The 576,716-nt window shown below is 37.8% G+C and overlaps 3 protein-coding genes and 4 long non-coding RNA genes across 13 annotated transcripts, besides 14 other annotated features; 3 read left to right on the forward strand and 4 right to left on the reverse strand.

Annotated features, from left to right (window-relative positions):
• Window positions 1–2,923: 2,923 nt before the first annotated feature.
• On the reverse strand, window positions 2,924–8,628 carry LOC124900252 (uncharacterized). Its single transcript, XM_047422518.1, has 2 exons — window positions 6,538–8,628; window positions 2,924–6,292 (listed from the first exon to the last, which is right to left on the reverse strand). Exons 1-2 carry the CDS (start codon window positions 6,783–6,785, stop codon window positions 5,935–5,937), a joined length of 606 nt encoding a protein of 201 aa, XP_047278474.1. The 5' UTR covers window positions 6,786–8,628; the 3' UTR covers window positions 2,924–5,934.
• BHLHE22-AS1 (BHLHE22 antisense RNA 1) lies at window positions 2,924–10,508 on the reverse strand. Of its 2 annotated transcripts, none has more exons than NR_152770.1 (2): window positions 10,334–10,508; window positions 2,924–5,244 (listed from the first exon to the last, which is right to left on the reverse strand). It is a non-coding gene; the product is annotated as a BHLHE22 antisense RNA 1 (long non-coding RNA). The 2 variants fall into 2 exon arrangements; NR_015374.2 differs by lacking the exon at window positions 10,334–10,508 and adding an exon at window positions 5,499–5,879.
• BHLHE22 (basic helix-loop-helix family member e22) lies at window positions 8,981–12,243 on the forward strand. The gene has a single exon (NM_152414.5). The coding sequence runs from the start codon at window positions 9,407–9,409 to the stop codon at window positions 10,550–10,552; it is 1,146 nt and encodes a 381-aa protein (NP_689627.1). The 5' UTR covers window positions 8,981–9,406; the 3' UTR covers window positions 10,553–12,243.
• Window positions 9,769–9,848: an enhancer, noted in NCBI's record as "active region_27455". NCBI's record gives its function as "activates an Ori minimal core promoter by ATAC-STARR-seq in GM12878 lymphoblastoid cells {active_cell/tissue: GM12878}" and the evidence as "EXISTENCE:reporter gene assay evidence [ECO:0000049][PMID:35858748]".
• On the reverse strand, window positions 15,191–227,353 carry CYP7B1 (cytochrome P450 family 7 subfamily B member 1). 3 transcript variants are annotated; one of them, NM_001324112.2, is made up of 7 exons: window positions 227,082–227,353; window positions 53,019–53,155; window positions 44,307–44,897; window positions 43,642–43,848; window positions 33,298–33,473; window positions 18,418–18,460; window positions 15,191–16,415 (listed from the first exon to the last, which is right to left on the reverse strand). In NM_001324112.2, exons 1-7 carry the CDS (start codon window positions 227,201–227,203, stop codon window positions 16,309–16,311), a joined length of 1,383 nt encoding a protein of 460 aa, NP_001311041.1. In that variant the 5' UTR covers window positions 227,204–227,353; the 3' UTR covers window positions 15,191–16,308. The 3 variants fall into 3 exon arrangements, with proteins under 3 accessions (NP_001311041.1, XP_016869491.1, NP_004811.1); XM_017014002.2 differs by lacking the exons at window positions 15,191–16,415; window positions 18,418–18,460; window positions 227,082–227,353 and adding exons at window positions 19,467–25,545; window positions 120,542–120,632; window positions 120,725–139,356; NM_004820.5 differs by lacking the exons at window positions 15,191–16,415; window positions 18,418–18,460 and adding an exon at window positions 19,467–25,545.
• Window positions 15,344–15,987: an enhancer, noted in NCBI's record as "H3K4me1 hESC enhancer chr8:65499285-65499928 (GRCh37/hg19 assembly coordinates)". NCBI's record gives its function as "activates a minimal SCP1, AML or CMV promoter by ChIP-STARR-seq in naive H9 embryonic stem cells {active_cell/tissue: H9 hESC(naive)}" and the evidence as "EXISTENCE:reporter gene assay evidence [ECO:0000049][PMID:30033119]".
• Window positions 15,988–16,631: an enhancer, noted in NCBI's record as "H3K4me1 hESC enhancer chr8:65499929-65500572 (GRCh37/hg19 assembly coordinates)". NCBI's record gives its function as "activates a minimal SCP1, AML or CMV promoter by ChIP-STARR-seq in naive H9 embryonic stem cells {active_cell/tissue: H9 hESC(naive)}" and the evidence as "EXISTENCE:reporter gene assay evidence [ECO:0000049][PMID:30033119]".
• Window positions 38,379–38,912: an enhancer, noted in NCBI's record as "NANOG hESC enhancer chr8:65522320-65522853 (GRCh37/hg19 assembly coordinates)". NCBI's record gives its function as "activates a minimal SCP1, AML or CMV promoter by ChIP-STARR-seq in naive H9 embryonic stem cells {active_cell/tissue: H9 hESC(naive)}" and the evidence as "EXISTENCE:reporter gene assay evidence [ECO:0000049][PMID:30033119]".
• Window positions 124,029–124,088: an enhancer, noted in NCBI's record as "active region_27456". NCBI's record gives its function as "activates an Ori minimal core promoter by ATAC-STARR-seq in GM12878 lymphoblastoid cells {active_cell/tissue: GM12878}" and the evidence as "EXISTENCE:reporter gene assay evidence [ECO:0000049][PMID:35858748]".
• Window positions 185,471–185,680: an enhancer, noted in NCBI's record as "active region_27457". NCBI's record gives its function as "activates an Ori minimal core promoter by ATAC-STARR-seq in GM12878 lymphoblastoid cells {active_cell/tissue: GM12878}" and the evidence as "EXISTENCE:reporter gene assay evidence [ECO:0000049][PMID:35858748]".
• Window positions 227,151–227,260: a silencer, noted in NCBI's record as "silent region_19243". NCBI's record gives its function as "represses an Ori minimal core promoter by ATAC-STARR-seq in GM12878 lymphoblastoid cells {active_cell/tissue: GM12878}" and the evidence as "EXISTENCE:reporter gene assay evidence [ECO:0000049][PMID:35858748]".
• Window positions 227,271–227,320: a silencer, noted in NCBI's record as "silent region_19244". NCBI's record gives its function as "represses an Ori minimal core promoter by ATAC-STARR-seq in GM12878 lymphoblastoid cells {active_cell/tissue: GM12878}" and the evidence as "EXISTENCE:reporter gene assay evidence [ECO:0000049][PMID:35858748]".
• On the forward strand, window positions 227,397–246,048 carry LOC105375879 (uncharacterized). Its single transcript, XR_928992.3, has 3 exons — window positions 227,397–227,713; window positions 232,455–232,527; window positions 245,960–246,048. It is a non-coding gene; the product is annotated as an uncharacterized LOC105375879 (long non-coding RNA).
• Window positions 229,215–246,219, reverse strand: LOC105375878 (uncharacterized). Of its 3 annotated transcripts, none has more exons than NR_188110.1 (5): window positions 245,940–246,219; window positions 234,205–234,314; window positions 232,744–232,811; window positions 230,984–231,101; window positions 229,215–230,142 (listed from the first exon to the last, which is right to left on the reverse strand). It is a non-coding gene; the product is annotated as an uncharacterized LOC105375878 (long non-coding RNA). The 3 variants fall into 3 exon arrangements; NR_188109.1 differs by having other exon boundaries at window positions 232,789–232,894; NR_188111.1 differs by lacking the exon at window positions 232,744–232,811.
• Window positions 359,578–360,079: an enhancer, noted in NCBI's record as "NANOG hESC enhancer chr8:65843197-65843698 (GRCh37/hg19 assembly coordinates)". NCBI's record gives its function as "activates a minimal SCP1, AML or CMV promoter by ChIP-STARR-seq in primed H9 embryonic stem cells {active_cell/tissue: H9 hESC(primed)}" and the evidence as "EXISTENCE:reporter gene assay evidence [ECO:0000049][PMID:30033119]".
• Window positions 435,524–446,431, forward strand: LOC105375880 (uncharacterized). 2 transcript variants are annotated; one of them, XR_928993.2, is made up of 4 exons: window positions 435,524–435,592; window positions 444,165–444,318; window positions 445,861–445,934; window positions 446,265–446,431. It is a non-coding gene; the product is annotated as an uncharacterized LOC105375880 (long non-coding RNA). The 2 variants fall into 2 exon arrangements; XR_928994.2 differs by having other exon boundaries at window positions 444,165–444,243.
• Window positions 548,479–549,678: an enhancer, noted in NCBI's record as "CDK7 strongly-dependent group 2 enhancer chr8:66032098-66033297 (GRCh37/hg19 assembly coordinates)". NCBI's record gives its function as "activates an origin of replication core promoter dependent on BRD2, BRD4, P300/CBP, MED14 and CDK7 cofactors, with strong dependence on CDK7, by STARR-seq in HCT116 cells {active_cell/tissue: HCT116}" and the evidence as "EXISTENCE:reporter gene assay evidence [ECO:0000049][PMID:35650434]".
• Window positions 548,479–549,785: a biological region, named in NCBI's record as "CDK7 strongly-dependent group 2 enhancer GRCh37_chr8:66032098-66033297".
• Window positions 549,284–549,785: an enhancer, noted in NCBI's record as "H3K4me1 hESC enhancer chr8:66032903-66033404 (GRCh37/hg19 assembly coordinates)". NCBI's record gives its function as "activates a minimal SCP1, AML or CMV promoter by ChIP-STARR-seq in primed H9 embryonic stem cells {active_cell/tissue: H9 hESC(primed)}" and the evidence as "EXISTENCE:reporter gene assay evidence [ECO:0000049][PMID:30033119]".
• Window positions 558,931–559,455: an enhancer, noted in NCBI's record as "NANOG hESC enhancer chr8:66042550-66043074 (GRCh37/hg19 assembly coordinates)". NCBI's record gives its function as "activates a minimal SCP1, AML or CMV promoter by ChIP-STARR-seq in naive H9 embryonic stem cells {active_cell/tissue: H9 hESC(naive)}" and the evidence as "EXISTENCE:reporter gene assay evidence [ECO:0000049][PMID:30033119]".
• Window positions 561,224–561,725: an enhancer, noted in NCBI's record as "NANOG hESC enhancer chr8:66044843-66045344 (GRCh37/hg19 assembly coordinates)". NCBI's record gives its function as "activates a minimal SCP1, AML or CMV promoter by ChIP-STARR-seq in primed H9 embryonic stem cells {active_cell/tissue: H9 hESC(primed)}" and the evidence as "EXISTENCE:reporter gene assay evidence [ECO:0000049][PMID:30033119]".

The following is a 576,716-nucleotide window of genomic DNA, read 5'->3' on the forward strand; positions in this document are numbered from 1 at the left end:
CCATGTTATATTTTACATCTTGCTTTTAAACTTAATTATGTATCAGAAATGGTTTCCCAGGTCAGTGTATATATAGATATACCACATTTTCTTTTTATAATAGCTTTTTATGGAATGGAGGCATCATAACTTATTTAATCATTTGCTTACTAAGGAACATTTAGGTGTTCATATTTTCTGCCATTTAAGAAAATCTTCATACATATATCTATATGTACTCATGCCATTCTTTCTGTAGGGTGGATTTTTAGATGTTGGACTCCAAATCACCATCCCTCAGTTTTTGTACTAATTTTTACCACAACCATTTTCATTATAATTCCACATATATTTTTAAAATTTGGCCTATTTTTAAAACTACCTTAATTCATATTTTCTTTTTATTAATGATCTTGAACATCTTTTTATCCATTGTTTGGACAATTATTTTTTTTCTGCTAATTGCCAGATTAAATTATTTTTCTATTTTTGTGAAGAGTTTCTTGTTGTTTGGTAGAAGCTCTTTGTATGTTTGATGTGTTTCTTTTCCCCCAGTTGGTCATTTGTCCTTCAACTTTCTTTGTGGTATTTTTCTTCAAAGAACAGAAATTGTAATTGTTCTGTGTGTACTTAAATGTGACATCCTTTTCCTGTGTGACTCCTTGGGTTTTGTCTTGCTTAGAAAGCCTTTCCACTCTAAGTCTATAAAAACCGTCTCTATAAAAATAGTAATGTATGGATTCATTACTTAAAACGTATATCTCAATCCACACAGAACTGATTTAACTTTGATTTTAGTAAGAGAACAAAATTTAAGTAGAAATTATCTTCAAGCACTTGCAGAATAATGAAACCTGGGTCAATAAATAGCTGAGATTTAAAAAGAAAAAATAATTCAGACAAACCTGATTACCTTTCTTGATAAAAAAAAAAAACTAAATTAGTGGAGGGAGAGCAAGATGTGTAATAAATTTAGACCTTTGACATACAGTGTCTCCATCAATCTTTCATAGAAAAATTAATTCAAATTGGCTTCTTCAAGGTGAACACTGTCATCTGAATTGAAAACTGCCTGATAGATCATAAACAACGAAAATAATAATAGCATTGATGCATCTAGCCATAGGGAAGAAGAAACAAATATCACACTAAGATCAATGATAGATCTGGATTCACAAAGCTTTTATATTAATAATCTGGAAAGAATAAAGATAAATGAAGTAATTATTCATTTAAGAAATGTCACTAAAAGAAAAAGTGCACTCTACACACCTGAACGCATTATAATAGAAGATTGCTGTGAAGGATAGAACCCTAGTAGGATATCCAAATAATAACTGACTTGGAGCCAACCCCATGATCATTTCTCTATACACATAAAATTAGTTCAGTCAATTCGCACTTATGGTGACCACTGTGTAACAGACTAGAGACAAATGCATTCAGTTTAAGACTCTGCAGGAAGAGCAATAGGGATACTCCTAGCCAGAGAAAGGTGAGGCAGTGGTGGGTGAGGGCACTGTGGATGTGGAAATAAAAGTCAAAACAGCTATGGCTCCTACTCCCATGACCCTCAGACATGGCCCAAGCAAGGGAAGATGCTCTAAAATCTGCCACTACCTGAAAGTTGTGATAGAAAAAGTAAATAAATTACAAACCAACAATGATAATGAAAGGTGACTGAACTGGTTTAGATGAAATACAAAAAAAAGCATAATAAAGTGTTGATGCTAAATTCACATATCATTTTAGTGTTTACACAGTGCTTTCCCATAGTCTTATTTGATTAATACCCTCAGGTACCCTGAAGTAGTCAGGAAAAGTGTGATTAATAGATTCATTCTCCTCCCGAGGCTAAGTAGAACCAAAGAAATTGCCCAAGATTACATACTCTGCTGGGGATCTTTTATTTCTACTATACCTACTCCAACCATTTAAAGCAATTCACAGAGAAGTGCAATCAGGTTTGGAAATATGTAAAAATTGTACCTCAAAAACTTTTTTATAAAAGAAAAGCAAACAGTATCTTTATTAGACAAATAATTTCCACATTCAGTAAACACATGAAATACATTATTTGGCCTCAAGTCGACATACTTACTTTTCCTCTGCCTGCCTTCCTTTCATCCTTCCTTTATTCCTTCCCCTGCCCTTTTCCCCCATGAGCATTCTTCTTGAAAACATGGGAAGCAACTCAAGCGAGTAAGAATGTTTAAGTACATGTATTGCAAAACAATCTTTCTGGGAAAATCTCAACTTTTCACCCATGGAGGGAGTGGGAGATTTTTTTTTCTCACAAGTACCTAAAGCCCAAAAGGCTCTTAAATTACTTTTAAGATTAACTTTAATGCCTCCATGCCACCCAAGTGATAATGTCCATTCTCCATGTGGGCACCGTACTGCAATAGACAGGCAGCTTGGTTTGTCTGCCAACACCATTGGAAGCCAATGATGCCTGCCTTCAGGTAACTGGATGAAACATTTCATTAGAGAAATGTTATTTGTATGTTAAGACACTCTTGTCATGATTCCTTGCAGCTGTTGATTTCCTTTTCACAAGACTTACTTATTACTGTGTAAATATAGCACACGTATATATAGGTATACATATATATATACATGCTTGTGTGTGCGCGCGTGTGTGTATTTCCCTCGTGGACAATTCAATCAGTACAGTTTTCAGCCAAATGAAATAAAAAGCAAGTTAAATCTTTCTTAAACATAAGTTAAAATGATGATGTGCAACAATACCGCATTGCTAGAAGAGATCAAATGACCTCATCAAAGATGTTTGAGAAGATATCAAACGTATCCATGTTAAATTTCAAAATGTAACTGTGAAAAGCTCTCTAGATAACCATCTGTTTATCTAGTTCCTCCTATATATAATCAACTTTCTTTCAAACAGGAACTCTTACATTGACAAAATAAATGAGTCCAAATATTTGGCTTAATAGATCTTCACTTTAATTAATCAAATAAAATGAATCTTTCAACTGAAGTTTACATTTGTCTGTTTGATCTACAATTTTGAAGGATATTCATAATATTTTGTACACTACAAAAAGCATATCTACTTTTATTTTTATTTCAAGCAGCTGGCCTGTGTATACAATCATAGAGGAGAAATGTTTTTAATAGGGATATCATCTCTAAATTTTAGTGTGTTTCAATCTTATTTATAAAAGGGAGAAAAGCTTGAAAGAATACTTCAGAAACATTTTAATAGAAAAGTATTAAGTATTTATGATTCTATTATGTGCATTAAACTTTTGGAAAATAATTTAACTTCAGATGATATTTCAGGATCAGAATGTCTGAATAATGTTAACACATTTTTGTCATGATGTCTTAACATTAAGACAGTAAGACATTCTGTAAGATTGCATGATGAGAAGACATAGATAAAGTGAGAAGTTATTGAGACAATGGGGCTAAAGTATTTATTAATGTTGACTAGTAAAATACAATGAGGATCTAGAAGATTTTATGTCTCCATAGATCACCACATCCTATTATTCTTTTTCTACCATATATGGTAAAATCATTCACAAAAAGTAAAACAGGGAACTGTTTTGTAAAATTATGTATTTATGATAAATTATAGAATCATATCTTGTAAATTCACAGCATAAGCGTCTGAATCTATAAAATACATGTATGTATAAATATACAAACTTCTATTTACAAATAATTAGCTTCCAGGATTGTGTCTGATAACTTTTAATGATAATAAATGTCCATGTCAGATCATATTTTGTAATCATAATCAACCTATCACTGAAATAATTTTTGAGGCGTTTCTCATATTTGAGTATTTCATAGTCAGCATTTCAGTATTGTCATCCATCGCTATATTCTCCTCATTACCAGGAGATGGCGCTGTGGGTTTTAAATCGCAAAGCTAAAAATTCCCAAAGCCGCGCTGAAATTTTCAGTTTCTTTCTTTCCTTAATTTGTGCACGCCAGGCAATCCCTAACAGTGTTTACCATTTTTTCCTCGAACAAGTTTAATCTTTAAAATTTTTTCAAATGTTTAATATTCTGTGATGATAAGATTCCAGGGGAAAGAAGGGTCTGACACAAATAAGCATAACAGCCCCCTAGGGAGGACAACTGAATGAAGGAGTTGTCCCAAGTAGGCGAGGCGGTATGAATTCCTCATAAACTCTTTTCACTAGTTTTGCTCTACCTGCACCCGCATGTCCTACATTGTTCTCTGAGGTTTCAGCAGTGATAATGCAGGCGCTAAGTTATTCGCTCACTGTACGGTCCCCCTGGCCTTCAAAGTCGCCAAAGTGGGGAAAGACCACGCAGGAGCCAGGTGAGACCCTCGCGGTGGGCTCGGGGACTTGTGTGTGCACCTCGCGCTGAGAAGGCTGCCTCCCGGGGCTCAGGGTTTGTCTTCAAGGTCTGTTCAAATTTAGGCTAACTCGTCCCCAAACAGTAGTGAGGACCAGTATGTTTTCTGTAAAATAGATACAGACAAGGAAAATCTTTTCGAAAGAACGCTATACGAACAAGTTTCAACTTTCCCACAGTCGAAATTTTTGGAATTGCCAAGCAACTTGGAAAGACTAGCAAGACGGGGGGCCCTTGGCTCACTGCCAGGAATGCGCCAGCTCGCGCTAGTCCCCCAGCGTCGTCACCCTCGCTGTCCTCCTCCTCATGAGCCCACACATGTGGACCCAGTCTCTCTGAAGTGAGCTTTGTAGGACTCGGCGGCGAAGGGGACGAGAAAATACAGATGACAAAACGACGCCGAAAGGCTTGACCTCTGGGGCTAATCTCTCTGCCTCCGAGTAGATCCCGCGCTCCCAAATCCGGCGGGGGCGCAGTATGGTGAACCCCACACCTAGCTCCCTCAGCTGCGTGGGTTTCAAGCTGACCCAGGCGCCACCAGGCAGCCCCGAGTGGGCGAGTCAAGTGCAACTTCAAGGTCAATGTGCCTCTGACTGGGGCCTGGAGAGCTGCCAAGAATGCTGGGCTTGGAGCGCTGGGGTCGCGCCCCGCTACTGCGCCTTGGACCCCGCAGTGGAGGGCGCTGAGACCGCACCCCCCTCCCCGGGCAGTTTTCAGGAGAGGGTCCAGCTGGGGTCTCCGCGGTGGGGTCCAGAAACGATATTCCGGGTTGGATTCTTCCTCGGTTGGGGAAGCACAGCTGGCGGAGAATTCCCACGGCTCTCAGTGGATTCGCTTTTCCAGAGCTGTTCTCAAGCAAAGTTGTCATTTTTGCCAAACTTTGTTTTTACTTTTTAGACTGTTCTGAAAGAGATAAATTGAAAAACACAGAGAGACAATTTTCCTTCTCAGAAGATACACATAGCTACCCAAATTCAGACTTGTAACTTTTCAAACTAGTGAAGTAATAAACTATTTATCAGTACTATAAAAATAACAAAGACGAACTTCTGGCTTTACTCTTTAGAGTAGATTATGTTCCATTCTGATTTTACTTGGGTTCCTATCTCAAATTTCAAGCAAATATCAAGATGATCATTAAGAAATTTAAATAGTACCTAGAAATTAGTTTGGTCTGCAGCTCAATGCACTAATTTCAATGCGGTGCTGTCTGCTGAATATTTTAAACTCCTTTCAAAGCAGTAGGTGTATTCCCTCCCGCAGTAACAAAACGATATTCATCTTTACACAAGGTGCTCTGGCGTTTATAATTTGGTATCCAACACCCGGCCGAGAATGTTCCCTTTCCTGATGCTTTGGCCAACCGGCCTCGATAAGCCAACCAGCCCAGAACCAGGGGCGCTGGGCTGGGTGTTCCTCGGGGACGGCGCCCACTGCCCGCTTGGTCCCTGGAGTGTCCCGAGCTGCCTCCCATACCCCTGCTGCGGACAGAGTGGGGGCAGTCCTCTGCCTCTGTTTCCCAACTGCTTTGGTAACTCAGTGACTCTCTGTGAAACTGCAGAGTCAGAGGACTTCCCTTCCGTAGTTTTCATTCTAAGCGGTCATCTGTGAGTCAGAAGATTTCGCCGTGGCCTGATTTCCCACCCTTTCTGCCCGCGCAAGCCGAAAGCGCTCATGTTGGCTTTTCCTTTGCCACTTTTCCAACTTGCCAGTTCCATCAGGAGCCCGGATCCTTGCCCAGCTTCTTGGCGGAGCCAAGTTCGAGCGCACAGATTTCCCGAGCTCCAGCGGCCAGGGGGCACTGTGTGAGCGGCTGACGTCACCCCTCCGCCCGGCCGAAACCAGGCGGCGGGATCCCACACAGTTGAGGAGAGGGAGCCGAGGCCGTGACTTAGGGCTGGCGACGATTAAACCAAGTAACGAGACACCGGGCAGATGTGTTTTCATTGCCCTGTAAGATAAATGCAGTGTTAAGTGCCTGACAACTTCCCAGAAGCAATCAGCAAAAGTTTACGAGTGCATAAACCTCAAAGACCATTCCCTATCGGTTGTTATAAGGCCGGTATTTAGAGCTTCCATAAATTCTTCGGCCTTTTCCCAAAGCAAAGTTTTCAGCGACTATTAAGCAGCCACCTCCTCCGGGAAGACTAGGGGGATTTTCTTGAATTACAAAAGGAAGAGGCTTTTGGCTCCTACCGAGTAAAATGAAGTTGTGCAAAAGTTTGTTCCAGAAGCTTGGATGGCCAGGGAGAGGAGGGAGGTGGCAGGAGGTCGTGGAGATGGGGTCGGGAAGGGCCACGAGATGCGCTCAAGTGTTTGTTGCCTAAGGGCGAAAGACAAAGGTCCTGCGAAGATCCTGGGTCTAGCTGAGCTGGCAGGGCCTTTGCCGCCCTCAGTGTCGCCCCTGCTCTGCCATCCCGGCTCTGCCGCTCACAGCCCCGCATGGCACCCCCCACCAGTCCCTGACATGATCGATCCTTCGCCCTTCAAATGTCCACTTCGGGCCGGCAAGAATCCTGGCGCCCCGCAGAAGGTGGCAGCCCACAAAAAGGGCAAGCTGGCTGGAGAACTAAGTCAGACATTGTGAGATGTGTCCCCATCCTGCCCAGAGCCACGACCGGGCCAGCCTCCGCCCTCCCGAAAGTGACCCAAGGACTTTGATAAGTTAGTGTCATGCATACACGACCCACCTATGTTTAGAGAGAACCTTTGTTTATGATCCCAGTGAAAACAAAGCTGCTAATTGAAAAACAATAACACTAGCGTGTCTTTAGCTTTCTAAAGGGAGAGGTTAACAGCTGCGAACGCCGGGGGAGGGACGGTGGGAGGGGTGCGGTGAGCGAGGGGCTGCCCTGCATGTAAACAGCCTCGGGGTCCCAGACGAGACAAGTGGGACCGCTCAAGCCTGCAGAACCCCCGGTCTCGGTCCCAGGCACAAGAGCCTCCCGTAGCCCCGCCTGATCTTTCTCAGTCTTTAGGTTCCAGGACATCCAAAGGAGCGTAGGTAACCGACGTCTACGTAGTATTTCTGTCCCCGGAAGACTGGATCTCAGGGAATTATTATGGAAGATACTGCTGAGCCCCTTTCATCCTTTCCAGGTGAAAATACAGACATTTTTGTGTCGCCCTCACCCTTCCTTTATGAAATAAGGTGCCCAACTGTTCTGATATTACCATTCAAAAACAGGTTCTGTGGCGAACCTCATTTGTGAATCTATTACAGAGATTAATAGATTATTTCTCCTTTTTCAACTAATTCTCAGTGGGGAAATTTAACCATATGGTAAGGAGAGAATTAGAATTTCATCACATTAGAGCAAAATGTAATGAAAAGAGTCCAACACCTGGGGCCAACTCCGAAAGCCACAATTAAAAGGTTTTTAATGAAACCAGAGAAACCAAAAATTGCATAGTCTTCAGTACTTCTGCCATATAAGAAAGAGTTATTGGAAGGTGTTGGGAAATATTGTTTTTACTTATGTCATAAGGATGAAAACCAGCTGCTAAATACCATGTGTACCCAGAGACCGAACTCAGGAGTGAGATGACCGCGTGTACCAGTGCCCATCCGGAGAGGAGCACTTGTTTTTACATTCTCCCTTCCCGAACCCTCCAAGAACAACCGAGGCTGATCCAGATGTCCTTAAATGGCTTCCGGGTAAATAAATATGCATAAATGCCTCACTTCGTGTGGGAGCGGATTTGACTCCTGGTGAAGTTGACTCTTTTGAAGCAATCAGATTTTCATCTTAAGGAAAGTTTGAGAAACCGGTTTGTTTGTTTGTTTTCTTCCTGTTTAGGAAATTGTGTACTTCACAATTACCATCACTGTAACAGTTATTTGGAGACCACTGCAAAATCACTGCCACCCCACCTTAAAAAAAAATGGGCTGCATGATCACTTGCTCTTCATTTTGCTTTTTTCTTTCTTTTTTTCCAATCTGGGTAGGAAATGGGCAGTGGCGGGTGTGGAAACGAGGCAGAGTGTTCGGGGGGACGACTGCTTTGCTCTCTGACCAGCTGAAAACCTAGAGTGAATTTTGGGCAAGCCAGCTGGGACACCACCTTCTCTCGGAAAGTCCCATCCCCAAATCCAGACCAGTCATCCTACGAACAGGGGTGGAGTATAATTCTCGCCCGGAAGGGTAATTTAGCACAAGCTGAGACAGCAGTGGCGAGGGAAGGGCAGTGGGGGGTGGGGTGCGGTGGGTGGGGGCGTCTGCTTTCCACAGGACTCCCAGGCTTCGCCGCCGATCTACAATTTGCTGAAGGAGCAAAGAACATCCTCGGCTCTAAGTAGGGCTTTTAGTGTGCTCATTGATGAGTGAAAGTCGCCACACATGTCAAGCTAAAGGCAGTTGTTGGGTTACTAACAGGACCCAGCGCCTTGCAAACATATGCGCTAAGCTGTGTATACAGATGGCAGGCAGAATAATGGAGCAGGCGCCTTTTATAAAGCTCTAGCTGCTGCCTGTCTTCAGACCTGGGAAATGAAACTATTCAGACTTGCGGCCAGATAGCGCCTGCGATTGTTTGTTACCGTTTTAATCCTATTAATTAAAACGTTAACCTGATTGGGTAGAAAGCGCTGTCCCAACAGGCGAGTCTTCTTCATAATAACCTACTCAGAGATAATGATGTAAAAGACTCCCCCGTCTGTGGCGGCGGCTGTTTGATGGGTCCGGAAATCTCTTGAAGGTGAATCCAAGCAAGATAAACGGTGCGGAGAGGAGGCGCGGGGCTGGGCTCAGAGCGGCGGCGGCGGCGGCTCCACTCCCTCCGCGCCCACCCTCCCACCATGCGGGGCCGCGGCCCATGGTGAGCCCCAGCAGCCAGCACCATCGGCTGGAGACGAAGAAGAAGAAGAAGAGGAGGCGGCGAGCGCGGGGGAAGGCGAAAAAGAAAAAGAAAGAAGGGGAGAGGGCTCCCGGCAGCACCAGGACCGACGCGCGCACCAGCTCCGGAGCCCAGCTCGCGCGCGTCTGTGGGGCCGCCTGACTCCGGGGCCGAGGCGGCGGCGGCGGCAGCGGGCGCGGCGGCCCGGGCTGCGCGCCGGCGCGGGACCATGGAGCGCGGGATGCACCTCGGTGCAGCGGCCGCCGGCGAGGACGACCTCTTCCTGCACAAGAGCCTGAGCGCCTCCACCTCCAAGCGCTTGGAAGCGGCTTTCCGCTCCACGCCCCCGGGCATGGACCTGTCCCTGGCGCCGCCGCCTCGGGAACGCCCGGCGTCCTCCTCCTCGTCGCCCCTGGGCTGCTTCGAGCCGGCTGACCCCGAGGGGGCAGGGCTGCTGTTGCCGCCGCCTGGAGGAGGCGGCGGCGGCAGCGCGGGAAGTGGCGGCGGCGGCGGCGGCGGGGTGGGTGTCCCCGGGCTGCTAGTAGGTTCAGCCGGCGTTGGGGGCGACCCTAGCCTAAGCAGCCTGCCGGCCGGGGCCGCCCTTTGCCTCAAGTACGGCGAAAGCGCGAGCCGGGGCTCGGTGGCCGAGAGCAGCGGCGGCGAGCAGAGCCCCGACGACGACAGCGACGGTCGCTGCGAGCTCGTGCTGCGGGCCGGAGTAGCCGACCCGCGGGCCTCCCCGGGAGCGGGAGGTGGTGGCGCGAAGGCAGCCGAGGGCTGCTCCAATGCCCACCTCCACGGCGGCGCCAGCGTCCCCCCGGGGGGCCTGGGCGGCGGCGGCGGCGGGGGTAGCAGCAGCGGTAGCAGTGGCGGCGGTGGCGGTAGCGGTAGCGGCAGCGGCGGCAGCAGCAGCAGCAGCAGCAGCAGCAGCAAGAAATCCAAAGAGCAAAAGGCGCTGCGGCTTAACATCAATGCCCGAGAGCGCCGGCGGATGCACGACCTGAACGACGCGCTGGACGAGCTGCGCGCGGTGATCCCCTACGCGCACAGCCCCTCGGTGCGAAAGCTCTCCAAGATCGCCACGCTGCTGCTCGCCAAGAACTACATCCTCATGCAGGCGCAGGCCCTGGAGGAGATGCGGCGCCTAGTCGCCTACCTCAACCAGGGCCAGGCCATCTCGGCTGCCTCCCTGCCCAGCTCGGCGGCTGCAGCGGCAGCAGCTGCTGCCCTGCACCCGGCGCTCGGCGCCTACGAGCAGGCAGCCGGCTACCCGTTCAGCGCCGGACTGCCCCCGGCTGCCTCCTGCCCGGAGAAGTGCGCCCTGTTTAACAGCGTCTCCTCCAGCCTCTGCAAACAGTGCACGGAGAAGCCTTAAACACACCCCCGAAAAACACAAGACCGACCCAAAATCTAGAGGAAAGCGAAAAGCTGCTCCCCACCCCCTTTATTTTGGTCCTCTCGTAGTTGTGAAACACTTGCAGAGCAAACAAAGCAGAGGCAAGAACTGAGGAGAAGTATCAGAGACAAACGGGACTTTTAGCCTTGACATCCCCAGAATCTCGGTCTTTGGGGTGGGGAGGGAGGGAGGAGGGAGGTGGAGTTGGGATGGAGTATGGATGTCTTTTTTTTCTCAGAAAAGTGGCAACTTTGGTGGCAGCCTAGACCGCGAGGAAGTGGAATCTTCCTTAAAGGTGAAACATAAGTTGAGAAGTAGTGCTTGGTTATTAAGCCTGGAGAGTGTTTGAATGGCAAAATACTAATCCTACTAATAATTGTGGATTTGGCTAGTGCTGAGGGGGAGAGGAGGGGTTAGGGGTTGGGTAGCATGAGAGATGGAATATTCATTCAGACAAATCAGAAAGGGCACTTGAAAATAAATTTTGATTCTGAGCCAGGAGAAAAACTTGAAATGTTGACTTAAGTGAGGGGGAAATAAAACCCAGAGAGAGAGAGAGAGCGAGAGAGAGAGACATGTTACTATGAAAGACTTGTATTTTTTATTGTCTCTGAACTTTAATCCTGTGAAAATGCTCAAAGTTTTGGCGAGAGTGATATAAAAAAACTGACTGTGGCTGAAAGAATTGCATTTAAAAATATTTATGTGCACCTTGTTACTTTCTACTCTGCAATGATGTATTAACAATTCATGGTATTTATTTGTTATTCTTCAATGACCCTTCCACATCAACAGTATTTATCATGTGTTAAAGTCATGGGTCTTATGTGCAGATTTTTTTAATGCCTCTAAAATTGTTTTATAGATTACTTATGCTGTGTGCCAAGTGTTTAAAGGTTTATTTGCCAACAAGTATGAAGAGAAATATTGATGTATCTGAGCTGCTTAGGTTTATGAAAGGTCACCTGGATATTTTCAGTTGCATCATCCCTGTATTTAAATTGAGCTTTAATAAATTGCTTCAGTCCAAAAATTACAGGAAAGGTGTATTCTTAATTGATGAATGAATTGATCTCTTTTTTGAAAGGGGACTCCTTTACATTCCAAAAGGGAAAAACATCACAGCAATAGTTGCTATACGTAAGAACATGCTAAGCAAATATTTTTCCAGGCTGTGCTGTGCATTTTTAAAAGGTCTAATTTAATTGCTTTTAATATATATGTACATATATGTTATTTTAACTGTGGAGAATTATTTAAGTTAAAAGACTGGTTTGATTTGCCTATGGTGTGAAATCCTTTGTTATTTTTCTAAAAAAATAAAATTTAAAAAGAAAGAAAACTAAGGAAGAACAAGAAGCTATTTACCCAAAGTGAGCTTTCAGTTTTAGTTTTGCATGGCTGTTTGACTGCCTTTCCGCCCTATGAAAATCAAGAAAATCTTTTTTAAAAATGGAGTCCTGCTATTTTCCACTCCTTGCAGATAATACAAATTCAGTTTGTCAGGTTGGATGGTGAGTTGGGAGCTGTGATGGATCTGTTGGCGGGTTTTGGATGTGTAAAGAATGATATATATATTAAATAGGTCAATCAGACTATGACAGCTATGTACGACCATTTGTATGTGTATCTATGTCAGAAAGAATCTTTATTAAAATATTTTGATCAAACATTTTATTATGCTGTGCTTTGTGGAAGAAGCAATCACCTCTCTTCTGTGTTACTCTTTGCTTGAAAGGTAACAAAAAAGAAAGGAGTTTCAGAGAAGGTGGAACTAAAGTTTTTGCAGGGATGCACAATTAGAAGTAGCCCTAATTTACTTGTTTACTTGTTACAAGGAGGAGAGATGAATGGGGTCAGTGGTGAAACCCAGAAGAGATTCCAAGTTTCTGGCTACTGGCATGAACTTTGAAGGCCACATTCTCCCTGGAAATCTTTTTCCACTTGTATGGCACTGTTAACCATGCCAGGGCCCGTCAAAGAGGGTAAAGTTTCTTAAGAGTTTGTCATCAAAATTTCTACCTCCAAATGCGTGAAGGGCAAGGAAAAAAAATGGACTTGGATTCTCTGAGCACTGATTTCACTGTGACTTTCTACTTTTTTGTGATAAAAAGAATTAACTTGAATCATATAAGCATACACAATGCCCATAGAGATGATCAGAATTTTACTAGTGTTGCTTGATGATGAGATTTTTAGGTTCCGTGTTTGGATTTAGGCTTTGATTCTGTTAAAGAATGACTGTCGAGACTTGTATTTTGACCTTTATATTGCCCTCAAATATAGAAGGTGTGATTTTTTACTGTGGCACAGGTTGCAGAGATAGTAGTGGTGGTGGTGCAGAAGTTAGATGTTTCCTCTGTACCCAGTATGCTAAATGCATTTTTTTCTATACAGCCTCTGCTCATAAAGATATCCCTAAATGCCATCAAACTTAGTGGGGGGTGAGGAAGGATATTTTCTACTCCACTTGCCATCAAAAAAGATTAATCAGAACTTGTAACTTTTCAGAAAACATAACTGCAAAGGGCCTTGAAGCTGGAGCCCTCCCAGACTGGGAGTGAGGGCAGAAGGAGGGAGGAGACCAGGGCAGCCCCCAGGCAGGAGCCGACCTGTCTCTCAGCATTTACCAGACAAAGCCTGGGTGCGTCTAATTATGATTATTAAAACAATTTCCATGACGATGTCTAATATTATGTTAATTTGAAAACAACTGTGTATGAAAACTGTCGACTATAATACCTAAATTCATTTAATGAAACACATCGTTAAGGCAATTAAACCTCCTGGATGTGATTAAGAAACATAATTACGACACTGTTCTGCGCCATAATTGGGTGTCTTTAATCAAGGGGTAAAGTGATCAGCAACACAGCCATTAGTTTGTATTGTTCTGGCCCTGCTGTCCATCATTCTGATTAGGAATTAGCCACAGCCACCACCAGTCAGATTTTTTTTTTTCCTTTTGCATATTAACATTGTAGGGGACACATTTGCTGCAAGATTTAATGCTTAATATTTCTCATTATTAGAAGGCCTTCTTGAAATACTTCCTTTGCAACCTTTGTACTGTTCAACTATTATTAAAAATTGTACAGAAGAACACATCTTGAACTTTAGGGAAAAAATAAAGAAATGAGAATCCTCCTCTCTTTAACCACTCAGCTTTCAATCTTAGTCCTGAAGGAGACTTGGATGGGGGTGGGGATAGGAAGATATTGAGAATAAATTCAAATGTCACATGAATAGGCATAATTATTTAGTGTATTAGGCTTATTAACATTTATTTTCATTTTGATAATTTTAGACAAATCAACCCTCTTTCCAAACCTAGGAATTGGCCAGCCTGTGGTTTTAGCAATTAACATGGGACATCTGAAAGAAACAGGAGAGGAGTTTTCTGTGGTTTAGTTAGGTGATCCTCCCTGCCCTAACTCCAACCTTTCTAAAGGGTTTTCAGCAGCAGCTTTAAGAAAAGGAAGCCAGTGATTGGAGGGACAACACTTTCCACTCCTGATAAAGCCCTAGAGCTACTTTCTTTCTGGGGTCTGAGCCCTGAGTTTTGGCCTAGTCTGAAGAGTTAGCCCACACACCATTGACCCCAGCTGTCTGTCCAGCATGGAGCGCACAGGTCGGAAATGGGGGACTGAGCACCAGGGGAATCAGTGTGGTCTTGCAAAAGTCTCCTTGGGTTAGAGCAGACAGCCTGGTTCCTAAGACTGCAGCATGTGCCAGAGTGCAAGGGTATCTTGGCCACCCCTGAGCTTGCTCTGGCATCCACCACGCCTTGGGGTGCTTCTCTCAGGCACACCCATCCCGCCAGTCCGATCTCTCTGCTGGTGTTCCTTACAGAGCTGAGAGTGGACAGATGAGGCCAAGCAAAAACTGAGTCCCACTGGCTTTTTATTCTCACTTAGGGTCCCGTCGCCAGCTTGACACTGGGGACCAACAGAAGGGTTAGCTTTGCGTGTACGACTGCAGGACCAGCAAATGATCATCTTCGATAGAGCTCTCTAGTTACCCGTGCTTCTCCCTCCCTATGGTATGTGTTTGTGTGTGTGTGTGTGCGTGTGTGTGCGTGTGTGTGCGCGCGCGCGCGCACCCGCACGCAGTCTGCAATGCCCTCACCAGTCCCCGCAGCTGGGCAACCCCTCCAAGACCCTGTGTTACGCTTAAATTCCTCTCCCTCCTATCGTACCCACCATCCATCCTTACAGCAGGGAGGCCGAGACTCACAGAATTCCCTTCTCCACCAACTCGCACTCTTGGTCTAGCACGCGGAAACCGAACCTTTCTACGCGGCCCGACCTTGCGATTGCTCCAGCATGAGTGGCATTGACTTTTCCAATGTAATGACTTATGAAAGATATAATCATGTGTTAAATTGAATCCTCCGTTTAACTGTTAATGGTGTGCTCTGGGCACATTTACGTATTTGATGCTATGGTAACTAATTACCACTAGAAAAAAGGATAATACACTTCCCAGACTTTGAAAAATAATCATGAGTTCACTTCCCGGCTCGCAGCACATCGTGGCGGCCCTGCCGGGAGGAGCGAGGAAACGAGTGGAAACCCGAAAGTGTGCTCATGGAATGCAGGAGGTAATGAATCCTGGTCAGGTGAGACTACTTAGTCAAACCTTTAATGAAAACGTGATTCACATGGAAAGCAGGAGTGGGAGGGAACAACTACACAAAGGTGCCTTTAAACAAAATTAAATGGCAAAACCTGACTATCAGAAACATGAATAGGTTTCTTTCAATTAAAATGCAGGTAAGACTAAATTATCCACGTGCCAAGCAACTTTACATCAATTAACATTTTTTTGTTGTGTGGGCAAAGTAAATGAGCCCGGCTCCTGTGCTCTCTGTATTGGCATATACAACTTGAAAGTCTCTGGATTTGCCAAGCCAATGAGCTGCAGGTTTATTTAAATTCGGCCTTTTAAATCAAACTTTAGACACAGTAGGTGGAAGGAGGGAAAGAGAAGGAAAAACAAGGAGTCAGTAACTTCAGTTTAACAGTAGAAACAACTCTTACGGTGAGAGTCTTTTTTGCCCGGCAAATCTCTGGCTCTTCTGATCGACTGGTGTTTAGAACCAAGGTTCCAGTAAACAGGGCTGGGTAGGATAACGAGGAGAGTGTTTGTGCTGGGACCTGGCAGGACTGGAGGAGGAAAGGAGCCGCCTTCCAGCAGGTCCAGCATCCCTAGGTTGCAAACACACCAAATGACGTCCACGCAGCACTCGCGCCCACCGCGCTGTTTTTGCTTGCGCAGTGCTCCCGAAGGGATTCGGGATCCGCATCCGGAGGGATTCGGGATCCGCATCCGAAGAGCACCCCTTCTCTCAGGACTTCCCCTGGGACCGACGTTTCCAGTCACCCCTGCGGGCGCAATTGTCCTTCAACCGCCAAGCTCCTTGGGACAAAAAGAGAACTTCAGGGGCTCTGCCTCAAACTGTCCTTCGAGGGTGGCTCGAGGATCGGGTTGTCCCCTGTATGGCAGCAGGCATGTGGGTTCACACGCAGCTGCCAGGCTTGTAAGAGGCACCCCGCAGCCGCACCAAACCCGAAGCATCCGCGAAAGCGCCCCGGTTTTAAACCCCAAAGAGCTGCTCGCTTCCTCACGCAGCAGGGAAACTCTGCTCGCTTTCCCTGAGGTTAGATTTGTGTTAAATTCTACTAATTTTTCTAAATTACTCGTCTTAACAAATCCAGGAGACTGTTTCTTAACTATTGCAAAATTATCAAGTATACTAGAATGTGTGTGTGAATTTTCCTTCTTTCTCTTCTCCACTTTTCTCTACTGTAGGCAGTACAGAAGTACAGATTTGAGAGCTCTGAAAGAGAAATGAATGGGTTGGGAAGGTTAGACTGCAGAGGAAAAGAGGATTTGTCAGTTATCAATCCTCACCATCCCCAACCCCACTACATATATGATGGACAAGGCTCACAAGTCACCACCATGCTTGGATGGGGAGTTGGCTTTAATTATGCACAATGTGTTATTCTCCTTCTCAGCTTGGGAAAGAGTTAATTCTTTCCCAAAGACCACAGTTGCCCTTGTCTCCTCAACCTGATTCAGAGATGCAATAAAATATGAAGCAAATTTATGGTCTGTTTCAAGCATTTTATTGCTGTATTTTTAAATTCATATATGCACATATAAGAACTATGATCTGTGAATAATTTGAAATGCTATAGAAGAATGATACATTTTAGATAAAACATAACCATATCTTTATATAAATTGTCTGAGATTAAAATAAAAAAGAAAAATAGATTTCTAATGTGGACCAAACCGAAAAACTAATGGCAGCCATAAACTGCTAACCACCCATAAATTAACATCTTCATCAAATGCTAAAATGGTATCACTGGTTATATAAAGCAATTACTATTTCTCCGTATAAGTTTTAGAAGAAAGTTCAGAGATATTTAAAGGATCCGTTATTTACAAATGTTTCTCAATCTTAAAGATTTCATTTTTTTATTAGGAGGATGGTTGCATCTCAAATCTCCTGTTAACAGAGGTGTTTAGAGATGAGAATTTAAATTTAAACATAAAAATGTTTCATGGCCTAACCTCATTTTATACATTTATCCTGCTCTGGCAATTACTGAAGAACTTGGTGCAAGGATTTCTCTGTTACATATCCTTACCCACTTTTTGAAAAGAGATAAACAATCTCTGATTATGAGAGAGACTCAGTTTTTGTACCTAACTAGTCAAAATAATAAATCATGCATTGTCCAATCAAGTAAGTACAGCTACATTTGCCATGTGCAGTCTATTTCTGCAGTAGTACTATGGTCAAAATTCAGATGCCAGGCTGACTGAGTCGGTGCTCTCCATCTAAGATTTTGATGAAAGGAAATGATTTTCCTAAGCAGGCCTCCACAGAAATGTGAAGAGTTGGGAAAGAAGAAAGGATATCTATCTATTAAATGCCTGATGTATCAGGAAGCAGGGTCAGTTAATACCTGCGTCTAAATAACTTACTTTAATTTCCTTTGGAGAAGCATCAGGCATACATCTCTTTAAAGTGTAGATTTCTTAAGAGAGTGAACTTAAGTAAAATCTGTAATTATTCAACAAAGTAAGCTCCTTTAAAAGTTTACAAAATTATGGTTTATGAAAGCAAAACAATTATTTGGCCTATGGAAGATGTGGGTAGCTCACACACTCAAACTATCCCTGCTCCTCTGTTGGATTTACAGCATGTTGTCCCGTGGAGTAGTTGATGTGGACGATTATCCTCAAAGATCAAGAATCAACTAAGATCTTGAACTGGTTAAGTTCTAGGACCACTCCTTAATTTAATTTTCTGCAAGCATTGTTTAGTCCGAGTACCTCCTTCTTGAAAAATAAAAACTGTTTGTAACTTTTCTTTAAGTCTAAACTTAGTTCAAAATAAAAAGTTTTTTTTAAATGTGTAATTGCTCAGTATGAAGGAAGTACTACCACATGTATAGTTTTTACTTATAAAACATTCAATGATTACAAATACTTTTAACGGTATTCCATTTGACGTAGAAAACAAATACATTTATAAAACTTTAAATAAACTCATTAGTCCTTAGAATTATGGAATTGAAGTAATTTCATTCAAACCTTAATTTTAATATAAAAAACAAAAGCATTTATTAAAAAGTTTGGTATCTATCAGGCAATAATGACACAGATTTTTTGGTAACTACGATGGCTAGTTCTTAGAAATAAAAGTTATGTGTAGTAAATATTCTCTTGCACACAAATAAGAATCTCCAACTAATATGTTTCATATTTAGAAATGTTTAAATTTGACTCAATGATGAATCATTAGATAGTAATACCTTTACCTGTTATTTCCATTCCTCTAGTTTCTCCTGTGAGCACAGTTTGCTGTAAGGGAAGTAAAATACTTCATGATTATATCTCTGAACATTTACTTTTTGTGTAGTCTGTGATACATCATGTCTCTCCTTATAAAAGTAATCAACAGTAAATAATTAACAATAAACAATTAACAGTAAACAGTATCAAGCACTTTTCAAAAAACACAGCACAGCCATTGGGCATTTTTTTATCCTGAAAAGAAAATACACATTATTATTCACATGATCATTGCTAATTCTGGAAGGTTCTGCAAATCTAGAATAAAGTTGAAAACAAAAGATAATTATTTCACAGTTTATCTATTTAGTGACATAATTTATCCCAGTTGGTAAATAAACAATAATGAGCTGACTAGTTCAAATGAACAGAACACCTTCTAGCCAACTTCTCACGGAGTCTCAGGCCAGTCCCTGTAAAATGTTAGTGACTCACACCAGTGTCTCTGAGAAAAGCCCAGTGTCCCAGGAAAATACTGTACGTAGGGTTACTAAAAACCCACATTTCATTTTCATCACCACCATTCTGTAGTATATGCTTTATTTACAATTTATTTTAGTTTTATGAACAAATAGAATACTGTCCAAATATTACCCAGCTTTATTCATTATCTGTAGTAAAGAGATCTGCTGAAGACAAAGATTACACCTGCTGAAAACTCTCTCCCATTTATTGTGCTTATACTTCTGTCCACACTAATAGTGATTATTAAGAATTGTAACCTAGCAAGGTCAGCCTGCCTAGAATAAACATTTTAAAACTTAGTGATTTTTTTTGAGTTTGTTATTTTACAAATAAATAATAAGTTAAAATATATTGAAACATACTCTGAAATAGTTAATATACTTTCAGGAGAGCATCAGATGATAAGAATATATGTGTACGGGGGCAAGAAATGGAGATGAGGAGATATTCAGAGAGCAAAATTATTTTCCAAATAATTTTCTTTTGTAATCAAATCTTCTGTTATCCAACATATTCCTAGTAGGACAATAAAGAGACATAATCAGTCATCTGTGCTTTAAAGTTAATTTATTAAATTTTTGTTGTACATAAAAGAACATTAAGTATTAGACTTGCAAAGCACTTGCATTTCTTATCTGACATCTTTTAGGACAATTTGATTCATTGTAAATCCACATATATGTCATTTTAAAATCAAAGATAATATTAAACAATTTCAGAAAATTGTTTTAATAATATACAGCACTCCTCCTTCTAAAAATATTTTAAAACATAAGTATTGACAAATTATAACCTATTTTAAATTGTGTAGAGTTTTTCATGTATTAAATTTATTTTACTCTAGCAAGTAGTATAAACAAAATAAACATTTAAGCCAAAAAGTTCAAACATCAATGATCACTGATTTAGATAAACAAATGAAGTAGAGTAATAATTACTTTAGATAAATACTAAAGAGTTTTATGTGATCATTCATTATAATTTAAAATAGTGCTACAGAGAATGTCATCTTGGCTTGCTAACTTTTTCTGAATTCAATATGTTAATATGAGTATCTAATTATGCAATACAAGTAAACAATAGTTTGCAAGATTGGCAAATTTAATAGGTTAAAAAATGCACATTCTAAGGGCATGTAATTCCTGTTCACATAATTATTGCCATTCTTTTATACTAGGATCAAACACTAGATAAATGTTGTGCTTTGGTCTTTGAACAGTTTTAAACTTCTACTGTTAAGTTAGAAGTCACTTGCAGAAAATTACCCAAATTATTTTTATGATAAAATAAGCATTAAAAATGTAGATTTTCAGTATGGAAGCTCCTTTGCCTTAGACTTGTGACCCAAAACTTAATTATAAAATGGAGATGAAGTAAGGAAGTATGCCAGGAAAGCCAAAACAAGGCAGATAAAAGTTTTCTTCTAGGTTGCTTATAAGCATGCCTGATTTAGTGATAGGTAGCTTTTTCTTAACCACTTCAGGGCTTTAGTTTCTGCTGAGTGTTTCATTACGTTGGTCATTGATATAAAACAATATTTTGGGTATTAATTATTTATTTCTTTTAATTCAAAACTTAGGTGAAGCTATAAAAATGAAAAGATGGGGGCGGGCACGGTGGCTCATGTCTGCAACCCCAGCACTTAGGGAGTCCGAGGCGGGTGGATCACCTGAGGTCTGGAGTTCGAGACCAGCCTGATCAACATGGTGAAACCTCGTCTCCACTAAAAATACAAAAGTTGGTCAGGCATAGTGGTGGGTGCCTGTAGTCCCAGCTACTCGGAGGGCTGAGACAAGGGAATTGCTTGAACCCAGGAAGTGGAGGTTGCAGTGAGCTGAGATCATGCCACTGGACTCCAGCCTGGGCGACAGAGCAAGACTCCATCTAAAAAAAAAAAAGGATGGGATTTTACAATATATAATACAGTTTTTAAAAATTCTAAGCCTCAATGACTATATTTGGTTTTAATTATCATATTATCAAAATACCTGTTGTATATATTTTTATTGTGTATAATTATACATAGTGATTTCTCATTACAGACCATTACTTTGGAATGACTGATGGAAGGCTAGTTAGAACTAGTGATAAATCAGAATTTTAAAATAGTTTTAAAGAGATGAATTTATCACTTACAACTGCATTTATAATAAATTAGTTGCCTACGTATTGTTTTCCCTAACAAATAGTATGTTCTTGAAGGGGAAGGGGAATCCAGTGTCTAGCATCAATCATATCTAGAACAGAGAAAATGCTCAATGAATGTTTGGTTGAATAAATGAACAATGAATTAACAAATGACTATAAAAAACGATTCCCTTGAACAATACACAAGAGCAATTTTTTAAAGGCACAACACTGTTGAAGTATCTTCATTAAACTTTGCATTGGTATATTGCATTATACCATAAATCCATACACGTTACTGTGTTTAATCGTTACAATGAACTCTGATGTCAAAGGGCCTTATTATTTTATTTTTCAAATGAGGACGTTGAAGCTCTGAGACGGAAATTGTTTAATAATAAGCCAGTTATGTCACAGCCAGAATCTGCATCTTTTAACTGATTTGTCCAGGACATGTTTTTCTATTTGTAAATACTATTTAGTTACTGGATTTAAGACTGTCACAAGATTCTCAATGTTTTGTTTTGGTTCTACTATTCATTCCTTTTATGTCATCTTTTCTCAACCATTTCATTTATCCTTACTTTCCATTTCTAAATTCCTGTACACATTTCCAGTTATAAAATAAGCCGAAATTGGAATGGAATAATTTCCTGTGTTCTCTGTGCCTTAACATCACAAAAGTGTACCACTAAGTTGAATTTAAAGCTATGGAACTTCCACTTTAGGCAACATGGCGAACTAGACGTCCAAGTACGAAAAGGACAGAGTATGCTTTGTGGTGGACTAAAGGCTAGGGCCCAGGGTGTGTGTGTGTGTGTGTGTGTGTGTGTGTGTGTGTGTGTGTGTGTGTGTGTGTAATCCAAGGCCTTTGCATAAAGCCAAGAACTTGCAAAGACAACATACTCAATAGGTGAACTAGAAAGAAACTGTGCTCCACAGAGCAAAACTGTCAGTATATTTGCCTATCTCAGTCTTAGCTCCGGGTAAAAATAAACAAAAAAATGAACCCCCAAATGTGTCCCCTGTCTATTCCTAATAAAATGGTTGCATTCTACCTGATTTAGGGCTAGAAACCACAATACCTATGTAGCGTTCCCTCCCCACTCCCAGATAATCAAGCTGAAATTTTAAGGTGATCTGAGTTTGGTAGTAGTATCAGCAGTCTGAAAAATGCAAATACAAATTCTCTCTTGAGGAATGAACTTTAAATCTAGGTCTAAAGATTTTTCAGAGATAAAAATCCAAGGAACATGGGCTCAGTAAACAAGCCATTCCTGGTAACAGTGACAGCAAAACACATAAACTACAGAATTAGATCCACAAAACACCAATGATTTGGAAATATCAGATACAGAATCTAAAATGTTTGCTTCATACAGTTGAAGAAATGAAAAAGGATGTTGAGTTTATAATAAAGGTACAAGATATTATAAAAAATAAGCAGCATATATGAAGAACAAAAGGGAATCGTAAAACTGAAAAATGTAATGATTGAACTTAGCAAACTCAGTGGAATGGAAAACCTGAAGGTTAACAAGCTGGAGACTGACACTCTGACTCAAAATCAACCTTGGAGACCCTACAGAATGGAGAGGATTGGATGGATCTGAGGATGGGACATAACAAATTTAGAACATCTTAGGAAGAATTAAAGTTATCATGGACTAAATGTGTGTATGTGGGGGGTGGGTGGTGGGGCTTGGGGACAAGGCATTTAGCAGCCCTGGGCTGAGATGGTTAGGCACAGTAGTGTGAGGATAGGTGATGGAAAAGCTTTTAAGTTCTGCTTTGGCCTCTGTCCCACAATAACTGTCCTGCTGACAGTGTCCATCACTGGGTAACTAGATCATTAAAACATAATGTGTGCACATTATGGATTGCTGTGCAGCAGTTAGAAGCAATAGATTAAATATAGTAGTATACTATGTATATACTACAGAAATATGAATATATCTTTAAAATCACAGAGCTTCATAAGAAAATTAGGAAGAATATAACTTACAGAAAATAGGTACTCAAGATAATATATGTTACATGAAAACATATACATACCAAGATATGCATCAAACACATTAGAATATTTGCCTATGATATTAGGAAGGGGTATGAAAGTGGGTATTAGGGACAAAACAGAATAAGTAAATAAAGCCAGAGGGACCTTATTAGAACCAATTATAATTGTGTATCATGAACTAAAGAGTGTAAGGAGAGTGATCACTCAACTCGATGAACCTAGAGTTAAAACAAAAAGAAGGAAAAAACAAACTCAGTGGATGAGTTGGAGAGATTAGATATACTGTTCAAAGAAGAAACTGGAAGAGACATCTAAAGAAATTACATGGAGTGTAAGTTAGAGATACAAAGTGTGGTGAGAAAAGATCAAAGGATGTATGTAGAGTGAGAGGATCTAATGTAGAGTGTGAGAACAGTAATATTCACAGAGAGAATGGCTGAGAAGATTCCATACTTGATGGGAGACACCTGTGCTCAGATTCAAGAAGCAGCAGGACATGCAAGCATGAGAAACAGAAAGAAACTAAGAACATCAAAGACAAAGAGGACACGTTAAAGTAGTCAGAGAGAAGAGACAGACTACCTATTGAGTAATTAAACTCACTAACGGCTATCCGCCCAATAACAACAATGGATACCTTAAGAACGGGCAATATCTTCAAAGTGCTGTGAGGAAATAACTGTCAATCTAGATTTGTGCATCCAGCAAAACCATCTTTCAAGAAGGAGAGTAAAAATAAAGACACCCTAAATCAAGCAAAAATAGAATTTGCACCAGCAGACCTTCACTGAAGGAACATTCAGAACATGTACTTCAGGAAGGATAAAATAAATGCTAGACTGTCTTATTTACTTACTAAGAATGTAAATATTTTGTAATGTTATTTTTAAAGTCAGTTTCCTTTTCTCAAAACAGTAGCAGATTTCTGAAATATTAGAAGTTCCAATTAACGAAGCATGAATTAACTGGACTTTATTACCTGCCTTGCCTGCTTATATATTGCATCATCATTTATATCAGATGCCAATCATGTGGTACTCTGATATTAGAATCTTTGAATCACTGGGCTTGGTGGTACATGCCTGTAGTCCAGGTTCCCAAGGGACCAAAGCGGGAGGATCACTTGAGGTCAGGATTTGAGACCAGCCTGGGCAACACAGCCAGATACTCTCTCAATTGAAAAAAAATCTTTGAATTATTGACACAATGCTGCATGTGTCATATGAAATTACACTGCATTACATGATGTTGTAATTCAAAATAGAACACATGAACTCCAAATCCAAAAGGTGAGACATCAAAACCAAATACTATATCTAGCTTCTCAGTTTATATATATGAAAGCATTTAGGAAAGGGTTAATTGCAATATTTGCATAACCTGTATAGTTTATACTAAAGCCAAATGATATAATCAATGCTGTAATTATTTCAACATTTGCTCCCATAATAAACCTAATACTAATGTCTAGGGCAATTTCTGAATATATAATAGGTTCTGTGTTTTCTTATACATTAAATCTTATCAGTATCTAACTTGAACATGAAAGGTCTTATGTAACCAGAAATTTTGTTCTATTGAGCCATAGTATACAAAGTAATAAGGAACATTTATGCATGATTAAATATTGAAGTGAAGTTGAAGCATTCAATCTACTGTGAAACTCATTTAATGCACACATACCCTGGAAATATAGGTATTATTAATATTATACTTGAAGGGAACATTTTCATCCAGTGTAACTCATGGAAATTCAATTTCCTTCTTCTGTGAGAATTTGGAATTTGTTAGACTGTGTCCATTTCCAGCACAATTTTCTAGTAGTTCAAAGTGTAATTTTACATATTAGAGAACAATTTGAGTGATTTAAATTCCACAGTGCCCAATCTATTGGTGTGAAGGTACATTTATTATAACAGGTGAAAATCACAACAAGGAGAAACTAAAAAAACAACAACAACCCTGTTTTGAGCCTACCCTTAAGTTGATTTTGATGTCCATTTTCCTGCCACCATCCTGTTTTATATTATGATGGGCTTTGTGACTAAGGACAAACTGGACTGATATCAGATCAAATAGAAATTAGCGCTTTTTAAACAAATAAATCAATTACATTTGCAGAAATTAAAAAGAAATAGATGAGCTTAGGATGTTTAGGGTAATTTTGATAGATTTATTTTCTTTCCTTTTAGCTTCTCTAAGATTTCACTTTGTATCTAAATAAAACATCAGAATCTGGATACTGAATACCAAACAACAAGCGGCTGTAGTTTAGTCCTATGGGCTTATCATCAATTATTTCTAAATCAAAATAAGTTAAAAGTATAACCAACAATTGTTTTATTTCCATAAGTGCAAAAAATCGGCCTGGACATTTGCTGGTTCCAGTTCCAAACGGCATTAGGTAACACTTCAGCTTTTTCCCTCTTTTGAAAAAGGTGGTTTTCTTCTTACCATCTTCTATAAAACGATCATATCTAAACTCCTGTAAGGAAGAATAGTGTTAAAATTAACATTTTATATGAAATAGTTTGAGTTCAAGTCCACAAAGTTGCTAGCTCTCTCTGCCTGTCTTAAAAAGCTCCTTTTAATCAGGTGAACACCAGAAAAACTTGGCTGAGTGCAAATTAAGCATGAACTTTCAAAAAACTCAAATATTACTAGGAAATTACTTCTCCCATATCAAAGTGAAGTCTGAAAAGCTGTATGACTTTTTTTCTCCACTTGTATTTTTCTCCTAAGCTGAGCTTCCCAAGTAGAGTGGCAACATCACTATTTTTGCTCCCTAAGGTGGGTCCTGACATATGGGCACTTGATTATACCAATGTTAGGTAGAAGGCAAGGGCTCTGGTGAGACTGCCATTGTTACCCGGGTCTGATGAATCCTAACTAGCCACAGGAGCTGCCTAACTGTGGATTCCTAATTCGAGTTTCTCTTATCCCTTCCCCACCAGCTACTGATAGATGAGAACTATGAGTTTAGGATCCGGTGCTGATGTTTGGATTAAACAAATATAAAATCGTAAGATTCAGATAAAGCACTAGAGAGGAACTAAGCCCCAAAATTAATCTTGTTTGTTTTTTGATGTTGTAGTTAATTTCTTCTATGAAAGTTCTATTAAAATCAGCTCTCTGAGTTTACTCTAGGGTGGCAGGTGTTTCTGAAATGTTTTCATAAATGAGTTATATTAGTTTGTTACAGGAAATCATGGGACTGCTTTACCTAGAGTGTTGGGCCTGCCATCTTAATTTTGCCTTGCTGCCAAAGGGTTATGGTTCAACTCTCACTTGAATTTCTTAGAGGGGACTGAGTGACCTTATTTTAGCCTATGGTGAATTAAGCCATTGATTAAATTAATGTCCGTGGCTTGCATGGAAACGACCAAGTATTTCCTGTAGTTGGTGCTCATTAACATTAGACCTGCTCACACACAACTTTGATATGACCTACATGAAGACGAATGCAAAAAAGTAGGTCAGATCCAAAGCATTTCAGGTTAAGGTGAAAACCTTGCAATATGTGGATAGATTCTGAATTCATCACAAATGATTTACTTTTCTCACTCAAAGCCAGTGTTGTTAATGACAGTGAACCATTTCCTTTAAAACTATTAGGTTTGTCCTCATTTATGTAGAATACTTATTTTGATAAGTATTTGAGCTTAGAAAAATTCTCAGTAGTTCCCATTTCCTTCCAACTTGCAAGTGGATGCAATGATAATGGCAAAATTTATCTGCATTTTTATAACTGCTCAATTCCTGATAGTGAATATTTGAGCCCTTTAAAACACGTATTTTACCATAGTTCTGGGATGTATCCAAACGGTATTTAATCAATGCTGAAAGAACAAGGACACCCTTTGTTGACATACAGGGTCACTGGAGATAGAGTTACTAAATGTAACACTCTCCTGGGGAACTTCTTCCATTCCTGGGGCTCAAGCCTGCTTGCCTGAGCTTAGTCCTGCTGCTTCCTCCTTCACGCTGACCAATCTGAGGAGACTGGTCCTCTATCTACCTAACCCAAATCAGTCTAAGTGAGCTTTGCTATGGTATGATTTATTAGGAAGCCTCTCACTGTAGCCCCACTAGTTAAGCCAGCAAACGCAAAATGAAAACTTAGCTTGGATTATGACTTTTTAGTGTCTTGATATCATAAATAAGCCAGAAATCACCATGGTTTTCTGGTTCCTCTTTGTGAAAATGAATGTGCTAACCTCTGAGAGGCCCACGGCAAACACGTGATGCAGGAGTGCTCCTTACCCATGACCTTCAGCTAGTGTTTATATTCAGTTCCCTCAAATTTCTACTCAACGAGCAACACCATCCCTCTAGTTTCCAGGATGTTCTATTCAATTTTCTCATAGTAAACATCTTAGAAATTCCTATTCGGTTGTTTATTTTATGAAACTAAAATGGAAATGGCCACTGTCTTTAGCTCTGTGACCAACACCAAGTTCAAAGGGTGCAGGAGCATAAATATATTTTTAGTTAAAATTTATTTGCAATTTGCCCTATTGCCTAGGCATGGAAAACCTAAGCAGGAACCAATGTTAAGAAGGGCCTGTGTCAGCTGCTAGGGGTACAGTTTTGTTTTAGCTGAAAAAGGAAGGGGTATAATAATCTCACCACTGAGATTCTGGGGTCACAGTGACACAGAACAAAGGTACAGGAAGCTCAAGATGTATCCATTCATTTGGAAAAACTTAAACTTGGAATTCATCAAACTGGTTGAAATTCTTTTTCTTTTCTTTTTTTTTTGGAGACGGAGTCTCGCTCTGTCGCCCAGGTTGGAGTGCAGTGGCGCGATCTCGGCTCACTGCAAGCTCTGCCTCCTGGGTTCACGCCATTCTCCTGCCTCAGCCTCCCAAGTAGCTGGGACTACAGGCGCCCACCACCACGCCCGGCTAATTTTTTGTATTATTAGTAGAGATGGGGTTTCACCGCGTTAACCAGGATGGTCTTGATCTCCTGACCTCGTGATCCGCCGGCCTCGGCCTCCCAAAGTGCTGGGGTTACAGGTGTGAGCCACTGTGTCCGGCCGCTGATTGAAATTCTTTACAGTGACCATAATAAGCATGTTGCTTCACAATTAAAGAGAGCCAATTAAATAGATGAGAATAGAAAAATCACAAGAGAAGGTATAAGACACGGAAGTTCCTCACTGTTCCTCTAATGATTGTTGCAGTTGACTCCCCAACATTGTTCTTCTGAATAAAATTTGTCTAGGCACTAATCTTGGTAATTACATTGTTCTGGTCTCTGACTGGTTTGGGATAGAATTGTGAAACAATCTGGTGAGTGCTACAAGGGAAAAATCTATGGGGACATCTAGGAGAAGTCCCCTTTCTGTGAAGAAAATAAAACAAAAAGAAATGGTTGATTACCTTTCCTCCTCTGGACCTCATCATGTGTGACTATGATGTCTGGAACTGCTATCAGGCTAAAGACAGAGCTAACCTACAGGAGATGGCAGTGCCAAGAAATCCCAGGAGTTTGGAGCTATCACATTTTCTTATTTATCTCTGCATGTTTAAAGCCTTCAACACAATGCTATTCCCATAGTAGAGGTTCCATATATGTTTGTTGAATTAATGAATAAATACATGAGAAAAAAGTATATTTTAAAAACCATTTTCAAGCTTTTGAAGAAAACATAGATATTGAATGAGTAAATAAATATGTAGAGTATGATGAGTCGATGAATATTCAGTGTTTACAAATAGTAGGAAATTGTATAATATTGAAGCACTAGAAATCAAGTTTGGATAGAGGACACAATTTTCTGGATAGAGAAAAGATTTTGGTATTCGTGACAAAGGAAGATTGCATAACACCCTAATTTGTGTTCTCCAAATACTATGTTTAGTTCAGTTCAACAGATTTTTTTGGAGCACTTCCTGTATGTAAAGCATTGAAGTTACAAGGCATAAAACATGGTCTTGCTGAAGTAGGTGACACACAATAGGATCATGTCTTGAATCCACTCAATTCATAATTTTGGGTATGGGAATATAAATTAGACAAATATAAATTAGACAAAAGATATGACTTTCTCATAATAAAAAAAGTCAGTGTTTTGAATGCATGGCTAAGGGGCTACACTGTTGCCCCTTAGCAAGATGGCAGAGTACAGAAGTCCCTTTTTATCTTCATGACTTGGGTTCAAATTGGTAGTGTGCTGCAGACAGTTTGACCAGCTTGTCAGAGTGTGCACATCTCTTAGTGACTCTGTGTTTAGGGTCTTCACATTAGTAACATGAAATTGGCCAAAGGGGTAGTTTATACTACGAAAATTGACAAACACTACAAATCAGGGCTCAGAGCCCTGGTTTACCAGCACACTGCTAGTTCCAATATGGTAGGTATGAAGTGTCAATTTGTTGGTATGGCAGAAAACTTTTCTCAATAGGAAGCACCTCACTATGAGAAATCAGCTATGTGACAGGGCTGAGTCCCTATACTGCAAGTTTGTAGGGGAAGGGACCTTTTTATTTCTTTGTCACTCACTATGCCCATCAAAGTGATTTCTGGATAGTAATTAATTGATATATGTTTGTTTCCTTTAAGTCTACTAGTGGCACAATCTCTATTCCATTTTGCAATACAGATAAAAAATTATTGAGAGTACTTCTTTATCTGCCATGTCATTCTAAGAACAGTGGCAATAATCAAAATAATAATTGGTACCACAATTCTTTTAGTGATTTAGAATTTTTTCAAGGGCTTTCAAATTTATTAATCATTTTATTATCTCAACAACTATAAGAAGTAGATAGGGCAGAATTGCATTAGATTAAACAAACAAGATCTTCCATCTTCAGAGCTTTTGGGGGATATTCCAAAGGCTTTGGAATTACATTGTTATTTCACCATTGTTTCTTTACCTACATGGTTATATAATGCATTGCCATCTTAAATGTCTGACGTTTTTTCCCTATAAACCCCACAATGTCACCAGGTCTCCCTTTATCCCTCAGTACCTCTGGACCTAGGAAAGCCAACGAACAGATTTAGATTTGATCTTCTCTATGGAGCTTCTCTATAGCTCCGGTTCTGTATCTTGCATTGTGGCAGAAAAGAAATCATCACTATTTACTACTGAGCCACCTGAATGGCTAACATTACAATAAGTTAAGCAACCAATATTCAGGGAAATAATAATTCTTAATATAGAGGTTGCATGTTGGTAGCTTATAGGCTCAATTAAGTTCCCAAACACCTTTTATTTATTATTGTAAGATATTGTGTTTTAAATTTCATTTTTCCAAATATTTAAAAATTCAAACCTTCACTCAAAAGCCTATTTTTTCAGGTTATTTTTTAAATAAAAAATCAAAATGACTTCACCAAACTAGGTCTAAATGCTTGCAAGAGCTGAGGGCTAGTTCAGAAGTAGCCAGTGGTCCTATTTAGATGTCTCCTAGCATCTCCTTTTGCCATAGTTCTTAACACTTCTAATAGTATTGCTATATTTATACACAAATCACTTCTTTATTTGATCTATTTAGGCCCAGTACATATGTTAATGTGCAATATCTGTCCTGATTTAAAATTATAACTGAAGCATATTTTCACTCTCAGTACATTTATCTATCCAAGCATCCCCTTATTTATTCAACTTATGTGTAGTGTACAGCTTCCTGTGTGCTAGGCACTGAGAATACAGAGATGGGAATGACATAGTCCTTCCTCTTCTGGAGCTTACAGCATATGGGAGCAAGGACAAGTAAATAAATAATTGCAAAATACTGTGTGTTATGCCCCCCTACAAAGTTAAACACAGGCCACAGTGTGAGCAATGGCAAATTCTCTGAGGAATGAGGTGGAAATCAGGCACACTGTCAACAAAGAGGTGATTAGGTGATTCCTGTGGAGTAGTTTGGTGCCTGCTGGGTGCACAAATAAGGAGGGGCATTCCAGGAATAGGGAGATGCAGATCCAACAGCTCTCAAGTATGTTGGAAGACCATGGCCTGTCTTTGAAATGCCAAATTTTAGAGTCTTTTGGAGGTTGGAAATTCTGAAACCCTGCCTTGTTGGGCTGGGAGAATCTATGTTCTGCTGAGGCTCTTGTCTCTCTGTCTTCCAAGAATAACTATCCCTGTAGCTGCCTTCCTTATATTTTTGGCCTAACACCTATTGCCTGTTATCAACATCTGAGGCTTGATCTTCTCATTCAAGGTATGTTGGATACAAAAGGCAGGTAGTAATGAATGTGTCTCTGATGAGCTCCTGAACCATGTTCTCAGCAACAAATGGCTCACGGTAGACTTTTCTAGAACAATCTCCTTTTCTTTACTGTCAATATATGGTGGCTTGGGATGGACATCTCTTTTAAGAGCATCTATAGCATCTACTTATTGCCATATGAAGTTGTTAAGAATCAAAGGAATAACTGATATGTCTGAGAGTGGTAGTCACTCAGAAAATGTTTATACAATGAATGATAAAACCTTCCCAAATTCTATAAAACTGGTTCTGAGCTATATCATTTTTTTTCTGTGCCAGGTATTATCAGCATTCTCCAACTAATTTCAAGGAAACAATGGCGTGACAATAAATTAGTTAATTTTAACATTAGTCAGGCATAATTGGCTAATGTTAAATCTAGTAAATAATAGAGAGTGTTCATCAACTCAAGTTAAAGCTACCCTAATGATGCTAAATCAGTATTCACAATATTGCAATTTTGTTCTGCCACAGATTTTGTATAAGGCAAGCCCTTCTGATTACTATTTGATTTATTATGTAAAGTTTGGGCATTGCTATTGAGTATTCCAAAAGAAAAAAATATAAATTAGCATATTTTTGATTTTTAACTTTGAGTTTTAAGTTCCTAAGTCTAAATCAAGGTATTTTTCATCATGAGGGTAAGAAATAGGAGTCCAAAGCACAGTGATATAAAGACAGTGGTAATCTGGTAAACATTTATTGTTTCTTGATAACACTAATGTTGATTTTACCATCATGATATGAATAGTAAACTTAATGACTAGTGGAATAATCACATAATGAAAATAGTAAGTTGAAATTAAATAAATGCAGAATTGTAGGTAAAAATAAAAATTAAAAATATTTTCCAGATATTGGCTATTGGCTATTCATTTGCCCTGTTTATTGAATATAATTTTGTTCTTTGATACTTACAAATGTGGAGATAAAGCCTGTTGTTTGCAGAATGTTCCTTCACTTGCTAATACTCTACAACCTATTTGTTATTGTCATTCATACAATGTCCCTCCTTTTGAAACACACAGAAACTATATGTACACTCCCCCCACACTTAAGTCATTCACCTTTGCTGCTGAAATAAATGCAAATTTTCTAATTGTATTTGAATCTGCTCTCTTCTTGTTAATTTTCAAAATTCAACAATATCGTAATCCAGCCTGGATGCAAAACATCTATCTTAGCAATTAGATTTAGAGGTGGTCCAGCTATGAACTGCTAAAAAAGAGCAGCAAAGTTTCCCTTTGAAAAAAGGCATTTTACACACAAAAACTACTGCAGCAACATTACTTCCTAAGAAACACAGGCAGAATAGGACTGCATTCAATTTGCATGCAGGTGGTGAATCTCTGAAGCGGTATTAAGGGATGAACCAGGGTGGATTAATTTCCAGTCTTTGATATTCATTAACTCCAGCTTCAGAAAAAAACACAGGGAGATGACACAATTACCCTCAGAGCTTCACCCGTGAGCAGCAGCTTTACAATCTCAAGTTCATAATGCCATACTAATTGATCAAGAAGGGGCACATACCTTTCATAAGAGGTGGAAAAGTATATGGGCTTAACTACAGCAATGATACTATTTGACTTTGGAACAGTCAACCTCACTTTGGAAACACTTAGCAAAATAGTTATCATCATTTATTCTCTAAGCCACCTGTCAATAGCTAGCCCTCCATGGTTTTCAATAATTCTCCACCAAGCAAAATGTAATTTTGGCCAAAACGTAATAGTGGCCAAGGCGCAATGTCCACTTCATTTGAAGCAACTAGCATTTAGTCTCATCACTGTATTTCTCTTTATAGATCATGGAACCTTTCAAAGATATCCTTAGGGAACACTTCAGTAAAGAGGAAAGCTTTCTTATTAGGAGGAATAATAGAAGCCATCAAGCTGCCTCAAACCCCTTCTGGACCAAAGTGGCAAGAGGAAGAGATAGGGATGGAAGAGGAATGTGCCCACAGGATCTAAGAAGTAGCAATCATAGGCTTGATGTTTACTTACCTCTGGAGCTTCAAAGATTTCAGGGTCACCATGTAGGACTGGAGGAAAGATGGCTACCAAGTCTCCCTTTCGCACACAGTAGTCCCCGGTCTCTGAACTGAGAGTCAAATCCTCCTCAACAAAACGAATGGTGGTTGAATATGAGGACAGTCGTAAAGCTTCAAAAATGCTGCTTTCTGAAGGAAAAAAACAAACGATAGCTTATTAAGATAGGGCTGGTCCTGAAAACTGCTCTCAGTTTGCAATAAAACTCATTACTAATAGCCTTGATTGAAAAGGAAACTGTTTCTTCATCACATACATTGAGCACCAAGAGGGAGCCAAGGGTGGCTGTGCACAGGATGTGAGCAGGGGCGGTGGTCTGGCTCCAGCAAGGCTTGGGGGCATTTCACAGGTAGAAGGCAGCAGTGTTGTACCTGGGCAGAAAGTCATTAAGATTTTGTAGGAGAGGGTGATCTGCTAGAGAGGAATGTTGTGTTATGGGTATATATGCTTGAAATTAAAACCATATCCCAGTTAAAATACACAGCTGGTGAGTCATTCCACAAACCTTTAGAACTCTGATGCTTTAAAGCCAGACTTAGCCATTTAATAACCACTTAGGCAGTTAATAGTAAAGTAATTGTAGTAGTGCTTTCTGAGACAGCTTAACACTTAATTTCTTTTATGCTAGCTGTAAATAAAATGTGAGTCAACATTTGCTGGAAAATTTTCAAAAGGAAAATATTTTTAGAGGATTCAGAAGAAAACCACATTTTTCTCAGCATCCAGGGAAAATAACAGGCACCATCATATCCTGGAAGATTCCAGAAGCCTAATGTCCTTCCTTTCCCAGTGGCCTTCACCTTTTACTCCTAGCACGACAGATTTTATGGCTAATTTCCGGCAATTTATCCTGGCAGTTTGAGGAGGAATTCCTTTGGGAATAATATGCATAATTTGCATAAATCATTCTGATAGCATGCATATCAGCGTGTAGCTCCTGTCTAGGTCTGCATCTCTCCCTTCATAATCAAAACTGACTATGTTTCCACCAGCGTGAATGGGTCCTAGAATATAAAGCTTGATTCTCTCTAATCAGCAATATGAAAAAAAAGCCCCAAATGGAGTTTTCTCCCCCTTCACATGATAACAAATGGTCGTGTTTATGACTTGCAATTTAGAAATCACACAGACACACACACACAGAGCCCCGTTTCTCAGTGTTCAGCAAAGCTCTGAAACACAGAGTACCCAATTATTAGATTATTAAAGGCAGGCCCATCCGTGAGGGCTTGCATCAGCCAAAAATAAAAATAAATGTTATTTCAGTAAAATTTAAATCTATGCACAGCCTGCATAAGGCTATCAAGTAGCTTTGGGTGCTTTCTCCCAGGAGGTTTTTCCTTAAGCATGCATTTGTCTAAAGAAATGAGGCTGCGGTCAGCTTTGTGTGGCCAGTGTGGTGATTCAATGTGACGTACAGTGAGGCAGTGCATATTCTCTTGGACTGCCTTCGTTATTATAATCAGGCAGAGTCAAATCGGTTTGTTGGTGATGAGGCCAGAAAAGAACTTTGGTTTTGGAACATGGGCTCTACTGCAGATAGCCACGAGGCACCTGACACGATGGATTTCAGCTGGCAGAACACCAAGGACCAACATTTCTGTGGTGAAAAGCAAGGCTCGGCCTCCCATGTACTGCTGCCGGCTCTGTTGGAGCAACAATAGCACAGCATCCTTTTAGCTTGTGGTGTGAAATGGTAGCTGACATATGTAGCAATGCTATTCACTCAACAAGTCCAGTAGGGGTGTGGGAAGAAGAAACACAAAAGCAAAATAATTGTGGGATGGCTGCTGTGACAGGGCAGGCATATAACAGTCCGAATAACATGGTCAAATCTGATTGGCTGATGTGCTCTCGGGAAGCATGGCAGCTTGCGCCCACCACAGTATCACAAATGACAATTGGGCAAGCATATCTTATGTAGAAGTTAATCACAATAATGGAGCGCAAAGTGTGGCTTAGCGGTCAGATAGTAAGTGACAAATCTGTTTTACCTTCCAGTACCAGTTATGTGTGCGAGATGAGGTTGGCTCTCGCTCTGAGCCATCATGCCGATAATCAATAGACGACAAAAGTAATGAGTTGCGTTATTATCAACAATGGAGAGTAGAGCTTACGTGGCTCTGCAGAATAACATCCAGACACAAAAGCGAGCAGCTTTTCCACCAGCCCCAGTACGAATGCAGGCAGAGCTATACGTTGAGAAGAATGACAACTGCACAATAAAAAAATTGCAGCCTCTACTTGTAGTTGTCATAGTTGAGCAGACACCAGCCAGTGCCACTGACAGACCAGCTGGGCCCTGGGAGGACTTCCATGCTGCACCAGGAGGTACAGTAAATTATCCTGCACGGTAGAGCAACATCTGTTTCTGTGCTAGTGCCGAACAAACAAGGCAATTTAAAACATACCAAGGGATAACCAAGCAACAAATGAACATGACCCTCATTTTTTCCCCCTTCTCACACATGAGGTGCTAAACTTCTTTGTGCAAGCACTCCATGAAAGAGAAGCCAGGTTTTTATTTGATAAGGTGTTGTCAGAGAGATTTTACATGTTTCCAAAGTGGAAAGAAAAAGCTTATAGTATTGTTATTCTTAGAATCTTCCCCCTTCTATCTTAATTTCTTTTATACCAAAGCTAGCACTCAGTTCTCAATTCGCTCTAGAATTAAAAAAAAAAAAAAAAAACTTTCCATATACTTATAAATATTCAGTCTTTAAACCTAATTTGCTATACTTAGTTCACATGCCTTCAAGCATTTGTCTTCCAATTTCCACTGAATAAATGCGTACTAATGAGAACTAGAGCAAGCTGCTGAGGCAAAGCTGGGTGACTTGGGTCTGGCCTGCCACCAGCTTGTGATAGGCGGGCAAATTGAGTTAAAATGAAAAGTCTTGTCAGCTGAAATTCAACATGGTAGCCAAACAGCAAGCTGTCAATCATCCAGCCAAAACAGGGGACTGCAGGTAATAAAAGGTCATTGTGAGTCATTAATGCACTTGGCTTTCATATGGAAGTTAATTTTAATTAAAGATGATCTCTATCTGTAAATGTTTTATAAAACTTATTGTGTATAATGGATTGTTAATTTATACTAACATTTAGCAGGTAATAGGACTCTAATTATTAGAATGCATTGTCGAAAAATGACCATCAAGAATGCAAATATTTTGAGATAAAATTTACACCAGGCACTGCAAGCTGCCAACAACTGCAACTGTGATTAAGATAAGGCTGCCTGTGAGTTGTTAAGAACTGAGCTTTACTGACCAGTATATGCTAGGAAATTGGATTCCAAAATTCCCTCTATGATCTCACAATTCAGAGCATGCACTACATTCTTCACCTGGCTAGGGAAGACTTCTTTCTCTTTTCAGGATACAAAATTATTTTGATTAAGTATCCCTTCTAAGTGAAATGCCAGGGAATGTCTTGAGCTAAAATCTTTTACAACACAATTGTGAAGAAAAATAACAAATAAAAAATTATGGTTAAAAAAGGCATGCACATATTCTCTTTTGCTCTCAGTTCTCAATTCTGGCTGTAATAAAGGATGGATGATTCTCATTTGCAGATTTACAGCACTAAAGCAGCTTATGACAATCAATAATGCATGTTACAACACAAAAACAAATAAGCATATCTGGGTTTCTGCCTCACACTTAGGCCCTGTCTGTATATGTGGAATGAATGTACTGTGACATGGCCAGGCTGTTAATTTGGGTCATCTTAATGATTGGTGCAGGCTGGCATGCCATTTGATTAGCCATGGTGATCAGAGGATAGCAGCAATGGATAGAGTGAAATGAACAGCCAGAACCTGCTGCAGTCACTGGGGCTGAACACTGGGTGATCTTAAAGAGAAGGTGGTTATAAAAGGGGGAGAGGGGTTGGGTATGGAGGTGGTGGTGGTTATAAAAGGGGGAGAGGGGTTGGGTATGGAGGTGGTGTGCTCTGGAAGGTGTCATGGAATGGAGTGAAGCTCATGATGTGTGCATGTGTATGTGCATTTCTACATAAGTGTCTTCAAGGCAGTTGAGAAGGTAAATAAGAAATTGTGATAATCATATAATTTGAGGCAAAATAATTAATCTTTGGCTCAACAATTGTACATCTTAAGTAAAGTTAAAAATAAATCTGAATTGGTACAAATGCCTATCTTCACTCTGCATCTCAGACACAGTCTTTGGTTCACTGCTAAAATACAGACATGTAAATTCGGCGTTCATATATTCCATAAATGTTTGTTAAGGCCCTACTCTGCTTGGAGCACTGGGCCACTGCTGCTGGTGTGAAAAAGGAACACAGCACATGGACTTGGCCTTCATGGACAATGCAATCTAGGAAGTTCAAAGTTGGAAAATACATATAAACAGGAATGCTCCCAAGATCCTACTGAAGATATTGCACAGTTGCTTTTATTTATTTAATTGACAAATAAAAATTGGATATATTTATGGTGTACAACTTGTTGTTTGGAAATACGCACACATTCTGGAATGGTTAAGTCCAATAATTAACATATGCAATTACCTCACATACTGATCAGTTATTTGTGGTGAGAAAACTTAAAATCTACTCCTGTGGCAATTTGATACTACACATTTTCTAATTGGATAACTCCAATGATAGCATTCAGAAAGCCCATTTTAGTAGAAAGCCATTTTTCATACTGAGGTGAAATTTTCCTCCTTTTAATTTCCACCCTTTATAAAACACACAGGCCAAAAAAGTCTAATCATTCTTCCACATAACAACCCTTTCAAAGTATGTAAAGACAACTATCATGCCATTTTCTAATTGTGTATCAGAGATGATATGGTGTTTAGCCTTTGCCATGCTGGATGAATTCAATTAGTCAATGTGCCTCTTAAGACTTGGCACAACTAGGTGTGTACTATTTTAGTTGGAAAAGTACAGAATTATTAATTTATGTCCCTAGACACCATGCTTCTATTACTATTTCCTGGGAGCAGATGAGCAACAGATTTTTGAAATAATATCACTATTGTTTTAAATTTTCTGATATGCCAGAGATTATCAGCAACCCTGGATGGCCATTAGAATCACCTGGGATTGCTTAAAAAAATAAATGCCCCATTCCAGTCTAATGGAATCAGAACCACTGCATTAACTAAAACCTTTCAGTTAGAGGCTTTGAATCTTGGCTGCACATTAGAATCACCTAGGGAGCTTTTTTTAAAGCCATCAGTCTGCACCCCAGACCAATGCAATCAGAATCTCTAAGGGTGGGGCAAGGTATGCAAAGTGTTTAAAGCCTCCCAGGTGGTTCCAATGAGCAATCAAAGCTAAGAACCATTGCTTCAAACCCTTTTCTGCTGAGTCACATGTTTCTCATCCTATTCTTACAAAGTTGATATTTAGATCTAAATACAATAATTTGCATTTTAATTAAAGTTGCTTTTCAATCCTTTCAGATTCTGTTTCCAGCATTCCTTATATTATCTAACCACCTTAGCTTTGTGCTGAGTTGAAAATCCGATGAACATCGAAATCAGTATTTTTCACTTTTTAACTGCTGTTTCCTTATATTAGATATAAAATTTTCACTATTTACATCCCTGAGTTTCTGATGTACTTCTTTGTGGAAGATGCTTCACCCACTTCCTCCAGTTAGAAGTTCCTAAATAAAGTTATGTCTTCTGTAAATCCTCATTAGAAGAGAGGATGTTGCAAAACTTCACTACTGTCTGAATTATGTAATCTTTTAAGCTTTTGAATACACAATTATTTTATAATATTTGAACGAGCTTTTTCAAAATAACACCCATAATCTTTACAAACATATCACACTAACGTAAAACGTTCATAAGGGAAACTGTGTGGGGGATATATAGGAATGCTCTCTATTATCTTTGTAACTTTTCTATAAATCTAAAACTATTCTAAAATAAAAAGTTCATTTTTATTAAAAAAATACCCACAAGATTCTAATGTGAACCTCTAGTTCTATCCTTACCCTTAAACCCAACTGCATTTGAGAATCAGTAATATATATCTTATAAAAAATACTGGTCAAGGTCTCCAGTCCATTTCTAGAGCATTTTTGTCTGAGGCGACAGTCATTATGGGTAGGCATTAAAGTTAGATCTGGCATCAACTTCTGGTTCTGCCACTATCTAGCTGTATGACTTGCATTAGTTTAGCAACATTTCTGAACCTCATTATTCAATAATTGAATAAAAATAATACTTGACAAATAACCTAATATACATAAAACACTTAACACAGTGGCAGGCACATATTCAAATAATAATTATTAATATTATCATTCATAATATCTTATCCTGAAGCTAAAAATTCAGCCAACTGTATGATCCTCTGGCCCATGTTGCCTGATCTTGTCCACATGCACATCATGCCTGGCTTTGTAGAACTGAGATACAAAGAATTCCTCTCCGCTCTCAGCTGGGATAATGAAAAAAGATCTCAAGGGCTCTGGTATCAGACAGGCCTGAGGGGAAAAGCATGGGCGTGGTCAGAAAACCTGAGTTAAAGACCTGCCTTTCTTCTTAATCACCTCCATGATCTTAGACGGGGTATTTAGCACCCTGAGAATTTTCTCATCTGTGAAAGTGACAAAATAATAGCTGTCACTGTCCTCCAGAGTATCCTGGTGCTGATGACATGAAACAATGTCTATAAGATTGCTTTGAAATATTGAAATCGTTAATATATTTAACATGGATTGCATCTAATTATCATTATTATTTGTTATTAAAGGACCTTAATTTTTTCCTTTCTGTATTCTCCTCCCACACCAACTACTCACAATCGGCTTCAAAATCTTTCATCAAATTTCGATGTGGACTCACTGCAAGCTCATACTTCTAGAGTTATAATTTTTAATATTCTCTTTTTAAAAAAGTATTACAGATTTTGCCCAGTTCCAGTTTTAAGGCATCTCCCTTTACTTTAACATCCCTCACCTGGACCATGTTTGCAACTTTTCTCAATTTGAGGATACGTCACTCAACAACATTAGGTGTCTACAATTCACCTGAGCCATGTGGCAGTTCTGATTTACCTTGACTTTCCAGAGTATGTTTGCTCTTTTCACTGGTGAGTCATCGAAAGAGCGCTCCTGTGAGGTAAGGTAGACTTGAGCATGATGTTCATAAATAATTGCAAATGAAGAAAACAATATAAACTACATAGGGACATTGCAGAGGTTAAATGTCATTTTGGTGATAACAACAGATAACATTTATTGAGCCTATACCGTGTACCATTATACTAAGTTATTTATCCATTATTCAAATAAACCATTAAGAAGTGGTATTCATCAAGCTTATTTGCAATTGATCTATCAAAATTCCAATTTTGAGAGCTTTTACTGCTTGCATTATCTTTTTTTCTTATCTTTGTCTTTCTGAATTATCTTTTATACTTTTCTTTTTCCTATATCTAAACCCGCAGTTCTAAATCCTACCTCCACCCCAGATTTTTTTCTGAGATAACTGAAAAATTCTTACTTTTCTCTCAGAGTTTCTCAAACTTCCATTCTATCAGCAATTTTTTTCCTATTGAGATTTAAGCCCCAAGTAACAGTTACTGAAACCTTATATCTACTTATTTTAAATTTTCAGTTAAATGTAATTATAGAGATCTTAACTAATTATTAATAGATAAAATGTTTTACTGAGGTCATAAGCAGAATCTTAACAAGATACGTAAATATATAAAATATATAGTTGTGTTTTCTTTGCCTAAAATAAGAGTAGAATAGTTTTAAAGAGAGATTCTCAAAAGCATTGAAAAAAGGACAAATCTATCATAACCTCTTACAGCAGATGATTGCTTTAAATTACTTAAACAGACTTTGGCAGTCTAACGTTTCTTCTCACCCTGCTTTATAATCAAAGTGTGCTGACATGCAAAATTTCTGTAAAAAGAAGAACCTCTTTTCTCTTTACTGTAATAGTGCCCAAATCCTCCTTCCTGGTAAAAAGTACAGCAATCATTTTATCATTGTAATCTTTTTTCCTCTTATAATGATAAAAGTTTAAACTTTTTTTTAAGACATTGCATTTAAAATACATAGAACTCTTTCCTTAAGAAGACAAGAAGGATAAGCACATACACACATACCACGTGGCACATGGTAAATATTTAACTGTGTAAGTCTTGCCTTTGTACATATACTTCATGCTCTCTTGATATAGAGAAATACAACTGAGCTATGACTATGTGCAGAGGTTATTTGTTGTGTAACTAATTCACATATAAGTTTGCTCTGATCTGCATAAAACCTTCTATCTTTTGAAAGAAAAAAATACACACTATTTTCTAGATCACAAACAGCCCCATCATTTTAAATTCTCGTAATGAACAACACTGGCCTCTGCTGGTAACCAAGGTCGTGATGAACCATCCAGGCTGCTGAAGGTACTGCCTTTATCCAGGTGGATCTAAACTTGCTTGGGATTTTTATTGTTTTTATTCATTTGTCAATGATAGGAGACTTGTCAATTTATGAGGGATCCAACAGTGAAAATCTCTAGCTCTAGCTATGGGCTTAAATGGATTCAAATTATAGTTCTAGAATCTGCCATTTTTTCTGGTCTAATAAATTTAAATGTTTCTGCTTTAATACTGAAATTTAAAAATGATTTTTTAATAGCAAAAAGTTGAAAGTAAAAAGAGTGGATGAATTACAACTACATTTTTTAAGAGTAATAACTATACAGAATACAAACACATATTCCTTTTAGTGTATTTGCCTTACTTCCCAGTATGCGTCATCTTATTCATAAAATGCAATGGAAACTGCTTGAATGTATGGGAAATGCAACCTAGATCTTCATAGAAATTACAAATATGCCAGAAAATACTGTGTATCCAAGTGGAGCAACTACCCAAAATTTTACACAAATTTTCTGAATTTGTTCCCCAATAATTCTGCAAAGAAAAATAAAAGAATATTTGTATTTTAGTAATGTTGAGATTTTTTTAAAAGAAAATATAAAATTTATTTGATAACCTATGCTAAAGACACAAACTACAAACTTCCAAATTGACTGCTAGTATAAGGCATGCTTTCTGGCATTGTCTCAATGGGCCTTAGCCTGAGAAGTGAGAACAATCTCTAGAACACTTGGGGCATTTTCCTCAATGGCCACTGAGGGTGAACATTGACCAAACCTGGGAGGACTTTTGCTCCTGAAAGGTCCCATTAAAGAACCTGGAACATATTTAAAAGATAAAAAATTGAGACCAACATAGGCTAAAATGCTCGCCTACATTGTCAAAGGAATAAAGAAACAGAAATATGTGAACATTTGTTCCTGCGTTTGTCTAAAGAAACTTGGAATATTGTACCCTAAAGGATACCGCAGGATGAAATGTCAATACAGAGAGAATAGAGAATAACTCATTGGTATGGAATTTAACTTTGGCAGTAGAAGTTCAGTCAGGGAATGGTAGTGAACAGCCTTCTCAAAGTAGTAAAGGGGAACGAAATCTTTAATTTGCAGCGTGCTAATTAAACGAAATCTGCTGCGATTAAAAGCTCCAGTCATTGAGGTACAGACCTATGTAGAAATAGAAAAAAACCTTAGTCACTACCAACCTCAAACATACTTGAAATAGTGACCATGTATATCTCATGAGTCGGTGAGTATTTTATAAAATATCAATGTTTCACAGGAATAGTTTGTAGTTGTTGCTTTTCCTTTTCTTTTTCTCCCTTTCTCTCTTCCTTCCTTCCCTCTGTCCCTCCTCCGTTTCTTCTTTTCTATTTTTTCCCTCTTTTCCTTTTTTGTGGGTTTAAATCACGAACTTCCAATGGAAAACTGTTTTCTGTGTTTTTGAGAATCACACACTCCATAAAACGTCTAACCTGTGTTTGAAAATATAGACATCATTTTAGGGAAGAAATACAATTTGCACACAGGGTGCCTTTTTTGCAATACTTTCCTTTTCAATCCCTAAATACTTCTTGACAAGATGGTGCAGCAGTGTTGGAAAGCATTAGCACATCAACAGATGCTCAGAATCAAATGATTTAATAGGCATAAACTTTTTTTCAAATAATTGTAAAGCTTTGGTTTAGCCTTTTGCATACCTTGCACAGTTAATTACCTAGGCCTTAATGTTTACATGCAATGAGAGTATCTACGGCTATAAACTACATAATTTATAATTGATGTAAATGGGTGTTATTATGTCAATTAGGCAGCTGTGTCCTCTACCTCTTGGTAAACAGCTATGAGTGATAAACCGAGTTTGCAGAGAGGTACCTTCTTTTCTTCATAACAGATAAAAATAAATTACCTAGGCAGATTAGGCTGTCCAATTGTTCTCTGGTGAGGTGGATGGGAAATCCAGACCCTTTCTTTTGACCTGTTGACTGCAGCAAACGGTCAATTTCGTCACGCACTGCTGCCATAGCTTCTGGGTGCCGCAGAAGATAATACATTGCCCAGAACATAGTTGGAATAGTGTTTGCCACAGAGGCCCAGAGAAAGCCTAAATGATGTGCTGGGAGAAAATAAGTGAAAAGGAAGATTAATAGCGTTTATTACACTGATTAGATTTGCAGTGTGCTAATTAAAAGATGTTAGGACACAGACCCAGCCAAGGATCAGTGCATGCTAATGAGAACCAATAGGCTTCTGAAGTCTAATTTTCTGCTTAATGAGAATAGTTTAAAATGTAATGTGTATGGGGGGGGCGGTGTGGTGGGGGATGAGATAAGAGGAGTAAATGCAGCTTAGTTATACTCTTTCTCATTATCACCATTAAGTATCTTGTTTTACCACCTCAGCAAAAAAAAAAAAAATATCAATTATAGAGGGTTATATCAGAGTAAAACATTTTATCATTAGCCAATTAGAAAGAGCATAAAAAATTTTCAAGGTCGCCATTTTGTCTTTTTATTTCAGAGGTCTATTGTAAATGATTTTATTTTAGGCAAGTGCTCATTCAGAAGTTCTTACCTCCTATTTCAAGGTCCTCGTGCACATAATATTTCTCCAGGACATCTTGCCTGCTTTGAAAAACTTCTGACCATCCTTGCATCTTGGCTAACTTTTCTGATGAGAAGCATTTTATAATTTTCTCTCTAATAGACTTGACATTTCCTAGAAGCTCAATGGGTATGTTGGATACTAAATATGCAAACTTGTCATCAAATTTTAAAAAATCATCTCTTAGCTCACTAATAAATTTGTTGTTGTCACAAACAATAACTTTTCCATATATAGTTGTAAATGTGATCTCAAATATTATTGAGCTGCAGAATGGATACAGTTCTGCCGTGTCCCAACTTGTGGTTTTTAACAGCTGGGGTTCAAAAACTTGTTTTAGATTCTGCATCATGCTTTCCAAGAGTATGTCCAAAGATTTGCCTTGCAAAAATTGATAGCAGAGGTGAAGCTCATCATTCATGTCATGATTTTTTTGCAACTGACTGATGCTAAATGCTTTCTCTAATAATTTATTAGAAAATACTCGAAAGCTTAATTGTTTATGATTTTTTATCACTAGCTGGTACTGGAAGGGGTCCAGGATAAATGTTATGTACTTTCCTAGAAAAAAAAAAAGAGAGAGAAAATATGAGTTCGTTTGTTAATAAAACAGAAATAAACACCACAAATTAAAAAATATGTTAATCAAAATTAGAAAGACCCTAATAACTAAGGCAAAAAGTTTAATACAAATCCATTTCATTCGAAGGTACACTACATGTTTCCTTTGAAAGATGGTGGAAAACACTCTAGAAACGTGAAGTTAAATATCCTGAAGTTCTTACTAACCTTTGCAAAGATGGTTTACTCTTCCAATTTTTATTTTAACTAAAGTACCTGAACACTTTAAATATCCTTTAAATATTCTCATAATCCCCTGACTTAAATACTTCTCATATATTTCCCTCAATAAAGCAGAAAACAAATTGGCAACATGCCATTCCATTTCTGAGTATTTATACTTCATAAAGAGCTTTTTCATGCTTAGGTGTCATCTGAGTTTTGTTCAAATACAACAATTTTAACTCAAATAAATGACCATACTGTATGGAGCAGGTACTCACAAATAAATGTCTAATTCAACACTGGCAAAAATCCACTAATGCCAGCATTTTCACTTTTATGGATGTGGGAGATTTAATAACATGTTCAAGGTCACATATTGACTTGTGACTGACACAGGATTCCAAACTAGAACACATCCATTCATCCATTCCTTCAGGAAGTCATTCACCATTCACCACATTTATTAAGATCTGGAAACTTGGTTGGATCCCTTTCTTTTTGAGATACAATTATGTATAGAAATCATTGCATCCCTATGGATTGTGATACGGCAGGGGTGAAACACAGCATAAGGAAAGCAGAAAGTAGAGTCTGCTTCAGTCAGCCTGGAGTTATCACCAAGGTCTCTTTGAGGTGATGACATTTACCTTTTCAACATATCAGTGTTGCCCAAACTTATCAATTTAAAAACTTGGGATGCTTGCGAAAAATACAGATTCCTGCAAGATTTTGATTCAGAAGGCTTGGAGGGGGTCCTACCAGTGTCCTTTTCGATGAGGTCCTCAAGTGATTCTTATAAGGATGCACCTTGAAGGACACAGTCTACTATAGTCTGTCTCTCAAAATTGGCAGAGACCTTGGAGAATTGCTTGTTTACCATCTGCATTTATCAGTTGATAAAGCTGAAGAAAGTCAAGAGATGTTACGGGTCAAGATCATGCTGCCATTTTCAGTGGTAGACCCTTGATGAGAAGTTACTCACCATGCACTATTCTTTGTCTTCTCACTAGAGTGCTGTTTTAAGATTCCTTCTAATTAGAAATATTAAGCAGATAGTAATAAATAATGACATTTAATGTCTTTCCTGTACAGAACAGGCATAAACTTTAGATGATCCTAAAAACGTTAACATCTACTTATTTATTGTCTTCATGTCATTATTCCTGTTTGTGTCTGTGTGTCTGTGTGTGTGTGTGTTGCTCTGTTAGCGGAACAACTTCTCACTTGTTATTTATGGTAACTCAAACGGCATCATAGAAATTTAATTCAATTTGGTGCAAGATATTTCAAATAAAGTTTTGAAATAATTTTCAACCTCATCCTAGAAACAGATAAATATGTTTTTGTTTCACAATTTTGAAACACAAGTTTTTAATATACATGAATATACATGTGCTATGATTTATTTTCTAAAAATGACTCAGATGACTTAAATTTTATTCACTCATTTTCCCCTTGATTAATTCAATAATGTGAGTGGATCTAGGATGCCAGTAAAGCTAGAAGTGGCTATTCATTCTGGTCAGATCCCAAAGCTGTCTTCTACAAGGTAAACTAAATTTGTGTGTGTGTATGTGCTCTGGGGAGAGCAAAAAGGATTCAACCCAATTTAGGCATATTTTATGACACCTGCTTTACCATCACAGCTTAATTAAATAAAATTGCCAGCATCTGCCTGTCAAATAATTGAAAAAAATCAATTTTCTTATTTTGCAAAAGATATAATTTTAGGCAAAGTTGTGTATTTTCACAGGTGGTGATTCATACTTTTCTCCTTTCACTAAATAAAAGGATTTTGCTAAATATCTTTGGGGTTATTTTAAATTATTCCCTAATATTACCAGAGTGTATAAAAGATTCAGTTAGTAAAACACACAATATTTAGAGAATATTTTGAATTTTTTCCTACAATTTTCTATATTCATCTAAATCTAAATGGAAACAGAAAATATATTCAGACATGACAGCATGAGCTACCTGTTATTGGGCCTACTGAAGTAGAGGCTGTACACATGTTACAATTTTTGTTTTGTCTACAATCATTACAAATACACACATTCATTTTCTCTCTCTCTCTCTCTCTTTCTCTCTCTCTCTCTCCCTCTCTCCCTCTGTCTCTCTATTTCCTCCTCTCTCCTATCCCCATCCTCTTGGGAATAAGGGTATGGGAAAAAACAATGAGGTTAATTTCAAATAAAAGGAATAAAAGTTGAATGTGGACAAAATGGTTCAAGTTAGCAACCAATTACTAATAAATTGTTTTTAAAAATATAAGCAGTTGTTTGTATATCAGTTCTTTATAAAAATCAGTACTGTTAACTTCATTTGTTTGTAGATCTAATCTCACTCCTTTCAAGGCTCTTTTCAGTCTAGGATCTGTATTTTCTCTTTCTCATTCTTATTTCAGTGTCCTTCAATATCAAGGCATTGTGTTTTACCTACTATCTTTTTTATTGAGATGTGAATTGGTTCAGAAGAAGATGTTTTGATTTTCCGGATTTTACTTTTCATGTGGGTTTGGAAGTACTAATAACCCTGGAGATGTTAGCTGGCTTTCCAACTTTTAATCTTCAGTATAAACAATTTAAGCTAAGTTTTCCAAAATTAATATTAATTTAAACCATCTGTCCACCATCTGCTAATGTGAGATGCAAAACCAGAGTTTCTTTGTGATCTTTAATCAGACAGTTAGGAAAACTCATATACATTCATAAAATGAATTTAAATTTCTTAACAAAGGAAATCTTCTGAAAAGGTATTCTGAAGGCCGTGTATTCTTGCAGCAACATTAACTTTTGCTCCAGGGTGATTTTATGTAAATGAATGGCCAGTGTCAGCAGGCATGTTACCTAGTTTACAAAGATCACAAGGTAAAAACAATACCCTTTGCCATGTTTTCCAAAGAGAAGAGAATGCTGTCAGCAGTTGATATGAAATATTGATTTAAAGAATTTCAAAGTCTGCATTTGTCTAAAATATAAATGTCAAAGTGGGGCTGATATCTGCAAGAAAAATACAATATAAATCATTCTTAGATGCAGTAAATTTGAAGTCAGCTCCAAATTTTTGATATCTTCCTTGCCAATCATTTCATTCTCTTCCCTTTTTAGGAGCTAACTGGCCTTACAATATTAACTGTAGCATTCCTGTATAAGCTGCATAAGAGACTTTACCACCTCAGTAGCCTTTCCACTTCCGTTAAAATTAATTCTTTAGGAAGGTAAAGCTACATAATTCAAAGTATGTTGGTAAATGTATTTTAAAAATTCAGTCATTCACCCTAATGTCAAACAAAAAGTTTTGACATCTGGGTCATTATAAATTGAATTTTGGTGTTTTCATTTTATATATTTGGTGCTATACAAAGATATAGATATATATACATATATCCATGAGAATTGGCTGCTTGGCATAGAAATGTCCTGTAAAAAAAATATAACCAAGGCCAGAGGATCATTTGAGGCCAGGAGTTCAAGACCAACCTGGGCAACATAGGGAGACCCCACCTCTGCAAAAAACCTTAAAAAAAATTAGCCAGGTGTGGTGGCACACACCTGTGGTCCCAGCTACTCAGGAAGCCAAGGTGGGATGATCACTTGAACTCAGGAATTTAAGGTTGCAGTGAATTATGATTATGCTACTGCACTCCAGCCTGGGTGACAAAAGGAGAACCTATCTCTAAAAAAAGAAGAGACAAATTTGAATTTTAACAATTTTCATAATTAGAAGCTTTTCATCTCTGTGTTTAGGTTGTTTTACAATAGAAGTTTTTAATCTCAAGCTGAAAATATCGGTTGGAAGAGTGAAATATGAGTCAACTTTGTACTTTATGAGGATGGCCACATGTACATATCCCCCCGCTTATTAGGAAGATTTCACTAGCTGCTGACAATGATGTACAGTGGTGCTTTGCTGGGGTGACATCTAGGGAAAACGATTCCACTGCACCACCACACAAAACCAATTAGAGAACTATTTTCTGCGACAGGTCAAGAATTTACATGGTTTCTCATGAAAAGATGTACTTTTTAATTTCTTTATTAAGATGACATCCGTGTCCCTTGAGACTTTTGGGGATGACAATCATTTGCTCATCATGCAAGAACATATACTCAGTGAAATCACATTATGAGACAAGAGCGGAAGACTTTGTTCTTCATTTCACATTTTCTAAATGAGCTACTTTGCAAACTGATCACTAGAACCATATACATTAACAGGATTTCTTGACAGGAATTTATTCAAATTCTAGTAAGAAGCAAAAGGGAGGTATCGTGCACATTTAACTGGTTGTCTACTGTTGAGTTCAAACATAACCATGGTCAAATTATTCAGATGTTAGAAATTCAGCAAGCTTCTTGGTACCTAAGATTAAGAAATCAAGCATCAGCAGAAATTGGCTATTTTTTTGAAAAGTGAATAAAGTGATTCAAATCTGCCACAACTTTCTGCATAATCATCTTAGGTTATTTTTGTACATTGGTATTAAAAAAAGAAAAACTGAACATTTCAATCACTTGTTCTATCTATTCATTAGAAACACCAGTGTTAATTATTTAAAGTAAGAATGACTCTTTTTAAGTGAACAATATAGTTTTGGTACCATAAAGCCCAAGGCTCACTTAGAGGAGAAGCACCAGCTCAGGCTTTTATCTGTACAGTATTCCAGTGTTTCATCAGCTCTAAGAAATTAGGGGCTTCCCCATCCAATATTCGTTGAGAATCAGTTCTGAGCTCTAGACTAAATGTTGACAATAGAGAAGCTAACAGAATAATGAAGGGAGACAGATAAGTCAGTTGGTAATAACTTCACAATGTATTAAATGCTCCTACAGAAGTGATACTGGGAGTAACTCGACCCTGGAGAAGAGGCACCAAATATAGGAGGAGTCAGCAAAGGCTCTTGAGAGGAAGCAATGTGTGACTCTGGCCTCAAAAGTTGAGTCCATGTCAGTCAGGTAAACAATAACATTCTGGCAGAAAGAACAGCAAGATAAAGAAAACCCAGAGGCCCCACCAGGTATGGCGTGTGAGGAGGAAATTTCAAACAACATGGTGCATTCATGGTGTGTGAAGCACAAGGCGAGCAGCAGCAAGAGACTGAGCTGGAAAGGCTGGTGGAGACCTGATCTTGGGGAGCCTCATGAGGACTACTGTATATAATATAATTCCTCTAAGATGCATGATTTTTTTCCATTTCAATTTTTCTGAAATCAGAATGCATACAATTTTTTTTTTTTTTTTTTTTTAGATGGAGTCTCGTTCTGTCAACAGGCTGGAGTGCAGTGGTACGATCTCGGCTCACTGCAACCTCCGCCTCCCGGGTTCAAGCGATTCTCTGGCCTCAGCCTCCCAAGTAGCTGGGACTACAGGCACATGCCACCATGCCCAGCTAATTTTTGTATTTTTTTTTTTTTTAGTAGAGATGAGGTTTCACCATGCTGGCCAGGATGGTCTCGAATTCCTACCTCGTGATCCACCCGCCTCAGACTGGCCAGCTTCCAGGCAAAGGAGTAAGTTGTGATGAAACTGATACTGTCTGTCCATGGGAGAACTCAATCATGCTGATAATTTCCTCCAGTTGGATCATTTCTCCCAAATACTGCATTAAAATACATTATTTGAATAATAATGCATAAAATGCATTATTTGCATAATACTGCATAAAATGCATTATTTGCATAATACTGCATAAAATGCATTATTTGCATAATAAAGCATTGAAATTAAGTCACTGTAGTTTCCAAAGGTTGCCTCTGACCCTCAGCAAAGTAGTTACAGGCAGAAAAAAATTACTGGCTCTCTAAGAATAGAACATAAACTTCCAAGGCTGGTTGAAGGAAGATGTAAGGGTTGAGCTAAGAAAAAGGCATGCATGTAGATGATTTAGATAAAGAACTAGAAGGGGGAGTATAGAGAGTAAAGGAGTAGCAGAGTATTTCAGGAAGGAACAAGAGATCAGCATTGTCAAACCAGGTAGAGAGGTCTAGGTAGGTGGACCAGGGAATAACTTCAGCAAGGCTGAAGTCTGGTTATAGTTAGGAGGGCTCTGGGAGATATGCAACTAGAGATAGCAAATATATGCAACTCTCTTGAAAGAGCTGAATGCAAAAGAAAAGAAGAAAAGTGGAAAGTAACTAGAGGGGAACCTTAAGCATGGTTATAAGTGATGGTAAGAGCCCAAGAAAGAAAAAAATGAAGATGCATGTGTGAGAGGAATGAATCTAGATGTACCAGTCCAGAGGCGGCAAGAAGAAAGGGTCATGGGGACAGGGAGATGGAGTGTCTTGAACATTCTTTGAAATTGGAGAAAACATGGTAAATCATTGAGAAACGTAGGTACATTTGGTAGATACATGGGGATCTAAGGGAGATTATACTGGATCTTCAGTTACCTTGTGAAGGAAGGAGAGTGAACTGTGTTACCAGAGCCCCAGTGAGAGTGGGGAGTGAGACTCAGCCTCTTCTTTTCCTGCCACTGGCAACACTCAACAAGCAAAGGAGTGTGGGTAATCTAGTGTGTAGAGATCAGCTTACAGAGCACAGACAGGACATGCAAAAGCAAAGAGAGGGAATAGCTAGCCCAGGCCATAAACTGATGTTGAAGATTGTATACAAAGATAGCTATGATGTATTCCTTCCATCTCTCTACATGTGCCCCCATGCAATGTGACTCTGCTACTCCTTCCAGGAAGAGGTGGAGTCTCTTTCCCTGCCCTTGATTCTGGACTGCACTGTGACTTGGTCTAACTAATAGGATGTGGTGGAAGTAAGGTTTTGCAATATCTGAGCCTAGGCCTCAAGAGACCTTGAAGCTTTTTCTCTCACTCCCTTGAGACACTAACTGCCATGTAAGAAACTTTTCTTGAGGATGAAAGACCGTGTGGAAAGGCAGCCCACCCAGGTATGTGATGAGACCATCTCGGATCATCCAGTTCCCATCCAGAGTCCAGAAAAGCCACACAAGTGACTCAGGCCAGACCAGTTGTTATTTTAAACCATTAAACTTTTTGGGGATTTGTTACTCAGCAATCAATAGCTGATACAGCTACATAGTTTGGGTCTTAAAAAATGTTGTGAACTAGTAACAGTCTAGCTTCTCCTCCCAGTCCTAGAATGTTTGGGGTGTGTAGCAATTCTGCTGTTTTTTTCTTCATTTTTCTTGGTGTTTTGGTACTTTATTAAAGTCTGAAGTGCAATGAAAGTTTTAAAATGAAAAATACATTCTTGACCAGTGGTTGCTGGAGACTCAGAGGCAGGGGAAGAAGAATGAATAGGTGGAGCACAGGAAATTTTTAGAAGAGTACAGCTACTCCATATGATACTGTGATGGTGGATACATGTCATTATACATTTGTGAAAACCCAACGAACTACACAATACAAAGAGTACACTGTAATGTAAATCATGGATTTTTAATGATTGATCAATATTGGTTCATCAGTTGTAACAAATATACTACATAGATACAATCAGGGAAACTGTGATTGGGGGGAGGGGGTATATGGGAACTCTCTGAACTACTAAATTTTCTGTAAACCTAAAACTCCTCTACAAATAAAGAGCATTAATTTAAAAAATACATTCTAGCTTTTGTATAGTTATATATATATATTTTTTTTTCTACCATTCTTAAAACCAAACTAAACCAAACCAAAATGACAGGTGATGGCTGGAAAGAAGGGTTCCCTAAGTACCATGAAGAGAGTTCTATAATTTGATTTTTAATGTGAGGATCACTGAACTAAAAATAATAGTTTTCTTTCACATTAGCTCTACAAAATAAAATAAAAATATACAAATATTCTACATTTTGCCTAGAGAAAAACAGAAAGACATTAAAGAACAAGTGAAAAATGATGACATATATAAGGTATTAATAGAAGTGCTTCTTACCACCAAGAAGAACTGTGAAAGTGTCACCATGTTGCTTTTGAAGTGTTTTCATGAACCTTAAGGGGTCTTTTCGTAAGTTCAGGACCACTCCAAGATAAGGAAGCCAACCTTTTATCAATGGAGGCTCACCGGGTCTCCTACAAGGAAAAAAAAAAAGATAAAAGAACAAAAGAAAAATCAAATCATTCTTATTCGAATACAGGTGGTTTATTTACTGAATCTAGAAGGTGACTGCATGGATTGCACTGCTTCTTTCTATTCTCTTACTCAGTGATTCTTATATAATCATAGACATGAGTTTACTGAGCTTCTCCAGTATGTATGGATAAATGCATAACTTCTGGTGAGCAACTTTATTTCAACAGTTTTTGGGGATCAGGTGGTTTTTCGTTACATGGATAAGTTCTTTAGTTGTGATTTCTGAGATTTTGGTTTACCCATCACCCGAGCAATGTAACTGTACCCAATATGTAGTCTTTTATCCCTCATCCCATCCCACCCTTCCCCCTGGGTACCCCCACTGAGTCCCCAAAGTCCATTATATCATTCTTTTTTTTTTTTTTTTTTTTTTTTTTTTTTTTTTTTTTTTGAGACGGAGTCTCGCTCTGTCACCCAGGCTGGAGTGCACTGGTGCGATCTCGGCTCACTGCAAGCTGCGCCTCCCGGGTTCACGCCATTCTCCCGCCTCAGCCTCCCAAGTAGCTGGGACTACAGGCGCCTGCCACCACACCCGGCTAATTTTTTGTATTTTTAGTAGAGAGGGGGTTTCACCGTGTTAGCCAGGATGGCCTTGATCTCCTGACCTCTTGATCTGCCCAACTCGGCCTCCCGAAGTGCTGGCATTACAGGCGTGAGCCACCGCGCCCAGCCTATTATATCATTCGTACGCCTTTGCATCCTGGTGAGCAATTTTTTGAAGGAATTGTGTCTTGCAAGGCCTGGATGACTGCCTGATAGTTAAGTTACAATCTGTTTTATTTATTTCCTATTCTGTTTCCCGTCATCATAGGTAGGTACCTGTGACTAAGGAGATCTCCGGGAAACTAAATCAACTGTTTGATATAATTTACTCTATGAAATTGTTAGTTATAATATCGATAAAAAACAAATGATCAGCTGCCTGATTTTATTGGTCTTTCACAAGTCATGTTATAAATGCTGCTTGATCAGTTTCATCAATGAGACCTAAACTTAGTTTTGACTAATATTTATGTTATCTGCTATGTGCTTGGTGATGTGCAGTGGAACAGGCCAAATCTGAGTTCTAGTCAAACTGCTTGTCAGAAATCACCTAAACAATGTCAATTACTGATTATTTTGTTTTCTATACAGCACAGTGTTTTTATATGTGTAGACTCAGTCAAACTAACCCCACCTCATTTTAAATTCCAACTCATGTATAGGCATTTAGGTCTTTCCACAAATAAAGGCTATGAGGGTTTCTTTCTTTCTTTTTTTTTTAAATCTTAAAAAACCTTCGATTATATTCTTATATAATAAAGGTATAGAGGGATGATGCATTATGGGATTTGAAGTTTTTTAAGCCACTTAAGTCTACTTAACATAGTAAATGGAGATGTGTTCTTTAGGATATGCAAGTCATATTCAAGTATTTGTTGTGAAATTTTTCACTGAATTGATTTATCACCGAGTTTAGAACTAGATGGCACCTTGGAGACTTTCATGCAATTTCTCATTTTTATAGGTAAGAGTTCTCAAGGCCTAAGAGATCAACAAGTTTCCTTAAAGTCATGAAACTATGTAAGGACAAGCTGTGTACCAGGATGCAAGACTTGGAGTCCCACAGCTGCTCTCTGGCCCCTTTAGAAACATTAGTCAGTTAACCTGTGGACCTAGGGAAAAAAAACCACCAAAGCAGCTCACTGCCAGAGCTGACAGACATTGTGTGTGTGAACCTGAGGGCTCTTGCTGTGCCCTGGGTTTTAGAAGTTGGAAAGTTTAGCTGCCAGAGTAAAGCTCTTTGTTATCAGATGTCAATTAGACTGGAAATACATAATCAGAAGAGAAATAATAATCTTAAATTGAGAACTATAAAAATCTCCATATTATGTATTTGAGGTATTATTTTGATTTAGTCTTTCATAAAGTTTTTTATTCAAGCTACCAATGATTGAGACGATTTGTTAAATTTTACTAATAATTTGCATTTTTTAACATACAAAAAATCCTTTGGAATACTATCAGTTAAAAAACAAGTTTTTTCTTTGTTGATTTGTAATCTTAGCAAGATTATACTTCAAAATGTCTTCCTAGTTATTTATTTGGTGAACTCAATCTGATTTAAAGTAAAAAAGGTAAAAAGAAACAAAAACAGAAAACAAAGCCATTTTATCCTAGAAAGGATTAAAACAGATATTTAAAAGAACTCTGATTCTGAAAGCCCATCTGTGAAGACGACTTGTGCTACATGCAGTGCAACTCATTTTGATTAATCACAAGATATTACTAGCTCAGATTTAATCAAAGATCAAGATTATGATCATACCCAGCATGGACTTTTATGTAGCTAGATTAACCATATCAGAGGCTTTTATTTTCCCACAATCCAACATGGTAGAATTTCACTTTGAAAATAAAACTCAGATCTTTCAGGGGAAAGAATGTCAAAATAAATCCAAGTTATGATAGAAATAAAGGAAAGATTTTGCTTTCTCTTTTTAGAAGACAATTTATCTTAATGCTAATTTACAAAATGTATACTGTTGTTTAAATGCACATACTTAGAAATAGGAAAACAAGAAACACTGCATAGAGATGGGAATCTTACTCATTATACTTTCTCCCATTATTTTCTTGAATGCAGGCTTTAGCAATGGAGACTTGCTTTTATGAGAAATATAAGAAAACCAAAAAAACCATTAATACAGTTAATTCCATATCCAAAGATTGAACAAGAGGAGACCACGCATGTAACTGTAGAGTAGGATCCCCAAGTTACAAACTGCCACAGCTCACATGCTATCAATGACCCTTTCAAATTTGCAAGTGATCTAGTTCACCAAATTTCTTTTCAAAATATTAACTCTCTTCCTTGGTCTACTTATACTCTGTTTGGTTTAATGTTGCTTGAATGTTGCATTTTGACAAAGATTTAGAAAAGCTTTTTGTCATATTCTAATTTAAAGCAACTAATTTCATCCTCTATGCTCTGTTATTTGGTCAAAAGCTGTATTCTTCATGGGGTTTCCGCCAGGGGAAAGGATAGGGCTCAGAAATCCAGGGGATATTAACTTAACATTCAGAGTTAGGGAAGCACATTAGGAAGCTATTTTATTGTTACAAAGATGAGAGGGTCATCATTTCTTACAGCTGTGTTTATTTTGGCAGCAGTAAGCTTAAGACTATTAAACACCATGTCACAACTGTGCATATTTTCAGGAAAAAATATAGTGCTTGTTCAACTTATGACCCATTGAAGATAGATAACAGAAATCTGTCTTCATCAGTATATTTGTAAAAATTATTTAGGGAGGAAAGACATCACCATAATGATCGAGAAAGGCCTGATGACACACAGCACAGTGCAAATACTGCTATTTGTCTCTCTCATGCTCTGTGACTTTGAAAATGAAATACACACTGCCCATGGCTGAGTAGGGATATAGGATGCTTGTTGGGGTTGATCAAGTTTCAAAACTTAAATGAAATAGGTCCAAAAGCAATGATGGGGAGCTAACAAATACTATGTTCCCTACTCCCTCATAATCTCAAACAATATACATTTCCTCAAATCTTCTCATTACCGTTTAAAAAACTATAAGAACACATCTAAGACATCACACAAATTTGAGCTTATACAGGCTCTTGATAACTAAACCCAAGTTCTATGCAAGTACCATTGCATCAGTGCTTACAGTTTCTTTCATACAAGTTGTAGGGCACATCTTAAAGTGTGTGCAAAATGTCATCTACAGTCCAAAGTTATCTGGAAACAAATTTTGGAGACGGGGAGTGGTGGTTCATGCCTGTAATCCCAACACTTTGGGAGGCTGAGGGCAGGTCACTTGAGGCTAGGAGTTGGAGACCAGCCTGATCAACACAGTCAAAACCTTTCTCTACTAAAACTGCAAAAAATTTAGCTGGGCAGGGTAAAGCTTGCCTGTAATCCCAGCTACTCAAGAGGCTGAGGTACAAGAATCACTTAAACCCAGGAGGCAGAGGTTGCAGTGAGCCAAGATCGCACCACTGCATTCTAGTCTAGGCAACAGAGCAAGACTCTGTCTCAAATAAAATAAAATAAAATAAAATATAAAATAAAACAAAATGAAATAAATAAAATGAAATACTGGAGAAGAATCTAAATACATAAAATGGATGTAAAGTGTAAAGAGGTTTAAGACATTTCTCTTTAGTTAAGAAGAGGTACTCTGAAATTTAAAAGAGTAGACCAACACAGAATATTTAATTTCCCATAATATTTGAAGTTCATCTTCATGCTATACCTGTAGTTAAATAAACATGTTAAAAACTTGACTAGTGACCTATTGCACATTTTTTCCCCTCAACATTTAAAGCCCATCGCTGCCGGGCACAGTGGCTCACGCCTGTAATCCCAGCACTTTGGGAGGCTGAGGTGGGCGGATCATGACGTCAAGAGTTCGAGACCAGCCTGGCCAACATAGTGAAACCCCGTCTCAACTAAAAATACAAATAATTAGCCAGGCATGGTGGTGGGCACCTGTAATCCCAGCTACTCGGGAGGCTGAGGCAGGAGAATCGCTTGAACCTGTGAAGCAGAGGTTGCAGTGAGCTGAGACTGTGCCATTGCACTCCAGCTCGGGTGACAGTGTGAGAATCCATCTCAAAAAAAAAAAAAAAAAAAAAGTCCAGCGCTTCTTACAGCAATCTATACTTATCAGAGTAATTTCTTCTTTTCCACTTTTCCTGTAATCATTCTAGGCTAGGCGTTCAGGTTATTGCAATAACCTCCTAAGTAGGTGGTGAGCAACCTTTATACATGCACACTAACTAGAAAAAATAAAATTACGTATTTATTAAAAGTGCTTAAAGATGTAATATATTTGTATTAGGTGACCGAATATATGTAACAGTGCCTTAGTTTTATTTTTTTATTTTCCTGAATTAATGAAGATTTTCTTTTTGTGTATGTGGTTAAAATTTCAGAAACTACACAACTGATATACATTACAGTATCTGATGATAATTCTGAATGTTTGAACGACTTTTTTTTTTTGAGCAAGGCACTTTGGAAGCTGCTGTGTTTTACCGTTCTTTGACTTACTTTGGCAGCAACCTCAATGGAAAATGTAATTTGCTTCATAGTACCTCTTGGAACTGAATTCTTGAAACACTCTTTATCCCCGCACACTTCTTGGGCTCTGATGTTAGCACAAGGAAACTTAGAAATGTTCTAACAACTCTTGATAATCAAGAATTGCATGTTTGTCAGGATATCGGGAAGAGGAGTATCTCAATACAAGGCTGTGGATGGGAGATCCCAAAGGAGGAGGAGATGGAAGATGTGGCTGAGTCTAGGGAGACCAGAAGCCCCAGTGAGAGGCCTGGTGGGGACAAGGAAGCACAAGGCCACAATGTATTGCTCTGCCAGGAAATGAGGTGAGATTTACAACCAACTGGGCACATTTTAGCAATGAACGCAAAGGTGGAGGGCTATACCCAAAGATATCTGAGAAGGCACCCTGGGGAAGCCAAAGAGGACCAATAGGAACATTTGCACAACAGGACTCATCAGATCAACAGAAAGGAAGTGGGGGGAAAGAGTCTTACATTTTATTAAATAGTTTTACAAAAGAGACTAGGTTTTAAACTAGAAGTGGCCAGACTATTGTCACTGGAAGTCTTCAGTGTTTTCAGTCATCACCAGAAATCAGGGCTCAAGAGAAATTTGAGTTCAGATATGAAGAAATAAAGTTACATTTCTGTACATCTGACTCATGGGGAAATTTTAAATCTGGCCCACTATCTATGTAGATCCTCAGTGTCTTCACCTGTAAAGGAGAATGTTTATACTAACCTTGGTGGTTTATCATTCAGACTGAGATAAGAGTATTTGAAAGTAGCTGACATACACAGCAGGATTAGTTTTTCCTTGCTATTCATATTTTGCAAGCAATTGCATATCTGTGGTTTTGCTTACTCATTCTCTGCCTGAACTGTTTCTTTTGTCAACTCTCTCTGCTTATCTATACCTTTCAAGGAGTTGCCCAGGTCTGAAGGCCCTCTTCATCCTTCAACACATCAGTTAAGTAAAACTGCCAAATGCCCAGATAAACACGAACTCAGTAACTTCAGATGAGCAGGCAAAAATATGCTATGCAAAGAGCTTTCTCAGAAAATGAACTATCTTTGTTTAGAAGCAAAGTTTCATTGGATGTTTGATAATTTCGATGTGGTCCACTGGGCATGACCTGCTTTAAGAGATAATGAGATTGTTCTATAGAAGAAGTGAACAAGAATGTGGGGGTTGGGACGTTAAAGAGAAAGAGAAAGAAGAAAAGAAGTGGCAGGACAGAGGAATAGTGAGACTGCATCATGGTAAGCTGGGACTCTCTAAGGAGGACAGTGACCTGGGAAAAACTTCAGGCCCAGATAGTCTCATTGGTGAATTCCATCAAACATTAACATTAATCTCTTGTAGAAAATAGAAGCAGAGGGAGCATGTCCTAACTCATTCCATGAGGCCAGCATTACCCTAATTCCAAAACCAGACAAAGACATTATAAGCATTACAAGAAAGGAAAATTGCAGACCAATACCTCTTATAAACATAGATGCACAAATTCTCAATAAAATAATTATCAATTGAATCCAACAATGTATAATAATTATACACCATGAGCAAGTGGAATTTACGCCAGGTATGCAAGGCTGGTTCAACATTCAAAAATGAATTAATGTAATCCATTGCACCAACAGGCTAAAGAAAAAAAATCATCTGCTCATATCAATAAAGAAAAAAATGTTTGACAAAATCCAGTACCCCTTTATCTTATACTACCTACAAAAATAAACTCAAAATGGAAAAAAGACTTAAATGCAAGACCCAAAACTGTAAAACTCCTAGAAGAAAATATGAGGAAAGAGCTCCTTAATGTTGGTCTTGGTAATGATTTCATGGATATGACACCAAAAGCATGGGCAACAGAACCGAAAATAAACTGGCGAGACTAAATCAAATGGAAAAACTTCTGCATAGCAAAAGAAACAACTGACAGAGTCAAAAGAAAACCTACAGAATGGAAGAAAATATTTGTGAACCACATATTTGATAAAAGGTTAATGTTTTGAAAAATAAGGAACTCCTAAAACTCAACAGTAAAAATCCTAATAACCCAATTAAAAAATGGGCTAAGGACTTAAACAGATATTTCTCTAAAGAAGACATGTAAGTAGCCAACAGGTATTGAAAAAATGCCAATGTCACTAATGATCAGGGAAATGCAAATTAAATTCACAATGAGATAGCACCTCATACCTGTCAGGATGACTATTATCCAAAAAAACAAAGACAACAAGTGTTGCTAAGGATGTGGAGAAGTGAGAACCCTTGTACACTATTGGTGGGACTCCAAAATGGTGCAGCTGCTATGAAGAACAGTATGAAGCTTCTTCAAGAAATTAAAAATAGAATTACCATATGATCTAGTAATTATATAATCCACTTCTGGATATTTATCGAAAAGAATGAAATCAGGATCTGGAAGAAATATTAGCATTCTAGTGTTCTTGAAGGGCTATTCACAATAGCTAACATGTGGAACCAACCTAAATGTCCACTGACACATGAATGGATAAGGAAAATTTGGTATAAACATACAATGCAATACTATCCAGCCTTAAAAAAGGAAATTCTGCAATATGAAGCAACACAGATAAACGCGGAGGACATTATCCTAAATGAAATAAGCCAAGTACAGAAAACAAACACTACATGATTCCACTTATGTGAGATATCTACGATAGCCAATTTCATAAAACAAAGAGTGAAATTGTTGTTACTAGGGGCTGGGGAGAGGGAGGAAATGGGGAGTTTCTAATCAGCAGGTATAAAGTTTCAGTTAAGCAAGATGAATTAGCTCTAGAGAGCTGCTGCTGTACAACATTGTATGTATAGTCAACAGTAATGTACTGTACACCTCAAAATTTATTAAGAGTAGATCTCATGTTAAGTGTTCCTACCACAATAAAATAAACAAAAAATCTTAAGGGATCAACCAATGTAAAAAAAAATCCAGCACCCATTCATGATAAAACTCCTAGCACAATAGAAACAGAGGTGAACTTCCTCTACTTCATAAGTAACATCTACAAAAAAATCTACAGCTTACATCATACTTATTGGTGAGAAAGTAGGTGCTTTCCCATTAAGATCAGAAACAAGGCAATAATGTCCCTCTCATCACTGCTATCCAATATCATTCTGGAAGTCCTAGCTAATGCAGTAAGATAGAAAATGAAATTTAAAAATATACAAATGGAGAAGAAAGAAAGGAAGATGAAAAGAAAAGAACTGCCATCGACAGAAAGGAAGGGGGGCGGGGAGAGAGTCTTAAATTTTATTAAATAGTTTTACAAAAGGGACTAGGTTTTAAACCAGAAGTGACCAGACTATTGTCACTGGAAGTCTTCAGTGTTTTCAGTCATCACCAGAAATCAGGGCTCAAGAGAAATTTGAGTTCAGATATGAAGAAATAAATTTACATTTCTGCACATTTGACTCATGGGGAAATTTTAAATCCGGTACACTATCTATGTAGATCCTCAGTGTCTTCACCTGTAAAGGAGAATGTTGATACCAACCTTGGTGGTTTATCATTCAGACTGAGATAAGAGTATTTGAAAGTAGCTGATATACACAGCAGGATTAGTTTTTCCCTGCTATTCATATTTTGTAAGCAATTGCACATCTGTGGTTTTGCTTACTCATTCTTTGTCTACATAGAAAATCTCAAAGAATCAGTAACAACAAAATTTTAGACCTAATGAAGTACTACAGTAAAGTTGCAAGGTACAAGATTAATATACAAAAGTCAATTGCTTTGTTATATAACTGCAATGAACAATTGGTATTTGAAATTAGAAACACAATACTACTTACATTAATCAAAACAAAATATACAAAGTTAACTTAGTGAAAAAATTTATTCTTAGGTATAAATCCAACAAAATATGTATAAAATCTATATAAAGAAAACTATACAACTCTGATTAAAAATCAAAGAAGATCTGAAATAGAGAGATATTCTATGCACATGGATAGGAAGAGTCAATATTGTCAAGTCAGTTCTCAACTTGATTTACAGATTCAATGCAATCCCAATCAAAATTCTAGTAAGATGTTTTATGGATATCAACAAACTGATTCTGAAGTTTATATGGAAAGGCAAAAGACAATATTGAAGGAGAAGAACAAAGTGGAAAGACTTATACTACCTGATGTTAAGACTTAATATAAAACCATAAGAAACAAGAGAGTGTGGTATTGATGAAAGAATAGACAAACATATTAATGGAACAGAACAGAGAGCCTAGAAATTGACCCACACAAATATAGACAACTGATTTTTACAAAGTAGTTGCAAAATGCAAAGAGAAAAGTCTGGTATATGTTACTTTAAGATGTTAGTAGTCATTAATCTCAGGTGGTGAGATTACAAAGGTTTGATCTTTGATATCTTTTGATTTGCACATGACATAAACATACTGCTTTTGAAGAGTAGTTGTCATTTATTTTGTAGAATGGCCCTCCATTTGGGTTGGGTTGTCTGATATTTTTCATGGTTAGATTGAGGTATTAATAATAACATTTTGAGAAATAATTCTACAGAAGTGATATGTCCTTTTAGGTGCATATTTTTAAATAATAAAGAAATGCTATTTTGGGGCTGGGTGTGGTGGCTCACACCTGCAATCCCAGCACCTTGGGAAGGCAAGGTGGGCAGATCACCTGAGGTCAGGAATTCGAAGCCAGCCTGGCCAACATGGTGAAACCCCATTTCTATGAAAAATACATAAAAAAAAAAAATTCGCCGGGCATGGTGGCACACACCTGTATTCCCAGCTACTCAGGAGACTGAGGCAGGAGAATCGCTTGAACCTGGGAGATGGAGGTTCCAGTGAACCGAGATTGCGCCACTGCACTCCAGCCTGAGCAATGGAGCAAGACTCCATCTCAAAAAAGAAAAAAAAAAAAAAGAAAGAAATGCTATGTTGGTGTTAAAAGTGAAATCCATGTACAGAAGGCACTGCCTTCTAAAAAGTAGTTGATGACAAAAAGTACAGTCTACAAATGAATCAAAGGTTGATTTTTTTAAAAAAGCTCAACATTCCTAAGTCAATTAAGTGGAGAATCAGCCTGAAATTCACCATGAGGACAAGCAGAACCTACCTGAACTGTACTCCAAAAATGAAGAGTAGACACTGAGGTTTAGCTGCTCTAACTGTACAAAGTATGGACACACAGTGCAACCTAAGGATACCCCATTACTTTCACCAGTGTCCAGGTGACATGCAAATGAGGCAGGCAGAATCGGTTCCTTTGACAACCTCAGCAGGGAGAAAGGCTTTTCACAGTTGCAGTGCAGCTGTTGGACTTGACAACTGAAGGTCCTGATGGTCTCTTCAAGGTTCTACTCGAAGCAAGAAACATGTGACACACAGCACACAGTGTCTACTTCCTTGCCAAACTCAAGAGCATCTCACGGGTACAGTTAGGAATTAGGTCAATTTTCCCCTTGTTGAGTAAAGTTATCTGCTTAATATTTGTTTACTGCAAGAATCAGACTGATGTAATCTCTTCTCAGGATGAACATTAATCCAACTCTGTCTAGAAAAATTATGCAATTCATTACCCCAAGTAATCTCTATTGTCCCCTGTGCTTAACCTTCATTTTTTCCCCAGTCCTATAATCTTGCAAATCTACTGGTGGTATGTGATTGACATCTGGTGTTCACACACCCTCTGCTTCACAGCAAATAAATGAAAAATTCCTGTATAAAATGTCACTTCCAGGCTATCAATAATGCAGCTCTCTGTTCTTTGGTAACTTCTGCACCAGTCTAGAAAGGTCTGTTATCTTTAGTCTAGTGACCACTCTAGAACGGTCTGTAAGAATAAAGAAGCCTCTTACTCTGAAACGTTTTGACTCTATCAGGATAGCATTTGACTTAAAACTTGATTTAATTTTCCTGCAAAGATATTCACTGTTCAAGCACTTTTAATCAAAGCTTTACAAATAATGGCAATGTAAAAGCAAGTAATGCTGAATAGTCACATATTTCTCCATGGAATTTCTCAGGTGAATTCAGAGCAAAATCAACATGAATATGATGAAATGTATTTTCACCCTCCAGAGCATAACTCTTCAAGCCATATACCAGCTGAATCTTTAGCTGTCAGTTCATCTATGTAATTTTGTGATCCAAATAAAGCTTTGTCTGTAGAATGTGCCTTGTAAACTCGATTCTATTAGCAGAATTATATTAATACTAATGCCTTGATCAAGTGAGTGATTTGTAAGTGCTTCTTTGTATCTATGTAAGATTTCAACCAGAGAAGTCTAGAACTTTGTTGTTGTTGTTGTTTCTAATCTGGGAGGGGTGCTTAGGTTTGCACCATGGAAATAATGTCAAGGTAGAGTTTTAAAACTATCATTTAAAACTTAATTGAGTTTCGAGCAGGCCCCACAAACGATGAATGACCACACCACTCAAGTGCCTTTCTCTATTAACTTAACCCTGGATTAGCAGGGTTCTAGGGTTCTAACCCTCATCCTTTCTCATGTGCATGACTGCAATAGCCTCCTGGCTAATGTCACTACCCAGAACGAGGGTGCTGTAGTCTCACTGTGTGGCTCAGCTCCCAGGCTCTGCCAACTCCTACCTTGGTAACTTTGGTCCATTTAATTATATTTGCCTCCGGTTCCTCATTTGTAAAATGAATACCCTATGGTATTTTCCTTATGTGAGAATTTAATAAATTGATGAATATAAAAAACTGAACACAATGACTCACACAGTAAGCATCAAAAATGTTAGTTACTATTATTGTTATTATTTATTATATTATCTCTGTACCAATACCTGGGATCATCTAAAATACAAATCTAATCATGGCTCTCTCCTGACCCTTTTTTCCTGAACATTTTCAATAAAGTACTAATTTTAAAGATTTTTTCATTCACTTGACCACTTTCTTTATTTGCCTAATTTAGATTTTATTTTAGGGCTGCCATATATGATATGCTGGTCACAGATGAGGCACCAGAATAACCTGCCTGCTCTGAAAGAAACTCTAACATTCTAGGCTTTGTATTCTCTAAGCAAACAAACTCAGGGGAACAGAAGTGGCTCTGAAGTGCACTGGATCTTAGGAGAAAGCGAGTCAAAAATGTTTCAACGGCCTAGACAATCTGAAAGGGGGAAGTCGATTCATAACTGAAGTTATTTCAGCCCCTTAATTAAAATAGAAAACCATGCAACTAAATTTGTAATTTCTGAGATGATCAGTTGTTAATTTACTTTACAGATGGGATTTGATTGGACTCCATGGAAGAGATATCAATTCCATTAACTCATAATTTCTTTCATTTGATTTTGAAATGTTTAATAAAAAATTAGAACCCACAGTTTTGTGGAAACTAAATTATTACAGAGGACTAGCCCAGAAAGCCTTGGTAATGACAATATACAGATCAATGAGAATGATGTATAAATGCATAGTCAAGTTAACAAATGACGTTTTATCAACCCCTGTCAATGGAGAAACAAAGTTCCAAATTCTGCAGATCAACACCAAAATAATCAAGCACAGCTTATCACAATCACAGAAAAGACATTTCAAGGATACTCTAGTTTACTGAAGTGGGAAGATAATGAAAAGCCTGAGGCCCCATATGCTATACCTGCTTCATAATATGTTAACTCATGCCCATATTTTAATATTGGATAAACTATTAACATAGCAAAAACTAATAATATCTCTACACAGCACACGGTGCTGAGAAGGGCAGTGTTTTGGTGTTGTCATGAGCTACAGGGCTTTACAACTGGGAAAATAACATTCTTTTCCAAAGATCAGTTCCTGACTTTGGTGATTTTAAGTCACTGCATGAATAGTGTATGATTACTTCAGGAAATCCATCATCACCAGTATTAGAACATGGGACATAGAAGGCACAGCATCATATTTATATACAGAAATCATTATAGTTTGCAAATTGTCAAATTCTATTATAGATAACCTCTTACATATTTTAGACATCTTAATTCTTGCAGTGTCCTTTGCTTAGGCTACCCCATCTTGTCTGTACCCTCCCACATGTTTTGTGAAATAAACTTTCAATGTTTACACCATTTTCATTATTTAGATAGCGTTCAATTGCTTTGTTTTTGCACGTGCCTCATTTCTATGTACTCATCACTAATTCTTATCAATTTCCTTCAGTGCTCTCTAAATTCTCAATATGGTCAGACATATGGTCCTGTAATTTTCATATAGCTCCTCTCCTATTTTCCATCACTTTATCTTTTGCTCCACTTACTGACAGATTTTCCTGACTTTATCCCTTTCATAGATTATTTTATTTCTACTTTTAGATTTCTAATTTCCCAAAGTTCTCTTATACTCTCCGATTATACCTTATGAAAACTGCATGTCATTCTTGATTCATAAATGCAATTTCTACTCTTATTTTTCTAAGACTATTAAACATAGTTTCTTGGGATTTTTTTTTTCATGTTCCTTGAATTGTCTATTTTCTCCAAGTCTCTTTGTTTCAGTTTTTAAAGTTATGCTTTCTCTTTTTCATGATGGCGACTTTCCTCACTAGCTCCAGATCCTTAGCATCCATTCATATTTGCAATAAGGCTGTGTGTGTGTTTGCAGGGCTGGTGGACTTTCTTCCATGGTGGCTGGAAGGGAATCTTGTTTTGATGAGCTACCTCTCTTTTGTAGTTAAATGAATGAGATTTTGTTTATGTTAATTTTGCTTTGAGGACTTTGAAATAGAGCATGGTATACAAATATACAGTAGTATATTTCCTACAAAGAGTTAACATTAACCAATTTTGAATTTTTCTTTATAGTTTTTTGGAGACTGTTGCTGAAGTCATTTGGAGTAACATTTGTAGGTAGAATATTTTTGAGTTTATTTCCATTTGTGGAGATAAGAATAGACAGAAGATATCAGGCCAGGTTGGCATTAGAAGTCAGGAATGAAGGAAAGATGATGTCCTCTATAGTTATACAAGTTGTTAGTTACAATTCCAGGGTGGAGTAAGGGATTTTATTATTTCACTGTGTTGTTCCCAAAACTACTCCAACACTCGCGTAAGTGATACTAATTTGTTTCAGGGGCTGGGAGGATTAGGAATAACTGGCAGAGAGAACCTAGGGCAAAGAAATATGCTACTTTTGTGTATGTGTGTGTGTGTGTGTGCCTGTGTGTGTGCATGAACATGTATATGTATTTTAAATTGGGACCTAGAAAAAGTGATGCCAAGGTCAGTAACTCATTAATTCCTTCCACAAACCACCCTTTAGAAGGCAGATGTCTTAACTCACAGTAGAATAGGAAGCATTAAAAACAAGGGTTCTAGTGTCTCTCTCTCCTTCTGGTTCCTCAGATACTTCCTCTTCTCTCCTCAGAAATAGCTGGATTTTCACAGACTTTTATACATCTATAGAAGGTGTTTTTTTTCCTTCTCTATAAATAGGACACAAACTAAGAAAACAGAAGCTACTGTTAGATTTGTAAAAAAAAAAATTTACCATTTTGATAGCTTACAGATAAGTCCTCAAAATACTCTTAATTATTGTCAATGAACATTTAAAAATTATTCTGTTTCTTGTCCAACGTTAAAAATTCCACTCAGTTATTGCAACAGGATTTTACTTCAAAGCATTGGTATGAAAGAATTAAGTAGTGTATATATATTGAAATATATAGATGCTGATGGCAGGGAAAGTCCCCTAAAACTTAGGGGTGAACATATAGAGAAGCCTTATAACTATAGGGAGACAAACAATCTGATTTAAAAAATGGGCAAGAGGTTTGAATAAACATTTCACCAAAAAGATAGACATAGGCACATGAAAAGATGTTCAACATCACAAGTCTTTAGATATATGCAAATTATAAACTAAAATGAGATACTACTATACACCCACCACAGTGGCTAAAATAAAAAAAAGAATGACTATTATCAGGTGTTAGCAAGGATGAGGAGAAACTGGAACTCTCATACAGGGCTGGCGGGAATATAAAATAGTACAGTTACCTGGAAAAGAGTAGCAGTTTCTTATAATCTTTAACACACATAAAATATGTGACCTAACAATTCCACTTCTAATTATCTCTACCCAAGAGAAACAAAAACACATGTCCATACAAAGACTTATATGTGAATGTTCATAGGAGTATTAATCATAATAGTCAAAATTTAGAAATAATTCATATGTCTATTGATTAGTGAATGGGTAAACAAAATGTGGTGTATCTACACAATGGAATAATATTTAGTTTATAGAATAAAAGAAATGAACTGGAAAAGAAAAGAAATGGAATAAAAGAAAAAAGAACAAATCACTGATCCATGCAACAACATTGATTAAACCCCCAAAAGCATTATGCTAAGACAAAGAAACCAGACACCTGATTCCATTTATATGAAATTTTTTGAAAAGATAAAAATAGAGGCAAAAGGCAGATCAGCATTCCCTTGGGGTTGAGGGTAGGAGCAGGGATTAAATGGCAACAAGCTTAAGGAAATTTTGGGTGCTGATGGAAGTGTTCTAAACCGGATTGTGGTGATGGCTGCAAAACTATCAGTTAACTAAAATTTGCCTAATTGTACACTTAAAATGGATACATTTCATGGTATATAAATTATATCTCAACAAACCTCATGAAAAAATGAGACTAAGATTAATTTCATATTTCAGTTATCAGACAAGTTTCTGAATGAAATATATCACTGCAAATAGTATATTTAAATTTCTATCATTAGGTAAAGAAAGCAAGGGCCTATCTACAGAACTTAAATGTTAGGTTTAAGCTTAGATATTGTTGGCAATTTTTGTACCATATCTGTATATAAAGAAACATTTTTATCTTTGTATTTTCCAAGCCGAACTCTCTCCTTTAATGATTTTGCTGAACAATCCATATGACTTCTGCAAAATTCCATAAATAGAACAGGGTCCTGAAACTAAAAGAGATTTGGAAGATTCACCTAGCTCACTGTGTGCTTTACAAATAAGGAAACAGAATCAGAGATGTAAAATAACTTGCCCAAAGTCATACAGCATCAAATAAGCAAAAAATATCAGGGACCAGGTCTCCTAACTCACAATCCAATGATTGTGACACACACTACCCAAAGAAAATTAGGTAAATGTCATGGTTACGGGAATTCTGACTTTCTGAAATCAGGTTTTTCTCTTTTCTGATGTTTTGCACTTGTGATGAGCCCAGAGGTGATAATCCTATAAAGTAAATAAGCATAAGATGTTATCTCCCATAGGGCAACTTCTATTTGTGGCTAAATGAGCCAAGATGAAGAAACACTTCAAATAAAAGACTCAGCTGGAATAACATAGCAAAGAGGCTGCTTAGCTTGAAAGGGAGTTTGGCACTTAGCCATTGTGATTCATAAACTATAGTGCAATAAACTTGTACGAACAAAAATCTAATTTCCATATTCAACGCTGGTTACCTGAATGAGCCATATGAGAGCTAATTTTTGGAAACAACATTAATTCTCTGGAAACAAAATGAGCCACTTGATACCAGACAGAGTGTGGTAGCTAAAGGGTTTTCAAATCTTACATCCTATTCATACCTTTTCTCCACCTCCAGATTCCAAGGAATATCTCTAGAATTGACTTACATCAAATCCTAGTCCAGTTTAATGCCTGTTTTTCTTTTAAAAGAATCAGTCTGGTTGATAAAAGTAAAATACAAAAAGTAAGCCATCTAAAGCAAAAGAAAAGAAAGATGAGGACATGTGATTGAGTCTCAGAAGGTTTTAAAGTATTCAATATCACCAAGAAAGTTTCCTTATTTGTATCAAAGAGACAAGGGTACCAAAAGTTATTTGAGACTAGAACCAGCAATATTTACTTGAAAAGGTTCAGGAAAACTAATTCTTTCCAAAATCTCAATAAAGTCCTGAAAACAAGGAATATGATAACTTGATAGTTCTTAAAGGTAAATTTTTAAGGAAACATCTGATACACTGTGGTAGATTGTAGTGGTGTTCACAGTAGCCACTGTTTCTCCGGGTAAAAGCATTATTAATTGATGTCCCATGGGTACCAAGCTTAGTCACATGACTCTTTGGCTGATGAACTGTTAGGAGCAACATATGCCACTTCCCAACAGAAGCTGTATGAGCCATCACATGGTTCCACTATGTTCTCTTCCTACTGCCACAAGTAAAAAAAAACATCACACACAGAATATTCTCCTTAAATCTGGAAACTGGAAGGAAGACAATGGCTCATGGTAAACATATAGACTGAGCAAAATTTTCTTTGAGTTGTAGGCCACTGAGTTATTTGTTACTGCAGTGTAACCTAGCCAAAAATGACTCATAAGAGCTAAACAAAAAGCTCTTTGTTTCAGGTAATGAACTACATGGTTCTTTGCATACCTCACACTGATTGCAAAATATGTGTTAATATATGTACTCATTATCCTAGATCAATGTTTTGCCAATACTTTTGATCTAGCATGTACATTATGATGTAATACACATATGCATGTATAGATATATAAATATGTAGACATAACTAAAAGTCACAAAATGATACCTTACTATGTGTATTGTACTCTATTTCCTCTTCTATTTTAAATTTTTTTTTTTTTGGAACCCACTAAATTGATTCGAAGTCCTAGTAATGTGTCACAATCTATTGTCCCACTTTCTACCCAGGGTCCACCTCGTTGGACTATTCCCTAAGTGTGTCTTCCTGTTTTATTTTTTCTCCCAAATTTTAATGTAACAGCACTTGACCCCGAATTTACTGTAGGATCCCCAGGGAAGATTTTTAAAATTTTGCTCCCAAACCTTCACAGATGATGATTTATTTGGTATGGGCTGGAAACCATTATTTTAACATTTTAGGATTCGTCACAGGTTCCTCACTAGAGGAAGACAAGAGAACAAACCATTGTTGAACAATGTAATTAAGGTTTGGTGATGATGCATCTGCAATGAACTGTCCCTGTGTGAATCAACAGGATTTTAACCTTTTGTTGAATATCCAAATTATGGTCAGCTATAGAACATTTAAAAATTGTTGTAACATACTTCTTTTCAGGGCACAAATTTTGACCATTTATATATACAGAAGTAAAGCACCAGGTGGGAAAGGCAGTGAATGGGGTGCTTACAGGCTGATGACATTGTCCAACTCAACATCCATCTTGGGACAGTAGTGAGCCCTGGGGTGCTGTGTCCCAGAGCATATACATTTCATTATCAACACTCATATAAATCATTTGGACATATGTCTGTTTATGCTAATACACATACTTTGGTTCCTGAAAATCTGCCACCTTAATTTGGCCTCCCAGTCATAGAAGATCCTGCAACTGTCTCTCATATGGCCATACAGTTTTGTATTAGTCAGTGTTCTCCAGAATAAAAGAATCAATAGGATGTGTGTGTGTGTGTGTATATATATACACATATATATACATATATATACATATATACATATATATACATATATACATATATACATATATACACATATATACATATATATACATATATATATACACACACACACACACACACATATACAAGCATACCTTGAAGATACTGCAGGTTCAGTTCCAGACCACCATCATAATGTGAATGTTGCAATAAAGCAAATGTCGCAATAAAGTGAGTCGCATGAATTATTCGTTTTTTACAGTGCATATAAAATTTATGTTTACACTCTAGTCCATTAAGTGTGCAATAGCACTATGTATAAAAATGTACATATCTTAATTAAAAATACTTTATTGCTAAAGAATGCTAAGGATCATCTGTGCCTTTGGCAAGTCACAGTCTTTTTGCTAGAGGAGGGTCTTGCCTCGATGTTGATGACTGCTGACTGATTAGGGTGGTGATTACTGAAGGTTGGAGTGACTGGCAATTTCTTAAAATAAGACAACAATGAAGTTTGTCGCATCAATTGACTCTTCCTTTCATGAAAGATTTCTCTGTAGCATTTTGATGCTGTTTGATAGTATTTTACCCACAGTAAAACTTTTCAAAATTGGAGTCAATTCGCTCAAACCCTGTTGCTGCTTTATCAACTAATTATGAAATACCCTAAATCCTTTTTTGTAATTTCAACAATGTTCACAGCATCCTCATTAGGAGTAGATTCCATCCCAAGAAACCACTCTTTCTGTTTCTCCATAACAAGCAACTCCTACCTGTTTAAGTTTTATCATGAGATTGCAGCAATTAGGTCACATCTTCAGGCTCCACTTTTAATTCTAGTTCTCCTGCTATTTTCACCACATCTGCAGTTACTTTCTCCAAGGAAGTATTGAACCTCTCAAAGTCACCTATAAGAATGGCGGCCAGGCGCGGTGGCTCACGCCTGTAATCTCAGCACTTTGGGAGACTGAGGCAGGTGGATCACGAGGTCAGGAGTTCAAGACCAGCCTGACCAATATGGTGAAACCCCGTCTCTACTAAAAATACAAAAATTAGCCGGGTGTGGTGGTGCACACCTGTAGTCCCAGATACTCAGAGGCTGAGGCAGGAGAATCACTTGAACCCAGGAGGCTGAGGTTGAAGTGAGCTGAGAGTGCGCCACTGCACTCCAGCCTGGGCGACAGAGTGGGACTCCATCTCAAAAAAAAAAAAAAAAGAATGGCTATCAACTTTTTCAAAACTCCTGTTAATATTGGTATTTGACCTCTTCCTATGAATCACAAATGCTCTTAATGGCATCTAGAGTGGTGAATCATTTCCAGAAGGTTTCCAATTAACTTTTCCCAGCTCCATCGGAGGCATCACTATCTATGGCAGCCATATTCTTAGGAAATGTATTTCTTAAATAATAAGAATTTAAAGTCAAAATTACTCCTTCATCCATAGGCTGTAGAACAGACATTGTAGCCAATACAAAAACATTAATCTCCTTGTATGTCTCCATCAGAGCTCTTGGGTGACTAGGTGTGTTGTCAATAAGCAGTAATAGTTTGAAATAAATCTTTTTTCTCTGAGCAGTAGGTCTCAACAATGAACTTAAAATATTCAGTAACCTATGCTGTAGATGGCTGAAGTCTGGGCTACATCATTTCATTTATCGTGCACATGTAGAGTAGATTTCCACATTCTTTTATTATTATTATTATACTTTAAGTTTTAGGGTACATGTGCACAATGTGCAGGTTTGTTACATATGTATACATGTGCCATGCTGGTGTGCTGCACCCATTAACTCGTCATTTAGCATTAGGTATATCTCCTAATGCTATCCCTCCCCCCTCCCCCCATCCCACAACAGTCCCCAGAGTGTGATGTTATCCTTCCTGTGTCCATGTGTTCTCCTTGTTCAATTCCCACCTATGAGTGAGAACATGTGGTGTTTGGTTTTTTGTCCTTGCAATAGTTTACTGAGAATGATGATTTCCAATTTCATCCATGTCCCTACAAAGGACATGAACTCATCATTTTTTATGGCAGCATAGTATTCCATGGTGTATATGTGCCACATTTTCTTAATCCAGTCTATCATTGTTGGACATTTGGGTTGGTTCCAAGTCTTTGCTATTGTGAATAGTGCCACAATAAACATACATATGCATGTGTCTTTATAGCAGCATGATTTATAGTCCTTTGGGTATATACCCAGTAATGGGATGGCTGGGTCAAATGGTATTTCTAGTTCTAGATTCCTGAGGAATCACCACACTGACTTCCACAATGGTTGAACTAGTTTACAGTCCAACCAACAGTGTAAAAGTGTTCCTATTTCTCCACATCCTCTCCAGCACCTGTTGTTTCCTGACTTTTTAATGATTGCCATTCTAACTGGTGTGAGATGGTATCTCATTGTGGTTTTGATTTGCATTTCTCTGATGGCCAAGGAGAACTACAAACCAGTGCTCAAGGAAATAAAAGAGGATACAAACAAATGGAAGAACATTTCATGCTCGTGGGTAGGAAGAATCAATATCGTGAAAATGGCCATACTGCCCAAGGTAATTTATAGATTAAATGCCATCCCCATCAAGCTACCAATGACTTTCTTCACAGAATTGCAAAAAACTACTTTAAAGTTCATATGGAACCAAAAAAGAGCCCACATCGCCAAGCCAATCCTAAGCCAAAAGAACAAAGCTGGAGGCATCACACTACCTGACTTCAAACTATACTACAAGGCTACAGTAACCAAAACACCATGGTACTGGTACCAAAACAGAGATATAGATCAATGGAACAGAACAGAGCCCTCAGAAATAACGCTGCATATCTACAACTATCTGATCTTTGACAAACCTGAGGAAAAAAAAGCAATGGGGAAAGGATTCCCTATTTAATAAATGGTGGTGGGAAAACTGGCCAGCCATATGTAGAAAGCTGAAACTGGATCCCTTCCTTACACCTTATACAAAAATTAATTCAAGATGGATTAAAGACTTAAACGTTAGACCTAAAACCACAAAAACCCTAGAAGAAAACCTAGGCATTACCATTCAGGACATAGGCATGGGCAAGGACTTCATGTCTAAAACACCAAAAGCAATGGCAACAAAAGACAAAATTGACAAATGGGATCTAATTAAACTAAAGAGCTTCTGCACAGCAAAAGAAACTACCATCAGAGTGAACAGGCAACCCACAAAATGGGAGAAAATTTTCGCAACCTACTCATCTGACAAAGGGCTAATATCCAGAATCTACAATGAACTCAAACAAATTTACAAGAAAAAAACAAACAACCCCATCAAAAAGTGGGTGAAGGACATGAGCAGACACTTCTCAAAAGAAGACATTTATGCAGCCAAAAAACACCACATTCTTAAAGGCTGTAGGATTTCTAGATGGTAAATGAGCACTGGCTTCAACTTAAAGTCACCAGCTGCATTAGCCCCTAAGAAGAGAATCTGTCCTTTGAAGCTTTGAAGCCAGGCACTGACTTCTCTCTAGCTATGAAAGCCCTAGAGGGCATCTTCTTCCAATAGAGGGCTGTTTTGTGTACATGGAAATTCTGTTGTTTCATGTAGCCATCTTCATCAATGATCATAGTTAGATCTTCTGGATAACTTGCTGCAGCTTCTCAATCAGCTTTACCTTGTACTTCTATGTTATGGAGATGGTGTCTTTCCTTAAACCTCACGAACTGCCCTTGACTAGCTTAGGGAATATTGTGGCTGGTTTGATCTTTTATTCAGACGGCTAAAACTTTTTCTCTATCAGCAACAAGGGTGCTTCACTTTCTCACACGTGTGTTCACTGAAGTAACATTTGTAATTCCCTTCAAGAACTTTTATTTTGCATTCACATCTTGGCTAACTGGTGCAAGAGGCCTAGATTTCAGTCTGTCTTGGCTTTCAACATGCCTTCCTCACTAAGCTTAATCATTTCTCGCTTTTAATTTAAAGTGAGAGAAGTGTGAATCTTCCTTTCACTTGAACACTTAAAGGCCACTGTAGGGTTATTAATTGGCCTAACTTCAATGTTGTTGTGTCTCAGGGAATGGGGAGGCCTGAGGAGAGAGAAAAAGATGGGGGAATGGTTGGTCAGTGGAGCAGTCAGAATACATACAACATTTACCGATTAAGCTCACTATCTTATATGGGTGCAATTCTTGGAGCCCCACAACAATTACAACAGTAACATCAAAGATCACTGACCACAGATCACTGAAAAAGGTATAATAATAATGAAAAAGTTTGAAATATTGTGAGAATTATCAAAATGTGACACAAAGATATGAAGTGAGCACATGGTGTTGCAAAAAAAAATGGTGCTGATAGATTTGCTTAATTCAGGACTGCCACAAACCTTCAATGTATAAAAGATGCAATATTTGTGAAATGCAAAATATGTCTGTATATATTTATTTATTATGAGGAATTGCCTCACGTGGTTATGAAGGTTGGTAAGTCTCATGATCTGCTTTTGGCAAGCTGGAGACCCAGAAAACTAACAATATAATTCAGTCTGAGTCCAAAGGCCTGAGAACCAGGGGGAGCTGAGGCTGTAAATTCCAGTCCAGAAGCAGCAGAAGATGAAATGCAATGTCCCAGCTGAAACAGTGAGGCAGAGAAAAGAGGAAAATTCCTCCTCCCTCCACATTTTATTCTATTCAGGCCCTCAATGTACCGGATGATGCCCTCCCGCAGTGGGGAGGGCAGTCTACTCTACTGAGTCCACTGCTTCAAGTGCTAAGCTCATCCAGGAACACCCTTACAGACACACCCAGAAATAATATTTAATCTGGGTAGCCATGGCCCAGTCAAGTTGACACATAAAGCTAATCATCACAAGTTCCTTTTAGATGCCAATGATTTCAAAAGAAGGATGGCTACTCTTAGCTTTATGGCTACAATTAGCTGACAGATCCATTAATCAATGGATTAATCAATTCATTAATTCAAGCAATTACTCTATACTCAATTTGTGTCAAGCACTATAATAGGTGACAAGGGCACATGGAAGAATAAGAGGATCTTCCCTGAAAGAGCTCAATGTTGACAGAGGTGGGAAAAGGTATATATAAAAAGTTAGTGGTACACTGTGGTGACTGTAGTGATAGAGTTGATTATGAATTATGTGCTCTGCCTTGTAATTCACTTCTTATTTTGATCTTTTTTTCTAGGAATTATCTGTATTTCATTATTCCTTGTCATAATTCGCCATTGAATTTAACCCTAGTCCATGCATCTACCCCTTTTCCCTGTATATCTGGTCCTCATATACCCTTGCCAAAGGAATATGGTTGTTAAAGAGAAATACAACGCTATTTAATGATGGTACCTGTCCTGGCCACACATATTTGTGCTCGGATCCCCACATGAAAATGCAGTTTCCACAATGGTTCATTCACAGTCCTGTGGGATGTACTCACATCCTTTCTCAACACATGTCATTAACACATTCTTTAATTTCAGTGCTTGTTAAGTGATGTCTTGATGGCCCTTTGCTCACTGCTATCTCTGTATCTCAGTAAAGTAGAAACTTATAATAATTAATTCATTCTGTTTTGCTCTAGCCTCTGCTGATAACTGGCAACTTTGTAATAATTGTATTTCCTTGTGATGATAATATTCATATCACAGTGAGGTATGGTAAAGGCAAGAGGTGTAGAAGATGCTATACAACTTTTCTCATATTTAATTCCATAAAATGCATATTGTAATTTCTGCTGAATGGGATATGGAAGAGTCAGATAATTCTCCATAATCTAAAATCTACGGTCTAGAATCAATTGCCCACCATCCAAAGTGACCTGAGGTCTAAAAATAAAATATGAATGATACCTTGTCATAGCCTATAAGAATTAGCATCATCCTTACCCACATGCTCCAGAATCTGTGCATTTTTAAAAAATCATGGTAACAAATAATATTAAATTTATCATCTCAACCATTTTAAGTGTACAGTTTAGTAATGTTAAGTATATTCCCACTATTGTAAAACAGATCTCTAGAACGGTTTTCATCTTCCACCACCAAAACTCTATGCCCACTAAACCTTTTAATCGGTTCCCCTCCAGCTCTTTAAAACCACCTTCATGAATCAATAAATTAATCAATTCATCAATTCAAGCAATTACTCCTGAATTTCCTCCCCCAAGCCCTTGGCAACTACCTTTTTACCTTCTGTTTCTATCATACTGACTACTGTAGATACATCATATGTGTGAAATTATACAGTATTTGTCTTTTTGTAACTGGCTTATTTTTGTTAATATAAAATCCTCAAGTTTCATCTATGTTGTTACATATTGCGGAATTTTCTTCCGTTTTAAGGCTATATAACATTCTTTTGTATGTATGTACCATGTTTTCTTTATCCATTCATCTGCTGTTGGACATCTGGGTTACCTCCACCTCTTGGCTATTGTGAATAATGCTGCAGTGAACATTAGGTGGGCCTGTGTCTCTTCAAGATCCTGCTTTGAATTCCTTTGGATAGAGACACAGAAGTGGGATTGTTGAATCACATGGAAACACTATTTTTAATTTTTCAGCATCCTCCATACTGTTTTCTACCATGGTTGGACCATTTGGCATTCACACCAGTAATGTGCAAGGATTTCAATTTCTCCACATCATCACCAACACTAGTTATTTTCTGTTGTTTTGATAGTGACCATCCTGACAAGTGTGAGGCAATATCCATTTGTGGTTTTGATTTGCATTTACCTAATTACTAGTGGTGTTGAGCATCTTTCCATGTGTTTATTGGTCATTTGTATTTATTCTTTGGAGATATGTATATTCAAAGTTCTTTGATCATTTTTAATTGGGTTATTTATATATTGTTTTTGTTGAATTGTAGAAGCTTTTATATCCTAGATATTAACACATCATCAGACATATAATTTGCAATTATTTTCTCCCATTCTGTAGGTTGCTTTTTCACTGTTGATTGTTTCCTTTGATGTGAAAAAGTTTTTAAGTTTGATATAGTTGTCTGTTTTTTTATTTTGTTGCCTGTGCCTGTGCATATGTTTAAAATAAAACTGTCTTACAGTTTAATTTCAAAACAAACAATGGCATAAGTTTACAGAAGCTTCTCTCTAGTAATACTCCCAGAAAAATATATAAGTTGGTTGGTCTATATGGGTCAAGTTTATTTAGACTGTGTATCTGTTCCTAATAATAAAATGAATCAAATAATATACAGATTACTATGAACTGCCTTAATGTCCTAAAAAAAATTAGAAACAAAGTCATAGATCAGTCATATATAGAAATACTTAATTCTTGGCTGGGCGTGGTGGCTCATGTCTGTAATCCCAGCACTTTGGGAGGCTGAGGTGGGCGGATCACCTGAGGTCAGGAGTTCGAGACCAGCGTGGCCAAAATGATGAGACCCCGTCTCTACCAAAAATACAAAAATTAGCTGGGCATGGTGGCATGCACCTGTAGTCCCAGCTACTTAGGAGGCTGAGGCAGGAGAATCACTTGAACCCAGGAGGCAGAGGTTGCAGTGAGCCTAGATCGTGCTGTTGCACTCCATCCTGGGTGATAGAGCAAGACTCTGTCTCAAAAAAACAAAAAAAGAAATATTTAATTGTTTATGCCACAGGTAAAATCCTTTCTAATATAAGCCTGGCAAAGATTTTTAAAAGTTTAAATTGTAATAACCTTGACATTTATTTTTTTAACTTGGACCTCTAAGAAACTTACAATTTAATAACATAACCTAAGAGCAGCAGAAAATTTTCTAGGTTGGCCTTCACCTGTCCTTTCATCCCAGCAAATACACCTTCTTCTAGAGTATTCTGGGGCCTTCTCCATAGAATGCTGTGGGGTTGGGCTCAGACGAGGCAAATGACCTGTGAAACCTCTTACAGTTTTCATTGGGTGTATAAAATGTACTTGCAAGTGCTGACTTTCTAAATTAAAACAACCTATAAAAGTGTGTTTGAGGTGGGGGAAGACGGAGATGAGGAAGAAGGCTGAGACATCCACAGTGTATTCTGATCACATGAGCTTTGGAAAAATACTACTTGGAGAATGTTTTAGGGGTTGCTTAATGTTACCAAAACCACTTGGTTCTTCTGAGATGGTTTCTCTCTTCTCTGACAGAGCTGAGAAATGAGGCTCAGTCTTCTATTATGCAGGGTAGCCAGAATATTAAGAGACCCACTCCCAAGACTACACTGCAGAACTGCATGATACACAGGTCCATACTAGTCTGCAGCTCTTTCAATAAAACAAAATGGTGTGACTCAAAGATAATGTTGGAGAAGTGGATGAACATATTGAGCCTCTGTAATTTAAAATAAATTTTGCAAATGTTTCTCAGACAATGTTGGTGGTTAAGGACGTAGCGTCTGGAGCCAGATTATCTGAGTCTGACTCCTGGTTTCACCATCTACTCAATGTGTAATCTTGGAATAAGATCTTTTTCTGTATCTTGGCTCCTGCTATGAGCTGAATGTTTTTGTCCTCTCAAAATTCCTACATTGAAACTTAATCTCCAGTGTGATGGTATTTGGGGGTGAGGCCTTTGGAAGGTGATTAGGTCATGAAGGCAGAGCTCCCATGAATGGAATTATTGCTCTTATAAAAGAGACCTCAGAGGGCTCCCTTACCTCTTCTGCCATATGAGAAAACAGTGAGAAAGCACCATCTATGAACCAGGAAGCAGCCCTCACCAGACACCAAATCTGGTGCTGCCTTGATCTTGGACTTCCCAGCCTCCAGAACTAAGAGAAATAAATTTGTGGCTTATAAGTCACCCAGTCTATGGTATGCTGTTATAATAGCCTGAATGAACTAAGACAGCTCCCTTTTCTGCAAAGCAGAGATAATAATACTGTTTACGTTGCTGGGTGGTTGTGAGTATTCAGTAGTGTGTATAAAATCTTTAGAAACATTCAAGCTCATAACAAAGGGTCTATCAATGATAGCTATTGTTGTGAATCACATATAATTTTACCTGAAAATTAACAGGTGAACATTTTGAGATAAAGAAATCTAATGGCTTACAAACATTCTAAAATTATAAATACTCAAAATGCAAATCTAGGCCTCTTGACTCCTAGCCTATGATCTCTCCAAATTACCAATGATTCCAAACTTTCGTTATTCATAGACTACTAACAATTTTTTTTGCCATATCCACGATACACCTGGTTATAGTATTTTATTAGTCTCTTTTAAAAATTGGCTCATTCCTATTCAGAACCTGAACTCAACTTTGGACCAAATGGATCTAATAGACCTTTACAGAACGCTCCACCCAAAAAACAACAGAATATACATTCTTCTCATCACCACATGGCACACACTCTAAAATTGACCACATAATTGAACATAAAACAATCCTCACCAAATGTGAAAGAACTGAAATCATACCAAACACACCCTCAGACTACAGCACAATAAAAATAGAAGTCAAGACTAAGAACATTGCTCAAAATCTTGCAATTACATGGAAATTAAACAACATGTGGCCAGGCGCAGTGGCTCACGCCTGTAATTCCAGCACTTTGGGAGGCCGAGGCAGGCGGATCACGAGGTCAGGAGATAGAGACCATCCTGGCTAACATGGTGAAACCCCATCTCGATTAAAAATACAAAAAGTTAGCCGGGCGTGGTGGCAGGCGCCTGTAGTCCCAGCTACTTGGGAGGCTGAGGCAGGAGAATGGCGTGAACCCGGGAGGCAGAGCTTGCAGTGAACTGAGATCGTGCCACTGCACTCCAGCCTGGGCGACAGAGAGATACTCTGTCTCAAAAACAAAACAAACAAACAAAAACAAAAAACTAAAAAACAACAACATGCTCCCTTTTGGGTAAATAATTAAATCAAGTCAGACATAAAGAAGTTCTTTGAAACTAATGACAACAAAGATACAACATACCAAAATCTCTGGGACACAGCTAAGGTGGTGTTAAGAGAGAAATTCACAGCACTAAATATCCACATCCAAAAGTTACAAAGATCTCAAATCAGCAACCTAACATCACAACTGAAAGAATTAGGGAAGCAAGAGCAAATTAACCCCAAAGTTAGCAGAAGCCAAGAAATAACCAAAATCAGAGCTGAACTGAATAAAATTGAGACACGAAATACCATTCAAAAGATCAATGAATCCAGGAGTTGGTTTCTTGAAAAAATTAATAAGATAGATATACTGCTACCTAGACTAATAAAGAAGAAAAGACAGAAGATTCAAATAAAAACAATGAGAAATGATGAAGAGAATGTTACCACTGACCCCACAGAAATAAAAATAACCATCAGAAGCTATCAGGAACACCTCTAGGCACACAAACTAGAAAACCTAGATGAGATGGATAAATTCCTGGACACATACACCCTCTCAAGACTGAACCAGGAAGAAATTGATTCTTTTAACAGACCAATAATGAGCTCTGAAACTGAATCAGTAGTAAATAGCCTACCAACCAAAAAAAGCCCAGGACCTGATGGATTCACAGCCAAATTCTACCAGATGTACAAAGATGAGCTGGTACAATTCCTACTGAAACTATTTCAAAAATCGAGGAGAAGGGACTCCTCCCCGTCACATTCTGTGAGGCCAGCATCATAGTGATACCAAAACCTGGCAGAAGCACAACAAAAAGAGAAAACTTCAGGTCAATATCCTTGATGAACATCGATGCAAAAATCCTCAACAGAATACCTGCAAACCAAATCTAGCAGTACATCAAAAAGTTAATATACCATGACCAAGTGGTCTTCATCCCCAGGATGCAAGTTTGGTTCAACATAAGCAAATCAATAAATGTGATTTATCACATAAACAGAACTACAGACAAAAACCCCATGATTATCTGTAAAGCCTTTTGATAAAATTCAACACCCTTATATTAAAAGTAAACTAAATAAACTAAAACTCTAAATAAACTAAAAACTCAATAAATAGATATTGTAGAAACACAACTCAAAATAATAAGAGCCATCTATGACCAACCTACAGCCAACATCATACTGAATAGGCAAAAGCTGGAACCATTCCCCTTGAAAACCAGCACAAGACAAGGATGCCCTCTCTCACCACTCCTATTCAACATAGTATTGGAAGTCCTAGCCAGAGTAATCAGACAAGGAAAATAAATAAAGTGCATCCAAGTAGAAAGAGAAGAAGTCAAACTATCCCTGTTTGCAGACAACATGATTCTATATCTAGAAAACCTTATAGTCTCAGCCCAAAAGCTCCTTCAGTTGATAAACAACTTCAGCAAAGTTTCAGGATACAAAATTAGTGTACAAAAATCACTAGCATTCCTGTATACCAACAACAGCCAAGGTGAGAGCCAAATGAGGAAGACAATCCTATTCACAATTTCCACAAAAAGAATGCAATACCTAGGAATATAACTAACCAGGGAGGTGAAAGAGCTTTACAATGAGAATTACAAAACACTGCTCAAAGGAATCAGAGAAGCCACAAACAAATGGAAAAACATCCCATGCGCATGAATAGGAAGAATCAATTTTATTAAAATGACCATATCATCCAAAGCAATCTATAGATTCAATGTTATTCTTCTCAAACTACAAATGACATTCTTCACAGAACTAGAGAAAACTATTTTTAAATTCATATGGAACCAAAAAAGAGCCCAAATAGCCAAGGCAATCCTAGGCAAAAAGAGCAAACCTGGAGGCATCACATAACGCAACTTCAAACTATGCTACAGGGCTACAGTTACCAAAACAGTAAGGTACTGGTACAAAAAGAGGCACATAGACCAATGGGACAGAATAGAGAGTCTAGAAATAAGGCCGCACACCTAAAGTCATCTGATCTTTGACAAAGCTGACAAAAACAAGCAATGAGGAAAACATTCCCTCCTCAATAAATGGTGTTGAGGTAACTGGCTAGCCATATGCCCAAGATTGAAGCTGGACCCCTTTTTTACACCATATATAAAATCAACTCCAGACGGATTAAAAGCTTAAATGTAAAACCCAAAACTATAAAAGCCCTGGAAGACAACCTAGGCAATACCATCCTGGACATAGGAATGGGCAAATGTTTTATGACAAAGATACCAAAAGCAATCACAACAAAAGCAAAAATTGACAAACAGGATCTAAGTAAAACTTAAGAGCTTCTGCACCACAAAAGAAACTATCAACAGAGTAAACAGACAACCTACAGAATAGGAGAAAGTATTTGCAAACTACACCTCTGACAAAGGTCTAATATCCAGTATCTATAAGAAACAGACAAGCTTACAAAAGAAAAATAAATGACCCTATTAAAAAGTGGGCAAAGGGCATGAACAGACACTTTGCAAAAGAAGACATACATGTGGCCAACAAGCGTATGAAAAAAAGCTCAATATCACTGATCGTTAGAGAAATGAAAATCAAAACCGCAATGAGATACCATCTCACACCAGTCAGAATGGCTAATATTAAAAGGTCAAAAAATAAGAGATGCTGCTGAAGTTGTGGAGAAAAGGGAACCCTTACACTGTTGGTGGGAGTGTAAATTAGTTCAACCACTGTGGAAAGCAGTATGACAATTTCTCAAAGAGCTAAAAGCACAATTACCATTCAACCCCATTATTGTGTATATACCCAGAGGAATATAAACTATTTCTACCATAAAGACACATGCACACAGATGTTCATTGCAGCACTATTCACAATAGCAAAGACATGAAATCAACCTAAATGCTCACCAATGAAACAGATAAAAAAATGTGATACATATATACCATGGAATAGCATGCAACCATAAAAAAGAATGAAATCATGTCTTTTGCAGGGACATGGGTAGAGCTGGAGGCTATTACCCTTAGCAAACTAACGCTGGAACAGAAATCCAAATACTGCATATTTTCACTTATGAGTGGGAGCTAAAAGTGGGAGACCTCATGAACACAAAGAAGGGAACAACAGACACTGGGGTCTACTTGAGGGTGGAGGGTGGGAGGAGGGAGAGGAGCAGAAAAGGTAACTATTGGGTACTGGGCTCAATACCTGGGTGATGAAATAATCTGTACAAGAAGTCCCTGTTACATGAGTTTACCTATGTAACAAACCTTCACGTGTTTAGTTCCAAACAAAAAATAAAAGTTAAAAAAGACTCGTTTCTTTTAAATAAATAAATCACTACCCTAAATTAAAAACAAACAAACAAACAAAAAACAGAAAATAAAAACATTGCTACTGAGTTTTAGCTAGATATTCTAGCCTGCTGAAAGCTCCAAGCCCAAAGTCTGTTCTCTTGGCTAAAAAGAAAGATTAGTAAATGTCATGGGGGGTAGAGATGTGGTCTTTGACTTACTGAAGCTTTGAAGCAAACTGCAAGTGAGGTAACTTTCTCACAAGGTGATTCAACATTGCTACTACACCCTCAATCATCTCCTGACCACGAAAGCCCCACTGCCTTTTGGGAAAAGCTGTATATGCTGTGCTGCCTCCTGCAGAAAGCCCATGAAGAACAAGCATTGTGGCCGAGCTGCAGGGAAGGCCTAGCTGCCAAGACACCAGGGACATTTCTTATGCACCACCATATCCCAAAGTACTAGGTAGAAAGTATTGTTCTGAATGAGGTCACACAATCAAAGATAAAACCATTTTAAAAAACAATTCATTGAAGAAACCTGAAAAAGAAGCCCAATTGTGCAATCCTTTCAGTTGGTACAGTTTTCATTTCTGAATTCTATTTATTGATGTTAAGAAGTGTCCCTCCTTGATGCTGTCAGTTTTATAATAACGTGATGTTACACCTGCGATGTGATTGGGGAAATCAACAGATTTTAAGTCACCATAAACACATTACAATTTAATTTTAAAACTCTCAAAACTACAGACAAAACCCAAACAGTGATAACACAGACTGGTGGCCTAGGAAGCATCTCTGCCAGTCACACACTCCTGGGCCCAAGGAATGCTAAATTGCCTTAGTTTCTTTGTGCTCATTGCTAGCAAAAATTTTGATAACAAATGATTGGCTTTTATTAAAAAAAAAAGCAGTGTGAAAAACAAAAGCAAAGACAAAATAGTGTGAGATCCCTCAGATCAAGCTCCTCAGATCAAGCTTTAGTGACAGAAGGAAGCAGATAAAACAAGTATCTGAATAATTTATGGTTAAACATTCAGTGTATTGTTCCACGACCTCAGTAGCTTCACTATGTTCATTTGTGAGGCCTAGAACAGAAACTGTTTTTCTAGAAAGAGGGCTCTAGGTTTTAGTAATTTCTAGAATAAATGTTCTAGGCAATGAGGATCCATTTTTCCCTTGGGAAAAAAAAGCTTTAATATTGGAGTCTAAAAATAAAAAGCCAGAAGCCCTCTTCAACATCCCCAGGAGGTGTTCGGGCTTTCTCTTTGATGTTCTCCCGACATTCTTTCACATTTCTATTATATGTGGCATACAGGGTAAAAATTCCATGTAACATGGCAGACATTTGTATGAATCCATGACCTCCTGTTTAAAGAAACCATGTCTTTTTCATCCTTAAATGCCCAGCACTTGTCACATTGCCAAACAGGAGTAGGGTTAAAAAATGTATGTTAAAGGAAGAGATGGTTAAATAACTACACTATGTTTTAAAAATCCGTATTCACTGTAGAGACATTATAGAATGGAGATAAACAAAACATCACCTGTAATCCAATCGCCTCAAAATAAACATTAACATCCTAATGTACATCCTAAAGACTTTCCTACTAGTATATACAGGCAGTCCTTGCTTTGCACAGTAGTAGAGGATGACAAAAATAACAGTGTAAGCTGAAACTGCAAAGTGATCTGTCTTAGTCCATTCAGTCTGCTATAATGAAATACAAAAATGGTGATTTACAAACAACAGAAATTTACTTCTCATAGTTCTGGAGGCTGGGAAGTTCAAGATCAAGACACTGGCAGATCAAGGCATCGTGTAAGGGCCTACTTTCTGGTTCAAAAGTGGCTCCTTCTACCTGTATCCTCCCATGGCAGGAGAGATGACCAAGCTTCCTGGGGTCTCTTTTATGAGGACACTATTCCCATTCAAGAGAGCTCTGCCTTCATGACCTAGTCACCTCTCAAAGACCCCACCTCCTAACATCATTACCTTATAGATTCGAATTTCAAGATACGAATTTAGGGGGAACACAAACATTTGGACCATAGTATTATCTTAATAATCAATGAAGAATATTATAATTGTTCTGTGACCTCTAAAAGTTTTTTTCAAAGCATTGAAATCTCTGTTACTGTTGGCTATACTTATACAGGGAAATGAAAAAAATAGTAAAACTAATATTTATTCAGTACACTGTAATTTAAAACATTAGAAACACTGAGAAGTAAAGTTTTTTTAAATAAAAACTTATGAAGAGTACTTTGAACAGTGCTTGCCTCTTTTTCCTTGTCTTATAACTTATAAATTTCCTGGTCTTATAACTCTTATATGGAATGTGCATTTTTTTCCAGGCTTTAGTGACTCATCACACCCTTTTCTAAGTTTGGATCAGTTTCTAGCATTTTATCCTTTGCATTTTCAATGTGAAATATCTGAGAGTTCCTTTACTGTGAAGTTATTTTTTGTGGTCATGTTCCCTGGTAAGTCTTCATCTTTTTCATTACAACCACTTTCCTCATTTATGTTGTTAGGTTGTCCGCCTTCACTAAGCTCCTCTGGCTGCACATCCAGGATAGCAGCAGTGCCAACATTCCCAGGGTCAGTGGTCTCTTCTAGAATTCTATATAAAATTCACACCTGACTTCCAGCATTATCAGTTTTTGTTCCTTTGCTGTACTTTAATCTTTCTTCGTCAATTCCCTCTTTCAAGTACCTAATTTTACACACAGGTTTATCAGTAGGAGACAAGGAAGCAACACAACTGCACACCTGCATGAACAGAATCACACACATGTGCAGGAACTAATCTGAGAGACTTGAAAAGAAGTGATGTGATTGGTCATTGACCGTGATGTGCATCTGTTATTTACATAGTGATTTTGGGGCTGAAAAGCTAACAGCAAAATAGCTTTGTATCTGCAAACTATAGCAGCTAGTTTGCTTTTTATTTTTCACGGTAATATACTATAGTAACTGAAATTTGAACTGTGTTTTTGGGGAACTGGTATTTTACTAAACCACGGTAATGGAGAATTTGTGCATTTAAAAACCATGCAAAGTAATTGACTACAATAAAAACTATTTACTATATATATTCACATCTATGCATATAAGTGTTTTAATATTATGCTATTATATGTATCCTTCAATAATTTGCTTTTCTCATTGTACAAAATTTCATGACTGTCTTTGCATACCAGTAAATCTATACCTATAGCATCCTTTAAAATAGGCCGTGCAGTATTCCCCTGAATAAATATAAATAGAATTCTTGCAGTGATTTAAGTGATACAACATATACAATGCTCTTAGAATTGGGCCTGTCACATAGCAAGGACTAAATAAATGTTAATTAATATTATTTATGAGCATAATTTATCTGATTTCCTATTGATACATACTTAGATGGTTCCTAAGTTTTAGCACAACATTATAATAAGTTTCCTTGTACAAAGATCACTGTATACTTGTAATTTTTGATATAAAACATTAGCATAATCACGGTTATTCATACTCAAAGCAAAGTTCTTAGATCATAACTTCTGTTAAATAGGAGAATATAGGAGCTCCAGCCAGTCTGGGTTGGAAGGAAAGGTCTAAGAACAAACTCTGAGTTTCTGAGTTGAGGTACCTGTGGGCAAAACAGCCTGGTGGAGTTATCCAATAGGCAACAAAAAATACCCATCTTGAGTTTGTAAGAGATGTACAGGCTTGGTGGTTATCAGTGCAGAGGTGGGAATTAACATCTTTGAGTGTATGGGATATACCAAGGGAGAGTCAATGGGAAGAGACTAAAGTATAAAACCCTAGGCAAAGTCAATATTAAAAAATGATGAACACTGAAAACAATAACAATAAAGCAACTAATATTCATTGAGTACTTGTTTATGAGCCAGGTAGTCTGTCAAGCACTTAGCACACATTATTTCAATTAATCTCCAAATAACCGTCTTTATGAGGAAAGCACTATTACTGTTGCTTTGTTACAGATTAGAAAACTGAGGTTCACAAAAGTTAAATAACTTGCCCATGGCTACTTAACTAAAACATGGTGCAGGCAGGGTTTTCATATATACATTATGATTCCAGGATCCATAATCTTAGCCTTTTGTATTTGTTATCATTATTGTGTAACAAACTAGCCCTAAACCAATAGGCTTAAAACAATTCATTATCTCATGACGTCTGTGTGTCAGCATACCAGGCATGGCTTAGAGTGATTCTGTTTCAAGGTCTCACTGAATTGTATGAAATCAAGTATACACAATGAATGAAATTATACACAAGAGTTGGTTGAGGCTGCAGTCTCACTTGAAGGCTTGACAGAGCTGAGTTGTTGTAGGCCTTTGTTGCAGGTCTCAATCCTTTGAAACCAAATAGCCCTCTCCACAGAGTTGCCTCATGACACAAGAACTGGCTTCCTTCAAGTGAGTGATCCTACAGAGCAAGAGTGAGCAAGTGCCCAAGATGGAAGCCACAGTCTTTTCTGTAACCTAATATTGGAAGTAAATTCCCATTATTTCTGCTGTATCCTCTTCATTAGAAGCAAGCCAATAAGTCTAGCCCATACTCAAGGGGAGGGGAACATATGAGGCATGACTACCAGGATAGCCTCACCAGGAGACATTTGGGAGCACCTACCACTGCCCTCTGAGAGGCATCATAGTAGGCTAACCAGAAGGACTCAGGAATGAGGGAGTGGGTAATTGCACTTTAGTGAGCAATACTCTAGAATTTAGACTATCATTTTAGTTGTTGGTTCTGCTATGAGAAGAAAGGTTAACCTGGAAAGTATAGTAAGAAAAACTCACAAAACTAATCACTGAGGATTGAAAAAACTTTGAAATTTTCTGAAAATCGAAGAGAAGCTTAATGGAAGCCTGCAAATGTGAAAGAAGATGTATATAACTTGCAGCTCTTCAATTTAAAAGAGAGCAAATCATGGTGGCCTTAAACTGCAACATACAGGATTTTACAGAAGGATAAGGTTTTGATGGGAATTGCTAAGAAAAGAATAGGAGGTCACTGTAATTTGCACATATTCTCATGAGTCTGAGTAGTGTGGGGATGGCCTTTCTGAACTTGAGGGATTAGAACAAATGTCATAGGTTTCTTCGAGTTGAAAGTTCTAATAAAAATTAAACAGCACTTTATAAATGTTTGCAAGAAGACAGCCAAATCTTCCATATAAGGCCAACTCAGTCTTCCTGAAAGTTAGCTTCCGTCAGCTCAAGAACTTTGGTGCGATTTACTGTCATTTGTTTGCAAGTAAGCCAGTTTTTATTTTCCTCCTTTTTGTTGAGAATCAGAGATGATTTGAACTGTTTTTCTATCAGTGAAGCCATAGAAGTTTATCCTAGATATATCCAGATGGTTTTCATTGCTTAGGTTGATTTCTGTTAAACTGTTTAATAGTGTTAATAATCCTTTTAATATATTTAAATTTGTGTGGAAAGTAGAGGGGGACAGATCTGATACAGATTGGAAGTCACAGCTCCAGCAGGACTTCTGTTGATTTGTTAAAATCCAACTGTGGTCTCTAATACTTGTTCCAGTTTTGCTGAACCCACAGTCACCTCTTCCTTTAAGCTGTGGCTCTCAACTGCAATGGTTCATTTAATAAGGACATTCACGGAATGTGGACCTCACTGCTCTGGAAGTGTAGGTTTTAATATGAGATGTATGCTTTAGAAAAATAAATTTAACTATAGCATACTCAATAGAGGAAAAGGCAAACTGTGGAGGAAAAAATATTAACAAGATTGTCTTTCACATTCAATGAATTCCAGGCCTGTCAATTTTCATTCATAAATATCTAATATCTGTGCCCTCCAGCCCATCTCACAAGGCATGGCCCTAGCTTCCTCCTCTACTAGATCAACAAGGCCTCCTGGCTGGCTAGTCACTTTGCTTTCAACTTTACCCCTATAAAGATAATGAACCAACGTGAGAGGCCAGGAGTTTGAGAACAGCCTGGACAACATAGCAAGACCTCCATATCTACAAAAAAATTTAAAAATTGCTGGGTGCAGTGGTATGCACTTGTAGTCTCAGCTACCTGAGATGCAGAGAAGGGAGGATTACTTGAGCCTGGGAGGTCGAGGCTGCGGTGTGCTTTATCACACCACTGCACTCCAGCCTGGGTGACAGCAAGAGACCGCCTCTATAAAAAATGATAATGCATAAAAATAAGCGACATGATAATTAAGAAGTGTTGGTAGATTGCTTTTGGGTTAGGCACAGTGCTAAATGCTTTCCATGATCTAATTTACCCTTCACAATAGCATAAGGTAAGTTTTATTCCTGTCTCCATTTTAAATATGAGCAAATTAAAGCTCAGAGAGTTTAAGCAACTTGCCCAAATCATAGGCAAGTTCTATCCTTCCCATTCAACTAGAGTGTGAATGCAAACCATGTCATTTTGCTGATTAAAACCCCTATTGTCTTGTTGAAACAAACAAAATGAAGCAAAATTTCCTTAGCAAGGCATTTAAATAGTAATGATCACAGTGAAAAATTGAGTACTTTCTATGTGCTCAGAGTTTCAGCTATGTGGTTACAAGTCCTTACCACAACGCTACAAGATATATGTGCTTTTCACTATGGTAGACAAAAAAAAACTGGGGTCTCAGAGGAAATTTCCATAGTCAAAAAGTTATTATTAATTGGCAGAAATGGGATTCCAACCGAGTATGTTTGACCCCAGTCCTGCATTTTCCCTTAGGCTACTCTGCCTTTCCTATAGCCTGACCTCTGACAATCTATGTGAGTTCACATTCCCTCATTCCTTTTTCTCCCTTTGTTCTACTCCTATACTCAAGTAATTCTGGAACACAGGCCATTTCACAAAGATTCTCTTCCCTATACACCATATTTACCTTTATTTCTTGTTTACTTAGCAAGCTTCTACATATCATTTCAGGTTTAGTTCTAACAAGCCTTTTCTTATGAACCTTTGTTTGATCTTCCTCCCTCCATCCTCTCCTTGCTAGAAGATAACTGCTTTATTTTCAATGGTACTTTGTAAATAGTTGTGAGGAGATAGCCATCTGACTTAATTATGAATGTTTATTTATAATAGACAGTGAGGAATCATATATTGATTCATTTTGGTCAACTAATTATTCTGAATGCCTACTGATGTGTCTTAAATTTATCTCTGTTTTCCAAGCTCTTAGCACAGGGCTTGACACTTAAATGTTTTAAAAAATGGTTGTATGAATAAATGACTAAATAAATGGAGGCTTCACTCCGTAACATGAGGGGGCTGAATCAACAGCAGTCATTTCTGAATCAGATGACACAGCTCCTGAAATATGGTTTGCCATGATTCACTTTCCTTCTCCATTCATAGACAGGGCCTCCTTGATTTAACTATCATTTTCTAAAAGATGCATAAAATAGCTGTTAAACCCTTCTACCTCCTAAAAGTTGCAAATACAAGGAAACCTTTGCTAGGTCATTCCAACAGAGTGATACTTCAAATCCTGGGTTCTCTCTTTCTGTCTCACCTACCCTGTGTAATCTCGCATCCAAACTACAAATAATATGCAGGCATGTCTGACAGACAGGACAAGGAAAGAGGCAGAGATAGCTAGCTCTCTTCATTCTTTCTCTAAGGACCAAAAATTTCATTTCTGTCCACTCTCATCTGGCAACACCACGCGTCTCTCTTGCCTATTCCTTGCCACTCGGCCTTTTCCCCTAAGTTGCCCAGTGCTTCAGCTATGTGGTTACAAGTTGTTACCACAATGCTACAAGATATGTGTGCTTTTCACTGTGGTAGACGAAAAAAATGGAGTCTCAGAGGAAATTTCCTGCCTCTGCTCTCTCTGGTCACACACGCTCTGCCCCCTCCAGCAGGGTTGAAACTACAGATGCCAGCTGGGCAGGTTCAGGATCCATGCAGGCCAGGGAAGGAAAGCAGCTGCTGTTTCTCACTGCTGTCCCTCAGAGCACACCCACTGCCCATGCCTGAAGTCACCTGGGGGATGTAAGGGTGCATGGGTGTGCACACACACACACGTGTGTGCTGGGGGAGATGGAAGGCAGTATTTGAGATCAGACCTGTCTATTTGCAATTTGAATAATCCAGCCAACAGGAGCTCAGCATTTTTCAGGCCACACCATATATATTTACACACATACATATACACAAAACTACTGCTTCTGGCTCAATTTTAATAATAATAGCTATTATTTATAGAACTCATTTATGTCAGACATTGTGCTAAGTGCTTTGAAAGGATTATCTAATTTAATCTCTACAGCCACCCTCTGAAACAGATTTTTATCATTATCCTCTTTTACAGAGAGAGAGAGAGAAACCAAGACTTAGGAGAGGTAAGACACTTGTCTCTCATTACTCAGTAGGGAAGCTGGGATTTGAGTTCAGCCATTGCAGTGAAGCTGGGGTTCAGGTTCCCAGTCTGCAGGCTTGACGATCTCTAAAGTCATTGCCCTGGAACTGGGATTCTGTTAAGCAGATGTCCTTTCACCCAAGTCTCATGGACTTTCTCTTGATGAGTGCAAAGACCTAAGGAAAAGACCTGTGATGAGGACAGGGCCGTGAGCTGAGGCTTATTCTTTAATAAGAGTTATCTTTGTGGCACTTATCCTTTATCTATAAATTCTTGTCTATCCTAAGGGTACTGAAGCATGAGAAACATTGCGACAGAATATAGAGTTGAAATACTGACAGAACAATGGCATAATTAGTTTGTCCAAAAGAACCCAAGCCAACTACAATTTGGCTTGGTTATGCATGGAATTAGAATCTATCTCTGCCAGTCCCACTAGCATCATCATAAAAAAAAGCACTCAGACCATGGCTGGCCAGTGAATTGGACCTTGGCAACCTATACAATTATTTTCTATGTGTCATATGTGAAAACGATGCTAGTCCATTACTGTCAGTGGGATGCACATTAATATTTATTAATTAATTCCACAGACATTTATTGAGTCCCTACTGTGTTACAGGTACCAGGTCAGGTTCTGTATGCAGTACTCCAATTAAAAGTTATGATTTTTGCCCTCCCCTAGGAGTTCATTATCAAGAAGTACAGGGGTGGGAGGAGATAAAGTAAGATGATTAAAGTTGGGAGACCTAAGGCTATATGCAGTATAAAGCACTCTCTTGTTTTGGAGATTAGTGGTGATATTTTAATGAAGTAATTTGGAAAGGCTTCAAGGAGGAGGGGTCCTTTTATATGTAATAAAAGGGTAGGAACTTAAAAGGCAGAAATGCTGGAGGAGTGCATTCAAAGAAAGGAGAATGTCAACACTTAACGAGCTACATAAACTAGGCAAACTAAGTTTGGGCAAAGTGTTTTAACTTAGCCAAACTGCTTCACCTTTAGAGCAGCATTTTAAGTGTTTTTTTTTTTGGTGGTTTTTTTTTTTTTTTTTTTTTTTTTTTTTTTTTTGAGACGGAGTTTCACTCTTGTTGCCCAGGCTGGAGTGCAATGGCGCAATCTCAGCTCACCACAACCTCTGCCTCCCGGGTTCAAGAGATTCTCCCGCCTCAGCCTCTTGAGTAGCTGGGATTACAGGCATGTGCCACCATGCCTGGTTAATTTTGTATTTTTAGTAGAGACAGGGTTTCTCCATGTTGGTCCGGCTGGTCTCGAACTCCCGACTTCAGGTGATCCTCCTGCCTTGGCCTCCAAAAGTGTCAGGATTACAGGCGTGAGCCACCACGCCCTGCTTAAGTTTTAATAAGATCTCTTGGCAACTTTTTACGACTGGCAACTTAGGTCTCACAAACACAGAAAAGCTTGTCTTTAAGTATATTGTCTTTGAAAAGTTAATACACTCTCTAAATGCTCCATTTAAAATGATTTACTTTATAAATGCATGCACTGAGAGAAAAGATATTTGAATGATATACACCACAATGTTAAATTAACTGTGATTGTTTCTAAGTATTGGCACTATGGTTAATTTTCTTTTTCTTGTTTATGCTTTTCTGAGTTTTTCAAACCCCCAATAATAAAGATGTATCTCTTCTATAACCAATCAAAAGTACAAAAGTTACTCAAAATAACCCTTTAAATGTTATGTTTTAGAGACAGAGTCAGAGTCACTCAGCTCATGCATTTAACAAATAGTTAAGTCCTACTCACTGTCCTTGGCATTATGGATACAGAAGTGATTCAGACAAAATTTCCTTACAGAGGTTGCAGTCTACTGAGGAAAAATAAATGAAATAACAAAAAAATTTTAAAATATAGAATATTATATTTTAGGAATAAATAAGGTTATGTGAAAGAGAGTAATAAGAACAAACAAATTGGTAGGAGAGTTTAGAGAGAATTGCTCAGAGCAGTTGGCATTTGGGTTGGATCCTAAGGATGAGTAGGGGTCAGGCTAGGAAGAGTGTCCAGGTGGGGTGGACAAGTGTGTCTGACCCCTGGGGCAGAAAACAGCTTGCCACAGTGGGCAGGACAAATGACACTAACTTATAACTGATTTAATGAAGGTAAATGAGTAAAGTTTATCAGAGCACCACACTGAAGTGAAAAATAGTCTGGTATTCAATTATTTTGGATTTTTCCTCTTCAACAGTATTGTCACTGTTATTTAACATCATGATTATTTGGTTTGCTATAGTCGTTACCTTCCTTACCAAATTACATACAGCACCCAAACAACAAATGCTGCTGGCTATTTAAAAATAAAGTTGTGTTAAGGTAGTGTGATTATTTAACCTGAGAGTTTCATGTGAAAATGTACCTACCCTACAATGTTAATTTGTTCAATTTCTAATGTCTTTACAACTCTACAGGAAAGTGTTTTCTCTCAAATACCCTTACTGCCATACTTCTCACTCAAATAACCTTGGAAATATCAGGATATTATAGAAAGAAGCCAGGGCTTTCACATAATCAGGGGCTATTCACCAGAGTCATTTCTGGTTGATTTGGAAGACATTTTCCTTAATTAAACAGAACTATTTATTCTCAAAAAGAAAAAAGAACCCAATGGGGAAAATAGAAGGAGGAAAGAAACCCCACCCTGTCGAAATTATGTACTAAGTTGTACTTCTGGAATTATAGATTTGAAAGAAACAATCACAAAAGGGCTTTTGAAGTAAGTTTCCCCTAAGTAATTTGAAATTTGGCAGAATGACACATTCCCTCGGGGGGCTCATCCACCATATCAATCCCCGTGCAATAGAAATGCACCATTACTCGGAGCATGCTGGTGCAGAGGGCCAGGCCAGCACTGGAGATTAATTCTTTCCTATTCTGAAAAGAGCTAAAGAGGATCCTAACAAGCCACCAATTTCCTAATGCTCCCTGGAAACAAATGCTTTGGGACCTGGTGACAATAGTGACCTTTAAAAATCTTGGGTCCTTAAAACAGATAAGGAAGATAATAATAATAACTATTATTATCTGATCTTTTTATATTAAAGCATAATGTGATAATTTATTAGTCTGCTCACCAAATGACAAAAGATGAGACTCACCTCTAATTAGGTATCAGTTGGGTACCTTGCCATTATGGAATGAATTTAGGTCACTATGTTTTTTATCCACACTTGCAAAATATCTGTGATGGGAAAAACCATTGTCTTCCTTGAAGCAGGATGGGAAAGAAACAAAGGTCTAGTCTTCTTTTTTTCTTTTTACATTCTAAAGAAGTGTTTTATTTGGTTCTTCATTAGCAGCTATAAATTCTAGATATAGCATACACATAGTAGGCGTTCTTGAGTGTTTTTGCAAATTCACTTCATTTTATTAAACAGGAATGCAGTGGCTTCATCCTCTGTTGAAATAGTCCTATCAAATTCTCTGTACAACTCTGAACTTAAATGCTACAGACAACTGCTTAATCTTCCAAAGAATTCTTACAGCGTAGGAATAGTTTCAGAGGGTAATTCCTTTTCTTTTCTTTTTTCCAAGCAATACCAGCCTTCCTATCAACAGCAGTGTTTGAGATGTTTGGGGCTTTACCTTTGATGAATACATGACATGCCACGTTCTATGGGTCTACAGATTCATCACTCTCTAAATTTATAGGGATGTATGCAGTGTGATTTGATAAATTGTTTTGTTTTGCTTTTCATCACTCACACGCTATTGAAAGGACGCTCCCTGTATATCTTAGCGACCATCTATCAAAAATAAGCCTTGGGGAGAACAAATAAAATGCAGTAAAAACTTGTTGAACTGATAACTATATAATATGAATGTGTCATCTCTGAATATGAAGGACCACTATATGAGGCTCATATTTTATTTTTTTTTAGCAGGTTTACATATCTGTTTCCCAGTGGTTTAAACTGCATTTTTGGTTCAAATGTTTGCAAAGCTTCCCAACTGTCTTTGGGAAAAGAGTACTATAAATTAAAATGATTATTAATCTTACTAAATCTATTCCTTTTACTGGCATTTACTTAGGAGATACATGCCTCCTATAATGGATTGGTCTGGCAACTTACTTGACATAGTAGTACATGAAATAAGAATTTGAAGGAGCTTGATACTGTTTTGGTTTGTTTTTTTTTAAAAGGAAAAAAAATCTCTATTAAACTGAGAAGCATATTGACCAAAAAAAAAAAAAAAGGTTAAAAAGAGAACACTAAGACTTTATAAACTGCCAAACCTGTCAATTTAAATCAAGGGGAGAATGATAATGATTGCATTTATAAATTAAAATTATATTTCATCAGGAGAACTACAAGTTTCCTCTAATTACTAAAATGTTCTCTATCCAAGGCCAATATTAAGTATGAGTCTATGAAAATATGTTCGAATCCCATAACTGCTTTATAGGTTACAGGGTCTAAATTTCTTACCAGAGACAGACAGCATAACGGTAACTCTGCTAAACAGATATACTTAAAAATGGGTACCATTTTGTAGGTATTAGCTTATCTTCAACATGACAGATAATGAGAAACCTACTTTGCCAATATACAGTGAACAATGAACGATCAGAGAAAATAAGTTAAAAAAAATGAAGATATCAAATTTGCCCTTCTGACAGGAGACATCTGAAAGATTGATAATTCCAGGGCTGTTGATGGCATGGGGCAAATGGGAATTGTTATACACTATTAGCACTTTTCAGCTCTTAGGAAGAATTAAGTATATCGTACTGATACAAAATGATTTCTAAGTCATACTGTTGAGTGAAAAGGTACGTTACACATAACTCTATTCAATTTATGTAAATGCCTCCCCCTCCATGTATGTACAAAATAAATGCAAAAATGAAGATATAAAAGGTTTCATACCAAACTACCAATAGAGCTTGGGGCAGGGGCAGGGGCAGGAAAAAGGGTGCAAAATAAAAGGGCTTTTCACTTTTTACTCTTTATCAACTAAACTTTTTACAGCAAGAGACACCCTCATATTTCTTATATAATAATTATTTTAAAGAAAACATAGCTTTTAAAAAACTTGTTGGATGAATTACCTCATTCACAATTTTGCAGAGAATTCCAAAGCAGCAACAGACATCATTTCGTTTCAGTAAATTTATGGTTTGCAAACTGTAGGGGTTTCTTGAGTTCTCTCTAGGGAGGGAATGAAGGTTTTACATACATACACACACACACACACACACATACACACACCCCTCCCCAGCAACTCTGGAGGTTTCTTATGTAATCATTATTTTAAAGAAAACATAGCTTTGTAAAAACTTGTTGGATGAATTATCTCATTAACAATTTTGCATAGAATTCCAAAGGGAGAACAGGTATCATTTCATTCAATTGAATTTATGGTTTGCAAACTGTACTCTAAGCCTTACTCTAGACTCTGGCTTCCAGATTTGCCTTTTTGTTTCACAAGTTAGAATTAAATGTAAGATTGTGTGTAAGCAGTGTTTCAGGACTTAAAAATGCTTAAGGGCTATTCCAACTCCAATTTGTCCCTGCAAGGACACAATTGGCTTAATGCCACACCCTAGTGGCAGAACTCAGAGAACACTGTCTGTTGTCTGTGCCGTGCCCTGTTGCCCTGTACCACATGGCCTCTCTGTAACACTTGGGTTCCACCCATTTCATGTGCCTAGCCCTTACCTGAAAGTCAGATACAGCCAGCAGTAGAGCCAAAGCAAGGAGAACACCTCACTTTACACCAATGTTCCTATTCATTTCCTCTTACATGTTTACATGTATTTTTCAATACTATATAAAGGTAAAATTATGTAAAGTCTTCTAGCTTCTTTAAGAAGGATAATTTTTATAAAATTTTTATAATTTTTATAAGTACACAAAATGAAAAAAAGATAGGCTTCTGCCATTTTCCTGGAGATAAAAAGGATTGCCAAACTAATTAATAAAATGACATTTATTACAGTCAGTAAAATATAACACTGAGTACAAAATAGCTTAAATGAGTCACCTTCCCCACCCAATTAAGAGCTGACCCACAAGATCCAAGAGGACCATAACTCAAAGGAGGCAGGAGCGCCACTCATTCTGCAGGAACCAAACTGCAGCAGCACATTCTCCCAAGAAAACAGCTCATTGTCATTGTCACCTGCAGAGACAAACTGAACCAAAGACAGACAGTTACAGGCCCTGAGAGGGCAACGAGAAAGCCGCCCAACTGGGTTTTAGTTACTGTCACACAATGAAAAAGAGCAGTGAAATAGCAACCTGATGTAGATGCCTGACCCTCCTGTAGGTCTTTGCTCATCCCTTCCTTTCACAAGGCTCTTCCCTGCTCTGAATTCCTAGTCTTTTTTTTTTAAACCCTGGTGTTAGTATCACTTATTTTAGCTCTGAATGATACATTGGTCAGTGCTGTGGCTTAATTATTTCCTTGTAGATGATGTGTCTTCCCACCTGGGTCATAGACACAAGGAGAGCAGGATCATAGCTTGTAAGGTCTATGTAATAAGCGAAAAGGTAAGTTATTGAATAACAACTATATTCAATTTATGTAAATGCCTCCCCCCCATGTATATATAAAATAAGTGCAGAAATGAGGATATGAAAGTAGTAAGTTACAGAATAATAACTATATTCAATTTATGTAAATGCCTCCCCCTCCATGTATACACAAAATAAATGCAAAAGTGAGGATATGAAAGGTTTTATATCAAACTACCAATAGAGCTTGGGGCAGTGGTGGGGGCAGAAAAAAGGGTACAGGATAAAAGGGCTTTTCACTTGCTACTCTGCGTCAACTAAACTTTTTACATCAAGAGAAATCCTCATATTTCTCATGTAATCATTATTTTTAAAAAACCCAGCTTTTTAAAAACTTGTTGGATGAAGTACTTCATTCACAATTTTGCGTAGAACTCCAAGGCAATGGAATGATATAGCCAACATATAATCAGTTACTTTTAATTAAAGGAGACAGCCCTCAATAATAAGGGGTGGGCCTCATGTAATCAGTAGAAAGGCCTTAAAAGCAAAACCAAGTTTTTCCTGAGAAATAGAAAATCTGATTCGAGGCTACAGCATCAACCCTTGCCTGAGAGTGCCTAGCTGCCAGCCTGCCCTATGGATTTTGGACTTGACAGCTCCTGCAATCCCACAGGCCAACTGCTTAACATAAATTATATACATATACAATACAATAAATGTGTGTATGGATACATTCACACACATACACACACGTATATATCTCCTACTGGTTCTGTTTCTCCAGAAAACCCAGATGATAAAAGGGGTGGAAAAGATGCAAGGTTCTCCTATTTTGGAACTTACATTTTTCCAGGGGAAAACTAAAAATCACTTAAATAACATCACTAGTCAAAAGCAATATATGAGTGATAGGGCTATGTAGGAAATAAAACAAGATAAATATGATTGCACATGAGTGGTGAGCTACATTTAGATTGGGTGGTCAGGGAAGGTGTCTCTGAAGCCATGACATTTAAGCTGAAATAAGAGCTGACATTCTCATTACTTTTTTTGTTCCTTCCATAGATCTTGCATAAAGTAATTTACATAGTATGCACTCAATAAATTATTTTGAATAAATAATGAACAGATTAATGATATGATCTTGTAGAAGACTGGCCATTTTAATTTCAGGTAACTAAGAAACAAGCTGAGTTTAAGACCTTAATGAGCAGAAAGTGTTTCCTCTAAGCTGAAATTACACCAACCTGGAACTGGAGGCTCTTGTTTCTCACTTGATTAATGAATGGAGGTGACCGATTAAGGTGTTTAAGGTATGCAATTGCTTTTATCTGACTCATTTGAAAGCAATATAGACATGACACTGTTGGTAGACAAAGTCCAAAGCAGAACAAATATCCCTCTCTGACCCTATTATTCCCCTTCTTAATTCCCTCTCCTCCTTCAAAGCAAAAACACACCCTACTCTAAACCTACCAGACTTGATGTTTATTCATGAGAAACAAAAGATCCTATATTTCATCTTTCTTACCTATGATTCTTCCTATCTGATGTGTGTGTATTTTTATGAGGGGCAGAGGAAAAAATGTGGAGAAAAAGTTGGCATTCTTCTAAACCTGAACCTAAGAGATGCCCTTATCATCCAAGAGCTGTGACTCCTATCAGTAAGGGGAGATTTGGGCCAAGTAACCACTTCAGATGGTGTGGCAAGACACAGGCATGACTCCCAAGGAACGCTGACTTGCAATTTATGTTTCTTGGCCCAGATAAGCTGACTTCTGAGTGTGAATGTAATAAGTATGTTAATAGTTAAGACCAAATGTGGGTGAAAGGCAGGGCAATCATCAATGAGTGAGCCCCTTTGGTTTGTTCTTTTCCAGGATTTCTTGGATTGCAGGTTTTCAAGTGGTAAGAAAGAACTGATGTTTAATCCGGCTTAAAAATATTTACTCTGTGCAGTTGAGTTCTGTGCATGTCAAGTATGAATAGAGTAGTCATGTTCAAAGGCAAGGGAGAAAAAAAGCAAATGACATACACAGACATACACACACACCATAAAGGCACAAGCTACATACCTTGTCTCCCCCTTTGCTCTAGTCTTGTGGAGTTTCTCCATCTTTTGTGGGTGCTGGTACCCCAGAAAAATTTCATGGGGGATGTGTCCTGTTGTGATTTTCCCTCACCTTGTTTTGAGATAAATTGGCTTGGACAATCCTGTTCTGCATAATGTATACTCCGTTTTTTTCTAATCCTAAACCTTGATCAAATTCCCCTTGGCCTTCAGCTCTGTTCAGGAATTGGAATGCTTTTGCCATGTCCCTGTTTGAACTTGATTTCAGATGGCTTCCCATTGCCTCCAACCCTTTTTGGTTCCTTCCCCATTAACGACTTTCCACTGTGAACAAGATAATAGGTTTCAGCCTGTAGCTTATGCTCCCCTGCTCTGGACTTGGTCCTCCCTTCTTTTTGTGTGGCTGCTGCATTAACACTATAGCCATGTCCTGGGAGCAAATCTTAACAATACATGTTTGAATTTGTGTAATTCTTCCCATTGTAAGTTGGATGTGGGAGCCAAGGAGGAACACATAACTCAAACTAACCAGTATTTTGAACAGAATTATGACCTGCAGGTAATTCATGATTCTATTAATTGTTTGTTCTTTCCTGCTCTGAGTAAGATATTAGCCACCATTGAGTTCTTAACCATAATAAACGGGCAGACAAGGTGACAGTGGAAACAGGTCCTTGATTAAAAATCTATGCCCTGCAAACCTGCAAATTAGGTAATCAGAGTACATGGAATAGAGTTTCTCAGCAAATGTAACCATTGCCGCAGACCTTTCAGAAAATAAATAGCCACAGGTTTAAAGGATGAGAGATGAGTGATGACTGGAAAAGGAAAAAATATGCTTTAAAATGATTATATCTGATATCCACCTAAATCTTCAAAAACAGCATAAAATATCTGGTCTTGAAGGATGCCCAGCAGCTGGCTCATCTGCTTTTTTTCACCCCTTCCCTCCACTTGGCCCTCTGGAACTGAGCAAGGTTTTAGTACCTTGTTGACAGAGCCAAGAAGTGAATGATCGACACTAATGGGATTTTTAATCTTCAACCTAATTAACTTTGTTAAAATTAAGTCTTACTAGGAAGAATCGGCACAAAGAAATTAATTAAAGCAATGGAATTTTTGCTGGATTTAACAGCTGAGTACTGACTATATCTATAATGCACACAGAGACAGATACTTCCGATTCATTGCCATTATTCTTTTGTCGCTTTGGTGTTTCCATTTTTGAGAATGCCTATGTTCCCAAACCTGAGGGTGCACACCTTTGTCACTGGCACAGAGACCACACTTTACTGTAGAGGGGGATTTCCTTGTCTGTCAATGCCACCATACCCTTGACCTTGTTGGATGTGATTTGCCTTATGCCTAGCAAGTTACCTGGCTATGGCAAGTTTGATACATATTTGTTGAAAGAATAAATGCATGAATGAGTAAATAATGATAACTTTAAATACTTGATGGCAATAAGGGGTAGCATTGATGCTCCAGCTTATTTTTTTCACCTTGTGGTTATTACATGAAAAAAGGCAAAGACAAAAAGAATGGGATATTTTCTTTCTTGCAGAAACTAAGCAAGTTGATCTTTACAATACACCGTAGTGCACAGGAGAGTCTTTCAGGGGCACCTAGCTCTAAGCACATCTGCTACCAATGAAAATTCATGTATATACCTAAAGTGTTCTTAATAAAAAAATAAAACAATACCTTTGTTTTGGATCACAGAGAATGGAGCGTTTCAGATGACTCATCTTTGTTTAGTTGTAACTATCACAAAATATCCTGAATAGCAATATTTGTAAATTTTATCACAAATTTTCTTGACTCAAAGTTATTGCACAATGATCACAATTTAAAGATTTTTTTTATGACTGGGGCTTATCACCGTGAATAGCAATTATTAAATGATGTGCTGTAAAACAGTGATACTTTCAGTCCACTGAGTTTCATAGGGTGGTAAGTTAGAATATTTTTCTTACGTTTCTTTACATGAACATGGTGTTCTTCATGGAAGTTAAATTTGGAGAACCAGGTATACACTTGGCCCTCCTGATATACCTAGGCTCAGTTACCTACATTCATTTCAAGTACAAGTTCTTAACTGTGCAAAAGGTGTAAATTCACTTTGAATGTAATTCATTCCTCCTAACCTAGTCCTTCTACTAGGTCCTTCATTTCAACAGTAGATTCTAAATAAATATGCTAGCACAGTGATTGTAACAGTAAAGAAAACTTGTGTTATAATCCCCTCATTCTTTATAAGCCCCTGGAATTTTTATTTATATTTAAAATTTTTAAATAATAAAACAATGAAAACTGCAAGATGTGCTATTTTTGTTTGGTAAATACACATTTCAGTTCATGCATTATTTTATTATTTATTAATTTTATTTTTTATTATTTTATATTACTTATTAAGTATTTTGCTATTATTATTATTTTACTGATTTTGAGTAATGTCTATACATTGAAATTTCTTCTTTATTAATTTTAAAAACCAAAATATTAAGAAAATACATATTACTAATTATTACTTAACTATCACTAAATGATTCTGTCATATAGAAGAAGTATTAAAAATCCACTCTGGGGATCAAGTACATCAGGTACAACACTGAAACAAACGTGGTTGAAATGTGGAATTTGAGAGCAAGAACTGGGAGCGTGGTTGTTTCTTAGAGGATGCACTTGAAATACCCACAATAGCACATACCTAGGTCCTGACTAAGGGTTCATACATTTTTCCTGTGAGATTCACAAAAACCAACTTTTGTATATAGCTCCAAGGCCAGTCCTTAGAGGTCTATGATATTCTGCACTTTTCTACATCCTAGGACCATACACCCCCAGGGGGGTCTCTGAGGATCAAAATCACTCAGCACAAACTCAGAGCTCCTTGAAGGCAGGGCCTGTGTGTTTCCTTTCTTAACTCCCCAGTCCGGACAGAGTGCAAGGAACAGCAGAAGTGTTCTAAGCATCGACAGAATAAATAAACAAATGAATAGATTTCAAACAAAACAAAGGTCTTTTAGTATCCCAACCCATATCTTACTTAATATTTGTCCAATTAACCTATTGCTTGTCTTCAGTTTTATGTGAATTATTTTCTCAACCATTCATTCATATTTATGGGGTACCTACTCCAGAGTGGTGCTATTTTAGGCACTAAGAATATAATTATTGAATTGGACAAAGTGCTTTAGTCTCATGTGTAAAGTGCTTCCTGATGACTAGATAAAACAATGTACCATCTTACGCGTTAGCACACCCATGTGCACCTGCCTGTACTTGCTAAAACAACCTTGCCAACCATTTAGAATATATGGACTAAATGGAATTAACCTCTGAATCACATTGGATGACCTGGGTTTTATACACTGTGAGACCATCTAATGCAAAACCTCTGAAGAACCCCTTCGGATACTTAGGGTTGAAGTGAAATTTTGTCCTATTAATTATACAGGACAGTGACATTGGGTCTGGACTCACTTGTATACTCTAATTAAATTTACCACCTGGCACATAGTAGACCCTCAATAAATATTTATTAAATGAATTAATCATACAATACTCATAATGGCTCATTTGTGATATATTAATAATATATAAAATTCTCAGTAATATATTCTCTATTGCAACTTGATTTCTCTTACACTCTTAATTCAGTATTAAATGGTCATTTGCTCCCGTTTTCTTTGACTAGTTCACGGCATTAAAACACTGCTTTCTTCCCCCAAGCTTTCAATTTAAATATGCTAGCAGAAATTCCTATTAATTCCATTCCAAGTATTTGCACAAAACTGATCCACCATAGCCGTCTGCTAATGATGCATCTGTCATTTTATTGACACCCCTAAACAGCTTTATTCTCTTTTCTAATTAAGAGACAAAACTGGTATTGTCAGCTGATGAACCGACATTTGGGGGCTTTTGTTCTAATGTAAAAGGCAACACATTATGATGCTAAAACAAAAACTCAGGAATGTTAACAGAAAAGCCCACTAGACAAAATATATTTACACGAACAATTTGAATTAAGCTTGTTATAAGCCTAATAGTCATACAATATTTTGAGTTACAGGGAAAAAATATACACTGTGGCAAAATATATTCAAAACAAAAAGTGGCAGTTCCTACCCTAACTGGCCATTAAAATTCAGAACAAAGCATTCTCATGTGCTTACCAGACAATCAAAAATCCTACGGAAAAAAAACCCTAAACCTTTTAAAGCCAACCAAAATGATGTGCTGGAATAGAAGTTGTCATAGAGGTACTAGTAACATTTAAATAACAGCTAATAAGAGCTAAAAGTTCTTACAGGAAAAGCCCAGAAATGAGATAAACGGCACATATTTAGGAGCCAAAAAAAAAAAAAAAAAAAAAAAAAATGATTTCCTGGTGATTATATTAGCTAATTTCCAGAGAAATGACAATTACATACAAGTACAGGACTAACAGCTTACCAGAACATTCTCAAGCAACTGAGGAGGACAGGCCATAAAAGCTCTATCGCCATCACATTAAAAATCTAATCTAAAATCACTGCATGTCAGAAAATTAAGGATTCATCAAAATATTCCCAAAGGTAATGTGATGGAAGGAATGCATAAGAAGGAACCACACTCCTTGGTTTTTTTTTTTTTTTTTTTTTTTTTTACATAGAAATGTATCTTAAGATCTATGTTTTAAAATTAAATATAAAATCTGGTCTGCTAAATGAGATCATTGTCATGTAGTTAGCATACTTTCTGGCACATAATAAGTGTTTGATAACATTAGGTGTTCTCATTGTTGTTATTATTACTGAGGAGTCAGATTCAGCTCATTGCTGTTCATGGTTTCCTCCCAAGGCTTAAAGGAACCCAAGACAGATTTCTCGTGGTTAAGCCATGATTCCAGCAAATGCTGTTTCTACCTGTCTTTCTGGATACTCTGGTTTGATTCTCTAGTTGCAAACTCTTGCCTTATACTTAAATTCTCCCGCTCTGCCTAAACGGGCTGTCCTAAGCTCTGACCTGTACATCTTGCTTTTATTGTCCATTTCACCCCAACTTGTCTTCTGTATCACTCTCAGTATAGGGACTATGGGTGAAACCTACCACACATGTAGCCTATAGTCAATGCTCAAATTCCTGCTTGTTGAGAAGGAGATCCTGGGTATGTTATAAACATGGGTATCATTTCATCAGGCCTGCTGTCTGCATACAAGGTTGAGAGTCTACTGATTGCCTTGCTGGGAGTCCCTAAAACAGCCAGATATTGATCCATACTTAGAGAGGCATATAGGGTTCTTGTGATCACTAGGCTAGCTGGATTTATTTAGCATCAATTCTTTAATCCTAGAAAAATCATTGAAAGAAAAGAAAGCACCTAGTCTGATAAAAAACCTCCTACTGTGACAACAAAATCAACTTACTAGTTACAAATAAAATGCTGGCTCATCTGTCATTTCCCAGGATATTTTGAACAAGCAAAGAGGTGGGATATATGTGGTGATATTCAGAGCAAAGCAAAACAGAGTCTACAATCAGTATTTGGTAACATACTGCTGCTACGGGTGCTCCTTGCCTGCTGGTCACATACTGCTGCTGCTGGGGATGATCCTTCTATCTGTAGAAAATAAAGAGGAAAACGCTGCTTTGAGGTAGAGAATATCCAGTGAGAACCATGCCTGTAGGCACAGGTAGCTGATGTTTCAGATGGGATCCTATCCACATGGGATGAGAACTGTACAGGCCCTTCTTATCCCAAGAAATTGGAACTCTTGTGGAATTTGAGGGAATTGCTTTTGTTAAACATCAATGCTGTGTGTGTGTGTGTGTGTGTGTGTGTGTATAGAGAGATAAGCAAATAAATTGTGGTGCCAGATTCTGAAAAGCAAGACAGCATAATGGCAACTGGGCTTAAGAATATATTTGATTGCATATATATTGCATATATATGACAGTCCTTGTACGTTTTGAGTTTCTAGGGGGCAGGAAAGGTAGAGTTGGCGATTCATAAACCTGTGAAACTTTCATAATCTTTTTGTTAAAATTCCACTTCATCAAGATGGTCAGACAGCATGCTAGCTTGATAATCAAACTATTTTTCCACATTTCATATATTCATTCATTCATTCATTCATTCAATAGCTTGGAGAATAAAGAGCTGACCAAATACAGTCTCTACTTTGAGACTTCCCTATATAACTTATTTGTAGAAATCAATAGACAGGCATTTCTATCATCACTACTTTATATGCCAGTGACAGGGGCTGATAGAGAAGAATAGGGAAGGAAAGTTCTTTGTAAGATTTGTGCTGTATAGATAGATAGAAATAACCTTTAAAAACATTTTCTTCCCTTTGAAAATATTTTTTATTGCTCTAAGTTAAATATGATTGTTTAAAAAAATTGGGCAAAAGGCTCAAGTCAGTAAATCCTATCAGAGACAGTTCCATATTTTTTAAACAAATTATTATGTGTTTTCCAACATTTTTTTCTTGCTTTCTAACTTCTATTTCTATTTCTAAAAGTTTTATGTGAAAGGGAACAGAAAAACCTTTCCCCTTGAATTTGTCCCCATTATAGCAGATTTTATTCTCATTAGGAAAACCAGCCTATCTTTTCCTAGCCCTCCTGTGACTGCTTTTAAACTGCTTTATTGAAATATGATTGACATATAAATAGCTGTATATATTTAATGTATAGAACTTGGTGTGTTTGAAGATAAGTATCTACTTCTGAAACCATCATAACAATTAATGCAATAAATTTATCCAGTATCTCCAAAAGTTTCCTTCTGCCTCCTTTTATTGCTTGCTTTGTTTTCTGTTGTTTTTCCTTTTCTGGTAAAAGCACTTAACATAAAACTTATCCTCTTGGCAAAATTATAAATATATGATACAGTACTGTTAACCACAGGCCCTATGTTGCAGGGTATATCTTTAAAACTTACCTTGCATAATTGAAACTTTGTACCCTTTGATCAACATCTCCCCATTTCCCCCTCCCTCCATTCCCTGAAAACAACCATTATACTCTGCTTGTATGAGTCTGACTATTGTAGATTCTACCTACAAGTGAGATCATGTGATATTTTTTCTTTCTTTGTCTTATTTTATTGTTTTTTTTCCTCCTGTGACTTTCTCCTTTAAACTTCTTTCATCGCACCTTCATTTTTCTCCCCAGTGTTGCACATGCTTACTTTAGTCTATCTAACCAATTGAGCTTTCCTTTCAAGAACACTCTCATATTTCTAATATGTTCCTAATATATTACTAATATGTTCCTATATCATCCAGGTGATGAGCTCCACCAATCCCTCATCCTCTCACTGGAGGAAAACGCAACAGTCCCTACCCAAACCAGGTCTGTGCCTGAAGGACAGCAGTCCCAAATTTCTACTTGATTTAGATGAAAAACATGAAATCAGACCTTCTGTGTCCTGTGGCACTGAGGCATTGTTTCATTTAGAAAATAAAAGTGTCTACAACTTCTAAGAATTCACAAAAAAAAACCACTGCATGGGCCCTTCGAAAATTAAACACAGAAAATAAAGGTGGTGACAGCTGCCAGTGATACAAATTCCAGATACTTGAGGCAGAAATATGGTTTCAATGAAGCACATCAGAGGGCAATAAAAGGATTCAGCTGATCCTGATGATTATATGCTTTCACTTCTTCTGACTTTTAAAATTAAAATTAAAATTTGAAACAACATTTAACAATGTTATGTTATATTTGTGAGAAAGTAAGGTTTTCCTTAGCATCTTTCCATTTCCATTTTCCATGGAAACTCTGGGCCCAGTGAGCTCATGCCATCTTCACTTCAAGTATGCTGCACCAAATACCACCCAGGTCCACTCTATCTGTAAATGCTTCTTTCCAAAATTACTTTCCTTGTTTACTCATACATTGCTCAACATCCACTCCACCTGCCCCTCACCAGAATTTTCAATTTTCTCACTGGAAATTATTTCAAACGTTTAGAGAACAGCAATGTGATTGGTTCAATCTGTGCCTTAAGTACAAGTTTTAAAATGTTTGTGGATGCAAATGAGTAGACAATAAAACAGAAATAAAAGCATTTCTAATTATCTATGAAAAGATAATTAGATCTTTCTCCCCCCTTTTGCACATTATTTTTTGGTGGAAAATAGGATCAGAATGTCAACACTACTTCCCATTCTCTGGGCCTGTTTCTTTGTTCAGCCAGTTAATAATTCCCCAGTCGTCACGGAGTGTGTCTTCCACCAACTATTCACTATAAGTAGTGGTGGGGGGAGGAAGTTGAAAAGACAGGTGTGCTCCTTTTGCAGCAGCCAGCCAAAGGACCCCTGAGATGGCCCCTACAGAGCTTCACCTCCTGATATTCACACCCTGTGCAGTTTTCTTCCATGTTGAACAAGGATGGATTTGTGTGACAACTATTGTAAGGCAGAAGTGATGGTATGTCACTTCCAAGGTTAGTTTATAAAAAAATTGTGGTTTCAGTATTGGAGTCTTTCTCTCAGATCACTTGCTCTGATGAAGCAAGCTACTATGTTGAGAAGAGCCCTGTAAAAAGGCCTGCACAGTGAGCAGCAAGTCTCTGGCCCATGACCAGCAAGGAACAGAGGCCTGCTAGCAATCATGTGTGTGAGCTTGGAAGCAGATTCTTCAGCCCAAATTGAGTTTTGAGATGGCTGCAGCCCAGCCAACATTGTGATAGCAACCTCACGAGAAACCAGTCAGAACCACCCAGCTCAGCCTTTCCCAGATTCTCGGACCTCAGAAACTATGAGATAATAAATGTTTGTTGTTTCAAGATGCTAAATTTGGGGGGCAGTTTGTTACACAGCAATAGATAGCTAATACACATTTGGCATGGATGGTCCAGGATATAAATATGGTGCACTGAGTTGTAGCCAATGTAGAAGCATAACTGAGCAAGTTGTTAAGGTATTAAGAGAAAAACCCAGTAGATTTATTATTGGAGTGGCAGGGGAAAGCTTTCCATGGAAGGTAACATCTGAGCTGTGAGTTTAAAGATGGGCAACCGTTCATTAGAAAATGAGAGGAGGAAATGATAGGCCAGACAGATGGGATGGCAGTAGTGAATGCACAGCTATGCAAACTGATAACTAGAAATGAGGAAGTAGCTCAACACTGCCAGAGTAATAGGGTGCAGTTTGGCTGGGATGGGAGTCGTGGATTGTGAAAGACGAAGCTGGAAAGAGGTGGGATGAAGCCAGGTTGTGAAGCATGTGGAACACAAGGCTGAGCAGCTAAGACTCATCCTACAGACAAAAGTGAGCAAGTGTGCATTTTTTAAAGTAGGAAAGTGCCTAACCAAAAGGCGCTAACCTTTTTTACTGCAAGGGATACATAGGAATAGAAATGCCCATTTCTGATCAGATATTTCCTCCATTCCTCATTTCAACCACTGACAGTCTCCTGGGACTTAGGCCTGAGACAAGCTTATTCCTTGGTGACCTTTCTTCAAACACTCTTTCTGTGTGGCTCCCTCATTTAGCTTCTACATCATTGGCTGATGCTTCTCAGTTCCTCTGTCTGTGTTCCCCACCTTTCCAGTATCTCTGAACACTGAAAAGCCTCAGAACTCAGTTTTCAAACATCTGCTCCTCTCTGCACGTGCTCTAGAGCGTGCTGTCCAGGCTAGTTGCAACAGCTCTTGATACCACGGAATACTGGAGACACGTCAGCTCGTATCTCCAGCCTGGCCCTCTCCTCTGAAATCCAGACTCCTAATCCTGCTGCCTATCCATCATCTCCACTGGGAGGTCTATTAACATCTTAAACTTCACCTATCCAAAATGAATGCTTCATTTTTCTATCAAGAATGCTTCTTTCAGTGTTCTACAACTCAACAAATGGCAGTCCACTACACCCAGTAGCTCAGGCCAAAAACCTTGATTGAACCTTGACTTCTTTCTCTCACAACCCACGTATAACATCAGCAAATCACTTTGTTCTACCTTCAAAATATTTTCCAAATCCAAGTAGTGTTTCCTCTCCATCCAGATCACCATTATCCCTTTGCTGCATGATCACAGCAGCCTTTCTCTGGTCTAACGCTTCCCCCATTAACAGTGTATTTTTCACAATAGCTAAGACTTGGAAGCAACCTGAGTGCCCATCAATAGATGAATGAATATAGAATATGTGGTACATATACCCAATGGAGTACTATCTAGCCATTAAAAAGAATGAGATCCTGTCATTTGCAACAACATGGATGGAACTGGAGGACATTATGTTAAGTGAAATAAGCCAGGCACAGAAAGACAAACTTCACATATTCTTACTTATTTGTGGGATCTAAAAATCAGAATAATTGAACTCCTGGGCACAGAGAGTAGAGGGATGGTTACTAGAGGCTGCAAGGGTAGTGGGAGTTGTGGGGGAAGATGGTTAATGGGTACAAAAAAATAGAAAGAATGAATAAGACCTACTGTTTGATGGCACAATAGGGATACTATAGTTAGTAATAACTTAATTGTATATTTTAAAATAACTAAAAAGAGTGTAATTGGATTGCTTGTAACTCAAAGGATAAATAATTAAAGTGATGCTTGAGGAGATGGATACCCCATTTTCCATGATGGGCTTATTAAACATTGCGTGTCTGCATCAAAGCATCCTGTGTACCCTATAAATATATACACCTACTATGTACCCACAAAAATAAAAATAAACAGTGTATTCTCCAGATTGATGTTCTAGTGAGCCTTTAAAAATACTTTTTTTTTTCCCTGTTCCTACACCTTGCCAGTCACGCTGTAATCTTGGGGCATTTGCACCCGCAGGTTCTTGGGCCCGGAATGTTGTTCTTCTAGATACCCTCGTGGCTCACTTCATTCCTGTTGCTGTTCGAATGGCACCTGTTTAGAAAAGCTTCCCCTGACTCCCTGTCTGCACACTCCTTTCATTACCCCATCACACTCTCTCCCTTACCTTCATTCCTTTTCTTTATATCACCTCACAGATAACTGGTCTTTCTGCTTACAGGGTATGATCTGTCTCGTCCATTAGAAGGTAAACCCCATGAGGGCACAGGCTCTGACCACGAAAGTGGGTAAGGGTAGGCATTCAGCAAATAATTGTTAAATGAATGCATGGTTGGGTTTACACACTCCTCATCCCAAATACTATGTATGAGTAAGATGACATAGCATAAGAGGGGCAGCAGAGTGTGGTAGTATAAATCAGGTGGTCCTGAACCATACTGCCTCACTAGCTGTGTGGTGCTGAGCAAGTTGTTTCATCTCTTTTTGCCTCAGCTGCTTCATCTATAAACTGAGAGCGATAACAATATCGACTATTGGTTATTACCAGAATTAAATGAATTGATATTTTTAAAGTGCTTAAACAATACCTAGAATGCCTAGTATATGATAAACCCTGTATCACGCTTTGTTAAAATAATTAAATAAGTTAATAGATTTGCTAAGCAGCGGAATAATGCTAAAGTATAATTTATTTATATAAGTCTATATTAAATAGATTTATTTAAAAAATGTATAAGGTCACAATCAGCATTTCAACATTTCTTCCCAGTTCAAAGATGATGTCACTCAAATGAACCTACAAATGGCACCTTACCAAGCAACTGCCAGCAGGTGCTCAACAAATATTTGGTGACAGATCCAATTAATGCCTGCCTTCATTTTTCTCTTCTATATAATATAGAAATGCACAATGATATGAAATGAAATTACTCCTAGACATTTCTCCAAAGAAGATATACAAAATAGATACATGAAAAGGCGCTTGACATCATTAGACATTTGGGAAAGGCAATGCAAAACCACAATGAGATACCACTTCACATCCACAAGGATGGCTCTTATCAATAACCCAGACAATGACAAGTTTTCACCAGGATATGGAGAAATCAGAGCCTTCACACACTGAATGTAAAATGGAGCAGGCATTGTGTAAAACAGTCTGCCAGATCCTCAAAAAGTTAAACACAATAATACCAAATGACCCAGCAATTTCACTACTAGGTATATACCCAAGAGAAAAATTACATGTCCATTCAAAAACTTGCAAACAAATGTTAATATTAACATTAGGCAGTCTTTGCCGCCCCGCCGGCGAGCGCCGCCCGGGAGGCAGCGGCTGGAGGAGCGGACGGGCCCCGCGGGGCCCGAGGGCAAGGAGCAGCCGCCTGCCTTGGCCTCCCAAAGTGCCGAGATTGCAGCCTCTGCCCGGCTGCCACCCCGTCTGGGAAGTGAGGAGTGTCTCTGCCTGGCCGCCCATCGTCTGGGATGTGAGGAGCCCCTCTGCCTGGCTGCCCAGTCTGGAAAGTGAGGAGCGTCTCCGCCCGGCCGCCATCCCATCTAGGAAGTGAGGAGCGCCTCTTCCCAGCCGCCATCACATCTAGGAAGTGAGGAGCGTCTCTGCCCGGCCGCCCATCGTCTGAGATGTGGGGAGCGCCTCTGCCCCGCCGCCCCATCTGGGATGTGAGGAGCGCCTCTGCCCGGCCGAGACCCCGTCTGGGAGGTGAGGAGCGTCTCTGCCCGGCCGCCCCGTCTGAGAAGTGAGGAGACCCTCTGCCTGGCAACCACCCCGTCTGAGAAGTGAGGAGCCCCTCCGCCCCGCAGCTGCCCCGTCTGAGAAGTGAGGAGCCTCTCCGCCCGGCAGCCACCCCATCTGGGAAGTGAGGAGCGTCTCCGCCCGGCAGCCACCCCATCCGGGAGGGAGGTGGGGGGGGGTCAGCCCCCCCGCCCGGCCAGCCGTGCCATCCGGGAGGGAGGTGGGGGGTCAGCTCCCCCGCCCGGCCAGCCGTGCCATCCGGGAGGGAGGTGGGGGGGTCAGCCCCCCGCCTGGCCAGCCGTGCCGTCCGGGAGGGAGGTGGGGGGGTCAGCCCCCCGCCCGGCCAGCCGCCCCTTCCGGGAGGTGAGGGGCGCCTCTGCCCGGCCGCCCCTACTGGGAAGTGAGGAGCCCCTCAGCCCGGCCAGCCACCCCGTCCGGGAGGGAGATGGGGGGGGTCAGCCCCCCCACCCGGCCAGCCGCCCCGTCCGGGAGGGAGGTGGGGGGGTCAGCCCTCCGCCCGGCCAGCCGCCCCGTCTGGGAGGTGAGGGGCGCCTCTGCCCAGCCGCCCCTACTGGGAAGTGAGGAGCCCCTCTGCCCGGCCAGCCGCCCCGTCCGGGAGGGAGGTGGGGGGGTCGGCCCCCCGCCCGGCCAGCCGCCCCGTCCGGGAGGGAGGTGGGGGGGTCGGCCCCCCACCCGGCCAGCCGCCCCGTCCGGGAGGTGAGGGGCGCCTCTGCCCGGCCGCCCCTACTGGGAAGTGAGGAGCCCCTCTGCCCGGCCAGCCGCCCCGTCCGGGAGGGAGGTGGGGGGGTCAGCCCCCCGCCTGGCCAGCCGCCCCGTCCGGGAGGGAGGTTGGGGGGTCAGCCCCCCGCCCGGCCAGCCGCCCCGTCCGGGAGGGAGGTGGGGGGGGTCAGCCCCCCTGCCCGGCCAGCCACCCCGTCCGGGAGGTGAGGGGCGCCTCTGCCCGGCCGCCCCTACTGGGAAGTGAGGAGCCCCTCTGCCCGGCCACCACCCCGTCTGGGAGGTGTGCCCAACAGCTCATTGAGAACGGGCCAGGATGACAATGGCGGCTTTGTGGAATAGAAAGGCGGGAAAGGTGGGGAAAAGATTGAGAAATCGGATGGTTGCCCTGTCTGTGTAGAAAGAAGTAGACATGGGAGACTTTTCATTTTGTTCTGCACTAAGAAAAATTCCTCTGCCTTGGGATCCTGTTGATCTGTGACCTTACCCCCAACCCTGTGTTCTCTGAAACATGTGCTGTGTCCACTCAGGGTTAAATGGATTAAGGGCGGTGCAAGATGTGCTTTGTTAAACAGATGCTTGAAGGCAGCATGCTCGTTAAGAGTCATCACCAATCCCTAATCTCAAGTAATCAGGGACACAAACACTGCGGAAGGCCGCAGGGTCCTCTGCCTAGGAAAACCAGAGACCTTTGTTCACTTGTTTATCTGCTGACCTTCCCTCCACTATTGTCCCATGACCCTGCCAAATCCCCCTCTGTGAGAAACACCCAAGAATTATCAATAAAAAAATAAATTTAAAAAAAAAACATTAGGCATAGTAGCCAAATGTGGAAGGAATCAAAATGTACATAAACTGATGAATGGATAAAGAAGATGTGGTATATCTGCACAATGGAATATTATTCAGTCATAAAAAGGAAAGAGCTATTAATTCACGTGACAACTTGAAAACATTATGCTAAAGGAAGAAGTTAGTTACAAAAGACCACACATTGTATCATTCCATTTATACGAAATGTCCAGAATAGGCAAATGCACGGAGAAAGTAAATTAGTGGTAACCTAGGGATGAGGGGAGGAAGGAATGAGGAGTGGCTGCCAACAGAGTTTTTTCTGGGGTGATGAAAATGTTCTAAAATGAAAATGTTCTAAAAAAAACCTGATGAATTGTACACTTGGAAATAGTGGATTTTATGATGTGTGGATTTTATGATGTGTGAATTATATCTCAATTAAGAAAAATTTAAAATGCCCCAAACAAAGCAAAGCAAAACAAAATGTGATAACACCTAAAAGTATGTAGCATATAACAGGTGCTCAAGAAACATAAATTTTTCTCTTAAAAATTATGTAAACCTCAAAAATACACAATAAAATTTACTTTAAAAATCACTCCTTGGATAATTCAGAGTTTCTCCGAGTATTTTTCAAGTATGTGTTACTCCATATAGCTGGGAAAACAGCTCCACCTCCTTTCAATAGTGTGAAAAGTGTAATAATAAAAGCCTCGCTCGTTACTTATAGGTCTTTTCTCTAGATATTATATTTCTCACACTTCAGTGAATCTACCTAAGGTTGTCTGCAAGATTCTCTTCAGTATGAGGCAGTGGCTAACTAAACTTGGTAGCTCTTCCCAGCCATCTCCTGGGTTTGTAGAGTTCTCTTATTCTATAGCATAATACATACAAATACATTTAGTACCAAATAAACCCTCAACCATTGCTCCCTCTGCTTTTATCCCTAAACACATATGTTTCAGCATAAAACACTTTCTTGGACTCAATGAGAGCACTGCTGATAATACAGATGTCTGCACATAAAACCTGATATTCAGGCTGGGTCACTACATCTGTGAAGGTCCTGCAGCAATGCCCAGAAGCCCACTTCTACTCTTCTATCTCCATCTTCTCTCTGAGCAAAGCTTTAGAGACTTGGGTGGTGGCCATAGTGACTACAGTTAATATATAAAAACCTTTTAAAACTAGCTTTTGAAGTTTTTTCCATTTCTCCTTTCTTCCTTCTTTCCTTCCTTCCTCCCTCCCTCCCACCCTCCTTCCCTTCTTTTCTTTATTCACTTATCTATTTAGCAATAAACATTTATTTAATATAGACTACATGCCAGGTACAACACTAGAAGCTGAAGATACACTGAATGGAAAAAGAAATGCCTACAAGGAGGTAATGCTTTGCTTTAAAATGCACACATCCCCTATAAGCTTTCAGAAGTCCAACTCTGGCTGAAGTGCAAGTTATTTGGGTTCTGGTTTTCTAGGTGCTGGTGATAAAAATTGTTGATTTAGGGCCAGGTGCAGTGGCTCATGCCTATGATCCCAGCACTTTGGGAGGCTGAGGCGGGTGGATCACTTGAGCCCAGGAGTTCAAAACTGGCCTGGACAACATAGGGAGACCCTGTCTCTAAAAAAAAAATACAAAAATTGGCCAAGCACACTGGTGTGCACCTGTAGTCTCAGCTACTCAGGAGACTGAGGTGGGAGGATTGCTCAACCTGGGAGATGGAGGCTGCAATGAGTTATGATTGTGCCACTGCACTCCAGCCTGGGTGATGGAGCGAGACCCCATCTCAAAAATATAAATAAATAAAAAACAAAAATAAAAAATGTTAATTTAAAAATAAATTCTGAGGCGTCTGCCATTAAGTTTAAATATCCTTCCATTTCTTTCCTAGTGTTTAAATTAGCTGTATGAAATAGATGTGTCTTTCTTTACTTTTAAAATTATTATTTATTTCCAAATACATAGCATACATTTTGAGATCAATTCCTAAAATCTGTATAAATATCAAACTATAAAATCATGTTTATAATGTCCTATGCAAGTTCACTGTTTAAAGGAATAATGAAGTAAATGTTTATGTAAATTCAGAAAATACTCATAAGTGAGTTATAATTTCAATTTTATTTCTGGGGTTTACTTAAAGAGGGAAGGGTCATATTAACAACTGAATTTCCTCACAAATACATTCACACACATAGATCCTACTTCAATGGCAGGCACCATAAGTGCCTATCTTACATACTGACACTTGCAGGCATGTATGAGAAATATTATCCCCAAAATCATGAAAATCACGAATCAAAGCACAACACATTCCTTCTTCTGTGCTGTTATTTATGAATGAAATTGGTCCATGTTGAAATATCCATTGTTTTTATAGGTTATATGCAACTTTTAACTGGCTAATAGACCACCAAAACAATTATTTGATTCCAGTTTTTTTTTTTGGACAGGGTCTCACTCTGTCACCCAGACTGGAGTGAAGTGGCACAATCTCAGCTCACTGCAACCTTCACCTCACAGGCTCCAAGTGATTCTCCTGCCTCAGCCTCCTGAGTAGCTGGAATTACAGGTGTGCGCCACTACTGCCCGGCAAATTTTTGTATTTTTAGTAGAGATGGGGTTTCACCATGTGGGCCAGGCTGCTCTCGAACTCCTAACCTCAAATGATCCACCCGCCTCATCCTCCCAAAGTGCTGGGATTACAGGCATGAGCGACCACGCCCGGCCTGCTTCTGTTTCTAATTGCATTTCCACTCTTTGGAAAACGCTTCAAATAAATTACAGCTATGTAATTACTATATTAAAATATGTGTTCTCCTTTTAAATAAGGAGAAATATGTCTTGATGTAATACTCTTTTCCTAATTTTAAAAGAATATTCCAATGCTAGATAGTCTTTAAAATAAATCAATTATTTTATGCCATCATTTCCCCATGTTTATGATCAAACATCCTATTTAAAAAGTAATGATCGGGGGCCAAGCACGGTGGCTCACGCCTGAAATCCCAGCACTTTGGGAGGCCAAGGCAGGTGCATCGCTTGAGCCCAAAGGTAGAGACCAACCCGGGCAACATAGCAAAATCCCATCTCTACAAAAATAAAAATTACAAAAATTAATCTGGCATGGTGATGCATGCCTGTGGTTCTAGCTACTCAGGAGGATGAAGTAGGAGGATCGATTGACCCTGGGAGGTTGAGGCTGCAGAAAGCTGTGATCGCACCACTGCACTCCAGCTTGGGCGATACAGTGAGACCCTGTCTCCACAAACAAACAAACAAAAAGTAATGAGCAAACCCAGATGTTGTGTATTTTTTTTGGAGGAAGGGGTGGATAGAGATACTCTTATTTACAGCCTTCTTTGAAGCCAAGAAACTATGAGGCCATAAAAATTTCTAATTTCTTTTTTATGGACCTGCTAAGAAAATGCTGGTTAAAACAAACATCAACAACAAAAACTTATGTATTATTCTTTTTCAAATTTGATGGAATAACCAGCATTTTCAGTAGTATATATATGTTGAGCCACGGTTAAAGAAATATGTGAGAATTGTTCTATTCAAAAAATATATATAAAATAGATTGTGAAACGAGAAAGCATTTTCCAAGGCAGGCTTATGCTTCTCCTTTAGCTGGAACTACTTCTCCTGTTCACTCTGCTGTGGGATGTGGATACAAACATCCCCAGGCATTCACTTTCTGCCAGGACATTTTTGTGGCTTAAACATGCACATAAGCAATCAGTTTTATGCCTTCCAGTAAGAAATGGAACCAAATATTTATGGCACGAAGGGACTGCACATGTGTAACTGTGCAAAATTCACCACTCCATTCCTCCTCCTGGTTTGATGAGCAATTCTGTTCTATAACGCTCTGGGATGAAACAACTCCCGAGGTAGGCTTCCCAGGGCTCGGGGAGGAGGTGGTTTAACAATGACAGTGAGGGGAGTCCTACCAATGGCTAAGGTATTACTTCAACATTATACAACATCCAGAGCTTCTACAAAGTTTCAAAAAGTCTCAATAGACATGGGCACTTATCAAAGTTGTATACTTTACCAAAACGTTTAAATTTTCTTATTTATCAACAGAAATTCAACCATTAAATAGGTAGTACAGTTTAGGGACGTTAAGCAGGCTTAGTGATCACTTATCAGCTCTTCCAAAAGCTCTAAAATAAAAGACAGGAGAAACCAAATGGCTACCTACCTTCTCCTCTCTTAACTCTTGTCCACTGTCACAGAATACAGGTTGCCAGAAAAGCACAGCTCCCACTGGCACACACAGCCAGCATATGTACATATAAACAGGCACCAACATGAACGTATGGTTGCGATGGCAACTGGGGGGGGGGGGTGGTGGTTAAAGCTGGAATGTGGATGGCCTCCAAAGTCCTTTTCAACTGTAAATGCAATAGGCTTGTTTCTACTCATTGTTGCATCCAAGTGCCTGAGACATAGTAGGTACATGAAACAACATTTTCAATGCAATGACAATGGCATAAAAAATACCTCCACTTTAGTGTAGCCTGAGGAACTCACAAGTCCACCACTAGCACCAGCTCAACAGTCATGGATCATCTGAGCACTGAGGCTGGACAGGCCCTTACTGCTCATCCAGTCCAACCTCCCCCATCTGCAGTGGAGTTAAGTGACTGCCACAGTAGGGGGCAGAGCCAGAGCAAGCCTCCTGCCTCCTAGTTCTTAGGTCAGAGCACCTTCCCCAGTACAGACGATGCTTATCACACAGTTACTGTGAACACCCAAAGGGCCACCTTTCTGACATACCTCAAACATGTTTTTTCTGGAAGTTGCAGAGTATAGATATCCAAATCTTGTCTCAAAGGATTGCAGTCAGTCAGCATCAACTGAATGTCCTCTGTGGCCAAAACATTATTAGAAAAAAAACTCACAGATGAAGTGGAAAGGATCACAGAAATGAATACGCATATGCTAACAATAGGTACCTACCCCAAAGAGCCACAATACTATCCACTGTCGATTGCTCTGATTCTATTCTCATGAAGCAGCCTCTGGAAGACCAACGTAACATCAATGTTACCTCCATGTCAATAAGGGGATACCCTGACTAGCCCATTTAAGCATTTATGTCTCTGAAAGGGTTCACTCCTAACTGCAAATTAACAAATGGATATTATCACTTACTCATGTCTTTTTTGAGACTATGTGTACATCAGTTTATGAGAGGGTGGTTAATCTGTATTCACTGACAAATTCAGACTCCAAGCTGTTGAAGCAGACCCCGGTGCACAGAGATGGAGCCCGGTCTGAGAGTGCTTCCCTTGACATGCCTAGGTCAGCTATCTATCTAAGAGCAACAGAAAATGGTCATGGACATTTCTCAGTGTGTCTTAGAGAAGTGGAGAGAGAACAGAATCTAGATCACAGTGGGCTGAGAGGATCACAGGTATAATTACGTAAAGGTCAGAATAAACTCAGGCTTGGATTCCACAGCTTCATCTGACTTTATCACATTGAGTACACCTTCAAAGACAGCAGAAGAGGGAAAAGTCTCCTGGAGTCATTTCCACACCTGTATTATAATTATCCATATTTTTTATGAGAGCAGATACTCAGATTATTTTTTCTTGCTACTGTCTACCCAGTACCAGGCACTGGACCTGGTACATTATAGATGCTCTATAAATGTTTGAATGTATGTATGAATGAATGAGGTTCTGTAATTCTTCCAAACTGTTCTCGAGCCACATGTAACTCTTCCAGCCACATGTTCCAGTTTACTAGGGTGAAAAATGCTTTTCCATTTTCTATTTCCAGAATTTCATATTTGGAGTCAAATCATTCAAAGCTGTCTCCTCATGGACTGAAGAGGCTGGTCAGGACTAGGCTTTGCCAAGTGTCCCAGCATTAAGACATCCTGCTTCTTTGCTCTCAGGGCAATGACCTTGTGGTCTCATTTGCAATCACTGTTCTCCAAAGGAAGTCCCATTATCTTCACTTGCAGAGCCTAGCCAGAGTATGTCGTTCAGACATGATCTGCATGACAGAGTACTGTCATGCAGAAATTGTGCAGGTCTGGCCATGGCTATTGGGAGACAACTGAGTGTCAAGCACTTGGGATGTGTGTGCACATTTGTGTAAGTGTGCATGTGTGCATGCACATGTATACATTTCTATATGTGTGCGTCCGTGTGTGTGTGCGGGTATGTATATGTGTGCACATATGTGCATACAGGCATGTGTCTTTGTGTGTGTTTTGGCAAGGAGGCAGCAATGGGGCTTGACACTGAGCCTTCAGAGGCCAGGCTCCCTCTTATCCAGACAGCATAGCTCAGTACCATACCTCTGCTTCACAACACTGCGCAAGTGAGATGAAACCTTGTAGATTATACTTAAATGATCCTTTCCTCTAACATTTCTAATAATAAACTGTATTGTGTATATTTAAGTTTATCTTTTACCTTTCAAAAGAAGTACAAAAATAACCATGTGCTTAAAGTTATGGGTGGACTAGGCATAGGGTGAGAAAGGACCATAAAATGGAATGGATTAACAATGAACTTAGAAGGTATATATTTCAAGAGCATTCAAGAGAAATACATGATTAAATAAATGGAGAACCATGCAATATATACACATACACATATATACGTGTGTGTGTGTAACTTGTTTGCTGGTCTCCAAAGCCCACTGACTAGTTAACTTGATCTTCCTAGCAACCAAGCCTGTGAGGGAATTAGAGAGGTAACAGTCTTCCCATTTTAAGAAGAGAAAACTGAAGTCTAAAGTGATTTGCTGAAGGCCATCTGGCTAGTAAGTAGTGACAAGATGATAACCAGGTCTCTTGATTCCCAGACCAGTGTGTTTAGCTAATCTGTCCTCAATACGCGTTGAGGCTTGGAAGACAAAATTACCATCAGCTCTATTTCAAAGGGCAACTGAAAAGAAAGAAAAATAAGGCAGTGTGTTCAGCCTATTATTTTACTAAGCTCTCCAGATTCTCTACCTACTGAATATTTCATGAACATGAAGACCCCCTTTAATTGCTTCATTCCTGCCCCAAATTCATAAGAAAAGAAATAATTTAATATTGAATCTCTTGTAGAGTGAGGTGATTAGAAAATATCATCTGCAATAAACTTTTAATTACATGCTCAGGGTCAAACATTTGAAACCTTATTTTCATTAAACCAACACTGCCACCAACTCTGCTTTGTAATTTTAAATATGGCTTTTTCTGTTTACCTCCACTCTATGTTCAGTACTGAAGCAAAACCTTCCAAGTCTGGCCTTGCTCTAGATAAGGAAGAACAGGGGAATTCTGCTAAAGTTGGAGCTCTGCATGAGTCTGAAAGGTGCAGAGGTAGGGTGGTAAATGAGAGTGCTATGAGGCCAGTGCAAGTCAGAATGCTGGCCTCGGGACTGCCTGTGCTGGTCCACAGTGAGAGACAGAAAGGAGAGGAAGAGCATAGAAACTCTTACAGCAATTTCACAGAATAATTTTGTCTGTTGAAGATAATAATAGAAAATTAGTTAATATTTCAAGTGTTTTTTATTTCTAGTCATTTATTTTTACTGTATTTTGTGGAAGTATTGATCCAAAAAAATTGGAAGGAAATAAAGGAAGTGGTCTGTCTCTGCGTGTAGTTTGAGAAGCACTATGCTAGGCCACTCTGAGGCAGGTTTTATCTGGGAGGAATGTAATGGTTTCCCAGATTATCAAAGCTACCTGTATCAAAATGTAGGAACAAAAGTTATACATAAATACATATCTGTAATAACAAACTGCAGTTTTGATTGCCCGTTCTGTCCTGACTTCTGAGTACATGGGTAACGAGAAGTGGGCAATCCAGAAATGAACTGAATCTGACGTCAATAATGCATAAGATAAGACATTTAAGCAAAACTCAAGGGTCCTGTTGAAAATCTGAAATTCAAAACAATTCGAACCCTTCAATTATATGCTGCTGACTAAAAATCAGCCATGCTGAGAAAGGAATGGCTGTCCCTGCCCTCCCTCTGCTTTTGGTAGCTGAGGTGAAACGAGCAGGTGGTTTCAGCTCAGTTCCTCATTTATAAACCGGCTCTGTGAAAAATACACACGCAAAGCCACTTGTTTGGCAGTCTCAGAAGAGGTCTGAGGACTGACCGGACATGAGCCACAATTACCCTCTCACCCTGGAAGGAAGTCCCTGCAGGTTAGGGGCGATGTACATCAGTAGGTTAGGATGCAAAAACCCTGCACAGCTGCTGCCTACATTGGGCGGCGGGCTGAGGGAGAAGGAGGACATGTTCATTTCCAGATTACAAAACCAGCCCTAAAATGGAAGTGATCAGATTATCACTAATTTATGTTATTTAATCCCCCATGTTCTTCAGACTGCTAAATCTCTGTTATTTTAAGGAAGCATTGTAAGTTTTTGTCACCTTTTAAAAGTTGTGCACTTTTTAAAAAGAACAAAATAAAACATGTTATCAAATTCCTTTTTTTTTTTTTTTTTTTTTTTTTTAAGGAAAATAATGAACCCAGTGACAGTTAATGTGATTACTATGGCAATTTGTATGCATATGATATCGTGGACAGACAATGGATGTGTCATCAGCACCCGAAAACAGCCTGTTTCATGTTCTCTTGGGCTTGGCATTCCTGACAATGCAGACTCCCTCTAGTGGTCAAAGTAATATATGTAAATTCTCAGGTTGGTTAACAAAAAAAGGGCTATTTTGTAATCTGGCTGCTTTTAAAAGAAAAGAAAAATTTTTTGATGTGCAAAATGTTTTCAAGTACTTCAAATGATGTAATTAGATATAAATTTAAAAATGCAAAATGTAGATTCTATTCTTAAATTATCTAAATGTATATGATAAATAGAACAGTTATAATTCTTATAATTTATTGGACATTAATTCATTCCTCTGAGTTTGTAATGCTAAATGTCCAGAACAAAGAAGACCCAACAACAGATTTATTAACAGGGTCATGACTATTCTTTACCAATACAAGCACTTATCATTTAGGGGACTGGATTTCCACAGTTAGATAATTTCCAAAGCAGGTATGAGGTTATCATACAGGGTCATTATTATCTGATGCCTGCACTGAAGGCCTTATTTTTAAATGCTGACCAAGACAGACAAGATGGTACTCACTTAGACCAGATGTTTTTACATATTGAACTTATTGATTATGACAATACTTTTGGAAATCAAACATTTAGCCTTTATAATGAAACTACAGATTCCTAAAATATTGAAACAAAGTTCTGGTTAAAGGGGATAATATATGTGGAAACTATAAACTGCAAAGCAAAAAATCAGATATAAATTATTATTTTTACCACCTAATCCTCAGACCATCTTTTGCAGATGAAAAATGAAACCCTGAGAACCAGGAAGCTCAAATGACTTGTTCATGGTCACTAAACTAGTCAGCAGGAAAGGAAATGAGAAGCCAGCTACTCTGAGCCCCAGTCTTTTTGGAATATGTATGGCTAAGGAGACATAGTGCTAGCTTTGTCAGTCTTCATCTTAGCATTGATTTGTGACTGTAAAGTATTTAGCCTGATTTCCATACGAAATAGTCCCATTCTTTGTGTCATATTGCTTACTTTTTTTTTCTTATATTTCATCAATTATTTAAGCACTTTCTGAAGCACTGGTTAACTGACAGAACAAGTTCCTAGGTAATTCTTTTATGAGATGAACATGAGATGTTAAAAACTAATAATTGTAAAAATACATGCAAATTTCTGGTCTGAATGCTCTCTCAGTCACTGTGGACTTAACAGCTCAATTCTGGGTTTCTTGTACATTTCTGGAATTTTGTGAAAAATAAATGATGACAAAGCAGTAAAAGTGCTGTGAAATTGTGGCAAATGCTACAAACACAAGTTCTTGTTTTAGTTAGCCAAAGTTAAATCACACAGGGGAAAAAAAGGGTTTTATCTACTGCTTTAGTTTCCTGGAGGGTGAAGGAAAATAGAAACTGCCAATCTGTTTGGAGAATGAATGAAAATGGAAGAAAATCACAAATTCTCTCCACAACGTGTATTGCCTGGCAGGTTCTGTGTTAGGTGCTGGAGAATGCATTATCATTTTTCCCCTGAGAGTTTTGGCATTTGATTTGGACTAGAACTAAAATTGTGTTACAATCATAGCTGTGAACTCTTATAATTATACTCACATATAAATACAGTAATGGGTTGCCACTTCTTGGGGAAGGCCAAACACATTCTGACTCATTCAGTTTTTTATGACATGAAAATGTGTAAGCCCCCCTCCCGCTGTGTCAATCCAGACTGTAAACTCTGAGAGAACAGGACGTGTGTCTGTCTTGTCCATTTCTGTATAACCAACACCTAGGATAGTGCCAGGCACAGAGTCAGCATTCGTTTTGTGCTGGCTGAATTTGAACTCCAGGTTGGACATAATAAGAACTCACCTGGAGGGAGGAGGGCTGAAGGAATGAAGGAAGAACTAATAGCGCATGGGGCTGTTTTTGTGCCTTATCTAGGAGATACGCCACTGCTGCCAGGGAGAACAGGCTGTTGGGCTTCGTTTCACGAAAAGGCTGACCATGTTCACCAATATGTACCCAGAGACTATGTAGCATCCCCAAACTGTGCTCTACATTCCACACTATGGATGAAAAATACATGAGATCTCAACCACTGATAGAAATGTCAGAAAAGCAGACAAGAGCTATCACCACGGACTCTTCAGAGTCAATACAAACCAAACAAACCAAAAACAAAACCAGTTTGTGCTCTTCAGTTTTCATTTTTTAAATCCTGACCAAGAGAGACAAGACAGGGCTCACATAGACCAGATATTTTCACAGACTGGACTTACTGATTACGACAATACTTTTTGAAATCAAGAGTAGAATCACCTTAGTCCATGGCCTTGTATCAAATAAAATGTTCAACGTATACAAGAGTGAAAAACATAAAATTCCACCAGTTTTCCAATGTCTCATGCTTTCGAATTTATTTTTTAAAGTCCTAACACATGATGGGTGATAGAAGCTTCTTTTTACTGTCAGAGAGATCAAAGAGAGGTTGAGAAAGAATCCATAAGCAGATGCTGCCCAGTGACAAACCTGAAAGAAGCAGACAGTGGGGCCAGATGTTGGAGTGACCTTTGGTCTGCAGATCACGTTGGCATGGTGTTGATTTAGATAGTTGTTGGCAGAAGCTTTAGCTCCAGCAGCAGGGGGGGGAAAAAAACTAAACTACGGAATTCTTTCCTACTCTTTCCCCTCACTAGAAAACCCAAAACCACTGGTCAGTAGTGCTGATGGCTGTCAAAGAAGTTGAATTCACCACGCGACCCTGCCAGTAGGTATCACATCAAAAGGGAGTTAGCTGAGTGAGTAAGAACATCTTCAGGCTGTGCCATTTTGCATCCCACTCAACTTTTAACAGCTGTTTCTTGAGTGAATACAGACACAAAATAATTATATGAAAAGGACAACATATTCAATATGCGAGATGATATTTACAGTTATTACTTAGTCATTGATAGAAGAGTCAACCAGGAAAAATGCTGGCACATCTGAAACCTGAATGACCTGTTATAATTAGCACCCAGTGAAAGTTCCCTTAAGTTGAACTCTGAACTGTACACTCTGAAGACAGCACAGGAAGTAGGTTTTCATTAAAAAGAATGACCCAAATTAGTACTGAAGAAACAAAAAAATATATAATGGTGTGTTATAGTTTTAAAGACTCCTATCACATTATGTGATTATCCTGATCATTCACTCATTAGAAATTTAAAGGATTTTTTTCTAGTGACCCTAAGGTTCTTAATATTGCAAACACTTGTAAATAAGCCAGATGCCCTCTAATCATAGGTTCTGACAGAATTTTAAATTTCAGCCATCATACAATGCTGCAACACAGTACTTAAATGGAAGCTTGCTTTATAGTATTAGAGATGATTGCAGGCCACATAGTTCTTCTGACACTTTTAGACATTTTGTCACTTTACCTGGAGAAATATACACTGCTTATTCTAAATTGCTGCTGATGTCCAGCACTTGTCAAAACCTCTATCTGTCAAGGCCTTCACAAAGAGTTGAAAAATGACAGATCAGGATGTCTGAGTTGATGGAGCCCCAGGAAAAATGGAACAGATAGAAAATTCATGACTCTAAACTACATCAAAGTGACTTCTGTCAACATCATGTCAAAAGAACTGTTCATTTTTAGAGGTTTTTTTAAAATTATATAAACACTTTTTTGAGTATGAGCTAAGTGTAATGAAAAAATTTTCTTGGTGTACAGTATGATCATCCAAATGTTCCAAAAATACACTTTAGATCATCCAGGAATAAGGAAAATTCTAATAGTAGATACTGTCTGCCAGTTAAAACCAATGACATTCAAGAGAGATGTATGAAGTTACTATCAGCTTAAAATAGGACAAACCATCTGGCTATAAAGGAACAAAAGTATATTTTTTGCATATTTTTGAACACATCAAATTTCTACAACTGGATTAATTTTTTATTCTTCTACAATCAGTTTTGTTCCATTTTTTGCTTAGTGTGACAACTGCAAAGCACTAATTCAGTGTTATTTTCCTAAACAGGTTTCCTAAAATAGCTAGCATTATTTTAATTTTAAAAAAAATTACTGGAAAACCCTCATAATGCATAATTCCCTTAAATTATTGCTTTCAGAAGGAAGTAAAAAAATAAATGGCTTATGTTATGCAGTACTGCATACACAGAACCACTCCATAATCACATTCAAGGAGTCATTCACTGAATGAAATATGAGTTGCATCAATCTGGAAATGACCACTCTCCCATTTTAATTCCCAACACCTTTTCAGGGAGGATGGCTGGCACCTGGTGCTAGAACCCAGACAACTTGAGTCCCACTGCTCATATGTCACTGAGATAAATAGGATAAGTGACCTTGTGAGGACAAAACTGTAGAATGTGCTGTGTGCATATATACTGAGCAGACAGTGGGGACGACGCATAGAATTCACCATGCACACACATCAAGCACACATGTGCAGAGTCACACACACTTAAAAGAGCAATCAAACATGAGCAACTTCCACAGTCACCATAACCGGCCCTAACACAGCAACACTGTCAATCATTTATACCATCCATTTGGCAATTTTGACATCAGTCCTTTCTAACAACCACCAGGACAGGGACCATCTATGATCCTAGTAACGGTGGCCACTAATTCACTGCACTTGTCCAGTGGCACAAAAGGTCCATTATCTGTGACCAGAAAAGTTTGCTTATGTCCAGAATGATGTCAGATCTCAAAAATAACAAGCACTTCCAGTTTTGAGAGAAGCTTGCTTCCCATAGCATTGTGTCAAACTATGTATGGGAAGTACCATCTATTAGGACAAAAAAGTAGGACAAGATCACTATCTCTTATTATAGGCAGAACTCAATATATCTTTTGTTCTACTTACAAAAAAGATGTTTATTACCTGTAAGTGTACAGAGGTGTGGACTTCATGGGAGTCGTGATTGGTAATAAGCCTCTTTTTCTCATTTACATTGATAGCAAGCATTAGTGAAGATATATGCATTTCATTTCATGGTTCAGAAAGAACAAAGTATATGTATATGTGATAGCAGTGGGTGGTTAATGAAATGGTCTGACAAACATAAGCTAATACATAATCATACCAGAATGTGACTGGAACACCTGTTCCTGCTTCACACACTTCCAATTCTTAAGGAAAAGTTACCATTCTGAAGAACTGAAGCCACCACTATTTAGACATCAATATGCTCCAAGGAAATTTTAGTCACTTTTTGTTGTTGTTGTTGTTGTTGTTGCAATCACTAAAAGGTGGCTATTTTAATGATATCAAATCTTTTTTGCTTGTGTCCTAAGAGTAATGAAAACTTCACACATGCATGAAGCTCCAGTAATTATTTTAAACTGCCTTCTGTTGTCCCCCTGAGGAACACGGTGGTATTTGTTTGATGCAGTTTAATTAGTGTCAGGGTAATTAATGCTATGCTATCTACATGAGATCAAAACCCTTTCTTTGTAACACTCTGGTAACTAAGAACTAAGAAAAGGAAGCATTTTGAAAACGTCGAGGCATGGTGTTAACCTGGGTTCACCAGTGAACCCAGTTCTCATCTCTTCCTCCACACTTCACCCAAATGGCAATTTCAGTCTCTCCCAGGATAAGATCATGCCCGTAATGCATTGGAACCACACTGCCAGGTATAAGACCCACTGGCTGCTATGGAATTAAACTCTTTCTTTATGGGCATAATCAAATTAACTAAAACATTCATGGTCACCAGGCAGCTTTTGCTGTAGTTTAATCCTTTAATAATGAAATAGTAAACTTTTGCACTGACAGAGAACTAGAGGCCCTTGTAAGCAGGGTGTGATATTACCATGTGCTGATATATTTTTTCAAATAAAAGAATCATTTGGTTTAATGAATGAATGTGATTCTGCTTAAATGCCTGAATAAAATTTGCATTTAATTGTAGGTATAGATAGTCTCTCTATTTGACGATAATGTTAAGAGAGGAAAAAACAGAGATAGGCAAGGAGAGAAGTTAAATACACAAAAATTCCAGACACACACATAACGGGCACTACCATAAATCCTTTTTAACTGTTTCTTTGGTAATAAGCAACGGCAGTATAAACCTCCCAACACACAAACTCAAGCTGATCACAGGCTTAAGGAAATAACTCCAGTTATCTTGACTAGATAAATTATTATATCACAGAGGTTATTCCAGTTTCTAATAAAGCACTGTAGCTAACAAACAAAAATAAAAAGACCAACCATTCTCTTTATTTTATAACAGATGAAATTACAGGCTGCATGGGATCGACACAATGGCATTGAATTTATTTTTACTCTAAAAAATGCACCATGCAATGTTCATTTTGGAACACGACCGGTGCTTTAACACAATGAGGAGAACCAGCATTAGACTGATAATATTTTTTATGGGAAGGGGAGGCTTTAATGGCACATATCTAACAAATAAACATGACTGGTTTTAAGTCAAACCAAATGGACTTAGCCCATTATAGAACTATACTAAGCATGAAAATAACCTCTGCACTGCACAAGAAATGAACAAAGAAAAACACTTCTAGAGGGTAAAAACATTAACTCTATAGTAGTTATGAAATTGTGTCAGTATCCATCAGCAGCTGAAATTAAGGTTAATGTTATAAAATGAGATTTCACTAGCTTAGGCTGGCAGCGTATCACAACCTGAAAGGGTCTGTGCTGAATGCATCTTCTTGAGGTCATTCATTACTGAAAACCTACTGGGATCAGCTGACTAGCAAAATATGTTTTTTCACATCTTCAGTTCTGCTTCCTGTGACTTCGTTGTTTATCAATTAAAGTGATAAATACAAGTGACTTTGATAACACCAGAAACACATTATGTAGTAAAGTAACCTCCAGGAACCCTGCAATAAGAACTGTGTGCAAAGTTCAACAACTGTGAAGGAACTATTGAAGAGGACACACAAACAAGTGACCTTGACTGACAAGCGCGCTTCATTCCAGCAATAAACAGCGGTGGTGCTGATAACTGTTCATTGGCGCAGAGAGTAATTACCTATCTGTCAGCGTTGCTGGTGTGTGCGAAATAGTATAAATGAAACATACATAATGTACGGCAATAATATCGGGCATGCAGAACCTAATGTATTATCATCATTCTCAGGACCCAGGTTTATGTGGTTGCCACCACTGAGTAAATGCCTTCTAGCCATGATAATTTCATTCTAATCTCTGTTCCATATTATAATTTTCATAGCTAAAAGATACTAAGGAGCAATACGTTTCAATCAAGGGCTAAATAGAACACAACCTATAACTGGGTATTTTATACATCTATATTTTTTTTCTTTCAAAAAATTTAGTCAATTTATGAAGAGACTGGAATAAGCTGTAAATTTATGAGTGACAAACCCTGTCTGTACCAATGTCACCATGCCTAGAGATGGGGTGAAAGGGCCTTATGAACGGGTTGTCAGCTTTGTCTCACATTTCTTTCAACAATACGAAATTCTATCTTTTTAAATGCTTCTATTCTGTTCCAAAACAGAAGGTAAGGATGCATTTTTAAACAAAATAAAAGACAGCTCCTATTCAAAAGGAGAAAAATAATCATCTAGTTGCTAAGATAAATTATCTTGATTTGCTTGAATTGCTTAATTATACATAAAACGGAAGCACAGCATAACCCCTTACACCATGATATTCTACTCTTCTTATAAAACTGTCTGGCTCTTACATGCTTGGTTTTTTCCTTTAATGAAAATACAATTTGAAGAAACCTCTAAATCATATTTAATACCATACAAAAGAAGCCAGGAAAATATAGGTAGCAGCTAGGCCATCAGGACCAGTTCCTTGTCTGAAGGATGAAACATTAGAAATCCTCACATTAATAGGGTAAACAAACGAAAGAAGCATATCCCAAACTACATAATAGAAACAGCTGTTGGTCAACGGCTCTGTCATTCAGAAAGGGAGGAGAATATATGAATATTTAGAAAACAAACTGACACGTGATTGTTTTAATCTGGTTCTCTCTTTACAACAAGACAAAATATTTTGGAAACTTTTAGATAGCATGAAATAATAATCAATACAACAGTCTATCTTTTAAAAAAGAGCATTTAAATTGATTGTCCAATGTCACATTTTGAAGATCACAGACATGAGCGATTTGAACTATAGAAGGACTTCATCTTCATCCTTTGGCTTTTTCTTTGCTGGTTTCTCAAAGTTGTTTTCTCAAGTGAATATTGTGGGTAATAAATGATGTCCTGACAGGAGATTAGACAAAGCAGAGAAACAGCTCAAGTTTTTCTTCAGGGTTATCCTTTTGTTTGCTGCACTTTTCTTTCTATATGCCTAGTCAGGACAGAAAGCAATAAAAAACTAACCCATGATAAGTTGTTAGAAGTATGATGTGTTAACTCTCAAAGAAGCATTTCTATTTTTAAAAAGAGGAAAGGCAGAGATAATCCATGGCAGGAAGAAATAAAAACTCTTTTTTTAACTTCCTCAGATCATGACATTAAATAGCTTGTCTATTTTACCCATGTGTCAGCTGACTTCATTGTATGGCTAGCCCAGTACAGAAAAGATTTTTACCCAATTTCAAGTCATTCAATCAAACCTGGCATTCCAGGATACTCTTTCTAAAGAGGCAATATCTGGTAGATGAATAATGTCTATAAATTCCACAGATATATCTTAATCATCTCAGTGGGTTCCCCATTTAATTCATATAATATGACTTTCCTAAGTAACATCTCAATGTGTAGCATTATATGTGTTTTGCATGCAGGTTTAAAAATATAATATGTATCAGAACATAGAAAATTGTCAGGAAAAGGTATAACCTTATTTCATTGATTCTAAGAACAGTAGCACATTTGTTTTTTACATCTTTGCCTCTTTGAAATAGCTTCTTATAGTCTCTGAAAGCCAGGTGGTAAGATCAAGACTGCTCTAACATCAAAGCAGAAAAGTCTTAGACATACCTCTTGACTTTTGCATTCAGGGATATATAACATTTCATGCTGTTCTGGCTTTGAGAAATATCTGTTACACATTTATCTTAAAATGGTCTTGATCACAACTATCACATCTTAAAAAATATCCAACAAAATAATATATTTATTTTATGCTGACATCTAGAGTATGTCTGTGTGGCATGAAAATATCTACTTAATCAATTAAATCAACAACCAGTTGACTTATTGGGGGAAAAAATCAACTACACTTACTTAGTTCCACTGACTCTATTAGGATCATAAGGACCTTGCGTTAGATGTGTTTAGACATTATCTCTGTGGCCTACTCAGTAATTACCTATGATCCCATTTACTGATAATTCTCAACCTAGGAATGGGCAGACAGCCAAGGAACTCTTTCAGTCATTCCCAGCTCTGGCAAAGGGATAAGTCACCTCCTCCTTTTATCTGAGAAGCACTTCCTCGGGGCCAAGTGTATCAGGTGGGTTGTATCTTATCACTCTGATATGTTAGGGCGGTAAAAAGCAAGAACCAGTGGAGAATATAATCTGCATAATTCAAAAAGGTGGGGGGGGGAATCACCACCTTTTCATAATTTTCTCAAATATCCCCAAGGATATTTATCTACAGCCGTGATTAGAATTTAAGTTGTTTATTGTCTCATAATATGTCAGAAAATTGCTATTGCATTTCAGTCATTATTCTCATTGTCTAAAACATCACTTTTTTCAACATAGATGTGTTAAATAAATGAATGAATGACTGAATCAATGAGTGAATGAATGGTATTCTCCAATTCAGATTAGTTATTTTATGAAATCATATATCCTAATTTGATGTTGCAAAGTCCATGCCAAAAAAAAAAAATCTCAAAACATTAAGCACAAAGCACTCTCTTTATCATGTCCTTTGGTTTTTATAAGATTTTTTGGGGGTGAGGGGAGTAATAGAATTACTTAGAATTGACGGTTTTGCAGTTAAGGTACACTTTTAAATCAGAAATTAACTTTTAATATATGGCTTGGTGATGATAATACTGAAGTATGTAAAGTGCAGTTGCCTTCTTATAGGCAATATACTTGATTAATTTTGAACAATTTAACAGTGAAAGATTAATTAAAAATTTCATCCAGTACAGGCCATCTTTCTTTTCCAATTACATTCCTTTAGAGCGGCCATAACTGTTTTAATAATTGCACTGAAAATGCTAGAAAGTATCAAGATAATACAGTGATTCAGTGAGAACAATAAAATTCAGAAAGATGGCACTTTGGTATTTAGAGCATTTAACATTGTGGTGTATAAGCCCTCTGAACTCCAACGGGTTATTTTAACCAAGAAGGTCTAAACTGAGCCTTAATTTTTTTTTATTTACATAAGAACTACTTTTATGAAGCATTTATTTAAAGTACTTTGCTGGAAAAAGAAAACAGCATTAAGAGCCCCTCTAATTATCTGGCATAAGATTTCAGGCTTATGATAACATTTCTCTCTGAAAACATAGTTGGTAGAATTGACTTTGAGATAAAAGGATACCTCTAAACTTGATCCTAATGCAAGGAAATTTTAGAGTACAAAGGTGAAGGTGAAGTTAGAATACATGGTAAAACTGACTACTAAGTCCTGAGTAAAGTGTGCCAATAATGAGTATAAGGGAAAACATTTAAAATGTAGGCGTTCTTTTTATACTCTTAAACTAGGAGGATGGTTGTTCCTGAAACAATCATTCTTTCCATAGACTACCTAAGAGAGTGTTCATCATTTAAGCACATACTTTCTCATCTCTCTTCATTAATCAGGATCTTAATTCTAATGAAACAGAAATACCTGTTAAAAGCTTCACAATTATAAAAGTTCTCTACATTTCTCTGATTTTTCATATGAAAGTTGCAGCAAGAAATCCTGGTTGCATCAGGAAAATAGAAGTTCTTGTCCTAAGTAAGGGCTCTTATCTTATCGATTGGATTTAATTAGGTCCATTTCATCCCTTATTAAAAATAGTAAACTAATCACAATAATAAAAAAGGATGTTGCTTGATAAAGAGGCTGTCCTGAATCACCACTGAGAGCAGGAAGACCTGAGTTGGACCTTGCTAAGCTGCTTACATCAAGCACATGTCTTTCCTCTTTGAATTTCATCTCCAATGTGGTACAATAATAGTGACATTTTATTGGCACATACTAAGCCCTCAATAAGTAGGAGAAAAGATTATCATCAGCTTAAAAAATACTTTCTTAAAAGAAGGTATCCAATATCAGAAAGGGAAACAGGATTGCCAAGCAGTCGTAACAATTGAGCAATTCATCCACTTAATACCATCCAGTAGAACACAAAATCAGACTTTATATTAGAAACCTTGAATGATTCAGCTTTAAACAATAATAAATTTATATACATTTAGAATTTATACTCCAACAACTCAAAAATCCATATGTTGTGCAACATATGCGTATGCAAAACAAGCCTTCCAGAGAGAAAATGGAAGTCTGAGAGTTCTACTAAGGCAATACTTTCATCCTTAATGGAGTCCATTTAGTTTGAAGGTACCTAGAGGCCAAGAAAATGAATATTGGAGACAATGTCATTTCCCAAATTCCAGAGTCTAATATCTATTTCAACATGCCTGTGTAATTCAAGGCCATATCCCCTGATAAGTGGCCAGGCAACCAGCTCTCTAATTTGTGACATCATCTCCAGGTAGAAGTTCTTTCATAGTCATAGTATGGGCCAAGCTTATCTAGGGGGTTTTATTTGGCATTGAAGAGGTTATAGTAGGCACTTCCTTTCTTTTGAGTGAACAGAGACTTCACAAACACAATCAGACTACAGCAGTTTAAAAATTCAATAGACCACTACAAACATGACATGTAATCAAAAGCTAACCACTGAAAATGGTATTCACCTGTCATTTGAAATGAAAAGTTTCCCTCCCCAATTACTAACATGGCAGGCTATCTTGGGTAGTCAGTTATCACCAAATTAGACTAGTAAGCCATTTCATCCAAACATTTACATTTTATTCAATTAGTTTTTTTTTTCACTTTTCTTGCACTCCAATTTGTTTTTCTAAAGACTTAAAATCCAAAATCAAACAAAATTCTCTCTGCTATGACCAATCACAAACTCTGGATTTCTAAAGATTTTATTGGAAATTATACATAGGAAATAAGATGTGTTTTTTAAAATAATTCACTATCAAAGTATACTCTCTGGAAATAGAGATATATACACTGGCATATGATGGGCAGTACTGGGGAGGGAGGAAGATAGAGAACTACCCTGAGAATTAGAAGTGCTAATCATATAATTCTAATCCCCTCAGGCTTGCTGTTGTATCTTTTGCAATATCAGGATATGTACAATGCCCTTGGGAGCATGGACTATCAGCAGAAAGAGGCAAAGGATATTATGTTCTTTTCTTCCTTGCCTGGTGTTATGTAAGTTTGCTTCACTGCCCAGTCATCTGTATTGAGTAATTGATGTTGGATAACAGATTATTGGATTTAAGTGTGAATCTGACTTAATCTAAATATTTTGCTTAAAACTATAAAAGATTCAAAAGAAATTTTAGGATGGTTTCAGTGAAAATCACTGAAATTTACTGAGTTTGGAAGTTCAATGACATCCCCTTCTGCTCTCTACTCTGTCCTCACTGAGGCCACCAGTTCACCTACTCAGCACGACATCTTTATCACATTTTCACAATCAGCCAATATGTCACCACCTTTCTTTGACACTTTGCAAAACTTAATAATCACTATTTTGTTGTAAACAAAATCCTTAAGGAAAGAAGTCATCCAAGAACATCCACAAAGATATGAGTACAAATTTTTTTAAATATAATGTCAGTATCAGGATTATGCTAGTGAACCTAGGCGTTTCAGTTTGTTGCTTTATGTGCTATGATATCAGCTCCAGTAGAATTTCAGAAATAATTCCATGTTTTCACATTTAATATGGTCATGAGGACTTTTAAACTAAATGTATTGCTTTTCTGAATTAATGTTTTGTTAGAAATTAATAATTTTTTGAAATATGGCTTAGATATCTGCATTCTTGAGTGTATATAATACACGCATTTGATTATATCCAATGTTCAACACTGAAAGTACTAGTTATTAAAATCAGTTACATATAGCAAAATCATAGTCAGAAATATTTACATAGGCTTGAAGACATTTGTGTGTGTGTTCGTATAAGCATGTTAGAGGGGAACCTCCTTTCCACTGGTTTTGTGTATCTAGATGAAAGTACTTTCCATAGATAACACCATTAGTTCTCCCTCAACCTCATGCTCACCTCCTCCTTTGCCTCTCCACAAAGAAGAAATGTTAACTTATCTAACTGTGGGCAACAGTGATCTGACAGGCACTGAGCTGTGTTACTCCAATTGGTGGACTAATCTTGAGAAAGGGGCCGCAGTGCAGGATTCTCTTCTCTATCAGCTCTGCACCAGAGGCAACACTGATCCTCCTGGGAAGGGGTGTGTGCTCTGAAGACACAATCATTTCCTTGGGTGGACCATCACTTCCTTGTATAGTGAGGAAGAACCAAAATATAATCAAGCCTGTTTAGCTGCAAATGCCAAGCTTCATTTTCCAAAAAGCTTGATCAACAATAAATTTGATCTTTTGATTTCTATCTTTCTTTCTTGTATCTTATTTATGAGCTATTTCTGAATATAAAGTGTAGAGGGAGAAGAAAAGAGTGTTATGCATTTAATTCTCCCCACTGCATAAAAACTTTAATGATATGGATATTTGTGTATTTGTGTGTTAAGAAGAATTAAATATGTATGTATATATAGTCATTCAAGTAGTGCTTTCATTACTAAGAACATATGTAAATGTATTAGTCAATGGTGAAAATTATTAAAAAGTCAGAATCCTGGGATTTATAAGACTGTTCATAAAAATCTGGACTGTTTTCTATTATCATTATTTTAATTGTATATTTTACAAAGAAAGAAATAGTTCTCAAAGGAAGTGAAAGTGAAATACCTTAGGGCTAATCTGGATGGAATCATAATTTGTGTTACAAGCGCCAGAAAAAGGATAAACGGCATACACAGTGTATAGCTTTTCAAAGGAGGAAAAAGAAAAAGAAAACATCAACTTACAAAGTACTCTCCCAGAAACACTTAAGATTGTTGAAAATTAAGCACAATAGATTGCAGAGGATTTGATTTCTGTGTTAATTTTTACTACATTGATTTTTTTTCCTCATGAGCTACTTCACCTCAAACTTTACTGTTTGAGAGCAATTTTTTGTAGTCTGATTTCATGACTGATTTTGTCCTGCCACAGTATTTGGTTGACATTTTCTACAGGCCATATCGAGAACAGTTCTATCAGATAAAAACAATGGCACTCGGCTCATTTTTCTGAGGATATTGTTCAAGCAGTAGAGAGTCACAGCAGATTCAGGCTCGCTGATTCCATTAGTCTCAGTACCAGCCCCTGTGATTCTGGAATCTATCCATCCCTCCTAGCCTACCAGTTGTTGCCAGCCAAGTCTTCGTAAAGCACAGATCTGACCAGGTCACCCCATCCTCTCTGAAACTCTCAATGGCTTCCTATGACACAAATAAGATTCAAATTCTTTAGAGTTTGATGCCCTCTATTTTTAAAACACCCATCCCTGATCCAGTTAGACTGAGTTGCTCTCCATTCCCTAACTTTGCCTTGAATTTTCTGTCTTCCTTTGTTCACATGGTTGCCTTTGGTCTGGCATTGCCAACCTACTCACTTTGCAAGGCCAAAGGATACTTCTCTTTCATTTGTTCCTTCATCATTCATTCATGGAGTAAATACTGTTTAAGTAGCTCCTATATATACCAGGTACCATATTTGACACCTTCTCTCTTAGACTTTTCTTACATCCCCAATTCCTCCAACCTTGGAAATAATCTTTCTTTTCTCTGAATTCTGCTAACATCTCAGTTAGGATACTTGCCATTTTTAGATTCAGAAACCTCCTTTGTATATCACTGTAGGCCAACAGTACCCAGAACATGGTAGTACATCAATAAATTTCATGAATGGATAAATCCATGGTTGAGCAACAGATGAATACAAAACACCTTGTAAAATATAAATTGTATAAAAAGTACATATAAATATATTTTATTTATATTCTTATATATAATATATAAACATAAAGCACCTTATAAAAATAAATACCTTTCAAACTAAGCTTCATATTTGAAAATACATAAAATATTCAAGCAGCCCAATTTTAAAAGGAGATACCTACTTTGTAGTAGTTTAAAATAGGAAAACTCCTGCAAGATCTTAAAGAATAAAACCACACATACTTCTCACCTTAAGAATACTTTATCTACCATTATAACAAACTGCATTTATAGAAACAAGCACATTGCAGTTTGCCCATTTCTGTTCTATATTTTTAGAAGGGGGAAGAGAGATGTGGGCATGAGAGGGAGGGAGGGAGTAAAAGGTTTTCAAATCTCTCAAAGTTTAATACACCAGAAGAAGACAAGAGTAGAGGCACTAGGAGCCCTTAACTCTAATGATAGTGGTCATATCTGCTGTCAGCTCAGCACAGAGAGATCTGTTGCTACAACTTCTAGACTAGCAGAATCACAGCAAACCAGTTCTCTATTTGTATACAACTCACAGCTGAGTGGAAATGATTTCACAGCTGCATGGTAAACCTCCTGGCGTCTCTCCTGCTTGGTGGCCTCACTGCCTGGGACCAGTCACTGCAGAGAAGCCCACCACCGCTGCTTCCTGGGAAGGGACAAATGGTGGCGCTACAAAGAGGGTGAGGTGCCAAGGGAAGGCCATCTGCCCAGTGTTGGTTTTGTCATCTGTCACTCTCTGAAATGAGTCCCTGCCTTAAAGAGGGAAGTCAAGGTTTACAGAAAAGAATTCCCTATGTGCATCTACATTGACCCTTCTGATCTGTGTCTGACTCAACTTTCAGGTAGTTCTTCAGAAAGCTAGTTAAGTGGGGAATTTACCCTTCAGCAAGCCATAATACTAAGGAGGCACCCTTGTGGGGGTTATTTTAAATTCTGAATATTCTTATAATACGCCTTCCTTCTATAAAACAATATAGAAATTGAAATGAATTTTCCAAATAAGTCTTGCTCAGAAAGATATCTACTCAGTCATCAAATCAACAATGCTAATTGCAATTTACAATGTGCAGTGTAGCATGTGTTAATAGTCTTATTATAGCACTTTCAATATAGCAAATCAAAAATTATTTCTGTCTTGGTGACTATGTCTCATTTTTCATAAATACTTTAAAAATGATTTTATGGCCAATCCTTTCTCTTCTGCACTATTATTATCCTTCACCTCACACAGTTCTTTCAAGGATTAAAAGAGATAAAGTCAGCAAAGAACAGAGTGCCTAACACAGCACTGGCACATGTTGACAATTAAGAAAATCAGAGCTACAGTAGCAGAGGCAGGAACAACAATAGTAGTAACATTTGTAGTTGTAGCTCATAGCCTGACTTTTCTTTTGCAATTAAGAATCTTCTTGAAAATCATACTCTAAAATCCTAAAAAAGGAAGTCAATTTGTAGCTACAAAAATAGCACCTTCACAGACAAAATTATAGATCCATCAGCAATCCTTTTTTTTTTTTTTAAAACAAAACACTTTACTGGAACTGGCCATCAGCAGCAGCAGCACTTGCATTCTGGATCTCAGAACAGAAAACAGGCTGCCCTGCCTAGGGACAACTTTCTACCATTAACTCAATGCTAGAACCATCATGTCACTTGAGAGTGGGAAGATAAACACAGAGTCATCATTTTATAAGACATCATATATCATCACCACTTGATCTTGCATTTTAAATTTGCATGTGGAAAGGATTTTTTTTTTCATGGTTGTAGCTCCAGTTGTGAAACTGGCACATTATAGTCAACCAACATATATTTGTTAAATACACTCTTGAATTTTTATAAATGTGGATATATTTTTCTCCTCATTTATATATATCATTATATATATGTATATATGCATACTTATATATTTTCTCCTCATTTTATATGTATACATATATACATTTTCTCATTTTATATGTATATGTCTCATTATATATGTGTGTGTTATGTGTATGTATATTTTATATATTATATATATATAGTCTTACAGTGCAGAAATTTGTATAATTAATTTTCTTAAAACACTGTGAGGCCGAAAGAGAGAAGAAAATGTTGTATGATTATACTTTGGTTGAATATCCATATATACACATGGTAAAAGTAAGATGTCGACAGATGCTACAGCACTTTGCATATAATCCTATTAGTGCATAATTACTGCCTGATAATGCTTTACACCTAAATGATCTTCTCTCTTGAACTGTAAGCTCCTTGAGGATTCTTATTTATCTTTATTCTATTATATAAGAGAAATTGAATAAAACATTATTTGGATGAATGGATAGAGAGCTGATTGAAAAGTTAATAAGTAGCATCATCAAACAAAAATTGTTGGTATATGTGTAGTATATGAGACTTGTCAAATGATCTGTTTCCAGACCCACCCTTAAATGCAAATTTCCAATAAATCAACCTGATATCAAAAAGCTTAACTGCATGCTAGAACAAAGCACAACAAAAAGAATATGACAAAATCCATCATCCCAAACCATAAAATTCTCAATGTCCAGGATGCAATAAAAAGTTATCAGGCAAGCAAAGAAGCAGGAAAACATAGAGGAAAAAAAAAATCAATCTATCAATAAAAGCAGGCTCCCAAAATGAGAGAGAATGGAATTTGCAGACAGGGAAGTTAAAATATCATGTGATTAAATGTTCTCCATTTGTTCAAGAATAGAGAAAAAAACATGAACTTGAAAAGAAAGAAATGGAAGATACAAAAAATGAAAATATTAAGAGATGAAAAATGAAATGTCTGTAACAAAAAATTATGTAAAATTGACAGCAGATTAGATTAGATACTGTAGAAGAAGAGATCAGTCAACTTGAAGAAATAGCAACAGAAACTATCTGAAAGAAAAAAAGATAAAACTCTAAAGAAATTAAAAAGTAGTAATGACCAGTAGGGTAATATAAAGCAATGCAAGTAATTGGAATCCCAGAAGGGAAGAGACAGGGAGTCAAAAAAAAATCTTCAAGAGATAAGAGCCCAAATTTTCCCAAATTTGATCAAAATTATACACTCATGGGTCTTCTCTTTTTACATTATGCTATCTCATAGTGACTGCATTTTAAATATATTAAGAATCAGTGACAGAATTTAATAATTGTAAACATCTATCTTATGTCAAGTGCTGCTTTAAATGCTTTGCAGGTAGTAACTCATATAATCCCAAAACACAAGGTGATAAGATCTCTTGTATCTCTGTTTTATAGATCAGGGCACTGACTCCCAGAAAGATTAGGTGTTGGCATGCTCAATGTCGCCCAGCTTTTCTGAGTGGAGCAAAGACTCAAACCTGTGTTTCTGGCTTCAGCATTCATGCTCTTAACCATGCTATATGGCCTCTGTACCTTCTGTGCAATGGACAAACATTAACACTTTAAGACTCAAACTTGAGCCAGATGTGTCCATTTTTATGCTAAACACTTCTAAATCTTAAAACAATTCAGTGTGGTTTTTATAAAGAATATGAATTTACACTTTATCTTCCAGGATCCAGAATAATATCAATAAATGTGTGCAAATGCATGAACAAACTGGCAAAAAGATGAAGAACATGTTAGCATTCAAACCATTGTGACCCGCCATTTAACCATGGACTAAATCAGCAGGAAAACTGTGTATCTGGAGGAATGGGTACTTGTGATTTTCTGAAGCCATATTTTAAAAGAAAACTAAGAACATCCAGACACTACAGTTGTCAGCAACTTGACTCCTTCTAGTTGCAATCAGAGGGTTCTTGCTGACACATGTAGCCCTGCTTGTCCTTTGTCACATATGTGCTTCCCCTGCAAACTGTCAGTGACTTGTCAGAATTGATCAGGAAGTCTAAGGTCAATCCTCAGTGATGGACAGGTCTGGACACGACAACATCCCATTTCTGGTTCTGTGTCATGTAACGTATGAAAACTGATGTCCCCATCATCTACTCTCAGGATAAATGACTGCACACAATGATGGTGAGATTTTTTTTTAAAGGTAAAGAAAATCAACAGGATAAACTCAACATTTATTTTTTTAAGCAAATATTTAATCTAATGTTGCAGAGAGACAGGATGTCTTATAAAAAGATGTATACTCCTTTCTCCCAATGTATGAATAAAACTGACCGTGTTCCTTATTTGGGAATTTAAACCATCCAACAACCAAACCAACCAAATCTAGGAATAAGGAAACAGGGCAGGGCACTTCTGTAAATGGCCTGAGACCCTGATGGCTCCCAAGGCACCCAACCCATGAATTACAGGCCAGAAATTTGGAAGTATCTTTGTTGCTTTCCAAGGTGTCTACTTTGAAATTTGATAGAAATTAAGATTTGTGTTACACTTCAATTTGTTTGTTAAGATGTTTGTTAAAGTGGGCATCTTACTACGTAAATTGCCCCTTCTAGAAAAGAAAAATGCTAGAAATTTTTTATAATCTTTTAAAATATCTGACACCACTGAAATATATTATGAGACTGTAAAAAGAATAACTAATCTTTTGGGCGAAGAGGTGGAAAATCACTGTGAACAGGGGTCTAAAGTATGCATAGTATTGCTTAGAAGGGAAAGGGACATAAAAGGGCCTCCACTGAACAGTTTATATAAATTAGCACACAACACTTTTGGGCTTCTGTTCACTTGGCTCCTCATTTCCTCACTGTCCTGACTTCTCTCATTGTTATCCTTGCTAGTCACTTTATTCCTCCTTATAGATTTTACTACAAAATATAGAGAAGAGGAAAGAACATCCCATTTTGCTACACTTCCAAGATCTTACCTCTATTTTTTTTCCGTTCCTCACACCCCTACAAAAATCCTCATAATATCACTTTGATTTTAGCAAAATCACTGGCAACAGAGGGAAAATGGGAAAATGTGAGAGAACTCACTGCCTAACTCCCACTGCTTCTTTCTACACCCAAAAGAGGGAAACGTAGAGAAAGGAGAAAGACCTCTACAGCATAGTAACATGAACATAAATTTAAGCATCTGAATCTTTTAGTTCTTAACACGGACACAGCCTGTAATTACAGTTGCAGGGGAAACCACTAAGTTCCCTATGATTTGTTCCCCAAATGAAGAAAAGGGAGAAACACTCTGTGAGTTCAGGCTACTGGTAATATTCAACAATTGATACCTATTCCATTATTTCTATTTTTTTAAATTAACAAATATTTTATTCTTTCAACTTAATTTCAGTTTAGTTTATGCCTGTTTTTTATCTTCTCTAAGTGAAAACATAAAACATGCATTTTAAATCTTTTCTTATGTTCTAACATAAGCATTTAAAGCTTATGTTTTGCGTTAAGCACTGTTTTTAGCTGTCTCTCAAATTATTTTCTAATCTTCTTTTCTGAATTCTCTTACTTAAAATTATAGTATTTAGAAGTGGTTGCTTAAGTCCTAAACATGTAAGAACTTCTTTGTGATATATTTTTCATTTACTTTTAATTTAATTCCATGTTAGTCAGATAGCATGCTTTTTAATATCTCTGTTTTAAAAGATCTTTCACTTCTCTCAGCAATGTTTCATAGTTTTTATCCAAGAAGTTATCATATCTTTTGTTAAATTTATCCCTAAACATTTATGGAAAATACTATATCAGACATAGTATCCCACTTCAGAGCCGGGCACGGTGGCTCACACCTGTAATCTCAGCACTTTGGGAGGCCGAGGCGGGCAGATCACCTGAGGTCAAGAGGTCGAGACCAGCCTGGCCAACATGGTGAAACCCCATCTCTACTAAAAATACAAAAATTAGCCAGGCGTGGTGGTAGGCACCTGTAATCACAGCTACTCAGGAGCCTGGGGCCTGAGACTCGCTTGAACCCGGGAGGTGGAGGTTGCAGTGAGCCAAGATCACGCCACTGCACTCCAGCTCGGGCAACAGAGAGAGACTCCATTTCAAAAATAAAATAAAATAAAATACTCTGTAATACTCCAATTCTTTAAAATTTATTAAACTTTGTTTTATGAACCAGTGTATGGCTCAGGTGTTGGTTGCAGTGTTCTCTTAATGTCAGTTAGACTAAGGTGGTTGATAGTATGGTCCAAATCAACATGCTTACTATTGTTTGTCTTTTATACTTCAAACAATTACTGAGGGAGGAGTGCTACACTATCCAACCACAATTATAGGTTTGTCTATTTTTCTATGACTTTTGCCAGTTGTTGCTTCATTTATTTTAAAGTTCTATCATAAAGTGTGTACACTTTCAGCATGGTTATAGCTTCTTAATGTATTAACTGTTTCATCAAAATAAAATGTCTCTTTAGTGCTGGTAATATGCCTTGTTCTGAAGTGGGATACTATGTCTGATATTAATATAGCCTTTTCCAGCTTTTTATGATTAATGTTTACATGGTACATCTTTTTTTTCCATTCTTTTACTCTTTTTTTTATACTTTTAAGTTCTAGGGTACATGTGCACAACGTGCAGGTTAGTTACATTCTATTTTTTAACTGCAGAGGGAAGGGAGATAAAACAGTATCAAAGAGATTCCATGTTGTCACTGCTAATTTTCCAATCATTTTGGTTGAACATTTCAGAATGTTGTGAAAATTGTACGACTGTTTATTGACTTGCTAGCTCTTTACCATTCATGAGTGCCATTCAGATGTAATTGTTTAATGAAACAAAATAGTATAATTCCCCTAAATCATGTATCTATTCTACCTTTAGGTAGTCTGAAAGTATAAAATAACACATTTGGAGCCATAACAGCCCACCATGTCCATTCGGATGCACATCTCTAAGAGTTATTTTTTTGGCCTAGTGTGGTGGCTCACACCTGTAATCCCAGCACTTTGGGAGGCCAGCGCAGGAGGATTGCTTGAGCCCAGGAGTTTGAGATCAACCTCAGCAACATGGCGTAACTCTGTCTCTACAAAAAATACAAAAATTAGCAGGGCGTGGTAGTGCATGCCTCTAGCTACTCAGGAGCCTGAGGTGGGAAGATCACTTGAGCCCAGAAAGTGGAGGGTACGATAAGGTGAGATTGCACCACTGCACTCCAGCCTGGGCAACAGAACCAGACCCTGCCTCCAAAAAATAAGTTTTTTTTTTTTTGGAAAAAAAATGTAAATAACATTTTTCTAGCAAATCATTGTAATATTGTAATATAAGACTATTATATCTAGCAAATCATTATAATTATAATATAGACATGAAACAATTAAAAATAAATTACTATATTTATTACTGCAAATTGCTATACAGTCACGAGTTCATATATTCCACCCTTAATGATCATGGTTGTATAAGAGCATTAAAGGAACAACTCAAGCTATTTATGTAATATATGTTGGTATATCTAGTATATGGCATTTCAAAGGTCTAAATAAAGTATAAATCACTGACTTCAGGTAGTTGCATCCCTATTGAATATTCAAAGTGAGAGTTATTAACTACCTCTTCGTTCATCATTAGCCCAAGAGTCAATGGTATTAACAACACATTCCAGGGTCACTCAGTAGTATAAAATAACATATTTGGAGCCATAACAAGCCACCATGTCCATTCTGATGCACATCTGTAAGAGTTGGCTTTTTGGCCAAGTGTGGTGGCTCACACCTGTAATCCCAGTACTGCTCGTCAGGACTAAGCACCAGGGTTTCTGCCCTGAATCTTCCTAGGCTTACACCTCTCTCCAAAGGCAAGGAATCCAGCACCCAAGGGGACATGCTGCCCTAGCCCCTCCATCTTTGTGCTCATGGTCCAGCTGCTCAGAAATTGGGATTCCCTGTTCAACAGTAAGAAGTCCCCTTCTGGGGCATACATGGGCTTCCTTCTTGGGTCTATCCCCCAAAAGCCAAACATGCAGCCATTATGTTCACCTCCAGGTCTGAGGTTAGCCGATGGCTGTTGTTTGGGGTGAAAGTTTGATGGAGCTTCCTGTGGGCAGAGTGGTCCATTCCAGGCAGACTAGGTCCCCGTAGAATGGCAGGTGCAAGATATGGGCTAAGGGTCACATTTGCATCTGTGTCCCACAATTGTCAGAGGTGGATTTTCCTTAGGGTAACTGGAAGGTAAATATAAAGTAGATTCCCGGAAGTCCCAGCATTCCAGTGGCAAGGCAATTATGGGCAGGGTTACCCCCTCAAAGTCATCAAGGCTCCATCTGTTCTACTACAACAATCACGACTGAAATCATGGGATGTAGTGGCTTCTAACATATATAGTTGTGAGGTCACTGGAACAGATTTTTAAGGAATTTCAGCTCATAACACACAGTTTTGGTAAATTTTAAGACAACAGTGGATACACAACTGACCATATCCATTGCCAAGAAATTAGATTAAATGGCATTTAGAATAATAAAAATTTGAAGAGAGCATATAAAGGTCATTTCAATGACCAACCTACATTTATGACAATTGAGTTCATTCCATGACTAAAACCATAAGGTCTCTTTCTCCCCTCCGCACACTCAGATATCAACCACTTAAAATATATTAAATTTATATTTCTAAAATTTACATCATTAAGATCCCCACAAAGCAAAACATACATGACCTCCTTAAACTACACTTTCATGATAAATCAGTAGTGAGTGCAGCGATTCATGTATTATTAAGTTAATTGTCTGTCAAGATATTAACAATGTTGACTTCTGAAAAGAAGTCTAAAATTTTAAAAGCGAAACTGAGTTTATCAGCTAGGACAGATTGCTGCTTGTCAAAGTGACTTAGTTTGTGTGACAGAGCTACACGCTGCCTTTGGGTTCACAAGTCCTTCAAAACCAAAAATCCATGCTAATGGAAACCTTTTCAGCATAAAGCATCCAACAATCAGAGTTAAGGTTTTATTTATTGGCTTTGACCATTTACTTCTGTTATCAACCATAAGGGCCCATACACTTCATCAACCTCTAACAATAGCCGCAAGCTTGGACAATCTGTCTTGCGTCTTCATTGGGTAAGACTTCAATGGGACAGCCTCGATTAAAGAACAGCCCACGCATAAAATGAAAACTCATTAAAATAAACTTTCTCAAAGGGTAGAAACTTCACTTCCAATTGAACTGAACTGTTTTTATTTCAAAGATGAAAGGCACATTACCCAGCCATACATTCATGTGCTCTTGGCCTAAGTGCTTTCTATTTGACGACTTTAACTCTGGGTCCCTTCCCATGTCTTTTTGGAGGCTTTAGAAACAGAATAGGAATTCAACCCTTATTGAGCCTGATTGGAACATAGTATCTGTGAACCTCTTAATAATACTTCAGACCTTTATGGTTTAATTCGCAATGGTGTCCCTTTTGTCTGCCTTACTAGCCTTTAATCTAAGGCACAATGAACCCACTTTACATTTATTTGTAGAAAAACACTGAATAGCTAAGGATTTTTTAATGTGCCCATTATAAATAGAGATTTTTTAGAGACACACAGGTATGGTCATTTACATAACAGAATGCAAAGCTGAATTAAAAAAAGACGATGTCGAAGATGGTTGTTGCCAATTGTTTACATGAAAACTGACTTATAACTTTGAAGTTGAAAACTTCACCTTGAACTTATGAGGGCAATATCAATGAAAGAAACAACACAATAAAATGAAAAAGTCAAGAGACTGGGAAAATCTGTTATGTGAAAATATCAGCTGACCTATAAAAGAGTAATATAACTGGTATTAGCTGAAGCAAATAATAATACTCTGAGCTTTAATTTTATATGAATGACCATTAAGTGAAATGAACCACAATCATGGTTACTTAGATACACAGACTATTCAGAGATATTGTTAATACTCAAAGCAATGCAAAAACATCCACTAATGGCTGTATATGCATGCCATTAAGAGGAAATTAAGCTCTTTAAGGTTGGCTATATGTTATTATATAACTTTAATTCATACATCTTTGTTTGAGACCTAAATGTATATACCATGTGCATACTTTAAAAGACACATTAGTTCAAGAAATATAAATTTCTTGTGTCAAAAATGTTCCCTTAAATTATGTAATTGTGAAACTATATGTAGATGCATTTTAAATTTTATCAAAATTAATAACTAGCATAATGGTCTCTGGGTAATGAAAGTGCTATATACTTTCTCAGCAGGGGTTGCCAAAAGCTTCTCAATTATCTTTTTGATTTAATCTATTTGTAAATTACTAACAAAGGCTTTTTTTCTTTATGCAAAAACCTATCAGAAATTGAATATATAAATAAGATATTTTTAAACAAAAATCTATTATTTAAAACCAAAACAAAAGATCAAAATAAAAAATGTTACAAAATCAAACATCATCACAAATGACAAAGTATAGAAAACTGATTCTTACCTGGTTTTTTTTTTTACCTATAAAGTCAATCTAAACTTTCTTGCTATTTTTTGCTTTGTTTTTGCTTTAAAGGTGAATGTATTCAATATTTGAAATTAATCAAAAAGTAAACAGAAAAACAACACCTATCTTTGTCGAAATTACAAACAATTCTGTCATTCACCAACTTATACTAGCTCCAGTACAAAATAAACATCTGCCCTGACTGCTAGAAAGCGTTAAGTGAATTCCTGGCTTTGCTCAAACAGGATCATATAGATATCATTTTTTCCCACTAATTTAAAAAAATCATAGCTTCTGTATTTTATTTGGTATTATTTTGGTCTTACCACATCTATTCATCATTTAGGGGTCTAAATATATCAATCTGTAAAAAGCCAAATTAAAATAACCAACAATCTCTCAGGGAAAACTAAAATAGGTCTGTCGCACTTTAAGCAAAACCAATGTATAAATGTAGGTGAAGGATGATTAAAAGATTAATATTTGTGATGCACAGTATTAGCGATAGGACTTTTTCGCAACAGCAAGCTCTCCTCTTGAAATTTACCGTCTTAAAAATGTGTATGACTTACAGCCATCCTGGATTCTATCTAATATATACAAAATAATACTTTGTATAGATGAAAATATTTACAGATATATATTTCATATCTATGAAAACATTTGCAGTAAATAACACTATATCTTTATGATAGATAGCAAGATACACAGCCTATATAATTATGACACATATGATATAGATAACATTATCTACTGTAAATGTTTCATTTATTGAATTATTCAAATAAGTCAAAAGAATCTGTATTATTCCACCAAGAATGTCAGTTTATAGAAATTTGATTATTGTTAATCAGGGCCTGTTCTTGCTTAAAAATTTAACTTATAAACCTCGAATTAACTATAAACAATTTATAATTTTAAAAATTAGCATAACAGGAGCACACAATGCTTTTCTTGTTATCAGGAGGTTGAGCCATGGAAGTTCAGAAACTATAATTAATTTCTTGTTTAATGAAATTGGCCAAAGCTGCCATACATCATGCTGTAAGTTGCTTCCTGAAAGTGAAGTTCCTTTTGCATCTTACGCAGCAAAACTAGTTTATAATTACAATGGAAAACTCTATGTTGGAAGGCCCTGGCCTCTCTAGACTGTACTTGCAAATGGAAAACAGAGCAGCCTAAGCTGTCCAGTATGTGCTTCCCAGACCTTATGTGGCCCATCAGAGAAGTTCCCCAAGACAAACTCAGTGTTGAAAATATGGCTATGAATATTAGCCATAAAAATCATGTTTTAATTCAAACAAATTCATTTTAATGTAAAGAAATCAAATAAACATGAAATAATTTCAACAAAGCATTAGATGATAAATACCTTTCTAACTTTAGACATAAGGACATTAGCTACTAGAAAAAATCTAACATAATTTTAATGCTTTTACTTTTGCATTGAAATTAGTGTGTGTCAAAAAATGAGATAACACAGTAGTTTTTTGCTTACATGGACACATGTTAATAGTTCTGTGGGATATTTGCAATTTTCACTTTTATGGTTTCAACTCCTGATGCTTACCTAGGAAAACTGGGATCTCGTAGTATAAAATTTAAGAAAATCAAACAAATGACTTAAAGGGAGTAGAATGATTTTTTGCGGCGGGGGGGGGGGGGCGGGAGGTTTTTTTTTATTATTATTATTTTGCCTTAATCCTCTCATTTGGTTTAGAAACATAAGGCCCTGTTCACTTCATTTAAGCCTCACAATGACTGGAAGCCTGATCAATCTGTCTTGTGTCTTCTTAGGGTGAAACTGCAATTGAGCGGAAGCAACAGATGAACAAAGCCCACATTCAAATCTGTAGCTCATTAAAATAACGTTAAAATAGAGTAAAATCTCAATTGTAAGTGAATCGTAGCTGGCTTTTTTTTCTGCTAAATACATTTGATTAATAAACTATACAATCATTAGCCCTGAATCAGTAGTCTTTAAAGTAAATTTAAATAAATGTCTACTTCTTTCTAAAAACTTGAACATTTTGAAAACCGTTTTGGAAATAGGCTTTCAACAAAGCACTACATGAGATAACTCTGCAGCATGCTCCAGTGACACATTCCATCAAGACATGATTCACAGTAATTCTACAGTTTATGGTGCTTTCTACAGTATATGGAGGAACCATACACAAGATAAAATCAGTAGCAGTCAATGTAACACTTCCCCCTCCAAACTCCTATCATTCTATAATGACACAACATCAAGTTTCTATCAATAAATGCCAAAATAGATGTGCTATGCCACAATTTTTTATCCAAATGCCCAATAAGTAAAATTTTTAGAACTTTTGTGAATTTTAAGTAACCCAGAAGTTCAGCAGGGAAATTCACAAGTAAGCATACTACCATTCCAGTCTGTACCTAATCCAGGGTTGAAATCTTTATTAACACATTTGACTAAGACAGTCAAGATTTGTAAAAGTCGGATTTTAGTTGGGAACACATGTCCATAGTTATGTCTGATGGATTTTTGTTATAAAGTATAATCATGTTCTAGAAACTGCTTAGGCAATCTAAAGATATCTGTTAAAATAAGACATGCAAACATTTTTCAACCCTAAAACCTCACCTTTAAGAAACCAATCTCAAAGAAATAAAAGCACCAGTGTAAAATCATATATAATCAAAGATATTTGCTGTAGAATTGTTTCTTGGAGCTAAAAAAGAAAAAAAAACAAAAACAAAGTAGAAAAACTGTCGGCCATTCATAGTATGGAATATTATAGAACGTTAAAAGAGTCTGTTAAAGCTACACCAGTTGACCAGGACAATTTTTCATGATATACTCTTAAATAAAAAATAAGATGCAGAGAACACATCTTTAAAAAACTAACTGGCAAAATCCCTCCACATACATGGGTGTATAAACAAAGTTCTGAACAGATCATATGCCCACAGAGAACGGTCTGAAAGGCTATGTACAGGTTGTTGATATAAGCATAGAAAGGAACGGGGTTGGGGGAGGTAGGGGTGGAGGGTTGGCTAGTAACCAAAAGAATAATTTTTTTTTTTTTGAGATGGAGTCTCGATCTGTCACCCAGGCTAGATGGAGTGCAGTGGCGCAATCTCGATACACTGCAACCTCTGCCTCCTGGGTTCAAGAGATTCTCCTAACTTCTGCCTTAGCCTCCGAAGTAGCTGGGACTACAGGCATGTGCCACCACGCCCAGCTAATTTTTGTATTTTTAGTACAGACGGGGTTTCACCATGTTGGCCAGGCTTGTCTCTAACTCCTGGCCTCGCGTGATCCACCCGCCTCAGCCTCCCAAAGTGCTGGGATTACAGGTGTGAGCCACCGCGCCCAGCCAAAAGAATGAATTTTTTTTCCAAAAGTCCTCAATGACAACAGCATATTATTCTGATATATCTGATTTTTACAATGAGCCTGTAATAGTTAAATAATCAGATTAAAACAATAAAGTCATTTTCACAAATAAAGAAGAGATGTCTGAGAAGCAAGTCTGGCTGGAAGCTTTTCAGGTTAACAGGCAGCTTTGCAGGTTAATTCCTAGTTTCTTCATTTGCTTGTATTGGGGCTCTGAAAATGATACTCCAAAGTATGATGCTTTGGTGTGCTGAGTACTTTGAACTAAAAGATGTAGGGCTCAGAAGCAGCCTCAGAACGAAGATCTCTCTGCCCTCCTGCCCTCCTGTTTCTCTTCCCTGGCTCTCTCTTAAGGTGAGTCAGAATAAACAGAATTCCTCTTCCCCAAGGCAGTTCCCCTTTTCCCCAAAGACAGACATAAAACCTAGAAATATTACTCTAACCTTCCCCTGTCTTTCTGTCTGTCAGCTGGCTGTAAAGAAATTCTCTGACCTAACCTTGTCCGATAGTACGTCATAAGACCCTCATTCCAGAGGTTTCCTGCCCATTCCAGTGAGAAGAAATACTACAACAGAGAAGCCAAGAAGAATCTGAACAGATGGGAGGCCTTGTTGGGTTTCCCCATCAATCCGTAACCATTAGATCACCCCCTTTGGTCCAATCACATTTCTACATAGCTGTCCATTTTTCACCAAACCTACACATAAAAATAGGCAGTGTTCTCTGAGTCTTTGGGTCTTCATTGTGAAGGCTCCCAAGTCACATAAAATGTTGATTATTTAAATAAAGATGCTATGCTTTTCTCTTGTTAAGCTGTGTTTTGTTATCAAAGTATCAGCCATGACCCTTATTGTGAGAAAGAAAGGTGTCACACCCTGTCCACTTCTACACTTGCTTTATACTTTTGGAGAATCACTGAACGTCTCTCTCCACTTTCCCCCTGTGTCAAGTTAGGTAATGTTAAAGTCAGCATTATGTGAAATCATGCATTTAAAACACCTAGAAGCAGGAATGACTACTCTAAGCCCTCAATACATTGTGATTCTTAAATCCTTCTCCCTGACTCTTGCCCTAGGGTTTCAGAAGGTGGCTTCCTTGCTGACAGTGGGAGCTGGATTCAGGCTGAAGTAGCTACTAAAAGGCTCTCATATACACACATAACTGCAAGGCTTGGGCCTGTCAGATCACAGAAGGGAATGCAGAGAGTGGGAGAGGAAGGTAGGTTAGGAGGAGGAGCAGGGAGGGAAGACTGACACACTTCTTAGATATCTTTTGGTGATGAAAACAGAAAATATGACTATGAATCCATTAGTAACACACAGTGATAGAGAAAAGCATCTCTGACTGTTGATAATCTAGATTCTGATCAGCTGCCTAGTATCTCTTCTCCTTCATCATGCCCTGACCTCACTCATTGGTCCACCAAAAGCCCACCCTTCTCAGTGGATATGCACAAGCTCTGCTCACCACAACAATCCGCTGTCGTGTGGCTGCAGGGCCAGAGATTTCTGAGTAATCACAAAGGAAGCAGACCGTCTGTTTCATGGATATCTTGTTCTCCTGTGAGGATCTGACTGACATTTTTTAATTAAACTGGCCCACTGGAGTTTAATTAAGGTGTTGTCTTCTTGAGATGAAACTAAAGAAATATAGATCCCTTTTATGGAACAAACATGTAGGATAAGAAACCTTCTTCTACCCCTCTGATCTTTAAAAAAAAATGCCCTCAATTGTTTCTTTTATTCCCAAACGTTTTCTTCTTTTTATTAACAAAGTTGTTTCAGAAGTGACTTAAAATGGCCCATAGGCTAGCCCCATAAATCTACAAGTATCTGAGAAATTGCAGAGACTGATGATGTACGTTGGGGGATAAGAAAGTCTGCCTTTTAAATTCAATTTAATAGAAATCAGCTTAGAAAATATGCATTGACTAATGGCCCAGTAATGAACCCAGTTACAAAAAGTAGTTTGAATCTCACAGGGAAACTAACCAGGTTAAAAAAGTACATAATAAAAGCAACCTCCTATTGGAACGGGCACTAGATTGAAGTCAGGGTTGCTGGCTGTGGCTTTGCCCTTCCATTTTTTGGCGCTGCATCTTTAAGCAAGTTACCTAGCTTCTCTGAACAGTAGCTGCCTGATTTGCAAGATTTGAGTGTTCTACCTCGCTGTGTTAAGGCAAAGATTAAATGGGATAATAAATGTGAGAAGCTTGTGTGGCCTGTACAAATACAGATAACCATCACTATTATTTGGGAGAATTTCTTTTGGAAACGATTCTGAAGTTAACTTAGGATCATCTGTATAGCAGACAATGTTGAATCTCCTTCCCATTCCTTCTTGCCACTTTTGCATGCACCCCACCCCGATTTTGTGGTCTGGTGCTTTCAGTCCCCCACCCCCAATTCCTGTAGCTCTTTGGAGGACAACTCTCAGGCTGATGGAGCCACTTTGTGACAAGGGCAGAAAGTGGGAAGTGCCTGAGGGCCTATGATCCTTTGCACACCCTGAGACTATCATCCAATGAGTATGGGATGAAGGAGCATGAACCTGCAACACAAATAGGTCTAATTCATACTCCAGAGTGCTATAGGGTTAGACTGAATGAAGTCACACTCTGGGAGATTCTGTCCAAGCTAAGTCAAACCCTTCCTCCACTTTCTCCCTTCCCTGCTGTGCTTTCCCTGCCCACTTAAGGGTTTCCCCTGGGAGTTCTACTTCTGAGGAACCCAATCTGAGACAATACAGTATTATAAAGGCTCTCAATTCATTTTCCTTCATTTGAGAGCCTAAATTTTTATCCTTCTTATTTCTTTTAGCAAAAAGTATAATAATTCACCATTTCTCTTTGCTGACTAGGTTTCCAAATGACATAATTCCCTAGCATTTGTTGCTTTCATTCAATTATCTTTCCTCACAAATTACTTTTTGTTCACTTGAGATCTTTTAATGTATATATAGTCAATGAGCCAATTTTCATGATAATTCTCATGAATTAGGTATTCACACAATATGTACATTGATCATAATAGTAAATGACACAAAGGACCTAAGTTTTTGAAAAGAAGAATTATCATGAAGATTCCAACATCAAAGCCACCGCATCTGTCCCAGTACTGCATTCTTCTAAACTGAAAAGGACTATAGGGAACAGTTGACCAAGTAGAAATCTTTAGGCAAAGATTATGCTAATACACATGCCCACAGAGTCAGGGAAAGTCAGTCTAGAAAGCCCAACGAGAACAATCTAAAGTTTTTTTAGACTGACAGACTTAAAACCAATACTCAAGGTTCACAGCCAGGGCAATGTGCTTGGACAATTCTAACACAGAACTCCAATGGTATCTTCTATTTCAAAACACAGGAAATGAAGCAAAAAAAATCTACACTTGGATTCCAACCTTTTAAGAAGCATGGTTAATTTGAAATATACCTGAATATTCAACAAAAGTATGGATCAAGAACATTTAAATTAACCTCTTTCATTACCATCATTATCTCTTCATCCTCTCATTCACCACCACAATGGAGAAGTTATGCTTGCCACTCATTTGGACAATAGGGTCATAAGTCGTGGGTTTAGCATGCAGTACCTGCTGTGGTACACATTCTTCTGTTAATGAGCATGCATAACTCTTCATCCCTAAGGAACTGTCTCTGCACATAAAAGGATACATAATTTTTTATAATGCCAGAAAGAAGTAAATACAGCTCATTGAGTTTTCTATGGGAGGATTTGGAGAGTTTAATTATCATGCACTGCCAGTATCTCTAGGCACTTACTAGACTGGTTCTTTTTCCATGTATCATACCACCAAGTTACCAAGTATATTGTTACCAAATACAAGGTAAAAGCACATTTTAGATCCTTGTGCTGGTTTCAGTGGTCATATCTTACTGCTTCTCTCTAGAGAGCAAGTCTCAGGCCACTAAAGCCACTTGGTCACATGCAGTGAGCAAAAGTGCAGAGATCAGCAACAGATCCTTCCCCACACTGTTAGCCCCTTATCTCAGATGTGAAAAACTCTTAAGGTGTCAGTTACACCAACCATAATTGATGTGTAAAAGACTTCTCCTTCCGGATGTATTCAAATTTTAAGTTATTATAATTGTTGAGTAAAAGAAAAGCATTGCATTTCCTCATAATATATATTAAATGTTCTGCAAAGAAGCTGACACATACTAAATGTTCAGTAAATGTTGGTTGCTATTATTGTGTTTATTAGAATGATTATTATCGTTAAGAAAAACTCAAGAGAATTATCAAACACTTCTAGAAAAAATCAGGAAAACAACTGAAATTCAGTTTCAAAATGTTCAAGAAATTTCTGCCATTTCTTAAATTGTTTATAATGCAATGAGTGAAAAAAGACTGTTAAGAGAGAATATCCTACCCAAGAAATTCTACCTTAGACCAGGTTCAGTGGCTCACACCTATAATCCCAGCACTTTTGGAGGCCATGGCAGGTGAATCTTTTGAGTCCAGGAGTTCAAGAACAGCCTGAGGAACATGGCAAAACCCCATCTCTATAAAAAAATAGAAAAGTTAGCTGGGCATGGTGGTGTACTCCTGTAGTCCCAGCTATCAGGGAGGCTGAGGTCTAAGGATCACTTGAGCCTGGGAAGTTGAGGCTGCAGACAACTGTGAGAGTGCCACTGCACTCCCGCCTGGGCAACAGATCGATACCCTGTCTCAGAAAAACTGTAAGAAAATCAGAGAAGCTCTAAGATAACAGCTAATGTAAATATGTATTTCAGATGATCTTATGATACTTGACACATCAAAACAAAGTGAAAAGTATTAATCTAGGACTTTCTATCCTTCATTACTTGATCAGAACATACACAAACATATTCACACATGCACACATACACACATTCATGCACACACAATCTTACAGAGACACATTCAGACACACACGAAGGCAGTCCTTGACTTGCAAGATGGTGCAGAGCCATAAACATGACCATTTATGCTGAACTGTGCAAAGCAGTGTTAATAATAAATGCAAAAATTTATGATTGTTCTTTGACCTTTAAAATTGTTTGTCGAGGCGTTAAAAACTCTTATGTTAGTTATAAATGTTAGAGAAATAAAAAATTAATATAACTAATATTTATCCAGCATAGTGTAATTTAAAACACCAGAAGACATTTTAAGCGTGAGATTTTTTCCCTTCATAAAAATCTTAACCAAGAATAGCTTGAATTTCTCGTCATGAAACTTACAAGAAATGGGGTAAGCATCTTGCCTATGTCCTGATGAATCATCACATTCCTTTCTAAATTTGGATCCGATTCTAACATTTTGTCCTGTGTGCTCTGAATGTTATGAAATATTTTGAAGCATTCTTTTAATGTAAAGTTTCTTGTCAGTGTCACTTCCTCTGGGACATCTTTGTCCTTTTTGTCACAAATAGTTTTCTCATTTATGTTGGTAAATTGTTCACCTTCACTAAGTTCCTCTGGCTGTGAATCTAGTCTTTTGAATGGCTATGCTGTCAACATTCCTAGTCAGCTATGTCTTCTATATATGTTTGATTCTAATTTCACCTACAGTTTTATCACTTTTTGTTTCTTTGCTGCATTTTATTTTATTGATTGATTGATTGATTGAGACAGAGTCTCGCTCTGTCACCCAGGCTGGAATGCAGTGGTACCATCTCAGCTCACTGCAACCTCCGCCTCCTGGGTTCAAGCAGTTCTCCTGCCTCAGCCTCCCAAGTAGATGGGACTACAGGCACATGCCACCATGTCCGGCTAATTTTTTTTTTTTTGTATTTTTAGTGGAGATGGTGTTTCACCATGTTGGCCAGGTTGGTCTCAAACTCCTGACCTCAAGTGATCCACCCTCCTCAGGCTCCCAGAGTGCTAGGATTACAGGCATGAGCCACTGTGCCCAGTCATCTTTGTTGTCCAATTCCCTCTTTTAAGCTTCAATTTTTGTAAAATATCCCATAGGTTTATCACTGAGAGACAAGAAGGCAACAAAGGTACATGCTTTGTGATCTGTGCATGAACTGAATAGCAGATGTGCAGTGACCCATCATGACAGACTTTGAAAAACATGACATGATTGGTCATTGATTGAGATGAGTACCTGTTATCTACCTAATGATTTGTGAGCTAAAGATCTGGCAGTTAAATGTATATGTTATGCAATTACTCAGTTAACACAATGTGGTAACTAAAATTTGAACTGTGTTGTTGGAGTACTGGTATTATATAACTAAACCATGGTTACTAAATTCATGGAAATTGGAACCCTGTGAAGCAAGGACTGTCTGCACACACACACACACACACACACACACACACACACTCTGTATATATGAAATGGTCTGGCTCTGTTTCCCCACCCAAATTTCATCATGAATTGTAATCCCCACATACTAGGGGAGGGATCTTGTGGGAGGTGATTAGATCATGGAAGCGGTCCCCTCATGCTGGTCTCATGATACTGAGTGAGTTCTCACAAGATCTGATGGTTTTATAAGGGGCTTTTTCCCTCCTCACTCTGCACTTCTCCTTCCTGCTGCCCTGTGAAGAACGATGAGTCTGCTGCCCCTTCTGCCATCACAGTGTTTTCTGAGGCCTCTCCAGCCATTCTGAACTGTGAGTTAATTAAACCTCTTTTCTTTATAAATCACCCAGTCTCCGGTATGTCTTTATTAGCAGCGGGAGAATGGAGTATAGTAAACTGGTACCAGGAGTGGGGTGATGCTGCAGATACCCAAAAATGTGGAAGCAACTTTGGAACTGGGTAACAGGCAGAAGCTGGAACAATTTGGACGGTTCAGAAGACAGAAAGTTGTGGGAAAGTTTGGAACTTCCTGGTCTCAGATGGAGAACTTGTTGGGAACTGTATGGAGGTCTCAGATGGAGAAACTTGTTGGGAACTGTAACAAAGGTGATTCTTGCTATGTTTTAGCAAAGAGACTGGCAGCATTTTGCCCCTGCCCTCGAGATCTATGGAAATTTGAATTTGAGAGAGATGATTTAGGGTATCTGGCAGAAGAAATTTCTAAGCAGCAAAACGTTCAAGAGAAAGCAGGGCATAAAAGTTTGGAAACTCTGCAGCCTAATGATGAGATATAAAATAAAAACTCATTTCTTAGGGAGAAATTCAAGCCTGCTGCAGAAATTTGCGTAAGTACCAAGGAGCTGAATGTTAATCACAAAGACAGTGGGGAAAATGTCTCCAGGGCATGTCGGAGACCTTCACAGCAGCCCCTCTCATCATAGGCCCAGAGGCCTAGGAGGAAAAAATGGTTTCATTCACCATGTCTTTAGATTTGGTGACATGGTGTCCTTGTGACATGGTGTCCGGTGTCCCAGATGCTTCAGCTCCAGCTGCTAAAAGGAGCCAAGTTACAGCTCAGGCCATGAATTCAGAGGGTGTAAGCCCCAAGCCTTGGTGGCTTCCACGTGGTGTTTGGCCTGTGGTGTACCAAAGTCAAGAACTGAGGTTGGGGAACCTCCACCTAGATTTCAGAGGATGTGTGGAAACACTTGGATGTCCAGGCAGAAGTGTGCTACAGGGGCAGAGCCCTCATGGAGAACCTCTGCTAGGGCAGTGCAGAAGGGAAATGTGGAGTAGGAGCCCACACACAGAGTCTCCACTGGGGCACTGCCTAGTGGAGCTGTGAGAAGAGGGTTACTGTCCTCGAGAACCTAGCATTGTAGATCCACTTACAGCTTGTACTGTGCACCTGGAAAAGCCACACCCAGTCAAGGCAAGCCTGTGAAAGCAGCTGGGAGGGGAGCTGTACCCTGCAAAGCCACAGAGGCAGAGCTGCCCAAAGCCATGGAAGCCCACCTCTTGCAGCAGTGTGACCTGGATGTGAGATATGAAGTCCAAGGAGATCATTTTGGAACTTTAAGGTTTAATGGCTGCTTTATTGGATTCTGGACAGCATGTGGCCTGTAGTCTCTTTGTTTTGGCCAATTTCTCCCATCTGAAATGGGTGTATTTACCCAATGCCTGTACCCCCATTGTATCTAGGAAGTAACTAATTTGCTTTTGACTTCACAGGCTCATAGGCGGAAGGGATTTGCCTTGTTTCAGATGAGACCATGGACTTGCACTTTTGGGTTAATGCTGAAATAAGTTACGATGTTGGGGAACTGTTAGGATGGCATATTGTGTTTTGAAATGTGAGAAAGATGAGATTTGTGAGGGGCCGGGGACAGAATGATATGGTCTGGCTCTGTGTCCCCAATCCAAATCTCATCTTGATTTGTAATCCCAACGAGTTGTGGAAGGAAACTTGTGGGAGGTGATTAGATCATGGGGGCAGTCCCCTCATGCTGTTCAAATAATACTGAGTGAGTTCTCAGGAGATCTAATGGCTTTTTAAGGGGCTTTTCCGACCTTTGCTCTGCACTTCTCCTTCCTGCTGCCCTGTGATGAAGGATGTGTTTGCTTCCCCTTCCACCATGATTGTTAAGTTTTCTGAGGTCTCCCCAGTTGTGCTAAACTGTGAGTCAATTAAATCTCTTTGGAAGGGCAAAAAGAGAAACCAGGCCTACCTGGTTCTCCCACCCTTTCATAAGGCATTAATCCATTCATGATGGCATGTTCTTTCCATATTTGTATAAGAGTCATATTTTTGTCATAAACTACCCAGTCTCAGGTATGTCTTTATTAGCAGCATGAGAATGCACTAATACAATATGTATGCACACACACACACATATATAGAGAACTCTGATGAGTTTTTTCAGGGGCACAGTAACCATGTGCTAAAAAGAAAATGTAAGTGAAATCTGACCACTTTAAGAGATGGGTCCCCCTACTATATTGAAGGATGAACAATGATCTGATGCGCTAGAGACTAAAGAGAGCTTGGAATTCCTCAAGGCTACATTCCAGGCCTCCCCTCTCCAGTGGATACACAGCGGCTTTTGATGCCAATGCAGGTAAAACAGGATGAGATAACATTTCTCACCCACCATCTGAGGACCAACTAGTGCTTTATGGGCATTATCTCCTATCTCCTCACAACTGCCCAGCAGTAGTGAGCAGTATTTACAAAGAAGAATTTGATCGCCAATCAGTTCCACATGCACAGGACAGCTCTTCTCTACCATACGCTAGTACTGCTTGCGAAGTCACACCTAGAAAGCCAGCCTTTGTGTGAAGGCTGACACAGGCTTGGCATTTTTGGAAGGTACTTGGAAATTTCTACTCAGCTTTGAGGTCTCAAGTTAAAAATCACTTCTGCCATGTGCTATGACCCATGCTTGCAATCCCAGCTGCCTGGGAGGCTGAGGCAGGGGGATCACTTGAGGCCAGAAGTTGGAGACCAGCCTGGGAAACCTAGGGAGACTCCATCTCTACAATTTTTTTTTAGTTAGCCAGGCATTGTGGTACATGCCTACAGTCCCAGCTATTTTGGAGGCTAAGGAAGGAGGATTGCTTGAGCCCAGGAGTTTGAGGCTGCAGTGAGCTATGATTGTGCCCCTGCACTTCAGTGTGGGCAACAGAGCCAGACCCCATCTCAAAAAATATATTAAAATTAAAATTAAAAAAATAAAAATAAAAGTCACTTCCTCAGGGAAACTAAGGCTAGGTGAACACCATCCCACTATACATTCTGTTCATATTCAGTACTTTTGCTTTATAGTGTATATGTATTTATGTGCTTACTTTTTACTCAGGTATTGTAGTAAGTGCTTTACAAATAATAACACATTCAATTCTTATAACTAATAATCATAAACTTATGAGTATGATAAACAAATTAGACTGTGTGCCCCAAAAGGACAGAGATCACATCTGCCTTTTTTACCTCTGGATCCTTAGTCCACTAGTGCTGCTCTAACAAAATACCTGAGACTGGGTAATTTATAAAGTACAGAAATTAATTTTCTCACAGTTCTAGAAGCTGGAAAGTCCAAAATCAAGGTGACAGCAGGTTCAGTGTCTGGTATCTCTGCTTCTAAAAGGCACCTTGAATATTGAGTCTTCACATGGTAGAAAAGATGGAAGGGCAAAAAGGGAAACCAGGCCTACCTGGTTCTCAAGCCCTTTCATAAGGCATTAATCCATTCATGATGGCATAATCCTCATGACTTAATCACCTCCCAATGGCCACACCACTTAATGCTGTTGCATTGGTGATTATAAGTTTCAACATGAATTTTGAAGGGGACATAAACATGCAAGCCATAGCAGATCCCCAGTGCCTAGTCCTAGTATCTAAAACCTACTAGGTCAACAAATGTTTATTTGTAGTCCTATATATCATGTGAAGATTGTTCTAAGCATCTCTAGACTGTTCTACTGGGTAAAGACACCCCTTTATTTGCTAACATAACTTTTAACTACAGAAAGCATAAACACTTTTCTTTACAAACTTTTTTTTAAACAAAAGCATAAGTATACTGGTTGCCTGAAAATTAGGTTGGTCACTATTATAACTCATTTGGTTTTTACCAAGAAAAAGGAATGGGGAAAATATTTTAGGACAATAGGCTCCCTAGACCAGCATCCCCAAACTTTTTGGCACCAGGGATTGGTCACTCCTATGAGAATCTAATTCTGCCACTGACCTGGAGGAGGTGGAGCTAAGGAGGTGGACCATGGACCAGTACTGGGTCTATGGCCTGGAGACTGAGGACCCCTGGTCTAGACCACTGCTCTCTAAACTTGTCTCAGTGAGTTCCTGATCTATAAAAACTGCATGTTCCCTCAATATCTATATATTTATTTAAAAATGGATATACAATATTTTTTCTAAAATGGATATACTATACTAGAAAAAATATGCACTGCAAAATATGTCGCTTTGGCATAAGAATTATTTTGAGCTGATTTTGAGAAATCACAGACACAGGAGAGGGTCAAAAACAGAGTAGAAGTTACCCTTTTGTAAGAAAAATTTATATCTATAAAGGAAATCTCCATTTCTAAGGGTGTCTCCACTCTCTGTACCAGGAAGAGAAGGATGACTAATCACAAGAGAAGGTGTCTATTTATATCTGGATAACAAAACTTACCTTTGTTAGGTGTGCTTTTCCTGGTCACCTTTCCATAACTAACCTTTCCAAAATGTTTCTTTGTTTCAGCTGACGGTGATATTTAAATCTGAACTCAAAACCCCTTCCTTGAGATTTATTTTCATGTATACATGAGGTATACATGTTAATAAGCCTCTATTTGTTTTTATCTTATTAATCTGTCTTTTGTTACGGGGAAGGGGGAGGTCCCAGCAAATAACTCACAAAAAGTAGAGAGAAAATTATAATTCTTCCCCTACAATTCTGGCAATGAGAATGGGATCTGTGGGACATCCCATTTGCTGTGGAGCCTGCAGATGGGATCCTGGGAAAACTGGAAAAGGGTAAGAATTCTCACAGAGGGACTCTAGTGTATCTGTCTCCACAGTGCCTGATCGAGAGAGAAAGGTAAAATTATGTTTCTTCCCCTACAATACTAATATAAGTTGTAAAGCATGCTTAAAAGAAGAAATTTTTAAAGGCATAATTAAAAAATAAAAATAAATTTTTAATGTTTTCACCCATGCCCTAAGTATTATATACTTCCTGGTGAGTAAATGCCTTTTATCTTCTGACAACATCAAACAATAATTATCACTACAGAATCAAGGTATCTAGAAAAATAAATTAATTTATCAGGAAGTCTTTGTGTTTACATCCCTATTATGGAAATAAACACACACCTTGAATGTGTCACTAAAAATATAGATCTTGATTTTGCCATTTCCACGAGAAAAACACCCATATAAATCCCAAATCAGTCACTTCTTCAACTTCTTCTACCAATATTAGATTCAAATCATTGCAATCATCTGACATATGCTTCTCTTCCCTTAGTGCTCCATCCATCTCTTATGGAATGTTCAGATGACACACGAATGGATCAAATGGAAAAAGAAGGCTGGGCAAGAGAAACAAAAAATGCAAGAAAATACAAACAAATATCTTCGCTTTAGTCAAAAACTAACCCAACCTGAATTTTTATTTATTTTATTTTTTTGAGACAGACTTTTGCTCTGTTGCCCAGGCTGGAGTGCAGTGGCATGATCTTGGCTCACTGCAACCTCCGCCTCCTGGATTCAAGCAATTCTCCTGCCTTAGCCTCCCAAGTAGCTGGGACTACAGGTGCCTGCCACCACACCCAGCTAATTTTTGTATTTTTAGTAGAGATGGGGTTTCACCATGTTGGTCAGGCTGGTCTCGAACTCCTGACCTCGTGATCCTCCCGCCTCAGCCTCCCAAAGTGCTGGGATTACAGGTGTGAGCCACCACACCTGGGCTGAATTTTTTTTTAATTCCTGGGAGTTTCAAAAATTTTATTTTCTTGCTCTCTTTTAGTTACTTTTCATTTTACCAAATCCATATCTCAAATCTAATCTAATTCTGTCTACTGTCTATAACAGATATGTTATTTTAAATTTTTACCTAGTAATACTTGAGGCTGAACTGTAAAATCTCTAAGGACAGAGGCATGTCTATCTTTTCTACCCTTATATTCTTGGCACAATACCTGACTCTCAATAAGTATGTTTTAACAAATAAATTAATGAGACAGAAAACATTTTCTAGAGCTCTCTGTGTACAGTGATTATATAGTGAATGAAAAATATCCTAAATCAGTCCATTTTTAAAAATCTATTTTGTGTGTGTGATATTGTCTCACTTTGTCACCCAGGCTAGACAGAGTGCAATGATATGATCATAGCTCACTGCAACCTTGAACTCCTGGACTCAATCAATCCTCTGGTCTCAGCCTCCCGAGTAATTGGAACTACAGGCATGGGCCACCATGCCTGGCTCCATTTAAAGATTATCCCTCAATATAAAGAAAAAATGTACATAATTCTTGTTTTGTTTTTCTTTTTAATGAAAAAAGAGAACAAAAGAAACAGCTACATTGGCAAGTCTGTTAGATTTGGACCACTTTGGCCATGTAAAATCTCAAATAGCAAAACTAAAAGTGATAAAGTGCACTAGCTCAAATCCAGTACTCTCAGCTTGGCATTAAAATCTGTAAAGCATAATCCAGCTTTTTCATCCTGCTAGTTCCCTCATTAAAGAGTTAAATAAATGTTAATGCATGTTCTTTCCATATTTGTATAAGAATCATATTTTTAACTTTTCAAAAATTATGCCTTGTAAGTACCAAGATGCCTGAGAAGTCAATTAAACTGCATTGCCTGAAAATATACCTCCTAGGCTCCTCTTCTCAGTCCATCTTTTCTTGGATCCTGGAATGAAAGGATTCCAAGAGGCAACAGAATTTCAGGTTTGCTGACTAAATTTTTCTATTTTTTTTCTTCTGACTTGTGTTTTTGTTTGTTTGGTTTTTGTTCTTGGCCAATGTTGTTCTTATTCTTGCTTGTGCATAGCCAACAGGTTATTCCCGATTGGTGGCAGCAGTAACTGGGAATTTGGTTTTATGTTCTACTTATTTGGTGATCTCTTTTGTGTAGAGACAGGAATTGCCCTTTTTCAGATGAGAGACAACAGAGATACTGGTTTGTTAGTCTTTTTGCTTTCCTGTCTGTCTGTGCAAATGTATGTCTTACCTTCCATTGAAAAGGAGACTCTCTTTCAGATATGAATTTTTATATTCTAGGTTTATTCTGACCTAGAGCTGAATATGTAAAAGTAAAGCTGTAAGTTCTCTGAGTATCTGCATACCTCTACTGAGAAAAGAATTTACTTCTCATGTGTAATTGTAAAAATACTTTTCTAACTCTGGAGTAATTAAAAATTTATATTGTGAAGTCTCTAGAAATAAAAAAGATTGTGATTGGTTTATAGATACCAATAAGCACTCCATATATTTAGCATTCTTAAAAATCCCAGAAAAGTTTTTTCAAAAACTGAATTTCTAACACTTTAAATGTGCTACTCTATTAAGAAAGAAAAAAAAATCTTCTCAAAGAAACTACTAGCTCAGCAGCATTTTCCTATAAGAAGCTATGTTCACAGAATCGTTGGCAAATCAGATCATTGTTCTCTTTTCAGTGTTTGATCACTGATTTAAAAGAAACTGTTTTCTCCCTAATTTTATCAGGATAGAATATAATACAAGAAAACACACACACACGCACACACACACACACACGCATATAAAACATAATTTGGGTTCCTTTTCTAATCAAGATACTAACTAAACTTCTGGTTTCAGCTCCAATATGTAAAGAGCTGGGAAGTCATCACTTACGTCTGTACAAAAAGAAAAGCTAAATGAACTAAAAATCAACAATTTTTCTTGGAAGCTTCAGAGAACTGAGCTTGCAGGGCAAACTGCCACCCCAAAATCTGGAGAACCAGGCTAATCCAAAGAGTTGACAGCCAAGATCAGTTTACCTGAAACAGAAGCCACTGGAGTCATAAACTGGTAGGAAACACTTAAATGGTAATTTTGACAAATTCCTGGGGGGTGAGTGTGGACTAGTATTAACAGTGAGAAACTCCTGGGAGCCATAGTCTTGGGCTCCCCAACACTTTTATGGGTTTTACCTCCAGGAACCCTGCCATGTTCTCACAGAGAAGAGCTAAAACAGATTCCCTTCTGTCTCTGGCAGGCAGAGGGAAAGAGTATTTGTGAAATATTCAGAGCATTTTCTATAACAAAGGCTTAGTCTCCAGGGGAAAGATTTTACCAGAGCCTTACCCCCGCCCCAGGCACAGGGCATTTCTCCTAGTGGACTTTCTCTAGCTTTTCTGTCTCACCTAAGGGAATTGAGGGAAGCTAAGAAACATTGGTGAAGGTCACAGCCCAGGAATACAGGCCCCCTAAAAGACTGAGATTTAATCATAAGATTATGGAATGCTTTTCCTCTCCCATGCCTTACCACTATATTAGCAGGACTCTGGTATAATGGTAGTTTACTGGGAAGAGTAGAAAACACATAGACTCTATTTAAGGAAGAATTCCTAGCGAAGCTCAAGGACAAAAGTGGAGACAAAAACGAGAACACTAGAGGAAGTTGAGGCCCCTGGCACCTACCACTACATCAAACATTAAACACAGCCTAACACCTAGCAAGACTTCAATAAATTCTCTAACTAAAATGTCTGTTTACCTCAAAGAATGAAGAAAACAGAATAGGCCATGAAAGAATTGTGGGACAATTTCAAAATGTGTAACAGATGTATCATTAGAATACTAGAAGAAAAGAGAGATCAAAATGGAAGAAATATTTGATGTAATAATGCCTTCGAATTTTCCAAATTAATGACAGACATGAAATAACATACACAGAAAATTCAAAGAGCACCAAGTGGTTCTCCTGAATATTCACATCTTGACATATCATATTCAAACTAAAAAACAAATAGATTAGAGAAAATCTTGAAAGAAACCAGAAGAGGATAAGAATTATGGTAGACTTCTTTTCATTCAAGAAAGAAGAGTGGATTGAAATATTTAAAGTGTTGAAAGGAAAAAAATCAACTTAAAATTTGATATCCACCAAAATTATCCTTCAAAACTGAAAGAGATATATAGAGACCTTTTTCAGACAAAAACAGGGAATTCATCACTAGACAACCTACCCTGCAAGAAATGTTAAAAGAACTTCTTTAGGGAGAAGAAAAATGATATAGATTAAACAAAACAAAACATGGATCTATATAGAGAGGAAGAACACTGGAGAAGAAAAACCCGTAAAATAAACATTCCTCTCAAGCTTACAGAGAACACTTAACAAGACAGACCACATCCTGGGCTGTAAGTCACACCTTAACAAATTTAAGAGATTATACAAAGTGTTTTCTCAGACCACAGTCAAATTAAGCTAGAAATCAAAAATTGAATAAAAGCTGAAAAATCTCCACATATTTGCGAATTAAACAACAAATTCCTAAATAAAACATGGGTCAAGGAAGTACATCAGTCAATAATATATATATTTACATATTATGTTTATGATATAACTGCATAAATTATAAAAGAAGATCTATAATCAATAATTTAGCATTCAACTCAAGAAATTATAGAAATGAGCAACTTAAGCATAAAGCAAGCAGAAGAAATGAAATAGTATACCTTATAAAAGACAAATAAAATTACAATTAGGAAAAAAATAGAGAAAATCAACAAAACCAAAGGTGACTGTTTGAAAATATCAATAAATTTGATAAATCTCTAGCCAGGCTAACAAGAAAAGAAAAAAAAAACAGAGAAGATATAACTTGCCAATATTAGAAATGAAAGAGGGGTAATCACTATAGATCCAATGAATGTTAAAAGATTCATATAGGAATATTATGAAAAACTCTATGCCCACAAATTTCACAACTTAGTTGAAACGGGCCAATTCCTTAAAAGACATGAACTACCAAAACTCATAAAAGGAGGAATATATCTTTTGAATAGGCCTATATCTATCAAAAAAAATCCAGTTCCTAACTAATAATCTCCCAAAAAGAAAGCACCAGGACCAGATGATATAAATGGCAAATTTTTTCAATCATTTAAGGACAAAATAATACCAATTCTGTATCATTTCTTCCAGAACACTTCCTAACTCATCGTATGAGGCCAGCATCACTCTAATAGCAAAACCAGATAAAGCCATTACAAGAGAGAGTGACAGACCAATGTGGTTTTATTGAGGATGCAAACAAAATTTAACATAATATTTAATAGTGAAAAACTGGATGCTCTTTCCCTAAGTTAGAGATTAAGGAAAGAATGTCCCCTTCACTACTCCCATACAACACCTTACTGAAAATTCTAGCTAGCTTTATAAAATAAAGAAAAACCAGAAAATAAAATAAAAGGTGTACAGACTGGAAGATACAGTGAAGGAGGAAGAAATAAAATTTTCTTTGCGCATAACATGATTCTTCTATGTGGAAATCACAGAGATTTGAACATTTTTTTTTTTGAGACAGTTTTGCTCTTGTTGCCCAGGTTGGAGTGTAATGGCGCGATCTCGGCTCACTGCAACCTTCACCTCCCGAATTCAAGTGATTCTCCTGCCTCAGCCTCCCGAGTAGCTGGGATTACAGGCATGCACCACCATGCCCAGCTAATTTTGCATTTTTAGTAGAGACGAGGTTTCTCCATGTTGGTCAGGCTGGTCTCGAACTCCTGACCTCAGGTGATCCCCCACCTTGGCCTCCCATAGCGCTGGGATTACAGGCATGAGCCATCGTGCCCAGCCCCCAAAAATTCTTAAACAAATAATCAATTATAGCAAGGTTATAGGATACAAGGTTAATATATAACAGGAAATTACTCTCATACATACCAGCAGTAAAATTGGAGTTTGAATTGAAAAGCACAATACCATTTACAGTAGCACCAAAATGAATGAAATGCTTGTTATAAGCTTAACAAAATGTGTACAGGATATATATGCAGAAAACTACAAAACTCTAATAAAAGAAATTAAAGATATAAATATATGGTAGAGATAAACTATGTTCGTTAATTGGAAGGCTCAATATTGTTAAGATGTCAATTCTTTCCAACATGATCTATAAATTCAACAGAATCTCAATCAAATCCCAGCAAGCTTTTTTGTAGATATCAACAGAGGCTAGTTAGTATAAACTTCCTTAACTTCTTATACTGATTTACTGATCAGATAGATTAACACTGTTCTCATATAAAATCTATGATTATGAAAAATAGAAAATTATGTATCTGTTCAAACAAATGGAATTATAATTCTGACAAATATTTCATAACCACAGAAATTATGATCTGTACTGTCAATTTAAATATAATTTTTAAGATCTTTAGTTAATGTAAATACTGAAAAAATATTACACTGAGTTGATCAATAGATAATCTTTGAATATTTGTATATTTCCAAGTGTAATAGAATGCTAAGCCATTAGTCCCAAACATCGTTTTAATGTATGCATTTTGGCCTCCTATTTTTATATTTGCGGAGTAGTTTTAAGAGAGTAGAAACAGTAGTGGTAGAGAAATGTGTTAAAATTTTGCAAAACTTTCTGTTTTGATGGATTTATTAATAAGAAAAAAAAGACCATGAATGCTTTACTGTAAAATGTTATATTAGAATTTTATATTCTCTGTTAAAATATAATTTTAATTTGTTAGGGCTGCCATAACAAAACACTACACTCTGGGTGGCTTAAACAAGAAAAATTTATTTTCTCGCAGTTCTGGAAGCTAAAAGTCCAAGATCAAGGTGTCCACAGGGTTAGTCCAAGATCAAGGTGTCAACAGGGTTGACTTCTTCCAAGACCTGGCTCCTTGGCTTGTCTTCTCACTGAGTCCTCACCTGACCTTTCCTCCAGAGGCACACATCCCTTGTGCTTCCGTGTGTACCTCCTTTTATTATGACACCAGTCAGATTGGTCTTGGAGAATTTAGTCTATTCTTTATCAGAGGTAGCAAAAAGTTTTTTCCTTTGTAACCCTCCATATGTCCTCAGAATAATTTCCTACTCTTTGCATACTTTATCATGTATTTGATTGTTATAAAAAGTTTTTCATTTCTAAATGCTAGGGTTCATTATAATTTCATTTCCTTCTTCTATGTTTATTTACAAATTTTGTATTGCTACTTTGACTAACAGGCAGCCAAGCCAACGCCAATCTTTCTTCCAAGGTACCTATGATACCCTCTTAATGAAATAATCGAATTTTCACCGACAACTCTAGATTTTGCCTTCCTAAGATCAGAAGTCAGATTAGCCAAAAAACAAATAAACAAAAAAACAAACAAAACATTTTCCATTTTTTTAATATTTAAACTATCTCTGGGGTTTCCCAGAGGGCTCCTGGACATTCACAAAGATCTGTTCATTCACCTTATTAAAAGAAAAAAGGGATGCTAGAAATAATTAGGCTTACTTAGTAGGCTCTATATCTGTTAATTGATTCAACACTAATTAGTTGTGAGCTGCAAGAAAAGAATTACCAAATCAAGAAAAGCAAAGTAAATTACAACATGGCCTTAGCATACCATATTAATTTGTTAGGGCTGCCGTAACAAAACACTACACTCTGGGTGGCTTAAACAAGAAAAATTTATTTTCTCGCAGTTCTGGAAGCTAAAAGTCCAAGATCAAGGTGTCCACAGGGTTAGTCCAAGATCAAGGTGTCAACAGGGTTGACTTCTTCCAAGAACTGGCTCCTTGGCTTGTCTTCTCACTGAGTCTTCACCTGACCTTTCCTCCACAGGCACGCATCCCTTGTGCTTCTGTGTGTACCTCCTTTTATTATGACACCAGTCTGATTGGATTAGGGCCCATGAGTATGACCTCATTTAACTTCAATTACTTCTTTAAAGACCCTATCTCCAAATGCAGTCACATTCTGAGCTACTCATATTTGGGGCTCAATATATTAATTTTGGGGGGACAAAATACAGCCCCTAATACATACTAATATATTTTTAATTTATTTGTTTGGAACAGAATATTGTTTCTTTCCATATAAAGAAATTTAACATCCCCATGAGCACACAGTAGAATCCAATAATAAATAAAGTGTTATGAGCATTCTTAATTATTCTTTGGTGGCTCACATGTCATTGTGGCACCTCAGGTCATCATTCAAAATATCACTTACTAAAACTATGGCTATTTCTAAAGATAAGCATGAGAATTTTGGCCAAATGTTTATTCATTCTAGGAAAATAACCCAGAAATTACTTCTTGAAATAAATCCTTTATATTGGCTTTTTTAGAAATTATGATTGGATTTATTCTCCTAAAAGGAGAGGGAAAATATAGTCAACTGAGTGTTAGAAGAATGAAATATTGTCTGTTTATTAATTTTCTGCATAAAATATTTAAGAAGTTTGAAATGATGGAGTTATTTTATAGATATATCATAGCCGTTCCATAAGATATCAAATCATCCTCATCTACCAGTTAATTCAAGAAAAAATCAAGAGATTTAATGAAAAAGAATCTCTTTTTTTTTTCCTTTTCTCATTACATAGGCCTGCCAACCTAGTGATGGACAGAATTTGCCACGGTAGAATGCTCCATCAGCTCAACCCCATTCCACAATCCCAGTAACACCAAGACAATTTAACATATTCAAGTAAAGGAAGGTAGGCTACTAATTAAAGTGCAGCTCAGAAATAATTATTTAAGCAATGGAAATTGTGGATAACTAAGATAGGATTTTTTTCTTTTATTTTCTTAAGAAACACCAAAGTCTTATCCTGGCCCCTTACATTTGACAGTAAAAGTTAACTGGCACATATGATGCTGACCCTTCTTTGAGATGTACTCTGCAAACCCATGAATTGTCTTAATTTTGCCCTGTTATAATACTTCTGGTTTTCACTGCAATATAAAGCAAGATTTGATCCACAACCAAATATCTCTATTTGTGGGAATTTTCTTTGTTCTATACTGGACCTCAGAGGACTTTCAAAAGTCAATAAACTATACATGTATGTATTCCTTAGCAAATAACCCATTTAAACCACATTTTTACTAGGGCTTTATAGCGTAATGACAGTGAGTTGAGGTATAGTAATACTATGACTAAAACTAAATGTATGCATGTGTTATAACTGGCTGATCATACAAATAATTATTAAATATAAACACATATGCTTTTGTAGATTTGTTGGAGAGATTCGTTAATTGCTTAATGAAAGATGTCTTTCAGATACTAATTCCTTCATTTAGTTCAACAGATTAAATTTTATATGAGAAGATATTAGCATGCATGCAATGAAGTGGCAAGGACAACCAAAAAGCTTAAATGTTAATGGGTAAGATACAGCATTCCGGTTATTTAAAGAATGCAGCAGTATAATGTTCATTTTGTATGCTTCCATTTGCTCTCTGCATAGACGAAAATGTCCTTTTTAATATTTATGCAAATATTGCAATATCAAGATTGTTTCTACATATTTCTGAGTTGTAAATAAATTATAAAACTTTAAACAGTGTATGAATAATTCCAGATAAAATATGATTGTGCATTTTCTAATTGGGAGAGCTAACCAGGACTCAACATTTAAAACCAAAGCTAATGACTTTTTGTGCTATAGTTTTAAGCCATTATCTAATCTTTTGGAGATTCTACATTTATAGTGTGCAGAAAGCTTTAATATAAAAATAGCTTTGCCACCAGAGTTAATTTTTTCATGAAGGAAAATTACCACTAATACTAACAGACCTGTGTCTTCATTCCCCCCAGTCCCCTTAAACTGCAGTTCAATCGGGTATAATCATTTTTCCTCCCCCAGTAGGGTGCAGAGAGCCCTCTAGCTTCCAAGCCTGTTTCCTACTGAGGTACATATTGGCCAGCATACAGCTGCTCAGAACAACTATTTGCATCTACAATGGGGTCATCCCACCACAATCTTTTCAGATCAATATGATTGGTACAAACAATAGTTTGATTTTGATTGCTCTATAGTACGCTTGGGTAGAGCCTCTGAATGCAAGTGAATTGCTTAGAAACAATGGGCTGGTTCATCATCTAAAGCGTCCCTTTGCAAACAGCTGCCTCTGCCATACTCACCCTGACAACGTCCAGAAAAACAGATGGTTTCAGCATTCATGGCCAGTTTAGTGAAAGCCCCTGAGTCAACCATTCAATGCATGTTTTTTAATCTATTTGATATTAAAGGATAATTTTTTCCACTAAAAATTTTAAATATATTTAAACTCTCTAGCTGGATCTAAGTTGAATTAAAAAGAAAAAAGTAGGTATTTTCAGAGGTAAGAAAAAAAAAATCCCTTTCTTAAGTCAATATAGCCAGGTCTTTTGTTAAAACTGTATAGACTTTCATGTATGGTATGGGTAGTAATTCTGCAATACTAAACAGTAAAAATAATAATATAGCTTAAGTCCCCAAGCATTGATCTCCCAAGCTTCTGTTGTCTATTTAAAGGCAAGCCTTAAGGTTACTTTAAAAGGAAAGCATTTTTCTCCTGGTTTTGTTTTACCACAAGAAAAATCAGTCCAGGGAATTGCAATGAGAATAACGCAAGAGGCACTGTCATTCCTGCATGCTCTCATCACTCATTTACAGAATATATTAAAATATATTTTGCATTCAGTTAGTTGCAATGACTGTGAAGACTCAAGTATTGATCCAAATGCATTTGTATTTTGGTGATTTAAAAGAAGTAGTAACTGTTATATGTGTCTATGATCCCAATACTATTTTGCTTTGCATTTTTATAGTAAGCACTGACAGCAAGACAATTGTTACCTGTTAGCCCAGAGAAATATTTTAATTTCAAAAACAAATTATTAGAAACAGGAAAGTAAACGTGTTATAATTGTTATAATAGACTTTTTTGTTACTATTATTTACCATTTAAAATTTTGGAAGATAACCAAACCCAATGTTACATATTTTTCTGAATACCCCTCATTTATATCATAACTCTCTAAAGATACAAAGGAGATTAAAAGAACATTTGACATACTCTTATTAGTAACTACCTTCTGTGGAATGTATTTAATCCCAATCTGCATTTATAAATCCATAAAATTGTATATACCCTCACTTTATAGAATATTTTATTCCTAAAATCTAAATACAAAGTATGATTATAAAAATAAATTCTATGTTATTGACTTTATTGTAAGTTACTATTATGGAGTAATATAAGCTATGTCAATATGAATTTGAATTGATAAATTAACATAAATTATAAATTCATTGTGAATTACAAATTAATTTTAAATATATTTATTGTTATTTATAGATCTATACTTACATATAAGCATACATAAGTATATATTGTATATTACATAAGCATTATATTTATACATACTATATATTTATATATTAAATATAGTATTTATATATAAACATAATAATATAGTATTAAACGTAGTATAAGTCATATAGTATATTTGAATATAATATTAATATAATATACTATATTCATAATATATAAAGTGTATAGCTGACCTTTGAACAAGGTAGAGGTTGGGGCACTGACCTCCACCCCTGCACAGTCAGAAATTCACATACAACTTTTAACTCCCCAAAAACTTAACTAATAGCATACTGTTGACCAAAAGCCTTACCAATAACATAAAAAGTTAATTAACACACATTTGTATATGTGTTATATGCTATATTCCTACAATAAAGTAAGCTAGAGAAAAGCAAATGCTATTGAAAAAACCATAAGGAGGAGGATGAGGAAGAGGAGGGGTTGACCTTGTTTCAGGAGTGGCAGAAGTAGAAGAAAATCCATGTATAAGTGGAACCGTGCAGTTCAAATCCATGTTGTTCAAGGGCAAACTATATATGTTATTTATATATATAAATATAATATTCAACTAACTTTACCGATACGTAAAATGGGGATAATTTTATGTATTTCATTGGGCTCTTGGCTGGAATAAATTAGATTATCACATAAAAGCACTTAACCCAGCACCTGGCTATTCATTATTATTATTATTATCATCACCATTGTCATATTGTTTCTAGAGAAAGTATAAAGACAACATAGAGCAGAAGAAAGTATGAAGTCACCCAATGGGTAAGGCTAAAAACTTGCAGGGGAGGAACTAAGGTCATGGCCTAGCCCATGACCCATTGCAGCACCTGGAAGCCATACTTCACAACTTCAGGATTTGTTGCTGTCCTTCCCACCCAAACTCCTCTTCTGGGGACAACGAGAAGATTTTTGAGCTTGCCAGCCATGGCCAGTGTTGAAGCAGTGATGATGTCTGATGAGAGACATCATCAGATTTGTATTCTAGAAAGATCAGTTCATCCACTATTCAGTCATCTTTGCCCAGGACTGAAGCACCTGCTGAGAAGCTCTGATGTTGGGTGAGCAGCAAAGCAGAAGGTGGAGCTCTTCACCCTTGGGGTGTCTACCATCTTTAAATGCACACAGACAGACACTCCCCCGTCTATTCTCCTTCCTTTTCCTTCTAAGAGTGGTCTATCTTCACCATTTCTCCTTCCTCCCCTACAATCCCTCCCTGGTCTTCTGCCCCAAACACTTCACTACAACTGTAATTCAAATCCAGTAAGTACTTCTCAGTCCTTTTGGTACTTGACTTTGCTGCAGAATTTGAATCTGCTGATCATTCATTCTGCTATTCATTTACCTGCCCCTGTGCTGGGTCTTGGAGATCCAAGGAAACACTATTAAAATTCTCTGCTGCTTAGCCTGCCTCCCACACTCTCCCTTAGCTTTCCTCTGACTTTCACAATCACTCTCACAGATTTACTTTCCCCTACCATCCAGTGAAATGTTAGTATTCTTCAGGGTTCTATTGACTACGCCTGTTCTCAGTCTACACACCCTCATTTTCTATCCATTCATACAACAAAACCCTTACTGAACATCTCCTACATCCAAATTTTATCTGCACCCATGACTTCAACTAAAAATGACCTCCAAACTCACATCCTTCATTCACTCAACAAATAGTGTTGAGCATTGTGCCAGGCAGAGTGCTAGGCTCATCCATGTGCAGATTAGTAAACTACAGTCTCCATCTTCATAGAGCTGTAGTCTACAGCTAGAGAAAGATAACTATGCAGATGATTACAACACTAAATGACTCCAGAGATGAAAGCACAAAGGTTAACCTAATATGCAGAAAGGATTTAGATTTCATTCTACATGTATAAAAGCAGGGGAGAGACATCATCACATTTGGTTTTCTTTTTTATTTTCTTTTTTTTCTTTTTTCTCTTTTTTTTGAGACGGAGTCTTGCTCTGTCTCCCAAGCTGGAGTGCAGTGGTGTGATCTTGGCTCACTGCAACCTCTGCCTCCTGGATTCAAGAAATTCTCCTGCCTCAGCCTCCTGAGTAGCTGGGATTACAGGTGCACACTGCCACACCTGGCTGATTTTTGTATTTTTAGTAGAGACGGGGTTTCACCATGTTGGCCAGGCTGGTCTCGAACTTGTGATCTCAGGTGATCCACTCGCCTCGGCTTTCCAAAGTGCTGGGATTACAGGTGTGAGCCACCAAGCCCAGCCCAGATTTGTATTTTAGAAAGATCAGTCTGACTAAATGTAGAAAATAGATTAGAAGGGGGTAGAGAGAAAAGGTACCATAGTAATCCAGGTAAATGATGATGGCAAGCTGGACTGAGGGAGAGCAGTGGGGACAGAAAGAAATAGTGGATTTTAGAGCTATCTAAAAGTAGATTTGAAGACTTATTGAATCCTAAAGCTAGATACGTAAGAAACTCTGGGAAACGGGATAGGACACATGGGGTCAGTTATGTTCATGTGGCTATATTTCTATGGTCCAAAGAATATCACCTTGTTATAGTTCTTATAATGGCACTTTGTAATTCCCTGTATACGAGTTTGTTTCCTGCACCAGAGCAGTGGTTTTCAGTACTTTTCTACCTCCATACTATCCATATATTTAATCAACTTCCATTGAACTATTTCTTATTAAAAACAGGGTGGGTGGAAGGGGAAGGAGAAGAGAAAGGAAGCTCAATATCTCTAGGGGAAAATATGATACGGGAGTTGGAAATCCTCCACTAACTACATAAAAAGTTTCTTGACAGCAGGTGAGGTATCTTTTTATTGTGTTTACCTGAAACCTAGCACAATGTCTGGCACAAAACCAGGTGCACACTGTTTCTTGAATGAATAACTAAATGAATAAATGCATGCTAAAATGCTCCTAGACATTTAGCCATACAATCTGTAATGATACTCCAGGAAAAAAGAACAAGCTCTCCCCTCTGTCTAACTTTCTATGATTGATTTTCCTTTCAAGGCTTTTTTATTTGCAGGTTAGGGGTGGGTAGATGAGACAGAGGATATGAACATGAAAATAAGAGTAAAGTTTCAGGTCCAGAGTCATGAAGTTTCAGGGATGAAATGATTCTCCACCTTTACCTCACTTTAAAGAGTACGGAAGTGAGGCATGGCAACCAACAGGATCTAGATCTACTGACCCAAATCCAGTGGTCTTTTTCTCTCCAAAACCTTACAACCCAAACCTTTCACAGGCTTAAAACATCTAGATGTTGCAAAGGATCTCAATTTAAGGGCATGTTTGAAGTCAAAGGAATGAATTTAATCACCTTTGCTTCTTAGGGAAAAATTAAGTTGCAAAGAAGATATTGGTTCCATCTGTTGGTTTATTTTTCATTTGTCTGTTTCCCAACTTGATCCAAGCACATAAATATCCCTAAGCAACCTTTAAGTACAGTAGATATTGTGCTTTGAACATCTGCAAACAAGTGATTCTCCAAATCCTTAGTGTGGTAGCAGGAGAGGGAACCAAGCTTTTCTGGAGTGTTATCAAGGGGAAATGTGAAGAGTCCCTGGGACTGCTGATCAGTAACTTAATACTGAGTTGAACTTGCTTCTCCCTCTACCCTGGGTTTAAACCACTTCCCAGCACCAATCTTAATTCTTGTGTTTTGTTCTCTTTAGGTTCTCCCAATTTCTCCAGAACAAAGGTGATTCCTATACTAAGACTACTTTCCAGGCACCACGGCTTGGTACCCTGCCCTCTAGGCATCACTGATGCTACCTGTCCCGCTGTACGCTTCTTGACCTTCCCTTTACATCATGCCAGGACACCATCCTCACGCCAACTGCTGGATCTTCTTGCTGTTTAACATCAACTTCCCATGAATTTCCTGCTGCAGGGATAGTTCCCTGTCCAGTTCCATTTTCAGTAGATGTGCCTTTATACTGGGTCCCTGGTTGCTTCCTGTGACAATATTCTAAATTATTTTCTTAAAATGTAAACTGTTTTAAATTTTAAAAGTAATGTGCTTTCATTGGAGACAATTTTTAAAAGAGAGATGAGGAAAAGAAGAAAATAAATGTGACCTGTCATCATATCTCTCAAAGATAACCACTGCTAGTATTTAGGTATATGTCCCTTATAAACCCACACAATTCGCATACAGACATACAGAGTCTTATCCACAAAATGACATCACATGGAATTGTAAACCTGTTTTTCTCTTTATCTCATAATATGGTATAAACATTTTCATGCCATTAAGTACTCCTATACGATGTATTTTTAATATATGAATATAATTCCATTTTAGGGATATAACATAATCTATATTAACCACCCTTTGTTATTGGTTGCTATTTAATTTATTTTTACTACTATAATAAATGCTATAATATATAGCATTCATATAAGGATGCAATAAGTACATATATTAATCATCTTCAAGCACCTCTATGATTATTTCCCAGGGACAAATTACTAGAATTACAATTGCTTAGTCAAACGGCATGCATGCATTTCAGCCTTTTGATGCATATGGGAAAATTGTCTTTCAGAAAAACTGAAGCAATATACTATGCAACTGACAGTATATGGGAGTGCTTACCCTTGTCTGAATAGCCTTTTCTTTTCTGCCTCAAAAACTAGGACATCTTAACTATTTACCCAGGATCATAAGATCAGATTTTGCTTTGAATACTGCCTTCAACAGACCGTAAACCTGGGCATGGTTCCTAACCTCTCTGACCTTTTAATCTCTCTAATAGCATGTGAAAGAACATAGCACCACATAGGCACCCAATAATTCACAATAAAAGTTTATTTTTTTTCCTTTCTTATGTCATACACCAGCCAACATGTAAATTATCATTGCCACTCAATTTTGTTATTTATATTCTTATGAATATGTTTGTTCTAGAAAAGCAACACCATGATCCACTTTCCAGGGATGTACTGTGATGAAATGCCAGGCCACCTATAGAATTAGAAAGCAATATCACTCATTGCCAGCAGATGCCACTACCTGATCCATGATGTATGTACTCCAGAAAAAAAAAAAAAATCTTAACAGTACTGTATAAGGTTCCAGGTGCTGTAAGCAAGTCAGTGATCTAGCTAGATCATGAGTGATACACACCTGAAATTATGTAAAAAACTATATAAAGAAGTTTACTTACAAACAGGTCTACATATTTTGGAATATATTTTCATAATGAAATGTCTTGTCCAACTTTCTGTTAAATAAATTGTGTGTGTGTATGTGCATGTGCGTGTGTGTGTGTGTGTGTGTGTGTGTATAAATCAAGTTAAACTCCAAAGTTCCTCTGAGAGGTTTATATTAATTATGAGCTGCTCTCCGATGTATCTCTGCCACCCACGGAGTTCTAATGACTTTAAAATATGCTAGTAATGAGGAAAGACATATGGGATATTATGTAGAGCTGAGGTAGGTGGTAAGAGATACAGAATGGGACTCAAGGAGAGAATATATTTTTCTAATGTTCTCTGTGTGAAATTACACACTACAGTATTTGAAGAGAAACTGCAAAATCTTATGTCCTTTTCTACATATGTAAGTCTATACATGTATGCCTGAAACCTTGATCCTATGTACAAATATAGGGTCAAATTTTATATATATGAAATGTTTATTATAATTTCTCTTGCAATTCATAAAGAAAGTGCAATCTGAGAAACTTCTGCACTTTAATGGCAGCCATCAATGTCTTGTCTCTGAATACCCTGGCTTAGGTTTTCCACTTAGAGATGATGAAAGCTTTGGTAATTTACTATTCATATACTACTTCTGCTACATATTAAAGAGATCAGAAGAAAGTTGAGAGAACACACAGATAGCATACACACACACACACAATTAACAATCTGAAAAAGTTTAAAGAGTGTGCAAAAATTAAAGGTCAAATATGAAGATTTTCCTGTGTTTGAAATGTTATTTTCCACTGAAGATTTAAAGAGAAGACTTTTATTTATAAAGTACAAGAATACAATGGTTCTCTCTAAATGGTTAACACTCTTTTAAAAATAAACAATAGACTTATATTTGGAAAGACTGAAAAGAATTCCTCATTAAAAATATTAATAGCATTTTTTTCAAAGCCAAAAACAAATGCCAAATACCTACTATCTGGGTTTGTTCTTGATTTCCAATTTATTGATAGCATCTAAAATGTCTGTCTTCTTTGTTGAGATCTGAAGCTTTATGTTAACATTTAGCATCACATCAGCTCTCCTTGCTTTGCAATCCAACTTGGTTTCTTCTATATACTAAGCAAGTATATGTAGACGTTCTTCGAAGTCCAAGCATGTAACCTTGTCACACCAAGGACTAATGTCCAGTTTGAGGAAAAGCAAACCACTCTGCAGAGAATGAGTCAGACCACTGGGATTGAGGTATGCCCATTCACGCAAAAGGAAGGAATACGTGACAGGACAACTCAGGGGCCAGGGCAGTGGTGAAATAGACAAGACTCTCGCCCTCATGAGGCCTACATTGTAGTCACTGGGAACAGGCAAGAACCAGTACACAAATACATTAAGCCAGTAAGTTTCAAACCAGATAAATCTATAAAGAAACGAAATGAAATCATTTCACAGGGTGAGAGGACTGCTTTAGAAAGGATGGCGAGGAGAGGCCTCTCTGAGGAGGTGACACTTGAGCTGCACTTTGGGTGACAATCTTGACCCCACTGTAAGAATGTGAGGGCTGAGCTCCAGTCAGAAGAGGAAGGGGGCATAGCAGAGCCAGCTCACCATGTCCATGCAACAAAGAGGCCAGTGTGGTTGGTGCTCATACACAACCATGTCCATGCAACAAAGATGCCAGTGTGGTTGGTCCCATACACAACCATGTCCATGCAACAAAGAGGCCAGTGTGGTTGGTGCTCGTACACAACCATGTCCATGCAACAAAGATGCCAGTGTGGTTGGTCCCCATACACAACCATGTCCATGCAACAAAGAGGCCAGTGTGATTGGTGCCTGTACACAGAGGGGACAGAGGGTGTGAGGAGGCTTCTGTGTGGGCCCTGTGGCTCTAAATAGGATGCTCGTTCTATTCTCAGAGGAATGGGAAGTCGGGAAGAGTCTGAAACAGGAGAGTGGTACGCATGATATGATTACATCACGAAAGCCCTGCCCAAAAAATGCAGGGTATCTTGAATATATTTTTAGTATTGAAATATTTGAGGCCAACTTGGTGCATTACATTAATAAATTTAATTTTTAAGATCTGCAGGAGGTCTCAGGGCTTGGGAATGTTTTATCATTGGAACTGTGCTTGCCCTAACAGTAAGTTGAAGTGCTCACAAAGATAATCTATTACATTTAAAACAATCTTTAAATGTTTAAGATAATTTAACAAGTAGGGGTCAAGTCAGAGACTGGAAGGACTAGAGGAAGTAAGTCCAACAAAGGTGAGCAGAGAGACAATGCAGGCAAGCAGTAGGGAGGGAGGGAGGCCTGGAGTTAGGGGATTCAAGCCCTTGAGCAAGGCTAGGCCATGGGAAGAAGGCAAGGTGAGTTTGACCATTAGGATCCTGGGGATGGAGGTGCAGCTACAAAGGCCTTGACAGTAGTCTGAACTTTGCCATGGTGATGAAAAGCCCCTGCAGAGTTTTTAAGCAGAGGAGTGATATGTTGAGAATTAAGGAGGAGTAATATCTTTGAGGGAAAGTGTGAAGAAAGGAAAGCAGAGAGCTGAGGATTGAGCCTTGGGTAAGGCCTATATTTCTATAGGGAATTTCAGATCAAGAAATGAGTCAGTGAAAGATCTTGAAGATCTTAAGAGCAGTATGGTGGGAACCAGAGGTGAAGTTTTCAAGGAGACCAAGAAGTGGAAAACACACTGGCTTTAACGATTGCAAGTTCCACCAGCAACTTTGGGGAATGGAGAGTCATTGAGGCCTATGGTGAGGCCAGAGGGGAAATAAATTGGCAAATCATGGTAAGTTCATGGCAGACCTGAGATTTGTGCTTAGGGTCACGTTTGCCTCACCGCAGGCTGACTGCCAGGTGTGTGCATATGTGTGTGTGCGTGCATGTGTGTGTTTTAACACGGGTGATAAACTTTTGCAGAGGTCAGGGGAAACCAGCCAGTCCTCAAAGATTCCATGTAAGTGCTTCATATGATTAGTGAAAGGACGTTCTGCTTCTTCCATTTTATTTGTAACAGCACTTCACTTTCCTCAGTCTCTCCCATAGCACTGTTATCCCATCCATTGTCTGTCTGGTTTCTTTTCCTGTTAACCAGAGTCCGGCAATTTATTTTTATTTTTTATTTATTTATTTTTTTGAGATGGAATCTTGCCCTGATCCCCAGGCTGCAGGGCAATGGCACGATCTCGGCTCACTGCAACCTCCGCCTCCCAGGTTCTAGTGATTCTCCTGCCTCAGCCTCCACAGTAGCTGGGATTACAGGTGCCCGCCACCACACCCAGCTAATTTTTATATTTTTAGTAGAGACGGGGTTTCACCATGTTGGTCAGGCTGGAGACCGGCAAATTTTTTTCTGTACAAAGCTGGATAGTAAATGTTTTAAACTTGTGGACCAAGAGGCAAAATCAATCATATTATGTAGGTATTTATACAACAAGAGGGGGACAAAATTTCCACATATTTCTCATTGATGAAATTTAAAATATAAGAATAATTTAGTACAATTTTTTTGGTAATATAGGTCTACTAATGGAAAGAATGAAATTATTTTAGGGGGAGTCAACATTTCACTTAATTGGAATTCTAAGTTAGTGTTCTCAATCATCAAATCAGTTGCAAATATTTACCTGTAAAATAATTCCTAGCTAGTACACCATAGAAAAAGAGGTACAGGTGGTGGGCTGGCTTTGACCTGCAGGCTGTAGTCTGCTGAGCCCTATTCTAAAAGTTACATCATTCGTCCACCTGTGTGCTTTATACCAGGAGGTTTTGCAGCAGATAACCAGAGAAAGAAGTGTCTAGCTTCCATGGTAGTGCCCAATGTCTGTAATTCGACTTCATGTCCAACTTTTAACTCTTTTCCCTCATTTCCCCCCCTCTAGTCCTTAATGGAATGAACTCTTTCTTGGTCTTCAATGTGGAGGCAGTTTGGGTTTTATGTCCAATGAGATGATTTTGGAGTTTCAGAAGAGCCCTGTCCTTCAAAAATGAAGTTGACTGACTAATGAAATGTCTTTAATTGGGTACATATTTTAATTTCACAGTTAGACAAGCATGTCAACATGCAAATACATCCAGAAAGAGAATATGTTGACAAGATCCTTCACATTAAGGTAGAAATAAACATCCAAACATTTTCTAAGCTCAGGGTTTGTTTTGGAAGCGGAATTTCTAGGTGCCAGGATAGGAAGAACTATCAAAGAGTAGAGGAAAGGAACCAGAATGGGGGCTTGCCAGCTTTCCATACTGCTGTCATGTGGCAAACCACAGAAAGAACAAGGCACGGCGAGAAGATTCTGCTAAATGCTGAGAAAACAGAAATGTTGAAACCATGCCCCTGCCCGCTAGCATCTCACAATCTGCTTCAGTGTAGCCTCTGCATCATAAAATTTAGCTTGGAAGGGACCTTAGGGATCATAAAATCCACATCTTTATTTCATAAATGAGAAAACTGAGACTCAGAGAAGTTGACACTAATTTTCTTTGTAACTTTGGACATGCTGTTTAATCTTTATGTTTCTGATCGCCAGAGAAAATGTGACCTTCAAGCACTTACGGAAAATAACAGTGCATTTTCTAAGAACTTTCATCTTCAGTTTGTGCTTACCCAGACGGTTTAAAGATTTATGGGCTTAGAAACACATCTCTGAGTCAGACGTACAGTGGGGATTTCCAGCACTTATTGTGGAGACCAGCCAGGTCTCCAGTTGACTCACTTGGAGGATGTTGACAAGCCTGAGTCCCAAAAGTGAGTTCATTTTGTAGAGTCCTAGGGTGAGAGCTCAAGCATTGGCCAAACAAGAGGAAGCCCTTCTGGTTTTGCCAGTCAACCAACCAGCAGAGTGAAAGAATATGGGCTTAGGAATCAGCTGCAGGCATGTTTGAGTTTCAGCTCAACTGCTCTGTAGCAGTAGTCTCAGACAATTCAGTTTGGCTTCCTACACTCAGTTTCCTCTGTGCAAGGCAGAGGACTAATACCAACTACAGTCATGTGGCTAGGATTGAATGAGATCATGAACTTAGAGTCTATCACAGAAACTGGGACATAATAGGTATTCCATAAAATAGGATTATTAATGCCCAACATGCTTATGCTTTTATACATTGATATTATATGCCCAAATTTCTCATAGAAAAAGGATAGTGAGAGGGAAAGTTCAGAAATTAGTTAAGTCTAAAGGCATTAGTATTTCCCTAGCATGTATACAGCCTTTATAAGGTTCATGGAGACTCCCAGGCCTACAGTAGCTACAGAGATCAACAATGGTCAGTGTCCTATGTGGCACCACTTCAAGATCATCTCAGGCCCAGTTCTTACATCAGCCACCATTGCATTAACCAAGTTCAGCACAGGCTTTTACCAGCTTCACTCAGGTGCAACTTGGCAGTACCTCACCTCTGATCTGCATTGCTGGCTTCTTGCTTTCTGCCTCTGGGCTTCTTTGATACTACAGTGTGGGACATTCCAATAAAACCCTGAATACTCACACATGTGACTCTGGAGAGCGTGGAGGAGTTAACACCCACAGAACTGCCTTCATCCAATATGGGATGGGAATCTGTGCATGCATGCTTCTTGCCCCTTTGATCCTCCCATGGGGACAGTTCTCAGACACATTTCATGAAGCTTCTCAGAAAGTCACACCAGATACTAAGTACAAGTAGGGGCCATCTCCATAACACACCTTTGGACTGGTTTCTTTCCTTCCTTCCCCATCCTTTGCTCCTGTTCCCTAGGGTCGCATTCCCAATTAAACTACCTATGCACAAGCCTCTGCTTCAGGCTCAGGCTCTGCTTTCAGGGGAATGCAGGCTAAGATACCACCTATTCCTATGGTTACCTAGAACAAAAGGCTTGCAGAGAATAAAGGGGCAGTAGAGAGTCCACTGCCCCTTTATGGAGGAAAAATAAATGGCTGGAGTGCTGTCTCCTCTCCTCGCTCCTGTAACAAATGTCACTGGCTGAATGAGATGTTCTTTCCCAGAAAGCCCAGACACAGCCTCAGAACCCTTCTCTCCACTGCTGCAGACAATCTCCATCAACTGACTAAAGTTAATCCTTAAGATAAAATTCATTTGCTATCTTGGGTCCAAGAGATTGGATTCAAGTCTCAAATAGTTACTAGCTATGTAGCTTTGAAACATCTCTCCTAACTTTTCTGAGCTTCGGTTTTCTCATCTATCAAACAGAGATAATAATTTGTTTCACATTGTTATTAAGAATATTTAATATTATTTAAATTTATTTAATATTTAATAACACAATATACTAAAGCACCTAGCCAGATCTTTGGCATATAGGAAATAATAAATGTAATTTTAGTCTCCCTTTTTCATTTTAAAATGCAAGGAGCAGGCAAAGAACAGACACAGTAACTCACTGCATAAACTGGGCAGGTCAACCTCTATCTTAAGATGTTACATCTGTAAAAAGGATGTAATTCATACCTCGATTCTTCACTGTGGTAAGGATCAGATGGAATAATGCATGAACCAGAGTACTGTTTCAATAGTAATACTAGGATTATTGTTGTATTTCAAATGAAAAATTCTAAGGACTACTGAGGCTACAAGATCGGTATTGCCCAGCTAAAAAAGGCCAAATCCTTAGTCCCTGCTCCTTATGTCAGACTGCTTCCCATCTGGGACATTCAGACAATTTTAACCACCATCTACAGCATGACAAACTCAAAGTGATTGTGTTGATGACCAAGAAGTTCACCAAACACCATGGAGTCCTGCTGTACTGTGAGAAAAGGAAGGAGGAAGAAGGTAAATAACTCTTAAGATGGGCTTCCTACTCTGATCAGCTCTAAATCAATGATTGAGGAACTAGCTATAGAAATCTGAATCTGCTGTAGCTCGCCAGGATGAAAGATGTATTCTTAAATGTGGCAAACTAGTGATTACATCAGGGTAGAAACATTACGGCTGATGGCAGAGCTACAAGGAGGCATACAGGACAAAATGCAAGAGGTCATCAGTCTGCTAATTTCTGAGTTAATAAATCCTCCCTCTACACAAAAGTCTAGTCCCTGAAACAATTCTGTCATCACTTTTGTCGCTTTTAATGGATAGACTTGCTGATGTTTATGATTACTTAAATCTCTAAATATCTATACTTCTCATACTATTTTGCAATAATAAATTCCCATGTGTTCCCCTCTGTTGACTGCACAAGAAATGAACTGAAAATCAAAAGAATGGTCAGCAAGAAAGAAGAGTAATATGTCAAATTACAAGAACCAGCAAACAAAGAACCCGATAAATTATTTTTTTTAATATGGAGAATGATCAAACTATGATATGAATATGAACTGTTAGACTTTTATGAAAATGAAAATTCAGACCTAGAATGGGTCATTGAGATCATGGAATACAAAATTCTTTATTTTACAGATAAGAACACTGAAGCTCAGAGTGGTTAAGCTATTTACATGAAGATCAGGCAGCTAATTAGTGAGAAAGATATTGCTGCTTGAAAGTCCAGAGATTTGAATCCAGCTCTCCAAATTTATTTTAAAATATTCTTTCCACTCAATCATAGCTGCACATCATGGGTAACATGGATTGTTTTAGAAAAAAATATACAAAAGTTAAAACAGAAGTTCACCATTTTATTTTCAGTTTTTTAAGCCCAAGAGAGGATCAATATTTCAGAGAATATGTTATAGAATTTTTATAATTAAAATGTAGATATAAGATTTTTGAAGTAATAATTCATAATCAAAATTGTTTTAACATAAAAATAGAATCACAGGCCAATAGAATAAAAACCCCAGAAGTAAACTCATGCATATATGATCAGCTAATCTTCAACAATATTGCCAAGGACACACAATGGGGAAAGGATAGTCTCCTCAATAAACAGTGTTGGTAAACCTGTATATCTCTGTGCAAAAGAAATTAAAGCCTTATCTTACACCATACACAAAAATTAACTCAAAATAGATTACAGACTCAAACATAAGGCCTGAAAAGCTCCTTGACATTGGTCTCAGCAATGATTTTTTGGTTATGACACCAAAAGCATAGGCAATAAAAGCAAAAATAAAAAAGTGAGACTACATCAAACTAAAAAGCTTCTGCACAACAAAGGAACCATAATAAAATAAAAGGACCATCGAATGGAAGAAAATATTTGCAAAACATATTTGATAAAAGGTTAATATCTAAAATATATAAGGAATTCATACCACCCAATAGCAAAATTAAAATAACCCAATTAAAAATTGGGCAAAGGACTTTAACAGACATTTATATCAAGGACACAAAAATGGCCACCAGGTACATGAAAAGGTGGTTGACATCACCAATCATCTGAGAAATGCAAATCAAAACCATAATGAGATATCACCTCACACTTGATAGGATGACTATTATCAAAATATAAGAAATAACAAGTATTGATGAGGGTGTGAAGAAGAGGGAATTCTTGTACACTGTTGGTGAGAATGTAAATTGGTATACCCATTACGTAAAACAGTATGGAGGTTCCTAAAAAAATTAAAAATAGAGCTACCATATGATCCAGCCATCCCAATACTGTGTATATATCCAAAGGAAATAATATTAGTATCTTCAAAAGATATCTGCACTCCAGTGTTCATTGTAGCATTATTCACAACAGACAAGATATGGAAATAACCTAAGTGTCTGTCAATGGATGAACAGATAAAGAAATTACAATAGAATATTATTCAGCCTTTAAAAAGACGCAAATGTTGTCACTTACAAGAACATGAATGAACTTGGAGGACATTATGCTAAATTAAATAAGCCAGACACAATAAAGCAAGCATTAGATGATATCACTTACACGTGGAATCTAAAAAGGTTGAACCTAGAGAAACAGAGAGTAGAATGGTAGTTGCTAAGGATTAGAAGGTGAGGGAAATGGGTAGATGTTAGTCAAAGGGTACAAACATTCAGCTGTAAGGTGACTAAGTTTTAGAGATCAAATGTACAGCTTGGTAGCTAAAATTAATAATAATATATTGTATATTTGAAATTTGCTAAATGACTAGATCTTAAATGCTCTCACTGCAAAAAATTGTTAACGTGAACTGATGTATATGTTAATTAGCTTGGTTGTGAGAATAATTACATAAGATATACTCATATAAAACACCATGTTAAACACTTTAAATATATATAATTTTTATTTACCAATTATGTGTCAATAAAGCTTGGGGGGAGGGGAATGTCTTAAAATGAACACTCATTTCCTCAAAGGGATTAATAATATTTTTAAAATGTATATATATGTAAGTACAGATTTGTCACTAGGAAAGAAATGACTGGAAATTATCAAACTAGAAACGAGTCTAGTCAGTTCCCAGAGTGCCGGACACATTCTTTGGGTAGAAAATATGCCTGCTCTCTGCTGACCACCTAAAGACCTACTTAGTGGCATGTGTTTTACACCAGAATGCACATAAACCAGAATATATTTAGGAGTTGGTCTATTTCTAGTCACACAAGTTTTGTTTCCTAAATAAGACTTCAGATTACCATTTGGGTTTGTTCCCCAAAATTTCAGCACTCCATATGGTTGAAGATGTAGTCCCATATTCTTAACAAGACCTTGTGTGAACTGTGTACAGTACTGTCTTCAAACTGTTCGCTCCTATGCATATTCCATGGTGAGTAGAAATGCAAGGTTTATGAGAGAAGCAGGAAACAGGCATGTTCCAAAGTTGAAGTTCTGAACTGCTTTCCAAATTTTCAAATGTAAAAATGTCTTTAGTTTGCTAAAACTGTTATAAATGATAGCACAGAACATACACACTCAGCTTATGGAAAGCCACAGAATATAGTAATTATCCTAATTAGAGCCCAAAAACCTACTATAGTAGCTTTTTTTAGTGCACTAATAATAACATTATAGCTGTAATTTTATGTTAGGTAAAATGATTATTTGTAAAGCTACATAAGTCTTATCTAAAATGATTATCTGTAAAGCTACAGAAGTTTAATACTGAGGATGTATTACAATTATTTTTGATATCAGGATAAAAATACCTGTTCATGAATGATGGTATTGATTTTCTCTTCTGACTTGTCTCCAGTTACAGGTGTAATAGCCAATATTACTTATATTAACAACTAGCACCCATTTTAAAATTTCTGTAGTGCTGATAATTTATATGCAAGGAAATTAAGACAATGAGTTATCAATACTTGGGTTGAATCAGTGTGAGAAACTAAAATGCAAATAGGTAAAAAAAATAGGTTACTTCACTAAGTTTTCATAATGCATTTGAAAACGTGGTTTCATAATGCAATGACCTGGGGCTACCAACTGTTTGTAATAGCACAAATCTAAACAGTATTATGGGCATATATTTCAATAGCTCACATCCTTCTTGAAAGAAAATCATTTTTCATGGCCATTATTCACATAAAAGTTCAAATCTCTCCAATCAGCTTTTATATAACAGTTTTATGGATTTATCTTAGGAACAAAATTAACCAAAAGACCCTGTAGTAGTTTTCCTTCCAGCATATCTTCTCTACCTATTTTATTATTCATTGTAAAACTACTGGGTGAATAGTATATGTTTTTTCAGATGTTTCTAATCAGTAGATAAATAGGTACACATAGTGCACAAAAATCTAAGACAGAGAAGGTGAATAAAAAAGTGTTATTTATGGGCAACCCCCTTTGGGTCCCCTCCCACTGTATGGGAGCTGTGTTTTCACTCTAGTAAATCTTGCAACTGCACACTCTCCTGCTCCGTGTTTGTTATGGCTCGAGCTGAGCTTTCGCTGGCCGTCCACCACTGCTGTTTGCCACTGTTGCAGACCCGCCACTGACTTCCACCCCTCCGGATCCAGCAGGGTGTCCACTGTGCTCCTGATCCAGCAAGGCGCCCATTGCTGCTCCTGATCGGGCTAAAGGCTCGCCATTGTTCCTGTACAGCTAAGTGCCTGGGTTCGTCCTAATCGAGCTGAACACTAGTTGCTGGGTTCCACGGTTCTCTTCTGTGACCCACAGCTTCTAATAGAGCTATAACACTCACCTCATGGCCTAAGGTTCCATTCCTTGGAATCCATGAGGCCAAGAACCCCAGGTCAGAGAACAAAAGGGATGCCACCATCTTGGGAGCAGCCCGCCACCGTCTTGGGAACTCTAACAACAAAGACCCACTGGTAACATTTGGTGGCCTCATACAGGGATTCTCTAAAGCAGTGAGTAATATCCGACCACTTTCGCTTGCTATTCTGTCCTGTCCTTCCTTAGAATTGGAGGAAAATACTGGGCACCTGTTGGCCGGTTAAAAACAATTAGCACGGCTGCCGGACTTAAGACTTAGGTGTGAGGCTGTCTGGGGAAGGGCTTTCTAACAACCCCCAACTCTTTTGGGTTGGGAGCACTGGTCTGCCTGGAACCAAATTCCACTTTCAGTTTTCCTGGGGAAGCCGAGGCCGCCTAGAGGCAGAAAGCTGTCATCCCGAACTCCCAGCATTAGCCAGCTGAGATCATGGCATAGCCAGAAGTCTCTACCCAACAGTCGCCCATGCGTGTGCCCCTACCTTTCCTTCTGACCCATACCTCCTGGGTCCCGACCATGACTTTCTTGAAAGTGTAGCCCCAAAATTCTCCTTAGCTCTGAATCTACTTCCTCCGATCCCTGCCTCCTAGGTACTAATGGTTCAGACTTTCATTTCCTCTAGCAAGTTGTATCTCCAAAGAGATCTAAGGAAGCTCTACACTGTGTCCTTAGGCATCTAGGCTATGAACCCAGGGAGTCCTGTCCCTGGTGTCCCTCCCAATTTAGGTATACAGCTCTCAACATAGGCAGTTATGTGGGACCCGTTCCCCACCACTCTTGCCAGGGCCCCAAGTTTGTAAATGGCTAGGAAGATTGCTCTCCCATTGTGTAAGATGCTCTCCTCCCCGAATTTCTACCCAGCTTCCACGCTGCCCCCCCCACCCCCTTCCCCCGCCCCCTGCAATACAATCTCCAAGCCTTGGCTCCTTGGTCAGGGCCTTAGAACTGATAACCCAGTACTTTAACAACTGGAACTGGGTCTACAACAACATAATAGATCAGGATAAAAGTGAATTGAGTAAGTCAGAGGCACAGAGAGAGAAAGAAGGGAAAGAGAGGCAGAGAGAAAGACAGAAAGGAAGAGAAAGATAGAAGTAGTAAAGAAAAAACAATGTGCCCTATTCCTTTAAAAGCTGGGGTAAATTTAAAACCTATAATTGATAATTGAAGGCCTTCTCCGTGACCCTGTAACACTCCAATACTACCTTGTTGTCAGTGTAAACAAGGGCATACCCTGAAAACACTGAGACAACCCGTAGCCTTCTTATCAAAAATTCTTAACCCAGTAACCCACAGATGGCCCAAATACATTCAAACTGTAGTGGCAACTGCTTTGCTAACAGAAGAAAGTAGAAAAATAACCTTTAGAGGAAAACTCATTGTGAGCATACCTCACCAGTTCAGACTATCCTAAGTCAAAAAGCAAAAAGGTAGCTTACTAACTAAAAAATCTAAAAGGATAGTGCTATTCTGTTAGAAAAAGGTGATTTAACATTAACCACTGAAAAATTCCCTAAACCCTGCAGATTTCCTAACAGGGGATTTAAATCTCAATTACCACACAAAGTTCCGACCAGACCTAGACAGGACGATAGATGGTTCCTCCCAGGTGATTGAGGAAAAAAAAAAAAAAACACAATGGATATTCAGTAATTGATAGGGAAACTCTTGTAGAAGCAGAGTTAGGAAAATTGCCTAATAATTGGTCTGCTGAAACCTGAAAGTTGTTTGTACTCAGCCAAGACTTAAAGTATTTGCAGGATGAAAAAAAAAAAATCTATACCAATTCTAAGTCAATTTGGACTAAACAAGGTCTTATTAATAGCAAAGGATAATTGAAATCCTAAATCTACAAGGTTTTCAACAAAAGTAAAGTTTGCTAAAAGTTAACAGTGTAACCTGCATTATCCTAATCTTGCGGCCTTAGACAGTCTAGTCCACAGACATAAAGGAAGTTCACATTGGAAAAAAATGGTTATCATCTTTAAAAATCTCTATCTCAATCCTGGCTCAAAAGGTTGCTTACACCCTCTATGAAATGAATTTGCATAAGAACTGTTGTTTATGGGAATGCATCTTGATGGGGCAACTGGGCTGTTATGAAATACTCAGGAACCCAGCCCAGCTCTAGGACTCACCCCTGAGCACAAAGGCAATGTTGGGCACACTGGTAAAGGACTGCTAGAATCCAGCAGCCCGGACCCCTTTTTCTGTGGTCAACAAAGGCAAGAAAAGGGGTGCAGGACTGCTACATCAGTGAGCGTTAACTAATCCGATAAGCAGAGGTCCATGGGTGGTTACGCACCCTGGAAAGGAGTAAGCATTAGGACCATAGAAGACGCTCTTGGACTAATGCTCGTCAGAAAATGACTAGGGGTGCTGGCATCCCTATGTTCTTTTTCCAGATGGGAAATGTTCCCCCCAAGGCAAAAACGCCCCTAAGATGTATTCTGGAGAATTCGGCCCAGAGTGCATGTACCTCTTTCCCTCTCAGACTTGAAGCAAATTAAAATAGACCTAGGTAAATTATCAGATAACCCTGATGGCTATATTGATGTTTTACAAGGGTTAGGACAATCCTTTTATCTGACTTGGAGCCATATATTGTTACTGCTAGATTAGACACTAGCCCCAAATGAGAGAAGTGCTGCCATAACTGCAGCCTGAGAGTTTGGCGATTTCTGGTATCTCAGTCAGGTCAATGATAGGATGACAAAAGAGGAAAAAGAACAATTCCCCACAGGCCACCAAGCAGTTCCCAGTGTAGACCCTCACTGGGACGCAGAATCAGAACATGGAGATTGGTGCCACAGACATTTGCTAACTTGCGTGCTAGAAGGACTAAGGAAAACTAGGAAGAAGCCTATAAATTATTCAATGATGTCCACTATAACATAGGGAAAGGAAGAAAATCCTACTGCCTTTCTGGAGAGACAAAGGGAGGCATTGAGGAACCAAACCTCTCTGTCACCTGATTCTATTGAAGGCCAACTAATCTTAAAGGGTAACTTTATCACTCAGTCAGTTGCCGACATTAGAAAAAACTTCAAAAGTCTGCCTTAGGCCCAGAGCAAAACTTAGAAACCCTAATGAACTTGGCAACCTTGGTTTTTTATAATAGAGATCAGGAGGAGCAGGCGGAACGGGACAAACGGGATTAAAAAAAAAAAAAGGCCACTGCTTTAGTCATGGCCTTCAGGCAAGTGGACTTTGGAGGCTCTGGAACAGGGAAAGGCTGGGCAACTCGAATGCCTAATAGGGCTTGCTTCCAGTGCGGTCTACAAGGACACTTTAAAAAAGATTGTCCGAATAGAAATAAGCCACCCCCTCGTCCTTGCCCCTTATGTCAAGGGAATCACTGGAAGGCCCACTGCCCCAGGGAACGAAGGTCCTCTGAGTCAGAAGCCACTAACCAGATGATCCAGCAGCAGGACTGAGGGTGCCCAGGGCAAGCGCCAGCCCATGCCATCACCTTCACGGAGCCCCAGGTATGCTTGACCATTGACAGCCAGGAGGTAAACTGTCTCCTGGACACTGGTACAGCCTTCTCAGTCTTACTCTCCTGTCCCAGACAACTGTCCTCCAGATATCTCACTATCCGAGGGGTCCTAGGACAGGCAGTCACTAGATACTTCTCCCAGCCACTAAGTTGTGACTGGGGAACTTTACTCTTTTCACATGCCTTTCTAATTATGCCTGAAAGCCTCACTCCTTTGTTAGGGAGAGACATCCTAGCAAAAGCAGAGGCCATTATACACTAGAATTAGGAGAAGGAAAAAGGGTAAATACATATACAGACTCTAAGTATGCTTACCTAATCCTCCATGCCCATGCAGCAATATGGAGAGAAAGGGAATTCCTAACTTCCGAGGGAACACCTGTCAAACATCAGGAAGCCATTAGGAGATTATTATTGGCAGTACAGAAACCTAAAGAAGTGGCAGTCTTACACTGCCAGGTTCATCGGAAAGGAAAGGGAAATAGAAGGGAACTGCCAAGCGGATATTGAAGCCAAAAGAGCCGCAAGGCGGGACCCTCCATTAGAAATGCTTATAGAAGGACCCCTAGTATGGGGTAATCCCCTCCAGGAAACCAAGCCCCAGTACTCAGCAGAAGAAAGAACGGGGAACCTCACGAGGACATAGTTTCCTCCCCTCAGGATGGCTAGCCCCGAAGAAGGAAAAATACTTTTGCCTGCAGCTAACCAATGGAAATTTTAAAACCCTTCACCAAACGTTTCACTTAGGCATTGATAGCACCCATCAGATGGCCAAATCATTATGTACTGGACAAGGCCTTTTCAAAACTATCAAGCAGATAGTCAGGGCCTGTGAAGTATGCCAAAGAAATAATCCCCTGCAATTCAGGTCATACATTTCAATCCCTGTATCTTTAACCTCCTTGTTTAAGCTTGTCTCTTCCAGAATCAAAGCTGTAAAACTACAAATCGTTCTTCAAATGAAACCCTAGATGCAGTCCATGAGTAAGATCTACCGCAGACCCCTGGACCAGCCTGCTAGCCCATGCTCCAATGTTAATGACATTGAAGGCATCCCTCCCGAGGAAATCTCAACTGTACAACCCCTACTACGCCCCAGTTCAGCAGGAAGCAGTTAAGAGCAGTCGTTGGCCAACCTCCCCAACAGCACTTGGGTTTTCCTGTTGAGAGGGGTGACTAAGTGATGGGACTAGCTGGATTTCCTAAGTCGACTAAGAATTCCTAAGCCTAGCTGGGGAAGGTGACCGCATCTACCTTTAAACACGGGGCTTGTAACTCAGCTCATACCCGACCAATCAGGTAGCAAAGAGGGTTCACTAAAATACAAATTAGGCTAAAGCAGGAGGTAAAGAAATACTCAAATCATATATCACCTGAGAGCACAGGGGGAGGGACAATGATCGGGATATAAACCCAGGCATTCAAGCAAGGAGGGGCAACCCCCTCTGGGTCCCTTCCCATTGTATGGGATCTCTGTTTTCACTCTATTAAATCGTGCAACTCCAAAAAAAAAAAAAAGTGTTATTTACATTTCAGAGAGCAATTCTTTAGTAATTTGCTCTTCTGATGCATTTTCAATATTTAGTTTGTTTAAAAAATTGATGTTTTAAGTCTTTTCCTGTAATAATGTTCTGAGAGGCTGCTTTTTAAAGTCACATTTCACTTAATAATTGATAAACAATCATCGAGTTATTCACATATGAGAGAAAAAGAAAGAGATCGTTCACTTAGAGCTCTCTGTGCACATGAAACTCTACTAAGCACTTAACATCTTCTGTCTCATTTATGCCTCATGTCAAACTATGAGATAAGTCTTATTGTGTCCAATTTACTTATGTGACCCATAGCAGCAAAGTAGCTTATCTAAGATTATATGGTGGTATGTGGCTAAGCTTTAATTCAAAGGTTTTCCCAATTTTAGGCAACAAACAAATGTCTGACTTCACCATTAAAAATACTAAGCCAAACCACAGCAAACTAAAACAAAACAAAGCCCTCAATAAAAGAATCACCTACCTTTGAGTGGCTCTAACTTCCTGGTGGGCTTTCCAACATAAACTGCAAACTCTATGAGTTTGTTGCACAGGATTCTTATCTACACATCAGTTTTTTTATGGATCACCCACCCCATCATACATTTTTGCAACAAATATTATACATACTAAATTTTAAAATATTGTTTTTAATGCTCATGACATCACATTCTTAAAAATGTTTTTCTGAGACAGATTATTGTTAAATTATCACAATCATTAGTTGCAAACAATTGAGTAAAACCAAATAAATGCATTACACATTGTGATATATTACTCTTAAACCTAAAAAGTAAAATTTATAGTAATTTAATCTCATAATAAGATCTATGGAACGGGATGGCACCATGCCTTGATGAAAACATCATAACAAACACAAATATTTGAATCTCTACTTTTTTCTCCCCAGCCAAGAGATTTTTATACCTTGAGACAATAGTAAGATTCAATGAGAGTTGGAATATTGTGAAAGATGAAGTAGGAAAGACTCCTTGGCACACGAGCATGTTTTTGTGCTAACAATGTTAGAAAAAAAATAAAGTCTATAAAAGTTGAGAGCCCAAAACCTGATTACCTTCACCCTATCCTCTGTGTATCCTCCCAGGGCAGCATAAACCCAATTTTGTATTCCATTTTTTTCTAAAGACTTTTTTACCCCGTCCTAAGCCTCCATGCCCAATTAAATTTTAATTGTGTGACCTTCCACAAAAAGAATTAAATATTAACGCTTGAATGTATTCCATCCAGTATACTTCACAGCAATGCCATCTGCTGTTATGTGGTTCAGCATCCATACTTTCTGCATTTCCAGACTTTCCTTTTGTTCTTCCAAGGCAAATTGATCGCTTTCTCCTCCCTCAAATGTAATCTTCACTTCCCTGTCTCCGTGCCTTAACCCACACCTCCACCTTCATTCCCCCCATCCTACTGAGCATACACCCAAAAGTCTATTCTTCCTGAAGACTGACATCCACCTCATTCTCCAAACAGTGGGCCAAGTACCACCACCTTCAAGTCTTCACAGAACAATACGGGGACAACGGTAGGACAACTCCTTCCTTTCTGAAGTCCAGCAAGTCCCAAAGTTCTTACCATCCTTCTTTATCTCATCTTTATTGTTAATAGTCTCAATTACATTTGTGTGTGTGTGCGTGTGTGGACGCATGTGTGTGAATGTCCTCAGTTTCACCACAATGCATCCCTAAAAGCCATATTGGGAAGCAGATTGTCATCAAGCCCATTTATGTTTTCCACCTGGCACCATGCACTACTCTAAGAACATGGAGGGATATATAAATCATAGATGAGACCAACCGTGTGCCATAAAACCAAACAATAGAAAACCTCTAAATCTCAAAAAAAAATTTGGAAAAAAATTAAACTATAGTTAAGCCATAAAGTTTCAGAGTTGGAATAGATCTTAGAGTTCCCAGAAAAGCCCCTGATTTTACAGATGGGGACTTTAAGACATAAAGAGGGTGAAGAACTTGTCTTCAATCTCAGAGCTGAGATATGATGGAAATGGAACTCAAGCACAGCTCTGTTGACAGGCAGACCAAAGCTCTTTCCAGTATATTCTCTGCCCTGTTATAAATACCTATTAAAAGGGGCATACTTTACACACTGATTATTTAAGGACACTTAATATGCAATAAAGTATTCATCTACCATAAAAATAAAACTATTGAACAATAAATCTAAAACCAATATACTCACCATAATAAACATTAAACAAACAACACAAATAAAAACCCAAGGATGAGCTCCTTGAGAGTGGCAGCCAGCCATTCCTTGGTGCTCAAGAGTGCCTGGCACACCAGAGTTACACACATTGGGTGGATGAACCCACAGTCCATGTGCCAGCCTCCTTAGGCTCTCCCCATGGCTAGTTGCTAGAGCTATAAAATCTATCCAGGGGAAATCTAAACACGCTTTCCCTTCCCCATAAATATCCCAGTAGCATGCAGAGATAATCCAAACATTAGTTGATCATTTAGTTCAAAGATTAATTTGCAGCATCTAAAAATTTGAAGCTGTCACTTAAGAACTTAGTTGACATGGTTTAGAGCTATAGTTCTAAACATATGGGGAGTTTTGAAAACAACTTCCTCAATCTTCACTAATTGAATCAGAATCTCAAGAGTGGGATATCAGCATCTTTTTTTTTTTTTTTTTTTTTTTTTTTTTTTTTAGACAGGGTCTTGCTCTGTCGCCAGGCTGGAGTGCAGTGGCACAATCTCAGCTCACTGCAACCTCCGCCTCCTGGGTTCAAGTGATTCTCCTGCCTCAGCCTCCCAAGTAGCTGGGACTACAGGTGCATGCCACCATGCCCAGCTAATCTTTTGTATTTTTAGTAGAGACGGGGTTTCACCATGTTAGCCAGGATGGTCTCGATCTCCTGACCTCATGATCCGCCCGCCTCGGCCTCTCAAAGTGCTGGGATTACAGTCGTGAGCCACCATGCCCAGCCTCATTCTTTTTAAAAATGTACATGCTTTAATAATATTTCTGATACACTGTGAACATTGAGTTGTTTGGAGTCTACACGTTTTGTCAGTTAGGTTCTCACTTCTTTTTTTCTTTATATTTTCTGCCAAATTGATAGAATTCTTCAGCTTCAAATAACAGAAACTCAACCTACACTAATTTACACACAAAGAAGAATGTGCTTACATAACTAAGGTCAGGAGTAAAACTAAAACTGGCCTCAGGTGCAGGGGTCAATGCCCTCAGGGGTCTTTTGATCCCTCCACCTATTCTGAGTCCCTCTCCCATGTGCTGTAGTCTCTTGCTTGTTTCCCAGCTTAAATTCCATGGCCAATCATCATAATCATTCCCTGGCTCTCTCTCTCAACTGCGTTCTCCTTCTCATTCTACATGAAGCTTATAGACAAAACTATAACTCCATTAGCACAATCCTCTGCCTGCTCCATACTTTGCCCATGCAGCTGAACATGGACAGAGAAAAACATACAATCTTGCTGGTGTCACTTAAAATTAATGACCACAAACCTGGGGTGACCCTGCATCCTGTCCAGCAATCATACCATATTCCCTACTCCATTCACTCATCCACTTTCCTGGACAAGTAATGTACACCTTCCCTTCTTTCCCCAAACTCCTAAGACCTCATCCCACATGTCACTCTCATAAGATGACCTTGCTTCCTATTTGATAAGAAAATTGAAGCAATCTGAAGAGAATTTTTACAGACTCTCAGCACCACCATCATCCACCAACTAGCTTTGCACACCATGCCTTCCTTTACTATCTTTTTCTATGAAGGAAATAATCCATGCCTCTGCCTAAACCCAACCCTCCTCTCATATGCAAGATCCCATCTCTGATGGCTTGGCATATATTCATCCATTTGTCTGGGTCACATTGCCCAGATATTTGGTTAAACATTAGTCTGGATATTTCTGCAAGGGTGTTTTGGATGAAATCAACTTTTAGCTCCATGGACTTTGAGTAGGACAGATTGTCCTCTAGAGTGTGAGCCAGCCACATCCAATCAGTTGAAAACCTGAATAGAACAGAAAGAAGTTCCAGGAGCAGAAAAGAATCCTGCAGCCAATGGCCTTGAGACTTGAACTGCCGCACTAACTCTTCTCTGAGTCTCCAGTGCTCTGCCTCACCCTGCAGATTTTGGACTTGCCAGCCTCAGTAATCATGTGAGCCAATTTCTTACAGTTTTCTTATGCACACACAGGCGCACACGCACACACACATCCTGTTGGTTCTGTTTCTCTGGAACCTACTTACAGGTGTCTGGCTTCTACCCTGTCTACTGCACACCATTTCAGAACAAAAATCAAATTACCTGACTCCTCTTTTCCTATTCCTTCAATGGATCCCCATTTCATTAGGAATAAAAATCAAGCCTCACAATGGTCTGATTTTCAGTAAATATGTAGTTCCCTCACTTCACTCCCACAACACTGGCCTCCTTACCATTTGTCAGGGACATCAAGCAACCCACCTTACTGTCCTTGCACTGGCTGTACCCTCTGACTGGAATGCTTTCTCCACTGATATCCCATCTCCTCCTTCTCACTTTGTCCAATTATTTGCTCAAATATTACTTTCTCAGTGAGAGCTAATCTTACTACCACCCTACATAAAGTTACCACCAGTGCCACTTCCAGAACTCCAGATCCCTCTTACCCTGCTATATTTTTTCCACTGTGCATATCACTGCCTATATGATAATCTATGTATTTATTGTGCTTTAAAATTAATATCTGCTTATAATGTGAGCTCCATAAGTGCAGATATTTTTTGTCTGTTTTGTTCTCTGGTATTTTCCAAGCATCTAAAACAATGCCTGGTATATATTTGAAACTCAGAATGAATGATGATGGTTTTCAGCTATATCCTCTTTGTTTTTTCTGCTCATCAGCTTTAATTTCTTCTAATGTACACTTGTTTCTCTTTAGATAGGGCAAATAGCTGCAAACTATTCCCAGGCTCATATCTTTACAGCTTCAGGATCGCAGATAAATGGGATATTCCCTATCAATTGCAGTTTGAAAAAATCCAAAGTAAAATATTTTTAGGTCACACGCCTACTCTTCAGCTTTCCAATGTGCATGTTTACAATTGCAAAAAATAACAGTACAACAGGGTATCCCATAGACACTGTACATTCAAAATGTTCAACAAAGTAGGCTTATTCTGTTAGCCCCAAACCTCATCTTCTTATACTGTCTCTGTCTTGTTGAATAACCCAGTGCCTCAGTCCATTTTCTGTTGCTATAACAGAATACCACAGACTGGGTTACTTACAAAGAAAAGAAGTTTATTAATCTCACAGTTCTGGAGGCTGAGAATTCTATCAGCATGGCAATGGTATCTGGTAAGGGCCTTCTAGCTCTGTCATAACATGGTGGAGGGCATCACATGGCAAGAAGGCAAGAGCAAGAAAGCCAGAGAGAGCTCACTTTTATAACAAATCCACTCTCACAATAAATAACCCACTCCCATGGCAGTGACATTTATCCATTCACGAGGCCAGAGCCCTCATTAATCCATCAGTCCATTCATGAGGACAGATGCAACATTAAGTCATACGTAAGGGAAGTGGGATTAAGTTTCTAACACATGACCTTTGGGGGATACATTCAAACCATAGCACCTAGTACGGTCCTTCATATCAGAAGCCTAGTTCATCCTTATACCTTCCCTCTCTCCCACCTTTTTCCCACATCCAGTCCAACACCAAGTCCAGTAAGTCTGACTCCTAACAATTTCTCCCATCTAGCTAAATTATCAGCAATTGTTTTTCTGTGGCTTATCACTATCCTGATTACCTAGCATATCATGTAATGGAATTTCTGGATTATTTACGTACCTCTATAGATTTAGGGTTCTTTGAGGACAGAAACTGACTTTCATCTCTATGTAACCAGTAGCTAACAAAGCATGTATATAGTAGGTAGCCAATAAATACTTGTTGACTTGAACTGAAAGGAAGACACAAATGGAAAGACTAATAGATTAGGAAGCTGGATATTGGGGTATCAACAGTCCCTTTCTTTTGCCTTAGTGATTGTTGGAAAAGTCATGTCAATAGGAACAGTTGTTACTAGTAGCCTTAACTCTCCTCCTTGTGCAAGTCACAACTTCAGGGGATCAAGTAAAAAAAAACTACATATAAAAACACTGACAAATCTTGAATTTGTTAAGCAACCTTGAATTAATAGAACACATAAGTGTGAACATTGGGAGAGGGGTATAAACAGGTCCCATATTTATACTAGTCTTTGTAACTCGGCTATAACCCCCTTAGTGGCAGAAATCGGAGCTTATTATCATTTCTACTTGCCTCACGGTTTCCCATTGCAGGAGTTCAATAAGTATTTACTGAATAGTGCATATCTGCTTTCCTTCAAGGGTCTGGGCAATAAAACATTTCCAAAATCAACTGTTTGCCTCCAAAACTTCTTCTATCCTCAGAGGTAAAATAACTTGTGAGAAGTCTCACCTCAAGTAAGTAAGGGAGCTAGTATTCAAACACCTCCTTAACTCTGATTCTAAAGCCCTGCTCTTTAGCACTCTGCCATATCTTGACCTGACACATTCCAAACAAGTATAAATATAGATGGTCAAATATCTTACCTTCTCTGTTTCCTTTCTGTAACAAGAGTTTCATCCAAATTGTTTTTACAAATGGTTTTCTTGTCTCTGAACTGAGTTCCAATCTGATCTGAGTTCTTGTCTCTGATTTAGATCTCCAAATATCCTTAGTAAATAAATTCCATAAAAAAAAACACTCTAATTCTCTGAAATAGCATTGCTCCAGTCTTCAGATATGAGATGTTTTTCATGGCCTGAACTCACTCTAGGATTCAGCATCTTGTGATCCTTATACAGTGAGTCTTGAAACTATTGTTCTTGTTTGACAGGCAGTCTAAGAGGAATTCCAAATAACCACCTTAGCTCCAACTAAAGTGGAGCCAATGAGTTATATTCCTTATAGTAAACTGTGTATTCTCAGGTTTCTCGGCATTTTGGGAACTAATAATGACTATAAAGAAAATAGTCCACAGGCTTTGTTTTCCATGTTATGATTGGGCATTGATTTTATTTAAGGATAGTTCTTTCCTTAGTTACTAATGTATTACTTGTTGATGACCTACAATGTGCCAGACATTTTTCTAGGTGCTGAGGACAGAGAGATGAGTAAAAAATAGACCTTGATTATCATATTAGTTGCTGACATACTGGCCAGAGGAGATAATATATATTAACTGATAATTATAATACATTGTGATGTGAATTCTGACGTGCTGTGGGAACCTAGGGGAAGAGACAGTGAACTTTGTCTGGGAGAGAGCTGGGAAAATTCCACAGAGGTAGAGCATTTATGCTGAAAAGAAGGGTACCATCATGAAGTCAGAAAAAGGCATGGTGTGTTTGAGGACAGGCACATTTCACATAGCAGAAATGTATGTGATTTGGGGGGGTGGTAAATGTGAGAATAGTAATGTCCTTGTGGAATCATATCATTCCCAAATGATTATCTGGTTCAGCTTCTTCATTTACAGATGAGAAAACTGAGCCTTAGAGAAAGTTAGTGACAAATGTTGTCATGCCATTTCCTCTGCTGTGGGTGCTCCATTAATGCTTACTTCATAAACAGCATGGTCCTACTTTTTCTCTTTCAATAAGGAGATGTATTCTTAGTTATTTTATAGACCTGGTTGTAACTGTAGCATTCCAGTGAAGACCTGGAAACAGTAGTTCGAAGAGGAAAGTGCTTACTGCCATTGATGCTTCTTTACTTGATCTTACCAATGTTTCACAGACCCTGCAAAAAGTATGCTCTGGACAGAGCCCAAATTCTGGTCCTTTTCTAAAGTCATCCTTTGACAGAAATGCCGTCTCTGCATGTTTCTTGCTTGTTTTTCCTTTTGTTGATAATTATCTGTTCTAAAGAAGGAGGTCAGTTTGCAAATGCATCTATGCATATCCTAAATACAATTAGAAAACTTTAAGTTGCTGACAAATAAAGAACAACCAATTTTTCAGGATTAAATAATCTAGCATTATTATCAATTTGTCACACACAGGGCATGAGATGTCCCACAAATTTGATTATCCTAAAATACTTTTAAACCCTCTTGCCCTATCATATAAACACAGTACTTGAGACAATTCAATCGTGTTCCTTTTTATAAGAAACTAATAAACATGAAATGAGGAGAGGCATTACTCAGATGTGCTTTAGCAAGGGGTGGGGTTTAGCATATGCTCCCCCACAATATGGCAGCATGGCATTTGAGAAAACAGCAGAAGCAGCAAAGTCACTCTCATCTTCCCCTCCTTTCTTCTCCCCAAAGCAGGTCGTAAGACCTAGCTGCCCTTCCTCTAAAGGAGGTCATAAGACTTTAATTCCAGAGATACCCTCCCTACACCCAGAGGAAAGGAACAACCTTATCCTCAAAGACACAGAGATGCCAAGAAGAATCTGAACAGGACTTGCAAAGTGCCCTTCAGTTTAGATAATACCTCCTTGGTTCAATCATACTTTTGCACAATTGTCTACTCTTCATCAAACTTGTCAGAAAAATACATAGAATTTCCTGTTCCTTTGGGTCTTTATTTCTGAAGGGTCCTGTGTCATATCAAACTTATACTAAATAAATGTGCATGCTTTTTTCTTGTTAATATATCTTTTGTTATTGGGATCTCAGCCATGAGCTTAGCAATAGGTGAGGAAAGACATCTTCTCTATTATAGATCCATCATGTAAAAAGTAAACCCAGGTAGGGTCATTTTGTAAAAAAAAAAAAAAAAAAAAAATTAGAGGTGATTAAATACAAAAGGTGAGTAAGCATAATTAGCAAAGACATGAAGGGTAAGATGGGATTTTTGGCATATAACATGAGCACTATTTACAGAGCTGCTACCCAGAAATTTCATAGCAATAGCACTTACGCTATTTAATGCAATAGTTTATTTCTCTAGTAAAAAATATGCTCAAGCCTCAGCTAGGAAATTAACCACTTAAGTTTTTTCCCCATTTTTGTCTAATTAAGAAGTTGAAAACAATATTCAATGTAGCATAAAGGAATGCAGGTCAATTTGAGCCCTAAAATGAATAAAATCTGAGTAGCAAAATATGGCATATCATGGACCACGTGCCGACTATTTATTATTTATTGATGCAAAAGAAACAGCCCGAATCACATTGTCATTACAACTTTATTACATAGACCCTAGGAATGTTGTTAAATCTTATCTTCTGCACTTTACTAGTTAAAACGTGTTACCCATGGAATAAGTTAGAAAACTATATAATGGCCATGTTATCTATAACCCAAAGACTCCATCCACCTGCAGCGGGTTTCATCTCCAAGTCTCTGCTTCTGAAAACTTAAAGAGCCAAATTGTATGGTAACTCTAGAGATTAAAATAATCAGGGCAAATTCCATAAATGGATATGGAGAATTTCAGTATAGGAAAAAAAAAACACTGATTTGAATCAATTTCTGTAAAAAAATAAAATTTTCAAAGACTTTATTTTTGGATTCTTTCCCTTAAAAAGTAAGAGTCAGTTTAACTTTAAAATATGTCTTCTTTTTAAAATTGTGGGTATTATGCCATATACTATTGCCTGCAAGTACATCAGAGTCATAAATGCTTTGGTCAAAAGTCCTTACCCTTCTTCAGTTGACTGGTGATTTCATATGTTCTAGGAATATTTTTATCTTTTGGCATGATGCTCTACACCATATGGTACAACACACTGAGAAGCAAAAAGGGTAGAACTAGTTTGAAATATATATATATATATATATATATATGTATACACACATATATTTATACATGTGTGTGTATATGTAGTGTATGTATATACATATACTACATATACACACATATACATGCATGTAAGTGAAAGAATCTGCATGCATGACTACAAAGAAATATAAGGACAAAGTTTTGCATTCTGTATTCAGTGCTAAGATTCTTTGCCCATGTGAAAAAGGTCATTCAAAATCCAAAACAAGATTAAAAGTTTGCTATAGACCTGAAAGCAACAAGAGACATATCAGGAACCACTATGTTTTGGTACATAAAGTAATATTTGAACTGTCTGTAACACTTTCTCATTCAATATTTAATGCTGCTACTCTAAGTGCAATAGTAACTGCAGCGATGACACATGCAACAGCTTGCATAATCCATTTAGGAAGGATTGTTAAGATGAGAAACACACTAAACTGTCTATAATTAATTCCCAGGGGGTGAAAATATCCTTCCCCTTTGATTCCAGGTTCCTTCAATCTGGTTTTACTTTTGAAAACAAATCTTGAATCAAATTTTACAAGTTTTCAGAAAGACTGAGATGTGACTCTTGCCTGGCTACTACCCTTATGTCACAAGGCAACTTCCTGCATCTTCTCTCCTGCTTTCCATTGCATCTGACATAGGGCAGTCTAGGCACACAGTAGACCCCAAACCTCTACTAAGCCAGTAAGCAAGTGGATGCAATAGCCAGTAAATGGGATAGAGCAAAAAAGGCATTTGCCAATGTTGACCGTCAAGTGTGGCTTTCACACAATCTAGTGCAAGAAGGAGACAGCAGACCATTTTTGCCTGCTTTGTTCTTAAGCTTAATATATTCTTTTTAAAAAGTCCAAATGTGTGTAAATGTGTGTATTCATATCATACTTACATTTCTTCTAGCAATGCTTAAAATGTACTAGCTCTTAATATTTTCATTTTTAGTAAAGGGGGAGTGCAAATGTCAGAACATTGTTTTAAGAGAGATTTAAAAAGAATACAAAAAAGGAAAAAACTTAAGAAGTTAAGTTTGAAGTCAAACATTGTGAGTTTGAACTGCATCACATTAGAAACATTATTTAAATAAAACTGACTTTCAACCTCTATAAAATGAGGAAAGTTATCATAAGAGGATTCAATAAAATTCAATACAATAGTGAATATAAGACACTTTCCTCTATGTATAATAGGCTCATAGACAATTCTCAAAAGTGTTGGCCATCCCTATTACAAGTCAAAATCAATTCTATAATACTATATACTTACTGTAAAAAATATAAAAAGGAACCAACAATATTGGAGTAGCCAGTGCTAAAGTGACATCTACTTATTATCCAGAGAAGTTAATTCCTTTACATTCTAGCCCTAAAGGACAGCACTACTGAAATACAATACTACAACACTAAGTTCTCCATGCCAGTGACCCAACAGTAAGCCTCTTGCCTTCCTGGGATAAGATGATTTGAGTATTCATAGTTCTAAGATACAGCTAATAAAAAGCACTGCTTTCACCAGGACAACTTTGGTTTTTCAAACAGAAAACTAGTCTTTTAAATGGTTTATGAGCTCTCATCCTACTATTATTTGTTTCAAGTGTACTAACGACCAAATGTGTGTAATTCTATGTGATTACCAAAAACAGGCGCAGCCCTTTCACAAAGGAGTTCCCATTTGTTAAACAGCACTATCTACCTATGCCAGGAAGCAGAATCTTAAGCACAGTTATACAAATCCAGTACCTAAACATGAAAGTCCAGTACCTAAACCTAAATATGTACTGTTATACATATTTTTAAACTGAATTTTCAGATGCAGGAATGTTAGAGGTCATCTGTACTTCAGTTACTGTGTGCAGTTAGGTTTATGCAAAACAAGTCGTTACACTAATATGTTCTCCATTTATAAAATATTCACAATTAGGTAAGCATTTGCTAATGAAATCTTCAGTTTTTAATGGAACTGCAGAAAATGTGGTTTTATGACATTAGGTTTCAATTTGTATGCAGTTTGTATTTTTGATATCAATATCTAGAACTCTAAAATATTCATATTGGAAAAAGATAACAATTACTGTACCAAACTATTTATTCATTCATTCACCCTTCATTCTTCTAACAAATATTCACTGAGAATCTACTCAGTGCCAGATACTATGCTAGGTGCTAAAACTAAAGTAAAGCTTCTAAAGTTTCTTCTTTATTAATGTCAACTATTTAGGATGAAGTTATGAGGAGAAATGACAATGAATTTAAATCCTGTTATGGGTGTACTTTTGTTAGGCTTTCTATTATTTTTTATATTAAGCAATTATAGACTTAATTAATCCTTTCCACTTTCCTATATAAAAAAAAGATCCCATCCCAAATACTTCTACATTGAAAAAAATGCCAAACCCATAAAAATGAGCAATTCAGCTATAAAAATGCATGATATAATAGATGTCACCTTCTCTTATTCAACAAAGTAACTTTCTATAATTTTGTCCTTTGCCTTTCACAGAACAGTAACCTGGAGTAGTTTCAATGGGATTTTACTTTGTATAAAGCACAAAAACCTCCTACAAGAAGTTGTTAATTTTTCTTCTGCGGATGTGGCTCTCTCTATTATTTTTGGGAAATCGGTGAAGTACAACTCCCATTCCCTTAGATCCCTTCAAATTCTCAGAGTCAAGCTCAGTTTTCTCCTCCAGGCTGCAGGCAACCATAAGTAGGTATGCACCGGGTTTGGGCAAGAAAAAATCTCCTAACCAAATCATATCTGAGTCTCAATACCTTCAATGTCTGACTTATTTTCAAAACGATTTTTAAAATTCATGGAGTTGCTAGATGCATAACAAACATTCAAGACTTACTTGTGAATCTATGGGTAAGGAACACAGAAATCAATGCTAATCTGTGACCCCATGATAATCTGTAAAATCTGAGACCAAAAATTCTCAAATGATGATGTATTAGCACAGTGGCAAAGGCACTGAGTATTTATTACAGAATGTTCACTTTCCATCCTGCTCCTCATAAGTAACCAGCAAAGTCCACCAAGGTCCAATCTCCCAATCTTTTTCACCCTTTGAACCTCCTTGCAAGAGGCAGTGTAGTTTAAGGCAAAGAACATGGGGAATATGGCCATTACACTAGTTTTCTAAGAATGTTATAACAAATTACCACAAATTTAGGGGCTTAAATAACAAAAGTTCATTTTTTTTACATTTCTGTGGGCCAGAAGACATGGGCCTCACTGGGCTAAAAATCACAGTATTGGCAGGGCAGGTATGGCTGAATTCCTTTCTGGAGGCTCCAGGGAAAAATCTGTTTCTTTGCCTTTTCCAGCTTCTAAAGGCTGCCTGCATTCTTTGGCTCAGGAAATACTTCATCCACCATCCATCTTCCAAGCCAGCAAAAGTCAAGTATTTCTCAAATCATATAACTCTGACCTCCTTTCTCTGCCTCCTGTTTCCAGTTTTAATAATCCTGATTCCACTGAGCCCTCTCAAAAACTGCAAGATAATCCCCTATTTTAAGGTCAGCTGATTAGCAACCTTCATTCCTTCTGCAACCTTAATTCCCCTTTGCCATGTAACCGAACATATTCATAGGTTCTGAAGGTTAGAATATGGCTATCTCTGGAGCTGAGAAGGCTTTATTCTGCCTATCACAGTCTAATGGATCTACAACCAAAAACCCAGGTCTATTCCCAAGTAGCACAGCACCTTAATCTTTTATTATTTTAGTCTTTTCTTTTGAAAATTGCTTAATAATAGTTAACCTCTTGAACATGAGTGAGGATAAAATGAGACAATAGATGCAAAATATCTAGGCACAGAGGCTGGCACCTAGGAGGACCTCGATGATGTTCATTTCCATCTTCCCTTACCATCCTCTCAAAAGTCACCATTTGTATTAGAGTAGAGCTGAATTTTGGATCCATGTTCATTTTAGCTTTATAGCCATGCTCTTTGCCCACCATGACACCACTTTCTGCAAGAAGGTCCCAGTGTAGGGAAAGACTGAGCTGCAGACGACTTCACATACACAAATTGCCAGCTATGATCTGCCTTTCTGCATCACCCCAAGATTCATATGTTGAAACCTAATCTATAAGGTGATGGTAACAGAAGGTGGGGCCTTGGGAGGTGTTTAAGTCATGAAGGTGGAGCTCTCACAAATGGGATTAGTGCCCTTATAAAAGAAGCCCAACAGGTCCTTTGCCCCTTCCTCCACATGAGGGCACAGTGAACAGCCACCATCTATGAGGAATGGGCCTTCATCAGACACAGCAACTGCTGGAACCTTCATCTAGGACTTCCCAGCCTCCAGAACTATGAAAAATAACTTCGATCTTTCTAATCCTCCCAGTCTATGATATTTTTATTAGAGCACCCAAACAGACCAAGACAGTGCCCCACATTATTAGGTGAGCACTCTAAGATATTCTTCTGATAGAGATAAGAGATTTATGCTAATCCAACATAACTTTTGAATTGATTTTCTGTTATGACAAAACAGATGAAGTGTTTAAAAGGAATAACCAGGATTTACCATTAAAATGTGATTACAGAATTGAGCAATCTCCAATGTTGATCCAATTAGCACTCCTGCAGGTCCCATGAATCATTAAATGGTTATTTTGAATGAAATACAAAATAAACAACAAAATGTTTTATTTTAGGGTCATCATGTTTTTATTACACAATGAGAATGTTCTCTATCTTAGGACCATTTTTTAAAGACAATGTGTAACAGTGAAGCAAGCCAGAAATCTGTCTCAAATGGTAACAAGAAACAATCTAACCTCTGGGCTTTATAAGGAAAAGCATAACATGATGCACTAAGTGATTCTCTATTAATCAAGAGCCACAGAGGTGCCTGCAGATCTCCCTGTCACTTCCTTTGAAAAACACAAAAATCCACCTGTTAAGTTCAGCATACTCTTGAATAGAAAATAACTTTACTCTCAGCTGTCCACATCCTTTTCCTATATTTTATTATAAGAAAAGGGGAAGAAACAAGAAAAACATCCACTAATGATGGCAGCCTGGTTCTTCCCATTCCCTGGGCAGTGGTAACAATGTGAGGGATCTAGAGCACGAAGGATCTTGCTTGAGAGTAATTAAGTAATTAGAAACAGAAATAATTGACTTATGTGATACAGTGATGTCAACAAATCAACATTTCAAAACAACTCATTATCTACATAACCTTAACATCTCAGAACTCAAAAAAATCATTAAATTTTTACTTTGACTAAAACTTATCTTAACAGCATTTTAATCTTATTTCTTACCAATTACAGCATTGGAGAGGGGAGTATAATGATATGTATGTCGGGTGAGAGGGCTGAAAGAGAGAAAAAATTCCATACTACTTTTTTTTTTTTTTTGGTCCAAATAGCAACTAAGAGGAAAGAGTTTCTGGTTAGTGCCAAGGAAACCCAATGTGCAAGCTGACTGTCCTCTAAGCTTTCAAATAAGATAACCCATGATAATCTGGTATTCTGAGCTTTACCTCATGTCCTCAATTACAAATGACAAGATCATTCCTGCTTCCAGACAAAGCTTTGCTCAGAGAAATGGGGACTTGACAATAGTTAAAAAGATCAGTGTTACTCAAAGTGCAGGGCTAACTAGTATAAGTCACAAAGAGACAAATGCAAAGCCTGAGAGTAAACATTTAGAAAGTTTTAGACCAATTTTAGGAAGTCTCATTCATTACTGGTAGGACTGCAAAATGGTACAGTTAATTTTACAGAACAATTTTAAGTCTGTTCAATTTAATAATTAAGAAAAATCCTTTAGGTTTGTATCATTTTTAAAATTTTATTTTATGAATCATTTTTCTTAATTTACCAAGGTATCAGTCCTTGACAGATGCAAATTAAAACAAATATCAAGAAAACCAGTCTTTCATCACAGCTAGTTTGAGAAGCATCACAATAAAACATCCCTCACAAATAGAATAGGCAAAGAGTAGTGCCTCAAAGGTACTTGCTGGCAGAAATAATTTACTGTGATCACAGATTACTTTTATCATGCTGAATAGGTAACTGATAATGCAGCTAAGTAGAGACAGCAGGACTTAGAACAAAAGCAAGTAAACACAAAAATTGAAAAAGAACAAATACTTAATAAGTCCTTTATAAATTCTGTGCTTACAGACTAATAGTCTGCCACTATATTCCACCATGATAGCATTTTCACTAGTTGAGAACTACTGATATATTTTTCAGTATCCTTTTTGCCATTTAATATTTATAGTGAACTGTTGACTAGAGCCTCAATGGCCTTTAGGTAACAACTCAACAGTAGAATTCTCTGGATGTCTTGATTCTTCAAGAAAAGTCTCAGTATAACTACCATATATCAAGCACCTAGTATGTATCTGGTACTGGCACATACTTAATGTATCATGGTTCAAAAAAATTAAATACTTTATTCAGGATAACAAAATGAGTAAGAGATGGAGCCTAGATTCAAATCCAGGAATGTTTGATGCTCTTGCCACTATATGAAGCTGCCTTTCATCAGAATAATGTGCAAATATAACTCTGAACTGAATCGCACTTATTTTGAATAGTATAAAACCTCAGTTGCTAACAAGAAGATCAACAGAAAGCAGGGAAACACTTTACGAAAAAAAGTTAAAATAATATGACAGTGACTCCTTATATACAACATCAAAAGCAGGTTCCATTTAAAAAATAAGAAATTGGACTTGATTAAAATTAAAAACTTCTCTTCTGCAAGGACACTGTTAAAAGACTAAAGATACAAGGCAAAAGCTAAGAGACAGTATTTTCAAAATATCCAAAATATACAAAGAACTCTTACAATTCAATGATAAGAAAACAACCTAATTTTTTTAAATAGGCAAAATATCTTAACAGAAACCTAACCAAAGAAGATATATAAATGGCAAATAAGCATATGAAAAGATACACAACATTCTATGTTATCAGGGAACTGAAAATTAAAACAATAAGTATCACTTCACACCTATTAGTATGGCTAAAATCCAAAACACTGACACCACCAAATGTTTTCAAGCATGTGAGAAAAAAGCAAGTCTCATTCATCGCTGGTAGGACTGCAAAATGGTACAGTCATTTTGGAAGACAGTTTGACAGTACTTTTACAAAACTAAACATACACTTACCATGTGATCCAGCAATGTTGCCCATGCATACTTACCCAAACGAGTTCAAAACTGAAGTCCACATAACATCCTGCACATAAATATTTTTAGCACCTTTATTCATAACTGCCAAAACTTGGAAGCCATCAAAATGTCTTTCATGTCTGTCAGTGAACAAACTGTGGTACATCTATGTAATTTAGAATAATTGAGTGATTAAAAAGAAGAGCTATCAAGCCTTGAAAAGACATGGAAAAACCTTAAAGGCATATTGCTGAGTGAAATAAGCCAATGTGAAAAGGCAGCACACAACATGACTCCAACCATATGACATTTTAAAGAAGGTAAAACTAGGGAGACGGTAAAAAAAAAAATCAGTGGTTGCCAAAGGTTAGGTAGGTAAGAGGGAGGGATGAATAGCAGAGGCCAGGATTTTTAGGGCCATGGAACTATTCTGTATGATACTGTAACTGTATTAGTTCATTTTCATGCTGCTATGAAGACATACCCGAGACTGGGTAATTTATAAAGAAAAGAGGTTTAATTGACGCACAGTTCCACATAGCTGGGGAGGCCTCAGGAAAACTGACTATCATGATGGAAAGGGAAACAAACACATCCTTCTTCACATGACAACAGAACAGAGAAGTGCCAGCAGGGGAAATGCCAGACACTTATAAAACCATCATATCTCATGAGAACTCACACACTATCATGAGAACATTATGAGGGAAATAACCCCCATGATCCAATCACTTCCCACCAGGTCCCTCCCACCACATGGGGGGATTATGGGAACCACAATTCAAGATGAGATTTGGGTGGGGGAACAGCCAAACCATATCATTCTTCTGCTGGCCCCTCCCAAATCTCATCTTTCTCACATTCCAAAACACAATCATGCCTTTTCAACAGTCCCCCAAAGTCTTAGCTCATTCCAGTATTAACCCAAAAGTCCAAGTCCAAAGTCTCATCTGAGACAAGGCAAGTCCCTTCTGCCTATGAGCCTGTAAAATTAAAAGCAAGTTAGTTACTTCCTAGATACAATGAAGCTACAGGAATTGGGTAAATACACCCATTCCAAATGGGAGAAACTGGCCAAAACAAAGGAGCTATGGGCCCCATGCAAGTCCAAAAACCAATAGGGCAGTCATTAAACATTAAAGTTCCAAAATAATCTCTGTTGACTCCATGTCTCACATCCAGGTCATTCTGATCCAAGATGGCCTTCCATGGCCTTGGGCAGCTCCACTCCTGTGGCTTTGCAGGGTACAGCCCCCCTCCCAGTTGCTTTCATGGGCTGGCATTGAGTGTCTGGCTTTTCCAGGTGCTCAGTGCAAGCTGTCAGTGGATCTACCATTATGGGGTCTGGAGGATGGTGGCCTCCTTCTCACAATTCCAATAGGCAATGCCCCAGGAGTGACTCTGTGTGGGGAATCCAACCCCACATTTCCCTTCTGCACTGCCCTAGCAAAGGTTCTCCATGAGGGCTCCACCCCTGTAACACACTTCTTCCTGGACATCCAGGTGTTTACATACATCCTCTGTAATCTAGGCAGAGATTCCCAAATCTCAATTCTTGACTTCTGTGCACCCACAGGCTCAACACCACATGGAAGCTGCCAAAACTTGAGGCTTGCACCCTCTGAAGCAATGGCCCTAGCTGTGCTTTGGCCCCTTTTAGCTACAGCTGGAGCTGAGGCATCTGGGACACAGGGCATGATGTCCTAGGCTGCACAGAGCAGTGGGGCAGGGGTTAGGCCTGGACTATGAAACCGTTTTTCCCTCCTAGGCCTCTGGGCCTGTGATGGGAGGGGCTGCCATGAAGGTCTCCAACGCCCTGCAGACATTTTCCCCACTGTGTTGGTGATTAACATTCAGCTCCTCCTTACTTATGCAAATTTCTGTGGCAGGCTTGAGTTTCTCTAAAATGTTTTTTCTTTTCTATCACATTGTCAGGCTGCAAACTTTCCAAACTTTTATGCTCTGCTTCCTCTTGAACACATTGCCACTTAGAAATTTCTTCCACCAGATACCCTAGATCATCTCTTCCAAGTTCAAAGTTCCACAGATCTCTGGGGCCGGGGCAAAATGCCACCAGACTCTCTGCATAGCAAGCATGACCTTTACTCCAGTTCCCAACAAGTTCCTCATCTCCATCTGAGACCACATCAGCCTGGACTTTATTGTTCATATCACTATCAGCATTTTGGTCAAAGACATTCAGCAAGTCTCTAGAAAGTTCCAAACTTTCCCACATCTTCCTGTCTTCAAAGCCCTCCAAGTCTCTAAGAAGTTCCAAACTTTCCCACATTTTCCTGTATTTTTCTGAGCCTTCCAAACTGTTCCACCCTCTATCTGTTACCCAGTTCCAAAGTTGCTTCCATATTTTTGGGAATCTGTATAGCAGTGCCCCACTCCCTTGGAGCCAATCTACTGTATTAGTCCATTTTCACACTGCTATTAAGACATACCCAAGACTGGCTAATTTATTTAAAAAATAGGTTTAATTGACTAACAGTTCTGCATGGCTGGGGGGCCTCAGGAAACTTACACACATGGCTGAAGGGGAAGCAAATATGTCCTTCTTTATGTGGCGGCAAGAGAGAGAAGTGCCAGCAGGAGAAATATCAGATGCTTAGAAAACTATCAGATCTCATGAGTACTCACTATCAAGAGAATAGCATGAGGGAAACCAGCCCCAAGATCCAATCACTTCCCACTGGGTTCTTCTCATGACACATGGGGATTATGGGAACTACAATTCAAGATGAGATTTGGGTTGGGGCACAACCAAACCATCATTAGACATTTGTCAAAACCCACAGAATGTAAAACACAGAAAGAACCCTAATGTAAAGCATGAACTTTAGTTAACAATGATGTATCAATATTGACTTCTCAATTGTAATAGATGGACCACACTAACACAAGGTGTTAATAGTAAGGGAATTGAAGGAGTGGGCAGCGAGAGGTAGGGGTGAAGGGAGTACAGCAGGTCCCCAGATACCATTGTTTTTCATTCAATGTCATTTTGTGATAACTTGATGAGAAAAAAATATCACTTCAACCAGGGGGCAATATCTGTGTGGAGTTTGTTCATTCACCCCAGGTCTGCATGGGTGTTCTCCAGGTACTCTGATATTTTTCTCACATCCCAGAGCTGTGCACCTGAGGTTCGTTGCTGTGCCTAAATGGTCTCCATCTAGGGGACTGTGGGTTTCTGTGAGTGGCCCCTGTGATGGGTGCTGTCCTGTCAAGGGCTGGCTCCTGCCATGCACCCACAGTTGCCAGGAGAGGGTCTGGCCACCTGAGACCCTGAACTGGAATAATTGGGTAAATAATAATCTTACTTGTTTTTATTCATCTTTCTTAAATGTATGTATATATCACATTTATTTCAATGTTTAAAATTACAAGTGTTTTTGGTCCTTATTTAGAAATTTTGTGAGGTTTTGTGACCAGAAATATGCTATAGGAACTTAACTCTTGTTTATATCAATTAGCCTACTGTAGAATATACAGTGTCTTGCTTAAAGTTGCAGTTTCCACCCAAGAATCCAGATGATGTTAAGTGAGGACTTACTGTATAGGGTAGCTTTTTGTACTTCGCACTCTTTTTTCTTATTTTCAGATGCAGTCTCACTCTGTCGCCCAGCCTGGAGTGCAGTGGTGTGATCTCGGCTCACTGCAACCTCTGCCTCCTGGGTTCAAATGATTCTCCTGCCTCAGCCTCCCGAGTAGCTGGGATTACAGGCACGCACCATCATGCCCAGCTAACGTTTTTTATTTTTATTTTCAGTAGAGACAGGGTTTCACCAGGTTGGCCAGGCTTGTCTCAAACTGCTGACCTCAAGTGATCCACCCACCTTGGTCTCCCAAAGTGCTGGGATTACAGGCATGAGCCACTGTGCCTGGCCATACACTCAGTTTTTTTTTAAGCCTAAACTGCTCTAAGAAAAAAAGTTTATTTTAAAACAAAAATGTATATGATTCATAACCATACATCTCAAAATTTTTCTGTGCTCATGACTACTTTTCATGTCAATCATGAGAAATTTTGAGAATATTCCACTGTATAAGTAAAAAGCCACTCATCCATATCTAGGATCTTGATAAGGCAGTAAGAGTCCCAGTGTTTTACTATCTGACTTATAATTCATACCTACTCCAAACTGGGAATTTCCCTCTAACTACAAGCAAGCCTTTGCACTCAGAAGATGACTGTGGGCATGCCCTCCACTTCTTCAATGCAGCGGTTCTCTACCCTCACCCAGAGGATATTTGACAATATCTGAGGACATTCATTATTTTCATGGAAGGGGAGGGTGTGCAACAAGCATCCAATAGATAGAAGCAAGGAATGCTGCTAAATATTCTACTGCAAAGGACAGCACCCACTACAAAGAATCATCCAGCCCCAAATTTCCAGGTTGAGAAACCCTACTTCAATGTAACACACAGTGCCAAGATGACCCACTGCTTGTGCAGGTGGTGAATCGCCACTCCAGATGTTTAAATAAATCCACATCTCCATCTGGGGACACAAATGAACCTGCAATGCATAAGAAAAGTTTCAACAAGAAAAAGATGTCAAAGACTGAACTCAGAAGAGGAAGCCTCAGCACCTGACATTTCTCAGATTATCTCAGAGAGAATCCTTCCTTCAACATGATTCAAAGGATCCATGAACTGTGGTGACCACTGAGCAGTCTACGGAACCTAGCTGAGTCACATTTGTCAACTACAAAATGGAAATGACAGTTACTAGATAGATGTAAGAATCAAAGCACGTGAGAAATGTGAACACATTTTGAAAAGTGTAAGGTCCTATTTACACAAACAAGCAATAACCAAATCTTCTCTGAATAACATTAAGGCTAGAAGACCCCAAATCCTGTCATTTCTAATTTCCAATGTTTGATCTTCTGGGCCAACACCATACCCCACATTCAGGATCAGTGTTCTTTCCTTATCATTATCACTTGAGCAAAATAATAAGGAAAGTTCACTTCCACCTAAAGGCAAGCTTGAAAATCCATAGGAATAAGGCAGCCAAAGGACCCTAGGAGATTACATTTAAAATACTAAAAGGAAAAAATCTGAAACTCATTTACTCTGTGGTGTGAGTGTCCAGTGAGAAAAGTCGAAAGCTCCTTGCCCCAAGATCAATGTGTTTTAGTAGGAATCAAAGCCTAAAGCTAAAGGAAGGACATGCTTAGCTGTATGAGAGAGGGGTGCTTTGAAATACAATATGCTTTTTATTCTTTAAGCCATAAGTTATCTATTTTCAACTTTCCATAAGGTCACAATGCCTGCCTAAATCATGAATTAATCAAAACGTTTAACTAACCATCACTCCTATTCCTCCAATGTGCCCAAGAGTGTTTACAATATCTGATTAGTAGAAATAAAAATCTTAGACTCACATAAGAAGAATCTATTTTTTCAAATGATGCTGTTATGGGTTGAATCATGACCCCTCAAAACTCATATGTTGAAATCCTAACCTCTAGTACCTCAGAATGTTATTGTAATTGGAAATAGCATCATTACAGATATAATTAGTTAAGATGTGGTCCTACTGCAGTAGGGTGGGCCCCTAAAACAATATAACTAGTATCCATACAAAGAGGGGAAATGTAGACACAGACACAAACACAGGGAGAATTCTGTGTGAAGATAAAAGCAGAGTTCAGGGTTAAGCTTCCACAAGCCATGATATAACATAGAGTCCAGAAAATCACCAAAAACTGGGCAAGAGGCATGGAACAGAATCTCTCTCTCAACCCACAGAAGAAAGCAACCCAGTAAACACCTTGATCTTAGACTTCTAGCCTCTAGGATATGAGACAATAAATTTCTATTGTTTAGACCACTCAGTTTGTGTGTGGTATTTTGTTAGAGCAGCCCTAACAAACTATTACAGGTGACTATCAAGCAAAAGCTTTAATAAGGTCATTATTGATATCAAAAGGTATGGTAGGGAGAATAATGGCCCTCAAATGTCCATGTCCTAATTCTTGAAGCCTATGAATTTGGTGCTATACATGTCAAAAGGGACTTTACAGATGTGATTTAAATTAAGGATCTTGAGATGAGAACATTGTCCTGGATTATCAGCACGGGCCCGAGGTAATCACAAGAGTCCTTATAAGAGGGGAGTGGAAATGTCAGCGTAGGAGAGAGATTTAGAGATGCCATGTTGCTGGTTTTGAAAACGGGGGAAGGGCCCATGACCTAGGTCTTGGTGGCCTCCAGACGCTGGAAAAGTCAAAGAAATGAATTCTTTGTGAGAGCCCCCAAAAGGGATACAGCCCTTGCTCATGCTTTGACATTAGCCCAGGAGGACTTCTAACCTCCAGAACTGTAAGAGAAGAAATTCTCTGTTGTTTTAAGCCACTAAATTAGTGGTAATTTGTTATAGTAACATTAGAAAACTAATATAGATTTGTGGTACCTGGAAGTAGTGTGCTGCTGTAACAAATACCTAAAAATGTAGAATTGGCTTTGGAGTTGGGTAATGGGCAAATGCTAAAAGAATTCTGAGGAGAATGGTAGAAAACTATTTACTGGAACAAATGGTTAGTAGAAATCTGGACGTCAACAACCCCCTTGGTGAGAGGTCAGAAAGAATTAAGTAAGGGGTATGGTAAAGAACATATCTTAAAAAATAGTTAAATCATCAAAAATAAACAGTAGAAATAGGAAATGTTAAAGGCACTGCTGGTGAAGGCTCACATGAAATGAAGAACTAAGGAATGTGTTATTGGAAAATGGAGTAAAAGGGATCCTTATATAAAGTTGCAGAACTCATAGCTCTATTGTGTCCTAGAGTTATGTGGAAAACAAAACTTGTAAATGATGAACTTAGATATTTAGCTGAGGAGATTTCCAAGCAAAGTGTTGAAAGGTTAGCTTAAATTTTTTTCTCACTATTTATAATAAAATGTGAAAGGAAAGAGAGAGATTAAGAGAAGAACTGTTAGGCAAAAAGGAACCAGGAATTGATGATTTGGGAAATCGTCCACCTATCCAGATTGCAGAAGGCACTAATATTAGGAGATTACTAATATTAAAGGCACTAATATTACTGCGAGGAAACAGTGCTCTGCATAGACAGCTAAGGGCATAGCTGGACAACTTTTGCTAGCGGTGGGAAGAATCAGAAACCCAGTTCAACCCATCATACATACTCATTCATTTGTACTGAGTATTTAATCAATTGTTGAAAAGATTAGGGAATAATCTTTTCAATGACTAATAGTTGCCCTCAACCATGTCAGCAGAAGCCAGGATTAGAGATGGGATTATCCAGAAAAGATCTGGAGAAACAAATCTCTCAGGAGTGAATCTCTGTGACACACAGGGGAGGCCCACAGAGTTCTTTGGAATTTTACCCCCAAGATGGATCATACACAGATCCTCGCAAATACGTGATTGTGATGATTTAGATGATGAGATCTGGAACTCTTAAACAGATGAGATTTTGGACTTTGAGCTGATACTGTAAACGGGTTAAGAATTTTGGGTCTATTTGGGATGGAGTGAATGCATTTTTTTTAATGTAGGATGGACATGAATTTTGGGGGCTCAGAGGGAAGACTTTGTAAGGCAGAATATGTGATTAAGTTAAGGATCGTGACAAGAGGATATTATCCTAAACTACCTATGTGGGCCTGGTGTAATCACAACTGTCCTCATAAGAGAGAGGAAGGGTGTCAGAGTAGAAGCAAGAGATTTGAATTTAAGTGGCACCTAGAAACTGAGAGAGGCAAGGAAATGTATTCTCTCCTAGACGGTCCAGAAGGAATACAGCCTTGACAGCACCCTGCATTTAGCTCACTAAGGTCTATTTTGGGTCTCACATCCAGAATTGTAAGTTAAAAATAAAATCTGTTATCACCCCCTCTCCATCATATTTTCTGTAAATACTTTCCCCTCTTCATTATAAATCTTTTAATTCTGGTTTAAGTGTCTTATTTTAAAAAGATTTTATTTAATCCATTTTTCATTTATTTAAAGAATTTAAACATCTTATATTTATTTTAATTGTTTCAGAAAAACTATTTTTTTTCATTTTTGTAGGGATTGAGCAAGTAAGGAAAGAATGGAGACATCTTTGTTTTCATGTTTGTCTTTTGCAATGTAGATTATTTTTATATGTTATCTTCAACAACAATTTGGGAAGTGGGTATCTGTACCTAAGTCTATTATGATACACAGTGATTTAAAAATATATCTCATTATTGGACAAAAACATGTTATTAATGACTTGCTGTAGATGAACTGCATTTCGTAACACATCCAGTTCTAAGTAAGAAGTCTTCTATGGGAAGGACTACCCATAAGGCTGGTCCTTCCAATGGAAATGATAATTTAAAACACTTTAAACATTTTTCTCAAAGTTTATTTTAAATAAAATATTAAAATAAAATTTTAAATGTATTATTCTTTCTGTTTGTAAAAGAATACATATTTATTGATATCAACTTAAAGATACATATAAGCATAACAAAGAAAAGAAAAACCATCCCATAGAAATATGTCACCTAGATATAACCACTGGTAAATGTCTTACATAGAATTTGGATTCCAGAAATGGCAAAGTTGCTTGAACCAACCTAGCATTTCCACAGAAAACAAAATACGAAACAAAAAAAAAAACAATCAACCAATTTATACTTGCTGAAGAATAGGCAAAAGAAGGCAGATATCAGAAGGGAGGCAACCCTTAAAGAACAGACCAATATTGAGTGAGGTCCAGGGGTGGACAGGATTGCCCCTGAGGGCAGCTGGAACTCAAGGAAAAAGCCACAATATTATCAGCATGGGGTGTCAGAGTTTGGGGCTACTGAAGTGGCTGGCAATCAAGGAGAAAAATCTAGAAAAGAAGGAGGCACTTCAGAAATCTCTATATATACACCCCTCAAATTCTTGGCCAACCCTGGACATGTGCATCTTCAGGGAAGACCCCAAAAAGCCCAGCGGAAGGGATCTGCTGGAAGTCTGCACAGAGGCTTCAGCCACTGCCCACCACTGGGGTGACAGAGTTTAGGGTTTGAATTTCATCTGCCTTAGTCAATTCAGACTGCTATTGCAAAATACCATAAACTTAATGACTTATAAACAGCAGAGATTTATCTCTCACAGTTCTGGAGCCTGGGAAGTCCAAGATCAAGGCACAAGCACATTCAGTATCTGATGAGGGCCCACTTCCTGGTTCATAAATGGCCATCTTCTTGCTGTGTCCTCACATGGACAAAGGGGCAAGGGAGCCCTTTGGGATCTCTTTTATAAGGACACTAATCTCATCTATGAAGGCATTGCCCTAATGATCTAATTATAACCCAAAGACCCCACTGCTTAATACCATCACCTTGGGAGTTAGGATTTCAACATATGAATTTTAGAGGGGAAGCAAACGTTCAAACCATAGCATCACCAAAGAAGAGAGAATCTGTAAATATCTCAAGCTTTTCATAGATTCACCTTGACAAAGAGTAAAACTAAGCTTCCATGAGTTCAGAATAATTAGCCAGAAATGTATCTGCGTGCTAAAACAAAAATCAACACTTCATAGGAAAAAAACAAAATCCAAAATCCAGAAAGATAGTGCTTCCAATCAATAGACTGGCATTATTAAATACTGGCAAGGATGTGGAGCAACGTAAACCCTCATGTATTACTGGCGGAAGTGTTCAGAAAAAAAAAAGCAACAATTACTTCGAAAAGTGTCAATTTTCCGAAATGGTTGTGGATAGAAAACTCTATATTCTATGCCCCTCAATCTTCTCTCAATCAATATGTTATATATATTACAAACCACAATTAAATAGAATGAATGAACTAATGATAGATACAACAACATGAGTGAATCTTAAAATCATTATGTTGAGAGAAATAAGTTATACGCAAAAAAGGATACTGTATAATCCCATTTATATGAAGTTTGAGAATGAGCAAAACTGACTCAGAACTCGGGTAGGAACTGACTAGAAAGGAGTGTAAAATATTTTCCTCTTTCTCCGCCAGGCTCAGTTTCCATAAGGAGAGTGGCCCAGGCCCTCCTCTTCTCCATCAAACCCTTTCATCAGGCGATCTCAACTTGTTCTTGCTTTAATTCCCACTTCACATTTATGGCTTTCACAAATATGTATCCTGCCTGGACCTCTCCCCTGAGCTTTTGGTGCTCACTGCCTATTTAACATAACCCAAAGAGAATTATTGATTTCCTCAATTCTCCCAAACCTTCCCTATCTAAGGAAATGATATTACCGTTCACTAAATAATCAGACAAAAAACCCAAAACCAAAAAAAAGGGAAACAAAACTTCTAAGCTTCATTGTTGATTCCCATCTCTCTCACACATCATGTTCAGTCCATTAGTAAATTATGTTGACTCTGCTGTCAAAAATGTATCCTGATTCTAACCACCTTCCATCAACCCCACAGTCACAACCCTAGGCTAAGCCACTGTCATCTCTCCTGACAAGTACTGCAATGGCATCTGTGATTGACAGTCTCACCAGATAATATCCAACAAGGGAAAAGACAATTTCACAAAAGGAAATCAAAGTACTGTAGCCAAAAGAGGTGGAATTGGTAAGTGTCTGAAGGGAACAAATGACCTCTGAATTGATTTTTACCGATTGTTAAAAATTTTTTTACCATTTTTATAGGTAATATTTAAATTTTTACTTTGGAACATCTGGCATTCCTATACTATGCAATATTACAAACTTTTCAGCCATAATTGTTCAAAAGATGAAAATGGAATGAGAATAAAAATGTAATCTATGTATGTATAAAAATCTCTCAATGTGATAATGGAAAACTGTGCTGAATATTTTTATCATGTTAGGAACAAGAAGGGCTTTCTAAGCAAGGACATATATCCAGAAACTCTTAAACAAATGCAAATTACAATAGTAAAAATAATTGCAGCTGGTATGAAAGAGTATGAAAATTCCCATTACATAAGAGTCTTTGCTGATTATATAGAAAAAGAACCCAATAGAAAAATAAATTATTGAAGAAACAGACAATTATTTTCTTTAAAAGTATACAAATTCCTTTAAAAGTAAATACATGAAAATTTGGGATAAAAATGAAGCTGCATTTTCTTTATGTATCAGATTGGCAAAATTAAAATGATTTATAATACCAGTATTGGCAGAATGTGGAGAAATTGGCACTTGCACTACATTAGTAGTAACATAAATTGAGACTTAGAGTAGTTTGGCAACATCTATTAAAACATAAAGCACACATACATTTTGATAACAACTCCACCATCTTACATAAATATTTCCACAAAAGCTCAAAGATATCTATGTTTTGTGTGTGTGTTTTTGTGTATCTATGGTGTATATTTATATAATCATTACAAATAATGACTTCTATAAACTGACATAGGAAGGGATCTAAAATGTATTGCAAAGTGGAAAATATAAGGTGCAACACAGGGTATATTTCCCCACGATTTTTATTAACATATATTCATGCATATTAGCATAAGCTTTAAAAAATCTGTAAGAATATATCAGGGACTCTTAACCATGTTTCTGTTCTTAGAGGTGATATCTGAAAAATCATTTTCGTAGAGCATTAGGGTAAACTATCCAAACATTAGAAATAAGGAACATGACTCTGTACTGGGACAAATGAAGCTATCTTCTATACACTGAAATGCAGTATAATCAAAGTAGTGTCCTATAGATTTGGGGCATTAAACGGTCTTCCTGGTATGAAGGAATTGGCAGTTGATGGCATGAATATCTCAGTAAAATAATTTTTCATGATATAGAGAAAGATCAGCCTATTCTCAGAATGCTAGAAGAGAAAGCCTACCTTGCCCTTTTGCCTTCCTGTCCCTCAAGTTCCACATTCTCACACCAATCACCTTCACTGATCTAAACTGCCCTAGTCAGCTTGTCTGTTTCTACCCTGCATGTAAAGTGGGAATAGAACCAACAGCCTTCTTTTACCACCTCTCTTTAAAGGCATACCTAGGGGTGCATCTTAACTGGCTTGCAAATGCAAATAGAGACCCTGCAAATAGAGAAGGTGGAACCTACATAGAATCACATACCACTGAAGTTCAAGTGTCCTGAGTCCTCATCTTGGGCTCTAAAGCAAAAGTACAGCCATTGGAAAAGGCAACCTGGAAGCGCACATTCCAGGAACATCTCTGAAAACTGACATGGGAAGAAAGGCAAATACTCCTAGAGTACTCATCTCCAGGCATTCTAGAAATGTCCATAGATATTTGTATGCAGTACAAAGGTGTCACTTCCCCCAAAACTATTGAGAAACAACCTGTATCACACACACATAGATATCTATACATTGATACATATGTATGCAAATATACATACATATATCAATTATCATCCAACAAAATGCATCCGCTTGGTTCTCAAAAGCGATGAACACCAGAGCAGTATGAAAATAGGACCCAGAAAGAAAGGAAAAACAGATTAAACTCAAAGTGAATGATTTTATCTGAACTTCTCTATTTCTACTTCCACAATTCAAATTAAAGTGACACACGTCTAGATTTTGTCATTATTGTGTGTTTTGTTTTGTCCTTATAAAAATGATAGGACAACTGCATAAAATACTCTCCATTAACTCATTTAGTACTCACAAAAATCTCACGAGGCATGTACTATTATTTCAGCTTTCCAAATGAGGTACAGTGAGGTAAACTGAGGAAGAGAGGCACTCAGAGTTATTGTTCACACCATGCACTGGCATTTTCTTGAAACAGTTCTCTTTTAACTGATGAAATTTAAGAATATTCCCCTCCTGAAATGCTCTATGAATTCTAGGCCATAAAATATCAACTCGCAGTGGCAAGGCACACAATGTGTCTGTGATGCATAATGCATACCGCCAACCTAGGGCTTATTACAACTTACGCTGGAGCAGCAAATGGAATTCGGTCCCAAAGCTTTAATATGTACGCGTATGTGTGGGAAAAAGACAGAAGAAGCCTTTGTTATTACAAAGTCCCAAAGGAAGCCAGTACCCCGCAGCAAGTTCTGACTGTCTGCACTGGAAATCATGGAGGGGGACTCCCCTCGCCATCTGGGTCGCGCGCGGCCCGCGGGGCCCAGGGCGCATGCGTGGCCTGGCGGCCGAGGCGCTTACCTGGTGCGCCGGACAAGCAAGCAGAGGGCCAGGAGCAGCAGGGCCGCGGCGAGGGCCAGGCCCGGGAGGCCCAACCGCTCCAGCGAAAAGCGGCCCGTGGCCGCGGACACTTCTCCTGCCATCCGGCGCGCGCTAGGCCGCGGTGGGCAGCCCGGGGTCTGCCTGCGAACAGCGCGGTCGGCGACTCTGCAGCCTGCGGCGGCTTCTCTCGGCGGCGCCCCCTAGTCCAGGGCCGGAGAGGCTGGCCTGCCCGCAGCGCAGACAGGAATGTCACCGTGGTCTCCCAGGCTGAATGACAAAAGTTCGTGGACTGCCCCCTCCCCGCCTATCCTCCACCCACGCGTACCGCCCCGTTCCCCCACCGTTTCCGACCCGGCAGCTTCTGGAAAACAGCGCCCTTGATCCTCCCGGGCAGGAAGAAGGGCCAAGGAAGGGGTTAGAAGGGAAAGAGTTAGGATTTCCCAAGAACCAGCCCTGAAGGCCTGGAGGTGGGGGATTTCGCTTCTTAGTTGGACGGGAGCCCCTTGGGTTCCTCACTTCTTAGCCCGCGCCCTGCGGGAGGAGCGACTCTGCTTGTCCCTCAAGATGCTTGTGAAGGTGCCCGCTGCGCTCTGACACCGGCGATCTCTTAGGTACGACCCAGCGGGGTTGGGCTGGCGGCAGAAACCGGCGGAGTGCGCGACCTCGAACCCGTTTCGCGCCCACCTCCTTCACCCCCTTACATCCTATTTGCTCACAAGTTTTGGTTCAGGCCTGCTGTGTGCAGAGGCGCGTGCCAGAGACACGGAATACAAAGACCTAGGCCGTAAGCCTTTAGAAGTCCCGATGAGGCACACAGTACAGGAAGAGAGTGAGACAGGTAAAAAGAGATTGCAGAACAGCGTGGTAGGGGACGAAAGAGAAGTGGTTCAAGTACTACAGGCTGTACTCAGAAAGAATAAGGGAGAAACTTTTAAAATACCTTTTTCTGAGTAATGACCATCCACTGGGTACTTTACCCACGTTTTTACTTTCTATTTTTAATGTGTATTTTATAGAAGACATAATGAGACTCAGATTAAGTAACTGAACTTGGTTGCTCACTTGATAAATGTTTACCATTCCCACTGATAAATATCGGCCGTTCTAACCACGGTCCTATTCGAGGACTTGTGTGCTCTGTCAATGCAACACTTCTCTGGAATGGGTACAGCAGCTTCAAAACCAATCTCTGGTTTTTTACCCTTCCAGTCCATCATCCCCATTTCCACCTCCCTAAAACACAGACCTCTCCAGCTTTTACTCTGTTCAAAACTCTTAATGGTTGTCTTTGTGACGAAGTCATATCCTCCACCTGCAATGAGAAGCCCTGCACAAATTGTCTTCATTGTACAACTCCCCTCGCCAGAACGGTTCCATATATATACTCAAGCTTGGGCCACCATGTCCCTCATACTCAGCCTGTTCACATTATTAACTTAAAAAATCCATTGTAGTTTTGATTTGCATTTCTCTAATGATCAGTGTCATTGAGCTTTTTTTCATATGCTTGTTGGCCACATGTATTTTGGAAATCAGTGTGGTAGTTCCTCAAAGACAGAACTACCATAGGATCTGGCAATCCCATTACTGTGTATATACCCAAAGGAATATAAATCACTCTGTCATAAAGACACATGCACGCTTATGTTCATTGCAGCACTGTTCACAATAGCAAAGACATGGAATCAACCTAAATGTCCATCAGTGGTAGACTGCATAAAGAAAATGTGGTATATACACCATGAAATTCTATGCAGCCATAAAAAAGAATGAGATCATATCCTTTGCAGGAACATGGATGGAGCTGGGGGCCATTATCCTTAGCAACAGAAAAGCAAATACAGCATGTTCTCACTTATAAGTGGGAGCTAAATGATGAGAACACATGGACACATAGAGGGGAACAACGGATACTGGGGCCTGCTGGAGGGCAGAGTGGGTGAGGAGGGAGACGATCAGAAAAAATGACTAATAATTACTGGGCTTAATAGCTTGGTGATGAAATAATCTGTACAACAAACCCCCATGATGTGAATTTACCTATATAACAAACCTGCACATGTGTCCTAAACTTAAAAGTTAAATACATAAAATAAAAATAAAAATTCACAATTTTTAAGTTTTGAAAAGGAGAGAGGAGACTTTATTTCTTCCAAAGGGTTACAGCCTGCAAGGTGGCCATCCAGGCAAAACTAGAGACAGGCCCTTCAAAGGAGGGCTTGGGGTGGGAGCTTTATGCTGAAGAGGTTGGCTAAACATATATATTTAACTGGTTACAGGAGGAGCTATGAATATTCATGAAGGTGGTCCTGACACATGCCTATTGAACAAACATGCACGTAACATATGACCCATGTTCACTTTGGGGTGGCTACTTAACATTTAAATGTGCTACAGTTATGCTTTATATATCAAAAGATCATTTTACATACAAAGGTAGGTAAGTGTGTAATCTCTGTAAACTGGCAAAACCAGTCAATGGTCAGTGGTCTTCTTAATCAGGAGAAAGTTACTGAAACCAGACTCTTGTCCAATCAAAGCTGTAGTTATGGCTTGTGGAACAGCAGGGTCAGTTAGCATCTGATGGTGGATGAGCTGTGACTTTTAATGTTGCAAATCCTGAGGCCAGTGCTTTTTTAGTTGCTAGAGTGAATAACCTTGTGGTGGTTAGAACATAGTATATATTTTAAGTTTTACTGTCCATGGTTCTAAAGCTGTGAATGGCTAGATTAGCCCCAGAATCTTGATGTTTACGAGCCTCTTTGTCTTTGACTTCTATTCCAGAGTCTGTCTCCTGCCTCTCCTTTCTCCTGTTGTACATTGAATTTTCCAGGCAGTCCAAAATATTGCAGTAAACTGACAGCCACTCTGTCTCTTCCAAGAGAAAACAAATTGAGTGCTTTCCGTCACTGCTGGGACAGCAGAGCCAGTTTACAGGAGGGAGTCCATGCTGGGGCATTTCTGTAACCACTGCAGAGAGCCACTCACTGATTTTCAGAAGAAGTCTCAATCCTCATACTTCTGTTTTCCCCTAGATGACCTTTGTTTAAAAATATAATTAAAATACTAAGAATTCATTCTACTTACTGAACATTTATTATTTGCCAGACACCATACCAAACATATTATTTTATCACATTAATAACAGCAAAAACCCATGGTTGATTGCCCTGCCTTAGAGAAGTGGAAGGAAGAAGCCTGCATAGTTATTTACCAGATTTGGTTTGCAACTGTATCATATTCCTATGTTATCTGCACAGTGGCTTACTTGGGACACTTTATTATATATATGCAATACATCTTAAATATATATTTCTTTTGGGTTTTCCACTTTTATTAAAAGGGACCTTCGCTCTATAACCAGATTAAAACAATCTAAAGATACCTTTTATTTTTCTTTTACTTTCATGGTGGCTCATTATTAGCCTCATTATATTCAATCCAGTTCAATTCAGTTTTAACGCCAAAGTATACCATTATCCCCATCACCTCTCTGACAGAGATTGCCGGTTGACCCTCCATATCTGCTCACCCCTTCCTCCTCAGTAACAGAGTCCTCCATTTTTAACTGAACAAATGCCAGTCCATCATAAAGACTACTTCTAGTTAGCTGGGTGTGGTGGTGTACACCTGTAGTCCCAGCTACTTGGCTAATCAGGAGGCTGAAGCAGGAGGATCACTTTGAGCCCACCGAGGACTTAGAGGCCACAGTGAGCTATCATCAGAGTACACTACTGTACACTCCAGCCTGAGCAACAGAGCAAGAAACCCTGTCTCTCTCAAAAGAAGGAAGGAAGGAAGGCAGGCAGGCAGGCAGGCGGGCAATATAGTGAAACTGTCTACTAAAAATACAAAAATTAGCTGGGCATGGTGGCACGCACCTATAGTTCCAGCTACTCGGGAGGCTGAGGCAGGAGAATCGCTTGAACCTGGGAGGCAGAGGTTGTGGCGAGCCGAGATCACACTACTTCACTTCAGCCTAGGCAACAGAGCAAGACTCTGTCTCAAAAAAAAAAAAAGAAAAGAAAAGAATGAGATGTCACTTCCTTCAAAAAGCTGGGACTAAACACATTAATATTGGATAAAAGAAAGTAAAAAGGCCACTCGAAGGAAGGAAGTAGGGAAGCAGGGAGGGAGGGAGGGGAAGGGAGTGGAGGGGAGGAAGAGGGTGACAGAAAGAAAGAGTAGGGGAAGTAAAGAAAGGGAGAGGGTGACAGATTGTACTTCAGTGACTCACTGCACTAGCCAAGTGACCCTCATCTACCAGGTGGCTGGAGTGATTAGCCTCTTTCTCTGTTCTTGTTCTAATCTAGCATTAGGACTTGAACTCTGGCTTTGGTTCCCCCCATGCCTTAACTTTTGATTCTCAAGAGCCTCTGTGGAAGTCAACAAAACCTGAATAATGACTATTTCCTCTTTCATTTCAACATGTACATCCTAATTCTGCCCAGATTTTGAAAATACTAATAAACTGGACTGAAACATTCAAGTCTACCTACTTAATGACTTTTGTTAAGTGCAAATTATGTTCATGGCACTATACTTGGCCTATTGGACCTATAAAAATGAATGAGATGGGCTTGGTGGCTCACACATGTAATCCCAGCACTTTGGGAGGCTGAAGCAGGCACGAATCATGAGGTCAGGAGTTTGAGACCAGCTTGGCCAACATAGTGAAACCCTGTCTCTACTAAAAATCCAAAAATTAGCCGGGCATGGTGGCGCGCACCTGTAGTCCCAGCTACTCAGGAGGCTGAGGCAGGAGAATCGCTTGAACCCGGGAGGCAGAGGTTGTGGCGAGCCAAGATCACATGACTGCACTCCAGCCTGGGCAACAGAGCAAGACTCTGTCTCAAAAAAAAAGAAAAAGAATGAGATGTCACTTCCTTCAAAAAGCTTGGATGAAGGGGATGAAACACATTAATATTGGACAAAAGAAAGTAAAAAGGCCACTCAAAGAAGATTGTGGAGTGACCATGGGGGAATTTAAGGATATGCACCCATATGGCCTCAATCTTGTGAGCTCCTGGGAAGCAAATGATGTGCTGGAGGGGAGGGTAGATTACAGGCTTCAGCTGTTAGGAAACATGGGAAAGTACCACTGTGGAAAATACCAAAATGGAATTTCACACATTCTTTTTCCAGTATTGGGAAGTCCGTAAAGTCAGAATTGAGTGTCCAACACTGAAAGGTCCTATCAACTTTTGACATAAAATACAGGTTAGGTTTAGGTTTTGAATCATATCAAAGCACAACCCCTCTATAACTAAAAAGATTGACTGCTGTTTATTTCTCTCCCATTCCCATGAGTTTTATTGTAACTAACTTTGATTTCCCATTACCTTCGGTTAGAATGAAGACCATCCCTGGGCAAAATTGCGAAGAAGTGGAAGGAAAGAAGAGAAAGAAGAAGAAAGGAATATAGGTACCTGTTTTACATACATTGTTTCATCTAATCTTCAAAACCAATCTCTGATGTAGCTATTATTATTCCTTTTTACATAAAAGAAAACCAAGACTTAAAAGAATTCCAGGACACCCGTGGTTATTCAGCTCTTACGTCCAACTGTGAAGTCACCCGTCGTTTTCACTGTACTACCTTGCCCTCCTTAGAGTTTTCGTTCACTAACCCTTTACTTACCTGCTCAGTCATTCTTTCTTCCATCTTTATGGATCCAGTTATTACCTTAGGTTGTCCATAACCGCTCCCTGTGGAGACAATTGAGGCTCTGCCATGACCTTGGCCCTCCATGGCCCTTGTCTAGCTCTGACGCTGGTCTCAAGTTTTCCATCTGAAAAATGATTTAAGACTACTTTCCCTATAAGTTTATGAGGATTAAATTGTTAGGAGTAAATATATATGTGTGTGTATATATATATATATCACAATGAAAATGCCTGGGGCTTCCTTTTTTTCACAGTTGAGCACCTTCTGCTCCACTGGCAAAGGGTATAAGTAGAAGCAAGTTAATCAGACAAATTCAGCCCAGCTGAGGTGTTAGCTTATTGATATATTACTTCTGCCCAATTAAAATATAAAATAGGTGGCTTTCTTCTTTCCTTAAGGTGACTATTCAAACTGATTGTAGCTGAGATTGCAATAATCACATATACTGAGACTGCTATAAGCCCAAAAGTTATTGTTTAATTTGGCACATAGTAAATAGTGAGGCATCGTAGATGCAGGCACCAAACTTGACTAAAAATATCTTAAATCACAAATGCTTCCACTTATTCTGTCGTTCTTTACAATTTAAACGATTTTAGTTGTTTTCTCTTTGCTTTAGTTCTTCTTTCTCCTATAAAGACAGTTTGTAGTGCTGACCCAGCATGCAGTCTGGTACAGGACACATATAGACATGGCAGGCAAAAATCTTATTAAATAAATGCTGTTGAATGAGCAAAGTGACACCCAACAATAGAGTGTAGTTCCATTTAAACCTTTTTTTAATAAAGTATAATTTTAGGTAAGACCTGAATATAATTATTTTGAAGCAGCTTCAAAAATGGTGGAACAGATGGCTCTGATTATCTCCAAGAGGAAGGAAAAGATTGGAGAGTTTTGTCATTTCTTGTTTAACAGTCTTGGCATTGCTTATACACACTTGAGTTTTGAATACTGTGATTTATAAAATCACAATCCCGTGCTAAACCTCAGCTCATTCTCACAATCTGACCCTACTTCCCACGCCAAGTTTTGAGACTCACTCTCTGTCTCTGTCTCTAACTCACACTGGCTATTCCAACATTTCATTTTCCCACTAGCCTTGACCCTATATTTCTGGGGACAAAAAGCACAAGACTCTCTCCCTGAGCATTCCTTTTAATGAGAACCATTCCCTCCTCCAGCCCCACTCCCCATCCACCTCTGTTCACTAAGGAAATGTTTTCCAGAGTCAAAAACATTAAAAAAAAAAAATTCGGCTAGGTCAGTACTCCGAGAAGCAAAGACCCCTGTTACAGTTCAGGTCCCAGGAAACAGACTCTGAGAGGGACATTATCGTAAAAGAGTGTTTTAGGACAGGCTCATAGGATCAGCATCAGGCATGCTGATGGGAAGGAAACATGCAGAGAGAGAAGCTGAACTGGGACACAGTCTTACCAAAAGATTCAGCTGAGTCCTTGATAATATGTGGAACTCAGGTAGCCCTTAGAATTGTCCCAAGATGAGGTGCAGGGTTCAGGTCTTTAATGTCACTGGTTCCAGACTGCCTGCAGGAAAGGAGAGGTGTCTACAAGTGATGGGGTTCTCTTTAGCTAAGAGTGAGTCCTGAAACAGCTGATGAGGCAATCCTAGAGCTTGGAGCAAAGGTTCTTCCATGCTGACAGAGAATCTGGGTGACAAAATAATAGTCAGTATCCACTAGGATGCTACAGAAATATGCTGGAGGCAAATAGCACATAGGTGGTGGAGGTGCTTGCACTCATCTTGGATTTGTAATATCTCAGAAGCAGAGAGGTTAGTGTTACTATAGGTGCTTTGCTAATGAGAGAAACAACAATCCAAGATGAATAAAAGCAAATTAGCAAAATACCTATAGTAACATTAGCCTCTCTGCTTCTGAGAACACAGCAGTCACATTACTAGGTGATTCTAATGTTAAAGAGAAATTTTTTTTTATGAGTCAGGTTTTATTATAATATTGCAACAAGGAAAGCCTCTAGGAGGTCAGTTCAAACATTTACTCTGATTACAAACATAGGGAATACTACCTAAGTATTGTCAGAGTAACTAAAAGAACAATTTAAAATCATTCAACTCTTGCCTGACAGAGGACAATGAGGGAACATAACTAGTTTCTCCAAACAAATCAAAATCCCATAAAATTATATCAGAAAACTACTAAAGCATTTTTTTAGGAAGGTTACGCTTTTCCGTGAAGTAGGTATACATTTCATTAAGCAAATGCTTTCTGCTGCAGAAGGGGCTTAGGACCATTTTTCCTTCACGCTAACATTTTACTTGCTCAGTCTACCATGGTGCCCTTGCCTGAAGTAGCTCCATCCTCTTAGCAGGGACTCCACGTGGGCCAGTTGCCACTTGGATTCACATTGGGCCCTTTCATACCCACACCCTTCTTTAAAGACTAGAAAAACACGACATGCTCTTTCTCTCCCCCTTCGTATCTGACTCCTCGTTTGTGAGCTCTGTTCCCAGCTTTCTCCCCACCCCCTGCTTTCCTTTCCAAAGCTCCACTGGAAAATGGTCAAATTAATTCCCTCAGGATTTTCTAAGGCCTTTTATTTTCTCCTGCAGCTTTCTAATCACTAACATTTCCATGGTTATTCTCTTTCTCCTTTCTTCTCTGAAGTCTGGCATTTTTTCCACCAACAAAGATTGCTAAATTTTGACATTTATAAAAGCAATTCATAACACTAATTATACATATGCTGGAAGTTTTGAATATTCTGCTTTATGAACAAACATAGCACTAATGAATGAGAAAATTGATTTGTAATGATTCTGAAAAACAGTCTAATTGTCTGCTTGCCAGGGTTGCAATAGAACTAAGATGGGTATACACACACTTAACCCAGACATCAGCCAGGGGCTTCCTGGCACTTGCTTCTGCGTGTGCAGGATCTGTTTTGGCCCTTCAACAGCTGATAACCAAAAGGCAGCACTCTGTACCTTCACTTGTTTCTGCAAGAAACCCAAACACAGCAGGCACCAACATCTTTGTGGCAGATTTCTTGAGGGGGGTGGGGTCATATTGTACAGAACATGGGATCCCACTCAAAAAATTCTTGACATTTTATATCCTCCAGTCCTCTTAGGCCACATGGCAATAGGAATTTTCTTATGCTTCCCTCTGACAAAGTCCAGCCTCTCTGGTTCCAGTGTCCCTCCAGAATTTTCCTCTGCAAACATCAAATACCTCCTGCCTTTATAATACAAAGAAATTCAGCTCACATCTTTTATTTGAGTCAGGCTTTGGAGTTCCCCATGCTAAGTAGCTGTCAAAAATTTCTTCTGAACAAGGAGCATGGAATATTTTCAAAATATAGTCATCATCTTCAAAAGCAAAAAAAAAATTTAACTGACATAAATCATTTAATATTTTTCTTTTCTTTTTAGAGACAAATTCTCTCCATGTTGTCCAGGCTGGTCTCCAACTCCTGGGTTCAAGTGATCCTCCCACCTCAGCCTCCTAAGTAGCTGGGACTATGCCTGGCTCATTTTCTCTTCTAGAAATTTAAGTAGATACTTGGTTAAGTAGGGGAGAATGGTGTCCCCTCCAGCCTATTCTTAAAGATGTTCGAATGACAGTGACTAGTCAGTCAGAACATATATAAATGGACAAATATCAACACATGTCCCTTCTGCATTTACAGGCACCTCAGAAACTTTCATTTCTAGACATTTCTTCACTTGCCCCTCTCCTTTTTACAGGCTGGATTCCTGGTCTAGAAAGGTACAAGGGCTAATTCAGAATTTCCTCTTCCTGCTTTTCAGAATTTCTTCTTCCTGCCTTTGGGTGTGCCAAGACCTCAAAACCCCTTTCTCCTTTCCCATGTCTCTTTGTTTTTGCTACTTTTTTTTTTTTTATCAGTTCTGAGCAATCTGGACATCTGTTCCTTACCTAGATTCTTACTGCCAGGCTCAGCAAAACTCACAGCCCTCTAGCACTTACACAACCCCCGTGCCAAGACAAACATAATTGTTGTAAGGAGCCTTCCTAAACTCACACAGAAATTGAAGTGAAGATTGGAATTCTACCCTCCTACTTTTCTCTGCAGCTCTGACTCAGGAGTCAGAACATAATTATTTTACAAATAAAAGTCTGAAGGCCGGGCACGGTGGCTCACACCTGTAATCCCAGCACTTTGGGAGGTCGAGGCGGGCAGATCACGAGGTCAGGAGATGGAGACCATCCTGGATAACATGATGAAAACCCATCTCTACTAAAAATACAAAAAAAATTAGCTGGGCATGGTGGGGGGTGCCTGTAATCTCAGCTACTCGGGAGGCTGAGGCAGGAGAATGGCTTGAACCCAGGAGGTGGAGTTTGCAGTGAGCCGAGATCACGCCACTGCACTCCAGCCTGGGTGACAGAGTGAGACTCCATCTCAAAAAAAACAAAAAACAAACAAACAAACAAAACCAAATAAAAGTCTGAAAATGAACAAGAGTAGTTTTTCTGAGTTGATGCATTTTCAAACTTTATCTCACGTGACCCCTTGACAATCCAGTGAGCTGAGTATTATTTTCACTTTACACATGTCCTTTGTAACGTCTGTGACAACAGGTACCATGTCTGTCTCTTTTCACCAATGTATACGTAATACTTTGCAGAGTTCATGGCACTTTGTAGATTATCAATAAATATTTGCTGAATGAATGAAAATTAGAAAACTGATATTTAAAAAAATGAAATGAAATTAATATTTATTGAATACCTACTCCGTGCTGATCGCCGAGCTAAATATTCTCATCTATATTTTATCTGAACAATAGTCCAATGAACTTGACCAAGTTCCCGAACTAGTTAGTGCAAGCAAATGATTTCTAATTTATTGGTATGAATATTAGTTGCATTTTTCTACTGTATGTGTATAACTCATTATATATAATACATTACTAGATCCTTCCTATTGAAGCTTACCTTGCAATTTAGCTCGTTTCTAACAGATATCTCTAGATGTTGGGTCAGTATCTATATACAATATTAAAGTTTTAATTTGAAGAAAACATCCTGGATACAAAACTTCAGGAAGGTATTTATTTTAGAAACAAATCATCTCAATTGTGTCTATTAGGGACCTCATTTTGACAGTTTCAATTGTGTTTGCTGTAAGGATTTATCAGTGTATTGAGGGAAAAATGGATGGGACTTCCATGAGTCCACTTAGATAAGAGATTTGGGGCCACATGAAATACGTAAGCTTGTTCAGAGGATAAAGAGTCAGTGTGAGAGAGAAAAGATAATTTTAGATGAGTAGCCATTAATTTTTCCTATGATTCTACCACTCTTTTCTCTCTTTTACTTCCTTTAAAATTTGAAACTTTGGAAAGTAAAGGCTACTAAAGAAAGAAAAAATGATTTTGCTAAAATTTCTCTAAGATAGTGGAAGCACAAGGCAGTATCATTTTGTGGCCCATGTATTCACATATAATTAGAAGCAGAGTAGGAGCATATTTCTTGTTTTATGAAGCAGCATCCTAGGAGCCTTAAAGGACTCAGGGGACCAATGTCTGGAGAAGGAACTAGACTTCTTCAATGTAACCAGAAGCAATAACACAATTCCATAGTGCTGGACTCACTGTTCGTTTTTCAGCCCATGTCGTACTTGCCCTTTCAGCAGCACTCTCACTTTCTTTGAATACTTTCTTCTCTGGGTTCCCATGAATGTCCTCTTACTTCTCTGGTTGCTTCTTGGTCCCCTTGGGCAGTTCTTCCTCTACTTGGCCACTAAATGTCAAAGGGCTCAATCCCAGAGGCCAGAGGCTCCTCTCTTTTTACTACAAACTCTAAACAGGTAAACTTTGTGCTTTAAACATTATGTCTATGGAATAGCTCCTAAATGTGTTGGCTGCAGATTTCTTTAAGATGCAGCCCCCCATCACATGTCTTTTAAACAGCCCACATGGTTGTTTTATAAGCACCTGGAACTTAGCAAGTCCAAACAACTCTTAACCATAGCTAACACATCTGCTCTTTTTCCTAAAGCATCACCATCCATCCAGTGGCCCATGCTCAAAACTGAGGCGCCAGCTTTGGTTCTAAGTCATTTAACTACTCTGTTAAAACCCATCTTAAATCTGTCTCCTCCTATTCTCTACAGCCATCACTTAGTCCAAGACAGCATCATCCACCATTCATCTGCATGTCCTCAGATTTTCCCTTGCCTCATTCATCCATTCATTGTCCACACTACAACCATAGTGATGATTTTTAAAAAATACAAATTGAATCAAGTTACTACAATATTTTAAGTCCCTACAATAGTATCACATTGTTTTTTGAATAAAATGCAAACTTCTTAACCTTCAAGCTTACATGGTCCTCAGTGACTAGACCCTAGCCTCATCTCTCCCCATCAACTCTGATCTCATTCCAATATAGACTGCAATTTGGTTCAGTGAATGAACCTGGTTCTCTTTCAGCCTTTACAGATAATCCTTCTTACACCTGCTTTCTGACATCTATACCTCCTTGGACTAGCTAAATTCTAAATCTCCCTCTGAACTGAAATTAAGCATCATTTACTTAGGAAAGTGGTTTCTAATTCCCCAGTCTAGGTCAGTACAACCTATTCTTTGCCTACTCAGCATATTAACTTCCCCTTGATAGTACTTATGACATTATCATTAAATAATAATTCACTGTAATGAGTTGTTGAAAGCCTCTCCACCAGAATGTCAACGTGTGAAGGTAGAGATTTTGCCTACTTCACTGCTGTAAACTCGCACAAGTTCTTTAACATAGTTGGTGCTTAACACGTATTTGTTGAGTAGATCAATCAATCGATCAATCAATCAGTAATACAATAGATAAATAAGCGAAGCCATTCAATATGTAGTAATCATTTCATGTGTGCCATTTACTGTTCTAAGGTCTTTCATGCATTTTTTTTTTCATTTAAACATCACAACAGCCCTGTGGAGTAGGTACTTTTGTAATCTGTATTTTATATATGAGAAAACAGGTTTAGGAAGATTAATAACATGCAGATGTGGAATATCCATCCCTACCACCATGACCGTTTTTTTCTCATGAGGCCATTGTTCAAGGACAGGAATAGCTGAGGAAAAAGGCTGCTTATCATGATCTTCCTCTGCTGAGGCTGTTCTTTGGGCAGCAATTCACATAGAACAAAAATATGTTTACATTTTATGCCCAGTTGGAGAGGTCTGTCTACATACCTGTTCCCTAGATCTCCTTATCAACACTTTTCTAATCATTTTTCTTCTACATAACCTCAGCATACAATCAAACTGTTAGTCACCACTCATAAATCAGTGTAGATCTGTACTTCCGGCCATCTCTCCCTCCAGGTAGAACAAACCACCAAGTACATTGCCTGAAGTTATGCCTACGCAGAGGATTTCCTTTAACAACCCTTCTTCAGGGACACCTCTGCATGGGGCTGTAGTATTGCAGATGCTTTTGGATGGTGCCGGTATTTTATGCAGCACCCTTTGTAAAGCAAGCTGAGATTTTCTTTTTTCTTTTTAAATCAATAGGTCATAGAAAATGGTTGTGGGTTGAGAAAGAGGAGGTAATATAGCAAGAATATAAACCTTGGGAGTCTGATCCACTTGTTCATGGAAAATACTATGCCTTGAGAACTTTCTTGAGCCTGACCTAGAATAGTTCTACTTAATTATGGAGTGCTGCTGTGTACATCCAACTTTATGGCTTGGTGCATCAGACTGAATTAATGATGGATAATTCAGGTTGCATGGTAATTTGGTGGCTGTGGTCAAGTGTTTTTTCTCCATGAGGGCCCTGAAATAAGCCAAAAGTTGCTTCTCAAGAGGAGAATAGTTATATACAGAAACAGTGATTCTTAAACATTTGTTCTATGATTTATATTGAGGGACCTTTTAAGGTCCCTCAGCATCTCTATCTTCCATAGATAATTTAGTCACCATAGGATCTGATTGGTCCAATAAATAAAGTAGCAGAACAACTTTCATAACAGCCTGAACTTGTTAAGAGCCTTGACTTGCTCTGGACCCTTCTCAAAACTGAAAGCCTTCTGATTTACCCAGTAAATAGTATCAGGCCTAAGTGAGTATCAGTATCAGGCCTAAATGGAATATCAGGCCCAAATGAGGTACATGTTGCCTCCCAAATCTAACGAGACCCACCAGGTGTTGTGCCTCTTTCTTGAGGTAGGAGAAATTGGGTGCAGCAACTTGCTTTTCTTGAACTCTGGCCACTGGACCCCTAAAAATTTCATCAAGATGGCATATGTGTGTCTAGCAAAATGTCTAAGAAAGTGTAATTGTCTCATCACAAAGTCCAATCAGCATGATGACATTAATTTAGATAGACCAAGGTGTTATCCTATGGAACGAAGAAATGATAAAGGTCTCTTTTGACTGAATTATTATTATGAGAGCTGAAGATGTTATATATGTAGGGCAGTGAATGTGTATTGCTAGCTCTGTCAGGTGAAAGCAAACTTCACTTACCAGATTAATAGCTATAGTGTGCCAGAGAATGTGTTGATGTGCTGCGACAAATAGTCTACATCTGGAATGGCAGCTGCAATTTGAATCATGACCTTATAAATCTTACAATATTCTACTATAATTCTTTAAAATCTGTCTTCTGAATAAGCCATACAGGGAAATTAAATGGGGATATGATAAGAATTACCTGTATTCTTTATGTCCTTGATGAGGCACCAATATCTGCATTTCCTCTATAAATTTTGCATTGCTTTTGCTTTACTTTTGTTTTTTGAGTAGAGGTAGTTCTCAGGATTTTCATTTAATCTTTCTTCCTACAATAGCCCTCATTCTCAAGGTCAAGGAACCAATGTGAAAATTCTGCCAATTGCTGAATATGTTCATTCTAACTATATTCTGGAACTGAGTAAATAATAATTTATTCATATGTATTCTGGAACTGAGTAAATAATCACTGGGTGTATTCAGGGACCACTGATCCTGCTGGGAGATGGATCTAAGCCAAAGCTATATTAACTGCCTAATTTCTATAACTTTCTGGTTATTTCTTTTTCACCAAAGGTCAGTGACTGTACATTCTTCTGGAGAAGACTGGGTATAAATTTTTAGCAGTGTGGCAAGACCTTTCCTTCAGAGGGCCTGGTCTCTCCATCATTCAGTGGAGGTCTTACTCTTTTTATTTGATCTATGAACTGATTCAAATAAAAGAATTGGTTGAGGAATCATAATGTATGGTGAGTCAAGTCAAACTTTTATTGCCCAGACTTAGAGTTTTTCTTTCTGCTTACACAAATCAAGTAAGACTTTAGTAGGTTGCCTATTTATTTTAATTCTAGGGAAACCATGATCACTTACTCCAAACCAAAGATCTCTGTGCATTAAAACATTCAGATTACCACTTGTCTGTGGCATTTCTTCTGTTCCAGTAACAGAAACCCTAAACTCAGTGATATAAAATCATAACAATCTTGTTATGGTCTCAGGTTCTGTGGGTCAGAAATACAGAAAGTGTACATCAGGGATGGCTTGTATATCTTCTCCATGATGTCTGGGGCCTCACTTGGGATAACTCAGAAGCTCGTGGTTATTTAACAGCTGGGAGCAAGAATCACCTGAACGTTCTGTTACTCACATATCTGGGTGGTAGATGCTGGCTATTGGCTGAGACTTCACCTACACTTGGCCTCTCCATGTGACCTGGGTTTACTCGCAGTATGGTGATATCAGGGAAATTAGAATACTCATCTGATGGTTTAGGCCTTTGAGGACAGATGTCCCAATAAAACAGGACAGATACTCTGTCATCTTTTATGGTTTAGCCTCAGAAGTTGCACACCATCCAAAGCCCACTGAGAGTCAAGGGGAAGAAACATAGCCAGATACGAAGGTGGTTGCAACTTGTTCCCTGCCAGTCAGGGATCCTATCATTACTACTGAATCCAAGGAGCTATCTGTTTTTAGGGAAAAAATATTAATGACAGCATTTTTTTTTAAATGGCCAGTCATGATCTGCAGAAAATAGCTGCTTGAGAGCTCTTCAGGGATACTGGTGCTCCCCTCATCAGTGCATTTCTCAAACCCTCAAAGAAGAGAATGTCCAGTAGAACTTCCCAGGAGACAGGATGTATGTGAGCGGGTCTTACCTGATAAATTCATTTCAGCAATCTGAGCTCCCTAAATCTCTGGATGTTTTCCTCTAGCAGGAGTCAATAAACCATAGCCCACATGTTGACTGCCTGATTTTGCAAATAAAGTTTTATGGGAAGATAATTCCATGCCAATCTATTTACTTATTGTGTAGGGCTGAGTTTAGGCCAAAATAGTAGAATTAAATAATTGTAACAGATACTGCACAGCTCAGAAGCCTAAGATAATTAATATCCATCCCATTACAAAAATGTACTATGCACACTTTTGCAAATTTTGCAAAAGAAGTTCTGGTACCTTAAATTCATTTTCAATATAAGCCATTTTCAAGTCTAAGATTTAGTTAAGTAACTAAGCAACTAGTTAGAGTGATTCCCATCGCCTCAAATCAGTACACCGATTGCATGACCTCTGCTTAGTGCGTCCATATTAGTAAATAACGCCCTTCCAACTTTAGACTTCTCTAACCTGAACCAATATTTGTAGAATACAATGCCACCCATATTCACCAGGTTTCTGTCAATTAGAATTTAGCAACACATTGATTGCAGTTATTTTGGTATGTCATCATGAGGTAATACTTGGTAGCTGAACCCCTAGAGTCATCTGGCATTTGCATCTGTTCATAGATCTAGAAGCAATGAGAGGTGATGGGAGTAGATCTTGAGGAAGGTTGTTGGTGTTCTGAAAATAAGAGACTTTTTACTTCAGATAATAGAAGACTAATCTCAGAGAGGGGTAGAACTGTTTCTTTAATTGTCAAAACAAATTCTGTAGAATTTAGGGTTTAAAGTTCTCAGCTTTATCAGAATTTGCTTATATGTCCCCCTTTCAAAATTCAGGGTCTTATTCTTTTTCCAGGCAATCCCTTAAGAGACCCTTGAGAAGTTGTTAATTTGATTTGTATTGCATGTTAGCCATCCACAGTATTAGATTTCGCATTTTGTTTTTAGAAATCTCAATTCTGTAGCTACAGAAAATAAAAGTCACCTTTAGGACTATTATAAAAGCCTTTTGGTTCCTTATCAAGAGCTTGAGCTGGGAATGTAAAGCCCTAATCTCATGTTTTTCCCTCCAAGTTCTCCCTCACATTTAGAAACAATCAGGTAATCCATGATAATTTTACTTACTCCCACTAAATTGTTCTATGGTAACAACCACTTGGACATTCAAAGTCTTTCCAAGTGGCTCTAGATGATACTTTAAGTAGTGATTTTCTACTGAAATTCATAGACTACCATTGCCCAATTTGCCACAGACAATGGGATCACAAATGTCTTCGAATCTAGCCAGAGCAAGAAAAAAGTTTTAGATCACTAATAATAAGATTTTGTTACTCTAGAATTACTTTAGATAACAATAATTGTGTTAGGAAGTAGAGCCATCATACATATTATGGGAATAAAAGATTTATTATGGGAACTAGACTTTACCAACTGAAGGAAGAGCTGTGGAAGTGAAAGTACAACAGGGAAATTTGGAGGATCTGAGATAAAGCATTAACCAGGCCACCTGAAGCACTATGGCAGGTGGACGTGCTAAAGCTTGCAGAGAATTCGTGAAGCACAGCATATCCAATGTCAAACTAGACTGTGAAGGGGAAGCCCATGGAGAGGTGTCTGAGAAGTCGTGGCTTCTATGCAGTTACTGCCTCTGTGAGTCTACAGTCAAGTAGCCAGTGGTGGTCTTAGGGCCGCTGTGGGTCAGCTGGGCCAACAGTTGGAAAGATAAGCTAAGCAGGAAGTGGAGTGGAGTAAGGAAAAGGTGGGGAAGTGAAAGCCCAGAAGGAAATTTACACATTCAGAGTCAAACAGACTCTCCCGGTTTCATCACTTACTACTGTTATCTGGAGAATGTTAATCAATTTTTGTGAATTTCCATTTTCCTAGTTGTATAATAAATGCGGATAAAATATCTACCTTTAGGGGCTGCTTGCTTGCCTTTTAACATTTTTTGGAAATCCATTTATCCTTCTGTTCTTTTTTAAGCTAACATAAAATGTTTTCATCATAAAGTAAACTAGTTTCAAAAGATGTGATTTCTGGGCTGTTTTAATTATTGACATATGGTAACAAAATGATAATATTATTTTTAATTTATCTATGCAATATAAATACAATAGCAGCTTTGTGCCCACCATCAATTTAAAAAATATATGAATAAGCTCTTTTTCAATAATCAGAAATTTTACATTGTTCCATTTTCTCTTTGAACTCATATTTCCATTCCATTTTTCCCACAGAGTTTTATCTTAACATATTTTTATGCTTGAAGGTCTTTTATTGATAGTAAAATTGCAATGAAAAATGTTTATAAATTGAATTTTCTAAATATTAGTTGTGATCATAAGATCTAATATTTTTTATCTGAATTATGATATAATACAATCATTATTGGCATATTATTTATCAAATAAAATTAAATATATTGTAGAAATTGATAAGTAAACCTAAAAAGTAAAGTTTAATTAGAAATGGACATTTTAATATGTGTATATACATATGCATGTCTATGAATATATAGAACTCCTTTCTCTGACAGTGAGAAACTTGGACTCCATCACCTTCAATATATTTACTTACCTAGTCAATCCCACTCACAAGTTACCAACTGCCCATCACCACCACCTCCATCACCCCATGTCTACAACCGCCTCACCCCTTTTAGGCTCTGCCATTCCGCACAGGACCACTGTGTAGATGCTTTCTTCATCCTGCTTAGGCTCCCACACTTGGCGCTGGGCTTGCATTCCTACTTCCTCTCTTTGTGTTATTACATTCGACCCTACCTACTGGCTTTTGGACTAAATTATTCAGAAAGGAAATGAGAAAGGGAGAGCGGGGAAAGAGAGCATGCATTTTCTATATATCTTGACCCTTCTCATTCTGAGATAGGTAGGTAGATTAGATAGATAGATAGATAGATAGATAGATAGATAGATAGATAGACAGATAGATAGATAAAGCACAGAGCTTTTCCAAACGTTTCTCACCTAGATCACATAATCCAAGATGTCTTTCAATACTTACTACTGATTTACTTACGTTTGTTGCTTTATCCTCAGGATCTTCCTCAGCATCAGTAATTTCTTTGGAAAGAATTGGGGAGAAAGAAGATATACATCTTTAAAAGGAAATTGTCACTACCTCGCTAACCCAACTCTACAAATATACCTGACTTCACAGTACCCAAGCAAAGACAGAATACATAATTTTTAAATCTCCCACTTTCTCTAGGACAGAAAAATGTATGAGAAAGGGAAAGACAAAAGCCCTATCAAAAGCTTATGGTGACTTGGTTAAAGAAGGTTGCAGGCACTGTGGTAAGAGTTTGGATGGGTGAAACATAATCGTTTGTTTTGTAATATGAGGTAAGTTTGGTTGTGAGATGGGGAAGTGGGAAAGGAAAACCAAACTGAAGCCCTGACCACAGACTTATTCTAGGCAGATCAATTTTAGCAAAAAATAGAGAAAATGAAAATGGATTTTCTTATATCTTTTACTGCCTATGAAGTTCTTGGAAAACTATCATGGATTCTTATAGGCACATGTACCCAGTTGACTAATTTTTGGTGTAGATGCTCAAAAACATTAAAAGTAGCAGTAAATTTTAGTAAATTGATGGCCCTTAAAAAATAAAATAATTCATGCAGATAATCCAATAATGTCCAAAAGTTAGAATGAGATGAAACATATTAAAATATCAATGAATAATCACTTATTATTGATTAAAATATGAATTCATGAATGAGAATAAGAAATGGGTATAAATTACACCTCACTTCTTTTTTTTTTTTTTTTTTTTTTTTTTTTTTTTTTTGAGATGTAGTCTCGCTCTGTCACCTAAGCTGGAGTGCAGTGGTGTGATCTTGGCTCACTGTAACCTCTGCCTCCCAGGTTCCAGGAATTCTCTGTCCCAGCTTCCCAAGCAGCTGGGATTACAGGTACCTGCCACTATGCTCGGCTAATTTTTGTATTTTTAGTAGAGATGGGGTTTCACCATCTTGGCCAGGCTGGTCTTGAACTCTTGACCTCGTGATCCACCCACCTCGGCCTCCCAAAGTGCTGGGATTACAGGCATGAGCCACCATGCCCGGCCTTACACTTCACTTCTATAAGATAGAACAACATGTAATAGAAAGCACAAAAGTAATTTTTAAAAATTTCTGTTTTAATTTTTTGCCATTGTAAATCCAACTTTTTATATTAATATATTTATCTCTGTCATATTCTCAACTATTTAGATTTAAGTTGTAAATTACTATTTAAATTACTGTTCAAATCTTAAAAGCAAGAAGTATTTTTAGGAGTGGGGATCCACTTATTCACCCATTCTGTTTCATCATTCAGCAAATAATTGAATGCCTACCAAGAATTAAGTACAGAGCAAGCACAGAGAATGAAATAGGGAATTTATATATGGTCCCTGCATCCACAGAGATACAGTCAAGAATTCTTTGATTGAAAGAAAAACAAACAAGCAAAAAAATGAAAAAACAAACCAAAAAAATGAACTTAAACAAGAAAATGCAAAATACACATTAACTTGCCAAAATGTGACTCTTAGCTGCAGAAATTTGAGGGCCCTGTTTTTGAGGTGACTACACTGGCTCATCCAGCCACAAGCACCTTCCATACCTGTGTACTTTTCCCCTGATTCAATCAGAAGGTACATTCAATTGACATAGCTGTTTGGTGGTGTTTCCACCTCTGGGAATGGGTGTGTGACTGTAATTGGTAGCTCTGCAATAAACAAAAGGAAAGAAGATTTTTTAACGATGAGGATGTTGGGGTGTGGAAACTGGTTCTTCTACTGGCAGAAAAAGGGAAAGTGTATCAGGAGTAGGAACATCCACTCTAGCTTTCAATCATAAGCCAAAATCTCTCTCTGGTTCATCTTATTTAAAAAATCAGCTTAGTTTCTCTTAGTCTAAAATTTTAAACTCTGGGTCAATCCCTACAATGCTATTTCACTCTTCCACTTCCCTCCCTTTCTCTTCTTTTTTGTTTCTCTTTCTTTTACTGCTAGCCATATGGTTCAGCTTTCCTTAAGAGAACTCATGCCCATAATCAGAGTAATATAGAATGTATTTAAAGAGTCAGTGTTGTAATGTTTTTCTATAATTATAATATTAAAATAGAACTATAATAGTTTTCAGATTTGTAAAAAATATTTTTCAGATATATGTATGTACATACATTTGCTACATGTGATGTACACATGAATGCTATTCTCATTGTGCAGCACATCGTATAGGGAAGCAGCTCAATCACCAGTCAGCACCTGCAATTTCAAGCCTCTACCCTGGTGGCCTATTAATGTTTAAGGTGAAGGAAATGTCCTGTGGTAACTGGGGCTGTTTAAAAGAGGAAGGATGGTGTCAGAGACTCAATGCAACCCAATATATAAAAGGAATCCACTTTCCTTTTTAGTGCACCCTAAGGACATGCAGTGATTTTTATCTTGATGTCATTTTTTAAATATTTGGGGGTTTGTGGCGTGAACCCGGGAGGCGGAGCTTGCAGTGAGCCGAGATCGCGCCACTGCACTCCAGCCTGGGCGACAGAGCGAGACTCCGTCTCAAAAAAAAAAAAAAAAAAATATTTGGGGGTTTGAGAGGTTTTTTGTTTGTTTTTTGGTGATTTTCTTTTCGCCCTGTTAATAACCACTTCAGTAGTCTAAATTTCAGACATTAAACTGATATTGCATTCCTTGCTTTGAGGCTCATATTAAAGCCATTGTTTTCTCTGTCCATGGCATCTTAATATGTGTGGTGTGTCTCTCCTGACTGGCGGCCAAATTTCCCTCAGGCTCCGGTTCTAACTGCCGATGGCAAACCTGTCCTGCCTTGCAGTCCCAGGGGCATCTGCTCAGTCCTCAGTTTCAGCTGCTCTAGAAGCTGCCTGCCTGTCCGTTGGGGCCAGCCACTTCTCACACCGTGCATGGGTCTCAGTTGTCCCTGACTAACATGCCTCTCGTCACTGTCCTCAAAAGGTTATCCTTTTCATACGAACTTTGGCTCAGTATCCTCGTTTTTGTTTTTAGGCTTTTGACGATGTGGTGCTAAGATCTGCGAGTTTTTGTGTTTGCCTTTTGTCTGATTTAATTTCTTGTGACTGTGGCTGAAAAAAAGTTTTGAAATCAGACATGTTAGAAAACTCAGGAACATTTGGGATGCTCCGCCTTCAAAACATAAAGCAATTTTTAATGCAATATGACTAATTGAAGTCTTCGAAATTATGCTCCCTCAACCTTCCACATGTAATTTGTGTGATTGTGCATAGTATATGGTCGACACTTTAAATCAGCCCATTCTGAATACACTCTCAAAATTTGGTGAAAACTTCACCTATTTGTTTTCACAAGATGTAGTTTAAAAGAGACAGAAACGTCATAGAAATTAACATTTCATGACACATGAGACAAAAATTTTAGGCTCTTGCTGAACTCCAGGAGCTCTCTGCACATGAGGACTAGTACTGCGTTGCTGGATATTTTCTTAGTGAAGCTAATGCTCGCCTCAGGTCCCTGCTACTCAGCATTTCCAGAGGGGCCTTGAGAAGTGACAGGCCTAGAGAATGCATGCTAACTTGGCAGTAGTGACAAAGGGGTACTTGGAAGTTATTCCGCGTTCAGAGCAGAGCACAATCAAGAGAATGCTTGATTACTAGGGGGAAAAGAAGGTGAAAAGTGAGGTGTGCCAACAAAATTGCCTAGGCCTTCTGGATTTGGGGCACACTTTTTTGTTAATTATTTTTAAGAAAAATCATTCTCAAATGATATTTCACCCTTTTCCCTCATTTTTATGAAATTCTGCATTTTGGTCAATTTCAAAAAAAAAAGAGTTAAGAGGAGGTAACTGTTGTCTCTGGATCATTGGTTCTCACAGTGCCATATTCATATATTCTTGTGGATACGAGAGTTGTTAGTTTAAAGAATTAATGAAAAGATGTCAATTTTCAATTTTCAAGGTGAATTAACAAAGCAAGTCCTAATCGATGTGACTGGCTTTTGGTTGTTAGACAAGCATGTCATATGTATGTATGTATGCCTTCATTTCATCCCTGTGCTCTTTTGTTTAAATAAATTATGTTAAGAGAAAACTGAAATGGCAGGAGCTTACCAATGCCTGGGGGTGTGTGAAACGGCCCTCATTCCCCATAACTGTGGGAAATCATTCCACCATGGGCCCAGACCAGAATACTAGCTTTAGTGACTTGCACTGTTTTAGGTAGCAGTGTGAAGACTAGTCATAGGTTTTATTGCTGTAACTCAGAACTTATTTAAATTATGAGACCCCGTGTTTATCACTTGAAAGTAGAATTAGAAATGACTTGGCTGGGCACGGTGGTTCACGTCTATAATCCCAGCACTTTGGGAGGCCACGGCGGGCAGATCACTTGAGGTCGGGAGTTGGAAACCAGTCTGGCCAACATGGAGAAATCGCGACTCTGCTACAAATACAAAAATTCCCCGGGCGTGGTGGCATGTGCCTGTAGTCCCAGCTAGTCAGAAGGCTGAGGCAGAAGAATCCCTTGAACCCGGGAGGCGGAGGTTGCAGTGAGCCAAGATTGCACCACTGCACTCCAGCCTGGGCGACAGAGTGAGACTCCATCTCAAAAATAGAAATGACTTTTATTTTGTCCTTTATAACATTTGCAATCTCCAAATGTCCTCAATGAGTTTTTATTTCTTAAAAAAAAACACATTAAAAAGTAATTAAAAATTTAAATATCTAATTCTAGGGTTAGGAGTCAATATTTATATCAAGGGTAGTTTAATTTAGCTCATATGAGTTAAAGAGGAGGAAACATTTGGGGAATTGGCATATTGAGAGTAAGAAAGTTTCAAAAGAAGCGTACCAAAACACTAATAGTGGCTTTTGGGGTTTAAGGTGATTAAAATATATTTTGTACTTGTCTGCATTTTCCAGAATTTCCACTGTTAGCACATATTACATTTATCAGTAGAGAAAATTGCCTTTAGAAGCATTGCTGAGCCCCGTCTGCAGCCCTAGGTGTCTGATTCTGCTTTTATCAATGTTGTGGTTCCTTTCTCTTTGCACCGCAGAGCGAATAAAAAGCTTGGAACTGTTACTACACCATGTTGCTATAAGAAAAGAAAATGCAGAAAAAATTTAGACTTATAGACAGCACTTAAGAATGAAGAACATAGAAAAACCACTTGCGTAAAGTCACTCACGCCAGGGAAGGATCTTGCTAAGTGCTTATTCATTCCACCCCTTCAGTGAAAACAACATTCTCCCAAAGCCTAAAATTTCACAGTTGGAAGTCTTACTTAAAAAGTGCCAATAGCTGTCATTTCTACATTTGAATAAGGTTAGTCATTGTTGCTTTTTTCCTAACACCTAAATCACTTTAGTTCACTGAAGCTCTAGTAGTGTGGGCGTGGGAGTGGGACCATGGAGGCATTTTGCAGCGTGGCATATTCCAAAGCAGGGAGGAGAAATCTGAACCGAGACTGTAGTGAAAGGCTCTGGGAGGCTGGGGGTAAGGCATGTGCTCTAGGTACCTAGAAATAAAGGGGAAGGCCTGGGAAATCCTAGGAGACTTATAGAATGAAGAAGCCACCTATCAGAGGCAAACATCACTTGCTTAGAGTCAATCTGCCGGACGATACAGCCTTGAGGACAGGAGGGATAGAAAAATTAACAAGTCTACAAGGGATGAGCTCAGAAACACCAAGCAGATCCAGATAAACAAACACCCCCTCCAGGATCCTTTACAGTCTGTTGTCTGATACTTGAATTGTATGACTTTATTACTTACCAAAGTATAATACTTCCAGCAGGAGTAATGCTTTTAAAGACACAGCAGAGAATGAGGAGTGATTGTTCATGGAAACAGCATTTATTTCTGGAGTGATACAAATGTTCTAAAATCATATAGTGACAATATTTCCATAACTCTGTGAATATGCCACAACCCACTGAATTGTACACTTCAAAAAGGGTGTTTTTATTATAGTGGATGAAGTAAACTCCAATGAAATTTATTAGATGACCTTCCTTTCCCCTCTTACCATACCTTAAAAAAGATATAAGCAATCATTTAAATCTTACAAAGAATACATGAACTTACAGTGGAGTTCAGGGAAGAAAGCAATGTGAGCAAATAGTTGGAAGACAGAATGCAGAATACTCAAAGGGGCAAAGTCAAAATAACTAGAAAGCAATGAGCACTGATGCCTGACTCAGATCCTCAAAGTCAAAAAAGACCTAATGGCCGCCCTACGGGACATTGGAACACATTAGACTAGTCTCGGGTAGAAAGCTCCACTGTCTAGAGGGCCTTGGCAGGCAGTGTCAACATACAGAAAAGTTCTCGGATGAACTGGAGAGTGTGCTCCCACTAGATCAGGCAATGCTCTGCTGCAAATGTAACTATTTGCAAGCATGTAGGCTCATTTCTGTCACAGACTTTTCAAGAAAATAAGAATAGCCACCTACAGTTTTATGTAATATCAACTTATTAGTTTTGAATGTTGGCAACCAATTGAGAAATGCAATAATTTTTTGAAAATCCCAGGTCAAAAGACACTTGGTTGGTAATTCATAAAACATCACATGGGTGACCCACAACCCCAGGACTAAGCACCAGGACAGGCTGTGGAGTTTAAAGGATGATTTGACAAGCAGAGGAGGCTTTCCAGAATTCTTATGGGAACATTCCATTCTCAAAACACTGTTTACCAAATAAGCCTTCTCTCCACCCTGATTTGTTAGGCAACTGTGCCACATATCAAAACTCCATATATGTAAGTATCTTTTCTGGGCATTCTTTTCTATTTCATTGGTTAATCTGTATGCCTCTGAGCCATTATTAAGTATAGCTGGCAGGTGGGTAAAATCTTTTCCTTCAAATGTGTCCTAGCAATCGTAATGCTCATTCTTTCCAATAATGTGTGTGTGTGTGTGTGTGTACGTGTGTGTGCATGTGTAATGCCACTAATCTCATCATGGGGGCCTTACTCTCATGACCTCATCTAAACCAATTTAGCTCCCAAAAGCCCTGTCTCCAAATACCATCTCACTGGGAGTTAAAGCCTCAGTGTATAAATTGGGGGAGAACACAAACATTCGGTTCACAACAGTCTCCAAACCCCCAAGGCCTATCCCTCTAAGAAGATGCACTTCTCATCCTGCTTGGGGTCTGACTCTGCTCTGAATCATTTTCCATATGGACACCTCCATTCCCCACTGGGTGAACTGGATGCCTACGCTGGGCCACCCCTTTGTGTGGATGCCCTCCTCTCCCTGACCAGTCTCTGCCTACTTGCTCTGGGCAGCCCCCCTACAGGCACATGCACCTCACCACATTTGGGGTCTGAGAGCCCATCCCCTACCACTGTAGCATCCCTTCCCCTCTTCCACCCGCATGAAGCCTACCTGGCTGTGCTCCACCTAATGACTTTAGAATTGAATTGTTTGGGAAGGGAAAGGAAGAGGAAGAGAAGCCACTATGTTTTTAGAATCATCTTGTCAACTTCCATGAAAAATCCTCCTGAGAGTTCTATTGAAGTTGCTTCAAATCTATAGATTGATTGGTAAGAATTCACATTTTTACAACACTGTCTTCCTATTTATGAGCACAAGGTATCTATTATTTTGTCTTTAATTTCTTTTATTAATGTTTTATGATACTTTGTGTTTAGAGTCTTATATAACCTTTATTAGTCGTATTCTTAAGTTCTTTGTAGTTTTGGTTGCCATTTTAATTTATTTGATGTCTTTTAAAATTAGGTTGTCTATTTGTTGCTGGTGCTCAAAACTCCAACTGATTTTTTTTTTTTTTTTGAGACGGAGTCTTGCTCTGTCGCCAGGCTGATCTCTGCTCACTGCAACCTCTGCCTCATGGGTTCAAGCGATTCTCCTGCCTCAGCCTCCCAAGCAGCTGGGATTACAGGCACACACCATCACACTGGCTAATTTTTGTATTTTTAGTAGAGATGGGGTTTTGCCATTTTGGTCAGGCTGGTCTTGAACTCCTGACCTCAGGTGATCCGCCCACGTCGGCCTCCCAAAGTGCTAGAATTACAGGCGTGAGCCACCATGCCCGGCCTCCAGCTGATTTTTTAATATTGATATTAAATCTAGCCATCTTGCTAAACTCTCCGATTGTTCCCAGTAATATGTCTGCAAGTTGTAATGACAGTTATGCTTTAACGTTTTTTCTTCTGTTATTGAACATATAGGATAAGTGGCTACATTTGAAGTTTCATCATACATATGTAATGTAACAAAGTTTTAGAGTTGAATAATATCCTGATACTTCTCCCAGAAAATTTAAAGATTTAAAAATAGTTTAGCTTATGTTTCCCCCTTATGCCTTATATGATATCGTTAGTACTCTTGTTATTTTATTTGTTTTTTAAAAACCCACATAATAGACATTATTGTTTATATAGATGAAGTTTGTTTGAATTTACATGCCTGTTTATCATTCTATTTTCACCATTATTTCTTATGTCTCAGACCATCCTTCTAGCATGATTCTTCTTGAAGTAGATTTTTCTATTGTATGTTTAAAGTAGGTTACTTGGTGGCAAAATGCCTCAGTTTTATACATCTCTATTTTCTTAGAAATGTTGCCCTTATGATTATTATCTGTTTTATGAACAATAGTATTGCTAGGTACACAATAGGCTGACAGTGGTTCACTCCCAAAAGTTTGGAGGTACATTTTGCTGTCTTCTGGTTCTCGTTTCTGTAGTCAGATGTCTGAAGTGGTTTAACTATTGTTGATTTTCAGGTATCTGTCTTTACTTCCTGGCCGTTTGAATGATCTTTGAGTCTTTGATATTCTGGGACTTCAGTGGGATACATATAAATGTGTAACCTGTTGGGATCTGTAGAATCATGTGTATTCATTTTGGAAAATTTTCCTTAAATACTTTTTTTTTGTTCTCCAATTTTACTTTCTGAGACTTCAGGTAAGTATGTATCAGTCTTATTCTGTCTCAAATGTGGCTTACCTTCTTTTTGTATTTTCCATTTCCTTAATTACGTTACCTATATTCTGGAAAAATTTTTCAGACATATTCTCCAGCTCATTAATTCTCTTTTCAATTGTGTCTGATCTGCTGTTTAACCAAGCACCGAGTTTTTTTATTTCAATGATTATTTTGTATTTCCAAATATTCCATTTCTTTAAATATCTGTTCATTCTTTCAGGTTTCCCCTTTCAACTTTTTATTTTTGCTGAGTGCACGATCCTAGGTTGAGTGTTGTTTATTCCCAACACTTGTAGCAATTATTCCACTATCTTTGATTTATTATTCTTCAGGTTTTAATTATATATAGTATATGACAGTTTTTCACATCTGCTGTCCTAGTGTCTAAATTTATTCCTTCCTTGTTTTTTTTCTTGATTTTCATTCAGAACTTACCTTCTCATTTGTTCGGCAGACTTTATGAAGTCACAGTTGCTTTTAACTTGTGCTAGTCCAGTAGTCCCAACTTGGGGAAGCTTTCCTTCAAAGGAAAGTTGGAGATGCTCCTATCCTAGAAACACTTTGGCCTTCTCAGAACAAGAGACTGAGACTGAGCTTCCCTTTCCTGTATATGTTCAAGTATCTCATGCTGCTTTGGTTCTGTGACTTCAGGGCACCACCCCTCCCTGCTGCCCACAGTCCTGGTGATTTCTGTGTCTCTCTGGCTCCCTGTTGTTGTGAACCCTGACTTCTCTGGCCTGGCTCCCTGCCTCTGTGACCTTGCTCCTTGCCTCTTTGGCCCTGCCTTAGCGCATTTGCAACCTTCTCTCTAATATTCTAGATGGGCCCTTTCATTCCGGTTGGCTCTAAGAAGTAGAAGCATAGGTTATCTGCATTCAATGCTCCTCCCTTTCTGCTTGACTCTATTCACATTTCTTGCCTGTTTGTTTGTTTGTTGGATGAGGGAGGTCCAGAGACCTCTTTTACCAATCTATATAATAAGTAGTGTGTCTAAGAGTTCACTATATTTGTATAAGTGATTGATTAATTGTTGTTAACTGGCAAAGTTATCATGACTGGGAAACAGAACTCTAGATAACTTTCATGTATCTTATAGTGTTTTTTAAAATCCATGTGATGGTGTCTTCCCCCTTCCTAATAACTAAATTTGTCTGTGCTTCCTGACATAAGAGTAGATACATATTGCCTTAGGTCTGCTATTTTATGCCATAGTTTTAATGTTATTTAGAAGGATCCTGTGGCAGTCATATTCTGCTGCTGAAGTATTGAAATGTATTTCAAGAACGTATCAAAGAAATCAGGAGATTTTTTTGTAGGTTTTTTTAGCTTTCATTAAACATCATTGATAATTCAAAATTTTTAATTTTTATCCATGATGACAAAATAATTATGGGCAGAGGAAGATATTCCACACTTACTAAATGAAGCAGAAGATAAATTGAAACAAATAGTAGCATTCCAATATTGGTGAAATTGACCATCAGCAAAATCTCAGACAATGAGTCTTCAGGGTTTGATGTTCTGGAGAGGTTTTCTTGGACTCAAGAATTAATGAGTGAACAATATATTCCTAAGGAAAAGGTGAAAAATGACACTCAACAGGAAGGAATTCATCCACAATGTTTTATTTTCCTAAAAGAACATGTATCAGAATTCTTTCATCTTTTGTAAAATTTGTGCACTAGTATTTACTTGATATAGTTTGTAAATGGACAAATGCTGAAGGCAGGCATTTATGCAAAGGAAATTAGATAATGTAGGAATGAGAAAAAAATCATTCAACTGAGCATTCTAAATGATGTCTGTAAGTCTAAAACTGAAAATATTTTGCAATTATGGAGCAAAGGCAAAGTCCATTTCTCTTTAGCAAAATTAGGAGCCATCAAAGTTTTCAGAATTATTGTGTTTTGATAATGCAAGTGCCCCCCATGAAAAAGAAAGGAAAGAAAAGAAAGAAAGAAAAAGAACTAAAAAATAATAATAATGTATAGCCTTAACTTGAAATCTGGAATCAATGAACAAGATTTATATATTCCAGGTTCATGCATAACTGTTACTAAGCATTTAGTTACATTCAAATTACACTGCCCATTTTTGGTGTAGAGTTGCATATATATTTTTGGGGAGCGTAGAGTATATGGATATATACACGTGTGTGTATGTGTTGTGTGTATGCCTTCAAACCTAGGGTAATAAGGAGTGTTTGGCTTTGCTATGTTTAAGTTCTTAGTAAAATTTCAAATGTTGTTTTTCACTATCCTTTTATTCTTACTTTTGTAAATTATATATTAAAAGTGTCAGTTGAACCCAGATGGTAAATGGTGATGATTTTTCTATTAAAGCTAAACATTCTTTTTTTTATCTCCTTGAGGCTTCAAAGATATATACATATATATGTAGGTAGATAGATAATAAGATAGATAAATGCTCCCTGACTTACAATGGGGTTATGTCAATAAACCTATCACAAGTTGAAAATATCACAAGTCAATATGATATACATATATATATATATGTATATATATATATATATTCTATTGTTCCATACATAACTTTCATTGAAATAGAATATGCTTTTATTTGGCCCTTCCTTCATGTTTCTATATCTTGGTTTCTCATCTTCTCAACTATCCTTAGGTCTATCCCTGTCTTCTATTTCCATTATCTTCTCTCCATGTACATTAATCTCTTGTTCTCTACCTTCTCAGCCCCTCTTCCTGCCATCACCAGCACATGGACTCACTAAGACTCTCTCAAGCCTTCCCCTATAACATTAATGAAATTTTTAGCACTTAATTGTGTGCTTTTTTGTTACTATTTTAGTTTTATTTACTTGTTAATATTTTAGTTTTAAGTGGAGGTGTTTTCTTTTGCTTTAATTTCTTTATGTTTATTTAGCTCCGGAAACTCCTTTTATCAATGTGTTGTTTTATCATCTCATCTGTGATTTATTGCTTCATAGAATTAATGTTCTTTTTGAGGGGCATTAATTATAGGTAGTTTTCCTCTGTTTTCTGAATTTATGTATTATCTCTGAATGAATTAATCATTTATAATTTTTGCTTATTTTGTTCCTTTCTTTAGCCTTCTTGTTGTAGGATTTTTGCTTTTTCCTGTGCTTTTAAAAAAAACTCAAACATATTTAAGAAGAATGATTCACTATATCTTTTTCCAAGATTTAATTGTTTAAATAAGAAAATAAGAGGTTTTTAACCTATTACTTATATAAAGTTTCAAGCATTTTAATAAATCAGCATGCTCATTTATGCTCATGTTTTATAAAATAAAATAGACATTTCAAAGATTAAATAACAGATTCGAAGGAAGTGGAATATATGTATTTATTGATTTTAACATTCATTTTTCTCCATCTTCATCTATCTTTCTAGGTCTTTTGCACAAAATTCTCTACCAATGTAGTGCCTAATGGCCCTGAGCAGTAATGACTCTAGAATCCTGTGGTATCGACAGTAATATCTGGCAACAAATGTGCAGCTAAAAGGCTGGGTATGCTAATGCTCTTTGTGAAGACTTTTCAGTCTCCTTAGAAAGCAGAAGCCCTAGATTTATCTGTTCTCAAGGTCACTAACTTTGCCCTCAATTTTTAAAACATTACTACAAACATACTGTTTGAAAGTTTTTAAAAAGCTATAACTTAATTATGTAAGTTAATAACACTGGTGTATTTGAGGAAATGAGAGATCATTATTAAAAACAATTATGCATATATTTTAAATGAATATCTATATGGCGTATAAAGTTTTGTTTATATTTGTGAATGTGTGTGTGTGTGTGTGTGTATACATATACATAAAGGCAGGAACTCTGACTTTGCTGCCATTGATTCCTCATGGCATAACACAATGCTTGGCATATAGTCAGTATAAGATAAATATTTATAAAATGATCTCTCTCCCTCTGTCTCTCTCACTCTCCTTCCTTCTCTCTTCCTCTCTCTCTCTCCCTCTCATTTTTTATGGCCTGCAGTGGAAATAAAAATAAGCTATTTTGAGGCTCTGAGATACAAGTTTCAAATGTGACTAAAAATAACTAAGCAAATAAACTCATACTTAAAAAAACTAAACTATTTTGTGATCATTATAAATTCACATGCAGTTGTAAGATATAATAGAGGGAGATCCTTCATATCCTTCACCCTCAGTTGTAGCACATGGTGAGCTATAGCACAATATCCCAACTAAGATATTGACGTTGATACAGTGATAGAGAACAATTAATTCCATGGTGGTGAGGATCCCATGTTACCTTTTTGTAGTCACATCCACTTCCCTCCCACCCCCAACCCTTCATCCTGAACAACCACTAATCTGTTATTTATTTCTATGTTTTTCATTTCAAGAAGCTTATATAAATGGAATCACATAGTGTGGAACCTCTTGGTATTGGCTTTTTGCATTCCTCATAATTCTCTAGAGATTCTTCCAAATTGTGTGTATAAATAATTCATTTATTTTTACTTCCGAGTAGTTTTTTTTATGGTGTGGATATAGCACAGTTTACTTAACCATCCAGCTACTGAAAGACCTCTGTTTTTTTTAGAATTTTTGGCTCCTAGGAATAAAGCTGCTATAAACATTCATGTACAAGTTTTTGTGTGAGCATAAGTTTTCGTTTATCTGGGATAAACGCTCATGAGTGAAATTTCTCACTCATGCAGTAGTTACACAGTTACATTTTTAGGTTTTTTGTTTGTTTGTTTGTTTGTTTGCTTTTTGAAAATGCCAAACCACTTTCCAGGATGGCTGTACCATTTTACAATCTCATGAGAAAGATATGAGTGTTCCAGTTTCTCTACATTGTTGCCAGCATTTGGTTTTGTCCCTATTTTTTACACTGAGTCATTCTGATACGTGTGTAATGATATCTTTGTACATTTTGATATACACTTCTTGGATGGTTAGTAATGTACATCTTTTCATGTGTTTATTTACCATCTATAAGTCAACTTTGGTAAAATGTCTCGGTGTGATTTGCCTATTTTTTAATTGAATTATTTGTTTGTTGTTGTTGTTGAATTTTGAGAGTTCTTTATGTATTCTAGGTGCTAATCCTTTGTTGGATATGTAGTTTAAAAATAATTCTTCCCAGTGTATACTATGTCTTTTCTTCCCTTTAACAGGGTCCTTCACAAAGCAAAATTTTAAATTTTTGATGAAATATAGTTTTATCAATTTACTATTTTATGGTTTGTGTTTTTGCTGTCAAATCTCCTCAGATTTACTCTTTTATTTTTTCAACAAGTTTTATAGTCTACCATTATATATTGGAGTACTGGGTCCATTTTAAGTTAATTCTTTTTTAAGGCATGAGACCTGAGTTCTTTTGCCTATAGATATCCACTTAATTACTCCAGTACCATTTGCTGAAATGGCTGTCTTTTCTCCATTGAATTGATTTTGTATCTTTGTCAAAAATCAGCTGGGGATATTTGTTTGAGTCTATTTTTGTGTTCTCAATTCTGTTCAGTCAAACAATGTGTCCCTTTTTCCACCAATACCACACCATCTTGATTACTGTAACTCTGTAATAAGTTTACAAATTAGGTAGATTGATTCTTTCCACATTTTCTAGTTCAAATATGTTTTAGCTATTGTAGTTCTTTGCGTTTTGGCATAAATTTTAGAATAATCTTATTCATATTTACAAACACCTTGCTAGGATTTTTAAAGAAATTGTGTTAAACCTGTATATATTTCAGGAAAATTTACATCTTTACTATGTTTAGTCTTTTAATCCATGAGAATATGTATGTGTGTACATATATATACACGTGTGTGTATAAGAATGTCTTTCTATGAATATAGATTTTTGTTGATTTCATAATACCAAATATTTTGTTGGTTTCATAATATTTTGTAGTTTTCAGCATGTAAGTTCTGTACATGTTTTGTTAGATTTATACTCAAGTACTTAAATTTTTGTGATTGCAAATAATATTATATTTTACATTTTTGGTGTCCACATGCTTATTGCTAGTATATAGAAATATAATTGATTTTTAAATGTTAATCTTGCATCTTCTGTCATTACTGTACTCTCTTATTAGTTCTAGTTTTGTGTATGTATGATTCCTTGGGATTTTGTACATAGAAAATCATATCATCTGTAAATAGAGGCACTTTTATTTATTTCTTTCCAGTTTACACATCTTTTCTTTCCTTTTCTAGACCTATGCACTGGCTAGAACTTCCAGCACTATGTTTAACAAGAGTGGCAAAACAGACATTCTTACTTCTTTCCTGATATTAAGGGGTAATCATTCAGTCATTAACCATAATGTATAATGCAGGTTTTTGTAAAGCTGTTTATCAAATTGAGGAAGCTCCTCCCTACTGCTATTTTTCTGGGAGTTTTTAAAATCATACATGTGTGCTAAGTTTTGATAAACTGCATTTTCTACATAGATTGATATTATAACGTATTTTCCTTTTTTAGCCTGTTAACGGTGAATTGCACTGATCACTCGTCAAATATTAAACCACTTCTGCATTCCTGGAATAAAATTCCCTTTGTCATGGTACATAGTTTTTTGTACATTGCTGAATTCTGTTTGCTACTAACTTGTTAAGGGTCTTTGTGTCTCTAATCCTGAGTATTCTAGGTCTGCAGTTTTTTTGTTTTTGTTTTTTGTTTCGTACAGCCTTATATTTCTGTACTACCTTTGTCTGGTTTGGTATCAGGGTAATACCAGTTTCATGAAATGAACTGAGAAGTGTTCTTCTATTTTCTGGAGGAAGTTGTATAGAATTGGTGTTTGTTCTTTAAATGTTTGGTAGAATTACTCAGTGAAAACTTCTAGGCCTGGAAATTACTATATTGAGGTTTTAAAATTATGAATTCAATTTCTTAATAGTTATAGGGCATTTCAAATTATCTGTATTGGGTGAGTCATGGCAGTTTGCATCTTTTAAGGAATTGATCCATTTTTATGTGAGCTATCAAATTTATGTGTACAGAATTGTTTACAGTATTTCTTTATTATCCTTCTGATGTCTTCAGAGTCTGTAGTGGTATTCCCACTTTTCTTCCTGATATTGGTTATTTGTATATTCTCTCTTGTTTCTTTATTAATTTTGCCAGAGGTATGCCAATTTTACTGATCTTTTCAAATAACCACTTTTTGTTTTCACTTATTTTCTCTGTTGTTTTTCTGTTTTCAATTTTATTGATTTTTGCTCTTTATTATTACTTTTATTTTCCTTGCTTTGGTTCTTATCTAGCTCTTCTTCTAGGTTTTTGAGGTGAGAACTTAGGGTATTAATTTGAGATTTTTTAAATCTTTTTTCTAATGCACACAGTGCTAGAAATTTTCCTCTCTGCACTCTTTTAACTGGGTTGCACAAATTTTAATATGCTGTATTTTCATTTTCTTACAGTTTAATGAATTTTTTCATTTCCCTTGTGACTTGCTTTTTGACTCATGAATTATGTAGCAGTGTGTTGATTAGTTTCCAAGTATTTAAAACTTTCCTGTTATCTTTCTGTTATTGACTTCTGATTTGATTCCATTGTGGTTTGAAAACACACTTTGTATAATTTCAATTTTGAAAAATTTGTTGAGGTTTGTTTTATGGTTCAGAATGTTGTCTTAGTGTATGTCCACTGACCATTGAAAAGAATGTGTATTCTGCTTCTTATGTATTGGAATTTCTCTAAATATCAATTTGATCTTTTTTGTTAATGGTGTTGCTGAATTATTTCATATTCTGGCTGATAGTCTGTTTAGCTGTTCTATCAACTGTTGAGCGAGGGGTGTTGAAGACTTCAACTATAATTGTGAATTTGTCTATTTCTCCTTTAAGTTCTATCAGTTTTTGCCTCATGTATTTTACAGCTCTGTTGTCTGACCCATACACATTTAAGACTGCTATGATTTCCAGGTGAATTATCCTTTTTTCTCTATATAATGCTCATATCTGTCTGGCAATTTTTCTGGCTCTAAAATCTACTGTATCTGCTGTTACTATAGCCACTCCTGCTTTCTTTTGGTTAATGTCTGCATGATATACCTTTTCCTCCTCTTTCTATCAATCTGGCCATATCATAGTTGAAGTAAATTTTTTGTAGATAGCATACAGTTGAGTTCTGTTTTTTTGTGAAACATTAGCATGGGTCACTCCGCCAACACTCGCCTTTTAATTGATGAATTTAGACCATCTACATTTAATTCATACGTTAGGGCTTAACTCTGCTTGTTCAGTTTCCCTTCCTCCCTCCCTCCCTTCCTTCCTTCCTTCCTTCCTTCCTTCCTTCCTTCCTTCCTTCCTTCCTTCTCTTCCTTCCTTCCCTCCCTCCCTCCTTCCTTCCTTTCCTTTTTTTTTTTTTTTTGAGACAGTGTCTCACTCTGTCACCCAGGTTGGAGTGCAGTGGCGCAATCTCGGCTCACTGCAACCTCTGCCTCCTGGGTTCAAGCGATTCTCCTTCCTCAGCCTCCCAAGTAGCTGGGACTACAGGCGTGTGCCACCACGCCTGGCTAATTTTTTGTATTTTTAGTAGAAACGGGGTTTCACCGTGTTAGGCAGGATGGTCTCGATCTCCTGACCTCGAGATCCGCCCGTCTCAGCCTCCCAAAGTGCTGGGATTACAGGCGTGAGCCACCGCGCCTGGCCCTTTCTTTCTTTTCTTTTCCTTTCTTTCCTTTCCTTTCTTTTCCTTTCTTTCCTTTCTTTCCCTTCCTTTCCTTCCTTTCCTTCCCTTCCTTCCCTTCCTTCCCTTCCTTCCCTCCCTTCCTTCCTCCCTTTCTTTCTTTCTCTTTCTTTCTTTCTTTTCTTTCTTTCTTTCTTCCTTCCTTCCTTCCTTCCTTCCTTCCTTCCTTTCTCTCTCTCTCTCTCTCTTTCTTTCTTTCCTTCTTTCTTTCTTCCTCTTTCTCTTTCTACTGTGGTTTTGCTCTGCTGCTCAGGCTGGAGTGCAATGGCACAATCTCAGCTCACTGCAACCTCCGCCTCCTGGGTTCAAGCAATTCTCCTGCCTCAGCCTCCCGAGTAGCTGAGATTACAGGTGTTTGCCAGCATAGCCAGCTAAATTTTTTTGTATTTTTAGTAGAAACGAGGTTTCACCATGTTGCCCAGGCTGGCCTCCAACTCTTGACCTCAGGTGATCCACCTGCTTTGGCCTCCCAAAGTGCTAGGATTACAGGCGTGAGCCACTGTGCCTGGCACAGTTTCTGTTTATTTCTGTGTTTCATTTTTCTGTTTTCTTTTTCTTGCCTTTCTGTGAGTAACTTGAACATCTTTTAGAATTATATTTTAATTTCTCTACAACGTTTTCAATTGTGCCTTTTTGCATAGTTTTTTAGTGGCTGCTCTAGGTATTATAGTATGTAGTCATTATACCAGTTTGAGTGAAGTGAGGATATTTTACCTTTTTATGCCCCTTTACACTCCACAATTCAGAATATTATTGTCTTATATATTTCCTCTACATACATTTAGGACCACACCAGAGAGTGTTATAGTTTTTTGCTTCAATCATAAATCATGATTTTGAAAACTCAGGAAGGAAAGTCTATTGTATTTACCCCAATTTTGGCTTATTATGTTCTTTCTTCCTTCCTGATGTTTTCAATTTTCTTCTTTATAAAATCTTTTCTGTTTAGAGAACTTCCTTTAGAGATTCTTTTAGGGGTGACTCTCTGGCAATAAGTTCCTTTAGTTTTTGTTCATCTGAGACTTTCTTGATTTTCCCTTTGTTTCTCAGAATTATTTTCAATAAATATAGGTTTCTGGGTTAAAAGTTCTTTTCTTTTTCAGCAGTTCAAAAATGATTGCTATTTCCCTATGGTCTCCATGGTTTCTTATGAGACATCTGATGTCATTCAAATTATATTTCCCCTATAAATGGGTTATTTCTGTCCTACTGCTTTGAGGGTTTCCTTTATCTTTGATTTCTCAGTGGATTTCTTGGCTTCATCATTTGAACTTCATTCAATTTCAAACTGTAAGTTTATGCCTTTTACCAAATTTGAGAAGTTTTTAGTCATTATTTCTTCAAGTATTGTTTTAGTTCCATCTGGTTTCTCCTCTCTTTCAGGGACTTTGATGATATGAATTTTACATCTCTTTTAAGTCCCACAGGCCTAGTATGCTATGTTCTCTTTTTGATTTTCAATCTTTTTCTCTTTATTGTTCAGATTGGGTAATTTTTATTGTTCTGTCTTCTAGTTCACTGATTTTCCAGTTTTCTTCAAATTTGCTGTTAAGTCTATTCATGAGTTTTTTTTTAAAATGTAGCTTATTGTGTTTTAAATTCCTAAAATTTTCATTTGGATTATCTTTATATTATATCTCCTACTTCTTTGCTGATAATCCTTTTTTCACTTATTTAAAGTGTGTTTTTACTTGCTCATTGGAGTATTTTTGTGATGGTTGATAATTCTAACATCTCTGCCACCTTGGTATTGACATTCGCTGATTATCCTTTTCATTCAGTTTGAGATCTTGGTTCTGGGTAAGACCAATAATTTCCAATAGAAATTTGGACATTTTGGGTATTATGTTATAAGACTCTGGATGTCATTCAACTTTCTGTTTTTGATTGCTTCCTTTGTCAGTGCTCCAGTGGAGGGAGAAGAGGCACTGCCTCATTACTGCTGCATGAGGATAGAAGCCCAAATTTCCCACATGGCCTCCGCTGATACCCCAAGGGTAGTGACTCCTTGTTACCTCTGGTCAGGGGTGGCAATTTGTTCCCCACTGAGCCTCCACTGAAAACTTCCTGGCTGAGAGAGGTATGAATACCTTGTTACAGCTCCCCGCATGACCTCTGCCAACAGCACCTTAGTGTGGACAGGGAGCAGAAGTGTAGGCTCCTCATGTGGTCTCTCCTAACATCACAGGGAGGGAAGGGCCCTTGTTACTACCTGGTGGAGGTGAAAACTCTGGACTCAACTTTCCCTAACACCAGCCCCGCAGCAATGCTAGAGTCTGCAAGGGTGCAAGTCTAGGCTTCCCTCTCAGCTTTTCGTGACATGGATGAGAGTAGACTCATAGTTTTATTCACGATGTTCGGCTGGAGTAGAGTGGTTATTGTGTGAAAGCATTCTATCTTGCTAGGCTGCCTCTTTCCCGTTCTTTGGCTTAAGAGAGCAGGGTTTTGTTGGGGCGTTTTCTGTCTGTGCCTATTGACATTTCCAAGTTGCTGCCAAAGAGAAACTCAGGAAACCCGCCACCATGTTATTCTTTGGGTTCCAAAGTCCCTAGTCAGTCTACTTTTTTCCCCTCCTTTCCAAGTCTTACACTTGTTATATATATATAACGTCCAGAGATTTTAGTTGTATATAGAGATAGGAAAAGGAAAAAAATCCATCCACTGCATCTCCCTGGAAGTGAAAGTCTCTGCAAATGTTTTTTTTTAATTAAAAAAAATTTAATTTTCTCATATTTCTCTTGATGAAGCAACTCCTTCAAAAGCATGCCAACTTTGTAGACTTCTTAGAAATAATAATGTATTAAACTTGCTTCAACAAATATAATGATAGATTATTTAATGTGTATAAAGATTCTTTAATAAACAAAAAAAATCCCATAATACTCACCCAAATCCTACAGAGGTGCTTGTAAACAATAACTATGAAAATAAGAATTTCCTTTCCTAATAGATTCCAGTACTTGACAGAGGCAAATTTCTGGAGCATATCTCTGCCTTAATTAGCTGTTGCTATAATAATGCTACATAAAAACCATTCCAAAACTCAGAGACTTAAAACTTATTCTCATGCTTGTGGGTCTTCAGGTGGCTGCAAGTTGGCTGGGCTGAGCTGGACTTCAGATTTCAGGTTCTAGCCTGCTGTCTGGGTTCCTGTCAGGAGACATGTGTTTCTCATCTTCTCAAACCAGCAGCTCCTGGTGCATGTGAATGGCTTCATGTGTCTCATTCTAAAGTTCAGGCTGAAAGGTTAGACACTATCTGAGGCACATTTTTTCCATGATAGATTATCAGGCCACTGATCCCCGCAAGACATTCAAGGCCTCTGCTTGTACCTTGCTTACTAACATTGTGCTGCAATCACATGGCCAAGTCCAATAGCAATGAGACAGGGTACTGTACCCAGCACAAGGTGGAAAAAGAGAGGAGTCACTATTTGCTAATACAAACGCTAGTACAGACTGTCACAATTTCTTTTACTAACCTTGTTCCAATGAGGAAGGGGAGAAAAAGCTAGTTCACATGCCACTTGGAACTTTACAAGTATACTAGGGCCCTTTTGATTTTACTCAGCTATTTAGCATGCTGGAGCCAGTTTCCTTGTCTTAGATCCAAAATTAATCAGTTACTAATGACTCCCTGACCTTTTCCTCATGCCTGCTTTCAAAGTGACCTCTCCAAGTTTGGCCTTCTCCAGCTGCTGTTGTTCCTTCAAAGAGCTATTTTCTCTACTTTCGTATACACCCAAATGCAAAAAAAAAAAAAAAAAAAAAAAAAAAAAAGACATCCTGTTATTCTTTGGTGCAGATAAACATGTGTGTGTGTCTTTTGTAAGGATTTTTGATATGATAACAGAAAGAGGTCCTCTAGAATCCTTTCCCCGAAATTTAATTATTTCTTTTATTGCATTCTTGCAAAATTCCATTTCCTTTGATTCTAAATCTCATAATTTGTTTGCCTAATTGAGATGCTATAAAGACTCTCAAGATCAACCAGTTGTAGGAGTGCAGTAAACGTGGTATTTAATTCTGCCTCTGTCGCTTCCCAGGTGTTTTATCTTGGGCAAGTCAGGAGCCTTTCAGAAGCTATGTTCCCATGTGTGCAGTGGAACTAAAGATATCGATCTTACTGGATTATTGTGAAGATTGAATGAGATTATGCATTTTAAATTCCTCTGTGAAGAGGACAGTGCTGATCAATTATAAATGATTCAAATATAAAAATTGAATGGAAGGGAAAATGCTCATTTTCTCATTTCCCTTTATGTTTATTTCCAGTTCAAAACATTTGGAAACAAATGAAAGAGGACTTTTTATTTAGACAGCTAGAGTTACTTCCTTTTTCACAACTTCATGGGTTGGAGGAAGCTGATGGAGTTAGATTTTCCTCATATCTATTTCATCAAAGATTTAATTCAGGGAATTCACCCATTGGTAAAATCTCCATCACCCATTTGTCTAGTCATGAGCCCTGGTTTTGCCTTATGTGTGTGCTATAAGACCATGCAAGGCCCTGGGCACTCTTCTTTTGGGAATATCCACCCCTCACCATATTAAACAGATTAAAATACATTCACAGCTCACCATAAAAATAGTGAAGTTCTTGTTGTGAAGTCTTTGCTATGAAGATGGAAAATATTTTATAATTTTGCTTTAGAAATTATTTGCTCCAATAAATTTATTTAAATTTTTATTGCATATGTTTTATCAGCCATCATCCTGCCTTTTAGGAATTCTTGAGAAGTAACAAAATCAAACTTAAAAATTACTTATAATGTTACTCTATTTCTATGAATTCTAAATTTAAGAAATATGAAATGAGGTTGACAGGATGTTATATTTTATTGACTTTTAATCAAAATATATTAATTTTTAGGCTTTCTTTTCATATTTGAAAGTGTATATATATATATATATATATATATACTTTATGGGGGGTTTCAAACATTGTCCTAGGGTCTTTAAAATACCATAGTCCTGAGGCATGCAGTCTGGGTAAAAGAAATCGCAGGTGTGTCTCTTTAAGTATTTCCCCTTGTAAAATTTACCTAATACTTCTGGACCTGCCAGACCTCATTGCTGTGTTGGAGCAAGTTAATGCCTCAAACGTTTCCAATGTCAAAATTCAAGTATCCCCAGTCTACCTTCCAACTCCTTGTGTGGGGTAAGCAGAAAAATGATCCCCCAAAGATGTCCACGCTCTAATCCCTGGAACCTGCGAATGTGTTATCTTACATGAATAAAGGGATTTTGTAGATATAACCAAATCATGGATCTTGAGGTGGGGGGATTATCTGGTTGGGCCCAGTGTAATCTCAAGGGTTCTTATAAATGAAAGAGGGACTTGGGAGGTCAGAGAAGGCGATGTGATGATGGAAGCATGGTCAGGGTAATATTAGTACTGGCTTGGGAAATTGAAGAGGACCACAGCCAAGTGTGAGAGCCTCTAGAAGCTGGGAAAGGCAAAGAATGGAATCTCCCCCAGAGCCTCCAGAAGGAACTCAGTTTTGCCAACATCTTGATTTAGCTGAGTGAGATAACTGTAACATAGTCAATTTGTATTGTTCTAAGTCACTGGGTTTGTGATAATTTGTTACAGCAGCGATAGGAAAGTAAGATAGCTTTATGTCATTTGCAAAGCTCTTTTACAATCCTAGGCATCTACCCCTCCATTTTGCTAGTACCTTTCCTCTTCCCTCTTGATCCCAGGTTCTGCTTGCCTTAAACTCTAATCCCTTAGCCCCAGGATCCTCTGTGAATGCTTCCCACATGGTGTCCTTTGGGGCTGTCTTTGTTTTTATGCACAAGTTCCCTTTTTTCTCCTCCCTTCTACACAGTCTTTCCTTACCTTCCCCTAAACCTTCCTACAAAAACACTCTCACTAATACAGACGAAAATTTACTCTGCATGTGGTCTCAGCCTGGTCTTCAATTGGGGAGCTGAAACAAAAATATTTATTTGAAATATCACGCTTTATTTGGGAGGCTGAGGCGGGCAGATCACAAGGTCAGGAGTTTGAGACCAGCCTGGCCAACATGGTGAAACCCCATCTCTACTAAAAATACAAAAATTAGCTGGGCATGGTGGCACGTGCCTATAATCCCAGCTACTCAGGAGGCTGAGGCAGGAGAATCGCTTGAACCCGGGAGGCGGAGGTTGCTGTGAGCCAAGACTGCACTGCTGCACTCCAGCCTGGGCGACAGAGCGAGACTCTGTCTGAAAATAAAAAAAAAAAAAAGAAAAAAAAGAAAAAAAGGAAAGAAATGTGCTTTAATGTCAAAATCAATAAAATATTTAGTACTATTAATATAATGTTTTAAATATCTTGTCAGTTCAAATGGTTTTTTTGCCTCCACCTGCCCTTAGGGGTAAAACGGATGCTCCATGAAGGTGTGTCTTGTTCACTTTGGACCTTCCTTGACTCGTGGCACAAAAGCTGAATTTCTTTGCATATACTAATACCTGAAGAGCCAGGTGTTAAACACAACCTGGATTTGCCCCCATGTGTTGTTATTTGTCAATCAGGACTCCCGCATTTTTCCTTTCTGTTCTGTTGTCTTCTTCATGCATGAACTACATGTTGAGTGTGATAGGGGAGAAGCTTCTCCTAACAAACTGGATTTGCCCCGGGGTATTGTATTTGCCAATCAGGAACTACTGCATTTTTACTTTCTGTTCTTTTGTCTTCTTCATGCACAAACTACATGTTGAGTGTGATAGGGGAGAACCTTCCCATAAAACCTAAAATGGCAAAGTAAAAAGATTAGAGTCAATTCTCAGCAAGAAGGACAAAAGTACGTGAATTTAAATAGCCTTTACATAGCACATCACTTATTGAATCTCCTGGAAACAGTCACTTTTTCGTCTTCATGAAAATAATGAAAGTCAGCTGCACACAGATTTTCCAGCAGTGGGCATTGGGGACTAGAATAAGCACATTTTTCAGCTAGGCTGACTCATCCACATCTATTGGAATGAAGATCTCTGCCAAGTATGGCTGAGGAGAGGAAGATGTAAAAACTATTTGTTTATATCATGTTTTTTATCCTCATGCAAAGGTATTTATGTGATTTGTGTAAGAACGGCAATTAATTTTCATGTATTTCTTCCTTGGGTTTTCCCCAATTTCCACATAACACTGGCTACTCAGTGGAGGAAGACTTTTCTGAAAAGAGATTTAAACCCTTTCCAATGTTATTTTTGAATCATTCTATGTAGATTTGACTAAAGATGAGGTTTTCACTTGCCTTTATGTACTGTGTATTTGAACTGCTCATAGAATCCCTTGTTCTTTAAATACGCTGTGCATTCATGGATAAAATGAAATCTATATGAGATCTCTCTGAGGATTTTTGTTATTCTTATGCTTGTCTTCTGAGCATCTTCAAGTAATTGATTTTTACCCAGTAACTGTAAGTAGTCAGTTTTTATAAAAAGTGGTTACTTTGGGGGAATTGGCAAGAGGGAAACTAGTAATTGAGGATGCAGTTTATATATGTCATGTAGCTCAGAGCATGAGGTATGTATTAGTTTTTTTACAGATTAATTTAAATAAGTGAAAGAAAATAGAAAAGGAAAAGAAAGTGGTCACTGTACTGAGCTCATAAGAGAAGTGATGCCACACAGAAAAACAAGCACACAGAAACTTGTCTTAGCATTCTGAGGACTCATTAAAAAATGAGTTGCATCTGACAGATGTGTAGTTGTATGCATTTTTAATCTCAGCCATATGGAGGCAGAAATCCTACTAAAACAGTGCTATTTCAAACAGTTATATCTATGGAAATGCATATAAATAATGCTTCTCATTCAAAGATGAAAGGTAAAACAGGCAACTAAACTGTTCCTATAAGTTTAAATGAGATGCCCAACAAAGAATTGTCAGTAAGGGATAATTGCTGTAAGTCTTCAGTAGACATTAAGATTCCATGTACTTTTCTGTTTAATTTTAGTGAAAATTGTGTTACTGCACTTTGACTTTGTAATTTACAAAACCTTTTAATTTTTTGGAACTAGGACATGACTCTAAATACCATTATAAATAATGAATCTTGTATGACTGGGTACATTATGTCAAGGGAAATTCCCTGCCCCTCATGAACCTAATATCAGAGCATCTAGATCAGCGAAAGAATTCTAAGAGCTTCCTAATATCAAACAGGTCTTCTTATCCAATTCCATCCAAACACAGAGGCCAAGACTTCTAACAGCACTAATAACTCCAACAGCAGATATGTGTGTGTGTGTGTGTGTGTGCTCATGTGTGCACGCTTTTGTGTGTGTGTGTAATTTTTAAAACTTTTATTTATTTATTTATTTATTTATTTATTTATTTATTTTTAAGTGGTGAAGCCTCACTATGTTGCCCAGGCTGGAGCACAATAGCTGTTCATAGGCAAGATCATAGCTCACTGCAGCTTCCAGTTCCTGGCCTCAAGCAATCCTCCCACCTCAGTTTCTAGATTAGCTGGGATTACAGGCACATGCAACCTAGTTATATTTTACTACAACTAAGTAACTAGTTTAATCAATTGTTTTTGCTAAATTAAACTTCCGTGCTGTGGTTTGAATGTGTCCCCCAAAGCTCATGTGCTGGCAACTTAATCCCCAATGCAATAGTGTTGTGATGATCCATTCTTGAGGGTCATGAGGTCATGAGGGCTGTGCCCTCTGGAATGGATTATTGCCATTAATTTGAAAGTAGGTTAGTATTTGCCTGGGAAATTGGTTCCTTATAGAAGGATTTCAATCTCTTGCTCTCTCTTGCTCTCTTACCCTTCTGCCATCCACCATGGGATGAAACTGCATGAAGGCCCTCATAGAGGTGGACCCCTTGATCTTGAACTCCCCAATCTCCAGAACTGTAAGAAATAAATTTATTTTCTTTAGAAATTACCAGTCTATGGTATTTTGTTATAGCAACACAAAATGGGCTAATATATTTTGTGAAACAGCTGATTTTCTCCCCAATTTAGCAAAGTATGAATCCAATAGATTAGGCAGGCTGTTTACTTTTACACAAGACCATACTCCCTGATGAAGATGTACTAGAATCTTTTTCTTCTAATCTTTTTATGTAAATAACATCCAGCAAATAAAGCTGAATTTCTAATTAGCTTGCTTTCATTCAGAATTTTTAGAAACTACTTTTAAGTTTAAAAATATAATCACATATGTGTTATACAAATAATTATACATTATATGATATATAACATAATTTATATATAATATGCCTATAAAGTAAAAGCCACAGTAAATGCTGACACTGGCATTGCAGATGTAAGATTTCTGTAGTCAATTCTTATTTTCTTTAAAATTGCTTATTGGGTTTTCAAATAATAAAAAATACAAAGCAAGGTAGATTATAGAAAATAACTAAAGAAATAGGGCCATTTAGCATCTATCACTAGCTGAGTGACTTTTAACAAGTTCTTTAGCCTTCCTGTGGCTTTATTTCTTTTGCTGTAAAAGGTTCCACTTGTGAGATGATGCATATAAGACATGTAATACAATGCCTAGCACACAGTAAGAACTCAATAGACTTAAATTTTAAGTAAATTAAGCCCCATACCAGATGTGTGAAATACAAAGAAATCATGACTACATTCTATACTGAATATAGAGAAAACTTAAAGCAATAAGATTTTTTTGTAGGTTTAATGGAGCGTTATCAATAGTATTGCTTTCTACTTTATATGAAAAATAATACATGTTGAAACTCCTGCAATCTTCGGTTGAAGTAAGATAAATATGACATAAAGGAAGATCAGCTGGCTGCTGACATGGCACCTCATGAGGTGGAAATTTATTAGTGGGGTCACTGGGCTCTGGTTTTGTAAGTGAAGAAATTTGATTTTATGCAGATCAGAATAATTCAGATTGTCTAGAATAGATTCACACTGAATAGCATGACAAGGGTGGATATGTAAATCAAATGCCAATGTGTTAATTTGCCTTTCTCAAGTACTGAAATACTTGAACTCTCCATTGAGGGTACCAATAGTGAATGAGATGTGTGATTTGGTAAGGATAGGAAAAAAAAAAAAGAAAACATTAGGAAATGGGTGGTTTAGAGGATGTATATGCCCTAGACGGGGGGAAAACGTCACAAACTTTTCCTCTAACAAAGTAAAGTACAACTTTCTAATTAGTAGAACACTCTTTCCTGCTAGTTGCAAGCCCTGCTGAGCTCACAATGAAGAATCAGCATCAGCCTCCAGCCCTGTGAGTGAGCCACCTGGAATGCCAGCCCACATTAGATGACTGTAGTCCCAGACTTCATCTGACCACAAGTGTATGAGAGATGCCAATCAAGAGCTGCCCAGCTGAGGGTGGTCAAATCATAGAACTGTGAGAGATAATAATAAATTGTTGTTTTAAGCCACTAAGTTTTGGGATGGTATGTAATGCAGCAATACATTCTAGAAACAATCATCTCCTGTTCCTCAATCCATCTTTTGCTTCAACTAGATTATGATATTCAATAAACTTCCTATTCTTTTTTTTTTTTTTTTGAGACGGAGTCTCGCGCTGTCGCCCAGGCTGGAGGTGCAGTGGCGCGATCTCGGCTCACTGCAAGCTCCGCCTCCCGGGTTCATGCCATTCTTCTGCCTCAGCCTCCCGAGTAACTGGGACTACAGGTGCCCGCCGCCACACCCGGCTAATTTTCTATATTTTTTAGTAGAGACAGGGTTTCACCGTGTTAGCCAGGATGGTCTCGATCTCCTGACCTCGTGATCCGCCCTCCTCGGCCTCCCAAAATGCTGGGATTACAGGCGTGAGCCACCACACCCGGCCCCTATTCTTTTTTATTCAATATTTTTGGATTACTTTTACAAGACCTTTTTATTCATTTATTCATGTAACATATATTTATTGCTTCTATATATCAGGTGCTAGTCTAGAAATGTCAAATCCCCTTCCTTTACAGATCTTATATTTTAGTGATGGAGACAGACAATAAACAAGATAAGTTATTAGGGCTAAGAAGAAAAAATAAAACAAGCAAAAGATAAAACATGCAACGCTGAGGGATGAGTGGAGCAGTGGAGATGTTATAGAGGGTGGATGAGGAGGCTTCCCTGAGAAAGTGAGTTAAGACCTGCAGGAAGTGAAAGAGCTAACCTAGTGAATAACTCAGGAAATTCGAAGTGTGTCTGGTGGAAAAGAGGACAGTGCAAATAGAAAAAAGGATGAAAGTAATAAGAGATGAGGCTAAGAGAGATAATGTCGAGCCTTTTAGGTCATAGTTAGAATTGTGACTTTCATTTTGAATAAGACAGGAGTCCACTGAAGTATTTTACAAAGAGGAGTGACATAATTAGACATGATTGACAGAATCATTCTGAGTATTGTGTTGAGAACAGACGGTAAAGGACCACAAGTAGAGAGACCAAGGAGGAAACCATTGTAGTCAATCAGGTAAGAGATGATGGTGTCTTTGGCTAGCGTGGTATTTGATGAGTGTCAGGGGTCTCGGATATGATTTTACTCCACTTATACTCTAATATGTTAAACTGTAACTGTTTCACAGAACCTGGCAGAAGATATGAGACTCTTGGGTCAGAGACAAAGGACTTTATTACTCAGGGCATAGCAACCAGCATGAGCTTTATGTTTGTGTTGGTTCCTCTTGTACTGCCAAGTCCCTTAGAGGCAATATGGACAGGCCCAGATGAATGCTACATAATTGGTGGGCATGTGTTGCAGCTGAGGAACACTGAGCTTGGGAAATCCATCTCTTTTATAGTAATAGGCAATAAGCAAACCTGCTCTTTGTCCTGGAGGATGGGATTGCCCCAACGCTTCAGGGTGTTTATCACAAACACAACCCTGAGAAAGATCCTGAGTGAAGGGTGGTCAGGGCCTTGCATTCTTGGCATAACTGGCCAGAATGTATAGGGACTCACAGGTGGTTTGTCTGGCAAGTTGAAGTGAGAAGTAGTTAAATTCTGGATATATATTTAAATTAAAGTTAAGATTTGCCAGTGGCTTTAATTTGTGAGACATTTTTCTAAATAATCCAACCTTTTATTAGTTAACTTGAGACCAATTTTATCTACAAGTATTGGGAGTACCTTATATTTACTCCCAGTATACTGAATATACCTACCGTCTAGTTGGATATAATTGACTACATCCCAATTCCAAACCTCAAAATAATATATTCAGGTCACAACACACTTGAAAATCTTCAGATGAAAGAAGAAATTAAACATCTGAGAATGTTACCATATCCCAAATTTGGCAACTGGTGAGATAATGCACTAGATAATATAGTTTATAAAAAGTGGGGACATTATCATTTAAATTTTTTCTAACTAAAGAAAACACTATTTTCTCCTTGCAAAGTCTACCACTTGCATCATCTGCTTCTGAAAGATATCCACTTTCAAACTACGTTTTGCATATGTGCAAATTTCCAATTATACCCTCTTTAACCTTAGAAGGAATGGGACATTATCATTTAAATTTTTTCTAACTAAAGAAAACACTATTTTCTCCTTGCAAAGTCTACCACTTGCATCATCTGCTTCTGAAAGATATCCACTTTCAAACTACGTTTTGCATATGTGCAAATTTCCAATTATACCCTCTTTAACCTTAGAAGGAATTGGACATTATCATTTAAATTTTTTCTAACTAAAGAAAACACTATTTTCTCCTTGCAAAGTCTACCACTTGCATCATCTGCTTCTGAAAGATATCCACTTTCAAACTACGTTTTGCATATGTGCAAATTTCCAATTATACCCTCTTTAACCTTAGAAGGAATTCAAAGATCCAAAGTTGCAAGATAATGCTTGCATTATCAGAAAAAATATTTATCAAATAACAAAATATACAAACATGCTACATAATACACTTCCTTTTTTATAACAAAAATTAATGAAAATAATATTCTACTTGTTGGCATTCAACATTTCAGCAAGCCAAGGTGTGTCTGAAGTTCTTAAATTAGTTTCTCAATCTGGGGAAGTGTTTTAGTTCTTCAGGTTACAATTATACCTAATCAATAAAAAATAATTAAAGCTGAAACTGCTAGTGTATGATCAGTAGAAAGCCTAATTAATATGCTCCATGGGAACATGTCATGCTAATAGAACATTCCTTCATGCTCAACACTGACTAGATATTAGAATCAATTGGTGCTTAGAATACAACACAAAGAATACCATGTCTAGGCCCTGGTCCTGGAAAATTGGTTCAACTGGTTTTGAATGGAGCCAGGCCTTAGGATTTTTTTTAAAAGCTCTGTAGGTGAATGTAATGTTCAGTCATCATTGAGTACCACTGTGCTATTGAATTCCAAAATACCACTCTCCCAAAGTCAAATGTGCGGCCTAGTGTTCTATGTCATTAGACGTATTGAAAATAAAATATTCTCAGCCCGGCATGGCGGCTTATGCCTGTAACCCCAGCACTTTGGGAGGCTGAGGCAGGCGGATCACCTGAGGTCAGGAGTTTGAGACCAGCCTGGCCAACATGGCAAAACCCCATCTCTACTAAAAATACAAAAATTAGTTGGGTGTGGTGGCACACACCTGTAATCCCAGCTACTCAGGAGGCTGAGGCAGGAGAATCGCTTGAACCCAGGAGGCGGAGGTTGCAGTGAGTGGAGATCACACCACTGCACTCCAGCCTGGGCGTCAGAGTGAGACTCCATCTCAAAAGAAAGAAGAGGGGACGGAAGGGGAGAGGAGGGGAGGGAAAAGAGTTCTCATAGAGAGGCATCCTCAAATATCCCAAATCTATTCATTTTCTTTTTCTGCTTAGAACTTGAATAATAATAGTCTTGCCCTTCTTGCTTATTTCCTCTGTGTGCCCTAAACTTCCAAATCTAAAGACTCCTGTTTATCCAAATTGCACCGTCTTCCAAATGTTAATAAGGGGACCTCAATTTGATAAGACTGGGGCTACTCTACCTCTTATGTTACAGTTGAAATTGCCTTCAACATCTCAATTCCCAAGCTTCTAGGAATCCAAAGCTATCTTCAAGATTTCTACAGATTCTTAGAGAATAAGCATTCTCCCAGTCTCTTCAACTTTTTGGCTCAAGTTGCCTCTGCTTGCAACATGTGAACTTCAGCCGGAAACTCAGTCCTTCTTTGCTGCTCGTACTCACTAAACAGTCCCTTGCATAGAATATTCCTGAGTTTTATTACACTTTACTGACCATTCTGGCAATAAGGGAAGGTGGTAAGGAGGGTAATTCTGAGATAAACTGCTAATTGTCTCTCAACATACATTCTCTCTTCCTTCCTTTCAGTAATTCACCACTCCCTTCTCCCCACAACTCAAAGATTTTCTTTGTTTGGAAAGACATGTCTATTCCTAAAAGAAATTCTGATGACAGTTGTTGTGATAATATAAACCATACTACAGCATTTTTGAACAATAATTGGTATATATTAGCCCCTTATATATGCATAGGAAGTATTCTTCTTTCTTTGAAATAGTTTGCTAATATAAAATCTTATTTTTCTGCCTAAAAATATCTTCCAGAATTTGGAAATAAAACATCAAGTAGTCTAAAACCATGGAATTTGACAGGCTTTTAAATTTTTTTTCTGAGACAGGGCCTTGCTCTGTCAGCCAGGCTGGAGTGCAGTGGCAACATCATAGCTAACTGTAGCCTCAACCTTCTGGGCTCAAATGATCCTCCTGCCTCAGGCTCCTGAGTAGCTAGGACTACAGGCACGCACCACCATTCCCAGATAATTTCCTAATTTTTTTGTAAAAATGAGATTTTGTTATGTTGCCCAGGCTGGTGGTCTTAAACTCTTGGCCTCAAGTGATTTTCTTGCCTCAGTCTCCTGAAGTGTTGGGATTACAGGTGTGAGCCACCTTACCTGGCCAACTTTGTAGATAAACAAATTCAAGTTGTTTGGAGTTTTATTTTCATTTCATCTCAAGATAAAATAAATGAATGCTGATATAACCAGTGGTGCCATTGTTGAAAAACTAACCTCCATAAGCTGGCATCAAATACAAACATCTCTAGTCTCAGCATTTTCTGCTTTCTTGATTGCTTAGGCTCTTTAAAACTAAAATTCTATGACTTTTTGACTAAGCCAGCTATTAAATGATGGTAGAATTGAGTGGTCTGGTAAACAAGAGATTCTGTTTACCTGAAATATTTCATTTATGCCATGAAATATAAACCATTGTTAAAGAGCATACAAAAATGTCTGCCTGTTATTATGGTTACACATTTTTTATCTCAATCTTCTATAAGCAAGAAGATGCAGGCTTTCTATCTCTCCCCATCAACTAAAGCCATGACTTTTGTACTAAATAACAGGCTGGAGGTAAGGGGAAGGGAAGAATTAGGGTGTTGGGAGCAGGCGGGCCATGGTGATGGTGTTCGTATGTGTTTTAAGAGTGTGGCCTCAGAAGCCAGATACCCCAAGTTCAAATCTCAAATCTACCACTAACTATCTGTGTGATATTAGGCAAAATGCTTAACTTGTCCATACCTCAGTTGGAATAAAGATTTGTAAAATAAGAATAATGATTTATTATAATAATGATAGTACCACCTAACAGGGGTATCATGGAGATTAAGGTTCACACAGTGCCCTTAACATATTGTAAGAGTTAAATAAATGCTAGCTATTGTATTAAGAAACTGAACTTATCAGACTTGATATCAACTGAAATTTCAGTTTGTGTGGGTAGGATCTGGTACATAATATCTCATCACTTCTGCAACTAATTATACTAACAGAAGTGACACATTTTATTATCTAAGAGATGAAATGCCATCCCCAATCATAGAAAATTTCCTCTTACTTATTCTTTCTATGGGGGATTACACCCACTTTAAATGAGAGTGAAAATTCTGAAGAAGACATCTGTTTTGTCTTACATGTTATATATGTCTTCATATTCACACACAGATAGCATGTACTTTCCATGTGTTCTAGCCAGGAAAACAGCAGAAAATGTTAGAAGCACATTATACTCTGCATGAAGCATCTGAAGTCAGCAAAAGAACCAAAAAAAAATGATTGTACTGTCAGAGTTAAAAATTCAAAAATATTAATCAACTTTTATAATCATCTGTAGGTTACCATGCATAAATGGCCCTTGTGAATTTTTCTCCCTCATGTCAATGAATTTTATAACTAGCGTTTTTAAAAAAACAAACCAAACATTTAGTCAAGTGCATGGTTCTCACTTATCTCTGATGCTGCGTTGTGGAAATTGTTTTTGAATACTTAAAAAACAAAACTCATCATCATCCTCACCGAACCAGGGTTGAATGTCAGCTTGATGGTAAATGATCCATGGCCCCAAAGTAATGCCTTTGCAGGTGGGAGTGTTCCAGTGAATATTCGGACATGAACTGTCAAAAGGGATATGCACAGCAGTTTCAGCATTCGAGGGAAGGCATATTATTATATCATTGTATAAATGGCCTTTGCCAAACAGTAACATGGATAGGAGAGGGGGCAATCTCTAACCAGCAGTTGTGGTGGAAGGCGACTGCGCCCTCTATCCCCCACTGCATGCGGAAATAAGAGAAATGCTTGAAGTTTAATAAGTTTTCAGATTTCCAGCCACCCTTTTGTTTAAAATCGGTTCTAACTTTTGACTTCTGCATGCTGCGTTTCGTGTTCCACACAGTAACTTTCTTTATTTTGCAGAATGGCATTAACTTCTACTACACTGCCACATTTAACTATGCATTAAGCATCTGGTACAATAGACTAAGCAACACAGAAAGCAGGATTATGCTGTCAGACTTAATAATTCAGGAATATTAACCAGCTCTCATAATTATCAGTAGTTCTTCACATGTAATTGGCCCTCGATGTACATTTCTGTACTTCTGTGTAGCTCTCTGCATAACAGTATAAGGTAATAGTGCCTAATCTTTCATGTAACTAACAGAGTTAATTTGGCTAAATGAAATCAATTCATCAGTGATAGTAGCTCCTTGCCACAATAAAGAATTACTTAATCACACACACACTCAAACACATGTATACACCTTACCAAACAGCTATTTTAAAACAACACAACACACTTATTGCAGGCAGTAACGAAGGAGTAAAAGCTGTTTTGCCTTAGGCAAACTTGAGAAAGGAGGAAAGTAAACCATGTTCAAAACTTTACCTGTGAAGTCAACATCAAGAGCTTGGCTTACTGCAAGCTTTGGTTTGAGACCATTTGCTTCCCTTTTTAATTAAAATGCTTTTGTCATCTGCTGTGACTCTACCTGTACTACTGCAGGACTGTTCAAATCCACTTTATACTTGGTCTTAAACAGCTTAATTGCAATTTAGACAACACATCATTTACCTGCAAGGGTCAGAGTTCAGGATCCCGGGCTGAAGCAGTGAGAACTGGTCAGAAGCTCTTGTTCTCATAATATCCTTATTTGAACACACTAGGTTGAAAGACTGTCTACTGTGTTGATCCTAGACAAATGTCTCTTTAAACATATTACTAATTGATATTAACATTTTCCATGCCTTTGCAGTTTCCTGTTTTCTTCCCTTGCTTTCAATTGCCATTTCCTGTGCATGCCACCACATCTGAGGGAAGTGACTGCTTTTCTCTATGGTGATTTTCTACTATTTATATGAAGTGGGCTTTGAAACAATAGGAATAAATGTGCTTTGAGTGAGGAAGGGAGTTTATAGAGTAGCAAAGTGAATGTACATCAGTACTCCTTCCCTGTGCCTGAACTGTTCAAAGCACTTTGGGTTGCTCTCTGCTGCTTGACTATGTTTCAGATTGATAAAGTTTGCTAATATTTGAACTCTGGTTAGGGGAGCTATCTAGGAAAGATAGTTTTCATATGTTTCCTTTTGTATGTTAAAGGAAGGATCTAGCGAATGCATTTCTTAGAGTGATTGTTTCAGTGACTGACACTGAAGAAGTTCTAGAATCAGAGTGGGTCTGCCTGTCATTAGGAAAGGCACGCTTGGAACTGTTAGAATATATGCTACTTGCTATCTGATAGTAGGCTGCAAAAGCTAGCCTTTTTGTCTCTATAATAGGGTTCCTAGTGAAATAAAAAGAGAAAAGTTCTTAAAGTGAAGGATGTATGTTTTCAGAGGTAAGAATGAGGAAGTAGAAAATATGACAAGCTCATTCATTTGGAAAATCTAGCTCATGAAAAGAAGTGGAATAGTATTTCATTAAAAGAATCATTGAACCGCTCTGAGACTCAGTTTCCTCATTTAAAAAAATGAGAATGGCACTCAACTAACAGAGGTTTTTCTGGGGATTAAGTTAGGTATATAAGGCACTGAGCATGATACATAATAAATACTTTATAAATGATATTTATATACTCCTCTTTTGCTAGAACTCATCAAACAGTGCCCCAATTGGATTTGACTCTTTTTATATTAACATGTTGTGACTAAATTAAATGGTTAAATATCATTATCTAATATTAAATATTATGAATATTGAGTTCAAGACTCATTTTCCTTTACACAATTTGATTATAAACTTAAAACAAACTTAATATTTCCCCAAGGAATTTAGTCAACAGGGAAACATTTTAAGACTTAATTTAGAGAAAAAAATTCAGGAATATATGTTGTAAAATAAAATCTTAAAACTTCAGATGTGATACCTGGTGCATAAATGGCAACAGAACTCCTAAAAAGAGAAAATAAATCTAGGCAATTTATTTTAAAAACATGTTTGTTTCTGTTTATTTTTTTTTTCAGTTTAAAAGAAGTATCCTGATCTCTTCGCACGTGCCAACCACTGTGCCAGGGACAGAGAATACAATACAAAATAGGATATAGCCACTACCTCACCGCTACCTCAAGAATTTGACAGATACAATAACACTTCTTTATAAAAACAATGTAAATGTAGTGATAGAAATAGTCATACACTTTAGGACCACAGATAAAGTGAGCCTGACAGGACCAGCGTAGAAGAGGAGGGAGTCGGGAGAAGCTTCCTGAAGGAGGTACCATGTCAGCCAAGTCTAACGGAAGTAAGTGAAGGCATTCCAGGCAGAGCAGAGCATGGGCAGAAGCATAGCCTGCGAAACAATGGAGTGAGTGCTGGGAAGCACAAGGGCAGGTGGGAGGTAGGGACGAAGCGGGACACAAAGGCGAGATGCTGGAGCAGATCACCTAGAGCTCTGTATGCTGAATCCAGGAGCTTAACATTAACCCTGTGCATGGATGAATGTTTAAATGTTTTCATCAGGGTAGTGAATCAGTCAAATCTGCATTTAAGGTAAAACAGTGACATTGGTACCTAGGCTGAATTGGACAAGGCTGTTGAGGATAAGGTGGTGGAAGGGATGCCATGTATTGACTTTAGGTGAGGAAAAATGAAGACCCAAATTAGGACAATGCTAAATTCGTAACCTATCAATATACTCACATACACACATGAAAAGACAAACATATATTTTTAGGTATTGCAGCACTGTTTGGAAGGCTAGAAACAACCATAGTGTTTTTGTTTGAGTTTAATGCATAGATATAAATATGTAAGATGTTGGTAATTTCAGTGGGGATATGTGGGAGTAGCTGATGAAATCAGAAAATTTTACTTCTCCAGGACCTTCCCAGTCATCTCATATTGAGATCTTTTTTGTCATCAAAGGTAAAATGTTGTTGTTTTTCAAAACAAATTCAAATAGGATAAAGTCTGAGAAAAAGGACAATACCCCCTGATAGATTAGCCTTGCATCATCATCTTAGACTGTTGTTCTCTACTCATGGGTAATCACTAGAGTCATTTGCTATAAATTAAGAATAAGGGAAATATATTGACTATCAACACAATTATTAGATTTTGTTCTGAAAATTCTATTTAATATAAGACAAGAAAAATATGCAATGAGGATACTTGAAATGAGCTAATACATATTTGTATTATTTCTAATTCTGCAAAACATAAGAGATTCAACTGTAAAAACTAATAAAACTAAAATGAATGTTCAATAATGTGGCATATTATGAATTACAAAAATACTACATATATTCTGTATACTAGCAATTGTCACCTACTACCAATGAGGAATAATTCTATTCCTAATGACAAAATTTGAAATATTTAAGACTAAGTTACCAAAGATGTGTAGAAAGCATTTGAGGAAAACTGAAATTTTTTACTGGGCAAGGTTGAAAGAGTAGAATAAATTGAGTGCAATACAAACTTTGTGAATTTAGAGGATTTACCATTTTTAATATGCGAATTCTACCCCCAAATTAATCAGAAAATCATTATGATTCTAATGAAAATACTAATAAAGAAAATTTTAGAACATAACGTAATCATTTAAAAATTTGTGGTAAGCAAAACCGTCTCCCAAATTACCAAGGCAATTTTGAGAATAAGAAGCAAGCAATATAGGTATTTGCCCTAAAAGCAGTTACATCTATGATAAAGCAATAATAATTCCACCTATTTTTTTCTTACTGGTGTTGCAATAGTCAGACATATCAATAGAACAGACTAGATCAGATCCAGCCTCATTATCAACCCCAATGATCAAATAAACTTAATGGTACATAACTTTTGACTTAAGAAATTGGCTAAGATTACAAATATGTATCCTATATTCATACACTCATAAAAACTGATCACAGGGTTCATATTTCCTTTTTATATTTAAATTAATATGACAGGAACCCCACTCCAGTCTTACACCAGTGCTGTCCCTGCTGCCACATATCTCTGGATTCCTGGGGATGCGTACGTGCTCTGAAGTTTGGTTCTGGTGGTCACCTGCCCTGGCCGGTGGTCTCACTCTGGACCACTGTTCCATAACCTCTGCTGGTCTTCTCTTTCCTCACCTTAACCTAAGTGAGGAAACAGACACAGATTATTCTCTTCGGCTGGGTCAAGAACAAACTATGCCCCTTAACTAGATACACTGAAGACCATGTACATGACACTCCCCAGACTGTGGGGTTAACCTGACAGGGGGTGGGGAGCAGTTGAGCGGGACTGAAAGGGGAGTGGGAACTCAGACCTTGCCGGGTCCCTTTTTACTCTTTTGAATTAACAAGAATGTCAAACGTATGCAATAGCCCACAGAACAGTACAATGAACCTTGTGAACCAAGCATGGGCAGGTCTTACCACATACAACTCACAACCCGTCCTGCTGCCTCCTGTGTTATTTTGAAACAAATCTCAGGCATTGAGTTATTTCTTCTGTAAAGATTTCAGAATGTATCTCCCCAACATAGGGATTTTTAAAACATAATCACAAACTTATCACACCTAAAAAAATGATCAACGTTTCTGCAATATCACTAAATGTCTAATAAATGTTCAAATTTAAAAAAAATAACAAATGGGAATTACAGCACAAAAACCATACCACATTACCTGGTAGATAGGACTCTAAGAATCCAGAATTGGCAGCTTTTCTCTTTCACCTTGGGTGTGGCCATGTATCCAAGCTCTGTGGTCACCGCTAACAAGATCAAAAATCTCCTAGCTAAAGCCCATTCATGAAAGACAGAGAGAATATAATCTTTTCCTATTTTATATTTGCATGATCAAAAGGCCAGTTAATTTTTTTTCTCAGAACAAAAGAACAGTCTGTTCTCAAAGGTATTTTATGCCATGCTCCAGTTAACTTGTCTATATTCATGTCTATATTATTTATGAGAGAAAGTGTAATGCGGTGGGCTAGAATCTTGGCTTTGCCTCTGATTACGTGAGTGGACTTGGGAAGGTTATATCATTTCTCTGAGTTTTCATTTTCTTTTCTATAAAATGGGATTAATAACATCTACCTCTTGGTTATTCTAATAATTAAATAACGCACATAGAAAGAATGCCATGTGATGTTTTGATAAATGACAAGTATAATAATATTTTTTAAACTGAACATATGATAATAAATATCACATTTTAGCTTGAATATGAATTGAGTGTGAACACGAACTCTGATTCTAGAGGTGGGAAAAGGGTACTTCAGTCACTCATTAGTTTATTCAACAAATGTGCACCTTACTTTGCAACATTTCGCTAAATACTAAATACATGCTAAATGAGGAAAAATTAGAAAACATTCAAAACAAAAACACAAAGTGCCCCCTACCAATATCACTTAATTTTTGCCCCTATGGACATAAACACTGAGAATATTTTGGCAACCTCTTTTGTTGTTCTTTCTGTCTTTGTAACTCTCTCTTTTGCTGTCTGTGTCAATCAACCAGGTTCCCAGAAGAAAACAGACAGTACACTCACATTGGGACAATTTAAGGACACTTTTTAGAAAGATACTATTTATAAAGATGTGAGCTGGTTGTAGACAAACAAGAAGGGACAGTGTAAACAGCAAGGAACCTGTTAGTACCAAAACGTGAGAGTGTGAAGGGAGGGAGAAGTTCCCAGGATGGAAGATGGAGGAGCTCTGTGAAGACAGCTGCCTGATTCATGGAGATATATGGCAGGTCCAGAATTGCTTTGCAGGGAGGAGGCTGGGGGAATGAACTCTGAAGGAGTCTCTCTCTCCTCCCCTTATGGGTCAATCACCTGCTTCTCCTGGAGTAACCTAGCCAGAAGCCAAAGGGCAAGAGACCACTTACTGCAATCCTCACAGCTCAGCCACCCTAGATGCAGGGCTGGAGGGTGACTTTAAAATCTATAAATCTATTAAGAGAATAAGGACACTTTTGAGAGTGAGTAGGAGTGAATTACTAATAATGCCAATAACTTCAGAACAATGAGCATAAACTGGGAGTGTCCCAGACAAACCAGGCTGTCATCACCCCATGGAATAAAGTCAAGAGCAAATATGGAGGGAAAATAGAAGATATGGTGCTATCTCTCTCTCTCTCTCTCTGTCTCACACACACACACACACACACACACACCCCTATAATTTTATTCTAGTACACAACTTTTATATCCTTTTTCAAATATAGGGGTCTGTCATGAATATTTTTCTATATAATATGTGTTTTCCTAAAACATAATTTTTAATGATATAAAATAACCCTGTATTATGGTGATGCCATAATTGACTTACACATTCTCTCATCTTTGGATGTTTAGATATTTTCTGATTTTCCCATTATAACCCTGTGATGGACATCCTTGAACATAAATTATTGGGTGTATCTCTGATTATTTACTAAATATAACTTGAATAACCACTATGTATAACCTGTCAGATTAAAAAATGAGTATAGGCTGGGCACAGTGACTCATGCCCGCAATCCCAGCACTCTGGGAGGCCGAGGCGGGCAGATCACGAGATCAGGAGATTGAGACCATCCTGGCTAACACGGTGAAACCCCACTTCTACTAAAAAATATGAAAAATTAGCCGGTCGTGGTGGCGGCAGCCTGCAGTCGTAGCTACTCAGGAGGCTGAGGCAGGAGAATGGCATGAACCCAGGAGGTGGAGCTTGCAGTGAGCCGAGATTGTGCCACTGCACTCCAGCCTGGGCGACAGAGCCAGACTCTGTCTCAAAAACAACAACAACAACAAAAAATGAGTATAATGTTGTTCTTACAGGTTATAGTCTGCTGGTGGAGACTTCAAACAGCAGCCTCAACAGTGAAAATATGAGACTTGGTACACCAAAGCAAAATTCCACCCCCTGGGAGGAAGAGGGTCATTGACATCAGGCTACAGCCGTGGTCTTTGCTTTTGGCATGTGTTGTCCTCTCTGGGTGCTCTGGGCTCTGTTTCATGGAAATCACTCTTCCTGCCCATAGATCTTCCATCCATCCAGCTGTCACCAGGCTAAAATGGGGAGGGTGTTGTCTTCCTTTTGTTTAGCTGCCTTACTTTCATAGTGAGCTGTGTGGATGGGCTCAGCCACCCAGGTCCCTTTTGACCTGGGCTGAGGGCAGACACATTTCTTTCAACAGATAGTGTTGGGAACAAAGACCCAGGACAAAACAGTGCTACAGAAGGAACTGTTGGTTAAAGCTAGAGGTGCCAAGGAGCCCAAGAGTGAACTGCAGAGTGGCAGAACCAAGGGCTTATGGGGGTCCGTGGGACAAGCTAGAGGAAAAGCACACAGAAAAAGGTGAGTGATGGGTGAGAGACATTAGATCAGGGCCTGTTGTCAGACTGTTTGTGTATAGGGTGGACTAAATTCAACTTCAAGAACCCTACGGGGACAGAGAGACCCAATGCCAGATCTACACATCCCACTATCTCCTCTTCCATTCATTGTCTACAAAGAAAATCTTTGTTAGACTACCTCAACACCCTGGCCAGATTTGCTTACATTTCTTGCTTCACTTTCTAACCCCATTCAGCTTTCCTTTTTGTTCTCTCTTCCTTCCAGTCTGACTTTCCTCTGATATACTACTCCCTCCTGCCTCACAGGCTGGGCACTTGCTATGCCTTTTGTCTGCAGTGCTCTTCCTTCAGAGCTTTGCAGAGCTGGCTCATTCTAAACCTATAGGTCTAGCTCAAATTGCATTTCTTAGAGGACTTTTCTGATGCCCCAATTCAGATTAACCTCCCCCAGGCACTCTATTCCATTTCCCAGTGTCATTTTCCAAGTAGAACTTACCACCTGCTGAAATTATTAATACCTTGTTTATCTGGTAACCTGTTTACCAAGCATCTAAGTTCCACCAGAGCTTGTCTGCCTTGCTGCTCCTGCTCTATCTCTTATACACAGAAGGGTGCCTGCCCTTGGATAGTGCTCAGTAACCATCTCCAGATGGATGAATACATGGTGGGTTTGCGGCTGAGCTGCTTGCTCTGGGAGCAAGTTATTTTGTTTCTACTTTTAGCAATATGTGGGTCTTCTAGGGGACGATTCCTTTAATTCTGTAAGCATGACCTTGACACCTTGACTAATGTAAACATAATATGAAGTGTCTTTTGAATGGTCAATTCATTCTCACAGGAAAGCTAATAAATAGAAAACTGTCCTCTTTTCTTCAGGATATTGATTTAAATCAATATATACATAATACATAATACATAAAATAATGACACTATTTCAGGAGCCAGCACAATTTCTCACATTATTTACCTTGGAATTGCACATGAGGTTCATCCAATATGAATAAAATTTCAAATGTCAACTTTCAAACTTATAAAGAAACATTCCATTTGGATAGTTTTTTGACATCTGTTTTTTCATTCCTTACTACTCCATAGCAAGTGAATCAGACAAGAGGCCAAAAGAAAGATGACTTTAAAACATCATGGGCTGTGTATAGCAAAGACAATCCTAAGCAGAAAGAATAAAGCTGGAGGCATCACGCTACCTGACTTCAAACTATACTACAGGGCTACAGTAACCAAAACAGCATGGCACTGTTTCAAAAACAGACACATAGACCAATGGAACAGAATACAGAACTCAGAAATAAGGCCACACATCTACAAGCATCTGATCTTTGACAAATCTGACAAAAATAAGCAATTGGGAAAGGATTCCCTATTCAATAAATGGTGCTGGAAGAGCTGCCTAGCCATATGCAGAAAATTGAAATGGAACCCCTTCCTTACGTGTTATATAAAAATTAACTCAAGATGGTTTAAAGACTTAAGTGTAAATCCCAAAAGTACAAAAACCCTAGAAGAAAATCTGGGCAATACCATTCAGGAAATAGGAATGGGTAAAAATTTCATGATGAAAATGTCAAAAGCAAATGCAACAAAAGCAAATATTGACAAATGGGATATAATTAAACTGAAGAGCTTCTGCACAGCAAAAGAAACTATCATCAGAGCAAACAGACAACCTGCAGAATGGGAGAAAATTTTTGCAATCTATCCATCTGATGAAAGTCTAATGTCCAGAATCTACAAGGAACTTAAACAAATTTACAAGAAAAAAACAAACAGCCCCATTAAAAAGTGAGCAAAGACATAAACAGTCACTTCTCAAAAGAAGACATTTATGCAGCCAAGGAGCATATGAAGAAGAGCTCCACATCACTGATCATTAGAGAAATGCAAATCAAAACCACAGTGAGATACCAAATCACACCAGCCAGAAAAAAATCAAGAAACAACAGATGCTGGCAAAGCTGTGGAAAAATAGGAATGCTTTTGCACTGTTGGGAGGAAGGTAAATTAGTTCAACCATTGTGGAAGACAGTGTGGTGATTCCTCAAAGACCTAGAACCAGAAATATCATTTGACCCAGCAAATCCATTATTAAATATATACCTAAAGGAATATAAATCATTTTGTTATAAAGATACATGCATACATATGTTCACTGCAGCACTATTCACAGTAGCAAAGACATGGAATCAACCCAAATGTCCATTAATGATAGACTTCATAAAGAAAATGTGGTACATATACACCACGGAATACTATGCAGCAATAAAAAGGAATGAGATCATGTCCTTTGCAGGGACATGGATGGAGCTGGAAGCCATTATCCTCAGCAAACTAATGCAGGAACAGAAAACCAAACACTGCATGTTCTCACTTATAAGTGGAAGCTGAACAATGAGAACACATGGACACAGAGAGAGGCACAACATACACCCTATGGACTGTTTGGGGGTGTGTGGTGGGGGAAAGGAGAGCATCAGGAAAAATAGCTAATGCATGCTGGGATTAATACTTAGGTGATTGGTTGATAGATGCAGTAAGTCACCATGGCACACGTTTACCTATGTAACAAACCTGCACATCCTGCACACGTACCCCACAATGTAAAATGAAATTAAAAAGCAACAATAAACAAACAGAATCATGGGCTGATAATACATCGTTAATTTTTCTTAGTCCACAAATAATGTGAAATATTATTCTGAAAGTAGAAGCCAGTTAGAGTCCATGTCATCATTTTAGTTAATTGCTCATTTACTTAAGTATTCTATTCAGACATTCATACTTATAGATAAAAAAGTATTTTACAGCATTTGTCTAGTTAGTAAATATAATAGTTGGAAGGGGATACTTATAAAAGTATAACTCCCAGAGTAATTTTTCAGCAACATGAAATGAAATGGACTTTTATCCTTGTCTTATTTCAACTAGAAACATGTTGAATCACATCATTGTTTAGGGTTTTGCTTTCTTTAATTCTTGTAAACTAATTAAGTATCAAACAAAATATTATATATATATATGGAATGAAAGCTTTTGGCATGACGCATTTATAGGTAAGGACATCTTCAGTTTTTGAAGGAAAAGGCCTGCTGATGCTTTTATAAAGGGACTTAGAGCGTTTTGTTTTAGTGCACACATACTTGCTCTCACCATGAGCCTTTGTACCATTCTCTAATGCCGTTGCACATCTGGATGATGTGGAGAGTGATGACATATTGAGGACTATTTTCTGGCTTTCCTTTTTATATACCCTTTTTTTTCTTCTTTAAAAAGAACCATGCAGATGTAACTGTAAAACCTTTATTCTAATGAGAGAGCCGAGAGTTTGGGAGAACCCACCTGGAAAATCTTATTTTTTATCTTTCCTGCTTTCTTTATAGGGAGCTCACCAAGTTCATAGGTTAGGGAGAACTTAAATGAAATAAAGAACTAAAAGTGGCGAAAATAAGGCAGCAACAAATCATAATAAAAATACCAGTTGAAAAGAAAAGTGGAATCAAGGATCTCATAATAGTGTTCATTTCTCTGTTGGAAATAGTCCATTTGGAAGAACCTGTGATCCGCTTTTACAGACAACTTCATGGTAAGACTAATTTATCCTGGGTGTTTGGAACTTTTGCTTGGTAAACACGGGTCAGATTTTTTTTTGTTCTTAACAAAGAATGAATGAGAAAACCTATAGGGAAGTTACTGGTACTGATAATCCATGAAACTAGAAAAGCTAAGATTTGGTGGCATTTTCTCCTTATCTGTAGAATGGCATAAATTATTACTTTTAAATTTGAACCATAGAAAATCTGAGTTACTATCTCTTAGCTAAGTTTAGGTAAGTGTCCAAAAGAAGAACTTAAAGAAGATACATCATAAACTTGGAACTTTAAAGTTTAAGACACTTGGACAGGATTTTAATTAACGAATTCATTTTTTCCCTAATGTAGTTATTAGGAGCATGGGTTTTGGCATCAGAATGTCTGGGTATGAATCTTGCTTTATTACATCTGAGCTTATGCCAGGAGGAAATTATACAACTTCTCTGACCTGTTTCCTCATCTGCAAAAGAAAGATCATAAAATTGACCACAAAGGTTACTGTGAGCATCAAATTAACTCTACCTTGCTTAGAGAAGAATCTTGCAATTAGTAAGCACTTAATAAATGTTATAAGATAAATACCAATATTATCATACTACTATTTGTTATTTGTTAAAAAAAATTTGTCAGACCCTCTGCCAGAGAGTAAGAATAAAACGTGAATGTGATTATTTCTTCTATCAGCTCTCTGTCTTCTTGGAGAGAAGTCCAGGGAAGACCAGGGGTTCTTAAACAGGATTCTGTGGATAGGCATCAGGGAATCTGTAAATTCTACATAGAATTTTGGAGAAGAAAATGTTTCCTCTAATTCTGTACAAAATTTGGATGACAATTTTTTTTTCCTGAAGGTAGGATTTCCAGCTTTAACGGATTATCTTGGGACCAATGACCCCAGACAAACGAAGGATGATTAATCTACAAAGATGATTTCACAACAGATTACAAAGCCTCCTTCAAGCCTCCTCCCAGATCAAAATGGAGAAAACAGTTGATCAGCCTCAGAATATCAGGGGAACTTAAGGTCTCTTTAGAGCCAAAGTACTAATAAATCACTAAATAGTTTCATTTTCTCACTTTCTTCAGAAAATTCCCATCATATTTTTTACCAAGTGCGCATGCACACACACACACTCATATCTACGTCAGTGAAAGAGGATCTGATACTAAAAAAACAGCAGAAATCTTTTCACTTTCATGAGAAAGGTTTTTCTGAATCATCTACACAGCATCATTTAATGCTTTCCCTACCCTATACATGATGACTTCTTGTAATCCCCCTACTATGCTATGAGTTCCCCATAGGTGGGAATGGAGTAATAACAAGCCTTGAAGCTCAGCGTCTAGCACAGGGACCCATACACAGTAAACGGTCAGTTAAATGTTTTGTTCTTAACTGCACTTTAACTAAGCTGTACTTTAGTACACGGCGCAGATGTGCATTTCTTATGAAGAAGCATGAAATCTTTTGCTTTCTGTGTTGCTAGGATCGACCTCACTTACACAAACTTAGTTTAATAGAACTCATAAGCAGCTAATGATTTTCATCAGGTATTAAAAAATTCTCAGTTGCCACTTGACTATATACAATGAAAGTGACAGGCTGAAGGCAGAAGACTATGCCAGGATGTTACAGGAAAATGTCAAGGCCATGTGAAAAAAGAGGGGCAGTCAGAGGGAAGGGAAGGAAGGAAGAGGGAGGAGCTGCCACTTGAGAGGTTGTATCATGGTCCTCAGCTGTCTGTCACTGAGAAGAGTTTGCAACTCACAGGGTTTACGTGGTTTCGGTTGGTGCATGATGCTGGCCTTCTGGTGAAGTATTTTTTTTATGGAACTGATCAAATTCCCCTCTTTCACATCTGCTCCTATATGTCCGGGTTAACTTCACAGTGGTCATCATCTTCCCTTTGCTTCCATTTTCTAGGGGGTTTTTAGGTATCCGAGGAAACTACTTTTTGTTCTGTTTTAAACAAAATTTATTTTTCATTTAAAATGGTACAGAAATGGCAGAGGTAGGAAATAAACTGAAACCTTCTTACAACTTTGCATGGGAACCGGGGATGACAGGAGGCCCCTGTGAGGTGCATGGTACCTGCTCAAGTAAGGAAGAGGGGAGCCAGCTTCTCCCCACAGCAGGGGAGTGTCAGGTGCCATCCGTCAGTGCTCTGGCTACAGGACACTTGCCATGGAAGCTGAACACACATTAGAATTCTCAGGCAGAACTGTGTGGTTTAAAGGATCTAGACAGCTGGGAACGAATATTTTCTGTTTCTGCCTAATGTAAAGAACACATTATGGCATTTTGAAGTTCCCTTGAGTCCTGATGGTCTGGCATTTTAATCACTACTTCCTTAATTCAAACTCCTGCCATCTCTAGCCTATGTTAGGCCTTGGACTCCAAACTAGTTTTTCTTCACAGTTCTGAGAATCTACAGTCTCTTCACATCATCCTCCACTACCTCACTGACTAATGCCCCAGGTACACCGAACTACATTGAGTTCTGCTTGATCAACCTGTCCTCAGGGCCTGTATATATGCTGTTCTTGCTTGAAATACTGTCCCCACTCCTTCCCTTCCCATTCTGGTATACCTCCCTTCACCTAGATATGAACTCATCACTAAGTTTTTGCTTCTCCAGGAAACTGTCCCTCAAACACCCTCACCCTCGTGCCTGGGTCTGATGCTCCTCTGAGGTACTTCTTCAGTACCATAAACTGACCTCAGCACAGCCCTATGTTCCTGCATTCCAATTGTCTGCTTACCAGACAATAGCCTCATATGACAGCTAAGTGTAGGTCTCACTATTCAATACATCCCAAGTCCAGGAAGGTCTCAATAGCTAGCCCATGAATGAATAAATGAAGGGAGAAACAGGTGACTGTACCAAGGTTCAAGAATGTGTTTGCTATGATTGCCTTTAACAGTCTTCATGCTCATGGGTCAGAATTTGTATCGTTCCTAAAGACAGTATTTTGTTACTCTATATATTTTTTAAATGGGGGCTAATGAGAAAATTCTTTAATTTGATTGAAATAATGTGAAAGGAGTTTATAGGCCATTTTATAAGATAAGAGCAAGATGAGTTCAATGTGCTCTCTGAATAGAGTAATGTTGTATCCCAGTTATGTTAGTTTTCCTTAAATGATTCTTAGTGCCATCCCCTTTTATTCTGTTTCCTGATTTGGACCACACATTAAATGGTCATTCCATCTCTAAATACCTTGGGAATCATGGAGAGAAGAGGAATCACAGACATACAAAGAACACTTGAAGGATTTTCTGCAAGTTTGAAAGTAGAACTGAAGAATATAGCCAATACACGTTCCAATTCTACTTTCTCAACAACACAATTTAAATTTACTCAGAGCTTTGCACAATCATGATTAATGATAAAAGGGAGAGAAGTGGTTTTGCTAGAGTTTCTTAAGAAACTACTCTCACTCTCTCTCAGTTACCCAAAGATAAACACTTGCAAATTCTTTTTATTTGGGGAAGTAAGATTATTATCAATTAACATCTAAAGACTAATGTTTCCCAGAGTGTCTTATAAAAGCCTGGTTAGTGAGTGTTGTTATTTCAGATTGCGTTTTGTTTCTCATCCTTTTTTTTGATTACAGTTGACTGTTAATTTAAAAAATGAATTGATATGACAATGAATGTATGATAACTAAGTGGTTTATTTGAGAACATCCTTGTTGATTTATGTGAAAATACAATCCTAAGAATACCACCTTCCTCCCCCAGGCTGCTTGAGTTCAGTAAACAGATTTGCAGGACTCATTTACATCAAGAACCAACTAACATTTTGGAAACCAGAAAGGCTTAATTTCTACAGAGTCTGTTAATTCTTTGCAATGTGTTCATTGCTTGCATCTTTAATTGAAATGTTTTCAATAGATGAACTCATCTGATTTTATAACATTTCTAAAAAGTACCATGAATTGGCTTGGTATATACCCGAAAGAAAGGAAATCTGTATATCGAAGAGATATCATCACTCTCATGTTTATTGCAGCACTATTCACAATAGCCAAGATTTGGAAGCAACCAAGGGACCTATCAACAGATAAATGGATTAAAAAGTAAGGTGCATATACACAATGGAGTACTGTTCAGTCATAAAAAAAGAATGAAATCCTGTCATTTGCAAAACATAGGTAGAACTGGAAGACATTATGTCAAGTGAAATAAGCCAGGCACAGAAAGACAAACTCTGCATATTCTTACTCATTTGTGGGAGCTACAAATTAAAACGATTGAACTCATGGAGATAGAGACTAGAAGGATGGTTACCAGAGGCTGGGAAGGGTAATGGGGGTTAGGGTAGTTGGGAAAGTTAATGGATTAAAAAAAATAGTTAGATAGAATGAATAAGAACTACTATTTCATAGCACAACAGGCTGACTACAGTCAACAATAATTTATTATACATTTTTAAATAACTAAAAGAGTATAATTGGAATATTTGTAACACAAAGAAATGATAAATGTTTGAAGAGAAGGATACTCCATTTACCCTGATGTAATTATTATGCCTTGCATGCCTGTATCAAAATATCTCATGTGTCCCATAAATGTGCACACCTACTACGGTACCCATAACAATTAAAAGTTTTTTAAAAAGTGCCATGATTTAGAGACCTCTTTTCATAGCAGAAGTTGATCATATAAAGAATGCCTTAAGTTGAGTATGAGTACCCAAACAGAAATTAAAGACTATGTTTTATCTTGCTTGAGTTATACTCTAGTCATGAGATTGCCATCCAGATCTCAAGATAGGAAGCCATGAGGTCATCTTCTCTCTCCTCCCAAGGTGAATGGTGTGCCCCTCCCATTTTTCTCTCTGCCTCTCTCTACCTCCTTCCTAACCAATAGATGAGCCACAGTACAAACAATGTCATCCTCAAGCTACCGAGTGTTCTCCTTGATAGCCTGGCTTGTGTTCCACTACTCTACCTTTTCCTATTGTCCTGCATTTGCTAAGGAATGTGTCATCTCTGATTCTGTTCATTAACTTCTCTGAAATCCAATTCATACTTTCCTCTGTGATTCACATAGCATTAGCCATTGTTTTCCTTAGCCCTTCTCGTTCTGCAGTTAGAAACCGACTTGCCTAATGCTTGAGCAGGTCAGAATCCGGGTCAACAACGCATTAGCAGGCTGGTGTATCCTTGCAAGCCTGGTATCTGATAAGCCAGGATGAATCCCATCACTCATGAATTCGCCAATCCTAATCATCCCCAAATCTTGTAGTATTTGTCCAAACTGGAAGTTTTCCTATGTTTTCTGATTAGCATTTCAATTCCTTGAATAGGATTTGAACCTGAACACGTTTCCTGGGCTGAGGCTCTGATATTCTGCCTAACTCAGGTCACTTTCTCTCCAGAGGCTTTTAAAGTCCTGACTTTGTTGGCATCCTCCCCCATATGACAAGCATCTAAGTCTCTATGATATGGTGTTGAACAGTGGTTTGGAATGGAACCCATTACCATGCTCCCCTCACAATTAACATTCTTTTGGAATGTGTTCAGTTGATCTGAATCAAGCTTGGTTTTGTCATGCTCGTAAGACCTCTTCCAGAGGGTAGTCTCTATGGCCAGCTCAGCTTTAGAAAATAAACCCTACTTCTTCCTCATCCCCTCTGGTTTGCGGCTAATGTTCCAGCATGTCCTTCTTCTAAGGCCTCTTAGGTTAGGACTCCAATAAAGCTGTACATCAAGTTCACTTCTATACATATTTATTGATTACTTTCTGTGTTCAAGTGTATGGGGGAAGAGGAGCAAGACTGATGAAATGACACATTCTCAGACCGCCAAGAATGTATGGCCTGTGTGCAAAATAGACATCTCAAGAAGCAACATTAATGTATTGCAAATAAAAAAGAGATTTACCTATAAACTTGCCAATTGTAGTATAAGCACTTGAATAATGCTTGTTAAGTTGCACTCTGTGATATGGACAGACTTTGTTCCCTCTCTTAGCCTCACTCCCAATCTATCCCCATCCCCCAACATCATATTCTTTTCCAAATAAACTTTCCCTATGTACTCCCTTACCAGGCAGCAAACTGTACCCTTGATTCTGTATGTTTGTTACAATCATATCTGGGTAATATAAGAATCTCTTTGAGAGAGACAATTTCCTCTTTTTTTCCCATAAAATCTTGCAATACTTAATTAGTGGAAAATAACCAAATACATTGCTATTTAGTGAAGGCTGCTCTGTTAGGTGGCATAAGATTTTTGTTTTTTTATCAGCAAGGAAAATTAAATAACATTCAGTATTATTAATGTTTATCAAATGCCCACGGGGTACTAAAAATGCCTTAGAACAAATGCAAAGGCAGAGTTCCATACTGTCATGTTTACAATGAGACAAGAAGTATTTTAGCTCTTTCCTCTTACTGTTACAAATCTATTTCACAGACTGATTTTCCTCAGGCCCTAGAGCCATTCATGATTCAATCTCTCAGCATTATAGCTTCCTTAAGGAAGAGGTGTATCCCTTATACCCAAAACAATCAAGAAACATTTGTAGGATTTACGTGGCCCAGAAGTTTCTACAGTGTTTTTATTTTTATTATTTTTCCTAAGCAACATTTACATACATTTATGTAGTTCTTAACTATATGCTTGGTACTGTACTAAGACCTTTGCAACTCAATCCTCGCAGCAAACCCATGAGAAATGCAATCCCATTTTATAAGACAGGAGAGTGAGGCACACTGACTTAAGTCATATGGAGAATGCTGGAGCCTGCTCCAAGCCTCAATAGTGGCCGCTGTGAAGTCCGCATTCTCAACTACACCTAGCTGCTTTCCAAAGGTGACTTTAGACACTTTAGTACTCATTAGCATCTCTAGGAAAGAGTGCATAAGAGACCCTTGTTTTGATGCATTCCTGGCCTACAACCTCATTTATAAGAACTACTTACTTCTTACAACTCCTAGTGCAAGCCTAGCCTCCATGTTATTTTTGTATCGTCATGGCCCCACTGACCACAGCTGAATAGACCAGTGTTGGACACATAACTCCACCTGGGCCAATCAGATTCTGTCTCCTTGGAACTGAAATCAAAACACCATCAGCACTAAAGGCTGAAGTTGTATAGAGTCAAGGTTTGTACAGCCATTTCCTGCCGTGCACGGGCATGTGTGTTCATGTACTTTTGGCATGTCACATGCACTGCTGCAGAGAACAAAGACTCCCTGGCCTCAAAGAGATGGAGAAAATGGCTTTAATTTCTCTTTTCCTGGATTGAATCGATTGTAAGGTCTACTGACCCCTTCTGCCTTGGTTCCACTGAATACTATTGTGTCAAGATTTCTGTTTGTTATATATATAACCTACGCTGTTGAGATGTGGGCAGCAAACATTCACACTTGTTTGTCTTGGTACTTGCTGACAGAGCCAAGTTTATAGACAAGGTTATTCATTATTGATTACCATTCTCACTGTCATCTTCACCATTCCTGCTTCCCACGTTTACCTGTTTAAACAAAACTACTAGGCCAGGCACAATGGCTCACATCTGTAATCCCAGCACCCTGTAGTATGGTCATGCCATAATTGACTTACACATTCCCTCATCTTTGGATGTTTAGATATTTCCTGATTTTCCCATTATAACCCTGTGATGGACATACTTGAACATAAATTATTGGGTATATCTCTGATTATTTAGTAAATATAACTTGAATAACCACTATGTATAACCTGTCAAAGATTAAAAAATGAATATAGGCCGGGCGCGGTGGCTCACGCCTGTAATCCCAGGACTTTGGGAGGCCAAGGCGGGCAGATCACAAGGTCAGGAGATTAAGACCATCCTGGCTAACACGGTGAAACCCCATCTCTACTAAAAATACAAAAAAAGTTAGCCAGGCATAGTGGCGGGCACCTGTAATCCCAACTACTCAGGAGGCTGAGGCAGGAGAATGGCATGAACCCGGGAGGTGGAGCCTGCAGTGAGCCGAGATTGTGCCACTGCACTGCAGTCTGGGCGACAGAGAAAGACTCCATCTCAAAAAATAAATAAATAAATAAACAAATAAAATAAATAAAATTAAAAATAAACAAATAAGTAAAATAAATAAATTTAAAAAAAAAAAACCTACCTCTGGAAGGTTTGGGGGAGGCTTGAATTTTTTTTAGCAAATGTTTCAGAGCTTTTATTGATAGCTAGTTGAAAGCGAAGTCCTCTGGGTGTAACTAAAGCAATAGATAATTTCAGAAGTTTTCAAGAAAAAGGGAGAGGGGCTTAGCTATAGAAGGGTCCAAAGATTAACTTGGATAAATTCACATTTCTGCCCAGGGTTGACCTGGACTTAGCTTTTGAAGCAGACAATTCTGTAAAATAGAAGGTAACCAAAGCTAAGGACTTCAATGATCTGCACATGTTAATAATTCATCTCATGTCTGCTGTTAGTCATGTGATTAATCCAGAGATGGATTTATAATCTTATATGTAAATTCATAGATGGAGAATCAGAACAACCTATTACTTAGAGATACTCAATACCGAATGGTCTTTAGCTTGGTTGTTCTGAAGCCTCTACGGAGAGCCTCCGATGAACACATTTTTTACTTTCTTTGAAAATGAGATCAGGAGATATAAGATGTTCCCTAATTCAGGTTCAGATAAGAACCTCTTGATGTTCTGGGCCTTGCAATTAAAATTTCAACTCAGAAAAATCTCTTCTCTTAGCATTTTTCATAGTGTCAAAACGGTCTTCAAAAACTAATACTTCTGCCTATGGAATTAAAAAAGAAATAGACTGAATAATTGTTATGTACGATCTTAAAATCACAGCACTTGGAAAGCTCCTTACAGACAAACATGTAATCATTTTTGAAACTGAGGAATTTGAAAAAACTAGACAGAATTTCAATGTTCTTTAGTATTATTTTAAAAATATTCTTTATCCATGAAAAAATTCTAAAGTAATTCATGAGATTACCAGTGTTGATAAACTATTTCTAGGTTTCTAGGACATAAGTGAGGCATCTTTTGCAGGGATTTTGAAGACTGTGCTAACAGAGATATAAATTTGAAAACCAATATGCATTTGAATTTGTGTTTTTTTAGTTTAAGTTTCTCATAAAACAAACTAAAGGCACATATTTTACTTTTTATTTTCTTGTAAAAAATTAGAATGACTAGCATAAGTGAACCAAGTGGAAAGTCAAGCAATAAAGACAACTTTGTAGTGTAAGAAGATATTTGATATTCTGTAACTTTCCATTATGTCACACTTTATGTAGGTGCTACAAGCCTGATTTGCTTTTGACCATTGCTAATATTAATTGACATTTTAACTGAATGCTCTATTTGCAAAATCATCTTATGGTACTACTTTCAACAACAGCGTCTATCATGAAATACATTTCAACTGTTTTGCAAACTTTCTTCCAATTAATAATTAAACAGAGGAACAGCTTGCAGTATATGCTTGGAACTAATTTTACTATATATAGTGGGAAATGACAAGCACATATGAAGATGTGACTGAAGCCTGGTAACATTTAAATATTCAGTTTTTCCTCTGTTACCTTGACTAGGGCAAAGTTAGTTCCCAAGGTAAAAACTAAGTGGTCTGCCGGCATATGGTCTAACCTCCATTTGAGTGCTAAAAGCTGGATACTGTTTTTGTGAAACAGATGTTGTTGAGTGCAGCAATGCACAACTGACTCTAGCTAACAGCTGGGAATCCTTCGTGACCCATATAGCGAGAAATAAACATGGTCCTATGCTTGGCAAAAGAGTAAGGAAGCAAATTTCCATTTGTTAAGGGCTTATCAAAATGAAGAATAAATGTTTTTAGCTATAAACTGATTTTATTCACCAGAATAATCTTTCCAGCAGCTTATGTGATGGCCTCATAATATTACAGGCACCCTTTGCCAGATGAAGGCTGCAGTTGCACTGACATATAGTACAGATGGAAAAATAAACATCTGCCTCAATCAAGAGAGAAGACCAAGGACAAGGTTGACGAATAATATCTGGCATGACTATCTTTTCAGGGAAGCACATAAATGCTACAGGACCAACACCACTGGCATCGTCTGGTGTTGTCCTTATGTGGTTACTGACCATGAAGAGAGATGATTAGTATGCACTCTCCAAGGAGGAGTGGTGCAGATGCTCAGGATGATATGATTCCAACTCTCTAGGATCTGCTTTGCTGTAGCCACACCATGTGAGTCGCAGAGCTTTTCTATTTTATTTATTTATTTTTTTCATGGCTTGGCTGCATTTATTGTCGGCAAAGTTTCCCTGTTAAATGTGACAAACAAGGGGAGGAAGGAAGAAGAGGACGAGCGAATTTGGAAAAGATAGAAACATCTTTTTTCATGGACATAGAAAAATGTCAACAAAGGCGCCAAGTCCAAGTTCAAATGATTTCTTCTGATGGAGACTAAACTCCAAGGTTTTGATTGTGAAACACTAGATTTTATTATGTGGTCCAACTTCACCTTTGGCAAAATCTGAGTGGCATAATATACTTTCTGTGAGAGAGGCACACAGGCAGGTACACACGTGGATACACACACTGCAGTCCTAGCACCAAGTTCCTTTTGTCCTCATTGCAACGAAATGATTCATGTGGCACAAATAATATGACAGATGTAGCTTTAAAAATTCAATTTTATTGCGAGTGTCTTTTTGACTGAAACTTCTTTCATTTTCTGGTATCTCTTGTGACCATATGGAGTTTAGATGGCAGTGAATTCCCTTCTACTAACTCAAACCCTTTTCTGCACCTGGGCACAATTTTGGATAAGAAGATGAAGTAAAGGGGAAAAGTGCCAGGATTAATATACAAGATCATATTATGAGTAAAAGGGTACATTTTCCTTTTTTGGGAAAAGACAATTTCAGTACTCTGATTTTGTTAGAATTTTATTTTTAAAAGTGACATTGTGGAGACTCTATGTATGGATTTTTTAAACTATTTATTTCCCTTGAATGATAGAGAAAGACAGAGACTTGCTTAGATTCTGATAGTCTAGTTGAAGGAATTATGATCATTTAATCTTTTTAACTTTAGAAGGAGCTGAAATCTCAGACTTCACCAGACTCTTAATAGAGCAAATATTTACCGAATGTTTACTATGTATCAGGTGCTGTACTTAACTCTTCTCATGTTCTTGTGCATGTAATATTCAAAGAAATCCTATGAGTCATAAACTATTATTATTATCCCCATTTTATAAACAAGAAATTAAGGCACAGAGAAGTTAGGTGATTTGTCTAAAGTCACACAGTTAGTCATGGTGAAACCAGCATTTGAACTGAGGGATTGAGCTCAAAAGTCATTCTACTATAAAGACACATGTACACATATGTTTACTGCAGTGTTATTTACAATAGCAAAGACTTAGAACCAACCCAAGTGCCCATCAATGATAGACTGGATAAAGAAAATGTGGCACATATATAGCAAGAAATATTATACAGCCATAAAAAATGAGTTCACGTCATTTGCAGGATGAATCTGGAAGCCATCATTCTCAGCAAACTAACACAAGAACAGAAAACCAAACACCACATGTTCTCACTCATAAGTGGGAGGTGAACAATGAGAACACATGGACACAGGGAGGGAGGGGAACATCACATATTGGGACCTCTTCTGGGGGTGGGGGGCAAGGGGAGGGAGAGCATTAGGACAAATACCTAATGCATGAGGGGCTTATAACCTAGATGACATGTTGATAGGTGCAGCAAACCACCATGGCGCATGTATACCTATGTAACAAATCTGCACGTTCTGCACAGATGTCCCAGAACTTAAAGTAAAATAAAAAAAAAAAGTTTGCCTTCTAAAAAAAAAAGTTTATGTTCTTGACCATGGTGCTACTAGGAGTTTAAGAAATTATATCTCCTTTGGTACTGAATATCAAGATGTGTTGTTTTTTGTTACCTCATTAATAGGAACTCTATTTGGCATAGCACACGAAAAGATGTTTCATTTAGTTACTTTGAATATATTGGATCTTATTCTTTCACAAAAGCAATTTATGACCATTGTCAAGTCAAATAATATGGATATTTATATGAAAATTAGTATCAAATCAACTTTCCTAAAGGGACAAATGTTATTAGGTATGTATTTCTTTGTTGTTAAAAAATTTTAATTGTATACATTTATGGAGTACAAAGTGATGTTATGATATACGCATAAAATGTGGAATGATTAAATCACTAACATATCCACCACCAGAAATACTTATTTTTGTAATAAGAATATTTGAAATTGTATTCTCCCAGCAATTTTGTAACATGCAATACATTATTAACTATAGCACCAGCTATGTAATAGATCTCAAAAACTTATTCCTCGGCCAGGAGCGGTGGCTCATGCCTGTAATCCCAGCACTTTGGGAGGCCGAGGCGGGCGGATCACGAGGTCAGAAGATTGAGACCATCCTGGCTAACACGTGAAACCCCGTCTCTACTAAAAATACAAAAAATTAGCCAGGCGTGGTGGTGGGTGCCTGTAGTCCCAGCTACTGGGGAGGCTGAGGCAGGAGAATGGCGTCAACCCGGGAGGCAGAGCTTGCAGTGAGCAGAGATCGCGCCTCTGCACTCCAGCCTGGGTGACAGCGAGACTCCGTCTCAAAAAAACAAAAACAAACAAACAAAAAAAACTTATTCCTCCTGTCTAATTAAAACTTTGTACCCTTTAACCAGTATCTCCCCATTCACTCCACCCCCCAGCCTCTGGTAACCACCATTCTACTTTCTGCTTCTATGAGTTCAACTGTTTTAGATTCCTCATTTAAGTGAGCTCATGCACTATTTGTCCTTTTGTGTCCAGCTTGTTTCACGTAGCATAATGTCCCCCAGGTTAATTCATGTTATCACAAATGACAGAATTTTCTTTTTTGGGGGGGCTGAATAGTATTCCACTGTATATATTCAGGTATGTATTTTATACCTTTTTTCTGCACTAATAATTTTTGTTTTTCTCTCATTTTTCTCTTTTGTTCTTTCTTCTTTAATCTCCAAATGAGATCACCCTTTACACATTATTCTGTAATTTAAAAGCACAATATTCATAGGGTATATATATATCGTATTATATATAATTATATTATATATTACTTATAATAAATAATAAATAGATTATTATATATTTCTATTATCTATTATCTATTTAATATTTTCCTAATGGTTGTCGTTTAAATTTTTAATACATTAATTTAGTGACTTTTCCTAATCCAAACGATGCTCTAATAAACATGCGAATTTTTATATCTCCATGCATTACTACTTTATATATCAGTAAAAGAGGGTCTCAGAAGTGGGAGTGATAGTCAAGGGGCATGTATTTTTTGTGAGATTAATTTGAAAAATTTCTAAAGTGCAGAAAAAGTTGACGTACAGGTACACATTTATTTATAATGATTTCTTCAGTTACTGTTTTCTCAGTCAGATTTACTGAGATCAATTTACATACAGTCAAATTCACCTTTGAAAGTATGTGGGTCTATGAGCTTTGATGCATGCATTCAGTCGCACAGCCACCACCACAGTCAAGTTACAGAATTGTTCTACCAACTCAAAACTCCTCTCATGACCCTTTGTAATGAACCTGCTTCCTTCTCCCAGATACCTGTCTTTATAGTTTTGCCATTTCCAGAATATGACATAAACGGAGTCAAGCAGTTTATGACCTTTGGATTTACCATAATGCATTTGAAATTCATTCATCTTGTTGCTCATACCAATAATTCATTCCTTTTTACTGCTGAGTAATATGCAATTATATGGTTGTACTACAGTTTGTTTATCCATTCACCAGCTGAAGGACATTTGAATTTTCCCCAGATTTAGTGATTATGAATGAAGCTGCTCTATTTGCCTAAAATTTACATAAGCGTAAGTGTTCATTTCTTTTTGGTAAATACATAGGAATGAAATTGCCTGATCACGTGATAAGTATATCTTTAACTTTATGAGAAACTGCAAACTGTATTCCAAATTGGCTCTACCATTTTGCACCCCCATCAACAAAGTTTGAGTGTTCTTGTTGGTCCATATTGTTACCAGCACTGAGTATTGTTGCTTTGTTGTTGGTACTTCAAAATTTTAGTCATTCAAATAGGTGCATAGTGGTATCTCTTGTGATTTTAATATGCATTTTCCTAATGGCTACTGATATTGAACATCTTTTGATGTGTATTTTTGCCACTTGTATCTCTTCTTCTGTGATGTATCTGTTCAAATCTTTTGTTCTTTTTTAACTGGTTTGTTTTCTATTTTTTGGTGTTTGAGCATTTATATGTATTATTGATGTAAGTCCTTAATCAGGTAATGTGATTTATAAATATATTCATCTATTCTGTGGCTTGTTTTTTCATTCTTTCAATAAATTAAAGTTGTTAATTTTGATAATGTCAAACTTATCAATTGTTCTTTTGGGGATTATGATATTGTTGACTTATATAAGAAATATGTGCCTAAATAAATTTTTTTCTTAAATGTATATAGTTTTAAATTTACTTTAGGTATTGTTTAGATAAGAACTAAATTTTACAGTTATGTCTATAATTCATTTTGAGATAATTTTATATGGTATGTATTTTATACCTTTTTTCTACACTAATAATTTCTCTAGGTATGCTTTCTCTAAGGTATGCTTTTTATTCATCTATTTAGATAAATAGACCGTTGATATAGTGAATTATGTTGACTGAACATGGTGAACTAGTTTTGCATTTCTGAAATAAACTTCACTTGGTCATGATGTATTATCTTTTATATATAGATTCAATTTAAAAATATATTGAGAATGTTTGCATAACTATTCACAAGGGATATTTGGTCTAGAGTTTGTTGTTGCTGTTGTTCTAATAATATCTTTATCTGGTTTTATTACCAGAGTGATGTTGGCATCATAAAATGATATGGGAAGTGTCCCCACCTTTTCTGTTTTCTGGAAAAGGCTGTATAATATTGGCATTATTTCTTCTATGAGTTGTTCATAGAATTCACCAGTGAAGCTATTTGAGCCTAAATATATTTTTTGCTAGTGGATTTTAAACTATGGGTTCAATTCCTTAAAAGATAAAGGAATATTCAGGTTATCTATCTTTTCTTGAATGAGTTTTGGTAGTTTGTATCTTTTAAGAAATGTTGGCATTTAATCTAAGTTTTTTAACTAATTTGGAACAATTTTTTTGTAATGTTTTCTTATTGTCTTTATAATATTCATAAGGTCGGTGGAGATGTTTCCACTTTCATTTTTCTAATTGGTAATTTGCGTTTTCTCTTTTTTTCTTGGCCGTTTTGGCTGTATGTCTATCAATTTTATTGATCTTTTAGAAGAACCAGTTTTTGGTTACCTTAATTTTTTCCTACTTATATTTCATTACTAGTTTTATTAATTTCTTCTTTTATCTTTATTATTTCTTTATTCTGATTGCTTTGGGTTTAGTTTGCTCTTTTCCTGGTTTCTTAAGATGGAAGCTTAGATCATTAATTTGAGAACCTTCTTGTCAACTGTCACTTGGCACAACCGTGTAAGTAGAAGAGTCTTTCGCAGAAAATATGACAAGACACAGCTGTCAGATATAAACAGATTTTATAGTAAACTAAATACTCAAATTCCAAAGCTTAAATTAAATCACCAAATAGTAATTTCTTATTTTTTAATATAATTTTAAAAGAGCTTAGAAGTCCTAGCCAGAGCTATCAGACAAGAGAAAGAAGGAAAGAAAAGGCATCCAAATGGAAAAAGAAGTTTAATTATTTCTCTTCCCTGACAATATGATTCTATGTCTAGAAGACCCTGCCAAAAGGCTCCGAGAACTGATAGGCAACTTTAATAAACTTTCAGGGTACAAAATCTATGCACAAAAATTTGTAGCATTTCTATACAATAACATCCAAGCAGAGAGCCAAATCAAAAATGAAATATCATTTATAGTAGCCACAAAAAAATAAAACACCTAAGAATACAGCTAACCAAGGCAGTGAAACATTTCTACAAGGAGAACTGCAAAACACTGCTAAAAGAAATCATAGATAATATAAATAAATAGAAAAACATTCCATGCTCATGGATTGGAAGAATCAATATCATTAAAATGGCCATCCTACACAAAGCAATCTACAGATTTTAAACTATTCCTACCAAACTACCAACATCATTTTTCAAAGAATAAGAAAAAACTATTGCACCAAAAAGAGCCTGAATAACCAAAACCATCCTAAACAAAAAGAACAAAGCTGAAGGCATCACATTATCCATCTTCAATCGATACTATAAATAATCAAAACAGCCTGGTACTGGTACAAAAACAGACACAAAGAGCAATGGAACAGAATAGAAACCAAAGAAGTAATCCCAGCACTTTGGGAGGCCAAGGTAGGAGGATCACTTGAACCCAGGAGTTCGGGAGCAGCCTGAGCAACATAGTGAAACCCTGTCTGTACAAATAATAATAATATTAATAATAATAAAAAAATTAACTGAGGGTGGTGGCTTGTGCTTGTAGTCCTACCTACTCAGGAGGTTGAGATGGGATAATTTCTTGAGCCTGGGAGACTGAGGCTGCAGTTAGCTGTGATCACGCCACTGCACTCCAGCCGGGGTGACAGAGTAAGACCCTGTCCCCCCAAAACCCAAAACAAAACAAAAAAGAAAAACCAGAAATAAAGCCACACACCTATAGCCATCTGATTTTTGACGAAGTCAAAAACAAAAATGCAGTGGGAAAAGGACTCCCTATTCAATAAATGGTGCTAGGATAGATGGCTAGTCATATGCAGAAGAATGAAACTGAACCCCTATGTTTCACCATGTACAAAAATCAACTCAAGATGAATTAAAGATTTAAATGTAAGACCTCAAACTATAAGAATCCTAGAAGAAAACCCAGGAAACACCATTCTGGACATCAGCCTTAGGAAAGAATTTATGACTAGGTCCTCAAAAGCAATTGCAATAAAAAACAAAAATTGATAAATGGGACCTATTAAACTAAAGAATTTCTGCACAGCAAAATAAACTATCAACAGAGTAAACAGACAACCTACAGAATGGGGGAATATTAGCAAACTATGCATCCAACAAAAGTCTAAAATCCAGAATTCATAAGGAAATTAAATAATTCAATAAGTGAAAAATATCCCATTAAAAAGCAGGCAAAACAGACACTTCTCAAAAGAAGATATACAAGTGGCCAGCAAACATAAAAAAAATGCTCAACATCACTAATCATCAGAGAAATGTAAATAAAAATCACGATGAGATACCATCTCACACCAGTCACAGTGGCTTTTATTAAAAAGCCAAGGCCCAGGCGCAGTGGCTCACGCCTGTAACCCCAACACTTTGGGAGGCCGAGGCGGGTGGATCACGAGGTTAGGAGATCGAGATCATCCTGGCCAACATGGTGAAACCCCGTCTCTACTAAAAGTACAAAAATTAGCTGGGCATGGCGGTGGGTGCCTGTAATCCCAGCTGCTCGGAGAGGCTGAGGCAGGAGAATCGCTTGAACCCGGAGGCAGAGGTTGCAGTGAGCCGAGGTGGCGCCACTGCACTCCAGCCTGGGCGACAGAGACTCCGTCTCAAAAAAAAAAAAAAAAAAAAAAAAGCCAAAAGGCGGGGCACGGTGGCTCACGCCTGTAATCCCAGCACTTTGAGAGGCCAAGGCTGTGGATCACCTGAGGTCAGGAGTTGGAGACCAGCCTGGCCAACGTGGTGAAACCTCGTCTCTACTAAAAATACAAAAATTAGCCGGGCGTGAGGGCAGGTGCCTGTAATCTCAGCTGCTCAGGCGGCTGAGGCAGGAGAATTGCTGGAATCCGAGAGGTAGAGGTTGCAGTGAGCCGAGATCGTGCCATTGTTCAATGAGATCGACCCCAGCCCGGGCCAAAAACAGCGAGACCCCATCTCAAAAACAAACAAACAAACAAAAACAAACAAACAAACAAACAAACAAACCCCAAAAAACTATAGATGCTGGCCAGGCTGTGGAGAAAAGGCAACACTTATACACTCAGTAGGAATCTAAATTAATTCAGCCACTGTGGAAAGTAGTTTGCGGATCTGTAAATTACTTAAAATAGAGTGACCATTTGACCCTGCAATCCCATTACTGGGTATATACCCAAAAGAAAATAAATTGTTCTACCAAAAAGACTCATGCAGTTATATGTTCATTGCAGCACTATTCATGATAACAAGGGCACGAAATCAACCTAGTTGGTCATCAAAGTTGAGCAGCTTGGATAAAGAAAATATAGGACATATATACCATGGAATAGAACGCAGCTGTATAAAAGAACAAAGTAATGTTTTTGCGCAATGCGGATGCAGCTGGAGGTCAAATACCACATGTTCTCACTTGTAAATGGGAGCTAAACATTGGATACTCATAGACATAGAGACAGGAACAGTAGACACTGGAGACTCCTGGAGTGGAGGTGGGGGAGGCAATGGTTGAAAAACTATTGGGTATTATAAACATTGGGTAATTTTATTGCTTACTACTTGGGTAAAGGAGTCAATCATACTCCAAACCTCAGCATCAGGCAATATACCCATGAAACAACCTGCACATGTACATCCTGAATCTAAAATAAAATTTGAAAATAAAATAAAAGAGCTGGTAAATGTTGTTGAGCATGAAATGCGACTAAGCTAGATGGTACACATAGAAGATAGTGGTCAACGTGTAATTAGGTGAAGATATGGGGCAGAACAAATTTACCAACTTAGCACGGCCAAGTTACCACTCTATCTGATACCAATTTATACCTGAGGACTTCCATATTCCACATAAGATTTGAGAAGGGGCTCAAAGGCCTAAATTAATGGAACCAGAGGTATAGGAATGGAGTAGAATAGAACAAAACATCTTAGTATGTTAAAGCTGGAAGGAGCAGTAAAATGATCTCGTTTAACTTATTTTTTTCTAATAATAGGAAAATTGAGGACAAGAGAGGCTAATTAACTTGGCTATCACAATCTAGATGACAAGGGCAGAATCGAGATCCTGGAAACCTGTGTTGTTGCTCTAAAGGCAAGGACCATGTCTTTTTGTTTTTTTCAGATTCCCCACTCTGAAGAACATAACACTGTGTATCATTTTGCAAATTATGGGAAATATTTAAAGATGAAAACCAGAAACACACACACACACACACACACACACACACACACACACACACACGGAGGGGGAGGGGGAGAGAGAGAGAGTCAGACAGTGAAAAAGAGAGAACATTTATTTTGTTTCTTAAAGAAATGCTTTTTCTAGTTGTGTTTGTGTTGAGCCAGTAAAAAAATATCTGAAAAAAGTGTATTTGTCTCTGTCACTGTTCTTCCTTAGAGGAAAAAGAATCAAACCTTTGTTCTCTATTTTTCTCCTATCAGACTTAGAGAGGCTTTATTTTGCCTGGAGTGGGACTTCTTGAGGATAGGGCTGAGTGATACCAAGACCTCTTATAGATTTTTCAGGTATACCAGCCGAAGGGCAATTAAAGAGTAAAGAAAAACAAATCTCTTTTAAATGTTCGCTATAAACTTCGCATGTAAACAAAGTGAAGTATTACTTCTGAAAATTAGCAGACTCATTGTGAATATCTCTTAGGCATTTTTTTAAAATTCCCTAAATGTTAAACATTTATTAATTTTTAGTATGTCCTCTAGCTTTGAGTCAAAAGGGGAATTTTTCCTACTTGTACTCATCATAGTAATATGTCAGATGAAAATTATATATGCTGTTATTTAATGAAAAAACATTATTGGTGGTTTGAAAAAGAAACTCATTCTTTTTTATTTTCCTAGAATATCTGTGAAACAACCTACTTAGAAAAAAACACCCACAAGCAAACACACACAGATATACATATACACAAAACCAAATAACAAAATCACTTTCTGTTGCAGTAGATCAAAGATCTAGCTGTGCCCAGGGAAGTTGTTCTGTCTTCTGCCTTCCTTACCAAAGCATTTTGCTTTATTGAGAAACTTTTATAATCCCCAAATCCTTAAAAACCTTAGAAAGAGAAAAAAAAATTTTTCAAATTTTTTACCTTCCCAGTTCAAGTCTTCATCAAGGTATAACATTTTACCATGAAAAAATAACTCCATTCAGTTAACAATTAACCTCTAATAAATTGCATGTGCTTTGAGGATGGGTAAAACATTTCACTTGTATTGGTCATTAACATGTTTATATGGATAGAATTAATTCATTTTCCTATCTGTGTTATTAATACAGCCTTTTCAGGACCAACAAGCCACTGAGGTAAGTCTTGATAGGTGGGAGAATGGAGAGATAGAACCATGGTTGAGAGTTTCACCTAGAAGGGTCAGACCTATGCAGAGCTGCAGGAAAGGATATTGGATAGCCAGAGGCCATGTGGTGGCCCCTGAGCAGCTCAGTGGGTGAGAAATGAGGACCATGAAGAATGAGTGCACTGGTGAAAATTTTTGCTTTTCTCATAGTTTTTTTTTTAATAAGACTCACCCTGAAGATTAACATGTGAACTGAAGTTTTCTTGAAATAGGGTAGAAATGTACAATGCCACCAAATATGTAGAAATAACTATTTTCTTGCCATTATCTTTAGTTTGCATCACAAGGTTGTATTCATTCATTTTTACACTGCTATAAAGAATACCTGAGACTGAGAAATTTATAAACCAAAGAGGCTTCATTGATTCACAGTTGTGCATGGCTGGGGAGGCCTTAGGAAACTAAAACCATGGTGGATGGTGAAGGGGAAGCAAGGCGCATCTTACATAGCAGGAGGAGAGAGAGCGAGGGAAGAGGGAATTGCCAAACACTTTTAAAACCATCAGCCCTCATGAGAACTCCCTCACTATCATGAGAACAGCATGGGGGAAACCAGCCCGATGATCCAATCACCTCCTATCAGGTCCCTCCTTCGACACATGGGGATTACAATTTGAGATGAGATTTGGGTGGGGACACAGCCAAACCATATCAAAGGTTTACATCTTTTAAAATCACAATGCATCATTTAAATGCAGAACTATGAATTTAGAGGTCCTGATTCCACAGGGGAAGGGGAGACATCATTTACATACACCCAAAAATGACACTGTAATTTTTCAAGGGCAGAACTACAGGATTCAAAAGAGCATTTCTAATTGGGCTAAGCCTGTAAACCACTTTCCTTGACATATTATTTTCTCTAGCACGATAGCTTCACACTAAGCTTCCACAAAAAACAGCCTGGACTCATTATTTTACCTCCCACCTTCCATTGACTCTTATCATCCATTGGAATATTCTTTGTCACTCTCCACCACTCTACTGAAATTGCCTCCCCTAAGGAAGGTCCTTCAAACCATCAAACCCAATGAACACTAGTGCCCCTCACTGGTACTTCTGCTGAACTGAGCCAATTTGCTAGCCCAATGTTGGTGGGCAGAGGGCATTCTCTGGTGTCCTGTTTTAGGCTCCATCCAAGGCCAATATGTACCTTAGGAAGTTGCATCTGAGTCTCAGGTTTGGGGCCTTCTCAGGATTCTGTTCCTCCTCCAGTTGCTGGGTTCCCTAGTGACTTGTGCCCAGGATATTTCCCTGCCTTTTCCCCAGGAGTGGAAACATTCTTTTCTCTGCTCCCTTTTTGTGGTTTTCATGGGTCTTCACATGTGTCCTCATGGTGATATGTGCTCTTCCCTCAGTGGCTTAAGAATTTTGTGTTTGTGTTGGGGAGAAATGATAGAAAGATTGGGGCAGGTTTTAGCCTTTTCTGCAGCAGCTTCTACTCCCCTCCCCTAGACCTCAACAAGGAAGGCCTCCTTCAGTTTCCCTCCCTGTTCCCAATCTTTCTTTTGAGTACTTCCTGAGATCCATGAAGAAGAAAAGAGCCCAGCAGTGAATTTGTCTTTTCCTATGTCTATGACTCCCATAAATTCTATAATATCACTATCACACTAGTCCACTTGCAGCATTTAGCATTTTGTTAAAAACTTTAGCTTGATTCTTCCTGTTAGCTTGTATGGACCCTGGGTATGCCCTAGATAGGTAGGTCTTGCATTCTATTTTTGTAGTTGTTATTGTTGGAAGCACCTACCTTTCCTTAGCCTTCAGGCTGGATCACTATCCTGTCACCTTAGCTTTCTCATTATTCAAAAAATTATTGACTTTTTTCTCGTTTAGTATATTATTGTCTTTTTACTGTTTCTTATTCTCCTCAATTAGAAAGACTCTCTTCAGCTTTCTACATTTGAAGTGGAAGCCAGAAGTCTTGCCTTCATTTTCGAAAGGCAGTTTTGATAGGCACAGAATTTTAGATTGACAGGATTTGTGTCCTTTATACTATGAAGATATCTTTTTTCTCCTCTGTGTGCTTATAAGATTTTTTGTTGCTGTTTCTCTGATTATTGTGATATATTTTGCTGTAGTTTTTTCATCTTCATTTGGCTGGAACTTTATTGAATTTTTGGATCTGTGAATTTATAATTTCCATTTAATTTGGAAAATTTTCTATGATTATTTCTTCTCCTTTTGTCTGTCCCCCTTTTCTTCTCCTTCTGGGGTTTTAATTACACTTTATTACTTACTTGGCAATTTCCACAGGTCTCTGATGTTCATTTTTTTTCTGTTCATTTTTCAGTGGTATTTTTCTCTGAGTCTTATTTAGGATAGTTTCTATTTCTATGTCTTATAGTTCACTGATTATTTCTTCTGCAGTGTCTAATATGGTCTTAATTCTGTCCAGTGAATTTTTAATTTTATATATTGTGTTTTTCACTCTCAAAGTCTGTAATATATTTCATTACCCTTCTTATCATGTTCATAATTTCTTCTGCTTTTTAAAGCATGTGGAGTATATTTGTGATAATGGATTTAATGTTATTTGACAATGTTAAATAGTGTTTGATGATTCTCTCAATGTGCCATTTGTCTACTTCTATTGCTTATTTTTTCTCTTGTTTTTGAGTTTTATTTTCCTGTTTCTTTGAATCAATGGTGTTTTCTTTTTTGGATATTAGGCATTGAGAATTTTATAATTTATATTTCTTTTAATATTGTTGGGCTTTGTTTTAGGACACAGTGAAGTTACTTGGAATCAGTTTGTTTCTTTTGAAGCTAATTTTTAAGCTTTTATAGGGCATGTTCAGAACCTTTCTACTAAGGCAATGTCCTTCTAGATTCTACTTGATTCCTCTTACATGTGGAGATCTTTCTACTCTGACTGATTGAAATGTAGAATCTTCCCAATCCTATTTTCAATTCCAAGGATTGTTGTACTTATTCCTTTTCTTTCTTGTAGTTCTTTCCTCAGCTTCTGCTACTTTCCTCCCACCATGTATGTACAGAGCCCTTCTTAGTCAAATATTCAAGAGAAACCACCTGAAGATCTCTGGAGACATCTCTGTGCAGTTCGTTTCTCTGAGTTATTTTTTTCCCACAACAAATTCTAGCACCTTGGCCTTCCTGAACTCCCAATGATGCCTCCTCTACTCATCCGGGCCTCTGGACCCTGATTGGGTTTCTTCTTGCACTGCAGTCTGAAAGGTTTCTATGGGCAGTTAGCTTGAGCAACTATAGGTCTCACCTGATTTCTTTCCCTCAGGGATCATTGTTTTGGGCTATCAACAATATCTGAGAATTGCATTTCATGCATTTTGTCTACTTGTGTAGTTGCTTAAGGTGGGGTGACAAATTTCATCCCTATTAGTACATCATGGCTTCCCAGAACCTGATCCATGTCATACTGCAATTTAGAAACTTGGTTTAATCCAAACATCTGCCCTCTCTACTCTCGTTACTGAGATGCTGGGGGACTGCTGGAAGACATCACATAAACATGAGCAATGTTGACACTATATTTTTACAGTCCTCAATTTCAGCTGTTTTCCCAACACCATTTCCCATTACAGCTATTTCAAATGCTTGCCAATCTTTTCAAGTCCCCAATTCCAACATCTAGAAAGTTTTGTAAGCAAATTAATCTTTTTAATATGCTCCAGAAGAGATTAAGGACATCTTAACGGAAATTCCTCAAATCTCCTATCAATACGCCTAAAATTACAACTCCTTCCCTTATACTCTTTACATATTTTCTTTCCTCTTTTCTGTGATCTTGATCATAGATTGCTACCTTTTGATGTTATGTTTTTCTTTTTAAAATATTTTGCTTGTCATTGTATCTTTTTTATTTTGTCTCACAATATGATTGTTGCAAAAGATTAAAACTTTATGGAAGAGTGAAAGCCATCCCATGCACACATAAAAATTAATAATTTACATTAAAAGTCATCTATAGCTATTTTTTCTGCTTCTGTGAAGTGCCCTCTCAAAGGACATTGTCTATAAACTTGTGAATATGACTGTTAGAGGCCTCTGTGCAGACAACTATTGTCCTTTGAAAACCTAGTATCACAATGCTAAACTCAACTTAATGTTCTCCTTTACTGAAGATCCTTCAGTGACCTCTTCTTTTTTGTGGGGTAAAAGGCCAAATTCTAAAAATGGCTTACAGCACCCCTCATAGCCTGGTCCTTTACTATCTCTCATCTTCAACTACTCAGAACTTTTCCATTTATATGAAAATGAACTGACAATAGACAGATTAATGAGAGAAAATGTTTATAGATTTATTTAATGTGCTTATAGCATGGGAGAATCACAGCAGAATGATTATCCAATAACCTAATGAGGTCTGGATGCTTATATATCAGTCTTCATAGGGCAACAGGACATAAGGGCCGAATGAGTGAATAATTTTCAGGAAAAATGAGTGAGCCCAAAGAGCAATGGTTTGGGACAAAGTTCCTCTGAGCTCTGGGGAAGGTAGCAAGAAGGTAAGGGGTGGAAGTTCACTGTGAACAAAAGTTGTCTTATTAGGCAGATAAAGCCTTCCAGGAAATCTCTTAGAGCTGCTCTCAGAAAAATAGATGAAAGTGTTTCTGGGCATGGTGACAACTCCTACTCTCTTCTCTTCTCCATGCTAAATCTTTTCTGGTAATTTAATGAGATTCCTAAGGAGAGGGTCTTAAGACAGTTGCATTTCTTTTGAAAGAAAGTTTTCTTAGTCAGATAAAGAAATTCCAGAGAGACAGAGAGAGTTCCTCTTACTTGGGGGAAAATAAGAAAAACAGAGAGACAGGGATACAGGGAAAGGTCAGAAAGAGACCGTGGAACTGCGTCTTTAGTTCAACATGTCAGAGAGCCATATTTTGGAATACTGTTTTCTGAGCCCCAAAATATAAGAAGCACATTCAGCACATTTGGCTCTGCCGTCCCATCAATCTGGAATTCTCTTTTCCAGATATCCATATGACTTTCTTTTCACTTCCTTCGGGGATCTTCTTAAAATTCACCTTACCAAGTCTTCTTTGACTACTAAGCATGAAACAGTAATACTTCGTTTCTTCTCTGGTACTCCTCACAATGTTTCACTTCATAGCCCTTAACATCACCTAATATAAAAGATGTTTATTTGTTTAATGATTGTTTCTCCGCACTAAACTGTAAGCCCCATAAAGCCAAGAATGTTTATATTTTTGATTCACTGTTACAACATAGGCACCTGGCATACTAACTTTTTTGCAGTGAGAACTCAAAAAATTGGGATAAATGCTTTGCATTTCTCTTTCATTTATATTTTGTGGTTTCCCAGAGCACAAACACTTGTGCAGTGAGGTCTGAAGTTCTTTCATGATTGCCTAAAAGCTCCATTAGAAAAATTCTCCTCTACAAATCTCAGGTTTTCAGCCCTGGTCATGAGACGGTATTCATTATTTTCTTGAAGTAATTTTATTTCAGGAGCTTTCCCTGCCATGGACCTTCAGGAGACAACTCTAATCCATCTCATTAGGTTTAGGTAACTTCAGATCTGAAGTAGCAAAAGTTGATTACTTTCTTTCCTTCTTGTGGAAAGGTTTGTTTACCAGGAAATGATAACCTTACCTGAATTATAAAAAGCTCCATATTTGCCTAAGAGAAATACTTAAATAAGCCTTCAAATAAAGGTAGATTACTTCAATTAAAAAACCCCCACAGCCTATTATCTGCTACATGTATACATATGTATATTTTAATTTATTTAACAGGATTATAATTTATTATTCTTCATTCAACTGGCTTTCTTTACCTAATCTATTATTAACATTTTCCATGTCAGCACATAAAGGGTTGATTTATTCTCTTTAATATTTGCTTAGTTGCCATTTTATTTTTAAACTCTCCCATTGATTTCCATTCACGGATCTTTTCACATCACTGCAGAGAACATCCTTGTACATACACCTTTAAACTGCCATTTTCCGAAGAAAATATTAAAGGTAAAATCTCTGACCAAAGTGTATAAACATTTAAAATTAGTTTTATTGTTAAATTATCTCCAGATAACTGCCAATTTATACCCATGCCAATAATGTAAATGACTTCATAGTGTCCTATATTCTCACCATCATTGGGCATCATTGTTTTTAATCTTTTTCATCTGATAGCAATGATTATTTAATTTTGCATTTTATATTTTATTTTGCAGTTATTTGATTAATTGTAAAGTTGGGTATGTTTCTTATTTATATTATCTATTTTTATTTCTTCTGTTACAAATTTATTCTTTATAAACCTTTCTAATTTTTCTAATAAGGTGATTCACTTTTTAGTACATAAGTTTTGGAAATATTTCACGTATATAGAATCAAGCCAGTTATTTAAATCATGTGTGTGTTTATCTATTTGTTGATTATCTGAGCTATGGAATTCTAGAAGAGTTTTTCAAAGAGTTCTATTATCACTGTGGCTTTGTTCAGTTCTCATTATAGTCATAACAGCTTTTGCTTTGTGTATTACAATGCAAGGTTATTTGATACATAAAGGTTAAGATGTTTGTATATTTTTGATGGGTTTTAATTCATTGGCTGGGCAGTTTCTACACTACTGAGTCATTAAACATTTTAGTTCCAAAATGTGATATATCTTGTAGTTGTCTTAAGAAGTCAAGGTTGTTCTAAAGTTTTGGCGCACATAAAGTCTTTTTTCTTTGTTTTTGCTCTGTTTCATGAGTTTCTTTTTTATCATAGAGGGGATTTCTGTAAAGTGTGGTTTCTTCTTTCCTGGATTTCTCTATTCCCCACTTTCAAACTCCTATTCTTAACTAACTCTTTCCAATAAGCCTATAATCTTACTAATGATAACTTTAATCAAATAAAAGGAAACAAATGCAAGGAAACCAAAAAATAACTCCCCTCCCTAATTCCTTACTTAAACTTTTTGGATTTTTGTAGTCAAGTTACACAAAAGATCATCTTTAAATTCACAAGTTCCTCATAGTCACCTTTTTTTTCTATCTCTCCCCCTAAAATCTGGGCTCCTTCCTCACCTTGCTATGGAATCTACTCAGGGAAAAGTTACCAGTTACAATTAAATTATCACACCCAACTATTTCTTGTCAGGATTTATATTACTTGATCTTTTCTGCATTTAAGACCATTTAACTCTCTTGGGGAAATACTTTTATCCCTTGACTTTTACCACATACTCACTTTTTGGACTCCTTTGCCACCTGTGTTTCCTCAGTATGCCCTTTACACACCCACGCTCACCTGAATGTATGGCTGCATCCACCCATATGTGGATCATCCTGAGATCTGTATCTGTGACGTAAAATTCTCTCCTGAACTCCAAACACACAGAATGCTGGACAGTCTATGTGGATATTTCAAAAGAAGCTGAGAAAAAACACATAAAACTGAACTTATTGTCTTTCCTCCATTGCACTTGATGCAGATTTCTCAATAGCATGTGAAATTCTCTGTTATATCTATTGGATTGTAAGCTGGTACCCTTTTACTACATCAGTGATATTCAAATAGGGGACTGGGGGGATGTGAGGATCCATAGTCTTTGAGACCCTTAAGGTGGTAATACCTCCAGTTTGGAACTCACTTCTGGAATGTCTTTCCCTTATAGAATGTGGAAGCAGGAAAAAAAAAGGGAGAGGGGAGAATGAATGTCATGGATAATAAATGCTTGAAGGCAGAAACTGAGAGTTATTAATGTTTTGAAGCTAACACAGTACCTGTAGCATGTTAACTAGTCAGTACATGCTTATTGTATTATACTGAACCTAATCTTCATTAAACATTACTTGTAGCCTGAGACTTGGTTGACTGATAGGAGAAAGAAACCAACATTTGTCATGGATAATCCCAATTCTAAACAATAGAAAACAAAAAGTTTCCTACAAAATTGAGAATTTTTCTAATTTGATTGTCTCTAGGAAAAATTTTTTGAAATAAAAAAGATAGTCATAATCTTCATTATTTAATTTTACATTGTCAAGGAATAAAATTTATTGGCACGTTTAACTTGCAGATTTGTCAACTTTTTTATTGGCATGCAAAAATATGTCATATTTTTTGACCCTAGTGTTTCTGCTTTCTCTTTAAACACTGTTGATTCTTTTATTGAGTGCCCTAAAATGTTCTGCCAGTTTTAAACCCAGGAGGCTGGTACCCCATCTGTTTAACTGGAAACCATTTAATCCAAACTGACACTTCTCTTCTTAGGAGGTATTTCCAATGATCTGTGAGACCAAAACTTTCCGTTCTGTGCACATATATCTCTGGATCTGACAACATGTTGACCATGTTGGGGCAAATGCCCAGATGCCCTTGACACCATGGAGGTTGGCTAAATTCTGGCCAACCCTCAACAATAGAATTCTAGTAAAGAGCAAGTCACCCACAAAGAAAGAGGCTATCTGGGAATCTAATTTGGTGCAAATCACACCATTCACATCCTGCTGTGAAGCTAAAGGGAATCTTATGGGTTTAGGTCAGATATAATCCAACCTATAAGTATAATAATCCGGATTTGTTCCAGAATCCCAGGCTCTTCAATGTGGCATTTATAATCGAGAATACACCTACAGATTGGTGTAGAACCAGACTGATTTTTTTTTTTGAATTTCACTTACATTGGGATTCTCCTTGCTGTATGAACTTCTTAGGTGAAACTCTGTGAGCTTCCTAGGGAACTTCTATTTTAAGATTAAGGGTTCTTGGCCAGGCGCGGTGGCTCATGCCTGTAATCCCAGCACTTTGGGAGGCTGAGGTGGGCAGATCATGAGGTCAGGAGTTCAAGACCATCCTGGCCAACATGGTGAAACCCCATCTCTACTAAAAATACAAAAATTAGCTGGGCATGGTGATACATGCCTGTAATCCCAGCTACTCAGGAGGCTGAGGCAGGAGAATCGCTTGAACCAGGGAGTCGGAGGTTGCAGTGAGCCGAGATCGCACCACTGCACTCCAGCCTGGTGACAGAGAGAGATTCCATCTCAAAAAAAAAAAAAAAATTAAGGTTTTTGAACTACTAATATTTACACAGGCTATCAAAACTTACCTTCTTTTTGTAAAGATTATGATTATTGCATTAAAAACTTCTGTTTTAGTCTTTTAATAATCTCTGGTATCTGGATATTGTTTTATTATTTTTTTAGACTAAATATTATGTACCAAGATATACTGTGACTGAAAGCTAATTAGTCCATTTAAGCATCTGCAACTACTTAATCCTTTGTTCTGCGATTTGTGACTGGAAGAAAGGGTCCTGTTTACTCATTACTAGTTTCACAAAAAGATTACTTATTATGTTGTTGTTGAAGCATAGTTGCTTCTTGTCCATTTTTATAGCTCCCCAGTCTTACATTAATTTTTCCCTTTGCCAAAGAATAACTGGTTTGTATAAATGGAGCCAAAGTTTGCTTGCTTCCTTCCTTCCTTTCCATCATTCCTTCCTTCTTTCCTTCCTTCCTTCCTTCCTTCCTTCCTTCCTTCCTTCCTTCCTTCCTTCCTTCCTTCCTTCCTTCTCTCTCTCTCTCTCTCTCTTTCTCTCTTTGAGACAGGATGCCTTGCTCTGTTACTCAGGCTGGAATGCAGTGGTGCGATCATAGCCCATTGTAACCTTGAACTCCTAGAACCCCTGGGTTCAAGTGATCCTCTAGCCTCATCCTCCCAAGTAGCTAGGACTATGAGCACCCACCACCATGGGCAGCTAATTTCTTTTGTTTTTGTAGAGATAAGGTCTCCCTGTGTTGCCCAGGCTAGTCTTGAAACTCCTGGCCTCAAGTGATCCAGCCTCAGCCTCCTAAAGCAATGGATATTTCTCTTAATACATTTTGTATCCTTTCTATTATTTTACAGTCTTCATTTTATGCAATTCCATCATCTTTTGTATCTTAGTGCGTGTTTCAGTCAATATATCATTGAATGCATTTCCTAAATATTATAACCTTAAAATTTATTTTACAAATGCCTCAACCTTTCCTCCTTCCCCTAAAAGTCTCCTTCTCTGTGATACACTTATTGTTTCTCTATGGGCTTCAGTTTTGTGACCACTGAATGGTACACATCAGACTCCTTGGGGACAAAGTAGGTGAGTTTTCATCTCCCAAAACACTTACTTTAATACATAAATTATTCTATGGAGGTCTGTGACTTTCTTGCTCTTACTATTTTTGTTTTATTTGATTCAGGTGTGACCTTAATGGCACATTAGTTTAGGCAACTTGCCTTATTATTGGAATTTCCCAAATTTGTGGAAGAGATTAGGAGGATATGTGATTATCAAAGTGAAGAGAAGAATCATGTTTACCAAGACATAAGCCCTAGAGTATTTCCAAATTGAGGCATAAAAGGTGGAATAAAATAGAGTAACTTATGTAGAGCCACTTTCCTCCCTCCCCCATATGCATACTCTACTAGCAGAAGTTTGCTCTCCTATCACATAGGCTCCCTAACATTCCACTGTGTCCACCATGCCTAGAATTCCAAGCTGCTCTTGTTTTTGTCTTTTTGTTTTGTCCAACCCTCATGACCCCATGAATCTAAAAAATATACCTCTTAACAAACCGTGGCAGCTTTTATCAGATAAAATTTAATTTTATTAGGTGGCAAATAACCTATATAACCTCTAATAAAGGAGCTGGGAAGAATTATGCATGAGGGTACTCATAGTCTATCTTCCTCTCCCCCATCTCCCAGCATGCATATACATACTCAAACAGTAAAAATCAACGTATTTCCAAATATCTGACTTATTCATTTATTCATTTACCACTTTCAACAATGGAGCAACTTTATGTGCCAGCCCTGTTTTTGTATTGGACACACAGTGATAAATATAAATAAAAATAAAAAGAGAGGCAAGTGCTACCCTAAATTTTAAAAAATGTTCACCAGCATGATTTGTAATATTTCATCTTATTGATTCTCAGGTAAAAAAACTAAAATGAGAAGTTGAGAACAGAAATCTTGACTAGAAGGTAAGCCCAAATTTGGCAGTTTAATAAAAATGTTAACATATAATTGAATATAAAAATAAATATAAGAATATAGCATAGTTCTTGGTCCAGAGAAAGTAGTTGACAAATATCCATTTTTCTATTATATTATTGCTATTAATACTAAATCATATTTTTTGCAACCAAAACATTTAGAAACTATATTTTGTTATTCATTAAATGATTAATCTTCTCCTCTTGCTAAGATACTTAAAAATCTTAATTATAAGAAAGAGAATTAAGACACTGAATTTAGTGCCTACTTGTTCTACTAAAATAGTCTTATGTGGGTGTAGAAGTTTTGAAAGTTTTGGAACTGCACAGCATAGTTTGAAGAAGCTGACATCTTGACAAACTCTGTATTTCAGAGGTTTGGATGAGATTTTAATTCACAAGAAAAGATGCTGAGATAAATATCTTAGTTTGTAAACCCCTAAACTTTACATCTTTCTTAATTTGTTCTTCCTGTATTTCAAATATCTTCATCACAAAACAAAATGGCCTTACGTGGCCACTCATATTCGCTGAACATTTTTCTATGCTTTTGTAGAACCCAGTATTGTTTTCAAGACACTTTTCACATTTTAAAAATTATATACTGGTATAATTAATAGACTAAGATCTAATTTCTCCATCAGACTACAAACTCAGGAAGGAACTGGGTCTGTCTTTTAATCCCAGTTGGATCTCCAAGTCTAGCATAATGCATGACATCCAGTAGGTTTTCTATAAATACTTATCAAATAACTGAAATTTATAAGTCTTATTTCTTGGCCCATGCATTTGATATTCATGACACACAACTAGAAAAACTACGGATTTCAAAAAATATGGATTTCTTTAGGTGCCTCTCAGCTACTGGTGGAAATACTGGAAGATTTAAGATTTTATTTTACCAATTTCCATTCACGTTAGTCCTGTCATTCAATCATTCATTCAGCAGTATTTCTTGAGTGCCTACCATGTGCCAGGCACTGTTTCCAGAGCTGGGAAGAGTCAGTGAAGGAAAGACAAGGGCTTGTCTTTATAGAGCTTCCATTTTGGGAACAGCTGTTTCGTGGATCAATGCCTTTAAATATTAATACCAAGATGCAGCAAAACTTTATTGTAAGGTCCAGTATTTCTAGCTGTCTTAGTTTTAAAGAGGTTTCTTGCCCAAAATAAATATTTACGTCTAACAATTCACACCTGACAGCATCACCCCATTGAATCTCCCCAAACAGTCTTGCCCTCCTCTTAGTTAGACCAGAGGGTAGAAGCCTCCAGGCTTCACGTGCCATCTCAGGACTAGCAGCTTAGAAAACAACTGTTCAGTATGGGTATCTTTTTCTACAGACTTTCCCAGTATTCTTTCAGACTCGGTTTCTGTTTTTGTTTACTCTGTGGTACCTTCACTGTGTACCTCAGGCTACTGGCAGAAATAAGCATCACTTAAAAAGTAATTTAGGAAATAAGTATACTCCCCCTAGGGTGCAAATAAAAGGAAAAGTTGTGGTAAACAGCTAATGTAAGCAAAAGGTGCCTTGGGGGAACCCTAAGAGTCACTTCTTTCAAACCAGCAATAACTTCTGGTGCTATTGGTCCTGAGGCAGCAGCCGTCAACATTGTTTAAAAAAGCTCCCTTATGGTCTTCTCATTAATTAACTACACTGTTTGTTGATTCTAGATTGATTCAGTTTGTTCTCTGGAGAGTGTCTGTGGAAACTCAGTAATGCCTTGATGCAAAATTTCATCTTCAGGCCCTAAATTCCCAAGGTGGTGGTTTACCGGGACGTATAGAAGACGAAGCGAAAACGAGAATTTGTTAGATAAAAATGATAATCAAAATATTTTAAATTCAGATGTAATTTTTGAAGATTTTCCCCACAGAGCTAAAAAATTACCTGAAGCAAAGTTTGACTGACAGGCCAGCTTAACAAACACAACAAGACAAATGGCATGCAAAACAGATAGGGACGTATTTGTTGCTAATTACTTGAGAAAGCATTTTAATTAAGTTGTTTGCCAATTAATGCCTCATTTTTAACATTCCATAAATATTTAAACACGTTTCATAAACTTTTCCTTCTTATGGAAACATTTGCAAATGTTATTATGGAGTTTCTTTGGGAATCTCATAACAGAAAAATTGTATAGTTTAGAAGATTCTATTTGCCATTTTCATAAATAAGTAAATTATTATCTTTAAAAAATCTTGGTAGCCATTATATTTTAAAATAGTCTATCTGCATAATCTCTTTTTCTATGTTATGCCATGAAGAGTGGATGAATATAGGCTGCATATTGTTTTGATCTTGTCATAAAATTTGAAAATAACATGAGGGCATAGAGAATAGTATGTTCAAATTGAATCTTTTAGTTAAAAAATGCAAGAAAATGATTTCTGATAATTTCTTATTTTTTATTTATTATTAAAAAAATTTTTTTTTGTAGAGATGGGATCCCACTATGTTGCCCAGGCTGGTCTCACCCTGCCCTCAAGTGATCCTCCCACCTTGGCCTCCTAAAGTGCTAGAATTGAGGTGTGAACCACTGTGCCCAGCCCAGATAATTTCTTAACATTCAATAAATAACAATTATTCATATTTAAATCATCTTCAACCTAAAACATACAAAATGCTACTTTCCCAACTAAAATAAAACAAAATATAATATATGCAAGCAAAACAGAAAATTTTCACTGGTACCAAGTTTGGACTTAACTTGTAATATAGACTATCATAAACTCAACCAAAAATATCTCAAGCATTTAGCTTCTCTCTTTACTTATTTACCTTTTCATTGGTACAATTATGCTTATGCTTATTGCTTACTTCAAATGATTTTCATGAAACTAATAGATGAGAATAGTGATATCAAACCAACAGGCTCATATGTTCACTGAGCAGTAACAGATCAATTACACTGAGACAGCAGGGTTTACAGCAGAAAAAGAGTTTAATATCTTAGGGCACTGAGTAAGGAGATAGGAGGAGACTCTCAAATCTATCTCCCTGGAAAGTTCTGGGCTGGAGCTTCTAAGGGAATTCTAGGAGGTGAAGGGATGGAAAATTGGGGTCATTGATTGGTTGGTGTAAGGGGTATGAAATTAGCAGGATGTGATAACTGCATTCTTTGGTGAGTCAGCTTCTCATGGGGTCCTTCGGACCAACTGACATCAGTAGTTTCACAGGTATGCAGAGCCTGAAAGAATATCTCAGATGAAAAACTTAGCATTCTATAATGTTCAAGTTGTTATCTACGGAGCAGTTAAGGGGAACTTTTAACAGGATCTATATGATTCTGAGGCAATCAGCACTAAACAGCTATGAGGAAGCAGGTCAGAGAACAGGCTGAACTCATGCTGAATTTGCTGCAAGCTGGATTTATTTTAGCTTCTCCCCCTCCTTTCTTCCCTGAATAAAGTTCAGGGAAGTTTATATACTTTAAATAGGGGAGTTAAAAATTTATAAAGTTTATAGGGATGGGACCATAAGCTTAACATTTAGCCAGAGGATTACGGGCACACACTCCTTCATCAGCACAGGCATTTTCTTATCTAATACATTGACCATGTAATAAATCTCCAAGAGGAAAGGCCTGATCTATCTGGAAGGGGAATGATTAGCACATTTGCTAACTGATCAGCTGTGTAATATGTTAGGCAGCAGCAAAGGAAGGATCCCCTATTATTCATTGAATAATGAATTTCCATTCATTTATTCAATGGAAATCAGAGGGGAGGGAAAGGGGTTTCAAGGGAGTTTTTCTTATAATGAAATGTTTTATCCTTCAGGGGCTATGGGAGTAAGTAGGGCTGATTGAGAGAGGTGAAGGGGAGGAGTTACGGAGGCCCCATGAGAAAACCTGCATTTGTGCAGGAACTTGGGGATAGTAGAATAGCATCTAGTGGCCCATGACAAGGGTTTCTAGGCCACTTATACTCCATTTATAGGTCACTGCCCCAGCATGGGAAAAGCCAAATTGTACCCGTACCCAAATGAAAGAGTTGGATAGTAATAACAAAAAGACTGAGGCATAATAGGAACTCAGCTATGTAAATTGTAGTAACTTGGTTGAGGTAGTCCTGTGACCATGTAAGTTTTATTGTTGCTGTTTAGATGAAAATTAAAAGGAAAGATAATTGTGAGCACAATCAATGGAGAAGATTATCATTTTCAAGTATCCATTAAATTTGCCACATATGACTTTTGGGGAAAGGATGGGGTAAAGGAGTTATTGGGCCACCCAGTGCCTCAGTCTCCTAGAATTTCTTTTTGCTTTGTAGTGATAGAAGTAAGGCATTTGGGGTTATGTGGATGTTGACACACTTCATACTCATCTTAAATGAGTTGAATGACATTATCTCTTATTTTCAGCCTGTTTAGCTTTTTCATTTTAAATATTTTAGTCATCTTGAACTTATAGTTTAACTAGAGTTTAATTAGAAATGAAATTTCAAGTTGTCTTGAAACCATAGGGGAAAAACAAGAAAGAAAGAGAAAATTATCATGTAATGGTTAATTTTATGTGTCAACTTGACTGGGCCATGAGATACCCATATATCTAGGTAAACATTATTTCTGGGTGTATCTTTGAGGATATTTCTGAATAAAATTAGCATTTGAATTGGTGGGTAGAGTAAAGCAGATGGCCTTCTCCAATGTGTGTGGACATCATCCAATCTATTGAGGGCCTGAATAGAATGAAAAGGTGGAAGCAGACTGAATTCTCTCTCTGCCTGACTACCTGAGCTAGCACATTGATCCTCTATCCTCAGCACCCCTGGTTCTCAGAACTTCAGACTGAGACTGGAATTTATACCATTTCCCCTCCACCTCTCAGACCTCTCAGACCTTTAAACTTGAACACTGACCTTCCTGTGTCACCAACTTACAGACTGCAGATTGTGTACCCTATCAGTCTCTGTAATCATAATCCAATACTTCATCATGACAATAATTGCATACGGATATATATTTTCTGTTTTTCTAGAGAAGCATGACTAATGCAGACTTTGATATCAAAAGTGGTTCCAAAGAATAGAATTTTAAGAATGGGTTTTCTAAATTGATTCTGAGGTTTCTGCAATTGCCTCTCTGATCTGATTAGATTTAAAGATGCTACTGACTCTATTTTGTAGTAGTAAAGTGAGTACTGATAGTTCATTATGCAAACCAGTAACAGAAATATGCAAAGTAGCTCCTAACCAAGGGATGTAATAACATTGCTCAGTTGCCCCTAATATTGTTGGATAAAGTGATGAAAGAAAGGATGAGCTCAGAAATTTGAATTCGTACCTCAAGCACCATATGAATACCCAGAAGGTTTCTATGTGGGCCCTAAAGGAGACCTTTATCCCCAGTAGTTGCAGGGCTGAGATTACTGAAAATCAAATGTAGAGAATCTCATTCTGCAACTGGCTGAATTATAATATGAGTTGAACTTACAGCCTCACAGAGTGTCTACTGTTAAAGTAAGAGTATTGATTAGGAAAGAATGGGATGCTGTAAATTGGGTTGGAGACATGTGGGAAGACCCTGATGAAGGTGGGGATATTGAGCCCTTAAATTCTGATTCATCTTCTTTGCTAGTGGAAGAGGTCTTCCCACACCTAGTGGTGTTGGTCTTTCCACCTCTGTGAGTGGTTTAACCCTACATTGCCTAAGGAAACTATAATGGCCTTTCCAGTGGCAGTTGTCATGTAAGACAATGGTGATTCCCCCTCAAGATCCACCCACAGCACCCCTTTTTTCTTCTAGACCTATAAGAAGGCTCAAGTTCTAGCTGCTCCCTAAAGGTGAGGCACAATGTATGACCCACAAGGAGATGTGTTATACTCCAAAGGAATTACTTGATTTTCTAATTTATACAGACAGAAATTTTGGGCATATATGTGGAAATGGATGTTAATGGTGTGGGATAATGGTGGGAAGAACATAAAGATGGATGAAGCTGAATTTATTGATATGAGCCCACTAAGCAGAGGTTCTTCATTTACTATTGAAGCTTGGGGAGCTAGAAAGGGTTCTAACAGTTGGCCCTCTAATTGTTTGGCTGAAACATGGACCGAAAGGTGGCCCACAGTGAGCAAACTGGAAATACCAAATCTGCCTGGGTCTAATGAGAAGGGATTTAAAGACTTCTAGATTGGAATGTTAGAGTGGTATTTGTCATTTAAGACCTATTAACCCATGCTGCAAGGATCCAGAAGACACGTCCATCACCAATACTGTGAGAAATAAATTTGTGAGCAGAGCCCTAGCATCCGTGAAGAGTTCAGTGATCACTCTTCCCTATAGGCCAGACCATACAATAGGAACTGCAGCCACTGAATTGAGAAACTTAAATGGAGTTGGAGAAACTGGATCATGGGGTGACAAGGGCCAAGTAGCAGCACTCAGCTACCAAAGTCAGGTGGATTTGGTTATCATACTGGACAGCAAATTCAGGACAGAAATTAGAATAATCTGACTCTTGCAGGCCTACAGCATTGACTACATGTTTATGGTGTTCCTAGAAATTAAATGCATAGGAAGCTTACTAAATTCTTATTTGATCTATGTAAGCAGAAATGTTCTAGGTCAAGTGAGTGAAAGTCTAATCTGTATAATAAAAGCAGACAGTAATATTCCCCCAATCAATTTCCAGACTTAAACCACTATACAGACCCAGAATCCCTTAAACGATGGAGAGGCTAGATCCCCTTAAGGAATGATCTTGCTACAGCACCAAAAAATATACTATTAATATTTATCCCAACCTTCCCCAAAAAGACCTACAGCCTTTATGAGGGTAACTGTGCATTGAGTAAAAAAAAATAATCAGAACTTTCAAGGACTAGCAGACACTGTCTGTGAACTGACACTAATTCCAGGAGACCTAAAACATTACTGTGGTCTACCTGATTGAGTAGTGGCTTATGGAGGTCAAGTGATAGTGAAGATTTAGCTAAATTGTCTTTTACAGTGGGCCTGGTGAGTCCCCACGTGCATCTTATGGTTAATTCCCCAGTTCTGAAATGAGTAATTGGAATAAACTCAGCAGTTGGTGGGAAATGCCAAGTAGAAGTCACTAGAACTACTTAGGAAAATAGTTAACCAAAAGTAACACTGCATTCCTGGGGAGATTGCAGAGATTATTACCAGCATCAAAGTCTTAAAGGATATGGAGATGATGATTTCCACCACACCTCCATTCAACTCACCTGTTTGTCCTGTGCAGAGAAAAGATAGGCCTTAAAGAATGACAGTGGGTTACTATAAGCTCTACGAGATGGTGACCCTAATTGCAGCTGCTGTACTAAATGTGGTTTCATTGCTTATGCAAATTAACACATCCCCTGGTACCTGTTACACAGGTATTGATCAAGCAAATGCCTTTTTTTCTATACTTGTCAATAAGACCCACCGGAATCAGTTTTCTCTTAGCTGGCAAAGCCAGCAATCACCTTCACTGTCCTCTTAGGGGTATATCAACTCTCCAATACTATGTCATAAGTTTGCAGGGATCTTGATTGCCTTTCCCTTCTACAAGACATCACACTCATCCATTACATAGATGACATTATGCTGAGTGTACCTATTGAGCAAGAAGTAGGAATTATTACAGACTTATTGTTAAGACATTGATGAGCTAGAGGGTGAAAAATAAATCTGGAAAAATTTCAGGAGCCTCCTGTCTCAGTGAAATGTCTAGGGGTCCACTGGTGTGGGCCATGCTGAGATATCTTTTCTAAGGTAAAGGATAAGTTGTTGCATCTGGCCCTTTCTACAGTAAAGAAAAAGGCATAATGACTCTTGGATCTCTGGATTTTGGAGGCAACACATTTCTCATTTGGATGTGTTTAGCTAATCCATTTATGAAGTGTCTAAAAAAATCTGCTAGTTTTGAGTGGGCACTACAACAGGAAAAGACTCTGCAACAGGTCTAGGCTGCTATGCAAGCTGCTCTGCCACTTGGGCCATGTGATCCAGTGGATCCACTGAGTCTTGAAGTAGTGAAGTCAGTTAATGATGCTGTTTAATGGCCTATGGGAAGGCTCTATAGGTGAATTGAAGTGCAGGCCCTCAGGATTTTTGAGCAAAGCTCTGCCATTCTCTGCAGATCACTATTCTTCTTTTGAGAGATAGCACTTGCCCTGCTACTGGACCTTAGTAGAAATCGAATGCTTAACTTTGGGCCGTCAGGTTACCATTCAGCCTCCTATCATGAACTTGGTGTTATCTGACCCACCAAGCCATAAAGTTCGGTGTGTATAGCAGCACTGCATCATCAAATGGAAGTGGCACACACATTAGCCTGGGCAGGTGCTGAAGGCACAAATATATTTCATGAAGAAGTGGCCCAAATGCTCATGGTCCTCACTTCTGCTAAACCACCTTTTCTTTCCCAGCCTCCACCTATGGCCTCATGGGGAGTTTCTTAAAATAAGTTGACAGAAAACTGCCTGGTTTACAGATCGTCCTGGCAAATATGTGGGCACCACCTGAAAGTGAAGAGCTGCAGCACTACAGGTCCTGTCTAAGACATCCCAAAAGGACAGCGGTGAAGGGAAACCCTCTCCATACACAGGACTTTGAGCAGCGAGCCTGGTTATTCATTTTACTTAGAAAGACAAGTGGCTGTAGCCAGTGGTTTGACTGGTTGGTCAGGGACTTGAAAGCAACATGACTGGAAAACTGGTGACAGAGAAATTTGGGGAAGAGGCATTCAGACTTATCTGAATGGACTTTACCTTATTTTCTAGGGAAAGGGTTAGTGTGTTTTGGTTGGATGAAGGATAGTTGTATCATGTTAGGTGGAATTGTGGACTCATTATTTTTATATGGAGAGATTAGGTGTGGTCTGAGAAGATGTGTTTGGAAATCAAGTTGGTTAATTTCATGTGTCAACTTGAATGGGCTGTGGGAGCTGGTTAAACATGATTTCTGAGTGTGTCTGTGAATGTGTTTCCTGAAAAGATTAGCATTTGGATTGGAGGATGGAGTAAAGCAGATGGCCCTTCTCAATGTGGGTGGGCATCCTCCAATCCATTGAGGACCTCAATAGAATAAAAAGGAGAAAGAAGGTTGAATTCACACTCTGCTTGACTGCTTGAAGTAGGTCATTGATTTTCTGTTCTCAGTACTCCAGATTCTCAGATCTTAGGACCTGGACTGGAATCTACATCATCAGCCCTCTGGCTCTTGGGCCTTCACATGATACCACTGGCTTTCCTGGTTCTTCAGTTTGCAGATGGCTGATCATGGATCCCAGATCAAGTTCCTCTGGAGAACCCTCAATAATACAGATCACAAGAAGGGCCTTTTCACGCTCACATAGTGAATGGGGAAACAATGCTAAAAATTATATGGTTCTCATTTCTGCTTCTGGCTATGAGGGAGTAACTGAGACAAGTCCAGTCTTTCTGTTGGAAATAACTAAAAACTGGACAAAAATATATGAAACTATTTTCAGACATTTCACAACAGCTGTGCAGGGCTGTGGTCTCTGAGAACAGCTTCCCTGGCTTTCTGTCCAAAGGCAATTTCCTGACTTAGTGTGCAGGGCAGGGATCCCACACAACACTGGCTGAGTAGGCGAGACAGACATTGGGGTTAGGGAAGGTTCAGAGAACTGGAATCTGTGAAGCAGACGACCAGAGGGTTAGTGGGGGAGTGAGGAGAAAGAGCTCCAGAGACTCCCAGGGTCCTGGAGTTGGTTGCTGAACAAAAATCTGAGCATACACAGCATGATCCTCTGCTGAGTGGGACAAATGACGATGGGACCTGCAAAGGGAACAATCCTCAGAGCTTCCTTAGTGCATGGAGAGGTTGGAGAACAGAACGGCCAGGCCGGAGGGTCTGGACACCTGAGGAAACACTGAGACTCAGAACAAACTAAAACTCAGGAAAGCACTAGACTCATAAAATAACCATGTACAAGGAAATTGTATTTTTTTTTTCTTTCTTTGGAGATGGAGTCTCACTCTGTTGCCAGGCTGGAGTGCAGTGCTGCAATCTCGGCTCACTGCAAACTCCATGTCCCGGGTTGAAGCAATTCTCCTGCCTCAGCCTCCCAAGTAGCTGGGATTACAGGCATCTACTACCATGCCCAGCTGATTTTTGTATTTTTAGTAAAGACGGGGTTTCACCATGTTGGCCAGGATGGTCTCGATCTCTTGACTTTGTGATCCGCCCGCCTTGGCTTCCCAAAGTGCTGGGATTACAAGCGTGAGCTACCATGCCTGGCCAAAATAGTATTTATTTACTTATTTACTTATTTATTTATTTATTTATTTAATTTTTGGGTGATAGGGTCTCTCTCTTTTGCCCAGGCTGGAATGCAGTGGTTCAATCATAGCTCACTGCACCTCGACCTCCTGGGCTCATGCGATCCTCCTGCCTTAGCGTCCATAGTAGCTGAGGCTACAGTTGTGCACAACCAAGCCCAGCTAATTTTTAAATTTTTATTTCTATTTTGTTGAGACAGGGTCTTGCTGCATTGCCCAGGCTTGTCTCAAACTGCTGGCCTCAAGAGATCCTCTCATCTCAATCTCCCAAACTGCTGATATTACAGGCTTGAGTCACCACATCTGGCAATGAAATAGTTTTATCTTCCTTTGTGACTGGCTAACATCATCTGAATATTTTGAAATTTCTATTGTAATTTTTCCCTTTTAACTCGGAATCATATAGATTTGCTTTATTTCCCAAATAGATGGTTTTGGGGAACATACTTTCATTATTGATTTCCAGCCTTTTAGAATTTTTAGACATCCTTTTGGGGCCATATACCAGGCCAATTTTTGTAATTATTCCAACTCTGCTGAAAAAAAATTGTCTCTATTTTAGGAATGCAACAGTGTCTTTCTTTCTTTATATTTGAGAGACAATCTCACTCTGTTGTTCAGGCTAGAGTGCAGTGATGTGATCACAGTCCACTGTAAACTCGAACTCCTGAACTTAAGCATCCTTCCTCCTCAGCCCCTCGAGTAGCTGGCATTATAGGCACTTGCCACCATGCCTGGGTAATTTTTTTAAAAAAATTGTTTTGTAGAGAGAGGGTCTTGCTTTGTTGCCCAGGCTAGCAACGTCTTTAGAATAATCCATTGTGTTAATGGAAAGATCAAACTCTGTAAAATATTTTTAAAAGATTTATTCTAAGCCAATATGAGTGACTATGGCCTGGGGATACATAGTCTCTAGAGGTCCTGAGAAAATAAGCTGAGGTGGTTTGGTTATAGTTTGGTTTTATACACTTCAAGGAAGCAGGAATTGCAGATAAAGTCATAAGTCAATACACGGAAGGTATACATTGGTTTGAGAAGCTGAGATATCTCAAAGCAGAGGCTTACAAGTCATAGGTGGGTTTTAGGGATTCTTCAGTTGGTAAATGACTGGAAAAGTTAAACTTTGTCCAAAGACTTAAAATCAGAAGAAAGGAATGCTTAAGACAAAGAGCCCTACTATCTGTCATGTGCTGGTATACCAGAGTCGGGTTGGAAATTAAGCCATATTATACTGGGTTAATAATAATAAAAAGAAAAAAAAAACCTGTTTAACGAGATCTTATGATTTGTAGGGTGTCATGTGATGGTATACCAGAATCATGTTGGAAAGTAAGCCTTATTATACTGGGGGTAAAAAAAATCCTGTTTAGAGAGATCTTATGATTTGTAGGGCATGACATAACCCTTGCTTTCCACAGCATTAGGTCCTATCTATAATTTGGTATCTCATTGCCACAGAGTCTGTTTCGTCTGTCTTATGATCTTTATTTTAACATTAATGTCGGTTAGTGGTGCCTAAACCCTCCTTCCTGTCATGGCCAAAGGAACTCTGTTTTTCAGGTTTCTCTGGGGTCCCCTTGGCCCATGAGGGTTTCTGTTCAGTTGGTCGGGTGGCTTAGAATTTATTTTTAGTTTACAATTGGATTAAACTTGTTTCCGCTGTTTAAATCTATATCCTTACTAATTTGGCTCTTGGAAAATTTACCACTATAATTGCAAATTTGCTGATTACTCATTATTTTGACAAATTTTCTTTGTATATAAGAGGCAAGGTTGCAATTAATGCAGGTTATGATTGTCATATTCTCTTGGTGGAGTATTTCTTTTATCATATCATGTTAAATTCTATGACTTCTGCTATTATCAACCCATCAGTTTCCTTTTGTTTAGTAATTTGCCTGGAATATCTTATTTAATCCCTTTACTTCCAAACATTCCATGTACTGATTTATGTTTCATATATATTGTAGCAATTTACTGCTGGATTGGGGTTTCTTTTTGTTTTATATTTCTGAGTCTGTGCTTTTAAGGGACACTTACTCATATCTTTTTTTTTTTTTTAAGTTTCTACTAACCATGGTTTATCTCTGCTTCCTTTTTCCCTGCCCACTACTAGACTTGTGGGATTACCTAGATTTTCTTTATTTTCCTCTACTAGGCAGTTGGCTCCTCTTTGGAAGTTACACATTACCTTTCCATTCTCTTAGTATTAACCATTAAATTTTAACATGCATAGCAAGAAAATTGAAAAGTTAATCAACATTTCTATTTGTCCTTAAGATAATTATCCCACATCTGTGTTCTGATATTGTTTTAGAGTATTATTTTTTATTTACTTTGTTTTTAACACATCCCAACTCTACCCTCCGAATTAGCCAGCTCCCTTGCCATTTCCCAAATTTCTAGTGGGGTTTCCTACTCCTTATTCAAAGACCAGGTTTTTTTTGTTTTGTTTTGTTTGTTTGTTTGTTTGTTTTCTGTCTCTTGAATATGCAGAAAGCTCGGCCCCACCTCAATGCTTCACACAGCTGATGACTCTCCTCTTCTTTTGTGGGTATTACAACTGCAGCTCCCAACCCTGAGGTCAAAATCCATTTTATTGAACAATTTATTTGTTAGTAAAAGGAGAATCCAGATGAAAACACACATTGTAACTGTTTGATATTCTCTTAACCAGCAGTCCCCAACCTTTTTGCACCAGGAACCAGTTTAATAGAAGACAATTTTTGCATGGACCAGGGAGGCTGGGGTGGTCTGGGGGATGAATCCAGTACATTGCATTTATCGTGTGCTTTATTTCTATTATTATCACATTGTTATATATAATAAAATAATTATACAACTCACCATAATGCAGTATCAGTGGGAGCCTGAGCTTGTTTTCTTGCAACTAGACAGTCCCACCTGGAGGTGATGGGAGACAGTGACAGATCACCACCAGGTATTAGATTCTCTTAAGGAGCGCATAACCTAGATCCCTTGCATGTGCCGTTCACAATAGGGTTCATGCTCCTATGAGAATCCAATGCCACCGCTGATCTGATAGGAGGCGGAGCTCAGGTGGTAACATGAGCAATGGGAAGTGGTTGTAAACAAAGATGACATTTTCCTTGCTTGCCTACTGCTCACCTCCTGCTGTGCGGCCTGGTTTCTAACAGGCCACGGCCCAGGGGATGGGGACCCCAGCTCTTAACTGTCTTTTAATTTATTAGTTTTGCTCATTCCTTGCCCTAACCCCCTTCCTTTTTTTTTTTTTTAACACTTCATCAAGAAACCATTTTTTTTTTCTGATTTCTGCTTTGTGATTTTTTTTTCTTATAGCTATAGTAAATCACATTCAGAGTTCTCATCTTCCTCTGAGTCTTTCCATTCCCTTTGTTCTGTAGAGTTATTTTCAACCCCTTGCCTTTGGTCTGTTTATTTCATTTGAGTGTGTGTGTGTGTGTGTGTGTGTGTGTGTGTGTGTGTGTGTGTTTAATTTTTCCATTTTCATTCATGCAGGGGATAGCTCTGATCTTTACCAGCAAGGTATAGATCTGATCTTTACCAACAAGGAATTGATTAGCTAGGTTTGCAGCCGTTTTATTCTCTGTCTGTTGGGAGTTTGTTAACCCAATTCTCTGATCCACAGTTGAGAATTAGAGTTATATGCTCAGCCTCTAGGTAACTTAACTCCTGGAGTTCACCACGCTTTTATCTAACATGGCTCTGCTGCATTGAGGGGAGACCTTGCTGCATTCCCTTTTTTTGGCTCTTATGCTCTCAATGGACAAACCATAAGGCTACCTGAAATTAAGGAAAGAGTCTTCCTATTTATCTTGCTTTTGCTCCTTCAGCACATAAAAGACTCAAAATCCCCAGCATGTACCACTACCTGGCATCTTGATCTGTTTCTATCTGTGTGTAGGGAATACTTCTCTGGGGTGAAAACAGATGATGTACAACACCTAATTCCTGGTATATATACATGATGGAATATTATGCAGCCATAAAAAGAAGGAGGTCTGCCATTTGCAACAACATGAATGAAACTGCAGGATGTTATGCTAAGTGAAATAAGCCACACATAGAAAAGAAAGTATATTGTATGATCTCACGTATATGTGAAATCTAAAAAGGTCAAACAATTAGAAGCGGACAGAACAATGGTAGTTACCAAGGCCTGGTAACTACCATTATGGGGATATGGATGGGGATATGGAAAGATGTTGATCAAAGGGTACAAACTTTCAGTTTTATGACAAATAGTTCTGGGAATAAAAAAGAAAATAAGATCTTGAAGCTCAAGCATCCATAACCATTTAGCTGAGACTGAGCCAATACAAAATTGGGGAGGGTAAATTTTAGACCATAATTTCTTTGGATTTTAGTTTGCAAGATGATATACCTCTATTTTCTTTAATTGACTATGCTTCAATGCTGGTTTAAAAAGAAATTTTATGTAAAGTGGTCAATGGAAGATTTTCACAGACCTAGGCCACAAATGCTACCTGTCAGACAACTGTGAGAAGACTGATTTTAAGAGTCATCCAGATTGCAGAGATGATAAAATGAGGGGGAAATATGGATTTTTAGAATAAATAGAGTTAAAAAAAAGAATCTGAATAAATGATCCACTTCAGAGACCCTAGAATTAAAAATATAAGGTCTTTCACCTACTAAGAACCACTGTATAAAAACAGGCACGAGTTATTTATTTTATTTCACTGACATATCAACAAAAGGACTCATACTCAAGTTGCAAAATGTAGGCTTTAGTTTTAACGTGTTAAAAGAAAAATATGCCACAAAAACAGATGAATACTTCTGAAGATCTAATGTACAGCATGATTGGTGATAGGTATGTTAATTAATTTGATTGTGATAATCATGATTACACTAAGGATATGTATATAAATGATCATGTTGTATATCTTGCATATACATAATTTTTATTTTTCAATTAAATATTTTTAATTAAAAAAAAAAAACAAATTCCTGCCTCTTAGCTGACTGTCTTATAGAAGTTGGTAACCTACTTCTGTTATAGTGAAAGTATAGATGGTGACAGGGAGGTAAGGGGCAGTTTTCTGCATGACTCCCAAAGCAGTGTCCACTCAGTAGAAGTATAGCCATAAGCATTTCCAAGCCTGTGGGACAAAAAATGAAGGGCTGGAGTCCTCTCTGCTTAATCTCATGTAGCCATATGGGGGCCTGCCCACTGCATTTTTCAATCCATGTTTTCTACTCTTATAGAATAAGATTGTAGGCACTCTGGTACGGACTGAAGCATGAGGCCGTTTTCCTCAAAATATGGTACAGAGGTGTGGGAAAGTGGTCAGTGCTTCTAAGGGGAGAAATATTTATAGATCAGTTGGAAAGCATTTAGGGAATCTTCTCTGAAAGAAAAACAGTTATGTGTCCTCCTTGGGAGAGTATAGGTGGTGTGAATCTCTTGGGGCAGGAGGTCCACATTTGCTATTCTAAAGTGTCATTGAGGTGGAGGAGGCAGAGAAGGACAGCAAGATTCCTAGAGTTTTAAGAACTGCTCTAGCCACAAGAACATATTGTTGTTTTCAAACATGTCATGTGCTCTCTTCTTCAAGTCTTTGAATTCTCTGGTTTTGCCTGGAGTACCCTAGTTCTTCTCTTTCCTTACCTGGGTAATTTCTATGTATTATTAAGCTGTCATATCAGATATTTCCTTTCCAGTAAGACATCCCTGACTCTTTTCTCTTGATGACTGGAATGGATGACCTTCCACTTTGCTTCCAAAACATCTTATTTTTACCATAGCACTCATTTGCATCCATTGTTATTGCTTGTCTATGCCATGTTGGAAAACTACTAAGTTTTATTAGTCATGGCATTCCTAGGTTCATGTAGTGGCACAAAGTAAACATTCAAGAAATTGCAAATAAATGAATGAATGGGCAAATCATGAATGAATGGGTTTTTGGTGGAATGAAGCAGATAGCCAAGGGCTTTTAGTTTACTGTTTGTCATATCCTCTTAATTCTCTAGTGTTAGGAAAAGAGGTTTGTATTAGCTTGTAATTTTTATCACATATCTGCAGTAATCTCCTATGTAATTTATTAGAATGACTATAATTCCCTGCAATCTGGTGTCTACACCTAAATATGAGATTTGACAAACAGCTGAAAGGTGCTCACTTAGAAACACCTCTGCACCTGCCATATTGCTAAAGATTTCAAGTTTTTAGTTTCATTCTTGGTGTTAAATATCACCTAATAAAAGTTTCCCACCCCCATTTTATTAATGTGCAAATGTCCCTAATTTGAGTTCTTAATTCAGCTGTTCTCTTTTTCTTTTAGGGCAACAAGGAAAAAGGGGAGGGAATGAACATATATGAAACATTCCACATGCCACGGTGCCACTAATATTAAGAAAACTGTGGCAAATAGAGCCAGGAAGGCCACAAAAAGAAGACCCTTATGCTTGTATGCCTGATAACAAAATTATTGCCAAAGATTGTAAAAAAAACACAACATTGCACAAAGGCCATCACAATCTTAAACAAAAAAATACTTCTACAAGGACATCTGCCCAGCAACTGCATGTCTAATCTCAGACTGGCATCACCCTTGTTATTGATTTTTGTAGCCAAGGATAATAATTATTTCAACAATTATGTAATTCTCCTTAATGTTTTCCCATAAAAACCTTTGTCTTCCTTTGCCTCCCGGAATATACACATAGTTTACTATGGCATGCATATTCCCATTGCAATGCTTTAATCCAAATAAATATCTCCTTCTTTTAGGGAGCTTGTTTCTCTGTTGGTTATTTAGATTGACACTAGCATGGTACTATCATATGTCATCCTAGTCAATCATTAAGATAAGGATGTTGAGGTTCAGAGAAGCACAAAGTAACCTGGAAAAGGTCACCTGGATTAAAAAGAATTTGTTGCCATTTGAATCCAGGTCATACTACTGTACTATGGGCATTGTCATCTCATGACCATTTGTTGATCTCCAGTCTACCAAAAGCTCAACCTAATGCAGTGCCCCATAAATAATATTTGTTTTTAAGATATTTATTGATCTGAACTGAAGTATTCTTTAAGAGTATGTTGAATAGGAGTGGTGAGAGAGGGCATCCCTGTCTTGTGCCAGTTTTCAAAGGGAATGCTTCCAGTTTTTGCCCATTCAGTATGATATTGGCTGTGGGTTTGTCATAAATAGCTCTTATTATTTTGAGATATGTCCCATCAATACCTAATTTATTGAGAGTTTTTAGGATGAAGGGCTTTTGAATTTTGTCAAAGGTCTTTTCTGCATCTATTGAGGTAATCATGTGGTTTTTGTCGTTGGTTCTGTTTATATGCTGGATTACGTTTATTGATTTGCGTATGTTGAACCAGCCTTGCATCCCAGGGATGAAGCCCACTTGATCATGGTGGATAAGCTTTTTGATGTGCTGCTGGATTTGGTTTGCCAGTGTTTTATTGAGGATTTTTGCATCGATGTTCATCAGGGATATTGGTCTAGAATTCTCTTTTTTTGTTGTGTCTCTGCCAGGCTTTGGTATCAGGATGATGCTGGCCTCATAAAATGAGTTAGGGAGGATTCCCTCTTTTTGTATTGATTGGAATAGTTTCAGAAGGAATGGTACCAGCTCCTCCTTGTACCTCTGGTAGAATTCGGTCCGTCCAGGGCAATCAGGCAGGAGAAAGAAATAAAGGGTGTTCAATTAGGAAAAGAGGAAGTCAAATTGTCCCTGTTTGCAGATGACATGATTGTGTATCTACAAAACCCCATCATCTCAGCCCAAAATCTCCTGAAGCTGATAAAGAACTTCAGCCAAGTCTCAGGATACAAAATCAATGTGCAAAAATCACAAGCATTCTTATACAACAATAACAGACAAACAGAGAGCCAAATCATGAGTGAACTCCCATTCACAATTGCTTCAAAGACAATAAAATTCCTAGAAATCCAACTTACAAGGGATGTGAAGGACCTCTTCAAGGAGAACTACAAACCACTGCTCAAGGAAATAAAAGAGGATACAAACAAATGGAAGAACATTCCATGCTCATGGGTAGGAAGAATCAATATCGTGAACATGGCCATACTGCCCAAGGTAATTTATAGATTCAATGCCACCCCCATCAAGCTATCAATGACTTTCTTCACAGAATTGGAAAAAACTACTTTAAAGTTCATATGGAACCAAAAAAGAGCCCACATTGCCAAGTCAATCCTAAGCCAAAAGAACAAAGCTGGAGGCATCACACTACCTGACTTCAAACTATACTACAAGGCTACAGTAACCAAAACAGCATGGTACTGGTACCAAAACAGAGATATAGACCAATGGAACAGAACAGAGGCCTCAGAAATAATGCCGCATATCTACAACTATCTGATCTTTGACAAACCTGACAAAAACAAGCAATGGGGAAAGGATTCCCTATTTAATAAATGGTGCTGGGAAAACAGGCTAGCCATATGTAGAAAGCTGAAACTAGATCCCTTCCTTACACCTTATACAAAAATTAATTCAAGATGGATTAAAGACTTAAACGTTAGACCTAAAACCATAAAAATCCTAGAAGAAAACCTAGGCAGTACCATTCAGGACATAGGCATGGACAAGGACTTCATGTCTAAAATATCAAAAGCAATGGCAACAAAAGCCAAAATTGACAAATGGGATCTAATTAAACTAAAGAGCTTCTGCACAGCAAAAGAAACTACCATCAGAGTGAACAGGCAACCTATAGAATGGGAGAAAATTTTTGCAATCTACTCATCTGACAAAGGGCTAATATCCAGAATCTACAAGGAACTCAAACAAATTTACGAGAAAAAAAACAAACAACCCCATCAAAAAGTGGGTGAAGCATATGAACAGACACTTCTCAAAAGAGGACATTTATGCAGCCAAAAGACACATGACAAAATGCTCATCATCACTGGCCATCAGAGAAATGCAAATCAAAATCACAATGAGGTTCCATCTCACACCAGTTAGAATGGCGATCATTAAAAAGTCAGGAAACAACAGGTGCTGGAGAGGATGTGGAGAAATAGGAACACTTTTACACTGTTGGTGGGACTGTAAACTAGTTCAACCACTGTGGAAGTCAGTGTGGTGATTCCTCAGGGATCTAGAAGTAGAAATACCATTTGACCCAGCCATCCCATTACTGGGTATATACCCAAAGGATTATAAATCATGCTGCTATAAAGACACATGCAGACATATGTTTATTGCGGCACTATTCACAATAGCAAAGACTTGGAACCAACCCAAATGTCCAACAATGATAGACTGGATTAAGAAAATGTGGCACATATACACCATGGATTACTATGCAGCCATAAAAAATGATGAGTTCATGTCCTTTGTAGGGACATGGATGAAGCTGGAAACCATCATTCTCAGCAAACTATCGCAAGGACAAAAAACCAAACACCACATGTTCTCACTCGTAGGTGGGAATCGAACAATGAGAACACACGGACACAGGAAGGAGAACATCACACATCAGGGCCTGTTGTGGGGTCGGGAGAGTGGGGAGGGATAGCATTAGGAGATGTACCTAATGTTAAATGACGAGTTAATGGGTGCACCACACCAACATGGCACATGTGTATATATGTAACAAATCTGCACATTGTGGACATGTACACTGAAACTTAAAGTATAATAAAAAGAAAAAAAAAGAGTATGGGTGCTTCTGGGAGGATGAGCCTAAGAGGATGAGCAGACAGGAGGTTTGAGAAAGGAAATGATAACTTGGTCTCTGTTAAGCCCAAAGAAAGCAGAGACTCAAGAGGCTGGCATGGGAGAGAGCCTGGGCTGGAACACAATATCACCCAGGGGAGCGAAGTCCTCCCTTCAAGACTTCTAGCAGCCCAGTTCTGTTTATACAGGTATAAAAATATAAAAGGAAGAGAGTTTTAACAAGTGATTTCAAAATAGAATACTTATTCTATTTTAAAAATACTGATTGGCAGGTAATTTTAAGAATTCTTTAAAGCTAAATGTTAAATTAAAAAAGCAAGTTATGAAATGATATGTACAGTATGAGACTATTTGTGGGAAAGATGCCAAATCAGTTTTATTTTTACTGGCAGATACACATGAAGTAATCATGGTTATCTAGGGAAAGTGCTGTTTTATTGAGGTAAAATGGGGGAATTTTATTTTGTTTTATTGAATTTTTTTCAGTGATGATGTATTCATTTTTTAAAGTAAAATGCAATTTTTTATAAGTCTTACATATTACCTCACATAGTTTTCAGTTGTCTCTTTCCACACTTCCTGCTCTTTAAGCAGTAATACATACTCCCAAAGAAGGCCTCTTATGATTCTGGAGAAGTATTACTGGATCTTCCAGATTTATTAAAAATTACATTGACTCTGGTCTGATTTACTTATGTAGAGACTTAACTTTTTCAAACCCTTGTTGTTATGTTCAGCTGTATTATTCTTTGAAGAGATTTTTTGGGCTGGCCAGGAAAGTTAACGTTTCTGTGAAGAAATGTATTGTGAATATTAGATATTGACTTGTGAGCAAACATGTGAGAATAAAATATGTATGTAAGTTGGGGAAAAAAAAGTGATTTCACTCTCTTTACAATCTCAGGTGTCTGATTCTGCCTCAAGCAGTGTGGAGCTGGGCAAATCGCCCACGTTTCCAAGCCTTAGCCTCCTCACTCACCAAGTAGAAGTGGTAGTCTTGCCTGCCATGACTACCTCTGAAGGTGGCAAGGGAAAAAAACACGGCAATGAACACAGAAAGGATTTGTATAAAGCAGGTATGGCAAACAGAATAATGGCCCCTCAAAGACTTCCATATTCTAATCCCCAGAACCTGTGACTATGTTGCCTCACACGTGAAAGGTACTTTGCAGATGTGATTATGTTAAAGATTTGTGGATGGGGAGTTAACCAGGTGGGCCCAAAGCAATCACAGGAGTCCTTATTAGGGAAAGAAAGAGGCAGGAGGGTCAGAGTTAGAGAGTAGTGTTGGGCTGCTGAATATGGGAGGAAGGGGCCACAAGCCACGGAACGCAGGCAGCCTATAGAAGCTGGAAAAGGCAAGTAAGATATTCTGCCCTGGAGCCTCCAGAAGAAATGAAATCCTGCTGACAACTTGATTTTAGGCAGGTAAGACCCATTTTGCACTTATGACCTGCAGAACCATAATAAATGTGTGTTTTAAGCCACCAAGTTTGGGGTAAATTGTTAACAGCAGCAATAGGAATTAGAAATAGGCTTGAGTTTGTAGAGATGCAAAAGTAAGCCACTAATAGAAACTTCGATGTTTGCCGTCCCTTTGTGTTTTGGGAGGGGCTGTAGGAACATACTAATTTGCATGGCTGCCTCAAAGCCCACCTCTGCCAGGAGCTAGACAGCTGCTGGTGATTTCCTTCAGCTATTTGTTGGCTGGAAGACACAAAAAGACTCAATTAAGGCAGTTTCACTGAAAGCAAAAGTCATCCGCGGTATTGCCTCTGCTTTAATACACACAGGCCTGTTAGAACTCAGCTCACATAAATTTTCCGTGCTAAGCCAGCATTAGCCGCCAAAGGCCCAAGAGCCAATCACAACAAATGATTCTGTGAATCTATGTTCTCTGAAATGCATGGTGTATCTTTTTACTCATAGGAATATATTTGGAATTGTTATTAACAGGAATATATTTCTAAAGTAGGTTTAGTTGGTTCTTTCAGCATCTATCAGGGATCAGTGATAATAACCACCTTTTGTTTGTTTGTTTTAAACAAAGCAGGGGGTAGAAAACTTGCTTTGCTGGTAGTTTTAGATTCCTAGAGCAGTTTGGCTAGCAGGAGCATCTTGGAAGCTTAGATTCCCAAGCTTACTAAGGCTTTAGACCACACTTGTATCTGAAGCGGAAGTATAAATACAGCATGTGATTCTAGTGGCGAACGAGGGTGAAAAGATAGAATGAGCTATACCTGGATGGTTCAAGGATTGACCACCAACTGCAGGAGTCATAGATACACAATCTTATGAGCAAATGCATTGGATATTTGAGGCATCATTGTACTAAACACCTTCTTTCTACCTGAGTTATGAAAAACTAAACTGTTGTGAATCACATCCTCATCAGCTACTACCCTGAGGAACCCAAAGAATCAAATGTTAATAAAAGAGAAAAGAAACAGAGAGCAGCTCTCAAACTTAGGGAGGGAAATGAAACCCTCTGTCTTCCTTTTAAAATAAATGTGTAATGAATGACTCATAGGAGTTTGATTTCTGTAGAAACACCACCTTTGGCAGTTGCTCATTGACCTTACACTGTTGAGGAGCTTGTCAAATTGAAAATGATGAACTCCTTAGCCAAGGGAGGGAAAACAACTTCAGTTACTTATTCTCCTTATATGACTAAATCATGCACCTAAATATTGTTTCTAGAGCTGCAGATAGCACGGCTTGGGACAATAGTTTTAGGAAAAGAGCAGCTAAGTATTTACTCATCAGTCGTAACAAATGCTACATCATTGTCTGAAATTCCCACCAAAACTTGAAATATACAGAACTTTGCATTGAAGAGACAGGAATTCTAGATCTTACTCACACAAAGCAATCAGTACTTTACTCAGGAAACGTCATAATATTTCATCAAGTAGAAATTTTATAAGGGGGGGAATTCAATGTACTGAATCAACTAAGAAGAATAAATATAGAAATTAACTCCTGGCACATCCTTTGTTCCAGGCTGTTATACATTGTATTACAATTGCCCCTACTGAATGGCTTCTGAAAGAATTTCTTGCATAATGGCATTTTAGTAATCGCTGTAATGTCAACAAACAAGGCAGATTAATGCTTCCAGTCCTGAGCTGTCTTGCTGTCTGCTTATGAGAATTGTAGTCAGATCTTCATTAGAATGAATGACATCTGATTCCATAAGGCAGACACAACAGAGGCACCTTCTTGCTATGGTGTCACCCTGCAGATGACAATGTAGGCCATTATGAATGACACTCCACAATTCGTTACTTCCTGCCTTAAATTGTAGTTAATCTTTCATCCAAACTGTACACATGTGCAGCTTTAAGTGGCCTATCACAGCGAGTACCCAGTAATGCTGCAAGCACATGGAGACTGACAGAAGGTAAATTGCTTGTCAGGAGGTCTGTATTTCAATTCACAGCATATTCCAAACAAGTCGTGGTGAAAGCATGCCACAACAGCTGCTTTCATTGCTAACTATTTTTGATGTAAATGTCAATAAAGCTCCAGGCCCTTTCATATTTTTGGCCAAGAATGTCCATCTTTCCCTATGCAGGCTGGCAGGTGGAGTTCCATTTATCTACTCTTAGGAACATGTCCTATAATAATGATTGTCTCTGGAGACCGTTTAGAGTGATTGAGAGCAGTGATTGGGACAATAGGCTGCTGAATTTCATTGCTGGAGTGGGTTGACAGGTGACTGCTTTTATACCCTCTCATCTGGTGCAGAAGGAAATAAAACACACACTTCCATCCAGTCCACAGGCAATCCCCTCCAGGTTGAAGATCTACACCTACAGTTCACTGCATTTATCAGAAAAAAATGAGACTCACGCTTATTAAACAACCTTAAAGTCCCCAACAGATCTAGTGTTTTTAAAGAGACAGTAGCAGCATTTGTTTTCTGTGGAATTACAGATAGGAGAATTAAGCAAACAATTTTGAATGGGATGTGTATGCCTTTGAGGACCTTTCTCCTTCTCCTTGCAAATGGCCCTTTTGGGATGCCAGCTGTTCACACTCTATAGCAAACTCTCTCTTTTAACTAATGCTCTGAGGAAGATGACTGAAGCTTGACCTTTAGCAGCTGAAACTAGCAGATATATTAAAAATCAATTCAAGGATGCCACTTTTGAACACATTTGCACTCATGTCAGTATGTGACAGCAGTGACTAAGTTTTATTTTTTTCAGCATAGAGTAAAACCTTATACCCACTCTTATGCACATTTATTGAGCATCTACTATAGGCAAAATATTATATTATATGCTAGGGTTAAGGATACCAACTAGAATTAGACAAGCACTCACAAAAAGGCAGCCTTTCAAAGAGAATAACCTGGAGCAAATAAAGTGTAAGTATAACTTGTATTATATTTACATTTTATATTCATTTATATTATGTGTTAATAATGTACACAATATATTATATTAGTATTACAGATAAAACTTGTAATTAATATTAGGAGAGCCTGCCCTTTTTTTCCTACTGATATAAAAATGTGATTTTAAAGGTTGGATACTACTGATCTCAAGAAAGGAATATGGGCTTTGGAGTTTGATCTGTTTTCAATCCAGTCTCTACCACTTATTACCCTACTAGCCTTAGGAGGGTTAAATAACTTAAATTTATTTAGCCTCAGTCTCTTTACATGTTAACTAATAATAGTTAACATGTCTTGAGCATTTACTATGCATCTCTCCTTTGCAATATTTAATGTGATCCTTTCAAAAGCCCTTGAACTTGAGTGTTTTTATCGTCTCACAACATAACTTGGCTAGTAAATGGATTCAGGACTGGAACATGTGAAGCCAGTTTCTAGAACCTGCATTTTAAATTACTGCCTTAAATTACTTTTAACATGATAATAATACCTCACAGCATTACTGTGTGTCCAAAACTTAGTTATGCTGAATAAAAGTTTATTTGCTTCTCCTTGAAATTCAATCAGTAACCTAGGAGAAATACCCAGAAAGTTGTTGAAAATTAGAGAGTATAGCACCTGATTCTCACTTATGAGATCTGAGTGCTTTTCACAGGGCTTGAAGGAGGAGAAAGAGATAGGTATTATAGGGGGATTGTAAGCCCAGACGGCTGCAAAGCACAAAAATGAAGAGAAAGCAGATAATGGGCTATTCAGGGACTAGTGAGCCATCTAGTGTCACTACAAAGGGGATGTCTTGCAGCCTGGTGGGACTGGACATTGAGATTTGAAGGCAGATCAACGTGGACTTAAATCTCTTGGCTACTTGCTAGCCATGTGACTTACCTGATGTGTGCTTTTCTTGGAAAATAAAAAGTATCTCAGAGCATGATGAGGATTAAGTAGAATAGTATGTGAAAAAGCACTAATGACTTCAAAAGCGCTGTACAAATGTAAGGTGACGTATAAGATATTTGTGTAACTTTATCAACTCTGGAGAGATGTAAACTCCTGAAGATCAAAATCAAGTCAGTGCTACATCACTTAGTGCCTAGCACAGTGTCTTGCACCCAGTAAGTACTAAGTAAATACATGCTGAATGAATAAATATCAGGTTAAATAATTCTATATATTATTCTTTCCACATTATGGAAAAAGATGTGTTCAATGCTAGAAGCCCATGATTTGATCTGTATTAAATTACATGTGCTATGATTAAATAAATAAGATTCTAATAGACATCTCTTATTCTATTCATTTACCTTTTACCAAGCATGTCTTATGTAAAGCATTATGTGGTGGAAGTTTCATGAACGCACTCCTTATCAATGTCTTAGGGATGGAAAGCATCATGAGATAATACCCTTCTTGCCCCCGGAACCACATCTGGCTCCTGGCAGTCTTCTCAGGCAGCTCCATGAGCAGCTGTGCAGCTGAGGCCACCCTGAAGAAGAGTTCTGATGTCTAGGGGGTTTCTGGCTTTTTATTTGATAGAAATTACTAGATTTGTTTAAAATACAACAAAATCTAGCTATATACCATTTACGAGTGACACAATTTCAAAATGACAAAATATTTGAAAATTAAATGATAAAGATTTATCAGATAAATTCCAACAAAAAAATATCATCACTATATATACATTAAGTGGTATTTAGGTAGTGCATTACCTTCCCTAACCACTACCCTAAAGTTGTTGTGTATTTTTAATGGCCTTAATTTCATATTTTTACTACTTATATATGTATGTATTCAAAATTATGAAGTATTTTTGTGTTTAAAATTTTGCATAAATAGTATCATACTGTATCATTCTAATTCTTAATTTTGTCTTCACACTTTTAAGTTTTTTATTTTTTATTTTATCTTTATATGTAATCTTTTTTTTTTTTTTTTTTTGTCTGAGACCGAGTCTCGCTGTCACCCAGGCTGGAGTGCAGTGGTGCGATCTCGGCTCACTGCAGGCTCCGCCCCCCGGGGTTCATGCCATTCTCCTGCCTCAGCCTCCCAAGTAGCTGGGACTACAGGCGCCCGCCACCTCGCCCGGCTAATTTTTTGTATTTTTAGTAGAGACGGGGTTTCACTGTGTTAGCCAGGATGGTCTCGATCTCCTGACCTCGTGATCCACCCGCCTCAGCCTCCCAAAGTGCTGGGATTACAAGCATGAGCCACCGCACCCGGCCTTTATATGTAATTTTTATTGACAAATAAATATTGTATATATTTATGGTGTGCAATATAATGTTTTAATACATGTCTACATTGTGGAATAGCTAAATCAGGCTAATTAACATATTTATTATCTCACATACTTACCATTTGTGTGTGTGTGGTGAGGACACTTGAAATCTACTCTCGGCAATTTTCGAGTATACATTGTTGTTAACTATAGTCACCATGTTGTACAGTAGATCTCTTGACCTTATTCCTCACATGTTGTACAGTAGATCTCTTGACCTTATTCCTCCTGTCTGAAATTTTATATTCTTTGGCCGACATCTCCCTAGTCTTACTCATCCTCCCCAAAGCCCCTGATAACAGCTATTCTACTGCCTGCTTCTGTGAGTTTGACATTGCTCAGATTCCGCATGTAAGTGACATCATGCAATATTTCTCTTTCTGTGCCTGACTTCTTTCACCTCACATAATGTCTTCCAGGTCTATTTACACTGTCCCAAGTGACAGGACTTTCTTCTTTTTTTAGGACTGAACAGTACTCCATTGTGTGTTTATTGCACATTTTCTTTACCCATTCATCTGTTGATAGACATTTAAGTTGATCCCATATATGAACACAGGAGTGCAGGTATCTCTCTAACATAATTATTTCGTATTCTTTGGCTATATGGCTAGTAGAGGGATTGCTGAATCATATGGTAGTTATATGTTTAACTTTTTGTAAAATCTTTATACTGTTTTCCACAATGATGTACTAATTTACATCCTCAGTATACAAGGATTCTCATTTATACACATCTTTATCAAAACTTAGTGTCTTGTTGAAAATAGCCATCTTAACAGCTGTGAGGCGATAGCTCATTGTGGTTTTAATTTGCATTTCCCTATTAGTGATGTTGAGCATTTTTTCATATACCTACTGTCTCTTTGTATGTTTTCTTTTGAGAAATGTTTATTCAGTTCCTTTGCCAATTTTTAAATCAGGTTGTTTTCTTGCTGCTGAATTGTTTGAGTTACTTGTATGTTTTGTATATTAACCCCTCATCGGATTATGATGTGCAAATATTTTCTTTTATTCTGTTGGTTGTCTCTTTACTCTGTTGATTGTTTCCTTTGCGGTGCAGAAGCTTTTTAGTTTGATACAATCTCATTTATCTATTTTTGCTTTTGTTGCCTGTGCTTTTGAGGTCAGGTTGAAAAAAAAATCATAGCCCAGACCATTGTCATGAAGTTTTTCCTGTATGTCTTCTAGCAGCTTTACAGTGTCAGGTCTTACATTTAAGTCTACAATCCATTTTCAGTTAATTTTTGTATATGGTGTAAGATAAGGGTCTATTTTCATTATTCTGCAATGTAGTTGTCCCAATATCTTTATAGAAGACGTTTTTTTGCCACATTGTGTATTCTTGGAATCCTTGTCAAAAAAATCAACTGCCTGCATATGCATGAATTTATTTGTAGACTCTCACTTCCATCAGTCTGTGTGTGTCTTTATACACAACACTATGCTGTTTCTTTATATATCAGTACCATGCTGATTTGATTAGTATAGCTTTGTAGTATATTTTGAAATCAGGTAGTGTGATGCTTCCAACTTTATTTTTGCTCAAGATAGCTTTGGCTCGTTGGGGTCTCTTGTGGTTCCGTATAAATTTTAGGATTGCCTTTTCTATTTCTATGAAAAATGTCATTGAAATTTTTATAGAGATGGCATTGAATCTGTAGAACACTTTGAGTCACAAGGACATTTTAACAATGTTAATTCTTCCAATACACAGACACAGGATATATTTCTATTTGTTTCTTCTTCCATTTCTTTTATCATTGTTTTACAGTTTTCAGTGTATAGATATTTTGCCTCTTTGGTTATATTTATTCCTAAATATTTTAATTTTTTCTAACTATTGTGAATAGGATTATACTCTTGATTTTGGGAGCATAGTTTGTTGTTATTGTATAGAAATGCTGCTAATTTTTGTGTGTTGATTTTATATCCTGCAGTTTTACTGAATTTGCTTATTCAACAGGTTTTTTTTGGTGGAGTCTTTAATTTTCTAATAAATTATTTCATCTGTAACAGGCAATTTAGCATCTTTCTTTCCTATTTAAATGGCTTTTTCTTTTGTCCTCTTTTTTTTTAATTAAATTGCTCTGGCTAGGACTTCGTGGCAAAAGTAGGACTCCTTATCTTGTTTGTGATCTTTGAAGAAGACCTTTCAGTTTTTCATTGTTGAGTAGAATGTTAGCTATTGGCTTGTGATATATAGCCTTTATTGTTTTTAGGTATGTTCCTTTTATGCCTAATTTGTTGAGTTTTTATTTTGGCAGGCTGCTGAATATTGTCAAATGGCTTTTCTACATCCATTGAGATGATCGTATAATTTCTGTTCTTCATTCTTTTAATGTGGTATATCACATCTATTGATTTTGTAAGTTGAAATATTCCTGCATTCCAGGGATAAATTTCACTGGATCATAGGGAATGATTCTTTTAGTGTGTTGTTGAATTTGGTTTTCTAGAATTTTGTTGAATTTTTGCATCTATATTCATCAAGAATATTGACCTGTCCATTTTTTTTTGGTATTGTATTTGTTAGCTTTTGTTCCTATAGATATGAGTTACCAGCTGGTATAATTTCTTTATTGCAATACACCTTTGCTCCAACTACTTCCTAGGTATAATATATTTTTAAATATATTGGGTTTTTAAATATGTTATGGCTCAACAATACATATAATTATATACAAAATTATGTACATATTGTTTTAAGCAATTTATTTTAAATTATTTAAAGACATAAAGGAGGATAAATATTCATTATTACTCTTTTATAAACACATAATTATCTTTGCCAGTGCTTTTTAAATGTGAATTGGAATTATTTTCTATTGTAACTTGCTCTTGGTCTAAAAAATTCCTTTAGTATCTCTTACAGTGAGTTTGCTAGCATGAAATATCTGTTTCTGTTTATTTGAAATGTCTTTGTTTTACTTTCTTTTTTCTTTTTTGAGACGGAGTCTCGCTCTATCGCCCAGGCTGGAGTGCAGTGGTGCGATCTCGGCTCACTGCAAGCTCTGCCTCCCGGATTCATGCCATTCTCCTGCCTCAGCCTCTCTGAGCAGCTGGGACTATAGGCGCCCGCCACCACACTCGGCTAATTTTTTGTATTTTCAGTAGAGACAGGGTTTCACCATGGTCTTGATCTCCTGACCTCATGATCTGCCTGCCTCGGTCTCCCAAAGTTCTGGGATTACAAGTGTGAGCCACTGCACCCGGCCTGTTTTACTTTCTTAAGATTAGCTTTGCTGAACGTATTATTCTTACTTGACAAGTTTTCTCTTCTCTCAGCACTTTGAACATTGTCATCCCACTGCCTTCTGTCTTCCATAGTTTTTGATGATATGTCAGTGGTTAAACTTACTGAAGCTTCCTTGTGCATGAGGAGAGTTTTCTTTCTGCTTTCAAGATTTGCTATTTTTAGGTCTGAGGGTGAGGACAGCAGCATATCTCTTTCAGAATAATGCCTGTGCTTTACAAGTGTTGCATTGAGTTAGGGTGTCCCTGGTCTTCTCTGTTTGCCTCTCCAGGCATGGTATCTGGGTTCTATGAGTGAACTGGAACAATGATGATCAGGGCCTAGTATCCATGACCTGACATACCTAGAGTAATGTTTTACCCTGCAATTTAAGACTCAGTAGAGGGGAAAGCTGAGCTATATCAGCCATACTTAACTGGCTTACAGTTTCAGCAAGATGGAGTATGAGGAATAAGAAATCCTGTTGGCCTACCCCTTCTGGGGAGAAATTATTGTCATAGATTGGGACCTGGGGTGGAAAAGAACCTCATCTTCTTGGCCACACCAGTCACGAGTAAATAATCCATCATTTTGAGCTGTGTAGTTGGGGGAAGGAGGGTAGGTCATACCTGAAGTGGTAAAAACTCTCGTGGGCCTTAACAAGATTTAGTAGATTTTCTTGAATATGTTTTTCTCCATTTTCTGTAAACCCTTAACATAATTTCTAGACACTGTAAGTTGTGTGTTCGCTTTTACAAATAATCCTTTGAGCAATTATGGTTATTTTGCTGTTTGCTGCAGAGAGGGTCCATAAAGTTCTTCATATTACCATTCTGGAAGTGCTTCCAGATATTTTTATGATAAAATGTAACATACAGACAAATACATTAAAATGTGTTCATAAATCACAATTTTAGAAGATTTTCATCATCACAGGAGTTTCCATTATGCCCTGATTTCTGGCATTTTAGTCTTCTCCATCCGTGGCCCTCACAAACCACTGTTTTGCCTTCTATCACTGTAGATTAGTTTTGACTGTGATTGAATTTTACGTAAGTGAAACTCATAATGTATTTTTCATACTGGTCTTATAAAATAAGATAGAATTATACATCCCTTGGACATTTAGTAGAAAACTCATGTGCAACTAATTGGATAAGATGCATTTTTAATAGATTAACTATTGATTGAGTTTCCTTAATGGTCACAACATTATTCTTTTTTTTCGAGTCAGATATTATATATTTCAAGAAGGTTATTAACATCACCCAGATTTTCTTGTTTTGTTTTCTTAGCTAAAATATTTGGCATAATGCAGAATGGGAAATATAAGTTATTTTTATTCATTACTAACTATGCTACCAACTTTTGAATACTATTTCTCTGCCATTCTCTCTATTCTCTTAATCTGGAGATCCCCCAGTACATGTATTGGATTCTCTTACATGAACTCCACAGGTTTTAATTGTTTTTTATCTCATTTTTATCCCTGTATGCATTATGGGTGACTTTCTTTATCATCTTCTCACTTTAACCATTCCCAATAAGTTGACTGTTTATTAATTTTTTTAAATTTCAATTTTAATTGATTCTCTTCCACATCCACTCATTTTTGTTTTATTTCTATCAATTTTACTCTTTTTTAAAATTATACTTTAAGTTCTGGGGTACATGTGCAGAATGTGGAGGTTCGTTACATAGGTATACATGTGCCATGGTGGTTTGCTGCACCAATCAACCCGTCATCTACATTAGGTATTTCACTTAATGCTATCCCTCCCCTATCCCCCCACCCCCTGACAGGTCCCACTGTGTGATGTTCTCCTCCCTGTGTCCGTGTATTCTCATTGTTCAACTCCCACTTATGAGTGAGAACATACAGTGTTGGGTTTTCTGTTCTTGTGTTAGTTTGCTGAGAATGATGGTTTCCAGCTTCATCCATGTCCCTGCAAAGGACATGAACTCATCCTTTTTATGGCTGCATAGTATTCCATGGTGTATATTTGCCACATTTTCTTTATCCAGTCTATCATTAATGGGCGTTTGGGTTGGTTCCAAGTCTTTGCTATTGTGAACAGTGCCACAATAAACATACGTGTGCATGTGTCTTTAGATTAGAATGATTTATAATCCTTTGGGTATATACCCAGTAATGGGATAGCTGGGTCAAATGGTATTTCTAGTTCTAGATCCTTGGGGAATTGCCACACTGACTTCCACAATGGTTGAACTAATTTACACTCCCACCAATAGTGTAAAAGCATTCCTATTTCTCCACATCCTCTCCATCATCTGTTGTTTCCAGACTTTTTAATGATCGCCATTCTAACTGGCATGAGATGGTATCATATTGTGTTTTTGATTTTTGTTTCTCTAATGATCTGTGATGATGAGAATTTTTTAATATGTCCATTGGTTGCATAAATGTCTTGTTTTGAGAAGTGTCTATTCATATCCTTCACCCACTTTTTGATGGGGTTGTTTTTTTCTTGTAAATTTGTTTAAGTTCTTTGTAGATTCTGCATATTAGCACTTTGTCAGATGGATAGATTGTAAAAATTTTCTCCCATTCTGTAGATTGCCTGTTCACTCTGATGATAGTTTCTTTTGCTGTGCAGAAGCTCTTTAGTTTAATTAGATCCCATTTGTCTATTTTGGCTTTTGTTGCCATTGCTTTTGATGTTTTAGTCATGAAGACTTTGTCCATGCCTATGTCCTGAATGGTATTGCCTAGGTTTTCTTCTAGGATTTTTATGGTTTTAGGTCTAACATTTAAGTCTTTAATCCATCTTGAATTAATTTTTGTATAAGGTGTAAGGAAGGGATCCAGTTTCAGCTTTCTGCATATGATTAGCCAGTTTTCCCAACACCATTTATTAAATAGGGAATCTTTTCCCCATTGCTTGTTTTTGTCAGGTTTGTCAAAGATCAGATGGTTGTAGATGTGTGTTATTTATGAGGCCTCCATTCTGTTCCATTGGTCTATATCTCTGTTTTGGTACCAGTACCACGCTGTTTTGGTTACTGTAGCCTTGTAGTATAGTTTGAAGTCAGGTAGCATGATGCCTCCAGCTTTGGTCTTTTGCTTAGGATTGTCTTGGCTATGTGGGCTCTTTTTTGGTTCCATATGAAATTTAAAGTATTTTTTCAATTCTCTGAAGAAAGTCAATGGTAGCTTGATGGGGATAGCATTGAATCTATAAATGACTTTGGGTAGTATGGCCATTTTTCACAATATTGATTCTTCCTATCCATGAGCATGGAATATTTTTCCATTTGTTTGTGCCCTGTCTTATTTCATTGAGCAGTGGTTTGTATTTCTCCTTGAAGAGGTCCTTCACATGCCTGGTAAGTTGTATTCCTAGGTGTTTTATTCTCTTTGTAGCAATTGTGAATGGGAGTTCACTCATGATTTGTCTGTTATTGGAGTATAGGAATGCTTGTAATTTTTTCACATTGATATTTTTGTATCCTGAGACTTTTCTGAAGTTGCTTATCAGCTTTAGGTATTTTATCCTCTTTGTAGCAATTGTGAATGGGAGTTCACTCATGATTTGTCTGTTATTGGTATATAGGAATGCTTGTGATTTTTTCACATTGATATTTTTGTATCCTGAGACTTTCCTGAAGTTGCTTATCAGCTTTAGAAGATTTTGGGCTGAGATGATGGGGTTTTCCAAATATATAATCATGTCATCTGCAAATAAAGACAATTTGAATTCCTCTTTTCTCACTTGAATACCCTTTATTTCTTTCTCTTGCCTGATTGCCCTGGCCAGAACTTCCAATACTATGTTGAATACAAGTGGTGAGAGAGGGCATCCTTATCTTGTGCCAGTTTTCAAAGGGAATGCTTCCAGTTTTTGCCCATGATATTGCCTGCAGGTTTGTCATAAACAGCTCTTATTATTTTGAGATCTGTTCCATCAATACCTAGTTTATTGAGAGTTTTTAGCATGAAGGACTGTTTAATTTTGTCGAATGCCTTTTCTGCATCTATTGAGATAATCATATGGTTTTTGCCATTGGACCTGTTTATGTGATGGATTACATTTATTGATTTGCATATGTTGAACCAGCCTTGCATCCCAGGATGCAGCTGACTTGATCATGGTGCATAAGCTTTTTGATGTGCTGCTGGATTCAGTTTGCCAGTATTTTATCGAGGATTTTCACATCGATGTACATGAGGGATATTGGCCTAACATTTTCCTTTTTTGTTGAATCTCTGCCTGGTTTTGATATCCGGATGATATTGGCCTCATAACATAAGTTAGGAAGGATTCCCTCTTTTCCAATTGTTTGGAATAGTTTCAGAAGGAATGGTAGTAGCTCCTCTTTGTACCTCTGGTAGAATTCGGCTGTGAATCTGCCTGGCCCTGGACTTTTTGTTGTTGTTGGTGGTAGCCTATTAATTACTGCCTTGATTTCAGAACTTGTTGTTGGTCTATTCAGGGATTCAATTTCTTCCTGGTTTAGTCTTGGGAGGGTGTATGTGTCCAGGAATGTATCCATTTCTTCTAGATTTTCTAGTTTATTTATGTAGAGGTGTTTATAGTATTCTCTGATGGTAGTTTGTATTTCTGTTGGATTGGTGGTGATATCCCTTTTATCATTTTTTATTATGTCTATTTGATTCTTCTCTCTTTTATTCTTTATTAGTATGGCTAGTGGTCTATTTATTTTGTTGATCTTTTCAAATAACCAGATCCTAGATTCACTGATTTTTTTTGAAGGGTTTTCATGTCTCTATCTCCTTCATTTCTGCTCTGATCTTAGTTATTTCTTGTCTTCTGCTAGCTTTTGAATTTGTTTGCCCTTGCTTCTCTAGTTCTTCTAATTGTGATGTTAGGGTGTTGATTTTAGATCTTTCTTCCTTTCTCTTGAGGGTATTTCATGCTATAAATTTCCTTCTACACACTGCTTTATATGTGTCCCAGAGAATGTGGTAGATTGTGTATTTGTTCTCATTGGTTTCAAAGAACAGCTTTATTTCTGCCTTCATTTCGTTATTTACCCAGTAGTCATTCAGGAGCAGGTTGTTCAGTTTCCATGTAATTGTGCAGTTTTGGTGAGTTTCTTAATCCTGAGTTCCAATTTGATTGCACTGTGGTCTGAGGGACTGTTTGTTATAATTTCCATTCTTTTGCATTTGCTGAGGAGTGCTTTACTTCCAACTATGTGGTCAATTTTAGAATAAGTGTGATGTGGTACTGAGAAGAATGTATATTCTGTTGATTTGGAAAGGAGAGTTCTGTAGATGTTTATTAGGTCTGCTTGTTCCAGAGTCGAGTTCAAGTCCTGGATATCCTTGTTAATTTTATGTCTCGTTGATCTGTCTAATATTGACAGTGGGGTGTTAAAGCCTCCCACTATTATTGTGTGGGAGTCTAAGTCTCTTTGTAGATCTCTAAGAACTTGCTTTATGAATCTGGGTGCTCCTGTATTGGGTGCGTATATATTTAGGATAGTTAGCGCTTCTTGTTGAATTGATCCCTTTACCATTATGCAATAGCCTTCTTTGTCTCTTTTGATCTTTGTTGGCTTAAAGTCTGTTTTATCAGAGACTAGAATTGCAATCCTTGCTTTTTTTGCTTTCCATTTGCTTGGTAAATATTCCTCCATCCCTTTATTTTGAGCACGTGAGATGGGTCTCCTGAATACAACACACCAATGGTCTTGACTCTTTATCCAATTTGCCAGCCTCTGTATTTTAATTGAGGCATTTACCCCATTTACATTTAAGATTAATATTGTTATGTATGAATTTGATCCTGTCATTATGATGCTAGCTGGTTATTTTGCCCATTAGTTGATGTAGTTTCTTCATAGTGTTGATGGTCTTTACAATTTGGTATGTTTTAGCAGTGGCTGGTACCAGTTGTTCCCTTCCATGTTTAGTGCTTCCTTCAGGAGTTCTTGGAAGGCAGGCCTGGTGGTGACAAAATCTCTCCGCATTTGCTTGTCTGTAAAGGATTTTATTTCTCCTTCAATTATGAAGTTCAGTTTTGCTGGATATGGAATGCTGGGTTGAAAATTCTTTTCTTTAAGAATATTGAATATTGGCCCCCACTCTCTTCTGGCTTGTAGGGTTTCTGCTGAGAGATCCGCTGTTAGTCTGATGCACTTCCCTTTGTAGGTAACCTGACCTTTCTCCCTGGCTGCCCTTAACATTTTTTCCTTCATTTCAACCTTGGTGAATCTGATGATTATGTGTCTTGGGGTTGTTTTTCTCAAGCAATATCTTTGTGTCATTCTCTGTATTTCCTGAATTTGAATGTTGGCCTTTCTTGCTAGGTGGGGGAAGTTCCCTGGATAATAGCCTGAAGAGTGTTTCCAACTTGTTTCATTCTCCCAGTCACTTTCAGGTACACCAATCAAACATAGATTTGGTCTTTTCACATAGTTTCATATTTCTTGGAGGCTTTGTTCATTTGTTTTCACTCTTTTTTTTTTCTAACGTGGTCTTCTTACTTTATTTCATTGAGTTGATCTTCAATCTCTGATATTCTTTCTTCTGCTTGATCGATTCTGCTATTGATGCTTGTGTATGCTTCACGAAGTTATCGTGCTGTGTTTTTCAGCTTCATCAGGTCATTTATGTTCTTCTCTAAACTGGTTATTCTACTTAGCAATTCATATAACCTTTTTTCAAGGTTCTTAGCTTCCTTGCATTGGGTTAGAATACACTGCTTTAGCTCAGAGGAGTTTATTACCCACTTTCTGAAACCTACTTCTGTTCAATCTGTCAAAGTCATTCTCCATCCAGTTTTGTTCCCTTCTGGCAAGGAGTTGTGATCCTTTGGAGGGGAAGAGGCATTTTGGTTTTCGGAATTTTCAGCCTTTTTGTGCTGGTTTCTTGCCATCTTCATGGATTTATCTACCTTTGGTCTTTGTCAGAGACCTTTGGATGAGGTCTCTAAGTTCTGCTGATGTTGATGCTATTCCTTTCTGTTTGTTAGTTTTCCTTCTAATAGTTGGGCCCCTCTGCTGCAGGTCTGCTGGAGTTTGCTGGAGTTCCACTCCAGACCCTGTTTGCCTGTATATCACCAGCAGCAGCTGCAGAACAGCAAAGATTGTTGCCTGTTCCTTCCTCTGGAAGCTTTGTCTCAGAGGGGCACCCAGCAGATGCCAGCAAGAGCTCTCCTGTATGAGGTATCTGTCAGCCCCTACTGGGAGGTGTCTCCCAGTTAGGATACATGGGGGTCAGGGACCCACTTGAAGAGGCAGCCTGTCCCTTATCAGAATATGAATGCTGTGCTAGGAGATCCACTGCTCTCTTCAGAGCTCCCAGGCCAGGGATGTTTAAGTCTGCTGAAGCTGCCCCACAGCTGCCCCTTCCCCCAGGTGCTTTGTCCCAGGGAGATGGGGGTTTTATCTGTAAGCCCCTGACTGGGACTGCTGCCTTTTTTTCAGAGATGCCCTGCCCAGAGATGAGGAATCTAGAGAGCACAGTGTCCCTGCTGAGCAGCGTTGGGCTCTGCCCAGTTTGAACTTCTCAGCAGCTTTGTTTACACTGTGAGGGTAAAACTACCTACTCAAGCCTCAGCAATGACAGACGCCCCTCCCCCCACCAAGCTTGAGCATCCCAGGTCGACCTCAGACTCCTGTGCTAGCAGCGAGAATTTCAAGCAAGTAGCTCTTAGCTTGCTGGGCTCTGTGGGGGTAGGACCCGCTGAGCCAGTCACCAGAGGGAATCTCCTGGTTTGCCGGTTGTGAAGACTGTGGGAAAAGCGCAGTATCTGAGCCAGAGTGCCTTGTTTTTCCCGGTACAGTCTCTCATGGCTTCCCTTGGCTAGGAAAGGGAAATCCCCTGACCCCTTGTGCTTCTCTTGTGAGGCGACACCACACCCTGCTTTGGCTTGCCCTCTGTGGGCTATACCCACTGTCCAACCAGTCCCAATGAGATGAACTGTGTACCTCAGTTGGAAATGCAGAAATCATTCTGCATTGATCTCACTGGAAGCTGCAGACCGGACCTGTTCCTATTCGGCCATCTTGTCAGCAGCCCCTGAACTTAATTTTACTCTTATGGTGTCTAATTATTTTGAATGGGTGTTAGGCCTTCACATAACTCTTTTAAAATTCCATGTATTTAAAAATCCTTTGTAAAGACAATGTTATTATTTTCATTGATGTGGTATATACTTCTCCCAAGGTCATGTTTACATGGGCTGGAGAGAGAGAGAGAGAGAGAGAGAGTGTCAAATATTTTTGGATAAATAATTATTTTGGAGATGCTTCTTTAGTTGGCAGTTTGATCCCCCCTACCACTATACACACACACCCACACACACACACACACACATTTTCTTTCTGCAGTTGTTTTATAATATTTCCACTTGGCTTCTGAGGTCTTAGTTCATAACTAGATCTTATCATAGCTGTCTTGGACTTTTATCTTGTGTTAATATTGAATATTGCTAGTATCAAAGTTGTCAAAGTATAAAGCTTCATATATATAAACAATAATACCAGATAACCGTCAGTTTCAACTTCCTCACACATTCTTTTCTCCTCCAAACTTGGCCTTTGCTTATGAGTAGGAAAACCCTATTGTACTGCCTGATTTTGAACAGTGAGCTTGGCTTTAGTTTCTTCTCATGTGATCTACTATTATTTCTTGTTATAAGAGATAAACTTCCTAGCCAATATCAGTTCTAAATCTGGACCACACTTGTCGACAACTTTGGCCCCGCTTGCTGCCTTCTCTTACTGTTTTATTCTTGATCCACAGAATTGCCTTAGTAGTAATTTTTTAAATCTTCTTTACGTTTTACCTGTTACTACTGGGCATTTATATGGGGGTATTGGGGATTTAAAGTATGAATCCTAAATGCCATTTAAAGTTTTTAACAGTTTCATTGAGGTATAACTTTCATATTATAAAATTCACCCATTTTAAGTGTATAGTTGATGAGTTTTAGAAAATTTATACAGCTGTGTAATTATCATCACAATCCAATTTTGTAACATTTCCATTGTCCCAAAAGGTTTCCTCATGCCTAATTGCCTTACTTCTTGCTTTATTGCCCTTCTAAGTAACTGTTGATCTGACTTCTGACTCTTCAGATGTTAGCTTTTTCAGAAATTTTATATTAATAAAATAATTAAAAATATAGTCTTTGGGGTCTGGTTTTTCTCTTAGCATCATATTTTTGAGGTTAATCAATATCGTTTCATGTATCAAATTTGTTCCTTTTTATTATGAATTCCATTGTAATGGTTATATTGCATTCTGTTTATATCTTCACTAGTTGATGGATGTTTGGATTATTTCTAGCTTTTTACTGTTATGAATAATGCTGTCATGATCATTCTTGTACATGTCTTTGTGTGAACATATGCTTGTATTCTCTAGAACAGATTTCCAGCAATTTAAGTTGCTTTTCTATGGAAAGTGCATGGTATGTTTAAGAAACTTTTAAACTGTTTTTCTAAGTGACTATAGCATACAGCAATATATAGGGGTTCCTCTTTCTCTACATTTCTACCAGCATTTGTTATTGTATGTATTTTTGATTATAGCCTTTTTAATGGGCATTAAATGGTAGCTCATTCCCTAATGATTAATGATGTTGAATAGTTTCATGTGATTGTATGGTTTCTGTGTATCTTCTGTAGTGAAGTATCTATTAAACTCTTTTGCCCATTTAAAAAATTGAATGGTTTGTCTTATTAATAAGTATAATATCATCTTGACTGGGAGGCTCCTGTTATTTTTCTAATAACTTATTGTTCCAGCCAGATCATGCATGCTATTTCCTTCAAGCTAAACTGACTCCCTATTTACTCCTCTAGGAGTACTATTCTCTTACAAAGATAAATTCATTTACTAAAACTCCTGGAGTACCTAAGTAGTGAATCTGAGTGTATTCATCAAATATGGCATGCTGGTTTTGCCAATAAATTTTGTTATTGGAAGATCTTTGCTTTTTATTGGTTTTTGAAATTACAAAATTGGATAGTAGTATATAGTCTTAGAAAGAAATCTGAGCCAATTTGAAATTATTTTTCCTGTCCATATGACAAGCTAATGAGACATGTAGCTAACTTCGCAGCACAGAAATATTCCCAAAGTGAGCTAATAATTTTAAAAGTCCACAAGGATTGTAGCTAATGCTAATGTCAAATGGAAAATTATAGTGTTTGGCAACTTCAGATTTGAATCAAATTATTTAGATTTCTATTTGGTCTTGAGGTCTCTCTACCTGGCTTCCCAAAGCCCAGTCTGCTGCTAGGTCTGCCCCTCACCCCACTGCTTTTCTTTTTTTCTTTTTTCCTTTTACATTTAAATGACTTGTAGTATATCCACAGAATTGTTTCTGCTTTATCACAATCAATTTTGAAACATTTTAATTGCCCCCAAACAAGGCTCAATTTCACCTAGTCATCATTCGAAACTCCTTCAGTCCTCCCCAGCTCCAGCCACAGACAACCACTGATGTATTTTATGTCTCTACAGATTTTTCAATTCTGGACATTTAATACACTACAATATGTGGTCCCCTTGTGGCTGGTTATTTTACCTAGTATAATGTTTTCAAGGTCCATCCACATTATAACATGTATTGGTAGTTTATTTCTTTTTGCTGCCAAATAATATATTCTGTGGATAGATCACATTTTATTTATTCATCCATCAGTTGATGAACATTTGAGTTCTTTCCACTTTTTAACTATTACAAATAATGTGGCTATGGGCATTCATGTACCAGCTTTAGTGTGAATATGTTTGCTTTTCCCTCGGGTATATACTCCTGGGTCCTTTGGTAACTCTATACTGAATCATTTGAGGAACTGCCAGACTGTTTTCCAAAGTGGCTGCACTATTTTACATTTACACCAGCAATGTAGGAAAGTTCCAACATCTACAAGTACCTTACCTTACAAGATTTGCAAAAATGTTTTCCAATCCTATGAGTTATCTTTTCACTTTCTCTATGGTGTGTTTTTTGAAGGCTGAAAGTTCTTAATTTTTATGTTCACTTTAGGTACATTCTCTTTCATTGCTTACACTTTTTGTGTCATATCTAAAAAAATAACTGCCTAATCTAAGATCTCAAAAATATATGCCCATGTTTGCTTCTAAAAATTTTATAGTTGTAACTCTTACATTCTGTTTTTTTGTTAATTTTGAGTTCATTATTTTGCATGTGGGTATCCACTTGTCCCCTCACCATTTGTTGAAAGATTATTCTTTTCCCCCCATGTAATTGCCCTAGAATTCTTGTTGAAAATCAATTGACTGTGAATGTAAAATATTTATGAACTTGATTCTATTCCATTGATCTGTATGTCTTATCCTATGCCAGTACTGCACTGTCTTGGTTGCTGCAGCTTTGTACTAAGTGTGAATCCTCCCATTTTATTCTTTTTCAAGAACTGTTTTGCCTATTCTGGGTACTTAGCATTTGCATGTGAATCTTAGTTCAGTTTATCAATTTCTGCAAATAAGTCAGTTGGAATTTTACTTTTTGTGTTGAATCTATAGATCAATTTTAGTGAGAATTGTGTCGAATCTGTATTTCCCTTTAACAATATTATACCTTCCAATATACGAGCTCAGGGATATCTTTCATCTCTTTAGGTCTCCTTTAATTTCTTTCAACAATATTTTCTAATTTTCAGAGTATACATTTTATATAACTTATTAAATTTATTCCAAAGTATTTTATTCTTTTTATGCTATTACAAATGCTATCATAAGTAGAATTGTGTCCTAAATTTTATTTTTAGTTTGTTTATTGCTATGGCGTAGAAATATAACTCATTTTTTATATTGATCTTGTATCCTGCATACTTGTCAAGCTTGATTGTTAGCTCATACTTTTAGTGTATTTTTTAGGTTTTTCTATATACAAATCACTTTATCTTCAAATAGAGATAGACTCATTTCTTTCTTTCCTATCTGAATGCCTTTTATGTATTTTTCTTGCCTGTTGTACTGCCTAGAATCTCTAGTACAATTTTGAAAAGGAGTCATGAGAGTATATATCCTTTCCTTATTCCTGACCTTAGAAGAAAAGCATTTAGTGCTTCACTGTTAAGTGTGATGTTAGCTATGGTTTTTTAGTAGCTTTTGTTTATTAAATTGAGGACTTCCCTTCTATTCCTAGTTTCCTTCATGATTTTATCATGGAGGAATATTGAATTTTTTATTTTAGCTTTTTTTGAGATGAAAATAACTAACATAAAATTAACTTTTCTAAAGTGAAAAATCCAGTAGCATTGAGTACATTTACAATTTTGTGCAACTGCCACTGCTATCCAATTCCAAAACCTCTTCATTGCCCTAAAAGGAAATATGTAGCCACTTAGCAGTTGATCCCATTCCTCCTATCCCCTGGCAACTACCGGTCTTTCTGTCTCTATGGATTCCCCTCTTCTGGATAGTTCATATAAATGGAATCATATAACATGGGACCTTTTTGTATCTGGCTTTTTTCATTTAACAAAGTTTTTGTTATTGATACATAATAGTTGTACATATTTATGGAGTACATTTGATATTTTGACACATGAATACAATGTATAATGATCAAATCGGAGAAGTTAAGATATCCATCATCTCAAACACTTACCATTTCTTTGTTGGGAACTTTCCAAATCTTCTCTTTTAGCTGTTTTGAAACATATAATGTATTATTGTTAACTACAGTCACCCTACTGTGCTATTGAACATTAAAACTTATTCCTTCCATGTAACTGTATTTTTGTACTAGTTAACTAACCCCTTCCCACCCTTCCCCACCTCTGGTAACCACCATTCTACTCTATCTCCATGAAATCAATTGTTTTAGCTCCCATTAACATAATGTCCTCTGGTTCTGTCCACGTTGCTGCAAATGACAGAGTTGCATTCTTTTTATGGCTAAATAATATTCCATTGTGTATGCATACCACATTTTATTTATTCATCTGTTGATAGATGCTTAGGTTGTTTCCATATCTTAGCTATTGTGACTAATGCAATAATCTTCTCCTGTGCCCATTGATCATGTCGCTTTTATCCTTTATTCTACTGATTTAGTATATTGTATTATCATTATAGTGATATGCTGGCTGAAAGCTTCTGACTTTGAAGAGCTGGTCAAGAAATAAATCATTTAAAACTCATTTTTTACTCAAAGTAAAAGATACATAATTTAGTAATTCCTTTTTCCAGCTGAACACAATTTTTTTTCTACTTCTTATAAGAAGTTTATTTTAACAGAACAACGTCTTAGTGTTGTCATCACTCTTATTTATGGGACTACAAATAGTGATGTAACTAAAGAGTTAAGAATTATATAAGGTGTGAACAGATGATTAAACACTTTAAATTTGTAAAATATTGTGGACTATAATTAATCTGTTAGATAAGCCAAGCACTGTTCTGATCACAAACAATATAAATACAGTATAGTCTCTGACTTTAGAGGTTCAGAGTCAAGGGAAAGAGAAAGGCATATAAAAAAGAGAAAATAAAATAGGTATGAATGTATATCATACTTTAAAATGAATACTAAGCAAAATTTACTTTAAAAATCATACTTTAGTAGGCACTGATTTTGCTTATATGTAGTGGGGAAAGACAGTAAAAATTCATATTAAGACCATTGAGCCTCACTTGATGGATGAAAGCAAATTATTTTACTTCCTTGAGTGTAGGTGCAGCTCAACTGAATAGAAGGGGTGGGGATGAATTGGAGACTTTAATCTCCTTTCCCAGTCTCTGAATTACCATCTATTGTTTTACCTCACATCCTGACTTTCAAATGTCAGAAGGATCGCTTTGGTTAGAGAGTAAAAAGGGCTGATTTCTTGGCTGCTTTCTCTATTCCTAGCCCAAAATAACTGAGAAAAGATCCCTTATAAGAATGTGGAGTAGGGGACAATGGTGGAATAGTCAATTATTGAGAACTGCTTCTCAGTTCACTTTGTAGCCCAATTCACCTTCCATGGTTAATATACAGGATATTCACTCCTCCTCTCAACTTCTTTGCTCTTCTTGCCTTGTCTTCAGTTTTTTAAGGCAAGGACCATGTCTTTATCATTTATAGTCTCTTTAGCACCTAGTATAGCAGCTTTTACATAGTAGGTCCCTGAGAATTGGTTGAATAATTATAGACTTGGTCTGAAAGTTTTACCACCTAGCCTTCACTTGACAGTGACTCCATATATCCCTTGGAGAGGAAGTGTCATATACTGCTTAAGAAATTGGACTCTGGAGTCAGATTCTCTGATGCATATCACATCTATACCACTTTTTAGTGTGGGTTCTTAGCAAGTTAGTTAAATTTTTAATACTTAAGTTTCTATATCACTACAATGGAGATAATAATAGTACCTGCCATATAGATTTATTGTGTGGATTAAATATGTGAAAGTACTTGTAACAGTGCCAATCATACAGCACTCAGTAAATGTTAACTATCATCACTACTATTAATATTCAGCACTATAGCTTTCTCATTTCTAAGGCAGAGAAAATGATGCCAAACTAACCCCAGAAGTCATCATGAAAAAGATCCAGTGGACCAAATGGACAAGGAAAACCTAGAAACAAGCCAGTCCATCTTGAATTCAAATAATTGGACCATAGTAGAACCAGAATATCTGGAGTTCCTAATTATCATTCCTATTACCACGCAAAGTGGAAACAACTCTTGGATATGATCTGATAGTGAATAAATTCATTCTGTGGGTTTATTCTGCTCAGTTCTGTGAGATGGATTACCTCTCCATTGTAGCTGGATATTATCGAATGTCATGTATGTGTCTAAATAACCCTTTGTGCCACATAAAGTATCTGTTATGTATAAAAAATTACAGTTGAAGTATAACAACCCAACCAAACCCTCTTTAGCTAACGATGTATGTTGTTCAACAAGGCACCCAGAACTGGTTAATGCCACAAACGTTGTGTCTGTTGACAGTTGGGTTGGAAGACTAGGATACACCCCACTCCCCCAAGTGATAACACAACTGTCATTCAGAATCTGTGTCTTGCTTTGTTTAAAAACCCTGGAGCATATGGCATTTGTATCTCAGACCTTAGGGAATTCCTTTTATAAGCTTAGATATATAGCTCCTTTCTTCATTATGAAATGGCCTAATTTCCTTTTTTTGTAACAGTGGAAGAATTGATTTTATTTATTTATTTATTAATAAATAAATAAATATTTATTTATTAAAATTGTATGTATTCACCATGTCCATGATGTTTTGAAGTATATATACATTGTAGAATGACTAAATCCAGTTAATTAACATATTGATTATCTCACATAGTTATTTCTGTGGTGAGAACACTTCACATTCATTCTCTTAGAGTTTATCAAGAATAGAGTATATTGTTAACCATAGTCACCATGTTGTACAATACATCTCTTGAACCTATTTCTCCTGTCTAATTAAAATTTTATATATTTTTGACCAACATCTATTTCTCTTTGAGTTCATGTCCTTTGTAGGGACATGGATAAAATTGGAAATCATCATTCTCAGTAAACTATCGCAAGGACAAAAAGCCAAACACCGCATGTTCTCACTCATAGATGGGAATTGAACAATGAGAACACATGGACACAGGAAGGGGAACATCACACTCTGGGGACTGTTGTGGGCTGGGGGGAGGGGGGAGGGATAGCATTAGGAGATATACCTAATGCTAAATGACGAGTTAATGGGTGCAGCACACCAGCATGGCACATGTATACATATGTAACTAACCTGCACATTGTGCACATGTACCCTAAAACTTAAAGTATAATAATAATAATAATAAAAGAAACTTTCCTTTGAGACTTACCTTGTTTTTATATGTAGACTATTAACTGCCACTCATTAAAATTTTTTCTGCAGTTACAGTTTTAATAAACATTTTAGCCCCCCCCACCAAAAAAAGAAAAAACATAAAGGGAGAAAAAGAAATTATAATTTTCATTGCTTCACAGAGAATATAAACAATTCAAAACATACATAAAGGGGTTTTAGCCGTGATCAGCTAGAAAACAGCTTTCATTTTAGGAAAATCATATACAGACCCATGTTCCTTGAAAATATGTCATTCAGTCACCATGAGTACCTTACTTGGTCTCTCTTTTTTTTTTAGAATAGCTATAATGGAAGTCATATGATAATAATCAAGGCAGTGAACCTGGCCATTCTTTCTGGCAAAAAAAAAAAAAAGGAATTGGCACAGTTGTAACCTAAATGTTTGCCTTTTACATCATCTAAAATTAATAGTGATTTTATATTAGCTGGTGACTATTCGCTGATTATTTACTATGTATCACAAACTACAGAAGGTGCTTTATATATCTCTTTCCACTGACTTCTCATATCTACTTTATAAAGCAAGTAAATGTTTCCCCACGTACAGAAGAAGAAAATGAGAATTATAAAGGCATATGTGATTCACTGAAAGACCTCAATTCTTAAATCCAAGAGCAAGGATTTATCTTGGTTGTGTCTCTAAACCCCATTTCAATTATCTTGTACATTTCAACCTCTGTTTATTTACCATTCATTTATATTAGAAAATGTACAAAGCTCTCATAAATTAGACTCACCTTATTCTCTATTTTCTCTCATTTTTACCTTAACTGTTGTACTAGTACATTTTCACACTACTATAAAGAACTACATGAGACTGGGTAGTTCTCATGTAGTTTATGAAGAATGTGTAGTTTATGGGTAATTTATGAAGAAGAAGGCTTTAATTGACTCAGTTATACAGTTTTAACAGGAAACATGGCTGGGAGGCCTCAGGAAACTTAAAATCATGACAGAAAGCAAGAGGGAAGCAAGGACTTTCTTCCCATGGTGGCAAAAGAAAGAGAGAGAGAATGCAAGAGAGCACGAGGGCAAAGGGGGAAGTGCCACACACTTTTAAACCATCAGATCTCATGAGAACTCACTCACTCTCACAAAAACAGAAAGGGGGAAATCAGCTCCTATGATCCAATCACCTCCCACAAGGTCTCTTCCCCCAAACTGGGCATTACAATTCAACATGAGATTTGGGTGGGGACACAGATATAAACCATATCATTCTGCCCCTGGATCCTCCTAAATCTCATGTCCTTCTCACATTTCAAAACCAGTCATGCCTTCCAACAGTCCCCCAAAATCTTAACTCATTTCAGCATTAACTCAAAAGTCCATAGTCCAAAGTTTTACCTGATACAAAGTAAGTCTTTTCCATTTACGCGCCTGTAAAATAAAAAACAAGTTAGTTACTTCCAAAATACAATGGGAGTACAGGTATTGAGTAAATGCTCACATTCCAAATGGAAGAAATTGGCCCAAACAAAGGGACTACAGGCCCCATGCAAGTTCAAAACCTGGCAGGGCAGTCACTAAATCTTAAAGCTCCAAAATAATCTCATTTGACTCCATGTCTCACATCCAGGGACAACTATGTTGATGCAATAATTGTCTCCAAAGGCCTTGGGCAGCTCCACCCCTGTGGCTCCACAGGGTATAGCCACAATTGCTTTTATGGGCTGGTGTTGAGTGCCTGTGGCTTTTCAAGGTGCACAGTGCAAACTGTTGGTGGATCTACCATTCTTGGATCTGGAGGATGGTGGGCCTCTTGTCACAACCCCACTAGGCAGTGCTCCAGTGAGGACTCTGTGTGGGGGCTCTAACACCACACTTCCCCTCCACACTGCCCTAGCAGAGGTTCTCCATGAGGGCTCCGCCCCTGAAGCAGACTTCTCCTTGAACATCCAGGCTTCTCCAAACATCCTCTGAAATCTAGGTGGGGGTTCCTAAACCTCACCTTTTGCCTACAGCACACCCACAGGCCCAACACTATGTGCAAGTCACCAAGGATTGGGGCCTGCACCTTCTGAAATCATGACCCAAGCTGTACCTTTGCCACTTTTAGCCACAACTGGACCTGGAGTGCCTGGGATGCAGGGTGCCATGTTCAAGGCTGCACACAGCAGCGTGGCTCTAGGCCTGGCCCACAAAGGCATTTTTTCCTCCTAAGCCTCTAGGCCTGTGATGGGAGAGGCTGCTGCGAAGGTTTCTGACATGCCCCAGAGATATTTTCCCCATGGTCTTGGCTATTAACATTCAGCTTCTCTTTATTTATGCAAATTTCTGCAGCCAGATTGAATTTCTCTCCAGAAAATGGGTTTCTCTTTTCCATCACATGGCCAGGCTGAAAATTTTTGAAACTTTCATACTCGGCTTCCTTTTTAAATATAAGTTCCAATTTCAGACCGTCTTTTTGTGAACACGTATGACTATGCACTGTTAGGAGGATCCAGGCCACATCCTGAATGGTTTGCTGCTTAGAAATTTCTTTCACCAGATACCCTAAGTCATCTCTCTCAAATTCAAAGTTCCACAGTTTCCTAAAGCAGAGGCAGAATGCCACCAGTCTCTTTGCTGAAGCATAGCAAGAGTGACCTTTGCTCCAGTTCCCAATAAGTTCCTCATCTCTATCTGAGACCACCTCAGCCTGGATTTCACTGTCCAGATCACTATCAGATTTGTTCAAAACTACTCAAGTTTCTAGGAAGATCCAAACGTAACCACATCTTCCTGTCTTCTTCTGAGCCCTCCAAACTGTTCCAACCTCTGCCCATTACCCAGTTCCAAAGTTGCTTCCACATTTTCAGGTGTCTTTATAGCAGTGCCCCACTCCTGGTACCAATTTTCTGTATTAGTCGGTCTTAACACTGCTATAAAGAACTACCTAAGACTGGGTAATTTATGAATAAAATAGGTTTAATTGACTTATAATTTCACAGGCTCAACAAGAAGCATGACTGAGAGGTCTCAGAAAACAGTCACGGCAAAAGATAACAGAGAAGCAATGACCTTCCTCACATGGTGGTGAAAGAGAGAGAGAGAGAAAGAAAGAAAGAGCACAAAAGGGGAAGTGCCACACATTTTTAAACCATCAAATCTTGTGAGAACTCACTCACTATCATGAGAACAGCAAAGGGAGAATCAGCCCCCATGATCCATTTACTTTCCACCAAGTCCCACCTTCGACATGGAGATTACAATGCAACCTGATGTTTGAGTTGGGATACAGAGCTAAACCATATCACCTGTCTACTCAGCTCTTCTTACAGAGTGAACTAACATTTTTCTATTTTTACTCCCAAACAAGAATAATGAGATCTTACTTCTATTTATATTTAACCATCACCTTTCACTCTTATTGCTTGATGAAATCGGTTTGTCCTCAGGTTCTGAGGTTCCTATGGTATGTTGTTTTACCCCAACTTATACCCCATGAGTTTATATAAAACCCTTGCTTAGTCATTTATTCCATTCCTTCAGTTTGGTCAAACTGCCTGAGATCTAATTATCCAAGTCTGGAGTCCATAATTTTTTCTCCAGTAACACTTAGAAATATCCAAATAGAAGGACAGGAAAGTCATTATTAGGTGCATTGTATGCTCCATTCTTATGATCCTTGTACATCCCCACAGGAAAGCATATTTGGTTAAGTCTAGCAATATGCCTGGCCCGTTATATGTGGGCCACTGCAACTTATAGCCCAAAATAATAACTCTGTCTGCTTAGGTTCTTGTCAACCTCAGCCTATGGGAAGTGTCACTTCCTCCAACAAGCCTTACCTGTTTGCTTTTCCTTTCAAATGCCTATTACACTTATAATCCAATGCTAATTCTCAACATAACACTCACTTTTAATGTTTTACATATATATTTTTATTTTCTAGTGTAGGGCTTAGCTCCTTCAGGATATATCTGAGTTACTTTATATTTTCCTGGTAGCTTCTCTTCCAGTAAAAACTATATAGTTTTAAAAATATGTACATTTGTATTAATTTATCAGAAAATTCTTTATAATCTTTCTCATCTCTGGCTAATTGTCACCATCTTTTTTGGTAAGGTTGTGGCTTACTTTTTGTTGCTTAAATTTCCCACTCTGCCTAGCCCTGCCTTTAGGAGACAAACCAGCCTCTGTTTTGGGTTCTGCTTATTCTAGCCTCATTATTACTATGACTCTAGGCCACTGAGACTCAGGAAAGTCTCTTGATTGTAAATTGTGACTAAAACATGAACTTGTCATTGAGGCTCTTTATTTATTTGTTCTTCCAAATAACTGTTAATGGGCCTGCCTTTAGGGTGTGGCAGTTAGTGATCAATTCCCAGCTGTATCAACAGATTGGTTGTTAGGGGAGCATCCTATAGTGTTGCCACTACGGATAGAAGTCAACATCTGTTCTAAAGTAGACTATTTTAGCAGTTCAATAATGTGGACTTAATAAAATGCTACTTTTTTCTTCTCTGTTGCTTCTTATTTAAAACAGCTATACTGCTCTATGTAAGATCTGAAGTAGGTGGAAGAAGGAATTTGATAAAGATGTAATTAATATTTGAAGACTATTTTAAAAATATCTTGAAGTTATATTTTTTTAACATTTAAATATGTTATCTTCAAACTTTGAATACAATCTGGAATTACTATCACAGAATTTATTATTGGTAGCATTAAGTTTATGTATTGGATTATACAGGTTTTTTTTCCACAAGAAAACCATACATTCTGAAGTCTGTTATCTAAGACACTGAAAATAACACAACTATTTAGCCAGTATGGCTAAAATTTGCCATTTTTCATAATTCTTTTACATTTAGAAGCTTGACTGATTGGTTGAAGGAAAGAACATTTCATGCTTCCAGACTGTCTTTTCCATTGCATGCAGCATTTTTTAAGAAGGAAAGAATAATGAGGGAAGCTAAGATGGTAACATAACTAATTATTCAGATTATCTTTCCAAATTTTCACATTTTACACTAACATATTTGTTGAAAAAGGCATCCATGGAACTTAGGCTTAAAAATTGATCACAACTTTCCAGTTATTAGAATAATAAACTTACAGATTTTGACATATGTACTGTATATATGCAAACTAGAAGAACAAAACATTTTTCCTCTTGGTAGTAAAAATGATTTGATAACAAAATACAATGTGAAATATCAAAAAAAGCCTTATTGTATATTTTTGATCATTTTAAAATCAGTATGTTATTATTGATTAATTTGTAAATTAATCTAGAAGACTAAATACAAATAAATTTCTGAATTTTTACAGAAATTTTACAGAAAATTTACAATAAAAATAAAATATTTTAGTACAAGACAACAAGAATAAATCTGAGAGATATTTGAAGACACTCATTCTCCAGGACATTTCCTGGGAATTATGTAAATCTGCTTCACATTTTACTTTCTAAATGTCTGAATTTATAGACTCTTCCTTGGAATTTCCAGGTACAGTGACATCAGAAGGGTTTTTTAGTATTAACATATACCATGTGTATAAATAAAAACATGTATACCTATCATTTATCTAGTGTCATATTATTGCTATATAACAAGCAACCCCAAAGCTTAGTGCTATGCCCCAAAAGACATTTATTTCACTCACAAATCTGTGATAATTCAGCTGAGCTGAGCTGGGCTCAGCTGATCTAGGGTAGTCTCAGCTGATTTTGGCTAAGGTAGCTCATCTCACTGCAATCAGGTAAGGGTTGGTTATGTGGCTCTCTGGGATCCCTTATATGTAAGGGTTGGCTGACTGCAGGCTAATCTAGGATAGACTTTACTGGTTCCACTGAAGTAAGTTGGCTTTGCTTCATATGCCTTCCATCCTCCAGCAGGATAGCCAAGTATATTCCATTACAATGGCTGAGGTGCATAAAAAAGAGCAAACTCTGTTGGTAAAACACTTTTCAGGCCTCTGCTTTCATTACAGTTGTAAACATTCCATTGATCAAAGTAAGTCACAGCTAGGGTCTGCATTCAGAATGGATAGACAGATAGATAGATAGCTAGATAGATAGATACCTTAAAGGCATATATGATAGATGAAATGGAAACAAGTTAAGGAGGGAAGAGGTGAATTGGAACCAAATTTGCAGCCAACTAGTTTATATGTGTAGTCATTTATAATAAAAAATATAAAACAATTAACCACATTACTAGCAAATGTACGTAAAACAATAAGAACACAAAGCAAAAATTAAGAAACTAAAAACTAAGGTATAGGAGTTTACTCTCATTTAATCTACTTCAAACCAGATATTTTGTTTTAAATTAAAAAACTATAAATAGTTATGTTTATAGTCCCTCAATGATGTCAGAATGATTATGGTCAAATTCTCTTTTGGTTTACAGTTTCTTCTTTCCAGGAAAAAAAAATCATCTTTAGAAGCAAAAGAAAATGTCTTTTGAAGGAAGAAATTCCTTCTGTATTTTTCCTCCCCAAATAGTGCTACATAAAAAAGCATATCTACTCCCTTAAGATCCTAGGAATTTTATTCCTATAAAATAGAAGTTTTAAAACAAGGAAAGACTATTTAATGAACTTTAAGGGAAATCCTATAGTATGTTCACAAAGTTCTAAAAGGTCCATTTATTTTTTCTCCTAAATTAAAAATGATTTTAAAAAACATCTAATTGTAAATAAAACATTTATATTAAAAAGTACTTTGAGTTTTAACCCACAGAATAAAATAAATGAGTCTATACTGATATCAATAAATAATTTAGTGAAAAAATAAATGGGGAAGTCACAGCCCTTTCAGATGGATTTCAGTTACAAAATGCAGAAAAACAGGAAAATAAAAAATTACTGTGAGGAAACACAATAATTGTTAGACAAGATCACCAATGGATGCAAAATTAGTGGTAAATTTTGAAGAGAAAAAAAGATTTGCATAGCTTCAAAGTATCTCCTTCATGATGTTTATTAATTACAAAGAGATAGTAACTTTACTATAGAGAAACTCCAGCAGACAGCAATTTAACCAAATAACCAAGTTAAACATCACCAGAAACAAGGAATGTCAGCACTATGAGCCCCTTGATATGATGCATCCGATTCACTGAGAAGAACACATTATCTTTCACAGTATTATTTCCAGAAACATAAAACTATAAGCCAATTATGAGAAAATACCAGATTAAACCTAAATTGAGTGACATTCTATAAAAGAATTGATCCGTACTCTTTAATGGCCTCACAGTCCTGAAAGAAAAGCAAAGATTGAGAAAACATTCACATTGGAAGAACCTAACGAGAAATGGGAAGTAAACATAAATTTGGAAACTAAATAAGATCTTGGAACAGAAAATATCACTAGTGGGGGAAATGACAAAATTGAAATAAGTTTATAGTTAATATTGTACCAATTTTAATTCTGATCTTGATAACTGTACCATGAATCTTGATAATTGTACTACAGTTATGTAAAATACTATAGGGAAAGGGAGTGAAGGATACTACACAACTCTGGTATTTACAACACTTATGTTTGTCAACAATTAGTTCAATACAATAATGTTTACAAAATTATTTTTCCCACTAAAAATAACAGTATATGTACAAAATGCTAAACTAGGAATTCCAGGCCCTCATTTCCTCAAGGAAACATCAAATAAACAACAGACTAACTAGTATAGCTTAATGAGAGCTCTAGAAATAAGTCAAGGATGTGTAGCAATTAAGCAAACAGGCTTTACTGGTTCCACTTTTTTTAATCAGACACTAAACAGGATAGGAAATTCTGTGGTATTTTTGGTGATCCTTGCCTCCCCACTGCCATCCCCAGTGTAGCACTGCTTACTTGTGAGAAAGCTGCTGAATTCCCTGTTCTTCCATTGAGACAGAGAGAAAAGAATGTTTGTTACTTGTTTGCAACACCCCGGCCTAGCTAGAAGTGGTATGAGGGTCTGGTTTCTTTCTTGCCTAACTCAGGGCTCAGACTGAAACACAGAGATAGTTTGGATATCATGTTGAAGGCCACAGAAAGTGGTAGACACTATGGTGTATCACAGGTGTAGAGGGATTGTAGAACCACAGGTACCTTGGAGCAAGACACTATGAGTAGAGGAATAAAGCAAAACATCTAAAACCATTTGAAGCAGCAGAAGTGAGATGATTAGGGATATTAAAACATTTAAAATAAGCTGTGTATATGATATAATTGGAAGGAGAAAGCATGCCTAGGAAGGCTTGAGAAGACCTTAGCCTTCATGCTTATCTAATTAGGGAAGCTCTTCCCTGCATGGAGCCAGTCTACCAAAATGAGGAAGGTAACTACTTTTTCATATGCCCCATTTTTAACAACGGATCACAAGGCATACAAAGAAACAGAACAATTTGTTCTGTTCAAAGGACCAAAATATATCTCAAGAAAATGACTCTAAAGAAACACGGCTTCAGACTTACTAGATGAAAATTTTAAAACAACAATCTTAAATATGCTCCAGAAATTAGAGAAAAACAGAACTAAGGAAATTAGACAAATGACATATGAACAAAATGAGAATATCAATAAGGAAATAAAAATTATAAAAATCAAAAGAACAGAAATCCTAGAGCTAAAAGATACACTAATTGAGTTAAAAAATTCACTAGAAGAGTTCCATGGGAGACTAGAACAGGCAAAAAGAGGCAATAGGAGACTAGAACAGGCAATAGGAGACTAGAACAGGCAAAAAGAGAATCAGCAAACTGAAGACAGGTTATTTGAAATTATTGTATCTGAGGAGAAAAAAGAAAAATAATAATGAAAAAGAATAGCAGAGCCTAAAAGACTTGTAGAAGAACATCAAGTGAATCAATATGCAAATTATAATATTTTCAGGGGAAAAGAGAGAGAAAGGGCAAAGAACACAGTTGAAGAAACAATGGCTGAAAACCCTTCCAAATTTGAGAAAGCACACGGATATACAAAAAACAAGATGCTCCATGAACTTCAAGTAGGATAAACCCAAAGGCACTGTATTAGTCTGTTCTTACACTGCTATAAAGAAATACCTGAGACTAGGTAATTTATTTAAAAAAGAGGTTTAATTGGCTCAAGTTTCTGCAGGCTGTGCAGGCTTCTGCTTCTAGGGAAGCCTCAGGAAACTTAGAATCATGGTGGAAGGGGAAGGAGGCACGTCTTACTTGTCAGGAGCAGAAAAAACACAGAGCTGGGGGAGGCGACAGACACTTTTAAACAACAAGATCTTGAGAACTGTATCATGAGAATAGCACCAAAGGGATGGTGCTAAATCATTCATGAAGGATCTATCCCCATGATCTAATCACCTCACACCAGGCCCCACCTCCAACATTGGGGATTCTAATTAAACATGAAATTTGGGTGGGGACACAGATCCAAACCACATTATTCCACCCTGGCCCCTCCCAAATCTCATGTCCATCTCACATTGTAAAGTGCAATTATGCCTTCCTAACAGTCCCCCAAAGTCTTAACTCACTCCGACATTAACTCAAAAGTACAAAGTCTCATCTGAGGCAAGGCTAGTCCCTTCCACCTATGAGCCTGTAAAATAAAAAAGGAGTTAGTTACCTCCAAGATACAATGGAGGTATAGGCATTGGGTAAATACTACTTACTGTTCCAAAGGGAGAAATTGGTCAAAAGAAAGGGGCTACAGGCCCCATGAAAGTCTGAAACCTGGAATGGCAGTCATTAAAACTTAAAGCTCCCAAATAATTTCCTTTGACTCCATGTCCACATCCAGGACACACTGGTGTGAGGGGTGGACACCCAAGGCATTGGGCAGCTGCACCCCTGTGCTTTTTCAGGGTTCAGCCCCCATGGATGCTCTCATAGGCTGATGTTGAGTGCTTGTGACTTTTCCTTGTGCATGGTGCAAGCTGTTGGTGGCTCTACTGTTCCAGGTTCTGGAGGACAGTAGCCCTCGTCACACAGTTCCACTAGGTAGTCCTCCAGTGGGGACTCTCTGTGGGGGCTCCAACCCCACATTTCCCTCCTCACTTCCCTAGTAGAGTTTCTCCATGAGGGCTCTAACCATGTATTAGGCTTCTTCCTGGACATCCAGGCTTTGCCATACACGCTCTGAAACCTAGGCAGAGGCTCCCAAGCCTCCACTCTTGCACTCTGCACACCTGCTGGCTTAACACCACATGGAAGCCACCAAGGTTTACAATTGCACCCTCTGAAGCAGTGGTCTGAGCTGTACTTGGGCCCCTTTGAGTGAAGGGTAGAGCTGGAGTAGCTGGGATACAGGGAGCAGTGTCCTGAGGTTGTACAGGGTGGTGGGGCCCTGAAACAGGCCTATGAAGCAATTCTTCCCTCCCTCTGGGCCTGTGATGGGAGGGGCTGCTGTGAAAGTTTCTAAAATGCCTTCAAGGCATTTTCCCCATTGTCTTGGATGTTAACACTTGGCTCCTTTTTGTCTAATGCAAGTTTCTGCAGCCTGCTTAACTCCCCTCTGTTGAAAATGGACTTTTCTTTTCTACCATATGGCTGGGCTGCAAGTTTTCCAAACTTTTATGCTCTACTTCTCTTTTAAATGTAAGTTTTTGTTGCAGATCATTTCTTTGCTCCTGCTTATAAGCATAGGACATTAGAAGCAACGAATCTACATCTTGAATACTTTGCTGCTTAGAAATTTCTTCCACCAGATACCCTAAATCATCACTCTCAAGTTGAGTCCCACAGATCTCTATGACAGGGGCACAATGCAGCAAATATCTTTGCTAATGCATAACAAAAGTGGCCTTTGATCCAGTTCCCAATAAGTTCCTCATTTCTATTTCAGACCTCCTCAGCCTGGACTTCATTTTCCATATCACTATCAGCATTTTGGTCACAACAACTTAAGTCTCTAGGAAGTTCCACATTTTCCCTCATCTTTCTGTCTTCTTCTGAGCCCTCCACATTCTTCCAACCTCTGCTGATTACCCAGTTCCAAAGTTGCCTTCACTTTTTCAGGTATCTTTATAGCAATGCCTCAATCCTTGGTACCAATTTTCTGTATTAGCCTGTTCTTGCACTGCAATAAAGAAATACCTGACTCTGGGTAATTTATAAAGAGAAGAAGTTTAATTGGCTCACGGTTCTGCAGGCTGTACAGAAAGTATAGCAGCATCTGCTTCTGTGGAGGCCTCAGGAAATTTACAATCATGGTGGCAGGGGAAATGGGCCCATCTTACGTGGCCAAAGCAAAAGGAAGAGAGAGAGGGTGGAGGTACCACACACTTATAAGCAACCAGATCTTGTAAGAACTCTATCACGAGAACAGCACCAAAGGGATGGTGGTAAACGATTTAAGAGAACTCCACTCCCATGATACAATCACCTCCAACCAGGCCACACCTGTAACACTGGGGATTACAATTCAACATGAGATTTGGGTGGGGACACAGAACCAAACCATATCAGGCACCCACATTGAAACACATTATAATCAAACGATTAAAAGTCAAAGACAGAGAATATTAAAAGCAGTAAGAGACAAGTTATTCAACATGTACAATAGATTCTTAATAAGACTATCTGTGGATTTCTTGGCAGGAATCTTGCAGGCTAGAATGTAGTGAGATGATATAAAGAGGAGAAAGAAAAAAATGGTCAGCCATAAATTATATATAAGGCAAAACTATCATTTTAAAAATGAGGACAATTATCCCATTTTCAGATAAAACCTGAGGGAGTTCATTACCACTAGACCTGACCTATGAGAAATTCTAGACTTCTTCAAGTTGAAATGAAAAGATGCTAGACAGTAACTCAAGGCCACATAAAGATATAGTTATCCAGTAAAGGTAAGTACATGAACAAATATAAAAACGTATACTATTGTAATTTTCATTCATAATGTTACCTTTTGTTTTATAGGATTTAAAAGACAAAATCATAAAAATAGTTATAAATCTATGTTAATGAATATGCAATATATAAAGATGTAATGTGTAACATCAATAACAAAGTAGGAGGGAGCTGTAGAGAAATAGTTTTTGTATGTGATTGAAGTTAAGTTGGTATTTGTTTAAAATAGATTTTTGTAACTTTAGGATATTATATATAACACTCATGGTAGCCACAAATAAAATATCTATAAATATAAACAAAAGGAAATGAGAAAAGAACATGTCACTAGAAAAATATTACTAAACACAAAGGAAAACATTAAGGGAGGAAATGGAGGACACAAAAGCTATAAAGCAAAAAGCTAAAAACTGTCTCACTAAGATCAGGAACAAGGCAAGGAAGTCTCCTCTCACTACTTCTGTCAAGTTACACTGGAAGCTCTATACTGAAAGTCATAACCAATAAAATGAAACAAGAAAAATGAAATAAAATATATGCAATTAAAAAGTAAAAACTAAAACTGTCTTTGTTGGGTATTAAATGACTATCTACGTAGAAAATCTGACAAAATCAAGAACAACAAAAATCTCCTGGAATTCATAAATAATTATAACAATGCTGTAAAATATAAGACCAATATTAAAAAGTCAATCTCTTTCCTATATATGAGCAATGAATGCTGGAATTTGAAGTTAAAAATATAATACCCTTTACATTAGGATCCTTCAAAAATAAAATACTTAGGTATAAATCTCACAAAATAGATATAAGATTTAGATGAGGAAAATTATATAACCCTGATTAAATCAAAGAAAAATATAAATGGAGAGATATTTCATGTTAATGAATAGGGAAGACTCAATATTGTCAAAAGAAGAACTGTCTTCCCAACTTTATTTATAGACTTAATTTAATCTCAGAAAGTTACTTTGTGGATATTACCAAACTGATCCTAAAGTTTATATAGAGAAGCAAAAGTACCAGTATAGCCCACATAATATTGAAGGAGAGCAAAATTGGAAGACATTACCTGACTTCAAGACTTATGAAGTTAGTTAATTAAGACAGTATGATAATTAAGACAGTGTGGCATTAGTGAAAGAATAGATAAATAAATGGAACAGAATGGAAAACCAGGAGATGGTCTCACACAAATAGACCCACAACTGATCTTTGACAGACAAGCAAAGACAATACAGTTTTTTTTTTAAATAGTCTTTTCAATGACACAGGAACAAACAGTTATCCAGATATAAAATAGTGACTCTAGACAGAGACCTTACACACTTCAAAAAAATAAACTGTTATAAAAATAAAGCCTATTTAAAAAAAAATAATTACACCCCCTGAAGAGGAAGACACAAAGCTTCCAATTATTACTAAAACCTTTTAATATACAAAATCCAACTCAAGCCAAAATATTGAGAGACATAAGACAAAATTATGAAGGGAAAAAAGCCCACAAGAAAGAAAAACCCAGAGATAATGGAAAAATGGATAAGCAAATAAGCAGAAAATAGGAAATTATATAAAAATAATTAGGCCAGGCGTGGTGGCTCATGCTTGTAATCCCAGCACTTTGGGAGGCTGAGGCAGGCAGATCACCTGAGGTCAGAAGCTCGAGACCAGCCTGGCCAACATGAGGAAACCCCATCTCTACTAAAAATATAAAAATTAGCTGGGCTTGGTGGTGGGCACCTGTAATCTCAGCTACTCAGGAGGCTGAGACAGGAGAATCACTTGAATCCGGGAGTCAAAGGTTGCAGTGAGCTGAGATCATGCCACTGCACTCCAGCATGGGTGACAGAGCAAGACTCTATCTGAAAAAATAAAAAAAAAGGAATTCTAGAACTGAAATGCAATAATGAAAGTTAAGAATGTAGTAATTAGTCTAACAGCAGATATGACAGTTGAAGAAAGAACTAAAACGTAAGTGACATATAAAACAGTGAAAAAGATCTAACACTTATATAATTGTGAGCTTGAAGGAGAAAGGTAAAAGAGTCAGAACTAATACTGAAAAATATAGTAGTTGAAAAATTTTCAAAATTAATGAAAGACCCCAACACGCACTAAACACTGACTTTAAAACAAAAACAGTAATGGAAGTTATAAGCTGACGAAAAGGTATAAGACATTGAGAAAACAATAAAAGTGAAATTTGTAGGTCCTTGTCTTTAAGTTACCTAATTTAACTATAAATTGATTATAATCCCCAATCAAAAGTTACCGATTGGCAGAATGGATTATAAAAACAGGATCCAACTACATGATGTCTATAAAAGACTCAGTTTAGACCTAAGGACACAAGCAGATTTAAAGCAAAAAGATTAAAAAATATTTCATGGAATGAGAGCATGAGTGGCTATATCAGAAAAATAGACTTCAAGTGGAAACTGTTAGAAGGAAAAACAGGATGTAATAGAATGAAAAAATTATAAACATACATGCACCAAATATCAGAGCTCTTAAATACATAAAGCAAACACTAACAGAATTGGAAGGGGAAGGCTGGGCACGGTGGCTCACACCTGTAATCCCAGCACTTTGGGAGGCTGAGGTGGACAGATCATGAGGTCAAGAGATCGAGGCCAGCCTGGCCAACATGGTGAAACCCTGTCTCTACTAAAAATACAAAAATTAGCTGGGCGTGGTGGCATGTGCCTGTAGTCCCAGCTACTCGGGAGGCTGAGGCAGGAGAATCACTGGAATGCAGGAGGCAGAGGTTGCAGTAAGCTGAGACTGCACCACTGCACTCCAGCCCAGCTACAGAAAGAGACTCCATCTTAAAAAAAAAAAAAAAAAAGAATTGGAAGGGGAAATAGACAGTTCCACAGTAATCGTAGAAGAGTTCAGTACCCTAGATTTGATAATGAATATCACAACCAGAATGATCAATATAAAAATACAGGACAACTGTATAGATTAATTGGAAGTAACAGATATATACGGAACACTCTACACAGCAGCAGCAAAATATACCTTTTTCTCAAGTGCACGTGGAAGATTCTCCAGGGAGACCATAAGTTAGGTGATGAACAAGTCCAGATAAATTTTTGAAAGCTGAAATCAATCAAAGTATTATTCTGATCACGATGCAATCAAAATAAAAATCAATAGCAGAAGGAAAACTGAAAACCCCATAAACAGGTGGAAATTAAACAATATACTTTCAAAAAACCAGTGGGTAAAAACAATTATGAGAAATTTAAAAATATCTTAAGACAAATGAAAATGTAAATACAATATACCAATACTTATGGAATTTAGAGAAAGCAGTGCTAATAGGAAAATTTATAGATGCAATACTTACATTTAATAAGAAGAAAGATCCCAAATTGCAATGTAAATTTACATTTTAAGGAACTAGATAAAGAAGAGCAAACTTAAACCCAAAGGTAGCAGGAAGAAGAAAATAATAAAGATTAGAGTACAGGCCAATAGAGAATAGAAAAATAGTACAGATAATTAATGAAACCAGACTTAGTTCTTCAAAACCATAAACAAAATTGGCTAACTTTTAGCTAGATCAATTAAGAAAAAAAGACACAAATAAGATCAGAAATGAAAAAGGACCCATTAATACTGGTTTTATAAAGGGAAACAAGGATTATAAGAGACTATTGTGAACAATTGTTGACCAACAAATTGGGAAACCTAGATGAAATTGACAAATTCCATGAAACATATAACCTATCAACACTGAACCACGAATAAAGAAAAAGTCTGAACAGACTTAAAACTAGTAAAGGAGATTGAGTCAGTAATCAAAAACCTCCTAACAAATAAAAGCCAGGACCAGATGACTTCACTATAAATGTTAGCAATCATTTAATGAAGAATTTACACAAGTCCTCCTCACTCCTCAAAGTCTTTCAAGAAATTGATGATGAGGAAATATTTTCCAACTTATTCTATGAGGCCAATATTACCCTGATACAAAAGCCAAAGACCCTGCAAGAAAATAAAACTGCAGACCAATAACACCTACGAATATTGATGAAATAACCTCAAATAATACTCACAGAATTCAGCATCACATTAAAAGTATCATATACCATTAATAACTGTTATCTATTCATGGTATGGAAGGATGCTTTAACATATAAAAATTAATCAATGTAATAAATTACATTAGGAGAATGAAGGCAAAGAAAACCCCACATGATCATCTCAATTGATACACTGAGAAATGTAGAAAATACATCTGACAAAATGTAACTCTCTTTCATGATAAAAACACTTCACACCAGAAATAGGAGGAAACTGAGCCAAGATAGCCGAATAGGAACAGCTCCAGTCTATAGCTCCCAGCGTGAGCGATGCAGAAGATGGGTGATTTCTGCATTTCCAACTGAGGTACCGGGTTCATATCACGGGGGAGTGCTGGACAGCAGGTGCAGGACAGTGGGTGCAGTGCACCGTGTGTGAGCCAAAGCAGGGCGAGGCATCGCCTCACCCAGGAAGTGCAAGGGGTCAGGAAATTCCGTTTCCTAGTCAAAGAAAGTGATGACAGAGGGCACCTGGAAAATCAGGTCACTCCCACCCTAATACTGCGCTCTTCCAACGGGCTTAACAAACGGCACACCAGGAGATTATATCCCACACCTGGCTTGGAGGGTCCTATGCCCACAGAGCCTCGCTCATTGCTAGCACAGCAGTCTGAGATCAAACTGCAAGGCTGGGGGAGGGGCGCCCGCCATTGCTCAGGCTTGAGTAGGTAAACAAAGCGGCCAGGAAGCTCGAACTGGGGGGAGCCCACCACAGCTCAAGGAGGCCTGCCTGCCTCTGTAGGCTCCACCTCTGGGGGCAGGGCACAGACAAACAAAAGAAAGCAATAACCTCTGCAGTCTTAAATGTCCCTGTCTGACAGCTTTGAAGAGAGTAGTGGTTCTCCCAGCATGCAGTTGAGATCTGAGAACGGGCAGACTGCCTCCTCAAGTGGGTCCCTGACCCCCAAGTAGCCTAACTGGGAGGCATCCCCCAGTAGGGGCAGACTGACACCTCACACGGCCAGGTACTCCTCTGAGACAAAACTTCCAGAGGAATGATCAGGCAGCACCATTTGCGGTTCACCAATATCTGCTGTTCTGCAGCCACCACTGCTGACACCCAGGCAAACAGGGTCTGGAATGGACCTCCAGTAAATTCCAACAGACCTTCAGCTGAGGGTCCTGACTGTTAGAAGGAAAACTAACAAACAGAAAGGACATCCACACCAAAAACCCATCTGTACGTCACCATCATCAAAGACCGAAGGTAGGTAAAACCACAAAGATGGGGAAAAAACAGAGCAGAAAAACCGGAAACTCTAAAAATCAGAGCGCCTCTCCTCCTCCAAAGGAACACAGCTCCTCACCAGCAATGGAACAAAGCTGGACAGAGAATGACATTGACGAGTTGAGAGAGAAAGGCTTCAGAAGATCAAACTACTCCAAGCTAAAGGAGGAAGTTCAAACCAATGGCAAAGAAGTTAAAAACTTTGAAAAAAGATTAGATGAATGGATAACTAGAATAACCAATGCAGAGAAGTCCTTAAAGGACCTGATGCAGCTGAAAACCAAGGCACCAGAACTACGTGACGAATGCACAAGCCTCAGTAACTGTTGCGATCAACTGGAAGAAAGGGTATCAGCAACGGAAGACGAAATGAATGAAATGAAGCGTGAAGAGAAGTTTAGAGAAAAAAGAATAAAAAGAAATGAACAAAGCCTCCAAGAAATATGGGACTATGTGAAAAGACCAAATCTACGTCTCACTAGTGTACCCGAAAGTGACACGGAGAAAGGAACCAAGTTGGAAGACTCTCTGCAGGATATTATCCAGGAGAACTTCCCCAATCTAGCAAGGCAGGCCAACATTCAAATTCAGGAAGCACAGATAATGCCACAAAGATACTCCTCGAGAAGAGCAACTCCAAGACACATAATTGTCAGATTCACCAAAGTTGAAATGAAGGAAAAAGTGTTAAGGGCAGCCAGAGAGAAAGGTCGGGTTACCCACAAAGGGAAGCCCATCAGACTAACAGCTGATCTCTTGGCAGAAACTCTACAAGCCAGAAGAGAGTGGGGGCCGATATTCAACATTCTTAAAGAAAATAATTTTCAACCCAGAATTTCATATCCAGCCAAACTAAGCTTCATAAGTGAAGGAGAAATAAAATACTTTACACACAAGCAAATGCTGAGAGATTTTGTCACCACCAGGCCTGCCCTAAAAGAGCTCCTGAAGGAAGCACTAAACATGGAAAGGAACAACCGGTACCAGCCACTGCAAAAACATGCCAAATTGTAAAGACCTTCAAGGCTAGGAAGAGACTGCATCAACTAATGAGCAAAATAACCAGCTAACATCATAATGACAGGATCAAATTCACACATAACAATACTAACCTTAAATGTAAATGGACTAAATGCTCCAATTAAAAGGCACAGACTGGCAAATTGGATAAAGATTCAAGACCCATCAGTGTGCTGTATTCAGGAAACCCATCTCACCTGCAGAGACACACATAGGCTCAAAATAAAGGGATGGAGGAAGATCTACCAAGCAAATGGAAAACAAAAAAAGGCAGGGGTTGCATTCCTAGTCTCTGATAAAACAAACTTTAAGCCAACAAAGATCAAAAGAGACAAACAAGGGCATTACATAATGGTAAATTGATCAATTCAACAAGATGAACTAACTATCCTAAATATATATGCACCCAATACAGGAGCAGCCAGATTCATAAAGCAAGTCCTTAGAGACCTACAAAGAGACTTAGACTCCCACAAAATAATAATGGGAGACTTTAACACCCCACTGTCAACATTAGACAGATCAACGAGACAGAAAGTTAACAAGGATATCCAGGACTTGAACTCAGCTCTGCACCAAGCGGAACTAATAGACATCTACAGAACTCTCCACCCCAAATCAACAGAATATACATTCTTTTCAGCACCACACCACACCTATTCCAAAAATGACCACGTAGTTGGAAGTAAAACACTCCTCAGCAAATGTAAAAGAACAGAAATTACAACAAACTGTCTCTCAGACCACAGTGCAATCAAACTAGAACTCAGGATTAAGAAACTCACCTCAAACCACTCAACTACATGGAAACTGAACAACCTGCTCCTGAATGACTAGTGGGTACATAATGAAATGAAGGCAGAAATAAAGATGTTCTTTGAATCCAACGAGAACAAAGACACAACATACCAGAATCTCTGGGACACATTCAAAGCAGTGTGTAGAGGAAAATTTTCAGCACTAAATGCCCACAAGAGAAAGCAGGAAAGAACTAAAATTGACACCCTAACATCACAATTAAAAGAACTAGAGAAGCAAGAGCAAACACATTCAAAAGCTAGCAGAAGGCAAGAAATAACTAAGATCAGAGCAGAACTGAAGGAAATAGAGATACAAAAAAACCCTTCAAAAAATCAATGAATCCAGGAGCTGGATTTTTGAAAAGATCAACAAAATTGATAGACCGCTATCAAGACTAACAAAGAAGAAAAGAGAGAAGATCAAATAGATGCAATAAAAAGTGACAAAGGGGAGATCACCACCCATCCCACAGAAATACAAACTACCATCAGAGAATACTATAAACACCTCTATGCAAATAAACTAGAAAATCTAGAAGAAACGGATAAATTCCTTGAAACATACAACCTCCCAAGACTAAACCAGGAAGAAGTTGAATCTCTGAATAGACCAATAACAGGCTCTGAAAACGAGGCAATAATTAATAGTTTACCAACCAAAAAAAGTCCAGGACCAGATGGATTCACAGCCAAATTCCACCAGAGGTACAAGGAGGAGCTGGTACCATTCCTTCTGAAACTATTCCAATAAATAGAAAAAGAGGGAATCCTCCTTAACTCATTTTATGAGGCCAGCATCATCCTGATACCAAAGCCTGGCAGAGACACAACAAAAAAAAAGAATTTTAGACCAATATCCTTGATGAATATTGATGCAAAAATCCTCAATAAAATACTAGCAAACCGAATCCAGCAACACATCAAAAAGCTTATCCACCATGATCAAGTGGGCTTCATCCCTGGGATGCAAGGCTGGTTCAACATATGAAAATCAATAAACATAATCCAGCATATAAACAGAACCAAAGACAAAAACCATGTGATTATCTCAATAGATGCAGAAAAGGCCTTTGACAAAATTCAACAACCCTTCATTCTAAAAACTCTCAATAAATTAGGTATTGATGGGACGTATCTCAAAATAATAAGAGCTATCTATGACAAACCCACAGCCAATATCATACTGAATGGACAAACACTGGAAGCATTCCCTTTGAAAACTGGCACAACACAGGGATGCCCTCTCTCACCACTCCTATTCAACATAGTGTTGGAAGTTCTGGCCAGGGCAATCAGGCAGGAGAAGGAAATAAAGGGCATTCAATTAGGAAAAGAGGAAGTCAAATTGTCCCTGTTTGCAGATGACATGATTGTATATCTAGAAAACCCCATCGTCTCAGCCCAAAATCTCCTTAAGGTGATAAGCAACTTCAGCAAAGTCTCAGGGTACAAAATCAATGTGCAAAAATCATAAGCATTCTTATACAACAATAACAGACAAACAGAGAGCCAAATCATGAGTGAACTCCCATTCACAATTGCTTCAAAGAGAATAAAATACCTAGGAATCCAACTTACAAGGGACGTGAAGGACTTCTTCAAGGAGAACTACAAACCACTGCTCAATGAAATAAAAGAGGATACAAACAAAAGGAAGAACATTCCATGCTCATGGATAGGAAGAATCAATATCATGAAAATGGCCATACTGCCCAAGGTAATTTATAGATTCAATGCCATCCCCATCAAGCTACCAATGACTTTCTTCACAGAATTGGAAAAAACTACTTTAAAGTTCATGTGGAACCAAAAAAGAGCCCACATTGCCAAGTCAATCCTAAGCCAAAAGAACAAAGCTGGAGGCATCACACTACCTGACTTCAAACTATACTACAAGGCTACAGTAACCAAAACACCATGGTACTGGTACCAAAACAGAGATATAGACCAATGGAACAGAGCAGAGCCCTCAGAAATAATGCCGCATATCTACAACTATCTGATCTTTGACAAACCTGACGAAAACAAGCAATGGGGAAAGGATTCCCTATTTAATAAATGGAGCTGGGAAAACAGGCTAGCCATATGTAGAAAGCTGAAACTGGATCCCTTCCTTACACCTTATACAAAAATTAATTCAAGATGGATTAAAGACTTACATGTTAGACCTAAAACCATAAAAGCCCTGGAAGAATACCTAGGCAATACCATTCAGGACATAGGCATGGGCAAGGACTTCATGCCTAAAACACCTAAAGCAATGGCAACAAAAGCCAAAATTGACAAATGGGATCTAATTAAACTAAAGAGCTTCTGCACAGCAAAAGAAACTGCCATCAGAGTGAACAGGCAGCCTACAGAATGGGAGAAAATTTTTGCAACCTACTCATCTGACAAAGGGCTAATATCCAGAATCTAAAATGAACTCAAACAAATTTACAAGGAAAAAACAAACAACCCTATCAAAAAGTGGGTGAAGGATATGAGCAGACACTTCTCAAAAGAAGACGTTTATGTAGCCAAACAACACATGAAAAAATGCTCATCATCACTGGCTGTCAGAGAAATGCAAATCAAAACCACAATGTGATACCATCTCACACCAGTTAGAATGGCAATCATTAAAAAGTCAGGAAACAACAGGTGCTGGAGAGGATGTGGAGAAATAGGAACACTTTTACACTGTTGGTGGGACTGTAAACTAGTTCAACCATTGTGGAAGTCAGTGTGGCAATTCCTCAGGGATCTAGAACTAGAAATGTCATTTGACCCAGCCATCCCATTACTGGATATATACCCAAAGGATTATAAATCATGCTCTTTAAAACACATGCACACATATGTTTATTGCAGCACTATTCACAATAGCCAAGACTTGGAACCAACCCAAATGTCCAACAATGACAGACTGGATTTAGAAAATGTGGCACATATACACCATGGAATACTATGCAGGCATAAAAAATGATGAGTTCATGTCCTTTGTAGGGACATGGATGAAGCTGGAAACCATCACTCTCAGCAAACTATCGCAAAGACAAAAAAACAAACACTGCATGTCCTCACTCATAGGTGGGAATCGAACAATGAGAACACATGGACACAGGAAGGGGAACATCACACACTGGGGCCTGTTGTGGGGTGTGGGGAGGGGGGAGGGATAGCATTAGGAGATATACCTAATGCTAAATGACGAGTTAATGGGTGCAGCACACCAACATGGCCCATGTATACATATGTAACAAACCTGGACATTGTGCACATGTATCCTAAAACTTGAAGTATAATAATAATTAAAAAAAAGAAATAGGAGGAAATTACCTCAACATAATAAATATTCTATATGAAAAGCACACAGTTAATATCATACTCAATAGTGAAAGGGTAGAAGTTTTTTCTCTGATATCAGAAGCAAGACCAAGATACCTGCTTCTGATACTTCTATTCAACATAACCCTGAAAGTCCTAGCCTGAGCAATTGGGTAAGGATAAGAAAAGGCATCCTTAAATTATGTCTGTTCACAGATGACATTATCTTATATGTAGAAAACCCTAAAGATTCCACAAAAGAACCCCCAAACTGTTAAAACTAATAAATTCAGTAAAGCTGTAGGATAAAAAGCAGCACACAAAGTTAGTTATGTTTCCATGAACTAACAATAGACAATCAAAAAAGAAAATTAAGACAATAATTCCAATTATGCTACCATCAGAAAGAATAAAATATCTAAGAATAAACTTAACGGAGGAGGCAAAAGACTTTACACTGAAAACTGCAAAACTCTTCTGAAAGAAATTAAAGATGACACAAATAATTGAAATTCATCTATGTTCATGTATTAGAAAACTTAATACTGTTAAGATATCAATAGCACACAAAGTAATATAGATTCAATGCCATCTCTATGACAGTTCTAATGGTATTTTTTTCAGAAATAGAAAAATTGATTCTGAAATTCATAGGGAAATACAAGGAACCCTGTAAACCAAAACAATCTTGAAAAAAAAAAGTTATGTTTCACATTTTCTGATTTACAAACTTATTACAAAGCTACAGTAATCAAAACAGTGTGGTACTGGCATAAAGACAGATGTATAGACCAGTGAATTAGAATACAGAACCTCAAAATAAAACCTCTAACATATGGTTAAGTCATTTTTCACAAGAGTGCCAAGGGTGTTCAATGGAGAAAGGAGTCTCTTTGACAAATGGTACTGGAAAAACTGGATATCCATATTTTTAAAAAATGAAGTTGAATCCTCAATTTATGCCATGTACAAAATGGATCAAGAACCTGAATGTAAAATCTAAAACTATAAAACTCCATGAGAACATGTAGGAAAAAAACTGACATTGGACTTGGCAATAATATCTTGGATATGATACCCAAAGCAAATGTGATATAAGAAAAGAATGGATAGACTAAATAAAAATTTAATCAAAATATACAATCAACAGAATAAAAAACAACCCATATAATGGAAGATAATATTTGAAAATAATATATAGGATGAAGGGTTAGTATCCACAATACATTTTTAGAACTCCTGTAACTCAGCTGGGCACAGTGGCTCACGCCTGTAATCCCAGCACTTTGGGAAGCCGAGATGGTGGATCACCTGAGGTCAGGAGTTCGAGACCAGCCTGACCAACATGGAGAAACCCCATCTCTACTGAAAATACAAAATTAGACAGGCATGATGGCTCATGCCTGTAATCCCAGCTACTTGGAAGGCTGAGGCAGGAGAATTGCTTGAACCTGGGAGGTGGAGGTTGTGGTGAGCCGAGATCCTGCGGTTGCATTCCAGCCTGGGCAACGAGAGCGAAACTCAGTCTACCCCCCGAAAAAAAAAAGAAAAATCTCCCGCAACTCAACAACAATGAAAACACATAACAGCATGACTGGAAATAGGGCAAAGGACTTAGGTAAACAGACACTTCTCCAAAAAAGATATACAAATAGCCAATTATTACCTGAAAAGTTGCTCAGCATCACTAAACATTAGGAAAATGCATATCAAAACAACAAGATTCCAACTCCATACCCATTAGGATGGCTACTACACAAAACCTAGAAAATAACAAGTGTTGGTAATGATGCGTAGAAATCAAAACCCTTGAGTACTGTTGGTGGGAATGTAAAGCAGTGCAGCTAGTATGGAAAATAGTATGGCAATTTTTTTTCAGAAAAATTAAACATATAATTACCATATGATCTGGCAATGTCACTTCTGGTTATATACCAGAATTGAAAGCAGGGTCTGAAAGTGATATTTACACCCTTACTCATAGCAGCTTTATTCACAGTAGTCAAAAGCTATAATCTACTTAAATGTCCATCAGCAGATGAATGGATAAACATGGTATATACATATAATGAAATACTTTAATAGTGAAATTTGCTTTATGGCCTAATACATGGCCTATTTTGTTGAATGTTACCAGTCCTATTAGGTGTGATTCCACCTACATGAGTAGTCAAATTCATAGAGACAGAAAGTGGAATGGTGTTTGCCAGGAATGGGGGACAGGAATGAATGTAGTTATTGTTTAATGGATATAGAGTTTCAGTTCTGCAAAACAAAAATAATTCCAGAGATGGATGGTGGTGATGGTTGTACAACAATGTAAATGTACTTAATGACACTAAATTGTGTATTTAAAAGTCCTTAAGAGGGTACATTGTAAGTTATGTGTGTTTTACCACGATTAAATTTTTTAAAGGCTATCTCTTTGAAAATGTCAACAAAATTGATGAAACTTTATTCACAGTAACCAAGAAAAAAGATAAGCTTATAAATATTAAAAATAAAAGGTGTTATTACTAATCCCATTAATATTAATGGGACAATAAAATAATGCAACAAACAATTGTATACCAACAAATGTGATAATTTATATTAAATAAACATATTTTTAAAGATCACATGGTACCAAAATTCAGAAAAGAGTAGATAATCTGAGTAGGACTATATCTATTAAAAATATTAAATCAAGAACTAATGCTCATCCAAAAAAATCAACAGTCCCACTTTTTTTTTCACTAGAGAATCCTACTGAACATTTAACAAATAATTTAGACCAATTCTCTGTAATCTCATCCAGAAAATAGATGCAGAGAGAACACTTCCCAACCCATTCTATGAGGCTAGCATTACCCTAAGATCAAAATTAAAGACATTAAAACTGCAGACAAATATTTCTTATGAACATAGATGTTCACTGAATCATTTCATAGAGAACATCTGCCTAATCTATAATAGGCTGAGTGAGAAATAAACTGTTGCTAGGTTCAGATATTAACATTTAGTTTTTGAGAGTTACTACAGCATATCCTATGCCATCTTGACTAATACAGTGGTTAAAATCATGATGTCTAATTTAGAGAACCCTAAGTAAGAAAGTTGGTTTGACATTTCCTTTCAGTCTCCCAAGCCAATTCTGTCAGCTGTTTCCTTTGCTTCAGTAAAGTAGTATAACAACAACAAGCAGAACTAAAAGATTCTATCCCTGAAAAATTCTTTAGGATTATGGAAATTATCTAAAGAGCAAGGCTTCCCTGTCATCCAGAATTTAAAATTCTCTAGGCTGAGGATGGAGAAAGGGAGAATGAAGGAAGTAATGAAAGGAGCTAGGTAGGGTCTGGATCAGGGCCACACACATGAAGTGGCTTTGTTGAGAGCAGCTGCATTAATAACAACCCCAAGGAGCCCAGCCAACGCCAACTCTCTTTCTGTGGGCTACCAGTATCTCCCAGCTTGAGTAAATATTTTCAATCAGTAGTATCCAAAAGGTCAAAGTCCACAGACTGACAAGTTTCTATTTAACCAAACAAATAGCTTGAGCCCAGGGGTTATGATAACTGTTCTTCCTCGTGACTTTTGAAAATTTCCCTTTGGCATTAGATAGCAGGTGTGATGCCGGCCTGTGCCCTGATGCTTTGCTATGAACTACTTTAGCTCCATAAATTTTAGCTCCATATTAGACTTTAGCTATTTAGTTCAAAATAGTTCTAGTTTTCCATTTGTGTTTGAATTATTTTGACATATAGTGTTTTATTTTAAAATATTTGGGACTATTCTGGATATCTGATTGGTATTGATTTCTAATTTAATTATATTATGTCAGAAATTATATGTATAATTTAATCTTTTAATAGTGAAACTTGCTTTATGGCCTAATACATGGCCTATTTTGTGGAATGTTACACGTACTTTTTGTAACAAATGTGTATTTGGTAGTATTGGATAGAGTATTCTATAAATGTCAATTGTTTCAAGGCAATTATTAAGGTTGTTCAGGTCTTCCCTGTCCATAATGAATTTTTGTTGTCTACTTGTTCTATTAATTACTGTGAGAAGAATACTAAAATTTCCAGCTGTTACTGTTGACCTTTCATTTTTTCAATTAGTTTTTTCCATTTTTGCTTTATGTATTTTGAAGCTCTGGTGTTAGTGGCATATACATTTTAGATTGTTTAATTTTTAGATAAATTGTTCTCTGGTATTATTGTAACATTTTCCTCCTTATCTCTGGCAATTTTCTTCATCTTAAAGTCTACTTTATTTGATATTATTAAAGCCATGCTATAACGTTCTAGGTTTGCATGATATGTTTTCTTTTGCCCTTTTATATTACATGTTTTCGTATTTAAAGTATGCTTCTTTTAAATAACATTTGGGTTGGTATTATTCTTTGATACTACCATCTTTGTCTTTTAATTGAACTGCTTAATTCATTTACAATAATGCATTTACATGTAATTGTCCTATTTGTTCTCTGTTCTTATTCTCTTTTTGTTGAATGGTAATTTATTAGTATTCCTGGTTGTCTTCCGTAGTGACTTCTAAGCTATATTTCTTTGCCTGTTTTGATGGTCACTCTAGACATTAAAGTATCATGATCTACCTTCAAATAATTTCTCTAATCTTTCTGTATTTATGAATTTTATAAAACACAAAACAATATAAAATAATATTAGTATACTTTATCTTCTATTGTGATATTGATACAATTTTAATATAAGTATGTTACATATGTTAATATATAAATATTTCATATTATAATCCACATAATGCATTTATACATATATGTTATAGAGTTATATAGTCTCTCTGAGTGTACTCTAAAATAAATACATATTATAGTTTATTTTTATAAGAGTATGTATTAGTCTGTTTTTATGCTGCTGATAAAGACATACCTGAGACTGGGAAGAAAAAGAGGTTTAATTGGACTTACAGTTTCACATGGCTAGGGATGCCTCAGATTCATGGCAGGAGGTGAAAGTTACTTCTTACATGGTGGTGGCAAGAGAAAGTGGAGAAAAAGCAAAAGCAGAAACTCCTGATAAACCCATCAGATTTCATGAGACTTATTCACTATCATAAGAATAGCACTGGAAAGACTGGCCCCCATGATTCAATTACCTCCCACTGGGTCCCTTCCACAACACGTAGGAATTCTGGGGGATACAATTCAAGATGAGATTGCGGTGGAGACACAGAGCCAAACCATATTATTCCACCCCTGGCCCCTCCAAATCTCATGCCCTCACATTTCAAAATCAATCACACCTTTCCAACAGTTCCTGAAAGTCTTAACTCATTTCAACATTGACCCAAAAGTCCACAGTGCAAAGTCTCATCTGAGACAAGGAAAGTCCCTTCAGTCTATGAGCTGTAAAATCAAAAGTAAGCTAGTTACTTCCTAGATACAATGGGGGTACAGGTATTGGGTAAATATAGCCATTCCAAATGAGATAAATTGGCCAAAACAAAAGGGTTACAGGGCCCATGCACGTCGGAAATCAGGCGAGGCTGTCAAATTTTAAAGTTGCAAAATGATCTCCCTTGACTCTAGGTCTCACATCCAGGTCATGCTGGTGCGAGAGGTGGGTTCCCATGGCCTTGGGCGGCTCCATCCCTGTAGCTTTGCAAGGTACAGCCTCCCTCCCAGCTGCTTTCATGGGCTGGTGTTGAATGTCTGTGGCTTTTTTAGGCACACAGCTGTCAGTGGATCTACTATTCTGGGTTCTGGAGGATGGTGGCCCTCTTCTCACAGCTCCACTAGGCAGTGACCCAGTAGGGACTCTGTGTGGGGGATCTGACTGCACACCTCCCTTCTGCACTTCCCTAGCAGAGGTTCTCCATGAGGGCCCAGCCCCTGCAGCAAACTTTTGCCTGCACATCCAGGCATTTCCATACATCTTCTGAAATCTAGGTGGAGGTTCCCAAACCCCAATTCTTGACTTCTGTGCACCCACAGGCTCAGCACCACATGGAAGCTGCCAAGGCTTCCCTTGAAGCCACAGCCTGAGCTGTACATTGGCCCCTTTCAGCCATGGCTGAAGCACCTGGGACATAGGGCACCAAGTCCCTAGGCTGCACACAGCACAGGGACCCTGGACCCAGCACACGAAACCATTTTTTCCTCCTGGGCCTCAGGGCCTGTGATGGGAGAGGCTGCCTTGAAGGTCTCTGGCATGGCCTGGAGACATTTTCCCCATGGTCTTGGAGATTAATATTAGGCTCCTTGCTACTTATGCAAATTTCTGCAGCTGGCTTGAATTTCTCCCCAGAAAATGGGTTTTTCTTTTCTATTGCATAGTCAGGCTGCAAATTTTCCAAACTTTTATGCCCTGCTTCCCTTATAAAACAAAATGACTTTAACAGTACTCAAGTCAGCTCTTGATTATTTTCCTGCTTAGAAAATTCTTCCAGATACCCTAAATCATCTCTCTTAAATTCAAAGTTCCACAAATCTCTACTTCCACAAATATTGCTAGTCTCTGTGAAAACATAACAAGAGTCACCTTTGCTCCAGTTCCAACAAGTTCTTCATCTCCGTCTGAGACCATCTCAGCCTGGACCTTATTGTCCATATTGCTATCAGCATTTTGGGCAAAGCCATTCAACAAGTCCCTAGGAAGTTCCAAGCTTTCCCACAGAAGCCTTCTTCTGAGCCCTCCAAACTTTTCCAACCTCTGCCTGTCACCCAGTTCCAAAGCCCAAAGTTGTTTCCACATTTTTGGGTACCTTTTCAGCAACACCCCGCTACACTGGTACCAATTTACTGTATTAGTCTTTTTTCACACTTCTAATAGACATAACTAAGACTGGGAAGAAAAAGGGGTCTTACAGTTCCATATGGCTGGGGAGGACTCAGAATCATGGCAGGAGGCAAAAGGCACTTCTTACATGGTGGTGGCAAGAGAAAATGAGGAAGCAAAAGTGGAAACCCCTGATAAACCCATCAGATCTCATGAGACTTATTTGCTACCATGAGACTAACACAGGAAAGACCAGCCCCCATGATTCAATTACCTCCCCCTGGGTCTGTCCCACAGCATGTGGGAATTCTTAGAGATACAATTCAAATTGAGATTTGGGTGGGGACACAGCCAAAACATGTCAGAGTAGGTACAAGATTATGACAACAAAGATGTAAAATATACTGCTTTAAATAGTTAATAATCTTTTAAAGCAGTTAAAAATATATATAACAGAATTTTATGGCTCCAGATATTACCTTATCTAGAAGTATTTATTTCTTCCTGTAAATCCAGGGCTCTATCTCATATCATTTTCTGTCATGCTTAAGAACTTCTTTTAGCATCTATTGTAGTGCAGTAGAGTTTGACCCCTTTATAGGGGGTCAATACAATATGATACAGTACGATACAGTAGATGTCTTTGTAGCTACCAAAATAAGACAATTTCTTTATATATATCAATAGGATATTGTTTTATATTAAAATATTGACTTTTGCATATTTGTTCATGTATTAGCTATCTCACTGATCATGTCATTTTTATTAAAAATAATCTTGTCACTTCTAAAATTTTATTCACTTTGATTTTCATCTACTATTTTAATTTCTGTCTGCCATGTATTATGTGGAATAGGTTTGCTGCAGTCAAATTCTCTCAGCTTTTGTTTCTCTGAGTCATCTTTTTTTCATCTTGATTTCTGAATAGTATTTTCACTGATTTTAGAATTCTAGTTTGACAATTTTTATATTTCAACACTTTAAAGATGGTGTTTCTTTGTCTTTTCATCTCCATTGTTTCTGATAAAAAGTGAATGGCCATTGATGTTGTTGTTCCTCTTTATATGGTGTGTCATTTTTCTTTGGATGCTTGCAACTTTTCCTTGTTGTCATTGTTTATTGAGATCCGTCTCTTTCTACTCTTCCACAGACAAGGACAATAGTAGATATCTTTTTTCCTATAAAGGGGTCATTCTTTTCTGGCATTTAGTTCACTCCAAAGGCTTATTTGTGTTCTTGGTTCTTTTGTACATAAACAAAATCTATGATTTGGGGGCTTTTCAGATAATTGTGTTTGTGTTTCTTACTACAAGAACAATGGTTTCTTGCAGATTTCCACCTTCTAAATAGAGGTAAAAGTTATGTTTCAAGTATATTTTTATTCACATACTATATATCATATAAAGTCTAATTTTTATATCAGTTTATAATACTAATTGCCTCCTTGTATTCTTACCAACACTGTGTATTAATACATGTCTTATCTTTCCTAAAATAATAGATGACAAAATTGTAGCTTTAAAAAATTACATTTATTTAAATGAAAGTTAAACGTTTCAAAATCATCTGTATTTTCATTTCTTTACACTGAGGAATTTCTTTTTTCTTTAATTTATTAGTTTTGTGCAAGTAAGACATTTTCTTATATTAATGATTCTTATATATAAAAAAGAGTTTTAGTCCAAATTTTTCACTGTCATTTTGACTTTTTTTAATGTACGGATTTTTATTTTTAATGTAAACATTTTAATGAAAGTTCTTATTTCTGTCTTCTGGGAACTGTGTCTGACTCAAAAGGCAATACTAATCCCCATAATTTTTAAAAGCAGTTTTAAGTTTTAACTTTAATGTTTAAAATTTAAACCCATTCAGAATATATTTTTATATAAGAAGTAAGAGGTGTCTCATTTTATTTATTTTTAATGCATTAAAAGTATTAGAGTATTTTAAGGTATGAATAAGCACCTTTTACTTACTAATACATCTTGTTACCACTTGTATAAAATGAATATCAAATTTCTGTTATATATTTGGATATATTTCTGGACTCTCCTCTGTTTTATTGATGTCCTTACCAATTCATGTGCCAGTATGAAACTACTTTACTTTCTGTAGGTTTATCACATATTTTAACGTGTCTGAGGTCTATTTCACTGGCTCATTAGAGTTTTTTGGCTATTCCTGCATATTTATTTTTATATGAAGTTTAGAATCAGTCTATCTAGTTCCTAACATTATCTGTTGGTATTTTTTATTTCAATTTTTTAATTTTTAAATTATTTTAGGGATAATTGACCCTTACAAGATTCAGTCATCATATTAAAAAATAGGGCTTTTAATTTATTCAAGCCTTATTCATGTACTTTAGTTTTTAAATTGTCTTGGACTACATATTTCTTAGCAAGAATTTTTCTGACACATTTTGTCTTTGTGGTTACCAAAATAAGATAATTTTTTATACGTATCTGTAGGGTATTGTTTTATGTCTAAATATCAACTTCTGCATATTAATTTATCTACTAGATATCTCATTGGATTCTCATATTGTTTTTATTAAAAATACATATCTCTTTAAAAATTTTATTCACTCTGATTTTTATCTATTATTTTGATTTTTGTCTGCCATATATTTATGTTCCTTACTTTACAGGTACTGTCTATTTTGTGTGTTTGTTTGTTCTTTTGTGAGGCTCTATGCTTCCAGCACTTAAGAGTCCTTGATACACAGTAAATATTTAATATATATATGTTTATGCATGAATCTTTAGTAAATAAATCCAACCTTGTTTTCTATTAATACTATATTGCATGGTTTCTTTTAGTTTGCATTGGTTTGGTATGCTTTCTCTATTCTTTTATGTTAAATCAGTTTTTGACATTTTGTTTCAAGTGTTTCTTGCATATTAAATAGTTTTGTTTCTTTAGTGATCTGATTAGAGAGTTTATTCCATTTACATGTGTTTAGTTTTATTAAGGTGTAATTGACAAATAAATACTACTTATATATATGGAGTACAACGTGTTGTTTTGATATATGTATACATTGTGAAATGATTAAATCGAATTATTTAAATCCATTATCTCACATACTTGTCAGTTTTTGAAGAGAAATTTAAATCTAATCTCTTTGCCATTTTCCAGTATACAATACATTACTATTTACTATAGTCCCTATGCTGTACAATAGATATTCAGAGCTTATTGATCTTGTCTAAATGAAACTTTGAGCCCATAAATCAACATCTCTCCATTGTCCCCCATCTCCACCAGCCCCTATCAACCACCATTCTACTCTCTTCTTTTATGAGTTCAACTTTTTTAAGATTCCACATATAAGTGAAATGCAGTATTTGTCTCTCTGTACCTAGCTTATTTCACTTAGCATAATGTCCTTAAGGTTCATCTATTTTGTCCCAAGTGACAAGATTTCTTTCTCTTTAATGCTGAATAATATTCAATTGCATATATATCACATTTTCTTTATCTATTGCATAAATTCCAGGATTTCCTTCTTTTTAAAGGCTGAATAATATTCCATTGTATATATACCACATTTTCATCTGTCAGTGAAAATTTAGGTTGATTCCCTCTTCTGGTTATTGTGAATTATGCTGCAGTGAACATGAGAATACAAATATGTCTTTGAGATACTGATTTTTTTAATATACACCCAGAAGTGATAGTACTGAATCATATGGTAGTTCTATGTTTAATTTTTTGAGGCACCTTCATACTCCATAATGGCTGTACTAATTTACATTCCCATCAACAGCATACAAGGGTTTCCTTTTTCCACATTCTTTCAATACTTATTATCTTTTGTCTATTTGATAATATCCATCCTTTAAAGTGTGAAGTGTTATTTTATTCTAGTTTTAATTTACATTTCCCTAATGTTTATTGAGGTTAAGCATTGTCTTTCATACACCTGCTGGCCATTTGTATATCTTTATTTGAGAGATATCTATTTAGGTCCTTTGTCCATTTTTTCATTGGGTTATTTGTTTTCTTACAACTGAGTTGTGTTCCTTATGTATTTTCAATATTAACCTCTATCAGACGTATGGTTCGCAGATATTTTCTCCCATACACAGATTGTCTCTTTATTCTGTTGATTTTTTCCCTTTGCTTCACAGAGGCTTTTTAGTTTGACACAATCCCATTTGCCTATTTTTGTATTTGTTCCCTGTGCTTTTAGGGTTATATTTCAAAAATCTTTGCCAAGACAAATGTCAAGAAGCTTTTAAAAAATATTTTGTCAATTTAAAGTTTTAGGTTTCAGATGTAAGTCTGTAATTTATTTTGAGTTTTGTATATAGTGTGAACTAAGGGTACAATTTCATTATTCTGCACATGGATATCTAATGTTCCCATCACCATTTATTGAAGAGACAATACTTTCCCCATTGTGTCCTCAGCACCTTTGTCAAAAATCAATTGACTATAAAGTCACGGATTTATTTGTGGGCTCTCTGTCCTGTTCTGTTGGTCTGTGAGTCTATTTTTTATGTCAGTACTATGCTTTTTAGATTACTCTAGCTTTGCAGTGTATTTTGAGATTATGTAGTATGATGCTGGTAGCTTTATACTTTTTATTCAAGATTACTTTGTCTATTCAAGATTCTTTGTGGTTCCATATGAATTTTATAATTGTTTTTCAATTTCTGTGAAAAATTCCACTGGAAATTTCATAGAAATTACATTGAATCTGCAGATCATTTTGGGTAGTATGGACATTTTAACAATATTTGTTCAATCCATGAACATAGATTATCTTTAAATTTGTATCTTCTACAGTATCTTTTTTCTTTATAAACATGTACATTTTATTAAATTCCATTGTAGACAGATGTGTGTATAAACTGTTGTGTAAAGATGTGGGGTTAAGGGGGAAAGTTAAGAAGTACAAGATGCAAGGCCAGCAGTAGACAGTGGAAGACATGGGTTGAAGTCCAAAAGCAGCTAATAGTAGCCTAAGAGATTCCCTATCACCTGTGAAATTGCTGAGAAGATCATCACTAAATCAGTGACCCAAAATCTGATGAATCTAGTGGTCAGAAGGATGCCAAAGAACAGGTCACTGATGTTCACACACTTATCAATGGAGATATAAGTCTGGGCCCAGTCACATGGCCTGCCATCTTTTGGTCCCTAGACTTCATGGGTTAATTTTATGTGACAAGTCTCAGGAAGCAGCAATTGATGAAGAGTGTGTTGAACAGGGACCAGGCAACATGGTGGACACAGAGGTCTTACTGTGGATGTTGAAAATGGTGGACTTTACGGCAGCAAGCTGTGGGGGTACCTCCAACATGGCTGCCTCATGCTTTTTCTTGAGCATCTCATAGTTTGAGGGAAGGCTGATATTGGTGCAAGTGAAGAGGCTTGGGAAGCATGATTCATGGTGCCAAGACATAGGCTGTGAAGTCTATGCTGGTACTAGGCTCAGTGGGCTCTCCCTTTTTTGAGTAATTTTTTAATTTCTTTCATTGATGTTTCATAGTTTTACGTGTAGAGATCTTTCACCTCCTTGGCTAAATTTACTTCTAAGGATTTTATTTATTATTTTTATGCCATTGTAAATAGTTTACTTGATTTCTTTTTTAGATAATTCACTCTTAGGGTATAGAAATGCTACTGAGTTTTTAATGTTTTGTATCTTACAATATTACTGAATTTGTTTATAGTTCTAGTAGTTTTTTAGTGGTGTCTTCAGGGTTTTCTACATATAAGATTATGCCATCTGCAGAGACAATTTAACTTCTTCCTTTCTGCTTTAGATGACTTTTAATTACTTTTTCTTGCCTAATTGCTCTGGCTAGAATTTCTAGTACTATTTAAAATAGTAATAATGAGAGTGGGCATACTTGTCTTGTTTCTTATCTTAGAGACAAAGCTTTCAACTTTTCACTGTTGAGTATATTAGTCCTGGGTTTATGATATATAGCCTTTATTGTGTTCCTTCATTCCTTGCATACCTACATTTATTGAGAGTTTTTGTTATTAAAAATATTGAATTTTGTCAAATGCCCTTTCTGCATCTATTAAAATGATGTTTTGTCCTTCATTCAGTTAATATAGTATATTACATTTATTGATTTATGTATGTTGAACCATCCTTGCATTACAGTGATTAATTCTATTTGATTATAGTGAAGGATCCTTTCAAAGTGCTGTTGAATTTGGTTTGCTAGCATCTTATTGATTTTTGCATCTCTATTCATCAGGGATGTTGACATGTAATTTTATTTTCTTATAGTTTCTATTAATGTCTTTCATATTAGGGTAATGCTGGCTTGTAAAACGAGTTGGGAAGTTTTTCCTTCTCTTTAATGTTTTGACGAATTTTAGAAGGTTTGCTGTTGGTTCTTCTTTAAATATTTAGTAGAAGTTAGCCATTAAATCATCAGGTCTTGGGCTTTTTTTGGTGAGATTTTTTTTTAAATTACTAATATAATCTCCTTACCCGTTATTGGTCTTCACAGATTTTCTGTTTCTTCTTGATTCATTCCTGGTAGGTTGTATGTTTCTAGGAATTTGTCCAATTTACATTTATATTTATTGATATGTCAGATTTGTTTGGATATAAATCCCATTTTTTATATTAGGCTTTCAATCATTAAAGTTGCTTTCTTTTGTAATCTTTTATAATAGAGTCCTTCTTATAATTTAGAAAATTTAAGAGCATTCTAGTTTTTCTACTATATTTTCTTATAACCTTAAATTTAAGATTAAACAATGTTTTAAGTATCATTTAAAAATCAATGTTTACTGAGATGAAATGTTTTTATAATAAAAATATTTTAGAAATTCTACAATATTGGTTGTGCTTTCTCTCTCTTTTTTTTTTTTTTTTTTTTTTGAGACGGAGTCTCGCTCTGTCGTCCAGGCTGGAGTGCAGTGGCGGGATCTCGGCTCACTGCAAGCTCCGCCTCCCGGGTTCACGCCATTCTCCTGCCTCAGCCTCCCAAGTAGCTGGGACTACAGGCGCCCGCCACTACGCCCGGCTAATTTTTTGTATTTTTAGTAGAGACGGGGTTTCACCGTTTTAGCCGGGATGGTCTCGATCTCCTGACCTCGTGATCCGCCCGCCTCGGCCTCCCAAAGTGCTGGGATTACAGGGTGCTTTCTCTTTACCAAGAGTTATTTAGAGAGTTTAAAATTTCTAAATGAAGAAATTTTTAAATTTTGGTTATTGATTTCTAGTTTTATTATATTGTAAACCCAGAATGTTGTTTAAATAATTTTGACATAGAATTTAATACCTTTCTGAAATATGTACACAAGTTCTATATATTCTTGCAAAGAAGATATATTCTCTGTTTTCTCACTGTTAATTTTTATATACAACATAATATTTACATTATTTATTATATTGCTTTTCATTCTTCTGTATACCTACTTATTATTTAAAATGTACTTGACCTATTTTAAATAGAGAGTGGTATTTTAAGTTTTACAATTATTAGTAACCATTTCTCCATGAAACTCCCATAGCTTCTGCTTTATAAAATTGTCTGTTGTTTTGAGTCAATTGCCATATGTTATTATAAGCCTTTGCATTGCAAAGTGTTATTTGTCTTGTTTAATGCTTGTGGCCTGAATTCTACCTTGTCTGTTATGAAAATCTCAGAACCTGCTTCTTAATAGTTTGCTTTTGAATGGTATATATTTTCCTATCACTTTGTTTTTAGCTTTAGCGTGTTTCTTTATAAGTGTCACTTATATGTAGAATAGTTCTATTTTGCTTTGAGAGCCTGTTTAAAAATCTTTGTTTTAAAGGTGAGTTAAGCCCACTTACAATTATTGATATGACTTATAAGTTTGGGTTCAGTTGTCATATTATCTTATATTATATTTTTTATATTTCTTTAACCAGGTTATTTTTGTTTTGTTTTCTTGTATTTAGACCATTTTAAACTTTAGTGGTTAACTTTATTCTAAAACTCTTTTCTAATATCTTTAGCCCTGTTTTCCTCAATTTGTTTTCTACTATTTTTTATCAGCTTTAAATATTATTCTTTGACCTTCACCTATTATTGTGTGATAATTTTATTTTTAATCTATCTCTCTTCTCCACCCATTATAAAATGTGTCATTTCTGTTTTGCAGAAAATAAAGCATTTTTCCATCCTTATCCTTAGCTTTGTTTTAGTCTTAGATATATAACTAAATATATTCAGCCCTCATAATACATACTTTGAAGTTTCCCCAGTCATCTTTTGGTTGGATGAAGCTTATCCTCTTAAAGATTCTTTAGCGAAGACTTCTAAGTATAATATTCTAACTTCTGGCATGTTTAACACTGTTTTATGTACACTGACACATAAAAGACAGCTTGACTAGGTAATATAATCCCTACTTCACAGCTGTCACAAATTATTTGAAAATTTTATTTATTTTCTTGCTTTTAAGTTCCATTTGAGAATTTGATGCCAGTTTCATTTCCTTTCCTTTGTAAATGTCTTGTTCATTTTCCTTGATAGACAAGAGATTTTCTGGCTGTTTATCTTTAAAGTCTAATAGTTTCATTATGCTATGTCTCAGAGTTCATTATGCTGAGGAAATTTTTCCAGGTACATGGTGGGAGATATGTGTGTGTATATATATATATTTTATATATATATATATGTGTGTGTGTGTGTGTGTATATATATATATACACTCACACATATTTACATATATACACATAAGTGTATATATGTATACACATAAGTGTGTATGTATACACATAAGTGTGTATATATGTGTGTATATATGTATACATGTATATAGATGTGTGAGTGTATATATACATCTTAGAACTTATATTGGTAATTGTGTATGTTCAGAGCTTTTTTATTTTGAAAAACTTTGAATTATATTTTAAATATTAGTTTTACATCATCTGTTTGTCTTCTTTGCTCGTTATTGATCTACATGGTTTTTGAAGGATGTTTGGAGAAATTCAAATTAGAGTGCCTATATTTATGGGAATGAGAACTATCTAGTGCAATGCACATTAAGATTACTATAAAGATTCTAAAAAATTTATAAATTTATTTCAATCAGAAATTACTGACTCATTGTATTCTATTAAATAAACTGAGCATTTGTTTTCATTTGAAATGTAAGAGCTGTGGTAACAAATTATAAAGCATTTGTTGGTCAGATTGTAGTCAACACAGATGACTCAAGTAGCCCAATTAGATGCATCTCTAGCATGGAATTGTTTTCCAGGTTTTCTGATTTGTTGAAGATCCAAGTGTATGTATTATTAATTATTCAGTTTCCCCATCCATTCAGATATAACATTATATTTACAGAAATAGAACACGGAAGATGATTTCACAATGACTGTGAATTTAATAACTTATAAACTCACTAAAATAGCATCACTTCTAGGTTATCCCACTGCTTAATATGAACTGAATATTGGACTACCTAAATTGTTGGGAGATCAGTGGAGATAGTATCCATTTTCCTCATGGCTCTTTTTGGTGCCTGGATCAGACTTTCTCTTGGACCAACAGACTCTAACACCTCTTCTGGAATTGATTCCAACCGATGATGAGCTACATCTGGCCTGTGAAATGAAAATAGCAAAACCTTTGATTGAGTCCAAGTTAAGTGGATCTACATCATCTGCTCAGTCAACTTTTGCCAAGATGAATGATGCTGTGTCAGTGTTCCATAATCTCAGAGGTGGATTTCCCCTCTTAAAAACAAAGTGTTTTCCTTTATATAGGCAATGAAAGAAGAAGAAAAAAACCTGCTGTGTGTGAAAATGCATTTTGGCTCCTCTATATATTTGGAAACAAAAACCCTGAAATAACCCTATTTGAGCCTTTTTTTCTTTTTCTTGGATCCCTGCCATCCTAGCCCTTATCAAGTTGCACAAGGGGGCACTGTAGCTGTGAAAGTTCTGGAGAAGTGAGTTATTTTCTTCCTAGTATCTGAAGAGGCTTAACAGGAACAAGAATGTGAAGGGAAAGGAGAGAATCAATAATTTTCAGAGACTATGTGTGTTTTCCAGTTGTTTTAAGTCCCGGCTTAGATTAGAAAATACTCCAAAAGGAACACAAATGGTCACAATAAGCAGAGGGAGAAAAGTGAGAACTTTGACATCTATTTTACAGATTTGTCCAGTTTCCCACATAGAAGAATGATAAACATAGAAAGGGAAATGAGCTGAAAATAGATGTTTTTGAAATGGAAAATCACCCAGCTATGGGGCTATAGTGGAGGCTGATGTTCAAATCCCAACGTCTAAGACCATTCATTCTAGGTCTATTTGATCTCCATAGAAAGAGATCGAGGTTGGGAATTTTGGTGTAAGGATTGCTAAAGCAATGCAATAAGAGTGTTTGGTAATAATTTAATTGAATGTGTCGTAGTGCCATGATTACTAGTATAACCCCTCTGCCCTTAGGTCTTGTCAACCTATGAAGCAAATGAGATCATGTTGACATTAATTTCCAAGTTCTGTTTGCTTGGTGGCCCCATCAGACTAACTGTGGGGCATTCATCTCTGTAGTTCTTCTAAATTATTTATGGGATATTGGGCATATCCACATCAATTCTAGTGCCAAGGCATAATCTAGATTTTACTTAATGGTTTTGTATTCTTGTGCAGTTCTTTAAAAGCCTCTAAATGCATCTTTCTCTTCTCTTCCTACTCAATTAACTTTACCCTTATCTAGAATACAAGAGATTCTCAAGTTGTCTTGTAAAGACTGAGCTATCACAGTAACATTTAATTCTAAATAGCTCTTCTGTCTCTTGCATTAATTTAACTGAGCTCACTTGCATTCATTTTTTAATCCCTCTGTGTGCTACAGTCAATTATTTAGCAACACATAAGTAAAAGAATACCTGAGAAGTCAATGGGCTGAGATGCAAAGGAAACTAGCTAATGTGTTGCAGGATGAAATTAAACAGAGCTTGGAAAAATTAAAACATTGCCTTAAAATGTATATGTTATATGTATATAAACTATAAAATATGCTAAATTTATATATATAGTATAAATGTATTTTAAAAGTAATGATTAAGTTGAAGAAATATAAAATTTTCATTGCAAATTTTAAAAGCAGAATTGTCAATGCAGAAAATATACCCAGTAATATGGAGGATAAACTTGAAAAGGTTTCTCAGAACTCAGCAGAAATGTTCAAAGAAATTAAAATGTTCCTTTCTGTCTTTTTATTTTTAATTTTACTTTAAGTTCCAGGATACATGTGCAGAACGTGCAGGTTTGTTACATAGGTATACATGTGCCGTGGTGATCTGCTGCACCTATTGACCTGTCCTCTAAGTTCCCTCCCCTCACCCTCCACCACACAACATGCCCCAGTGTGTATTGTTCCCCTCCCTATGTCCATATGTTCTCATTGTTCTACTCCCACTTATGAGTGAGAACATGTGGTGTTTGGTTTTCTGTTCCCATGTTAGTTTGCTGAGGATGATGGCTTTCAGCTTCATCCATGTCCCTGCAAAGGACGTGATCTCATTCCTTTTTATGGTTGCATAGTATTCCATAGTGTATGTGTACCATAGTTTCTTTATCCAGTCTATCACTGGTGGGCATTTGGGTTGGTTCCATGACTTTGCTGTTAAAAATAGTGCTGCAAAAAACATACATGTGCATGTATCTTTATAGTATAATGATTTATATTCCTTTGTGTATATACCAAGTAATGGGATTGCTGGGTCAAATCATATTTCTGGTTCTAGATCCTTGAGGAATAACCATACTGTCCTCCCTAATGGTTGAACTAATTTACATTCCTACCAACAGTGTAAAAGTGTTCCTATTTCTCCACAGTCTCACCATCTATTGTTTCTTGACTTTTTCATAATTGCCATTCTCACTGGTGTGCAATGGTATCTATTGTGGTTTTGATTTGCATTTCTCTAATGATCAGTGATGATGAGCTTTTTTTCGTATGTTTTTTGGCCACGTAAGTGTCTTCTTTTGAGAAATGTCTGTTCATATCCTTTGCCCACTTTTTGATGGGGTTGCTTTTTTCTTGTAAGTTTGTTTAAGTTCCTTGTAAATTCTGGGTATTTGACCTCTGTCAGAAAATTGCAAAATTTTTCTCCCATTCTGTAGGTTGTTTGTTCACTCGGATGATAGTTTGTTTTGCTGTGCAGAAGCTCTTTAGTTTAATTAGATGCCATTTGTCAATTTTGGCTTTTGTTGCAATTGCTTTTGTGTTTTCATCATGAAGTCTTTGCCCATGCCTATGTCCTGAATGGTATTACCTAGGTTTTCTTCTATGGTTTTTATGGTTTTGGGTTTTACATTTAAGTCTTTATTCCATTTTCAGTTAATTTTGTATAAGGTGTAATGAAGGGGTCCAGGGGAACTCTTATATACTATTGATGGGAATGTAGATTATTACAGCCATTAAGTAAAAGAGTATGGAGGTTCCTCAAAAAATTAAAAATAGAACTACCATATGATTCAGCAATCCCACTTTTGGATATATATCCAAAGGAAATGAAATCAGTATGTCAAAGTGATTATCTGCACTCCCAAGTTTATTGCAGCACTAGTCACAATAGCCAAGATATCGAATCAACTTAGGTATCTTTCAATAAATGAATGGACAAAAAAAGTGTGGTGTATATACACAAGGGAATACTATTTAGCCACAAAAAAGCATGAAATCTTGTCATTTGTGACAATGCGGATGAACCTAGAGGACATTGCTAAGTGAAATAAACCAAGCATGGAAGGACAAATACCACATGATATGACTCGTGGAATCTAAAGAAGTTGATTTCACAAAAGTAGAGAGTACAACAGTGGTTACCAGAGGCTGGAGAAGGTAGTGAGGAAGAATGGGGAGGGGTTGGTTAACACGTTCAAAGTTACAGTTGGACAGGAGAAATACGTTCTGGTGTTTATTGCACAGTAGGGTGACTATAATTAATAATGTATTGTATATTTCAAAATAGCTAGAAAAGAGAATCTTTAATGTCCTCATTACAAAGAGATGATAAATGAGGTGAGGATGTGCTAATTACCTTGATTTGATTATTATACAAAACATCACATCATAAACATGTATAATTGTGATTTGTCTATTAAAAACAAAATTTAAAAAAAGGAAAATGATGGAACACTTTTTTAATGTATAGGCTGTAGATTCAATATATAAATAATGTTTCTGAAGAAGGAAAGATGAAATATCAGCAATTATGGCATAATACTGAAAATGTTTTCTGAGCTAAAGGAAGACAAGAGTATGCACATTAAAAGCCCCCATCATGAAATTGGTAAAATTAATGAGAAACAATGTTTATCAAAATATTTCTTACTGAAATGTTAACAATGTAAAGAAAATAAAGATATTCTCTAAGCATTCAGCAAAACGGCTTACCTATAAAACAATCAAATCAGGTTAGCCTCAGATCTTAATTGTGGCTCATGTGTGGGAATAAAATCAGTTGATATTTACAAAGTGTTGATAAAGTTACTGAGTAAATTAAATGTACATATGTAGCAGCAAAGATATCAGACATGTAAGAGTTCATCAAATAAAAATCCATGTACTCTTCTAACAGATATTATGTGAAGGTACCTGAAGGTACCCTCCAACTTACCCAAATATAAATAGATATTAAATAATAACAATAGGGGCGTTATGGCAGAGTCAGGGAGAGTACCTGGGAACTGAATGTAAAAACAGTTTAACAGTTGCATAAGTAATTATTGTCAATATGATATAAAGCTTAATATAAAAGTTAAACATATACTTAAAGAATGTAATATGTACTTTTTAAGACAAATATATTCTGGTTTTTAATTCTCATATCTATAATAACTTGGAAGTAAAGAACATATAAATATAAATGTGTTTTAAAATATTAAAAATAATGTAGATTTAAATCAGAACTTATTTTTTACACATAAGAGAGTAACAAAGTGAAGATGAAAAAAAGTCAAAGGAAAGAAACTGAACCAAACTAAAATGTCTAGTAAAACTGCTTAGAAGACAAACAAGGCATGTGCAAAAACTAAAACCAACAGTCACAGAACAATGTGACAAAAATAAAACCAAAGTGCCTGTTATTATAAAACATATAAATAGGCTATCTTCTTTTGTAAGGCACAAAATTTATGTCGACTTCAAATGTTGGTATTTTTAAAAACTCTAAGTTTAGACTTATTTCTTTTGTGCTACAATTTCTAATATGTAAAATAAGAATTAAGAAGTATGTAAATCATGGAATTACTTTCCAGGGCATGGCAAGTGCTCAATAAAGGTTAGTTAGTATTTTCATCAATGATTATTATAATTACTATATATCTTTTATAAGATAATCACATAAAATGAGAACTAAATTACTTAAATTATGTACTATTTCATACTTCAAGTACATAAACTTACAGAATAGTGGTGAAAATATTTCTATTAGAGAGGCAGAATGGCTTGCTTTTGTGGTTTGTAGCTCTGCTCCCTGAAGCCCTAGGAGTTTTCACAGGGCTCACTCTGAGGCAACTATAGAGTTGAAAGACAAAAGGATATAGGAAAAAATGGCACAGAACTTGACACCTTGTATAAGCAATAAATGCAAACAACAGCCATAAACAAACAGAAGCCTCCCCATTGACATAAAGTCTAAGAAATTGTAGAAATATGTTAATTGTCCTTTTGAAGATCAATTTTCTCATCTACAAAACAGGGTTAATATTACCTAGGGTGATTTTGTGGATTTTTCTATATGTTCAATGTAAAATACACAGTTCAATACAGGTATCTAATAGCTACTGATTTCCTGTCTAGGTCCCCTTCATCCAAGATTTAATGGCTGACTTTTGATAGTGGCCAGATTACATGCTTTGGATCATCCTTCCTCAACCTGTTATTCATGTGCATCATTCCTGTATGCTCAAGAAATAATGCATTCATTTTTCCTAAACTAACAGGAAAATTTCTGGCAAAATGAAATCACAAAAGCCTATCAATGCCAAGCACAAATGGCTGTTAGATCATCCACAGTTTGTGATAGTCTGCATCATCTATTGGCACCGAGGATTGGGAATTGACTTTGCATATTGTTGCCCAGTGCATACAAATTCTCTTTAGTTTTGAAGTGCTGTGTGCCAGTGGAGTTTCTAGGTACTCTGTTTTTCTGAATGCTCAAGCACACTTTGAAAGATTTTCATTGCATCTCATTTAATTGGTGAAAAAAAAAGTTCACATGCAAGTGTTTTTGCTGATCCTCAATATCCCTATACAAAAAAAAAAAAAAAAAAAAAAAGTATGACACCAAGAACTGAGAAGTGAGAAGGCCCCTTTACCCTCTGACACTGGGAACACCTATTAATCTCTACCTAACATTCTGTGTATTATGCATGTAGCAGGCTGCAATGATAAAAAAAGATAAGGAAAGAAGAGAGATGGATATAAGGGAAAGATAAAAGAGGAATTTTACTATTTTTCCTAGTACTTCCCCTTTTTCCCCCCAAGGAAAAATCTCACTGCTTCAAAGAAGAGATGCCAGTCCTAATGTTCATTCATACATATATTTCAGCTTGGAACAGCACGGTGGGACCAGCCATCCTTCCTACACGCATGCGCCTATTTAAATACTGTCTTTTATTTTTGCAGTCCTTGTCCAAAACTGTAGCATTATTTTGCTGTTTATGCCTTTCTGAAAGAGAGACCCCAGTTTTACAGAAACCTTGTATGTAAACCTCTCCATAAAGAGTTTGAGGTTTATTTGATTAATAAAATACATAAATAATGTTAAAATTTAAGTGTGTAAAATAGGAATATTGAGTTTAAGAAAGACCCAGCAGTGCAGAAAAAGCAAAACCTAGAGTTAAAAGTGATGCTAACAGGTCTATATTGGTGTTTTAATTTGGAAATTTCTTCATGGTATTTCTCTGTGAAGCCAAGATTAAAGATCCTTCATCATTTCTTCAGTAAGTTTCTGCTTTGCTTTTCAATTTGCTAATATGCTACTCTTTAGATTGAGTATTTAGCTACATGACACCAAACATACAGATGAAAACCAAAACATTCAGTCAATCATTCAGCAATTTGTTAATATACATTTGGCATCACTTAGAAAAGAGTAATTAAAAATTGTTAGCTAGAATTTCCACCTTTATGTATTTGGCAATATTTAGGTATAGTCATCATGATAAGAAAAGCTTGGTCTGACTAGTAGCTTTTTTAAATTTGATATTTTATATTCTCTTATCAAAAGCTTTTTGTCCTGATGTGTTTATTTTTCCTGATTGTTAAATTACAAGCTTCATTTCCCTTTGACTGTTGAGCTTGAATATAAATGTTTTTCCATAAATGTTTTTGTTCTTCTCACTCTCACTTCAGCTTGCCTAGAGAAAAGACACAAATTATTTTCTAAACACTTTATGACTTTATTTCTTACCTATTTTTATTTATTCTTATATAAAATGGATTAAAGTAATTTAAGTGAATATAATACATATGAAATAAGACAGACCAAAATTTTACATTTCAATCGATATCAAAAGACATTAGAGAAAAAGGAGAGAAATGAACCAGCTATCTAGGGTGAGTGAGTTACTATAATTTGGCAACAAGTTGCCTAAGAGTAGAAGAGAAAAGCAATGACTGAGTTGAGGGTTAGAAGTTGGATGATATTGTCTGAAAAAGAAAAGAATCATACAAGTCCATTAGGGCAGTAGTACTCAACGTCTTGTTTTTCTTCCCCAACACCATCAAGGGCTTCGATACAATCTCCCCAGTAACTGTGCTTTGTTTACTATGGGGTCCATGTCTTCCCAGCTCCCTGCAGGAAAACTGTTGGTTCAGAGAAAAGAGTTATCTGGATGCTCATTCTCTATGAAACTCATTGCATACATTTGTGCTGCCCAAGTATTTTTCCTTGCATTCTGATGATTTAACACAATATAGGGACACATTTTCAAGAAGCTAATACCTATCATGTGTCAAATATTTCCTCTGTGCCAGCTGAGCGTTTCCCATGCCTTGTCTCATTTCATTTCCACAATGTGCATGGAAGGAATTAGTCCCATCTTATAGGTGAAGAAACTAAGGTTTTGAAGAGATTGAGTAAGAGGCCTAAGATCACAAGTTAGAAGCTGGTAAAGGGCAGAGCTGGTGCCCAACACCTAGGTGGCTGGGTGTGCATAAGACCACTGTGTGTAACAATCTCCCAGGCTGTCCCTCCAGAGACACCGATGGTGTAGGTATAAGGTGGGGTCTTTGAGTCTGCATTTCATAGCCTCTCTGGTGATTCTTGCCAGTAGTGGAAGGAGGGCCAATACCTAAGCATATTTGCTCTCAAGCCCTTGCTCTTTCCCACTCTGGAAAGATCACTTTTCACCCAGATGGTCCCATAGTCATTTCAATGTGTTTCCTAAGGCAGATATGAGAAGCTTCCGTGTAGGCATTGTGTCTCTTACTGAGCTAAGATTTCTAAAAAATATTTGATAATAATAGAAGTAGTGCTCATTGTAAAGCTCTCAATACAATAAATAGACATTCTCAGTGTTTGCCTTTATTATATTCTCAGACAGCTCATCACTTAGGAACTAATATTATATCTACTTCTCAGATTAGGAAGCTAGGGGAGAGCTAGAAGTTGGCTTCAGAGGCTACTGTCACTGGGAATCATTTGGCTGAAAAACAAATAGACTGTCAGGACTTTCTGGACCTGGTAAGCTTTCTTTGGGGGTATGCTTAGCGATGCAGTGAAAATTACCAGAATGGACTACTAGACATTTGGACACAGTTGTTACAAAAGTGCTTCAAGGCTGAGTTGGAGAGGAACAAAGGGAAATATTTCAGCAGCCTGTAGAACACTGTCGACATTGAAACTTCTCCCTTGCTTCTTTGCAAATTTTGTGAGTAGTTCACAGGTCAGCTACTACTTCAGTCTCCACCATGAAGGTTGTTTAAGAGGTGAAATAAAACACAATTTTCCCCAAGCTTGAAAAAGCCAAGAAAGGGAAATTTTTCTTAAGCAAAATCAAAATAGTCAATCTTAGGTTTTAATTTTCACTGAAACTTAGATAACTAATAAAATACACTACACCATTAAGTGGGTCACCAGTCTGTATCCTATGCCAACTTTGCTGAAATTTTTCTCTGCGATTACCCCTTTCTTTTAGTCATATTCATGTCTTCATTCTGTCAACAGTCAACCTCTGGGTCTGTTAGAGCATGCCTCACATGGTTGCATTCCCAAAACAAGAAGGTGTCAGTATAAAACAGGAGTGCTATGAATGGTTCTTGAATTGTATGAAATGGCTGCAGTATAACTTACCCCATGATAAAAACTATGCATGATACTGAAATGTGTATTCTCAGCTCTCCAGCTGATTGCAGTCCATCTTGATCTTAAGCATTTTCATCAGGCAATGTTTTGGGATGTCAGATCCTCAATTTTCAAATGAAGCTTGATTATGAGAATAAATGACTGGATAAAGGACTGCATTATTGATTCTATAACTGAGTTTGGTGACCTTCTTATTCAGAGGCTTGCAAACCCTTGTTTACTGACCAAAGTCTTTTTTTCCAAACAAAATTTTACATGGAAATCCAAAACATTATTCAGCTAAATCTGGTTGGAAAGGTACACGGCAACAATTCTTTCACTAGGTCTCTGAGGCACTTTACTGCTTAAGCCAAATTTCCTTATGTTACGGTTGAGAATGGTGACGCCAAAGGAGATTAAGAAAATTACTTCCCAAGGTTGCATTGCTAGTTAGGTACAGAGTTGAAATGGAATCTGCATATGTAGTGCTTCCCTATTCTGTCAGGACTCAGGCTAGCTAGGAACACAGTAAACTCCAAAACAAGCTTTGGTAAAAGCCTAAAGATATGGGCAAGTCACCAGAGGCAAGCATGGGAAAGTACGAGTAAAATCTGGGAGTATCATGGGCCATCAGCATGAAGAGGTCGAACTGATGAAGCGAATTACCCAGGACAGGAGCCTCATGTGTGATCTGAGATGAGAGCCAGCTGGGCTTGGAAACCTCGCTAGCAGCTTAAGTACATGTGTGGGAGCCTCCTGAATAGTAATCACAGAGAACTGCCTTTTATGAAGGATGTAGTCCAGGTTCCAAGGGCAGCGTGCTAGTCTTAGAGTCATGTTAAGTCCAACATCCAACGCTGTTCAGATCCTGTACTTCAGAGGTGCCAGTCCTAAAACACAAATGTTTCTGTCACAGACCATTGGCCCCCCCTTTTTTTTTTTTTTTTTTTTTTTGAGACAGAGTGTCACTCTGTCGCCCAGGCTGGAGTGCAGTGGCATGATCTTGGCTCTCTGCAACGTCCGTCTCCTGGGTTCAAGTGATTCTCCTGCCTCAGCCTCCCGCATAGCTGGGACGACAGGTGCACGCCGCCATGCCTGGCTAATGTTTTGTATTTTAGTAGAGACGGTGTTTCATCGTGTTGCCCAGGCTGGTCTCAAACTCCTGAACTCAGGCAATCTGCCCGCCTCGGCCTCCCAAAGTGCTAGGGTTACAAGTATGAGCCACCTCGCCTGGCCTTCCTTTTGATCTTTATGTAGGAATCTAGTTTTGCAGTTTCTGCTAAGGGACAGCAGCCTCTGCTGTGTCCTCTTTCTAACATCTTTTCACTTGTATCCTTTTTTAGCCTTTGACCTGATATGCTGCTTCTAACTTGTATTCTATTTCTGCCTTTTTCTTGTATCTTCCCTGCTTCTCATATGGCAAAAGATGGTTACTGTTTAGCCTTCTAAAATGCTCCCAATTTATCAATGCCTTCCTGGGTATTTTTTAGAATAAAGTTGATCTAAAAAATGTATTGGCAATTAAGGAATCTTGGCTTTTATTTAAATAATTAAAGACTGACCGCTTTCAGATGTTCCAATTCCAATCTTTTCTCAGCCTGTGACAGAGGTCTATTGAAGAAACAGTTCCTGATAAACTACTATTTGTTTAATAATAACTTATTCAGGAGAAATCCAAGACTTCTCCAGAATCCCTGAAGGCTTTCCTTTCTGTAGTTGATTGAGTTGTCCTTCCAAATCAGGGTTAAGGCCACTGGCACAGGAATTTCAGAAAAAGAACATCTGTTTGCAATATACCTGGCTGGTGGATGTATTCTGGAATTTAATGTCTACTGCTGCCAATCTCTTGACCTTTAAAAGAGAAACATTGATCCTAGGGAAGCTGAGGGGGCTTGTGGTTTAGCTTTAAGACTCCTCCCACCCCCCAAAAGACGAACCATTGATTATGGAATCTTATATACAATATATACATTAAAGATTATAAAATGCAATCAGAGCTTCTGGAGGGACAGAGATGCCCTTAAGAAATTCTATAGGCATCTAGTCTCTTTATATGCAAAATGTATTTCCCATCTCTGTCCAACATCAATTTCTATTTTTTCATTTTTTCTTTGTTGGCTAATGTGAGAAAGTCATATTCTCCTGTAACAAGTACCACCCCCCTTGGTGCATGTATACAACCATTTGAACTCCTTGGCCTCTGCAAGCAACTGGCTGATTTTTTTTCTTAAGTATTCAAACTAGCAGAGTATGGCATAAAGTACACCTATCCAAATTAGCCCACTGAAAATACAAACAGAGAGGTTCTAAATATTGCATTTGATAATTTTCTCCGTAATTTGCTGTTCATACAAATGCTTTGCATATGTTGATTAAATATGCACTTTCCACTGCCCCAGGGAGTCAGAGCCCCTCACAGCAGACCAGTGTAATCTGGTCCCAGGAGACCGTAGCACTCCAGAGGGGCACCGTCACACGGACTACCTGCTTCAGCTTGTCTTAGCAACAATGATCGCCATATGTGAAGCTGCAGGAAAACAGATGCTGTTTTTCCATTTGTGAAATCAAGTTGTTGGAAAGTAGTCAGGTTTCCAATGTATGAAAGCTCATCTAATCAACCTACGGAGACAGTGTGAGCTTTCTCAGAAATATTTGACAACATTCCCTAGTATTGGTGACTAGAAACATATATGAAATCATAGTTCCAAAGTGATAATCCTTTTCCCATACTTGTGTTGATAATATCTGTTTTGATGGCTGCAAATGGAGTCCCTAATTTTCTTAAACAAAGGGAATATGTAACCTGGTTTTCAATTGCAAAAAGAGCTTCACAGCATGGTCTGTAGGTAAAGGGTAGGTTTACTGTAGTATCTTGTTTTATTACATCAGTCGTAAGTATCACAGATTGTTTCCCCTTTTATGTACAGGAATAGGAATATGAGGCAATAACTAATGAAGACAATCCCCTTTTTATCAACTCAAAAGTAAAATTTCCATAAGAGCCCAGCCTTAGTGTTCTGTGATCCATCCTACTTCACTCTTGGACTGTATCGCAAGCAGTCATATTATGTGAAATTTGTGTAGCAAAATAGTTTAGCTGCTTGTAAAACTCCTTTTTATTAATAAAATGTAAACAGCTTCTCAGAGTCATTGCCAATAGTAAAGTATAGTTTGAAACCTGATTAGCTAGAATACCACACGATGTCAGAAAAAAAAGAAATGGTGTGTGTCAATCACAAAATGTTAGAGCTCTATAGTAACTTACAAACCAGATCAACAGTGAGTATTAATTTATCTGCAATTACTACTATTTTAACTTTTTAATTTATAGAAATGTAGCAAAAACCTGAATGAGTAATATTAAGTTTATATCTAAGGAACCTGGTTTCTAATTCTGTTTTCATCATTACTACCCAATTTTATTATAGCCTGATATTTAATTTTTCAATGAACTATAAGTAATAATGCATCAAAGTTTTCATAATACAAAATACAACAAGCTTTAAGAACTAAAAATCTGTAGAACCACAAGGTATGAATAACCTGTTATTTCTCATTTATGAGTTAGCCGTGAACATCCTGTTACTCTAACACAAGCAATTCAACTCACTGTGCTTACCATGCTGAGATGACTAAGGAACCTAATGAAAGATGACTGTGTAACGGTAAAACTACTGTAGACGTAAAAATTGCTATTTGTTCAGAAGACAAAGGCATTGTGCCTACTTAGAGTAATATAATTTAGTTAGTATTTTAGCTGGGTTTTGAAATGTGGAGATTCAACAAGATAGAGGTGTTTCCATAGGAAAGAAACAGGATAAGTAGGACAGGCATGATGGCAAGATAATGTAAGGCATTATTTGCAGGGGGTGAGTAATTTTAAGATAATTTGGCCAGAGAAAGTCGAAGTTCAGTGAAGTAGAGTAAAAGAGTAAGACAGGAAAGTTAAAGCCAGATTATGAAGGTCCCAAGTTACGGTCTAAGGAGTACAGATGTGGCTCAGCAATGAAAAGACTTATTTGGCTTTTTGCATCTAAGAATGGCATTTTGCAGCTGAGAATCAATGTCAGAGCTGTGCTTCATGCAGATCAACCTGGGACTTCAACGTGCAGTGTATTCTGAGCCCAATATGGACTAGCACTGTGCTTGCATACTACTAAGAGGAATGGACTATGATAAAGAAACTTGCAGTCCATGAGGAAAAACCAGAAAAATGAAACAGTTATAAATGTCAGGATATAATTAAGCACTAAATTATGTGATAACAATTGTCATTGAACTTTGTAGTCTACAAATCATTTATACAGTATTAAAATCAACCCCTCAATAAATACTGAATGAGCAATCAGCTCTTTGATGTAAATAGAAAATTTAAGGAATTGAGAGACTCAAAATCACATATGCATTATGTGTTGATTTGGGACTCAAAATCAGATCCACGACACCTTCTGCTTTGTGTAGACTGATATGAAGGACTTAAAGGGAAAAGACCTATCTTTGAGCTCTCTGTCTTTAGGTTCACTACGTATTTAATAGTGATTATACTAAACTATTAGCCCATGAATAATAGTTAAATATTTTTGTGAACAAACCATTCATAAAGTAAATATTTAACAGCCAGGGAATGTAACCACTAATAGATGTGACGACAGTCTCTATCATCAGGATTTTAGGAACATCGAGTCAGCTGTTTCTCTAGTTCTCTAGGAAATTCTGAGCACCACCCAAGAGCCTTTGAATAAAGTGGCTTTCTGTTTAATTAGCTAAAACTGATTTTAGGTACTAAGATTCCAGACTGATGCATATAGTAATTTGATGTAAATAGTAAGCAACAGCAAATGGATGTAATGAAGCCCTGCACAGTTTCTGTACTTAGTCAGATATTGGTCTGAAGTTCTGGTAAGGATTCACATCAGAGTCCTGGCTCATTACATATTATGTATCCCTGGACATGTTATTTAACCTCGATGAGCATATTTTATTTCTATAAAACTGCAGTAGTATCTATCCCATCTACATTTATCAAGCAAGTAAATGCATACAAAATTTCACTGTCAAATATAAAGTAGTTCATGCTATAAAAGTGCAAGATATGGCCAGGCGTAGTGGCTCACATCTGTAATCCTAGCACTTTGGGAGGCCAAGGCAGGTGGATCACCTGAGGTCAGGAGTTCGAGACCAGCCTGGCCAACGTGGCAAAACCCTCTCTACTAAAAATATAAAAATCAGCCGGGCATGGTGGTGCATGCCTGTAGTCCCAGCTACTTGGGAGGCTGAGGCAGGAGAATTGCTTGAACCCAGAGGCAGAGGTTGCAGTGAGCCAAGATTTCACCACTTCATTCCAGCCCGGGCAACAGAGCAAGACTCTGTCTCAAAAAAAAAAAAAGTGCAAGGTATTAGTTGTCCAGAGTATGATTAGTGTTTTGATGTCACATGACACAAATGGGTGAGAAATTAATAAATTTATTATCTTGGATGCTGTTCTAAGGAAAAAGATCATCTATTCCTGATTTTTATATTCTGCTTGTCCTCTTTGGTATTCTCAGGACACAATGGCTTAATGGGATTTAAGCTATGGGGTAAAATTTCCCTCTTTATCTCCGAAAGAGGATCCAAAAACTGCACAGTCATTCTGCTGTATGATGGAGAAACTGGTGGAGATTCTCCTATGAGCTTGAAACTCAATCATGGAAGAATATTAGAGGCTAGAGTATATTGTAAGGGGAGCAAGCAGCAGAAAAACTACAACTCAGCAACACTAGCCTTTGCCTGTCTGTTTCCAGTGTGTTGGAAGACAGGCCCATGAGTCTTAGATACACCTGTGTGACAGCCAAGTTCATGACCACCCCACTCATGTCACGAAGGGAAGACACTTGCTTTCCTCTAGCAAATCTTTGCAGTCTGTCCTCCTTCCTCAGGGTTACAACCTTCTGCTCTTCACTTTTGACAGACACCCAGGATCATTACAATGGGAACCACGTGTTGGAGGTGTTTCTGGCATACAGGGTCCAAGTTACACCGTAGGCAAGTGACACTTGCAGTGGCTTTTCGCTGCACTGAGAAACTTGGAAACTAGGAATTCCAGTTGATTGGCAGCAGTGCCAAATTGTGCAAGCACCTGGTGTATGATATGACAGACGGATATTTTATTGAGAGAAATAAAAAGACTTCAAACATTTTGGATCTGTAACTGGTGAATGGCAGTCACCTCAAATCCCATGACAACCCACAATGCTGCTTGAAGAGGCTAGATACCTGACAGTTATTTTATGATCTATTCCTAAAGTGCTTATACATTTTAGTTCTGTTTATTTCAACAAATGGTAATTTGTTGAAATCATATCATCAGGTCCCATCATGAAGTAAGACCTGATGATATGAAGAAGAATGCACAATCTTGTCCTCTTGGGCTTGACCATCTGGCAGATTGTCCTCTGTTGGTGAGAAAACTCCTCTGAGTGGGTCTGGCCTTTTCTACCAGTAGAGTAGAACACTTCCACTATCATACTTATTTCATGCCATTTTCTCTACTTTTAAGTGTCTGCTTTTGTTTGTTTAATATGGAATGTAGCATATATTATAGCAATGAGTAGGTGCACACATAAGAACCCCTGCCAGGATTTCCCAAATGTTCTCATTGTACTTTATTATTTTAAAGCAGTTGACAAAGGTTGAGGCTTTCTTATCACCTGTATGCTGCTGTGGCACCACTATAGTTCATATATGCTTTCCAACCATGCTGTTGCCTCTCTTAAGGAGGCTGGCTGGCTTGTTTGCTGCATTCCTAAAATTATTTGGCTTTTCTCTTGCTTTATTTTATGGTTGAGTGGCTTTGGGTAAATGTATTCTATATTTGCTTAGTTTGTTCAAGAGGATGGGGATGCAATCCACTAGCAAATCCCATCAGTTCTACCTTCAAAATATGTCCTGAATCTAACCACTTTTATTTCTTCTCTACTTATTATACATTCTAAGCCACCATAATGTCTTACCTGGAAAACAGCAATAGTCTCTTACATTGTTCCCATTCCATGCCGGCGCTGTTACAGTCTATTCTCCACATAGCAGTCAGAGTGACGTTTCTAAAGCAGAAACCAATCCTGTCACTTCCCTGCCTTCAGTCCTTCAATGGCATCCCACCACAGAGTCAGACTGAAATGTAAAGGAGTCCATGAATTCTAAGAGGGTTGGTGTTAGGAAATGAGGAAAGACAGTTGACCTGGAGCCAGCTTTGGGTCGTCCTCATTTCATCCCACTCAAGCCCTCTGATGCCCCGACTACTACTTAATTTACCAAAGTCAGTGCCTGTTCAGGAATTTTGAACTTACTGCTCCCTCTTCCTGGAGCTCTCTTCTCCCAAAATTTGCAAGCTTTGCTGCTTTACTTCATTCTAATCTTCTCAGATATCACATCCTAGAGAGATCTTTCCTCATCCTCTGCCTAAATACCACCTTCCCATTGCCGCCACCCTTTAACCTCATATTCTATGATATTGCTTCACGGAACTTAAACCTGCCGGCCTTACAGAATCCTCTTACTACTATTACCTCTACGAGAATGGAAGCTGGGTGAAGGCAGGGATATTGTCTTATTCACCATTGCCTAGAAGAGGGACTGGCACCAAGAGCACCTCATAAATATTTATAGAATAAATAAATCATCATATTTTATTCTTACTAAAAATTGAGATATTCTTAAATTCAGTTAGCAGAAGAACCTGAGATTCACAAAGGGCTAAGTAATTTGCAGTTCAATATGGAACAGATGTAAAGCACAAATTCAGGGTCTTTGGATGTCAAAGGCCTTGCTCATTCCTCCATGTTTATTTATTTTTTATTCTTTCTTTTTGTGGAGACAGGGTCTTGCCATGTTGGTCTCAAACTCTTGGGCTCAAGCAGTCCTCCTGCCTTGGCCTCCCAAAGTGTTAGGATTCTGTGAGCCATTGGACCTGGTCCATTTCTTTTCATGTATACTCTTTGAGCTAGTTCTTCAGGTTAATAGTTTGGATATTTATTCAACACATTTAATTGAAGAATGGATTTTAAATGGATTTGAGAATAACATCTCTATCAATCAAATTTGATTTTATCGTTTAAAATCTAAAGCAAATAAACTTTTACAAGTCATCAGCATCTTTCATAGAATCTCTTCAGGAGCATGGGGTCAGGTGTGCTGTCCTGAAGCCCAGCCGTCTCCTGAACTGCACATCACTCAGTCTGTCCTGCCCTCACCAAACACTGCCCCATGCTGCTGCCCTAACCACAGTCTTGAGTCATAATTGGAAGTGGGTATTTTTAAGATAAAAACTGTACCTGGCAAATAAAGAAACATATTTGTTCTAAGTTTAATTAAGTAAGTCTGGGCAGCCTTTTTGCAATATGGAGATTAACTGTCAAATTTATGTTAATATGATCTCAGAGAATGAAGCTGCTATAAAAAGTTTCTTCCCTCACCCCTCTCTTAAGCTCCTCATGTTGCCTTACTGAAGTTTCCTTAAACTGGTAGTATCTTATTAAAATATCACCAGGTCAGTTCCACAAGAGCAAGGCAGTGAAAAATATCTAAGAAATTCAAGATGTTAGTTTTAAAGGCAATAGGACAAATAAGCTGAAATCCTGTCCATTATACAGAGGAAAAATTGTCACAATGGTTGAGTTTTCAGCATCTCATTGGAATCATTCAATGCTAAGCTCTCCTTTATCTGATTAACACAGGATTATAAAGATCTTCTGAGCACTCTCAGTATAATACAAAGAGCCTTTCATTTCTTTGAATATCCACCCCCCCTGCTTTTTGTGTGTGTGAAAAAGATGTGCCACCCAATTTTTTTTTTTAATTTTGTGATTTAAGAAAAAAATGCTAACAGTTTGAATCATGAGTCCTGTTGTGGGGACTGAGTTAATTAAAAACCTGATGTATACATACAGCTGATCCTACTCACCCTAATGAAGAACATTAATTCTGGAGCATGTGTGGCTGCAGTCACATTGCTACAAATTACTGGACTCTTTCCTTTATCTGTTTCCAAGAAAGTCTCCCCCTGTTAGTTAGGAAAAAAGAAAAATATGACGCCTTAGTTCTAGGCAGCATAAATTACACGCATCAATCAGAGGAAGCTTAAATTAAAATACACATTTGGCAAACAAATATGAATATGTTGATCTCATCTGTGAATCAAAATGATTTAGTGCCTGTGTTGACCCCCTACTGTTCAACATGAAGGTCACTGCGAGCAGCTTCTTTCTTATTGAGAAATGTTTTCTTGTCTTTTAAGGATGCAATTTTATATAAGCCCTAATGTTCAATCTAACTAGTGATCCCTATGTAGAGAGACTGATTTATTTTATAAAGAAAATACAGGCTCATTTTTATTTATGTAATCCAAAACAGATAGCTAAATTAAAATGTGGGGGAAAAGCACCAGTGGTTTATGGTTCCTGGACTGAGGATCCTCCAATGTGTTCATGGTATTTTCTAATCTAGCAGGATACTATTTGTGAAATGGAATGCTACACCTTTTCAATATTGAGTGATCATAAATCAGTCTCTTCTTATCACCAGCTGCATGCATTTTTAGGGCAGGAATAAACTTGAGAGTGCCCATTACATGGTAAAACCTGAAGTAGAGATGATCTTGGGTCTTGGGTTGCCACGTCTTGAAAATATCTGTAGGAAAATCAGGTAGATTAAGTAAGAAAGTGATCTCCCTGGATTGAAATATATCTTATGTTATGGCATTTATTTTAAATATTTATGTTGTATTTTCTTGCTAAGATTTTATTCTTATTACAACAAACCGGTATAATGATTCTGTCTGTATTAATAGGAGGGATATGCAATGTATGTCTTTAATAGTTAGATTGCAACTCAGTACTGAGCATCCTCACAGCTAAATGGAAGAAGACAAATACATAAAACTGTACACAAGATGAACACTTTAGTCTGCAAAAAAAAAAAAAAAAAAAAAAATCACTTGAGGAACTTGTAAAATTGTAGATTTCCAGGCCTCATTTCTCAAAACTGGAATAAGGCATGGATCTGCGTTTCTCATGAGTTCTCTAGACATTTCTTATTAGATGTTACTCAGAACAAACTTTGAGAAAAATTGATAGAAAGATGAATGGGTGAAAAGACCAAATGGTATACAACTTCTTGGGTTTTCGCATTTTCACAAAAGATTATATCAAGAGAGAAAATACAGAGGTGGTATGAGCCATTTGCGCATAAACTGTTACTTTAGACAACAGAAAGCAGAATTCTAGTTATTTATTTTTATTCCTATTATTATTTATTCATTTATTTATTTTTTAGAGACAGGGCCTCCTTCAGCCACCCAAGCAGGTGTGTAGTGGTGTGGTGCAATCATAGCTCACTGTAGCCTCAAACTCCTTGGCTCAAGTTATCCTCCCACTTCAGCCTCCTGAGTCACTGGAATTACAGGCATGAGCCACTGAGCCTGGCAGAAAACAGAGTCCTAAGGGGATATATTATGACAGTTGTTTTACATTGAGGTTTTATTTTCTTTTCGGTGGGTCAGGGGAAGTATAGTTACAGAGAAGGAAGCTACCCCCAGAATAAGGCACTTTTTTGCTACAACAGCCCAACATCCCAGGTTTTTTAGTGAATTCCAATTTGAAGTATTCAGTCCCATTATCCCAATATCATGTGTACCGATTTTTGATCCAGGAAATATGGTTGCTGTGTTTCTTGGGTGAATACTCAAACTGTGGTTCATTACATTCTAGGGTTCTAATAAATGAGCACAGAAACTTCTGGAAGAAGAAATCCACTGAGATAGGCTGAAAAAATGAGCATCGTGTTGTGCTATTTTGTGGGGTGTGGAAGAGCAACAGTTTTGTCTATTTCTTTATTTTTTATTTTTTTTGACATGGAGCCTCGCTCTGTAGCCCAGGCTGGAGTGCGGTGGTGCAATCTTGGCTCACTACAACCTCTGCCTCCTGGGTCCTGGTTCAAGCAATTCTCCTGCCTCAGCCTCCCGAGTAGTAGGGATCGGGATTACAGGCACGTGCCACCATGCCCAGCTAATTTTTGTATTTTTAGTAGAGACAGGGTTTCAGCATCTTGGCCATGCTTGTCTAGAACTCCTGACCTCGTGATCTGCCTGCCTTGGCCTCCCAAAGTGCCGGGATTACAGGTGTGAGTCATCATATGAGGCAATTGAAAAGCACTAAAGTCTTCAGAAAGTAAAACGATGTATCAGAAAATATGTTTGAGGAATATTATGTCTTAACAGGGAAAAAAGACAAAGTCAATTTTATAGAGAGATCCATGTTGATTGTTAAGATGGCCAAGATGAATGGATTGGTTGTGTGGCAGTCTGTTCATTCGGCTCTGATAGGCACTGCCAAGAGTAACTTGGGTATAATTTTGCTCTGTGCTAATTAGAATTGGTCAACTGATGCTCTGATGAATTTCCTCCCCTGGATAGAATTTGAGGGAGTATACAACAAAAAAGTAATTATCAGGGGCGCCAGTTATCCATAGGGGCATCTACAGTGGATCCAGGGACGTAGAACCTGGTGTCAACTTCTTAGAAATTTTTCTCCCCAACTAATGCAACCCCATTAAAAGTCCTCTTTTAGTGGGCACACAACCAATAGTGCATATGCTGATAGCATTTTCACATACAAATCTGATAGGCACGCCATTACCCAATTTACACATGCAAATGCAGTAATTGTGTGTACTGGGTGCTGGGGAAACCTGGCATACACCCAAAATGGAGGCCTTTTCAAAGCGTGGCCAACCCACCAAATTCCTCTTCCTCAGCAACTCATGGTGCTGTCTTACCTCTGCCTCTATTATACACAATTCTGTGGGATTCTGGGAGGAAAGATATGTGCTTTGTGAACTTCCCTGAATGACTAAAACTTTGTATCTCTGTTTGATTTGGACATGTTTTAGGTTCTCTTTTTCTCTGATTAATTGATGATAAGACTTTCTCTCCTTTGTAGTAATTCACCATTTTATTTTTGTGCTTTTTAAAAAATAAACTCTAATTAGAAAGTACAAATTCTGTCATTATGACTTATTCTAATCTACAACTTGAAATTAGAATGATTAGGAATTGGCATAATAAGTGATTTGTGCTTTCAAAAGAATAGAGATTACTGTTTACAGCTATGTGCACATGAGTTTACCCCAAGATGCATTTGATTATTCTAATTTACTGAGCTGCTGCAGGAGCAGCCATTAACTATTTCCTGTTTCTCTGTTAATGTATTTCAAATATTCTGGGGCTACTTGACTACATAGGCAGTACAATGCAAGCAAAGTAATTTAAGAAATAGAAATAGGATTGAGTATATTTACTTTGTTGTATTTCTCAGAGAGGAGAAGCCTAGGAGTCTGACACTGATCATAGAAAGATTTTTATATTAATCAGTGGTAGCAGAAAAAGCAGTTAAGGAAATTTTATCAAAATCAAAGAAAGAAGGAATACTTTGAGAGGAAAAAGCACAGTTGAGATTTTACCAAAACCAAAGAAAGAAGGAATATTTTGAAAGAAAAGACCTGTAATTCAAAATTATAACTCTTATTTATTTATTCAGAATATTTATTGTGCTTACTGTTTTTGTTTGTTTGTTTGTTTTAGATGGAGTTTCACACTTGTTGCCCAGGCTGGAGTGTAATGACAGGATCTTGGCTCACTGCAACCTCTTCCTCTTGCCTCAGCCTCCCAAGTAGCTGGGATTACAGTCGCCCACCACCATCCCTAGCTAATTTTTTGGTATTTTTAGTAGAGAACGGGTTTCACCATGTTGGTCAGGCTGGTCTCAAACTCCTGACCTCAGGTGATCCACCCACCTCAGCCTCCCAAAGTGCTGGGATTATAGGCATTAGCCACTGTACTGTGTTCTTTTTATCTCCTCATTCTTGTCTCATCTCTGTAAACATTATTTCATCTGCTGGCCCCTTAACTGATGGGATTCTCCAGAATCATCTACCATCTCTTCATGATGGTAGATCCATCCTGATCTTCATCCTACCCTCCACATCTTTTTCTCCAGATTAGACTTCACTTCTAAGCTTCGAGTCCATGTTTACAGAGGTCTTGATACCCCTAACAGAATGCTCCACATGGACAGCAATCCAAATTTGGACGTATTATCTTCCTCTTTGAATCTTCATCTCCTTCAGAATTCCCAAACACTTCCCCATACCTCATGCTAGAGTCATTCTGAAGGTCTTCTCTGTACCTTCAATCTGTGTATCCTGTTGGTCACTGAGTTCAGTAATGTGTACTGAAATTCAAAAATGGTTCATCTTGAATCTGTCCACTCAGTTCTCTTACCACTTCCTGCCTGATCTCAAGCCATGATTTCTCTTCTGGATACTTGCAATAGTTTTGCAGTTGCCATTAGTCTCTCCCTTAGGCTGCTCTAGTCCCTCACTTTCTCACCAGGGTATCTTCCAAAGTGCAATCTGATTATATACCGCCATACTTACAGGTCTTCAATGGCCCCCTACCATATGCACACTAGAGTCCAAATTCCACTGTTTTCTTTTCCAGGCCAAGTTTCACCTGATTATTTTGTATCACTGAAAAATCTATTAACTTTCATACTACGATATCATTGCTCATGTCATTCCCTTCTATTATGTTCCTTCCTCTTTATTAGTGCTATCCTTCATTCTGTTACTTTTTATCTTCATCCTTCAAAGTCCACCTCAAATATCTCCTCATTTATGAAACTGTCACAGGGCCTTCTCCAGCAACAGAACAAATTGATTTCTTCTCTATAGTGATGCTGCTTTTTAATGTATTAATTACCTACCATTTAATATAACAAATGTTGAGAAAAAGTTGTCTGTCACCACACTGGTATGATATTATGATATAATGGGAAATATACATTTTGACTCTGCCTCTGGATTCTGGCACAAAGCGCCTCAAATTCTTCAAATTTTCTGAGCAAGAAGAGTGTTGGCTGAATCTTTTGTTTTCATATTTGATCTTTGACCTTGGTTTCTCACAAAGAACTTCCAAATCCCTTCATACGTTCTGGATGATTGGAGCATCTTTCGTTCTAATGAGGTGTCTCTTAATGGGCTACCGAGTGAGGACTGGTTACCAGAAAGACCAAGCCATGATCAGAAGTATGAAGTTTGAAAAGCTTCCAGATTGCTGAACATGTGGAGGGTGTCATTCCTGGAGAGGAGAGGAAGCTCCGTGCTCCTTCCCTCATACCTTGCACTATACATCTCTTCCATCTGGATGTTCATCTGTAGCATTTGTAATATCCTTTATAATAAACTATAAACATAAGTAAAATGTTTCTCTAGTATGGTGGGTCATGCTAGATGCTAGCAAACTGTGTAACTCAAGGAGGAGTTTGTGGGAACCCCAATTTATAGCTGGTTAGTTAGAAACAAAGGTTATAACCTGGACCTTGTGACTGTCATCTGTCTTAGTCTGTTTTGTGCTACTATAACAGAATACCACAAACTGGGTAATTGATAATTAATATAAATTTATTTCTCACAGTTCTGGAGGCTAGAAAGTCCAAGAGGCCCTGGTATGGGCTTTGTCCTCTGTTATTTCATGGCAGAAGATGGAAGGACAAAGAGAGGGCAAGAGAGAAAGATAAAAGGGAGCTGAACTCATCCTTTTATAAGGAGCCTATTCCTGTGATGATAGCATTAATTCATTCATGAGGGCAGAACCTCATAATCTAATCGTCTCCTCTCATTAGGCCCTACCTCCCAACACTGCTACCGTGGGAATGAAGTTGCCAACACATGAACTTTGGGGTCAAACATTCAAACCATAGCAGCATTTGAAATGGGGCAGGATTTGAAACTGAGCTCTTACCTCATGGGATCTGACACTGTCTCCAGTCAGAATTGAGTTAAATTGCAGGACACCTAGCTGTTGTCAGAGAATTGCTTGATGTGGGGACTCCACACATTTTGGTTACAGATGTGTTCTGTGTTGAGCATTGAATGTGTAGTAGGAGAGATCAGTTAGTTGGTTTTTCCTATTATACAACTGGATTATATACGTCTTAAATCAGGAACTGTTATTTTATTGACCTAGTATCAATGCCCTCCAACCAAAGATCACCAAGAACACGTTCACAGTTAAGCTGGGGTTTTTGCTTATTGCAAGGATGAATGCACAGCATAGGGAAACTTGAGGCATGTTAAGGTGTTAGGAAAGACTAATTATATATAACATTTGTGGCTAGTTTTAAATATTTGAAAGTGCCTAACATTTAGAATGAATATATAGGGTAGGTCATGGTATACCAACCTGGTATGAGTGGGGATTAATTTTCATTTCTGATAAGCTAGCATTCCTGACAAGATTGTAGTGACTTCAATAAGAGCCTTCAGTTTACATGAGGCCTAGTTCCAATTATTGTAAAACTGAAAAATTGGGATGAAATGATGTCAGAGAAGCTTAAGTATCAGAAGGGACCTGTAACAAAGAATCTATCCTTATGCTGTGTCATCCAAGAGCAGAAGGTGTTTAATCATTAATTAATAGTTAATAAATTTTGTTAGCAATAAGTCAAATTTAGAGCAGATCTATCAATTTAAAAAGCATGGAAGAAGATTATAAGAAGTTAAAAGTAACATGACAAAGATAAGAGAGATATTGAGAAAAATTTTAGTTATTAAATAGTTAATAGAGGATGTCAAAGTATAATAGGGAACATTAGTGATTGAGTAAAGATTAAAAAAGAAAGAGTGCCACAGAAACAGAAATTTAATGTTATTCTATTGCCCTGCATAGAAGCTATATACTTTTGCACTCAGCAGCTTCTTACAAAGTTTTGGATGAGGACTGACTACTTATGTATGGAATTCCTAAGAATCCTCAGTTTAAGATCCGTTAGGATGTCCAATAGCCAGGAGTAAGTGATGTATGTCTTTAAGATGGTAACTTAATGATCAACACCTTGGAGCTTCAGTGCTGTATTAGTTGCTAATAGTACCTGGTCATTTCCTTTCCATGAAGTCTCAAGGGTGGTTTTTCTCCAGTGCCTTCTTCAGAAAATCAAAATTCTAAGTTTCAGATCATGAAGAAACTAAACTGCTCAGGTGGATGTCATAGAAATGACACTCAGAGTTATTAATGTTAAAGCCTGAGGTATCATATGAGTTCATTGCATTGTTAGTCATATGAGCTTGAAATAGGGTTCAATCAAGATGGAAATTACAGTTGACCCTCGAATAATGTGGGGATTAGTGACACTGACCCCCGCCGCATCCCATGCAGTCAAAAATCTGCATGTAACTTTTGACTCTCTAAAAACTTAACTAGTAATAGCCTACTGTTTACCTTACCAATAATATAGTTAATTAACACACATTCCATATGTTATATGTGTTATATACTGTATTCTTACAATAAAGTAAGCTAGAGAAAAGAAAATGTTATTAGGAAAATCATAAAGAAGAGAAAGTATATTTACTATTCATTAAGTGGAAATGGATCACCATAAAGTTCTTCATCCTTGTCATTTTCACATTAAGTAGGCTGAGGAGAAGGAGGAAGAGGAAGGGTTGATCTTGCTGTCGAAGGGATGGCAAAAGCAGAACAAGTTGAGGAGGTGGAAGGAAAGGCAGGAGAAACAGGCATACTTGGTGAAAATTTCCAGAAATTCATCGTAATTCCTGTCTTTTTTGCTTTTTCATTTCTCCAAAAATGTTTCTGTATAGTACCAATCTTCCTTTCATAGTTTGCTTTAGTCTCACCACCTGTATCATGGAAGGGTCCATGTTATAAAAAAGTTAGAAGCAATCTTGAATAATCAGAATCCTTCTGCCAGATTGTCTAATGTCAATTTATTTTCTGGCACTGCTTCCTCTATGTTTTCTTCCTCATGATTTGGCACTGGTTCAGAAACACTCATCTCCATCAAGTCATTTTCTGTTAGTTCCTCTGCTCTGGTGTTTATTAGCTCTTGAATTTCTCTTTACCACCACACCCACCCCTTTTGGTCATATCCAAAATCTCTTTCATGATTTTCTTGATTGGCTCTGTCATAAATCCTGTGAAGTCATGCACAACATGTGCACACAGTTTTCTTCAGCAGAAATTTGTTGTTTCAGGCTTAAAGACTCATGGCTTCTTCTACAACAATTATGGCCTCTTCAACGAAATAATCTTTCCAGACTTTCATAATGTTCTATCAGGATTCTCTTTCATGGTGTTGGCAATTCTTTTCATAGAGTACCATTTGTAATGAGCCTTAAAGGTCCTTATCATCCCCTAATCTAGAAGCTGAATTAGAAATGTGTTTAAGGGCAAGTAGACCACTTTGATGTCTTTGATGTTGAACTCATGGAGTTGTGGGTGGCCAGAAGCATTGTCCAATATGAAAAGAACTTTAAAAGGCAGTTTCTTACTGACAGGGTACTTCTAGACTTCAAGCACAAGTCATCAATGAAACAAATTAAAAGATGAAACCGATTCAAAGAAAGAGTTCTCATTATTGAGACCTTCTTGTTGTAACAAAAGAGACTGGCAGCCGGTAATTATCTTTTCCCTTGAAGGCTTGGGGGTTAATAGTTTTATAAATAAAGGAATTTGTAAATAAAGGCCCAACTGCATTTGCACAAATCAGTAGAGTTAGCCTGTCCCTTCCTGCCTTAAATCCTCATGCTCACTTCTCTTTCTTACTAAGAAACATTCATGGTATTTTTTTTCTAGAATAGAGCACTTTCATCTGCATTAAAACCTTGTTCAGTAAGATCTCCTTTCTCTTTGATGGTTTTTTTATTGACATCTGGAAACTTGTCTGCTGCTTCTTGGTCAGTAGAAGATACTTCTCTTGTTATATTGACTTTAAAAAGCCAAACCTCTTTCTAAAATAGATCTAACCATCCTTTGCTGGCATTAAATTCCCCAGCTTTAGATCCTTTACCTTCCTTTTGCTTTAAGTTGTCATATAATGACTTCATTTTTCCTCAAATCATATTAGTCTATAGATAAATATATGCCTTTCTTATAGTAATTTGGCACGCAAATAAAAGCTGCATTTTCAAAATGAGATAAAAAGCTATTTTTAAAAAAGTTCAAGACTTTCACTGCATTTTTTGCTGGTGTATTCCCAGTGATAGCTTTATGAATTCCTTCCTTAAAAAAAATTGTAGTCCTTAGGCTGGATTTATTTATCTTGAAACAACAGTCAACCACAGCTGCAGACCTCAATCTATGAGACACATCAAGTAATTCAATTTTTATTGTTATATTCTCTGCTTCATGAGAGCACTTCCAGTTGATATCACTAGTGGTACTTCATATGGGTTGCATGGTGTCATTCAAGGTTAGAGTATTGCACTAAAGACAGTACAAAATACGCAAGGAACTGCAAGAGACCACTTTTTACTATCATATGCCATTTGCTGGAGAGATGAACTGCTCACTTGGAGGTGATTGGCATCACTTGACATTTTATACAGATACAACACTTGAGCCCACTGCAAGAGGATCAACAAGAAACAGAAAACAAATGAGAGGGAGTCAACTTTATAAAAATATGAAATTATTGCTGTAAAAAGTAATTCTATGACATGATTGTCTGTGTAGAAAATTCCAAAGAATCAACAACAAAAAGAACTCCTGAAACTAATAAGAAATTATAGCAAGGTTACAGGATAGAAGGTTAATATACAGTATGTTTCCTCTAAGAGTAGAGAAAGTTTAGATGTAGAAAAACAGTCTGATATAAATACAAAAGATAGTGGCATTACAACTGATTTCGATATAGCTTGGGCTTGTGACAATTTCATCAACACTTACTACTTAAAAGCCAGAATTTACTAATCCCCAAAGTAAAAAAATAAACACAAAACAAAAAACAACAACAATAAAAAAAAAACAGAGAAGAATATGTCCCCTCTGCGATCATTAAAAAGTCAGGAAACAACAGGTGCTGGAGAGGATGTGGAAAAATAGGAACAGTTTTACACCGTTGGTGGGACTGTAAACTAGTTCAACCATTGTGGAAGTCAGTGTGGTGATTCCTCAGGGATCTAGAACTAGAAATACCATTTGACCCAGCCATCCCATTACTGGGTATATACCCAAAGGACTATAAAACATGCTGCTATAAAGACACATGCACATGTATGTTTATTGTGGCACTATTCACAATAGCAAAGACTTGGAACCAAGCCAAATGTCCAACAATGATAGACTGGATTAAGAAAATGTGGCACATATACACCATGGAATACTATGCAGGCATAAAAAATGATGAGTTCATGTCCTTTGTAGGGACATGGATGAAGCTGGAAACCATCATTCTCAGCAAACTATCGCAAGGACAAAAAACCAAACACCACATGTTCTCACTCACAGGTGGGAATTGAACAATGAGAACGCATGGACACAGGAAGGGGAACATCACACACCGGGGACTGTTGTGGGATGGGGGGAGTGGGGAGGGATCGCATTAGGAGCATTAGGAGATATACCTAATCTTAAATGATGACTTAATGGGTGCAGCACACCAACATGGCACATGTATACATATGTAACAAACCTGCACGTTGTGCACATGTACCCTAAAACTTAAAGTATAATAAAAAATAAAAATAAAAATAAAATAAAATAAAACAAACAAAATAAAACAACAAAGAATATGTCCCCTCTGTTAAATGAAGTAAACTCTTCATGAGAATTTTTTTTGCTTTTTGTTCTAAACTAATTTCAACTTAATCCTTTTTGTGTTAAAAACTCTCTAAAGTGGCCACTGAAATTTCAAACTGTCCCTAGTATTCCTTAGAGAAATATGTATAGCAATTATATTATTATGAGAAAACATGGAGGGAACAGGTGTTTGCCCTGGAAGAAGCAGGAGTTTAGATTAAGAAGACCCCATCATAACCATCAGGACCAAGGATAAAGCTATAATTGCTAAGGAAGCTGTAGTTATATATAATAGTTATGATATAAATATATTCAATTATTTTGGAAGTTTGACATTTTTCCTGTTTTGTCTGTGTTGAGACATAACTTTGGTGTGTGCTTGTTTTTGTCTTGATCTATTATGGTTACAGAGTGGCTTTAATTGAAATTGGTGTTCTGTAAAATTGTTATGTTTAACTAGAGAACACCAAGGCCTAGCTATGAATGCCAGGCCAGCTCCTAGCAACACTAGAACCTAACTGATGGTACCCAGCATAAGCTAGACTGGGAGGTGGGTGGCTGCACACTCAAAACTGGCTTCCAACGGGACACAGACATCAAAACAAAGAAGAGGGTATGGTATGCAAACGAAGTTGAGGGGCAAGAAACCTAACTTATGTGACATCTAGATCCCTTCTCAAATCTTTTGTCTTAGTCTGTCTGTGCTGTCTCTTACAAAGTGCCATCAACTGGGTAGCTTATTAACAACAGAAATTTATTTCTTACAATTCTGGAGACTGGGAAGAGCAAGATGTTGGCAGATTCAGTATCTGGTGAGGGCCTGGTTCATAGATGGAGCCTTCTCTCTGTGTCCTCAGATGGCAGAAGGGCAAAGAGGTCTCTTTGGGGCCTCTTTTTTATTTTTATTTTTATTATTACTTGTTTGAGACGGAGTCTTGCTCTGTCGCCCAGGCTGGAGTGCAGTGGCGTGATCTCGGCTCACTGCAAGCTCCGCCTCCAGGGTTCACACCTTTCTCCTGCCTCAGCCTCCTGAGTAGCCCGCCACCACACCTGGCTAATTTTTTGCATTTTTAGTAGAGATGGGGTTTCACCGTGTTAGCCAGGATCGTCTCGATCTCCTGACCTCGTGATCCGCCCTCTTCGGCCTCCCAAAGTGCTAGGATTACAGGCGTGAGCCACCGCACCTGGCCTGGGGCCTCTTTTATAAGGGCATGAATCCCTTTGATGAGGACTCTACCCTTGTGACCTGATCACCTCCCAGAAGTCCTACGTCCTAATACTCCTCACCTTGGAGGTTAAGATTTCAACATATAAGCTGGGCACTGTGGCTCACACCTGTAATCCCAGCACTTTGGGAGGCCGAGGTGGGTGCATCACTTGAGGTCAGGAGTTCAAGATCAGCCTGGCCAACATGGTGAAACCCTGTCTCTGCTAAAACTACAAAAATTAGCTGGGCATGGCGGTGCATGCCTGTAATCCCAGCTACTCGGGGGGCTGAGGCGGGAGAATCAGTTGAACCGGGGAGGCGGAGGTTGCAGTCAGCCGAGATAAAGCCATTGCACTCCAGTCTGGGCTACAGTGTGAGAGTCCATCTAAAAAATATATGTATATTTTAACATATACATTTTTGGGGAACACAAACATTCAGACTATAGCATCCTGAGAGAGACTTTTTATTTCCCTGAAAATCTAGTCAAATTTCTTTTTGTGGATTATAACAATTGTGAAATTGACTATGCCTCCTTTTACAGTTTGACTTTCAGATAGCTCAGCCAGATACATCCTCCTAGTCTGTACCTCCTTTTCTAATTTATATTTTCCCTCCTTATTTTATCATTTATTTTACCATTTTATGGTATGCTTTTCTTCAAATCTTATATGGAAGAAGGTACCCATAAAAAAACCGATCAACTAATTATAATTTTGTAAAAATCGCCTCCTCTTCATGTATATAAGACATTAAATAGTGTAAAAGTAATAGATAATATAGGCACAGTGAGCAAAGATGTCACCATTTAAACATAAAATCGATTGGCAATGACTGGAAAACTCTCTTCAACTCACTAAACTCTAAATCCAACCTTATAATTAATTGCAATTTTGAAATTATCTGGAAAATATTATTTAGAAAGAAGTTTGAAGAATGTTAGCTGCATTCACACATGTGAAATGCTTATTGCTGACTGTGTAAAGTACTGTGCTTGGCATTTGAGACAGCAGGGTGTATTGGTCCATTTTCATACTGCTATAAGGAACTGCCCGAGACTGGGTGATTTGTAAAGAAAACAGGTTTAATTGACTCACAGTTCAGCATGGCTGGGGAGGTCTCAGGAAATTTACAATCTTGGCAAAAGATGAAGGGGAAGCAAGGCACTTCCTTCACAGGCAGCAGGAAGGAGAAGTGCTGAGCAAAGAAGAACGCCTTATGAAACCATCAGATCTCACAAGAACTCACTATCATGAAAACAGCATGGTGGAAACTCTCCCCATGATTCAATTACCTCCACCTGATGTCTCCCTTGACATGTGGGGATTATGGGGATTACAGTTCAAGATGAGATTTGGGTGGGGACACAAAGCCTAACCATATCACAGGGTTTCAAAAACTGAAGATTGAAACCCCTCCCTCAAAAGGTTTGCAGTCCACCTGGAAAACACCCACCATATTACTTTGGAGAATGATGGTGATTTGAAGCCGACTTTGTTTTTGGTGGACTGTGTTTCAAATCAGTGTAACTTTGCTCCTCCTGAACAAGGCACAGGTCTTTCTCGGCAGTTAATGTAATACCTTGTACATAGTGTGTGGTCATCAAACAGCTGTGGGTTGGATGTGGGGCAGACATCTACTGCACTGACAGCTGAAGCTACAAAATGCTGAAGTTAGGTTCTTCTTTCTGTTTAAACATACTTACTAAGAATTATTCACATCTTGTGAGACAACTTCAGGGCTTTCAACTCTATCTTCCCCTGAGAAATCCTGAGAAGTAATTAAATAAATAGAATATTGCCAGCCACACAAATTCTGTGAAGACAGAGAAAGATTATTTTGTTCATTGAGCTCTAGCCTAGAGGGGCAACAACACGCTCACACCTTCTTACCAGCAGCAATAAATTGGCAGCCTCAACCTATTATAATTCTCTTGGGTGGGTGCTGTCATAAATTCAGTACTTGGATGTAAGTTTCTTCTGTGGAAATGTAACTGGAGAACTAAGCTGCTATATCAGGCTCAAAATGTAGAGTTTTCCTTCAGAGACTTTAACTAGTTCATTTTCATTTTGATGAATACCTCAGGGAAAACTGAAGATAATAGAAAATAAGAAAATGAATTGTATTTTAAAAATAACTACAATGGGACTCATACTGGTGGTGTAATTGCTTGGGGCTGATAGAATGAGACTGGCAGCATTATTTTTCTATCTTGAGACTGAGACATGATGTGCCATTGGGGCATACTTCGGCAAAGAGAGACAGTAAATGAGGCTCACTAGAACTGAACAGGTTTGACAGACAACTATGGAGGTTCTACTAAGCGGCCAAAGAAAGTGTCCAAGGGATATAGCAAGCTCAGTCATAACTCAGGCAACAAGGAACATTGCAGTTTGTAGAAGTGGCAGCAAGGTCCCAACAAGGAAGTGTGGTCCATGAATGAGAATCAATAAAAGGCAGTCACCATCCAGATTCAACTGTAGAGCAGCAGCTCGAGTTACTCAATGAGTGCTCAAAGACAAATCCTGAACTGTTGAAGCAAAAGTGAGACTTAGAAGCAGGAACCAAAGCCGCAAGCCTTACCACTGGGTACATGTGGGTGGGGAGAGTTGGGACTGAAAAGGTGGTAAGAGGACCGCTGGTCAGCCCTGGGACCCTGGAGTACCTTGATTTGGTGGCTGCTCACTACTCTAACATGGGAGAGCTAAAGTTATGTGAATACAGTTCTTTGGACATTATGATTGCCTCTGGCAACTGGGCAGAGCTACACATTCTAACGGCGAGGCTAAGGCTTAGAAAATGAGATAGGGACTGAAATAATGTAACTCCTGTAGCTAGAATGGTACTCATCTATTTTAAAGGACCTCATATCCCGTGAATTCTACCTACTCCCTGCCACCCACACACAGCACCACAAGTCTTGTAAACAAAATAAGAAAACAGAATTACATTGTTATTCTTTAATATCTTCAGAGTTTGAAAATAATATTTTGACAAATATCTCCTTGAAAACATATATTCTGAAGGAGTAGAGGTTGGTTTTTATATTTCTATGGCATTGATTTCTTCTTACAATATAAAAAGACCAAATAGCCAATAGAGATGATAGAGATTAGTTGCACTATGGAATCAACTGGTGTTAAGAATCAAGACCTCAGGTTTGAAATCCAGCTTCTCTGCTCATTTTGTGATGTTGAGTAGGTTACCCAATATTCAAATAAATAGTGACCAAATCACTAAGGTTAACAGAGCCAGGAGAAAGATGAAATATAAGATTTAAGCATTGCATGTAGCTATAAGATGTTGGGTACAGTATGATGTATCCATAAACTGCAAAGTCCTGTTTAATGTACTAAATCTGTGAAATTCAGATACAGTAATAAAGTATGCTATACTTGGTTTCTCTCTCTCTCTTTCTTTCTCTCTTTCTCTATGTCTCTCTGTTTGTCTCTCTCTCTCTTTCCCTTCCTTCCTTCTTTCCTTCCTCTCTCTCTTTTTCCTCCCTTCCTTCCTTCCTTCCTTCTTTCTTTCTTTCTTTCTTTCTTTCTTTCTTTCTTTCTTTCTTTCTTTCTTTCTTTCTTTCTTTCCTTCTTCCTTTTTCTTTCTTGGCAAAGTCTTGCTCTGTCATCCAGGCTGAAGTGTAATGGCATAATCATACTTCATTGCAGCCTTGACTTCCTGAGCTCAAGTGATCCTCCAACCTCAGCTTCCCAAGGAGCTGAGAATACAGGCATGTGCCACCACTCCTGGCTCAGTTTTAACTTTTTTTTGTAGAGACCGGGTCTTGCTATGTTGCTCAGGCTTGTCTTGAACTCCTGCCTCAAGAAATCCTCCTGCTTCTTCATCCCAAAGTGCTGGGATTACAGGTGTTAGCCACTGCCTTGCCTGGCTTATTTCTTAATGACTTAATTTATCATTAGCAATGAGCTAAAATATCAATCTTAGAGATGCTTTCTCCTTCATCACCAATTCACCATGATGCTGACTGGAAGCAACTCAAATTTTGGTTTGAGGTAGATCCAGATTTGAAAATCTATCCTGCCTTTTCCTAACTATAAAAATCTGGACAAGAAATTGGATTTCTCTACACCTCATTTTTTTTTCCTGCTAAAGACAGATTAAAATAGCTATCTCATAGGGTTGCTATAAAGATAAAAAATGATATCTGTATAATACCTAGCACACATAGTAGATGCTTAATAAATGTAATTATTATCAGGGAGAGAAAATAGGACAGAGTAGCAGAAGAAAATGAGATTAAGCCCTAGGTTAAATCCTGTCTTTGGCATTTAGTAGTTTGAAAAGGTTAAGACACTGAACTTAAGAGTACTCATCCTAAAAATGGAAAGGCCAGGTGCAGTGCCTCACAGCTGTAATCCTAGTGCTCTATGAGACAGAAGCAGAAAGGTTGCTTGAGGCCAGGAGTTTGAGGCTGCAGTGAGCGATGATCTCACTCATCACTGCACTCCAGCCTGTGTGACAGAGCAAGACCCTGTTTCAAAAAAGAAAAAAAAAATAGAGATGATAATAGTCACCTTACAGCCTTTTTTATTTGTTCAAGCAATGCACCTGACATAATTTGTATCACTTAGTAGCCCTCGATAAATGATTATTAGCATTAACTTATTATTATATTGAGCTTCCCAATGGGAACCCCAGTAAAACATATTTAATGACTTCCTATATTAAAAAATGTTTACCTTATTTTACCTGCCTTATTTGACTTTATTTCTCAATTTGATTTCCTCACTTTATCCTGATTCCTACAGTTTAAATAAATGTCAAATGAACTATCAATGAAAAAATTATATTAAAAAATAATGTTGAATCCAAATTGGAAACGTCTATTCAGTAAATTGGGTTAGGTAGGTAAGATTCTGGCTTCTCTTTGTTTGCCAAAACAAACAAACAAACAACAACAACAAAACAAGGTTGTATTTTGGCTTCAGAAAGCGAGATCCTGCAGTTAAGACAGGATAGAGATAGGCTTTAAAAGCTAAATGAAATAAATAGTCTTGTAAAGGAAAAAAAAGGGAATTTTTCATGAGTCCCTGGAAGCCAGCGAAAAAGCATCCGAGCTGTTGTTTTCAGTAATAACCATGATTACTTGGTTAAAATACCCTGTACGAGACACTTCCTGTGCTTTCAGTGCCTCTACAAGGAAAATTAAAACAGAACACACAGCATTGGGGCCAATATGTTTCCAAGGAAGTCAATTATTAATATACTATTTAGTTTTTAATGAACTAAGCCTATGTATGTGGAGCGCTGCAAAGAGATCTCCATACCAGCCGAGAACAGGTGTTGGTATAAGCTTTGCCCGTATGTTTACCAACTGATTAGCACCCATTAAAATGATAATAATCTAATAAAAATTACTTTACATCCAGTGAAAGTAGAAACTCCCCTGTGTGTCGGAAAATGATTTTATGCCCATTGCCATGGCAAAAATAGGACTGAAGTAACAAGAATCCATACCCAAGGCACCCTGAATATTCTGAGTTTCTAGAGTGCAGACTTTTCCCTGTAAGCCTCCCTTTCTCCAAAAGGCTGTCCCAGGCAGTCAGGACAGTTTAGTTATTTTTGTAGCTTCCAGGGAAGGACAAACAGTCATCCACTCACCAACATCCTCTTTAGCATGAGGAAAAGAAATCAGATGCTTAGTAAACAATGCCGCTTTGTCTGCCGTAGGAGACTAGAAGCCTGGGTGAAGCCATGGGTGTCCTTGGGAGACATCCTGGGCCTGAGTTGAGGAAACTGAGGAAATGCCAAGCCTTCCTTCAGCTGGCAGGTTCCTAGCAAATTCCTGATTCCAGGCTGCTCATAGCAAACACTGGGATGAATGTGAAGTCAGATGATCCCCATCTTCACAATTTTTACCATTTCTTATGACAGGCTCTACTCACTGTTTCAACTGAGCCTGGAAAACTTTCCTTTTGCCTTCCACCAAAAGCCGAGCCCAGAAAATTGTAAGAATTTAGTTACAATGTAGTGTAAAAATTGAAAACTAAAAGATCTTTGCATTGTAACCAGAACCAAATTCATCTAAGCTAACAGATTAAACACTGTAGGAAATTAAGGCAAGTGGCCAAGTACAGGTCACAGCTCCCAGGTATTCACCCTCCTCATCTACCTGTGAGGTTTCCAGGTCCCTGTTTACTACACAATGGAGTGTATGCCTTAATTCTCCCTGATTGCTTCCCAAAAGCCATGATGGAAACAGCAGAAAGAATGAATTTTGGAGTTAGTAGTGAAGGTTTCCATTGTTTTATTTTAATAGTGATGGGCTCCCTATTGATATTTGGGCTATAGAAAGGAGGCACAGGGAGAAAAACCAAAGGATTTCTGGAAGTGAAGATTTTGTAGAAACTGTGAATGAGAGAGAGCAGCTCATTACTAATGCCAAATTCCGCCCTTTATGTATATGCCTTGCAATATTGAGGCTGCACAATATTTAATCGCTTTATACTTCTGATTAGCATAAGGGCAAAATGAGTTAAAGGCTGTTTTGGTAAATGAAAAGTTTCCTATTTAAAATAAAATGTCTACCCCTGGTTGGGGTAGAATAGGGTTCTTTGCAAAAGAAGGGTTTGGCAGGTATCAGATAAAGACAAAGAAGGGCAAGGTGAGCAGAATTCTTCTGTTGAACTATCTGGCTTCTCTGAGCTGCTACAAGAAACAGACATGAAAGAAGAAATCACAAGATTACCTGGGTCTCCAGGCAACCAAGCCATAACCTCCAGGCTAAACATTTTCTCAGAAAGGACTCAGCATAAATTTGCTCCATACTGTGCATGGACGTGTGCTGTACCAAAGTCACCATGCTGACAGAAAAGCATTGCTGTCATTTCTATGAAGAAAACTTTGAAACTTCATGGTTTTTCTTTGCCATGATTGGTGGCTTTTAACATTCAGTGAAAACTTCTTGTTCTAGCCAGTGGACTTGAAAATTGGTGCTTGGATTGGGAACCAAGAAGATATAAATCCCAAGACTGTAAATTGGCCACGTTGGAAAACACACTTTAGAAAGTATGACTAATGACTCTATTGTATTCACATTTCTTTATCTTTACCCGGAGGAGAGTGAGCTGCCACCAATTAACAGTTCTCAGAATGAAATGGAAGCTCCACCTGGCTTCAGAAAAGCAGCTGAGCAGGATTGGGGCAAATCTGGGGTGAATGATTACAATAGCAGGAAATGCAATGTAAAATTAAATCCTATCTTCTCAGCATGCAACCAGTTCAAGTCTAAACTTTTATCTCCCATTTGTGGCATTTTGGGAAAATTTATACAAATAAGTCTCCAAGAGGTCTATTTTTATTTGTTATCTGTCCAGTATATTTAGGTGAAAATACAACCACAATAAAATCCCAACGTGAGCAATAAACCCTCAAATCTCATTAAAAATAGAATTTGTTTTACCAAGGGATATGACAGAGTGATGACTTTATTACTTTGTGAGAGGCCAGAGGATGGGTAAGGAAAAGGGTCACCTCAAGGGATTGTATCTGTCATCTAGGAGATCTTGAGTCCAGGGAGAGCCAGTGAGTCTGTGATCTTTCTCACCAGACCAGGTCTACAAGTACAACATGGTAGGGCATACTTGACTGTCTGCTGCTGGCCCTTTATGCAAAACTAACCCACCCATAGGCTGTACTATGATTCGCTCGCAAAGGCACATACAAATTGAACCCTGGAAACCACGTAATTCCTCTAGGGCCCACCCCCCACTTCCTACTGCCCACTCCCCACCTCTGCCCCTGCCACAATGGCTTCTCACGTGTTATTACTTTTCAGGGGCCATATTGCAAATTCAGTGGCCTGACTTACTAGTGGCTTCTGGATTTCTTGACCTTCACAGTGTGGACACCACTTCTGACTTGTTAGAGCTTAACACTCCTGCCCAGCTTTTGCTCTTGTTTATATCTGTATTGGCGGTCTTAATGAGACAAGAAATTTTCCTTGATCCCTTTGCAGGCCTCACGACAGGGTTGCCTTGCTTACTCAGCCCACAGCTCTCAAACCGTTGCGCGAGGAAGAGCACGCAGGAGAACAGGTGCAGGAGCCAGAGCAAGACATTTAGGCACTGACGGGAACAAAACTCTGCAGCCCTGTGGCAGTGTCTAAGGAGGTACCCATGACTCCTGAAGCTCCAGACGGCATGTGTGACAGTGCTCTGTTAGCTTTGCTGTCCACTTACGGCTGAAGTGTTAAACAGCTCAGTGGGCCCTCTGCCTTTTCGCGAGGGCAGAGGGTCAGTGCGACAGCCTTTAGCATCCACACCCATGGCATCCAAACTTTTGTTTGTCATCCAGGAAGAATCAGGTCACATAAACAAACTGAAGGGTGGTGAATATGGAGGATTTTATTGCCAATGAAAGTGGTTCTCATCAGGGCCATGGGTAGTTTTAGAAAAGGCAACATTCGAGCGGGAAAACAGGAATGTGTGTTCTCACTTTGGGCTGTAGCTCCAGGCTTGAGGGTGGGGCTTTGCCAGGGACCCGCCTTTCTCTGTCTAGAATTTCTGTGCCTCCTGCCCCTATCATTTGTAGTTTTAATTAAGTTCACCCAGCCGGGCCCGGTGGCTCATGCCTGTAATCCAAGCACTTTGGGAGGCCCAGGTGGGCGGATCACGAGGTCAGGAGATTGAGACCATCCTGGCTAACACGGTGAAACCCTGTCTCTACTAAAAATACAAAAAATTAGCTAGGCATGGTGGCGGGTGCCTGTAGTCCCAGCTACTCAGGAGGCTGAGGCAAGAGAATGGCATGAACCCGGGAGGCAGAGCTTGCAGTGAGCCGAGATCACACCACTGCACTCCAGCCTGGACGACAGAGCGAGACTCTGTCTCAAAAATAAAATAAAATAAAATTTTAAAAAGTTCACCCTAGTTCAGCCTCAGGCCTCAGCCATTTCTGAAGTAACAGAGTTGCACAGATATGACATAGATTTGCCTCCTGATGTAACCACAAGGTTTTGGGCAAGGTCTGGAGACCAGTTGGGTAACATGGTGGCTATCATTAATGTTGAGTATCACACCTCCCATAATTTTGCTTCTAGAGGTGATGGAAGAGGGGCACTTGACTCTCCAGGAAACCAAGGGTAATTGTAAAAAGCAAGAATTAAAGACACAGCCTCTTCTTTGGCCCTGACAGTCAACTAGAACTGTCACTGGGATTAGCAGAGTATCATGACAGAGAGTTCTTTTTGTTAGATGGGTCAAGCTGTTGTCACAATCCAAGTGAAACTTAGAAGTCAGCTGTCTCCTCAACTTGACTTGGGATAGGACTTTGTAACTCTATGCAATCTCCATAAAGAATTCACCACCCCACAAATCAAAAAATTATCTGAAGATTTTATCAGGGAGATCAGACGTCCAACAGTAAATTTTTTTAAAATGCTCATTAGGCATGTTTTTTTGCCAAAACTTTGTCTTCCTTGCTTGCCCTCACCAAAGTTTTCCACTCTATTCTTCCATCACAAGGAGGCTGGGCTCCCATCCTCCTCTATTTATGTTGCCATTACCAAGATCAATCCCACTTCAGAGGCAATGGTGAGTTATAAACAATAGCTGCAACAAAACAATTTGTGTTACATAAGAATAAAATTCTTAAGCGAGAGAGATGAGTATTTCCATATTCATGATACCACTTACTTCTCACTCTAACCCTAGGATGCATGCATTATTCTCCACGACTGATACAGAAGTAAATTCCAGAAAGCTTTAAAGTCAGTTTGTATAAAGAGGTGAGATACAACCCCAAATCACATGGCTCCAAGTCAGGGTTATTTCTGTGGAGTCAGGTACTCTTGGATGCTTAACATCTAAGTGGGGGAAAGGGATTGTTAGCCCTTCATGATCATTTTAATCACAAAAAAGATAACAAATTTTGACCAAAGTGAGTTTAGAGGCCTTGATTTGATCCAGTTATCAGATTTCCTGAAAGGGTGTGTTCTGCAAAAAGAAATACCAAGACAAAGGAATTGAGAAACTCCTATCTAAGAAAGAAAATGAGACCGTCACACACGGTATTTTTCTACAATTTTCTTATCTTATTCAACTCATTTTGTTAACAGAGGTTCTCTTTGACTGTGAAACAGAAGAAAATCTTTCCTTAACAATAACTTACACGTGCCATGAAAGAGATGAAGCAGAAGATTAAGCAGGAAACCCAGCTACTTTTTTGCCCTAAGGCATTACTCATTTTCCTGACACATTATGTTTTTAATTAAAATTACATGTGAGTTAATTAAAATGCTCACTCGGGCACTTTCTTCCCTTTTCTTGCATAGATTCCTTGTTACTCGTTTAGCTTTTTGGTAAAATTCAGTTTCATTTTAACTCTGTTGCCTTTATCAACTAAAACTTTAGCAGAGTCTGTATACTAAACTAATTTTTTGAAAAACCTAATTTGAAAAACTTATCCTTAAGCGACCAGGGAAAACAGAGGTAGCTAGGGGCAGAATCATTCTGGCTCTTGCATTCTTCTCTAGTTATTTAAGCAAAAAGTATGCAACTGGCATTAATAGAAAGTATATCTAAAAGGGAACTGTGATTTTTCTTGCAATAGACATGTTTATCCATCTACAGTCCATCATTCTGGAAAGGGTCATTGCTAGGGCAGCTATGGTTATATATACCTCACCTTTCCCTGACCACAGCTGGTTGATTAGCTGCTGGTAGGCATCCATCTAGTCCAACTTAGCAATTGACAGGCCAGTACCCCAAGAGAAAAAATCACTCTTGAAAGTTTTGATATAGAGACACAGAGACCTTGGTTCCTGATAAGGTCTATACTGGATGAGTGAGGACAAATAAGGTGGAATTGGAGTGGGTTCATTTGCAAACAGAGGAAGTTTGTTGAAAGAAAGACCAGACAAGAAGAAACAGATGGTAGCAGCCCATGACCTAGGAGAAAAACAGAGAAGACCTTCAGGGTCTTCCCATTCCCACTTCCTATGAAGCCCAGCTGAATCCTTACTGTATCCCTAAGATGGCCTATTTTGTTTGTTTCTTTCATAAATTTATCTTTTCCAGAGTTAGCTAAAATGAATTTTTGACGCTTGTAAACAATGAGCTCTGATTAAAATACCTGTGCTTCAAAAACCCATGTCCCTATGCAGCCTGAAAGAGGCAATATTAAAAAGACAAGTCATAAAATGAATAGTAAGAAACTAACAATTGCAATTCAAGGATATATAGGCTAAAGCTACATCAGTGAAGTGAATTCCAAGAGGTGAAGGGTATTTTTTCCAACCGCGTTAGAAGTCCTCTATGAAGAGTTTGGGGAAAATCTTTATTTATTTATTTATTTTTTCATTTCAGGATTACAGGTACATGTCCATTTCCAGTGATGTTTTAGTACCCCAATAATGTGTTAATGCATATAAAAAATTGGTACCCTGAGCAGCTGCCTGGCTGACCCATATTTGTTCATTTTTCTCTGTTACCTGGATAAGGTCTGCCACATGTTTCCTTCCAGATCAGATTTCTAAAATACCAGTATTAGCCTAGATGGATGTGGTGCCCACCCAGGTTGGACTTTGTGCCATGGCTGGACAGCTCCTTGCCTGGGACCTGCAATCCATTAATCCTCTGAACTCTTGAACCTCCTTGGCATCTTAAGTACTGTGATCTATCATTATCCCATCCCAAATCTTTATGGCAAACCCATGGATCAGGGTGAAATCTATAGTACCTCATTCTTGCTTGCATTTGGGCAGCATGTGACTGGTGGGAAACTTACAGTGACTCTGGCTGGTCTCCCTTTAAATTTATGATCATGAACCTCAAGTGCACCCAGAATGTTGCCAGGCCAGTCATGCCATTTCCCCTAGTCCATCCATTTTCTCACTGTAGCCCTAGAACTCCTTGATGAATCTGAATAAATTAGAGTTTTCTGTTCCTCTGCTCTTATTCCCCCTTGAATCAGTTCCAATCAGACATTGGCCTCCACCCACTCCATCAAAACTTCTATTACTAAGTCTCCAGTGCCCTTTATGTTTCTAAACCCAGTGGTCAGCATTTAGTACTCATATACTTGACTCATTGGCAGCAGTTAGCAGACTTGAGCATGTCTTTCTCTGTGACACATTTCCATCATTTAACTTCCAAGATATCGTTCTCTTTGTTTTGCTATCTCACCTGGTTCTTCTTCTTAGGCTCCTTTGTTGCTTGTCTCTTTGACTTCTTAATGTTATGCTTCCCCAGGACTTAGCTCTTGTTATTTTTCTCATATCTATCTACAGTCTCACCGCTGGTGATATCATTGAACCTAATGGCTTTAAACACAATTTCTATGCAAATGACTCACAAATTTGTATCCTAAACTCAGACATCTTCTCTGAAATCCAGATCTCTATATTCACTTTCCTACTTTTCTTTATTTGAATATCCATTAGGGACCTAATACTTAAATCTAAAACCCAACTCCTGGTATTTCTCCTATTAATTGGCTTTATCTATAGCCTTCTGTCATTGGAGGGCTACTCTATCTTTTCAGTTTTTCAGCCCAAAACCTGGGAGATAGCCAAGATTCCTCTTTATCTCGCTTTCATGGTCAGAATCATTATTTTGTAAGATTCTGTGAACTTTACATTGAAAATATTTATCCAGAATCACCACTAATTGCAGTCTCTATTGCCACCACACTTTTCCAATGATCATGATTACTTCAAGAACCTATAACTGGTTTCCCTGATTTCCTGTTTGTACTTCTACTATCCATTTAGAGTAGAGCAGCAAGAGTGTTTCTTTTAAAATGCAGGTCAAATTGTATCTGTCACCTACTAAAAGCCCTGCAATGCCTTCCTATTCTACTCAGAGTAGAAGCCAAAGGTTTTATAATGGCTGACATGTTACACAGCTCATTCAGTTCTAGACACAGTGACCTCATTGCTGATCCTCCAAAACTCCAAGAACATTCGTCTTTTCCCACAGTTTCCCCTTAGGTATCCACAAGGCTGATTCCCTTATCTCATTTAATTCCTTGTTCAGAAGTCACATTTTTAACAAGGTCCACTCTAACCATCTATTTAAATTGTACTCTCCCATATCCTGATACCTTTTAACCTGCTCTCTCTGGTTTTCTATAGAGCTTATTGTTTTCTAACATACTGTATAATTTACATCTTATTATTTGTTCTGCTTTTATTCTGTTGATTTTCTCCCTCATATGCAAATGTAATCTACATACAAAATTCAGAGGTTTTGTATATTTTTTACATAAATATTTCCAAGCGTCTAGAATAGTATGGCTGGCAAATCAGTATTTGTTGAATGGATGAATGAATATTTCTAGGTGGAGGAGGCAGATCACAGATTAGGGAGGAAGAGGTGACTTGGACTTGCTTGGAAGAGTAGGAGAGAGTTTTAAAAAACCCTGAATAAAGGTACTTTTAAATCTTCTTCCAAACATTAAGCTGTGACATGTATAAGGTAAGACTGCATGAAGCTAGAAAAACAACAAACATCAGAGAAAAGAACTACTTGAGACCTGTAAGCTAAAACACTATCTGAACCTACACATGATTGTCTGACCAATTAGCCAAAAGACCTCCTTGAACACCAGGTGCACTCAGTAAAGACCCCACAAAAGTCATGCCTTAACAGTACAGTCAAACTAGTCCTAGAGTATAGGCTACTCTAGGCCTGCCTAAACAAAGCTTGAAAACCCTCCTTAAAAGACTAAGCTAATTTATAAGTAAATTCATTCCCCGTCAGAAAAAATAGGGAACATAACAGAATCCAGAAAACAAAAAGACAATATTTGAGGTCTTTTGTGGTTGTATATGAGTTTTATAATTGTTTTTTCTATTTCTGTGAAAAACTGTCATTGGAATTCTGATTGGGATTGTGTTGAATCTATATAAAGCTTTGGGTGCACAGTATGAACATTTTAACAGTATTTTCCCAATTCACAAACACAGGGTATCTTTCCATTCATTGGGTCTTGCTCAATTTCTTTCATTAATGTTTTATAGTTTTTGGTGTACAGATTTTTACTTCTTGGTTAAATTTATTCCTAAGCATTTTATTATTTTTGATGGCTATTGTAAATAAGATTGTTCCTTGATTTCTCAAATTGATGATTATTGATATAAAGAAATATATTTTTCTTTGTTGATTTTTATATTTTGCCACTTTTCTGAACTTGAGTTTTGTGGAGTTTTTAGGGTTTTCTACATGTAGAATCATATCATCAGCAAACAGAGATACTTTTACTTCTTCCTTTATAATTTGGATACCTTTCATTTCTTTTTTTTGTCTGATTGCTTTTGTTAGAGGCATCATTCTTCCTGATTTCCAAATTATACTACAAAGCTATAGTAATCAAAACTGTGGTGCAGGCATAAAAACAGAATCATAGAAAAATAGAACAGAGGCCAGGTGTAGTGGCTCATGCCTGTAATCCCAGCACTTTGGGAAGCCAAGGTGGGTGGATCACAAGGCCAGGAGTTCAAGACCAGCCTGACCCAGATGGGGAAACCCCATCTCTACTAAAAATACAAAAATTAGCCAGGTGCAGTGGCATACACCTGTAGTCCCAGCTACTCAGGAGGCTGAGGCAGGAGATTCACTTGAACTCAGGAGGCAGAGGTTGCAGTGAGCCAAGATTGTACCACTGCACTCTAGCCTGGCTGAGACAGCAAGACTCCATCAAAAAAAAAAAAAAAAGAACAGAATAGAGAGCACAAAAATAAACCTAAGCATATATGGTAATGAATTTTTGACAAGGCCATTCAGATGGGGAAGGATAGTCTATTCAGTTAATAATTTTAGAGAAACTGATATTCACATGCAAAAGAATAAAATTGCACCCTTATCTTGTACCATACACAAAAAAATCAACTCAAAATGACTTGAAGACCTCTATGTAAGACCTCAAACCGTAAAAACTCTAGAAGAAAACATAAGGGAAAAGCTCTTCGATCTTTGGCCTTGGCAATGATTTCTTTAGATATTACACCAAAAGTAATAAAAACAAAAATAAACAAGTAGGACGACATCAAACTAAAAAGCTTTTGCACAGCAAAGTCAACAATTAACAAAATGAAAAGGCAGCCCATGGATTCGGAGGAAATATTTGCAAACCATGTATCTGATAAGGGGTTAATATCTAAAACACATAAGAATCTCAAACAACTTATAATTAGAAAACAAATAATCCAATTAAAAAATGGACAAAGGACCTGAAGAGACATTTTTCCAAAGAAGACATACAAATGGCCAACAAGTATATTGAAAAGCGCCTAACATCACTAATCTTTTGGAAAATGTCAATCAAAACCACAATGAGATATTATCTCACACTTGTTAGGATGGCTATTATCAAAAAGAGATAACAAGTGTTGGTGATGGTGTGGAGGAAAGGGATTTTTGTATACTGTTGGTCAGAATGTAAATTGGTACAATCATAAAAACAGTAAAGAGGTTCCTCAAAAAATTAAAAATAGAGGTATCATATGACACAGCAACCTCTCTGCTGGGTATATACCCAAAGGAAATGAAATCAGCACCTTGCATAGATACCTGCAATCCAATGTTTATTGCAGCACAATACTCTACACAATTATTCACAATACACAAGATATGGAAACCTAAGTGTTTATTGATGGATGAATAAAGAAATTATATACATATATATACATGTGTGTGTATAATGTATATATGCACATATATAAAATAAAATATTATTCAAACTTGAGATACTGTCATTGGCGACAACATAGATGAACATGGAGGACATCAAGCTAAGTGAAATAAGGTAGAAATTGAAGGAAAAATATTGTATAATCTCACTTAGATGTGGAATTTTTTGAAAAGTCAAATACCTAGAGACAGAAAGTAGAATGGTGGTTACAGGAGTGAGGAGGGAGAGGAAATATGGGAAAGCAGGTCAAAGAGCGCAAACTTGAAGTTACACAGGATGAGTAAGTCTAGTCCAACAGAGTAAGGACTATAGTTAATAATATTTTACTATATACTAAAAATTTGCTAAAAGAGTAGATTTTAGGAACTTGTACCACAAAAAAAGAAAGAAAGAAAGAAAGAAGAGTAACTATGGAAGGGGATGGATAGGATAATTTGCTTGACTGCAGTAGTAATTTTGCTATGTATATATGTATACATATTGCTATGTATGTATATCCAAAACATCATATTGCACACCTTAAATATATACAATAAAAAGGAAAATAACAAAATCTGAACACTAAATTCCGTAACATTTAGGTATTCAGTATCTATAAAAACTACTATACTTGAAAAGCAGAAGGAAATGTGACCCATAACTAGGAGAAAAAATCAGCTAGTTCAAGGTAAAATATGGAAAAGAGAAAAATTGCATTTAGTATCTTCTACCTACAACCTACACAATCAGTGGAATCCCATATCTTGAAGCCTTTCCGGCTCAACCCACACCCCTCCGCCCCCAGCATCACAGTGCTCAGAGCGCCACACAGCAGTGCTCTTTTGTCTTTCTCTTCTGTACCCAAGTGAACTCACGTGATCTGTCTGTTCGTGATTCTTTTTTACTTAGGTTTTCTCTCCTTTGTATATCGGATTTTCAACTAGCTAATCTGATAATCTCATGTATTGTAATGAAGAAAGGCCAGAGCTACAAAGGCTCCCCCGCCATTATCACCCTGTGGTGCTTTTCTTTACCTCCTGTGGTATTGTCATCTTACTCTAAATTGTAGGAAGTTCACTTGACTGGGGGACAAGAAAACTGGGTGGAAGAGATAACTTTGAATGTTGGAAAGTCATGGTCCTATTTTGGAACTATTTTAGGTCCAAATACGTCATGGACCTATTTATGGCACCTATTTTGAGTTTCATGTCAGGCGTAATTATTGTTACCAGAACACAAGATCAGGGAGGAACGAACTGAGATGCTTATGAGATGCAGTTTGGCAAGGTTTCTTTAATTTTCTCCTACTTTAGATTGGATTTTGGTGCTTGAGACTGACATGAAGTAAAGCTAGCAAAAGTGTATCAGGTGGCCCCAGACAGAGGTGGGGATGAAGTAAGTTCAAGGAGTTAGTGGCCTGGCAGGAAAGAATGAATATTGCTGAATATGAAAAGGTAGAAAACTCTTCAGTGAGCAATAGTTACTCTCAATGTATTTTAAAACCTCCTGAACATTTGTACAGAGAGAGTACAGAGAGCCTCAGTTTCTGTGGCTCAACCTTTTGACTTATCTTTGGAATAATCATTTCATTTGGAAATATTGATTGTTGTAGCTAAACATTTTAGTAAATGTTTAGTTTAACCTACAATATGTTAATATATTTCTTTCACGGAATCAGATAACTACCTAATTTTGCAGAAAAATTACAAGCGTTTCTTTTTTAAAAAAAAATGATTTAAACTCAGCAGGCATCTCACCTCAGAAATAGCAAGGCATTATTTAATTTTAAAAGTGTTTTAGTGTGACATTTTAGGCATTTGGGAAAGTGCATAAAAGATAAGGTTACCTGACAGTAAGGCTGTTTCACAACATCATTACACTGATAACTACTGGAGTCATTTCATTTGCACGAAGCCATTTGATTATGGCATTGGAAATCAAGTGATATTGTGTTTGGAACCATTTGTGTGTGCTATTTATTTTAGCATAATACATATTTATTGGTATTTTATTCACAATATAAGTCACATGTTAATAACAGTTTAACAGGCTTTAGAGCCTTTCCTTCTCACATGTCCAATAACAAGTTCATGAGTAATTCCACAAGGTACACTTATCCATGAAGGGGTCCTAATCATATATATAAACAAGCATTTCCTCCACAGTTGAGCAGATACTTGTATGATATTGTCTCCTTTGTAGGGTGGCTAGATTTAGCAAATTAAAATACCGTACAATGTTAAATTTTATTTGAGATAAATGATGAACAAATTTTTAGTACAAGGGTATCTCATGCAATATTTGAGACATACTTGTCCTAAAAATTATTTATTGCTAATCTGAACGTTAAACTTAACTAGACATCCTTTATTTTATCTGGCAACTCTTCTCCTAGAAACATGGTCTTATCAACTTTTAAAAATCAACCACAGATATTTCAAGCTAGTACAAGCCCCATATAGAAATTTTACTTCAGTAACATGACATTTAGAGATGGCTAGAGCTATCAATCCCCCACCCCCAACAAATCCACTGCCATTTGGGTCTTAAATGCTGCCAGAGAGAGCTGAGTGGCATCTCTTTCACATAAATTACATCTACAGAGTTACATTGTATGGAGGAGTTTATTGAGAGTAAAAGGATTTAGATTCTGATTTAGAACTTCATTAGCCCCATGATAAGTTTAATTATATATAAAAAAAAGAGATTGGCTTTGGTGGCGCAGCCCATCAGTTTGGGTTATATAGAAAAACTAGGCCCCTGATGGGAAACTCACCATCAGTATTGATGGAATCTGGCCTGATGATCTGGCCTATCAACAAAGTCAGGCTGTGAGGCAGAGATAGATGCAGGTCCTGAGTTGTATTGACATAATTCTCCCTGGACAATGAATTCTCAGAATCTTTCATGGAGACAAGGGGAACATTCAAAACAGCTCATTGCTGGGGCTTCAGCTCCATGCTCAGCAATACCAGCACTCTGCTACTAGCAGCCAAATGATGATACAAATGGCAATTCAAAACCTATAGGTGAACTGACATGAGGCTCTCTAGACTTCCTGCCCTTTGTTCCCATGCCCAGTGTTGTTTCTCCATGCTTATCTCCATCTCCACTTTCATTGAGAGTATCTGGAAGAGGGTTGTAGATGAAGAAGACAACTGGATCACGTCTGCATCACATCTGCAATGTGTGGCAAACTAGTAATGTAGAGGCTGATGCTGATTCAGTACTACTGCCAATGAATGAACAGCCCTATGTGTCCAGGAGCTGTCGACAGCATCTACTTCTGTGTGTGACTTGTGGGTGATCTGTATACCTCTTGCCAACAGAGTTCATAAACTAAAGATTAATGAGAGGAAGAGGCAACCCATCGGGGACAAAGCATTAGTAAAGCAGAAAAGTGTTTTGCTTTTTGGAGCTGTAATAACCAGGAGGATTCATCATTGTTTCAGCTGACTTTGGTGTCTAGCCAAGCCAGAGGCACTGACTGCAAGCACATTTGGCTCTGTCTTTTCCTCTGCCACACCGAGTGTCCCAGCAACCCTGTCACCACTGCACACGTTGTTGCCAGACTGAAAAACAGTAGTAGTTCTCCTCCTTCCTTCTTCTTCTTTGCTATTTTTAGAGAAATATGAATAACAACTTACTCTCCTCATTTATTATTCTTGATGAATAGTAAATTATTCTAATGGCATTGACTGTTCTATTCATTTATTATTTGAGGATAATTAGAAGTGAATAGCTATTATGAAGCCTCACCAGTTCCAAAAATTAGGACTTAGAATCTTGTGTTTTCTTTTGGCTCTGAGCAATTATCTCTATTGTTTCCTCTAATTCTGTCATGCACACCTCTTTCTTCTTTCCATGTCATGTTCTGTTTTAACTCCAGAATCATGACACCCAGTACTCTCAAAAGTTACCCAGAGAAGTGATGGATGAGCTTCTGAAATGTAATTTCCCCCAGACATATAGGGTTTTAAAATTATGTTTAGGTTCAATAAGGCCCCATAACTCACAGTCATAGTATTGAAATATACAGAATATTGAGTAATACATGGCTTGCCGATGGCAACAGTGGTAATGCCAGGATAAATCACATTGCTATTTACAGAATAGTCTGTGAAGTTCTAACCTGAGGCTAAAATACCATGCAGGGTGAAAAAAATCATTATTATTATTGTTCTTTTATAATAAGACTTGTTATAAAACCCTCTAGTCTGGGCTTTTGAGGCCCTATCCTATGTTTTCAGCCTTATCTTCCTTACAACTTCCCAAACATCCTTCACTCAAGTTGAAGTGAACCAATTGCTTTTTCCCAACAATGATGACATCTTTCCCATTGTCTAAATCTTCTATTTTTCTCGGCCTGTGATAGCTTTTCAGCTTCTCCATGCCACCTACCCATCTCCACTGGTGAAAATCCAATTCTCCCATGAAGGCTTACTTTAAATCCCGTCTTTAATCTTCTCATTTTAATTTTTTATTCTTTCTATGATACTGCATCCATCCCCTAAAGGGCACTATTTACAATTGTTCACTGTTCTGTATAAGGACAGATGCACATTTGATGGACTTTATACTTACATAATTGAGTGGTCGTCTTTGAGAACAAAGAATATTAAATTACAAATACCAAATGAGGTACAAAAGAGAGTATTTGGGGAGTGATATAAGTGCGATGGAGTAAGGAACTCCCAAAGTCCATTCCTCCATAAAAGCAACCAGTAAAATGGCAAAAAATTGGCAGAATTGACTTTTTCAAAATTTTGGAAACTAAAGGCTTGCAGCAATTCAGGGAGTGATTATTTTATTTTAAAAAAAAGCTGATTATTGGCAAGAACAATGAGCTTTGTGTCATTTTAACTTTTCCTGGTCTCATCCACAGCTCCTCAGCTCAGTGAAACATTTGAAATTAACAGCCCACAGTCACAGGACTAGTACTGGAGGTGGTAAAATGGACCTCATTTGCAAAGAATTGTTGTGAAGCATGTCTAGTGCTAAAGCTGCAATGGGTAGTGGGTAGGGGATTGAGGCTGGTGCATTATTGAAGATATTTACAGGAAAATATTTCAGTTGCTGCTGTCAAAGGCAACATACAACTGTTGGAACAAACAATAGACTAACCAAAAAACTTCAAAGCTGTGGAATGAGATGCTTTTGCAAATAAAATGTTTGAAAGGCTCTGAAATATTACTGGGAATCTAGAAGGCCACACACATATCCAGAGCTGTGTGCATGCTTAAGAGAGCCCTGAGAAGGTTCTAAGCTCTTACCCTTGACTAACCTTGGGCCTTTGTGCAAGAAGAAAGTAAAAGCTAAGGCAAAGTTGCAAATTGCCTGGAGAAGTGTCAAAGGCGTACCCCAACAAACACACAAGAGACCCTCTAAAAAGACTAAATTTTTGTTGCTTCCAAGCACTTGAAACCTCTGTGCAATACTTAGCTGGCCCCTAGGCAAATTGAACAGAGGCTTCAGTGGCCATACATGACAAAGAATATGACTTTACAAAATTATTCAGAAAAATCATGAAACAAACAACACTTATGACAAAGAACAACAACAAACCCTGAGGGGTGAGGGGCAGGAGAATCTGACTTCTGGACTTACCACATCACTAACTATATTCAAAATATCTAGTTTTTAATCAATAAATTATGAGGCACACAAAGAAGAAGAAAGTATGACCTATGGGTAGTGGGGAGAAAAAGCAATCAATGGAAAATTTACCCAAGGAAGTACAAATGTTGAAGTTATTAGATAAAAACTAATTTAAATCACCTATTTTTATTATCTTTAGCTAAAGGAACCCATGTCTAAATAACTAAAGGAAACCATGGAGAATAATGTCTTGTCAAATAAGAGAATATCAATAAAGACATTCTTTATATGCCCACATATAAAGAAACCAAATAGAAATTCTGGAATTGAATGTACAATAACCGAAATGAGAAATTTACTGGAGTTGAACAGCAGACTTGAACTGACAGAAGAAATCAGAAAGCGTAGATATAGGTAAACTGAGATTTATCTGTAACATTTTGAAAACAGCATTTTAGAATAAGAAAAACTAATAAATTTTAAATAACATATAAGTAATAATATTTTTTGAAACTGTCAAACAGTGTAAACTTCACAATATCCAGAAAGAGAGGTCTGTTTTATTAATACAACATCTTATATTTGTATCATATTATAATATTTATTTATATCATTTATATATAAAACTGTATGCTATTTAGATTACATTTATTATATGTATTATATCATTTGAATATAAAATTATACAGTATATTATTATATGTATTAACTGTCTGGTATATCTCTATGACATCATTTTCCCTATATTTTTTTGGTTGCATACTCTTTGACTGCCATATCATATGATAGCAATTTTATAATATTATTTTCTATGGAGAGAACAGAAATAATGTAGTTTTTCTAGTATGGTTAATCAAAATGTGTTTTATTATTGATATTTGGAGTAAATTAAACATGCAGTTTCACATACAACTAGTGCTTGGAGTATTGCTTCAAATATTTTGCCCTAAAAGCGCAGAATTGATAAATTCCACTTCAAATGAGTCCCATCAAAAATGAAAAGAATGTATGGCATGTTTACAATTCTAGTCACCGAATTTTTAGCTTAATTCTATCAGGAGAAAACAATTCCGTTTTGCCTAGGGAACGGCAAGAACCAAATACTCCATATACAACGTTACATGTCTGATATTTGGAAGTTTGCCACTGAATTGTTTCTTAATTGTTTCTTGCTCCATGTATTTCAAATCTTACTCATCTGCATGACCCACATTTGTCTTATGTGGGGACACATTTATATCATCATGAGCCTGCACCTGCTGGTGTTGCACCTTCACATCATACACCAGCTGCTTTGGTACCGTGGGCTCTGCAGGAATGTTCTGGGAAGTTGTTCCTATACTGCGACAGGTAGAAATGAGTTTAGCTGTAAACCTAAGGCACCCTCTCCCCACTAAATCCCCATAAATATATCCCACTAACTCCAATTAAATGCATTATTAGTTCAGCTTCCCTAGCTGAATCCCCAAAATTTCGGTGGCCCTCCAGTGCCACACAATGGAAGGAGAAGTATTAGAGTGGAATTTGCAGTGAACAAGACAGTGGCCTTACTAGGTTGTGAATAGTGTGGCTTTCTTTTGCAAAGTTAACAAAAATGTATCACATGACCTCAGGACAGCTAGCTGGGGGACACCTCAGAACCTAGAAAGAAACTTGTGACAGAGTGAACCCTGACACCTATGTTATACTAGCTTCTCACTACACTCCCTCCAGCATGTTTTGTTGTTTCTATTGTAGATTTCCCATGTATACAAGTAATAAATCTTGCATGCCCATTATCTGGCTGATATGCTATCTTGATGGATGTCCCCTCTTTTCCGAAAGTGTATAGACTTTCTTTTGAGAATTTCTCGCTTCATTAAGGAGTAGAGTATTCCCAGAAAAAGGACCATTTTGTCATAGGTACAAGAGTAGCTTCACTCCTCTGCTGACACTTCCTCACACTCTATAAAGAACCATTTGTACTCTGCTTGTACAAATCCTGGCTCAGTCATTTTCTACTTGTACGAGGTTGACCAAGTTACTTGAACCTACCTGAGTCTTATTTCCTCATCTGTAAAATAAACACTGTTAAATCCATGCAGAAGCATGGCTGTGTAGAGCACATGGCATAAATTTATAAGGCACCAAGCACAATGCCCTATTCCTAGTGGGTGCTCAGTAAGTGGCAGCTATTATTGCTTTTACCCTTGTGGTTACTTTTTATTTCTCATAGCCTCCTGATTGGTTTACTCAAAAACTTAGACTGTTGAGTTCTGTGAAAGTGGAATCTGTCAAATGATTTATCTTTGTAATCCCTGTACTTAGCAGTGTCCCTTACCTAGAGTAGATGCTTAGCAAATATTATGGGATTGAATTGGCAGAGTTTGGACAAAACTCTCATATGCACAACTGTAAGTTTCAGGAAAGAACACTACCTTGCTTTTCCGATGCCAATTGCTGCATTATAAACAAAACAAAACAAAACAAAACAAAAAAACAAAAACTTCCCTCTCAGTGGGTCACCCCTAGGGTGAATAACTATGTAATAGATATCACGCGCTCCTGGTTACTAATGCCAGCTCTGTCATTTGCTAGCTGTGTAACCTTGTACAAATGATTTTCCATCTCTGTACCTCAATCTTTTTATCTCTGAAGTGGGGATAATAAGGATTTCTACCTAATGGTGTTGTTGTAAGGATAAAGCTGGTTAATACACTCCTTTTTAAGTGTATATGGGTTTTTAGGGGCAAAACTGAACAGAGAAAATGATCAATAAATTTAATTATTCATCCTCACAAAAGTATCCCAGCACTGTGCTAGAATGTGGGTTTTCAGGGCCCAGGAAAACGCTGTCAAACACCATTCTCAGTGGGCCCTTTTGCAATAGTCCTTCTTATTTTGCTTTCTCGTTTCTTACTTCTCACTGTCCTGTTTACTATTTTTCTCCTCACATAGAACACATGAGGCTTCTAGCTGGTTCTTATGTTTTAGCACCAGCGCATGAGGCTATTTACTTGCTTTTGAAATTCTTCACTCTCGACACCTGAACAAACTTTAGATTTGGTAGGATAAGCTGGATAGGAATCCATCCAAGAAATTTAACGAGAGGATTTAACAAAAGCTAACAGACCTCTTGAAACTAATGCTCACCATATGTAAATGTGTGTCTTTCCTCTAGTGACTGAAAATAGAAACATGATTAAGAGAAAAACTTGAGTATCTGTGCAGAAGACGTCTGCAATGTGGTTTTAATTTCAATAAGCATTTTAATATTTTGCTACCATCTTAACGAACTGATAGTTTTTAAGAAAGTGGGGCATCACATTAATTTACAAAGTGAATATTTTCACATTCTGTAACATCAGGTGTCATTTCCAAGCCGTGTGAATCTTTCTTGTTTCTTGGACTTTTTCCCCGTGGACTTGAGCAGGTCATTGCTCTACAAAATTTCTAAAGCTCCTTCCGCTCAATTTATCTTTTGTTTGTTTGTTTGAGATCTCTATGAACTACTAGTTCTTTTCCATTTTTGTATGTTTCTATTAAATTTCAGTGAAAAGGGCTAAAACCAAATTTGTTCTTCTCACCTCTCATTCTTGGAATTTTATTTGATGTATCCATTTATTGTACTCATGTCTGCATACGTTTAAGTACTGAAATTACATTGTGCCAAAGGGTATAGTCACAGCCAATTCTATTGAGAAATCAATTGAAGGGTGGCAATCGTCTGACAGGTACAGTGATTTGTGAGTTGTGTATTTCAGTTACTATTTTGGCATCAGGGCAACCTAACGCATGCACAGATACGAGGTTCCAATATAGCTGTGCCCCCACTTATTGACTTACCATGGGTAAATCTCTTACATTTCTAAGCTCTGGCATCATTTATTAGGAAGATAAATGTGAGTAATTAAGCTTCAAGGCCATAAGTGCTAAAACTTTTTGGAATTAGTGTGCTATTAAAATGACGGAGTGCCTGGCTCTGCCCAGGTATGTCATGGTCTTCCACCTCTAGCTCTACTTCTTGGAGTGACCTCTCCTGGCCCTTCTAACCATACACATTGTTTCCGGGAGGCTAAATATAACCCCTCAGGCAGTGGTATGGATGGGTGGCCAGTTTGTTTTAAAAAGCTATCTTTGGCTAGATTATTTAGCGTCAAACTAGACAGGTGATAGACATTACCTTTTAGTGAATGTCTGCTGATCTGTTCACTTGAATAACCAGACTAGATGCTGATCAACAGTTATTTCAAGAATAGCAGTTGCCTCTTTTTACAACTAAACTGAGGTTTGTGTGACTTTTTGTTTTTCTCTTGAAAGTAAAACAAGCTTAGGATTTAATTGTTTAAAACAGCTAAAATGTAATTAGATCGTATTGTTTAACTTTTTGTAAGTGATAAGAAGCAAATAATCAAGCTTCTTAACTTTCTTAAGAGAGAAAAGATCTCGAACAGAATAAATGTAAACAGACTCAAGAGAAATATATTTGACTTATATTTTGCTTTCTAAATTTACTACTAAATACCTGTGTAGTTTAGCAGCTTTGGAGTGTGAAAATGTTGTCTACCATAGAGTTAATATGAATTTGTGAATTATCATCATTTGCTGTTTTTTCTTATCTGAGCTCCTATAATGCATCAGGGAACTTTGCTAAGTGCAATGTTGTACATAATTTTCCTGGCCAGTGCTCTCACATTCTAAACTGCACAGGCGTTATTTCTCATTTCACATCTTTCTCATTATGAAACCTTTATTTTGGTGTGCACAAACCACTTGATTTCCAATGAAGTGACAAATATTTTTATAATGCTATTTTTTTTCAAAATATAAGTGGTTCAAATATCTGAAGAAAATGTCAAATAAGATGTTACAACATCTTTTTGTGGTGGGTTAAAAAGATGCAGAACTTCAACAAAGCAGAAGGCCACCCAAAAGAAGCATCATTATTCTTAGTTAAATAGGACATTCTAATTATAACTTTGATGGGAAGGTTGTCTTACTATTATTTTATTTTTTTATTATCTTATGAAAAGGTGACATTAATATTATTTGTAGTCAGAAATACTCCCCTAGGGTTTAACACTTCTTGGATTTAACCAAAGATCCAGCACAAAATGTAAGAACTTAAACCATAAAAATATATTGAATTAATGAACTTTAAAAATACCGAGAAAAGTATTCTGATAAACCATTTGCACACTAGAGGTTTCACTATTTCTTAAAGTCATGCTCTGCTTTCTCTTGCAAATCCTTCATTACCTTTTCAAATAATTTTCTTGTCAATTCTCTTATATCCATAACCAAACACAGCATGTGTTTTAAAAATCTTCCCATATGATTGGCAATATATTTAAGAAGAGAAATGCATATTTTACATTATATAAAATATTTAACATTTAAGCATTTTTAAAGTATTGAAAAATAAGTTATTTTTAAAAGACAGCATATTGTATCATTCAACATATCAAATAAGGGTTTTTTACAAAAATAGCATTCAGACTAAAATGTAAATTATATGAGGGCAGGAGTTATCATCTGTTAACTGCTATGAATACCCGGATTGAGACAGAGGCTGAGTAGATGCTCAATAAATGTTTATTAAATAAATGAATAAATTCAGACAATGTCATAGCATTTTAATCTTAATTTTACATGTATACTAGATTTATTTTTCATATTTTAGATTTATATATTCAAATGAAATATGGAAACTAGTTGACCTAATGTATTTAATTATGTTAGTCAAATTTCCTCATATACTTTACCTTCCTCTGCTGCACTCCTAAAATTTTTTTTGAGACGGAGTCTCGCTCAGTTACTATTTTGGCATCAGGGCAACCTAAGTCATGCACAGGTATGAGGTTCCAATATAGCCATGCCCCCACTTATTGACTTACCATGGGTAAATCTCTTACATTTCTAAGCTCTGCCATCATTATTAGGAAGAGTTGCCCAGGCTGGAGTGCAGTGGCATGATTTCGGCTCACTGCAAGCTCCGCCTTCCAGGTGCATGCCATTCTCCTGCCTCAGCCTCCCGAGTAGCTAGGACTACAGGTGCCTGTCACCACGCCCGGCTAATTTTTTTTTTTTTTTTGTATTTTTAATAGAGATGGGGTTTCACCATGTTAGCCAGGATGGTCTCAATCTCCTGACCTCATAATCTGCCCTCCTTGGCCTCCCAAAGTGCTGGGATTACAGGCGTGAGCCACTGCGCCAGCCCTAAAATTTTTTTTAAGTTTACACAGAAAAAATAAAGAAGGAAAGAAATTTAAATTAAGATTTAGAATTAACTTTAACAACCTCAGAACTAGCTTTGAGAGTTTTATATTTGGTCACAAAAGAATTTACTCAACAACAACAACCCAAGACCTTTTTTTCTTTTTTTAACTTTTATTTTAGGTTCAGGGTTACATGTGCAGGTTTGTTATATAGGTAAACTCATATCATGGGGGTTTGTTGACAGATCGTTTCTTCACCCAGCTACTAGGACTAGTGCCCAATAGCTATTTTTTCTGATCCTCTCCCTCCTCCCATCCTCCACCCTCAAGTAAGCCTCAATGTCTGTTGTTCCCCTTTTTGTGGCCATGAGTTCTTACCATTTAGCTCTCATTTATAAGTGAGAACATACGCAACCCAACACTTTCTACATCGAAACTTCATGTTTTGGAATTGTATATTTTAGCCTCTCATTATTCCTCTTGTGAGATTTTATAGACAAGTCTGTAAAAGTCTGATTTTATGTTACTTTGCCCCCATTGTACATATTGTGAACTTAGCAATTTAGATATATTGGAATTTAGATCTCAACATATTTGCCTTCCTTTATTCTAATTATATATAACAAAACAAGAAAAGCAGAAGGAAGGAAGGAAGTCTCAAGGGAAAATTTAGAATGGAAAAAAATCCATATGAAAAGGTTCAAAATAAAAGAAGAGGGCACAAAGTGATTTTTAAAGATAGTGTTATTCCTGTCTTCGTTTTCTTTCCTTTTAAATGTTAAGTTTGAGACTTAAAGACTTTGCTATATAAGAAAAATCAGCAAGACACCAACTATAACTGTGACTTACCATCTCACTGGCTTCCTTCAGCTTTGGATTTTTAAGCACATTTGTTACTAGTTGTCCCTCAGTTCATCAAGCTCAAGACTAAAATCACCTTTGCAATCTTTGCCACTGTCTAGGAAAGTGAGAGGGAGAAAGATAGAATAGGAGAGAGAGAGAGAGAAAGACCTTCCTTATTATGCCTATTATGCCTTATTATTCTGAGCCCAGGAGTTCAAGGCTGCAGTAAGCTGTGGTTGTACCACAGGATTCCAGCCTGGATGACTGAGCAAGACCCTGTATCTATTAAAAAAAAAAAAAATCAATGTTTACTTATAAAATTAACATAAGGGGAACGCTATCATGGGAATTATATATATAGTTTTAAATAAATACTCATAATACCCAAGTGCTGTACATGTCCCAGGTTCTACTTTTCACCCCATCTATAATATCAATTATTTCTTAATTCTTTGAGAAATTCATTCCTTTATTTTCGTAAAACTTTTGGCTTTCCTCTTCTGTCCTCAAAATAAAACAAATGGATAGGAAAAGAAAAAATAAAGGGGAAAAAAAGAAAGATATCAGCAAAAAGTTAACAGATGCCTCTTACTCCAGGGCCTTGGCATACACTATTTTCTCCACCAGAAATGGGTTTTCCCCATCAATTTTGGTTAATAAAATTTTTATCATTATTTAGTGTTATATCAGTTGAAATGACTTTCTCAAGGGAAGGGCCCACCAAAATATCTATTTGCTTAATGTTTATCTCCCTGGCCTCAGCTCATAGTCTCCTGGAGAGTAGGGACCATGAATGCTTTGAATTTAGCATAGCTTGGAGTCCGGCAACCAAAATATATTTACAAATGAATGAAAAGTAGTTTAGATTAATATGAACTCATTGGTCCCATCCACTGTCCTATCTCTCTCTATGAGTAACCCCTAACCTGAAGCTCACTCAGCAGGTCATTAAGTTGGAACCGAAATTTTCTTTATATTCTTTTGTCAGCATCACTCCCTGTCTAGAGTGCAGCCAATATGATACAGTCCCAAGGACAGATATCTACCCTGCAGTCAGAAACCAAAGAAGTTTTGCAGAACTTGATGAATCTGCAAATGTTACTCTCAGAAAGTCATATATTCAATAACAAATGCAAGATGATGACTATTTAGAAAATGTCCCTATTCTAAGAAATAATAAAATAAGGATTGCTCCTTGTTCCATCAATTATATCCTTTCCATTCTGAATATTCAACATCTTTCCCTTTGCTAGCATTTTTCTAATCACTAAATAAATATGCTCAAACCCCATCCTCTTATAAAGCCCTTCACACAACTCCAAACTGTCTAACCTTCTTATTTTTACAGCCAAGCTTCTGGGAAAAAATAGCCTAAAATCAATGCCTTGACTCCTTCACTCACCATTCTACTCATTACCATAGGACTCCTGGCCTCACCACTCAATAAAAAAACTACTGAGGACCCCCCAGATGTTAAATACAATAGACACATTTTTTATTCTTTCTTTTTATTTGGCTACTGTGTGGCATTTGGCTTTATCAAAAACTCTGTGTTGAAAATTCTTTCCAGATTTTCTTATGTGCCATGATTCCTCCCTGGATTTTCTTCTTTCTCTGGCCTCCCTTTTTCCATCAGTCTCCTTTGTTGACTCCTCTTCTCTCATTCGCCCCCTAACTGTTGGAGTGCCACAAAATTCTACACATTACCTCTGCCCCTCCCACCCCACACACACTCTGGAGAAATCGCATCCTTATGGAGACAGGTGGACCCAGCAATGTCTTCCATATCTGCTTTCCTAGCCAAAATCTCTTCTAATGAGATACCTACTGGTTCTCTTCATGGGGAAATCTCATAATTATCCATAACTGACAAGTCCAAAGCTAGAAATCTACAAATCAGCCTCAACTTCTCCCTTTGCCTCACCTGCTACATAAAAATCCATCTCTATATTCTATTGAACCTACCTCTTAAATATCACAATTCTTTCCTACTTCTTCTTTGCCATGAGCAGAATCTTATTTCAAGCTATTTCTCATCTGTATAAATATAATTAGTGCCTTTCAGCTGGTATCCCAGCTTCCCAACCCTAAATCATCTGCTGTACAGCAAAGGCGATGATCCTTTCAGCATGGTCTGGGGCAGAGGTAGAAATATCTTTAGAATAAAGAAGAGTACATTTACCCAGAAAAAGTATACCTTAAAGCAATCTACACTCTTCCCTCTAATTCTAGCATTATGAAGCAATGTTTGAATTCATAATTTGATCTCCTGAGTGCATGTAACTACTCAGGAAACCTAAGTTTAGGGTATCATTTGTCACTTCAGTTGGTATCTCATTGCAAACTGTAAGTTCTAGTATATAATTCATGCTCTTATGAATTTGGTCAGCAAGAATCTATTTCTTATAGCATGACAAATTGATAATGTTAAGCTTTTAAATGTACAAAGCTCCGAGCCAGATCTGTGTTGGTTGTGACCTATGCTAACTCTGGCAACCTATCATTGGCAATTTCCAGTGTGCAAATATCTAATGACTCTTGTCTGCATATCGTGTCTGCTGGTTTTGGACACATCATGACTGTGGCATTAATTTAATTATGTCATTTTTAAGATATTCAAAAATATCTACCCTGTGACCTTCTTATATCTGAAACTCTCAAATATTTCAAGGTAGTCTAGAGCTTATTAGCATGCTTCTTGGAATCATCTGGAAAGACATCCTATTCAAGCCCTGTAGCACAAAATTCAGGAATGTATTTGGCACAGCCTTGAAGGCTAAATGTGATGAATAACATATTGTTCTTTCCTAACTCTATGTTCTGTAACCTATATTCATGTAATCTCCAACCACTGAGCAAATCTAATATTGACAAATTTTACCAAAAACAGGTGATGTGGTCCCTGACTTAGACAAATCTATGTGCAAACCACACCAGCCTTAAGTTTAGAGGGAACTTGTTAGGATGCCAAAAGATTTGTTGAACAACCAAGCTTTCTCTTTTCCATTATTTGAGTGACTCCAGAAGCCATCTCACTTCCTATAGCTTCTGTCTTCAAAATGTGACTTAAATTTACCAGCCTCTACCTACTCCCAGTCTGTGGCCTCACATGGAATCCTCATAAATAGGAAGTACCAGGAAAACAACATGAAATTTGGAATCAAAGAGAGCTGGATTCAATGCCTGCTTCATCTTTTCCTGACTCACTCTGTGATTTCAGCGAACCACATAACCTTTTCAAAACTCAGTTTCCTCAGCTGTGGAATAAAAATTAGCATTCTCACTTCGAGGGATGTTATTTGAATAAAATAGGTAAAAATAAGTACCACATATGCGGTGCTTTAGAGGTACTATTGGCTGGTACAGTGGCTCATGCCTGTAATCCCAGCACTTTGGGAGACTGAGGCAAGAGGATTGCTTGAGGCCAGGAGCTCAGGACTAGTCTGGGCAACATAGCAAGACCTCATCTCTATAAAAAAAAAAAAAACTTATACTTAGCTGGGCATGGTGGCACACACCTATAGTCCCAACTACTCAGGAGGCTGAGGTGGGAGGATCACTTGAGCCTAGGAATTCAAGGCTGCAGTGAGCTACGATCATGCCGCTGCACTCCAGACTGAGCAGCAAACCAAAACTCCATCTCTTACACACACACACACACACACACAATAGAGGTACTCTTATTTTAGTCTTTACAACAATATAGATAGATAGATAGATAGATAGATAGATAGATAGATAGATAGATAGGTAATCATTTTATAGATGAAGAAACTATGGCATTGGGAGGTTAAGTAACTTGCATAAGATCACCCAGCTAGTAAATGGAGGAGTTGGGATTTGAATCAAGGCACACTGGCCTTAGAGCCTGTATTTTCAATTATTAGGCTTTACTGCATATGCTGAGCACCTTGCAGACTTTCAGGTACATATGAGATGCTAAATAAATACACATTATTAGGACAACTGAAATACCCTCTAATGGGTTTTCTTAACTCAGATGTTGCTATCTTTCCATTTGTCCTGCCAGTATTTCCTAGAGCCATCTCTCTGAAATGCAAATCTGAATTTGCCTCTGATTTAAAAAATATAGAAAAAATTATCATTTTTTCCCATTGCCTAAGACAAAGTCTAAACTTTTAACTATGGCATTATAAGTCATAAAAATCTTAAGATACAAATGATTCATTGTAGTCTCAGTGACCTAAGGATTAAATTATGGTTTGTTTTACATTACTTCTTCAGGAAAGTATGAAGACACTCTCTTTCTGTCTTTGGGGGAAGTTGGGGTAGAAAAATAGAGGTCACTGTGGTTCATCAGGAAGAAGTAAGTGAATTCCTTCATCCTTCATACTTCAAGAAGAGTAAACAGCTTTTTAATGTTGTCATATCTTTTTAATGCCTGGAGACTTTCTGAAAAAAAAAGAATCAAGTTCTTCGTAGAAGGAATTCACTGAATAAATCCTCTGTGTTTTGTAGATTGATAAAAGTGACCAAATCCCTGGGTGGCTGCCTGGGGTTAGCAAGGCTAGTGTTAACATCCTCCTCAAGGGACAAATGCCTAAATTCATGGAAGCCAAACATATTTTAATTGGCAGGACTTTGGAGAATATATGAGTACATATGTCTAAAAGCTCCTAGCATTGAGTCATGGGGGCTAAGTGGCCATGAGTAGTCTGGAGGGATGGCCTCCTAAGACTCTAACGTTGTCTCATTGGTCTTTGTATAAAGACAGAAATTGACAGTCCTCAGCCTTATCTAGCCCTTGCCTGCCCCTGAGCTCAGCTGATACCCCACCCATGCTCCGGGCTCCGGCCACACTGGCCTTTCAGTTTCTCTGGGCATCTCCTGGGCTCTTCCCCTATAGGAGCCAGGCACATGCCTGTTCTCTCTGTTTGGAGCATTCCTGCGTGGGAGAAAATTCAATCCTAATCATCCTTCAGATCTCAGATCAAATGTCAGGGGTGTTTTCTGAGAATCTTCTTGGCCACGTCCACACTCTCAGGCAGGGTTAAACTGCAGCATGACTTGCTCCCATTGCCTTTTACATCATAGCACTTCTTACAGTTTTCAAATGTAGATCAGCTTTTATGTTTTTCCTCCAATGACTGTCTTGCTGATAAATATTACACTTTATGAGGGCAGGGCTTGTTTTGTCTTTTTTAATCAGGAATTTGCCTTGTAGATATATTTGTGAAATTAGGCCAGATTTTACATAACTATAAAAACTTAAAACTGGTATTAGGGATAGAAGAGGGATGTAAAATAGGAGTAAGGAAAAAGGTAATTTTGTGATGACACATTGGGAAATATGAAGCCAAATAAGAGCAAATGAAGCTCGTGACAGAGCAGTTCTTTGTTGGGTTCACCACGTGTGCAGCTAAGACACGGCTGCTGATAATTACTGAGATAGGATCAGGGAGGTGGAAGACAAGGGCAATAACCTGTGGTTTTAAGAAGTTAAATTCAGGAGATAGGAAGTAGATCCCCAAGGCATGAAGTGGGTCCTCAAGGCAGGAGACAACTCTCAGGTCATAAAATCAGACCAGATGCAATGGTATTATAAAATAACTGCACATATAATTGATAATAAAGAAACAATAAACTGAACAATTAAAACCACAGATGAAGATACAAATAATTCTCATTCCATAGTACGTATAAATGAAAATTAATATTACTGAACACAGAATTACTAATCGTGCTTACATAAAATAATACATAAAGTATTGACATTTTACTTAGTATAACATTTTTATTGTTTTGTTTCCAGAAACAATTATTTATGAGAACTTTCATATATATCTCCTGACTTCAGTTCCATTCACCCTTCCTTTTTAAATCAGGTCTTAAATCTTACAACTGGGATTGTCCTCTTATTTTCAAGGAATAAAACGCCAGCAGTGTGGAATATAGCAGCCCCAGTCCATGGCCTGTCAATATCCCTCCCAGCCTTACTGCTGTAGGTGTACTGGCCCACAGCCAACTGTCAGCTTCTGTGCTTCTTTGCCTGAGGGCCTTCTCTGAGCTCCTGCTGCCCTGCCAGGGAAGGCAGGAATTACCAGACAATTACCTCCTCCTTCTCAACCCCTAGCAGCTCTCAGCCAATGACTGATAAGAGCCACGCTATAAATACACCAGCGTCCTCACTCTGTGGTGGGGATAACTCTGAGGCTCATGTTCTACACTGGCTCCCCAGGTTGCCCAGTGGGAATAAGTCCCAATTATTCACAGTGGAAATTTGCTGGTAACTTACCCACTACTGGATGCTTTTGCTTTCCCTGTTTCATTTTCCCTACTGCTGTTTCCTAGTATCACCTCTAAAACAAGCTACTTACATTCACTTATTTGTCTGAGGAGCTCCTCCTGGGGGAATCCAAACTAAGACCTCCAAGAAATAACGTGGAAACATAGAAACATAGAAACTTCTGTTTCCGTGTTATTCATCCATACTATAGTGGTGGTTTTGCGTGCCCTTCTCCTTAATTTAAATTACTCATGGAAAGAGAGTTTTTGCATTTCTAACACTCACATCCAACATCTAGAGTAATGTATACAATAATGTTCTATGAAATTGTGAAATAATAATAGTATTAATATAAGTTGCATAATAGTTTGTGGACACCATTTTAAGAGCTTTTCAGATATTAACTCATTTATTCCTTGCAATAATCCTACGAGGAAATGCACTGGCCCAAACACACCCACTTTAAGTAAAAGTGAGTCAAACTTTACCCAACTTTATCTGAGCCTTTCTAATGATCAGTGGTAGAAACAAGAAAGAAGTAGCAGTCACTGATACAGTGTCAGGATCTAAGAGTCCCTGAACTATGGGATGGAGTCTCTTTTTTCTGCATTGGGATGCATTTCGGTTTTGAATTAACATAGTGACAATCATTATGTGTGAAGTAAGTATGCCCACGGAAACTGCTGATTTTCAGGTGTCTCTGTTTTCATATCTCCTTAGTCACATAGCTGGAGAGTCCATGTTAGTTTTCATTTTCCAATTTTTACTGGAGTTGTGACTCATAAATCTATAATTTACAGGTAAATTTTTAACAAGCAATCTACACAGAACAGGTATATCCTCCCAAAAGCCTTGCTAGATACTTAGAAGAGAATAGACCCTAACAATCCCTCTTATTGTCTTCCAACTATTAAAAAAAACTTATCTGTATGTTTTATAGTCAGGGAAGAATTGTCTGAAGCATCCTTGAAGGAGAGATAAGCTGAGTTACAGACTTGCTGTTAATTCCTTTCTTCCCAGGTAATTGCAGGTATCATCACCCGTATTTTACAAATGAGTAAACTGAGATTCAAAGAAGTGAAATGACTTGCTCAAGATCACACAGCTTGTGAGTGGTGATTTTGGAAATGAAACTAGACCTGTGGCCTTTAAAATACACACTTTCAACCACTCTAGGAGATAGGTAATAGGTAACGGTGTTGCCAGGAACAACCGTACTGTCTGTGGTTTTTTGTTTTCTTGGTTTTTTGTTTTTGTTTTGTTTTGTTTGATTTTGTTTTTTGAGACGGAGTCACACTCTGTCACTCAGGCTGGAGTGCAGTGGCGTGATCTTTGCTCACTGCAAGCTCCGCCTCCCGGGTTCATGCCATTCCCCTGCCTCAGCCTCCCGAGTAGCTGGGACTACAGGCGCCCGCCACCACACCCAGCTAATTTTTTTGTATTTTTAGTAGAGACAGGGTTTCACCTTGTTAGCCAGGATGGTCTCGAGCCTGTGGTTTTATCATAAGCCATTTATTCTGTTTTTTTCTCAGGTTTTTCCTCATTTCTATTATCTGACAAAACCAGGAAGAAGAAAAATTTTTACTCAACATTAAAGTGTAGTGGTGATTTTAACTTTCAGATTAGAGAAAAATAAGTGAAGAGACACAGTGTTGTGCAAACAAACCCTTTGATAGGGCAATCTATTGCAGATGCCATTTTGCAGAGTACAGTAAAGAAAGGCAAACCTAATTGCAATCATCACAAAAATCTGCCATTTCTATAGTTCAAGAAGACTGTACTTAGAGTCAGGAATATGAGCAAATGCAGACAGAGACTGAGAATTTTCTTAAGCCAATAATAAAAATCTCGTTACGTGGAAGTGACTATTTTATCACAAATGGTACAGAATACATTGGCATGGCCAAAAAAAAGGGGGGTGGAGAAATTCCTCTAGTAGAAATGTTTCCTTTAGCCATACCTTGGGAAAGGGTTTTATAATCACTTAGTGGAAAGATGATTAACTTGAGAATCTCATTTATAGAAGTTTCTATTTGATATACTGGTATCATCTTAAAGCCAATTGTAGTAAATTATATGTATTCCTTACTTTAAAGTGGGAAAATAATATTTTGTTTCTTTGAATTTCAGTGTAAACACATTTATTCATGTATTGGTTTTGATAAATATCTGTTCTCCAAATAACAAGTGCAATAAACATTCTGGTAACCAAAATTGTTAACCCATGTAAGCAGTATATTTACAGTATAATTTTAAGCAAACCTCATTCTTGGCTGGTCCACTATAGTATTATTTGTAATGCCATTTTAATAGGTGGCACTCAGTGGATTTTTCTTGAAGGGAAGAATTGCTTTACCAATATCTTTTTAGATTTACCCTACTAAGCATCCTGCCCCAGAAAAAAATATATGATTTTATGAAGGATGATCCTGATGGGAAATTAAAACAGTCACAGATGTCTCAATTATATTTATATTCTTTCCTCACAAACAAACCCTGCTGAAAACCAGAATTTTTATCCCTTCACTAAGAATCTAAGAAGTAAAAATTTACATTTGCCATTTCACCTCCATGTCACCTTCCTGGGCTTTGATGTAATGCAACAAAATGATGGCTCCTATTTAATTAAACAGAAATCTGGATTAACTCCAGCTGTGAGCCATGTAATCAGTCCTTGTGTGAGCAAAAAGGGGTGTAATCCTTGGCCCATAGATCATTCCTGCATCGAAATCTGCTCTCACTCAAAGCCATCCGCAGGCCACCGAAAATGATTTTTTTCCCAAACGAATTACTTAGAATGTGCAGCTGCCCCCTGTTCCCACCTTATGAAAATAACCTGAAAGGCTAAAAGAGCTTGATTTGTCCTTTTCCCGTAAGTATTTTTTAATCAAAAGAGGCCCTGCCCTGCCCTGCCCTGCCTGTTGATACATCTAGAATTTCTTTGTTTGCTGTTAAGAAGCACTATAGATGTGGTTTGCTGTTTAATGCAGGGTTTTTTTTTCATATGCATCTCTCCAGATGGGTGTAATTTGATTCTTTGATACATATTGAACAGATTTTTTAGAAACAGTTTTTTTAGAGGCAGATTTTTGTTGCAATATGACTTCATCTTTCTTCCAAAAGGAAATATCTTGATCTTTCTGAATTGTGAATGGGTTTGCTCATAAAACCCAAACTTTTAATACAAAAGGCCAGAAGAGCCTTTCTGTTACAGATTCAGGCCAATTAAAATCCATGATAAGGGTAGGGAAGTGTCTGTTTTGCTGGGGCTGATAAGGGTGGACAAAGACTCCTCAATGTGGGGGAGATTGCCAACAAGGAGGTAAAAATAAAGTCCCCAGATCTACTCTGAGTAAGAAGTGAGTAAATATGAACAAACAGGGTGGCTCAATTATGTCTAGCTTAGAAGAGGATGAGCAAAACCCACATATGTCCTCATTGTTTCTACTGAGAATGGATGAAAGGGTATCATCTTCTTGCTAGAAAGAGGGAGGGAATGGGCAAAAAAGGATCCAAAGATATCTTGGATTTATACAATTATTCCTGATAGCATCTTTTGGAAAAATTAATCAAAGTATCAGGCTTTCTCCAGCATGCTTCTGGTACATAGAGTCAGGCAAACCAAGTCAAAATTTCCATTACTCCACAGAAGGTTTTGCAGCTCTTAGTATTTTGAAGCTTTAGGCACTGAGCATGCAGATGGATTTGGTTCTCTGAAAATAAATAAAAAGTCCAACTGCCTGGGATTCTTCTCTAATTGCTGAAACTCACCTGCCAAAGCAAATTGAAACTTCAAAGGCCAGCACTTTGAGTAACAGGGTGTATTAGTCTATTTTCACACTGCTGATAAAGACATACCCAAGACTGGAAAGAAAAATAGGTTTAATGGACTTACAGTTCCAAGTGACTGGGGAGGTCTCACAATCGTGGCAGAAGGTGAAAGGCACTTCTTACATGGTGACAGCAAGAGAGAATGAGAGAGAAGTGAAAGTGGAAACCCCTTATAAAACCATCAGATCTCATGAGACTTATTCACTACCACAAGAATAGTATGGGGAAAATCGCCCCCATGATTCAATTATCTCCCACTGGGTCCCTCCCATAACATGTGGGAATTATGGGAATACAATTCAAGATGAGATTTGGGTGGGAACTCAGAGCCAAACCATATCATTTCACCCTTGGCCCCTGCCAAATCTCATGTCCTGACATTTCAAAACCAATCATATCTTCCCAACAGTCCCTCAAAGTCTTAACTCTTTTCAACATTAGCACAAAAATTCACAGTCCAAAGTCTTATCTGAGACAAGGCAAGACCCTTCCACTTATGAGCCTGTAAAATCAAAAACAAGTTAGTTACTTCCTAGATACAATGGGGGTACAGGCATTGGGTAAATACAGGCATTGGGTAAATGGGAGAAATTGGCCAAAACAAAGGGGCTACAGGCCCCATGCAAGTCCAGAATCTAGTGGGGCAGTCAAATCTTAAAGTTCCAAAATGATCTTCTTTGACTCCATGTGTCACATCCAGGTCACACTGATGCAAGAGGTGGGTTCCCATGGTCTGGGGCAGCCCTGCCCTTTGGCTTTGCAGGGTACGGCCTCCCTCCCAGCTGCTTTCATGGGCTGGCATTGAGTGTCTGCAGCTTTTTCAGGTGCACGGTGCAAGCTGTCAGTGGATCTACCATTCTGGGGTTTGGAGGATGGGTAACCCTCTTCTCACAGTTCCACTAGGCAGTGCTCCAGTAGAGACTCTGTGCAGAGGCTCCGACCCCACATCTCTCTTCCACACTGCCCCAGCAGAGGTTCTCCATTAGGACCCCGCCCCTGCAGCAAACTTCTGCCTGGACATCCAGGCATTTCCATACATCCTCTGAAATCTAGGTGGAAGTTCCCAAACCCCAATTCTTGACTTCTGTGTACCTGCAGCCTCAACATCACATGGAAGCTGCCAAGGCTTGGGGCTTGCACCCTCTGAAGCCACGGCTCAAGCTCTACATTGGACCCTTTCAGCCACAGCTGGAATAGCTGGGATTCAGGGCACCATGTCCCTAGGCTGCACACAGCAGGGAAACCCTGAGCTCAGCCCATTAAATCAATTTTTCCTCCTAGCGCTATGGCCCTGTGATAAGAGGGACTGTCCCGAAGGCCTCTGACATGCCCTGCAGACATTTTCCCCATTGTCTTGGGGATTAACATTGGCTCCTCATTACTTATGCAAATTTCTATAGCCAGCTTGAATTTCCCCTCAGAAAATGGGATTTTCTTTTCTATCGCATAGTCAGGCTGCAAATTTTCTGAATTTTTATGCTCTGCTTCCCTTATAAAACTTAATGCCTATAACAGCACCCAAGTCACCTCTTGAATGCTTTGCTGCTTAGAAATTTCTTCCACTGGATACCCTAAATCATCTCTCTCAACTTCAAAGTTCCACAAATCTCTAGGGCAGGGGCAAAATGCTGCCAGTCTCTTTGCTAAAACATAACAAGAGTCACCTTTGCTCTAGTTCCCAACAAGTTCCTCATCTCTATCTGAGACCACCTCAGCCTGGACTTTATTGTCCATATCACTATCAGCATTTTGGGCAAAGCCATTCAACAAGTCTCTAGGAAGTTCCAAACCTTCCCACATTTTCCTGTCTTCTGAGCCCTCCAAATTGTTCCAACCTCTGCCTGTTACCCAGTTCCAAAGTCACTTCCACATTTTCGGGTATCTTTTCAGCCGCACTCCACTCTGCTGGTACCAATCTACTTATTTGTCCATTTTTATGCTGCTGATAAAGACATACCTGACACTAGTAAGAAAAATAGGTTTAATAAACTCGCAGTTCCATGTGGCTGGGGAGGCCTCACAATCATGATGGAAAGCAAAAGGCAGAAAGAAAGAATGAGAGAGAAGTGAAAGCAGAAACCCCTTATAAAACCATCAGATCTCATGAGACTTATTAACTACCATGAGAGCAGTATGGGGGAAATTGTCCCCATGATTCAATTATCACCCTCCAAGTCCCTCCCACAACATGTGGGCATTATGGGAGTACAATTCAAGATGAGATTTGGTGGGGACACAAAGCCAAACCATATTACAGGGAGTCTGCTTCAAAGTAAAGCCAATACTACTCCTTAAGGCAATGCCATTATGGCTTCCTGTTCCTTGAACTGGTAGTGAGAGGAAAGGTAGTATAAAGTTATCCTCCTAGACTAGTGGTCCTTAACCCTGAGTGCGTGTAAGATTTAAGTATTCTCAAATTATAAGTGGAAGCTTTGATAAAATAAGAAGTGCCTGGGGCTACTGGCTCTGAGTAGGACCAAGGCATCAGGAGTTGTTAATACATCCCCATCTGATTCTAATGTGCAACCAGGTTGAGACCCACTGTCACAGAGACACTTTAAAAATATTCGACTTCTGATTTCCAGATTAATTTTGCATCATCAAAACAGACCTTGATTGCACCAGCTACAGATTATATACCAATAGGAAACCTTAATTCAGAGAGAAAAAAACTGAAGTCTAGTTCATAGTGAGAAGTGATTACCCTCTTGCTAGGTGGGATAAACAGCAATGTGAAATTTAGCTGTGATGTTAGCAGATCCTGAGCCTAGTGCAATCCATTCTGAAGTAGTGGTATAAGGGCTGCTGCATAACAGCGGCTGTATCAGCTGTCACCATGGACTACAGTGCCCATGGTACTGGCATTTCAAGCAATGGGGCTGAGTGTACTAGCTTTGTCTTCCCAATGATATTATTTAAACTGGTACTTTCTTAAGGGAGGTGACATCCAGTGACCTCATTATTATGAGGTAAAAGACACAAATTGTTTCCTGAGGCCCCATATAGAACCCTTAAGTTTATTATTAGCCAGACCTAATCATCTGTGGGTCTCTAGATAGACTGGATCAATCAGAGACACTTTGGGCCATAGTTGTGTCTTGGACAAATATCAGTTCATTTTATTAAAGCTTGTGTTCTCATTGACTACAACTGTAATTTCAGAGATGTTTATTTTGACCTAGTGTTTTACAATCAGAACAGTGGTTTGAAAATCATTAAGCTGGATTCTTATCCCAGATCTATCACCCACCAGTTGTGTGATGGCAGGGAAATTAAAACACTTTAACTATCATTGTTATCCAACTTTTAAGATAAAGTTTTGAGATGTTAGGTGAATTCTCCAAGGTCATCCAGCTCTTAATTGGCAGAACCAGGATTGAAACCCCTGTCTGTCTGGCTCCCAAACCAGTGCTTCTGACTATTATATGCTCAATATGGCCTTCCTGCAGTCTAGCTAAAAAAATTATGTGTTGTTTCTAAGCATTCTTCAGCTTACAGTACCAACAATACTATTTTAAATTCCACTGTGAGATCACTCATTCAACCCGAAACACAATTTGCTAAGTAATTAATGCTATATAAATACTTAACAGAAGTGTTTAGGTATTTCACATTTATCTCCACCAATGTTTGCCAAATGTCTGATCTAAGCAAAAGATTAGATAGAAATAAAAAATGGATAGCTGGTCCCCATACCTCAAGGAACATTCACCTGTAGGGGAAATAATTGTAGGAAATCATGTATTTGTATACTTATATTGTAAAGCGTGCCATAGAAGATGTAATGTTTTGTAAAGCACAGAAACTTTTTTGAGTGAATAGAATCATTCTTTAGCCAATTTCATAATTTTGCATTTTCCTATATCAGGTTGCTATAGTCAATAATTCTAACAAGATTTTATTGAATAAACATAACTCACGTAATAATACTTGAATCATGCATTTTATTATGCACTCCCGTTTGCCATTCAACTCATACATTTGGGGATTTTTTTCTTGCAGAAGGGCGTTGGCAGGGCAATTTCCCTGCATCAGCAACTCTGGTGTCAGCCTCTTTGACAGGAGTTGGAAGGAACCCAAATTCCTACCAATGGACTCACTGCTTTGAGTTAAGGCTTTGATAAAATATCAGTGTGATATATCAAATGGCATAAATTAAGTAGCCCATCAATGCCTTTTGAGCACATGCTTAAAGGACATTTTATCCAGAAGAATTCAGGATCTCTAAGGGAATTAAACCAAAACAAGATGGAGACATCTCTATAAAGTGTGCCAAAATTCGCTGAAGTCCAAAGCTGTGAGATGACTAAAGAGATCAGGATCATGGAGCTGAAATTCATGTTGGCTATGGGATGCAAGTCACATTTGGTGATAGATGCTCCCAAAGAGGATATAAGAGGGGATGGGACACACAAGACACACTTCCTATCTTACTGTGGATTCTCCTGAAAGCAGAGTCAGAGATAACATCTTCAGTACAAGCAGTTCACTTAAATTTGATCCCAAGAAACGGTAGTGAGGTAGTGGGGACAATGATACTGGGAATGGCAAAAAACCAATAAAAGGTAGCTAATGAACCACTTACTGCTCAAGGCAACTAGAAAGCAATGTTTCTAGGGATTCTCTGAAGAAGTGTGGATGAAGTGCCTCAAAATTGTCCCACCCAGGAACAGGAAGACTGGGGTATTTCCCCACCTACTCCCATGACCCTATTGTTTGAGGATTGTCCCCAAAGTGTTAACTTCATTTCTAGATTTCACTAGCAACTGGGCTTTGGCGGAGGGGCCAAGGCTGCAAAGCAAGGATGAAAAAAGTCCCAAGGATGCAAAGTGAGATGCAAGTGGTTACTCTTGGTGAGGACCTGTATGTGAAACTATTTGCCACCTTTTGCTGAAACAAGGCGGCCCGAGGAGATGAGGGACAGTGCTGCCTGGGAGCATGCCATATGCATCCACTGGAAAGTTTCGTCAGGACTAGGCCTCACTTTTGTCATCTCCATTTTTAAATCATACTAATAACCAGAAATATCATTATTTTAGTAGAGTCAATGAAAAATGGATTAATATCCTGTCTGTTCTCTCTTCCCTGGCTCTGAAAATTAAATGGAACATTCTATTTCAAAAAAGCCACTCATTAAAAAGCAGACTGGTAAAGACTGTTCCAACAGAAGGCAATTTCCTTTCAAAGAGTGTAGATAGAGACTGTTTCTTTCACACCTTCTATTCTTTTACCCTGAAGATATCAATAATTAAGACCATCTTCTTCCTGCCCAAAGCTACTGAAGATTCAATTCATCAACAGTTTCCACTTGTGGAAAGTATACACCATGCCAACATGGGCCTCCTCATCCCAATTGAGATGAAAGTTTACAGTCCCACTTTCGAGCCCACCTTAGTTACCATGCTAAAGGGGCATCTGAAAACCCATCTCTGGCTCAGAGCAGAACACGGTGGTCAGCACTTACTGATACATGAAGGTAAAATCCAGCTTGTTGCTACTTGTCTTCAGTAGCTCATTTTCCATGGACTATATACATAGTTATATCAATTTAAATATATAACATGTTTTATTAATATATTAAATATGCATTAATAACATATTTAAACATAAATAATTTTATTTACATTTATTGTAAACATGTATATGTTTCACTGGGAAAAACTATGTATATGCATATTATTTCTGTTTGGAGATGGTTTCAAAGGGTACAATCAGGAATGAAGGCCTTAGGAAAGGTAAAATTACCTTGCACAAAAAGAGTGCAGTTAAAATTGTATCAATATTCCTGTTATAAACTCATAAATCCTGAGCTCAGGGAGGTCAAGTTTTACATGCCTGAGCTGACATGCCAATCTGCCAGCAGTCATATGGTTCTCATATGGCGACATTTCACAGATGCCAGCAAAATGTGAGACATTTCTGGCTCATTTCCTTTCATTTTCTTGAGTGCCATGTTGCCTATACATGCACGTTTACACGCGTGTGCACGCACACACATGTACAAACACATGCACACAACCAGATCTTTGTCATGCTATAATAGCACTGCTATAATCCACTCAATCCCAGCAGTTCTATTAAAATTACCTTATTCCTGCCTCCCTAGAGATTAAAAATAATTCATCAATTAGCATTTAACATTGAGGCTATTATTTTCAAGATTTCAAACTGAATACAAGTATTCCTGTGAGTCTACATAGATTCTTTTGAGTAAAATAAAAATACATACATATATATATATATAAATACATATTTTTTAATGTTTTGGACTAGAGCTCATTTTTCACTCATTATTTTAAAAAATATTTTGTTTCCTTAAAATAGATTTTGTGGCACATATTTCTATGTATGATTGAAAGTATGCAGCTGCAAAAAAATCAAACAATTCTGTTCTTCCCATTTCAAAACTGATGTGTGCCATTGTGTTGACAGAATCCATTGCTCCAGTTATTGTGTACCCTTATTACATAATTTCACATAATAAAATGTTAATTCTTTAAATATTTTTTAATGGATTAAATGTGTGTTTCCTCATTAGGTCTATTGCATCATTGAATCTACACCATGTGTGTTTTCACAGTGCACTCTTAAATCAACTCAATTGTACAGAAATTCTTTGCTACTACTTTGCAAGTGGTACTGAGAAAATTAATGGTAAATGAAATCAAAGTGACACATTCACATAGTTATGACAAATACAACTATACACACAAATGAACCACGCTTCCAGCCAAACGTTATCCTCAACCCCCAGCTTTGAGCAAGAGAGACATGTCTGTTTCAACTCTGTATTTCCTTTATTCAGACCTTAATGGCACATAAATATTTGTAATTTAATGCATAAAGTATTTACAAATATAAATACAATATGGTCTACCTTTATCTTCTAGACCCTTATATGGAGTGAGCTCCTTAGGCATACTATATACAAAATGGATGGCAGATGGCAATTGGATAAAACTAATATACTGTCTGGCTCACAAATGAAGAAAAGTATCTAATGAGTACCATCTTCCCTCCCCTCCCTAAGGATGTTGCCACTACAGAAGATATGATTTCAATAAATATAATGAATTATTTTCATTATAAGCACACCACTGCCAATTTTTTTTCACAAAGCAATGTTTACACAAATATATCCCAAAAGCAAAAAGAAATACGTTCGAGTTTAAATTGAATTCATTCTGCAGCCTATAATCACAACAATCTTTTTAGTAACTTTCCTTCAATGTTCAAATAAACAAACATCCACAAATTAGATCAAAACATCTAGTCTTTTGAGAGACAAAAAAGAATAACTTTTAAAAGTTTTTTGGTCTGGTAAGAATATTCACAGAACATCAAGCTTTCTCCAATTTCTGAATAACCCAGATTAAAATATAGCAAAAACAAAACCATTATCATAGAGTGTGAAAATTCTTATATCTTAGAAGAGTTGAAATATGTTCCAATTTTCTTATACCTCTAAACAAGAGCACAAATAAGAATATACTATCTATACATCATTTTTACACTGATTTTAGCAAACGAACATTGAATAACTACTAGATGCCAAGCAATTGTTAGGTGTTGAAATACAAAAACGAATAAGACACAAAGATCCTGTTCTTAAGGACTTCACACTTACCCACTCACTTTTGAAATTGTTATGAAAAATGCCTGGATGATAAATAAAGTGCATGAGAGTCACAAAACCAAGTGGAGAATTCCATGCCGCACACCAGTTCCTAATCTCTTTTAGTAGAAGAAACCATGCCACGCCCAAGTAATTTAGAACATCCTGGGTATCCTTTTACTCACATACTTTCATTTGCTGGTTATTGTAACTTAAATTTTATAAATTCATTTTTAAATAATTCAAACTCTTTGGAATTTTATATAAAGTCTAGACTGAGATTAAACTTTTAGCATACCCTACCTTCATGGATAGAGTATTACAAATTCAATAAACACAATTGTAATGGTATTATTAACAAGTCTGGAGGACAAATTGATTATTAGCACATGTGAGAAGCATATTACTTTGAGGGAATTGATAAATTCATTCTCAAACAAACATTCTTATCATTCAACAAAACAGGTCTCTTAAGGAAATTTAGTATCTGGGAAATCATTAGCCTGAATCTTAATGCTAAACAAGGTTATTTCCTGAAAAAAAAAATCCATTGTTCTCTGCTCATTTATTGGGATTTTTAGTGCTTTGATTTATCTAAATAAATGAAGATTTATTATAACTGAAGATTAAGATCTTTCTTTTATGCATATTAAATGGTCAATTAAATAGAACTGTCTCAGTATTTCTAAAGGTAGATCCTAGGGCGGGCAGGGGCAGGGAAAGGCATTTGGTATCACGTAGGATGCTACATAAGGGGTTTTGACCCCCAATTGCAGCACTTATGATTAATGTCACTTGGAGCAAGTTATTTAATTTTCCTGAACTTTGATGTTTCTCACCCATAAAATAAAAATGATAATCCTTATCAAAGAAATTTGTTTTGAGGATTAAATGAGAGTATGTATGACAGCTCCTAGTATGGAGCCTGACAAACAGTAGGCCCATGCTTAACATAAGAAACTGCTATTAAAATTTATTCTGTTTTAGGTCATATAACTATCATTCGTTTTGGCCACAAAACATGTGTTATTGTAGAAATCTTGGAAAAGCAAAAAGCATATAATGAAAAAAAAGAGAATCACATTTATAGCCAACCTTTATGTATAATTATTTTAAAATTTTTTATCATATTTATCATGTATTGCTGTAATTTTTAGAACCATCAGAAAAAGAGTATTGACTATCTTGTATTTAACAGAAAAATTATATCTCCTCTAGTTCGAACAGTAATAGATAATTATGTTTAACAATTTTGTAAATATACTTTTAGATTGTTTTCTGGGCAGATAGAGTTTTTGTAAAATTATTTATTGTATGCACCTGCTTTCTAAAAAGCAAATATATGTAATTCAATTTCTTATTAAATAAATCATCTAAAAGTATGATCGTCAATGACTACACAGTATTCTATCTCATTAAAACACCAAACTATTTTTTTAATTGCTCTTGCCAGGTGCAGTGACTCACGCCTCTGATATCAGCAATTTGGGAGGCCAAGTGGGGTGGATCACCTGAGGTCAGGAGTTTGAGACCAGCCTGGCCAACACAATGAAACCCATCTCTACTAAAAAATACAAAAATTAGCTGGGCACAGTGGCAGTTACCTGTAATCCCAGTTACTCGGGAGGCTGAGGCAGGAGAATCGCTTGAACCTGGGAGGCAGAGGTTGCGGTGAGCTGAGATCGTGCCACTGCACCCCAGCCTGGGCGACAGAGCTAGACTCCATCTCAAAAAGAAAAAAAAATGCTCTTAAAAGTAATTAAAATTGTTTGTGATTTTTTTCTTATAAAAATAAGTTATTTATATCTAAGTATAGAAATTACATAGCTTTAAATGTTTAATTTATCTTAAAACTGTGTAAGAGTGCTCTCATTTGATTGTTTAGTTTTGGTAAATTTCTGAATGCAAAATTACTTAGTCAATGACAAAGATAATTTTTAAGTTTTTGTGTATATGTTGCCCAGCTACACCCAACAAATTCTAACAATCTTCATGCTTAATTATATCACCATACCTTACCACAAACAAAATGCTATCTTTTATAAATCACCAATATGACAAAATAAAATAGTACAGAGTTAATAATTTGCATGTTCGTAATTGTTATATTAGACATATTTTAGTGCTCATATGAGTTACATCTTTCTGTATGTGTTTGCTAGGGATCTTTGTTCATTTTTCTATTGAAATACTCATTTTTATATTAAAATTTGTAAAAACTCTTTACATACTAACCTCTTATTTAGCAAACAGCAAACATTTCCTCATTTTGGTCTATCTGTTCTTGAACCACATCACAGTGTTAAAGCAATTGTATCTTTACACTATTGTAAAATTTCAACTAGTAGAATAACTCTCATTTCTCTTTTTCAAAATTTGTTGATTTCTAGTAATAGAAAAAAATTGCAAAATGTTGAAGTCACATTGAATGAAAAATGGTTTATGAATAATTAATATCTTTATAATATTAAGTGTTCTATTCTAAGTGTATTTTTGTTTCATTTTCTTTATGTACCTTAATTATTGTTTTCAAGTTTTTTTCAGAGAAGACTGGAATATATATTGTTAATTTTTTGCTAGATATTTTATATTTTTAGTTGCTAATGGGAATGGGGTCTTTATTCCTTCATACTACTGTGATTTATACACTGCAATTAGCTGATGTGATGTGTGTGTGTGTGTGTGTGTGTGTGTGTATGTGTGTATGTGTATATCTTCTAACCAATTATTATTGAATTTATTGGATGAATTATATGAAATTTTAAGTGCTATAAGATAGTTCAGTAATTCTCTTTGATTAAGCAAGTCATATGTATCATCTATAATTGAAGTAATATATGCTTCTAGATTATTTTATTATTTTTTTGAATTTATTAGAACATCCAAAACAATGTTATATGATATTGGTGACAGTGGGCATCATTGTTTTCCCCAGTTTTAATAGTAATAGCTCTAATGTTTTAATGCTGAGTATAGTTTTGCTGTTGAAATAAGATAGATATTTTAAAGAAGTTAAGAAATGTCTTTCTACTTCTACTTCACAGAGGAATATTTAATACAAATAGCAATGGCTTTTATCAAGTGAATTTTTGTCATCACCACAATGGTGACATGCTTTTTCTCCTTTGACCTGTTGATGTTAATTATCCTAATATCCCTAATATTAGAAAGTTTTTACATCTTTAAAATAAGTCTTACTTAGTCATGTGATCATGGTTAGTTTTCTTCTTAATTTATTTTTTTGAATTTGCTTGCTGGTATAATTTTTCTGGTTCACTGATTTCTGCTTACGTATTTATTAATTTCTCTTCACTTTCGTATGACTGTATACAAATAGATATGTGGAACGTACTTTATTTATTTCAATGATAAATTCATTTTTCATTCTTTCCTTTGTATTAACACCATGGAATTACCTCTAAATGCATTTTAAATCATCTTTTTTTTATTTTTATCTATTTATTTTCTTGAGATGGAGTCTCACTCTGTTGCCCAGGCCGGAGTGTAATGGTGCAATCTTGGCTAGCTCCAACCTATGCCTCCTGGGTTCGAACAATTCTCCTGCCTCAGCCTCCCGGGTAGCTGGGATTACAGGTGCCTGCCACCACACCCAGCTAATTTTTTTTATTGTAGTCGAGATGGGGTTTCACCATGTTGGCCAGGCTGGTCTTGAACTACTGACCTCAAACAATCCACTCACCTTGGCCTCCCAAAGCTCTGGGATTACAAGTGTAAGCCACCATGCCTGGCCTAAATCATCTTTTATAAGAGTTTTATTACTCATTTTAATTATTTCTAAACAAACCATAATTGCAAAAGTTTTTATTTTTACTTTAACCTGTCAATGAGACTGTTTTACAATTGCTGTATGTTTGGAATTTTACTATTCAGTTCTTGTTTTATTGCTGTTATTAAAAATATGTATGTATCTTTTAGTATTGCTTAAATTTCCTCTGGTTTAATATATAATCAACTTTTGCAAACTATGAAACTAAAAAAAGTATATTCTCATTTTGCATGTTTCAAAATTACACCATTTATATAAAACAATCATGACTATATTTTTGTTTCTCCATCTTTTTATTAATAACCAAATAATTATTGAAGTACATCAAAATTGCTCACAATTTTCAGTTAATTACATTTATCACTATTTTTAATATAGTGGTGATAGTTTGCAACACAAAAAGTTTTGAAACTTTTATCTTGTTTATGGGTTATACTTTTGCCAATATAAAAGAAAAAGACTCTTAGTATATAAACACTTTGAGCACTGGAGAATTTTGAATACATTTATTTGATTAAATTTGTCCATGCTTTTAACATTAGCCTGTTGGAATCACTGTATTTCAGATGCATCTTTTACATACTGCACATGAATGGGTTTTCTCTTTCTCATACACTATGAACACAGCTGGTCTCTACAAAAATAATTTTACCTATTTATATTCACAAGCATCATTTCACTTCAATATTTTATGATTACTTGGTACTTGAGTCTTATATTCTATTTCACCTATTTTCTATTATTTTTTATATAAAATATAGGTATATTTTTTAGTGGAAGCATGCCTCGAAGATATTGTGGGTTCACTTCTAGACTGCTACAATGAAATGATTATCACAATAAAGCGAATCACACAAATTTTTTGGTTTCCCAGTGCACATAAAATTATGTTTACATGACACTGTAGTCTATTAAGTGTGCAATGGCATTATATCTAAAAAATATCATACCTATTAATTTAAAAATATTTTATTGCTTAAAAAATGCTGACACAGAGACATGGCATGAGCACATGCCACTCAAAAAATGACGCTGATATACTTGCTCAAAGCAGAGTTGCCACAAACCTTCACTTTGTGAAAAACACAGTATCAGCAAAGTGTAAAAAAAAGTGGAGTGTATTAAAACAAGGTCAGCCTGTTATTAAGAAAAGCACAGGCTGCTTTAAATGATAATAGTAACACACCATTACTTTAAAGTATTTGAACATATATTGCTCTAATTTTCAGTATTGACAGTAAAATATTGACTACCCCATATATAATAGAAAAGTCACCTGTTATACTTTTCCTTTTTTCCATCTCTCCTCTTCGTGCTTCTTGATAAGTTTTGTATGCTGAAATTTAAGACTCAGCTATTATTGCCAAATTATTCTTTACATTATGTATCTTCTCTTCAACATCCATTTATGTATCTTGATTTAGTGCTATAGTCTACTTTCTGAACATATTTGTGATATTTTTGGGCTAATTAATATTTAAATGTTTCCAATGCTATAAACCGTGTCTTTCCTACCACGGTTTCTCCAAATGTAATTCATGTCTTGGTTGCAGGAGCGTATCTTAATACAGGTGGCATAATTTTTGAGCCTCTGAATATCTAAAGATGTCCACAGGCACAATTATACAACAATGTTTTAAATATATAATTCTTGGGTAACAAATATTTTACCTAAAATGTAGAGATATTGCTCTTTACATGTCATCTTCTAGGTTTTCCTACTGTATAATCGAAGAGAATTTCTATGGTCAGAGTGATTTTTGGGGGTAGGTATCATGTATTTTGTCTAATTTTTATGTTTATAATTATACTTATTTGTTTTTAAAAGTCTAGGCAGCATGCTTGGACATGTGTAGGTACTGAGATTTTGCATAGTATGTAGTTAGCCCTATCAGCCTGCAAGACTAGGACATTTTTTATCTCAGTTTTTCCTCCATTATATATAGTTAATAGTTTGTTGGATTCTAATTATTTGTTCTTCGTATTAAGTATCTTCTTGTCTTCATTTTCATTTTTTAAAATTTATTCTAGAAGGTTTACTCAAGCTGAATTTTATCATTGATAAAATATTAGGAAGAATTAAACTCTTCACTTCATTATTTCCACTATGGTCTTATTTCTGCTCTTTTCAGTTTCAATACAGTCCTTCCTTGTGGTCATCCTTTCAATGCAGTCATTCAGCTCCATTTTTATTTCTGTTTGTTTTGGTTTGCCTTGTCATATCAGTTGCTGTCCTACTGATAGGGACAGGAGGCAGAGAAATCCTAGGCAGAAAAGGGAGGGTCCCCAACAAAACCCCACCCTCAAGCCTGAAACTGCAGCCCAAAGTGAGAACTTACATCCCTGTTTTCCCATTAAAATGCTGCCTTTCCCAAAACCACCATGGCCCGGCCCTGCCCCGCCCCATCCTGTGCCTATAAAAACCACAGGCTCAGCCAGCAGAGAGGGGAGAAGTAGCTGGGCGTCGGAGACTACAGATGGAAGTCAGAGAGAAGTGGCCTGACTTCAGAGGGACAGCTTGACAGCATAACTTTGGAGAATAGTCTGGCCATCTCTGGCCGGACTTCAGGGGAAGATTACCTTTCTGTCCTGTCTCCTTTTCAGCTCTCCTTCCCACTGAGAGCTACCTCCATCAGCAATAAAATCCCCTACATTTACCATCCTTCAATTTGCATTTGTGTGACCTAATTTCTCCTGGACATCAGACAAGAACTCAGGAACCACAGGTGCAGATGTAAAAAGCTGTCACAGTGACCCTTTGACCTCTCTGGCGGAAGGCAGCCACCTCACGCAAAAAGGCAGAGGGACAACTGAGCTGTTAACACTTAAGCTGTCTGCAGGTGGCAGGGCTAAAAGAGCACTGTAACACTCCCTCTGGGGCTTCAGGGTCGCAGGCATGCACTCTAGGTCCTGCCATGGGGCCTGCATGGAGTTTGCTCCTGCCAGCACCCTCCAGCTCCAGACAATCACCCTGGCTCCTGCACCTGCTCACCTGCCTGCTGCCTCCCATGAGGGGTGGAGCACAGCGGGTCCAAATGAGTGGAGTTCACCCTGCTGGTGCCAAAGCAACTGGCTAGTTCCAGCACCTGTGCACTCCAGTTCCTGCCTCGATCACTCACATGCTCCCTCCTGTGAAGACTTGAGAGCTGCAAACTGAATAAACGAGGTACCCCTTTTACAAGTCCCACGAAGGGGTTAGGGAATTATCCTGCTTCACTACCACTTCCTCCTTCATTTCTTATTGTAAAAGGATCATGCTTTCTTGAGTTTTATTGAGTGCACAAAGCAGATGCACTCTGAGTATTACATGTTTCCCACCATGCAGCTGTTTAAAAAGTGTTCTTTGGTTCTCAAGGGCTGTTTTCTTCTTTTTGTGTTGCTGAATCTTTTTGAAGATGCAGTGTCTCTGTGTGTATATGTGCCTGTGTGTGTGAGTACACGTGTTAACACATGTGCTTAGCAGGCTGTAGTTTGGTTTTGAATGATGGGCACACTATCTTGGTCTGATATTACATCTGAAGAGAGTGAGTTTCTCTTCAATTGCCTTATTCAGCATGGTGGAATGCTATTGAAATCCTTCTCTCAAGCTCAAGCTGGAAGGCAGTTCGAGGTACATTTCCATCATCAGTTCAGTGGTCTAGCAATTTGAGATGAGTGGGGACAGGAGACATGTAAATGAACCTTGTAGGGAAGTTTTCACTTTCTACCTTTTATATGTTTAGTGTAGCAGCTGCACCAGACACATGGATCATCTTTCTATTTGACATTATTTCTTTGGTGGGAAGAGCAGGCTTTACCAAGCCACATAGTTGGACTTCATTGTTCCTTTCCTTAGTATTCCTGACTGCCACTCCTAACAGCCACCTCACTGACTTTCTGCTTGTGTGTTTGTTATAGCTTAGTATTTCCCCCACGATACTGTGCTCTTTGCCTTGGTCAAGTTACTTCACCTCTCGGTGTTAAAATAATAGTAACTACCTCATAGGGTTGTTGCAAGAATTAAATGACTTAATACATTCAAAGCTCTTAGAACCATGTCTGACACGCAGCACATATTCAGTAAGGATTATCTGAATGGGAACCTACCCTTCCCAGCTGCAACAAGGCACCCAAACCCCCTGCTGACGGCTGAGTGAGAAGCCAGAACTGTCATCTCCATCATGTGGTAACAAGCTCCCCCTGCCCCCGCCATGATGTCAGTAGAGACCATGTAGGGAGCCTGGACTTCACTCTCAGCCAACAGTATGAGGCTCTGCGGTGGTGTCAGTGTTGGCCATATGGAAAGCAGTGATGAGGTACTCTTACCCCTACCTGCCAAAGAGGTATCACTGCAGACCTAGTAGGACCCAGAACTCTTATTTCCCCCTAAAAATAAGGAGAAGCCTATACCCTTGGGTGTCAATAAGCTGAGTAAAGAACCTGGACTTTTAGCCCCACATTGCAGTCATGACGCAGTGCCCCAACCTCCCTGGCCAGAGTGGCAATGGAAGAAGCAATTTGAAATAGAGAATTTAAATAAGATCCAGATCTTCATAACATAATACACCAAATGTTCACATTTCAATTGAAAAATCCCTAGCATACAAAGAACAAGGAAGAACTCAAACTGCATGAAAAAAGAAATCAATAGATGCCCATACAGGATGACAAAGATGTTAGAATTATCTGAGAAATAGTTTAAAGCAGCCATCATAAACATGTTTTATTGAACAATTAAAATCATGCTTGAAACAATCAAAAAAGAAGAAAGTCTCAGCAAAGAGCTAGAGAGTCTCAGTAAAGAAATAATAGATATGAAATTGGGAGGCTGAGGCAGGAGAATTGCTTGAGCCCGGCAGGCAGAGGTTGCAGTGAGCAGAGATCATGCCATTGCACTCCAGCCTGGGCTCAGAGCAAGACTCTGTCTCATTAAAAAAAAAAAAAAGAGAGAGAGAAATAAAAATCTTAGTGGATAGATGCAACAGCAGAATGAAGACAAAGAGAAAATATTAGTGAACTGAAATATAGAACAATAATAATACTCCATCTAAAAAAGAGAAATAGACTGAAAAAAAAAATGAAAAGGAACCGGTGGGTCTATAACAAAAGATCTAACACTCTACTCATTGAATTCCTGGAAGGAGAGGAGAAAGAGGGCAGGCTGAAAAAGTACTCAAAGATGTAATGGGTGAAATCCTCCAAACCGTCAAAAGTGTAAACTGAAAGATTCAAAAAGCTGAAAAAACCCCAAGCAGGATGAACCCCCAAAACCCACACCTACACACATCATAGACAACATCTGAAAACTAAAGTCTAAGAAAAACACCTTGAAAGTACCAAGATCGAAATGATACCTTGCCTATAAGAGAGAAGCAATTCAAATGAAAATAAATTTATCGGCCAGGCGCGGTGGCTCACGTCTGTAATCCCGCCACTTTGGGAGGCCGAGGCAGGCAGATCACGAGGTCAGGAGATTGAGACCATCCTGGCCAACACAGTGAAACCCCGTCTCTACTAAAAAAAAAAATACAAAAAATTAGCCGGGCGTAGTGGCGGGCGCCTGTGGTCCCAGCTACTCGGGAGGCTGAGGCAGGAGAATGGCGTGAACCCGGGAGGCGGAGCTTGCAGTGAGCCGAGATTGCGTCACTGCACTCCAGCCTGGGCGACAGAGCGACACTCTGTCTCAAAAAAAAAAACCAAAAAATTATCATAAAAAACCATGGAGAACTGAAGAAAATGACACAACACTTTTCAAGTCCTAAAATAAATGGGTTGTCAACACCCAATCCTATGTTCAGAGATAATAACCCTCAGAAATGAGGAGAAATCAAGACATTATCAGATGAAGGAAAACTAAGATAATTTGTCCCTAGATAATTTGTCTAGTTTAAAACTAGAAAGAAGGTTCTCTAAACATGAAATTAATGATAAGGAAGAAATCTTGAAACAAAAAAAAGACAAAAAATATAGGTATATATGGTAGACTTGCCTTCTCTTAAGTCTTCTGAATTATGTTTGACAGTTAAAGCAAAAATTATAACACTGTCTGATATGGTTATAAATGTGTGTAGAAGAAATATTTAAAGCAGTTATATTCTGAATGAGGAAGGATAAAGTTACAAGAAAGTAAGGTTTCTATACTTTACTAAAACTATTAATAGTAAAATGAGGACACCATTAGAATGTGAAGTTATGCATATATAATGTAATATATAGAGCAACCACTAAAAGAACTATACAAGTAGACACACCCAAAACAACAATAGATAAATACAGATAAAATTATAAAAAATATTTAAGTAATCCAATAGGAAAGTAGGAAAAAAAGAGAAATAAAAAACAGATATAAAAAACTGAAAAGAATTGGCAGATAAATCTTAACACATCAATGTTCACATTCAGTGTAAATTATGTAAATACACCAATTAAAAGAAAAAATATTGCTAGTGTGGCTTAAAAACATGACCCAGATATATGCTATCTACCAGGAATTCACTTTGAAAAGATCAGTAAAATCGACACATATATAGCAAGACTAACAAAGAAAAAAAGAGAGAAGACCCAGATGTAGCAATGCACCATATGTACCAATGTTAGAAACAAAACATGGCTATTAGTCAGAACGTGCAGATATCAAAAGGATTATAAGGAAAAATTATGCACAACTCTAAACACATAAATTTGACAACTTAGATGAAATGAACCAATTCCTATTAAAATATAAACTACCACCACTCGCCTCATTTGAAATTGATCACTTGAATAGCCCTATAATTATTCAGAAAAAAAATGAATTCAAAATTTCCCAGAGAAGAATCCAGATGCAGATGTTTTTACAGGAAAATTCTACCAAATTTTATTTATTTATTGTTTACTTATTGTTTTTATTTTTTATTTTTTGTGGGTACATAGTAGGTATATATATTTATGGATTACATGAGATATTTTGATAAAGGCATGCAATGCATGATAATCAAATCAGGGTAAGTAAAGTATCCATCCCTTCAAGCATTTATCATTTGTGTTACAAACCAATTTTACTCTCCTAATTACTTTAAAATGTACAATTAAATTATTTTTGACTATAGTCACACTGTTGTGTTAGTAACTACTAGGTCTTATTTATTCTTCCTATTTTTTGTACCCATTAACCATCCCCACTTCTGTCCCACACCACCCCAACTACCCTTCCTAGCCTCTGCTATCCATCCTTCTTCCTTCTATCTTCGTAAGTTCAATTATTTTAATTTTTAGCTCCCATAAATAAGTGAAAACCCTCGAAGTTTGTCTTCCTGTGCCTGGCCTATTTCACTTAATATAATGACTTCCAGTTCCATCCTTGTTGTTACAATTGACAGGATCTCATTCTTTTTTATGGCTGAATAGTACTCCATCATGTATATGTACCAGATTTTTTTTTCTCCATTCGTCTGTTAATGGACACTTAGGTTGCTCCCAAATCTTGGCTATTGTGAATAGAGCTGCAATAAACATGGGAGTGCAGATATCTCTTCAATATACTGATTTCCTTTCTTTTGGACATATACCTAGGAATAGGATTGCTGGACCATATGGTAGCTCTATTTTTAGTTTTCTGAGGAACTTCCAAACTGTTTTCCATAGTGACTGTACTAATTTACATTCCAACCAACAGTGTATGAGGGTTCCCTTTTCTCCACATCCTTGCCAGCATTTATTATTGCCTGTCTTTTTGATAAAAGCCATTTTAACTGGGGTGAGATGATATATCATTGTAGTTTTTGATTTGCATTTCTCTGATGATCAGTGATGTTGAGCACCTTTTCATATATCTGTTTTTGATTTGTATGTCTTCTTTTGAGAAATGTCTTTCAGGTCTTTTGCCGGTTTTAAAATCAGATTATTAGATTTTTTTTCCTATAGAATTGTTTGAGCTCCTTACATACTCTGGTTATAAATCCCTTGTCAGATGGATAGTTTGCAAATATTTTTTTCCCATTCTCTGGGTTGTCTTTTCACTTTGTTGATTGTTTCTTTTCTGTGCAGAAGCTTTTTAACTTGATGTAATCCTATTTTCCTATTTGTCCATTTCTTTCATTGGTTGACTATGCTTGTGGGGTATTACTCAAGAAAGCTTTGCCCAGTTCAGTTTCCTGGAGAGTTTCCTTAACGTGTTCTGGTAGTAGTCTTATAATATGAGGTCTTAGATTTAAGTCTTTCATCAATTTTAATTTCATTTTTGTATATGGTGAGAGACAGTGGTCTAGTTTCATTCTTCTGCATGTGGATATCCAATTTTCCCAGCACCATTTATTAAAGAGACTATCCTTTCCCCAATGTATGTTGGCACCTTTGTCAAAAATTACTTCACATAAATGTATGCATTTATTTCTGGTCTTTTCCACTGGTCTGTGTGTCTGTTTTTATGCCAGTACTATGCCATTCTGGTTACTATAGCTCTGTAATTTAATTTTTAAAAAATAATTTAAAGTCAGGAAATGTAGATTCCTCTAGTTTTGCTCTTCTTCCTTAGGACAGATTTGGCTATTGGTGGTCTTTTGTTGTTCCACATACATTTTAGGATTTTTTCTATTTCTGTTAAGCATGTCATTGGAATTTTGATTGGGATTACATAGCTTTGGGTAGTATAAACAGTGTAACAATATTGATTCATCCAATTCATGAACATGGAATATTTTTCCATTTTTTGGTGTCCTCTCTAATTTTTTTCATCATCGTTTTATAGGTTTCATTACAGAGATCTTTCATGTCTTTGGTTAGGTTAATTCCTAGGTATTTAATTTTATTTGTGGCTATTGTAAATGGGATTACTTTTTAAAATTTCTTCTTCAGGTTGCTCACTGTTGGCATAGAGAAATGCTGCTGATTTTTGTATGCTGATTTTGTATCCAGAAACTTTGCTGAATTTGTTTATCAGTTCTAATAGTTTTTTTTTTTTTTGGTGAGTTATTAGGTTTTTCTTATAAGAAGACATCATCTGTGAACAGGAATAATTTGACTGCTTCCATTCCAATTTGGATGCCCTTTATTTATTCCTTTTGTCTGATTGCTCTAGCTAAAAGTTCCTATACTATGTTGAAAAACAGTGGTAAAAGTGGGCATCCTTGTCATGTTCCAGATCTTAAGGGAAAGGCTTTCAATTTTTCGCCATTCAGTATGATTCAAGCTATGTGTCTGTTAAGTATGGCTTTTATTATGTTGAAGTATGTTCCTTCTATACCCAGTTTTATGAGGGTTTTTATCATAAAGTGATGTTGAATTTTATCAAATGCTTTCTTCAGCATCAATTGAAATGATCATATGGTTTTTATCCTTCGTTCTATTGATCTGATGTATCACATTAATTGATTGGCCTATGTTGAAACATCCTTGCATTTCTGGGATAAATCCCACTTGGTCATGATGAATGATCATTTTAATGTATTGTTGAATTTCGTTTGCTAGTATTTTGCTGAAGATTTTTGCACTAATATTCATCAGTGATATTGGCTTGTAGTTGTTGTTGTTGTTGTTTTGATGTGTCTTTGTCTGGTTTTGATATCAGGGTAATACTGGCCTTGTAAGAGGAATTTGGGAGTATTCCCTCCTCCTCTATTTTGTGGAATAATTTGAGTAAGATTAGTATTAGTTCTTTAAATGTTTGGTAGAATTCAGCAGTGAAGCCATCAGGTCCCAGGCTTTTCTTTGCTGGGAGACATTTTATTATGGCTTCAATTCCATTACTTGTTATTGGTCTGTTTAGGTTATGAATTTCTTCATGGTTCAATCTTGGTAGGTTTTATGTGTCTAGGAATTTGTTCATTTCTTTTAAATTTTCCAACTTATTGGCATATAGTTGCACATAGTGGCCATTGATGATCCTCTGAATTTCTTCAGTGTCAGTTATAATGTCTTCTTTTTCATCTCTGATTTTATTTGTGTCTTTTTTTTTTTTTTTTTTGAGATGGAGTCTTGCTCTGTCACCCAGGCTGGAGTGCAGTGGTAAAATCTCAACTCACTGCAACCTCAGCCTTCTGGGTTCAAGCGATTCTCCTACCTCAGCCTCCTGAGTAGCTGAGATTATAAGTGTGTACCACCACACCCAGCTAATTTTTGTATTTTTAGCAGAGATGGGGTTTCACCATGTTGGTCAGGCTGGTCTCGAACTCCTGACCTCATGATCCACCTGCCTCGGCCTCCCAAAGTGCTGGGATTACAGGTGTGAGCCACCGTGCCCAGCCATCTTCTTTTTACTTAGTCTGGCTAAAGGTTTGTCAATTTTGTTTATCTTTTCAAAAAACCAAATTTTTGTTTTGTTAATTTTTGTATATTTTTCTTTAGTTCAAATTTATTTATTTATGTTCTGATCTTTATTATTTATGTTTTTCTACTAATTTGGGGTTTAACTCATGATTTTCTCTTTCTCTAAGATGCATTGTTTCATTGTTTATTTGAAGTTTCTCTTCTTTTCGGATGTAAGCACTTACAGCTATAAGCTTTTCTCTTAGTATTGCTTTCACTATATACCATAGGTTTTGGTATATTGTGTTACCATTATTATTTGTTTCAAGAAATTTTTCCATTTTCTTCTTAAATTCTTCATTGACTGACTGGTCATTCTGAAGCACATTGTTTAATTGCCATGTGTTTGCATGGTTTCCAAAATTACTCTTGTTATTGATTTCTAGTTTTAGTCCACTGTGGTCAGAGAAGAAGCTTGGCATTATTTCAATTTTTTTAATGTTTTAAGATTTGTTTTGTGACCTAGTATATGGTCTACCTTTGAGAATGATCCATGTGCTGAGGAAAAGAATGTGTATTCTGCAGCCATTGAATGAAATGTTGTATAAATACCTATTAGGTCCATTTGCCCTATGTGCAGATTAAATCTGATGTTTCTTTGTTGATATTTTTGTCTAGGAGATTTGTTCAATGCTATAAGTCAGGTGTTCAAGTCCCAGCTATTATTGTATTGGGGCCTATCTCTTTCTTTAGCTCTAAAAATATTTGTTTTTTATATATGGGTGCTCCAGTATTGGGTGCATATATATTTATAATTGTCATATCCTCTTGCTGAATTGACCCCTTTATCATCATATAGTAACCTTCTTTGTCTCTTCTTGTAGTTTTTGACTCGAAATCTATTTTGTCTGATATAAGTATGGCTACTCCTGCTCTTTTTTGGTTTCCATTGGCATGGAATATTTTTTTTCATCTTTTTATTTTCAGTCTATGTGTTTCTTTATAGGTGAAGTGTGTTTCCTGTAGGTAACATATCACTGGGTCTTGGTTGGTTGGTTGGTTGGTTGTTGTTGTTGTTGTTTTTTGCCATAAAGCCACACTGTCTTTTGATTGGAGTGTTTAGTCTGTCTACATTCAGTGCTATCATTGATAAGAAAGCACTTCCTCCTGCCATTTTGTTATTTGTTTTCTGGTTGTTTTGTGGTGTTCTCTTCCTTCTTCCCTTCATTCCTATCTCTTTTTAGTGAGGTTATTTTCTCAATTAGCATAATTTAATTACTTGATTTTTATTTTTTGTGTATATGTTGTATGCTTTTTGATTTGAAGTTTTCATGATGCTTGAGGCTTGCACATACTATCAAGTAAGCTATTATTTTAAGCTGATAGCAACTTAACATTGCCTACGTCTACAAATGAACAAGCCAAAAAAAAAAAAAAAAAACTAATAAAAACTCTACACTTTAACTTGGTCCGACCACTTTCTAATGTTTTGCTGTTTCTATTTATCTTATTATACTGTCTATATCTTGAAAAATTCTAGCTAATTTTTTTTATTGGTTCAACTTTTAGTTTTCCTACTGAAGATGAGGAGTTTGTGCACCACAGTTACAGTGTTATATTATTCTGTGTCTTTCTGTGTATTTACAATTACCCGGGATTTTTGCACCTTCAGCTTATTTCTTACTGCTCATTAACATCGTTTTCTTTCTAATTGAAGTAATCCCTTTAGCATTTCATATAGGACAAATCTTGTGTTGATAAAATCACCACATTTTGTTTTTCTGGGAAAGTCTTTGTTTCTCGTTCATGTTTGAATCATATTTTCACCGGATATGCTATTCTAGGGTAAAAGGATTTTTTTTGCCCTCAGCACTTTAAATACGTCATGCCACTCTCCTGGTCTCTAAGGCTTCTACTGAAAAGCCTGCTGCCTGACATATTGGAGCTCTATTGTATGTCATCTGTTTCTTTTATCTTGTGGATTTTAGGATCCTTTCTTTTTTCTTGACTTTTTGGAGTTTGATTATTAAATGCCTTGAAGTACACTTCTTTGAGTTAAATCTGCTTGGTTTTCTATAACCTTCATGTACTTGGATATTGATATCTTTCTCTAGGTTTAGGAAGTTCTCTGATATCCCCTTTAATAAAATTTCTATCCCTACCTCTTTCTCTATCTCCTCTTTAAGGCCAATAACTCTTAAATTTGCCTTTTTGAGGCTATTTTCTCGATTCTGTAGATGTGCTTCATTTGTTTTTGTCTCCTCTTACTGTGTATTTTCAAACAGCCTGTCTTCAAGCTCACTAGTTATTTCTTCTGCCATTAAAAGATTCTGACTTATTATTCACTATGTCAATTACATTTTTCAATTCCAGAATTTCTGTGTCTTTCTATGTGGTTTAATTATTTCAATCTCTTTGTTAAATTATCTGATAGAATTCTGAACTCCTTCTCTGTGTTATCTTGAATTTCTTTGAGTTTCCTCAACACAGCTATTTGAATTCTGTCTGAAATGTCACATGTCTCTCCTCCAGAATTGGTCCAATGTGCCTTATTTAGTTCACTTGGTAAGGTCATGTTTTCCTGGATGGTCTTGATGCTTGTGAATGTTCACCTGTGTCTTGGCATTGACGAGTTAGGTATTCATTGTAGTCTTGGCAGTTTGGGCTTGCTCGTACTTAATCCTTCTTGAGAAGGCTTTCCAGGTATTTGAAAGGACTTGGGTATTTTAATCTAAGCTGTATCTGCATTAGAGGGCACCCAAGGCCAGGAACACTGTGGTTCTTGCAAACTTGTAGACATACTGCCTTGATGGTCTTAAATAAGATTTGGAAGAATTCTCTGAATTACCAGGCCAAGACTCTTGTTCTCTTCCCTTACTTTCTCCCAAACAGAGCCTATCTCTCTGTTCTATGCTGACTGGAATTGGGGGTGGGGTGACATAAGCACTCCTGTGGCCACTACCACTGGGACTCTGTTGGGTCAGATCTGAAGCCAGCAGAGTACTGAGTCTCACCCAAGGCCTGCTGTAACCACTATCTGGCTAACCACTACCTGGCTATCACCTATGTTTGCTCAAGGCTCTGGGGCTATATAATCAGCAGGTGGCAAAGCCAGCCAGGCTTGTGTCCTTCCCTTCAGGATGTGAGTTCTGCCTGCCCTAGCAGATTCAGAGGTGCCCTCTGGGAATAAGGGACTAGAATTTAAAACCTTAGAAGTCTACCTGGGGTTCTGTTGTACTAGAGCTAAGCTGTCACTCAAACCATGAAATGCAGTCCTTTTTACTCTTCCTTCTCCTTTCCAAAGGTGAGAAGCTTCACCCAACGGTCACCATCACAAGTCCATGTAGAGTACTGCCAGGCAACTGCCGATATACTCTTAAAGTCCAGGAGCTCTTCAGTCAGTTTGTGGTGAATGCTTCCAGGTCTAGGGCTCATGCCTCAGGGCAGTAGACTCCCCTCTGGTCCAGGTCAGGTCCAGGAATCCCATCCGGGAGCCAAGGCCTGGAATCGGGGGCCCCAAGAGCCTGCTTGATGCTCTACCCTACTGTGGCCAAGCTGGTACCTAAGGTGAAAGACAAAGTCTCCTTTCCTTTTCCCTCTGCTTTTCTCAAGCAGAAAGTGACTCTCATATCCACCACAGCTAAGAATGTTCTGAGTCTCACCTAAAGCCAACCAGTCTCAGCATCACACCCAAGGCACATGGCATACTACCTAGGTATCACTGCTGTTTGCTCTCTGAATTACCAGGGCCTAAGGGCTCTCTAGGCAGCAGGTAATTAATCCTGTCACGACTGGGTTCTTCCCTTCAAGGCAATGGGTTCCCTTCTGGTCCAGGATATGTCTAGAAATATCATCTGAGAACTAGGGCTTAGAAAGGGAACCTCATGACACTATCCTGCTGTGGCTGAGCTGGTATCCAAAATGCAAGCCAAAGTCCTATTTACTCTTCCATCTCCTCTCCTCAACTGGAAGAAATATGGGTCTCTTTTAGAGCTACAAGCTGTGCAGCCTGGGGTTGGCTGGGCAGGGCGCGGGGGGCGGGGGGAGGGGGAACGGGTTGGGGGACGGTGCGGCACAAGTACTCTCTTAGCTCACCTTAGCTGCCCCAGCTGTTATCTCAATAGGGCACATGCCTCTGAAGTCCACTTGCTGTGAGACTTGTTCAGCACTAGGACTCATCTATGAGTTGCAGTCCTTGTGGTCTAGACTGCTCTTCAAGCTCATTTAGCGCCCCAGAGCACTTTAGCCCATGGTGATGTGGGTTGCTGGAACTCAAGTTTCCACCACTGGGATGGGTGATTCCCCTTTGGCTAGGTCTGGTTTAAATGCTCCCTGTATAGGCAGACATCAACTGTGTTCATCCTGGTTTTGCTTTCTGCTGTAACAGGGCAGCATTGAGTTCAATGCAACATCTCACAATCCCTGTGCTCACCCTCTCCCAAGAGCATAGATTATCTCTCTGTATCACACAGCTGCTGCCAGGGGTTAGGGGAGAAGTGTCATTGATGATTCAAGACTGTCTTTCCTACCCTCTTCCAGTACCTCTTTCTGTGATGTGAAGTTAAAACCAGCTACTGCAAGTTCTCACCTGATTTTTGGTTCTTATGAAGGTGATTTTTTGTGTGTAGATAGTTGTTAAATTGGGGTCCTTCGGTGGGGGTTGGGGGGTGCAGGGACAGTGAAGCCTTCTTTTTGGCCATCTTGCTCTATCCCTCTACCAAAATTTAAAGAAGAATTAATCCTAATTCTACAGAATTTCTTCAGAAAATAAAAGAGGAAGAAGCACTTTCTAATACATTTTGTGAAGTTATTATTACGCTGATAACAAAACCAGACAAAAAGAGCATAGCAAAAGAAAACCACAAACCAATACCATACACAAATGTTTATAGCAACTATGTTTCTTATAGCTGAAAACTGCAAAAAATTCAGATGTCCTTCAATAGGTGAATCATTTAAATAAACTGTAGTGTATCCACATAATGGAAGACTATTCAGCAACAAAAGGAATGGACTACACATATACACAACTACCTGAAGGAACCTCCAGAGCATTGTGTTAAGCATTGTGTTTAAAAAAAGATCTCAGTCACAAACTGTATGATTCCATTTATATAAGATTCTTGACATGACAAAACTGTAGAAATCAACAACAGATTAATGGTGTCCCAGTTAAGAAGAGGATGAAAGGGAAATGGATGCAGCATTGAAAGGGCAGCATGAGGTATCCTGTGGTGATGAAACTGTTCTGTATCTGGACTCATCAATGTCACTATTCTGGTTGTGATATTATACCCGCTTTGCAAGTGTTATTGGAGAAAAATAAGTAAAGGGTACACTGGATCTCTAATGTTATTTCTTACAACTGCATGTGAATCTACACTTATGCAAAATAAAAAGGTAATTTAAAAAACTAATCTCTCTTCCCACAAAAGGACACTGCAAATTTAAACCCATTCGTGTCTTAGAATTTCAAATGACTAAACGAAATCAAGAAAACTTAGAATGATAAAAAGGAACGTTAAAGAATATTGCATGTATACAATTTTAACAAAGCACTGATAAATATTCACTTCAGCTCAAGTCAACTATTTTGCAATGATTTTGTGAATGTTGACAGTTATGGGGTACTAGAAATGTGCATTTGTTTTAATTGGGGGTAATGACTTAAAACTGTTAACTCTAAATTTCTTTTAAAACCTATCTTTCAGGCAGTAGATTAGATAATCAGCTGAGCAGCTGAGTCATGATAGCAAATAAATGTAAAACAGCTCAGGTATAATCATGTGTTAGATATATTTATGTGGGCTTTCTTGGGCAGATGTCATTGTGTACATGAGTGTATGAGCATATAATTTGCATTTCACTTAATATATAAAACTTTTATTATCAAAATGCTCCATCCCTTTTACAGTAAAAGACGTAATTTATGACATAAAAGGCAGCTCTAAAATTCTGTAACTGAATTTATCAAGCAATGTTGAGTATTGGTAAGGAAAAGTAGAAAGAACTATAGTAGTATCATTCCAAAAAAAACCTTTCTAATTTAGTGGGGAGCAATAACAGATAAACTATACAAAGAGGGAAACTTTACTTCAAATTTTAATTTTGCTTAGTCCAAAAGGGAATACATAATGATTTAGTTCAATAAACCCTACGGAGAAACAAAAAGATGTTTTTAATGGCATGAAAGAGGTATAGAAGAGTCACCACAGCTGCAAATTCTTTTTAAAAATCAGGAATTTAAAAGGGACATAAACATAAAGCAAATAGTTAAAGACTTTGATGCCATTGCCAGAAAAAGCAAAGAAAAAGGAAACCAACTGCCTTCCCATCCTCTAAAAGAGAGGGCACCTACGAGAAACACTTCAGAAACTTTAACTCTTACCCACTTTGAAAGCAAAAAGAAAAATCAGATTCAAAAGAAAAAAAAGTAATAACAAATATATAAATCTTACCTTAAATCATATATATCTGACATTTTGAGGTGCGAATAATTATAAAATGTTGTAAATAGTAATATACACTAGATGCACATATTTCCATGAAAAGCTGTATATGTGATTTCACAATTATTTTCATTAAAATCCATTCTCCTTTTCTTTAGGAAAAGAAGATTAGCTGCATCATGTGCTAAGAAAATCTACTACTCTTTAGAGAAAGTTCTTTCCATTGATAAAATATTGTTGTAAATAATGCATTTCATAATCAGCACCTGAATTAGATACATAGTTTCAGTGGGAATTAATCAAAATTTATAGCCATGCATGCTTTACAAATTGAAATATTTAGTAAATTCTTAGTAACATGTGTGACAACTTGTGTTTAATACAGTCTTTTTCCAGTGTGCATATTAATATTTTGTTTTATCCCCTCTCTCTTATGAGAGGTAATGGAGAAAGTAACAAAATTGTGCATTTCATTGATCATATTACTTACCTATCCTGTGGCAGAATCCTGCAAATAAACTGTAATGATGGTATTTATACATATCTAGGTTAAAATGGAACCAGGCCCAAAACTTTCCTGCTCAACTTTCCATTAAAATACCCATGAAAATATAAAAGAAACCAACAATTACATCAGAAATTCAACATAAGAGAACATGACATGTCGAAAGTCTAGGTGGAATGTGCACTACTTGCAAAGTTGATTAAGATGACTCACTTTGAAGGAATTGGAGAAAACCATTTTGAAATGCCTCCAGATTGTTCAAAGAACTGGAAACTGAGTCTGTCTAGCTGGATCAGAAAATCCTATAGCTGAATCAGAAGATCCAACCTCAATTCAGGAGACTGGCATGGGAAGACTGCCAGCCAGCCATTGTAAATTCTACCAACTTGAAAATTTTGGGTTGAATCTGAGAGGGAAAATCATCTAGCACAAGTACATATTAAAGGAATCTAGATTATTCCACCTTGTCTGTTGTAAACTCCAGAAATAAATATAGCTCTCCCCTTTTAATATGAATAAACAGAAAAGAAAAGGGAGCGATTCTGTAAGTACACAAGGCAAAGAAACTATTATTTTGAAGATTAAGAAGATGATGTTTCTAATTCTAATTTTCTCTTTAAAAAGACAAACATTTGGCCAGGCATAGTGGATCACACCTGTAATCCCAGCACTTTGGGAAGCCAAGGTGGGTGGATCACCTGAGGTCAGGAGTTCGAGAACAGCCTGACCAACATGGAGAAACCCTGTTTCTACTAAAAATACAAAATTAACCGGGCGTGGTAGCACATGCTTGTAATCCCAGCTACTCAGGAGGCTGAGGCAGGAGAATCGTGTGAACCCGGGAGGCGGAGGGTGCGGTGAGCCGAGATCATGCCATTGCACTCCAGCCTGGGCAACAAGAGTGAAACTCTGTCTCAAAAAAAAAAAAAAAAAAAAAAAGACAAACATTTTAGAAGAAATTTGATTAATGTTGCTCAAACTCTTATATGAGTTTTGTCCAAAACATATATGTCTAAATGAGCTGACTGAAGTACTAAAATAATGCAGATTTTAAAAGATAACAGCAAAAAAAAGAATTAAGACACAGAGACTTTGCTTCATAAAATGTTTGAGACAGCTGGGAAAATTTGATTCTATATTGGGTTTTGGGGGATATTAGGGAATAATTATTAATGTATATTAATAATGAATAAATATGAACATATACATTTTTCATATTTTAAGTGATGTATGACAAACTATGGAGAAATAAAATGACACGATGCTTGGGATTTGTTTAAAATACTTCAGCAAATACATGAAAATTAGAGAATGAATACATGATTTGCATGTGGTAAAATCTAAATAGTTACAGAGAAGTGGTGGGTTGTGTCAGTTGCTTTTCTATGAAAAGCTGATGCTGAGGTAGAGTTGGAGGATAGAGGTTTCTTAGGGTTAAATCCTATGAAAGATGAAGGGGAAGAAAGCAGGAATTTGTCAGGGTAAGTCCTCAGGCCATGATACACATCCAATACCTATGAAAGAAGAGGAAGGATGAAACAGAATTGAACAGCAGAGCTTCAGATGGGATGCGGGTTGGACAGTGTCAGCCAACCCAACTGGCAAACACTCATTAGAGGAGTCCCAAATTGGGCAGAAATGATCAGGCCTTCCTGTCCCAGGTGTGATCTCACACTGGCTGTAGGCTGTCCTGGACAGAGATCTTGGAATGAATGGGCAAATCTCCAAGTGATGCATCTGGAGGCTCTCAACTAACTGAACTCCTCACAGCTGAAGGGCAAGGTCCTTCTTATAGACATCCAAGCAGTTCACCTCCATGGCCACATCACCAGTGTATATGATTTACTGTGCTTTGCTATTATTTTTTGAAATTTTTCATTTAAATATTTAAAAAATAATAGCAGAATTAAAACAGACTTGGGAGGCAAGGAATCATAAACTTAACACCACAGAGAATCAAATTAATGGCAGAAAACCAACATGGAATATTCACCTAGAATATAGAAGAAAAAAGATAAAAAAAGAAACTGCTGAGAGAAGATACTTGCCATAGGGACAGAGAACCACCAGAAAAAGAATATATCGATAAATACAAAAATGATAATCATGTATATTCACAGAATTCAGATCTCATTGGAAGAATTTAGAAGCCAGAGAGTGATCTGAACCCTAAGAAAAGTAACTAGAAAAGTATATTTAATATATAGCTAAACTTGCATTGTAGCTCATTTATTTCTTTAAAATTATCTTCCCTTTCTCATATTTCACTATGAGGAGAATAAATATAGTCCAATTCGGTTAAAAAAAAACTAATCCGATTTACTAAGTTGAACAGTCTTTTTAAAGTTTAAGTCAAGTTCCTTTGAAGCAGATTCTTTTCGGAGCCCTCCCCTCCCTGTCCCTCCACCTACTAACTCAAGAGGGATTTCTCTACTCCCACAGCTGAGAAGGGCTTCTTAGATCCACATTATTCCTGTCATTCCTTTGGGCTCTGGAGTGATAGCTTTTATCGCTTGGTTGCTTTCATCAATCTAGTAACCATGGCTGAAGTTGGGGCCAACAAACTCTTGGTTAGAGTGTTCTTATCCAGGACAGTTGGTAACCGCTGGCTCCCTGTGTCTCACCTGAGCCAAGGAAATCTCCAAAATTCTCCAGGTTGGCACTCGGGTTTTATTCACTCTACCTGGGAACTCTGGGTGCCTGCCCAAATTATGCTACTGACTTCCCTGTGATGTGGAGGTACCTAATTTGGAATGACTGCCTTTGAGGCAATCTCCTGCCAGCGTACCCAGGAATGCCCCCCGTCCTCTGCACACTCCTGGACCTGCCCCACACACTCCCTTTGGTCAGCACCCATATATCTTCCTCCTTACTTCCCTTTCTCTTGACACAGAGGAATCCTGAGAGCATCACATTGGGCAACTTACAAGGGAACCAAAATAAGGCTCTTCTCAGGTTTCCTCGCAACAGAAGTGGAGTAATTTTGATCAAAGAATTAGATAATAAATCAAGCTGTGGCACACTTGCAAAACCAACGTAAACACACTTAGATAAGGAAAGACAGAAAATGAATCCCCATCAGACAACCATACAAAGAAATAAGCCAATGCATTCAAAAAAATGCCTATAAATCAAAAATGGCAAAGTTGGATTACATAAAGTGAGCACCAGAATGGATTAAATACATATGATAAATTATAAATGGCTACTGCAAATATCTAACATCATAGAACACATATGTCATAGTCTATCTTTTCTAAGTAAAAGGTGTTAGATTGCATAATAATGTGATGAATCTATAATCCCAGATAAAATGGAAAAAGCTAGTGAAGCAGATTGGGGGCTAGGGCAGGACATGAGCCAATTTGCCTTATAACCTAGGAGAAAAGAAGTTTTTATTTCTATGTCAAGAAATTCAGGCAACCTTCACATTCTCAAAAAAGAAATTAAGAAGAAATATAATACTGTATAAGGCAATTAGTTAAGGGTTCTGAAAACACGGAGAGAAGGCAAAGACAAACAGAAATAGAAAGGCTTTTCTGATTATAAAAGGAAAATCTAATATTATAGGGCTTTGGTAGGGGAGAGAGGAGGGTTATTAGAAAGGAAATCATTACAAAAAGAAAAAAATGGAAAATACCAAAATTTCCTGTCTCTGCTTGAGGTAGGAAGTGGCATCATCATACATTTGATTCTGCAGACAGCATTTACTTCATCATAGTAGTGTAAATACTTTTTATTAATTTCAACAATACAATGATATACATCTGGAGAATGACAGCAAAGAGCAGAAGTGAAAGGTTGAAATACCACAGCTATGCTAAGTGGATGTGAATTGGTAACAGCCGAAACATGGAAACCATTGTGTTATTTAAGTTACTTTTGTATTTTCTATGCATATTTATTTTATATTTAAAATATATTTATATTATAGGTAAAATTTATATTAATTGTAGGTTTTTAATATGAAAACAAAAGACACACTGGAAGGAGTATAATTTCCATTAAGGGAAAGGACTGGGATGGAGGTGGTTACAGGATGAGATGACAGCTTTTGTTTTTCTTTTCATTTCTCTTTGTGTTGTGCTAACATGAGTGTGATTTAAAACTTTGATTAAAAGTTTTTTTAAAAATTTATTGATTGTACAAATAGAGACTATTGAGAAGAGACACAAATTGATTAAAAGCAAATTAGTATTCTTAAATTATTTCCTCATTAAACAAAAAGGAAGAGGAAAAGATGAATAGTAAACACAACTCAAAAGTCTAGCAAATGGCTAAAAAAATAAACCCCAAGAAAAGCTGAAGGAAGGGCATAATAAATATAACATAGATTAGAAAAAAAATTTTTTTAATCAATGAATCAATTATCCTTTGAAGAAATCCAATAATATTTAACTTCTCAAAAATCTAAATGTCAAAAATGGAGAAATAAGTCAAAGACATAGAAAAGACTATAATAAATAATAGAAACAATGTAATTTACCAAAAATAATTGTTCCATTGTATATTAATAACTTAAAATATCAACGAATGATCATTTAAAAAAAACTGTAATGATCCAAAATAATTCAAGAAGTTGCTTGACCAATAATCATGAAGGAAACTGAAAATTTTTTTAAAAAAAGCTTCCTAAATAATTTCAAATGTCTATTACTTAAGTCTTTCTCATTTTCCAAAAAATATATCATTCTGTAATTATATAATCTATTTCAGAATTTTAAAAAAACACAACTTTTTATAAATCAAGAATTTTCCTGATAATAAAAATGAACAAAATGACATACAACACATACACTCAGTTGTATACAAATCTTACCTATGAAAAACCTGAGTAAAAGATTGCCAAATCAACATAAAAAATGTATTAAGAGAATAATCTACCACAATCAGTCTCATGATGTATCCTAGGATTGCAAGAATAGACCAGAACTGTTATTTTTCTATTCTATCAGTAGGGTAATTTAATAGATTTTATATAGACATTAAAATATACCTTTCTTGATTTGAAAATCTGTAGTATAGTAAAAATAAATAAAAGGATAATTATTTAATGTACATTAGGATATCTATTTGAAGTACACCAGCAATATCGCCATAAGCAGTAAAATTTGAAAGGCATTTTTAATTGTCAGGAAGAAAACAAAGGCGTAGCTATCACCACTTTTATTTAACATTTCTTTAAATATTCTGGAGTATAAACAATGTCAATAGGCGGGAAGAAGTAAGAAAATATTGAAAAACAAGAAAAAATGTTTTCAGAAAAATACAATTATCTACCTAAAAATTTTAACTGATAAAATATTTCATTCAACAAATACTTAATGCACCTGCACTATGTTTCATATGTTATGATGAGTTCTGGGAACACTACATTTAATAAAACAATTTGATTTTACAGAGCTTAAAATATAACAGAAAAACCTTTCGCTTACTTTCTCCTTTAAAGTGCCCCTGAATAACAGAGGACAGAGAATGTGTAACTCTTGAGAAACTCAGGGAATCATGTTAACTGGCGTACTAAAATACGAGTTATAGCTTCTTGGAAAGTGTGACTTACAGTGAAAGGATGTACAGCAGGTCCCCTACTGTTCGTCTGTTTAACATCATTTCATTATAGTGTTGATAAAAAAAAAAACATTGGTTTCTTTATATGTTTCGCTTAAAGTCACAGTTTTCAAGAGCCTATTAATGTAAGGACTTACTATACATCCATGCTCATCTTAATATAAACCAAATGTTTCCTAGGATTGAGTAAAATTGATGTTTCAAGAAAGACTTTGTTTAGCCCATGGTTTTGTATTAAGCCCTAAGAGGTTGCCAAACACTGTATACCTAGGAATAAGTGAACCCCTCTTTGAGAATTATGAATTTAATAAAATCAAGGCAGTAAGTGTTAGAAAAATAAGGAAATGTCACGGTGTCCCAATACAAAGTAAAATTATTCAGCCCAACATTTTTTTGATACCATTAATAATCAATTAACAATAAAACAAAAAATAGATCCACCACAGTAGTATAAAATATATAAAACATCAACAAAGTAATTTAACATAAATTAAGAATCCTACATCTAGAAAAGTCTTAAGTCAACGAAAAGATAAGTTAATACTTAGGAATACACTATTATAAAGACATCCATACTTCCCAAATTAATTTATAGATTGAATATAATTTCAAAGTGCCTCATCTCTTTTTTTTAAGAATTTGAACAAACAAAACTAAATGTCAAATGAAAAAAAAATGAAAAGATTTTGTAAGGAAAGTAATATAATAAACTTGCCTTGCCCAATATAAAATTATATTATACAGCTACACTGAACAAAAAAGCATGGCACATATGAAAGAATTGACAACAGGAATATCACAGATAGTTTTATATAACTGAGAAGTAGACATAGGCATTTGTCATGGTGAAATGCCATTCAATATCTGAAATTAAAATGCTAAATTTATTGTTTTAAGGAAGCTTGATGTTGGTCAGATACAGATTCCAAGTAGAGACCAGTGCTGACCTTATACAGAGTTTTGGGAAGCAAGGAGTTTAGAGGTGCATGGACTTCCAGATGCATATATTAATTGATTTTTTCTGTAGAATCCCAAGTAAGATGGTTGTTAATTGGTTGGCATACAAATTCACATCTGTTGACAAAGGCATTGAGTTCATCTCTGATTGGCTAACGTTCAAAATCAAGGTGCTGACACTGATTGGCTGGTTTGCAAAGCTTGTTGACTAAAGTTGCTATTGATCAACTGAACAGCTTTAAAATTGGTTTTAGTGACTACTTGTTGCCATGGCTACAGAACAATCAGTCTTTTCCTAATTTTGCAGGAAGTTATTTTGTTTCCCTTTCAGTCCTCATTCAGTCAAAGCTGCAGGAGAGATTATCAGGATTGTTCAGATCCTCACAACAGGTGTACATTCTTATTGCAGATAAAGCTTTGATTATTATGGACACCTGATTTTTAGTTTGAGAGATGATCGGCATGAATTTTATCCTGCTTTTCATTTAATCATTTGTAGAATCATCTATCAGGACAGTGACTGTTCAGAAGCATTTAAGATTCTGGGCAATAGACAATAAACAACAGCGAGACAAATAAGTAGAAACAGATTATTTATATTTGAAAAAGAAGTGAAGAGAGGATTCATTCTAACAATTCCCTGTGCATATGTAAAACAGCCTGATTGTTTTTCTTTATCTCAGTTATAGACTGTTTTCTCCCTTATATCATTAATTCTGGTAACAGTGGTGTGGATTCCTCCCTGGTTAGCCAAAAGAAAATCTATGAATATTTTAGTATCCATACATACTTTGGTTAAGAAATTTAAACTGATGTGTTAGACCTGCAGATCTGGACTGTACTATTATTAGCTATGTCATATGTCAGCTTGTATGAGGGAATACATTTTTGATGACCTCTTTGAATTGTTTAACTGGTACAGATATAGCCATCACCATCAAAAGTCTTTTCCAAAAAAAAAAAAAATCCTATCCCTTTGGACTTTTTGTAAAAAGAGATATATAGTCCACTGAGGATGTTGTGTAGTCACATGCTTGGAATGGCTTGACTCTGGGATTAACAAACTGTGGTCTGCAAAGCAAACCCAGACCACAGCTAAGAGTGGTTTCTACATTTTTAAAAGTTTGCAATATAAAAGGAGGAGGAGGAGGAGAAAGAGGAGAGGAAAAAGAAAGGAAGAGGAGGAAGATAAGAAAGAAAGAAACGAGAAGAAGAAATGACAGAGACTATGTGGCTCACAAAACCGTAATTATTTACTGTCTTCCCTTTAAAGTCAATGTTTGCTGCCTGGCCTAATAGCCATCTTAATGCAAAGACATTTTACTTAAAGCTGGAGTTAAGCAAGTCATTGTTATTAGTAAGAAGAACAAGGTAGACTAAATCAGAAGTGCAATAACTTTAGTAGAGAAGTATGGCCAAAACCGTAATAAACAAAAGTGTGCAAAGATGAGCATGGCATGGAAGACTCTTGCTCCAGTGGCCTTGAGGAGAAGCTTTCTACTTCATATGACCATTGGCTTCCTCCAAGGTTCTTATGTCAGCTGTCAACCTTTTAGGATTATCTACCTCTGGAGACTCTCCAGACAACAGGTGCTGAAGATCACTAATGGCTGTAACTTTCCAGATATGTTAAATTCCTTATTTTTCAGAAGAATGGAAGTCATGAAAACAGGTAGATTTCTGAGTAAGGGGCAAAGCCTGGCATAACTTAAATGCATGGATAACTGTTTCAGTTAGATGGGCCCCATGTAACTGGATCAGTAAATTGGAAAGTCTTAAGTACAATACATGACAGCATTTTAGTCATTGTGAGTATTGTGGTTTTCCAACAGGAGAAGATGCTTAAATGCATCCAGAAAAACAAATCTACCATTTCAATTTACATATGCATAATCCATAGAGGAAGACAACTGCATAAAATCTATTTGGAGGGAACCAAAGGGTTCTTCGGGCATGAAGCCAGTCCATGCTCTACCTCCACAGCTTTTCCAGATTAACTTAACTACAGATGTAGCAGGAACTGGCTATGTTCTGTGCTATCCATCAAAAGTGTCCCAATCGGGGCTTAATATTGTGGCAAGTTTGTCCCTATGTGATGTTTTGTTTCATGGAAGATTTTTTCAAGCATGTATTTGAAATTTCAGATGATGCTATCAGGTGATGATTCACGTTTTTCCAGATGTTATTTTTATAAATCATACAATCTAATCACTTCTAGAGCTTCTTTTTGGCAGGCTATATTCTGTGAATTTATGATAGGATCCTTGAACTTCTTCAGGGACTTGTTTGTATTTTTGTTGTCTATTTATATGAAGCTTTTTTATAGGGATGGCACTCAACAGCTTGTTTAGAATGATGATTGTTAAGGTATTTCTATAGTATTTCAAAAGCATTTCTATAGAATGCATTTATCGTTTATTTTGATAGTATGTTTATTTTATAAGATCGAGAGTATCATATACTAGCTTTTATAGAAATTTTTTTTCTATCTCTACTTTTTTAGAACAGTTTTATTGAGGTTTAATTTATATTAAATTCACCTACTTTAAGTATACAATTCAGTAACTTTAAGAAAATTTGTTGAGGTGTACAACTATTACCATAATCTAATTTTAGAACATTTCTGATAACAAGTATCTACTTTTTGACAGCAGTCATTTTAGGGTAGTGTCATGGCATCTATTCATTAATGTATTCATTGTTTATCATTTCAAAATAGCTAAGAAATTTTTTTTTTTTCAATTATACTTTAAGTTTTAGGGTACATGTGCACAACGTTCAGGTTAGTTACATATGTATACATGTGCCATGTTGGTGTGCTGCACCAATTAAGTCATCATTTAACATTAGGAATATCTCCTAATGCTATCCCTCCCCCCGCACCCACCCCACAACAGGCCCCAGTGTGTGATGTTCCCCTTCCTGTGTCCATGTGTTCTCATTGTTCAATTCCCACCTATGAGTGAGAACATGCGGTGTTTGGTTTTCTGTCCTTGCGATAGTTTGCTGAGAATGATGGTTTCCAGCTTCATCCATGTCCCTACAAAGGACATGAACTCATCATTTTTTATGGCTGCATGGTATTCCATGGTGTATATGTGCCACGTTTTCTTAATCTAGTCTATCATTGTTGGACATTTGGCTTGGTTCCAAGTCTTTGCTATTGTGAATAGTGCCGCAATAAACATACGTCTGCATGTGTCTTTATAGCAGCAGGATTTATAATCCTTTGGGTATATACCCAGTAATGGGATTGCTGGGTCAAATGGTATTTCTAGTTCTAGATCCCTGAGGATAAGAAATTTTTTTAAAACTACTATTTTTCTTCAGCATTTTAAATAATTATTTTAAAATAGACCAGCCAGTAATTTTATGTTTGCTCTTCTATTTTAGTAATTTCATATGCCATAGAGAGGGCTGTACAGATCAGCCATTTAAACAAGCTGGCTTCTGGTAAGGAATTAGATTTTAAAAGAAAACTGGACTATTTAAAAATCAAGCCTGGTATTGTCCTTTTTTATATTATAAATATAAGACCCCATCAACAAACAACATTAAGTCAGCATTTGCTATTGGAATATCCAAAAATTCTACCCTGGGTGTGCATACTTGTTGAATTAAAGAAGCATAATGATGGCCTCCCCTTCACTGAATAATGGTTATGGAGTTGCTGGATTAACGGTGTTATACCAATGGACATACAAGGATATGGTAACAGTAATTCATGATTTGTTAATCAACTAGTAGAAAAAGGTTAGGTGGTTTCCAAGCAATCCGTATTTCCCGACTGTGGTTACTTTAGATTCATAGGCTTAGTATAAGGTCTGAAGGTACTTTCACTAATTTAGTTGATGTCTGTAATTGTTGTTCCAAGGTGAACAGGTCTATGCAAATCTACCTCCAAAGGCCAGGGTAGCTGAGAGGCCAAAGAAGGAGACTGACAAATATAGCCTCTTAGAAATAAAATATTTAATAGGGACTTATGAACTGAAGTTATATCTCTAGGTGCCACAAGATGGTAGATCCCTGCATTCACCCTCCAGAAAATATCCTCAGGCAGCAAGCTTTCAGGGTAAAATATGTGCAACTTGTCGCATCTCAGATTTCTTGCCAAAATTTGTGACCACTGGGGAGGTTAAATAAGCATCTTTACAAAGGGTTATCTGTGCTACTGACATTGTCTTAAGACCTTGCTGTAGAACACCTTGGTATGCATAAGTCAAGCATGGGTCTTCTTGGCAGTTTTGCTTCAAGATGCCATCACCCTTGCCATGCAACAGGCTGTTTTCCTACACTCCACCCCTCAAAACCAGCCTTTACAATCTCAAGTGTCCACCTATTCTGTGATAGTTTCTGGGCTTAAAGGGAAGACATTTGATATTGCATAGCTTCAGCAACAGTGCGTTGGCTCCATTGAAGGCAGATAGCACAACAATAAAGGCAAAAACAGAACAGTAAACAACACGTGAGTATAATACTTAAACCAAGAGGCAGCTTCTGTCACTAGGTCCCCCGGACCCAAACCAGCTACAAAGCCAATCATTCAAAGTGGGGATTTGGTCTGAGAGATTAGTTATTCGTGTTTTTATATCAGTCATTAATTTAGTGAAATTATCTGATTCATCAGGAATATAAAGAAAAAGTTGCTTCATAGGCAACATCTGGTTACAGTAGTGGCCGAATATAACAACTAAGGATGAAAAGAAAGAAATTTAGTGTATTTGCAAAGGAAGATCTTCTCCATCTCCGAACATATGTTGGTTGATTCATGTAAAGCAGTTATTAAAGAAATAGCTCTTGGCTTTTGTAAAGGGGCCATATACCATATATGTTGCCCAGGAGATGTCAGCAGTCGTTGTCAAAGTAATTTGGTTGAGAGTACAACATATTTGAGAGCCCACCAGCATTCCATTAGCTAGACATGTTTATCTTGACCCCTTACAGCAGGTGATCATGAGTCCAGTTCAATAGGATCAAATGGAGACCACTCTAACTGTCCAGGATATTCCCCACTCTCTGGCAGGAGTAACTTAACCAGCGTTGGGTATTTACCATTTTAAGCCCCACTGGAGTATCCCCTTCCCTGGTAGTATGTTTGTTGCTGTCTTCATGCATAAAAAACACTGGTTGTCAAACAGGTCTTGGAGCAAGGAAGTTGTCTCAGTTACCCATATGTGAACAGTGGTAGGCCTGGAGAAAGGTTGTCCCAACAAATCATATGGGGCAGACATCTCTTTGGCTGAACTTAAAGAAATAAGGACTGCAGATAAAAGAGTCATTCACTCGTGCAAGGCAGGTTTCCCCAGTAAAGTTTGAATCTGTGCTTTCAACAGAACATTTTTCCTTTCAATCAACCATGCTGCTTGGGGGTTATACGGGAAATGAAAGTGTCATGCTATATTGTGTTGCATGGACATCATGTCCAGCAAAGTGAGTCCCTCAGTCACTGTCAATGCAGTGGGGGTATCCATACATAGTACTAGAGCCTCTAACCCTTTAATAGTACTCGCTTGATTAGTTTGCTTAGGAGGAAAACCTTACAGCAGTCTAGTAGCAGTGTCCACATGGGTTAACACATATTTCCTTCCTTACAGGGAGAGGTCCTATATAATCTAATTGCCAGTCAGCTACAGTGAGAACATCCCTGTAAATGTGTCCCGCTTGATATGGTCTATACCATGGACACAATTGAGAACAAGGTAAACAGTTTGCAGCAGCTGCTGGGAGGTCACTATCATCTAGCTCAATCCTGCCCCCAGGGCTATCTCCTAGCCTACTCTTGCACCTCTATGGCCACTTTTGTTTTGTACCCAGGTCACTAGTTCAGCAACCTGAGCCAGCATGATGCTTCCAATTTTTGTTAGAGTGTCAGCTTCTATATTTCCTGGAACCGAGTCTTTTTAGTGTGCAACCACATGAATGCAGTTAAATCAGCCGCAGGGTGTTGCAGTTTCTCCCATATGTCTTGCCACATGTTCATGCCCCATACAGTTTGTGCAAAATCATCTACTTTTTTGGTTCCCATTGAGCTAGCCACATAGTTAGGCCTTTGAATACAACCCAGCTATTAGTACAAAGAACCAAGGCCTGGGGCTCACGTGTGATTATTAACCAAGCAGCTCTCAACTCAGCCCACTGAATATTCTGATGTTTATCTGTTTCATACCAGATCGTGTCAGTTTGTGGTTGTGTAGCAACAGCAGTCCAAATACAGGGATTTCCCTGCTGGAGCCACCTGTATACCAAGTACTAACCTGGATGGGTGGCACTCCTTCTCATACTGTGTCAGGCATTGAGGTAAAAGGGCATAACAGGGTGTCCTTTGGTTGTTCATATGTAACAGGGCCCAAGACAGCATGCGGTTCTGGGCTTAAAGGACTGGTTGACAGAACACTTCACTGTTGCAAATAGGCATGCCATTTATTCAAGGCAGGTGTTTGGGCTACAGTGGAGGTGGGTCATTTAAACAATATTTCTGTTCATCTCTTGATTGGCAGACCAATTCTCATAGTCATCGAAAGAGTTTTTGTTCACATCCCACCTGCTGCTAGACCTTGTTCAATGGGAGAGTACCTGGTTTGGGTTCTTTTCCATAATTGTGACCAAAGTCCTAAAGGGAATGATTTACCATAGTATGATTGCTGCAAGGCCCAACTCATACCCTCAGGAGTAGCAGTAACCACTCAAAGTCCTAGCTGTACCCTCTAAAGGGCATCTAAGGCCTGTGCCTGCCGTACCAGCACTTTTGCCTGTTCAAAGCTTCCTGTTGAGGGATTTCTCAGGCCCAAGGTGCTGCCCTTTCTCTAACAAGCCCATGTAGTGTTCTCAAACACTGGGCAAAGTGTGGGATGAATCCAATAGCCCAAAAGACCCATAAATGTTTGGATTCCTTTTACCATTTTGAAGTTGGAAATTGTTGGACTTTTTCAATTACTGTACCAGGTAGTAAATAAGTCTTACTCGACCACCTAACCTCTAAAAACTTCACTGCAGGCCCTGTGCCCTGGATCTTCTATGGATTGATTGCCCATCCCTATTCCTATAAATGAGCACACAATGCAGTAAGACTGCCTGTATCACATTAAAATCTTCAGAAGTTAACATAATGCTACAAACATAATAAAACCAAGAAAGAAAAGACAGGGTTTTTGTTTTGTTTTGTTTTGTTTTCCTTTCAAGATAGCAGATAGGAGGCAGTGCTAGTGTGCCTCTCCCACTTGGAAGGACAGAATATTATGTGATGATTCACACTGTGAACTTTTGTTCCAGGAACCACTCACCAAAAAAAAAAAAAAAAAAAAAATGAAAACATCCTCAGATCCTTTGAAAGAAGTGACATGCCACAGCAAACTCTGTGAAACAGGTGAAAAACTGTGAGTTTCCAGAAGCAAGAAGGGGAGAGCTTGCCTTCAAACACATCCCCATTGGGAATCTGAAAATCCAGACACAAGAAAAGGCTTTAACCCTACCTAGAGCTGGAACAGTTTTAGGGAGTGGCGTGAAATATAAAAGTAGAAGCAGCAGTGGGAAGAGCCTTGTAGGCACTCCCAGTCTCCAGCTCAAGCCCAGGGAAGCCATTCCTAAGTATATCTCACAGCGGCCCATGGGGAAGGCACCAAACAAACTCAGGGAGGGGTCACAGGGTGAAAGAAGCTTCCAGCTGAATTTTGTGATGTAATTTCAAGTGGGCATGAACTCCCTTGAACAGAGCCTGGGGGCAAGGAGGAAGGGCATTGCAGATACAAGCACAGGAACTGGGCACCTGGACTTGCAGGCAGGTAGGGAGGGGCAAGGCCTGAAAGCCATGCTTGTTTTCTCAGTGGGGAAGCTTATGGCATGGGGCAGGTCCGAGTTTTATGCACAGGCTGCCTGGAGCTAAACTTGGCACTGTTAGTGGGGCACTGTGGGAGTGAGACTAGCCTCACCAACAGCCTAGTAGCTGGGTGGGACCTTTCACAACTGGCTATTCCCCACTCCTATTCTGAACTGAACTGTACAGCAGAGGCAGTCATACTCCCCTCTGGAATGCAACCCCTTTGGATTGAGATCCACCCTCTAATTCCCTACAGTGGCCACAGCCATCCCCACCAAAAAAGAGTCCTAACTCAGACCCACCTAACCCAGCCCCTACCTGATGGTATTTCTCTACCCATTCTGGTAACTTAATACAGAAGCTCCTGGGAGTTTTATGGCCCCATCCATTGCCTAAAAAACCAGACTACTTTACCTGGCCAACTTACAGCAAGCTCAAATCCCACTGCTACTACCAGAGCTGATGCTCTCTTGCAAGCACCACCACCTGGCTAGAGGCCAAACAGCTCAGGCCATTACAGCAACTCTTGGCAGAATAAGCCTACTCCCAGGAAGGAGAAAACAACAGCTAACTCCACTGCCTGCAACACCTTGGCTAACCAGACGTCCTGACAACTTCACTACTGGCATAACTGGCATTTGAGAAAGCCAGCATATTAAGCCTATCTACAACCAAGGAACCTCAGAGAGTCTACATCACTCCTCTGCCACCTCCATCAGAGCAAATGGTGGAATCCACAGCTGAGAGACCTGAAGACTGGTCACATCATTGGACTCTTGGCAAACATTCCCTAGAACCTGGTAGCCCCCTTGGGTGGCTAGATCCAAAATAGCAATAACAATCACTGCAATCTGGCTCTCAGGAAGCCCCATTCCTTGTGGAAGGGGGAGAGTACAACACTGAGGGATTATCCCATCAGGCCTTGAGTCCCAAATCTTTCTGCTGGTGGGAAGTTTCTCACAGCAGAGACACAATTGCAGTGCTGGGCACAGAGGAAGTCTGCACCTGTACCCCAACAGGCAAGCAGCCTCTGTGATTGTGAAGGCCCTTGGAGAAGAGGTCCTTGTTCCCCTATGGCACTCTACTGAAAACATAGCTGGGACTCCCCCAACAGGAATGCAGCATAGATGCACCTATAGACAGCCTTCATGGGATCATCAAGTGGGAGCAAAGCTTCACAGGAGGAGCACCCACCAGATTCAGGCCTGCACAAGAGGCAGAGTCACAATTCCTCCCTACTTAAAACATCAACATTCCTATAGATGAAAAGAGGTGTCTATCTGATCTGAATAGCCAAAACACTGGGACAGGACCCTCAATCATCTATACAGTAAATAAAATATTGGGGGGAAATTAAATAAAGAAAGACCAAGAGAGAATGAGATGAGATAAGCATCAAGAGATCCCTGCCATTCCAACTCCATAGGAGACATTGAACTCACCCACACACAAGAGCATAACTGCTACAACCAGCACTGAGGAAAGCCAGTACACAAAGACTCTCTATAACTAAGGAACTCAGACAGAGTCTTCACCCTACAAGCACCAGACTAAAATAAACATTGAAGTCCAATCCTTAAAAGGAGAAAAAATTAAAAAAAAAAAAACAGTCCAATCGAAACTAAATTCAATAACAAATTGAAGAAATAGTTTATCCAAATGAGTAAAAACCAGAAAAGTAATTATGGTAATATGACAAAACAGGATTCTATATATCCCCAGAAGGCCACACTAGCTCCCCAGCAATGGATCCAAACCAAGAAGAAATCTCTGAATTGCCAGATAAAGAATTCAGAAAGTTGATTTTTAAGCTACTCAAGGAGATACCAGAGAAAGATGAAAAACAACTTAAAGAAAATTTTTGAAAATACAGAATATGGATGAAAAATTTTCCAGAGAAATAGAAATAGCTTCTGGAAATAAAAGACACACCTAGAGAAATACAAAATGCACTGGAAAGTTTCAACAATAGATTAGACTAAGTAGAAAAAGAACTTTAGAGCTCAAAGACAAGGCTTTCAAATTAACCCAATCAGAAAAAGACAAAGAAAAAAAGAATTTAAAAAATTAATAAAGTCTCCAAGAAATATAGCCAAAATGGCCAAAGCTAAGCATAATTGGTGTTCCTGAGGAATAAGAAATCTAAAAGTTTGGAAAACTTATTTGAGAGAATAATCAAGGAAAACTTCCCTGGCCTTGCTAGAGATCTAGACATCCAAATACAAGAAGCTTAAAGAACTCCCAGGCAATTCATTACAAAAAGATCATTATCAAGGAACATAGTCATCAGGGTATCTAAAGTCAAGACAAAGAAAATAATTTTAAGAGCTATGAGACAAAAGCATCAAGTAACCTATAAAGGAAAACCTATCAGATTAACAGCAGATTTCTCAGAAGAAAACTTACAAGCCAGAAGGGATTGGGGTCCTATCTTTAGCCTCCTTAAACAAAATAATTGTCAGCCAAGAATTTTGTATTCAGCAAAACTAAGCTTCATAAATGAGGAAGAGATAAAGTCTTTTTCAGACAAATGAATGCTGAGAGAATTTTCCATTGCCAGACCAGCACTATAAGAAATGCTAAAAGGGGTTCTAAATCTTGAAACAAAACCTTGAAATACATCAAAATAGAACCTCCTTAAAGCACAAATCTCACAGGGCCTGTAAAATAATAACACAATGAAAGAAACAAGGTATTTAGGGAACAACTAACATGATGAATAGAACAGTACATTACATCTCAATACTAACATTGACTATAAATGGCCTGAACACTCCACTTGAAAGATATCGACTGGTAGAATGTATAAAAATCTACCAACCAAGTATCTGCTATCTTCAAGAGACTCACCTAACACATAAGGAATCACATAAACTTAAGGTAAAGGGGTGGAAAAAGATATTCCATGCAAATGGAAACCAAAAGTGAGCAGAAGTCACTATTCTTATGTCAGACAAAAAAGACTTTAAAGCATCAACAGTAAAAAAAAAAAGAAAAATACAAAGAAAGATAGTATATAATGATAAAATGATTAGTCCAACAGGAAGATATTACATTCTTAAATATATATGCCCCTAACACTGAAGTTCCCAAATTTATAAAACAATTACTGCTAGACCTGAGAAATGAGATAGATAGCAACACAATAATAATGGTGGACTTCAGTACTCCACTGACAGCACCATCAAGACAGAAAGTCAGCAAAGAAACAATGGACTTAAACTATATCCTAGAACAAATGGACTTAACAGATATTTATAGAACATTTTTGTTGCAGGAAGTCAGGGACCCCAAACAGAGGGACCGGCTGAAGCCACAGCAGAAGAACATAAATTGTGAAGATTTAATGGACATTTATTAGTTCCCCAAATTAATACTTTTATAATTTCTTACACCTGTCTTTACTGCAATTGCTGAACATAAATTGTGAAGTTCATGGACATTTATCACTTCCCCAATCAATACTCTTATAATTTCCTATGCCTCTCTTTACTTTAATCTCTTAATCCCATCATCTTCATAAACTGAGGATGTATGTCACCTCAGGACCCTGTGATGATCGTGTTATCTGCACAAATTGTTTGTAAAGCATATATGTTTGAACAATATGAAATCTGGGCACCTTGAAAAGAACAGGATAACAGCGATGTTCAGGGAACAAGGGAGATAACCGTAAGGTCTGACTGCCTGCACGGCCAGGCAGAACAGTCATATTTCTCTTCTTACAGAAAGCAAATAGGAGAAATATCACTGAATTATTTTTCTTAGCAAGGAATAGCCCTGGGAAAAGAATGCATTCCCAGGGGGAGGTCTCTAAAATGGCCGCTCTGGGAGTGTCTGTCTTATGCAGTTAAAAATAAGGGATGAAATACGCCCTGGTCTCCTGCAGCACCCTCAGTCTTGCTAGGATTAGGAAATTCCAGCCTGGTGAATTCTAGTCAGACCGGTTATCTGCTCTCGAACACTGTTTCCTGTTAAGATGTTTATCAACAACAATGTATGCCCAGTGGGACATGGACCTTCATCAGTAATTCTAGTTTTGCCCTGGCCTTGTGATCTCGCTCTGCCTCCTTGCCCTTGTGATCTTTTATTGCTTTCTGAAGCATATGATCTCTGTGACCCACTCCCTATTCGTACCCCCCACCCCTTTTGAAATCCCTAATAGAAACTTGCTGGTTTTGTGATTCAGGGGGCATCACGGAACCTGCTGACATGTGATGTCAACCCTGGAGGCCTAGCTGTAAAATTTCTCTCTTTTGTACTCTTCATTTCTCAGACCGGCCAACACTTAGGGAAAATAGAAAAGAACCTACATTGAAATATCGGGGGCTGGTTGCCCTGATACATTTTACCTAACAACTGTGGAATATACATTCAATCCAGCAATCCCACTACTATCCAAAGGAAAATAAGTCATTACATGAAAAAGACACATGTACCTGCATATTTTATAGCAGCACAGTTTGCAGTTATAAAAATATGAAACCAACCTAAACACCCATCAACCAACCAGTGGATAAAGAAAATGTGGTATATATACACCATGGAATACTACTCAGCCATAAAAATGGAACAGAGGCTGTTATTCTAAGTGAAGTAACTCAGGAATGGAAAACCCAATATCATACGTTCTCACTTGTAAGTGGGAGCTAAGCTACAAGGATGCAAAGGCATAGGAATAATATAACGGACTTTGGGGACTCAAGGAAGTGTGGGGGGTGGTGAGGGATAAAAGACTACAAATTGGTTACAGTGTACATTGCTCAAGTGATGGGTGCACCAAAATCTGAGAAATCACCACTAAAGAACTTATCCATGTAACAACAACCACCTGTTTCCCAAAAACTGTTTAAATAAATTAAAAAAAAAAAAGATGGGAATGAGAACAGACAAGTCTCTAACCACCATTCTCTGACAAATAGTGGGACTATAAAGCTATCCCTGAGGCAACAGTTGAAAAATCCACTGGTAGCCTTGCCAGGCAAAAGCAAATTGGCCTTGTGATTGTTTGGAGAGAGAAATGCTGAGAAAGGCGTTAGCAAAATCTAAGACAATGTGATGTATCTCCAGCATGGACACTATGTAGTTGACTACCTGAGTGATATTAGGAACTGCAACATACACGGCTAGGGTTACCTTGTTTAATTCCCAATAATCCACAGTCGTCTGCCACATACTGTCTGCTTTGCATTCAGGCCAGATGGGACTCTTAAACTGGCTTTGAACTGGGCAGAAAATATACACATTTGCCATTTCTCCAATAGGTGCATTTATTTCAATATATCACTGCCCACAAGGCAATTTTTTTGTTTAACATTAACAATCTGCTTAGGGTCAGGGAGCTGTGCAGGGTCTCATTTTTCCACTCCCCTGAAGATAGCCTTTACTATAGGCACCTTCAATCTGAATTCTCCCACAGCAGTTTGCAAAATCTCTGTTAACACAATATCCATGCCTAAATTGTCTTCTGGAATAGGGGAAATAAATACCTTACACAGGACACACGGAGCTTTTCCAATTCCTAAATGTATTAAAATCCTTTTTACTCAGATTGTTTGCACCCATAACCATTAATGGCCATCCATTGACCAGGGTTTTTTTAGATTTCTATGGATTAAATTAAATTCTGCCCCAGTATCTACTAAGGCAATAGTCTTCTCTTTATTCTGGAAGAACTAGTAAATCATGAGCACAGTATTGGGCCTCTGGTCACCCCCTATGGCTCGAACACAGAGTTGACTTTGGCCTCACTCCTAATCTCGGGGTTGAGGTGGGATCCACACTCAATAGCCTAAGACATTAGATGGAGGAGGGTTGAGTTGTCTTCCTCTTCTGCCAGCAGGGCAGAGGGACAGGATCAAACTGCTGGTCAGGCTGTAGTTCTCTCCATAAGGCTACTAAAACAGCATTTGGTTGTATATTTTTTTCTTGGGGTGTTTCTGCTCCCAACAAATCATACCATGTTTATTTACATGTGACCCTTACCAGTCACTTTCCCCCTTTTCTCCTGTCTTTGGGGTTTTCTTTTTGCCCTTTGTTAGTTCATGTCTGGTTACCAAGTGTACTCTATCCTTGACTTTCCTGGTTTCTCCCAAATCTGTGATAGCTTCTCCCACCTCCTATGGGATATATGTCTTATGCCACTATAGCACACAACAAAGACAGTTAAGGGCCACACCATTTTTGTAGCAATTTACTTTTTATCCCAACAGTACAAACTGCTTAATCAGGTCCTGCAAAAACCCAAGCATAGGTAGTTTGCCCCATTCCTAAGTCTCAGAGAAATCCTTGCACCCCTTTGATCAACCTCTGGGAGGTCATCCCTCCTGTTAAGTCCCCTTCATTAGGCCAAGCCTCTTTCATAGCCAGGATGACCCAGTCCATAAGGCAATGATTCCCTTATGTTTGCCTTGTGTTATAAAAGTGTTGCTGCAGTGCTGGTGTGGATGCTGATGGCACTCATTTTTGTCTGCTTCATTCCCAGCCAAGGAAACACCATAACCCACTGTGTCCTACAATTGGCCCATCCAAGCTGTCAGGGTTTCCTTAGGTAGTTGTTTAAAGGTCTTTGCAATCTCTAATAGTTCTGCAGCAGTGTCTTCCCTGATAGTGAGAGTCTCCTGTATGGTTAACTCCCATTTAGCTGCATTTGTTGAGCCTTTGCTTTGCTTTGCATGAGGAAGGAGCTTGCCAATGATCCTCGTCCTCCTCCTTATCTATTACTTTTATGTCACCCGAGTCTTCCTCTTCATAACATTCCAGAGATTCCATGTTTTCACATCACAATCAGGCTTAGTTATGATAGCTCCGAATTTTTGTTATTTCCATTTCTTTCTCCCTAGGTAGACAAATCTACATGCTAATGTTTCGAATTTTGTCTCTTAGTCTTCAAAGTTGTCCACTAAATTGAAAGCAAGGAGAGAAATTGAAAGGCTCATGTCCTTTTCTAGTTGCAATTCCTCTTCCAGCCATTTAATTTTAGCTTCTGCTGCTAGCTGGGTCCTTGCTAGCAAATGAATGGCCCACAGAAGTGGCCAACCCACTGCAGGGGCCATCCACTGCCCTTCCTTACTGCAGTGTGCTCTACAGCTTTTAGTGAATAACTGCTGTAGGTCAACCAGCATTTTGGGGGCACCTGTACTCAGAGATCCACAAGCATCTAAGAGAGGTGCCACCCCACCCCACATAGATGTGGCTGACCATCCTGGAATTTTCCCCAAAGATGCCTCATTCTTTGTACATATTTCTTGGTCAGTCAGCTCCTGGCTAGCTTGCCAAATGTTCTGCATTGAGCAGACCTACCCACAAAGAATGAGGACACTGAGAGCTGAAGAAAGAGGCTGACAAACAGTTTTTCAAAAACAAAATATTTAATAGGGACAAACAGAAATAATGTGTCAGGCAGCCATGAGATAGTGAATTCCTGAACCTACCCTCCAGAAAATATCCTTCAGATAGCAAGCTTTTAGGGTAAAACATGTGCAACTGAACACATCTCAGACTTTCTTGCCAAAACTCATGATCACCAGGGAGGTTAGATAAGCATGTTTATGAGGGGTTGTCTATGTCTTAAGACCTTGCTGAAGAACACCTTAGAAGGCATGAGTCAAGTATCAGTCATCATGGTGGTTTCGCTTCAAGATGGTATCACCCTTGCCATGCAACAGGCTGTTTTCCTACAGTTGCCCTGAAGCAAGGAGGCTGAGCAATTTTTAAGACTATCTAGAAATATCTAGCCACTTGTTTGATATTTTCTAAGTTGGCAATTTCACATTTAATTTAATTTCTTCTTATTAAATTTATTAATTCAAGTTTGAGGCCACTTACAAAACCAAAGGACATGGTTCCCTTTATTTCAGCATTGGGGTCTACCCTAGAATACAACTTGAATATTTTCTTAGATCTACTTTTCATTTTTTATTTAGTTTAAAATTTTGATTATTATTTGATTGATTATTATTAATTTCTTTTAATTATTATTAAAAGAAAGACTTAGGAAGTATTCTGTTTTTACTTCTTAAGCTTTAAGCATTAGTGTTCTTTAAATCTCCTCTTTTCTACCCTGACTCTCTTAAATGAATTTTACCATCTGAGGGAGCTAACAATTATTTGATTAGTTAGTGCAGATCTTCAGTTCAGGATAAGTATCCAGTAAAGTCCTGAATTCCATAGGAAACTTTTGCCTGATCTTTTAAAGTTTAAGAAACTCCTTAATTATATAGACCCTGACTTTACTCTGCATCAAAGTTTTAATCCCACTTCCATAGATCTGAGTTCTGTCAAATTTATGAGTGTTCTTTGCTTTAGAAAGCCCTGAAAGAAAATCAAATATTACATAAAGCTCAGTAGAAAAACAGAGATGAAAGAAGATAAGTTTCCAAAAGTTCCAAAGTATTTGTTATACGAAATCAATCTTGGATTTTTAATTTTATTAGAGCCTTTAGTGTATCTATTAATAACTGACTATTGCTTATTTCATGTTAAGAGCTCCTCTTACACATATTAATTTACTGATTTTGACATGTCATATGTTATTTTGACATTGTTAATTTCTTTCTTTATTTTTCTTTTTTCACCCTTTCATTTCTCTGTTTACCAAGGAAAGTACAACAATTGGGATTACAGTGCAACTTTTTATATAATAGAAAGTAGATGTTTTCCAGGAGAAAGTTGAGACTTTTACATAGACAAACCCGTGACAGGGTAGAAGGAGGAGCCACTCCAGTTGGTTGGCAGTATGTGCTTATGAATAACTCGGGTCTGCAGACCAAGCTGAGGTGAAGAAGATATTATATGATCCATCAAGGAATACAAATTAAAGAAAGAGACCCTCTATAACAAATTGACAAGACAAGGTGTGCAGACATGACAGATTTAGAGGGTGCCTACAAAGCTTGGCCACTTTCTTTTGCATAATTTTTTTAATGGATCCATAACTACAGGACTTCAGGACCTACCTGGATTGGATTGAGAATAAAACAAGACTGCACATATTGACAAAATCAAAGTAAGCTGCATATATTTAATGGAAAACATATTTGTAAAATGGTATACCTCCAAAAAAAAGGTCTGTTAAACTTATACAAAGAGATGTTTAATTACCAAATGGTGCACTTCCAAATCAAAAAGTCCAAATGAATTTTTTAAAAAACTAGGCCTTGATTTGCATTTCTCTAATGACCAGTGATGATGAGCATTTTTCGTATGTTTTCTGGCCACATAAATGTCTTCTCTTGAGAATTGTCTGTTCATATCCTTTGCCCACTTTTTGATGGGGTTATTTTTTTTATTGCGAATTTGTTTAAATTCCATGTAGCTTCTGGATATTCACCCTTAGATAGATAGATTGCAAAAATTTTCCCCCATTCTCTAGGTTGCCTCTTCACTCTGATGATAGCTTCTTTTGCTGGGCAGAACTCTTTAGTTTAATTAGATCCCATTTGTCAATTTTGGCTTTTGTTGCCATTGCTTTTGGCGTTTTAGTCATGAAGTCTTTGCCCATGCCTATGTCCTGAATGGTATTGCCTAGGTTTTCTTCTAGGGTTTTTATGGTTTTAGGTCTTATATTTAAATCTTTAATCCATCTTGAGTTAATTTTTGTATAAGGTGTAAGGAAGGGATCCAGTTTCAGTTTTCTGCATATGGCTAGCCAGTTTTCCCAACACCATTTATTAAGATATCATGTCACACCAGTTAGAATGGTGATCATTAAAAAGTCAGGAAACAACAGATGCTGGAGAGGATGTGGAGAAATAGGAATGCTTTTACACTGTTGGTAGGAGTGTAAATTAGTTCAACAATTGTGGAAGACAGTGTGGCAATTCCTCAAGGATCTAGAACCAGAAATACCATTTGACCCAGCAATCCCATTACTGGTATATACCCCAAGGGTTATAAATCATTCTACTATAAAGACACATGCACATGTATGTTTATTGTGGCACTATTCACAATAGCAAAGACATGGAACCAACACAAATGCCCATCAGTGATAGACTGGATAAAGAAAATGTGGCACATATATACCATGGAATACTATGCAGCCATAAAAAAGGATGACTTCATGTCCTTTGCAGGGACAGGGATGAAGCTGGAAACCATCATTCCCAGCAAACTAACACAGGAACAGAAAACCGAACACCACATGTTCTCACTCATAAGTGGGAGTTGAACAATAAGAACACATGGACACAGGGATGAGACCATCACACACAGGGGGCCTGCCGGGGGGTCGGGGGCTAGGGGAGGGATAGCATTAGGAGAAATACCTAATGTAGATGACAGGTTGATGAGTGCAGCAAACCATCATGGCACGTTTATACCTTTGTAGCAATCCTGCATATTCTGCACATGTATCCTAGAACTTCAAGTATAATGATAATAATAAAAAAAAACTAGGCCTAATTTCTTACCTTATACCAAGATCTACTTGGCTTAATCTCTATGATAACAAAATTAATTTAGCAATGAGAGTTTAATAAAACTAATCAAAGCTCAGATCGTTGTTTGACTCCAAAGCAGCAGATCTGAAGGGACTTTGTTGGGAGGGGTCCTGTGAATATACCTGTGATCCAAGTGTTTGCTGAGATGTTGCCTTGCAAAGGTATTCAAAATTATGTCCATGGTACCTTAAGAATTGTCAAAGATGGGACCACCATACAATATTTGAAATAAAAAGACAAAGCTGAATTTATTGATTACTATATTAAGGGGGAACAATAATGATCAAGCCCAGTCAGTCTGAGCAGAGACAAGTGCTGATCTTATTTGGGTTTTAGAGGACCATGGAATTTCAGGGCTGGTAGACTTTCATAGGTGTAAGTGGATAGACAAAATAGAAGTGTGGTTACTCAGGTGAGACTGTTGGTGACTGATTAGCACTTGGTGGTGTGTTCACTAGAGATGCACTTATTCTACTAAATTACAGATTTTTGTGTTTAACCATTATACAAAACTGCCAATCTAATACATAATGAAGAAATATGTGATACATATATATGAGATATAGATTGCTTTTAAGCTAAATAAATCACCAGGGATCAATTTGGATGAATCAAATTCTCAATAAATAACCAAGTGATATGGTTTAGCTGTGTCCCCATCCAAATCTCAACTCGAATTGTATCTCACAGAATTCCCCCATGTTGTAGGACAGACCCAGGAGGAGGCAATTGAATCATGGGGGCCGGTTTTTCCCATGTTATTCTTGTGATAGTTAATAAGTTTCGTAAAATCTGATGGGTTTATCAGGGGTTCCTGCTTTTGCTTCTTCCTCATTTTCTCTTGCCACCACCATGTAAGAAGTACCGTTTCCCCCCACCATGATTCTGAGGCCTCCCCAGTCACGTGGAACTCTAAGTCCAATTAAACCTTTTTTCTCTTCCCAGTCTTGGGTATGACTTTATCAGTAGTGTGTAAATGGACTAATACCCCAAGGTTTTTAAAAATCTATAATACAAAGTTAAAGAAGCAAGAGATTGATCCTAATTGGTGGATTGGTTGGCTTGCAAAAGCATGTTCACTGAAGTGAGTTGTCACTGAATAACTGAACAGGTTTAAAATACATTCTGGTGGCTACTTATTACCATGGCTACAGAGCAATGAGACTTTTTCTAAATTTTTGGAAACTTTTAAATTCTTACTTTGCAGAAAGACTTTACGGGGTTTGACTCCCAGCTCTGTCACTTAATTTGCTTTATACCTCTGTATTTTGACAGATTGCTTGATCACTCAAAACCCCAAGAAAAAAATAAATGTATCTACCTTATAAGATTAGAAGAAATATGGAAATCACCTAGTATTTAGTTTATATTCAAGAAATAAAAAATTTTATTTCATAATCTAAAGTAGGCAAAAGTAGAAGCATGTAGTACTATAGAGAAGTTACTGAGTGCCAGACAGTTTTCTAGGGGCCTTCACATATATTACTCACTTAAACCTACCAACAACCCTCTGATATAGATGACATTGTTATGATTTTCTGCATTTTACAGAAAACTGAAAACACAGTGCCATTAAGTAAAATACCTAATGTCACACAATTAGTAAGTAGTGGAGCTGGAATTTGAACCTAGACAATCCAGCTGTAGAGATTTTTGTGTTTATCCATTATACGAAACTGCCAGTCTAAAACACAATGAAGAAATATGTGATAAATATATATGATAATATAGATTGCCTTTAAGATAAATAAACCACCAGGGGATCAATTTGGATGGATCAAATTCTCAACAAATAGCCAAGGTTTTAAAAATCAATTAGAATGTTTCTTCTTTCTTTAATAAGGGACTAGGTTACTTGAACAAATCCATTCGCCAGGGACCATGAGGAAAACTGGACTTTTTTTTTTAAAGAAAAATGTTTGAAGTAGTGGAGAACTTTTAAAAGTACTGAAGAATAACTGGGATAATATCTAGGATGAGACTGAAATTTAGACATGTAATCTTAGCATGTAGGGCCATGTTTTCAGGGGTCATTTCCTGAGCAGACTAGGCTACGGAGAGCCTGAGCAGTACTTTTTGACAGCCCTGTTGGTCTAGAGGACTAAGAGTTGAAGTATTGGCCCAGCTGAAGATGGGGGCTTGCAGATTTTCCTCATTCATTGAGTCGGGAACCCAAAAGGCTACACTGTAAAGTAAGGATGAGCCAGAGGTAAACCAATCCTCTTGTGGACTTCATCTGAGCTTCCTGGGCCCCTAGAAAACTGTCGGCCACTCAGTAATTTTTCTATACTATTACATGCTTCTATTTTTGTCTGCTTTAGATTATGAAATTTTTTTTATTTCTTGAATGTAAACTAAATACTACACGATTTCTATATTTTTTCTAATCTTATAAGGTAGATATATTTAATTTTTCTTAGGGCTGTGACTGATCAAGCAATCTGTCAAAATACAGAGGTTTAATGCAAATTAAGTGACAGAGCTGAAAGTCAAACCCAGTAAAGACTTTCTGTGAAGTAAGAATTTAAGAATCTTAAGAATTTAGGAATTTCCAAAGAATCTTCAATTCCTATAATTGGATTAATATGATCCAGGATTGCTAGTGTCCCCTGAACCTGGAATCGATAAAGGAAAATCCTCTCTGGAGGAAGATAACATCATCTTGCTTATCAAATCATTACATTTTCAATTATAATGTTTGAACATAAAAATAACCAGGCTTATGAGGTGATAAGCCAAAATAAATGTGATCCTCTTTGTCATATATTAGGGTGTCTGTGTAATATTCAAGAATAAAAATTTTAACAGAGAACTGGAAGCTATGAAAGGTGACGTTGCAGATAGAAAAAAATAAACAGAAATTCTAAAAAGAAAAACCAAAATTAAGAAATTAATGAATGGGATATTAAAAAGAGTTTAAGAGATAAAGAACCCAGAAGAAATTATTAAGAATAAAACTCTGAGAGACAAAAGGATGAAAAATACAGAAGAAAGAGTAAGAGACACAAAGTATACAGGAAGGTAGTTTAAGAGCCAGGTAATTGGCATTTCAGAAAAAGAGGAGAGAAACTGCCACAAAAACAATGTTTGAAGAAATAGAAGATAAGTGTTTTCCAAAACACTTAGAAAGACCTTAACCCACAGATTCAAGGATCCTATCAAATGCAAAGGTAGATAAATAAAAAGAAAAGTATACTTAGACACATCATATTAGATCCAAAAGCAGTTAGGAAATATAACCACAGAAAAAAAAATTACCTTACTTTCAAAAAACCAAATTGACTTATCAAAAGATACAATAAAGCTATAAAAATAGATTCAAGATGATGAAATGAAATAACTACAACTTCAAATCATATATCAACTCAGCTGGGTACAGTGGCTCATGCCTGTAATCTCAGCACTTTGGGAGGTCAGGGGGAGAGGGTCACTTCAAACCAGGAGCTTGACACCAGCCTGGGCAACAAAGCAAGACCCCATCTCTACAAAAAGTAAAAATAAAATAAAATGAAAATTATATATCAACTAAAATATTCTCCAGGAATGTAAGTTTACAAGACCTATAAATGGCAAAGGGCTTATATCCAGAAAATAAAGAGAACTCTAAAATAAATTTAAAATGAGGGAGAGATTTAAGGGGCATTTTACAAAAATAAATCCAAATAGCCATAAAATCTTATTAGCAATCAGAAAATGCAAATTAAAATCGTAATGATCTATGTATGTTTGTGATATACAGATATATAAACACTACATATGTAATGGCTGACAATACTAAATATTGGCGGCTGGGCACGGTGGCTCATGCCTGTAATCCCAGCACTTTGGGAGGCCGAGGTGGGTAGATCATAAGGTCAGGAGATCAAGACCATCCTGGCTAACACAGTAAAACCCCATCTCTACTAAAAATACAAAAAAATTAGCCAGGCGTGGTGGCAGGCGCCTGTAGTCTCAGCTACTCAGGAGGCTGAGGCAGACTAATGGTGTGAACCCAGGAGGCGGCGCTTGCAGTGAGCTGAGACCACGCCACTGCACTCCAGCATGGGCAACAGAGCAAGACTCCATCTCAAAAAAAAATTAATTAAAAATAAATAAATAAATAAAATACTAAATATTGGCTAGAATATAGAATAACTGTAACTGCCACTCCTGATGAATGGGCAGAGCAATTATTGTCACCACTTTGTTGAATAATTTTAAATTAACTAAAGTTGAAGATACATCTACTCCAAGAGCTGGTAGTTCCACCATGATTACATAACCAAGAGAAATACATATACATATATAAATATATATACACACACACACACACACACACACATATATATACACACACACGCATATATATATATGCACTCAGAAACACGCACAAGGATACAGACAACATTCTGTTTGTAATAGCCTCAAACTAGGAAAAAAAACAAAACAAACTCCCAAACCCATAAATACAATATGGCATTTTCATTCCGTGGAATATAATATATCAATGACAAAGAAAACACCGTAATAACATGCAACAAAGATGAATGGTTGGAAAAAGTGAATGGCAGAAGCCAAGCACAAAATAATATAAACATTATGATATCACTTACATTAAGTTCAAAACTCAGGCAAAACTAAACTATAGTATTTTAAATGTACATTAAGGTGTTAAAAGTATTTAAGAAAGCAAGAGATGATTATGATAAAAATTGGAACAGAATCTATTTAGGACAGAAATAGAAATAGACATAAATGCTAGTAATAGAGGAATGCTCTAAGAAATTAAAGAAGTATTCATAAAAAATACTTTGTAGGCACTATAGTGATGTTTTCTAAATATTTAACACCATGAGAAAATGTTTATGATTGTAAATAAATGCAAGAATGAGAATATACAGAACATGATTTTAATTATTCAAAAAATATAGTTCTACATTAAATGGATGTGTAAGCATAAACCTCATATAACACACATACATGATTTAAAGAAAATACTGGAGACAAATATGTCAAATGTTTATTTCTGGGTATTGAAATTGCCAAAGATCTTGGGAGGTTTTTATTTTTTCTTTTGTAAGTATCCCATTTTTCTATTTGCTAATTTTTAAATCTATGAAATATATTGTTCATCAAAGAGAAAAGTTATATAGTTCACATCAAGATCTTCAGATATCTCAAATAGATTAAAACAATTCATAATTATGCAATCCTATATAAGAGAGTATCTGTAACTTTTCTTAGTAATTTATCACAAAATATAATACTTTTCATTTTATTTAAATTTTAAATTCCTGGAATCCTTTAGAATTGTGCATTTTTACTACAGATTCTACATGGTGATTTATGTATTTATGCTTAGGCTATATAATTACTTGACAACTTATGAATTTTCCTCTGTTAACATTAATATATTGAAATAAGATAATTAAATTTCACTTATTTTAAATATCACTTTGTCATTTAAGCAGGAAAATACTGTAATTTGTCTCATATGCATTATTGGTGCAGTCTAGAAAGCAAATAGATTGAAAGCAGGTGGTCTTTATTTGTTTAGCATATGGGAAGATAAAGGATTTTATTAAGTATAGTACCCACTTCAGTCTCATGAGCCCTACGCATTTGTATATTTAGAGGTTAGAATACAATTTCTGATTTTAAAATAAATCTTGTGAAAAAAACACCAAAAATTCTATAAAATTAAATTACTTTTTATTGTATACATCTGAGTACATATAGTTACAAATCCAAATAAATGAAATCAGCCTAATTTTATAGTGAAAAACTGCTAATAAATAGCTTATTATCTATGTCAATTTAACTCTTTTCCCAGCATAAAGTACATTCAGCTTATTACAAGAAATCACTATATATCATATTTATGAACGTGACGAGAGGACAAAATGTATTCTTATCTCAAAAGTATAAACAAAACCCAGTAAACTTCAAAAGTAAGAGATCAGGTTAGCTAAAACTAGTAACAAGCATGAACCTATTTCTAATTATTAAATGAACATTTTGCTGTCCAGAAAATTATTTCCACAGAAAAAAATGTAAGTAGAAAAATAAAAGCATACAATTAAATAAGAGGACAAACAGATATGTCATCCTTTTCCCCAACTATTTTAAATCTTTTTTCCCCTTGAATTATAACAGGATACAGCTGTGTAACTGTATTAAGGGAAGGCCAAGTCATTCCACAACTTACGTTTTTTTAATGGACTGGGGATAAATTATTCCACTCTCAAAGTTTTCCAGTGAAAATCCCAACAACCTTGGGCTATGCATGCCCAGTTCTATAGCTTGGAGGGTCAGTCAACACACAGTTCATAACGGGTAGCTCAGGTTACATGGTTACTTGGTGGCCCATGGTTAAATGTTCAGTTTCTACTAAGGTCCAGTAACAAGCCGAAGGTTTTCTTTTTAAAAGAGTAGTTATCTGCAGAAGATGGCAGGGCTTTGCTCCAAAATCCTACGCTATGAGTCACCTATAGGGACTTACAAAATGCTTCAAACAGCATCTCCATGTGTTACACTTCAAGCACCATTGGTTCTGCTGTATAATTTGGTCCAAGTAGCCTAACAGTTTGGACCTATTGCAGAACCTTCTCTGGTTCTGGGCCCCACTCAAAAGTAGTAGCCTTTCAGGTGACTTGGTAAATGAGTTGGAGTAACACACTCAAATGAGGAATACGTTGCCTACAAAATCCAACGAAGCCTGCTGGGCATTGTGCCTCTTTTGGTTGTAGGAGCCAGACGCAACAACTTACCTTAACCTTAGAAGGGATATCCAAACATGCCCCACACCACTGGACCCCTAGAAATTTCACTAGGTTAGAGGCCCCCAAGTTTGTGTCATTTTTCTTTCTCAGCCTTTGACATGCAAATGTCTTACCAATTAGTCTAAAGTTGTTACTACTTCTTGTTCACCATGTTCACTTAGCATATTATCATGAATGTAGTGGACCTGTGTGCTGTCATGTGGAAGGAAAAGGTGATCAAGGTCTCTGCTTGCTGTTTCTCACATAGCCAGGATTCATGGGTCCAGTAATCAAACAGCGGAAATGGAAGTGTCTTTGTTCACTATTACCCCTAGGCAACCGCTAGCAAAATTTTTGCTTCCTGTTACCACAACTTTAGATTCTGGTATCTAGAAGTCTTAGTTCCAAAGGGAGGAATGCTTCCACCAAGAGATACAGCAATGATTCTATTAAACGAAAAGTCACACTGCTCTCTGACCACTGTAGGCTCTTTATGCCTTTCAGTGAATAAGCAAAGAAGGGAGTTACTGTACTGGCTAAGGTGATTAATCCTGATTATGAAGGAGAAATTGGTTACTACTGTAGGATGGAGGTGAGGAAGGGTATGTCTGGAACACAGGAGATCCCTTAGGGCATGTCTCCGTACTACTATGTCCTGCCATGAAGGCCCACGGAAAACTACAATAACCCAATTCAGACAGGAATTAATGATGGCCCAGAGCCTTCAAGAATGAAGGTATGAGTCACCCCACCAGGCAAAGAACCACAATCTGCCAAGGTGATTGTTGAGGGAAAAAGGAATATGGAACGTGTCACGGAAGAGTATGTTATAAATACCAGCTGCGACCACCTGATCAGTTGCAGACACAAGAATTGTAATAGTTGTATTATTTCCTTATATTGTTATAAACATATTTGTATATATTTTAACCAGATATTTTTGTTTTCTTCCCTCTCTCGTCCCTTTATCATCTAACAGGAGATGCATTAATAATGGTTAACTTTACATCCCAATGTTTAATATACAGGATATCAAAGGAGGAGAGTGAACATCACCCAAGGACTTTGCATTCTCATCTGGGTAAAGGGTTAGTGCATTCTGGGTTGTGAGCAGGAGGGTTGTGTCATGTTAGGCAGAAGTATAACTTCATTATGATTTTATGTGGAGATTAGGCATGATTTCAAGAGATGTAGATGGGTGCCAAGCTGACATGGGTGAAATGTTTTAGTGTCAGTTTGACTAGGCTGCAGTCCCCAGCAATTCAATCAAACACTAATCTAGGTGTTGCTGTTAAGGTGATTTGTAGATGTGATTAAAGCCCATAATCAGTTGACTTTAATAAGAGAGATTGCCTTAGATGATCCAGATGGGCCTGATTCAATCCGTTGAAAGGCCTTAAGAGCAAGCTGAGGCTTCCCTGAAGAAGAAGAAATTCCACCTGTGGACAATGACCATAACCCATGCCCAAAAGTTCCAGCCTGCGCTTTCTGACCATTTTGTGCCCCACGAATTTTGGATTTGCCTAGCCAGAGCCCACAGTCATGCAAACCAATTCTTCACAATAAATCTCTTACAATGTATTGCCTACTGGTCTGTTTCTCTTGTTGAACTGATATACCTATCTTATTTTCAGCATCAAAGCACTAAGCCTAAGGCCTGACATATATTAAGGGGACATCCAAAACTACTTTATTTAAAAAGCTTATTTTATATTTAAAATAATTAAACAAAATTTCCTTTAATTACTTTATCTTGGCAACCCACTACCTAGGTTCAATGTTTGGTGAATTCATAAGTATTAAATAAATGTTTACTGAAAAAAAAAATGAGTGAATTAACAAATGATTATTACAGCTGCAGGGATTTATAAACAGTATATCATGGCAGAGAATTTTTACAAATCATCACATTTTATAGATTTGAAACAATTAAATAGATGCTAGCACTTAGTTAACTGCAATTTCACTTTGTTTCTCCCAAAATGATGCTCTTAAGAACTATAATGAAATAACTTGAGGATAAGGGTAATTTGTTCCTTAATAAACATCTCTGTGAAAGAGTAAGTTCTTACTCTTTTTGAGTATTACACAACTTCCTCGTGACTCTTGAGTCACAGGACCAGGAAAGATCCTGAGAGGTCATCAGTCCAGCCATTTGCTTCCCAAATACTTCCCTGGTTTCACTCTAATAAATGAGAGAAGTCATGGTGAAAAATTGGTCCAGGCATCTGGTGGCACACATTTTAATGAAGGTGGAGGATATGTGATATGGAATTTTTTTTTTACAATAAGGGGAGCCTGACAAAAAAAAAAGGAGGATGCAAGGAAAAGGAAAAGGGGTAACAGAAATGCCCTGGACTTTTAAGGGTAAGTTGGGGAATATTGATGATGATCCTGTCAATTAATTTGTATTTAAGACAATAAAAGAGAGGAAATAAAAAGGGAAAGGAGAAACCAGAGAAAGGTAAAGTTCTAGCAACTATTTTCCCAGGAAAAATGCCATTATTGGAACAGCCTTAATGCTATGACCAACAGTGGGAGAGGAAATAGATGAGTGTGGTACAATTCGATGGGGAGGCAATCAGAGTAGCAGTTACTGAATTTTATCTCCCCGAATCAGATAACATTTTGAAAGTCGATGGAAAAAAATTGATTGCCTTAAACTTAGAGAATGGTGAAATCTCTCTCTAATAGTTATAAACATGGAAGCTATTTCCAGAGCAACTATAAAATACTCCTATTTGGGTGGGAGAAGGATGGCTCTGCATACCTGCAGACCATGGTCTCATATATCTCTCAGAAAAGGCTAGTGGAACATGGAAATTTTGAAAAATGACTGCAGATTTTTTGACATTCTTCCTATTAAGAAGTGGGTCTATGTCCCTTTCCCTTGAATCTGGGCAGTTGTGACTGTTTTGGCCAATAGAATAAAACAAAATGATATCACGTAATGTTTGAGGCCAGGTCGTGAAAGGCTATGTAGCTCCTAGTTTTTGGGAATTCTTGCTCCCCCTCAGGATATTCCCCCTCAGAACTCAGCTGCCATGCTAAGAGAGGAAACACCATGAAGGGGCCATGTGTAGGTACTCTGATCAACTATCCCAGCAGAACCCAGCCTGAGAGTCATCCCAGATCAGACACAGATGTAAGAGTGACAAGCCTTCAGGTGATTTCTGTCTACAACCATTTCAGTCCTCAGAGCTGAGGCCCCAGACATTGTGCTACTGCAGAGCAGAGATAAGTCATCCTTGACCAATAGAATCTGGGAGCCTAATAAAATATGTTTCATACTGCTAAGTTGGGGGTAGTTTTTTACCCACCATAGATAATAAATCCAGAAAGACAAGCTCTCCCCATCAAGTAGATGTACCTATTTCCACTAGAATAGTAATGCAACCAGTTGGGAATAATATATTTAATTTTATGAAATAATAAAACTATTGTCTTAATAGGTATTTCCAACCTTGGAAAGGTTTAAAAGTAAGTAGTTGATTAAATAAACCAACACAAAATATTAATATTCTGTTTTAAATTCAATATTAGTGCATTCATAATTAATACAACTTTTGTATATTGAGATTCTGACAGATAAGCCTTGTAATTTCCTTTAAATAATTGAATAATTGGCTTTAAGTACACAATCTTAAAATAAAAGTTACATAAAGAGTTTAAATATTTCAGAGAATTGAAGTTAACTCAGTTGTAAGTTAAACTCTGTTGAAGGGAGTTTTATTTCATCAACTTTAGTTGTTTATGGAACGTCTTTAATCAGAAAAAAGTGTGGATGACTGTTCTCAGTTTATTATTAAAATCTAAATGTTAATTTAATAAACACTGAATATTAATTTTAGGTATAAATAATTCTAAACAATCTTCACATACACAAGAATATGACCTTCTCATAGACCATTGATATGGTTAAGCTTTATGTCCCTACCCAAATCTCATCTTAAATTATAATCCCCATAATATCCATGTGTCAAGGAAAAGACAAGGTCAAGGTAATTGAATCATGGGGGCAGTTTCCCCCATGCTGTTCTCATGGTATTTAGTAAGATCTCATGTGATCTAATGGTTTTATAAGGGTCTCTTTCCCCTTCACTCGGCATTTGTCCTTCCTGCAGCCTTGTGAAGAAGGTGCCTTGTGTCCCCTTCACCTTCTACTATGATTATAAGTTACCTGAGGCCTCTCCAGCCATGCTGAACTGTGAGTCAATTAAACTTCTTTCCTTTATAAATTACCCAGTCTCGGGCAGTTATTTATAGCAGTAGAAAATGGACTAATACAGATATTAAAAATGTACATTGATAAAAATATTGTGGGAAAGGGCATAAAAAGCTAGAAAAAGAAATAGGAAAGGGGCAGAGTTCTAACAATTTTCTCCATAAGACAAGCACCAGAGTTGGGGCTCCAGGGAAAGACTAGTATTCTGCGACACACAGGAGAAAGTTTGCAGCTTCTGGGGAATGTGCTGAATGGCTCACACTGATTCCTACCAGAGAGATGATAACCCAACTCTAACAGTGGACAGACATAATTGCTGGTATTCCACATTATATAACAGCAAAATACTTTAGGCTGCAGTTTGGAGCAATTTCCTTTTATTCATTTATAAATACCAGATTGTTTATATTTATAAATAAATAAGAGGATAACCAGATGTTTTTATAGACTGATGACCAGATACTTTTATACTTAAACTAAGCCAGAGAATTTATATTCATAAATAGTTTATACTTATATTTATTTATAAAATATTTATATTTATTTATAATAAATATATACATAAATATAAACTCTCTGGTTTAGTTTAAATATAAAAGCATCTGGTTATCAGCCTTTTCTAATTATAAAAACATTTGAGTCATCATTCATTCATTTATTTATGTGCACCATAAACTTTGTATCCAAGGCAACTTATAATATTGAATACTTAAGTGTTAGTATTAGACAAATAAGGGTAAAGAACAAGAGTTTTTAAAAGAAACATTGTAAAATAATAGTTAAAGAATTGTTTCAAATTCAGATGAATTCCTTAAAAATGGAGACTAAAATGTGAGGCTCAATGGATTAAACAGATCTTTTAGTATATCTTTTACTATCTTTTGATTAAGTGAGCTCATCTCCTATAACCTTTCAGCATAGTTCCTATTTCCTCACTCCATAATCATTTTTACTTTTCTGGATTAAAACACTTTAAAGTATTTTTTCCAAATGCATCTTAAGTTGTGGAGCCCCAAATTGAATACTAGTGAGCAATTAGCAAAGTTGTGAACTGTAACATAAAAGTTAAATTAGGAAAATTATCTTGTAGTAAACAATGTAACAGAACAAAGTGGCACACACATCAAATAACCTATTCTGAAAAAAACAAACAAACAAACAAAAAAACAGTATAAAACCTGAATGTTCAATTGGGGCAGGGTAGGGGATAGAATTAGAACCATCATAGAAACCTGAGTTGATAGAACACAAAATTGCAAACCTAATTTTACGATGTTGTTGCTTTCTACAGAGATAATACAAGCTAATTATTTTGTAAAAGCTAAAGCTAAAAAGTTTAATAAAGAAAAGTGTTCCTGACTGCCCAGAGGTAAACAGGTAATATCGTAAAGACGCTTTCTAAACTCACTGTAGGCATATGCAACGTGGAGAAGATGTTACCCAGATGGGCACCTCCCCCTCTGTAGCTGCTTCCACTCTCCAGCCATTAAAATGCAGACTTGGGTTCCATCACCACTTTCCACATGAAATGTAACCTCAGGGAGCATTTAATTTTAACTTTTGATAGATTTTAAAGATGATTTGAGAGTATGCAGGAAGGAATTACATCCCACACCATCTATCAGGTCATCTTCATCTGACCCCAAATTCCCATGACATTTCCTGTCCAGGGTACCTCCCAGCCCTCTCCCACTCCACTTCTTTCCCATTTTTTTCCCCACGCTGTTCCCAGTTTCACTATCTCCCATTCTCTTTTGTTAAAATAAAAACTTTAGACAAAATAAATCTAACAGTTTATTTGTGCAAAGAATGATTTATGAATCAGGCGGCATTCATAACCAGAAGTCCAGAGGGCTCCACTCCACCTGCCTGAGCAGTGAGTTTTCATAGACTGAACAGAAGGAATTCATTGGCTACAATAAATGTGCTTGCCTTATTTGTATATGGCCGATAGGAGGTTCCCAGTTATATAATCAATTGGCTGGTTGACCCAAGCAGAGGCTCAAGATTTTATCTCATTTTTGTTGTTGTTATTGTTGTTGTTTTCCATCAGTTACAAAAAATACTCCCAAACCTGGCAACCTCAGGCTAATGGCCTCCTTCTTATTTGTTTTAACATTTTCATATCCACCCTACACATCTCAATTGTGAAGAGCAATTCAGCCCCATGTTGATACCGACCTCTGAGTTACTGCTAGCAAGTTAGCACCATCATGGGGAAATTGGTCATGTTTTGTTTCTGTTGCATCTCTGGCACCTAGGAAAATGCAATGCAATGGCATTCCTAGACTGCACCTTCTCCCACAGATTTCCTTCTGGGCTGGAGCTCCATCAGCTGAGTGCTTGGCTGCCTGCCCCACCTCCTCTGTGAGATGGCAAATAGATGATTTGCGTGCCACTTTTCGTTCCTCTGTGGATCAAAATATGTCTCTGTTTTCTAAGCCTAATTTTTGGAGGGTCAGAGTTGGACTGTCCTCATGGGTAAAATCTATCACAATATACCCATCCTCTTTATAATAATAACAAAATAGACAGCATTCCTTCTCCACAGAAGCCAGGCAGTATGATGTTGATCTGTTAAGCATTACCTGAATCTTGCCTATACCAGATTAGGCTCCAGAGAGTGCATTCCTGGAGGAATTTACCTCAAATCACACATTAAGGTTTTTTCTTATGCCTATGAGAGGAAGTGCTACATTAAAGAGGAGAAGCCAAAACCTTCAATATATATAGCAAATTAACTTCTAGAACAATTGCATCTAGTTTTGATTCCACCTGCATTATACGAGAAAATATGTTTTTCCATAGCCTTGCCTGTACTGGGTATTGTCATCTTTTTATGGTGTTGCCTATTGGATAAATAAAAACTACTGTCAAATTAGTGCATTGATAATTATGTTAATTGCTAGTATGGTTGGACATTAGTTCAAGTGTTTAGTCAGGAGTTCCAGACCAGCCTGGCCAACCATGGCCAACATGGTGAAACCCTGTCTCTACTAAAAATACAAAAATTAGCTGGGCATGGCGGCAGACACCTATAGTCCCAGCTACACAGGAGGCTGAGGCAGGAGAATCGCTTGAACCTGGGAGGTGGAGGTTGCAGTGTGCTGTGATCACACCACTGCCCTCCAGCCTGGGTGACAGAGGGAGGCTCTATTTCAAAAATAAATAAATAAATAATAAATAAATAAAATTCATTCATATGAACTTCTTGCATATTGGGAATAGTATTATTTACCTATCAAATTTTCTACAGATAATTTGTCCCAGTTTATCATTTGTCTTTCCATCTTATTTATGGTATATTATGCCAGGAAGAACTTACTTTTTAGAAATTAATTTAATCAAATCTATCATTTTCTTTTATGATTTCTTGATTTAAAAATTTTTAAAACTATGATGCAGGGGTGAAATAAGACAATCCTCTGATTTTGAATATTCATTGCTCAAAACTTTTATTTCAGTGATGTTTGTAATAAGGAAAAAAATGAAAGCACTCTAAAGAACTTTTGATGGGCAATGATTACCTAATGATTTTTCATCCAGTATCCTGCCATTAACATCATTATTATGACACAACATGGTAAAAGATAGCATAGGCAGGATAGCATAATGGTTAGGAAGCCTCCCTGAGCCAGATTTTTGGCAACTTACTTGAATTCTCTGACTCTTCGATTCCTCATCTGTGATGAGGGGGTTATAAAGCTGTCTCACAGGGCCACTATGGTAGCAACCGGGATCTTGCACATGAAGAATTAAGTACAGCCTTGATACAAAATTTCCACTCAATAGGGTAAGGTATTTATAGTTGAAAAGATAAAAGTGGAAAAGACAAAAGTAACAATAGCCATTGGGTTAGGATAGCAGGTTAATTTTTTTTCCTTTGTTTTCAAAACTGTCTATAATGTTATATTATTTAAAGAAAAATTTAAGATAAATGCGTACACTGGTGTGTTTTACTTCCAAAGGAACATGCCGCTAAGACACTAAGGTTACCTTCAAAAGAGCAGATGGATTAATTCAGAGAGGAGAGAATAATGATTGCGATGGAGTAGTGAGTTATGAGAAATGATTAAAGATAAAGACTATGTCTGGTGTTGCTAAGTAATGGCTGAGGGGGGACTAATAGTTGACTACAAAAATCTGACAGGAGAAATACTGAACAGGCAGAGAGAATTATTTAATCAGGTTTAGGACAAATAACTAGACAAGTATAAAGAAGGAAAGAAAAATTTACCCTGAATGGGAGAGAAAACTTTCTGACAGTGAAAATTTTTATACAAGGAACATCTTCCAAGAAAAGTGATGAAAGCCCATCCCTAGAGATATTTAAAATAAGGTTGGATGGATACCAAAAAATATGTATGACAGAACCACAGTGCTTTGATTCGGTATTAGCTTCCATCTCTGATTTTATAGCAGCCTTGGAAAAAAAATAGGTCACTCAGTCATGGTGAATGATTAAAATGTGGCTCAGGCAACCAAGTGTTTGAGCAGTTTTGAGGTGTCCTACTTCCATGCTAGGCACAAAACTAACCTGAGTCAATGTCTGTGCCACAATGTGGCTGCCACATATGAGATGGTGGTGGGTTCGGGTGGGCTCTTAGCAAACTACCTGTTCCTGAACCAAAATTTATATACCTGTCAATCAGTTCCTGAATCCCAGAGTACTACAGCCCAAAGGGACTTGGCCTAACAGCTTCCTTTGAAGATAATAATTTGCTCTACTTATTAAGTATATACATGGTACCAAACAGTGTATTAGGTGTTTTGCCAATGGAATCTCTTTGGATTCTCACAACCACCTCGGAGGGTAGCTATTGTTATCCACGTATTTAAAATGAAGGCTCAAAAAGATTAAGTCCTGTCCCAAGGTCACATGGAAAGTAAGAGCTGAAATGAGGATTTCAATCTAGGTGTGTATTAGTTCATTTTTACACTGCTATAAAGAAATACCCAGCCAGGTGTGGTGGCTCTTGCCTGTAATCCTAGCATTTTGGAAGGCCTAGGCGAGCGGATTGCTTGAGGCCAGGAGATCGAGACCCACCTGGCCAACATGGCAAAACCCTGCCTGTACTAAAAATACAAAAGGCCAGGCGTGGTGGCACACACCTGTAGTCTCAGCTACTTAGGAGGCTGAGGCAGGAGAATTGCTTGAACCTGGGAGGTGGGGGTTGCAGTGAGCTGAGATCAGTCACTGCACTCCAGCCTGGGTGACAGAGCAAGACTCCATCTCAAAAAAAAGAAGAAGAAATACTGAAGACTGGGTGATTTATAAAGATTTAATTGACCCACCGTTCTGCAGCCTTAACAGGAAGCATGGCTAGGGAGGCCTCCAGAAATTTACAATCATGGTGGAAGGGGAAGTAGGCACCTTGTTCACAAGGCAGCAGGAAAGAGAAGTGCAAGCAGGGGAAATGCCAGATGCTTATAAAACCATCAGATCTCATGAGAACTCACTATTACGAGAACAGCATGGGGGAAGCAGCCCCCGTGATCCAATCACCTCCCTCCTTCCACATATGGGGATTACAATTCGAGATGAGATTTGGGTAGGAACACAGAGCCAAACCATATCAAGGTATATTTCTGAAGCTTCTCATCCTTTCCTCTCTACTCGGCTGTCTCGATAGATTAGAAGAGGAACAATTCATGAAAGATCACCGTCCAATTTTAGAGCCCAGACTACAACTTGGAATCCTTGTTCTTGGTCTCTGTCCTTAACCAAAATCAGTTCTCATCTCTATCTTCTTGAGCCCCTGTTCCATTCCCTTGCCCTCTCCTCCTTTGATAAGAAGCAGAAAAAGAAAGAAAATTATATTTTTGATGTTACAAACTTGGGATAGGAAGAAAGAATGTGTATATGTAAATTTAGCCTTTTGATTCTTTAGGTTTCTTTACTTAATGCCAAAACTCATTGTATTATTTAACCCCAGTATTCTACATTTAAATATTCTCTGAATCCAAAAAAATTCTGGTCCCTTTATAATAAAGTAAGACTCATTGTACATGTAGCTCAGATATGCACTTTGAAGTCTAATAATCTAAAATAAGTTGAACAATTAAAATAGGAATAATAATGTGTCTTCAAGATGCTTCACTTTTGCATTTCCCAACTAATATCCATCATATTGCAAGACAAAGGGAACTTGTAAGAACATAAAATTTGCAACATACTCTATCAGCTCTGAATGTGTTAATGCCATATCTACTTTTTTTTTCATTTTTCTCTTAATAGGTTGCATTCTTTCTAGGCATAGTTCTCAATCTAATAAAGTTAAGTAGTAGAGAAACATTTTGAAATGACTTTGATCAGTCAGGAGCTAACCAAAGACCAATAACTATCTGAAGATTTCTATCACCTAGAAAGGTTTATGTTTTCTCCAACTCAATGGAAATATCTTATCACATATTATTCAGGCCTTTCTTCTTTGTATCATCTTCCTATATATGAAGCTAATTATGTCTGGAAGAGAAAATCTAAATGCCTTACCGTCTTCAGGCATCCATTCCTCCAAATCCTAAGAATCATACTGAAAAAAAGCAAAATCTTGTAAAATGAAATTGTTTCTAACAGTATTTAATACATTTGAAAGAGGAAATGGATTGGCAGTGGAGAGAATGAAGGTTGGGAAAAATATTGTATTTGTTCTTCTTATGCTGCACATGAAAGGATCGTCTGCTAAAAAAATACCTTTCCTTGTACAGAGAGGTATTTCTTCTCTACCACACTGGCTAAGGCACACATAAGTCAATGGTCCCCTGCATTGGCCACTGGAAGAAACTGAGGAAATTGCTTGCAGTTATAGTCTATTCAGAAAAGTTGAGTATGACACAGACCTATATGTTTAAAAGAAGAGCAGGTTTGTTTGTTTGTTTTCTAGCAGCATTTTATGAATTTTAAGGTACACCTAGAGATGGGCACACAAAGCCACCACCCACACATGGAAAGCATTTGGAGAACAGGATACCTTCAGTTCCTTCTCTAAGGCTCTGAGTCTGTTGAGCAGGGCACACCAAACGGGAAAGTCCTTTCTGAAAACAGAGACTGGAATGTTGAATTCTGAACTGGATGGCCTCCTTTTCCATGTCTGTGCATATTCTCATTTTTCTCTTTATTCGCAAAACAGACAAGACAGTTACCTTTCCTTTCACAAGACCAAAAATGATAATAATTTCTTCAGGAAATCCAAAAATTTGATTATTCTGTTACTCTATAGTTCAATATAAAATCCAGTGATCAACTGAGATTAAAACCAAAAATAAGGCTGGAAGCTGTGGCTCATGCCTGTAATCCCAGCACTTTGGGAGGCCGAAGTGGGCTGATTACGTGAGGTCGGGAGTTCGAGACCAGCCTGACCAACATAGAGAAACCCCGACTCTACTAAAAATACAATATTAGCCAGGCATGGTGGTGCATGCCTGTAATCCCAGCTACTCAGGAGGCTGAGACAGGAGAATCGCTTGAACCTGGGAGGTGGAGATTGCGGTGAGCTGAGATCACACCATTGCACTCCAGCCTGGGCAACAAGAGCGAAACTCCATCTCAAAAACAAAGAACAAAAAGCCCTAAATGTTCATATTCTTTACCCCAACAACATTAGGCTTTTATTTATATAATAACTAATTTTTTATAATTAATTCATTTATATATCCGGGGTCTCCATAAACACCCTTCCTATGTCTTCTGCTGACCCAGTATATCTTCTGATAATGAAATCTGTTAACAATTGTGGATATTATACTATTTTGATAAAATACTGACTACAGTTTTGCCTCAACATAGCAATCGTATAAATAAAATTGAAATTGTATCTTGAAACTCTTTAGTCATCTGCAAAATACAGTCTGAATCACAACATTTTTTGTAATTGTTGAATGTAAGAGAGACAAATGTGAAATATCAATAAAATAGTCAAAACACAGATCTCACTTTATTTATCAAATTTAGCCTCAACTGTTCCTTCACATTTTTCAGAGAGTTTCAAATCCTTTGTGTGTTTTACTAGTAACAAATTATTTAAGACCTGAGTTGTCAAAATAATATGTAATATAAAATTGTGCCCAAATACCACCCACATGCAAATTTATTCCTCCACTAGTGTGGTGGAATAGTAATACTTTAAGTTAAATAACTTATCCCCCCTTTCAAGATGGAAACCATGTCAAAATGGGAAGAGAATTCCAAACTTGCATTCCAGGGTGTTTAATTCCTAATTAACTTATAAGGTGATAAAAGCTTATAGGATAATAAAAGTATAGCTAACACTTCTTATAGAGCTGGTGAGGTAATATTATTAACACAGAGGGAAACTATACCCACAGAACAATTACTTGGCTAGAGAATTGGCTACAAAAGGGTTTGGAGGTACATTTTCTTCATTTTGGTCTGGTGATTTTACAAAACCACACTAGGTTCTAGGATTCAAATAGATCCTAGAAATAAAACTTACTTAATTTTAGGTATATCTTCACCTTTTTCCTTAAATCTGTTAATTAATTTGAACTGGTTTGAGTTTTTCTATTGTGCCCTGGTTGCAGGCCAACTCTAGAGGAAACTGCTAAATGCTAGGCAATGAGAGAAAGCAGAGAAAGAGGCATGGCCAAGGCCTCTGAAGGCCTCTCCAGACTCTGGACACGAAGAAACAACTGCATTCACCATGCACATATTAATAGACAAAGTGATTACTCTTTAAACATTTCTAAGCTTTGCTTCTAAGTTTTTGTAAGAAAAAGAAAAATATATAACTCAACCACATCCTGTTGATTCCAAACTTTATCTCAATAAAAACAGGAACTTTTGGTCACGTTTAGAGGTAAAACTTGTTTGACCACTTCCACACTGACCCAGATCTGGGAGCTCTGTGCTACCTGTTGGCTGAAGGTAAGAATGAAGGAGGGTCACAGAGGTGGATCAGATGCTAATAAACCCACATAAATAGCTCTTTTTTCTTAATACTTTATTTTATTGTATTTTCCCCATGTATTTATTGAAGCATAATTGACAGAAAATTGTATATATTTGAGGTGCACAATGTTGCATTTTGATGTAAATATGCCTTGTGTAATGATTCCCACAATCAAGCTCATTAACCTATCCATTATCTGACATAGTTACCTTTTTTTGTTGTAATGAGAATAATGAGAACACTCAAGATTTATTTTCTTAGCAAATTTCAAGTATACCAGGGGCTAATGGAGTGGAAAACATGGGGAAATGTTGGTCAAAGCATACTAACTTACAGTTATAAGGTGAGTAATTTCTAGAAATCCAATAAGCAGCCTGGAGACCCCAGTTAATAATGACATGTATTGAATAGTTCTTTTTGAGTACAAGTTGTGTCTATCTAGTTTTCTGAAACAACGGATTATCTCTTTGTAGGTGTTGGTTGCAGGAACATGTTGAATTGTGAAAATCTCTGATACACCTCAGTTCTCCTCTGCCAATAGTTGAGTGCCCTGCAAAGAGTCTGAAAAATGCCCTGTAGCTGGATCAACAGAATATGACCACTGTGAAGAGGCAGCTACATGGAAATAGTCTGTTCTAGAGAAAGCTTTCTTTTCATCCACATGCTTGTTTTTAAGACAGTTTTGAGGTGATCATGGCAGACAGGAGGCAGGACTAGCTTGCAGCTCTGGACACAGCAGCATACGGAGGCTTGCATTGTGAATTTGAGCTCCAGATTGACAGCAAGAACAAACCAGCAAAAGAGGACCCACACACCCTCTGAAGGAAGCAGACTGCTCTTGCAAGACCCAGGAGACACCCCAAATACTGTGAGTGCCCCAACTGCAGAAGTGGGAAAAGGAGACCCTCCTCTCCTGAACGCACACCTCCACTAGAGAAATTGAAGGTCTGTTTGCAGGATAAGTTCCCAAATTTACCTGGAGCTCAGTTAGTCGAGCTGAGTGAAATATAGGGGTAGAGGAAGCAGCAGAAAAGCCCTGGGAGCTCGCTGGATCCCCAAGCAGCCCATTCCTGCATTATGTATAAAGTTTTGGTGCCACAAAAGAAATAGCACTTGAATATAAAATTTTCTTTTTAATTCTCAGCAAGGCATGTTACTTCTATAGAAGGGTGCGCCCTTACAGATGGAGCAATGGTGAGCACACACTTGGACAAGGGAGGAGAAGGGGTTCTTATCCCTGACCCACATGGCCCCTGCTGCTGTGTCCTTCCCCTATTGGCTAGGGTTAGACCGCACCGGCTAAACTAATTCTGATTGGCTAATTTAAAGAGAATGATTGGGGTGAGTGCTTGGCAGGAGTCAGGGCACAGCAGGTAGCAGGTAACCAGAATGAGTTAGGGTGGAGCAGGTGATCAGAATGAGTCAGGGTGGAATAGGTAACTGGAATGAGTCAGGATGCAATTGGTAATCGAAAAAGGTTTTCTTACAAGGAAGTTTAAAAGTAGAAGGCAGGGAGGAGCCAAGATGGCCGAATAGGAACAGCTCCAGTATACAGCTCCCAGCGTGAGCGACGCAGAAGATGGGTGATTTCTGCATTTCCATCTGAGGTACCGGGTTCATCTCACTAGGGAGTGCCAGACAGTGGGCGCAGGTCAGTGGGTGCACACACCGTGCACGAGCCGAAGCAGGGTGAGGCATTGCCTCACTTGGGAAGCACAAGGGTCAGGGAGTTCCCTTTCCAAGTCAAAGAAAGGGGTGACGGACGCACCTGGAAAATCGGGTCACTCCCACCCGAATATTGCGCTTTTCAGACCGGCTTAAAAAACGGCGCACCAGGAGATTATATCCCGCACATGGCTCCAAGGGTCCTACGCCCACGGAGTCTCGCTGATTGCTAGCACAGCAGTCTGAGATCAAACTGCAAGGCGGCAGCCAGGCTGGGGGAGGGGCGCTCGCCATTGCCCAGGCTTGCTTAGGTAAACAAAGCAGCCGGGAAGCTGGAACTGGGTGGAGCCCACCATGGCTCAAGGAGGCCTGCCTGCCTCTGTAGGCTCCACCTCTGGGGGCAGGGCACAGACAAACAAAAAGACAGAAGTACCCTCTACAGACTTAAATGTCCCTGTCTGACAGCTTTGAAGAGAGCAGTGGTTCTCCCAGCTCGCAGCTGGAGATCTGAGAACGGGCAGACTGCCTCCTCAAGTGGGTCCCTGACCCCTGACCCCCAAGCAGCCTAACTGGGAGGCACCCCCCAGCAGGGGCACACTGACATCTCACATGGCAGGGTATTCCAACAGACCTGCAGCTGAGGGTCCTGTCTGTTAGAAGGAAAACTAACAAACAGAAAGGACATCCACACCAAAAACCCTTCTGTACATCACAATCATCAAAGACCAAAAGTAGATAAAACCACAAAGATGGGGAAAAAACAGAACAGAAAAACTGGAAACTCTAAAACGCAGAGCGCCTCTCCTCCTCCAAAGGAACACAGTTCCTCACCAGCAACGGAACAAAGCTGGATGGAGAATGACATTGACGAGCTGAGAGAAGAAGGCTTCAGATGATCAAATTACTCTGAGCTACGGGAGGACATTCAAACCAAAGGCAAAGAAGTTGAAAACTTTGAAAAAAATTTAGAAGAATGTATAACTAGAATAACCAATACAGAGAAGTGCTTAAAGGAGCTGATGGAGCTGAAAACCAAGGCTCGAGAACTACGTGAAGAATGCAGAAGCCTCAGGAGCCAATGCGATCAACTGGAAGAAAGGGTATCAGCAATGGAAGATGAAATGAATGAAATGAAGCGAGAAGGGAAGTTTAGAGAAAAAAGAATAAAAAGAAATGAGCAAAGCCTCCAAGAAATATGGGACTATGTGAAAAGACCAAATCTACGTCTGATTGGTGTACCTGAAAGTGATGGGGAGAATGGAACCAAGTTGGAAAACACTCTGCAGGATATTATCCAGGAGAACTTCCCCAATCTAGCAAGGCAGGCCAACGTTCAGATTCAGGAAATACAGAGAACGCCACAAAGATACTCCTTGAGAAGAGCAACTCCAAGACACATAATTGTCAGATTCACCAAAGTTGAAATGAAGGAAAAAATGTTAAGGGCGGCCAGAGAGAAAGGTCGGGTTACCCACAAAGGGAAGCCCATCAGACTAACAGCAGATCTCCCGGCAGAAACTCTACAAGCCAGAAGAGAGTGGGGGCCAATATTCAAAATTCTTAAAGAAAAGAATTTTCAACCCAGAATTTCATATCCAGCCAAACTAAGCTTCATAAGTGAAGGAGAAATAAAATACTTTACAGACAAGCAAATGCTGAGAGATTTTGTCACCACCAGGCCTACCCTAAAGGAAGGAAGCGCTAAACATGGAAAGGAACAACCAGTACCAGCCGCTGCAAAATCATGCCAAAATGTAAACACCATCGAGACTAGGAAGAAACTGTATCAACTAACGAGCAAAATCACCAGCTAACATCATAATGACAGGATCAAATTCACACATAATAATATTAACTTTAAATGTAAATGGACTAAATGCTCCAATTAAAAGACACAGACTGGCAAATTGGATAAAGAGTCAAGACCCATCAGTGTGCTATATTCAGGAGACCCATCTCACGTGCAGAGACACACATAGGCTCAAAATAAAAGGATGGAGGAAGATCTACCAAGCAAATGGAAAACAAAAAAAGGCAGGGGTTGCAATCCTAGTCTCTGATAAAACAGACTTTAAACCAACAAAGATCAAAAGAGACAAAGAAGACCATTACATAATGGTAAAGGGATCAATTCAGCAAGAAGAGCTAACTATCCTAAATATATATGCACCCAATACAGGAGCACCCAGATTCATAAAGCAAGTCCTGAGTGACCTACAAAGAGACTTAGACTCCCACACATTAATAATGGGAGACTTTAACACCCCACTGTCAACATTAGACAGATCAACGAGACAGAAAGTCAACAAGGATACCCAGGAATTGAACTCAGCTCTGCACCAAGCGGACCTAACCGACATCTACAGAACTCTCCACCCCAAATCAACAGAATATACATTTTTTTCAGCACCACACCACACCTATTCCAAAATTGACCACATACTTGGAAGTAAAGCACTCCTCAGCAAATGTAAAAGAACAGAGATTATAACAAACTATCTCTCAGACCACAGTGCAATCAAACTAGAACTCAGGATTATGAATCTCACTCAAAACTGCTCAACTACATGGAAACTGAACAACCTGCTCCTGAATGACTACTGGATACATAATGAAAGGAAGGCAGAAATAAAGATGTTCTTTGAAACCAACAAGAACAAAGACACAACATACCAGAATCTCTGGGACGCATTCAAAGCAGTGTGTAGAGGGAAATTTATAGCATTAAATGCCCACAAGAGAAAGCGGGAAAGATCCAAAATTGACACCGTAACATCACAATTAAAAGAACTAGAAAAGCAAGAGCAAACACATTCAAAAGCTAGCAGAAGGCAAGAAATAACTAAAATCAGAGCAGAACTGAAGGAAATAGAGACACAAAAAACCCTTCAAAAAATTAATGAATCCAGGAGCTGGTTTTTTGAAAGGATCAACAAAATTGATAGACTGCTAGCAAGACTAATAAAGAAAAAAGAGAGAAGAATCAAATAGACACAATAAAAAATGATAAAGGGGATATCACCACCGATCCCACAGAAATACAAACTACCATCAGAGAATACTACAAACACCTCTACGCAAATAAACTAGAAAATCTAGAAGAAATGGATAAATTCCTCGACACATACACTCTCCCAAGACTAAACCAGGAAGAAATTGAATCTCTGAATAGACCAATAACAGGAGCTGAAATTGTGGCAATAATCAATAGTTTACCAACCAAAAAGAGTCCAGGACCAGATGGATTCACAGCTGAATTCTGCCAGAGGTACAAGGAGGAACTGGTACCATTCCTTCTGAAACTATTCCAATCAATAGAAAAAGAGGGAATCCTCCCTAACTCATTTTATGAGGCCAGCATCATTCTGATACCAAAGCCGGGCAGAGACACAACCAAAAAAGAGAATTTTAGACCAATATCCTTGATGAACATTGATGCACAAATCCTCAATAAAATGCTGGCAAAACGAATCCAGCAGCACATCAAAAAGCTTATCCACCATGATCAAGTGGGCTTCATCCCTGGGATGCAAGGCTGGTTCAATATACACAAATCAATAAATGTAATCCAGCATATAAACAGAGCCAAAGACAAAAACCACATGATTATCTCAATAGATGCAGAAAAAGCCTTTGACAAAATTCAACAACCCTTCATGCTAAAAACTCTCAGTAAATTAGGTATTGATGGGATGTATCTCAAAATAATAAGAGCTATCTATGACAAACCCACAGCCAATATCATATTGAATGGGCAAAAACTGGAAGCATTCCCTTTGAAAACTGGCACAAGACAGGGATGCCCTCTCTCACCACTCCTATTCAACATAGTGTTGGAAGTTCTGGCCAGGGCAATTAGGCAGGAGAAGGAAATAAAGGGTATTCAATTAGGAAAAGAGGAAGTCAAATTGTCCCTGTTTGCAGATGACATCATTGTATATCTAGAAAACCCCATTGTCTCAGCCCAAAATCTCCTTAAGCTGATAAGCAACTTCAGCAAAGTCTCAGGATACAAAATCAATGTACAAAAATCACAAGCATTCTTATACACCAATAACAGACAAACAGAAAGCCAAATCATGAGTGAACTCCCATTCACAATTGCTTCAAAGACAATAAAATACCTAGGAATCCAACTTACAAGGGATGTGAAGGACCTCTTCAAGGAGAACTACAAACCACTGCTCAAGGTAATAAAAGAGGATACAAACAAATGGAAGAACATTCCATGCTCATGGGTAGAAAGAATCAATATCGTGAAAATGGCCATACTGCCCAAGGTAATTTACAGATTCAATGCCATCCCCATCAAGCTACCAATGACTTTCTTCACAGAATTGGAAAAAATTACTTTAAAGTTCATATGGAACCAAAAAAGAGCCCAGATCGCCAAGGCAATCCTAAGCCAAAAGAACAAAGCTGGAGGCATCACACTACCTGACTTCAAACTATACTACAAGGCTACAGTAACCAAAACAGCATGGTACTGGTACCAAAACAGAGATATAGATCAATGGAACAGAACAGAGCCCTCAGAAATAACGCTGCATATCTACAACTATCTGATCTCTGACAAACCTGAGAAAAACAAGCAATGGGGAAAGGATTCCCTATTTAATAAATGGTGCTGGGAAAACTGGCTAGCCATATGTAGAAAGCTGAAACTGGATCCCTTCCTTACACCTTATACAAAAATCAATTCAAGATGGATTAAAGACTTAAACGTTAGACCTAAAACCATAAAAACCCTAGAAGAAAACCTAGGCATTACCATTCAGGACATAGGCATGGGCAAGGACTTCATGTCCAAAACACCAAAAGCAATGGCAACAAAAGACAAAATTGACAAATGGGATCTAATTAAACTAAAGAGCTTCTGCACAGCAAAAGAAACTACCATCAGAGTGAACAGGCAACCTACAAAATGGGAGAAAGTTTTCGCAACCTACTCATCTAACAAAGGGCTAATATCCAGAATCTACAATGAACTCAAACAAATTTACAAGAAAAAAACAAACAACCCCATCAAAAAGTGGGCAAAGGACATGAGCAGACACTTCTCAAAAGAAGACATTTATGCAGCCAAAAAACACATGAAAAAATGCTCATCATCACTGGCCATCAGAGAAATGCAAATCAAAACCACAATGAGATACCATCTCACACCAGTTAGAATGGCAATCATCAAAAAGTCAGGAAACAACAGGTGCTGGAGAGGATGTGGAGAAATAGGAACACTTTTACACTGTTGGTGGGACTGTAAACTAGTTCTACCATTGTGGAAGTCAGTGTGGCGATTCCTCAGGGATCTAGAATTAGAAATACCATTTGACCCAGCCATCCCATTACTGGGTATATACCCAAAGGACTACAAATCATGCTGCTATAAAGACACATGCACACGTATGTTTATTGCAGCATTATTCACAATAGCAAAGACTTGGAACCAACCCAAATGTCCAACAATGATAGACTGGATTAAGAAAATGTGGCACATATACACCATGGAATACTATGCAGCCATAAAAAATGATGAGTTCATGTCCTTTGTAGAGACATGGATGAAATTGGAAATCATCATTCTCAGTAAACTATCGCAAGAACAAAAAACCAAACACCGCATATTCTCACTCATAGGTGGGAATTGAACAATGAGATCACATGGACACAGGAAGGGGAATATCACACTCTGGGGACTGTGGTGGGGTGGGGGGAGGGGGGAGGGATAGCATTGGGAGATATACCTAATGCTAGATGACGAGTTAGTGGGTGCAGCGCACCAGCATGGCACATGTATACATATGTATCTAACCTGCACAATATGCACATGTACCCTAAAACATAAAGTATAATAAAAAAAAAAGAAAAAAAATAAAAGTAGAAGGCAAATAATTGAACATACTGACATATTAATTATTGGAAAAGAAATTTAGAACTCATATCTAACAACCCCTCCCCTTGTATTGACTTACAGCTTTCTTTTCAAACTTTTTTTTAACATGTCTTGGCTTAGTTGTTTTGCTTGATTTTTCAAAAGAAGAAGCTTCTCTGGATAAGGTGGAGGATAGGTAAGGGAGGTTTTAGTAAGTGCCGTTTTTATGAGCCTCTGCATCAACTTATGGATGCATGGTATGACACAGCACCCGACAAAAATAAGTACAACTATTACGGCTGCAAGGGAAGTCAGAATTGTGGCTATTATTCCTTTCCACTTACCAAACTACTTTTCTAGCCATCTTGTAAAGGGGTCATTTAGTTGCTGGCTAACCCATTGGATAGAGCAGTCAGACCTTGCAATGCCTTTGTTATACCTCCATTAGGGGCGGTGTTGTTTGGGATGGAGGTGCAACATTGAGTTTTAATCATGATGCAAACTCCTCCTCTTTCTGCTAATATATTGTCTAAGGCTATCCTATTTTCCTAAGCCATCTGGCTAGTAGCCCCTAATTGTTCAGCTATTCCTTTAACAGCATCGCTAATGTAGTTAATAAATCGCTGTTGGTTGTAATAGATGTAGTTTATCCAATCTACATTTTTATTCATTGTCACCCACCAAAATATTGACTCAAATCCTGCAGCTATTTGATTTTGGGCTTTAAATTGATCTGGTGTTCCCCGTGGAACTCTTATTGTGTCTACATAGACGTGAGAGTCGAAAGACCCATAAGGGGATTCTCTTGCTTTACAATGTCTTATTTTTCCTTCCTCTGGTTGATGAAATGCCAGGGTGAAAAGGATAGCCAATTGGACTAAAGCACAAGTGCCACTCTGGTTATTTGGCAGAGTGTCCAGTAAAGGTCCACCACAATACCACCACACATCCACTCAGGGATGAACAAGGGCTGACTAATTGATAAGCTCTTCAAAATTCTTAAGCTCACTGCATCCCTTCAGCTCTCCAAGGAACATTAAGTTTTCTCCCTGTCACAAGAGACACAAAGTGAACTTAGTGTTGGGAGATGGAAGCTGGATGGCCCTCAGGGGCTGACCCGCAGGGTGTCAGACTTCAGGATATAGCAGAGAGAGAGCTTGGCATGAATTATTACTCCAGGCTGTAGAATCCTGGAAAAGAGCTATCATGCAGCCCATGCCCAATCGACTGGAGGACCACCCTAGTGCAAAGGAGACAATCTGGGCCTCTGGCCTGCCATGTGCACAAGCATAACAATTGCTTTTGTTTAACATGCAGACAGAATCTTTGATCCTTTCCAACCAGGTATTTGCATCTTGGTATCCTGTCTTAATTGCCAAAGTTTGTTTTAAGTCTTTAACTTTTATGATAGCTGTCTTGGTCTTGTCGTTAAATGGAGAAGGAGCAATTGTTCCATTGTGAGAGGTTTTGGAAGAAGGCTTAGAGGAAGGTGCAGGCAGTGGGGGATCAAAGAAACGCATTTCAAAGAATCTAATAGGGTTTATCCCTGAAACTTCAGACCCCATACCATAAAACTGGCTTAAAAAAGGAAATCAGCTTAGAAAGGGGAAGAACTTTGAGGGTTTGAGATAATAACCTGTATAGAATTACACTGGTTTAGCTGACAGTTAGAGGGGAGGGCTGTCCCTCTAGTAAAATGAATGTATGGTTTTAGGAAATTACAAAAACCAGTCGGGGCAGTCCATTCTTACTCTTTAGTGGTCCACAGAACGTTGGACCAACTATGGCATAAAAGCTCTACATCAGGGAACAACTCTCCTGACTGACACTGGGGTCTTTATCGGAATCTCCCTGGATTAAATGGTCCCAATTCACTAATGTCCAATCTGAAGACAGTCAGGAGGGACACAGGTACTTTTCTGAAGCAGAAATCTGTCTTTGACTTGGCAAGTCCCCACAGGGTATAACAAGGCAAGCATTAAATGCAATCGTTTGAGGTGAAATTGACTTGGTTATGCTAATAACTAGATGTTCAGCAATAGAGTGAGGAAAGAAGAAAGAATAATAGAATAGATGAAAGAGAGTTAAATTTTTCTTAGCTTTAGTTTGGTAGGGTTTTCCCCTGGGACTGTGGCCCACGACTCTGGAGGGGGCGGTGCTTTCTTGACTCGGGTGTGATGAGTCCATCCCCTTTCTGCTGTAGGAACAGTAGTCTCAGTGGCTAGCAGCACAAGGTACAGTCCTTCCCAGGCTGGCTCGAGTTTTCCTTCTTTCCACCCTTTGATGAGAACGTGATCCTCAGGCTGGTGCTGGTTTGCCAGAAATTCTAGGGGTGGTACCTGTGCTAAAAGACTTTTAGTTTTGAGGGAAAGGAAAGTGGAAGATAAAACACGTATATAATTTCTAAGAAATTGATATTTTGTTTTAAATGTGGAGACATCAGCAGTGGACTTTATAGTCCTTGGTGCCTTCTTACTGAGAAATTTCCTTTAGAACCTATTTTTATTAGTTTTTAGACCAAAGAAAGCCAAACACCATTTTGTATTTGACAGTGCTTCCTGTATGATTTTATACCAGATAAGCTAAATTTCACCTTTATATTAGTGTGTTATTAATGTAAAACTCAATTGTAATACAACCTTATAGACATATTTATCCAATTTTAACATCTGACTATAAGGTAAGATTTTTTTATAGACTCTTTTTAACCTTTTATAATTTTTGTTAAAGAGCAGGTTAGTGCTTTAAGAAAAACCCGTTGTGCTTTTATTTTAATGTCCAGTTCATGGAAAAACTGGATGATACACTTTTAACTTTAGCAAATATGTTTACACACAGAATTTCCTTTACAATTAATGTTTTAAAACTTGCTTAAACCAGCCGGGCGTCGTGGCTCATGCCTGTAATCCCAGCACTTTGGGGGGCCGAGGCTGGTGGATCATGAGTTGGGAGATCGAGACCATCCTGGCTAACACGGTGAAACCCTGTCTCTATTAAAAATACAAAAAAATTAGCCGGACGTGGTGGCGGGCGCTTGTAGTCCCAGCTACTCAGGAGGCTGAGGCAGGAGGATGGCGTGAACCCAGGAGGCGGAGTTTGCAGTGAGTGGCGATCACACCACTGCACTCCAGCCTGGGTGACAGAGCGAGACTCCATCTCAAAAAAAAAAAAAAAAAAACTTCCTTAAAACTTCAAAACAAAATATTTTAACCTTCTAATGTAGGTAAAAATCTACATTCTTATGCCTCCTTATAATTCTTTTACCAAAAGTATATTTTACTTTCCTTATATACCTTGCACATAAACTGTTTCTTCAACAGTTTTACATTCAGGAGGCCTAAGTACTTTCAAATTATACAACATTTCTTGCATAAATTCCTTTTTATAACATACTTTTTTTCATGACTTTCACAGACAGTTCTTCGACACACCTCAACTTTTTGACTTATTGTAAACATCCCTTTTTTCAAAACAACCAGTTAATTTATTTTAGGACAAGAATTTACCATATAACATTCCTTTTTACATATATTCTCCCCCCGACTTTTTTTTTTTCTCACAGATGATAACCATTCTTTTCCAAAGCAAACTTTCTTCATGTCTGTGGACTAGACTGTCTAAGGCCACAAGATTAGAAGTTAGGATAATACACGTTGCACTGTTAACTTTTAGCAAACTTTACTTTTGTTGAAAACCTTGTAAGTTTGGGATTTTGATTATCCTTTGCTATTAATAAGACCTTGTTTAGTCCAAATTAACTTAGAATTGGTATAGATGGTTCCTTCCTGGTTCTGTAAGTACTTTAAGGCTTGGCTGAGTGCAAAGAGCTCACACGTTTGAGCAGACCAATTGTTAGGCAATTTTCCCAACTCGGCTTTTACAAGAGTTTCCTTATCAATTACTGAATACTCATTGTGTCTTTTTTCCTCAATCACCTGGGAGGAACCATCTATTGTCCTGTCCTGAAGGGAGTTCCTCCTAGGTCTGGTCGGACCTCTGTATGGTAACTGGTTAAGATTTAGATCTCCTGTTAGAAAACCTGCTGAGTTAAGGGAATTATCAGTGGTTAATGTTAAATCATCTTTTTCTAACAGAATAGCCCCATATTTTAAGATTTTTGAGTTAGTAAGCCACCTTTTTGCTTTTCTTTTCTTTTTTTTTTTTTTTTTTGGACTTAGGATAGTTCTGAATTGGTGAGGTGTTCTCACAATGAGGTTTCCTCTCAAAGTTATTTTTCTACTTTCTTTTGCTAGCAAAGCAGTTGCTGCTACAGATTGAATGAATTTGGGCCATCCGTGGGTCACTGGGTTAAGGCTTTTGATAGGAAGGCTATGGGTTGTCAGTGGCCTCAGCTCTTTCGGGCTATGCCCTCGTTTACACTGACAACAAGGTGGTGTTGGAGTGTTATAGTGTCACGAAGAAGACCTTCAATTATCAATTATAGGTTTTAAATTTACCCTGGCTTTTAAAGGAATAGGGTACATTGTCTTCTCTTTACTACTTCTCTCTCTCTCTGACTTTCTGTCTCTCTCTTTCTCTCTTTCTTTGACTCCCTCTTTGTCTCTGTCTCTTCCTCTCTCTCTCTCTCTTTCTCTTTCCTCTCCACTGGTCTTGCCCTGCCTCTGCCAGCCGCTTATGCTGCTGTTCTCCCCCATCTCCTTCCCCTTTTACCCTGAAGACTAAAAGTTCCTCTGAGGAGGAGACATTAGACGAGGGGAAACAAACAGAGGAGCACGCAGCCCCTGAATCAACTAAAAAGGTGATAATCTCATGTTTAGGTCCCACCTCCAAATTCATCAGGGTCTCCTGGTGAGACTCAAGATAAAAGACAGAGTCCCTGACCCCCCTCTTCTTCCTTGAAAGTCATGAGTAGAAGGGCTCCTTTCTCCTTTCTTAGTTCAAGACATCCTCTCTTGAAGTGGCCTGTTCTTCCACATCTATAGCACCTCTCATGTCCTTCCTCTCTCTTAGTTCTGGGATTCTTTAACCCTGCTCCCCCATACTCTTTAGGGGTCCTGGTAGATGAGGACCTTGGTCCTCCAGATGGAGGGGGGGTCCTTTTAGAGAGAGGTCTTTAGGTTGGGAGGGAACAGGCTGGTGGGATGGTAATTCCCAAGAGTCAGGGTTATAAGGAGGAGGGATAACGTCAGTCAGGGGGAATTTGGAACGGGATCTGAGGCAGCAGTGGCTGTCTGAGGGGAAAGATTGGGGACACTGAATGGGGGAAGACAGTCTAGGGGATCCCATTCACTGGAGTCTTTAGGCATGAGAGCTAGCTCCTCTGACTTTTCATTTTGAGGTGCCAGATTGGGTTCCTCCCTATGTTTTTAAGGGAAAAAGGAGGGCAGGTCCTTGCCTCCAACAAAGGGTATAGCCTAGTTCTTCTTGAGACACTGGACTTTTATTAACATATCAGATTAGAAGCTGATGCATTACGTCCTCATTTGACCCAAACTTTGGCCAGAAGATTGAAAGTTTGAGGATGGGTCCCTGAGTCCAAATAAAACAGCAATATTTTATCATTTGTTGCTTTTTCCTGTGTTTAGTCCTTTCATTATCTTTCCAGTGTTTTAGCATGAGACCTAGGGGGCTATCTGGGGGGATATCTTTGCTACCATCTTTATCCCCCTTGTTCCTTGTCTTGCTTGGGGTATTTCCCATCTTGATGGTTTTGGGGTAAGGTTCGAGGTTCAATTTCTCTTACTGGAAATTTCTCACCTTTTGGGGTGAGGCTCAATTTCCCCACTGGAAATTTCTTGCCTTTTGGGGTGAGGCTCAATTTCCCCCACTGGAAATTTCTTACCTTTTGGGGTGAGGCTCAATTTCCCCACTGGAAATTTCTTGCCTTTTGGAGTGAGGCTCAATTTCCCCACTGGAAATTTCTTGCCTTTTAGGGTGAAGCTCAATTTCCCCCACTGGAAATTTCTTGCCTTTTCTACTACTGGAGGTTTGTGTGAGGGTCAATCCCCCGCAACGGGGACATCTCACCTCTTTTTAACCTCTAAGCCACCCCAACCAAAGAGTACTTCACTGCCCACCCCCGCCCCCCATGGCTTCCTTACCTTGGTCCCAACAACCAAGGAAATACTTTACCAGCTCCCGCAGTTTCTCCTTCCTTGATCTGTGCACAGAGTCATTGCCGCAGGATGTGAGGATCCTTTAAGCTAGATTGCTGGCCAGTTTGGTTTTTTTTCACCCACGTTGCTGAAAGCTTGGGTTATTCCTTGCACTGGGTGGGTCTTGATTTCTCACCCCTGAGGCCGCCACAAGGGGGCGGGGCGCGCCTCCTCACAAGAGAGAACCAGAGACCATCCCCAGAGGGGAATGTAATCACGGATGAGCCCGAAAATTGTTATATATAAAGTTTTGGTGCCGCAAAAGAAATAGCACTTGAATATAAAATTTTCTTTTTAATTCTCAGCAAGGCAAGTTACTTCTATAGAAGGGTGTGCCCTTACAGATGGAGCAATGGTGACCACACACTTGGACAAGGGTGGGGAAGGGGTTCTTATCCCTGATGCACATGGCCCCTGCTGCTGTGTCCTTCCCCTATTGGCTAGGGTTAAACCGCACCGGCTAAACTAATTCTGATTGGCTAATTTAAAGAAAATGACAGGGTGAGTGCTTTGGCGGGAGTCAGGGCAGAGCAGATAGCAGGTAATTGGAATGAGTTAGGGTGGAGCAGGTGATCAGAATGAGTTAGGGTGGAGTAGGTAATCGAAAAAGATTGCTTTACAAGGAAGTTAAGTTTAAAAGTAGAAGGCAAAGAATTGAACATACTGACATATTAATTCTTTGAAAAGAAATTTAGAACTCATATCTAACACCTGCTTGGCATCACAGGGATCCATCAGGAGGGTGGCCAGAGGACCAGAGGGTAAAACTCCACAGGAAGAAGGAATTCTCTAGCTGAACTTTGTAACAGTTTGAACAGGGCGAGAAGCCTCTTGGCCAGAACTGGGGGAGGGGGCAAATAGGGCATGCAGACTTCATGGGCGGGGGAAGAACTAAAGCCCTTTTCTCTTGCAGCTGGGAGGTGGATAGCCTTGGGCAAATTTTCAAGCCTGTCTCACCCTCTGCCTGGAAATGGACTAGAGGCTATTGGGGAAGCTCGGTGGAAGCAAGACCAACTGTTCAGTTTGCGTGGGAGCTGGATGAGGCCTGTGACTGCTGGCTTTCCCCCACTTCCCTGACAACCTGCATGTCTCAGCACAGGCAGCCATAATCCTCCTAGGTACACAACTCCTGTGGCCTGGGAATCTCACTGCCATCCCCCACAGCAGCTGCAGCGAGACCCACCAAAGGAGAGCCTGAGCTCAGACCCACCTAGCCCCACCCCACCTGATGGTCCTTCCCTACCCACCCTGATGGAAGACAAAGGTCATATAATCTTGGGAGTTCTAGGGCCCTGCCCACTGCTGATCCCTCTCCACACTACTAACTGATGCTTTTTGGAAAGCACCACTCCTGGCAGGAGGCCAACCAGCACAAAAATAGAGCATTAAACCACCAAAGCTGAGAACCCTCATGGAGTCCACTGCACCCTCTGCCACCTCCACTGAAACAGGTAGCCGGATAATCTCCGGCTAAGAGACCCATAGAGGGTCCACATCACAGCACTCTGTGCAGAAACCCCCAGTACCAGCCCAGAGCTGGGTAGATTCACTGGGTGGCTAGACCCAAAAGAGAGACAACAATTACTGCAGTTTGGCTCACAGGAAGCCACATCCACTGGAAAAGGGTGGGAGCACTACATCAAGGGAACACCCCATGGACAAAAGAATCTGAACAACAGCCTTCAGCCCTAGACAGAGCCTACCCAAATGAGAAGGAAACAGAAAACCAACCATGGTAATATGACAAAACAAGGCTCTTCAACACCCCTTAAAAACTACACTAGTTCACCAGCAATGGATCCAAACCAAGAAGAAATCCTGATTTACCTGAAAAAGAATTCAGGAGGTTAGTTATTAAGCTAATCAGGGAGGGACCAGAGAAAGGTGAAACCCAATGCAAGGAAACCCAAAAATGATACAAGAAGTGAAGAGAGAAATATTCATGGAAATAGATAGCTTAAAGGAAAAACAATAAAAATTCAGAATACTTTGGATACACTTTTAGAAATGCAAAATGCTCTGGAAAGCCTTAGCAATAGAATTGGACAAGTAGAAGAAAGAAATTCAGAGCTCGAAGACAAGGTCTTCAAATTAACCCAATCCAACAAAGAAAAAGAAAAAGAATGAGAAAATATGAACAAAGCCTCCAAGAAGTCTGGGATTATGTCAAATGACCAAACCTAAGAAAAATCAGTGTACCTGAGGAAGAAGAGAATTCTAAAAGCCTGGAATATATATTTTGGGATATAATCAAGGAAAACTTCCCTGGTCTTGTGAGAGACCTAGACAGCCAAATACAAGAAGCACAAAGAACACCTGGGAAATTCATCACACAAAGATCTTCACCTAGACACATTGTCATCAGATTATCCAAAATTAAGATGAAGGAAAGAATCTTAAGAGCTGTGAGACAGAAGCACCAGGTAACCTCTAAAGGAAAACCTATCAGATTAACAGCAGATTTCTCAGCAGAAACCCTACAAGCTAGAAGAGATTGGGGCCCTATCTTCAACCTCTTCAAGTAAAACAATTATTAGCCAAGAATTTTGTATCCAGTGAAAGTAAGCATCACATATGAATGAAAGATACAGTCATTTTCAGACAAACAAATGCTGAGGTAATTCACCATTACCAAACCACTACTACAAGAACTGCTAAAAGGAGCTCTAAATCTTGAGATAAATTCTGAAAACACATCAAAACAGAACCTCTTTAAAGCATAAATCACACAGGACCTATAAAACAAAAATACAAGTTAAAAAGCAAAACAAAAACAAAGTACACAGGCAACAAAGAGCATGATGAAAGCAATGGTACCTCACACTTTAATACTAACACTGAATTTAAATGGCCTAAATGCTCCACTTAAAAGATACAGAACCGCAGAATGGATAAGAACTCACCAAACAACTATCTGCTGCCTTCAGGAGACTCACCTAACACATAAGGACTCACAAACTTAAAGTAAAAGGGGTGGAAAAAGGCATTTCATGCAAATGGACACCAAAGGTGAGCAGAGGTAGCTTTTCTTATATCAGACAAAAGGAACTTTAAGGTAACAGTGGTTAAAAGAGACAAAGAGGGACAGTATATAATGGTAAAAGGCCTTGTCCAACAGGAAAATATCACAATCCTAAACATACACGCACTTAATACTGGAGCTTCCAAATTTATAAAACAATTACTAATAGACCTAAGAAATGAGATAGACAGCAACACAATAATAGTGGGGGACTTAATACTCCACTGACAGTATTAGACAGGTCATCAAGACAGAAAGTCAACAAAGAAACAATGGATTTAAACTACACCTTGGAACAAATGGACTTAACAGATATATACAGAACATTTCATCCAGCAACCACAGAATACACATTCTATTCTACAGCGCATGGAATTTCTTCAGGATAGACCATATGATAGTCCATAAAATAAGCCTCAATAAACTTAAGAAAACTGAAATTATATCAAGCACTCTCTCAGACCACAGTGGAATAAAACTGGAAACCAAATCCAAAAAGAATCTTCAAAACCATTCAAATACATGGAAATAACCTGCTTCTGAATGAGCTTTGGGCCAAAAACAAAATCAAAATGGAAATTTAAAAGTTCTTTGAACTGAATGACAATAATGACACAACCTATCAAAATTTCTGGGATACAGCAAAGGTGGTGCTAAGAGGAAAGTTCATAGCCCTAAACACCTACATCAGAAAGTCTGAAAGAGCACAGGCAGTCTAAGGTCACACCTCAAGGAACTGGAGAAACAAGAAAAAAACAAATCCAAACCCAGCAGAAGAGAGGAAATAACCAATATCACAGCAGAACTAAATGAAATTGAAACAAACAAACAAAAAATACAAAAGATAAATGAAACAAAAAGCTGGGTCTTTGAAAAGATAAATAAAATTGATGGGCCATTAGCAATATTAACCAAGAAAAGAAGAGAAAAAATGCAAATAACCTCACTAAGAAATGAAACAGGAGATATTACAACTGACACCACTAAATACAAAAGATCATTCAAGACTATAATGAATACCTTTAAGCACATAAACTAGAAAACCTAGAAGAGATGGATACATTCCTGGAAAAATACAACCCTCCTAGCTTCAATCAGGAAGAATTGGATACTCTGAGCAGACCAATAACAAGCAGCAAGATTGAAATAGCAATTTAAAAATTGCCAACAAAAAAAAATTCCAGGACCAGACAGATTCACAGTAGAATTCTACCAGACATTCAAAAAGGAGTTGGTACCAATCTTATTGACACTATTCCACAAGATAGAGAAATAAGGAACCCCAACCCCCCACCAATTAATTCTATGAAGCCAGTATCACCCTAATACCACAACCAGGAAAGGACATAAACAAAAAAGAAAACTACAGATGATATCCATGATGAAGATAGATGCTAAAATCCTTAACAAAAATACTAGCTAACTGAATCCAACAACATATCAAAAAGATAATCTACCATGGTAAAGTGGGTTTCATACCAGGATGCAAGGATGGTTTAACATATACAAGTCAATAAATGTAATACATCGCATCAACAGAATTAAAAACAAAAATCACATGATCATCTTAATAGATGCAGCAAAATCATTTGACAAAATCCAGCATCGCTTTTTGATTAAAACTCTCAGCAAAATCAGCATACAAGGGACATACCTTAGTGTAATAAAAGCCATCTATGACAAACCCACAGCCAACATAATACTGAATGGGGAAAAGATGAAAGCATTCTCTGTGAGAACTGGAACAATACAAGGATGCCCACTCTCACCACTCCTCTTCAACATAGTACTGGAAGTCCTAGCCAGACCAATCAGACAAGAGAAAGAAATAAAGGGCATCCAAATCGGTAAAGAGGAAGTCAAACTGTCACTGTTTGCTTATGATATGATCGTTTACCTTGAAAACCCTAAGGACTCCTCCAGAAAGCTCCTAGAACTGATAAAACAATTCAGCAAAGCGTCCAGATACAAGATTAAGATACACAAATCAACAGCTATTCTATTATACCAACAGCAACCAAGAAGAGAATCAAATCAAGAATTCAACTCCTTTTACAAAAGATATAAAATACTTAGGAATATGCCTAACAAAGGAGTTGAAAGACCTGTACAAGGGAAACTACAAAACACTGCTAAAAGAAATCACAGACGACACAAACAAATGGAAACACATCCCTTGCTCATGGATGGGTAGAATCGATATTGTGAAAATGACCATACTGCCAAAAGCAATCTACAAATTCAACACAATCTCCATCAGAATATCACCATCATTCTTCACAAAATTAGAAAAAACAATTCTAAAATTCATATGGAACTAAAAAAGAGCCTGCATAGCCAAAGCAAGACCAAGCAAAAAAGAACATGTCTGGAGGCATCACACTACCTGATTTCAAACTACTCCATAAGGCCATAGTCACCAAAACAGCATGGTACTGGTATAAAAATAGGCACATAGACCAATGGGACAGAATAGAGAACCCAGAAATAAACCCAAATACTTACAGCCAACTGATCTTAGACAAAGCAAACAACAACATAAAGTGGGAAAAGAACACCCTTTTCAACAAATGGTGCTGGAATAATTGGCTAGCCACATGTAGGAGAATAAAACTGGATCCTCATCTCTCAGCTTATACAAAAATCAACTCAAGATGGATTAAGGACTTAAACCCAGGACCTGAAACGATAAAAATTTTAGAAGATAACAATGGAAAAACTCTTCTAGACATTGGTTCAGGCAAGGATTTTATGACCAAGAACCCAAAAGCAAATGCAGTAAAAATAAAGATAAATAGTTGCAACCTAATTAAACTAAAGAGTTTTTGCACGGCAAAAGGAACAGTCAGCAGAGTAAACAACCCACAGAGTGGAAGAAAATCTTCACAGTCTATACATCTGACAAACGACTAATATCCAGAATCCACAACGAACTCAAACAAATCAATAAGAAAAAAAAAAAACAATCACATCAAAAAGTGTGCTAAAGACATGAATAGACAATTCTCAAAAGAAGATATACAAATGGCTAACAAACTTATGAAAAAATGCTCAACATCACTAATGATCAAGGAAATGCAAATCAAAACCACAATGTGATACCACCTTACTCCTGCAAGAATGGCCATAATCAAAAAATCAGAAAACAGATGTTGACATGGATGTGGTGAACAGGGAATACTTCTACACTGCTGGTGGGAATGTAAACTAGTACAGCCGCTATGGAAAACAGTGTGGAGATTCCTTAAAGAACTAAAAGTAGATCTACCATTTGATCCAGCAATCCCACTACTGGGTATCTACTCAGAGGAAAAGAAGTTATTATTCAAAAAAGATACCTGGGCACACATGTTTATAGTGGCACAATTCACAATTGCAAAATCATGGAACCAACCCAAATGCCCATCAATCAATGAGTGGGTAAAGAAACCGTGATATATACACATGATGGAATACTATGCAGCCATAAAAAGGAATGAACTGGCCAGGTGTGGTGGCTCATGCCTGTAACCCCGCATTTTGGGAGGCTGAGGAGGGTCGATCACCCAGGTCAGGAGATCGAGACCATCCTGGCTAACACGGTGAAACCCTGTCTCCACTATAAATACAAAAAATTAGCTGGGCATGGTGGCACGTGCCTGTAGTCCCAGCTACTCAGGATGCTGAGGCAGGAAAATCGCTTGAACCTGGGAGGCGGAGTTTGCAGTGAGTCAAGATGGCACCACTGCACTCCAGCCTGGGCAACGAAGCGAGACTCTGTCTCAAAAAAAAGGAATGAATTAACAGCATTTGCGGTGACCTAGATGAAATTGGAGACTATTACTCTAAGTGCGGTAACTCAGGAATGGAAAAACAAACATTGTGTGTTCTCACTGATATATGGGAGCTAAGCTATGAGGATGCAAAGGCATAAGAATGATATAATGGTCTTTGGGGACTTGGGGGAAAGAGTGGGAGGGGGGCGAGAGATAAAAGACTACAAATATGGTACAGTGTATATGTGGGTGATGGATGCACCAAAATCTCACAAATCACCACCTAAGAACTTACTCATGTAACCAAATACAACCTGTACTCCAATAACTTATGGAAAAATAAAATAAAAAAGTTAAAAAAAAGTTTTACTTCATGTTCTCCTGTTCTCCATGTCAGTGTGTCTACAATGACCACTCTACAACAGATAAACCTATCAACAAATACTTGCCCTATCTTTATTGACACAGCAGAAATTTGCCTGTTACATGTAACAATTGCAAATTTTAATTTATCCTAGCTTTATTTAGACTTTACTATATGCCAGGCACTGTGCTAAGCACTTTACATGCATTCTTTCAGTTAATCCTCACCAACTGCACAAGGTTGAAAGGTACTAGAATTGCCCCTAATTTATATATAAAGAAACTGATGCTGACACGGGTTGAGTAAGTTATAGAAGGTCACATGACTTGTAAGCAGCAAAGGCCAGACCTAAACACAAATTATAACCCATGCTTTTAACCACTAAATTATATGGCCACAAAATGGTTCTTACATTGATTCTCTTCATTCCTCAGTAGGAGTTAAGAACTGATAAAAACCTTCCAGGAGGTGTCGAAGTGCTTGTCTGCCCTGGTTGTTAAATATTTATTGAACATTCCATTTATACTGGATACTGTTCTAGATGCTGGGTAATGAACAAAAAGAACAAATTATCTGCCATCATGGAGCTTATATTGTAATGGGGAGACAGAATAAAACACATTTTTATTAAAATTTCAGCTAGTAATAAGTATTATGGAGAAAAAGAAAGCAGGGTGAGGAGGCAGCAAGCGATGGGAGGTGTTAGCCTGGCAGGAGTGTCCCATGTGGCGCCATCAGGTGGGATGTGGGAGTGTCCCATATAGGTCTCTAAGGAGACAGCACTTCATTAGAATCCTCAAGGGACCAACCCCCTAAATGCCTGGAGCAAGATAATTTTGAGCAGAGAAATCAGTAAGGGTAAAGCCCTAAGCCAGGAAAAGCTTGGTTATGGAAGGTTCCGCTGGAACAGAGTGAGAACGGGGATATCAGCAGAAAAGGCACTGGAGGAGTCAGGTGCCCAGTCCCAGGAATGCAAAGATCATGGAAAGGATGTTTGGGTGTTTTTCAGGGTGTGATGGGAAACCACTGGAAGTTTCCAAGGAAAGGAATGATATGATCTGATCCTGTGTGTGTGTGTGTGTGTGTGTGTGTGTATGTGTGTGTGTGTGTGTTAAAATACATAACATAGAGTACACCATTGTCACCATTTTTAGGTGTACAGCTCAGTGACATTAAGTATATTCACATTGTGCTGTAACCATCACCACCAACCATCTCCAGAACCTTCTCATCTTCCCAAAGTAAAACTTCATACCCATTAAACACTAACTCCCTGTTCTTCCTCCTCCCAGTACCTAGCAACCACCATTCTGCTTTCTGAGTCTATGGATCTGACTACTGTAAGTTTGGGATCTGGCTTATTTCATTCAACCTAGTGCTTTCAAGGTTCATCCATGTTGTAGCATATACCAAAATTGCACTGTTATTTTAGGGCTGTATGTATACACCACACATTTTGTATATCCATTGGGTTAAATGAAATCTATCATCAAAATTAATTTCATTTGCTTCTTCCTGCTTTTAAAAAATCTGGCTCGTAGAAAATAAAAAATTACACATGTAGCTCACATTCGTAGCTTGTATTATATGTCTCTTGGACAACACTGTTTTAAAGTTTTTACAGAAGCCTACAAAAAACTACCTCAAGAATTTTTTTACTGTCATCATGAAGAAAAAATGAAAGCAGCTTATAACTGACTATAAGAACCCCAAGAAAAGAATGATGCCCTACAACCAGCTCAAAATGCCCCAGAAATAGCATTTTTATGGAGGGTAAATAATTTTATAGCCAAAGAAGAAATTTGTTATAGTGGATTTTTCACCAAAGAGGATTTATTGAAATCAAATCAACAACTCATTCTTTAGGGAAGGTGCAAGAATTGAATGGTGGTCAGAAACTATTCGCTCCCTGCCACCCTGGGTGGTTCATGAGGTCAGGAGTTCAAGACCAGCCTGGCCAAGATGCTGAAACCTTCTCTCTACTAAAAACACAAAAATTAGGCAGATGTGGTGGCGGGCACCTTTAATCCCAGCTACTTGGGAGGCTGAGGAAGAGAATTGCTTGAACCTGGGAGGCAGAGTTTGCAGTGAGCCGAGATCGCACCACTGCACTCCAGCCTGGGTGACGGAGCAAGATTCCATCTCAAAAAAAAAAAAAAAAATAGCATCTAGTAATCAATAGAACAAAGCATCCAGTAATCAGTAGAAAAAATATTGATATTTATCTTTATAAGCAAGATATCATAGCATAAGTGAAATATTTTGCTGTGGAATGTTTTAAGTCACAAATCTGGTTATAAAAAGTCCTGAAAGCTGAACTGAAACACACCAGCAGCTTGGGAAGTACTTGATGTGCCAGAGGCATCCTCACTGGCTCTCAGGTTTCTATTTGGATGTGCATGGACAGACAAAATGCAGACACTGAGAGGTTTTAAGAAAAAATGTAGTGGCCTCCAAATACCCAATTTAAAACTGGTGTATGCTTATATGGCACAGGTAAAACGGTATTCCATTTCTCTGTTCCAAAATCAATAGAGCTATGTCTGAGCTACTTTACCAGTAGTGATGCAATTGTGTAATGAACCATCCTTTCCCTCATTTGACATAGGACAGCATAGTCCTCTTGAAGAGAAGCTGAAAAAGCCTGGTGGACAGAGGGCTTGGGAAATTAACATTCATTTATTATTGTTTATAGCAAGGCCATCCAGGCCATTGGCATGCTTTTGAGATCTGAGTTCAGTAAATTGCATGTCTTTGTGTGTGTGTTTACATTTCATGTAACCTCTTCAGTATTGTATCTATCTTTTAAAAAATTTACAATTCAAAATTATTTAGTTCATTTTGCAACTGCTTTCCTTATTTTGACTGAAAGGCATTCTCTCATGATTTCTTCTTTGTGAGTTCCAAGAGCTGGTGTAACCTGAAGACCTACATATCTTCACATCCTCTCCCAAGTGACCAACTGTCACTCCCCCAAGAAGAGATAGGTGATAGATGATTGATTGATTGATTGATTGGTAATAGATAGATGACAGATAGATAATAGATAGAAGATAGATGATAGATGATAGATAATGGATAGATAGATGATAGATAATAGATAATAGATAGATGATTGATAGATAGGTAGATGGATAGATAATACATAGAGCAAATGCATATATGTAGCATTATAAAGGAAGAGCTCTGCTGACAGACATAAACATTTTTAAATTCCCTTGAGAAACTTTCTCTAAGCAATTTACTATGTAGGAACGGGAGGACATAAAGGAGAGGAATAATATTATGGTTATGTAACTTGCATACAATCAGGCGACAGTTCATGCCACAGAGGGCTAGAACATAATTATCTGAATTTAAGCCAAGCTCTGATGACTAAATTTCATGCTAGATGTGTGTCTCAGAACATTCATGTTCCAGGGTACACTACCTTGACCATCTGGACCCCGCCGATTCTCCCCATACGATCTTCTTCCTTAAGAAAAGGGTTAGATCCATTTGCCTTTCAGAAGCACTGCACTCCTTGCAGTGACGGGAGTTGAAGGGCAAGAACTGCTGCTGAAAAGACAGAAACTCCCCGTCCTGCCACCCCTCCTGGTGGCGGCATTGATGAACATGTCTATTACTGAGCCTGTCATTCCAGAGAGCCAAAGGTCAAGACAAAGAATGCACACAGCGTCTCCTGTGTGACAGGCAGCATGCTCCCACCAGCCCATGCTGGGCCCTGGTGTCACACAAGAGCTGAGTATTGATAGGGATCCAGTGCTGCCCACCAGCGAGCCGCACTGAGGGACGAGGGAGCAGGCAGAGCACAGTGCCTGTAACAATGGCCTTTATACCTCCATTCCCTTCATGAAGGCTCATTCCTCAGCTCTGAGAGCCTGCACATAGTCAGTATTCAGCGCTCAATGGGTATTTCCTCCTGAATGAATTTCATCTTCTGTTCCTGGAAGGCCACACTTCATTGTGATGTGGAATAAGTCTACTATACTTCTATGACCTGTGAAAAGCGGTCCCTGTACAAATGCTAGCCATTCCTGTCACTCAAAATGGGAGCCCTTTTTCATGGTTGTTCTTGCTTGGGGTACACGTATTAAGGATGAAGCCCCTTTAGTTAGGTTTGTAAATCTCTAGACCAAAACATTAGCATTCAGATTGCACCTAGGAGAAGAGTGAAGACTTGATGAGAATCCAGGACCCAACAATAAAATATTTCTCAACTGTCAAACAAATAATTCACAATGTGGAGGATGGGGACAAGGCAGGAGTAGGATTTGGATTTTAAATGAAGCAAGTAGGCAACACCAGATTACTGTTTCACACAGGAAAATCAATGGGAATTTGGAATTTCGAGGTCCCCTCACAAACTTGTAAATAAAACATCGGTATCACATAGCAGATATTGGGTACGTGGGGGAACACAAGGTTGAGAAAGTCGACTTTTGCATTCCATCCACATTTCATGGAGCTCGGGAGGAAGAACAACAGTGGAACTCTGCCAAGGGAGGAGGAGGGAAGAGGAGGGGGAGAGGTTTATTTCATTAAGATCCATTATCTTTGACCTGAAATCAGAACCCTTACCTCTCAAGAGACAGTAGTATAATTTTTTCTCCTACTGTAAGTAACTTTTACTCATTTCTCTCTAGATTTATGAGCAGTTGGAGCTTTTGAAATTTTTTCAGTTTGATGAGGGAAAGGCAAAAATAAAAATTTGTCTAAACTTGCTGATCCCTGACAATTCTACGTAATTTAACAAGGACAATATAATATATTGGTATTTCATCAACCTTATGGCCAAGGCTTCAAGTCCACAGAACCCATATGCATAGAAATGGAAACAAATATCAGTTCCATCATCAAGGCAGCAGCCTGCTGTTAAAATACATAGTATCAATGACACTAGGAGTTCCTGTCCTTCCTTCTTCCTTCCTTGCCCCCTTTCTTCCTTCCTTCTTCCTCTTTTCAACCACTTATTTATTCTACAAACATTTACTGGACACTTAATACCCTTTACATAACCATTGCCAGCTGATCTTTTCAGATCAGGCACACATTTGCATTTTATTTTCGTATCCAAAAATCTGCCTAAAGTTGGGCAAACTTGGGCTGAAGACACGGGGTCCATTCTCTGCGCCTGGGTGTCCCAGCACCTGCCAGCTGTGCGTCCCTGGAATTGAGGACATCGTGTTTTCAATTTTCTTCAATAAAGCAATGAATCTGGCAATTTGCTGGCCTGCTTCAGCTAAACAGAAAGGACAATTTGAGAAAGATCATAGTTCAGGCCCAGTCAGACGGAAACGATTGAAAACAGAGAGCTGGCCGCTGCGTTTCCCCAATGCAGCTTGCTGTCGCAGTTTGACTGACAAACTGACTTTTTTGAGGTGCTCATGCCCATTTCAGTCAGAGTTTATTGAAGGTGATTTTGATCTTCTCCATGAGGCCACAGCAGTGGCCATGCCATCTGTCACCTTGATTGCATCGTGGATTCTCTGGAGAGAGCGCCATGGCTCCTGATCATTTACAGATTGTGCTGCTCTCCCCTCCATAAGGACCACATGCGCAGAGCCAGATGGTGAACATACACGCTTATTATAAGTCTTTATCTCCGTGCAGGAAGGAGAGGAACCATTAGGTCTCCCTCAGGAGCTCTGCTCCTCTCGACCAGCATGCTGCTCCTCAGCAAATACAGTCTTCTTCAGCTGTCATCGGCCCACCTCTGAAAATTAAAAAAATAAACAATAATTCCATCAGCCGAGGCTGGGAAACCAAGACAGTGCAGCAAAGCAATCCCCTGGCCTTGCCTTCCTTTCTTTTCTCTAACCCCTTGCTTGCCTGACTGTCAGCACTAGGTAAAAACAAGTTTGTTTGCAAATGCATCATTAATGTGTTGATTTTTTAAGAGATCAAGAGGGGCTGCTGCTTGGAAATAAAGCGACGTGATCCTATTTTTCGTCATTGAGATTATGGCTTCCATTGTATTGGCCTCATTCTTTTTCACTTAAGGATTTTTCGGTTCATTTTACAAATTTTAAAATTCAGTGTTGTTTTTCTGAAATAATCCCAGGAGCAGGACCACCTGTGTGTCAAAGCATAAGGGCTCAGGGAGGGATTTAAATGCTGGGGACTGTGAAAGAGAATGGAAACCCCCAGTACAGTGGAACTTTGAAAAATTCCTTTTAGTAAACTCTCTGTTGGGCAAGAGACATAATGGGGAGGGCTGGGAGTAGGCAGGAGAGCCGAGCACGCATGGCTCAGAGCACGGACTGAGCAGATCTGGGACTGCTTGTGAAAATGAGCGCTTTCTCCCAAACCACCACTGCCTCTCGCTGTCAGGGATTCATAAAGAGGTCTAAAAGAACCTGAAGTGGAACTGTAACATGTGCAAAAATAAATACTGCCAGAATAATACACATTCGTTGTAAAGAAAGTAATTCTCAACTTTTTGATTTTTAGGTATAATTTATATACAGTAAAGCATATACATTTTAAATACACATTTTGTTTTTTACATATAAATATTTCATCCAGACCAAGATATAGGACATTTCCAGAGCTCCAGCTGACTCATATGCAGACTCACGAAGAGGCCCACCTCCTCTGCCTCCAGGGCTCTATCTCCAAAATTAACAATACATCCAAGCTTAGAATTCGCCTCTCTCTCTCTCTCTCTCACACACACACACACACACACACACCCTGGCTTTGTGGGAAAGCCCCCACTAGTGAGCAGCTGTATGTGGAAACCAGGGAAAGGTTTCTACTGACCCATAACCTTGAAGTCTCGCCTATTTGGGTCATTCATTTAGAATAACTGCCACGTTAACCAATGGTTGCAATTACCTAAATCCAGTATCTTTGCTCAGACACTAAATCTGAGCGATCCTGGAGCCTGCTAAGATAGTCACACAATCCCTTATGGTTTAGGTTAAAATGGAATAGGATTTCTCAATCCATGAAATGACCAAGCCATAACCTCTTGCACACCAGTTCTCAAAGGCCTTCAGAAGTATCACCCTTTGTTGAAAACGCAGGATAAGCTACAACAGAGTCGTTATTAAAAAAAAAAATTAAAAATAAAGAAATTTAAAAAAGACAACTATGAGAAATCCCACTGTGAACACACACACAGACACACAGGCACCTACACACACAGGAACAAGCACCTCACATAGCCATGTTTCCTGAAAAGGTTACTGAGCCAAGACACTTCTTAAACACAAGTCCAAAAGTTATTCCACATGTTTTGTGTACACATTAGGGACCTTTCCAGGAGATATTTTGACAGAAGCTAATAATGTTTTTAACAGACTGACTTCATTTTTTTTTTTCAGTAAACCTCATTTAACTCATCAACTTCCACAATAGTACTGCTTTGTTAACATTTTCTATGAAATAAAACAACCGCTCTTAACGGAATGAAAGTCACTACCAAATATTTTTGGAGGAAGAAATTTAGTGTTCCTTTAATCCAACACAAATGTGTTTTCAGAGGAGAGATTTATGGTAAACTCCTGTTCTTAAACTCGCTCTTTCGTTTTGTGTTTTGTTTTGTTTTGCCTTGGTTTGGGGCATCCGGGAATGTGTAGGGATGAGAAAGAGATGCACATATTTGATAGGCTGTGTGCTAACTGTACTTAAGATATTTTGCAAATGGTATGTAAAGACACAAACAGGAAAAAATAGTCATGCCTATCTAAATTAACTCTTTGTCCCTGAACATTAGCCTATAATGAATTCCACCTAAGCACATAGATTTTTAAAATATCAGCATTCTCCCTACTGTATATCATTTTTCTACGCAGCACAGATAGGAATCAGTATGGGATTAGCCCTACCTAGTTAAACAGAAGATCCTGACCTTTGCAACTTCACATTGCTCTGTTCTCTTAGAACAAAAACATCTATAGGGATACATATTGAAAACCAAATCACCAAACACAGTCACCCTCTCAAAAAAGATGAAAGATAATAAGATGTAATATAGTGCATTTCATTAAAAATAAAAATGTGACTTTATAAAATGAAAAAGATTACTTAGGTTCAGGGAGAAAAAAAGGGAAACTGGGTTTGATTACTTCATGTTAATGAAATTTGCTGAGATACATAATAATTTCCAGGCCCCCACGTGGGGAGAAGATAATTCTGCAAATATGAAATGCTGAGCATCTTTATTTCCA

The sequence above is a fragment of the Homo sapiens genome, chromosome 8, assembly GCF_000001405.40.
Source record: "Homo sapiens chromosome 8, GRCh38.p14 Primary Assembly".
Classification (NCBI taxonomy): Eukaryota; Metazoa; Chordata; class Mammalia; order Primates; family Hominidae; genus Homo; species Homo sapiens.

Coding starts and splice junctions, on each gene's coding strand:
- BHLHE22 (NM_152414.5), top strand. CDS start 9,407: ATGGAGCGCGGGATGCACCTCGGTGCAGCGGCCGCCGGCGAGGACGAC.
- LOC124900252 (XM_047422518.1), bottom strand. CDS start 6,785: ATGCGGGGCTGTGAGCGGCAGAGCCGGGATGGCAGAGCAGGGGCGACA. Junction 6,293..6,537: donor GCACAACTTCATTTTACTCG/GTAGGAGCCAAA, acceptor TTTATCTTACAG/GGCAATGAAAACACATCTGC.
- CYP7B1 (XM_017014002.2), bottom strand. CDS start 120,821: ATGGAGGTAACATTGATGTTACGTTGGTCTTCCAGAGGCTGCTTCATG. Junction 53,156..120,541: donor CCAGAAAAAACATGTTTGAG/GTATGTCAGAAA, acceptor TTTTCCTTGTAG/GAGACCCGGTGAGCCTCCAT. Junction 44,898..53,018: donor TTTCACAGTTCTTCTTGGTG/GTAAGAAGCACT, acceptor TTTTTTTTCTAG/GAAAGTACATAACATTTATC.